The sequence below is a fragment of the Dipodomys merriami genome, unplaced genomic scaffold (assembly GCF_024711535.1).
Source record: "Dipodomys merriami isolate MVZ:Mamm:240054 unplaced genomic scaffold, mDipMer1.0.p SCAF_25, whole genome shotgun sequence".
NCBI lineage: Eukaryota > Metazoa > Chordata > Mammalia > Rodentia > Heteromyidae > Dipodomys > Dipodomys merriami.
Genome location: NW_027203937.1, coordinates 23,871,896 through 24,448,611, shown reverse-complemented (window position 1 = coordinate 24,448,611; position 576,716 = coordinate 23,871,896). Strand labels below are relative to the sequence as shown.

Genomic DNA, 576,716 nt, shown 5'->3' with positions numbered 1-576,716 from the left:
TATACCAAGATCAAATACAGTGAAATCAGGGGTTATACCGTGAGGGAGGGACATACAAAGCAACAAAGAAATAATCTTATAAATGTGTTAGAAACAATCGCATGAAAGAAAAAAACATTTGAATACATATCTTAGGGTTCATTTCCCTAACATCAACTTATCTGACCTTTTCTGCTTGACTCAGATATACACTGGTTATTACAAATAAGGGAAACCATGGGACCTATGTTTCTCTGGGCCTGGCTTACTTCACTTAATATAATTTTTTCCAAGTCTTTCCATTTCCTAACAAATGTGGCAATTTCATTCTTTCTGATGGAGGCATAGAATTCTATTGTGTATATATACCACATTTTCTTGATCCATTCATCTACTGAGGGGCATCTGGGTTGGTTCCATATCTTAACTATGGTAAATAAGGCTGCCATAAACATAGTCGTGCTGGTAGCTTTAGTGTGGTCTTGTTTGTGAACATTTGGGTAAATGCCCCAAAGTGGGATTGCTGGGTCATAGGGGAGCTCTATGTGGAGTCTTTTGAGGAACCTCCATACTACTTTCCAAAGTGGTTGAACAAGTTTACACTCCTACCAACAATGCAGTAAGGTTCCCTTCTGTCCACATCCCCTCCAGCATCTGTTGTTATTAGAGTTCTTGATTATAGCCATTTTAACTGGGGTGAGGTGGTATCTCAATGTTGTTTTGATTTGCATTTCTTTTATGGCTAGGGAGGTTAAGCATTTCTTCATGTGTCTATTGGCCACTCTTATTTCTTCTTCAGAGAAGTTTCTCTTTAAGTCTCTAGCCCACTTATTATTGGGCAGTTGTTTCAAATATCTCTTAATGAAATCATTATATCACCTTTGTCATTGGCCATTCCAGGCTGCCCTGTACCATCACTAACATTAGTATTTCTTTCCTTGAATATAAATCTACCAAGGCACACCTTTCCTTTTTGAATATAGCTGCCATTGGTTTCCTGGCTCATGTTACACCAGGCCTAGAATCTCTCACCAAAGAGAATAGAGAAAACTATCAAGACAGCACAGTTTAGAGGCCTTCCCCCTTCACCTACATTTCTCCAAGCTGGCTTTGTGTTCCATAATATTCCTATTAGCCACTGCAAGACCCAAATACTCTGAGTTAATAGCAGACCTTTTGACTACTTCTGGGAAATCAAAAGAGCTGTGGGAGGAACTTTGATCATATCTAAGTCTTCACAACCCTTCCTTATGAAGTTCTGATATCTGCAGGTACTATGTGAATACACACACTCCCTCCTACTAGCAAGGTTTCAGAAACATACCTTTACACAGAGAAATGAAGGTACCATAGACCCACTGTTACTAGGATAATAGCCAAACTACCAGCAGAAACCCACCTTCAGATGTGGGAGAGCCATGAAGAAAAAGTACATGTGCCCCATCAAAGCCTAACAATAGCGCCTGACCTTCTGAAGGAAGGAGGAAGCAGAAGCCTCCAGACATTGGAGATGGCACGTGCAAAGACCCTGGGAAAAATTACTTGAACAATACCTGATTCATTTTTTCCCACTACTTTATTTTTTTCACATATTTGTGACTGGACATTCTGTTATGTTTACACAATACAATTTCAGTTTTTTCAATGTGTATAAATTCCTAACTTCATTTAGAGGAAGTACCACATGGCCCGGGTAAATAAAACCAGATTGAGTGCTCCAGGGTAGTGTTATTTAAAAAAAAAAATTAACTTTTCCAAAATCCTGTCATTTTTCCAGCATTTCATAAATTTATAACAGACCTGCTTTAAAATTCTTCATGCCCAGTCTTCCCCAGCCCCTTGTATTTTCTGAGTGCTTCCAGCCCTGTCTCTCTCAAGCATTCCTCTCCTGTGAATACCCTTTGAAAGCCATTAGATGAACTGTCTTCACCCCTACAGCTGTTCTGTAGGCGCCTCTATTCTTCCTTTGGAGTTACAGAGATGTCCACCCCATCTTCAGGGGGTTCTAACAGTAACTACTCATCCACCCTGAGACCCTGGCCTTAAGTCCAGAGAACAAGCAGGAAGGATCTGAGTGAGGAAGCAATCTGGCTATGGACTCACTGTAGCCTTCCTGCTTCTTAATGCTACCTATCACCCATCCCCAAGAATCTAATCTCACCCAGCCCAACGGCTAGTCCAATTTTTACCAGAGATTTCCAACGAAGATAGGAAGACCCCTTGCTGAGGGGATGTTGTACAACTTGACCTTTTATCCTGTGCAAGGCATCCACCCTCAAAACCCCTGTCCCACCGGGTGTGGGTGGCTTATACCTGTAATCCTAACTACTTGGAAGGCTGAGAGCTGAGGATCGGAGTTCAAAGCCAGCCAAGGTAGAAAAGACGTGAGACTTATCTCCAGTGAAGCACCAAAAAGCCAAAACTGAAGCTGTAGCTCAAGTGGTAGAGCATTATTAGCCTTGAGCACAAAAGCTCAGGGGCAGTACCCTGGATCTAAGTTCAAGCCCCAGGAGCAACACACACACACACACACACACACACACACACACACACACACACACACACACACACACACACACACACACACACACACACACACACACACACACACACACACACACACACACACACACACACACACACACACACACACACACACACACACACACCAAACCTGTCCCTACCCTTCATCCCCAGAGCTGTTGCTTAGAGCCAGAGTCCCAGGGGGCCCTTCCAGTGCAATGGACAGGATGGCCTTTTTATCATTAGGGGGACAGCAGCAAGCAGATAATATGTTATATTAGAATCAAGAATTTAAGTGATAATTTAATAAAGGGACTACTAGAGACATCACTAATGGAAGGTAATTTAATTCAGGGCAACTTGAAAATAACTGATTTAGTAACTAATTGGATAGAGGGATTGTTTGCAAAGGTAGAGAGAAGCCATGAGGAGTTGGGCACAACTCAAGGGCTGGTGACAACAAGGCTGTGGCTCTTGGGACCTGAAGGAGCAAGGCAAATAGAGCAGCCATGCCCGTCACAGCCAGGCCACCCAACAAGCCAGACTCCAACGTATTTATTTACTGATCTTAGGTTGCCTGGCCAGCTCCTATAGGGCTGGTGGACATTTCTCCTCACAGCCCTCTTCAAGTGTCTCTTTAGGCCCCTCCCAAGGAAAGGAGGGTAGCCCTCAGCGGGAAGTCTTCCTATCTCTTACTACAAGCTTCCTGGTGAACCAGATAGCCATAGACACCTGCCATAGACTCCTTTTCCTCAGCTGAAGACCTCAGAGCATTGCAAACGGTCACCACCTTTGCCCTCTGACCTCCTTTGCCTTATTTCAGCTGGTGACTGCTAGTAGACTGATCATTGAAGTTATAGCCAGGTCCAGAGGCAGTCCAAGGTGGAGATCTTCCAACCTCCTGCTCCAGGCCAGGGGAGTTTGGTCCAGCTCATGGCTTAGGCAACTGAGTTTAGTCTGTTTCCCAGAGTTTTCCCACCAGGAGGGGGAAGGATTACCACCTACCCCCTCCACTCCTGTCTCCTGTGGTCATTCTTATGGAGAGCACAAAGCAGAGCAGGCATGTACTGAGAATTGCCCAGTTTTGAGTCATTTTTCATTGCAGCCTCCCCCTCCAAGGCTGAGTGTCTCCCAGGAGGCTCCCAGAACCTTCTGTAAATAGACTGCTACCCACATCCAAATGCATCTCAATCTGTCCTGGTGCCGAGGCCCCAGGCTGTCCCAGCAGGACCATAGCTCTGGAACAGTTTGGCAAGAAACAATTCTTTCCAAGCAGTCGCCTCATGGAAGTATTCTGTCTTCAGCTTTCAGTCTTATTGAAGTCACACAACTCAATTTGTCAGGGAGTTCTTCTCCTTCTTATGCCCCTGAGGACTGACCTTTGTGTTTCTAAAAAGAACATAGAAAAATAAACACATAAAAGATGTGTATCCCTCCCCAAAAGTTTATCAGGATCATATAACAATATAGTAAATGCTTATAATAGGACTAATTAAGCTATAAAAGAGCAAATTTTAGTATAAAAGAACAAAGTTTCAATTGTGTAAAGAATTTTAAAAAGGAAGGGGGAGCAGATGAAGAGAGACAGGGGGTAAGTCTGATCAAGATACATCGTATCCACACATTAAAATGTAGCCCCCTGGGGCTGGGAAGGTGGCTCAGTGGTAGAGCACTTGCCTTGCAAGCATGAGGCCCTGGGTTCGATTCCTCAGCACCACATAAGCAAAAAGAAAAAAGCCGGAAGTGGCGCTATGGCTCAAGTGGTAGAGCGCTAGCCTTGAGCTGAAGAGCTGAGGGACAGTGCACAGGCCCAGAATTCAGGCCCCATGACCGGACCCCCCCCCCAAAAATGTAGCCCCTTTGTACAACTGACTGATACTAATAAGAAAAATAGGGAACTGGGAATTAAAACAAATGAAAAAGTCAATAATAATATCTGACTACGTGTTCGGGGGCTATAACGCAGTGGTACAGCACCAGCTTAGTATGTGTGAGGCCCTGGGTTCTACCCCAGAAACACACACACACACACACACACACACACACACACAACACACAACACACACACACACACGCACACATGCATGCAACAATAAAGTGAAATTTAAAAGTAGTGCTATTTTTTAAAGAAATCTCAGCTTATAAATAAGTGGCCAAAAAATAAAAATACAAGTCTGAGTTCTGGAATAACACTTCTCAGCTTAGGAAGGCTGCTTTGACCTTCTATCAACTGCCTATAGCCTCATCTCCACCCTCCATGTTTTACTATGCTTTGGTTGGTGAAAAGAAGGACTTGATCTTTGATTTTATCCTTCCTTTTATTTCTCTTCAGAGAAAAAATGGGAGAGCTTTGGGGGCTCTGGAATAAGAGGATGGGAAGAAGGAAGAATAAGAGACTGCAGGACTGTGAACTATGGGCTGATGGCTCATGCCTGGAATCCAACCACTCAGGAAGCTGAGATCTAAGGATCACAATTTGAAGCCCACTTGGGAGAAACATCCCAGTATCCCCCTCTTCAATTAACAAATCAAGAAGAGGAGGAGGGGGGGAGAGGAAGAGGAGGAGGAAGAGGAAGGAGAGGAAGAGGAAGAAGAAGAAGGAGAAGGAAGAGGGGAGGAGGAGGAGGAGAAGGAGAAGAAGAAGGAGGAGGAGGAGGAGGAGGAGGAGGAGGAGGAGGAGGAGAAGAGGAAGAGAGGGAGGAGGAGGAAGGAGGGGAGGGGAGGAAGCTGCCACCACCAAGGTGGATGAGCTAGCAAGCTGAGCAAAAGCAAGGGCCTGACTTCAAGCCCTAGTACCAGAAAAAGAAAGGAAGGAAGGAAGGAAATCTCAGTATTCAACATCAATTATGTGTCTTGCTCATATCACAAGCCAGTGCAAGGCAGGCAGCCCTGCTGTGTGGCTGTCCTCTGAATGGTTACTTGGAGGTTCATGCAGGTTCCAGCCACCACTTGGGAATGGAGGTAGTGTGGCCTAGAACACCACAAAGGCAGTGCCTAAGAAGAAACTTAAACCTTAAAGGCTATTATTTAAAACTAATGGCCACAGCAGCCAAGGGATTTTAGGGAGGAGTGCCACTTCCTGTCAGAGGTTGCTTTAAGGCTTAACTAATGGATGTGTGTTTTTCTTACACAAGCTTGTGGCATCTTTGGCAATTGTTTCTGCAAAACAATCGGAGAGCTTCTGATTTCTTTGTATCTAGTCAGTTCTGTTTACTAATAACCATGCTCAGTATTACTTCTGGAAAACAGAGTTTTCAGATTGTTTTGTCTTTTGCCTTTCTGCCCCCAGGACTCGTTTTCAGTCACCGAGGAACCAGCCAGAGGAACTTTAATCAGATGTTTTCACGATTCCATTTAGTCACCTGGGATTTTGTCGTGCCAAGCCTTCCTTTGGACTTCCCATCTCTTGGCATTTACGAACTGGAAGCTGCGATCCTTCCAGTCCTGTGGGTCTCGATGTTCTGGCCTTTCTCTAGTCCTTTTTAAAACTTTGTTTACAGTTCTTGCAAAAATTATAGTGTGTCCTAACTTACTGTTATTTTTCTGATAGTTTTTTTTTAAATCACTTTCTCTTGAAAGATACAACAAATACAGGACTACTGAATGTCTATTTTCAGAAGAAACAGAAATATGTATTTAATACACTTATGTAACAGAAAACTAAGTCACACAATACAAAATGCTTATATCTAAATACATAAGATTTTATTGGTGTGTGTGTGTGTGTGTGTGTGTGTGTGTGTGTGTGTGTGTGTGTGTGTGTGTGTGTGTGTGTGTACTGACTGAATTTTTGTTGGTTTGGTTTGTTTTTTTGCTTTGAACTTACAATCTCATACTTGCTATACAAGCACTCTATCACTGAGGCATGCCTCCATTCCTGGTTTTTGTTGATCATTTTTGACATAGAATTTTGCTTTCTGCCAAGGCACGCACACTCTCCCTGCCTGCTCATTTTAAGCTTTCTATGGTTGGCTAGAATGAGAAGCACATGCTACCATGTATAGTTTCCCTCCATTGAAATGGGGTCTTTCAGACTTTTCTACCCAGGTTGGCTTAGAACCGTGATCTTCCCAATCTCAGTCTCTCACACTCTACCTACCCCATGGAAATCTTTTTTTTGGGGGGGGTCCGGTCATGGGGCCTGAACTCTGGGCCTGGGCGCTGTCCCTCAGCTCTTCAGCTCAAGGCTAGCACTCTACACTTGAGCCACAGCGCCACTTCCGGCTTTTTTCTTATGTGGTGCTGAGGAATTGAACCCAGGGCCTTGAGCATGCAAGGCAAGTGCTCTACCACTGAGCCACCTTCGCAGCCCCCCCATGGAAATCTTTAAGCTATTATCTGTCTGTAGTATGGATTGCCTATTCTAGATATCTCAGATAATGAAATCATATAATATATGGCCTCTTAGGTCTTGTTTCTCTCATATAGCTTAATGTTTTCAAGGTTTATATAGGTCATAATAAGAATCATTTACTTTATGGCTGGATAATATTTCTTTGTATGGATATACCATTTGTTTATTCATCTGTTGAAGTATGTAGGAGTTATTTCCACTTTTGAGCCAATATAAATAATTCTGTCTGAACATGTCTACATAATATTATTGTTTATGTTTATTTTATCACTCCTGGATATATACCTAAGAACAAAATTGAGAGATCATATAGAGACTCTGTGTTTAACATTTTAAGAAACTTTCAATCTTTCTTCCAGAGTGGCATACCATGACATTCCACTGATGTTCCAATTTCTCCAACTCTTCATCACCACTTGTTATCTTTCCTTTATTTTGTCAGTCGTGGGACTTGAACTCAGGGCCTGGGTGCTGTCTCTGAGCTCTTTTGCTCAAGGCTAGCACTCTACCATTTGAGCCAAGTGCCACTTCCAGTTTTGGGGTGGTTAATTGGAGATAAGAGTATTATGGACTTTCCTGCCCAAGCTGACTTCAAAACCTTGATCCTCAGATCTCAGCATCCTGAGTAGCTAGGATTATAAGCATGAGCCATGGGCACCTGGCTTCTTGTCTTTCTTTGATTACAGCTATGTTAGTGAATAGGGAGTAGTATCTCACTGTGGATTTGATTTACATCTCCCTGTCAATTATATATCTTATTTCAAGAAATAGCCATCAAATCCTTTGCTCATAGTTAAATTATGCTATTTCTCCTTTTATTGTTAAGTTACAATAGCTCTTTAGATATTCTAGATACTAAGCTTTTATCGTAGGCTTAGAATGATACACAGATGATATATATACACATAGCATATTAATAAATATTTTATCCTCTTCTGCAGATTGTCTTTTCACTTTCTTTTAAGTGCCTCTGAAATACTTTGAGATCCTTTAAATTTTTTTACTTTCAAATAGTCTTTATTAGCATATATTAGTTGTAGAAGGAGAAGGTTTTCATTTTGACATTTCTAAACATACATAAAATATACCCTGATCAAACTCACCTCCTCCATCCCTCTTCCTCATTCCCCCTCCTCCTTTCTTAAACAAGTCAACAGGTTTCAGCGTTCTATTATCATACAAGACTATGGATATCCATGAAATATATATGCATCTGAAACACTTCATCCACATTCACTCTCATTTGTCCTCTTCATCGCCTTCTACGCTCCCACTGGCACCTACCCACCCACTCGGTTTACTTCCTTTGATTCTTTTTTTTTCAGTGCATATAATTGTACAAAGGGGTTCTTGGCAATTCGCATATATTATCATTTAGATTAGCCTCATCTATTGCTTTCTCTTTCCAGTTCTCCCTACCTCCCTATTGTTCAACAGATTTCAATAAGTTTTCTTAAATGTGGTATATATACACAATGGAATTCTATGTATCCATCAGAAAGAATGACATTGCCCCATTTGTTAGGAAATGGAAAAACTTGGAAAAAATTATATTAAGTGAAGTAAGCCAGGCACAAAGAAACACAGGTCCCATGGTTTCCCTTATTTGCAATATCTAGTATATGTATGAGTCAAGTGGAAAAAGTCAGATAATGTGATGTTAGGAAAATGAATCCCTAGATAGGTATTTTAATGTTTTTTTTCTTTCATGCATGTGTTTCTAACGCATTTATAAGTTTATTTCTTTGTTACTTTGTATGTCCCTCCCCCACAGTATAACCCCCACTTTCAATATATTTGATGTCAGTATAACTTATGGAGGAGATGGGGAAAAACAAGTCATTTAAGGATTCAGGTGGACCTGTTGCAAAAATGAGAAGTACAAATTGTCATGTCAAAAAGGAGCTTTACAATGTCGGTGGCGGGGGGGGGGGGGGAAGGGGGGGAGCGGGGGGGAGGGGAGCGGGGGGGGGAAGGATTGGGGGGGAGGGGGGAGGCTGGGAAGGGAGGTGAAGGGTAAACAAAGGAGGAGGCTGCAATGCTTGGTAAGAAATGTATGCATTATCTTGCCCATGTAATTGTAACCCCTCTGTACAGTATGTTCACAAATAAAATAAAATTTAAAAAAATAAGTTTTCTTATACCATCTTCACACATAAACACAATGAGTCCTTAAATTTTGATGGCATACTTTTCTTTTCTTTTGGCATCATATGTAACAAATCATTGCGTAATTCAAGGATGTGAAAATTTATACCTATGTTTTTCTTCAAGGATATTATATACTTTTAGCTCTTAAGTTTAGGTCATTGATCAACTAAATTTTGCATCCAGTGTGAGCTAGTATTCCAACTTCATTCTTTTGCACAGATATCCATTGTTCTCAACTCTATTTGATGAAAAGATGTTTTCTTCCCATTGAATGATCTTGACATCTTTGTTGAAATTCAGTTGACTATAATAAACATATGGGTTTATTTCCAGACTCACAAGTCTATGCCATTGGTCGATATATCTGTCCTGATGCCATACTACACTTTTTCTTTTGTTAGAATGTTTACAATTTATAAAATAATAGTTATCTCTTCATATATGAATAAGATGTCCTTTAGTCACTCTTTTGTGTAGTTTGATTATTAGAGTTTTGTAAGTTTTGATTCTGAAGCCCTGGCATTTCCACATGAATTTCATTAACAGCTCAACAATTTATGCAAAAAATATAGCTGAGACTTTTTTTATAGGAATTATATTAATGTGGATCAGTTTGGGGAGAACTGTCATTTTAACAATGCTATCTTCATACTCATGAATACTAACTGGAATACTTTTCTTCTTGGGTCTTCTGTTCTTTCAACAATGGTCTGTCATTATCAGAGTACAAGTATTAATACAGAGGACAAGTACAACATACAATTAAATACTTTTTTACCCATTCTGAAAGTCTCTGGCCAATTCTATTCTGAGCTCATCTTCTAATAATACTTGACAAATGTAGAAATAGCCAGTACAAATTGTTCTGTTTTTTAATTTCTTTTTCTAGAGATTACATATATAAACACAGAGTCTGCCTCCCAAGTTAGAAGGTTGGTAACATTTGAGCCCAACAGAACGTGCATTGACATATTGCCAGTGTCCAACTTTGGTTTCCCCCTAACACGTCACTAGGTCATTAAGTCGTTAGAGCACTAGCATACTTCAATGTACTAATACCTATTTTAATACAATATTTTTGTTACTCAGAGACTGACAAGCTATATTGTGATAATAAATAGACCCACCACAGGTATCTCCTCACGTGTGATGCCATTTCAGTGTAGGTTTGGTAACTACTGCATGGCTCTCTCTAAGCAGAACTGCTTGTTTACAGGGCTGGGAAAGTGGCTCAGTGGTAGAACCCTTGCCTTACATGCATGAGGTCCTGGGTTCGATTCCTTAGCACCACATAAGCAAAAAGAAAAAAGCCAGAAGTGGCGCTGTGGCACAAGTGGTAGAGAGCTAGCCTTGAGCTGAAGAGCTGAGGGACAGCGTTCAGGCCCATGACCGGACCCCCCAAAAAAAATTTTTTTAAAAAGAACTGCTTGTTTACATCTAGCCACACAGAGCCATGTGGCTTCTAGAACCATGGAAAAGGGAGAAAGAGTTCTGATAGTGCCAGCAGGCTCTACCTACATTCCAAAATGACACTTACCACTACTTCTACCATCTAAAGAGCCACACATAGTTACATAGCTCAAACTCAGCTACAAGGTAAGTGGGAACTTTGTAAGAACACACGGATATCTGGGCATTAATTATGTCATCTTTGGCCCCTATAAGCTATAGTTTCCCCGTCTATATAGTGGGAATTAAGTATTGCCTACCTCCTACACTGATTGACAAGGTAAAGTGAGCTAATCTATGGCCAACAGTGCAGTACCCAGCATACAGTAAATGTCTGATAGAAATTACCTTTCTTGTTTATTTCCATTCTACCCTGAATTCAGCCCATCTCTTCAGATCTCAGAGGTTAGCCAAATAGAAAGAAAATTAGTGAACAGGAAATAAGGCCACAAGGAAAACATCATTACTGTTAATGACATTTCGCTCTGCATGACTGATTGGCTCCAAGTAGTGGCAGGAAAGTACACGGCCAGACAGATGAGGCGCTAATGGGCCTGTTTATGTGAGATGGACTGGCATCTAATGGTATTAGATCACACAATGTGTGGTCCAGGCCTGAGAGTGCTCCCCTGAGGGCTGAGAGAAGAAAGGCTTAATTGAAGTACAATTTAAGTCTCAATCAAATCACATGGCTCTGTGACTCCCAGGGGGAGGACCTGGAGGGAAACCAGCAAGTGTGAGTCTTCCTGCCCAATCTGAGGAGGCTAGACTCGAGGCTCTTGCTGCTGTAGCTGAAAGGTGCCGTTAAAAGGGAACCAGAGAGACAAAGTGAGCAGTATGGGATCATTCTGATGTCTGAATTCAGTGTCCTCATCTGCGAAGTGATAGAACATAATGATCTAAACTACAGGTTCCAAAGTCTTTTCCTGAATTGACTGTGTAAAGCCGAAGAAGGCATTATCTCCTTCATAAATTAGGATACATTGTTTGGGCTGACTTCTATTTGCCTTTCCCTATCCACTCTCCAACCTCCTCTACCCTGACCTATGTTCCAGGAGACTATATGCAGGTACTCCTTGGCCCTCTGACTTCTACTTGTACCTCAAAAATGGGGAGGGTAGAAGGAGAATGACATTTGGCCCATATAATCTCCATGAAAGCATGATGGATCCCACATGGCCAGTTGCTAAGGGTTGCTGGTGGTCCTTCACCAGTGACCATAGCTCCTTTCAGGCCTTCTTCTTACAGTTCTCCCATAGGTTCCAAAAGCCATCACTTCCTCTTTCCTTTTCAGGTCTGGTATGGTAACATCCCTTGTTGCTGTGCCTAAACTCTTTGCACTTAATTCCCTTGTTAAATGCTCTCCAGTTGTCACTTTTCAGGATAACATGATCCCAAATGACAAAAATATGGGTTTACCCTTTGGTTAATTGATACATACTGAATCTGTTTCTCTGAGAACAGTTCCTATCTAAATATGAGGACTCCCAGTGGCCATATCTGGCCTGCAGGGTCCTGCAACCTGACTGGTCCAGGGATAGATACGTATGACTTAGGATAAGCCAATCAGATCCTCTCTCCCAGGAATGTGTTATTTGGGAGAGAGATAATAGGAACCAGGAGCTACTAGGAATGCCCTGGATTCACTTCCAAATTCACCTGCTACCTACAGGATCAGACAAGAATGGGCTTTTGCTTTTCCAGTTGTGATTGTTCAACTCTTCCTCTGATAGGTACCCACAAGGTTCTATAATCTTTTCAGTTACATTTCCTCTTGATTTAGTAGTTGTTCCTGTTGCTTGCCATCTGAAGAGCCTTAATAACTTTAGCACTGCATAGAATTTGTATGAGCTATAGATAGTTTACAGAATTGCTCAGGGTATGACAAGCTCTCAAGAACCATTAGCTTTTGTTATCTGTGAAAGCAGAGGAAATGTACTTGTCTTAAACATCTTGTGAACATTAAATGAGCCCATTTATTTTCCATTAAAGCTTGATGGATTTCCACTGGACTCAAGTCTGGAAAATTACGTAGCGGTTCTAAATAATCTCCTGATTCTAAAGTCCTGAAAGAGGTAATATTTAGGGGAAAAACAAAGGAGGGGGTAACAATGTTCGATAGGAAGTATACTCATTAGCTTACTCATGTAACTAGAACCTCTCTGTACAGTATCTTTACAATAAAAAATATATTAAAAAAGAGGTAATATTAATGGCTCAGACTAACATAGTTCTTAGAGTAGACATGTTATTTGGTTTGCGTTTCCTCATGTGGAAACTGTTCTTCTCTTCCCTGCTTTCAAGAGAGGTTTGTGGGAGCAAGGGGGCAAATAATCAAGCTGGATAGACATGGTGCCCACCCTTTGGGATGGCCAAGAAATCCAAGCTAGAAGTCCTCTCAAGTACTGGTTGGGTTACTAGAAGAAATCTCTTTTTCTGAGGTCCTAAAACTTAGAGTCTCTGGAATTTTTTTCAACATATAAGGAAAGCATGCCAGAAAAGAACTCCACCATAGAGGATAAAGTAGAAAAGAAAGTTCTTGACAATTTTTTCCTGTGTCTGCCAGTGCTGAGGCTTGAGCTCAAGGCCTGGGTGCAGTCCCTGAGCTTTTTATTCTTGCTCAGGATAATGCTCTACCACTTGAGCCACAGCTCAGTGGCATCACAGTTCCACTTTCAGCTTTTTGCTGGTTAATTGGAAATAAGAGTCCCATGGACTTTTGTGCCCAGGCTGGCTTTAAACTGAAATTCTCAGATCTCAACCTCTTAAGTAGTTAGGATTACAAGCAGGAGCCACCAGTGCCCAGTGTTTGAAAAACAATTTAGTTCTTTGAACGAACTATGCCTGCAGCTCAATCTGGAATTTTCAGTTATGAGAGCCAATACACTCCTTTATTCTGTCCAGGCCAATTTACAATGGAGCTAGTCCTACTTATATACACTTTCCTTCTGAAAAGTTTAGACATGCTCAGAATCATTTCCTTTGCTTTGACAATGGGTACAATAAATGAATATAGATGTTTTTCTTCCTATTTTTTTTTAGGTAGAAAAATCTTACAAGGGTAAAAAAAAAATCTTAGCCAAATTTACATAGTCAATGTTGTTGCCTAATGGCCAACCAACAGGTGGGGAATCTGTCAGGGCCACAGACACTCTTAAAAATGTTACAAGTGGCTAGCCTAGAGACATGGTTCAAATGGTAGAATATCTGCTAGCAAGCTTGAGGTCCTGTGTTCAAGTTCAGTACTCCCTTCACCCTCCCTCCAAAAAATAGGGCCCAAATAAGGCAATAAAGAAAGAAGATGCCAAAAGAATCAGGATAGGGATGATGTCCTCAGCCAGATCTAGCCATGGCTATCACAGCCTCCTAGAAGAGAGGGATTTGAATCAAAAGCTAAACAGCACTTCATCTGTTTGCTGGTTACTTGTGTATATTCATATGCGTAAACTCTTGTGTACCCCCTCATATAGAGCAAATGCAGTTTCATTCCTAGGGAAAAACTTCCACTCTGAATATGGTAAGGAAAGAAATCTGTTATACTAAAGTAATACTGAGGCCATCTGGATTCCACTGACAGTCATTGAATAGATCCTGAAACCTAGAGTGACCAAACTAGGTAACGGCTATCTCCAGCCCCTTCAAAACTGCAAATGAAGCAGGATGCTAGAAAACAAGTCTTGAACATGCCCCCATGTGAGGATGTGCCATGCAGTACAGAGCTCATGGGTTAATTAATACCAAGAACAGGACCAGACAAAAGGGGGCCAAGGAACAACAATAACTAGAATGTGGTGTGGGAGCCTGCCAAGCAGTAGGGCTATCAGGCCAATAAGAACATGTTGGGAGAGATGCCAAGACTCTGCAAGATGAGCGAGCATTTCTCACTAGCTGCCTCTTCCCAGAGACACCAAGGGAGTGACAGTCACAGCTTTAGGCAACAGGGAGAGAAGAGGACCTTGCAGAAGTGCCCACCAGGGCATGCCAGGTTCTGGACCTCCCTGGGGCAGTTCTTCTTCCCATAGAGCCTGCAAGGCTTTGGGCAGTGGTAACAGAGAAGGATGCTCAGTGCTCACAAGTGCTGGCCAGGAGGCCCTCCTTAGCATTCCTGGGAGTGCTGAGATCCCCGTGGGGCTCCATTCACTCATAAAGGAAATGTTCTCAGGCGCTCAGCCTCCTTCTTTCTGCTCTTCAAAAAGCCCAAGTTTATATCTCTCTCCCTCTATTTTTGTAAATACACTGCTATTTCTGTTTGTTTTCTTCCTCCAACACTAAAACCTTCAATAACCACAGAGAAATGCAAAAGGAAACTGTGCTACACAATCCTTTCCCAGACTCCAGTCCAAACTCCTGGAGGAGAAAAATCAAACATCTCATTTTCTCCCACTGTACACTCACAACTCCGATGGCTTCTCTGACCCACCAGGTATGGGGGTCTTTTCCCCAGCAAGCCACCAATCCGCTGGGCCACAATCACCCACCAGAAAGTCCTGTAATCCAGCTCTGATACCATCTACCTGGAGAGAACATCAGTCCTCGGGACAGAACCCTCTAGCTACAAACTGGAAAATCCACACTCCCTTCTTTGGGGTCCATTAATTTCCTAGAGGGGCTCACAGAACTCAGAGGAACATGTGTATTGGTTTATTATATAAGATATTTTAGGACTGGGAAGGTGGCTCAGTGGTAGAGTGCTTGCCTTGCATGCATGAGGCCCTGGGTTCGATTCCTCAGCACCACATAAGCAGGAAAAAAAAGCTGGAAGTAGCACTGTGGCTCAAGTAGTAGAGTGCTAGCCTTGAGCTGAAGGGCTGAGGGACAGCGCCCAGGCCCAGAGTTCAGGCCCTACGACCGGACCCCCCCCCCAAAAAAAAGATATTTTAGCCAGATACTGGTGGATGACACCTGAAATCCTAGCTACTCAGGAGGTTGACATCTGAGGATCACAGTTCAAAGCCAGCTCAGGCAGAAAAGCCCATGAGACTCTTATCTCCAAGAAACTACTCAGAAAAAGCCAGAAGTGATGCTGTGTCTCAAGCAAGCACAAAGAGGCTCAGGGATAGTGCCAAGGCCCTGAGTTCAAGCTCCAGGACTGGAAAAAAATGAAAGATATTTTAAAGGATACGAATAAGCTGCCAGATGAAGAAATGCAGAAGGTGAGGTCTGCAAGGGCCCCAGTGCAGGAAGTTCTATCCTAGTGCAGTGTATGGATGAGTTCTCGCTCTCCTTCCTGTGAGCCTCCATGGGCTCAGATGTCCAGAAACTCCCAGTCCTGCCCTTTGGGTCCTTTGTTGCATTAGCATTATGGAAGCATGGACTATAGCATGGAGAAAATGAGCTAATGCTAATGCTAATTAGCATAAGCTACTTCCTGAGTGGAAAACCCAGCAGTGCCCTGTTCAGAATTTTGGTGCCAAAGCAATATTCTTCCTTCCCAGGTATGGGGTAGCACACCTTCTGAAATGAGAGGTAAGATCTATTCCCAGTCACACATGGCAGCTCAAGCCTGTAACTCTAGCAACTTGGGAGGTGGAGATAGGAAATTGCAGCTCAAGGCCAGCCAGGGGATACAAGATCTCAAGAAACCATCTCAACCGATGGCTGGGTTCAGCAGTGTGTGCCTGTCATTCTCAATGACAGTAGGAAGACCACAGTACAGGTTACCAGAGCATGAAGCAAGACCCTGCATCAAATATAACCAATGGAGAAAGGACTTGGAGGGTAGCTCAAAGGGTAGAGTGCATGCCTAGCAAATGTAAGGCTCTGAATTCAAACCCCAACATGGCCACAAGATTTATTGTCAAATAAGGTAGGTCAGAGGATTTCTCCATGGTCACCTGGAAGATAGAAAGGCAGAGAAAATAGAGAATAATTTTAGATGCTATAATCTGCCATTAAAAAGAGAGAGTTTAGTTTCTAGGGCCTGCCTTGGGGAGAAAAGGGAACCAGAAGCAGAGAGTTTTTACTTTCTGAGAGTGTGTGTGAGAGCTAAGGTACTCCAACAAGAGTGTGCTGTGCGTACTAGTAGGAGAGGGTCGGATTAACAAGGCAGTGAGAGAAGATGAGCACTATGGAACTAGAGTGTTGGCAGCCATGAAAATAGAACACTGAAACCTGTTGAAATATTTTTAGAAAGGGAAAAGAGAGCAAAGAGAGTGACAAGAGAGGGTAAGGTTGACTGGAATATATTGCAAACATAGGTGGAAAGGTAACAGTAAAATCGCCAAAGTAAGCTAATAAAAGCAAACAAGCAAACTTTTTTTTCTCCTTTTTTTTTTTTTTTTTTTTGGCCAGTAGAGGGGTTAGAACTCAAGGCCTGGGCCCTGTCTCTTAGCTTTTTGACTTGAGGCTAGCACTCTACCAGTTGAGCCATAGTTCTACTTCCTGCTTTTTGCTGATTAGCTAGAGATAAAAGTGGTCTTCAGATCTCAGCCTTCTGAGTTGCTAGGATTACAGGTGTGAGCTACCAATGCCTAGCAAACAAATTTCTTTCTTTCTTTCTTTCTTTTTGAAGTCTTTCTGCCAGGTGCTGGTGGCTCCCACCTGTGATCCTAGCTACTCAGGAGGCTGAGACCTGAGGATCACAGTTGGAAGCCAGCCCAGGAAGAAAAGTCTGTGAGACTCTTATCTCCAATTAATCACGGAAAAAAGCAGAAGTGGTGCTGTGTCAAGTGCTAGAGTGCTAGTCTCCAGTGAAAGGAGCTCAGGGATAGCGCCTAGGCCCAGAGCTCAAGCCCTAGGACTAGCAAAAAAAAAAAAAGGCAGTTTTTCACCTTTTTATCTCTGAAGTAGTTCCAGGGCTGTCTAGGAACAAAGATAAAAAGGTCTACTACTTTATGTTGTGTATCACTAAGAAGTAATAGTCCGGCAGTTGTAAACTAGGAGCCAGATGAAAGCCGTGTGTGACAGAATCACAGCTCCTTTACCCACTCCCCTTCAAAGAGCCATTGGCGAACAGCCAGGGCCTTCCCACATAGAGGAGACTGCCAACACACCCCGAGTCCTCCTCCCCTAGCTCCACTCTCCCAGCCATCCCCAGTTCCTCTCCTCAGGGTGGCACTGGATAGGGCTGGCTGACCACGCGGAAAACTACCCCCAAAACATTGTGAAGAAAATAGGCATGGAAAGTCACTGAGTGCTACAATGAAAAGGCTGTGTCGTTTCTGGGGCAGAGGAACAGCGCAAGGCTTTTGCATAGGCTTGCTGCCTGCCTAATATCACTTCGTGTGATACTCTGGCTTGGAATGTGATATGTTTAGGAATGCCTGTTCTGTCCATATCACCAAGCTATCCTTGCTGCTAGTCCCTTCAGTTTAACCCATCATTTATTCGCTTTTTGTAAATGTATTTATTGAGCACCACTTACTATATTCCAAACAGTGCTGTTGGTGAGAGGCAAAAAAATGAACAAGGCAGAAGAGGACCCCCTTTTCTCAAAGTTCTAATTTGTGAGTGTGTGTGTGTGTGTGTGTGTGTGTGTGTGTGTGTGTGAATATTGAGGCTTGAGGCTTAAACTCAGGGTTTCAAGCTCTTACTTGGTAGGTGATCTACCACTTGAAACATGCCTCCAGCCTAGCTCTTTGTTCATTGGAGATAGAATCACATAGAGTTTTCTGCCTGGCCTGATTTCAAACTGTGATCTTTCAGCACTCAACCTCTTGAGTAGCTAGGATTATAGGTGTGAGTTACCAGCTCCTGGCTTCAGATTTAATTTTTTAACAGGGAATAGAGGATATGCAAGTGAACAGATATATGAACAAGGTAACTTTGAATAATGATTCCTACTATAAATGCTTTTCAAACACAAGCAAAATGATTTGGGAAAGCCAGGTGCTAGTGGTTCACACCTGTAATCCTAGCTAGTCAGGAGGCTAAGATCTGAGGATCTTGGTTTGAAGCCAGCCCAGGCAGGAAAGTCAATGAGACTCTTATCTCCAATACACTACTCAGAAAAAGCCAGAAGTGGTGCTGTGGCTCAAGTGGTAGAGTACTAGTATTGAACACAAAGAGGCTTAGGGACAGTACCCAGGCCTTAAGTTCAAGTCCTGGGACTGAAAAAAAAAAGTGATTTGGGAGAAGGTTAGCCCAATCAAAAACAGGAGACCCTATCATCAAAATAACTAAAGTATAAAACAGTGGTTGAAGGGCTTTCCTAGCTAACACAAGACCCAGAGTTCAAAACCCTTGTAACACCAAAGAAGACAAAGGAGGAGAAGGAAAAGGGAGGAAAAAGTAGCCAGTAGAGAAGCAGACAAATCAGAAGGATGTGTTGTAAGGAAGAGCAAAAGAAAGTCTTTCTAGAAAGAAGCTGGGGTTGGAAGCATGGCTCAAGTTGGTAGAGTGCCAGCCAATTATATATATATGAGACCTGGAATGCTGCTGAAAGACTAGATACTGTGAGGACTAAGAAGCTATAGGTGACCTGGCGACCATGGCTGTCCTTCACAAGAGCAGTAAGACTGGGACCTGCAGGTAAGCAAGCCAGGGGATGTGGGGGTGAGGGAGGGTTAAACATGGTGGATATTTCCTGTATTTCCTGACACTTACCAAAGTAACAAAATGAAAATATTTTAAAACAGAGCTCACTAAAGCAAAGAGAATGACATGAAGTGACAGAGAATCGGGGGAAAATCAGTAATTATTGGAAGAAACGTTGGTAATTAATTTGCCAAACACGGCAGCTGGAACCAACAACCCACGTGCTGAGGAGGAATGCCAAGAGGAATGCCGTAAACTGGTTCCAACCACTCACCCACAAAGGCTTCTGAGTTGGAGCCAGATTGAGAAATGGGTAGGAGAATGGGGCCAAAGTCCTTATAAGGAAGCGTTAATCTCCAGATACCTCCCAGCTCTGAGCTGCCAGGAAACTATGGGGAATCATTTCTGCAGCCACTGATGCAGAGAGAAGGAAAGGAGGGGCAGGAGGGGAAGCTGGAGGCATCACTTGGTGGAGACTCCCCCATGCGCCCCAAAACAGCAGCCAGCCGAGCTTCCAAACCTCTCTGAACCAGACTTGGGTGACATTCTCTGGGGCCAGTAGGCAGGTTGACTTGTGTAGGCGGAGGAAGCTAAGTGACAGGGGAGAGGAAGAGTAGAGAGGTGAAGGATATGATTACCCTAAGAGAGACAGGGCCAGTTTTGGGTGCTGGCCAGAGGCCAGGACCAGAGGAGTCTTCCAAGCCCAAGTCTGGAGGTTGCCAGTTGTCCCCACACAACATGTATCCTCTTCAGGAACTCTAGCATGACCTAGAAAAAGGCCAACTGCTAGGCTGGAGGTTCTGGAAAGACAAACAATGGGCCTACCCCTGTCATCAGAGGCCAGGTTGTCACAGATAGGGAAGGCAGAGCCAGACAGAAAGGTGTCAAACTTATAGCACTTTACTATCATTGATGTTATTATGCGGCAGTACTGAGGGTTAAACTCAGGGCATCAGGTTTGCTATGCAGGTGCTTTACCACTCAGCCATACCTCCAGTCCCCCAAGTTTTATTATTAAAAGAGCTGCTTAAAGATAAAATCATCCTCTCTTGGCTTCTAACTCTTTCCACTGCCCCAGTCCCTCTCAAGAGACACAATTGATTGGAAATATGATGTGATGCCCAAAATTACCATTCCTAGGGCTCTGCTGAAACACAAATACAGCACACTCAACTGCAGACTCAATATTGTGATCCATTCTCACCCCTCATTCTTAGGCAAGTGACGGACCCTTCCCCAACCTCATTGTCCTTATAAGCAGGCCAGGGCAGTGCCAACATCAGAGAAAAGAAGGCAAACCCCAAAGATCTGGGAGCAGCCCCTGGTTATGTCTTGAAATACAAGGATCTATAAGGGTTTCCTGCTTACTTAAACATTTAAGCAGTTTTCTTTTTATTCCTACTTGCACGTGTGTGAGTGTGTGTGTATGTGTGTGTGTGTGTGTGTGTGTGTGTGTGTGTGTGTGTTGGGGCTTGAATTTCACTCAAGGCTGGTGCTCTACCACTTCAGCCACAGCTCTGCTTCCAACTTTTTGCCAGGTAATTGAAGATGAGAGTTTCACAAATCGGCTTTGAGCCATGATCCACAGATCTCAGCCTCCTGAGTAGCTAGGATCACAGAGGTGAGCCACCAGCACCTGGCTCCTACTTGTATATTTTTTTGTAAATAACAAAATTGGAGGTGGTATATTGCACTGATACTTTCCTCATGGATGCTCCAGGAAAATGACCAGTATTTATCCTGACGGCTTATCCTTGACATACCCTGCTGCTACAGAGCCTTCTTGTAATGTCCTTTTATAAAGCAAAGAGCATATGAGTTCATAAAGCAAAGAGCAAATGGTTCAGCCAGAGCTGCAGAGGGCTGTACGGCTAGCCCACTGGGTATCCAGGGCCTCATGGGTGTTTTACTCAAAGCACAAAACACTGGACCCTAGAGACATCCTCTTCCTGCTGATTGCCATTCCCCAGGACAATTATGTCCTGGAGCACACAGGTGAGGAAAGCTGGGAGTTGGTTGTCAGAGCCCATGGGAGGGAAAGCCTGGCTTTCTAAGCCCCACAGTTAGTTCCCAGGGGTGCTAAAGGAGTCCGTACCTGCTGCCACTCATGGCTGTCCCCTGAGGCAGTTGGCTTCTCTCCATGTTCCTCAGGAGACAAGACCAAGGCTGGTGTAGAGACCTCCTGCTCTCTGCTTCTCTCTCTCTCTCCCTCCCCCCTCCCTATCCCTCCCACGGCTCTGTTCCTGAACTTCATCTGTACCTTTGTCAAAGTCCCTTTCTTGGAACTTCTTGGTCCCCATTCATCTGGTCCCTTTGGTGTCTAATGGCTAAGGATTGCCTTCTTAGACCCCATCCCAGTCCCTCCCCTGGGCTGTCTGTTAGTAAACACGACTGAATGGCAGGCAGAGGGCCCTTGAGGACATAGCAGTAGGGGCTGGCTACAACTCCCAGTTTCCGGCCAAGCCTGGACAGATCCCATAAATGAACTGCTGATTCCATTCCAGTCAACAGATATCATCAAAGCCCACTTTGGGCCCAGCCCTGTATTGGATTCTGGGTGGAGAACTAGGGGTTGACACGACATGCCCTAGCCCCTGAGGAGAAGCAGGCCAAAGGCCTATAATTATATCCACTGGGTAGACAAAGACAGAGAAACACCTGGTAAATGAAGGGCAGAAGGAGTAAGGGAACAAAGAAGAAAGCAAGGTAGCCAGGTCTCCCAGGGCCACACCACCCCAGTATCTGCTAGGGCCACACCACCCCAGTAGCAAGTCTGCCTTAACATGGCAGACCAGAAAGTAGGGCCTCCTGGCCTGGGCCTGGGGAGCGATGAAAGGAACCAAGGATGTTAACCCAGCTTAGCTATTCCTGAGCCAAACTTCCATTTTCCCTCATTCAGTTCAACAAACAGTGAGCCCAGGGGAACCCTCTCCAGTGACAATGGTGAGAAGGTCAGGTCTGACCAACAGTACAATGGATACCCAAAGTATCCATTCCTGTTTTCAACTGAAGCCACCATAAGCAAGACAAAAGGAGAGTGAAGGCTAACAAGGAGAAGGAAAAGGGAATTATGGAAGGGGGTGCAGAGATGCAGAGAGTGACTTGCAAGGCCCAGCAGGAAGAAGACAACAATGAAAAGCAAAGTCAGCTGTGGATATCTGTGGCATGATCTGAATATTGGGCCATTCAGTGCTGGTACTCAGCATCATGTATGCCCAGAGAGAGGCCTTATACCAGCCTTTCCTGGTTGGCCTGTGTTCTGGGTACCAGCAGAATTAACCATGGATACTTGGTCCTCCGTCAAATTAGCTCCTTATAGTGGCACCATGGAGGCTTCTTACTCTGGACCTTATTCAGGTAGCCACCTGATGTGTGCCTTTTTATTTTTGTCAGTCATGGGGCTTGAACTCAGTCCTCTGTGCTGTCCCTTTTGCTCAAGGCTAGCACTCTACCACTTTGAGCCACAGCTCCACGTCCAGTTTTCTGGTGGTTAATTGGAGATAAAGAGTCTCATGGATTTTCCTGCCTAGGCTGGCTTGGAACCATGATCCTCAGATCTCAGCCTCCCCACTGGCGCCTAGCACATGCCTTTCTTTCGACTTTCAAAGTACAGAACTTAGCCTGACACAGCAGCCCACACCTGTAGTACCAACACTTAGGAAACTGAAACAGGAGGATCACCTGAACTTAGGAATTTGAGACAGCCCCAGAAACTAAAGCAAGACTTTGTGGCAAAACAAACAAAAACAGAATTTGATTATTTTATGACCCTTGTTTTTTGCTCAAGAGTGTCTGCAAGGGTTCATGTGTTTGGAGCTTGGGCACTAGTGTAGCAATGCTGAGAGATGGTGGGCCTTTTAAGAGGTGAGACCTAATAGGAAGCCCTCATGCTCTCTAGTGAAGATTTTGTGATTTTTCTCCTTCCATGTGTGCTCACCATTGGTATCCCTCAGCCATTTGATTTTCATAAAAGGCTGAACCAATGAGGTCACCCCATCTTGGACTTAAACCTCCAGAAGTGTAAGCTAAATAAAACTCTTTTCTTTAGAGAGTTAGTCTGCTCCCTTCTGTTTTGTTACAGTAAAGCACAACAAACCAATACACATTTTTACATCAATTTATGGTCCTCTTTCATTATTTTATTTTAGTCGTATCTAATGGTTTCTGAAAGCTTATTTGCAAGTCAAATTGAGATGACTGAAAGTCAACAGTCCGATTGTGTTATTGATGAGGATTTATTCCAGAGGCTGCTCAGCTTCCTCGGGCTCTGGTGAGACATCTGGGTTTCGACAAAACACAGAAGAACCAAAAGGCCCCAGGAAGGCTGAAGGTCATGGCACTTTCAGCGATGCTGAAACCCATCCCTTTGCAGAAAGCCCTTCCACTCTTAGGGCTTCCACACTACATGATCTCTCCAAGCCAGTAGTTGGCAAGCTAAATAAAACCCATCACCTGCTTTGTAAGGCCAATGAACTAAGAAAGGCTTTTACGCTTCTTAATATTGGGGGGAAATCAAAAGAAGAGTAAGATTTTGTGATACATGAAGATTGCATGAGTTTAAATGTTAGTATTCATAAGTAAACTTTTATCGGAACCTAGCCATGTTTGCACATTATGTATTGTCCATGGCTGTTTTTTATACAACAATGGTAAAGTTGTTTCAACAGAGACTCTGTTACCCTACAAGGCTAAGATGCTTATGTAAAAGTTTGCCAATACCTACTTTACACCAAGGTCCAAGAACAAAATTAACACCCAAGCCGGGCGCTGGTGGCTCATGCCTGTAATCCTAGCTACTCAGGAGGCTGAGATCTGAGGATCGCGGTTCAAAGCCAGCCCGGGCAGCAGAGACCGTGAGACTCCTATCTCCAATAAACCACCAGAAAACCGGAAGTGGCGCTGTAGCTCAAGTGGTAGAGCGCTCGCCTTGAGCTGAAGAGCTGAGGGACAGCGCCCAGGCCCAGAGTTCAAGCCCCACGGCCGACAAAAAAAAAAAAAAATTAACACCCATATTATGGAAACCATCTAACTCACTGTTCAATGTCCAACCATTCTTCCTTCTCCTCCTTCCCCCATCTCAAGCTCTGTCCTTCTCCCACAATGCCCTGCAACCAGGAAGTGGCCATTTGTTTATTTCCTTATGTCTGATCCCCCCTCCTTTCTCACTCCAACCTATTCCATTCTTAGGCCAGCATTTCCTGGTGGAAGTGCTTCCAATGTGCCACAGGATTCAGCAAAATAGTGATGCCCTGGCCTTCAGGTGAAGGACTAGCTGTAGAACACAGCCCATCACAGCTGGGCAGAGCCTTACCCGCAGTTGCTTGGAGGGCAGCTGAGAGCAGGCCCCATCAGATTGGAAGGCAATGATCTTCCCTAAGTAGTGAGGGATGTCATTACTATCCAGATGTGTCCTTCAGCAGACAGCTATACAACATGCCATTGCCATTGTAAACCAGGAGGCCAGAGGAACCATAGAATAGGTGGTAGTCCCATGCATCCAAGCCATCCATGGCATAGGTCAACAGGGATGGGGGCCAAGGGCAAGGAAAGCAGGAGGGGATACGGGTGGCCACAGTATCAGATGATTACCCTGGATCTCCATCTTCATACTTATTACAGAAACCATATAACTCACTGCCCAAACACTCTTTCTCTTTTTTAAAAAATCAGTTTTAATGAGGTATAATTTACAGACAATAAGATACATCCATTTTAAACCAGAAGTACAATGAATTTTCACAAGCATATATATGGGCAATCCATCTGTGTAACCAGTACCACAATCAAGATAGAAACTCTTCCCATTGTCTCACTAAAGTTCCCATGTGCCCCTTGGCATTCCCCACTTCTTACCCCAGTCTCCCACTACACCAGATAATACATCTGCTTTCCCTCACTACAGGTCCATTTTTCCTGTTCAACAACCTCAAATAAATGGAATCGGTTTGTACTTTTTGGGGTCTGGTGTCTTTCAGGCAGGATAATGCTTTGAGGCCCGTCCCTGTGGATTGTACTTCTGTTTGTCTTTGAGTGGAAGAAGGCACTATAGTGAGTCATGTCAGGTCAGCAGGAACACACCAGAATTCCTCAGACCCGTCAGGACAGCGCCACTTGAAACAGGACAATGGTCATTATTCAGGATACATAAGCTATTTCTGTCTTTCATAGCACATGAGCTTTTTCAGTCACAGTGACAGTTCTAGAAATTCCTGCATTTTCTATAAATCAGTGTATTGCCATTATTTTAATAAACTTGAAATGAAATGATTTAGTGAGTGCTAAATCCAGTGCCTATAGAAAAATTACCATAGTTTAGTTGTCAATAGGGAACAAAAAAAGAGAAAACTGTTATAATCTTCAAATGTAATAAATATATATGTGAGTGATTATAAAGTTGCTTGTAAATTTTTATTATCAATTTATTTGAGCAAAATTCCTTGTCTCTGATGCTTATGGAGAATTCAAAGAAATCATTTAAAAAATCAGAGATTTCGGGGCTGGGAAGGTGGCTCAGTGGTAGAGCACTTGCTTGCATGCCTGAGGTCCTGGGTTCGATTCCTCAGCACCACATAAGCAAAAAGAAATAAGCCAGAAGTGGTGCTGTGGCTCAAGTGGTAGAGCGCTAGCCTTGAGCTGAAGAGCTGAGGGACAGCGCCCAGGCCCAGAGTTCAGGCCCCATGACCTGACCCCCCCCCAAAAAAAATCAGAGATTTCATGATACTATTTCAAGGATGCAAATAGATATGAAAATTGTAGCAAGCTCATGGTTTTGTTTGTTTGTTGGGTGGTTTGGTTGGGGTTTTTTTGCTTTTTCTTTGTTATTTTGCTTTTTTTTGTTTTTTTTTGGTGAAGTCCTAAGGCTTAAACTCAGGGGTTGGGTGCTGTCATATAGGTTTTTTTTTTTCTCAAGGCTGGCTAGCATCTTACCACTTGAGCTACTATTAAACTTCTGGCTTTTGGGGTAGCTAACCTGACGATCAGAGTCTCATGGACTTTCCTTTCCAGACTGGCTTCAAACTACAATCCTCAAATTCAGCCTCCTGAGTAGCTAGGATTATAGGCATGAGCCACCAGTGCCTGGCTAAACTTACGTTTTGTGGCCAAAATGTTCAAGATTATTTTATTTGGAATTTTATACAAATTTAATACCTAAATTTTTCCTTTACTGTATATTTTAGTATACTGGACTTAATGACATGATGGAAAATTTGTGGATTTTTTCCCACTAAGCTCCATATAGGAACCCTCAAGTCCTTCTGTTTGCTTCTCTCCATAAGTGAATTGCTTTTTCTTTGAACTGGGCATGGTGAGGCAGCATTTCCCACAGACTGAGAGAAAGGACCAGATCTAGCCAGAAAGCCTGTATTACTAAAGTAGTCTCTCCTGCCCCCTAGTGACCATTTTTATAGCTGAGTCTCAAAGGGAAAAGGTGATGTAAAAGGTAATCAGTTTTGTTGTTGCAAGGTCATCATCCCTATTCACAGGTATTGTGTTTGTATGGAGCCTAGGGAGGTCAATACTGTGGCTCCCTTTCTGCTCCCACCATCCTCTCTGTCCTCTTCACTACCACATTGGCCAAGCTCCCGCATGGCCTGGCCTGTAAGATCACCCTTGCTGTCACCTAAAACCAATAACCACTTGATTCCCTTCTCTGACCTAATAGAGATAAGGATCTTAGAGAGGAGACTGAATTACAAGTCTTGGAAGAAAATATCCACCAGTCCAGTAATTTGACGTCAACAGGCAAACTCCAGCTTCCAGAGGGCTTGGGAAGCCTTTAACACCTTGAAGGGAAAGGGTACCTTGACCATAAATGCTTCCTCCCTCCTCCTCCTCCTCCTCCTCCTCCTCCTCCTCCTCCTCCTCCTCCTCCTCCTCCTCCTCCTCCTCCTCCTCCTCCTCCTCCTCCTCCTCCTCCTCCTCCTCCTCCTCCTCCTCCTCCTCCTCCTCCTCCTCCTCCTCCTCCTTCTTTTGGTTCTAGAAATAATTTATTTTAGTATAGCAAACGGGGAAAGGGAGGACAGAGGGGGGGGGGCAGGGGAGGAGAGAAACATTGCCTACTTCACATGCAGGAAATAGGAGTCAAAGATGCCCCATAAATGCTTCTTGTGCTCTACTACCTAAGCAAAAACTCAGCTTTTCTCCCCTTTCTCACCAAGAGCTGATAAAGTGTCCATTCTGAGGCATCAGTATATAATTACAGATGTGAACATTACAGGAAAATTATATGGACATTGAGACACATCAAAGTTGAGAATTACTTATACAGACAAGAAAACTGTGGAGACAACTGTATTTGTTTCTGAAATGAGAACTTACAAAGCGTTTGCTATTGAGATCACTTCAGTTCAAGCTCAGAAAACTGCTAGCTCTACATAGTATGCTCTGGTGTTCAGCTCCATACCTTAGGCCCTGAATTCCATCCATATCTAGCTCTGTCCTCCCAGGCAGAGACACACAAGTCCACTTTGGGAAGAAATATCACAAAAGTTCTAATCAGAAGTGGCAGCTTGTACTGTTATGACATTAGAGGACCCAAGATTTCTCTCCCAGCCTTTGTTTTTTAGTGGGACTTTCAAAAGCACCCTCCTCCCAGAAGTTCTGGCCAAGTTCCAGTCTTGGTGTCTATGGGAAGAGACTATGTAAATAGACTTGCTTTGGGCTAAAGAACTCAATCCTATCTCTAATACCTGTGGGACAATAAAACAGATGTGTTGGTATTCAGGACAAGATCTGGTTGTTCCTGATGTGGAGTTATAGAGCAATCATCTTGGGTCTCCAGGTCACTGTTGTCAGAATCAGTGAGGTCCCTATGGGATTCTGCACAGACCACTGGTATCAGCAGATGAGCCCTTTTACTACTGTGGCTTAAGTTAAAAAAAAAAAGTCCTATGGCTCACACCTGTAATCCTAGCTACTCAGGAAGCTAAGATCCGAGGATCATAGTTGAAAGCCAGCCCAGGCAGGAAAGTCCATCAGATTCTTATCTTCAATTAACCACCAGAAAACTGGAAGTGGTGCTGTGGCTCAAGTGGTAGAGTGCTCACCTTGAGCTGAAGACTTGAGGGACAGCGCCCAGACCCAGAATTCAAGCCCCATGACCGACAAAAATAAAAAGGCCCCGTGAAGCTAAAATGTGCCAGGAATGGCTAGCATCATGCAAGGTACATACCAAATTCTAAAGCTGACAAAATGGCATCCCTGAGTCTGCCTCTGCCTCTTTCCTGCTCTCCTCTCCTCCCTATTAAATTCCCTGTCCAATTTCACATAGAAGGAAAATGGCTACCTGCAGCTCTAAACTTCATTCCCCACAGACACAGGAAAAAGAATAAGTCCTTTCTCCAAAGGTCCTTCTTAAATCTTGGAATTTACTATGAGAGACCATGCAGGGCTATACATAGTCCCTGAAATGATCACCATATTCTTAGTGATGGCACAGGACACATTCCCAAACACAGCCAGGCTGTGCTGACCTCTAAGCTTTGACAAACTAAGGCAGTAATAACTTTGGCCCCCATTTCTGAATCAGACCTACCTGCCTGTGGTCACTTACATGTCTCTCCTGGTCTCAGATTCCACAGAACTTTGTCCGCCCACCTCCCTTCTCTGCTTTGGCTATCTACTCAGAAGCCTACCCAACTGGGCCTCTCTGGCCCTGTTGACCCTTCCTAGTTCTCATTAGAATCTGCTTCTCCCTGCTCTTTCCTTTGAGAGCAAAACTCAGGTACTGAGAGAGCTCCGTCCAAACCTCTTAAATCCTTTAGCACAGGCCTGAAGAATTTCCAGGAATCTTGGGTGTGACAGAGCTTCTTGGTGCCCAATTGCCCTGAGTGTGCCTGTTCCAGTCTGCAAGGTATGCAGGAGACCAAAAAATGCTCCAAGTGTGGTATCTGAAGGTCAGGGAAGGTAGAGCACAGAACAAGAGTCATTCAGGAAGCAAAATCTCTCACCCAGATCCCTCCTAGGTGATTCCAACCTAGCAAAGGGCTGTAGAATGCACTACCAAGGGACTTTATCCTATAGAAGAGGAAGAGTAATCAAAAGGCTTGTTGGCTGGGTGAACAAATCAGTGAATAAATAAATGAGAGCCTGGAGAAGAAAAGTGATTTGTCTCATATCACAGAGCAAGCAAGTGGCAGACACAGAGCAAACTCCAGGCTTCTTTATGCCCATCCCAGATGTTGGCATCTCCCCAGGCTGCCTCCACCCCAACAGAGCTGTCCAGGAACCCTGGAGATTATCAGCCATGATTCCGTGTCACAAAGAAGCTGGACCTGTGCTCCTGAGCAACGAGGAAAAGCAGAGGCCTGGGGATTAGATATGTGGACGCAGTCAGTCAAACTAGCACCTGGGAACGCTCAGGCAGGCTCAGGCTGTCGCCTGGAGTAGAGACTGGGGAATCTGGGAGATGTAGAATCTGAGAATGAGAGTGAGACAGAGGAGAAAGAGAAGAGCCAGCCCTGAGCTCAGCCACGCTTCACTCCTCAGCAGACTGAAGACAGCCCATCCCTGACAAAGCCCAGAGCCCAGTGAGAGACCACACCTAATAGAGGAAGACAGGAAGATAGGGGTTGCCTCTAGTCTCTAAAGACCTTGGCAGTGGTCTGTTGAGCCTGGCATTTTGCCCCAGGGCACATAGCTGAATTGAAGAGAGCAGGAAGTAGGATCCAGATGAAAAGAATGAGGCCTTCTGGCTTCTGACTGAGGACATCCTGAAACTAATTTAAAGCAGAAGACAGAGTTGGGCACTCACTGGTGGCTCATGCCTGTAATCTTAGCTACTCAGGAGGCTGAGGTTTGAGGACTGTGGTTCAAAGACAGACAAAACTACAAGACTCTTATCTCCAGTTAACCAGCAAAAACCAGAACTGGAGGTGTGGCTCAAGTGGTAGAGTATCAGTCTAGAACAGAAAAAAAGCCAAGCAAAAAGCCCCAGTACCAAAACAAATAATTAAGGACATCAGAGGTGAAGAAACACCCAAAGCCCAGAATTTCCTGAAAGCAAGAATCTTGCAGTATAGCTCACCACTATACCCCAATGTCTGAACAGAAATTGTCATGTAACAGGTGCTAATAAACTGTCAAATAGTGGATCCTGCAGAAGGTTTTTTGTTTGTTGCTGTTTTTGTTGGTTGTGGGACTTGAACTCTGGGCTTGGGCACTGTCCCTCACTCAGCTCAAGGCTCAAGGCTCAAGGCTAGTGTTCTAGCACTTGAGCCACAGCGCCACCTCCACTTTTCTGGTGGTTTATTGGAGATAAGAATCTCACAGACTTTCCTGCCTGGGCTGGCTTTGAACCACAATCCTCAGATCTCAGTCTCCTGAGTAGCTAAGATTTCAGGCGTGAGCCACCAGCGCCCGGCCTGCAGAAGGTTTTAAAGACATTTACAATTTCCTTCCTTACTGAGCCGCCAAAATGTAATAAAAAAGTCTGGGTGGGGCCAAGTCAGCACGTTTACAGTGGTTGTTGAGAACTTGCTGTTCTCATAGTGGCTGCCCACCCCAAGTGGAACATTTCATTTTTGCCCTCATCTAACATGTGGAGTGGGTGTAAAAAAACACTAGGCTGGAGATCAGGACATTTTGGTCCTGGGAACTTATCAAGGGCAGATGGGGAAAAAAAAAAAACATTTTGGAGAACATGTTCACTACTGATCTATTATTGTCCCCATTTAAGAGAATATGAAAATGAGGTTGGGGCTGGCACTAGATCACACAGCCCAGACATGTGGTGCTTTGGTGCATCTGCTTGATGTCCCCCAAGAAGTCACTTTGCTACTAGAAGAGCTTCCTTACAGACATAAGTTTCCCCTTACAAACTCTTTTCTACTGGCCCTGTTGAGGCTTTCAAAACAGCCTGGATCTCCTGCAGTGAGGGGAGGGGGGGAAGGAGAGCATCTGCATATCTGGAGCGTTCAGGCCTAAAAAGTGCCTAGCTGTCCCTCAGGACACTGGCCCCCTCCTGAAACTCATACAGAGGACTTTGTCAACCCCACCGCACCCTCCCACACCACCACCAAGTGAGTGTCTAGTGAGTGTCCAGGGGCTGCTTGGGTCCCACAGGCCTGAGGCCACCACCTGCTTCAGATCCTTCTGTCACCTTTTCCTAGAAAAGGAAATGGAAGCATTAGAAAGGATGCTTCCATGGAAGTGAGGGATTAGGAGAAACTGAAGGGGAGGGAAAAGGAAAGGGTACAGGAAGACATACAACAGCTGGCAGGTGCCAACACATCACTGGCCACAAGGCCAGAGCACAATGGGCTCACTGTTAGGGTGGCCAGTATCAGAAAAGACAAATGATAACTAGTGTAGGCGGGTGCGTGGAGAAAATATGACCTTTTGAAAAAGAAAATGAGAGGTGAATAATTTTGAAATGCCAAATTGCTACTGTGTCTGAAGACAGCATAATGAATCTCAACGAATGCTGTTGGGGGACAAGGAAAGAGAAGCAGGCTGTGTTGAGGGGATAACTAACAGTGCCCAGAGGAGGAATAACAAGGAGGAAGAGAATGAATGAAGATGAATAGGATCCAGGCAGTTTGTATGCAAGTAGAACAATAGAACTTATTGGTATTGTTTTAGGGAAGGGAGGAGGGGGAAGGAAGAGTGGCAGAGGGGTAAGAGTAAGGAATACATTGTATATATGAACAGAGATGTCACAGTGAAATCTCCTTTGTGTAACTAATGTATGCCAATAAACCTCAAATAAATAAACACATAAATAAAAGCCTCGTAGCCCAAAAGAAAAAAGAATACCCTTTGCACACTTTTAATGGGGTTGTAATTTAGTACAGTTATTATAAACAACAGTGCCTCCAAAAGTTACAAATAGAACCACCAAATGATCACTACTTGACAGCCACATCTCTGCTCCCAAATTCATAGCCTGTGTCTGTCAGTAGATGAATAAAGAAAATACAGTTTGTGTGCACAATTGAATACTATTCAGCCTTTCAAAAAGAGATCTTGCCCTTTGAGACAACATGGATGAGCTTAGAGAACATAATTTTAAGTGAAATAAGGCAGACAGAAAGAAAACAGTGCTTGATCTCACGTATATGTGGAATGAATTTATAGAAATAGAGGAATGGAGGATAGGGGGATGGGAAGGGATCGGAAGGGGAAACAAAGGTGGAGGTAACAATGCTTGATAAGAAATGTTCTCATTACCTTGCTCATGCCATTGTAACCCCTCTGTATGGTATTTTCACAATAAAAAAAAGACAGAGGAATAGTGAATGGATGGGAGATATAAAGCAGAGGATATAAAGTCACGGCTGGGGGCTGACTAGAGGGAGATTAGTGTATAGCAAGAGGACTATAGTCAATAACTTGCTGTTGTGTACTAGAAAGTTGTTAAGAGAGGGAGTTTAGGTATTCATTTTGAGAGTTGAGAGGGGAGAAGTGGGGAGGAGAGGAAAGGAAAGAGGAAGAAGTGATGGGTGAGGGAGAACACAGTCTCATCCTCCCTCCATGTCCTTGCTTCTAATCCTGCCCTTAAGACTCGAGATGACCCTCAAGACCAGGCTCTGTCCTACCATGCACCCTCTGGCCTCCCTGACTGTCAAGCCACCAGTGAGATGACTCAGAGACCCAGGGATGTGGAGCCAGACTAAGGCTAAGCCAGAATAAGGTAGAAGGAATTCTGGCCTCCTTTCTTAGTCCCTCCTTATAGCGCCCTATGCTTGTGACTGCTACATCAGGACCTTACCAGAAGCATGAATGAGCCCAAGCCACCTCAGCAGCTCCTCCTGGTTCTAAAATAGACTGTGCCTATTGCTTCTAGGGTGGGTCCCTGGGACAGGCAATTCTCTAAGCTGGGTTATGGTGACCAGTTGTTCAATCAGATACCAGTCCAGATATTGCTGTGAATGGCTTTTTTTAAAAATAAAATTAACATTTAAATCAGTAGAGTTTTGATTAAAACAGCTCATACTCCATATGTGGTGGGCATTGTCTAATTGGTTAAAGTTTGTTTGCTTATTTTTTGGTTGGTGTGGTGCTTGAACTCAGGGCCTGAGTGCTATCCCTGAGCTCTTCAGCTCAAGGTGAGCACTCTACCTCTTGAGCCATAGAGCCACTTCCAGTTTTCTGTTGGTTAATTGGAAATAAGAGTCTCATGGAAGGCTGGGAAGGTGGCTCAGTGGTAGAGCGCTTGCCTTGCATGCATGAGGCCCTGGTTCGATTCCTCAGCACCACATGAGCAAAAAGAAAAAAGCCGGAAGTGGCGCTGTGGCTCAAGTGGTAGAGCGCTAGCCTTGAGCTGAAGAGCTGAGGGACAGTGTCCAGGCCCAGAGTTCAGACCCCACGACTGGACTGACCCCTCTCCCCAAAAAAAGAGCCTCATGGACTTTCCTGCCCAGGCTGGCTTTGAACCATGGTCCTCAGATCTCAGCCTTCTGAGTAGTTAGAATTACAGGTGTGAGCCACCCATGCCCGGCTAATTGAAATTCTTAAGCATGAAGACTGAGCTTTCTGAGCCAGAGTTTGGTCTCAAGACTGCAACACAGAAACTGCCTGAGTTTGCATCCCAGTATCTTGCCCTACAACTTTTCAAATTTGCCAGCTCCCACAATTGCATGATGCAGTTCCTTAAAATAAATTTCTCTTACACGCACCAGCAGCTCACATTTGTAATCCTGCCTACTCAGGAGGCTGAGATCTGAGGATTAAAATTCAAAACCAGCCCAGGTAGAAAAGTTCATGAGACTCATAATTCTAACAAGTCAGCAAAAAATCTGCAAGTAGAGTTGTGGCTCAAGTAGTACAGCATCAGTTTTGAGCAAAAAACTAAGAATAGTACAAAGCCCTGAGTTCAAGCCCAGGTACTGGCACACACACACAAAATCTCTCTTCATAAAGATCCATAGGAGGCATACACATATGCATGTCCAGTCTCTGAGACACCTATTGCAGACACAAACACACAGACACCCCCTCACACACATGTACCCAATAGAGTCTGTTTCTCTGGGGGATAAAGAATGGCACAGACTGGATTTCCTTCTAGGGAAAATCAGTAAGTTGCGTGTGAACTAACTGTGGAAGCCTTGGCAGTGCCATGGTCCTCTCCTCAGACATCAAGGGACCAGGGCACTGGGTCTAGCACTGGCTCCTGGCAACCCTTCCAGGAACAACTTGGCTCGAGGCTGTATCCTGAGGGGGTCCCTGAATTGATTTAATTTAAAGAAAAATGTTGATACATGGGACAAACATTCACTCGGGCAGAAGTGAAGAGTCACCCAAACCTCCATTCTCATCAGATTTAGTAACTCACTTGCTCACTCAACAAATATTTATTGAATGCTTCTATGTGCCAAACATTTTTCTCAGCACTGGGGATGAGGCAGTAAACAAAACCATTACATGTAAGCTGCAGAGACAGCAAACAGACTGAGCTAGAACACACCAGAGCTAAGAGGAAAGATGGAGCCTGCTTGGGGTGGGGGAAGGGAGCCAGGTGATGGAGGGGAATGTGTAGAGAAGGTCTATCTGTGAACATGGCCTTTGAATGGAGGCCTGAGGAGGTAACAAGTGGGCCAGGAAATCCAAACAGAGGGCTGGGAAAATGCAGAAACATTGGGGTGAGGTGGGAAAGCTGGCAGACTGGAAGAGCAACAAGGAGGCCAGAGGCTAGAACAGAATCAGAAGAGAGAGTAGAGGAACGTAGTGGTGGGAGGCCAAGCAAAGACTATCTCAGGCTCATGGTAAGAGTCGTACTTGGGTTTTACTCTGAGGAAGCTGGGAAGCCATTAGAGGTTTTGTCCGGGGAGGGGGTCTAACTCTGCCACAGTCACCAGAGGTCTGGAGATGTAGCTCAGTGATAGAGGGTATACTTAGGGTGCATAAAGCCCCGAGCACCCTCTGACCCTGTCACTCTGCCTCTCTCTGTCTTTCCATCTCTTTCTCTGTCTCTCTCTGTCTTTTGGTCTCTCTCTGTCTCTGTCTGTGTGTGTCTCTGCCTCTGTCTGTCTCTGTCTCTCTGTCTCTCTCTGTCTCTGTCTCTCTGTCTCTCTCTGTCTCTGTCTCTGCCTTTCTCTCTCTCTCTCTTCATTTTGCTTCTCTGTGTATGCTTCTAGGCTCTGTCATTAGCTTTTCCACTCAAGGCTGACACTGTGCCACTTGAGCCACAGTTCTAGTTCTGGTGGTTAATTGAAGAGCCTCACAGACTTTCTTGCCTGGACTGATTTCTTTTTCTTTTTCTTTTTTTTTTTTTTTTTTTTGTGTCTGGTCATGGGCCTGAACTCTGGGCCTGGGCGCTGTCCCTCAACTCTTCAGCTCAAGGCTACTTCCAGCTTTTTCCTTTTTGCTTATGTGGTGCTGAGGAATCGAACCCAAGGCCTTATGCATGCAAGGCAAGCGCTCTACCACTGAGCCACCTTCCCAGCCCCACATGAACTGATTTCTATTTGCAGCCTCTCATCTCAGTCTCCACAGTAGGTAAGATTACAGGCATGAGCCATGGGTGCCTGGCTCCTAACTCTAGTCTATAGCAATAATGTCATATCTAGAGGCCTTTAAGTCTCAACATTTTCAGAATAGCCAAAGAACCATCCTTACAATCCTTTGTTCTCTAATAGTCATTGACCTCCCCAACCAGGGAATTTTATGCTGCTTCTGTCACTCTTGGTGACTTCCTAGAGAAGACCCTTCTTCATCTGGATGGTGAGGTAGGGTGCATAGGGAAGTACATAGGGGAGAATGAAAGCGTTATCTTGCTACCACACATGGCTTCTTTCTTAGATAGTGAGCTGTTAGGGGCAGGGATGTGCCCTGATCCTTCCTGTTCCCCATGCCAACCCCAGGCTTTGTTACAAGGTCCAGCAAATGCTAGAGGAGATGTCGGGAAATTCCTGAAGTTCAGGCTTCTTCCCTATAGGCAGCCCTCTTTCCCCGCTGGCTGCAGCTGCTGTGATTCATTTTTATTCACTCTTTAGCAACATTCACAGCTCTGTTCACTCCCTCTGTGCCAGAGAGCTCACTGGGCATGGACTACAGACTGTGCAAATCTCTGTGTCTCACCACAGGGCACTTCCATGTCACTCTGGAGAAACTAGGTATGCCAACCCTTGTCCTACTGCACTGCCTTCTTAAGCTAGGATGGAGTTACCCCTAGGCATGATGGGAGCTCAGAAAAAAGACCTCAGTGCAGACAGGTGGATAGAGAGAAGCTTGAAGTTCTTTCTAGAAGTTTAAATTCTTGGCCAGACATAGAGAGGATGAGCGGAGCCAGCAGAGAGGGAGTTTGCCTGCAGTGGGGCCAACCAGAAATCTTGGCAATTTTCACCAGCCTCTGGCCAGGAAGAGGAGTGAAAAGCCTCAAATGTAGCGTTGACACTGTTTTTCTTTCTTCTGGAGCGCTGCCACGTGCGCCACAGCGAGCATTTCACGGGTAGATGCATATTATTGCAATGTGTTTATCTAGAAAACCCAGAGCCCAATTCCAGCATCTGGTTTTCAGCATAATCCTGAGTGAAGTCCAATTTTCCAGTTGGGTTAATAAAAATAAAACTTGGGAAGTTGTAGGCTGACTACATCAGGGGTTGCGTCCTGGCCTCATGCAGGGTCACAGATTGCAGAGCCGGAAGGGCTCAGGCAGGTCATGGTTCCATTGTGGACAGCCTGGCAACAGGGAGAGAGCGTGGAGCTGCAGGCTCCACTCCAAGAAACGGGCTTTGTAGAGGAATGATGTCTTTGAATTTTCTGTGTTGCCACCTGATATGAACTGATGGAGCAGTGCCTGCGACCAGAGTCCTGGGTTGTGTCATGGGATGGGATGAGATACAGATGTGAACCAGAACCTGAGCTGAGATGCACAAAGCAGGGATGGAGACACCTGAAGGACAAGCAGGACCCACACTGATGAGCAGAGCCCATAGACCTCATTGGGAGGCTTGGAGCCAGATCTGCCCCCCAACCCATTAAAGAATGTGTGTGTGTGTGTGTGTGTGTGTGTGTGTGTGTGTGTGTGTGTGTGTGTGTGTGTACACATGATTGGGCTTCTTGAACTCACTTTGCTTTTTCACTCAAGAATGGTGCTCTACCACTTGAACCACACCTATACTTCCATCTTTTTGCCCATGAATTAAAGATGAGCATCTCTTGGGTTTGTCTACCAGGGTTATCTTCAAAGTGTGATCATGATATCACAGGCTTCTGAAGAGCTATGATTATAGGCATAAGTCACTAGTGCCTGACAAAAGAAGGTTTTAACCCACAAAGTTCCAGTCTTTATAAAGACCTGGGACCTAGAACTAACAGTGCCCAGGTTGTCTCTGCCCCTCATGTCCACCAGGCTTGCTTATTTGCTTCCCTTCCTCCCTCATTGCAGATGAGTCCTCCACTCTCCATGTGGTATGCTAAAAAGCATAGTTGTCCCGTAGCTCCTGAGTACACACAAATGCTTTTCCTGTCTTCAGTCTCTCTTTCTTTCCCATCCAAAATTCCTTGTTGCAAAGGGTTTATTGGCCCTGGTGTCTCACTCTTGGCAAAATCATCTATGGCCAGGGCATGAAAATCACATATATACATGTGGCTAAGGGGAGCTTACCCTGAGATCCCATGCTGGGGGGATCTTGTTCATGGAAAGTACCCAATAGTTAAAATACAAATCACAGTCAGCACCTGTTACCTGAAGTAGACAAGGCAGGAAAAGGGGGACCACTTGGTTAGTTAGTATCTAGAGAACCAGACCCAGGTCTTCTGACTCTCAGCCCCGTGCTCTTTTCATTACACCCTGTTCCTTTATCTTGATGTGAAGCCAGTGATTGCAAAACACATCGTGCCTATGCAGTTTTCCCTCTGGAGCAGCTGCCGAATGAGCAGCTTGATTAAAGAGAATTTTGTTGGCAAACTTTGGTATGGACTGAGAGCCAAACACTGGTGGTGTGGCTAGTTGTGATCCTTTGGGAAGTTATTATAGGCATATGTCATATACTCTGACCTTCCACCAGATGCTGTATTCTGGGGAGAAAGATAAGCACTTACTCTTATCTTCTTTATGTAGGGGCACCTGTGGCTCACACATATAATCCTAGGTACTCAGGAGGCTGAGATCTGAGGAGCCTGGTGTTTGGAAGTCAGTCTAGGCAGGAAAAACTGTGAGACTCCAATTAACCACTAAAAAGCCAGAAATGGAACTGTGGCTCAAGTGGCAGAGCACAAGTTCCCACCTCTAGTCCTTCCCCCAAGAAATAAGTGTCCCAGTGTATTAGTAAGGAATGCTGACATTGCAAAACCACGTCTGTCAGGGAGCCATGCCCCTGGAGAATTGTGAGTCATCTGGCATCAGTTCATCAACCCATGGGACTGAGTCCAAGCAGCTCTACCCCAAGTGAGGAAGGAGAAAAGCAGACCACATTCTTCATTCATTGGCTCTTAATTCTCCCTCTCGCCATGCAAGCGTTTCCTAAGCACACTTAAAGATGGCCTTTCCTGGTCTTCCTCATCTAGGTCTCAAATGTCTTTGTTTCTAAACTTGAACCTATATGGTTCTTGTTCTAATCCCCCTCTCACCGCCCCCCCACCGCCGCCTTTCTTCAGACATGGTTTCTTTTGCTCTTTATCTAAGACTGAAATTCCCATTCAATTACCCACTCATCCATCTTTCCACCCACCCATCCATCCATCACCCATCCATCCATCCATCTACCTGCCTATCCATCTACCTATTATTAACAATTCATCCATCCTTCTATCTACTACCCATTCATCTATCCACTAACTTATCCATCATTCATCCATCCAACCACTCACCTATTCATTTTTTTTACCCTCCACCCATCCACCCATCACCCATCTACCTGCCCACCATCCTTCCACTTACCCATCTTCCCATCAAGCAATTTATTACACATCCATCCATCCAGTCACCTATTCTTTTTGTTGGTGGTGGTGGTGGCCATGGGGCTTGAACTCTGGTCCTGGGTGCTGTCCCTGAGCTCTTCAGCTCAAGGTGAACACTCTACCACTTAAGCCATAGCACCACTTCTGGTTTTCTGGAGATAAGAGTCTCACAAACTTTCCTGCCTGGGATGGCTTTTAAGTGCGATCCTCAGATCTCAGCCTCCTAAGTAGCTAGGATTTAGGTGTGAGCCACTGACGCCCAGCACCCATTCATTTTTCTACCCACAAACTCAGCCATTACCCATCCATCCACTCACCCATTTATTCTTCCACCCACCCACCCATCCATCATCCAGCCACACACTCACCCACATATCCATCTATCCACCATCCACCACTTATCCCCATTCATTCATCCCCCATGTACTCAAATAGTAGATGTTCTGGCAGGTTCTATGATGGTCACTGGGGACACAGTATAAAACATAGTTTCTTCTCTTAAGGAATCTTACATCTTGCCTCAATCCCTATCTCTGTCTCTCAGAACCCACCAATGCGCCTATCTCCTGCCCAGGCTCTTTCTTGTAGGGATGACAGACAGTATTAGGAAGACTCACATATAAACATAGAATTGTTTAAAATGTATTAACTATTCTTGGGCTAAGTATCATATAGGAAATAAATGGAATAGCAAAAGAGACCAAGAAGAAATTAAAGAGAACTTCCTAGAGAGTGTGTTGAAGGTATGTGTTCTAAGGAGGTGTTTAAGAAGGATTAACAGAGGGACAAAAGGCACAGCAGGAAATTTAAAAAATACCACAGCCTGAGGCAGAAAACAAAATATGTTCCAGTCTGGGGCTCCATGTGCCTGAAGAACAGTAATAGAAAGTAGCATGATGTGAGACCAGGGAGATGGCAGGAGACAGAGGTAAGGCAAGAGCTAAGTAAGGCACAGCTTCTGGGTCATGAAGAGGAAGCTGGGAAGGAGGGGGCTTCAGCAAAGACTGATGTCATCAGATTTAAAAGATTGCTCTAGCTTCTATGAGGAAAATGGCTGAAGGCATTATAGTCAGCTGAGAGGGGATGGTGGCTTGGTCCGATGTGATGTTCTGGATGGTGATTACTAGTGTCAAGTAGGAAGCTCAGACAAGGGCAAGAAGACTTCATGGCTAAATCTCACATGGCTGGCTTGAGAACTGGGTGAACAGCAGTATCTTCACCTGCTATATATGGGGGTCTCTAACCCGAAGCTGGGTTGGGGCATGTCAAATGTGAGAGACCCCCATAAGCTACTAGCAGGTCAAGTAGACCGTGGAATAAATGAGACTGGCACTCAGAAGAGGTTTGGCTGAGGACTAAGAGGCCACACACAGGGATACCCTGGGTGTGTTATCCATGGCCTTTAGCCAAGGTCTTTCATCCAGGCTGAAAACAGAGCTTAGGAGTTGGAGTCGTAGCCTGTCCTAATCTGAAGGCACCCAGGACCCTGCAGGGAAGGGCTGTGCATCATTAGGACCTATTTGGGGCAGGGGAATTTCCTTTACTTCTAAGGGACTAACCTTCTCAAAGACTGTTCTAAATGCCACTGATTCTTTTGTTGTTGTTGTTTTGCCCTGGAAATGGCCACCCTTTCTGTAAGCCTTCAGAGAAAATGACAAATGAAGGAAACATGCTTTTGGACTTGGACTCAGCCAAGGCCAAGAGGGCACCTCTTGCTCTGGGGTGTGGAAGCCAGGCCCAAGAATGTGGCAAGGACAGAGCCACACCGCAGGAAAAATGGATGCAGGTGGCTGGCTGAGTCATGCATGGCCCAGCTCTTTACCCAGAACCTCATGTAGTGTGAGGGAGGGGAGCCCTCCATCCTCTCTGCCATTCCAAGCAGGAAAAGGAAATTGGAAGAGAGGAAACATCATTTCTGTAGGGCCAGAACACAGTGTGCCTCTCTCCCTTCCCTTAGGAATTGAGGCTTGCTGAGGAGTCTGAACTCTTTCTAGGGCTGAGCTCTCCGGGAAAGAAGAGGCTGTCAGCGACCCACGGAGGGGATCTCTCAGGATCTCTCTTCCAAGTTGCTCCTGCCGCCAGCATTCTTGGCTTTGATGCCACATTTGGGAAAGGAGAGTTAGAAGTTCTTGTCTGCTCAACTGGAGGCACTGATTCCTGGGGTACTTCTCATTGGGCCTTAGCTCCACACCTCTTGTCCCCATTTACTCAACTGCCATCTCGATTTCCTCATTCTCCTCCACTTGGTGGAATGATTGGTGAGCAGAGGTTGATAGAGTGGCCAATGCTGTGGGATGCTGTGGCAATGCTGGAGGCATGGAAACCTACCAGGGAGAGTAAAGAAGCTTCTGTGTACACTGACTCCAGCAGGCTATGGCACCCAGAATCAAGGAGGAGAGTCATGATGAGGGTCAGTGTGTTGATGGGCCAGGAGAAGAGGAGCAGCCATTTCTTTGGGTCGTTTTTAAGGTGATATTTGACAGCTGTTATTATTACAACGAAGAAGATCGGGGGAAGTAGTGTTGAAGGCTCATCAAATTGTGGGAATGGTGGTGGAACTGTAGCTCCTCATGGCCGTCTTCCCTCATTGATCTGCCACTCTCAATGCTTCACCTTGAGATTAAAGCCAGTGCCACCTCAGATAGGACAGGGTAACTGGGAGGCCAGGCCACGGGTGCTCATAGCTTATTGGGGGGGGCTCTCTGGGAAGATTGTAGCTTTGGATAGATAGAAGACAAACTGTCTAGATAAACACTAGATAGAAAACCAACTGTCCCTTTGTTTTTCCCATCATTTTTTTCTCTTCACTCTCTCACACACACAAAGAGAGAGACACCCACAAAGGGAGACACGCGGAGACAAAGAGAGACTCATGAATACACAGAGACACATACAGAGAAAAAAAGAAAGAGACAAAGAGATACAGAGAAACACAAAGAGAAAGCTAGAAACAAAGACAGACAGACAGACAGACACCAGACAGACAGACAGACATACACACACACACACACACACACAAACGCACACACACACACACAGAGACAGAGAGGGACAAAAAGAGGAACAGAGAGGGGCTGGGAAGGTGGCTCAGTGGTAGAGCACTTGCCTTGCATACATGAGGCCCTGGGTTCGATTCCTCAGCACCACATAAGCAGAAAAAGCCGGAAGTAGTGCTGTGACTCAAGTGGTAGAGTGCTAGCCTTGAACTGAAGAGCTCAGGGACAGTGCCCAGGCCCAGAGTTCAGGCCCCACAACCAACCAAAAAAAAAAAAAAAAAAAAAGAGGAACAGAGAAAAACAGAAACACACACAGAAAGGAAGAAACATACAAAGAGAGATAAAGAGACACAAAGAGAGACAAAGAAATACACAAAAGAGAAAAGCATACAAAGAGGTAAAGGGAGAAAGACAAAGAAACATGCACAAAAAAATGTAGAGACACAAAGAGAGACCAAGAGAGATGAAAGAAACACACACAAAGAGAAACACAAAAAAGACACACACACACACACACACACACACACACACACACACACACACACACAGAGAGATAAATCCAGAAGGAATTTGTTGTATTAACTTGCACAAAAGTTTTCAATATTATGTAGTCAAATCCACTGACAAGAATTTTAGTGTCTTATGCCATCCTCCCTGCCCCAAGATTTAAACAATATTCTTCTATACAGTAGTCTCCACCCTTTTATCCTCAGTTTTACTTTTCACGGTGTCAGTTACTTGTGGTCTACCCCAGTCCCAAGAAACAAAATACAAAATTCCAAATATAAACCATTCATAAAATGTTTTAAAAAAAAACCTTTTGTTACAGCATATTGTTCTAATTATTCCACTTTATTCTTATTGTTAACCTCTTACTGTGCCTTTACAAATTAAAATTTGTCACAGGAAAAATTCCCACACAAATTGAGCTCAGTGCTATGAGAAGCTTCAGACGCCTGCCAAAGGTCTTGAGACACATCTCTAGTGGAGAAGGGGGACTTGCCACTTTGTTCTAAAGCATGACAGTTTTTGTTCTTCAGTATGATTGTCATAATCCATTTGCATATTTTCACTTATATGAAAAAAGGAACTTCAACTTAACTTTTTTTTTCAAATAGCTAATGGCATGCATGGCTTACTGTATAAATGACCCTTACCCCACTTCCCTCTGCCTCACATTTCAACTACCGTATTTATCTTGTACTAAGCTCCCAATCTACTCTGTTTGATTAAAGTTATTTGTCTATTCTTGTGCCAATCCCACAATGTTTTAACTACTGTAGCTTTATAGTATATTTTGATACCTCATGGGGCAAATTCTTCACCATTGTTTTTTTTTCCCCAAAATGTTCTTGGCTAGGCCAACACATGTTCTATTCCAGATGAACTCAAGAATCAGCGGTCATAAAAAGTTCAAAGCACACCAAAAATCTTTCTAAATGTTCCTCCTTTTCCAGTTACTGCTCTGATTCTTCTCCTCCCCACCCCCCATTTCCTTTAAGCAGTACAACTGGTCCACAGCAAGATGTTCCTATAATTCTAGGAATTAAACTATGACATTTTCCATTTCATAAGTAAAATTAGAAGCATGTAAAGGGACTATTCCTAGGGTCAGGAGTAGGAAGCACAAAATAAAAACCCTCTAGTCTTATTTGATTTACAAGCCTTTTTTTCCTATAGAAAAAGAGGAGATATTGATTAGAGACACTAAATGCCCAGTTCTAAACCAATCTATCACTCATCACTGAAGAGTAGCTGACAAGTAGTTCACACAAGTGTTTGCCAGCTTTGACAGTGAAACCCTTTGTGTGGAAAATGGAGCCACTCTCAGGATTGACAAAATTGTGTTTATAAGTCTACTAAGCTGAGAACCAGGCTCTGGCCAAAGAGACTTTCCAAATGCAAAGACTGCTGCACTAGGTATCCAATGGAGGTCCACAAGCCTTCCTATCAGCAGTTGACCTGGCAACATGCTTTTAGGCTTAGATGGCAGTGTTTCGTTTCTATTCATGGAAACAACAAATGACTCTACACATTTTCAAAGCTGTCTGCTCATTCTTGGCAGGAAAATCTCTGCATACTCTCAAGGACTTGGGAGCCCAGGGTATGCACAATGCCAAGAGCTTATTTCCTGTTAGATTCCTCTCTTCTACCTGAGTCATTCCAGACAGATGGCTATGGACATGATATTAATAATTCTGGATTTTTCTGATGCAGCCCAGATTTCAAATATTTTTAACTTTAGCATTGTCATTAAAATATCCTTGGAATTCTAAGATTTTCATGTCCAACTAACCTCTCCCATATTGCATTAACACTGGGAAATAGCCCAAAACAATGTTGCAAGATGATATGTCCTTGATATTAGTTTGTTTCTAAAAATCCTGTTACAAAAGATTCCTAAGCTATGACATTCACACATCCCTGAACTCATTCTAACTCAGTCACTTGGGTTCCTATATTTAGCCAAAGGAACCTTTTATTTGGATTGACTCTATTTCTTTTCATACATAAATCTTGTATCTTAAAAAATAAAACCTTTTGAACTAAGACACCCTTATATCAACATAGATTAGGAAGAAAGAAAGAGAAAGAGAGGATGGAAGGAAGGAAGAAAAGAAAGAAGGAAGGAAAGTTTGGCTCATAGCACCTCAGTAGCACAATGGCTCCACTAAGATTCAGTGGTTGCTGTGGAGCTGTCCACCAGGGAGGTGCTGACAATATTCTAGAGTTGGACAGGGGCTGCCTTCCAGAGTTATGAGTCCCTCCACACCCCTATCATCAAGTTGTTCCTAGATAAACGTAAAGTACAAGAGATTAGGAAACATAGGCCATGTTCCCCTGTATCTTCTGCTTCTCTCATTGGCTCAAATCCAGACATAAGATCTGCCCAGCTAGAACTTCATTGCTCTCATTCTGAAAATTATGAGCTATAGATTCCTCTAGATGGTCTTGCAGTCCCTGGAGAGGCTAATTCTGGTCTACTTGGTAGAAAAACAGGACTAGCTGCTGACAATGGAAAGGTTGTAGCCCTAGTCCTTTATCCACACCCTAACATTCACTTTCTTCTTCTTTTCCATCCCCAGACCTACTTACCTCCTCCCCTACTTATAAGATGTGGAAGAAAAGAGTACTTTTAGAGGGACAGTCATTTGGGCTTTGATGCTCGTGGCAGACTGGCTGAGTCTGAATAAGTCATTCTTCCCCTTCTCAAATGCAAAACAAGAACTGCTAGGGTCTCTGAACCTGTTCCCTTTCTCCTTGTCCTTTAGCTATCCTTCCTCTTGTTAGTCATATGTCTCACTGAAGACCACAAAGCCCTTGATATTCAAGTCCTTTGGCACTAATGACCCCTGATGTGAGTTCTAGAGCAGGAGTTTGGAATAAGACCATCATAAGTAACAGGGGATTGGATGAGCCTGGAAGCTTTGCACCTGTAAGGTGTACACAAAGGGAGGGTGGCAAGATTAGGAAAGCCTCAAATGTTTGGGGGGGGGATATCCAGGAACATATCTTCTTTAGGATATTTTATTTATAAAAATGTTACATGTTTATTATAAACAATTCAAGCAATATTGATGAACTCAAAAAATTCAAACTTTGAAATACTATCACTCCAAAATAACCATAGGTGACACAAGAAAACATATTGCAGATTTATTTAGTTAGTTATTCCTTTCTCTGTCTCTCATTTTATTTGCACAGTAGATAACTAAGAAAAAAAGACTGGACAGGGCTGGGAAGGTGGTTCAGTGGTAGGGCGCTTGCCTTGCATGCATGAGGCCCTGGGTTCGATTCCTCAGCACCACATAAGCAAAAAGAAAAAAGCAGGAAGTGGTGCTGTGGCTCAAGTGGTAGAGTGCTAGCTTTGAGTTGAAGAGCTGAGAGACAGCGCCCAGGCCCAGAGTTCAGGCCCCACGACTGGATCCCCCCCCCAAAAAAAATGACTGGACAAATGAATGGATGGATGAATATAAAGAAATGGTTTTTAAAAGGATCATTAGGGGAGAGAGAAAGAGAGAGAAGAGAAGAGAAGAGAAGAGAAGAGAAGAGAAGAGAAGAGAAGAGAAGAGAAGAGAAGAGAAGAGAAGAGAAGAGGAAAAAAGATATAAGGAACAGTTTGGGGAAGGGAGGTTCCAGGAAGGAATAAGAAAAGAATGATGGAGAGATTATGTATAAAAACAGAATAATAAAACCTGTTAAAAACTTGTTTAGAAAGGTGGAAAGGGGGAAGTGGCGCTGTGGCTCAAGTGGTAGAGCGCTCGCCTTGAGCAGAAGAGCACAAGCACAGCGCCCAGGCCCAGAGTTCAAGCCCCACGACGGACAAAAAAACAAAAAGAAAGAAAGGTGGAAAGGGTAACAAGAAAGGGCAACAGAGGAGGTGAATTTGGAAATATCACAATGAAATCATTCTGGACAATTAATATATTCTAATTAAAGTAACTAATTAAAAAGAAAATATATAATGAAAAATATTTTTTTAAAAAAACAAGACTCCTCATTTGGGCATGGTTCTATTTTAGGCAGTATCAATTGACTGGCTGCTAAGAAAGATAAGGAAATTAGCACTCGTAAGCTTCCTCCCATCTCCCCTCCCCCATTTCCCGAAGATTATGAGTAATACTGTTTTTTTGCCTATTTTTGTCTCATAATATGAGTCATTTCAAGTGCATGTGATCAGGATTAAATGGTGCATATAACAGAGAAATGTGATGACATAGATGTCTGTTATAGACACCAAAGTGTACCAATAAAAGAGAAACTTTTTAAGTGTTATTTGGCTACATAAATGTAATAATAAATTCAGCTATTTATGCAGACCACTGACCTTGTGTGCCTAATTGCTATGAATCACAAGGATAATTATGTATGATTATCATCAAATATCAGATTTCTTAGGTAATAAAATGAGTGAACAAAGTGGATTATCTTTAATTCATCTTCCCAGAGATCCTTTGGAGCAATCCCTACTGGGGATCAGGGGAGACTTGGGTGATGACAGTCAGATTTGACAATAAAAGCAACAATTTCCAACATTGCTGAATACTCTCTGCTTGCCAAGCGCAAGGCATTTTACATATATTGGCTCATTTAGTTTCCCAACATTCTGATGACAGATGTACTATACTCCTAATTTTAAAAGTAAAGGAATAAGCCGGGAGCTGGTAGCTCACACCTATCATCCTAGCTACTCAAGAAGCTGAGATCTGAGAATCACAGTTTAAAGGCATCCCAGGGAAGGGAAAATCCATGAGATTTTAACTCCAATTAACCACCAAAAATATGGAAGTGGAACTGTGGTTCAAGTGGTAGAGTGCCAGCCTTGAGCAAGAACAGTTCAGGGACAGATCCCAGACCCTGAGTTCAAGTCCCAGCACTAGCACAAAAATAAAATAAATAAGGAAACATAACTAGTGAGTTATGAACCTCAGATTTTCACTATAAGTAGTAGATCTGTGTTCAATACTTTGTTGTCCATAACAGCCTAACTGTGTAGCCTTGGGTTACTCACTCATCCTCTCTGGGCCCAGGACAACTTCTATAAGTGAATGACTAAAAAGGACTTTCCTACTGCCACCCAGAGCTTCACTAGGACTCAAGCAATGGTGCTTGGGACAGAGCTTCAAAAAACAACTGGCGGTCTTCGTCATGCCTCAAGCAAGTGATTCTTGCCTGTGTTGATGGAAAAAAAAACATTACCAGGAGACCACAAAAACAAAACATTCTCCTGCCAGAAGATAATTCGAAGGGGTGGTGGAGAGTTCCAATGGCCATGAACACTTTAGCAAGTTCAGGTTCAGGGTGAATTCTACCCAGACACTTTTTGTTCCCAGTACTCATTATCAAAGTACTCTTTGATAGTGTCTCATCAAGGGACTATCAAAAGGTCCACTGACTGTTGTCCCCACTCCTTTAGGCCAGTATTATTCTCCTAGGCCCTGAGGGCTTGTCCACTCTTGGAATAAACACTTGATCGGGCTGTTACCAGCTTGTCTTTCTAGATATGATGCCTAAAAGGTGAGGGCCACAAAAACCTCAGCCTGAAGGAGACACCCAAGCCAGCATTCAGAGGGCTGAGGTCTCTGTGAAGGAAGAGAAACTGACTTCTGGCCCTAATTCAAACCCATGACTTGGGCAAGTCCCTGGTCCTCTTGTGGGGGGTTTGTTTTCTCATCTATAATACAAAGGTTTTCTGGATGTTCTCCCAAGGCCTGTCCAACTTGCCTTATGTTGTCTATTCTGGGAGAGGTACAGCATGATGTGACTGGCTGTGATTTATCTGGGAGATTTCCAGAGAGAAGAATCCAGCAAGAATCTGAACACAACAGAGTAAGATAAACCACAGTTTAAGAAAGAACCCTGGGCCAAAAGTGCAAAGTTGCAAATCCATTATGATTTGGAGAGCAAAAAGGAGGACATAGCACTGGGATTTGTATGAAAAGCACAAGGAGAGATGGAGAGAAAAAGAAGGTACAGAAGGCCCCAAGATCAGTCAGCTAAGGATCTGCCTTTGTGGGGGGGATTATAGCCTATGACATTAAGATCACTAGATCCTAAGCCAGAGGAGGAAATGAAGGGAATGAGATGGGCCATTTGAGCTCACCGTGCAAATCATACCTTTAATTTGGGGCTTGGGTAGCGTGGTCAAAGGTGTTGATACTGTCTACCTGAAGAAAAGTAGGCTTGCAGAAGGGATACTACTAAATAGCACCTCTTAAGCCTTAAAAAGTAGACTCTAAAAGAACTAGAATGTCAGATCATCCTCAGGTTTCACATCTCTAAGATAAGATGTAAGTATCTGAAGGCCTTCTAATTCTCATTCAACAAAACCAATGACCACAGCACCACTCCCAACTATCCCACCCCAACATCCAAGGTCTCCTACTTTTCAGAAGAAACCAAAATTCCAAAACTTGTCCCCAGACTCTGCACATACCTCCTGTCACCAAGCCCAGGAGCCTGCAGGGGAAGCTGGTCCATGGGCAGAAAGGAGGCTGGATCTTTCCACTAGATTGTCAAGATCCTAAGGCTGATTGTGCCTTGCTGGCTTCCTGTGCTCTGCTGCAGGTGGATGTGCAGTCCAGACAGACAGGAACAGGGGCAGCTTATCTGGGATGTCCACTCAGCTCAGGAATGATAACTAGCCAGCCAGCAAGTCTGCTGGGAAGCCTCTAGTGAGAATCTGAGAGGCCTCTGTGACCCAGGGTTTTGTAGCCCATCCCATCATGTGTGTCGATTTTTATTCGCATACACATGTGTATACCCAGACATAGAATTAAGATGTATATACACGCATATAGTGGGTGCAAATAAAGTAAAACCATGGCCACTCTGAGGATTGACCTAGAATTAGCAATTCAGCCTTCCTCAGCAGAATGGAATTAGCTACAGTAGTTTCACAAACTTCCTTTTCTGGATGGGACTGTATGTCTGCTCAGTCACTTGTCCATTTATCCAGATCTCCATTCTACATGGGTCAAACACTTCCTTCCCCAGATGCCAGTTACTAGCCGATGATGATTCTCTGGGACCTTTTTTTTATTTCTGTATTTCACTGTGGTTAACAGACACACACACACACACACACACACACACACACACACACACACACACACACACACACACAGCCCATAACATCTGCTACTGTAACCAATTTTAAGAGTCTACTTTAGTACCATTAAGTATACTCATATTGCTGTGCTCCACCTCTCCTGTTGCAGTTACCTAAAAAAAGTCTTGAAGTGAGAGAATCCTCTCTCCTGACAAGATGGGTTCCAGGAATTTGACTCCTGTGCAGCTCTGTGTAGAGTTCAAGTGCAAGAGGTTCATACTTGACCTCAAATGCACTCCACTAATGGCTATTATAAATTATCCACACGTTTGCTGACTCCACAGATAAAAGAAGGTCACTGCCCTCAGCCAAAAGCCTTGGGCTGGGCAGTGGCATGGGCTTCCTTCCAGGGAACCTGTCTCAGAAAGGGGCAGAGTTACATGTACTTATAACACAACCACAGTTGGATTACCCAGGTCAGATGGGGGCACCAGAGGACTGTGCCTTTCATTTTGGTCAGTCTCTGGCTGTGTGGATTTGCTTTGACTCTTGGAGGAAGCTCTTGGAAGTTAGCAAGTTGTATAATGTTTAACTCCTCATTTGTGAAATGCAAATAATATCCATCTTTAGATTATTTCAAAGCTGGAAAATATGATGAACCAGAGCTATTTTTTGCAGGGTGCCGGTGGCTCATGCCTATACTCCTAGCTACTCAGGAGGCTGAGATCGGAGGATCACAGTTCAAAGCCAACCCAGGAAGGAAAGTCCATGAAACTCTTATCTCCAATTAATCACCAGAAACACAGAAGTGCCTTGAGCTGAAAAGCTCAGGGACAGCACCCAGGCCCAGAGTTCAATCCCCATGACTGACAAAAGAGAGAGAGAGAGAGAGAGAGAGAGAGAGAGAGAGAGAGAGAGAGAGAGAGAGAGAGAGAGAGAGAGAGAGAGAGAGTTATTTTCTTTGAAGACAGACATATAGTAAGTGCATTTTGTTAAATTTAATTTTCCAAAATCATTTTTATCTTGTAGTATGCTATATCTTGTATGTCCACTTTTTTAACTGGCAAAAAGGTATGTACATTGGTGGTATACAGCATGATGTTGGATGTAGACATGTACTGAGAAATTACTAAATCAAACTAATTAACCTCATTACCTCCCATACTTACCAGGATTTTTGTTGTTGTTGTTGTTGTTGTTATACTGGGGTTCGAACTCAGGACCTTGTACTTGCTTGCATGGCTGGTGCTCTACCATATGAGCCGCACCTCCAGCCCAGCTTTTTGCTGATTGTTTTGAAGATAGAGTCTCCCAGACTTTTCTACCCAAGCTGGCTTCAAATGGAAATCTTCCAGATCTCAGCCTCCTGAGTAGCTAGGATTACAGGCATGAGCCACCAGTTTTCAACTCTTTTTTCTTGTTTGTTTGTTGTTTGGGTTTTGAGGTAAAAAGCAGTTTAAATCTACTACTGTATTAGGAATTTGCACACATCCTACTGACTCTAGTCATAAAACATATCTTTCTCTTAACTAAACCTTGTATTCTTTGACTTACCACCCACCCCCATGGTAATTGCTTACTAAGTGGAATAACAGTGTTCATTCTTGTTGTTGTTCTTATTTATTCACCAGTTTCCTCAAATCCTGAAAGCCTACAAGCACCAATGCACAAACAGTAAAAGCACAAACAGTACTTCTGAATTCACTGACTCACACTCCCCTTTAACACCATAAAGTAACCACTAGTGAGCTATGTCTCACAGGAGGTGTCTTTGCTCAAAGTGGATCTCTCTGTCTCTCTGTCTCTCTGTCTCTCTGTCTCTCTGTCTCTGTCTCTGTCTCTGTCTCTGTCTCTGTCTCTGTCTCTGTCTCTCTCTCTCTCTCTCTCTCTCTCTCTCTCTCTCTCTCTCTCTCTCTCTCTCTCTCTCTCTCTCTTTCTCTCTCTCTGGGACATCCACAGGCCCTAGTGTTTTAAGCTGCTCCTCACACCCAGAACCACCAAATATGCCAAAAATCATGATGATGTCACCCAGGCTCTCTTCCTGTAGTTATACCAGCAAAACTATCTTCAAGAAATGTGGATGGTGCACCAATATTTTACATTCTTTGTAGAATGGCTTTCAGTTTTTATTATAGGCTGGTGGTGACTATGCTGCTTACCCAGCATAAGGCTCTGAGTCCAAACCCCAGTATGACTAAAACATAAATAAATCAAACTGTCAGTTGTCAAATATCTTTGACTATGAGAAGTCCAGGTGATGACTGGCAGTCAGTAGAGGAAAATGCTGTGTCTGTAGGCATCATGGAGTCACTGTACATACCCTACTGAGATGTGAAATGCTCTCTTGTCCATAAATATAAGCTTACATGTTAAAAAATTAAATTTAAAAAGAACTCCTTTAGTACAAGACAAAAGAGTCTTGGAACTCAAGAGACATTTTTAAGAGATGGACACCAAACTCTGTTCTTATTTCTCACCACTTCTCCACTAGCAGAAGTACTAATACTCAAAACCATACACAGAGACATCTGGGAAGCTTGAGCATGGTCACCAGCCATGCTGTGATGGACAAACTTACCTCAGAGCCAAGAACATACCTAGACTGAGTAGAGATCTATCACCATTCTCCTAATGCATTTGTCATCTCTGATACCATCTCCCAAACAACTGCCCTGTATTAGGTATTTACTACTGTATAACAAGTTACTCTAAACTTAGTAGCTCAACACACCACATATTTATTCTGGGGTCAGGAATCAAATGCATATTAGCAGGGTCTCTCTCAAGGTCACCATTAAAGGATCAGCCAGGCTGCCGTCATCCGAGGCCTCCCTGGGTCCAGAGGACCCACTCTCCAAGGCTCACTCTCATGGCTGTGTGTAAAGGCTTTCATTACTGGCTAACTTCTTATCATGTCTTCCTGCAGAACCAATTATCTATGATGGAGAGAAGAGCAGCCTTTCTTAGCCAAGTCTTAGAAACCACACATACCACTTCTGCAGTGTTCTATCCATCATTCTGGTAGTGGGGGTGGGAGTGGGGGTGTAAGGAGGAAAGACCTCCCCAGGGCTCCACAGGCTTGCCTGAGGGAAACTTGGCTCTTCTCAGGGGACTTTAAGGTCCCTAAAGGTAGAGCTAAGCAATGACAAGTTCACCCTAGGACTAGAGATACTTATTTGAAGGCCAGTAACGAAGAAAAGAAAGTGCAGAGGGGATAGAAGTAAAGCAGTGGACAGAATTTTGAAGATAGAAATTTTGAAGACAGAAAAAAGTATTTGTGTGGGAACAGATGAAAGAGACCCACATCTTCAGTGGTGTAGGAATGATAGAAACACAAGTATTCTAACAGAGCCGTGTTTCCCCCTCACATTGCTGGTCCATGAGTTTGTTCCATATCCCTCCCTTGAGAAAGCAGCCGCCATCTTGGACACTGCCAACACCATTGGCAGAGTGTCTTGGGGAGCTTGCATGGACAATGAAATTCTCTGGCCCAGAAAAGATACATGTCCCCTCTATGCACAATCACTCATCATATATTGTCACTCTGATTCCAGCCAGCCGGAGGGAGCCAAGAAGTACAACCCCATCACATGCCTGGAAGAGGAGGAAACTAGGAATATTTGGCAAACAGCACTCGTGATTCCTCAGTCTAGGAGGTACAAAATGAGAGAAAGGTATGTTCCTGGGAGTTAAACTACTAGGCAAAAATGAGACTTTTCCAGGCCTAAGATCTGAGACTCTGAGGCTTGTCCAGTTACTCCCTTACTCTTGGGTCAGGTATCTTGCTACCTCACAACAGCCCAAAGAGGCATGAATGTTCAGGGTTCTCTAGCATAGTCTTCTGAAATTCTCTGGCCTCCCCTTATATTGTACCCCTTCCAATCCCAACCCTTTAATCCAGGGGAAGAATGTCTAGACTCCAGGTCACATGTACACTGAATTTCATGTTTTGAAGCCTGGCCCAATCCCTTAGGATTCCTTGGGGTAACCCCCAACCCACTTCCCAAAGATAAGTAACCCTAATCTGATCACCTGACCACGGTTGTCAATAGATAGAATTAGGTAGAGCTCTCATTAGCCTGAGAAGTGCCTAGCTCTAGATTTTTTTTCTTTTTGACTAGAAGCTCATTTCTTAGGAATCTCAGGTTTTTACATCTTAGTAAGCTGGCACAACTTACTCCACCCAGGCCAAAGAGAAGCCATCACCCCAGATGCCTTTCATGGACATATCTGGCAGTGGCTGAAGAACAATACACTTTCATTTATATTCTCACATCCAATAGCTGCTTAGTTTACAACTGGTTATTGGCCAGGCCTCAAGACCCCACTTGATCCCTTATAGACTATAACCATGATTAATTAATACACCCAGTAACCATCTGACCCCCATGTCTTACTCCCCACTCCCTAATTAAGAAATGCAAAGCTACTGTCCCTAAGTCTCACAGCTAGTAAGTAGCAGATTTAGGATTGAAACCCAAATGGGTCTGACTCTAGATGTCATATTCTTAGCCACTAGATATTAAATGGTAGCCAACAAAATGTTTACAAAAATACTTTGGCCTCAGGTGGCATCAGAAGAGATGTCAAGGGAAGGAGAAATTCACTGTATTGCCAAGGCCTTGCCATCTTCCTTATGCCTAAAATTGCCTGTGACCTGGAGTTCAGGCGTCCTCCTCCTTCTGCCCTCTTCTCCCCAGATTAAAAGGCTGGATAAAGAAGGGGTATAGTATTAGGTGAGGTCAAAAATCACCCTAAGTCTGAACCAGACGGTGAGACAGGACATACAAATTGTCTCAAGTAGTAGTGAAGGGCAGAACAACAACATGGCGGACAAAGGTCCACAGTGAATATGATTCCTTCCTCCAAGGCCACACCAAGCACCAGTCCTTCTCTAAAGAGCTGTCTGTGGGTAGACATGATATCCATGCTTCCCTGTAGGAACATCTAGGCTTTGGGTCTGCTCTGTCATCCCTTTTCTTTGAACAACCTTATTGTAGCCTGCCCCCTCCCCTACACAGACACACAGACACACACACACATACACACACACACAAACACACACACACTTCAAACCAGTTGCTCTTGGGAACTTCCCAAGATCCTCAAGACATCTGCCAACCTGTGGAACTGAGTCCCATTCTCAACACCTATGGCCCTGAGAAGCCTTGACCAGGATGAATGTGGTGACCACCGGGCAGGTGAGGGCAGCAGAGAGCCAGAGGCAGAAAGCCCAGGAAGGAGCTACTGCTCCCAGCTGGGAGAACTCCAGGAGGAAGTGGGAGGAGCTTGTGGAGAACCTTCATCTGCCAAGGAAATCCCCTCCCCTGGGTTCACACAGAGGCCAGTTCAGGTTGAAGCAAAGATGCTGGGGTGCACACTGGGAAGTCAGACCAGAGAGCAGTAGAGGGATGCCAGAGACAACAGTACAGAGAGGCCAGAAGAGCGCCAGCAACTTGCTGGAGGTCAGCAAAGGTCCCGGAGCAGGTCTGAACACAGGCCAGCCTTGTCTCCTCCAGGCCAGAAGAACAGAGAGGAATTTGGACAAAGAAGCAAAGACAAAAAGCTGTTCCGTTCATTTTATGAGATCATCATAACCCTGATAACAAAACCTGTCAGGAACAGTACATACACAAAAAGAAACAACAGACCAGTACCACTTTGGAATATGGACAGAGGAAAACTGTGACATTAACATAGTAAATGTAAACACTTAAAAAACAAAAAATCTCCCATGAGAATCAAGAAGGTTCATTCCTGCCAGGTTAAGGTGATATGGTATTAGGAAATGTCATTCAATTATACAGTTTATCAGTACTAATAAGAAGAAAAAAATAAAAACTTGGGACTATGTTCTAAAAGCATTGACTAGAATTTCACATCCCTTTCTTTTGTGTGTTTTTTTATTATTTAACTTTTAAAATACAAGAAGACAAGGCCAATTTTATGACACAATAAACAATAGCAATGTCTTACTTAAAAATGAAATCCTGCCAGCTGCTAGTGTTCACACCTGTAATCCTAGCTACTCGGGATGCTAAGATCTGAGGATCACGGCTCAAAGCCAGCCCAAAAGTAAAACTATCACTGAACTACCAAAAAAGCTCAAAGTGGAGCCATGGGTCAAGTGATAGAATACTAACCTTGTCCAAAAAAAGCTCAGGGATAGTGCCAGGCCCTGAGTGCAAGCCCAAGGACCTACACAAACAAAAAAAAAAAAAAACAAAAAAACAAAAAAACAAAAACAGTGAATTTAAGCAGCAGACACCTTAAGTCATTTACCAACTAAAATCTTAATGACCAAAATGTTTAAGAACATGATGCTAGGTAAAGTGCTCTTGCATATTGCAGCTGTCATTTGTACAGGAAAATCAAACCATTTCTTCTCTATATTCCTATGTTCTTTGCAGATACCAATTGGGTGTCCTATAATTTAACTCAATTCCGAGCATAATTGTTCAATTAGTTAAAAAAATTGTTCAGTTAGTTTTTTTTTTTAAATTAGACATTACAAGTTACAGGCTCAGCCTCACAAGCTGCTCACCATATCAGATACGGGTTTCAAGTAGTGATTCACCAGGTTAGGCATACTTCTAACTGAGCTACAAATTAGGGGAGAACCTCTCTTCTCATGTTAAATCACTTGTTATGATGGCTCACTGAAGTCAATTGTCACCTCTACTTATTGGTTTATTACTTGATGAAGGAGACAGATGATGAGGTACATGGGGTCAAGTGCAGGACACAGAAGCTTCTGTGCCTGTGGAGCTGGGGTGTGTGCCATTGATGCATTCACTTTACGAGCAGCTCTGCAGGCCTTGTAACTTTCAGAATCTTTTCTAGATGCTTCCTCACATAAGCATCATGGGTTATCAATTCTGTCTCCAGCTTCTCTTCCTTCCCTAGAGGATGGTGTGGGCTAAAAATGGGTTTCCTCTTGTAGACAACACATAATTGGGTCTCTGGGTCTTTTGTTTTGTTTTGGGTTGTTTTGTTTTGTGGTGCTAGGCATGGAACATGGAACCTGGTATGTGCTAAGCACATTGCTCCAGCATGGAGCTATACCCTCGGCCTTGGATCTCTATTTTTAATTGCAGTATATTAACCAGATACTTACTAGCTCTTGATGTGATTATCTATTTGGTTAGACCTAAGTTTATCACTTTCCTATTCATTTTGTACTTGCCCTGTTGGTTCTTTGCCATTCCTGTTTTTCCCCTATTATCTGAATTATTTTGGATTAATTGGTTGTTTTTCTTTTCAGTATTCTATTTTATGTCTACTTCTTTAAAATTAAAATGTGGCTGCAGGGGCTGGGAAGGTGGCTCAGTGGTAGAGTGCTTGCCTTGCAGGCATAAGGCCCTCAATTCGATTTCTCAGCACCAGATAAGCAGAAAAAAGCCGGAAGTGGCACTGCGGCTCAAGTGGTAGAGCTAGCCTTGGGCTGAAGAGCTGAGGGACAGTGTCCAGGCCTAGAGTTCAAGCCCCATGACCTACAAAAATAATGTAGCTACAATAATTTGGTAATGTGTATTTTTCCTTTTCTTTGCTTCATTTTATACACAGTCTACCTTCAAGTAACATTATATCTCTTCATATAGAAGACTTTACACTGTTTCTACTATCCCTCCCTATATTTTGTGTTGTGAGTTCACAGACTTTCTTTTTTTTTTTTTTTTTTTTTTTTGGGTCCGGTCGTGGGGCCTGAACTCGGGGCCTGGGCGCTGTCCCTCAGCTCATCAGCTCAAGGCTAGCGCTCTACCACTTGAGCCACAGCACCACTTCTGGCTTTTTTCTTTTTGCTTCTGTGGTGCTGAGGAATCGAACCCAGGGCCTCATGCATGCAAGGCAAGCGCTCTACCACTGAGCCATCTTCCCAGCCCCACAGACTTTCTTTTATGTATGTTATAAATGCCCATGGAACATTGTTTTTTCAGCAGTGAATCATCTTTTAGTAAAAAATTTTTTTTTGAGGTACTGGGGTTTGAACTCAACCTTACAATTGCTAGGCTGTTGCAAAACCACTGAACCATACCTCCAGCCTTTCTTTTAATGAAAGTTTAATAGTTGTCTTTAGCATTTCCTACATTCTGCTTCTCTTTGTGTAACACCAAACTTCTGTGTGGTATTATATTTCTTTAGTGTGAAACATTTCTAGTGGCTCAGAGGTACCAGGCTTACCTACTTTCCATGAAGCCCTGGGTTTGATCCTCAGCATTGCAAAAAAAAAAAGGAAAGAAAGAAAGAAAGAAAGAAAGAAAGAAAGAAAGAAAGAAAGAAAGAAAGAAAGGAAGGAAGGAAGGAAGGAAGGAAGGAAGGAAGGAAGGAAGGAAGGACAAACTTTCACTGAACATTTTCATAGTCCAAATGATGTTAACAAATCTCTCAGTTTTATTTGCCTAACACATCCTCATTTTACATTTTTTTCTTTTTTCTTGGGTTGGGGGACTGATCCTGGGGCTTGAACTCAGGTGCTGGGTTGTTGGGTCATCGTCCGGGGGTCCAAGGAAAGGTAAGTGCGGCGCTCTCCCGTTCCCCAGCCTCCCTCACCCGGGGAGACAATCAGACACAGCGGGGAGCCAAATCCAGCAGGTTGAAAACTCATTTATTAACAGAGAGCAGGCCTTTTTAAAGCCAAAAGGGCAGGTGGCATGGCAGCTGGGGAAGAGGAACCAATCACTGTCAGGGTCACACCCCCTCATGCACCTAAGCCTTCATGGGCTGGTTACGCACTGAACATAAAGCAAATTGGGCTCTGCCCACTCAACTCTCTCTCAGCGCCATCTTTGCCGCCCATGTGCTCGGCAGATTCCCCCTTTTTTTGTTTTAATGGCAGACCCATCTCCCACTTAGTTATCCTTTTCCCTCCTCTGTAAAGGTTGTTTTAACAGGATTACATTGATAAGGATAGCATTGGCTATGCAGGGGGTAGAGGCAAGTCTGGGGGTCGAGATTTGCCAGACTAGGATAGGGAGGACCTTGTGCATGATCCAAGAGCCCGTCCCTATTACCTCACATCCCCACCTAGCACAGTAATAAACATCAGTCCCACCACAGTTAGAAATGTCTGAAGCAGTTCAATTAATTCCTGGGCACCTGGTGTCTTTTAAGTAAGCCAGTTCCTTGTACTGCCTTTAAGCTAGCACAGGGGTCAAGATGACCTTTGAGCTTTACTGTCAGCTCCCAATGGCTCCCAACATCACTGGGTGCTATCCCTAAGCTTTTTTTGTCAAAGTTAGTGTTCTACCACTTGAGTGACAGCTCCACTTCCAGCATCTTTGGTGCTTAATTGCAGATAAAAATCTCATGGACTTTCCTGCCTGAGCTGGCTTCAAACCACATCCTCAAATCTCAGTCTCCTAAGTAGCTAGGATTATAGGCATGAGCCACTGGCACTGGCTTCATTTTATGTTTAGTCTTAAAGGATGGTTCTTCCATGTGGGAAGTTCTAGGTTGACTGATTTTTCTTTTAGCCCTTTAAAGATGTTAGAAATAAGGGCTTGTTTGTGTAGTCATTTTTAACTTGGTTCTTCTTTAACTTTTGATTCTTCTTTTACTTTGGCTGGTTTTTTTTTCTGTGTTACTGACTTCCAAGAATGTCATTATGTTGTTTCTTGGTATGGTTTACTTTATATTTATCTTATCCCACTTGGGGTTTGTTGAACTTCCTGAGTATGTGGATTTATAGTTTTATCAAATATGGAAACTTTTCTGCCATTTTTTTGCCTCCTTCCTTTAGGATGCCAATTATACATTTTTATATCACCTCTTATTGCCCCATGGATCACAGAACTCTAAACATCTTCCCCCATCTTTTTCTCTTCTTTTATTTCAATTTAGATAGTTTATGTTGCTTATGTTGCTTCAGTTCACTCATCTTTTCTGCAGTACCCAATCTGCCTATTAAGCATATCTAGCGAATTTTTTGTATTATGTATTTGTTTCCTAATATCTGTCATTTTCTTCTGGTTAGGTTTCTTCTTGCTGTGTTCATGTTATTTAAATACTTGACCAGGGGCTGGGAAGGTGGCTCAGTGGTAGAGCGCTTGCCTTGCATGCATGAGGCCCTGGGTTCGATTCCTCAGCACCCCATAAGGAAAAAGAAAAAAGGCAGAAGTGGTTCTGTGGCTCAAGTGGTAGAGTGCTAGCCTTGAGCTGAAGAGCTGAGGGACAGCGCCCAGGCCCCGAGTTCAGGCCCCACGACCGGACCCAAAAAAAAAAAAAAATACTTGACCATACTTACAGTAACTTTTAAATTTTATTTTATTATCTTTAAGTAGTTGTACAGTTGCCATTTAACAAGCAGTTTAGAAGACAATATAATCTTGATCAATGTCAGTCCTTTCAACTACTGAACCATTTCTCCCCCACTCCCCTTTCCTTGCTTTTTCTTAATTTTGTAAAAGATGCATTAGATTCTTTACTCCTCTTCGTTTGTCTATCCTGTCCACTTGACACCATCATACCCCTTTTGAGTTCCTGTTTTCTGGTGTTTTATTTTGCTGAACTTTGATTTTGCTTTTCTAAAGAATTACAGTATTTGAGTTCTCCCTTGAGAACTTTTGAAGTTTTCTGTTAATTCCTTTAACATCTGCATTTTCTTCTATTGACTCATTCTGCTTATAAATAACATTGCTTATTTCTTCTCACATCTAGTAATTTTTTGAATGCTAGGCATTGTTGGTTGTGGCTGTATATGTAAGTAACTTTGCATCCTGGAATAGGAAAAGGACATTAGTTAAAATGTTATGAAATCTAAATAGAGCCTGTAGTTTAGCTAACAATATTTTATAAATGTTAATTTCTCAGTTTGGACAAATATACCATGATTATATTAAAGTTAAATAGGAAAAAGTTAAATAGGTAAAGATTATTCAAGAACTCTCTGTACTATCTTTGTAACTTTTCTGTAAATCTAAAATTATTCCCAAATCAAAATGTTACTTGGGGGAAACAGGTAATTACTGAAGCTTGAACTTACTCTCTCCATTTTCGCTCAGGGCTGGTGCTCTACCACTTGAGCCATACCATCAGTTCCAAAAAGTTATTTTAAATTCCTCCATTCTCTATTTATATTAAAGCACTATTTATTGTTTCTCTCTTACATTTTGTTATGATTTAGGCCTTATTTCTAAAGATTTTTTTGTAATTCTTTTAATCTGTTATCTCATTTCTAAATTTTTCTAATTCTAATTTATACTGTCCTTTAGTCTCTCATTTGAAATAATACTATATGGTATTTCTTTTTGAGGAAAAAAAATGACATTTCAATCTTTCCTACAGCTCATTGTCTGCGGCTGTATGTTACAATACAGCTTATTCTTTTTCTTCATAGAATTTCTCACCTCAATACTTTGTGCTGGTTACTTTGGTATGAGTTTGGGTTTTATGCTTCTTAATAATATTTTTGATTACTGCTGATCAAACCACTTCTATAATCTCACAAAGCTCCTTTCCCTGATATTTTCAAGTAGTGTCAAAAAAGAAAAAAGGACAATCTGCATTCTAAAAGAAGTTTTCTTTTTAACTGCTTTGTTTTTTCCTAGTTCTTTTCTCTTCTCTCCTTTTGATCTGAGCCTTCTCTGTTTCTTTTGTCTTTATCTTATTGGATTTCAATTGCTGTCCTAGAAGTTTCCCTTAGGGTAAGCCAGTCTTCACGTGGTACACCGCAGACTACTCATTTTCAAGATTTCATGTTCAAATAGGTCAGAGTGCCCCAGTCCCTTTAGGCCTAGCCACAAACCTAGTGCTCTCATCCATCAGTGAAGTAGGGAATGTTCTTCCCATTTGCTACCGTTCTAGTGTTGACCTTCTGTGCTTTGGATCATCATGTCTGATGTCTTCATTCTAATTTCTCAGGTCCCCCTATCTACACAGATGCCCAGAATTTATGATAAATGATGCTTTTATTTTGTCACCTCGTTTGATTGTTAATGTTGTTCTGTGGTCTTTAGTTTTGCTAACTAGTTGCTCTTTTTTATATGATAATTCAAGTCAATTTACATACTATGTGGTCTGCTGCAGCCAGCTTCCCAGAATTCCAATATGTAGCAGTTTTTAACCTAAAGCCAGGATGAGAAACATTAGATTTTGTGAAGCACTTTTTCATATTCCCTATGGAATTTAAACACTATGATAGCAACTTGGAAAAAATTAATCCGTTGAGATAAAGAAAACTATTTAATACCTCTACATTAATAATGTATGTGTGTGTCCCATACTTTGTTTTTAACTAAGCTGTTTATTACACTTAGGTTATATTTGCTACACAGTGTCTCTTCACAGTGTCCATTCTGAGGGCTGTTAGATTCATGGTTGTTTCTGTTTATCTTTTTATTCAGGGAGGGAACACTGGTTTGAAAGCCTTTGTACATGCTAGGCAAGCGTTCTACCACTTAAGCCATACCCCTGTCTTGTTTCCATTTTTTCAGAATATGTGAATGATGCTGTCATAAATATCTTTGTGCGTTTGGTTTTATTTTTGTTGCTTTCTTTATGACAGAATTCCAAGAGGAGCATGACTGGGCTAAGGGTAGGAATATCTCCCTGGCTGGGCAATCTACTATCTGAAATGTGTTTTGAGAATTCTTTTTCTTATTATAGGAGAAAGGTTGAGACTTGGTTGTTAATGGTGAAGAACACAAGAACAAAGCCTTTTTTCCCAGGATCACTATTAATACATGTCCTTTCTCCCAGCCACCAGCTATTCATTTCCTTCAAATTTCACTTAAATAACATTAATGGTGGGCCTGCTGTGTGAACCTGCTATGGTTTCTCTGCTCATTACTACCCTGAAGTCCCAAGTATGTGTGTTGTTCAGATCAAGGACCAATCCAACATACATGATGCAGAGGGACCCAGTCCAAATGAGCACTACCTATTCTCTCTAATCTCTCTCTTTATCTTGGTATCTTGATCCAAGAAAACCAGAAAACTCCAAATAACCCCTATGATCTCCTAGTCTGCCTCCAGTTACTTAAAGTCACTCCATACACTTAACAAGCCTTACTTTCCCTTGGCCTGTCTTCCTGTCTCTCCCACCCTACCCCCTACGGAATCTTGTCTTGAACTGATTCCTCTTAGCTTGCTTTTGGGTTGTGGCTCTGAGTTTCTGTCTACCTTGGGCTACATCACCCTACCTGTGGACTGGAGACTGCTCCATAACACACAGCTACTTGTTGAATATGTATGTTCAATCATCTGGGCACTGAAAATCCAGTGCTGTACTTGTCTCTGCTTTCTGCTCAAGGACCACCATATTTTACCAGTTGATAGACATTGCAGTCATAATTCCTTTCCCAACCTGGCTTAGAATTCATGACACCTTTATAGCCCCTACCAAGACCATTTGATTTCCTGAATTATCATGTTATTAAGGAGCCTGTATAAGTTGTACCTAAGCTTGTTGACTTAATAATCACAATGTTTTAAAGATTAGGAATTCAAGGACCAGAGAGTAAATATAGCTTTGCAAAAGGCAAATAGCAAGGCCATATCATATCTAGGCCTAGAACGCAAGGTCCCTCACTCCTAGAAGGAAATAAGTAGATAGAATATCAGAGAAAACAATTTAAAAATAGATTCCAATGCAGAAATCCAATTACAAGTTCAGATTCTTCCAGGATAGGAATGGAAAAAAAAAAAAAAAAGGTCCCAGGATTTGGGACTAAAATAGGTCCTACTTTTCAAGCAGGGCGGGATGTCAGGAAAGTAAGAGCTGCAGGACTGATTCTAGGTGGGGCCCTAGATCACCACGCTGAATCTACTTAAATGTTTTTTCCCCACAAATCCTGAGGACTTGGAGCAGAGATGGGCCTGTAGGTTCAGGTCAGGGCTTCACATTTATAGGCCAACAGAAGAGAAAAGAAGTAGAAATTTGAGAAGGGAGAAACTAGGCTGAACCTCATACTTGTTCAGTGCTCAGATAGCCTTCCCATTGTTTGAAACCTTCCTCCATCATGAGAATTAGGTAATTATTGCTCAAAATACACATCACCTTGGACCATCAAAATCTAGAACATTTTTGAGGACTTCCATAAATATGCAGAAGATAGGTATAGATACAGATATAGACATATACACATGCTGGCCTTGAGTATATTCTTTGAGTATACTAGTCGGCACTACATCAATCAAAACAGAAAATTCATCCCTTTCATGGAAACAATTTTAACACATCAGGTATGAGATGTGTGGACTTTGCTAAAAATGTTCACAGGAAGCAGTTTTCTCTCTTGCTGTGCAACAGGCAACCTAAATGTTCTACTAGTCTCTTCAGTCCTTGTTAGCTGCTACATCTACCATCACAGTGTCCATCCTGATCCTATCTTCCTTCTTCATTCTCTCCTCTGTTCTTTCCTCTCCCGCTAATCTCTCCAATGTCAAACATAAATTCCTCTTCTTAACTATGCAAAGAGGCTATGGGAGAGGACATTTTAATACTCTGACGGTTTCTTCTTTATCAAACATTTTTCCAGCAAAGATACTTCCCACCAGAGAGGAATTCTAGTGCCAGATGTTCAAGTAATTCAACATCTTTCCACCTCACTACACATGTACAAACAGAAAGGATCCAGAATTATTCTGATGCATAGTTCATAACAGACCAAGCACTATGATTACCTTATTCAACATGGACTAATGAGAAAGTTTAGAATGTCCTATCTGATTCAAGAATATGCCCTTGGCCATGTCAGCACAGCTGAATGCCAGAACTGAACCTAGGAAAACTTGATTTTTCTTGTGCCCCTTGAAGGCATAAGTTGTTGCTACACTCCAAATGGAGTTCCGGGATTTATTAGATGAGCCAAAAAGTAATGCTTAAGGTAAGCAAAACGTTTCATGGTTAGTTTTGCGGTTTTTTTTTTTTTCCAAAACCTATATAGACTTTTACATTATTCTCAGATTGCAAAGTTTATGCTAAAATGTAATATCAACTCAGTTGCAATATTGTTCAATGGGTATTTCATGTCATTAGACCAAGTGACTAGGAGAGCAATGAAGCTTCGAGATGCATAGCTTACAACAGTTACTAGTAAGTAGTATAAAACAACCTCTGATGTATTAGTCTCAAGGGTTATATGGGTCAGGAATTCAGAAGAGACACCTCTTATTTTCTCTACAATATCTAGAGCTTTATTTAGCTGGGAACTCTCAAGGGTTTCTTAATGTCTGTATATTGGAATTATTGGAAGACTCCTCCACTCATGCATCTGGTGTTGATGCTGGAAAGCTTTCTCATAGCATGATGGTTACATTCTGTGGTAAGAAGCCTCTATGATTGTCCTCAGTGATCTCTACCTGCTGGAATTCATGGCCTTGTGTAATCCCATCCCCTTGAGTAACTCATGTCTGACCAACAAAATAAGGCAACATTGAGTTTGATCTTTCTTTCATGATTAGATTACAAAAGATTGTAATCTGTTTCTCACCCTCTCCTTCTCTCTCTTCCTGATGTTGAAGAAGTTCACATGGTAACATCAAGTGAGGAACTGGGGGGTCTTCAACCCAACAACACTTAAAGAATTGAATCTTGCTCTAAAACCATATGTATAATCTTAAAATTAGATCCTTTTCCATTCAAACTTTCAAATGAGACCTTATCTCTGGCCAGAATTTTGATCACATCTGAATCAGAGGACTCATCTAAGCCATGGGCAAACCTGACTCAATAAAATTATTGAATGAGCCTAGCATAGTAGCTCAACCCTATAATCCTAGCTACTTGAGAGGCAGAGATCAGGAATAAAGGTCTTAAGGCCAGCTTGTTCATAAAATTTGTCGAGACTCCATCTCATTCAATGGCTAGGCAAGGTAGCACAGAGGTGCACACCTGCCATGGTGTGCACGGTGACACGGGGAGGATCACAGCCCAACCCATCAAGGGCATAAAGTAAGACACTACCTCAAAAATAACCAAATGCAAAAAGGGCTGGAAGTGTGGCTTAAGTGGAAGAGCAACTGCCCAGCAAGCTCAAGACCCTGAGTTCAACCCCAGCACCAAAAAAAGAAAAAGAAAAAAATGTGAACTGATAAAAATAATGTTTTAATCTCCCATGTTTCAGGATAATTTGTTACATACTAATAGCTATCAAGGGCTGGGAAGGTGGCTCAGTGGTAGAGTGCTTGCCTTGCATACATGAGGCCCTGGGTTCGATTCCTCAGCACCACATAAGCAAAAAGAAAAAAAGCCGGAAGTGGCGCTGTGGCTCAAGTGGTAGAGTGCTAGCCTTGAGCTGAAGAGCTGAGGGACAGCGCCCAGGCCCAGAGTTCAGACCCATGACCAGATCCAAAAAAAACAACAATAACAACAATAATAGCTATCAAAATACAAGTTTCAAAGAAAAAAACCAGGCTCACCATGTTAAAGTCCTGGGTTCCATCTCCAGCACTAAAAACACAAATCTCATAATTTTATTTTTCCCAAAGTCACAAGACTGCCCAGATTTAAGAAGATATATATATAAATAAACAAATATAAATATTACTCTCAAAGGGAATATATAATGTCAAAATATCATCACAAAAATAGGAGACAGGACTGATGTTGCAACCACCTACTGGAAATTACTCTCCGCCATATGGCTTACGACTGTTCCTTTAGCATTGTCTGGGCTGTTCCTGTGTAGATTGCAAGAAATATGTATATTCTTTTGTTATTTTGAAACTTAGTTTTTGTTTATATTCCTCCTGATGTCATCTCTGCTTATAAGAAATATTCAATTTCTCAGCATGTCACAATATAAATGGGAGTTTCCCCTCCGGCCATCAAGAAGACCTCAGGACCATAATTTCCAAGAATGTGACTATCTGAAGTACAAGATTCTCTCCACTTAAGAAAGACTTCTAATGGATTACAACATTGCTCTGGCTTCATGTTCTGAAACATCCCAGCATTGCCCCACACTCTGACAGACAAGGAGAAACAGAACAGTGAATAAGGATGAGAGGAGACTGATGGACACTGAGGTTAGGCTGACTCCAGTAGTGCTCCTCATACCCCACAAACTCATAGAACTTCTGAACAAGGAGGCATCTTGGAGATGGATCCATTTGTCTTGTACTAGTAATGATAGTAGCATCTTCTGGTGAGACCTACAGGGATAGCACTTCTTCAAGCAGAATAAAGTCAATTCCAGTATCTTGATGTAACACAGATACGTCACACTTCACCATCACTCTGTAAACTCATACTTCTATTGAATGCTATCAACCTTGATTTTGAGAAATGCAGGCATGATGCCTCACACCTGGAGTTCTAACTACTTGGGAAGAAGAGATCTGGTTTTGAGGCCAGCGTGGGCAAGAAGTTTGTGAGACTCCCATTTCAACTAATAAAAGAGGGGCATGGTATGCACTTGTCATCCCAGATATTTGCAAAGAAGGAATAGGAGGACTGCAGTCCACCCACCCCCCAAAATAAAACTATTTTAAAAAACAAACAAATAACTAATGCCTGGCCCTGGTGGCTCACACCTGTAATCCTAGCTACTCAGGAAGCTGAGATCTAAGGATCAACGTTCAAAGCCAGCCTGGGCAGAAAAGCCAGGTTAATCTCCAATTAACCACCAGAAAGCCGGAAGTGGTGCTGTGGCTCAAGTGGTAGAGTGTTCGCCTTGAGCTGAAGAGCTCAAGGACAGTGCTCAGGCCCAGAGTTCAAGCCCCATGACCCACAAAAACAAAACAAAAAACAACTAAAGCAAAAAGGGCTGGGGTATAGCTTAAAGTGATAGAGTCCTGCATAGCAATTGTAAGGTCCTGAGTTCAAACCTCAGTAGAATACAAATAAGCAAGAGGGGAGGCAGGGAGGAAGGAAGGAAGGAAGGAAGGAAGGAAGGAAGGAAGGAAGGAAACCAATGGACTTATTAAAAAGAATTGACAATTTTGAAAGAAAAAGAAATGCAGCTTTGATTAAATTTCCCTACTTACATGATCCAGGCACTTCCCACCTCTGCCCACATTGGGGACTCCATGTGAGGGCTTCTTGTGGCTAAGCACCTGCTTTTTTCAGGGTCCTAGTGGGTCCTAAACCTACTTCTGTGCCTAGCATAAGCTGCACAGACTCCTCTACTGTTCCCCATTGTAGTAACTCATTCTTGGAAGTGTAGAGAGAAGATAATTCCATCACCGAGAAACTTGAAAGCAAATTCTTGTGCTTTGATTCTCTGCGGCCTCTCTGCCTCTACATGCCTCTCTGCAGCTGCCACTGAGCAAGAGCTAGCTCCCACCCCACAATGGGACCATTCTTGATCCCCCCAAATCCTTAAGGTCATTATCTTCCCACACTCCAACTTATGGCCTATGTCTTAGACCTTTGTTTCCTGTCTTAGGATTGATCTTGTTCCAGGTAGCTTGAGAACTGAAGGGTCCATTTCCTGGAAATCTCCAACTTCTAAATAACACCAAAGCAAGCATTATGGCTTCAGAACACTACAGTCCAGTCAGTGCTGAGCCCCATAAGACCCAGTGAAGTTCTGTTCCTCATTCTCTCCTCTAACATGAGTCTATACCTCCTTCTAGCCATGTGCATTGGCTAGCTCTTGAGCTTCTATGACTGAATAGTTGAAAACAGTTTCAGCTGGATGCCGGTGGCTCACACTTGTTATTCTAGCTACTTAGGAGGCTAAGATCTGAAGCCTGAAAGATTCTTACCTCCATTTAACCACCAAAAAGCTAGAAGTAGAGGTGAAGTTCAAGTGATAGAGTGCTAACCTTGAGTGGAAAAGCCCAGTGAGAGTGCAAGGGCCTAAGTTCAACCCCAGTTCTGGCACATAAAGGAGGAGGAGGAGGAGGAGGAGGAGGAGGAAAAGGAGGGGGAGGAGGGGGAGGGGGAGGGGAGGAGGGGGAGGGGGAGGGGGAGGAGGAGGAGGGGGAAGAGGAGGAGGAAGAGGAGGAGGAGGAGGAGGAGGAGGAGGAGGAGGGGGAGGAGGGGGAGGAGAGGAGGAGGAGGAGGAGGAGGAGGGGGAGGGGGAGGAGGGGGAGGAGGGGGAGGGGGAGGAGGGGGAGGGGGAGGAGGAGGAGGAGGAAGAGGAGGAGGAGGAGGAGGAGGAGAAGGAGAACGAGGAGGAGGAGGAGGAGGAGGAGGAGGAGGAGGAGGAGGAGGAGGAGGAGGAGGAGGAGGAGGAGGAGGAGGAGGAGGAGGGGGAGGAGGACTTGTAAGAGCAGACAGATAGCAATCTAAATAAATACTTAAGAAATAAACACATACTTCTCCAAAAGGAGCCGTTTGGAAAGATCAACTCTATCTTGATAGAATGATAACATTTGCCTAGTTCTGCCAAGCTTTTCAGGTTCTTGGATCCTCTCCCTTCCAGGGAAAGATTTTTCTTTCTAATTTGTATTATGCCCCTAGGATGCATTTTTTTTTTTTTTTTTTTTTTGGTCCGGTCGTGGGGCCTGAACTCTGGGCCTGGGCGCTGTCCCTCAGCTCTTCAGCTCAATGCTAGCGCTCTACCACTTGAGCCACAGTGCCACTTCCAGCTTTTTTCTTTTTGCTTATGTGGTGCTGAGGAATCGAACCCAGGGCCTCATGCATGCAAGGCAAGCGCTCTACCATTGAGCCACCTTCCTAGCCCCCCTAGGATGCATTTTCCCAGACATTTCAAGCTTTTTCGGAGGCATAAAAATGTAGGCAAAGTAAAGTAGGCTATTTTTTCTTGGCCTCTACTGAAAAGTTTAAGTCCACTCTCACCCAAGTTCACCTCACATAACTCACTTTTGCACAGAAATCGGGGCTCTGTACAATCCAGCCATCTCAATTGCAGTTAGACGATAGAAAGGTTACAATTTAGGATACAAGCAGCACTGGATGGCCTGCCTGGCTCTTGCTACTGTACCAGGCTACACTTGAACTGGAAGGAAATGTTACATATCACAAAAACATGCTGTGTGAAGATCAGCCAAGCATGTAACAAATGGATCCCATTCAGCTTGAGATTAAGCAGGACAAACAATGGAGCAGCTTTCAAAAAGAACTTCCGTTTCCAGGATGAGAAGGAAACATAGGGACAGAAGCTCGTAGGAGACACCTGCAGGGAGCAGGGATCTGTGCCAAAGACAGGGGGTCCAGAAGAGCAAAAAGAGAGGACTCTGAGGAAAACACCACACTGATTCTGGTATCAGACCAATTTCTCCTTTGTGCCTGACTCTCTGCTGAGCTGCAGGCATATAGTGATGAAGAAGTCTGAGCCTCCTTCTCTCTGGGTCTCACAATATGGCAAAAGCAAGATATAAACTAATATAGAATTTGCCTTCCTCTGATACAAATGAAAGAGCATCCTGATGATAATACCCGGGGCAACTCTGACAATACAGTAGAAACATAAACTGGCTGTCATTTCCTCTGTTCTACCAACTCTGTAACACCTGAGGCCCAGCCCTGTGGGCACCTAATGTAATCCCTTCAGTGCACTGGTGTAGTTAGTACCCTTGAAGTCCTTTCACCCTTGAATGTCTCAGCCTTTGAGGTATAATGCGTGACCATGACCATTGTCAACAGGCGGTGACACAAAACACCTGTAGTTTTTGGCAGAGACCAGCTGAACAAATGCTTAAAAACTCAGAAGCCTGTTATAGTTTCTGTAAAAACAAATGACATCAGTGCTTACCCAGAAGTCTCCCAACCAGGCTAAAGACTGTTTTCTTGCGAGAGTATGCATATGACAGCTGTGTCCCAGCTCACGTGGCGGAAGGAACTCTGCAAAGAGTGAAGTGGCACAAAAGTGAGCCCTTGGAAAACTGCTTGGCAGGGAGGCCAAGCTGAGGAGAAGTCTCGGCATGCAAAGCCAAGAGGTCAGCCAAGGTCATGGGCTGCCAAGGAAATAGACCTTTATTGAATGGCTTCCAGACACTGGATACTGGGCCGGAGACTTCATTCACCTTTCACATTTACTTAGAACTCATGTGTACTCAGTCCTCTGCTATTACTCTGGACCTGCCTCAAAGCCAGTGCTTAACAAAGCTACTTCAAAAGTGATCATGAGTAATATAGATTTGACCACAGATTCTAGGGGACACAAAAGAGATGTTTACATGGCAGACTGGTAAATCTTAATCTTCAAAACATCTATTGCACAACATGACTATAGTTAATAACAAGGTATTGTATCCTTGAAAGTTGTTAACAATAGATTTTTTGTCTTCAGCACAATAAAATAAGTATGTGAGGTAATTCATATGTTAATTAGCTCAATTTAGCTAGTCCACAATGTATACACATTTCAAAACATCATACTGTACATGATAAATATAGTCCACCCTTCATACTCACATGTTCTACATCCAAAAATTCAACTGACTGCAGATAGAAAATATTAAAAGCTAAAAAAAAATGAACACGGTGGCACATGGTTATAAATCTTAGTGTTTAGAAGGCTGAGGCCAGAAGATTTGAGTTCAAGGCCAGCCTGGTATATAGAGTGAGTTTGAGACTAGCTTAGACTACATAGCAATACTCTTTTTTTTTTTTTTTGGTTGGCCATGGGGCTTGAACTCTTAGCCTGGGCGCTGTCCCTCAGCTCTTCAGCTCAAGGCTAGTGCTCTACCACTTGAGCTACAACACCACTTCCAGTTTTCTGGTGGTTTATTGGAAATAAGAGTGTCACGGACTTTCCTGCCTGGGTTGGCTTTGAACCACAATCCTCAGATCTCAGCTTCCTATGTAGCTAGGATTACAGGTGTGAGCCACTGGTGCCCATCTCCATAGCAATACTCTTTATCTCAAAAGAAAGAAGGAGGAGGAGGCAGAGGAAGAGGAGAAAGAAGAGAAAAGAAAATACTTGAAAAAAAAAGTATCTCTACTAAATATTACACACTTTTTCTAGTTATTATTTCATAAATAATACAATAACACAATTTGCATAATTTTTACATTGTATTAAATATTTAGGTAATTTAGAGATTATTTAAAGTATATGGAAGGCAGATATTGGTGACTCACATCTATAATCCTAGTAACTCAGTAGGCGGAGATCTAAGGATCTGAGGATCTAAGGTTCGAATCCAGCCATGGCAGAAAAGCCCATGAGATTCTTATTTCTATTTAACCACTAAAAAGCTGGAAGTTGACCTGTGACTCAAGTGGTAGCACACCAGCTTTGAGCAAAAAAGCTGTGACATAGACCCTGAGGTCAAGCCCCAGTACCAGCACCAAAAAAAAAAAAAAAAAGTTGATGGATACATGTAGATTTTATACCATTTTATGTAAAGTGCTTGCACATCCAAAGATGTGCGATCTGGGACAAATCCCCTATAGAAACTACATGGCAACTGTATATGTAATTTTTGTCAGTTAGATAAATAAATTAGAAAAAACATTTTGGCCAATCTCTCCTCTCTATCTTTCTGTCTCTGAACCTTTCGCCATTTCTCTCTGCTTCTCCATATACACAGCTTCTTTAGAAAACCTCCCCATGGCCCGGTGCTGGTGGCTCATGCCTGTAATCCTAGCTACTCAGGAGGCTGAGATCTGAGGATTGTGATTCAAAGCCAGCCCCAGGCAGGAAAGTCTGTGGGACTCTTATCTCCAATTTATCACAGAAAAAGCCAAAAGTGATACTGTGGCTCAACTGGTAGAGTGCTAGCCATGAGCAAAAAAGCTAAGCAAGAGTAAAAAGTCCTGAACTGAAGTCCCAGTACCAGCACACACACACATTTAGCTTCCATAATTGCTATAGCAAGCTATTTTTGGGGGGCTAATTGATCTCAAAAAGTCAGACATACTTTGCCAAGGGGCAAAGTCTAGCCCAGGAAAAGAAGTGGTCAAGACCCAAACAGGCTTTTAGGGGCACAGTAGTCACTCTGGGATTTGTGGTGAGAATGGATACCTGGAGCTTGGAGAACTCAAGAAAGAGACTCAAGTTACAAATACAGTCCTTGGAAACAAGCAGGTCTGGGGTCAAGTTCTAGCTCAGCTACTTACTTTGGTTGTTGCTTAATTTTCTTAGTCTTCATTTTCTCATCTATAAAATGGGGACAAAAACATAAACCTTATAGACTGAAAATATAATACACACGTGCGCAAACTCATTGAATTCTCACAACTTTATGCTGTGCCAAACACTATATGTATATAGTATCTAGCACAAAAATATCAATTTTAAACATTAGTTATTATTTATCTGTTCATTTACATTTGTTATTATTACTGAGTGGAAGAAGTAAACCAAACTTTATCATTTGTCAACCCATGTGTACTCTTTCTGGGAACTGACCTTTCGCCGTCACCTCCCTACCATCCTCAGCTTCCTAACCCACCAAACCCTACCTACACACCAAGTTTCCATGGAAGCCACATGCAGGTTCAACAGGACCCCTCTCCCCAAGCACTTAACTCAAGCTGAGGTAATCAGAATCCTTTCCCAGGAAGTTGGCAGCTGCAGCAGTAGAGAAGTGAGTCTTTGTGTGGCTAAAGTTGTTCCTATGGACCATGTGATTTAAGGAGCAGAAAAGTCTGCAACACACACAGAATAAAACTGACTTGCAACAAGTAGAGATAAATGGTAGAGAGCTGTGCCAGCATTTGAGGGCCCGGTTCAACTTCATTCCTGAGGGTCAAGTACAGTCTTGTCCTTGAATTCTAGGGAAATATTCTCTAAGTAAATGCCTTATTTCTCTCAACCTGGCTTGATCTGGGATTGTATTCCTTGTTTTTGGTGGGTCATAACTAAATACAGGTCAAATCCAGGGGACTTGGTTTTGATATACAGGTCATATAGATGCCCAAGGTTAATGTTCTAAAGAGATTTCCAATTTCCCCTTAATACTTGGAATCAATTAACCCAAACTAGTGTGGTGACCTTTTCTTTTCCTGTGACCCACTAGTGTGAGGAGCCCAATGTACCCACATGGGAGTCCTCACTCACATCCTTATTAATGGGACCCCTACTGTGTTCCAGGGGGAAATCATTGCTCCCTTGGGAAATGAGACTTCTAGACTAGCAGAGCCTAAAGTGGTAGAGATAGGAAATAAATATCTTCACAGTGGATCATTAAGTGTAATAATAAGAAGAAACTATTTTTCTTTCTTTCTCTCTCTCTCTTTTTGTTGTTGTTGTTGTTGTTGGTTGTGGGGCCTGAACTCTGGGCCTGGGCGCTGTCCCTCAGCTCTTCAGCTCAAGGCAAGTACTCTACCACTTGAGCCACAGTGCCACTTGTGGCTTTTTCTGATTATGTGGTGCAAGGAATCAAACCCAGGGCCTCATGGCATGCAAGGCAAGTGCTCTACCACTGAGCCACCTTCCCAGCCCATCATTTTTGTTTTTAAGACAGAGTCTCACTTTTTAGCCCTGCTGGCCTCAAACTCACAGTCCTCCTTCCTTAACTCTTTTTTTTTTTTTTTTTTTTGTCGGTCGTGGGGCCTGAACTCTGGGCCTGGGCGCTGTCCCTTAGCTCTTCAGCTCAAGGCGAGTGCTCTACCACTTGAGCTACAGTGCCACTTCCGGTTTTCTGGTGGTTTATTGGAGATAGGAGTCTCATGGTCTCTGGTCTCTCCTGCCCGGGCTGGCTTTGAACCACGATCCTCAGATCTCAGCCTCCTGAGTAGCTAGGATTACAGGCGTGAGCCACCAGCGCCCGGCCTTCCTTAACTCTTAAGTGCTATGATTATAGGTATATGTCAATGTAACTGGCAGAAAGTCTCCCTTCTATTCCCTGATTCTTACCCATAAAACTGCCTTTGGGAAGCACAGCAACACATACTGGTCTCAAATTTGGGGCATAGTCTACATCCTAGAGGACATTGCTCCACTTCTGCAAGTTATTTCCATCTAGCTGGTGACTAAGTCTCTAAGACATCATTCTACTACTTTAACAGGCTGAACTGTTTAAGGTGGTAGAGGACATTAAAAGACTGGTGGATTCTATGAGTACAGGCTTATTGCCACACTTTATTTACTGTGAGTTCCTCTGTCAGAAGGAAAACTGTGAAATACCATGTGAGTAACACAATCTATAAATTCCTCAGTAGTGGTTTTGGTTGACATATCATGAACACGAAAGACAAACCTGTATCCCAAGTATCGGTAAAAACAAAGTCTGCCAGGTATCTGTGGCTCACACCTGTAATCCTAACTACTCAGGAGGCTGAGATCTGAGATCACAGTCAAAGCCAGCCTGGGGAGAAAAGTCCCTGTGATACTCTTATCTCCAATTAATCACTCATAAACTAGAAATGCTGCTGTGGCTCAAAGTGGTAGAGCAGTATCCTTGAGCTAAAGAGCTCAGAGACAACACCCAGGCCCTAAGTTCAAGTCTGGCCACCAGCACACACACACACACACACACACACACACACACACACACACACACACACACACACATACACACACACACACACACACACAAAGTCAGACCCTTCCATCATAGAAATGATCTTTTGAAAATAACCTTTCACCTGATATTGGGCTTCAGCACACACACACACACACACACACACACACACACACACACACACACACACACACACACACACAAAGTCAGACCCTTCCATCATAGAAATGATCTTTTGAAAATAACCTTTCACCTGATATTGGGCTTGTACTTCCTAGGGATGGAACCCTATTGAATGATGGTCTCTGGTGTTGACAGGTTGAACATTAGTGATTGAAAGTCCATGTTGCTGAGCCCCTGAGTAACCCAGGGAATCATTCTGTCTAGCTGTCATTTGACTAAGACAAGGATGGTTGGGAACTGGCTAATATAACAGGTACTACCATCCACCGGCTCCTAAAAATCCCCTTTTTGTGGATTACGGTAAGATTACTGTCTGGTGAGCACTCACATTCTTTTCAAATTCAGAAACTTCTTCCCACAGATCACTTTCTCAGACCTCCTAACTACCAATTTTCTAAACATGACTCTTTTTCTTTATCTTTTTTTTCTTTGTGCTGGTCCTGGAGTTTAAACTCAGGGTCTGTCCCAGAGCTCTAGTACTCTAAGTAATTACTCTACCACTTGAGCCAAAGCTCTAGTTTTAACTTTTTGGTGGTCAATTGGAAATAAGTCTCAAGGGCTTTTCTGCCTGGGCTGGCTTTGAACCACAGTCCTCAAATCTCAGTCTCCATATAGCAAGGATTACAGGCTAAGCCACCAGTATCCAGCAGTCAATCATGATTCTTTTAAGTCTCAAATGTCCAGCCAATCTATTAGCTACTGCCTCTAATTCAATGTAGATACATACTACCCACTGAAAGTTCCTTCATCCTATTTTTAGAAGCTATTCCATAGTAGAACTACACACTACAACCATGCAATTTGGGGAGAGTGTAGGCATATTTTACAGAACCACTTTTAAATGAGTTCTGGAATTTTTCCTCCTCGGCTAACTTGTCACACAGAACTACTGATACCCAGATGTGGATAGGTAGAAAGAGGCCGTGTAACAAGAGTATGCATGGGCCGTATGCGTCTGTGCTACTGATTTGCTCAACTTACTTACTCCTTCAAGACTTACTGGAGGGGCTGGGAAGGTGGCTCAGTGGTAGAGCACTTGCCTTGCATGCATGAGGTCCTGGGTTCGATTCCTCAGCACCACATAAGCAAAAAGAAAAAAAGCCGGAAGTGGCGCTGTGGCTCAAGTGGTAGAGCGCTAGCCTTGAGCTAAAGAGCTGAGGGACAGCGCCCAGGCCCAGAGTTCAGGCCCCACGACCAGACCAAAAAAAAAAAAAAAAGACTTACTGGAGCCTGATCTCATCCAGATTTTCCATTCCATGAAGGAATGCTGCTGGGAATGGTACTTTGTGGCTTGGAGAGTCACACGATACCAGTCCATCATGGACATCCTAGGTCACCTGATAACTTCATGACTCATGTTCAAGCATTCATGCTCATTCTCCAAGATGAGCCTGTCATGGGGAGGTATTATTATTTCAAACCCATTTACAGATAAATAGTCAAAACCACAAAGATGTTCATACACTGGTAGAGAGCGGAGGTAGGATTTGAATCCATGATTTAGCTTTATCATCACCTTATCACAGGAAGACTGGTGGCACTAGATTGCTTGTTTTGCTCTGGTATTCACTTTTTAAAAAATTTTTATTGAGATTAGGTGATTACATAAATTTCACATATTTCACAGTATTGTGGAATGATGATAGTTAAAGTCACAAACACATTTTAACCTTCACAGGCAAATTGTCATTATCATGGTCTATAAAGTTTGTGAATTCTATGAGCTTTGATAATACAGCTATTTCTTCCACATCAGGTGATATTTACATTTCTTTCCTTTTGCTTAGTGTAGGCTGTTCCCTCTTTCCCTCTCATTCCCTCCCTCCCATCACTGCCTTTGAGTTGCTTAGTTCATTTTCATCTATGTCCAGTGCAGCTGATGGGCCCCTTTGTTGTATGTTTTCCCATTTCCCTCTGATTCTGTGTCCTCCTCCTAGTTTCCCTCAGTTGTGCACATATATATACCATATGTGTGGTCAAGAACATGGAGTCATTCAGCAATGATACAACAAAATGAGTGGAAGACCTTTGTTTCTCGAGTCTTCTTTACTTTGTCATATCTCCTTGCATTTTGGCTTTAGCATCCACATATCAGGAAGACCATGAGCCATTTGTCTCTTTGCTCTTGGCTTACCTCACTCAAAATGAATTGCTCTAACTGTTCGCAATAGCTAGGATATGGAAACAACCTAGATGCCCCACCACAGATGAATGGATCCAAAAATTGTGGTATCTATACACAATGGAATATTATGCAGCCATTAGAAATGACAAAATAATGGCATTTGCAGGGAAATGGATGGAGCTAGAAGGAATCATGTTGAGCGAGGTAAGCCAAGAATGAAGAGACAATCGGTACATGGTCTCCCTGATAAGTGGATGATAAATCCAAAATGTTAGGTGATATGACAAAACTAACAGGACTTAAGAAACAAAGAACTCCCACTCATCTGGTTGAACCACTACTAAATATCCCTATGCTGCTGATCATATATATGGTATATAGCATGTGAGCACCGTTATATATTACAGACTGTGATAGACAATTTGCTCCAGGAAAGTTAGAATGAACTTGTGACTTTAAATGAGCATCATTATTCCACAATACTGTGAATTTATGGAAATTATGTAATCACTTAATCACAATCAAAAAAAAAAAAAAAGAACCTTGGGGAAGGGAGGGAAGGAGGGGATGGTAGGGGGAAAACAATGGAGGGGGTAACAATGTTCAAGAGGAAGTGTACTCATTACCTCACTCATGTAACTGTAACCCTCTGTATAGTATCTTTACAATAAAAAAAAAAAGAAACCAAAAAAAAAATGAATTGCTCTAGTTCCATCCATTTCCCTGCAAGTGCCATTATTTTGTCCTTTCTAATGGCTGCACAATATTCCATTGTATATAGGTACCACAAGTTTTGGATCCACTTATCTGTAGTGGGGCATCTGGGTTGTTTCCATATCCTGGCTATTGTGAACAGTGCTGCAATGAACATGGAGGTGCATCTGTCCTTGTATCCTGGTTCCTATTGCTCAGGGTAGATGTCTAGAAGTGGAATGTTTGGGTCAAAGGGGAGGTCTCTATTTTAGCTTTCTGAGGTACCTCCAGACTGCTTTCCAAAGTGGTTGTATTAGTGTACATTCCCACGAGCAACGCAGTAGGGTTCCTCTTTCTCCACATCTCCTCTAGAAATTTCATTTGCTGAATTTAGGTTGTGGGCCATTCTGACTGGGGTAAGGTGGTATCTCAGTGTTGTTTTACTTGCATTTCCTTTACAGCCAGGGATGATAAAGATTTTCTCATGTGTTTCTTTGCCTTTTTTAGCTCTTCTTCTGAGAAGTCTCTTTAGCTCCCTTGCCCATTTAAAGATTAGCTTGTTAGATTTGGAAAAGATTAATTTCTTGAGTTACCTGTGTATAATGGATATTAGGCCCTTGTCTGATATATTGCTGGTAAATATTTTTTTCCCAATTAGTTGTCTGTATTTCTAGTTTGGTTGCTATTTCTTTAGCTGTGCAGAATCTTTTTATTTTAAGGTAGTCCCATTTATGGAGTGTCTCTCTAATTTTGTGGTGACCCTGGGACTCTATTCAGGAAGTTCCTGCCTGTGCCTATAAATTCTCCTACTCTGTCCTGCAGTAGTTTCAAAGTATCAGGTTTGATGTTAATGTCTTTAATCCATTTTGAGTTGATGTTAGTGCATGGTGACAGGCTAGGGTCTACTTTTAATTTTCTGCATGTGGCCTCCCAGTTTTCCCAGCACCAGTGGTTGAAGAGGCTGTGTTTCTTCCACTGTATGTCTTTGGCTCCTTTGTCAAATATCAGCTGACTGTAGGTGTGTGGTTTTATTTCTGGATCTTCTATTCTATTCCATTGGTCTTCGGGTATGTTTTTGTGCCAGTACCATGCTGTCTTTGTTATTATGGCTCTATAGTAGAGCTTGAAATTTGGTATCATGATCCCTCCTGAATTCTTTCTTTTGTCTAGAATTGCTTTGGCTATTCTAGGTCTTTTGTTGTCCCATATGAATTTTTGGATTGTTTTCTCTCTTTCAGTAAAGTATGTCATTGGTATTTTAATGGGAATTGCATTGGATTTATATATCAATTTTGGCAGGATGGCCACTTTCACTATATTAATTATATAAATTAATTCTGCCTATCCAAGAACATGGGAGGTCTTTCCATTTCCTGGTGTCCTCTATTATTTCTTTTTTTAGGCTTTTATAGTTTTCATTAAATAGATCCTTTACATCTTTGGTTAGGTTAATTCCTAGATTTTTTTTTAGATTATTGTGAATGGTGTAATTTCCTTGATTTCCCTTTCTGCTTGTACATTATTGGTGTACAGAAAGGTGACGGATTTTTATGGGTTAATTTTGTATGGCATTCACTTTTAATCTAGGCCATGTAAAAATATATCAACCACTACAGAAACTACAAAAGAATTAGCTACCACATAGGTATTCTGTTCCCAGAAAATTTCGGATGAACATGATAAGTTGTTAGATAGTGATCATACAAACCTTGTCTTTATAAAGCATTATCTGGTGCTCGCTTTGGCAGTACACATATTAAAATGGGAATGCAACGAGAACATTAGCATGGCCCCTGCGCAAGGATGACATGCAAATTTGTGAAGCATTCCACATTTTTTTCTCTTTACCAAGTAGAGCATAAGCACAGTGAGGTGGAAGGTTCTACCCAGTATAACACTTTATCTAAAGCTCTTGGAACTAAAGAATTTGTTGTACTGAAGAATTTGTTGACTGAGTAAATAAATTTCATAAAGCATTATCTGTAGTCCTGCATAGTGGATGAATATGTATCCCTGTACAAAAAAGTAATTTCAACACAATATGATTAATTGCAAAGGTGAGAAAAGAATCCAGCTCTATATAGAGAACACATAGAAGGATGAAAGTCAGAAGTGTTCTAAGAGGAAGTAATATTTGAACAGTAATGTAAAGCATTAATAAAAGGTAAACATACAAAGTAGGAGCAGGGAGAAGGTGGAAGAAAGGAGAAAAACATCTAGGTAGAGAGAATAATAGTATGTGCCAGAGAGCAAGATAAGCCAAGCTCAAAAGCCAAATAGTATATTTCACTCATATATTGAAGCTAGACATAAGGCATACATATTCATGGACATGTTACATGTTATATATCTATATATATAAATTTATATGTGTATATAACAAATAATATGATTCTAATTATGGGATTACATAGAAGGACAGGGGAAGGAAAAATGGAGAAAGAAAGAGAGTTGCTGGGCACTGGTGGCTCACATCTGTAATCTTAGCTACTCAGAAGGCTGAGATTTGAGACTCAGAATCCAAAGCCAGCCCAGTCAGGAAAGCCCATGAGACTCTCCAATTAACCACCAAAAAGCTGGAAGTAGGGTTAGGAATGTAGCTTAATGGTAGAGTGCTTGCTTAGCATGCATGAAACCCTGGGTTCAATTCTTCATCACCACATAAATAGAAGAATCCAAAAGTGACTCTGTGGCTCTAAGTGGTAGAGTGGTAGCCTTGAGCAAAAAGCTCAGGCCCTGAGTTCAAGCCCCAGGACTGGCACATAATTTTGAAAAACAGTACATCTATGTTTGAAGATGGCATAACGAACTCCAATGAAAATTGTGATAAACAGAAAATGCTGTACAGAGAGATCACAGTTACATGAACAAGGTAATGAGTACATTTCCTGCGGAGCATTGTTGCCTCCAGAGGGTTATTCTTGAAACAGCATCTTTAGACTCTAGGCCTAAATAAACTCCATGTGTCCAGCCAACCTGCCCCCAGAGGCCAAATAAAGAGACATGATGAAGGGCAGAAAAAGGAGGTTTATTTGAAGCCTTAGCTTCAAACAGACGAAACTGGGCAAGGGGTGAGAAAGATATGCATAGTTAAAATCATGACAAGTGACAAAGTGGCCTCATAGCTCCTAATCTTGTTCTTTGTCTCTGGGTTTTCATAGAAGGTGGCATTGTTTTATCCTGACAGGAGCAGGCTCTAGCCAGTCACAAGTGAGTCAGAGTTAGTCAGCTGCTATTACCTGAAGGGTCTTCTATAACTTTTGGCTACTCTCTTCCATTGAAGTGGTTTCACCTTAAGCTGCAAGATGATTTAAAAAAAAAAAAAAAAAGGCATTGCTCGTCTGGGATATTTTGAGTTTTATTGCAAGATGTTTCCTGTCCTTCCGAAGCGCAAGGTGGGAATGGCTTCCATTAAAGGACACAGATGCCAAGTGGGGGATGTTGAGTGGCCAGCTTTTATGCACCCAACAGAAGTAGCTTTTTTTTTTTTTTTTGTTGGTCGTGGGGCTAGAACTCTGGGCCTGGGCGCTGTCCCTCAGCTCTTCAGCTCAAGGCGAGCGCTCTACCACTTGAGCTACAGCGCCACTTCCGGTTTTCTGGTGGTTTATTGGAGATAGGAGTCTCACGGTTTCTCCTGCCCGGGCTGGCTTTGAACCGCGATCCTCAGATCTCAGCCTCCTGAGTAGCTAGGATTACAGGCACGAGCCACCAGCGCCCGGCTAACAGAAGTAGCTTTTGAATAACTGTTTTGTTTTTGGACTTTGGCTTTGTTGTTGTTGTTGTTGTTGTTTTGGTCAGTTGTGAGACGAACTCTGGGTCTGGACACTGTCCCTGAGTTCTTCAGCTCAAGACACACTCTACCACTTGAGCCACAGCACCACTTCCCAGAAGTAGCTTTTAAGTTGCTTCTTACATTCTGAACAAAACATAATATAATCACATCTGAAACATCATAGTGGTGTAATTAACGCACACAAGAAAATGGTGAATGAGGAAGTGGCACTGTGGTTCAAATGGTAGAATGCCAGCCTTGAGCACAAAGAGGCTCAGGCACAGTGCCTAGGCCCTGAGTTCAAACCTCAAGACTGGCCAAAAAAAAAAATGGTGAATGACAGGTAAGACAAGGTGGGGTATCAGGGGGATAAGGGGCTAAAAAAGAAGGCAAATAAGAATAAATAGGGTCTCTCAGACCCCTGGCAGCTCACACCTATAATCCTAGCTACTCAGGAGGCTCATCTGAGGATTGCAGTTTGAAGCCAGCCTGAGCAGGAAATTCTGTGTCACACACACACACACACACACACACACACACACACACTGAATATAGTCCAAGTAGTTTATTTGCTTGAATAAAAGTAGAACAATGAAATCTGCTAAAATTGTTTTAAGGGAGAGTAAGAGGCGGGAGAGTGATGGAGGGGAATACACTGCTTACATTGTGACATGGAAATGCCACAATGAAACCCCTTTGTACAACTAATATATGCCAATAAAAATAATAATAAGGGCTGGGAAGGTGGATCAGTGGTAGAGCACTTGCCTTGCATGCATGAGGCCCTGGGTTCAATTCCTCAGCACCACATAAGCAAAAAAAAAAAAAAAGCCGGAAGTGGCGCTGTGGCTCCAGTGGTAGAGCACTAGCCTTGAGCTGAAGAGCTGAGGGAACGCACCCAGGCCCAGAGTTCAGGCCCCACGACCAGACCCCCCCCAAAATAATAATAATAATAATAAGTTGAGTGCCAGTGGTAGAGTACTATCCTTGAGTGAAAACGCTCAAGGACAGTGCTCAGGCCTTGAGTCCAAGCCCTAGTTCTAGCATATTAATAAATAAATAAATAAATTGAAGTATTATATTTTTTAAAAGTTATCTGGTAAGGCACTATAGTTCATGCTTGTGATCCAAACTCCTTGAAAGGTGAGGATTGGGAGAATAACAGTTCTAAGCCAGTTGGGATAAAATGTTGGAAAAATCCCATCTCAACACATAAAACTGGGTGAGACTGAGTTTCAGGTGTATAACCCCAACTATGAGAACTATAGGTAGGAGGATCACAGTCTAAGGCCATACCAGGCAAAAACACAAAGACTACCTAAAAAAATGAGCTAAAGTGAAAAGGGTTATATTGTAGTTCAAGTGATATTGATAGAATACCTGCTTAGCCAACATAAGGCCACAGTGCTACCAAAAAAGAAAAGAGAAAAAAGAAATCAGGATCGCTTTCATCCTTCCGCTGCAGCATTCTGTGTGTGTGTGTGTGTGTGTGTGTGTGTGTGTGTGTGTGTGTATGTGTGTACATGCATATCAGTACTAGGGATTAAACTAAACCCTGAATGCTGGCTCTTAGTATTTGGGGTCAAGGCTGAAGCTCTCCCATTTAAGCCACATCTTTACTTCTGGCTTTTTGCTGCTAAATTGAAGATAAGAGTTTCATAGACTTTTCTGCCCCAGGTGGCTTCCAACCATGAGCCTCAGATCTTAGCCACAATAGTTAGTATTATAGGTGTGAATCATGGACACCCTGCTAAGCTCTGTGTGTGTGTGTGTGTGTGTATACTCATACTATGTGCACACACACACATACACACATGCACTGTCCCTTGCTCAAGGCTGACACTCTACCACAGTGGAGCCACAGCTCCACTTCCTGCCCCAGCATCTTAACTTCCATTCTCTTGGTAACACAACTGCTGTTACAAGCACTAGATTGAAGCTCCATGCTTGAAGAAAGCAGAAGGACAAGAAGGCTGCTTCTCACAGACTTGAGTCTTCATTCAGAATTACCTAATAACTTCAAGTACATTACATGGCCACGTTAGGCTGGAATGAAGTCTGGGGGTTTATGTGAGAGGCTCCAAAGCTTTTGCAGAAAACAAGGGAGGAGGAGGCAGTCAGAATGGGCACTGGCGAGCCAACCCACAGTATCAGTCAAAAATGAATCACTTTGTGTTGTAACTCTTTTAAGAAAATGTAAAATTAGTCTATAACTATAAAGAAACAACATATCTTGGAGCAATTTCATCCTAACCTAGCATTCCAGATTATTTTCCATTCACGTTACTCTCTGCTACTTTGTTTAATCACTATTAATTAGCTAATACAGCAGCTTTTCAAATCTCCACTTTTCATTTGAGTAGCAAAGCAACAGTCATTATCCTAAGCTTAGAGAGTGGAAAGGCCACAAAAATCCTCCCCAAAACTCTGGCCTCCTTTTGCCTGATAGTCTCCAAAATAAATTTCATTTCTTTGCTGACCTGAAGTTCACATTAAACTATCGACTGCCAACGGCTTGAATTACTGCAAATATGCCCCTGGGGTTTATCCCAGTTGAATTAATAATCAGAGATCACACCATAATCTCTTGTTTGGCAATTTGTTCATATTCCAATCTCCTCCCTGAATTTAAGATTTATGATGTCCAACTTCCTCCTGGACAGACACCTTGCTATCCCACAGTCAAATCCAGCCTGCCATGTCATCATGACCTCATGCTGGTCCCGCCAGACTCCCATAGTTCTCTATGAGTGATGTAGCCTTTTGAATTACAGTCTCGGATCTGGACTCAAATCCTTTTTTTTTTTTTTTTAAATTTCACAGATCCACTCTATCCTATCAAGTCTTATCTGTCCTTTCTCCTCCTCCTCTAATTCACATCCAATTCATCTTCTATCTGGACCATAGAGCAAAAACGACTAAACTGTCCTGAAAGTAGCTAACCTACACCTTCATAAAAGGAAACAATGACAGTAGTAGGCTCAGAGCAGGAAGACAGAGTCGGGAGATGGAGTCAAAGTAGCAGACTGAGTCAGAACATTGCAGGGTTCTGTAAGCCATATTAAAGAAGTGGTTTGGAATTGTGGTATCTATACACAATGGAATATTATGCAGCCATTAGAAATGACAAAATAATGGCATTTGCAGGGAAATGGATGGAGCTAGAAGGAATCATGTTGAGTGAGGTAAGCCAAGAGCAAAGAGACAAACGGTACACGGTCTCCCTGAGAAGTGGATGCTAAATCCAAAATGTTAGGAGATACGACAAAATTAACAGGACTTAAGAAACAAAGAACTTCCACTCATCTGGTCAAACCACTACTAAATATCCCTATGCTGCTGATCACATGTATGGTGTATAACATGTGAACACCGTTATATGTTATAGACTGTGATAGACAATTTGCTCCAGGAAAGTTAGAATGAACTTGTGACTTTAAATGAGCATCATTATTCCACAATACTGTGAAATTTGGGAAATTATGTAATCACTTAATCACAATCAAAAAAAAAAAAAAGAACCTCGGGGAAGGTAGGGAGGGAAGGGATGGTAGGGGGAAAACAATGGAGGAGGTAACAATGTTCAAGAGGAAGTGTACTCATTACCTCACTCATGTAACTGTAACCCTCTGTATAGTATCTTTACAATAAAAATAAATAAATAAATAAACTTTTAATGTTATAATGAATCTTACCAAAAAATAAAAAATAAAGAAGTGGTTTGGAAGTGGAGGTATGGCACAAGTAGTAGAGTGCCATCCTTGAGCTGAAAAAAGAGAATAAGGGGTTTTGTTCTTTAAATAATTATGGTTGTGTGCCATTGCAGAAGTTAAAAATGGAAAGAGTTACCAGGCACTGCTGTCTCATGCTTATAATCCTAGTTACTTAGGAGGCTAATATCTGAGGATCCTGGTTCAAGGCCAGCCAGCCTAGGCAGGAAAGTCCATGATTATCTCTAATTAACCACCAGAAAACTGGAAGTGGTGCTGTGGCTCAAAGTGATAGAGCACTAGACTTGAGCAAAAGCGCTCAGGGACAGGGCTCAGGCCTGAGTTCAAGCCCCAGGACTGGAAAAAAAATGTAAAGAATTAACAATAATATAACAAATATAATCTATTTTACTCTCTGTACCTGTCCCATGTGCATTTTCCTTTAGACTTTCCACCCATAGCTCGCACTCTACCACTTCAGCCACATTTCCAGTTCTGGTTTTTGCTGGTTAATTGAACATGAATCTCTCAGATTTGTCTACCTAAGCTGGTTCCAAATATCAGTTTTGAGATCTCAGTCTCCTGATTAGCTAGGATTATAGGAATAAGCCACTATACACAGTTTCCATACCACTTTTATAAAACAGAGGTCAAATTGTACTTTAAAACCCATAATATCTACAACCCCAGTTTAGCCATGTGAAAAACATCCAAAAAATTCCAATAAAGGGGCCAGGCACTGGTAGCTCATGCCTGTAATCCTAACTACTGAAGAGGCTCAGATTGGAGGGTCTTGGTTCAAAACAAGCTCAGGCAAGAAAGTACCTGAGAGTCTTATCACCAATTAACAAACAAAAAAAGAAAAAGAAAAGAAAAGAAAAGGAAACAAGAAGTGAGAAGTAGCTCAAGTGGTAGGGCGCTTGCCTTGTGCAAAAACATGTTCAGGGACTGTGCACAGACCCTGAGTTCAAGCCCTAGGACCAGCACCAAAAAACAAAACAATAATTCCCACAAAGGGGCATTCTACAATGCTCCTCAAAACTATCAAGGTACAAGGTGCTGGTGGCTCACACCTGTACAGCTAGCTACTCAGGAGGCTGAGATCTGAGGATCACCATTCAAATCCAGCCCAGGCAGGAACGTCCGTGATTCTCTTATCTCCAACAAACTACCAAAAAAAGGAAGTGGTGCTGTGGCTTAAAGTGGTAGAGGGCTAGCCTGGAGCTAAAAAGCTGAGGAACGGCACCCAGGTCCAGACTTCAAGCCCTGTGACAAAAAAATAAATAAATAAAATTTTTAAAAAGCAAAAAATAAAAAATAAAAAAAAACTTATCAAGGTTTCAAAGAAAGAAAAAACACATGAGATGGAAGTAAGGCTCAAGTGGTGGTAGAATGCCAGCCTTGAGCAAAATAAGCAAACAAGAGCCCAAGGCTCTGAGCTCCAGTCCTAGTACAAGCATCAAAAAAAAAAAAAAAAAAAAAAAAAAAAATTTGAGAAACTGCTGTTTAAGTCAAAAGATGCCAAGTGAGACATGATCATCAAATGTAATGTAGTATTCTAGATGGGATCCTGGAGCAGAGGAAGGATGGTTAGGTTAAAAACTAAGGAAATCTAAATCTACTATATATTTTAATTAATAATACATCAATACAGATTAGCTGGGTATTGTGGTGCATGGCTATAATCCCAGCTGCATGGGTGGCTAAGGCAGGAGGATTGTAAGTTCAAGCCCAGCCTGGACAACTGGGTGAGACCCTGCATCAAGATTTTAAAAATTAGAAAGGTCTGAGGATGTAAGTGAGAACCTGGGTTTGATTCTAGGTACTGCAGAACACAAGATAGAGAAAATAAATGTATTGATTAATTGTAATAAGCCTACTTAATGTAAGACCATAATAATAAGGAACACTATCGGTGCTCAGTGGGAACTCTGCACTGTTTTCTATTTTTTCTCAACATACAAAACTTTAAAAAAACTTGCAAATGATTTTTTTTTAATTTGTTTCCAATCTCTACACAGACATAAAGAACAAAACCTTCAAGAGACACAGGGCTATCTCTTAGGTTGGTCCTGTGTAAATCACTATCACTATCCCTTGGGTTAAATAGAGATAAAACTGCACATAACTTTTCCAAAGAAACCTTCTTAGCAAGTCTATTCCTGTTTAAGCATTTGGATATGGTAAGGAGTTTAATGATGCATGTTAACAGTTTTGCATATCTTCTTTGAGTGCCTACAGACTGGCTTGTTTTGACACTTGCATTTGCTTTGGTAGCAGATACTATGTCCCCATGGTTCAGCATCACTTCCCTTGTGCCTCTTCCTATGCTATGAAAAAGTCTGTTATGCTTCCCTGGCAGCTAGAGTCCTAGATTCACTTAAGTGCCCTCACGGGGCGGGGGGCGGGGGGGGGGGCCGCAGGGAGAGGAGGGGAAGGGGGGAGGTTGAAGGTATATGTGAGATGGAAGGCATTTTCCTGCAGCCATTTTCCCCTGCCAATCAAGGTACAAGCTACTCTAAGCTTTTCAATGACTGCTCACCAGCTTCCTGGTTGTTAAGAGGCAGCGGTGGTGGCCAGGACAGAGTTAACAAGGGAGGTATCAGCTTTATTCCATGCTCACCAGATCAAACTATAGCAGGACATTCTTGAGCAAAGTAATTCTGCTGACTGCTCTTGATTCCAGCTATCTAACCATTCAATTACTCTGAATGTATATAACTTCCTATACTAAATCCTTCTTACTTAAAATACCCAGAATAGTTTGTATCCCTGTTGGAATGCTAGGGTTACATTAACAACTGGGTGGCTGACACAGCAAAAAATTCTTTTTTCACCATTATGGAAGCTGGATGTGTAAGATTAAGGTGCTTGGCAAGTGTAGTTTCCTCTGAGACCTCTCCTTGCCTTGAACATGGTCATCTTTTACTGTCTTTACATGGCCTTTTCTCTGTATGCACCTTCCTGGAGTCTCCATATATCTCAATCTCCTCTTAGAAGGAGCCAGTCAGATTAACTGCCTTGTTTTAGTTTAATTTCCTCTTTAAAAATCTCCTCTCCCAATACAATCACATCCTGAGAGGTTCTGAGGTTTAGAGCTTCAACATATGAAGTTAGTGATAAGAATACAGTTCAGGATACAATACCCTCTCTGAAACCTGATTGATATGTTTGTTTGTTTGTTTTGCAAGTGCTGGAAATTGAATCTGAGGCCTTGATAATACTTAAGCAAGTGCTCTACTACTGAACTAATCCCAAACCCCTATACATATCTTGATGGCTTTCCATACCTCCAATTTAGAAATTTTTACAAATGAATTAATGAATGAATGAAATGTATAGCTGTGTATTCAAAGTCCTTTCTCAAGCTGGACGTTAGTGGCTTATACCTGCAATCCTAGCTACTCAGGAGGCTGAGACTTGAGGGTTGTAGTTCAAAGCCAGTCCTGGGCAGAAAAGTCCTTGAGTCATTTTATCTCCAATTAACCAGCAAAAAAAATACCAGAAGTAGAGCTGTGTCTCATGTGGGAGAGTACCAGCTTTGAATGAAAAAGAAGTCAGTTGAGAGGCGGAAGCCCTGAGTTCAAGCTCAAAAATTACAAAAAAAATAAAACTTTCCCTAGTCATTTTCTTCTCTTCATAGAGATTCCTTTCCAACATCTCTTTTTTACACTATTTTTTCTCCTGACATTCTTATGAATAGCAAGAGACTAACCACTGTCATATTAGTTATTTGTTGACTACCTAACAATATTTCCATAATCAGCACATTTTTATTATATCAGAGTTTCTGTGGTTTAGGAGTCCAGGCTTAGCCGGATTCTCTGCTGATTGTCTCACTGGGTTATAATCAAGCATCAGCCAGGGATGTGGTCTCACTCGAGGCTAGTTTGAGGAAGGATGGGTTCCAAACTTACTCAGAATTCAGTGGTTTAGTTCTTTATGGTCATAGGTCTCAGGATTTCTGTTTCATGATGCTTGCCAGCCAGTGACCACTCTCAAGTTTTAGAAGTTTCCCACAGTTCCTTGGCACATGGGGCTCCCAATATGGCCATTTGCTTCCTCCAAGGCAAGAGAGTAGCTTGGCAAGATGAGACTACAGCCAGGTGTGACATAATCAGTGCTCACGTGTATTTCATCTCCTTTACTGCACTCTGCTAATTTGAAATCAGTTACCTTCACACTCAAAAAGAGAGGATTTTTGTGCAAACTGTGAGTACCAAAGATTAAGTTCATGGAGGTTACCTTAAGAGTCTGCTTGTCCCAACTGGCTTTTGCTTCCTTGGCTTTTTTCTCTTCGTCCCTCTGTCAGATCTCAGTGATCAGGGCCCTGTGCCTCGTGGATGACCACAAAAACAAGAAGCATGGAACCCTCATCCAAAAGCATCTCTGTCTAAAAGCAGTCTATCAGTTTTGCTTCCATAGGTCCAAGAGGGGCAGTGATGACAGTCTCAGCCACCTGGACATTTCATGGCTCCTATGTCAGTCTCTCAGGAGACCCTCAAAGAAAGAGCATCTTTCTCTGAGCATTTATCTACAGCCCAAAGCACACATGAAACACTCCTCTACAGTGGCTCCTGACACCCAGAGCCTGTTCCATCACCAAGAGCAGACTTATCTTGTGGCCTGAAGATCCCAAGCTTCTAGAGGGACAGGGCCTCTCTCAAGGCTTATTTTTAATCTCTCTCTGTTCTGACCCAAGATACGTATTCTGTACAATATGTGTTCTAAATGGGTTAGGAAGAATGGATTGACTCCATAACTTGAAAACAAATGATAGCTACAAGCCAGAAGCTAGAGAATTTGTTAAATACTTAAAAGAGAATACATCCATCCAACTACATTCTACCAAGACCTGAAAAGGTAGTCAAAATAGATTCAATGAGAAATGAAGTTATAAGTGATTATAAATTACTTTTTTTTTTGTCTGTCGTGGGGTGTGAACTCTGGGCCTGGTCACTGTCCCTCTGCTCTTCAGCTCAAGGCAAGTGCTCTACCACTTGAGCCACAGCACCACCTCTGGTTTTCTAGTGGTTTATTGGAGATAAGAGTGTCATGGACATTCTTGCCTGGGCTGGCTTTGAACTGTGATCCTCAGATCTCAGTCTCCTGAGTAGCTAGGATTACAGGCATAAGCCACCAGCACCAGGCATAAATTATATTTTTATAAACATAAAACTTATTATAAAAAGTATTGATGATGATAATTGGCATTGATGATATTATTGATCAGCCTGCACTTTATGTTTCTGTAAGGTATGATTTTTTTTTCTATTTTCAGGTGTTCAGGATCAAACCTATAGCCTAGTGCATGCAGACAAGTAATCTACCACTGAGCTACACTCCAAGCCCCATTTTTATATTTTGATTGAAATTCGCACACACACACACACACACACACACACACACACACACACACACACACACACACACACGATTATCAAGAGTATTAGAAGGCCAGACATCATAGAAAATGCCTATAATCCAGTACTTGAGAGGCTGAAACAGTATAATATGGATTTCTGAAACCAGTCCTGGCTACATAGTAAAATTTTGTTTTATAAAGAAAAGAAAGGCCAGGTGCCAGCAGCTCACACCTGTAATCCTAACTACCTAGAAGGCTAAGATGTGAAGATCACGGTTCAAAGCCAGCCCAGGCAGAAAAGTCCCTGTGAGACTCTTATCTCTAATTAACCACTCAAAATCCAGAAGTGGAGCTTTGGCTCAAAGTGGTAGAGCACTATCACTAAGCAAAAGAGCTCAGGGACCATGAGCAGGCCCTTAGTTCAAGTCCCATAACAGACCAAAAAAAAAAAAAAAAAGAAGGAAAGAAAAGGACACTAGAAACCTACTTAGTCCATCAATGAATTATGCATCACTTCCTTTTTGTAAATACATGGTTATGATATTGATGAGTCACATAGTCAATTTAATTCAACAAGCATTTATTGAGAGCCTACCATGTGCAAAGTATTGGATCCAGGCCAGACTTGAGATGGGTCAAGGGCCATGTAATTTCATTTCATCAGGTATCTCATGATCCATTGATGGCTGAAGACAGTGATATAAAAGTACAGAGAGAGGGCCTTACAGCTGGCTGGATAGCTAGCATCCAAGAGGATTAAAAAATAAGTGAATGTTCATCATGAGGAAGCTTCTGCATGAGTCACAATAGCCTCTCTTATATACTGCCCTACTTAACATTTTTATATATGCTTCAAGAAAGAAGGAAGTAACATAATAATACGTAATAGACAAAAAGAAGCAAGCTGCAAAATGATCTAAATGGCATGAAATTCAACAAGGTTCATTGTAAACTAGTGTTTACAATCAACAGCCAGATTTATAGGGATTCCTGGCTTGGTAGCAGTTCATAGAAAAACAACTGGGTTTTTAATTGACCACAGATTCATTCTGAGGCATTAATGGAATGTGAGTGATAAAAACAAAGGCTAGGGCAATGCTTGACCACAGCTATAAATCTAGTGTCCAGATAAGAGGCTGGCAGCTCAATCCTGTTCTAGTCAGACCACACTAGAGTTCTTATGTTCACTTTGAGGCAGCCATTTCACTGTTGGAACAGGGCATCATTGACCCATTTCTGTAAAGTCACGTTTTTATAAGTCACTCACATACCTTTCTCATCCTCGTTCTTGCTTAAACTCAAAAGCAGGATGCTACAATGGTCAGAGAAGCTCAACCCTTCTTTTGTGGCAAGATGACACAGCAAGAATGACGTGAGAACCAGGTCCTTACAGAAATTCCGACCATGCTAGCAATCAAGCTAGCTCTTTGTTGACCCACTCTTTCATTGTAGTCTCCTCTCTCTTGGGACGTAGGCTTAAATCTAGGGATAATGAAATGACTGGAAATTGACTTAGCCCTATTATGTGTGTTTCAAACAACACCCTCCCCTGCCCTTAGTCACAACTATAATATATCGTTCTTGAACCAGGATGTTCTCTCCAGATTTTTATTCTTCCTGCAAAGGCACCAAGAAACTAACCTTGCTGAACTCCTGTAAGGATCTAAATCTGTCATTTAGTCTGATAATTAGGATCCCTGCTAACTTAAAGGAAAAAAAAAATCTTTTCCAGGGTAAGATTGGAGAAGCATTCTCTGTCTTTCCAGTAAATACTTCTTTTCCCTTGCCAGGGATCTATCCCAACTCTCACTTCCTCTTCCTTCAAAGTCCTAATGAGAATTGAGAGTAAGGAAAAACTACAAAGAAGAATAGACAGGAGAGGGAAAAGGATGGGGGTGTAACACATTGGGAGAATTCCTGACTAGCAAGCATTCAGGGCTCTGAGTTTAAATCTCAATGTCACACCAAAAAGAAATTTTTAGAAAGAAAGAAAGGGAAAAAGAAGAAAGAAAGAAAGAAAGAAAGAAAGAAAGAAAGAAAGAAAGAAAGAAAGAAAGAAAGAAAGAAAGAAAGGAAGGAAGGAAGGAAGGAAGGAAGGAAGAAAGGAAGGAAGGAAGGAAGGAAGGAAGGAAGAAAGAAAGAAAGAAAGAAAGAAAGAAAGAAAGAAAGAAAGAAAGAAAGAAAGAAAGAAAGAAAGAAAGAAAGAAAGAGGGAGGGAGGAAGGGAGATAAGGAGGAGGGAAGGAGGAAATCAACATTGATCACAAAGATGGTTTCTTCTTTTATGCTCCAGCAAATCATGGTTCTCTCCTTTCTTTGTTCTTTGTTCCCCAAACCTCTTCAAATTATACCTGGTCAAGGGCTAGGAAAACCTCAGACTTACAAGGTCCGTGCCTTCTAAAGGGGTTGATCCTAAAAGTAGACTCAGTCCAGAGGGCACATCCTCTCTTTCCAAGCACCAAAAGCCTGAGAAACTGGAATCTTCCACTAAAGCTCTTGGACTAGAAAGGTGGAGATTATATCTGTAGCACAGTTCTGTGTTAAATACCAGGAATGCTTAATTTCATTTAAAATTCACAGTAAATCCTGAGTTACCATACACAACCAAGGTGTCTCCCATTACAAGAAACAAGAAGCTCAACTCAAATAGCATTGATAGTGAAAAAGATTATTGGTTTACACTCTAAAAGCAATAGCACTAGAAACAGCTTCCAGATAGAGTGATAGGGGAGTTCAGTGACTTCATTAAGGAATCCTGTCTTCTCTCTCTCTCTCTCTCTCTCTCTCTCTCTCTCTCTCTCTCTCTCTCTCTCTCTCTCTCTCTCTCTCTCCCCTCTCTCTCTCTCTCTCTCTCTCTCTCTCTCCCCTCTCTCTCTGTCTCTCCTCCCCTCCCCACCCCATGCTCTAGTGATGCATAGTGAGACCTTCCATCTTGGGCTGCCCCTGCTTTATTCTCAGAGTGGTTTTTCATATCTCTATTTGGATCTAGAAAAATTTGTATGTATTTGTATCTAGAAAAACATGTTTTGTTTTTGGTTTTGGTTTTGGTTTTCTGGATGCAGTCACTAAACTTTAGAAAACTCATTGACCTGAGTTAAGCCAGAAACTGAGACAAGGTCTATAATAATGGCCGGGAAGTTGAATTATTCTAGGCCTGAGTCTTAGGAGTGGAACTGATTCTAGGAGGCTCCGAGGCTCTCTTAGAGGCTATGCAGCTGTATAATGGGAGAGCCAGGCCTCTCACCCTCCAACGTACTTGGAGCAATTAAACTAAGAATGACCAGAATGGTCCTCCCTTCACCTTCACCTGAAGCATATAGGTGAGAAAAGGGAGCTGTAGCTTCCCGAGGCTAGAAAGATCTCACTAATCCATTATTAAGTCGAGTACCCTTATATTGCTGAGGTAGCTTTGAATCCACACATCACCTGGTATCATGCAGAGCTCAATAAATATCTATAAACTGAAGAAGCTACGAATGTATTGCCAATGATAGTGAGTTCAGAGCACTGCCATCCAAGTCCAGCCTGGCTTTGGTCAGTGAAATGGGCTAGCCTGGGAACCTTGCCATAACACATAACTTTGCTATTCCTGAGGAATGTCTTCCAAGTTCCAAAGGACAGATTTGCAAATAGACTTTTGGAGCATAGCCCTATCACTGCTGGGAACTGCCTTTGTTGAACTTGTTTATTTGGGAGAGCTGCTCTGGACTTTCACCCAGCAGCTGCCTGGCAGAAGGTAACCTATCTTTAGCCAATAGAGGGTGGGGCTAGCAGCCGAGTAATGCTGATAGTTGCTGCCTGGTGCTAACTGGGCACCATGATATATGGCTAGAGGAAAGAAAATGATTGACTAGCCTTGGTGCAGTTGGTCTCCAACAGAGCACCTCACTTGAGAAACAGGAGTTACTACTTCCACTTGAGGGAAGGAGAGGCAAGGTTGACTCACCAGGTACAAAAGGCTTTTGTAATTTTCAAGGGCCACTGAGCATAATCTTTTCTATAAGCAGCTGCTCTTTCTCTTTCCCATTGAGGTCTCTCATGAGGCACATCAGAGTTGAGGGTCATGCCCTGCCAGGGCCACACTGGCCTTGAAGATTGCTGTATTCTATTTTGAGCGATTTTCACTGCTTATGGTCCTGGCAAACCTATCCATTTTCTGACAATATTTAGAGTCTGAGGTAAGTGTGAACGAGATAATGACCTTTCAAGTCATGGCACAATGTTCTGTTTAAAGCTTTCATTTCTTCCTCATAGCATCTGCCAGGTCTTTTGACTCTACTGCAGCTTCCTCCCCCTCCCCCCTTCACCACCACCCCAGTTTCTGTCCTCTCATGTGTGGGCGGGTAGGGAAGGTGGCCGATGATAGGCAGAACCGTCATGTGCCTGGCATTGTAAAAAGAACTGGACCCTGCAGAGACACTTTTTGCTTCTTTGACTCTTGTAGCTGGTTCTGAGATGCATGGTGCTGTCCAGTTCATCTGAGGCATTTCATTCTCTCTGAACATTGTCAGATCATCCTCAAAACACATTTGAACACAAACCACCACCACCCTCTGCCCCCAATGAGTGGCTAACATTTCAAGCCTGCCATGGCTGAAACAATACCATATCTGCAGCTTAGCTTTAGGTGACTCACCAGAAGAGCTATTTTAAACAGAATTTGTAGCGACTAAGATTACATTTGTTCTAGGAAAAACAGACTGAAGGGACAAAAGGCTAATGCAATATTTTTGAAATGCTCTTGTAAGTTCAAAGAAGCTATGTTGTATTTGCTAGACAGCCATCCTATTAGAAGGAATAACAGGAGAGGGACCAACTGATTATCTAAAATGCTCAAGAAACAAATGGGCCTTGACATCAACCAGGAGCAATATGTTCATCAGAAGTCAGGTTTGCTGAAATAATATTGACCTTGTCCACCTACTTACAACATTGCATAATCCATATCCTTCCAAAGTAACATTTATAAGGCTCTGGTAGTCACCTGTGCTATCTCTGATCATCTTTCTCTCCGCAATTGCTATCCAGACTGTCTTCCTCACCCCGAAGCAGATTAGAGCTTTCTTTGACTTTTGACTGAGACAGGGTTTCAAGGGGTAGGTTGGGAGGAGGGAGGTAGAGCAAGGAGCAATCAACAGATCTAAGCCATGGTTGGCTCCCATGAGTCTCAAGTATTCAGGTAAGCACCAACTTCATTAGTCTGAGAAGCTGCTTCCCTTCCTGAAGAAAAGAAAGAAGAAAAAAGAAAAAGACCAAACAACTAAACAAACCCAGAATCTTCAGTGCCTAACAATTGTTAAGCTCAAGAAGTAAAGGGAAGCATTCCATTCCTCTACTCTGTGCAGTCCTCCTTGGGTCTTGGGGGCTCTCACTTCACTTCCTGTTGCCATGAGCACATTAACTCCTCCAAAAGATACTCTTTCTTTTGTGTTATCCAAACTCCTTCTTTGAACTCTTCCTTACATAGCAGAGACAGGCTGGAACTTTCCCAAAGCCTTTACAAAATTCTAAGGGAGAACAACAGATATAAACAAGAAAATACATGAAATGTAAACATAGTGGAACTTGTGTAATACATTAATAATTATAAGATTTAGGGAATGAGACATGGAAGGGAGGAACTTTGTATGTTATAACTTTCTTGTTTGATTATTTTTCAAGAGTCATATTTACTTTATAAGTAATAGATGTGTATTTTCAGTATTAGTTTCAGTCTTTCCATAGCATTCTTGCTCTCATGGTCATTCCACATGCAGAATTTCCACCTGATTGATTCTGGGACTCTCCCTTCTTGTCATTTCTGTACCCATCCCTCCCCATCAGGTCTCAAAGACCTGGGGAAGACAATGAGTGATAAGTTAGATTGTTCATTCAACAAATGTGTCACTGTGTGCCTGCTATAGTGCCAGACACTGCATAATAAGCCATCTGTTACCTTTGTCTTATCACTGCCATACAAATACCTTTTCTGTGATAAAAGAAAAGATTAAAGGTCATTTCCTTAACACTTCATTTTTTACCTCTACGGAAACCATCCCAGATCTTATATTTTAAAATAAATAAATAAAGACACTCAGAATTATATAAAAAAGACACTTAATGGGCTCATTTGTTTCCTCCAATAAAAAGATCATGGTTGAAAGAATTCCCAAATTCAACAATGACAACAATGGAAAGGAATTCATTTACATACAAGTGCATCTTCCTGAAGACTGCAAAGAGGAAAATCCCACTTCATGGAATTGTGGGAGCAGCTACTAATATAATCAAAATAGGTGATCTCTGTCCCCTGGGTACCTCCAGCCAGATGACTAACAGCCCTTATCAGGCCCATTTAAGCTTACAACAGTACTTTTTACTTGGGCTTCAAGGAGTCACTATTTCCTCCCTCTAGTAATCTAACCTGAGCTTAAGTATTCCCACTTAGGAGTGATTCAAATCAGGCTGGTCTTCACATTCCTTGGACATCCTCTTCTTCAATCCATCCCAGTTTCTCCAAGAAAGTCAAAGATAAAACATTCGGAAATGTCACAAATAATGCTCATTCTCAGCTTCATGCCAGTTCTACCGAAGGAGAGCATGTCCAGTGGGCACTGCCAAGGAACACTCTCAACTGACACGCCCTTCGGAGAACAGTCTGTGCTTGAAACTTGCTGTGGCGCATTGCCTATGGCTCGCATGATATCATTGGCCCATGAGGAAAAGACATTCAAACACAGAGGCTTTGTGCAGGGGTCTCATTGATCAGAGCTCAGCATGCCTTTCAACAAAGCCTGCCCTTCCCTCCTGAGTCCCAGCAGTCTTATTCCAATAGATCAAGAAGGCAGAACATGATGGCCAGAACGAGAGCAACCATTAACAGTGTATCCTAAGAAATGGTAGGCCAGCTGGTACAGAAATATATAGATATATACTCTCAACCCTCAAATTCCTCAAGGCACTTAACTAAAATAAACTAAGAGACAACCATTGTGGAAACATTTCAAGAATTTCTTCCAGGGCTGGGTAGGTGGCTCAGTGGTAAAGTGCATGCCTTGCATTCATGAGGCCCTGGGTTTGATTCCTCAGCACTACATAAGCAGAAAAAGCCAGAAGTGGCACTGCGGCTCAAGTGGTAGAGCGCTCGCCTTGAGCTGAAGAGCTGAGGGACAGCGCCCAGGCCCAGAGTTCAAGCCCCACGACTGACCAAAAAAGAAAAAAAAAAAAAAGAATTTCTTCCAAAGGAAACAGCAGGTGGCAGCAAAGCTATATATATATATATATATATATATATATATATATACATACATACATACATACACAAATATATATACATATATATCCCTTTGGATTTGAAGGAAAAATAAAATGACAGAGAATAATCTTATCTCTGAGTCATGATTCTGCAAGTCAAGCAGGAAGCCACTGCCACTGGATAGCCAGATACACAGGCTGTAGCCCTGAGTCTCATGGTCAGTTGGCCAGAGTCAAGGTGTTGCTCTTTTTTTTTTTTTTTTTTTTTTTTGGTCGATCGTGGGGCTTGAACTCTGTGCCTGGGTGCTGTCCCTGAGCTCTTCGGCTCAAGACTAATGCTCCACTGCTTGAGCCACAGAACCACTTCTGGCCTTTTCTGTTTATATGGTGCTGAGGAATCGAACCCAGGGTCTCATGCATGCAAGGCAAGCACTCTACCACTGAGCCACCTTCCTAGCCCCAACATGTTGCTCTTATATAGCTTGTTCACAATCAAGTGGCGCCCAAGGAAACCTGAGTGTGAAAGAATGGAAGTATGCCTAAAGATTGGGCATCTACCTCCAGGCATTTCCACCATCTATTATGACACAATCAGTGCAATCTGTGGCAAAAATGTGAAGGCTGAGAAAGATGGAGGGAAGAAGGGAATTAATCAAACCTATTTCTAGTGCACCTAAGCCATATAGGGACCTTGGAATGCTATATCACTACTCCATACTGCTGTAGCTCTGGGCTCTGGACAAGGAAGGCTAATGCCAAGACCACTGTCCAGTTTGGCCTCAGATGTTTTCCTTGCCTTAGTATTATGCATGGTTTCAAATTTCCAGTTAATGCCTGGAAAGTCTCCACCACCGCAGCACAGTCCTGGAGTTCAGAACCCACACTTTTGCTAAATCATTTTGCAAGGCAAAACCAGATTTGCCTTTAAGAAGTGACTGAGCAGTTTATTTCACAACAAAATGGTGTTTTGAACTCTCTTTAGATTGAGCTGCTTTATTTTCATACCAGAAGAACTATAGTAAAGTAGGGAAGGAAAGATGGGGCGGGGAGGGGAAGGGGGGGCAGTGAAGGATTCCAAGATATTTTTAAGGTTACAAATCATGTTAAAGGCAGTAGGGGTGGGTGAGACAAAAATGAAGATCTTGTTCCTACGATCCTATATAGACTTTGCAAACATGTCCTGGGGGTTTTCTTTTTGGAAGCAGAGGTAAGAAAAGATTAACTCTGGTCTCTTTTAAGTTACATAACCGAATTGCAGCACCAGCAGTCACTGGTGATGACTGAGAACATTCCTGAAAGGAGCCCTGAAGGTGTGAGACCTTCATTTATTTATGTAACATGGAGTTTTGATTCTGAACATGAGAGTTTTCCTTTCCTACAGAAAATACAATCATACTCTGACAACTTGAGGACAAACTTCCCAACTCTCTGCAAAGAGACGATTGCTTAAAATTATCAGCTAAGAAAAGCATTCTACAATTCCTTTGACTGTAATAAAGCATATCTTTGGGGGCAACTTGTAGCAAATGTTCCAGAATTCATGTCAACCTTTAATTCTCCCTCTGTGTATGTTCTACGCTCCTCAAACATGATGTTAAATCAATTTAATGCAGAAAATTGACAGCACCAGGAAAATATTTGGATTGACTGTCTGGAGTTGCCATTATTGGCTTTAATTATGACCTACTAGCTCTTGGGTCCTGAAGCAGCCAGAAAATGAGACTTGTGTGCCAAAATATTCATTAGAATTCCCTTCTCAGTCATTGTTCAGAAAGAAAAAGTTCCCTTCTGGTTTCCATCTTCAGAATTTTAAGTGGAGTCATTAATATGCCAGATTTTTTTAAGGGATTTGTCAGAAAACAAGGTTATGTGCATACCTTGTATTTTGCATTTTTAAAAAATCTTGAAAAGGTCAAATGTCTCTTTGCTCTCATTCTGTTACTCTGAAGAAAGAATGAGTTTTGTAATCATGAAGCTAACTGGTATTGTCCACCCAGGCTTCCTCCTCCAAGCCCTGCTCTGTTGAACGGACTTGAACAAGCCATAGAACAGGAAGGTCTACCAAGCACACTAGTCTCCAGAACAAAATTCAGAAAGATGGTTGAGATTCCTCTGTTCTTCATGGTCACCTCTCCCTGAATAGGGGGCTTTGAATGTGGAAATCCAAGGGGAGGAATCTTATAGACGATTGATTCTATAATTTCTTTTTTTTGTTGTTTTGTTTTTATTTTTGTTTTGTTTCCTCTGTGTGTGTGTATGTGTGTGTGTGTGTGTGTGTGTGTGTGTGTGTGTGTGTGTGTGTGTGTGTGTGTGTGTGTGTGTGTGTGTTTTGGTTGTGGGGCTTAAACTCTGGGCCTGGATGGTGTCCCTCAGCACTTCAGCTCAAAATGAGCACTCTACCACTTGAGCCACAGCGCCACTTCCAGTTTTCTAGTGGTTTATTGGAGGTAGAGTTTCCTGGACTTTCCTGCCCAGGCTGGCTTTGAACTACAATCTTCAGATCTCAGCCTCCTGAGTAACTAGGATTACAGAATTTCTTGTTTTATAAATGACTTATCAAAGGTGAAATGGTATAGCTACCTCTTCTGCCTTTCAGTCTGCCTTGGAAAAAGAGGATGTTTTGATTTTTTGGCGCTGGTCCTGGGCCTTCAACTCAGGACCTGGGCTCTGTCCCTGAGTTTTGTTGCTCAAGGCTAACACTCTACCACTTAAACCACAGCTCCATTTTCAGGGTTTTGTTTGTTTGGTTGGTTGGTTGGTTTGGTTTGGTTTGGTGATTAAGGAGAGATAAGAGTTCTCACATCAAACTGCGATCCTCAGATCTTAGATTCCTGAGTAGCTAGCCACCAGGGCCAAGTTTTGATTTTATTTTGATTTTATTGTTAAGGGGATGTACAGAATGATTACAGTTATATGTAAGGTAACAAGTACATTTCTTGTCAAACATTCTTACCCCCTCCCTCATTTTCTCCCACTTTCCCTTCTCCCCCACCCCTCCTTCCCCACAAGTTATAAAGTTCATTTCCAACAAAGTGTCTTGTGAGTATAGCTGTTGCATTGGTTCACCTTTTGTCTTTATCTCACCATTTTGTTACTCCCCTTCCCTTCCCCAAATCAGATAAACATATATACAAGCCACAGCGAAAACAATGACAACAGGGGATAAACCAAAGGGGAAAAAAATGAAAGAAAAAGAAATAATTTCATACACTACAATAAATAATAATCATAATAAACCTCTCATTTCCATATCTTGGAATTCATTTCAATTAGCATCATTTTATATGCTTATATGTGCATAACTATTGAGCTATTGTGATCTTCTCCTAGGACTATCTTAGACATATACTGATTATGAAGGAAACCATATGGTATATATACACAGTGGAATTTTATGCTTCCATCAGAAAGAATGGCATTGCCCCATTCATAAGGAAATGGAAAGACTTGGAAAAAATTATACTAAGTGAAGTAAGCCAGACCCAAGGAACATAAGTTCCATGATTTTTTTTTAAGTCAGGACATGCTTAGTTGTCACTATTAAAAAGAATTACCACTTAATGAGCATTTTCTACACTGCAAACCAGGAATGGTGCTTTCATATATGTTGTGATACAACAAGCCTATAAGGTAAATATTATTATCCCACTTCATAGCTAATGAAACTGAAACTGAAGTTAAAGGCATTTTACTCACAATTACAGGGCTGGGAGGAGGGAGAGTCCCTGTGCAAACTCAAGGTTGTCTGACTTCAAAGCCTATATTCTTTACTAACCACCACCACCAATGTCCTCCTCCTACCCCCAAGGAACAAAGGCCAGAGTGTAAATTGGTTGGAATATCTTGAATTCTCACATGGCCTTAATGTTGAAAATAATGAGGTGAAGGAAAAGCCCTTACTTCATGGTGATGAAGTGGAGCCCATGCCTGCATCCAAGTAGCCCCTGACCAGCATTTGTGAAGAGATCAACAGAGATCAATCAATACACATGCAACTCTCTCATTATCATGCTGTGTTCAGTTTGATGCTTTTACTCTAAAGCTTTCGAAAGACTTCTCAGCTTTTAACCAAAGTTGGCTGGTTCGATGTTGACAATTTGTCTTTTATTTAATTTAAAAAAAAAAATCATTGGGGGGGGGCCAGAATCTGGGACAGATGCTTATTTTGGGAAAAATAATCTGGAGTTTTGTTGTGTTGGTTTTGTTTTTTATGCTCAAGGTCAGGCAGGGCTGGGAAGCAGATGTGGTATGAATTAGGAAAGTTTATCTGATTGTTGTCTACAGTGGCACAGAGATGGGGTTATTGCCTGGAAACGTTGTTTCCCAGTGAAACATTGTTTGGGAAAGAAACGTTGACGTTTTAGAAAAACTAATAAAGTGAAGATAAAGTTGGAATGTTACGTTTTAAATTAAAGAGCATAAGATGGGGACATTCAAGAGAGGCCTCTAATTTGTTAACCTAGGTGCCCATGGAAACTATGGACTCTGAAATTTTACTTCCTCTCAAAGAGAAAAATCATTTACCTGGAGGAGTTATAAATAACTTGCCTGGTTGTGGCCACACAGTTCCCTCTACAAACAAATGAGGTCACTCGAAGCCCTCTGAAGTAGCTTTGTACGTGGTCAGAGCAACTTCAGGAGCTTCATCTATGTGTTGAGCTTTGGGGTCCGTGCCAACCTCCTATCTTCTCTGGAGATGGCGCAGTATAACCAGTGCCTGGAACAGGACCCAGCACACATAAGGTTGGTGAACCAAAATATTGCTGACTGAATGAATGAATGAATATAATCGTGTTCACCCTAAATCACAAACCCCTTGTTGACTCCTATGGTGTAACCAGTGCTGAGACCCAGCCATGACACTGTGTCCCTAGGATGGCAGCCCTTCCCTGCTCTTGCCATTCCCTCCAACAGGTATGTATCCATTTGTTAGAACTTCTACAACAAACTACCATAGACTGGTGGCTTACACAGTAGGAAATACACTTTCTCACAATTCTGGAGGCTAGAAATCCAAGATGAATATGTCAGGAAGTTTGGTGTGTTTGAAGACTTCTCTTCTTGTCTCGAAGATGGCCACCTTCTCTCACATGAACTTTTTGTAAAGACACAGTCAGAATCCAGCCAGGTATAGTAGTATATACCTAGTCGTAAAAATATATACATATATACATATGTATATACATATAAATATATATACATATTTATATGTATATACATATAAATATATATATATACATATGTATGTATATACCTAGAGATCCCAGCACTCGAGAGGATTGTGAGTTGTGAGTTTGAGGTCAGTCTAGACTAAAACTAAATAAATTAAAATTAAAAATTAAAATTTTAATATATTGTTTTTAAATAGTTATACAAAGTAAATTTTTAAAGACAATAAGATTAGGTTAGGCCTACACATAATTATCTTATTTTAATTTCCTCATTAAAGGTAGTTACATTCTCAAGTACAGGGATTAACAGTTTCGCAAGCAGAGCTGGGAATATGGCTTAGTGGTAGAATGCTTGCCTAGTATGTATGAAGCCCTGAGTTCAATTCCTCAGTACCACATAAATAGAAAAGGCCAGAAGTGGCACTGTGATAGAGTGCTAGCCTTGAGCAAAAGAAGCTCAGGGACAGTCCAGGCCCTGAGTTCAAGCCCTGTGACTGGCAAAGAGAGAGAGACAGAGACAGAGAGAGACAGAGAGTTTTGTGAATGGCAGGGGCATAATTTGGCCCATAATGGGTGATAACTTTTGTCCTACAGCTGCACCTCTTCAGGCCCTGCTTGCTTCTAGACTATACATTGGGTCTCACTATATACCCAGTGTTGGCCTCAACTTGCATTTCTTTCTGCTTTAAGCTTCAGAGTCGCTGGAACTGCAATGCCCAGCACCACACCCAGTGTTTCTGCCATTCTCGGTGCCCTGTCATGTCCTGTTGCTCCTCCTGGATGCCAACATTCGCCAGCACAGCCACCTGTTTTCTGTTACCTCACCCTCAGCTGGCCTTCTTCCCGCCTTTGCAGCTGGCCTTCTTCAAACACCTGTCCTCTGGCTGCAGTTAACCCTTCTACTTCTTACTGGATGCAATCCTAAAGCTTAAAGCAAACAAATAAATAAATAAGTTCTTGTTTTTTGTCTGTTATGACCACTGGTGTGCATTTTTGAAATAGTTTAAAGATGGTAATGTGTTGGCTGAACAAAGTTGAGTAGATCCACAAAGATAAAATTTTATGAACAATCGATCTGTGGCATTATACCCAGCCCACAGAGCCATAGTACATCTAGTCCAATTACTTTAGAATGGAGCTCATATCAACATTTCTTTTTCAAAGCTCACCCATGTGATTTTTTTTTCTTGTCCTAGAGCCTGGGTGCTGTCCCTGAGCCTCTTCATGCTCAAGGCTAGCGCTCTACTACTTGAGCATAGCACCACTTCTGGCTTTTTCTGAGTTGTTTATTGGAGATAAGAGTCTCATAGACTTTCCAGCCCATGCTGGCTTCAAACCATGATCTTTAGATCTCAGCCTCCTTAGTAGCTAGAATTACAGGCATCAGCCACCAGTACCTGGCATCCATATGATTTTAATTAAGTCAAAGACATTATTGCATAGAGTACCACTGTTCAAACTGGCCTCTATCAAATTGAGATGAGATTACCAACTTGACTCATCTTGAGCATAGAAATAGTAAATGGCCAGGGATCTGGTGCTATATGTGATTTATGAATGCATAGAGCATACTCCCTCTAGTCAAGTGTCACCCTTTCTCCAGCTTATATCATCCATTGGTATTTCATGCTCTATCCTTTGGTCTAAGAAGTTGGGGTGGCTCAGTAGTGTCCTCTGCCAATGTGGGGCAATCAAAATGGGGCTCCGCAACAACTCTGGACACAGGCAAGTGTTACCTATGCTGAATAATGACTTGCAGGCCTGTGCTCTTTAAATACTCCTCAGCAGGGGCTGGGAAGGTGGCTCAGTGGTAGAGCGCTTGCCTTGCATGCATGAGGCCCTGGGTTCGATTCCTCAGCACTACATAAGCAAAAAGAAAAAAGCCAGAAGTGGCGCTGTGGCTCAAGTGATAGAGCGCTAGCCTTGAGCTGAAGAGCTGAGGGACAGCGCCCAGGCCCAGAGTTCAGGCCCCACAACCGGACCCCCCGCCCCCCCCCCAAAAAATACTCCTCAGCAGTGGTCACCAGAACAGCTACTGGCAACAGCAGGGGGTGGCCTCCAGGAATTTGATTTGTCTCCAAAGGTGGCTGGACTGAGCTACCATTTCTGCCCTGGGTACACCTCTCTGGGAGAGCTAGCCCCAGGCCTCTCACCACCTCCTGCTTACCCAGAGGACTAGGGGCTAAGTCTTCTTTCCTCTACCTTCTTTCCAAAGTGGGCAAAGCTCAGTCCTGGGGCTTCCGGCTTTCCCTTTTGATTCTCAAGGGCCTTTTCTTTTCCCAACAAAACCTGCCTCTCGGCAAATAAAAGGCTTTGGCTTTCAAAACCATTGTTTTTGATGTGGGCTTCAAGAGGCTATTTTAAAAGTCAGAATACTGAACATTGACTGTTCTATTCTGACTGTTTCTTTCTCTTTGCATTGGGGTTGTACCAATCCTAGTTCTCCTCAAGGCAATGCCTCTGATTTACTAGGGGAAAGGTCAAGTGGAAAAAATATAGCAAGGAAAAGCTGGAGACTGACATTTCAAGATCCTCTAGGTTTGCTCCACCTGCCCCACTCCCAGCCACACCCCAGCAATGGAGCAGACTCAGGAAAGAGGAAAAACTTCTAAATTGCAACTGTGAAACACAGTTGTCTTCAACAAGTCAATGGCATGAAAACAAAAGGGAGGGGCTTATTTTCAGATTAAAGAAATGTTCTACCCGAGATATAACATTTTTTTGGAGTCTGTTTGGAACAAATCACTGTCAAAATACGTTTTTGAGACAATCAGGCAAATCTGATTGTATACTAAGTACAAGATGATACCACAGACTTGCTGTTAATGCTAAGTGCTTTGGTTATTTATTAGAGAATTTTAAGTGTTTGTTTGTTTGTTTAACAAATGCATACTAAAATAAGTAAAGGTAAAATGATAGGAAGTCTAGGCAAGAGTGAAGGAAGAAAGGGAAGAAGGCAAGGAAAAGGAGGAAGAGAAGAAAGGGAAAATACTCTGGAAAGAAATCAGAAAAGAGGGGCTGGAAAGGTGGCTCAGTGGTAGAGTGCTTGCCTTGCATGCATGAGGCCCTGGGTTCGATTCCTCAGCACCCCATAAGCAAAAAGAAAAAAGCTGGGAGTGGCGCTGTGGCTCAAGTGGTAGAGCGCTAGCCTTGAGCTGAAGAGTTGAGGGACAGCGCCTATGCCCAGAGTTCAGGCCCCACGACCAGACCAAAAAAAAAAAAAAAAAGAAGAAGAAGAAGAAAGAAATCAGAAAAGAAAAAGATAGGCATGTGTGGCAAAAATCATAATTATTGGATTTTAATAATGAGTAAATGGATACACATTATCTTATCTCTATCTTTTAGGGTAAGTTTGAAAAGTGTACAATAATTGTCTTTTCCCCCTGCACTGGGCCTTAAACTCAGGGCCTCAAACTCTCACTTGGCCTTTTCCACTCAAAGTTGGTGCAAACCCGGCGCTGGTGGCTCACACCTGTAATCCTAGCTACTAAGGAGGCTGATATCTGAAGAACTCGGTTCAAAGCCAGCCTGGGGCAGGAAGGTGAGACTCTTATCTCTAATTAACCACTAGAAAACCAGAAGTGGCACTGTGGCTTAAGTGGTAGAGCACTTGCCTTGAGCCAAAGAGCTCAGGGACAGCAGCCAGGCCCAGAGTTCAAGCCCCATGACTGAGAAAAAAAAAAAAAAAGTGGCACAAAACCAGTTAAGCCACAACTTCATTTCTGGCTCTTTGAGAGGTATTTGGAAAGAGTCTCATGGACTTTTTTGCCTGGGCTGGCTTTGAACCTGGATCCTCAGATCTCAGCCACCTAAGTAGGTAGGATTAAAGGCATGTGCCACCAGCATCCAGTTTCCATAATAATCTTTTAAACTATTAAACGACTGCAGGAAAAGAGTAATAAAAGAGAATGAGAATAAAGTCTAGAACAGGTCCGTTCAGGCTATAACCAGGCCCAGGGAACAGTGCACCAAGTCAGGGTCAGCCACTTACCCTAACATAACAGTTAAAGAGAGGAAGAGCGGTGAAAGTCAGAGAAAGGAAATTTATTAACATGTCCAGAATACACAGGAAAAGAGGAACTAAAATTTTCAGCTCATCTTCCAGGTACTGACATGAGTTTTAGAAAGAGAAAGAACTGGAGAAAGGGGAGGAGGTAAGAAGTAGGCATAGTACTGCAGTATAATTCAAAGTGTAGTCCTATTGATCATAATCTCAGGGTTGACCAGGCAGGGACTTGTCCCCATAAGAAAGTCATCAAGGTGGGGGGGGGGGGGGGGACGCCGGGAGGATGGGAAGGGATGTGAAGGGTAAACAAAGGAGGAGGCTGCAATGCTTGGTAAGAAATGTACGCATTATCCTGCCCATGTAATTGTAACTCCTCTGTACAGTATGTTCACAAATAAAATTAAATTAAATTTTTAAAAAAATGTACTCATTATCTTGCCCATGTAATTGTAACCCCTCTGTACAGTATTTTCACAATAAAAATAAATAAAAATTTTAAAAAAAGAAAGTCATCGATTCTGGGAGTTCCACTTTTGTCATAAAATGTTTATCCATTAATCCTGTGGTTCCTAGAATCCAAGATGACTGCAGGAGACAACAGCTCAGAGCAAAGGAGACAGGTGCATCTGTGGGCCCACAATGCTTTGAGCAAGAACAGTTTCTAAGTACCTGTTATAGGACCAGAAACAGATTCAAATGTACACTGTTCATACATCATTATATTGTTGAGTTACAGACAGGTGCACCCTTTCTTCAAACAAAATCTGACACTGAACTGCAACATAAAAAGCTAAAAGAATGGGCCTGTTCTAATGGTAGCTGGAGAAAGAGCCTGGCTTACTTTCTCAGGGAACATTGGAAGTAACTCAGGAGATTCTTTAACTCTATGGAACAGTGCTTGAAACTCTGTGTATTAGTCAATGAGTATATTGAACAAGTGGCCAAACAATTTAGAGGAAGAATAAAGTTAAATCCCTGTTGTACATCATGTAGCAAAATAAAGTCCATTTTGCATTAAAATGTTTAAAGTATGAAACCAAATCATAGAAGTATTAGAAAAAAAATGGATCTACTGCCAGTGGACCAGTGGACAGGATGCTTTGTACTTCTTTGAGTGTATATCTAAAGTCAATATGATGACCCAGGTGTAAAAGAAGAATCAGAATAAAAGCTGAGCACCAGATTCTACCTATAATCTTAGCTACTCAGTTGGCTTGGATCTGAGAATCATGGTTCAAAGCTAGCATGGGCAGAAATGTCCATTAGACTCTTACCTCCAATTAACCATCTAAGAGCTGAGAGTGAAGGTGTGGCTCAAGTGGTAGAGTGCCAGCCTTGAGGGAACAAGCCAAGTGAGAGCAGAAAGCCCTAAGTTCAATCCCCAGTATTGGGATTTAAAAATTAAAAAATAAAAAAGAATAGAAAGATAGCAAAGTGAAACTATACAGTAGGCAATTTGGATAGGATTCTACTACCTCAAAGTCTTCAGGGCTTGCAGTTTTTATTATCCAGAAGGGTGGGGTAACTAGGTGGCATAAAAGTAGGATCCTTCCCTATTGGCCTTCTGAATGGTTTGATGATTGCCAAATAGCTGCCCAGGTGTGATAAGTCATAAGACTTCCATTTGAGAGGGTGTCAGCAGGCACCTATATATGTTATCTGTTTTACCCTTCCTGTTTTTTTTGGGGGGGGGGTCTGGTCATGGGGTTTGAACTCTGGGCCTGGGCGCTGTCCCTCAGCTCTTCAGCTCAAGGCTAGCGCTCTACCACTTGAGCCACAGCACCACTTCTGGCTTTTTTCTTTTTCTTTATGTGGTGCTGAGGAATCGAACCCAGGGCCTCATGCATGCAAGGCAAGCGCTCTACCACTGAGCCACCTTCCAGCCCCTACCCTTCCTGTTTTAAGTCAGTCATTAGAAGGTCATGTAGTAGTCCTTCGGACCCTCATACTGTCAGTATGCTAGATAAGGAAGATGTAGAGCCATTATTTTAATTGTTGGTCCAAGGTGTGGCCCATCTGGGATTTTATGATTCTACTTCTGTAACACTGGAATCTTGTTGCCAGGGGAATTTCCTGGTTCCTGCTCAAGTCTAATTAGCTGCCTACACCAACAGATATTCTAAAATAGTGAGATGAAAAAAGACCTTGTACCAGACGCTAGTGACTCACGCCTGAGATCTGAGGCTCATGGTTCGAAGCCAGCCCAAGCAGAAAAGTCTGTGAGATTCTTACCTCCAATTAACCACCAGAAAACCAGAAGTGGAACTATGGCTCAAAGTGGTAGAGTAAGCCTTGTGAGTCTCAAAGGGCTACCCCCACAGCTCTGGTTCAAATGTATTTGTGCCTGGTTTATGGACATCAAATCAAGAAGCAAATACACAAAATGATCCCAGGCTAGTAACAACCCTGGGGCAATTAGAAGAAGAAAGCTTACTGGAGGACTCACCTCAATCCAGTCCACACAGAATCACCAAACATCAAACTGTAATAAGATGAGCTCAGACTCTAAATTATAGGAATTAAGAGGAAATAAAGCACAATGAACCAGAGTCAGCTGATAAAGAAAAGTTATTGTAACTATAAATATTTTTTAAATTACTAACAATATAAAGTACAGTATCAAAAGCATGAGAAAGAAATAAAACTCTTTTGTTTTTACATAATAGGAAGTAGAGCCAAGTTCTATGGCTTACAATCATAATTCTACTACTCAGGAGGCAGAGATTGGGAGGACTGAGTTTCGAAGCCAGCCCAGGCTTCATGAGACGACATTCATGAGAACCCCACCACCACCATCTCAACCAATAAAGAACTTATGTGGTTATACACTTGTATCATCCCAACTACTCAGGAAGCATAAATATATGGAGTTCAGTCCAGGCTGCCCCCAGGCTTAAATAAATATGAGACCCTATTCCAAAAGATATCTAAAGCAAAAAAGACAAGGGGCATAACTCAAGTGGTTGTACCTACCTATCAAGTACAAGCTCCAGTAGTGCCAAAAAAAAAAAAGCAATAGGACATAATTTTTTTTACCTATCAGGTGATAAAAGTGAAGAAAAGAAGGGGTTGGAGGTGTGGCTTAGTTGGTAGAGTGCTTGCCAATGAGCAAAAGCATCAGCTACCAAGTTTGAGTCTTGGTCTTAGACCAAACCAAAAAGGATTGCTAAGGATATAAGGAGATGGATATTTATATAGTATTTGTGGAAATAAAATTGATAAAATGCTTTCAAAACTAAAAAGAACATAACCATTGATCCAACAATTTCTTTAGAACAATTTCTAAAGATTTAGCCTAAAAAATAGCCATAAAATTACCCAAGGATGTTTATTAGGGACTTTCTATTGGTAAAAAAACATAAAAACAACCTTATTGTATACAGTATAGGAATGGTTAAACAAAGATGAAACACTTTGCAGGAGATAAAATGATTTTTTATATAGCTGTGTTTGTTGGCATTGAAGGATGTCCAAGATATACAAATGAGTGGAAAGAAAGCAAACGATCCAGCTTATTTTTAATTGTCTAGCCCATTAGGGAAAGTTCACATGACCAAGGGATTGTCATGATTCATTAGTCATGGAAATTTAAACAATATTATTTATTATTTTATTTACTTATTTTGCAGTGTTAGGGATCAAACCCATGGCCTGTGCTTGGGTTTGATCACCTGTTAGGTGATCTACCATTGAAGCACACTTCTAGCCCTATATAATATTATTTTTATTCCCATCAAGGTGGCACACATGGGGAAAAATTCATGCTGTATTTATCAGGGTTGTCCAGAGAGGCTGAGCCAACAGCAGACAGACAGACTGATAGATATTGAATTGTATGAGCCAATTTCAATGCTATACTAGACAAGAAGATATAGTGTTAGAATGTATACTAATTTATATCTCTTAACAATTTATATCTCTTGGGGCTGGGAAGTTGGCTCAGTGGTAGAGCGCTTGCTTTGCACGCATGAGGCCCTGGGTTCGATTCCTCAGCCGGAAGTGGTGCTGTGGCTCAAGTGGTAGAGCACTAGCCTTGAGCTGAAGAGCTGAGGGACAGTGCCCAGGCCCAGAGTTCAGGCCCCACGACCAGACCCCCCCCCCAAAAAAAAACAATTTATATCTCTTGTCTAGAGATATCTTTTGAGATACTGAGAGATCTATCTCGAGATACAGCACTGGAATTAGCTCACACAATTATGGAAGCTAAGAAGTTCCAAAATATGTTGTCTACAAACAGAACCAGGGAAGCCAGAGTATAATTCAGTCTGAGTACAAAGGCCTGGGAATCCGAGGCTGTAACTTTCAGTCTTAGTAGGTGAGGTGCTGCCAATATAAGTCCTAGAGTCTGAGAGAGTACCAGAACAGAGGAGGTCCAATGTCTATGAGTGGGAGGAAATGGATGTCCCAGATCAAAAAGAGAGAGGCAATTCACTCTGCTTCCTCCTTTTTGTTTTATTCTGGTTCTCAATTCTGGTTCTCTGCCTGCTTGCCGTGGTGAGGACAACCAGCATTTTAAGTTTACTGATTCAAATGCTAATTTCTCCTCTGGAACACACTCTCAGACACCCCCAAAAGTGATGTGTTACCAGCTAGCTGGGCCTTCCTTAGCCCAGTCAAGTTGACACATAAAACACATACGTCATTCAAGGTTGGCAAGGCTTGGAACCAGTGGCTCATGTCTGTACTCCTAGCTACTCAGGAGGCTGAGATCTGAGGACTGCAGTCCAAAGGCAGCCTGGGCAAAAAAGTCCATGAGACTGTTATCTCCAAGTAACTACCAAAAAACTGGAAGTGGCACTATGGCCCAACGTGGTAGAGCGCTAGCCTTGAGCTGAAGAGCTCAGGGACAGCATTCAGGCCCAGAGTTCAAGCCCCACCTCTGATTTAAAAAAAACAAAAAAACAAAACAAAAAACAAAAAAGCCAAGGTTAGCAAGGACCTGGAGAGATGGAAACTCTCATGCGCTGCTGGTGAGAATACAAACTGGTACAGGCATGTTGTTGAGTTGTGCTTTGCTTTGCTTTAAGACAAGGTCTTATTATGAAATCTGAGTGGCTTAAAATCCACAGTCCTCCCGCCTCAACCTCTGGATTGCTGGGATTAGAAGCATAACGTATGACACCATTCCTGACTGGTGCAGACATTTTAAAGAGCAATCTCAGGTTAGAGGCATGGCCCAAGTAGAGGGCTGGTCTAAGCAAATGTGAGACCCTGAATTCAAATCATAATATTACAAAAAAAAAAAGTTGTAGATTTATGTATATATGTGTTGAATGAGAAAACTGGGAAACAAAAAATTTAACACAGTAGATTTAGTTGTGAAATAACACAACCCACAACTGACTTTACATGGCTATATATTTTCAAGTGCAGCTATCAAACATATTAAGGAATACTGCTATGCAGGAGACAAGAATGGGTATGAGTATGAAATCAAGGAGAAAAAAAGATTAAAACAATAGGGAAGCCTTGCATGGTCTTGCCTTAACTTTGTAATAAACTGATCAATCTGTTTACAGTAATTCAGCCTTCTCCACTGAATTCCATTTTTTTACAATATTGTATATATATATATATATATGTATTAAAATGTCTAAGAAGGTGGGCTGGGAAGGTGGCTCAGTGGCAGAGCGCTTGCCTTGCATGCATGAGGCCCTGGGTTCAATTCCTCAGCACCACATAAGCAAAAAGAAAAAAGCCAGAAGTGGCGCTGTGGCTCAAGTGGTAGAGTGCTAGCCTTGAGCTGAAGAGCTGAGGAACAGCGAGCGCCCAGGCCAGAGTTCAGGCCCCACAACCGGACCCACCAAAAAAAATAAAAATAAAAATAAAATGTCTAAGAAGGTATATGCTAAAATACTGGAAGAAACTATCTTTAAGAGTGAATCTTGCCCGGCGCAGGTAGCTCACACCTGTAATCCTAGCTACTCAGGAGGCTGAGATCTGAGGATCCCTGTTCAAAGCCAGCCCAGGCAGGAAAGTCCGTGAGATACTTATCTCCAATAAACCACTAGAAAACCAGAACTGGTGCTGTGGCTCAAGTGGTAGAGCACTCACTTTGAGCTGAAGAGCAAAGGGACAGCACCCAAGCCCAGAGTCCAAGCCCCACGACAGACCAAAAAAAAAAAAAAAAAATCTTCAAGCTGGGCGCTGGTCGTTCACACCTGTAATCCTAGTTATTCAGGAGGCTGAGAGCTGAGGATCATGGTTCAAAGCCAGGCTGGGCAGGAAAGTTCCTGAAACTCTAATTTCCAATAAACAACTAGAAAACTGGAAGTGGTGCTGTGGCTCAAGTGGTAGAGTGCTAGCCTTGAGCTGAAGGACCCAGGGACAGTGCCCAGGTCCAGGGTTCAAACTCTACAACCAAAATAAAAAGAGTGAATCTTCTATCTGGGAATGTGGTTTAGTGTAGGGTGCTTGCCTAACACATATGAAGCCCTGGGTTTGATTCCTCAGTACCGCATACACAGAAGAAGCTGAAAGTGGCACTGTGGCTCAAGTGGTAGAATGCTAGCCTTGAGCAAAAGATGCTCAGGGACAGTGCCTAGGTCCTGAATTCAAGCCCCAGGACTGGCCAAAAAAAAAAAAAAAAAAAAGAGTGGATCTTCTCTTTTTGCTACCCTGAATAAATACTAAATAAAACACATTTTCTAGTATTTTAAAAATTCATCCATCCCTCCCCCACAGTATAACCCCTGCTTTCACTGTATTTGATGTCGGTGTAATTTGTGGAGGGGAAGGGGAAAAACAAGTCGTTTAAATAAGGATACAGGTGGACCTGTTGCAATAATGAGAAGTACCAGTTGTCATGTCAAAAACGAACTTTACCACTTGGGGGGAAGGGGGGAAGGATTGGGTGGAGGGGGAGGGAGGACAGGAAGGGATGGGAAGGGTAAACAAAGGAGGAGGCTACAATGCTTGATAAGAAATGTACTCACTATCTTGCCCATGTAATTGTAACCCCTCTGTACAGTATTTTCACAATAAATAAATAAATAAACAAACAAAGAAAAAACAAAAAAAATTCATCCAACTACTCAGAACTACTTTTCTACCACTGAAAAAGTATATAACAACTTACTAAAGTCAGCTGCTTGTGTGGCCAAAGTCATTTTATTGTTTTTCCAAAATGTTCCAAAATAGCTCTGGAACAAGACCAGTGGGACCACTAGATAGCTATCTAGCCTCACCCTTCTCCCCATGCAAATGAAGACCCAGCCTCCAGCCCAGCTTTGGCAGTGGGACTCAGGATCACTAGGCCCTCTCCTGTTTTGCTGGAGAAAGGAGGGGCAGCCCTCCTGACTCCTAAGTCTGAGCTGGCTCTGAACATCCTCTGTAAAGCTTCCTTGACCAGCAGTTGCCAAGACAAAAGGTCCCACCTCAAGGGTGGAAACTCTATTTGCAGCTTTGTAGACACAGGTGTTCTTCCAGGCGACTTCGGCCTACAATATGGGGCTGTGTTTTGCCAAGAATAGCTCAGAAGGCCTTTCCCTCAGAAGCCAGCTCTTAGGCCTTCAGTGTATGTTCTAACTATATTTGGCAAATGCAAACCAAAGAGGTCAGTGGCTTAGCTCAGGGGGGGAAATGGTTATTCCTGATGTATAATCCCTGCTTCAAACCAGGACCAAGAATGCAAAATGCACTTCATTTATTTATATTTTGCATGTTATTGAGTGTACAGCTGCTGAAACAACTCTCTTCTAACCTACCAACCCTTATGCAAATCTTTTCAGAACCACAGGTGTAAATCACCTTGACTCAAGACACCCTGGTAGTCCAGGCCATTTGGGGACAACTGGCTTGAGAAACTTCATGTTAAAATTATCTCACTAGGGCTGGAAAGGTGGCTCAGTGATAGAGTGATTGCCTTGCATGCATGAGACCCTGGGTTCGATTCCTCAGCACCAAATAAGCAGAAAAAGCTGGAAGTGGCACTGTGGTTCAAGTGGTAGAGTGCTAGTCTTGAGCAAAAGGAGCTCAGGGACAGCACCCAGGCCCAGAGTTCAGGCCCCATGACCGACCAAAAAAAATTTTATGTTACTATTGAGGTACTGGTGACTCATGCCTGTAATCCTAGCTATTCAGGAGCCTGAGATCTGAGGATCACGGACAGGAAAGTCTATGAGACTCTTTCTTATCTCCACTTAAGCACAGAAAAAGCCAGAAGTGGTGCTGTGGCCAAGTGGTAGAGTGCTAGCCTTGAGCAAAAGGAGGTCAGGGACAGCACCTAGCCCTGGAGTTTAAGCCCCAAGATCAGCCAAAAACTATATATATATTTTTTACTTTACTTCTGTCTTCATAGCACCAAAATAGCCTATAGTACTTAAGTGTGAATTCAGGTCCCACCAGTTATTGCTACTGTGTGACCTTGGCTAAGTTACTTTATGTCTCTGAGGTTCAGTTTCCTTATCTACAAATAGAGACAATACCTATTTCATCAAGCTGCTGTAAGAACTAGATGAGATAAGGTATAGAAGTGGCTGGAAGAATATCTGACAGGAACCGAATGTTAAAACAAGAATCATTTGCAATTCTTCCCCTCCATTCTTAGCTGTTCCACCAACCTGTTAGGAAATTGTCTGGTACCCTCAGTTGATTACAAATGGGTAGTACCATTCCCATTGCCAACAACAGTAGCTGCAGTTAACACACGTGAGTACTTCTCAGCTGTGGACAGGTCAAATCAGCTCACAAATGACTCAGCTCTGTTGATAAATGATGAGTTCTTGGCATCAAGAGGTCCCTACCCTGATAAGCTTCAGCACCTTATGAAAAAAGAAATCAAAACATTGGTTGGACAGATGACAGAGTTTTCATGGTTTCATGGTGACCTTTAGTTAATCCTCAACACGTAACCAGGCTGGCCATAAGAGGGTCTCTGTCTGTTCAGGAATGTCTCCAGTCACAGGGTTGGTAGTGGGAAGGACTCCAGCTGAGCAGCTGCCTCTTTGCTCTCAGAGCTGACCTCTTTCAGCTTCACTTGCCTTAGATTCCCTGAAGTCATAAGACTCCCTCCACAGAAGGCTAGATGCCTGTTCCCTGCACACAGCAGCCTTAAGCTAGTGCCCAACCTGCCTTTGGCAGCTCTGTCTGGTGGCTGAAGTTCTGCCAGGGTGAGGTTTGGCTGGAGGGCTCTGTGGCTGTGGGACAAACCTCAGCTCAAGGAAAAGGGTGAGTGTTTAATCTTGAGCCACTGTCTGCAAGGTCGAAGTGAGCTCTCTCTGTAGTTTCGGTAGCCCCTTCAGACCACCCAGAAACCCCTTCTGGTACAGCCTTTGCATGGCTGGAGTGTCCCCCCACCCTTCACTCTTTCGTTCATCTATGCCATGTACCTATTACATGTGTGAGTATGGAATATTTATTAGGTGATCTTTCAAGGCAGAAAAGTCTGTTGCTGCATTTGTATCCCCATCTCCCAGTGAACCACACAAAATGGTGAAGATCAATGAACTATATAGAAGGCTGGCACTGTGGACAGCCAGGTGTCTCTTGTTGCTAGGCTTCCAAATCAGGTTGCCTTTGGATCCGGCCCTAAGGAACTCTTCCACTCTGCAGCTGCAGCTTCTTCTACAAGGAAGAGCCAGCCTTGCCCCTGAGGCCCTGTCACAGGCAATTGAGCAAGATGAGGCCACCAGGGAGCCTTTTCCATCTTCCAAGCCACCTTCAGACTTTCACTACCAGCAGGGCTCCTGAGAATCTAGAAACACTAACATTCCAGAGAAAGGCCAGAAGAAACTTCTTAAAAGACTGCCAAGAGTCTTCATCTTGGGGGAGAATGATGGCAGGGGTAATATTAATCAAGATGCATTGTGCTTATAAACGAATTTGTTGAACTGAAACCTCTTTGTACAACTACTTAAAAATAATTAAAAAATAAAAAAGATGAGTCTCCGTCTTAGCTTGCTAGGTAATTAACTGAGACAAATGCGGCAGAGAAATCAAAATCAGAGGTGCCAATGCCATGAGCAGATAGGTTGCCTTGCCTTACCCTCCCCTTCTGTCCTAATTATTCGCAGGCCCCAGCCTCTCACTCAGTGAGGGCTTGATGCTTAGCGCCTCTCACCAGAACTGGGGGTGGGGGTCGGGGTAAAAGGGGCGGCCTTCCAAGAGAATGAAGCATACAGAAAGCAAGGAGAAGAAGGAAGGAGGGAAAGAAGCGAAGGCCAGGGAAACCATGAAGAGGGCTCAGGGAGGAGGAAGGAAGAGGAGCGCTGCATGGAGAGGCGGAACAATGAAGGTCTCAGGCCGTCGGAGGCGCACGGTTCCGGCTGCACGTCCGTTCAGCCCGCCTCCGACCAGCAGCTGCACGCTGCGCAGCGTGTGGGCGCTGAGTCACTGTCCCAGAACAGCGAGCCGCCCGGCAGGTCTGGGGGAGGGGGCCCCGGTTGGCATCTGCAAACTGTTTTGTGTTTTTTTTTTTTTTTCTTTCTTTCCTCCTTCATTAAGGCTGTGTGCTGACTCCCACGTAGGAGAACTTATTAAACCGCACGTACTACCTCGGGGCTTGCGGCGCTTTTGGCAGCGGACGCCAGGGGGCGCTGCCACCCCGCGTATGCGCCCGCTGGCCTCCTGGACGCTCGGGCCCCGGGAAGGAATGGGTTGGCTTACTACGGGCTTCCCCCGCGATGCTCGCACACTTTTGCACTTCTGTACTTCACTTGCACACCCACCGAGGCAGGATGAATTGTCCCACTTTAGATAGTGTGGTGTGGGGGGAAACAGCCCCAAATTCTCCGAGGCGCGCCTTCTCGCAAGGTTCCACGAACAGCTCCTTAAAACTGGAACTCGGTTGCGCAACCCGAAGAACCCAGGCTGGTCCACCCGCTGGGTCTCACCCTACCCCGCCTAGCCGGGCCGCCACGCGAGGCGGTGACCCGGGGCGCCTCCGCGAAGGCCTGACTCGCCTCCGGGACACGCGCTCTGCGCCCCTCTGCCCTTCCCCCACACACACACACACAAACACGGAGGGCAGGGCTTGTGACCACAGAACCCTGGGGTCCCCATGGCTCCCAGGCCGACCAGGATCGGGACCAGGACCCTCCCTCACTTAATGCATGAGCCGAGAATGAATCAGCATTGACAGTTTATTTGGTTTGCTGTTCGCATATCACCCATTTTATGTAAATAGATTATACAGAGACACGATTTTTCCTTCTTCCACAATCAGGCACACTCCTTTACACACACATACACATACACACACACACCACGAACCAAATGTTACACCTCGCTTAGACATTCACGTTTTAAAATAGGGGGTGTGGGGGGGAAGAGACAATATAGTTGCTTTAAAATGCCCTTAATCCAATATATAACGTACAAAAATATCTCTATATATTTGAAGTTAAAAAAAATCTCGACAGCAACAAACTTAAATATTGATAGTTACCTCTGTACGTACAACACGCATTGCACTTTTCCTCTCTAGGTTTTTGGAAAGTTCAAGTAATATTGAGGCTTGCGGGCCCCAGATGGGGGTTGACACCCCGTTGAGAAAAATCAGTTCGTGAGTTCAGGCTCAGCCCTGCCTGGAGAGTCTCAAAAAGTTCCGTTTCTCCTCTTCCCGGTGGAGACTGGCACTCTGGTCTTCCTCTGCCCCCCCTCCCTGGGGCATCCTGGCGGATCCGGGCGAAGGAAACGCTGGCTTGAAGGGGAGGGGGGGGTTTCCCTGCAAAAAAAACAAACCAGGGCTGTGGCCGGCCGGTGTGTGTCTCCACGACTCAAGGTCTCTGCAGGACAGTCTTGGTCCCGATCCGAAGCCCCCTGCCTCAGGAGATGCCAACAGGACGCTTGAGCGATTGTTCAATGCTGCTAAGGCACCTAGATCCTAAGAAGGTCATCGGCCCCTCGGTGCACCCGGGAGGCCGGAGCCGAGAGTGCCCGCGGCTCAGAAGGCACCAGAGTCCGGCTCCGGCGGGCTTCGGGCAGGGAACGCCGGCGCCGGCGGCCGTAGCCTTGGGGGCTGATCTTGTTCCTGGGGGCGACGCCGTCCTTGTCCTTGTCGGTGAACTGGTAGATCTGGTGGGCCAGCTTCTGCACCGTGCAGGTCCCGAAGCGGCAGCCAAAGCTGCGCAGGCCCTGGGAGTTACTGTTCATGCTCTGGCGATAGCGCTTGACTCGGGTGCGAGCAGCGTCCGGACGGCTGGGGAAGAGAAGAACGCCACGTGAGACCCCCGACCCCATCAAGCAGGACTCTCGCCCTAACCACCATGGACCAGAGCCACCCGAACACCCAGGGGAAGCTGTCTCATTGCTCCTGCTACCAGAGCTGCACTCCCGCCCGGGCGATCCGCAGGGCCAGGGCAGGGGAGAGGGAGCGCTCCTCCCGCACGCCTCCCGCACCCGGCAAGGTTACCTGGCCTGGGGGCTCCGGGCGTCGTCCTTCCCATCCTGGGGCGCAGAGAAAGTCTGGACAGACGCAGCCTGCGTGTCAGCAAGCCCGGTGGAATAGCTGCTGGACACTCGCAACTCCCTCTTTCCACGACTTAGAGCCCACTTATTCCATCTAGAAAACACAAACAGATCCAATGAGTGTCCGTCCAGGGGACGTCCCAGCGGCTGTTCCCGCTCCCGTTCACTCCTAACTCCTGGGGGGAGGGGGTCAAGGGCCCCGTTTCCCTGGTCTGCTAGGGACCAGGACTTAAGGGGAGGGCTCGGAACGGGGACTTACTTCTTTCGGAACTCCGAGGACACGTCGAGCCGCGCGGCGTCCGCTCCTAAGAAGGCCAGGGAGCCCAGGAACATCAGGGCGATGGAAACCAGCTTCATTCTGGCGAAGCACAGACTCTGGAAAGAGGAGAGAGAACAGCGGAGCATGAGCACCAGGGCCGATTGCACTGTCCGGGCAAAAAGCACGAAAGGCGGGAGGGGGGCCCCCAGCGCGGGCGGGCTCAGCCCCAGCTCTGCTTGGCTCAGACACTTATCTTCCCCCGGGCGCAAAGAGGCGCCAGAGGCGTTTGCACCCGCCCCGCGAGTGACAGGCCCCGCCGGGGAGGCCGCTGCAGAGCCAGGCTCCAGAGGTTCCCCGCTCGACTCTTTTTTTTTTTTTTTTTTTTTTTTGGAACTTAGCTTATGGAGCAGAGTTACTGGATCTGGAGCTCTAGCTGTGTGCATAAGCTGTACCCGAGATGGGGGGGGGGTGTTTTCCGCAGAGGATCCCCCCCACCCTAAAGTGGGTTGTTCCCCTCACCCAGCATTCCCAGTTTGGGGCCCCAGCAAAATCCTTACCCCACCCCACCCCCGCCCCCGCCCCTTGGGCCAGTCTAGCACCTACCTGCTGAAGGGGTGATCTTCTAAGTACTTGGAAGATAAAGTCCCAGACGTCCTTCTCCAGTCAGTGGCAAAAATCCCAAAGTCCAAGACTGACGGCGATGAGAAGAACCCAGAAGGGCTTAAAGGCTGTAGCTGCTCGGTATAGTGTCACCAAGAAACCACTGAGTGGCCAGCTCCAGTTCCTGAGCTTTATATGCGCTCAAGGGGCGGGGCCTGCTCTGCCCTCTCCCCCTCCCTTTCCTCGGGCAACGCGCGCGCCTCTGCCTTCGGGCGCGCGCGCACTGCTTGCCTCTGGTGGTGGGGTAAAGGGTCTCTGGTACCCTGAGGACTAGGAGATGGGCTCCAGGAAGCTGCCACAGGGCTCAGACGGTAAGCCAGGGCAGAAGGCCAACACAGCTTCTTTGGGGCTTCCCCCCCTCCCCGGGCACTGTACAACCCATAGTGCGCGTCCTCCTGGCATTCAGCTAGCTGCAAGAACCAACCGGTGGGGTTGGGGGGCTCGTGAATGTCCCAAGCCCCGGAGCTGGGGAGCCGTGGCCTGAAGTGGACCGCGCCCCCTGCCGGCTCAGCGCCTGACCGAGCCTCGACCCCAGACTCCCCTGGAGCCTCTCTGGAGTTGAGTACCCAGAGGAGTCCAGAGGGGTGGGACTCACCTGGTCCTTCCAGAGCTGACAAAAGCCCGGGGGTTTCTGGATGGGCGAGGACGATTTCTCCATAAGGGCAAAGCTCGGAATAGCTGAGTCGAGAATTGGGTCTTGGAAGGGGTAGTTATCTGAAGTTTCAGAACTCACATTCCTATTTGGAAATACAGTAATAACCAAAATTAGGAAGAATGATACCGTTTTATTTCCTCCCTCGTTGTAATCCAATTATGCCTTATAAGGTTATAACCTGAGTTTGACTGGCTGTGTTCTTTCACCCATTGTGAACGTGACAGTTGACTGCCAGAGAGCACACTAAGGCTTCACGTATGTTAATCGCTTTACAGTTTACAAAGCACAGCCACATCCCAGTCCCTTTTGATCTTCACACTAACCCGAGAGTTAAGTGAGGAAGCTAATACTACTTTTTTCCCCAGTCTCACCAAGTATGAAATTGAACTTCAAAAAGGGGGAGTATATCGCCCCAAATCACACTGTAGGTAAGAGGCAATAGACTCACTCCTAATTTGGCCAGGCAAACAAACACAGAAAACTGGGGTGCGGCATCCTAGATTCTTCTAGTCTGGGGTCACCGTGTTGTCAAAGGGGAAAAGGAGAGTCCCAGCCTCTGCTCGAGGAGATGTTGACTGTTCATGGTGAATCAGTTCAAACATGTTTGTCACCCGTTTGTGTTCTTCCTAGCAGATTCGTTACCTCCCTTTCTGTCTTCCCTTCTAGGGATAAAACTGGAGGGGGAAGGCACAGCTCCGGGGGACCTCTACTCCTGGGTATGGGTCTCCCCTGTCCTATAACCCTTTGGCTCATTCCGATGTCTTAACAACTAGCCACTGGAGAAGGACCACTTAGCAGCCCAGCTTCTAATGCTAACTCCCTGACAATTAGGACACGAGGTGAGTCATGTCCCCTCCCTAGTACCCCCATCTAGAATGTGTCCCCTAGCAGAACTCTAAGCTACCTCCTACCTAGTCTGCCATAATGGCTCTGAGACCCAGTGCAAGTGGCTGGGGACCTTGCCCATAGCTTGGTCTGGGTTGAGTACTGCTGGCTCAGCTGGCTCAGCAGCCTTTTCTCTCTGGGACCATGGACATTGCACCAGGGGAGGAAGTGGCTGCAGCGAGGTTATTTTTTCTGAGGACTTTTTCCCAGAGAGTCACCTGAGTAGACCTGAGTTTCACCTATGGGCGGGGACAGATTCCAGGCTCTGCTTCTGGTAAGGGCTTGAGACGCCGTGGATCAGAGGGATGCAGCGCCACGACTGGCCAGTGTCCGGCAGTCTGGCTGGCCACAGGATGGTCACCGCAGCAGACCAGGTCAAGAGGCTGGTCTGTCTGCACCGCGGATAGCAGGTACTACTGGCACACCTGCTGGGTTTCCAAGGGTCCTCCCCACCCCACCCGGCCCCCATCTCCCAGCTTAACTATTGTTTGTCTCGTCATTCTCTTTTCATTTTGTCCCCAGGATCGCCCTCACACGGAGCCTGTCTGCGACCGGCTGTCAGTCTCTCTGAGTATACATCCTACTACCTGTCACAGACTGGGTCCGTGCCAGATCCAATTTTACTTTCATTTCCCGGGCGCGTGCTTGCATGGGCCAGGAGGTCATAGACTGTAGGGTGTCTGTCCAGGAAAGTCTGGACACAGGCAAGTCTGGTGCTCTGGACTCCTTCCTTCCAGACCCTACCATCCCCAAGAGGGTTTAGGCTGCAGAGAGCTCTTCGGGAGTAACTTCTTGCTTCTTCATCTAATAGGAAAAGTCGGTGATTGAAGGAAAGTTAGCTCTCAGTAAGGAGCATGATTGCAAAGCAGTAGGCTTCTACAAGTAAAGCAAACAAACACAGGAGTGGAGAGAGGGTGACTCTACCAAGCTGCTGTGCCTGCCCCTGTGGTGTTTCTGCTGTGCCAAGAATTCCCACCTGAGAGCCTTGGCACGCGCCTTATCAGCCTGGGCACTCTGTCGCCCTGGCACTTGAGATCTGTCACCTGACAACAGGGCCAATTCTTTAGCTTAGAGGACTTTGCTAGAAAACTCATATTTTAGAAAGTGTGTGTGTGTGTGTGTGTGTGTGTGTGTGTGTGTGTGTGTGTGTGTGTGTTTGCATTTTTGTAAGAAGACTTTTTGCCAAATCTGGGCCTCTATTTTTCTTCCTGTGGAGTTGTCTTTCCTAGTTGTCATTAAAGGGGGGGAAAAACATGACTAGAATGGGTTTTAGGTTCAGCACTTCTATCTAGATGGAAACACCACAGTGGGAGTTCTGCTCCTGGTGATTTGTTACTGGTATTTCCTCCACTCAAGTGTAATGATTGTAGATTCACATTGAGCATGAACAGTGGAAGGAAGGAAGGGGCGGAGGAAGGAAAGGAAGAAATATCCTTAAAATCTTCCTGGTAAGTAAAGAGAAATAAAAATAGAAAAGAAATCTTGGCTAATGAAGATCCATTCTTGTGTGTCCAGGAATTTTAAAAAGTTGAGTCAAGTGAGGTGGCACATGCCTGTAATCTCAGCACTCTGGAAGCTGAAACAGGAGGATTGTGAGTTTGAGACCACTTGGGGCTATATCTCAAGACCTTGTCTCAAATTTTTTTCCCCTAAAATGGTGAGATTAAAAATATTCCCAAAGCACTGTGTGAATGTTCTAACATTATAGATATGAACATAAATACACATAAAGACTGGCTAAATAATGATGTTTGAATTTCTTCTGTGTAATCCAATTGAATTATTTTTAGGCCCTAAATCCAAGTCTTATTCTTAGTCATGTTTGGAGTAAAAAAAAAAAAAAAGTGTGTAGTGGTGGTTTCTCAGTTAACTCTGTGAACCCTGTGCACAAAGTCTCTAAAACTAGGATAATTACACTCAGATCTTTCAGAAAAGTAATGAGAAACAATAAATAATATCAATAACATTAATAAGAATAACTGCAATGTGAGCAGCTAAGTACTTAGCTAATCTCAGATGCCTCTTTCTACAAACAGGAAATTTTATGGTGTTCTTATTTTTCATGTTGCAGTACAAAATGCCTGTTAAGCTTAGGACTTGTTTACAAAGTTCCCTTGAAAACAAGGTTCAAGATGCATCCTGGAGTCATAACATCAAGTGGTTTACAGAAAGGACACAATCCGCCTTGCGGATTTGGTCTCACAAGGAAAAGTCAAGCAGGATATAAATCCCAGTGCATTTAGCGGACGGAAGGATCTCTGACTTCTCCAAGGAGCTGACAGAAATACAGATTATTTCCAGAAATCAATTTAACATAAAACAAGTTAAAATTTAAAATAACCATATAATTTCCAAACATGGACCCACTTAAAAACTCTGACACAAAGTCAAAAGCACAGCATATTTTATTTGTTTTCAATAGCATTCACCATTTAGTTCACAGCATGGCGCAAGCTCTGGTGAGGGCCCACTCTTAGCTCTATCACATCAGGACCTAAGCACATACAGCACCAAAAAACATTTTATGTCTTTTTTTTTTTTAATCCTGGTTTGAAGTAGAAACAAAGAGGACAGTTAACCCTTGTCAGTTATCTTTCATGACACAATATTTTCTAGAGCATCAGCATAAAGAAAAATAATGCTTTGGCTGTTTTATTTTCCTCCTCCTCTTCCTCTTCCCCTTCCTCCTCTTCCTCCTCCTTTTTCTTCTTTTGTGGGCTGGGGATCAAATTCAGGGCCTAATATATTGAGGCAAGTGCTCTACCACTGAGCTACATCCTTAGCTCAGTGCCTCATTTTTGTACTCTTGCACAACAGAAACAGCCATGAGAAAGGTAAAAGATAATTTTTCCTAAAGCTTCAAGAACGTAGATTGCTACAGGACAAATGAAAATAAGCACCAAGAAGGTAGTGAGCACAAGGAAGAATGTTACACTAACAACAAAAATAGAACAAGATAAAAATGGCTTCAAGAGAAATTCATAGCAATCACAAAGGGACATTAATAGATGATTAGACATTTGGGGCTATCTAAAACCAAAGAGAATGGAGAACAACCATCAAGTTACCTGCTTCCAGGTATGTTGCAGATCCTAAGGTGCCAGGAGCTGGCAACACATGAGCAAAGCCCGCTTCCCCCCTCCCCCCAAGCTATTGACTCCAACCCCCTGGGCTGCAAGTACTTGCCCTTTTATTTGAGGAAGTGTTTTTCTCAGCTTCTGGGCCTGGGGGCTTATCTAAGGGAGTATGGTAGACAAAGATTGTTTGAAATAGAATGAGAAAGGATACATACTATCTGCACTTGTTGGCTGGGTGGGTCCTGGAACAATGTGATGAAAGCATTTAACAAATATAGAAAGTATATTTAGCTGAGGCTTTTGCTGGAATAAAGAGTTGTGTGCCTTCAGCCTTTTCTCTGTCTCCATCAATCCCCTTGCCCCTAGGGAGCTGCAGCACAGGTGGGGATCCTGTACCATCAGATTTTAAAAACTATTGGAGGGCTGGGAAGGTGGCTCAGTGGTACAGTGCTTGCCTTGCATGCATGAGGCCCTGGATTCAATTCCTCAGCACCACATAAGCAGAAAAAAATGGAGTGGTGTTATGGATCAAGTGGTAGAGCACTAGCCTTGAGCTGAAGAGCTGAGGGACAGAGCCCAGGCCCAGAGTTCAGGCCCCACAATCGACCCCTCCCCCCCAAAAAATTGTGGTAACTGTTCCAAAGGAAAAACAAGACTAAGGGACCTAGAATTTCAAAAGGAGGAAACAGCATATGCAAAGACCCAGAGATAATGGGAAAAAGTAATTAGGAAAAATAAAAAGAGATGAGTTTGGTTAGAAGGTACTGAGTAAGGGAGAATAGTATGAAATGAGATTAAAGAGATCATCAGCTGGGTGCTATGGTTCACACAGGTAATCCTGGCTCCCCAGGAGGCTGAGATCTGAGGATCTCAGTTCAAAGCCAGTCTAGGCAGGAAAGTCTGTGAAATTCTAGTCTGCTATTAACTACTAAAAATCTGGAAGTAGGTCTCTAGCTTTGAGCAAAACAGCTCAAAGACAGTATCCAGGCCCTAAGTTCAAGCCTCAGGTCCAACTCATCCCCACCCCCCACCCCCATCGTGAAAAGACCATTAGAGTCCAAGTTAATAGGATTCATCAGGACACTTGAAAATTTATTCATTACATTAGAAGCTATTGACAAATTTGGAACTTATTTGCAATTCCGGCATTTGGGAGGCTGAGGCAGAAGGATCACAAGTTTAAGGACAGCCTAGGATACATAGTGAGACATGGTCTCAAAAAACAAGAATGAGAAAATGACCAAAAACTTCATTTGAGGGCTGAGTGTTCTTAGTGCTTATCATGTGCAAGGTCCTGGATTCCATCTCCAGCACTATTTAAAAAAAGCAAAATATCATTTTGAGCGTCGAACGCAGTGGATAGGTTAGAGAAACAAAGGAAACAGTGCAGTGATGGCATTCAGAAGAGATTAGAGAGAGTCTAATCCCCCTATAATCTCTATTATATCCCCAACTCACATACACACGGCCCACCTGAATGTACCAACACAGCCAGCTTCATGGCCGTGCATAAGAATGTTCTTCTACATTCAGAAGAACCTGCACTTTGGTAACTGCTGATGCTGTCTTGAAATTCTTAAGTCATGAATAGGAAATCCTACATTTTCATTTTTCATTGGATTCTGCAAATTATGTAGCCAGTCCTGCTCACCAAACCAGCAATCTAAGCAAAAGCAAATTGCAACTCCTCAAGTTATCTATTTATATTGCAGCTGCTACAGTCAAGGGTACTTCAACTGAATGTCAAGATTTAATCACCTCACATCACATATGAGGACCTCTTTCCTGTACCCCCAAATAGACACTCAAAATAAGAAATAGTGTACTTGTTGTACAAATTTAATTTTAAGATAGGTTTCATAGCCTGCTTTCCTGTCTTTAAATTCTACCTACATAGAAAGCCTTTAACCAATGAAGCAGCAAAATCAGGAGTCTATTGGCAATAACTAAGATAGGAAGCAATGATGGCTTGAACCAGCGGGGTAGTATGAGGGTGAAGTGGACATTTTAGGAATCAGGAACAATAGAATTGAGTGATGGCTATAGGGCTGAAAGACCAATAGCATTAAATTTCTTGCTTAGGCGATTAAGTGGTTGGAGATGTGGCAATGAGTCAAGGAATATTCCACCACAGCTCTTAGTCTCCTTTGTTTTAGGTTGATTTGAATGGCCTTAGTCCTGCCTTCTGATGTTTGGTTAAGTCTAACTCTCATGCTGCCTCTCTGAACTGCAGTGGCTAACCACAGGAAACACTTGAAATGACTGTACAGATCAACCGCTTACCCCATAGCTGCCCACTGCAGAGCACTGGAACTGAAGAGTCTTGCTTACTGGCAATCAGCCCCATTTTGTCTTCTAAGGAAAAAAAAAAAGTCTACCTTAGGTACACATAGTTATTGTGCTGCAGTCTTCCTTGCTGCTCTTGCCAGCCTTCAGTAAAACAAATCTGGGCTTTCGTTACTCTTTCACTCTTTAGTGAAAGATGATGGTGGTTATCTTAGGGAATGGTGTGGTCTTCAGCTGACCTCAGCAATCAGGCAGCCTTGTCAGGACTTATCAGTTGTAATAGTCTGGCAGTTGTTGGCGGAGAAAGCAAAGAACACCTTCAGTATATACTAAATATATTTACATGTAGATATTAAAACACCATGACTCTGAGGCTCACGCCTGTAATCCTAGTACTCAGGAGGGTGAGGCCTGGATGATTATGGCTCCAAACCAGCTTGGGCAGAAAAGACCATGAAACTTCATCTCCAAATTAACCAGCAAAATGCTGGACTAGATATGTGGCCCACAAAGTAGAGTGCCAACTGTTAGTTGAAAGGTAAAAGGGCTTACTCAGGAGGCTGAGATCTGAGGATCGCGGTTCAAAGCCAGCCCGGGCAGGAGAGACCGTGAGACTCCTATCTCCAATAAACCACCAGAAAACCGGAAGTGACGCTGTAGCTCAAGTGGTAGAGCGCTAGCCTTGAGCTGAAGAGCTGAGGGACAGCGCCCAGGCCCAGAGTTCAAGCCCCCACAGCCGATCAAAAAAAAGAAAAAAGAAAGGTAAAAGGGCTGAGTTCAAGCCATGATATTGGCACACCACACACACACACACACACACACACACACACACACACACACACACACTCTCCTATTATACCCTCCCTCCCCAGGTTATGTGAAAGTCACTATTCTACAAAAATATTTTGCTAATGGGTGACAGTCTATTTAACAGTGGTGAGGGATATTTTTCCTGCCAAGGGCCATTTGGAAATTTATAATATCATTCATGGGCATATAAAATTATTAATATAAGCAGACTGCATGATAGAAGCCAATGAGAAGCTTATGTGTCTGTATTGTAATATACCAAGTTATTATTTCTTGAACTTTATATGGACAGTGGGGTTGGATGTTCTTCACCCCTGATGACCTTAACAAATATAATGTACCTAAGGATGGATAGGTAGTGTCTGATTCTAGGCTTGGAAACAATTTTTTTTTTTTTTTGGCTGTTACTGGGACCTGAACTCAGGACCTAATGCTTGCAAGGAAGGTCCTGTACCACTTAATCTCAGTGGTATAGAGTTTGCAAAACATATGGGAAGTCCTGGGTTTTACTCTTAGCATGATGGAGTAGGGGGAGGGCAGGTAATGGGCAAAGAACTTGAAAAGACATTTCTCCGAAGTGAAGGGTAAACAAAGGAGGAGGCTGCAATGCTTGGTAAGAAATGTATGCATTATCCTGCCCATGTAATTGTAGCCCCTCTGTACAGTATGTTCTCAAATAAAATAAAATACAATTAAAAAAAAAAAAAAAGAAAAGACATTTCTCCAAAGATTTATAAATGGCTAATATGCACATGAAAGATGTTTAATGTCTTAAGTTATTGGAGAAATGTGAGATGCTAAGAAGATTCAGCTGGGGTTGCTGGGAAGGTGGCTCAGTGGTAAAGCACTTGCTTTTCATGCATGAGGCCCTGGGTTCGATTCCTCAGCACCACATAAGCAAAAAGAAAAAAGTTGGAAGTGGCATTGTGGCCCAAGTGGTAGAATGCTAGCCTTGAGCTGAAGAGCTGAGGGACAGCGCCCAGGCCCAGAGTTCAGGCCCCACCCCCCCCCCACCAAAAAAAAAAAAAAAAGATTCAGCTGGGTATGATATGATGGTACATGCTTGTAATTGTAGCACTCAGTAGACTGAGGCAGAAATATCATCAATTTGAGGTCAACCTGGGGCTACATAGTGAAACTGTCTTAAAGAGAAAAAGATGCTGATTCATACTTACTAAGATGACTACACCAAAGCAAAAATAACAGAAAAAAGAATATGTTGACAAAAATGAGTAAGAATTGCTCACGCCTGTAATCCTAGCCACTCAGGAAGCTGAAATCTGAGGATCGTGGTTCAAAGCCAGTCCGGGGCAGGAAAGTCTGTGAGACTCTTATTTCCAACCACCAGAAAACAGGAAGTGGCGCTGTGACTCAAGTGGTAGAGTGCTCGCCTTGAGCTGAAGTGCAGGGACAGTGTCCAAGCCCAGAGTTCAAGCCCCATGACCGACAAAAAAAAAAAAAAAAAAGAGTAAGAATTGGAAAACTTGTACATTACTAGTAGGATTGTAAGATAATGCAGCCACTGTGAAAACGTTTGTTGGTTCCCCAGAATTAAATTATTGAACGATCCAGTTATCCTACTTCTAAAAATTGAAAATGGATACTTTATATGCATGTTTATAGTGGCAATAACCACAATGCCAAAAGGTGGAAACAATCCACAAATGTCCATCAATGGATAAATATGGACTATTCACTCAATGGAATCTCATTCAACAATAGGAAGTACTGACTCTATTCCAAAGATAAAACTTGAAAAAATATACCAAACAAAACCCTTATGTACAGAAAATCATAGATTTTATTATTTAACTTATATGAAATATTCCTAAGAAAGCCAGGAGACAGTGGTTCACGTCTGTAATCTAACCACTCAGGAGGGTGAGATCTGAGGATTTCTGTTTGAAGCCAGCCTGGGCAAGAAAGTTTATCTCTAATAATCACCAAAAAGTCAGAAGTGGAGCCGTGGCTCAAGTGGTAGAGCACTAAGCCTTGAGCAAAAAAACTCAGGAACACCAGAGGCCCAGGACCCAAGCATATATGTGGAGCACACGCACGTGCCACTGACACAGACACACACACAATCCCTAACAGGCAACTCATCAAGACAGAAAGCAAATTGGTAAATTGGTGGTTGCCAGGGCCTGGAGGGTCTGAGAATTTTCTTTAGGTTGATAAAAATGTTTGTTTGTTTTTACCAGTCCTGGGGCTTGAACTCAGGGCCTGAGTGCTGTCCCTGAGCCTTTTTGTGCTCAAGGCTAGCGTTTACCACTTGAGTCACAGTGCCACTTCCAGCTTTTTCCGAGTAGTTTATTGGAGATAAGTTTCACAGACTTTTCTGCCTTGGCTGGCTTTTAACTGCCATCCTTGTATCTAACTTAGCCTTCTGATTGGCTAGGATTACAAGTGTGAGCCAATGGCACCGGAGATGAAAAAAAATTTTTTTTTTTTGGTCTGGTTGTGGGGCCTGAACTCTGGGCCTGGGCACTATCCCTCAGCTCTTCAGCTCAAGGCTAGCACTCTACCACTTGAGCCACAACGCCACTTCTGGCTTTTTTCTTTTTGCTCATGTGATGCTGAGGAATTGAACCCAGGGCCTCATGCATGCAAGGCAAGGGCTCTACCACTGAGCCACCTTCCCAGCCCATGAAAATGTTTTGAAGCTAGATAGATGTGACAGATGTAGCAAATGTCACTAAGCTGTACGTGATATATAAAAATTTTAAACTATAAACCTGGTGCCTTACAACTTATGACCCCAGCCCAATTTTATCCCAATTTAAAAATAAAAGGTAAAATTGGGAAGGAACAAGATCATCACCTTAAACATCTAAAGGGCTATCATGAAGACAGATTTTTTTTTTTCCTGCATAGTTGCAGACAACTGAATCCGGAAAGCTGGACAACTCTCTGACATAATAAGGAAGAACTTTCTAACAATAGGGCTGTTAAACAGTGGAATGGACTGCCTCTAAAGGAAGTAAGATTACTTTTTACTGAACAAGTTGGATGATGAATGAATTATAGAAAGTGTCTATGGGGTACATCAGAAGCCATTTTATTCTTTTTGGTTGAATTGTTTTCAAGATCAAGTTCTAGCCATCTCAGCAATGAAGCTGATGATTCAGTCTGACCATTGGCAACACACAAATGAAGCCAGAGAATTAAAGTATACCTCCAGCGTCAGTTCTGGCGCGGATCAACCTTCTCAATCCCGAGAGGAAGACTGTAGCACAGAAAAGGGAACTAATCAGAGTAAATCTCAGCCTCTAGGAAGCCAGCGCTCTTCTAGACTTGAGTTCAGTTTGTAATAGCCGCTTCCTGCTGGTAGTTGAGGGAGTTGCACGTCGAGAGTGATACATAGATGGTTTTCTAAGCTCTTCTATGTTATTGTGAGGGACTTGGTAAGCAACGTTCGTGGTCAGCAACCGCGAAAATGATTTCCTGAAACTTCGATCACTTGTGCATATTCTACCAAAATGTCACGAGATGTTTAGAGAACGAAGTATGTTCATCTAATTGTCCCACCAGAAGCAAAGAGATTTGGGTAATTCCTGGATTGGATAATGAGACTCATTCACTGATTTTTATTGCGTGTTTGCGCAGGAGAGTTGGAAGTTAACACCTGCTTTGGCTGCGAGAGTCCTGGGACCGCTGCAATGGAAGCAAGCCGAGGCGGGCGGGGCTCCCCCGGGAGAGACCGGCCCGTTTTGGAGGATCCCGCATTCCTGGGTGGAATAAACTCCCCCGGGCACTAGAGGGAAGCCCAAGCTGACCCCCCTCCCCCTCCCCTCCCCGTGACGAGTTTGCATATCAATGGCAACACGCGTAGACTTAATAATAGTTCACTTAGTTTATTTAAGCACTTCAAATACTATCCACACCAGTAACTAACTCGTAGGCCTAAGCGTGCCCCAAACCCAGGGAAGCTCTCGTGCCACGTCCCGGGACCGGAGGTCGAGGGGAGTCGGCCGAGGGTGTCCTCCGGGCTGCTCCGAGGCGTTGAAGGGAGAAGCAGCCGCTCGGACAGGGCGGAACCTTCCAGTGGAAGGTTCGACGTGGAGTCACCTCGCTCGGGGAGGTCGTCTCTCTGGGTCTCTGCTGCCCTGAGTTTTCATGTTTTAGGCTGGCCCTTCCTTTCTGGCTATGTCTCATTACCAGGGCTATGTTAGTGACAGCTTGGCTTCGGGTCAGGTCTGGTTATTGATGAGTGCGGAGCTGGCTTGCCGCTGGCTGAGTCTGGTTATCGATGAGGGGCAGGTTGCCTTGGGTGATGGCTCTACAGGCTCCCTGGGTGTGTTCTTATTTACCCACTCCATAATTCTAGCTTCTAGCTTCTAACTCCTAACTTAACATTTCATATTATTTCATAACCCACATATATTCAATATATTTATATTTAATAGCCTACCATGTCAATATTTTACAACACATTATGTCTATTTCATAGCACACTATGTCAACACTGAACAGCACAATGTGCCAGTACACACTATGTCAGTACACACTACGTTAATATCCAGTGACACACTATGTCAGTATTCAATCATATTCACTACAGCGGCCAACACAGCATTGAAATTCGAGGCGCTTCTGAAGATTGCGCAAAAACCCCTCCCTCCCCGGCCGGCTCGGAGACGTGTTCCTAAAATTCCCATCTGCACAACATAAACAGGAAACGTGCAACTCAAAAGCCCTGGCGGTGCAAATTCCAAGCTTCCAGCCGAGGGCGGAAGAATCTCCTCTTTGTGATGGTGGTGATGGTAGTAAGCAAAGGAAAGTGCACTTCCCACCCATCGAACCCTTTCAACCCCTCCAAACCCTGTCTTCCAAACCCAAAACGAATAGAGAAAGCGGAAGGAAGGACCCCAGCTCCGGGCCAACAGGGCAAGGGCCCGCCAAGCCACTGCCAAGGCCGTCGAAGAAGCACCTTCCCCGGCCCTGGCGACGGCGCTAGACCACAACGCGCCGGGCCGTCCCTTCCCCAAGGCTCCGGCGAGTCCGCGGTCCGCAGAGGGTGGAGCGGCCTCGCGCGCACGCAGCCCGGCTCCGAGACTCTGTGTCCGCTGGGGTGGGGGCGGGGACGGGGCGGGCGCGCGGCGCGGCGCAGGCGCAGAGCGCGCCACGGTTGTCAAACATGGCTGAAGTGCCGCCACTGCCGCTACTGCCGCTGCAGGGAAAATGCTGAGCCCTCCCGGGTCGGGTGGGTGGCGGCGTCGAGGGCGGCGACGGGAATCCGCGTCCCGAGCTCGGCGGCGGCGGCCATGGCTCGGCTGGCGGACTACTTCATTGTGGTAGGCTACGACCACGAGAAGCCAGGTAAGGGTGTGGGGCGGGCGCCGCCCCCGGGCCTCCTGGCCTCCGCCCCCGGCCTCTGTCCAGTGGGCTCCGCGCGGGGCCGGGCGTCGCGCTTGAGAGGCGGGGAGGCGGAGAGTCTCGGGCCGGGACGCTTTGGGCAGGGCCCGCAGGCAGCGGTGGAGCAGCAGCCGGCCGGCGTCGGGCCTTTGTGGCAGGATTGAGCCTCGGAGTGGGCGTGAGGGACCCTCACGGCGGGGTGGCTTGGGAGGGAGGCTAGGCCGCGTCGGCCCGGTTCGGGGCGGACCAGCTGGGCCTGCCGTGGCCGAGCCTAGAGAGGCCGCGACCCTCTCTCGTAGAGGTGGCTGGAGAACCCCGGGCAGCGCCCTCGTGCCGGAGGGTTTGGACTCAGGACTGCAGGGCTGGGAGGGCGGGAACCAACTGTGCTAAATTCCTCGGGAATAAACTTCTGCTCTGTATCCTGAGTGAGGAGTGACGCAGGGCGGGGGGCTGTCCTCTCCAAAAGGAAGTGCTGAGTCCACTAGCTACCTCTCCCCTGCTGTGTCGGCGGCCCGATGACCGCCACGCTTAATTGCGTGGTACCAGGAAAGGGAAAAGGATCCTTGCACCTTTAAACATTTGTGGGAGATGGTACCCGTTATTTCGGGATAGAGGTGAGGGTCGTCTTGTAAGCAAAGGTGATCAGCTGGCCGCTGCAGGTGATCTGGTTTCTCCTTAAGATGTTTTAGTTGTTCTCTTTATTGGTCATAAACATCTTCGCAAGGAGCAATTTGGCAGGTGCATTATATTTTATATGCTAATTGATGAGTATTCAGAGCTCATGCACATTCATTTTGTTCCCGTTGCATTACTATTTAGCTAGCGTAATAATAAATTGAGTTGGGAAAGCACTTGTATTTTCAGGGTAACTCTAGTCCCACACTTGGAAGGAATTTTAGACATCTGCTGTACTGCCTCTTCGTTTTTCAAAAGAGATGCTGAGATTGTGTTTTGTGATGGATACAGCCATGGGTAATGCCAGAATGCCATTGTTCTTCCCACACTCAGTCTGCTGCCTCTGTTATTATTCCTCTCGTGAGAACTTGCTTTTCTTCAGTGGGAATCCTTCATGCTCTTTCAACTCTTAGTAACTCATTGCCTGTTTAAGGTCAATTATTAAAAGAAGGGGTTGAGAATTATATTTAGAGTATCTTCTGGCTCTAGAATTTTATAGTTTCTAGTAATTTTGTAGAGTTCAATATTGCTTTCTTTCCTAGTTAACCATGTGAAGAGTCAGTTTGTTTTTTAACCTTGTTTAGTTTTCAGGTATATTGTTCTTTTTTTCCCCACTTTTAAACAATTCTGATACAGCCACAAACTTGAAAGGTTTCAAGTAATGTACAAAGTATTATTTGTTTCCCCTGAAGAGTTTGAGAAGAAGCTACTGATTTGATGCCCTGTCACCTTCGAGTGTGTTGGTGTACATTTTATTCAACCAAGATCATTCACCAACATAATCATGGTACTGTCATAAAAGTTGAAAATTTACACTGATATAGTTTAAGTTTTGCTAATTGTGCTCTTAATTTTTTTTTTTTACTGGCAAAAGGATTAGATTTAGAATTAGGTGTTGCTCTGTTTATCTATTGCTTTATTTATTTATATTTTGGTGGTACTAGGATTTAACCCAATAAGTTTTATTCTTTTACATAAAGCAGTGACTTTTTAAATGTTTTTTGGTGGTGTTGTACTTTGAACTCTTTACCACTTGAGCCATTCTCCTTGCCTTTTCAGTGACCTTTGACAAATACATACACAAGTGCAACCCCTGCCACAATCAAGATGTAGTACATTTCCATCCCTCTAGAAACTTCTCTTATACCCTTGCCCTTTAGCAGTCTATTCCCTCCCTAGCTTTTGGCAATCAGTAATCTCTTTTCTGTTTTGTCTTTTCTAGAATGTCATATAAATAGAATTGTACAATTTTTTTTTTTTGGGTCCGGTCATGGGGCCTGATCTCTGGGCCTGGGCACTGTCCCTCAGCTCTAGAGCGCAAAGCTAGAGTCCTACTTGGGCCACAGTGCCACTTCCAGCTTTTTTCTGCTTATGTGGTACTGAGGAATCAAACCCAAGGCCTCATGCATGTGAGGCAAGTACTGTACCACTGAGCCATCTATTTTGTTTTATATTGTTTTCAAAAATATTTTTCCATTGGCAAATAAAAATTGCTTATAATTATGATGTACAGTGTGAGGGTCCTAGGATTTCCTACGCTATTTATGGTCTAGAAGCTGACCTTCTGTGGCTTCTTAGCAGTATGTCTCCATCTTTCATTTTCTTTTTTGGTCAGTTGTGGGGCTTGAACACAGGGCCTGGGAGCTATCCCTGAGCTTTTGTGCTCAAGGCTAGTGTTCTACCACTCTGAGCCACAGCTCTACTTCCAGTTTTCTGGTGGTTAATTGGAGATAAAGTCTCATGGACTGGCTGGCTTTGAACCCTGAATCTCAGATCTCTGCCTCTTGAGTAGCTAGGATTACAGGTGTGAGCACTCAGCTTGTGCATTGGTTTTTGTTTTGTTAGTTCTTTTCCTATGTATATTGATTCTTTTTATTGTTATTATAAAGATGATGTACAGAGGTTTATAGTTTCTTAAGTCAGGTAATGAGTACACTTCTTTTTGGACAGTGTCACCCCTTTCTTCACTCCCAGTTTTTTCTTTTTTTTTTTTTTTTTTTTTTGTCGGTCGTGGGGCTTGAACTCTGGGCCTGGGCGCTGTCCCTCAGCTCTTCAGCTCAAGGCGAGCGCTCTACCACTTGAGCTACAGCGCCACTTCCGGTTTTCTGGTGGTTTTTATTGGAGATAGGAGTCTCACGGTCTCTCCTGCCCGGGCTGGCTTTGAACCGCGATCCTCAGATCTCAGCCTCCTGAGTAGCTAGGATTACAGGCGTGAGCCACCAGCGCCCGGCTACTCCCAGTTTTTTCTTACCCCACCTACTTGTGTATTTCACTTTCAACATAGTATCTAGTGACTACCACTACCACATTTGTTTACCCTTTGTCCCTCCATTTCATTGTCCCCTCTCTTGCCAAAGACAGATAAGTGAACAAACAAGACAAAAAGAAAAAACAAAACCCCCCAAGCCCTTCTTGTTCCCATTTCCTGGAGTTCATTTCAATAAATATTATTTTATATGATTAGAGGCATATAGGCATTGTTCCTTTGTGTGCTTCCCCTCAGAATGTCTTCCTTTGGTCTCACTGTGAGAGACTACCTAGTGCATTGATAATTTTATAAGTAGGGTCTTGCTTTATACCAGAGTAAGCCTGGGCTGTGATCTTTCTATTTGTTTTTCCTCTGTTGCTGGGGATAACAGGTGTATATCACTGTGTCCAATTGGCCTTGAACTACAATCACCTACCCGCATACCTACATTACCTGATCTCTGCCTACTAAGTAGCTACTATTGCACGTTGCCACTGCATCCAGGTTTTTTTTTTTTTTAAATGCTGGTCCTGAGCTTGAACCCAGGGCCTGGGTGCAGTCCCTGAGCTTTTGCTCAAGGATAGTGCTCTATCACTTGAGCCACAGCTCCACTTTCAGAGTCTCATAGACTTTCCTGCTCAGTCTGGCTTGGAACTGTGATCCTCAGATCTCAGTCCCCTGAGTAGTTAGGATGACAAGTGAGCTACTGGTGTCTGGCATTGTTTTCATTTATTGTTTTGTTTTTGATGGTACTGTGGTGTGAACTAGCTCCTAGTGTTTTCTAGGCATGTTTTGCTATTCTTTTTATTTTTTTTGACAGTCCTGGGACTTCAACTCAGAGTTTGGGCACTATCTCTGAGCCTCTTTTGCTCAAGGTTAGCACTCTACCACTTGAGTCACAGTGCCACTTCTGGCTTTTTCTGTTTATATGGTACTGAGGAATCCAACTCAGGGCTTCATGAATGCTGCCTAGGCAAGCACTCTACCAATAAGCTACATTCCCAGCCCTTGCCCATATTTTTATTGGTTGTTTTACTTGCTGTTGAGTTTTCTTCTGATTCTAGGTGCAAATCTTATGAGTATTTTGTTTAAATTTGTAGCATTCCTTTTTTTTTTTTTTTTGGTCGGTCATGGGGCTTGAACTGTGGACCTAGGTGCTGTCCCTCACTCAGCTCTTCAGCTCAAGGCTAGTGCCCTACCACTTGAGCCATGGTGCCACTGCCGGTTTTCTGGTGATGAATTGGAGATGAGAGTCTCGGACTTTTCTGCTGGGGCTGGCTTTGAACTACAATCCTCATAGCTCAGTCTCCTGAGTAGCTGGGATTACAGGCGTGTGCTACTGGAACCTGGTTGTAGCATGTCTTTTAAAAATGAATTTATTTTGAGACAGGATCCGTTTGTAGCCTTGAATTGAGTATTTTTCTGTGGCAACCTGTTAAGAATATCTTTTTTTTTTTTTTTGTCAGTGTAGGGCTTGAACTCTGGGCCTGGGCGCTGTCCCTCAGCTCTTCAGCTCAAGGCGAGTGCTCTACCGCTTGAGCCACAGTGCCGCTTCCTTTTTTTTTTTTTTTTTTTCCTTTTTTAAAGCAGACAGAGCAATTGTGTTTGAAAACTGTATAGACTCTCCTTAGAGAAGGGCCTCGGTGCCTACAGTCACAATAATATCTTTTAAGGAGTGGGTGTTTTATTTTGGAACTCCTTTTAAACATTCAGTTGTCCTCAGAGCTCAGCTTCCTGAGTAGCTAGGATTATAGGCATGAGCCACCGTGCTTGGCTCATTAGGGTCTTTTATTGGCTGATTGATTTGTCAGCACCAGGGCTTGAACTCAAGGCCTCATACTTACTCTACTTTTTTTGTTTGTTTGTTTTTGGTGCCAGTACATGGGCTTGAACTCAGGGTCTGGCCTCTGTCCCTTAGCTTTTCCTCTCAAGGCTGGTACTTTACCACTTTCTCACAGCTGGCACTCTCACTAGAGCCATACCTCCAGCTCAGCTTTTTGCTGGTTAATTGAAGATGGAGGCTCTGCCTTGACTGGATTCTAATCTCCATTCTGTAGGTGTCAGCCTCCTGAATAGCTAGGATTACAGGCATGAGCACTGGTCTCCAGCATATGTAGTTAAGCCAGATACACAGGAACATGGGAGGATCAGAAACCACAATCATAGAAAGAGAATATTTATCAGTGTAAAGTGTTCAGTGAGATGAGGAATTAATGGGCCACTCTATAGTTGAAAGTATATAGTTATCTATTTCTGCCCATTTTATGGGTAAGACTTAATCAGTAGAGGCTCCTTCCTTGTCTCTATGGTCCTCATTGATTAATTGAGAGTAGTTAGCACCATTATTGGGTGGAAAATCCTGGAAGTTTCCTGACACTCATCTTTAGTACAAGATGCTCTCATTTGAGAATTTATGTCAAGGATAGGCTTAGCCTTAGTGGAGACATTGGATTAAGACCATTTGCTTTAGTAATCTCCTTAGGATAGGTAAGAGTCTGGTTAGAAAACTTTTCAATGTAAAAAGACTATTAACATACATTAGTTATACTACAGGAAAGGTTTTCATTGTGTCATTTACACACATGTATATAGTGTATTCCAATAATTTTCACTCCCTGTATCATACTCATCATCCTGTGGCTTAGTAATACTTAATAAGACATGTTGAATAGTCAGTTGAAGACAGTTGAAATAGGTCCAATGAGAGTTGTTAAAAATATGTATAACAGATGTATCCATGAAGGCATAATAGTGGACATGAATCATGCTGAAGAGAAAGGCAATAGGAACAGGAATTAGGTTTCTTAAGACTTATGGGGTTTATGCATACACAAATATTTTCAGAACACATGTATTTAGTTCAGGTCTGATTTTTCCACTTTAAACATCCTGTAGTTTGAAAAATACAATCAACATTTTAATAGTCTTAGAGGTATTCTATACTGAAATCCATAAGCAGTAGGGATTTTATGATAAGTGACAAGTTGCATAGGCATATCACAGAACTGGATAGGGGAGACAGGGAAAAGATAGTAGTGATGTATGCTAAGAAAGAAATTTCAGGATAAACTTTTTTTCTCTTTTTTCCAATGTTAGACAAATGTTCTACCACTGAGCCACATTCCCAGCCTTTTAAGTACTTGTACCAAAACAATGAACTTCTAAGAAACTTAATCTGTTTATTTATATACTCATATGTGTGTGTGTGTATATATATATATATATATATATATATATGTATATATATATATATATACACATACATACATACACAAACATACACTGAATCCAGTCTTTGCATATGCTTAGCAAACACTCTGCTGAGCTACATCCTAGCCTTTCTTGCTTTTTTAAAAATTTTTTCTTTTTATTTAATGTTTTTTTTTTTTTTTGGTTAGTCGTGGGGGCTGAACTCCAGGCCTGGGCGCTGTCCCTCAGCTCTTCAGCTCAAGGCTAGCACTGTCACTTGAGCCACAGTGCCACTTCTGGCTTTTTTCACTTATGTGGTGCTGAGGAATCGAACCCAGGGCCTCATGCATGGGAGGCAAGCACTCTACCACTGAGCCATCTTCCCAGCCCCCCCCCCCACACCCCCTTTTTTCTTTAGTCATCTTTCAGATAACTGGTCTGGGACCTCAGTCTTTCTGATCTCTTCTTCCCAAGTAGCTGAGATTACAGACATAAGCTATATCCACCCCCACCCCCTCAGCAGCAGTGTAATAATCTTTGCTTCCTCCTTTACATGAGCTTTTCCTCTGTGTCATCGTTCAAATCTCCCTCTGTTATCGTTGTAAAGACACCAATCAGATTTATAGTTCCCCAAAATCCAGGATGATTTCAATATTTTTAACTGATTACACTATTACTATTTCCAGAGAATATCACATTTGAGGTCCCAGTGGACAGGAAATTATTTGGGTTTTGATTAACCATAGAAACACAAGGGTTCAACCAAGCACTGGTGGCTCGTGCCTATAATCCTAGCTACTCAGGAGGCTAAGATCTGAGGATCATGGTTCAAAACCAGCCCGGGCAGGAACGTCCGTGAGACTCATCTTCAATTAACCACCAGAAAACCAGAAGTGGCACTGTGGCTCAAGCCGTAGAGTTCTCTCCTTGAGCTGAAGAGCTCAGGGACAATGCCCAAGCCCAGAGTTCAAGCCCCACACCGACCAAAAACAACAACAACAACAACAAAAAAACAAACAAAAAATTATCTTAAAATAGTTGTACAAAGGGGTTTCAGGTTAATGTATCCATTGATGTATACCATGATTCTTGAGCATATTTACCTCTTGCATTATTCTTTTCTCTCAATTTGTGTGTATGTGTGTGTGCATACAAGCATACCAGTGCCAGGGCTTGAACACAGGGCCTCTTACTCTTGCTTGTAGATGGTGTTTTACCACTTGGCCCATGCCTCCAATCATCTTGAAGTTTTTAAAAAAAGTAATTTGGGCTAGTTATATATACTAAGAAACTTATCTGGACAGAACAGTGCTAAGTTTGTCCCTCTTCCCTGGCTCCCCTCTTCTCTCCTCCCCTCCTTTCCCGCCTTTCCCGCCTTTCCTCCTTATCTTTTCTCTCCCTCCTCCTTTCCCGTGTGTGTGTGTGTGTGTGTGTGTGTGTGTGTGTGTGTGTGTGTGTGTGTGTGTGTGTGTGTGTGTGTGTGTGTGTGTGTGTGTGTGTGTGTGTGTGTGTGTGTGTGTGTCTCTCTGAATAATAAAATGCAGCCTGGACTGTATAAAGAGTAGTATGTAAATATGGTGTATATGTACATACACACGTACATATATAAATAAAATCCAGGATGGCCTTGAATTTGAGATCCTTCTGCCTCTCAGTCTTCATTTTCAGGTAGAGTCTTGTTTTAAATCAGTAGCTAGGAATACAGACATGAGCCACTCTATTCATGAGCCCTGAGTAGAGTTTTGAGTTTAAAATCACTCTCCTTAGCACTGGACTTATAGTCATATAACACCAGCTCTTAAGAATAATGTTTAAGGCTGGGAAGTTAGCTCAGTGGTAGAGTGCTTGCCTCGCATACATGAGGCCCTGGGTTTGATTCCTCAGCACCACATAAGCAAAAAAAGCCGGAAGTGGCACTGTGGCTCAAGTGTTAGGGCGCTAGCCTTGAGCTGAAGAGCTGAGGGACAGAGCCTAGGCCCATAATTCAGCCCCCACGAACAGCAGCAACAACAACAACAAAAAGAATAATGTTGTGTTAAAATTTGCTTTCAGAAGCCAAATATGCTTAAATTTCTACAACATCACAAGTTACAAAAGCATTTACTTTAAATGCTTGGGTAAATATAAGAAATTGACAGGCTTAACTTGTTCTTTATTATAAATGATTTTACTACTGCCCATTTCCCCCAATTACTGTGTTGATATAATCAAAATGCTTTACCTTTCGAAAGCTTTTAGCAAGGATTAATTTAATTTAATTTATTTATTTGGCCAGTCCTGGGGCTTGAACTCAGGGCCTGGGCACTGTCCCTGAGATTCTTTCCCCAGGGCTAGCACTCTACCACTTGAGCCATAGCACCATATCCAGCTTTTTCTGTGTATGTGGTACTGAGGATCAAACCCAGGGCTTCATGCATGCTAGGCAAGCCCTCTACCACTAAGCCATATTCCCATCCCAAGGATTTATTTTAGAATAACAGGGTTAAAAGTAAGAAGATAGCCTGACGCTGGTGGCTCACACCTATAATCCTAGTTACTCAGGAGGCTAAGATCTGAGGATCACAGTTCAAAGCCAGCCAGGGCAGGAAAGTCTGTGAGACTCTTACCTCCAATAAACCACTAGAAAACAGGAAGTGGCTTTGTGGCTCAAGCAGTAGAGTGCTCACCTTGAGCTGAAGAGCTCAGGGACAGCACCCAAGGCCAGAGTTCAAGCCCCATGACCGACAAAAAAAAAAAAAAAAAAAAAAAAAAAGTAGGAAGATAGAAAAAGAGACATTTCCTGCTCCCCATGCAGGAAATGGGAGTTAAAGATTCTTCAGTAGATACATTTTAGGATCTAGTCTCACAGCCTACATTAGTTTGTTAAGAATTTTCTAGATAGGGGCTGTGAAGGTGGCTCAGTGGTAGAGCGCTTGCCTTGCATGCCTGAAGCCCTAGGTTCGATTCCTCAGCACCACATAAGCAAAAAGAAAAAAGCCGGAAGTGGAGAAGTGGCGCTGTGGCTCAAGTGGTAGAGCGCTAGCATTGAGCTGAAGAGCTGAGGGACAGTGCCCAAGCCCAGAGTACAAGCCCCACGACTGGACCCCCCCCCAAAAAAAAAAAGAATTTTCTAGATAGGCAGAGTCTGTGAGACTGAATTTCGATTCATTAGAAAAATTCATTGTTTGGTTCATCATAGTAATCCACTGAATTACTCTGGAAGGTTCATCAAGGTTAAACAACTTGCCCACACTTAATACAATAGGACTTGAACTGTTTTTTGATTTTAATCAATTAAAATTTTTTCTCTGTAAATATACTTCAGTTCAATTAAAAACATTACTTCAGGGATTGGGGTAGAGAAATGGAATGGAGAAAGGTCTTTTTCCCCCAGGTGAGAGGAAGCTCTGAAATGATAGAGTAGATACTCAGTTTGGCTGGATATTGGGTCCAGGAGAGAACTGATAATTTGTAAATGAACATTTCATTAGAGCAGCCAGACAGATTATATACTTTTAAAAATTGTTTCTTTTGCAGTCATGAAGATCAAATTCAGGGCCTTACACATGCTCGTTAAATGCTCTACCACTGAGCTATATTCCTAACTTTACCAATATTATTTTTTCATCTATTATTTTAGGCTACTTTTTAAAAATTAATTTTATTGTAAAGGTCATGTATAGAGGGGTTTACAGTTACATAGGTCAAGTAATGAGTACATTGCTTTTTGAGCAGTGTTACTTCTTCCCTCCTTTCTCCCAGTTTTTCCCCTCCTGACCCACTTCCCACCATTTCTGTGCTTCCCCTTCCCCTCCTCCAAACAGATAAATTATACACAAGATAAAAAGAACAGAAATCAAAAACAGTGAGAAAAGGGGGAAAAACACAAAAAGTAAAATAAAAAACCTTTTCCATTTCTTGGAGTTCATTTCAATAAACATTATTTTATATGATCATATGCACATAGCTATTGTAAGCTACTTATTTTTATTGTGTTTTATACTTTTTGTTCTTCCTCTGGGGTTGAAATTCTTGATAATTTTGTGTCCAACCATGAGAAAATTGATACAAATAACCCAAAACAAAATTTAAAAACTTGCCACACAGAAGATTCAAAGGTTGTTTCCATGCAACTTGACAGAAAGATGAATCTGCTTTTGAAAATATTTTACTGTAGCCAAGTATGGGTTGTTATAACAGGATTCTTGGTTATGGTTAAAATTCATATTCTACTTTATCAGCAATATCTTTTTTTTGAAAGACTTAATGATGCTTTATTAAGCTTTTACTGAACTTTTAACTATGATGAAAACTTTAAGAGAATTTTTTTTATTTTTTATTGTGAACATACTGTACAGAGGGGTTGCAATTACATAGGCAAGATAATGAGTACATTTCTTATCAAGCATTGCAGCCTCCTCCTTTGTTTACCCTTCACATCCCTTCCCTGCCTCCCCCCCACCCCCCCCAATCCTCCCCCCCCCCACCAAAGTTGTAAAGTTCGTTTTGGACATGACAACTTGTACTTCTCATTGTTGCAACGGGTCCACCTGTATCCTTAAACGACTTGTTTTTCCCCTTCTCCTCCACAAATAATACTGACATCAAATATAGTGAAAGCAGGGGTTATACTGTGGGGGAGGGACATACAAAGCAACAAAGAAATAATCTTATAAATGTGTTAGGAACAAATGCATGAAAAAAAACATTTAAATACATATCTAAGGGTTCATTTTCCTAACATCACATTATCTGACCTTTTCTGCTTGACTCATACATATACTAGATATTGCAAATAAGGGAAACCATGGGACCTATGTTTCTTTGGGCTTGGCTTACTTTACTTAATATAATTTTTTCCAAGCCTTTCCATTTCCTAACAAATGGGGCAATGTCATTCTTTCTGATGGAGGCATAGAATTCTATTGTGTATATATACCACATTTTCTTGATCCATTCATTTACTGAGGGGCATCTGGGTTGGTTCCATATCTTAGCTATGGTAAATAATGCTGCAATAAACATAGTTGTGCTGGTAGCTTTAGTGTGGTCTTGTTTGTAAACATTTGGGTAAATGCCCAAAAGTGGGATTGCTGGGTCTTAGGGGAGCTCTATGTGAAGTCTTTTGAGGAACCTCCATACTGCTTTCCAAAGTGGTTGAACAAGTTTACACTCCCACCAACAATGAAGTAAGGTTCCCTTCTGTCCACATCCCCTCCAGCATCTGTTGTTAGAGTTCTTGATTTTTGCCATTCTAACTGGGGTGAGGTGGTATCTCAATGTTGTTTTGATTTGCATTTCTTTTATGGCTAGGGAGGTTGAGCATTTCTTCATGTGTCTTTTGGCCATCCTTCTTTCTTCTTCAGAGAAGTTTCTCTGTAAGTCTTTAGCCCACTTATTTATTAGACAGTTGTTTCTTTGAGGATTTGTTGTTGGGGGATTTAATTTTTTGAGTTCCAAGTATATTTTAGATATGAGACCCTTGTCCGTTGTATGGCTAGTGAAGATCTCCCAATCTGTGGGCTTTCTTTCTTTTTTTTTTTTTAAATTTTATTTGTGAACATACTGTACAGAGGGGTTACAATTGCATGGGCAGGATACTGCGTACGTTTCTTACCAAGCACTGCAGCCTCCTCCTTTGTTTACCCTTCACATCACTTCCCAGCCTCCCCCCTCCCCCCTCATCCCCCCCCCCCCCCCCCCCCCCCGCACCGACGTTGTAAAGCTCATTTGGGACATGACAACTTGTACTTCTCATTGTTGCAACAGGTCCACCTGTATCCTTAAACAACTGGTTTTTCCCCATCTCCTCCACAAGTTATACTGACATCAAATATAGTGAAAGCAGGGGTTATACTGTGGGGGAGGGACATAAAAAGCAACAAAGAGATAATCTTTTTTTTTTTTTTTTGTCGGTCGTGGGGCTTGAACTCTGGGCCTGGGCGCTGTCCCTCAGCTCTTCAGCTCAAGGCGAGCACTCTACCACTTGAGCTACAGCGCCACTTCCGGTTTTCTGGTGGTTTATTGGAGATAGGAGTCTCACGGTCTCTCCTGCCCGGGCTGGCTTTGAACTGCGATCCTCAGATCTCAGCCTCCTGAGTAGCTAGGATTACAGGCGTGAGCCACCAGCGCCCGGCTCAAAGAGATAATCTTATAGATGCATTAGAAACACATGCATGAAAGAAAAAAACATTAAAATACATATCTAAGGGTTCATTTTCCTGACATCACATTATCTGACCTTTTCTGCTTGACTCATACATATACTAGATATTGCAAATAAGGGAAACCATGGGACCTATGTTTCTTTGGGCCTGGCTTACTTCACTTAATATAATTTTTTCCAAGTTTTTCCATTTCCTAACAAATGGGGCAATCTGTGGGCTTTCTATTGATCTTGCTAGCTATGTCCTTTGCCATGCAGAAGCTCTGCAACTTCATGCAATCCCATTTGTCCAACCTTTCTTTGATTTGTTGTGTTTCCGGGTCTCTATTAAGAAAATTTCGGCCTGCGCCAAGGAGACTTAGGGTTTCTCCTATTCCATCCTGTAATGTTTTCAGAGTGTCTGCTTTGACTCTGAGGTCTTTGATCCATTTGGAGTTGATTCTGGTGCAGGATGATATATAAGGATCTAGCTTTAGTTTTCTTTTCTTTTTTTTTTTTTGTCGGTCATGGGGCTTGAACTCTGGGCCTGAGCGCTGTCCCTCAGCTCTTCAGCTCAAGGCGAGCGCTCTACCACTTGAGCTACAGCGCCACTTCCAGTTTTCTGGTGGTTTATTGGAGATAGGAGTCTCACGGTCTTTCCTGCCCGGGCTGGCTTTGAACCGCAATCCTCAGATCTCAGCCTCCTGAGTAGCTAGGATTACAGGCGTGAGCCACCAGCGCCCGGCCTAGCTTTAGTTTTCTACAAGTAGTTAACCAATTTTGCCAGCACCATTTACTGAAGAGGCTGTTTTAAGAGAATTTTCAAAATTTGAAACTTAAAGCATGTTGTAATCTATTCTATGAGTATCACTCTAATTCAGAGATTGAAATAAAACATCATGTTCTCTTATACACTTCTTATTTATTTTTGGTTTTGGTTGGTGATACTAGGATTTGAACTCAAGGCTTAGCACTTGATAAGACAGGTAGGTGCTATACTACTCGACTATGCATCCAGCCCTGTTAGTGGATGGACCTTCACAAGTACATATAGTTAAGATGGATAAAGTATATAATTTCACTTTTTGTTAAAATATTATTTTGAAAAAGTAAATTGTTAAAGTTTACACTTTTTGTTATATTTCTTTTTTTTTCTTTTTTTTTTGTTGATTGTGGGGCTTGAACTCTGGGCCTGGGCGCTGTCCCTCAGCTCTTCAGCTCAAGGCAAGCGCTCTACCACTTGAGCTACAGCGCCACTTCCGGTTTTCTGGTGGTTTATTGGAGATAGGAGTCTCACGGTTTTTCCTGCCCGGGCTGGCTTTGAACCGCAATCCTCAGATCTCAGCCTCCTGAGTAGCTAGGATTACAGGCGTGAGCTACCAGTGCCCGGCTTTGTTATATTTCTTCTAGTGTATTTTTTAAGATTTTTCTTGAAGTCTTGAAGAGAATTGGAGTCGTTTGCCCCTTCCTCAATGGACTGTTAATGTCCGTAAATAAAAATGAATCTTAGTTTTGTAAGGTGTTAGAAATAGCTCTGGATGTGGGGTGTCACATTGGAATAAGGACATTAAGGACACAAACTCAGAAGGAACTCAGCAACGCAAAGTTTACTTCTGCGGAAGGATGCATCATCAGCCAAAAATCTGGCAAGTAAGGACACAGAGTAGGCAGACTGCTTCTTTTTGTCCCTAACTCAGCAGCCCCTGCCCCTTTGCTCCCGTTGGCTGAACTCAGATTCATAATCTGCAAAAGGATGTGTCTAAAATGTAATTACAAGTACGGAAACAACCTGGCCAAATAAGGAACTTTTCAGAAAAACAAGTCTCTTAAGATTAACAGAAAGGAAGTACTTTGATAGAAAAAATGCTTTTCTCACAAAGGTATATATTTTACACTAAATGAAAAGTACGAATATTGAAACAGTATTCAGTAGCTTTAACAGATATATGAAATATTACAGATTTATATTTTGTAAATTGGAGTCTCGGAGAAATGATTGCAGTGACCACCAAGATGCTCCTTTTAGAGAGTTAGGTAGCATTTTTCAGTGGTGAAATTTAGGGTGGTGTTGTTAATGACTTTGAAAGCCCTGTTGTACTTTCTCAGCTAGGAACATAAATATAAATACAATAACATTTTGGGAAAAGTACCTGTTTCCATAGGAAGCAGGTTTATTGCCTTTGATTTTACACTGATGGCCTGACCTCCATTTTTCTTTTTGTTTTTTTGTTTTTGTTCTCAAGTTGTGTGAAACTTACACTTAACCTCTTTGTACATGTTACTTTTTCTTAATAGTTTAGTCAATTATATCCCCATACTGAATAATTTTGCCTTTATTCTTTGAGACATTGATGAAATAATGCTGGAACATTAAATTAAGACTTTTGTAAGGCTAAAAAGCAGAACAAAGGGTAATAATGAAGCCAGAGAGGAACTTTTAAGTCAGTTACCTAGTTTGCAAGGTATAATGTATTTCTTTTTAGGTTATTATTTCCTCAATGCATAACATCCTTCCTACTTTCTAGCTGGTCATTGTAAGATAAAACATCTTTTGTCAGTGCTAGTGGCTCATGCCTATAATCGTACCTACTCAGGATGCTGAGATTTGAGGATTGTGGTTCAAAGACTGCTTGGGCCGGGAAGTTTGTGAGACTCTTACCTCCAATTAACCAGTATAAAGCCTGCAGTGGAGCTGTGGCTTGAGCAACAAAGCTCAGGATCAGCATCCAGGCTCCAAGTTCAAGTCCTGGCAGTATGGTGTGTACGTGTATGCACACACACACACTCACACAGATACCATCTTTCTTTTTTTTTTTTTTTTTTGGTCCGGTCATGGGGCCTGAACTCTGGGCCTGGGCACTGTCCCTCAGCTCTTCAGCTGAAGGCTAGCGCTCTACCACTTGAGCCACAGCGCCACTTCTGGCTTTTTTGTTTTTGCTTATGTGGTGCTGAGGAATCGAACCCAGGGCCTCAGGCATGCAAGGCAAGCGCTTTAACCACTGAGCCACCTTCCCAGCCCCCAGATACCATCTTTCAACATGGCTCTTCATGTCTAGATCTTAGGTTTAGGCCTGTAGGCAACTTATTCTGGTCAAATCTATCTAAGGTCTCTTTCCTGGTTCTAGTTCTGGATGTTGGTATCAGGACTGTGCTTAAGGAGAGTCTCCATCCCTTATCCTTAAACACTAGTACCAAATGGGCTGCAATATCAGAAGTCAGCATATGAAGGGATACAAAAGTATGTGGTATGGGATGGAATATCTTTGTTTTCATACTTGTCTTTTTTTTTTTTTTCTTTTTTCCGGTTGTGGGGCTTGAACTCTGTGCCTGGGAGCTGTCCCTAAGCTTTTCAGCTCAAGGCAAGCACTCTACCACTTGAGCTACAGCACTACTTTCTGGTGGTTTATTGGAGATAAGAGTCTCATGGCCTTTCCTGCCCCAGCTGGCTTTGAACTGTGATCCTCAAATCTCAGCCTCCTGAGAAGCTAGGATTACAGATGTGAGTCACCAGTGCCAGTTTTCATACTTGTTTGCCACCTGTTGTTTCAACATTGACAAAACGTTGGTGTTACCTAGAAACATGTTCCCAGCATTTGTGTACAGATCAAAGCTCAGCCAAACTAGCACATTTTCTGTTATTTTAAAAAGAAAAAGTTTTATAATACTATGCACTTTTATGAGTATTTGTTTTTAATTGATGTGTTACAATCTTTCCTGTTTGAATTTTAATCTGAGAAAATAGAGATAACATTTTTACTACTCTGTAAACATCAATGTTAACTAAGTTAGTTTTTTAAAACAATAATAGTTGGGCACAAAAAACATCTAGATCCTGGACTGATTTTATTTGTGCAAGTAAATTGTAATGATTGTTGAAAACTGTCCTGTCCTTTTCCTTGTATAATAGGTCTTTTTTTAAAAAAACAAAATGAAAATATTTAAACAGAGTAGTTATTGAAGCATGTAATTCAGAAACTCAAAGCAGTCTTTTATGTAGATATTACATAGATGTTCACTCTAGAGACTATTTTATTTTTAATAAGTTTTTTTATTGTGAAAATACCGTACAGGGGGGTTACAATTACATGAGCAAGGTAATAAGTACATTTCTTATCAAGCATTGTTGCCTCCTCTGTTTTTCCCCTACCATCCCTGCCCTCCCATCTCCATGACTACGCTCCCCCCCCCCCCCCCCGCCCCGACTATTTTAAATGAGTAAAGAAATGAGTGGTATGATGAAATGACTGTGCATATCAAGGGTTGTTTGTACTTACGGGTCATGAGATTTGATGCTATTAAAAATTGTTACAAGACTTCAGGAAATTGTATGAGTGGTTGATAACAGCAAATAAGTAAACCAGTTTAGTGAACTACTTGCTATTCTCAGGAGTTAAGATGGCTCACCTCAATTGTGCAAGTGCCACTCCCTTGTTATTGAAGTAGGAACTTTCTTGAGGTTTCTGTGTGCATTTATACATATATACATACGAATCATTTCACTATTAATTTTTTTGGGTCAGTCATGGGGCTTGAACTTTGAGCTTGAGCTATCCCTCAGCTCTTCAGCTCAAGGCTAGCACTCTACCATTTGAGCCACAGTGCCACTTCTGGTTTTCTGATGGTTTAGTAGAGATAAGAGTCTCAAGGACTTTACTGCCCTGGCTGGCTTTGAACCGAGATCTTCAGATCTCAGCCCCCTGAGTAGCTAGGATTACAGGTGTGAGCCGCCAGTCCCTGACTATTATTTATTTTGTGCTGGTCCTGGGGCTTGAACTAGGGGCCTGAGTTCTGTTCCTGTGCTTTTTTGCTAAAAATGGTGCTCTACCACTTGAGCCACAGTTTCACTTCTGGCTTTTTGGTGTTTACTTGAATATGAGTCTCAGGGACTTCCCTGCCTGGGCTCACTGAACTGTGATCCTCAGATCTTGAGTCTCTTGAGTAGCTAGGATTACAGGTGTGAGCTACCAGTGCCCAACATTATTCTTACAAAGCAGAGTCAGAGCTTTTGTTCATTTATGCAATCTGTGTTTTTAAAACTTTACGTATTATAATATTAACTTTCCCATTCTTTATATAATTGTAATAATTTTAATTAGCTAAATATTTTATCATTTTAATAAATAATTTACTATACTATACAAATGAATCTCTTATAATGAAACCTTTTGCTTATATTCATATTTTTAAGTGATAAGTAGTGATGTGAAGAATCCTAAATAAACAGTTGCATTCATCTTTAGTTATTTTGGACAAGTCGATGAAGAGAGAAATATTTAGTAGAAGTTTTAATGTAGGATGAAACCAACTGGTTTTAGATTTGATTCCTGGTTTTATCTCCTGGTAGTCCTGCCCATTTTTAAAAATTTTATTTTATTGTAAAGATGCTGTACAGAGTGGCTACAGTTACCTGAGTAAGGCAATGAGTACATTTCTTTTTTTTAATTGTGAAAATACCCGTACAGAGGGGTTACAGTTACATGGGCAAGGTAATGAGTACATTTCTTATCAAGCATTGTTGCCTCCTCCTTTGTTTCCCCTTACCATCCATGAGTACATTTCTCCTACACCCATCACTTTTTTTTTTTTTGGTTGGATTCTTGTGCATTGTTACCCTTGTTGTTCTGCCACTATCTCTCCCCTCTCCTATCTCCCTCACTCCCACCCATCCCTGGGAAGTTGTAAAGTTCATTTCCAATATAGTGTCTTGTGGGTATCATTGTTGCAATGAATCATCCTATGTCCTTGTTTCAACAGTTTGTTATTCCCCTTCCCCTCCCCAAATTAGACAAATTAGTTTTGCCCTTAAACAAGTTATGTATTTTGTTCCTCTGTTTCTGTATCTATAAAATGATATAATAGCAGACAGTGGTATCTACCTCATAGAATTATTGTGAAGATTAGATGAGTTAATCCTTATAAAATACTTAAAATAGTGTTTGGCTTGGAACACAGTTACAGTGTAAGTTTTACCTCCTACAAGTGTAAGTGCCAAGTTGTGTATATATGACTGTTCAGAAATATGTTCATTTTCTTTATTTTGGGAACCATTCTTTCTAGTTCCTGTGTCCCAGGGAGAGTTATACCAAACCCTAATTTAAACTGGGCTATGGCATAGGAAATTTGAAAAGAATGCAGTATTTTATGTTTGGTAAAATTAATACAAATTAAGAGATTTGTAATAGTGCTGGGTGCTAGCAGCTCGCACCTGTAATCTTAGCTACTTAGAATGCTGAGATCTGAGGATCCTTGTTTGAAACCAGCCTGAGCAGACAAATCTGACAGGTTCTTAAAAAAAAACAAAACTGGAAGTAGAGGTATATAGCTGAAGTGGTAGATTCAATGCTTATTGAAAAAGCCCAGCAAGAGCTCAAGGCCCTGAGTTCAGCCTCACTACTAGTACATACATACACACACAGAGATTGGTAATGGTTACTGGCCTTTTCTACACTAGAGTTTTATACTCAGGGCCTCACCATTGCTCAGTAGAGACTCTACCACTTGAGCATGCCCTCAGATTTTTTTGCTTTAGTTTTTGTTTTTTTTGTTAGTCGTGGGGCTTGAACTCTGGGCGTGGACGCTGTCCCTCAGCTTTTCAGCTCTAGGTGAGCGCTCTACCTCTTGAGCCACAGCACCACTTCTGGTTTTCTGGTTGTTAATTGGAGATAAGGGTCTCACGGACTTTCCTGCTCGGGCTGGGTTTGGAAGGTGATCCTCGGATCTCAGCCTCCTGAGTAGCTAGGATTACAGGTGTGAACCACCAGCGCCAGCTGCTTTAGTTATTTTTGAGGTAGCATCTTGCACTTTTGCTTGGGGCCAACCTGAACTGAGATCCTTCTACCCTCTGCCTTCCAAATAGCTGGGACTACAGATAACACCCACTAAGCCCTTTATTTCTTGGGATGGGTATCTCACTAGTTTTTTTTTTTTTTTTGGGTCTGGGTTGGCCTAGACTATAATTCTCTTATCTGTCTCCCACAGAGTTGGGTTATAGGATTTTACCACTACATGCTTGGCTTGTTGGTTGAGATGGGGTTTGGCTTTTTGCTTTGGCTGCCATTAAGCCTTGACACCCATCCCCCCACCCCCCAATAACTAGGATTACAAGCATGTGCCATCACATCTGATCTTTTTTAAATGTGTGAAAGATAGAATATATAAATTCCAGGGTTGGAGGAATGGCTTAGTTGGTAGAATTCTAGACAGTGAGTGAAAGCGTCAGGTACTGAGTTTGAGTCCCAGCCTCAGACCTTGAAAAGAAAAACAATCTGGGGCTGGGAAGGTGGCTCAGTGGTACAGCACTTGCCTTGCATGCATGAGGTCCTGGGTTCGATTCCTCAGCACCACATAAGCAAAAAGAAAAAAGCCGGAAGTGGCGCTGTGGCTCAAGTGGTAGAGCACTAGCCATGGGCTGAAGAGCTGAGGGACAGCGCCCAGGCCCAGAGTTCAAGTCCCACGACCGGACCCCCCCCCCAAAAAAAAGAAATCCAACTAATGATAGCTATTTATCATATTCTATTTGTCAGACTTAGTGGTCTCATTCATTAATTCCTGATACGGTGAGTGAAGCTGCAACATCATATAATTTGCTCAAATTTATATATCTGATACTCATGGTATCAGGAATTGAATCCTATCATGGAATTGAATCCTATAACTCAGCCCCCTATGGAGATATTAGCATTACCCAAAAGTGCTCCTTTCAATTAATTTCCAGTCACTCTTCCATAGACTTTTTGGTTAGTATATGTCACTTTGGGGGTAGTATTTGTGTGTGTGTATGTGTACATATGTGCCAGTATTGAGGCTTGAACTCAGCCTGTAGTGCTTACTCAGCTTTTAAGAATGCTGAAAGCTGGTGTTCTACCACTTGAGCTACACCTTCAATTCTACCCGTGATTTTTTTTTCTGCCATAGGTTAAATTTGCCCATTCTAAAACTTCATGTGGGTAGAAGCACATAGCATGTACTCTTTTATGTGAGGTTTCTTCATTCATTGTACTTCTGAGATGTATCCATTATTTCTGAGATGTATCCATTGTTACATTTATCACAAGTTTGTTCTCTCTCTCTGGCTAAATAATACTCTTTAAGAGTCCTTTGTGAAAATTGTTTTTTTCCCCCCTCCATTTCTCTTGGGCAAATACCTAGCAGTTGAATTTCTGAGTCATAAGATGGTGTATATTTAGTTTTTATAAGAAACTACTATATATTTTCCCAAAATAGTTGTAGTATTTCACATTCTCACAATAGTGTTTGAGAGTCACAGGTACTGTAATCTTATCAGTATTTGGTTATCAGTCTTCTTAATTTTAGCCATTCTGAAATGACTATCACAATGTGCTTTTTTATGTTCAGGTGCTGTGGCTTGAACTCAGAGCCTAATTACTGTTGCTTAAGGCTAACATTCTACCACTTGAGTCATAGCTCTAATTTTGGCTTTTTTAGTAGTTAATTTTAGATAAGAGTCTTATGGACTTTCCTGCTGGGGCTGGTTTCCAACTGTGATTCTCAGATCTTAGTCTCTTGAATTGGCACCTGGCCCCAATATGCCTCTATAATTTTTCATTTCTGTGAAATGAAATTAATGTTGTCAATCATTTGGCTGCTTGTGTTGTTTGATGGTCTGTTGAAATCATTTACTTATTTTAATATTGGCTTGTCACCATTTTTTTTTTTTTTTTTTTTGGGTCCAGTTGTGGGGTCTGAACTCTGGGCCTGGGCGCTATCCCTCAGCTCTTCAGCTCATGGCTAGCACTCTACCACTTGAGCCACAGTGCCACTTCCGGCTTTTTTCTTTTTGCTTATGTGGTGCTGAGGAATCGAACCCAGGGCCTCATGCATGCAAGGCAAGCGCTCTACCACTGAGCCACCTTCCCAGCCCCGGCTTGTCACCTTATTGCTGGGTTGTTACTTTATATGCAGTAACGCTCAAACATTGACTTTTTTTTTTTTTCTATACTGAGGTATGCCCATAGTGGGGGACCAAAAATTACTTGTGAAAGATTTATTAGTCATTTTGAAATGAAAACATGTAGGTTTATCATTGTAATGCATTGTGGGATTTAATTTTTTTTTGATATTTCTAAACTTTATGTAACTAACTTCTTTAGTGTTAAGTAAGAGAACATAAATTACCCAAATCAGAGGAGAATGATGTAAAGAAATAGTATATTAAAATAATTCTAAATTGTTCCTACCAGGTAAATAACTATTTGAATATGTAGAGTGAGTCTTTATAAATTGGATAATACACTGATACCAGAAAATGCTAATAAGATCATTTTTAAAATTTAAAGTAATAGGCCTCAATAAAAGCTGAATTTGTTGTTTTTTTTTTTTGGGTCCAGTAGTGGGCTTGGGCTTGGGTGTTGTCCCTCAGCTCTTCAGCTCAAGGCTAGCGCTCTACCTCTTGAGCCACAGCGCCACTTCCAGCTTTTTTCTTATGTGGTGCTGAGGAATCGAACCCAGGGCCTTGAGCATGCAAGGCAAGTGCTCTACCACTGAGCCACCTTCCCAGCCCCCTGAATTTGTTTTTTGTGTTTCTTGTTATTATAGTAGGCCTGTATATTCATGCAAACATACTTTTAGAATAAAATAAATTTGTCATTCACTTGCAAATTGTTATGTTTTGATATTTTATAATGTTCATGTTTTAGATAAGATATAATATGCTGGTATTGATGTGACATTTTTACCTTGTGAAAAAAATCAGTAAGATATCAGTAGTTGATATAGTTAGTTATGGAAAAAGTGCAAAGGCTGAGCAAGCGATTGTCTATAGTTAAAGTACTTTTGCTGGAGTGCACTAACAAAATTTTTGAAAATAAATATTTACTAGACTTTCACATCTAGAAATAAGATGTCTTTTGTCTTTTTTCTTATAGTCGGTCAGATTTTTGATGCTGAGAGAAAAGAAATACATGTATATAAATTCGTAATAATAACTAACATTCAGTACTATATGTTAAAGCATTTTGCCAACATCTCACTTAATTCTTACAGCATTACTGAGATGGATACTTGCATTATTTTTATTTTACTTATTGTTATTTTTTATAATTTGAATTTTATAGATGGCAGTTGGAATTCCTAAAGTAAATTGCCCACAGTTTTGTGCCTTGGAAAAAGAATATGGGATTCAATCATAGGCATTCTAACTGTAATCTTTCTCTTTTATTCAATAAGTAAATATGTCAGAGCATGACTCAAAAGGCCCAGTATAGCATTTTGTTGTTGTTGGTGATGATGATGATGATGATGACGACAAAAATTTGAAGACATAGAAGGATGGCTACAGTTCTGTCCTTTAAAGAAAAAAATACCTTGCTTTACTGAAACCACTGTTTTTTTCCTCTCAGAACTAGGGCTTGAACTCAGGGTCTTGTGTTCTTCCTTTGCTTTTTCTGCTCAAGGCTGGTATTTTGCCACTAGAGCCATAGCTCTATTTCTGACTTTTTTGCTGGTTAATTGGAATTAAGAGTCTCAGATTTGTATATTTGGCATTGGCTTTGAACCTTAGTTCTCAGAACTCAGCCTTCTTATTAGGGACAAAGTAAAACAGTACCAGGGCTTGTACTGCTTGTCTGCTGGCTTTACAGCTGCCATTCTATCACTTGGGCTGTGCCTCCAGCCCATTGTTTTCCCTCATGGTTAATTGGAGATGTAGGCTCTGGGATTTGGCTTTGAACTGCCATTCTCTAGGTCTCAGCCTTCCTAGTAGCTTCCTAACTTCCTAAGGAGTACAAGGATGAGCCACTGTGCTTGATTTAGCTGTTAGGCTTTTTTTTTTTTTTTGGTTGGTTATGGGGCTTGAACTCAGAACTTGGGTTCTATCCCTGAGCTTCTTTGTGTTCAAGGCTAGCCCACCACTTGAGCCACAGCACCACTTCTGGTTCTTGGTTAATTGGAGATGAGAGTCTTACGGGGATGTTTCTGTCTGAGCTGGCTTCAAAGGGTGATCCTGAGATCTTAGCCTTTTGACCAGCTAGGATTACAGGCATGAGACAGTGGTGTCCGGCTTGGTGTTAGACTTTTTACCATGAATCTTCTCAACTTTTTCACTATTACCTGTGCCATTGCACATATTGAACTAGTGATACGTAGGTAGGCCAGTAGTTCATTAATTGGCCTGGCCCCAGAAGTCTGATAGTTCTGGTATAAAATGATGAATTAACTTGGTCTGAAAATGTAATAACAGATACTAAAGGAGGCATAAGCAGGTGCTTCTAAACAGTAGAAATTGTGTAGTAAACAGAATTCATTATGGAGAGTAAAATATAATCATAGTCATGGAGGAGGCATGTAGTTGGGAGTTCTTGTTGGGCTGATGAGTTGCTTTATTTTGACCAGTGTTCCTATTCTCAGTGAAGTCTGATTTTTTACCTGTTCTTCACTAAATTTTCTTTTGTAGTGCTAGGGGTAGAACCCAGCTTTGTAATACTAGGCAGTGGTACAACCACTGAGCTACATCCTCAGCCTCCATTAAAATTTCTTATGGAGTAACTCATTTGAGTTTGCATATAGTTTGGGCATTGGAAGGAGCCCATCTTGCCTATTCCGCCTCTTCATATCCTTTAAGCAAAAATTCACTTAATTTATTTTTTATTTTTATTATAGAGGAGGGACACTATTAAGTCATTCTGCAAATGTTTAAAGGAGCTACACCGATCCCTGGCCAACTCTGGCTAGATGGTACCACTTGTTAAATTTAGGGATATGAACATAATTCTCTCTCCTTAGCTGAGGATCCCAGAAGTGTCACAATTTTGCTGCATCTTCCATACCAACTGCAAAATCAGCAGCTGGAGAAAGCAACAGTATAGCCTGTTTAGGCAGACAGAGACTGAGATGGCTTTACGCTTGACATCGAAGAGAATATTGGAAATCTAGTCTCTATCCAGCTCATGAAGGAAATGATCTTGATGCCACAGTAGCCTCTATACTTTAGGTACTCTTCTAGGGAAGCTATGCGAGAGGTACTGGATCAAAAGGTCTCAGAAATTAGCCAGGGGTCTGTGGCTCACACCTATAATCCTAGCTATTTGGGAGGCTGAGATTAGGAAGATCTCAGTTCAAGTCCAGTCTGTGCAAAAAAGTTTGTGAGGCCTCTTCTCAAGCCATAGCTGGGTACCTTTAGGAAAATGCTTTTTATCCCAAGCCACTAGGGAGGACAAATTGAGGGGATTGTCTGAGGCCAGCCCTAGCAGAGAAATATGTGAGACTCTATCTCCACAGAGGGAAGCTGGACACAGCGCTGTGCCTGTTATCCTGCAAAAAAGGAAAACAGAAAAGTAGGTGGATTGTTGCTCATGTGTATTCCTAGGTTGGAACCTATACCTTAACTAAAAAATAACTGGTAACAACAGGACTGGAGGCATGCGTCAAGTGGTAGAGGCCAGACTAGCAAGTGGTATGCTCTGAATTCAAATCTCAGCACATTTAATTCACTTAATTTTGATGTGAATGGGGCTAACTAATTAGATAGATGAGAAGAACAGGGACTTTTGCTTATGGTATTGTTGACCAAGGAGTATGACCGAAAATATGCTGCTTTCTTGTCTCAGTGTTGGGATGAAGAAACCTGGGTTTACAACTCTTGTGCCATCCATTAGCTATGTGTGGTTGTCTATATCTCTTTTAATTTCTAAATTTAATTTTAAGTAGTTATACAGAGGGGTTTCCATTCAGCAAGTCACATTATGAATGCATTGCCTCTTAAACAGTGTCGCTTCTTCCATCATTCTCAATATGTAGATCAATTTTTATATAATGTATATTAAATATGACTTTTTATCCACCTTTCTTCTCTCCATTTGTCTGGCTTCCCTTCTTCATTCTCCCCACCAAAAAGAAAAACCTATTGCAGCTTCTTAGTATTCATTTTATTAAACTGTTGTTTATAAACAGTGTGCACTGTTGAACTTCTGAGTATACCATCCTTCTGTTAATTTGTTTGTGTATATATTCATATTAGCCTTGTATATGTTTTCATGTATGTTTGTACTTTAGATTTAACATCCACATGTGAGAGCAAAGCTCTTTTTAATTTAAAGGGTTACACTTTTCTTTCTATAATTTGAAGTAGGCTATTTTTTTTTTTAAATTTGGGTCCAAAAAAAGAGGCTCTGAGCAAAACTCAGGGATGGCAGTAAATCTTTTCTGAAAAATGAGAGGAAAATATGGTCAGTCTGTGTAAACACTAAAATGTTGATGTAGCTGAACTAGGAGAGGCTGATAGTATTCATATCCTTTTGCTTATGAAAAGGTGTTTGGAGGATAATATATCTTCATAAAAGTAACATTAACTTACGTAGGCTACTGTGTTTCTGTTTTTCCCCTTTATTTATATTTCAGATATTTATAACTCTCTTCTCCAGATTACTTGACAGATTTGTTTTTCTTTAAAAAATTAAATTTATTCCTGTAAATTGACACAAAAATAAACTTATTGTATATAATGTGTTTTAAAATATATTTACATTTGTACAATGGTTTAAAATATATTTACATTTGTACAATGGTTAAAACAAGCTAATTAACACTTGCATTACTTCACTTAAAATCCAATGTTAGTGAATTTTAGGAACAGTATTTTTCCCTCCTCCTTGGACTGGGGTTTAACTTCAGGGATTTACCTTTGCCAGGCAGCAGCTCTGTTACTTGAGCCATGCTCCCAACCCCAGTACATTGTCATGACAACATGCCTTTTTGATCTTTCTCCTCCAATTTAACCAAAGTGGTTTTTTTTTTTTTTTTTTGTAGTTGCTGGGGCTTGAACTCTGAGCCTGGGCACTGTCCTCGAGCTCTTTTGCTCAAGGCTAGCACTCTACCACTAGAGCCACAGCGCCACTTCTGGCATATAATGTGATTAATTGGAGAGAAGAGTCTCATAGACTTTCTTGCTTGGGCTGGTTTAGAACCTTGATTCTCAGATCTCAGCCTCTTAAGTAGTTAGGATTGCAGGTGTGAGCCACCAACGCCTGGCTTGAAGTTGTTTTGTTTTTAAAAAGTTTTATTATCATTAAGGTGTTATATAGAGGGGCTATCATTTCAGGAGTCAGATAATGAGATACTTCTTTTTTGTATGATGTCTCCCTCCCTCCCTCCCTTCCTTCCTTGTTCCCTTCCTCCCTTTCTCTCTCTTTTTCTCTTTCTCTTTCTTTCTTTTTCTTTCTGGTTGGTCGTGGGGCTTGAACTCTGGGCCTGGGCTCTGTCCCTCAGCTCTTGTTGTTGTTGGTCGTGGGACCTGAACTCTGGGCTTGGGCAACTGTCCTTCAGCCCTCCAGCTGTAGACTAGCGCTTTACCACTTGAGCCTCAGCCCCACTTCCAGATTTTTTTTTTTTTTTTTTTTTTGCTTATGTGGTGCTGAGGAATCGAACCGAGGGCCTCATGCATGCAAAGCAAGCACTCTACCACTGAGCCACCTTCTCAGCTCTTTAGCACAAGGCTAGTGCTCTACCACAGCGACACTTCTGGTTTTCTGAGTGGTTTATTGAAGATAAGAGTCTCATGGACTTTCCAGCCTGAGCTGGTCCTTATTAGCTACCTCTTTGGAGAAGAAATTACCTTTCAGTCATAGTAATAGCACCCCTGTCATGCCTTTAAGGACTGAGGAATTATTTGATATATAGTAGGACAAATACTGCTGCTTAATGGCTGCCATTGACCTGTCTGCCTTTAGTCATAATTATCTATGGCTTATGAATTGTGTTGTAAGTACCAGATGGCCTTCAGCAAAAAAAAAAAAAAAAGTTCCTCAACCTTATTTTCCAAAATGGAAGGTAAAGCACTTTACCAGACATCCTGGCTAAGGGATTCTGGGTAGGCTGGCAGTCTGTCTGGATTTTGGCAGTGTCTGCTGGCAGGTCTGCTCACAGTTCTGCAGGGGGGAAGGCCCTATGCTAGGTTATGTGGGCAGGCACATTTTGTGTTGGGGTCTGTGGACAAGCAGTGTGGCATAGGAGTCACAGGGGTAGGGTGGAGTTAGTGCCATGATCTGTGGGTGACTGGGCCAGGTGCCAGGTACATGGTAAATTAGGTACTCATTTCATTCATTCTTTCCTCCATGTGTCAAGGCTGTCTCTTGGCACTGTGCTGTGCAGGCTGGGTTCTGAAGCTCTTTTGAAAGTATTTTTCTTGGGTTGCATGATAAACATTTTTTTTCTCTGTGGAAATGTGTGCTGGGACCTCCTATTTTGCTGACATCACCTTCATACTTATCAGATTTTTAATTTCTTAAAGTAGTTGACCATGTATTTGTTCCTTTCATGTACATTTTCAGATTTATGCCATAATACTGTTTATAATATGCTTTTTTTTCTCTTTTAGTTCTGGGGTTTGAACTCAGGGCCTCATACTTGCTTAGTTTGCTTGCTCTGCTGGAACTCTACCACTTGAGCCATGCCTCTAGTCCTGATTTTTTTTCTTTTTAATTGGAGATAGAATCTCATGGACTTTTCATGGCTTCTGAGTCTCAACTTCCTAAACTAGGATTAGAGGGATGAGTCACTGGTACCTGCTCTTACTATACTTTTGCTACCTTTTTTTTTAGAGAATACTTTATTAGTTTCTGTAATCAAACCCATGTAGATAAGACATTACATATTTAATATAGTGCGTTTACCCCTGTACAAATGGAAAAAAATTAAGTTTGACATTTCTAGACCAATATGGCTATTAATTTCTGTACAATGCCAACTCAACATGGTAAACTCTGGGATACTTTTTCCAAAGTTTGCTACCTTTTAAAAGTCAGTAGCATCCATGGTGATTTTTTAAAAATCTTGATTATTATTTGCTCTTTCTCCCCTTCATCTTTATTTGGGAGCAAGGGATAGAAGACTATATTGGGATTTGTGGTAGAGACTGAAAGTGCTCACCTAAATGCATTTCTCCACCCTCCTTCCCCCCGCCCCCCAGAAATACCTCCATAGCCTTTCTTGGAACTAATTTTAGCTAATGAATTATGATTAAATTGATGCTTCACATCTGGATAGAAGCATTGAAGGAGATACTGGACCACCTGCATTTGTGCTTTTCACAGCTTGTAGTCCCACTGATTTCTCTTTTCTGTCAACACACCAAGCTTATTCTCATTGTTCTTCTGTTTTGGATAAATACATTCTCTTTATTACATTTCAGTTGAAATGGCATTTCACTTATGACCTAATACGAAATAGATAATTTTTAAGTGGGAGATTTTGGTTGCAAATGATTGTTAAATGCATGCAAAGTAATTGTACATATTTATGGGGTACACCTTGAGGTTTTGATACATGAGTCGATTGTACTCCAGTCAAGAGTAATGAGCAGATCAGTAACCTCAGACATGTATCATTTTTTGTAATGAGAACATATGAAATCCTCTCCTAGTCATTTTGAAATGGCTAGCTGTAGTCACTCCATACTCATTAGAACACCAGACTTATTCCTCCTAATTGTAATGTACCCATTGGCCAACCTCTCCCTTTTCCCCAGCTCTTCCTGTCTAAAATAATCACACTTTTACTCTACTTCTTTTTTTTTTTTTTTTGGTCGGTCGTGGGGCTTGAACTCTGGGTCTGGGCGCTGTCCCTCAGCTCTTCAGCTCAAGGCGAGCGCTCTACCACTTGAGCTACAGCACCACTTCCAGTTTTCTGGTGGTTTTATTGGAGATAGGAGTCTCACGGTCTCTCCTGCCCGGGCTGGCTTTGAACCGCAATCCTCAGATCTCAGCCTCCTGAGTAGCTAGGATTACAGGTGTGAGCCACCAGTGCCCGGCTTTTACTCTACTTCTATAAGATCAACTTAAATTAAAAAAAAATGTTATTATAAAGGTGATGTACAAAGTACAGTTACATGTCAGGTAACGAGTACACTTCTTTTGGAATAGCATTACCCCTCTCTAATGCTCCCAGTTTTTTCCTCCTATCACCACCCACAAATTGTATAGTTCATTTTCAACACAGTGTCTATTGAGTACCACTGCTGCATTTGTTCTAAGATCAACTTTTTAAGATTCCACATGTAAGTGGTGTCACCTTATTTCTTCGTTTAGCACAAAGTCATTTGTTGTTGCAAATGCAGGATTTCATTTTTTTATGGCTGGGTAGTATTCCATTGTGTATATATACCACAGTTTCTTCATTCATTCATCTATTAATGGATTCTTAGCTTGATTTCTTATCTTTGCTTTTGTGAATATTGGTTGTCTCATTGATTGTTTCATTTCTTTCTTTTTTTGTTGGCCATGGTGCTTGAACTCTGGGCCTGGGCGCTATCTCTCAGCTCTTCAGCTAAAAGTGAGCGCTCTACCACTTGAGCCACAACACCACTTCCGGTTTTCCCGGGCTGGCTTTGAACCAGTGCTCAGATCTCAGCCTTCTGAGTATCTAGGATTACAGGTGTGAGCCATAGACACCGGCTGTTTCATTTCTTATACTGGAAGCTTTTTAGTTCGATGTAATCTCCTTTAATTTTGCTTTTGTTGTCTGAGCTTTTGAGATAATGTAAAAGAAAAAAACTTTGTGCCCAATCTAATGTCATGAATCAGTTCAAATGGGTTTTCTTCTAGTAGTTTCATCTTTTCCAGGAAATTTAAACATTTAATCAATTTTAAGTTGATTTTTTGATATAGTGAGAGTTTTAGATGTAGTTTTGTTCAGTTTTTTTTTAAACATCCTTTATTGGTGCAGCCTTTGTAAGCCTTTTTAAATTGTGTGTTCTTTGCAGCTTTATAAAAAATAAATTTGTTATAAATATGTGGTTTATTTTTGGGTTCTCTGTTTTCTTCCATGGGTCTGTATTTGTGCCAGTACTATAGTGTTTGTGCATGCACATGCACACGTACACACACACACACACACACACACACACACTTTTGGACTCAGGGCCTTACACTTTCTAGGCATGTTTTCTAGGAGCTATGCCTCAACTTTTCTTCTTGTTCTCTCCATTTTTATTTTTTCAATAATGTAGTTTAACCTCCAGACTTTATGCTTCTCAGCTTGCTTTCATAAGGCTGGCACTCTACTACTTGAGCCAACCTCCAGCTCTGAGTTTTGTTCATTTGGAAATGGAGTCTTGTGTATTTTCCTTCTGATTAGATAGGATTACAGGCTCTTTTTCCTTTATTTTTCAATAGGGCCTTACATTTATGCTTGGATTGGACTTGAGTTAGATCTTCCTATTTATGCTTCCTACATAACTGGATGACAGGTATGTACCACCATATCCAGCCTCTTTTTGGTTGAGACAGGGTCTCACTACTTTTTTTTGCCTCAAATGGATTTGACTCACTACTGTCTCAACTTCACCTTCCAAGTAATTAGGATTACAGATATGAGCTCTCATGCCAGGCTTAGCTTTGTAGTATATTTTGGTATTAGGTGTGATGCCTCTAGTTTTTTTTTTTCTTTTGTCTTTTTCTTCTTCTCTCTCTGTACTGCCCCTTCATCCCTGTTCTGGGGATCAAAATCAGTGCCATTACATGCTAGACAAGTGTTCTACTAGTGAGCTATCTTCCCAGCCTATGCTTTGTTCTTTTTTAGATTGCTTTTGTATTGTTTTTTCATAGTCCCATATGAATTTAGGATTGAAGCATATCATTGGCATTGTTATAGATTGTATTAATCTGTAATTCATTCTGGCTACTATGGACATTTTTAACAAAATTAAAAAAATTCTTATTATAAGCGTGATGTATAGAGGGGAATATTCAACTTTCTGATGCATAAATTGAATATCTTCATTATATTTTAATTTGCTGTTGTGATTTTATAATTTTCAATACCTAGGTTTAAATTGGGGTATCTTATTTTTTTGGAGTGTAAGGTGTGTGTGTGTGTGTGTGTGTGTGTGTGTGTGTGTGTGTGTGTGTGTGTGTGTGTGTGTGTGTGTGTGTGTGTGTGTGTGTGTGTGTGTGTGTGTGTGTGTGTGTGTGTGTGTGTGTGTGTGTGTGTGTGTACACGCATGCCTATTCTGGGGTTTGAATTCAGGGTCTGGGCATTGTCCTTGAGCTTTTTTGTGCAAGGCTAGTGCTCTACCACTTTAGCTCCTGCTCCACTTCCAGCTTTTTTTTTTTTGTCGGCTTGAACTCTGGGCCTGGGCGCTGTCCCTTAGCTCTTCAGCTCAAGGTGAGTGCTCTACCGCTTTAGCCACAGCGCCATTGCCAGCCTTTTCTGCTTATGTGGTGCTGAGGAATCTAACCTAGGGCTTCATGCATGCAAGGCAAGCACTCTACCACTAAGCCAACTTCCCAACCCCACTTCCAGCTTTTTGATGGTTAGAGATAAGAGTCTCACAGACTTTCCTGCCTGGCCTGGCTTTGAACTACTATCCTCAGATCTCAGTCTTCTGAGTAGCTAGGATTGTAGGTCCTGGATGTTTCCCTTGACTTTTTTTTTTCAGCAGGTTAGTATTTGTGTGCAGGAATGTTACTGATTTTTTTGTATCTTGTAGCTTTCCTCAATTTTTATTATTAGTTCTGACAGTTTTTGTTTTTGTTTTTGTTTTTTGGTTGGTGGTGGGGCCTGAACTCTGGGCCTGGGTGCTGTCTCTCAGCTTTTCAGTTTAAGGCTAGCACTCTACCTCTTGAGCCACAGCACCACTTCTGGCTTTTTCTGCTTATGTGGTGCTGAGGAATTGAACTCTGGGCTTCATGCGTGCAAGGCAAGCGCTCTACCATTGAGCAACTTTCCCAGCACAGTTCTGACAGTTTTTTGTTTTTTTTTTGGGTCCGGTCGTGGGCCTGAACTCTGGGCCTGGGCGCTGTCCCTCAGCTCTTCAGCTCAAGGCTAGCGCTCTACCACCTGAGCCACAGTGCCACTTCTGGCTTTTTTTTTCAGCTTATGTGGTGCTGAGGAATCGAACCCAGGGCCTCATGCATGCAAAGCAAGCGCTCTACCACTGAGCCACCTTCCCAGCTCTCTGACAGTTTTTGATAGAGGATTTACTAAGGGGATTGGTACTGGGGGTTTGAATCTTGGTTGTAAGGTAGTACCACTCTAGTCATGTTCCCAGCTCTGGTAAGGGTGAAGTTTATAAGATCATGTGTGTAAACTTGATCTTGCATGACTTGATTTGTATGACTTTTGCCTTTGTAATTGGAAGTGCCTTTTCTTTCTTTCGTCTTGTTGCTTTAGTTTGGACACAGTACTATGTTGAATAAAAGTAGGCATCTTTATCTTGAACATGATCTTGAGAAATGCTTTCAAATTTTTCCCATTCTTTATGATGTGGGCTGTGGGTCTGACAAATATGTAGCCTTTCTTGTGCTGTGGTACATACCTTCAGTATCTAATTTGTGGAGGGTTGTCAAGAAAGGATGCTAGCTAGTTATCACAGTGCCACGCTGGTTTATTTTTGTGAAGGAGTCTTGCTGTGTTTCCTAGGTTGGCCTTGAATTCTTCAACTCAAAAGATCCTTCTGTTTAACTCTTTAGAGTAACTGGGAATATAGGTACATACCACTTGCCCAATGAACTTTGATATGGATAAAACAAAATTAAAGCTGGGTGCTGGTGACTCACGCCTGTAATCCTAGCTACTCAGGAGGCTGAGATCTGAGCATCACAGTTCAAAGCCAGCCCGGGCAGAAAAGTCCGTGAGACTCTTATTTCTAATAAACCACTAGAAAACCAGAAGTGGCACTGTGGCTCAAGCAGTAGAGCTCTCGCCTGGAGCTGAAGAGCTCAGGGATAGCGCCCAGGCCCAGAGTTCAAGCCCCATTACCGACCAAAAAAACAAAAACAAAAAAATAACAACAAAATTAAATTACTATAAAATGAATATATGAAGAATTGCTCTAGTAGCTCAACAAGAAAACTTTTCCTTCCTCTTTCTCTCCCTCCCTTCTTTCCTACCTCTAAGATCAAAATGAAGGGCAAAAACACCTATTTCAACTAAGATATCAAAACAATAAACTCTTTTGTATACCTGCTTTTAATATATTAATACTTCTACCTCTAACTCTAATGCTAAGGGAATTACATAAAAAATGGGACAGAGAAGCTGGTGCTGGTGGCTCATGCCTGTAATCCTATCTACTCAGGAGCTGAGATATGAGGATTATTGTTCAAAGTCAGCCTGTGTAGGAAAGACTGTGAGCTCTTACCTCTAATTAACACCAAAAAGCTAGAAGTGGAATGGTTACTATCCTTGAGCACAAAAGCCCTGGAACAGCATTCAAGTCCCGAGTTCAAGCCCTAGTACCAGCACTAGAAAAAAGGAAGGTGTTTATTTGTTTGTTTTGGGTTTTTTTTTTTTTTTTTTGGTCGTAGGGCCTGAACTCTGGGCCTGGGCGCTGTCCCTCAGCTCTTCAGCTCAAGGCTACCACTCTTCCACTTGAGCCATGGCACCACTTCCAGCTTTTTCTTTTTATGTGGTGCTGAGGAATCCAACCCAGGGCCTCATGCATGCAAGGCAAGCACTCTACCACTGAACCACCTTCCCAGCCCGAAAAAAGGAAGGTGTTTAGAGAAATAGATGTTTATATTGAAAAACTAGGATTATAATTTTATATGTGAATCTTTGATGAATACTATTGTTATGCCTGTATTATTGTATCTGTTGGGTCCTTTGGGAAGAAGACATTGAGTTGGAGTTAGACACTCAGTTGGAATTAGAGAGTTATTGAGGAATAATGTCTATGAAAGATTAATGAAAGAGAATTGGGCTAGGAGAATGTGGATAAGATGAAGCTGATCTGACAAGGTCTCTCAGTCAATCCAATAGGGAGCTTTAGGCTAAAAGGCTAGGTCTTGTACTCCAGTTGTGCTTAGTCATTGGTTGGGGATGATTGGAAGGTTTTGGTTTTGGCTGGAAGGCTGAGGCAGAACATGAAGGCTCTTACAAATAATTAACTCATGTTGCAGCTAATCCTAAATTCTTTCTTGAAAAGAGATCAGGGTGACTCATGGCTTTGGCTGGCCTATTAATCTCTTTTTGTTATTGTTTAAAGTAATATGTAGCTTTTATAAACTTTTTTTTATTTTTATTTTTTGGCTAGGAGATACACCAAGGGGTTAAGAAAATCTGAACTAAATACAGATACTTTTATATTTTAGAGAATCTTTTTTTTTTTTGTCGGTCGTGGGGCTTGAACTCTGGGCCTGAGCGCTGTCCCTCAGCTCTTCAGCTCAAGGCGAGTGCTCCACCACTTGAGCTACAGCGCCACTTCCAGTTTTCTGGTGGTTTATTGGAGATAGGAGTCTCACGGTCTCTCCTGCCCGGGCTGGCTTTGAACCATGATCCTCAGATCTCAGCCTCCTGAGTAGCTAGGATTACAGGCGTGAGCCACCAGCACCCGGCTATTTTAGAGAATCTTAAAAATTAGTAGTGTGAAATGCAATCATGGTATTGACTATGCACTTTGTAAAAAATGAACTATGTAAGCAGTGGGCTGGGATGGGAGAAAGAAAATGGGAGAGAGTGAAGGAAGAGATGACATTATCAAAGAAACATTATACTCATTACCTGACTTATGGAATTGTAATCCCATTGTATACTCCATAATAATAATAAAAATCAGTAGTATGATTATGAGATGCAGGATATTCATTAGTATATGTGACAATTATATTTTGGGGCAGGAGGAAATTGACTACTTAGTTCTTGTGCTATAAAACAGGATTAGAATAGCTCTTTTATATATTATGGCAGTTAGAACTTGTGAAGAATCTTGTCAAACTGATAAAAACAAATGAAGAAGTTATTAATGGAAATTTTAAGTTAAGATTTGTATATCAATATGACATTGTTAAAGAGATGGCCTAAGAGAGTAAGCTGAAAGATGAAATCACCAGTAAAAGTAGATCTTTGTATACCTGTATAGATGATTTACTTCTTTTGTGTTTTTACAAATGGTATTATATTTTATAGACTGTACTCTTGATCCCAGTCAACTAATCCTGCCCAAATGGCAAATTGCTTCTCTCCCAGGGGCTGGAGTGAGAGAGAATAAAAACCACAAATTCATTGCCTACTAGGAAAATAACTTTCAATTACAAAAGATATGACTTCTCTGGAGGATTTAGTATTGTTATACAATTTAATTTAGGGAAATTTCAAAGTAGGCTTAATGTTTAGCATATTTTTCCCTTACAACAAAAATGGTAGGTAATAACTTAAAAACTTCAGACAAAATAAAAATATAAACAAGAAGTCCTACCATTCAGATGTAGTTCTGTTAGCATTTTAGTCCATATACCTGCTGACATGTATACCTCACGACACAGTGTTGTTCCTTAAATATTGGCTCATGTATGGATAGCATATAGTAGGCTAATATATGTTGCTATTTTTAATGTCATATGCTAACTTAAAAAATGAATAGGGCTGGGAAGGTGGCTCGGTGGTACAGCGCTTGCCTTGCATTAGGCCCTGGGTTCGATTCCTCAGCACCACGTAAGCAGAAAAATCCGGAAGTGGCACTGTGGCTCAAGTGGTAGAGTGCTATCCTTGAGCTGAATTGCTGAGGGACAGCACCCAGGCCCAGAGTTCAGGCCTCATGACCAACTAAAAAAAAAAAAAAAAAGTATAGTCCCTGCTATGACTGGACTGTAACTGGAACATGAATATATCATAATTTGTTTAACCAGTTACTAGTGTCGAATACCCAAATGACATGCGGGTCATTTTTATTTTTTCATTATTTAGAATAGAGAGTAAACAGGCTTATACATCTGTCCTGAATGCTTATTTGTGCAAGATGAAATTTTAGGAATGAAAATCCTTTGTGTGTGTGTGTCTGTGTGTGTGCGTGCGTGTGTGTGTGTGTCCTGGGGCTTGAACATTATCCCTGAGCTTTTTTGTTTTTTGGTCGGTTGTGGGGCTTGAACTCTGGGGCTGGGTACTGTTCCTTAGCTCTTCAGCTCAAGGCAAGCGCTCTACCACTTGAGCCACAGTACTGCTTCTGGTTTTTCTTAGTGGTTTATTGGAGATAAGAGTCTCACAGATTTTCCTTGCCCAGGTTGGCTTTGAACCGTGATCCTCAGATCTCAGCCTCCTGAGAAGCTAGGATTACAGGCATGAGCCACCAGCGCCTTGCTATCCCTGAGCTTTTATACTCAGGATTGGTGCTTTCCCACTTGAGACACATCTCCACTTCCAGTTTTTTTTGTGGCTAATTTTATGTCTCACAGACTTTCCTGGCTTTGAACTTTAATCCTCAGATCTCAGCCTCCTAACTAACTAGAATTACAGGTATGAGCTAAAAATGTCCAGCTAAAAATTCTGTTTAAAAGGCCTACACACTTGTAAAACCTATTACTAATTTCCATTCATTTTGCCAGTTTATAGTCATAGCAACAGGCTATATGAGAGTTTTGTTGTGTTGTTTTTATGTTGTTTTAAGGATCTAACCCAGGGCCTGTGCACCTTGTGCATGCCAAGTATGTGCTCTACTATTGACACTTGCAGCCCCTTTTGTTTTCTAACTCTCTCATTAGCTATGGATATTATCCATCCTAATAATAAAATGGTGTCATTTTAATTTACTATAAACATTTCAGTCTAGAATGATGAAATAATTTTGGAAGTAATGAAATAGTTTCCCTTGAGATGGCTAGAAGTAAACTTCACAGAATGTTATTTTAAGAACTTTCATGGTAAGACTTTTTATATTATTAAAGAAATGAACACAAAAACCCAGCTTTTCTCTTTTTAGAAAAAAAGTGACAGAGTTATTGTCATCTGGAATTCCTGTACAGATAATAAAATAAAAATAGAACACTTATTAGGAAATAAATTTCTGTTTATAATAGCACAAATAAAACTTATCTTTGGTGAGTCTTCAGGAACAAAGAGTACTCTTTTTTTTTTTTGTGGAGTTTTATATTTACAGTTTTCTCAAGAGCATACTTACACCTTGCACAACAGCTTTTTTGATAGTTAATTGGTTTCTGTTGTTGTTGTTGCTTGTTTTGTACAAGTCCTAGGGCTTGACTTCAGCGTCTGAGCGCTATCCCTGAGCTTTGGAACTCAAGGCTAGTAACAATACAGCATAGCTTTCCTTTTTTTTTTTTTTTTTGTCGGTCATGGGGCTTGAACTCTGGGCCTGGGAGCTGTCCCTCAGCTCTTCAGCTCAAGGCTAGCGCCTGTTTTCTGAGTGGTTTATTGGAGATAAGAGTCTCAAGGACTTTTTCTGCCATGGCTGGCTTTGAACTGTGATCCTCAGATCTCAGCCTCCTGAGTAGCCAGAATTACAGACATGAGCCACCGGCACCCAGCTTACTTTATTTCTTGCTCGCTAATTAGGGATAAGAGTTTTATGGATTTTCCTGCTTGGGCTAGTTTGGAACCTGAGATCTCATTCTCCTGAGTAGCTAGGATTATAGGTATGAGTTTCTGGTGCCTGGTGGAAATTGTTTTTTTTTTTTTTTTTTGGTCCTGTCGTGGGGCCTGTACTCTGGGCCTGGGCTCTGTCCTTCAGCTCTTCAGTTCAATGCTAGCGCTCTACCACTTGAGCCACAGCGCCACTTCCGGCTTTTTTCTTTTTGCTTATGTGGTGCTGAGGAATCGAACCCAGGGCCTCAGGCATGCAAAGCAAGCCTGCTCTACCACTGAGCCACCTTCCCAGCCCTGGAAATTGTTTTTCTAAAAGACTATATTAAAAATCCTAATTTATCTGGCATAGTTTTTTTTTTTTTTGGTCCAGTCATGGGGCCTGAACTCTGGGCCTGGGTACTGTCCCTCAGCTCTTCAGCTCAAGGCTAGCTAGCGCTCTACCACTTGAGTCACAGCACCACTTCTGGCTTTTTTTCTTTTTGCTTATGTGGGGCTGAGGAATCGAACCCAGGACCTCATGCAAGCAAGGCAAGCGCTCTACCACTGAGCCACCTTCCCAGCCCCTATCTGGCATAGTTTATGTTCCATTTGAGACTTTAGAGATATGTTTTTATTTTATTAGTTGAAATTGTTAGATATTGTTAATTTCATGATGAATGACCTGACATATGTGAGGAATGGTAAACAGATTGTTGAAACGAGTTGCTCATAAGACCTGGATGATAATTAGGTAGATCCACATTACTGGGAATTAGAACATTGTCTTGAATATGATAAGAAATATGAACTAATAGAGTAACATGCATTATAAACTATAGCAGTGTTGTGTTAAAATCATTTGGAATGAGCAACAGTAAAATCATTTGGAAGTCAAGGAGCGTGTTAGCAAGATACTTTTGCAGTCTGCACAAGAAATGATAAGGATCTATCATAGTGAATGTGGGAGAATTGTAGTTCAAAATTCTAAGAAGGGTGTAGTTGTTAGGCAGTTTTCCTGTATGGAAGGCCAGATGATTATGTTGATATGGATTGTGAGGGAGGTGGGATGGTGGTGAGCCAGCAGTTTGTATGGCAGCTTAATTTAGTGGTGTCTTTCTAATTCTGCAGGTTCTACAGTAGCTTCCTTGCTTGCCAGCTTCTTAGAAAGATGGTGTCAATTTTTGTGATTGTGGCAGAGTGATTCTCTGGGATAGGAGTTATTCCTTGGAGCTTATCATTCTAGAACCTGCTTCTCTGCTTTTTCCAGTGACTTTGGAGCATATGATTAAAAAAAAATATGCCAGTACCAGGGCTTGAAACTCAGGGATCCTTGATTTTGCTCAGCTTTCTTGTTCATGGCTACTACTTGGCCACTTTTGAATCATGCCTCCAAGTTGACATTTTTCTAGTTAATAGATGAAATCTCATAGACTTTGCTGCCTAGGCTAGCTTTGAAGAAAGATCTATGGGGTCTTAGCTATTTAACTGGCTAGTATTTACACTGTACCAGCAAACATTTGTTTTTTTGTTGTTGTTGTTGTTGTTGTGGGGCTTGAACTCTGGGCCTGGGTGCTGTCCTTCAGCTCTTCACCTCAAGGCTAGTGCTCTATCACTTGAGCCACAGTGCCACTTCTGGCTTTTTCTGTTTTTGTGATTCTGAGGAATTGAACTCAGGGCCTCATGCATGTAAGGGCCTCTACCACTGAGTGACTTTTCCAGCCCCTATATGATTCTTATATATAACTCTTTTTTGCTTAAATTACCTGGAGTGGATTCTGATCTGGACTATAACCTAAACTGACTGTAGTCAATGATCCTCAAGAAAGGTAGAAGGGTCACTGGTAGTCAATCTATGACAGTTAACTGGTAAAAGTTACTTAAATTTTCACCTGTGGTCACCTGAATTTTAATTTTATTTTGTCTTTAAGTAGTTGTAGGAAGAAGTTGCCATTCAACAAAGTAGTATACGAATACAATGTATATTGATCTATGTCACCCTTTCATCACTGTCCCATCCCTCCCAACTCCATTCCTTCCCACAGTTTTCTTAATTTTGTAGAATATGCAACTCCTCCTCCCTTGTCCCCCCCCCCCCCCCAATCCCCTGCCATCCCACACTTTCAAGTACCTGATTCCTGGTGCTTTCTTTTGTTGGACTATGAGTTAGCCTTTCTATAGGATTATATCATTGAGTTCATCCATAAATCTACCATATTTCAGTTAATATACTTGTGTACACTTGGATTCCACCCAAAAATATATATTGAAATATTTATAGATTCTAGCTTCCACATATGAGAGAAAACATACATGTATCCTTTGCCTCTTTGGGCTTGACTCATTTCACTTAACATGATTTTTCCCAGGTCCTTCCATTTCTTTGCAAATGATATATTATCATTCTTTCTAATGGATAAGTAAAATTCACTTGAGTATATATACCACATCTTGATCCATTTGTCCATTTGGGCTGGTTTCATACCTTGGCTATGGTGGGTCACCGAAATTAGGTGCTGGTTAAAGGTAAGCTTTGGCAGACTAAGTGTTGATGCATTTTAGAGACATAGGATTATAAAGATTGTGGGAGGATTGTGGTTTTAAACTTTACTGTAGCGTTTAAAGGGAGATCTTGCTTTCTGGAGGATATTTAGAATTATTTGGTGACTTTTTGGTTATTATAATCAGGAAGCAGAGTGCTATTGGATCTAGTGGTTAGAGACCAAGAATGCCGCTTCTTAAGATTGCTGCTGCTGTTCATCCTCCTCACCACAACAGTTTTTTTTTTTGGTACTTTTTTTTATTGTAAAAATGTTGTAACCACAACAGAGTTATCTGACCAAAACCATTAATAGTTCTAGTGTGAGAAGCTGATTTAAAAGAAAATGACAGGGGTCCCAGTTTTTAAATCTTAGCAGAAATTGTAGTTAGAGAACGAATGGGTTTTTTGCCTTAAAATAATTTTTTATATCTGCTTCTATAGTTTGACCCAGCAAGCTGTTAAACAACAATGTAAGCTGAGCTCAGAGCTACATCAGACTTCTTAGTCTTAAGAGATTACGGTAAGATATTAGGAAAAAGGGAGGTTTCACGAATGAAAGTGGTAACACTTGGGGTGTTTGGATGAGTAGATATTCTTAGCCTCTGTATTTTCCTGATCTTCCCTTGCCAGAAGAACCAATCTGTTTTTCCTTGTTTGTTTGCGACAGGGTCTCAAATTATGTCACAAAGATGATGTTCTCTATTAACTTAAAAAACAGTAAGGGCGGTATTAGAATTCTTAAAAGAGGATTGTAATGACTATTTTCTTTGGCTTTGATATGAACACAAGAGACACTCTATTAAACTGTCTCCCTGATTTCAGTACAATCCTGAAGTAGCAAATGCAAGTAATAGAACTTAACATCAGAGGCAAGGGGTGATCATGGTTAACGTTACACAGATGATCAGAGTTCCTAGAGCTGACATAGAAGGGCTGTTCACTTGATTTGGAAAACTGAAAGCAAAACAGTTTAGGTCTGTAAACAGGCTTGATTTTAGGTCACCATAATGGAATCATTCAGTCTTAATATCTTTTATTTCACAGTTCTACCACCCTGGTGGCATCTGGTATTCCAAATGTGATCTCTTTGCTGAAAACAGATCCTAGTACCTGGTGATTAGATATTAATATATCAAAAGCCTTAAAAATACACTTTATAGCTGGCTCATGCTTGTACTCCTAACTACAAAGGAGGCTTGAGATCTGAGGATTATGGTTAAAAACCAGCCCAAGCAGACAATGGAGACTCCTATCCCCAAGCAACCAGCAAAAAGCCAGAAGTAGAGGTGTGACTCAAGTGGTAGAACAATAGTTTTGAGGCAAGCAAGAGTGTGAGGCCCTGAATTCTAGCACCAGTACCAACACATGCACCCACATACACATGCACTCATGTACACACACAAACCCAATTAACAGACAATATCAGAAATAGTCAGCAATGTAGTATATTGTCATAATACCTTCATTGCTAGGAGAGCTTTCTAGCTCTTTGCCTGCCTGCCTCTCTTCTCTTTTCTATTCTTTTTTTTCTTTTCTTTTCTCTTTTCTTTTCCCTCCCCCCTCTCCCTTTCTTTCTCTCTCTCCCTTTCTTTCTCTCTCCCTTTCTCTCTCTCTCTCTCTCTCTCTTTCTCTCTCTCTCTTTCTTTCTTTCTTTTTCTTTTTCTTTTTTTTTGAGGTACTGAGGATTGAACTTAAAGCTTTGTGTTACATAGACAAATACTCTACTACTTGAGCCATGCTTCCTCCCAGGCCTCTGCCAAAACTTAGTATATAGGAATGTTGTTCATTTTACCATTCCTCAGTTTATCACTTTGGTTCCCTATAGAGATAACATCATACTAATTGATTAAGACTTTGTGATAGAGAACTAAGAAGCATCTAGATTCTTTGTGAAGATAGCTATTGAGACATGAAGCTCATAGCATATATTGCACTTCAATGTTACACGAAGGACAGACTCTGATAAAAGCTACGGTTGCCTCCTAATAACTGTTTTTCCTCTTGTTTAGAAACAAAACTTTAAGTTAAAAAATTATTATGTAGTTCTACAAAAGGGGCTCAGTTCCAAAAGTCAGGTTAGAGTACAATGCATCTGGATCAATGTTACCTCTTCCATTATTCTCCCCCATCTTTCCTGTCTTTAGAAACTTTTTTTTTTTTTTTTTTTTTTTTTTAGCAGCACAATTGTCACTCAACGAAGAGATTTCTTGCAATTGATTTTTTTTTTGGGTCCAGTTGTGGGGCCTGAACTCTGGGCCTGGGCGCTGTCCCTCAGCTCTTCAGCTCAAGGCTAGCACTCTACCACTTGAGCCACAGCACCACTTCTGGCTTTTTTCCTTTTTCTTATGTGGTGCTGAGGAATTGAACCCAGGGCCTCATGCATGCAAGGCAAGCGCTCTACCACTGAGCCATCTTCCCAGCCCCGATTCCTTGCAATTGAATATGGCCATATGACTGGGTTTTAGTTAGTGATACATAAGCAAAATTGTCTTTAAAGAATTTTCCTTGAGTAACCTGGGCCCTTTTTTCCTTTCAGTTTCTAGTTGAAATACAGCTTTGGGTCAGGCATGGTGGCCCATACTGTGATGATCTCAGCTATTCCTGAAGCTGAAGCAGGAGGAGCACAACTTTGAGGCCATCTTGGAAAACTTAGTGAAACCTGTCTAAAAATAAAAATGGGCTGGGATGCATTTCGGTGGTAGAGTATTTGCCAAGCATTGGGGAAGGACCCGAATTTTTGAACTCTAGTACATAATCAAAAAATAAAAGTGAAACAAAAAACAGTTCTCCCCTTCCTCCCCCAAATGCTGTGGTGTTTGGAACTCTAGAAGCTAAATGAAGCCATGAAAAAGAGGATCAAACTCTGCAGGTAGTAGAATAATAAAGGAACTAGATCTCTGAGATTATAGATTTACTAATAATCTTGAATGCTTGCTTCTAGACCATCCCCTTTAAAAAAATGTTGTGTTTAACCTACTGATATTACAAGTTTTCTGCATATGCAGCTGAACAAAATTCTACTTGAGATAAGAATTCCTAGATGGAAAAGGTGCTACCCTCTGAGAGAGAATAGAGGAATTTTCTAGAAATGATTGAAATCTCATTTTGGTGATGATTAACTTGTATTTGTGAATATATACAATAAGACAACTTGAGAAATAATCTATTTGTTAGAAGAAAATACTTATTTTTCAGGAGGATGGGAAGGAATTGGAAAGGGAGACAAAGGAGGAGGCTACAATGCTTGTTAAGAAATATACTCATTATCTTGCCCATGTAATTGTAACTCCTCTGTACAGTATTTTCACAATAAAAAATACATAAATTTTTAAAAAATGCAAAAAAAAACTTATTTTCAGGAGGGTTGAAACCTCAAGGAAAACAACATAGGGAAGTATAAGTAGCTGTATAACTTATTTGTCTACCTGTGATTTTTTTTTCTTCAAGGTAGGAAGTTTGCTTTTTTTTTTTTCCCTCTCTGGTACTGGTAATTGAATCCATAGTCTTGCACATGTCAGGCAAATGACATCTCCAGTTTTGTTTGTTCATTTGTTTGTTCATTTATTTGTGTGTGTGTATGTATGTATGTATGTATGTATATATATATATATATATATATATATATATATATGTATATATGTCAGTTGTGAGAATTCAGTTTAGAGCGTGGGCCCTGTCCCTGAGTTTTTTTGCTCAAGGCCAGTGCTCTACTACTTTGAGCCACAGCTCCACTTTCAGTTTTTGAGTGGTTAATTAGCAATAAAAGTCTCATGGAGACTTTTTTGCTCTGACTGGCTTTGAACTGTGATCCTCAAATCTCAGCCTCCTGAGTAGCTAGGCATATAGGTGTGAGCCACAGTGTCCAACTTAAGTTCTTTTATTTTGTATTTTGCTTTTGGTTGGCCTTGAACTCAAACATTTTACTTCTGCCTTCCAGGTAGCCAAAATTATAGATGTGAACCACAATACCTGGCTAGAAATTTGTGTATGTGTATGTGTATGTGTGTGTATGTGCTAATACTAAAACTTGAACTCAGGGCCTAGGCATGCTACCACTTGAGCCACAGCCGTACTTCAGGTTTTTTGGTGGTTAATTGGAGAGAAGGGTCTCACAGACTTTCCTGCTTGGGTTGGCTTCAAACTGTCATCCTTAGATCTCAGCCTCTTGAGTAATTAGATGCCACTGGCATCTGGCCTTAGAACTTTGATTTTTGAGAAGAACAGACCAGAAAAATATATGGCTTAGGTTATCTATGTTGTAATTCTGCTTCAAAATGAACTTAAAGTTTGAGTTAGGGAATTAGAGATGGGTGAAGAAATTGTGGCAGAGATATGTTTAACTATTCACGAAGATGTTTTCCATCTATATTTCTTTAAATGGAAAGGCCTAAATAAATTTCAAGACAGGTTTCTGGAGGTCCTTAGAGGTTTTTCTTCTGTCCCTTTTCCTTTTAGTTATATAGTTTGAACTCAGAGACTTGTGCTTGTTAAACAATTGCTGTCTACCTTTGATCTGTGCCTCTAGTCATTTTTTCTTGCACTGGTTATTTTTGACATAGGGTCTTGCTCACTCTCTGGTTATTAGCTTGGACTATGATCTCTTTACTCTGTCAGCTGGGATGACCTGCATGCACTGCCACATATACCCTCTTGCATTATGATGGAGTGTCGTGAACTTTTCTGTTCTGCTTAGTCTGGAACCTTTTTCCTCCTGACTAAGCCTTCTGAGTAGCTAGGGTTACAGACATAGCCATGGATACCTTTACTCTCCTTCTCCTTTTTGATTTAGGTAAATGTATCCATTAATAGTTGCACATTGAATGAGTCTTAATTACAAATTAATGTATATCATGCTTAGTTGCATTGTTTAACAGATCTGAATCTCTTTAAGGAAGATAAAAATGATGGCCTTTGGTATTGTCAGTAACTTTTCCCCTGATTTTTAAATTTTCTATTTAAAAATTCTTACTCTAAAACCAAACACTTGCCAGATAAAAATCTTACCTTCACTTGGTGGAAAACTTAACCTAGCAGTGATACAACAAGCTATAGTAAAATTGCTTTAAATTTTTATTATAAAAAGATAAATCTTATAGATATTACATATTTGCGGCGAGTGCCTTCTCGGCCAGCGAGGAAGAACGACCACCACACCAGGAGTCTTCTCAGATCACACTTTATTGGAGAGCCTTCTTGTTGATAGGAGAGCTTGAGCGAGAGACCCCGTGCACAAAAACATGGCCGCTTATATAGAGAAATAGGAACACGGGTCATTCTATCATTGGTCGTCTGCCTTTCACCGTCACCAGGTGCCACGGGATTGGCTGGGGACTCTACGTGGCTTGCGCATGCGCAAAGCCCAGGACCCATCGTCCCGCCAAGCACTGCCTAATATGGAGTTGTTTACCTCAAAGCTGCAAGGAAGTGGGCGGCGTCTTGTAATTGCGTTAGCCCTGGCTCCCCGCACATATTTATATTCTTTTTTTTTTTTTTTTTTTTTTTTTTGGGTCTGGTCGTGGGGCCTGAACTCTGGGCCTGGGCGCTGTCCCTCAGCTCTTCAGCTCAAGGCTAGCACTCTACCACTTGAGCCACAGCGCCACTTCCAGCTTTTTTCTTTTTGCTTATGTGGTGCTGAGGAATTGAACCCAGGGCCTCATGCATGCAAGGCAAGCGCTCTACCACTGAGCCACCTTCCCAGCCCCCATATTTATATTCTTAAAACTTTTTAAGAAATGTGAAGTTTGGTGTGTGAATGTTTTTCTGCTGAGTTATAGTATAGAGTAAATGTTTTGTGATATAATGAATACATTTCTATAATACCTTAATAGTCAAAATATATGGTATTGAGAAATTCTCTCTAGTTTCATTTTTTTCTCCCCTTTCCCTCTGCTTCTGCTCTTTCTGTCATACTTACCTCCTCCTTTTTTGTAAGGTTACTGATTTCTTAGAATTATACAATAAGCATGGTGCATATGTGTGTGTATGTATGTATGTAGTCTCTTACATTATAAGCAAGAGGTATAATGTTGAGCTACATCTTTCAATTTGATTTAAGATAACTATTTTTTTATTTCCGATAACTTTAACCAGTCTAGAAAAGGGTTTCTTTAAAAAATTATTACTGTAAATGTGATGGACAGAGGGATTATGTTACCTAAGTCAGATAAAGAGTACATTTCTTTTTGAACATTGTCACCCCTTTCCTTTCTCTCTCCCAGGTTTTCCCTCCCATCTCCACCCACAAATTGTATAGTTCATTTTCAAAATAGTGTCTAGTGAGTATCATCACTGCTGCATTTGTTCACCCTTTGTCCCACCATTTCTGTGTCCACCCCTCTTGCCCTCAAAAAAGACAGATAAACAAGACAAAAGGAAAAGAAAACAAAAATAACAATGAAGAAAAAAAAACCTTGTTTCAATTTCCTGGAGTTCATTTCTTTTTATTATTTTGGTTGGTTAGTAGTAGCGCCTGAACTCTGGGCCTGGGCACTGTCCCTCAGCTCTTCAGCTCAAGACTAGAGCTCTACCACTAGAGCCACAGCGCCACTTCCAGCTTTTTCTGCTTATGTGGTGCTGAGGAATTGAACCCATGCCCTCATGAATGCAAGGCAAGCACTCAACCACTGAGCCACCTTCCCAGGCCCCTGGAGTTCATTTTTGATAAATAATATCTTATATTTTATGTAGATGCATATAGCTATTGCACCTTTGTGATTCTCTCCTATAAATATCCTCCTTTGGTCTCACTCTGTGTGAATGCCCAGAGGCTTGTATAATTTTTCATGTATATTTCTTTTCCTTTTATCATCCAATGTATTTGCTTGTAAGTTTACATGTACAATCTAGTTACCACAAATGAGAGAAACCATGCAAGCTATGTTTCTTTTTGTCTGGCTTACTTAATGCATTTTTTAATTTTTTCTTAGTCTTTCCAATTTTTTATAAATAGTACAATATCATCCTTTCTAATGGGTGTGTAGAATTCCACTGTGTGTGTGTATGTAAGTGTATGTGTATGTATGTATCATATTTCCTTAATCCATTCATCCACCGAGGGTCTCTTATTCTGCATATTATAAAGTAACAGTGTTTAGGCAGTAGCCTAGAGTTCTTTGCCAGCAAACAGATTATTGAAGCTTAATTTAAATTGACATAATTTTCCTAGGAACATGATCTTATCTGAAGGAAATTTTAATGTTTCAGGTTTTATGCCCTCTTGTGGTAGATGTGTAAATTTCACATTTCCTATTGGTTTATTTATCATGCATAGAATTTTGGAGAAAGGAGCTTAGATCACTTTATAAGTGGGAAACCAAGACCCAGAGACATTAGAGTATTTGTCTAATGTTATACTAGTTAGAGACAGAACTTAGGCAAGCCTCAGATTTCCTCAAAATGTGACAGTGCTATTTATATTTTAAATATTCTCCTTTGTTTATTCTAATAGGTAATTCATAAAGAATAATAGTTTATTAGGCTCATAGTTCTAGAGTTGATCAGTTCTAGAACTGATTTGACTTTTAATGGGGGTGGGATTCTTGATGCACCGTAACATGGTAGAGAACATCAAAGGAAGAGACTGAATAAGTGAGCTAGAGAGCTTGACTTGGTCATCAAGCTACTCCCATGATAACCTATTGATTTTTTTTCTTTTTCTTTTTGTCGGTCGTGGGACTTCTCTGTGTCTTGGGTGAGGTAAAGTTCCCAAGGTAATAATTTTGTTCTATTTTATTGTATAGGTAGTCAGAAAATCATCGAATGTTTGGGTGGAGAGCATTAACCTGATGAACTTTGATATAGAACATATTTTCCTACTTCCAGAAAGTTGAATGTTACTTGGCATGAAAGGAACTAGGAAGAGGGTGTGAGGCTGCTGCTATTTCAGTTATGTAAAAGATGAGAGTCACACTATTAGAAAGATTGTGAATGATGCTGGAGGTGGGCATGCGGATTTGGTAAGACTTGCCTTATTTGTTTATTTATTTATTGCCAGTCCTGGGGCTTAAACTCAGCCTGGGCACTGTCCCTAAGCTGCTTTTACTCAAGGCTGGCACTCTACCACTTGAGCCACAGGTGCCACTTCTGGCTTTTCTGTTTATGTGGTACTGAGGAGTGGAACCCAGGGCTTCACATGTGCTAGGCAAGCACTCTACTACTAAGCCACATTCTCAGCCCTCATTTTTTTAAATTGCCAGATAGAGTTTTCAGAGCATTCTAACCACTTTTTTCATTGCTATTAAAGAAGGCATTTCAATTCAGAAAGGTGATGCAGTTTGGGTAACTCATCAAAATGTTAGATCAATATTTAATTTTAATTTTAGTTGTACTCTTTTCTCATGGATTTTTCTTATTCTCGACATTTGTTCTTTTAAGTTATTGGATTTATATACTAATAATGAATTGTGAATTTAAACAGAATTGTGTGGCTGTTATTTATTTATTATATTTAATGGCATTCCTGTTCTTTATGTATTGTGTTCAACTTTAAAATGCATTCTTGTTCAGTTGTGTGAAAGCCTATGGGCTTTTTGTTAAGTTTAACTCAGGAAAAAAAACTTATGTGTTCCAGATAAACCTTTTGATAGTAAAAGATGATACTGGAAAACCAGAAAGTCACATTAAATTCTCTTTCTTTTTTCACATTACCCTTACCTATGTTTTTTAATAACTGCAGAAGGACTTTTTCAATTGAAATGAACAATCTCTTTTCATTAGATACTATATAATTCAGGAAAGCCTTTTGTAGAATGATTTCTTGTGTGCTTTTCACAGGGTGAACATTTCCTTATCCTTTGGAAATTGGTATATAATGATAATATTAGGTTTTATTTTAGCAATGGTTAATTTTTTGCAAATATTGGCAACATAGTACAACTCTACTGGTAAATAAGAAAGTAATGTTGTTTACAAATTGTCTATAAATCAGTGGCGCTGTAGCTCAAGTGGTAGAGCGCTAGCCTTGAGTTGAAGAGCTGAAGGAACACGCCAGAGCCCAGAGTTCAAGCCCCACGACCGACAAAAAAAAACAAAAACAAAAAAACAAAACTATATAGAGCACAAATTATCTATAAATCAAGATGGGAAACTTGGGTCTTGTAATCTTGTTTATGCATGAGTAAATTTTTTTTTTTTTGGTCCGGTTGTGGGCCTGGGCGCTGCCCCTCAATCTTCAGCTCAAGGCTAGCCCTCTACCACTTGAGTCACAGTGCCACTTCTGGCTTTTTTTTTTTTTTTTTTGCTTATGGGTGCTGAGGAATTGAACCCAGGGCCTCAAGCAGGCAAGGTAAGCACTTCACTGAGCCACCTTCCCAGCCCCACGAGTAAATTTTTTTAATATTTAAAATAACTATTGTTTTATTTTTCTTTTGTCCGTTGTGGGGCTTGAACTCTGGACTGGGGCGCTGTCCCTGCGCTCTTCAGCTCAAAGCAAGCGCTTTACCACTTAAGCCACAGCACCACTTCCGGTTTTCTGGTGGTTAATTGGAGATGAGAGTCTCATGGATTTTCCTGCCTGGGCTGGCTTTGATCCTCAGATCTCAGCCTCCTGAGTAAGCTAGGATTACAGGTGGGAGCCACTGATGCCCGACAACTTTATTAAGTAGTTGTATAAGGTAGTTACAGATTCATCATGTCTGTTTTATGAGTTTAGTGCATCTTGAGCAATGTCACCCTTTCATAATTCTTCCCACCTTTCCCAACTTTACCCATCTGTTCAGTTTTCCTAGATTTATTTTCACGTATATACAGTGAATATTATGACTGCATTCTCCCACACTTTCTCTTTTCATTCATCTGCTTTCCTTCCCCTTGACCTTATTTTCCCTTCTCAAATACCTCAAGTACCAGTTTCCTGGTGTTCATTTTATTATACTGTAAGTAAGTTGTACAAAAAGTGTTACACCAGGAGGGGGTAACAATGCTTGACAAGAAATGTACTCATTACCTTACTCATGTAACTGTAATCCCTCTGTACAGCATCTTTACAATAAAATAAAATTTTTTAAAAAGTGTTCCACCAAGAATTCTCTCCTGCAGACACTATACTTCAGCTAATACATACATATGTATATGACCTTCTCATATGTGAAAATTAGTTCTAATTTTCCCCTTCCCCTCCCTTCCCCTCTTTTTCCTCCTCTTTCTTTTCCTTGTGGGGCTTGAGCTCTGTCCCTGAGCTCTTCTGCTCAAGGCTAGTGCTTCTCTACTTTGAGCCGCAGCACCACTTGGGTTTTCAGATGGTTAATTGGAGATGAGTCTCATGGACTTTCCTGCCTTAGTTGGCGTTGAACTGCAATCCTCAGATCTTAACCTCCTGAGTAACTAATTCTCTTTTTATCAGCCTGTAGCCCATAAAGATATGTCAGTTCTATATGCCCCAAAGGGCAGGAGTCTAGTTTTCTAGCATTGTGCTTTTACTGCAGCAATTTATATTAAAGTATTAAATCTTTATGAAGGAGAGAAGAACAAGTTCAAGACACTATGTCATATTTCAAAAAGATTATTTTGGGAGTGAAATAGAAGGAATGGAGTCGGAGTCATAAATAATACATAAAGAACAAGGAATACCATTAAAATAATAAATTAATAGCAGTTATACAAATTAATTCTGCATAGCAAACTCACAATTCATTATTTATTTTTATTTTTTATTTTTGGTTCTAGTCCTGGGGCTTGAATTCAGGATCTGGGCACTGATGCTAAGCTTCTTTTTGCAAGACTAGCACTCTATGGAATTTTTAAAAAAATTTTAAAGAGGTCTAGCTTATCCTTTCTTTCATAGCTTATGCTTTTGGTGTTGCATCTAAAATGTCATCACCAAACCCAAGATCTCACTTGATGAACAGGTAATCCTATTCCCCATTTTTATTCAAGTGAATTAAAAACTTACATTCTCACAAAGACCTAATATGCATGTGGTTAGAATGGCTTTATTTGCAATTATAAGAAATTGCAAACAGTACCGATGTCCTTTAAGAACTAAGTGAATTATTATGGTATCCTTAAGAAAATGTAATACTATTCAGCAATAAAAGGGAATTAACTATTAACTATTACTACAGATGATATCTGTATTGTGTTTAAGTCTCAAAGACTACATTATAAAACAGAATAGAAATAGGGTGGCAAAGGCTGAACAAATGCAGCAATGTCTTACTTGACACTATGTTGAAAGTGAACTATACTATTTGTAGGTGGGGATGGGAGGGAAAATCTGAGAGTGTGAGGAAAGGTGTGGTATTGTACAAAAAGAAATGTGCTCATTACCTGACTTATGTGATTATAACCCCTCTGTACCTCACATTTGTAATAATAGCATTAAACACACACACACACAAAATGGTTAGTGTTCTACCACTTGAGCTCTATTCTGTCTTTTTGGTGATTAATTGGAGAGTTTCACAGACTTTTCCACCCAAGCTGGCTTTGAACCATGATCTTCAGATCTCAGCTTCCTGAGTAGCTAGGCTTACAGGCATGAGTCACTGGCACCTGGCACAAAGTCAGTAATTTTTATGTACCATATTTAACCAAGACTTTTTTTCTATGGAATTTTTTTCCCTGTGGAAAAATTTATCCAGACTTATTCTAAATTGATATAACTTTACAAGAAATTTTCTAGAGAAACTCTTGGAGTGATAGCTTAGTATAGCATAATACTTTTCCCTTCCTTGCACTTGCTAGGCAGGTACTGTCACTTGAGTCCTTCAGTTTTTGTTCACATTTACTAGAATGGTTTTTACTGAGAGTTTAATCAAACTTAAGATAGTTTCATTTTATGGTATATCTGCCTAACTGAAAACATTTAATATTAAAATTAAAGATTGAGTAATGTCAGTATAGTTGGCAACAGACATAAGATCTAAAGTGTTTCATGTGTTAAGAAAATTAAATAGGGTTATAACCTGATTATGAAACACCATTTATATAGGATAGCAAGAAAATTTTTTTTCTGATAGCAGCGTCAAGGTGTCACATCACTTAGCTTGCTTTACTCACTTCTGCTCCTGCATTTTGTTCTTTTACTGGAGATGGAAGTCTTGTTGACTTTTCTGCCCAGGCTGGTTTCAAACCACTATCCCCTAGATTTTTTTTTTGTCTGTCCTGGGACTTGAACTCTGTCCCTGGGCGCTGTCTCTATGCTCTTCAGCTCAAGGCAAGCCCTCTACTGCTTGAGCCACAGCGCCACTTCTGGTTTTCTAGTGGTTTATTGGAGATAAGAGTCTCTTGGACTTTTCCTGCCCGGGCTGGCTTTGAACCGCAATACTCAGATCTCAGCCTCCTGAGTAGCTAGGATTACAGGCATGAGCCACCAGCACCCGGCTATCCCCTAGATTTTGATGTTACTGTTATTATAAATGTGAGGTACAGAAGGGTTATAATCACATAAGTCAGGTAATGAGCACAGTTCTTTTTGTACAATACCACACCTTTCCTCACACTCTCAGATTTTCCCTCCCATCCCCACCTACAAATAGTATAGTTCACTTTCAACATAGTGTCAAGTGAGACATTGCTGCATTTGTTCAGCCTTTGTCACCCTATTTCTATTCTGTTTTATAATGTAGTCTTTGAGACTGATTCCTTATACTTAGGCACAATACATTTGATAGCTAGGAATATAGAAATATAGGCATGAGCCACTTACACTAGCTTCAAATGTGGTTTTGTTAAAAAATTACGTTTTATTCAAAAGAAATTGTAATAAATCTAAAAAAGGCTTATGGTCACCAAAAAACTCAATATAAAAACCATGCTGTTATAGTGTATCAAGCATTCCAAATTAGTTTTCTCAAGTAGGACAGATTGATACACACTCATTAACACACATTTAAATACAAGTTAACATATATTTACATAATACAATTCTAAGAAGTAGATAATAACATCCCATTTCACATGTTGAAAGGAAAAATGAAGCATAAGAGAGGTAATATAGTTTCCTCAGAGTCAAGTAATAGCAAGTAAATACTGGAAACGGGTCAACAAGTAAATAGTCTAGATCCTGAGACCATATTCTTTGATATGCTAGTCCTGAGGCTCCAATTCTGGGCCTGGGAGCTGTCCCTGAACATTTTGTCTGTTTGTGCTCAAGGCTAGCACTCTTGCCACCTGAGTCACAGCTCCACTTCCAGCTTTATGTGGTAGTTAATTGGAGAGTCCACAGACTTTTCCTGCTTGGGCTGACTTCAAACTGTGATCCTCAGATCTCAGCTTCCTGAGAAGCTAGGATTACAGGCATGATCGATCCATTAATGCCCACCTTTTATAAACTTTAAAATATTTTGAGGAAGTGGTGCTGTGGCTCAAGTGGTAGAGTGCTTGCCTTAAGCTGAAGAGCTGAAGGACAGCGCTCAGGCCCAGAGTTCAAGCCCCACGGCCGACAAAAAAAAATCATTTTGATATTACTTCAATATTTAATACAGTGGGAATTCTGTGTAAATCATTGCTTCACTATATAGTTTGAAATAAGGACTAGAAATGAGCAAAGGATGAGGAGGCAGGAAATAAGATTTTTGTTGGAAATGAGATCTTATTTAAATATTCAAAGGACTGTCCTGTAGAAATTGGAAGATTATCTGAGCAGAGTGGTGCCCACTTGTAATCCCAGCTACTTAGACATTAGAAGTATGAGGAGCACAGTCTGAGGCTGACTAGGGCAAAAGTTTGAGACCCTATGTGAAAAACATCTAAAGTAAAAAGGGCTTAAGTAATGGAATAGCACTAGGCCCTGTATTCAAGCCCCGTATTGCAGTCAATCAGTATTTTATTTTTGTCCAAAACGGGACTCAGATTCCTTATCTGACACTAGCTTATGCTCATTGGCTGGTGCTCCGATGACCTGAACCACGCCTCTAGCACCTAAAAATTATTTTGTTTTTCAAAAATTTTTCTTTTTGCTGGGCACCAGTGGCTCAAGCCTGTAATCCTAGCTCTACTCAGTAGGCTGAGATTTGAGGACTGTGGTTCAAAGCCAGCCTGGGCAGGAAAGTCTGTGAGACTCTTTATCTCCAATTAGTCACAGAAAAAGCCAGAAATAGAGTTGTGGTTCAAGTGGTAGAGTGCTAGGCTTGAGCAAAAGGAGATTAGGGAAAGCACTTAGGCCCAGAGTTCAAGCCCAAGGACCAGCAAAAAAAGAAAAAGAAAAAGTATAAAAACAAAAAAAGCTATAGGACAGCACCCAGATCTCCATCCGCAGTACTGGTATACATACACACACACATTTTTTTTTCTTTTATGGATTATGCTTCTGGAGTTATTTCTTTAAAATTTATTGTGTAATTAAAGATTACAAAGTTTTTGGTTTTTCTTTTTGGTTCCGGTTGTGGGGCCTGAACTCTGGGCCTGGGCGCTGTCCCTCAGCTCTTCAGCTCAAGGCTAGCGCTCTACCACTTGAGCCACAGCGCCACTTCTGGCTTTTTTCTTTTTGCTTATGTGGTGCTGAGGAATGGACCCCAGGGCCTCAGTCAAGCGCTCTACCGCTGAGCCACCTTCCCAACCCCTACAAAGTTTTTTGTTTTTGTTTTTGTCAGTCATGGGCTTGAACTCAGGGCTTAAGCACTTTACCTGAGCTCTTTTGCTCAAGGCTAGTGCTCTACCACTTTGAGCCACAGTACCTCTTCCAGTTTTCAGGTGGGTTCATTGGAGATAAGAGTGACATGAACTTTTCTGCCCAGGCTCAGCTTCCTGAGTAGCTAGGATTATAGGCCTGAGCCACCAGTGCCTGGCTTATAAAAGTATTTTTTAAAACAAGTTTTATATATTTATGTTGAAATTGTTTTGGGAAGGGAGAGTAATAGAGGAGGTAAGCTTGACTGGAATATATTGTAAACATGTGGAAAGAAATTCCTGTGTAACTAATGTAGGCAAATAAAAATGCTAAAAAAATGTTTATAGGTTTAGGTTTTATAGTAGGGGGGCTATTTTTAGTTGGCATGTTATTTAAGTTGAATATTGAAGTTCATTCTTTTATGCAAATAGCTATCCAGTTGTTTTAGCACCATTAATTGAAAAGATTCTTTCCCTATTGAATGATCACAGCATTTTTGTTGTTTTTAGAGTTCTTTATAAATATTATATATATATATATATATATAATATATATTGTTGTTGTTTGGTGTGGTTGTGGGGCTTAAACTTGGAAATATCTCATCTTTGTACTTGGGTCTTCCCTACTATATCTTCTTTGATGTAACATCTCTTCAGATATTTGCGCAAAGTTTTCATATGTGTTCCCTACTTTTCTTGTAAATTTTTTCTGACTAAATCTTCTTTCTATATAATTGTGTCCAGACTATCAATTTGAAAGAGCTTGATCTACTTTGATCTACTTGGCTTTTCCGGTTAAGCCATGTACAGGGTAGTAGATATTATTTTGTTGTTGAGAAATGTCTCCCTCAGGCATTCTGTCATTCAGTCATCCTGCTTCCATTTAATATGGAGTACAAACAGGAGATGCTTCTACACCTGACTGGATCCTCCCCCACTTACTCTGTGGGCATGAAGAAGAATCTGGTTCTAGAACAGTTTTTCCATATTGTGGTTTGTTCTTCAGTGTTTAACATCATCATCTCAGTATTCTCAAATGCAGCCAGTACTGCTCATAAAGATAATAATAAAAATATATGTAAACTTGAGAAGTAAGTTTAAACATTTAGAATTAATACATAAAATCAAAGAAGAATCAGAAAATGTTTGTTTGCTTTTTGTAGGGTACATCTGTAACCTCCTCAAAAGTTGTTACCCAACAATAACTTATTTATGTGTTCAGTATTTTAAAAACCAAATTATTAGAATGCTTTCTACTTTTTCAGTGGTATTAGACTTTGAATTCATGGTCTGGTTCTTGATAGCTCTACTACTTGAGCCACACACCTGTTTTTGTTTTTTTATTTTGAAATAGTCACTCTTTTCCTCAAACTCACAATTCTCCTGTCTTAGCCTCTACAATTACATGGGCAAGATAATGAGCACATTTCTTATCAAGCATTGTAGCCTCCTCCTTTGTTTCCCCTTCCCATCCCTCCCTAACCCCCCCACCCCCCAAAGTTGTAAAGTTCATTTTCGACATAAGGACTTGTACATCTCATTGTTGCAGTGGGTCCACCTGTATCCCTATTTAAACAATTTGTTTTTTCCCTTCCTCTCCACAAATTATACCAACATCAAATACAGTGAAAGCAAGGGTTATACCATGCGGGAGGGACAACAAAGCAACAATGAAATAATCTTATAAATATGTTAGAAAGAATCGCCTGAAAGAAAAAAACATTTGAATACATATCTTAGGGTTCATTTCCCTAACATCAACTTATCTGACCTTTTCTGCTTGACTTAGACATACACTAGTTATTGCAAGTAAGGGAAACCATGGGACCTATGTTTCTTTGGGCCTGTCTTACTTCACTTAATAGAATTTTTTCCAAGTCTTTCCATTTCCTAACAAATGGGGCAATGTTCTCCTGTCTTAGCCTCTTAAGTGCTGGGATTATAGGCATGTACCACTACATCAACTTCTTTGTACATTTTATTTATGGTGAAACATTATTTTACTATTTTGATTTTTTTAATTTTTTAAAAAAGATTTTAAGATGCCTTTTTGATTTTTGTCTTTTCTAACTTTTGTGGGTTCCATTTTCAAATAACATTTAGTGTAACAGAAAGCCTCACAGCCCATTAATCATATTTTGATTTGTATGTAGAAGTGTTCTTAAGTATTTCAAATTCAGCTTTAAGTTATTAAAATACTATATATCATTATGAAATTAGGTATGTGCTTCTGGGAAACTTTTGAAAGTTATGCTTCTTCCAAATAAACCCTTTTCATCTCTTAAATTGGAAATAAATAAAACAAACTAGTATGTATGTATGAATATATAAATGTACTTTCTTATCTCTCTGGCATTGCTAATGATTGTACCCAGAAGGATAGCAAAAAGCAGGGGCTGGGGATATGGGGATAGTGGTAGAGTATTTGCTTAGCATATTAGATAGAAGTGTAGGGTTTAATGTTGAGTACTGCTCCTCCAATGAAAGTAAAAAGCAACTTTGATCCAACATATATTTTCTTCCCCTAGTTGATACAAATATTTGAATATTCCTAAAGTTCAACAACTATAAGTTGATCCATCTTATAATAGTGATATATATATATATATATATATATGTGGTTTTTAGCCCAGGGAATACTTAGCAATATCTGGAGACATTCTTGGTTGTAATAACACAGTGTTGGTGGTGGTTTCTAAGAGCTACTGACATCTAGGGAGTAAAGGCTAGGGGGTGCTGCTAAACATAGTGCGAAGTATAAGACCTTATTTTTCACCTAACATATAAGAAAGAATTACCCAGCTCAAAATGTCAGTAATACCAATGTTGAGAAACTTTACCTAGATAATGTAAGGCCTCAGGTGGGCCATCTTAAAAAAATGTGTATTTAACCCATCACAGTATTTATAACCCAAAACTGAAACTTAGTGCTAATAGTGCCATTTTATTTGTCATTTAAGATTATTATTGAGTCCATAGAACAACTCTTAAAATTCAGCTTGAGATACTGTTTTTACTTTCTTTTTGAAGCACAGAGAGCAATTTATTTCCACTGTGTGATAGGTAGCTAGAGTTTAGATTTCATTTCCTCCTCCTATTTGTCAGGTTACAAGATAGGGATTGCCTACGACTTCAGTATTATTTTGGAGGAATGCTTTTTTTTTATTAGTATAAATTAGGTGTACAGTTTTGGGGGCTTATTAGTATCTTTCTATACATATATTACAATGGATCCCAATCTCACTTTCTTATTCCATTTCCCTTTCTTAAAATAAATTTCGGCAAGTTTCATTGTTCTATTTTCATTCTTTGTTTCTTTTTTTTTTTTTTTGTCGGTCGTGGGGCTTGAACTCTGGGCCTGGGCGCTGTCCCTCAGCTCTTCAGCTCAAGGCGAGCGCTCTACCACTTGAGCTATAGCGCCACTTCCGGTTTTCTGGTGGTTTATTGGAGATAGGAGTCTCATGGTCTTTCCTGCCCGGGCTGGCTTTGAACCGCGATCCTCAGATCTCAGCCTCCTGAGTAGCTAGGATTATAGGCGTGAGCCACCAGCGCCCGGCTGTTCTATTTTCTTTCATACATTCAAACAAACAACTTGACCATATTAATTGTTATCTACCCACCAGAGGAATTCTGTTTCCTTTTAATTTTAGGTAATGTTTGTATATCACCTCACTCAAATACTTATTTTGAAGTAAATATTAGTATAAGGATATTTAGATGTCTTAGTAACTTAAAACTGATTAATTTTCATTTTATTAACAGGGCCAGGAGAAGGTCTGGGAAAAATAATCCAGAGATTTCCACAGAAGGACTGGGATGATACACCTTTTCCACAGGGAATTGAATTGGTAAATGAGTATTATATTTTGATGATGATATTTTTCTTTCTAAAATATTGTATTTCTGTTTGCATTACCTTATGTTTCCTGTTAAATAATTTGATGATATTCCTGAAACATACTCCTAGAAATAATTTGTTCCTCTCTTATACCACTAAATCTGTTGATTCTGGAGTACCTGTTCTGTACTCTTATTTTTCCCACTGAAGGTAAAATTCGTATTTATTTACTCAGAAGCATTAAAAACTCTGATTATTTAGTAAAAATCTTAGCCTAAATAGTTTACATATTACTAAGCAAATATTATATTTTCTCTGAAAATTCCCAGCTTTTTGTATAGCGAAAACAAAGCAATAACACAGACAAGAAACTAAATGTTCATTTAATGGCTACCAGTTATGGTTTGAGCTGGTCTTGAAATCACAAATCTGAATTCTTTCCTTGTTAACTACAGAGTTTGCAAGTTTCCTTTTTTGTTAGTCAGTCCATGGGTATTTAGTGATTGGATGTAGTTTATAATTGCCTGGCCATTCTGTTTATCTTAATACCATGGCAGACTCACGGAGGGTGGTAAAAAAGAGGACTAGAAAGATGGTCACTAAAGATTTCCAAATATGACTTTAGAGTTTGGTTCTTTAAACATCATAGAGAAAGAGAAAGAAGTGACAAAGAGGAATGTGTGTTGGCTATGTATGAGTGAGGGAGAAATGGGAGAGAAAGAGACAGAGACAGAGAGGGAAGGAAGAGGGAAAGGGGACATTTTTATATCATGTTTAGGTTAAGATATGTGTATGAACAGTTTTCTTCCAAATAGTTCTTATTGAGAAAATCGTATGGCATAATATGACAGTTAAAGAGTGCAGACTCTGAGGATGTACACAGTGGCTCACGTCCATAATCCTAGCTACTTGGAAAATAGAGATTAGGGGGATCATGGCTCAAGGCTAGCCTAGGCAACAATTTTATGAGACCCTCATCTCAATGAGTAAAAGCTGGTTGTGGTGGTATGTACCTATTATTTCAGTTATACAAAAATAGAATTGAGGTTCAGACTTCTTATCTAGGCAAAAGGGCAACATTACTTGGGAAATAACCAGAGCAGAAAAGTGCTGGGAATGTGGCTCAAGTGGTAGAAGCTCTGAGTTCAAAGTTGAGTACTGGGAAAAAAAATTCAAGCTCTGAAGTAGGCTGCCTGGGATGAAATCCTAGGCAGCCATATGATATGACTTTTGACAAGTTACTTAATGTATTTGCTCATCAGAACCTTTATCCATAAAGTACTAATCTCACAGAGTATTATACATATAAAATGTGAAAAGATGCCCCTAAAACACATAATACCATACCTTCTATAAAACAAGTGTTCTATAAATGAGGTAGACAGTTATTTATTATCACTGTTGTTGTTGAAGTATCTCAGTATCTCTCAGTATCTCACTCAGAGGAAGAATTATTTATTCTCTTGTTAGCATGTATCAGAAATGTCTGTTGGGAATAAAATGTTGAAAATTGTACATTTCTTCATCCTCATTGATGACTCATTGTACTTTACTAGGATGAAAGATACATTGCTGAGTACTTAGTTTTATTTCTTATATTGCAACCACCTAAAAAGGGTTGTGAGTTCATAGGCTCACAGAGAGGGTAAATCTTGAATTTTGGCATTAAAAAAGGAGGACTATAAGGATCTAAAGGAAGTGGCTGTTTAGAGAGACCCTTGCATTCCTTTCTGTTCTCCCTCACATGCCTTCACATACAAGTAATTGGCCTTACCATAAAAGGTTACTGTAAAAGCTTTGAAACTCTGATAGTACATCCTTTTTAGTGATGACTGAAAGTGGAAAATTGGGTACTAGTGAACTGATTCCACTTTTCTGTAAGTTTCTACTTCCCACATTGAATTGTGGAGGTTTAGAAATGGTATCAGTTTGACAGTATGAAAAGTGATTCACTTTCATAGCTTTCTAGAACAGCAAACATTATGGAAGCAAAGTGAGATCATGGATTCATCATAGCTGAATTAAAAAGGATACTTTTTATGTTTTGAAGACCAAGGGAATAGATGCTTCTGATATTTTTCAATAGCAAGGAAGAAATAAACATTGATTTTACTACTTAGAAAAAAATATATTTTTCTCTATGTGATAAAACTCTATGTTCAACTGCTGTTAGTGCCTGTACAGGTGGAGTTAATGTCCTTCTGGGTTAGTGAAATGGGGGTGTCAGAGGTAGACAGACTTTTTTTACTTAAGGCTTTCTTAGATGATATCATGACAGGTTTTTAGCATACTATTTCAAAGTTTTACGGGGTATATTAATACTTAAAGAATATTTGAGATGTTAGATTATGTTGTAAATTTTTTAACTTTTTTTCCTAATTGCTAATAGTTCTGATTCTTTAGTATATATTATGCTTCATCAAACACAAAATAAATTTATTATATATCAAAGTTCATTACAACAGAATAAATTACTGCTAATGTTTGTGGCCTCAAAATTATTTATTGCTTTTCTTTTTTGTGTGTGTGTGTGGTTTTTTTTTGGGTCCGGTTGTGGGGCCTGAACTCTGGGCCTGGGCATTGTCCCTCAGCTCTTCAGTTCAAGGCTAGTGCTCTACCACTTGAGCCACAGCGCCACTTCCAGCTTTTTTCTTTTTTGTTTATGTGGTGCTGAGGAATCGAACCCAGGGCCTCAGGCATGCAAGGCAAGCGCTCTACCACTGAGCCACCTTCCCAGCCCCTATTTATTGCCTTTCATGTATTAGGGATTTGTTATTATTCTGCATATAAACAGCAATAATTTAGATAACTGTGGTATCCTCCTATTGTGTCAAAACCAAAGACAGATATAATCAAATGTGACTCTAATTTGGCCCAGTCCCTATTGTGCAGTAGTGACTTTTTTTGTGTATACAGGCAAAGTCATTTTCTTTCCAATATAGAATTACGCGGGCTGGGAAGGTGGCTCAGTGGTAGAGTGCTTGCTTTGCATGCATGAGGCCCTGGGTTCGATTCCTCAGTACCACATAAGCAGAAAAAAAAAGTCAGAAGTGGCATTGTGGCTCAAGTGGTAGAGCGCTAGTCTTGAGCTGAAGAGCTGAGGGATAGCACCCAGGCCCAGAATTCAGGCCCCATGACCGACAAAAAAAAAAAAAAAAAAAAAGACAGAATTACTTTTAGTGTATAACATTAAAGTAATTAATACCTAAACAGTTGTATAGCATGGATAGACTATCATTATTTACATGATAGTAACTTAATAATTGGTAATCATGCATTAATTTACAAGTAAATAAACTGAGGCTTAGCAAATTTAAATAATTTTACCACGTCTGACAGCCAGGATGCAACAGAGCTAGTATTCAAACCCAGGTCTTTAACTCCTAGTTTCAGTCAGGATGTGAGAGTATTCTAGAAATGACATTTTAAGCTATGTTAGCATTTATATTTTAGTATAAATACAGGATCTGAAAATAGAATTCTGTAATTTGGAAGAACTGAGGTTAAAAAAATGTTGAAAGAATGCTGTTTATATTAAGTCAGCTTTACATGACTATAATGAAATACTTGACACCGGCTACTTCACAAGAAGAAGGTTTATTTAGCTCATATGTTTGTAATATTGTGGCATATAGTACAGGTTCTGTGGCATAGAAAAATGGAAATTGGCTGCATAATCTGGCAACACAGATAGCAGGGGTGAGAATGTATGCAGAAGCAAGCAGGTGATAACAGCTTATACAAGGGTCATAAAAAATGGGATATTCCAGAATTGTTCCTTTTATAACAGCCCTCAGGAGAACTACCAAGGAGAGTCCTACATGCCTCTAGTGAACAATGATCTCCCACTTCCCAGTCCAAGTTTTCTTGGCAACAAACTTTTGGGGGGATACCTACATTATATCCAAATCATAGCACTGTATTATTGAATGGAGACCAACTTTTGTATTTAGAAACAAATAGAGGTTCAGAGCATACTATATCGAAATTACTTTCTGTTGCCATCTCTTCTTCTCAGGTACCACCTATTTGATATAGATATTTTCTAAATGAAAGACAGATTGGTCAAATCATTCTGATTGGTTAAATCAACATGATTAAAGTTTAATTTGAAAATTAAACTGTACAACTTGTAGAAAATAACTTTAAGCATTCATGCACTAATAAATTGAATCTCAAATGTAATTTAGAGGATACTGAATTCCTTACATTTTTACATAAAGAAGTTATATTCTTTTTCTTTTATTTAGAAATGGTGAACTTTAATTTGGAATGATTTTAAAAATAAAAATATGAAAATAAGTGAAACCAAACATAATGACTGCTTTTCTAGTTCTGGGATATTTTTGTCATTTTCTTGTGCTTTTTAGGCATACACAGAAACCACAGACAGTCATATAAATAAAATTGAAAGTTAATTTTAGTAATAGTATTTCAAAGAAAATTAAAGAATTGTTTTCCAGATGTATTCTATAGTTAACAATCTATTCATGATTATGAGAAAAAATGTTTTTATTCACTCAGTGTTGAACATCAACAATAGTATTTCTTTGGCACCAGTTCCTTTTTAAGGTACCCTGTCTCAAAAGTGAATCTTTTTATACTATAATTCAGAATGCCTTCACTGAGTCATTTATAGTCTAACTAATTTTCTTAGAAGACCAAAGTAACGTGATCATCTTGTGGCATGAAAAAGAATAAACAGTCAGAATTTCTGAATTTGAAGTTCTTAAGAAATTAGTTAAATTATATTCTACTGATTTGTCTTTTAGTATTGGAAGAAGAGGGAAAAAAAGCCATATTTAATGTTCTGCAGATAGATGTAACTAAGAAGTGTCTTGAATATGGGATGCTATTTGAGAGCAGAGAAGTAACTACAAGTTCCATGTAATGCTTTAATTGTTAAGCTGTTTAGAATATGTTAAATATAATAGATGGGGCAGCAGCTGTGCATCCAACCGAGATAGAAATACTGTTTGGTCTGGGGATTGAGTCAAAAGAACATAAGAGAATTTTCTTAATATGACAGGAGAATGAGAAAGGTAGTAACATTGCATGACAGGATTAGAGTTTATAAAGGTTTTAAAAGTTTGGAGTTATGGGTCCTTTATGTAAGAAGATGAAGTGCAGTAGGTGAGCATGTAAATTCTTGCATGCTTGTATAAAAAGCCATCTGTGCAAATCATTGTTTAAAGTAATGATGGATGAATAATATGCTAGCCAGAGAGATTTGAGGACTACATGAAAATAACTTTAAAAAATTATAAATGATACCTAAGAAAGATACTGTAGATAGCATCTAAAGCCCATGTACTGATGATGTAGGATGCTAGGTTATGAATGTAGTGATAAAGATGAAGGACATGTGAAAGGACTTGATTTTGTTTAGAGTGAGGCTGAAAACATAAGAGTAGTGGGATGAATTAGGAAGACAGACCTTTACAAACATACCAAGGACTACAGAAATTATTTAAGTTGGCTTATATCAGTTATATGAGAAAGATTTTATTGTTACATCTCCATACTCGGTAGCACTGTATTCCAATCTATTTCACCACCTACTCTGTCACATTCCCTAAACCATTTCCTCCAGAAAGGAGGGGAAAAGTCTTGTTTACAACAAAGCAAATGGAATTTGTTAGAAAATGGTGCTGTGGGGGCTGGTAAGGTGGCTCAGTGGTAGAGTGCTTGCCTTGCATGCTCAAGGCCCTGGGTTTGATTCCTCAGCATCACATAAGCAAAAAGAAAAAAGCTGGAAGTAGCGCAGTGGCTCAAGTGGTAGAGCGCTAGCCTTGAGCTGAAGAGCTGAGGGACAGTGCCGAGTTCAGGCCCCATGACCGGACCTCCCCCCCCCCCCCAAAAAAAAAAGAAAATGGTGCTGTGTGTGTGTATGAGCGCGCGCACACACGCGTGTGCGTGTGCGTGTGGGTGTGCATACACTCTATAACTGGTTTTTGAACTTTGGGACTGGGTGCTGTCCTTGAGCTTCTTTTTCACAAGGCTAGCGCTCTACCACTTGAGCCACAGTGCCACTTGCAGCTTTTTCTGAGTAGTTTATTGGAGATAAGAGTCTCACAGACTTTCTTGCCATGTCTGGCTTCAAACCACCATTCTCAGATTTCAGCCCCCTAAGTAGCTAGAATGATTATAGGTGTGAGTCACTGGTGTCCAGTGAAAATGGTACTTTTATCTTCCAGATTGTAGTTTCATTAAAGTAATAAAACCCATAGAGCAGGAAACCCAAGGGTTCTAGAGGAAGCATTACTGTAGGGAGATGATGAAAGGTGTCAGAGGTAGGGCAGATTGGAGGAAGTAGGTTACTGGGTGCTATGTCTTGTTTCTCACCTCTGACAGTTTAATGTATCTAAGTATTTGTATATGTGTATATGTATATGTATAGCTACATATAGACATATACTTTGTTTATAAGATGTAACATCAACTTAGAATATCAGCTTCCTAGATAACATAATTATTTCAAAGCTATGTAAAGTGATATACATTTATATATATATATGTATATATAAATATGTGTGTGTGTGTGTGTGTGTGTGTGTGTGTGTGTGTGTAATATGGGGGGGGGCATTCTGGTCTTGGGCCTTGAACTCAGGGCCTGGCCACTGTCCTTGAGCTTTTATGCTCAAGGCTAGCACTCTACCACTTGAACCACAGCTCTATTTCCAGTTTTTTGATGGGTAATTGGAGATAAAGTCTCAAGGACTGTCTTACCCATGCTGGCTTTGAATTGTGAGCCTCAGGTCTCATCCTTCTGAGTAGCTAGGATTACAGGCATAAACCATCTGCACTCAGCAGAAAGCAATACTTTTTTTGTGTGTGGTTGTGGAGCTTGAACTCAGGACTGCGCACTGTCCCTAAGCCTCTCTCTGTTCAAGGCTAGGGACACTACCACTTTGAACCACAGCTCTACTTCCGGTTTTTGAGTAGCTAATTGGAGAGTTTTACAGGAGGTAAGAGTCTTTCTGCCTGAGCTGGCTTTGAATCATGATCCTTAGATCTCAGCCTTCTGAGCAGCTAATACTACAGGTATTATCTACTGGCTCATACTGGCCAGGTGATACTTTTTTATAGTCCCTCTTTCCCCATTCTTTGTCTAATGAAGCTTTTTGCTGATCTACTCATCCTATTTGATGCATGAAATATGCTAACATTCTTTTGTTTGAGTTTGTATTGTTCTTTGAAGATTGATATAGTTATGGGTATGGATATGGATGCACAGTTATGGATATTACTATGCATGGATACTTTCTTATATTTTGGCCTAATCTAACATACCTTTAAGCAAGCCAGAATAACTTGCAGCTGTGTATTTTTTAAAAAATGAAGTATTTGGTGGCCTCTAGTGGTACTTTTGTGTTTACAAAAAGTCACTGTTATCACCAATATACAAAACTTTTATGATGGGAAAATAACTAAGATGGCAAGATATATAAATACGTGTATTTAGTGAAGAAAAATTTTATTCTTTGGGAGCTAAAATTTATTAATTATGAATTTATCAATGATGCAGCTATCCTATTATGAAAAATTATAACAACATATTAAGACTACCCACTTTCTTTTAAAGAAATGCTTTGGTCAGGGGTGGGGGAGGCGAGTGGAGAAAGGTGAAAATGAGGGAGGGGATAACACTGTTCAAAAAAGAAATATACTCATGACTTTACCTATGTAACTGTAACCCTTCTGTATATCATCTTTACAATAGAATTAAAATTGAAAAAAAGCTTTAGAAATTATACACATACATTCTTTTTATTGGGATATGAAAGACAGGCTCTTGCTATATAGCCCAGACTGGCTTGGAACTTGAACTTTTCCTGCCTTAGCCTTCTGAATTCTGGCATTGCAATATGTACCACCATTCCCAGCTCAGATATAACTTTATGCATTTTTATGTAGGTTGTACTTAATGCTTAGTAATAATTTATTATTGCACTGCACTGAGATGGGAAGATGAAACAAGGAGGTAGTAATAATTTCTGACATCTTCTTACATATAATGAAAGCTAAAAATAGGATTTATATTTTATGTATTAATCATAAAGATAAGTCCTTTATATTTTTTTAAACTTTTTTTTTTTTTTTTTTTGGTGCCAGTCCTGGGGCTTTAACTTAGTTCCTGCACACTGTCCCTGGGCTTTAGTGCTCAGGGATGGAGCTCTAACACTTGAGCCACAGCTCCATTTCTGGCTTTTGGTTGTTTAATTGGAGATAAAAGTCTCATGGACTTTCCTAACTGGCTGGCTTCAAACCCCCATCTTAGATCTTAGCGTCCTGAGTAGCTAGGATTATGGATGTGAGTCAACAACAGTAACAGTACCCAGTCTTTTTAATTCTTTTTTTTTGAATCTGGATTATAATATGGAGATTTAGATATCATTTTAAAACTTGGTAAAATCCATATAAAGTGAATATAAGGAGAAAAATAACACTTTTAGGAAAGTTAAGTGCTGGAATTAATCTCCATTCATTGGAATGAAATTCAGACAAATTTAATAGTTTAACCCCAGTGCCATTTAGCTACTCTTTAGTTGCTAAGCTAAAGAAACCCTAGTTTTTTGACTCTTTGTTAAAACTTTTTAAGAACTAAATTAAAATAATTTGTTCATTGTAATAAGACAAGCTTGTTTAAATTTTTTTCCTGGTACTTAAAAAAATTAAAAAATAAGATAAACCTTAAATTTTAATTTGGAGAATCTAAGTAGCATTAGAAACTCACTAATAAACAAGTATTTTAACATTTAAGTCAGAAGAGTTTAATGATATGAATTCTTGGTACTTAAGTTGTTGAGCTTTTATTTTAATACTGGAGTTTGAGCTCAAGCTTGCTTGACTTGTATGACTTGTGCTCTACTATTTGAACCACACTTCCACTTTAGCTTTTTGCTGATTAATTGGGATGGAGTCTCTCAGATTTTTTTTTCCCCCTTAGCTGGCTTCAAAGTGATCTTCCAGGTCTCAGCTTCCTTAATAGCTAGGATTATAACTCCGAGTCACTGGTGCCTATCTTGCAGCTTTTTTTTTTTCTTTCAAAAATCTATCATATTCACAAGAAGCATCCATATAGTATCTGTGGACTCAGGAATAGCTTTTATTATGATACTCATAGTGCTCTAATGAAGAAGGATTGGTTTTTATGATTAGATTTATAAGTGACAGAGATTTCATTTAGGGTAGTAAGATCTTTTGTATTTCTCTCCAACTTAGTATTCTGTGCTTGGTTTGGAAAGAGGAATAACTTGTTATAAAACTTGAATGAGAAGTGCTATATATTAGTGAATTAATTATGGGCCTTTTCCCTTGCCAGTGATTGCTTTTCCGCATACTTCTGACTGCTAGAGAAATGGAGGAAGAGACACAGAAAGGCTGCCCTGCTCCTAAGTAATGCCTTCAATTAATTCTGCAAACTAGAGTTGTCCTTTCAGCTGGCCTCCCTGCCTCCCTCTGTCCTTCCTCCCTCCCTCCCCTTCCCCCTTTTTTGTTGTTTTGTTTTGAGACAAGGTTTTGCCTTGTAGCTCAGTCTGGCCTTGAACTCACCTAGGTGACCTGAACTTGCTATTCTCTTGTCTCTACCTCCAGAATACTAGGATTTTAGAAATGTGCCACCATACTTGGCTCTATCAACCAGAGATTCTTTTAGACTGACATGGCCTGTTTGAACTTTGTGGAATATATTCAGCTTCATATGAATATTTACTTGAATTAATATTGTTCTGTTTAGGTACAGTCTGTAATTTTACCTCGCAGAACAGCCTCTTGCTTGACAGTAATAACTGAATATACTGACCTCACTCTGTACTAAAAGTAATATCAGAACAAGAGAAAGGGGCAAGGATGGAGTCTAGAAACTAAGAGCACTTGCCTTGAGCTGAAGAGCTGAGGGACAGCACCTAGGCCCAGAGTTCAAGCCCTATGACCGACCGAAAAAAAAAAAAAAAGGTGGCTCATGATCACTTATATAACATTTTTTGGTAGTTTGCTCATTTCCCCAGAATTCTGCTTTTAATTATATATATTATTAAATATATAAAATATATTTCAGATATTTAGCTGTGGTTTAATGCTTGTTCTTTCATTTAACAGGCATTTATTAAGTGCTTACTGTTTGCTAAGCATTAAGGTGGGTACTGATGATACAGCTGTGAACCAGACAAAATCCTTCTTTTTTTTTTTAGAATTTAATTTCTGATGAGAAATTAAATAATATATACTATAATAATTAACATATAGTATGTGAAAAATGCTAAGTAGGGCTGGTGGTTCCTATAATCCTAGCTACTGAGGAGACTGAGATCTGAGGATAGTGATTTTGAAGTCAGCTGGGGCAGAAAGGTTTATGAGACTCTTACCTCCAATTACCAATCAAAAAGTCAGAAATGGAGCTATGGCTCAAGTGGAAGAGCTAATCTTTCTCAAAAAAGCACCCAGGCCCTGAGTTCAAGTCCCATGACCAGCACAAAAAAAAAGGAAAGAAAAGTAGTACTATAAAAAGTAATAAAGCAGTGAGAGGAAGAATGGTTGCCTATTCATTTATAAATAAATGAGGCAACTAGTTTTCTTAGCTATTAGCCATACAGAGCCTTATGGAAAGCACATATTATGAGTTAAATAACCTTTTGCATAATTACATATATTTATGTTATATACATACATATTGTGTGTGTGTATGTATGTGTATATATATATATATATATATATACACACACACACACACACACACACACACACACACACACACTTTTTTTTCTTTTTCTTTCCTTTTTGGTTTTGGGCCTGGGGCTTGAACTCAGAGCTCAGGAGCTAGTACCCCAGAGTTAGTATTTTGCTCATGCTGCCACTCTACTGCTTGAGCCACAGCTCCATTTCCAGCTTTGTGTGTGTGTGTGTGTGTGTAATTAATGGAGATAAGGGTCTCATGGACTTTTCTGCCTGAGCTGGCTTTGAACCACAATTCTCAGATCTCACCTACTGAATAGCCAGGATTACTGACTTGAGCCATTTACTGGTACTTGGCATATTTTTTATATTATTAAGCTGGTTGAAATTTGTTGACCATATCAAATTATTAAAGAAATTGTCATGTTATATGAAGTCTATAAATCATAGAAATCAGTTTCTTAGCTTAAAGTAGCCCTTACACATTTAATTTTTAACTCATTTGTTTATTATACAATACTTTCAAAAATACTCCATATGAGGGCTCGGAAGGTGGCTTAGTGGTAGAGTGCTTGCCTTGCATGCATGAGATCCTGGGTTCCATTTCTCAGCCAGAAGTGGCGCTGTGGCTCAAGTGGTAGAGCTCTAGCCTTGAGCTGAAGAGCTGAGGGACAGTGCCCAGGCCCAGAGTTCAGGCCCCATGACTGACAAAAATAAAATATATAATCCATATGAAATCATTTAGTATTTTATAATAGTGAACAATATTCAATACAACTACACACATTTTGACTTTATGATTAAAGCAAGGTAAGTACAAATATAAACATTCTTTGTGTTTCTAAACTAATTTTTTTCCCAGGCTTGACCTTAGGGCCTGGACCCTGTCCCTGAGCTTCTTTTGCTCAAGTTTAGCCACTGTACCACTGGAGCCATGGTACCACGTCCAGCTTTTTCTATGTAGGTGGTACTGAGGAATCGAACCCAGGGTTTCATGCATGCTAGGCAAGCATTCTACCACTAAACCACATTCCCAGTCCTCTAAACTATTTTTTTTCTCTCATATATGTATATATATTGTTAGGTTTTTAAAAAGAGGTAGGCGAGTAAGAACAGCACCAGCACGCACGTGGTATTCAGGTAAGGTGTAGGTTTATTCAGTAGACCTGCTGGGACCAGGCAAGGGTGGCACTCCACGTGGCTGGGAAAGGCCTGGGAATGAGAGAGAGCTGGGAAAGAGAGGAAAGAGCTAGAAAAGAGCAGAGAGAGGGGTAAGAACAGTAGCACTCATGTGGTATTCAGGTAAGGGGTAGGTTTATTCAGTAGACCTGATGGGACCAGGCAAGGTTGGCACTCTACGTGGCTGGGAAAGGCCTGGGAAAGAGAAAGAGCTGGGAAAGAGGAAAGAGAGAGGGAGCAGAGAGAGCTGGAAAGGAACAGAGAGAGCTAGAATAGAACAGAGAGAGCCTGGGCCTGTGCTAGGCCTTATCTAGGGTATGGGCGGGGAAAGGTGTGGCCACATCAAATTCAGATGTGACCTCAGCGGATGCAGATGTGACCTCTTCCAGGTGTCCCAGTTGCCTAGGTAACACAGGTACTGGGTGGAGACTTTGCTGCGAGGAGGGTGGAGTCTGCTTGCCATCCAGGGGCGGACCTTACATATATATTATTGTCAAGTGATGTACAGAGGGGTTTCAGTTACATAAGGTAATGAATATATTTCTTGTCAACCTTATACTCAATTTTCTCCTACTTTTCTCCAAACCCCTCTCCCCTTACTGTATTTGATTTTGGTACCCTGGTATTATATATATGTTTATTTGAATTAGGGAAGGGAAGGGGAAAAACAGAATGGTGAGACAAAGGACAAAGGGGGAACCAGTGCAACATTGATATACACAAGACAATATGTTGGAAATGATCCATCATGATCTAAACTAATTCTTTAACTGATAAATTGCTTGATTGGTCTAAGCTTTTCAACCTGGGACTTTGTTTATGGCTGTACTGGGATTTGAACTTAGGGCCTCATGCTTGCTAAGCATGAGCTTTGCTATTTGAACCATAAGGTCTTGTTTTTCTGGGGTTGCCTTGGACCACAATCCTCTTACTTAAATATACTGTGTACCACCATACCTTTTGTTTTTTTGTTTGTTTTTGGTCAAGATGAGATCTTGCTAACATTTTGCCCCCAGGTAGCCTCAAACCATTCTTATCCTGATCTCCCAGAGTCTACCTCCTGAGCAGCTCAACTTTGGAGTCTTAGGTGAAAAGTGATCCTTTTCACTCTAGTATTTTCCCCTTGTTCATATACAAAATAAAGCATTTGGGGGATTTATCCTTTTGATAAAATTTATGGATATAATCACTTTTTTTTTTTTTGTCAGCCTTGGGGCTTGAACCGGAGTTCAAGCTTGGGCGCTGTCCCTGTGCTCTTCAGTTCAAGGCTAGCACTCTACCACTTGAGCCACACTGCCACTTCCGGTTTTCTTGTGGTTTACTGGAGATAAGTCTCTTGGATTTTCCTGCTGGGGCTGGCTTTGAACTGTGATCCTCAGATCTCAGCCTCCTGAGTAGCTAGTATTACAGGCGTGAGCCACTGGCGCCCAGCTATAATCACATTTTTGTAATTACTTTTTAGAATAAATATTTAATATATAAAATGTAGAAATAAAAGGCAAAGTTAATTTGGCCTTTGAGACCTAGTTACTCTTTCCCTTTCCTTTCTTTCATTTTCTTTGCCTGATAAATATTTGTATAAAAAGGCCATAAGTTATGATGCAGCTAAGGGTCACTGAAAGGAGACTGCCACATGGTTCAGGCAGAAAGGAGTTCATTGGGAGAGTGAACTGCTGGCCTGAACAAGATGGAGGTGTGCAGATAGAGAAGAGAAGAGGAAGAGAAGAAGAGGGGGAGAGAGGAGTAAAAGGAGAATATAAGATGGGAGATCATATAGGGAAAGACAGGGAGTTATGACCACAGAAAACGCAGAAGTGATCTCAGAGCCTGGGAACCTCTCACTGTCCCAAAGAGGTAAGACTGGGGTGGTTCAGGAAGTGACCTCAGCAGATGAGGAGGTAAGCTCAGAGTCTGGGATCCTTTGCTGACTCACAGTCAGATGATTGACAGATGATTACTGAGTTCAGGCAGGTGATTTCTGGTAAGGGTAAGTGCTGTCTTTCAGGAAGAGTAAGTGGAGGGGGGCTGTTCTTCTAACAGCAGCCTAAGATTATTGATAGATAATCCGCTAAAAGTTGTTCTATTAAAGAGTGTGGACAGCCATGCATAAACTATTACAGTAGAACTTTTCTGTAATCCTGTGTTTTAAAAAAATCTTCACTGGTAATGATGAAAATATGCTAGAATCTTAGGGTTTGATAGCACCTTAAAGAATTCTAGTCAAATTCTAACCTCCTTTTTGACAACTGAGTCCATTTGTATATAATACTCTTTTGTAAGCTGGTCCTGATCATCTAGCTTTAGTCAATGTTAAATATTTCCTACAACAAATTGAACTTCAGTGTTTTCTTACATTCTAATTAGTGTGTTGGGTTCTGGGAATACAGAGGTGTTTTCCTCATAGAATCATCCTACTAGTATCTTTATAGTGATAGTGGGTCATCTCTAGTACATACTATATTCAAAAGTCTTTTTTCTATGAATTTGAACATTTGCCTGACCTATATAGAAAGTCCACTTGTGTTACTATTCTTGAAAACACTGAGATATTTTTCCAAATACATATTTTGACTGTGTCAAGCTGCATATTCAGATCTCTTCTTCCCCCAAAACTTTATGACAATATGTGTTTATACATGTGTCATTGAATTGTAAATATAGAACTCTTTTTTTTGTTTTTGTTTTGGTCAGTTGTGGGGCTTGAACTCTGGGCCTGGGCGCTGTCCCTGTGCTCTTCAGCTCAAGGTGAGCACTCTACCACTTGAGCCACAGCGCCACTGCCAGAACTCTTAACGTAATAAAGTTGAAATGTCTTTCTTCCTTTCTTTTCTTTTTTTGGGGTGGTAATGGTGTTTGAATCTTAGGACCTCTCATTTGCTTGGCCCTTCCTTCCTTCCTTCCTTCCTTCCTTCCTTCCTTCCTTCCTTCCTTCCTTCCTTCCTTCCTTCCTTCCTTCCTTCCGTCCTTCCTTCCTTCCTTCCTTCCTTCCTTCCTTCCTTCCTTTTTTTTCCTGAACCCAAACTGTATTACAAACAACACTTCTGTATTTAAAAAGAGAATTGTTACAGCCTTAAAAAAACAATCAGATATTGTAAGGTAAATTAAATATAATAAGTTTAATTAGGTAGCCAATAAGAGAACACCACCAGATATTCAGGCAGGAATCCTGCCATGCATGGTGGAGAGGCTTGGCCAAAAGGGGCAGGTTGAGGTCTGACCTGGATTTAAGTAGGGAAGGGGCAGTAGGTGCAATAAGATGAAGGAAGGTATGGTCACACTGGATGTGGATGTGACCTCAGGGCCTGGGACCCTCCCCTGGTCCTATGGGAAGCTAGACTGGGTGGCCCAAGATGTGACCTTCAGGTATGCCAGTTACCTAGGTGACCCAGGTACTGGGTGGAGACTTAGCCTAAAGGAGGGAGGAGTCTGCCTCACCTTCCCAAGCCCAGGGTTCAAGACCCACAACTGACCCAAAACAAACAAACAAAAAACCCCACAACAACAAAAAACAAAACACCTCATGCTTTGGCCTGGAAGTTGGCTCTTGTTAAGGAAAAGTGGAACTGCTTTGGGATAAGGAAGGAGTTTTGAAATACAACATTTTGTCTTAAACTGGTTTCTTTTCAAGATTGAATTAAGAGATACCTCAGATTGAAGAAATGGCTGAAGGTGAAGATATATTTTGAGATTATTTACTGTTAATCTTATTTCAATGTCACTTTATGTAAATAATTTTATTCTATTCACACTGGCCAAGCATGAGCAGTTTGTGAACCTGAGCTCAACCAGTGGGAGTAGAGTGACGGGCATGCTGTGTTGGGATAAATAGGAGAGCAGCTTGCCTGCTAAGGGTGTGTGCTTGCTTGCCAGACTTGGCTGGTGGTGCACCCTTCTGCAGAAGTACATTTTCTTCTTGCTGAGACAATTCTTTATTTTTGTGTTTGTTATTGTGTCTATCATTGTGACTCCAGTGGTTCTTGGACAGCATATTTATAACAGAGTCTTGGGTACTTTTCTGCCAGTCTGGTTTCAAACTGCCATCCTCCAGTTCTCAACCTCCTCAGTACTTAGGATTGCAGGCATGAACCATTGGCACCTGGCAGTAAAGTTGGATATTTGGGACTCATGCAGGGTGGAATGTAGAATGTTAACATCTTTTTTAAGTACATGATATGAAAAGATAGATTTCTCAGATACTGCCTTAGTGAAGAAGCTAAGCTAGGGATTTGATTCTTTGTAATTTTGGATGTTATACGATGCCAGTGTACTTTAGGATTTTAAGTTCCCTATCTTCAGCCTTTCAAAAGAAAATCCCAGCTCTGGCAAATTTTCTAAGATAATTTCTGGCTAGTTTTTTAAAAAATCTTATTAAACAAGTTATATTCAAGATTAAGCCAGTCAACAATTGCTTGTAGAGCCATGAGTACTTTACTGCTCTGGCAGCCAGTTTTAGAACTGTTAGCTGCAGAGCTTAGTGGTAGAGTGCTTGCCTAGCACATGTGAAGCCCTGGGTTCCATTACTCAGTACCACATTAAAAGAAAAAGCCAGAAATGGCACTGTCGCTCAAGTGGTAGAATGCTAGCTTTGAGCAAAAAAAGCTCAGGGACAGTGTGCCTAGGTCCTGAGTTCAAGCCCCAGGACTAGCAAAAAAACCTCCACAAAAGTGTTAGCTGTAGTGTTGTGAAGAAAACTTGGCCACATATTAATTGATCGAATACTAGATTAACATCTGCAATTTTTTCTGGTTTTGAGATTGAACTCAGGGCATCCTACATGCTAGGCAAGAACTCTGCTGTTTTACCTCTACTGTGTAGCAGGTTTCAAATGCATGTTGTGAAGTATTTTATGATCTTAGATGATCTTAGCTCTTTGGTTTGGGCAGCTATTCTTACCTATGAAGGCAGAAGCTCAGTTTAAGCTATAGTGTTCATGTTGTCAGCTATCAAGCAGGTAAAAGAGCCATTTCTTACAGAAATCAGAAACAACAGTATCAGCCAAAATAGAGCTTAAGGTATATGCTGATAAGTCTTTTTGCTTCACAAGAAAAGAGCAAAAGATAGCACTTTCCATGTCCTGGAATAAAGGTAGCTCAGAAGCCATGTTACCTGAGTGCTGGCCAGTTGTCTAGCTCTGGGGGAAACCCAACACATCAAGACTGGCACTGGCTTCAAAAGAGCAAATGGCAAAAGTGATGGTAAAGCAGAAATGAAGTTTATTGTCATTGATTTAAATGCGTGTGTGTGTGTGTGTGTGTGTGTGTGTGTGTGTGTGTGTGTGTGTATGTGTACAAAGTAGCTGTAACACAGGAAAAGAATAAAGACTAGAGGGGTTTTGTATAGAAAACCCTCTTAATCAGGTTGTGATCTTGCTCGCCATTATCTCAGGACTGGTTGTGACGGAATTTTGTTGGTGCCAAGGAAATTGCTACTGCTTAGGTGGCAGTTTGGATATCTGGCACAGGGTGTTTATCAGACCTGTCACCCTAGAATTTAAGATAAAATGAAGGAAAGAATAACTCAAAAGAATAGGTCAGAGAAAGACAGACTAGAATTAGAACAGTGATTTGGTCTTTTCTTTTACCAGGCATCCATGTAAGGGGCTTTCAAAATTGTTGCAGGACTTTGGATAGCTCTCTTAAATAGTTTCAAATGCTGAGCTGTGTGTAGTATTGGCTCACATCTGTAATCCTAGCTACTCAGGAGCCTGAGACCTAAAGATTTCTCTTATCTAGGCCAGCTGACTATCATAAAGCCAAGAGTAGAGGTGTGACTCAAATGGTAAAGTATTAGCCTTGAGCAAAAAATCCAGGTGTGAGTAAGAGCATCAGGCCTTAAGTTCAAATCCCAGTATTGGCACAAAAAGAGTTTTTTTGTTTGTTTTTTGTTTTTGGTGTCATTAGTGGAGCTTGAACTCTGGGCCTGACACTGTCCTGAGCTCTTCAATTCTAGGCAAGCATTCTATCACAGTGCCACTTCCCGTTTTCTGGTAGTTAATTGGAGATCAGAGTCTCAAGGACTTTCTTGCCCAGGATGGCTTTGAACCATGATCCTCAGATCTCAGACTCCTGAGTAGCTAGGAATACAGGCATGAGACATGGTTGCCCCAGCAGAAAAAGCATTTTGAATACTGAGAACAGATAAACTGTAATGCCTTAAGGATGGATTTTTTTTTTTGGAGGGGGGGGGTCCAGTCATGGGGCCTGAACTCTGGGCCTGGGCGCTGTCCCTCAGCTCTTCAGCTCAAGGCTAGCACTCTACCACTTGAGCCACAGCACCACTTCCGGCTTTTTTCTTTCTGCTTATGTGGTGCTGAGGAATCGAACACAGGGCCTCAGGCATGCAAGGCAAGAGCTCTACCACTGAGCCACCTTCCCAGCCCCTAAGGATGGATTTTGAATGATATACTGTGGCACTTGGTTGGGCCATCAATGTGCTGAGATACTGAAATCTTTGACTATGAGCAGACTTGTGATTTGTCATGATATACTATGGAGATAACATCCTCTATGTTGCATTAATTGAAAAAGGACCCCCCCCCCAAAAAAAAAAAAAAAGAAAAAGGATTGGAGAGTACTATGATCTATTATGTACTACAGAGCTATAATAACAACAGCTTGGTACTGGTATAGTAATAGGCCTGAAGACCAATGGAATAGACTAGAAAGCCTAGAAATAAACCCATAATACTTACAGTCATCTGATATTTGACAAAGAGCCAAAAATATACATTAGAAAAGAGATAGCTTCTTGAATAATTGGTGTTTGGAAAACTGGATGTTCATATTCAGGAAACTAAAATTGGATCCCTATATGTCACCTTGCACCAATATCAACTCAAAATGGATCAGAGACCTTGTCATTGGACCTGAAGCTTTGAAATTATTACAAGATGGAGTAGGAGAAACATTAGTACTTACCAGCATATGTAGGAACTTTCTGTCTTGTTTTCAAAGATGTTTTAAGTCTGGTATTTCTTTTACTTTCAACAACCTTGGAAATGAGGGTAGCCTAGTTAATTATGTCAATGAATATATGAACTCTTGAGATTTTTGTACCTGATCAGTGGATAAAGAAGATCCAGAGGAGGGATGACAGAACATTTATACAACTATATTACTTGGACTCTGTTATGGCTGTTTTAAGGAATAGTGTGTTTATGCACAACTGAATACAGAATTTTACTGATGTCTTTAGTAGAGATCATGATTTCAGAATATAACATAAAAATGTTTGGTTATAACATATAAGAGTGTATTTTCTCTAAGGGAATATATGTCAGTCTCTATGTACCAGTTTCTCTAAGGGAAATATATGTCAGAATATAACTTAACAATGTTTGGTAATACATACAAATATGTTTTCTCTAAGGGAAATATATATGTCAGTATAGAAAGGTGGGAGGAACCTTTTATCTAGGAGTCTTACAAGAAATGCTACTGATATTTTTATAATGATTTCATCCCAATTCCAGAAGGTTTAGGTCATATATGATTATTAATGTAATATATTAGGTAGTTGCTCTAGTTGTGCATTTCTCCTTATTTGGTCATATAACCTCCCATGTCATGTCTGTTCTTGTCTGTACTTAGCAGTTGATCTTTTATACAAACACAGGCAGTAAACCAACTAACCTCTAAATGCCTATACCTTAAGCCTGCCCTACTTAAAGGTTGTTTTTCTTTGAAACATTTGTTAAGTCTGAACTGTTATATTCAGTTACAGTTACTTTAAAGTAGAACTAAAACAGTTAACCAGTTATTTCTAGGAGAATCATTTGGAATTGTGTACTCGCCTGCCTAGCCCTTAAGCTAATTTCAGATGTTTAAGAATTTTATTACAATAGCAACCCATTTCAAAAATATTAATTTCTGTTTTAATCAAGGTAACACTCTGTGCTATAAACAACAAACTCAATAGTTTCAGCGACTTATACAAGGAAAGTTTTTCTTTTTGAGTGTGTGTGTGTGTGTGTGTGTGTGTGTGTGTGTGTGTGTGTGTGTGTGTGTGTGTGTGTGTGTGTGTGTGTGTGTGTGTGTGTGTGTGTGTGTGTGTGTGTGTGTGTGTGTGTGTGTGTGTGTGTGTAATGGGACCATTTGGTTTGGGAGAGGGAAAGATAACCTTCCATTAAGTGATTCAGTGACATTTTGTTTACTAGTACTAGTATCTGTTCTAGGGCCTCAGATCCCTCCTCCAACTAATGGTTCTGTATAGGGACAATCTATGAATGAAGAGTATGAAAATTTTGAAGAAGGTTTTAGGTTGGATCTAGAGGTCTTACTCATTAATTTCACCTACATTTTATTTTCAAAAGCCAGATGCTAGTGGCTTAATATAGCTGTTCAGGAGGCGGAGATCTGAGGGTCATGGTTTGAAGCCTGCCTGGGAAGACAAATTCAGAGAATCTTATCCAATTAACCATCAAAAAGGTAGAAATGGAGGTATGGCTCAGTGGTAGAGCACTAGCCTGGAGCAGAAAGCTAATAAGTGAGAACATGAGGCCCTGAGTTCAATCCCTAGTAGCAGCAAATAACAACAAAAAAGCTAGTCTTTTAGTTCTTTCTAATGGACAAGGAAATCATTATGATTTGCATGGGTTCATCCTCCAAAGGGAGGTGGAAGCTTAGTCCTTAATATGCTTTGCTGGAAGCTGAGCCCTCAGTATGACTGTATTGAGAGGTAATTGAATTTGTAAGGAATGGAAACTAGTAGAAAGTTATTAAATCCCCGTGGCCACTTCCTTGGAAAGGATTAAAGCATTTCACAGGAGTATATTAGATCTCAGAGGATTTGATTAGTTACCTCAGATCCAGTTATAAAATGAGGCTACCTCATGTATTTGGGCTGTTGTGTTGCTAGCTGTTCTGGTACAGTGTTCACATCTCACCCTCTTGAGTAGCTAGGGTTGCAAGCATGAGCCACCAACACCTAGATTGATATTTTTGAAGTATGGTCTTACTTTATGTTTAGGCAGCTTGGGCTTCAGGCTTTCTCTGTGTTGCTGGAGATTATGACAGATCACTTTGCCCAGCCATTATGCTCCCTCTGTAGGGTGGGTAAGTCTGTGAACCCAGTATTTCTTTGATTCTTTTAGATCTGTTATTTTTTTCAGCAATGTTTTATAGATACTTTGCAGTCTTGTTAAAGTCACTTAATCTTTCTGAGCTCATTTTTGTTTACTTTAATTTTTATGATACTAATTTAGAAATGTTCTTAAACTTTTTCAACTAATAGTAATAGCTCATTTGTGACTTGCTAGCTCAGTATATAGACATTAATTTTTTCTGTCAAAATGTTATTTTGTGTAGAAGCTAAGTTTTCTTTATTATTTCTGAGCTTAAACTGACCTTGAACTTTTTTTTTTTTTTTTTTTTTGCCGGTCATGGGGCCTGAACTCTGGGTCTGGGCGCTGTCTCACAGCTCTTCAGCTCAAGGCTAGCACTCTACCACTGGAGCCACAGCGCCACTTCTGGCTTTTTCTGTTTATGTGGTGCTGAGGAATCAAACCCAGGGCCTCATGCTTGCAAGGCATGCACTCTACCGCTGAGCTACCTTCCCAGCCCTGACCTTGAACTTTTGATTCCCCTGCCTTGGCCTTCCAAGTAGCATTTATTTATTTATTTATTTATTTATTTATTTATTTATTTATTTATTTATTTATTTATTTATTTATTTATTTATTTATTTATTTATTTGTTGGTCATGGGCCTGAACTCTGGGCCTGGGCACTGTCCCTCAGCCCTTCAGCTCAAAGCTAGCACTATACCACTTGAGCCACAGTGCCACTTCCGGCTTTTTCTGCTTATGTTGTGCTGAGGAATCAAACCCAAGCACTCTACCACTGAGCACCTTCCCAGCACTCCCCCAGCCCCCAGTAGCTAGCATTACAGGCATGTACCACCATGCTAGCTACTCTTTTATAAAGTTACCTTATTATAATTTTCTTTTTAAATTTTTTAAAAAAATAATAATTTAATATTTAATATTGGCCATCCATTCCTGTCCGCCCCCCATCTATAATTGTAAAGATACTATACAGAGGGGTTAAAGTTACATGAGTAAGGTAATGAGTACATTTCCATTTCCTATGGAGCATTGTTACCCCCTCCTTTGTTTTCTCCCTACCATCCCTTCCCTCTCCACCTCCCTAGCTCCTCCCTCCCCTCTCAAAGTTGTAAGGTTTGTTTTCAACATAGTGTCTTATACATCTCATTGTTACAATGGTTTAGCCTGTATCCTTATTTCAGCTTTTTGTTATTTCCCTTCCTCTTCCCAAATCAGTAGAACATATATACAAGATGCAGGGCACCAGAATCAAATACAGTGAAAACAGAGGCTATACCATGGGAGAAGAACATACAAAAGAAACAAAAAAAATCACATAGTACATTATAAGTACATTAAAAACAACAGCAACAAACATAAAACCTCCTGTGTCCCTATCTTGGGGTTCATTTCACTTAGCATCATCTTATCTGGTCATATGTACATAGCTTTTGACCTTTTCTGCTTGTCCCATACATACTAGTTATTGCAAATAAGGGAAACTATGGGACCTACGTTTCTTTGGGCCTGGCTTACTTCACTTAATATAATTTTTTCCAAGTCTTTGCATTTCCTAACAAATGAGGTGTTGTCATTCTTTCTGATGGAGGCATAGAATTCCTGTGTGTGTGTGCGTGTGTGTGTGTGTGCGTGTGTGCGTGCGTGTGTGTGTGTGTGTGTGTGTGTGTGTGTGTGTGTGTGGCATAGAATTCCTGTGTGTGTGTGTGTACCACATTTTCTTGATTCATTCATCTACTGAGGGGCACCTGGGTTGGTTCCATATAGAATTCCTGTGTGTGTGTGTGTTTGTGTGTGTGTGTGTGTGTGGCATAGAATTCCTGTGTGTGTGTGTGTGTGTACCACATTTTCTTGATTCATTCATCTACTGAGGGGCACCTGGGTTGGTTCCATATCCTAGCTATGGTGAAAAATGCTGCGATAAACATAGTTGTGTTGGTAGCTTTAGTACGGCCTCGTTTGTGATCATTTGGGTAAATGCCCAAAAGTGGGATTGCTGGGTCATAGAGGAGCTCTATGTGTAGTCTTTTGAGGAACCTCCATACTGCTTTCTAAAGTGGTTGAACAAGTTTACACTCCCACCGACAATGCTTACTTATCATTTTCTAAGGAGAAAAAACAGTGAGGGAGCTCTAAAGATATAACAAGTTCTTTTCTAAAAAAAAATTAAGGCAGTATTATTTAAATGTCTCTTAATCATGTGCCACTTAACAGTGTTTAAAAAGGCCATTATAGAAAAAAATTGTACTTTGAAAAATAACACTTTATTTTCAAGATATCTGACTTAGTTAATTGATGTAGTGCTTTTTTTTTTTTTGGGTCCGGTCATGGGGCCTGAACGCTGGGCCTGGGCACTGTCCCTCAGCTCTTCAGCTCAAAGCTAGCGCTCTACCACTTGAGCCATAGCGCCACTTCCGGCTTTTTTCTTTTTGCTTATGTGGTGCTTGGGAATCGAACCCAGGGCCTCATGCATGCAAGGCAAGCACTCTACCACTGAGCCACCTTCCCAGCCCGTGCTTTTATAAGTTACCATTTCAAAGCAGGTGTAGTAGTGACTAGTGTTGCTTTCTCACATGAGGAATATATCACAGTGAGCCAGCAGATTTCTCCCTTCTGTGCTTTTCTTTGATCTCATTTTATGGAAAAAAATGTATGTATTTGACAGAAGTAGATAAAGCTTAAAGATGGAGGTTCAGTAAATCAGTACTGGCATGGAATAACCGAGGATGGTAGAATTAATAAGAAGGAAAATATTCTTAAAAATTTCAGTCTTTGGGCTGGGAAGGTGGCTCAGTGGTAGAGTGCTTGCTTCACATGCATGAAACCCTGGGTTCAATCCTCAGGACCACATAAACAGAAAAGGCCGGAATTGGCACTGTGCCTCAAGTGGTAGAGTGCTTAGCCTTGAGTAAAAAGAAGCATTAGGGATGGTGCTCAGGTCCTGAGTTCATGTTAAAAAAAAAAGTTTCAATCTTTGTATAGCTAGCGTATTTCATGTTTTTAGGTAGGAATTTGATGTTAAAATTATAGGGTTTGCAGAGTGTTGGTGGCTCACGCCAGTAATCCTATCTACTCAGGAGGCTGAGATCTGAGGATAGAAGTTCAAAGCCAGCCCAGGCAGGAAAGTCCTTGAGACTCCTATCTCCAGTTAAACACTAGAAAACTGCAAGTGGTGCTGTGGCTCAAGTATGCTAGCCTTGAGCTGACGAGCTCAGGGACAGCACCCAGGCCCAGAGTTCAAGCCCTTTTTGGGAGAGTAAGGTCTTTTAATAGCCCAAGCTGATCCTGAACTCCCTGTGTAGTCCAAGTTGGCCTTGAATTTGTGATCCTCCTGTCTTAGCCTCCCAGGTGCTAGGATTATGGGAATGCACTATTATACCTGGCTTGTTACAGTCTTAAAATAGTAAATTCTGAAGTATGAACAGTTCTTCAAAGTCTGACTAATGAAATAGCTATATTGCTTGATTAAAATTGGCTTATAAGTTTAATGTGGTTTGTAGGTAATTCTAATTATTAGCAGCTTTACAGTGTTATGATTTATGAGTTATATTTACACATAATTAAATGCCATTTCTCTAGACAAGTAACTTCATGCCAATTATATAGAGATAGTATATATATGATATTGATATCATATATATATATATATATATGAGAGATAGTATAGTATTGCTTTTGGAATTTGGGTAAATAGAAGGAAAAAGCTTTTGAAATAAAACAAGCTAAAGCTTGACAGTAGGAAGCTCTAGAAGTTTTTTTTTTTTCTCCACAAGGAATTGAACTCAGGACTTTGGACTTGTTAGGCGACAACAAGTTGCCACTTGAGCCATGTCCCTAGTCCTAGTCTTTTAAAGGTTATTTTTGTCATGGGGCCTGAACTCTGGGCCTGGGCACTGTCCCTGAGCTCTTCAGTTAAAGGCAACCACTCTACCACTTGAGCCACAGTGCCATTTTGGCTTTCTGATGGTTTATGGGAGATAAGAGTCTCACAGACTATCCTACCCAGGCCGGCTTTGAACAGTGATTCTCAGATCTCAGTCTCCTGAGTAGCTAGGATTACAAGTGTAAGCCACTGATACCCAACTTTCCAATTCGTGACTTTCATATAAGAAACTTTCTACAGTTACTCTAATTTTAAAAATTAGTGTGAGAGCCAGGCACTGGTGGCTCACGCCTGTAATCCTAGCTACTCAGGAGGCTGAGATCTGAGGATAGCGGTTCAAAGCCAGCCCAGGCAGGAGAGACCGTGAGACTGCTATCTCCAATAAACCACTAGAAAACTGGAAGTGTTGCTGTAGCTCAAGTGGTAGAGCACTCGCCTTGAGCTGAAGAGCTGAGGGACAGTGCCCAGGCCCAGAGTTCAAGCCCCACAACCGCCAAAAAAAAAAAAGAGAAAAAAAGAAAATGGGCATATCTCCTTAGATTTTTTTTTTCCTGTCCTGGGGCTTGAACTCTGGGCCTGGGGCACTGTCCCTGAGCTTCTTTTGCTCTAGGCTAGCACTCTACGGTGTGAGCCACAGCACCATTTCTGGCTTTTTTTTTTTTTTTTTTTTTTGAGTAGTTTATTAGAGATAAGAGTCTCATGTACTTTCCTGCCTGGGCTGGCTTTGAACCATGATCCTGAGTAGCTAGTATTGATTACAGGTGTGAGCCACTGGTGCCTGGCACCTTAGATACTTTTTCTTTGTGATGACAGTATTCCAAATCCTTCTACTTTTTATTTTTGGCCGGTCCTGGGGCTTGCTCTAAGCCTGGGCACTGTCCCTGAGCTGCTTTTGCTCAAGGGTAGTGTTCTAACACTTGAACCACAGGGTCTACTTCTACTTTTTTGGAGTTTATTGAAGATAAGAGTCTCATGGACTTTCCTGGTCAGGCTGGCTTCAAACTGTGATTCTCAGATATCTGTCTCCTCAAGTAGCCAGGATTTAGGGTTGAGCCACTAGCGCCTGGCTCCTTCTACATTTTTTAAATCAAAATATATAGTTTACCTACAGCCATGCTGTTGTACAATAGAGTACCAAACTTATTTCTTCTAACCATATACATGTATTGAACCATCACAAAATACCACACTTATAATTTTTATGAGTCAGTCTATGAAAATTAATTTAGAAAAGCAAATAGGAAATAAAAGATTAACAAAGAGGAAATAGAGATTGCCATATGGGCACATGGAAAAAGATATATACATCATTCATGTTAATCAAAGGAAAATTAAAATTAAGATCCCAGTGAGTTATTGTTGTATACCTATTTAAACACATAACTAAAAAAGTGACATTACTAAAAGAAGTACTTCTTTTTCTATTTTGGTGTCAGAATAGGAAAGCCACTAGAAATTTGGCCAATTCTTAAAATAAAAACTACACATTCAACCATGTGACAGAACAATTTTACTCCTGAGCATTTCTCCCAAATAATTTAAAAAAAAATTAAAACTTATTTCTGTAAGAAAATAACATGGAAATAGTTTGGGTCACCAAACTATTTTTTCTGTCCAAAAAAGATCTATACACACCCAAATTAATGTATAAGAGGAATCTTTTTCAGAAGCCAATTTGTTTGCTTGCTGTTTTCTTCCGTGCTTTCTGTATGAAACTGTAAAGTATCGTGGATTGAAAGGGAAAAAATAAAAGAGAAAAGAAAGTAATGAGAATAGTGCTTGTGTTAACTTAAAGAAGCAGTGTAAGTCAGGTGCCAGTGCCTCAGCTCTGTAATCCTAGCTACTCAAGAGGCTGAGATCTGAGACGTGTGGTTCAAAGCCAACCTGGGGGGTGCTGGGAAGTTGGCTCAGTGGTAGAGTGCTTGCTTTGCATGTATGAAGCCCTGGGTTCGATTCCTCAGCACCACATAAGCATAAAAAGCCGGAAGTGGCACTGTGACTCAAGTGGTAGAGCACTAGCCTTGAGCTGAAGAGCTGAGGGACAGCGCCTAGGCCCAGAGTTCAGGCCTCACAACTGACCAAAAAAAAAAAAAAAAGCCAATGGGGGGTAGGGGAAAGGGGGGAATCTGTGAGACTTTTTATCTCCAATTAACTACCAAAAAACTTGAAGTAGAGCTGTGGTTTAAATGGTAGAGTAGTAGCCTTGAGCAAAAACAGCTTCAGGAACAGCGCCTAGGCCTTCAGATCAAGCCCCAGGATCAGCACTAAAAAACCCCCCAAAGAATCAGCAGCAATGTGGAGACAGGCTTGATTAGCCAAACCCTAGGGACTTGGTGGTGTTCTACTGGGGAGGATCCACACTTCCAAAAATAAACAATCTCTTCATTTATTGTAAATAATAGACCTACCATAAAGTTTGTGACATATTGTCTTCTAGTTGCAATAAAAATTACCGAATTACATTAAATGGAAAAAACAAAACACAAAACTGTTTTTGTGCTGAAACCATGCACATAATTTTTTGTTTTCTTTCATAAGAAAGAAATATATTTTATTAAATGTGTTATTATTATAAAGGTGATGTACAGAGGGGTTACAGCTGCATAAGTCAGGTAAAGAGTACATTTCTTTTTGGACCATGTCACCCTCTCCCTTGCTCTCTCTGTGTTTTTTTTTCTAACATCTCCTTTAGTAGATGGTTGTGTTTGTTATGAGCAGGCCCCAAACTCAAAATGTATGGGGACTTCCTTCCTTACATCCCAAACATACATGGGGTGTGGGCCAAATAATTCTTAACTCATAGCATGTGACATTCCGTAATAATATTCTAACATTTTCTCACCACTCAAGGACTATGACTTGCAGTACTAAAAAATAAAAAAAGCAATCACCTCAATTGTAGTAGGCATTATTGTCTTGGTACTTGCATTAGATAAAAGCACCTATACACAGTTGCAATCCTATTATAGTGACAAATTTAACCAATACAGTGTCACCCTCCTCAAAACTGATAGGACTGGCTATGAAAATTTCAACTATCTTTATCTTCTCTCACCTACATAACACTAACAAGTAAACTTCATCCTTCAACAGGCTAAATGGTTACAAGAACAGTTTTTACAAGCTCACCTGAACTCTGATGTACAAAAACAAGTACTGTGTTGCCATCTACCATTTGGCTCCTGACATTGTTGGGGCCAATAATAGGACTGCTCATACTCCTCATGCTTGAACCTTGTATGTTTAAATTACTAACAAAGTTTGTGCTTTCTTGTCTAGATCAAGTCAAACTACAAATAACCATGGTTATAAAAACTAACCACTGAAGACCTAAGGCCCGGCATCAACTCTAACTGCTTAAAAGTCCCTTAGTTCCCCAGAGTCTCCTCTGATAGCTGTCATGGGCCCCTTTTAAGCCCACATTCACCAGGAAGTAGCCAGAACAGAAGTTGATACCCTCCGTGTACCTACAGCACCCAGGGAAAACTCAGAGTGGGGGGAAATGAAGGAAAACATCAGCCAACTAGTCCAGGCCAGCTTGCTCTCCTCTCACCCCAAACTGTGGTCACCACCCACGGGAGGGTCTGGTTTCTTTTCTTTTTTTTTTTTTCCTATCTCTCTCTCTCTTTTTTATGATTATTATCTTTAGGTAGTTATACAAAGAAGCTCCCATTCTACAAAACAGTATATGAATATAAGGTGTCTTGACAACATTGTCACCCATCACTCCTAACCCGTCCCTTCTCTCTTTTTTTTTTTTTTAATTCAGATTAGGTGATTACATAAATTTCATATATCTCATAGTATTGTGGTATAATGACAGTTAAAGTCACAAACACATTTTAACCTTCACAAGGCAAATTGTCATTATCATGGTCTATAAAGTTTGTGAATTCTATGAGCTTTGACAATACAAATTATTTCTTCCACATCAGATGATGTTTACAATTCTTTCCTTTTGCTTAGTGTGGGCTGTTCCCTCTTTCCCTCTCATTCCTCCCTTCCCATCGCCGTCTTTGGGTTGCTTAGTTCTTTTTCTTCTATGTCCAGTGCAGCTGATGGGCCCCTTTGTTGTATGTTATTCCATTTTCCACTTACTCTGTGTCCTCCTCCTGGCTTCTCTCTATTGTGCCATGTACATAATTTAAACAATTGTGGTACATTCATACTGTGACATACTAGTTGGCAGTAATATAAACTATTGATACACTCAATAACTTGGTTTTCAAGGACATTATTTTGCGTGGAAAAAAGCTAGTTCTCATTTATAAAGCATTTTCAAAAGAACAAAATTATAAAGGTCATCATTGTATTAGTGGTTGTCAGGTGTAGGATGACTCTGGGTGAAACTATAGAAGTATAGCATGATGGAGGTCTTTATGGTGGTGGAATGAATAGTTATTTACATTTGATTGTGATGATTTTTATATCAGTATATATACTTGTGTCAGTGTTGGTTTTCTGACCTAACTATTGCATAATGTGAGAGTAACTATTGGGGGAACTGTGTGAAGAATACAGGGTATACCATGGTACATAAAGATTCTGTAATTATTTTAGAATAAGAAAAATCTTGTTTTGCCAGAGTAATATTTCAAGTTAAGAATCTTAAACCATTTTTTCCAGCCCCCCTTTAGTATATTGGATGAAGGAAGCTATCTCTAGGCTAAAAAGTAGCAGGCATGGTTAGTATTTATAAATAAGTTCGTGTGTGTGTGTGTGTGTGTGTGTGTGTGTGTGTGTGTGTGTGTGTGTGTGTGTGTGTGTGTGTGTGTGTGTGTGTGTGTGCGCGTGTGTGCGTGCATGTGTGTGTGCATGTGTGTGTGCATGTGTGCCAGTCCTGGGGCTTGAACTCAGTTCCTGGGCATTATCTCTGAGCTTTTTTTTTTTTGCTCAGCGCTACACTCTCACTTGAGCCACAGCACTACTGGCCTTTTCTGTTTATGTGGTACTGAGGAATTGAACCCAGGGATTCATGCATGCTAGCCAAGCACTCTACTATTAAGCTCATTCCCAGCCCTATAAATAAGTTTTTAAAAATCATTTTAATTTACTTCTTAGAAAATTTGAAATATAATAATTCAATGAATACAAATGTTTTTGGAAGTTAGAAGATTTCCAATTAATTGCATAGCAGAAAATTAAAGGATTAAATTAGATTGTCAGCACTTGCTATATAATTTTTTATTGTTTCCTCAGTGCTTAAGCATGGCACAGATATGTGTTTAATAGCCGTTGACATCTCTTAAGAGAAATTGCATGCAAATAACAAAACCATTTTCTCAAGGCTTGTTACCTCTAAGAAAATAGTTGCAAAGGAACAAAAGAAAATATTTTCTAGCTGGATGCTAGTGCCTCATGGCTGTAATCCTAGGAGGCTGAGATCTGAGGATCACAGTTCAAAGCCAGCCCCAGGCAAGAAAGTCCACTAGACTGCAATTAACCACCAGAAAATCTGAAAGTGGCACTGTGGCTCAAAGTTGTAGTGCACTAGCTATGAGCAAAAGAGCTCAGGACAGTGCCAAGGCCCTGAGTTCAAGCCACATAGCCAATAACAACAAACAAGAAAGAAGAAAGACGGAAAAGTATTTTATGGCAAGCATGAGTATTTTAGTATGAAGTCAACTTATTTGGATATTATCTACATTGTTAAGGTAAAGAGGAATTCCTGTTTTGATAGCTGAATTCAGGTAGGTAGGAAAGCAAGCAGGAAGCTAAACATTTATTCATATAAAGTAATTATAACTGTCGTTTGAAGCATAACAACCCTTTTCAAACTGATGAAATGTTTATAACTCTAAATTTACTACCTTTCATTTTGTTAGTTTTCTCACAAATTGATTTTATAACCCAAAGAAACTACTAATCTCTCTCTCTCTCTCTCCCTCTCTCCCTCTCTCTTCCTCTCTCCCTCTCTCCCTCCCTCCCTCCCTCTCTCTCCCTCTCTCTCCCTCTCTCTCCCTCTTTCTCCCTCTTTCTCCCTCTCTCTCTTATTTCTTGGATTTTTGTAAGTAAAGTTTTGTCTTTAGTTTGTTCTTTGTGTAGGTTGAGGTGCCAGAATCATTTCAGATTTCAGTTTTACAGATTTTGGACTATACATATATTTTCTGGTTGAGCACCCCAATATAAAAAAGTGAAATCCATAATGCTCCATAATCCCAAAGTTTTTGAGCATAAAAATTTTAAATGTTTCAGAATTTGGAGAATTTAGGATTTGGAGCTTTGAATTGGAAATGTTTATTATTTATTATTTATACATAAGGATTAAAAAGTGGTAAATAAGGCTAGGAATATGGCTTAGTGGTAGAGTGCTTGCCTAGCATTCATGAAGCCCTGGGTTTGATTACTCAGTACCACACAGAAAAAGCCAGAAGTGGTGCCGTGGCTCAAGTGGTAGAGTGCTAGCCTTTTGCTCAGGGACAGTACCCAAGCCCTGAGGTCAAGCTCCAGGACTGGTAAAAAAAAAAGTGGTAAGTATATTTAATAAAATAAGATAGACATCTGAGACTTAGGCACATGTCACAGACATATTCAATATTTTAATTAATAATACTACTATTTTACTTTTTTCAATCCAGAATTTCTACCTTAAATATATTAGTATATAAAACTCTTCCTTTAGGGGCTGGGAAGGTGGCTCAGTGGTAGAGCGTTTGCCTTGCATGCCTGAGGCCCTGAGTTCAATTCTTCAGCACCACATGAGCAAAAAGAAAAAAGCCGGAAGTGGCACTGTGGCTCAAGTGATAGAGCGTTAGCCTTGAGCTGAAGAGCTGAGGGACAGCGCCCAGGCCCAGAGTTCAGGCCCACGACCGGACCAAAAAAAAAAAACAACAAAACAACAACAACAAAAAAAAACTTCCTTTAAGACATTGTTCAGCCCTGAATATTGCAAAATATCTGCTGGCAGGATATGAACTTGGAAAAGCAAGCTGTTCTTTTTTTAGTAACCTTTTTCCTGCAGATGTGACTTAATAGAGAGAGAGAGAGAGAGAGAGAGAGAGAGAGAGAGAGAGAGAGAGAGTATCAGGTAACCAGCAAGAATAACGATAGTCATTTGCTTAACTCTAGTAATTTAGATACAGAAGTTGTGTAACTTTTTAAAAATGTTAATATTTGGAAGGCTAGGGTGGGATGATTGTGATTTTAGGTCAGTCTGGACAACAGTAAGACTCAAATGTTTGGGTTTTTCTAATGTTCTAAAAATAAATTTTTACTTATTCAATTATATCATTTTTGATTTTGAGGGGAACAGATACTTTAGTGTTTTTCTAAAATGGGAGATATAAAGTTGATGGTGAAATTTATTATGTGACATTCTTTTACATTCTTTTACAAAAACTGAAATTTCATGATACTAAAAAGATATGGTACAGCAAATATTAATTGCAGAATTGAAAAAAAATTTAGTGTAAATATTTTTCCTTATAGATGTTAGAAATCTACACTGATTACATGTTAAGATTTAATACTAAGCCAGAACTAATTTTCATTAGAATAAATTGGTAGTATTTCTTTCAATTTATTAATGAAGACTAATATTTTGTTGAAGGGGAATTTGACCCTCACTTAACTATACATTTGTGTTTGCTCTGATTCTTATCCTGCCTGACACTTGACTTTCTGCATTTTTTTCTTTGTTGTACTTCAGTCCCCGTTGTAATTTGGAATGCAAAGAGAACTTCTGAGGAGGACATAAATTTTGTTAGAAAAATGTACAAATAGGAACAGAGTCATCAGTCATTGACTAAGGATAGCTGAATTGAGTTTGCTAATGTTTAAGTTGTCTAGTGTCCTCTCTTTCAGTGAGAACAACACTTGGCATTCAATATCTGGGATTGTGTTTGAAAGGAAAGGTGAATTCTAATAATGAATCAAGTCAGGAACTGAAGGAGGCTTTGTTTGTTTCTTTAACTTGTTTTGTAATGAGATCAGTTGTTTCAGGGAATAACCAAGTTGCTGTGACATGAGGAAGTGCACGTTGCTTGTGAGATGCAGAATGACATTATAGAAACTGCCAAAATTCTTTTCATTTATCATGAATTCCAGAAAGAGAACTTTTGACCAGAAATATCACATTCCTTTCCTTTCTTTTTTTTTTTAACTAAACATTCTTCATTCTTCAGAGAATATAGCATTCCAGCTTTACTTGAAATCCCAAATGGAATCATATTGCATGGTTATAACCAGAAAAAAAATGTGTAAATAGCACCCAAGAGAGACTCTTAAGATTGTGTTATCAAGTTCAAATATATCTTTGTGTGTCTAAGCAAGTCTATAACTAAGCCTTACCCATTTTCTTCTCCCAGTAATCATACCTAATTTGTTTTGAAATTTCATGGCTCATAAACGTTGTTTAATCAGAAAAGTGTAATATTATGGGTTAAAACAAGAAACAAAGCTGTAATGGGCCCTGTTTATAATTTTAATTTTTATACTAAGCTGAAAAGAAAAAGCAAAGTAAAACTTAGGACTTACTTGTCCCACTTTTTGTTTTACTTCATGTGCAAATACTGTGTTGTAAAAGATGAATAAATTGTTTTTTTTTTCAAGTGGTTGTATGAAGGAGTTGCCATTCAACAAAACAGTTTATGAATATAATAGGTCTTGATCCAGGTCACCCCTTTCAATATTCTCACTCATACTTCCCAATCCACTACTTCCCTCACTTTCTTGATTTTGTAGGATATACATTGAATTCTTGACTGCATTTTGCCCTCCTCCTTCTCTTCATTCATCTACCCTTCTCTCTTTGACCCCATCCTAGCCTCTTTTTCAGGTGTTTATGTAATTCCTTAGAAAGATAACATCAAAGTGCAACAAAAAAAATTGGGGTATTCACTAGTTTGAACTGCTTAACTATTTGATCTATAAACTTCATTTAATTTTAATTTCTTTGAGATTTAGCTTCCTAACTTTAGTGTTGTTCTCTTTCCCTCCCCTCTTACCCACTCCTTTCCTCCCTCCAACCGATCTCCTTTATTTTATTGTAAAGATACTGCACAAAGGAGTTACAGTTACATGAGTAAGGTAATGAGTACATTTCCCATCGAGCATTGTACCCCCTCTGTTTTTCCCCTACTATCCCTTCCCTCCATACCTCCCCAACTTCTTCCCCCCCCCCCATCTCCCCCCAGCTGTAAAGTTCATTTTCAACATAGTGTCTTGTACATCTCATTGTTACAATGGGTCAACCTGTATTCTTATTTCAGCATTTTGTTATTTCCCTTCCCCTCCTCAAATTAGAAAAATGTATGTACAAGATGTAGGCTACTGGAATCAAACTCCCTCCTTTTTGAACTCAGGGTCTTGCATTTGCTAGCACTCTACCACTTGAGCCATTTATAGGCATATTGCCACTGTGCCTGGCTTAAGATTCTTATTTTTAAAAGCATTCATTGTGCAAAAATTAAGTTAGTTTAATGTTCTTGTATGTGTATGTATTTACACATCTGTAATTTGCAGTGATTCATTATGCTATTCTTAGTGTATTAAGTAATTATATAAAATACGAAAGTTAGACTTGTTCACAACTATAAATAATGTGCACATTTCTCTTCTGGGTAAAATTAAACATCTTAAGAGGGTCGACCATTTTCCTGATTTGATTTTCTCTAGTATTTAAGTGCTAAAATATATGAAAGCCCTGTGATAAAGTACAAATGAAACATATGGATCAAAAGAACCATTTTTGTTTGCTTGGTTAAGTTCTTAATATGATGGAGGTTGGCTTTTGTGATCTTGAAGTTATGACATTTTAGGTAAAACTGAAGGTTTTTCTCTAATTTTTATATACTGCAAAGATAAAAATCACTCTAAACAACTTGTTGCCATTAGAACAGCTGCTGAACACTGGAAAATGATAGATTGATGTGTTAAATTGATTCTGATATATCACTTATTTTAATGTTCATTGGTAATGTAGCAAATGTATATGTAGTTTGATTCATTTAATAAGTGACTCCTTAGAATAGTGTAAGACTCAAGATTTACAGGATTTCCTTTTTGTTATTGCTAATAGTATATTTTTAAGTTGCTTCAGTAAAGGCAGTGTAGAAATGTTTTATTTTTTCTCATATTTCTGAAATGCATCTGGAAGAACAAATTCACATCTGGTTCATGGATTTCCTCCATGGAGGTGATCCAAATTCAGTGTCAAGATTAGAGCTTGTACTCATGGGTTTGCAGAATCTTGTGTGGAATTTGAAATATTTTGTTTGGAAGTAGTTGGAGAAACAATTGATTCAGATGTTTTTGTCAAGTTCTAATTTTAGATATATTTCTCCCTCATTAAAAATAAAATGTTTCATGCTTTATAATCAAGGTACATGTAAGCACTGTTGGCATTTGGCAAGCTGTTTTAGATGACCATTCTAAACATTGTTTTATCAAAGATCAATTTAGTTATTAAACTTATCAGGTTATATGTTCTTTGTTAATCATTAGAAAGTTATTTCATTGTGTTATTCAATTTGAATAATACTATCATATTTCCTTGACTTTATTTAGAAACAAACAATGATGATTTTTAATTGTTGTATTCTCTATATCTGCTCAAATAAGATGTATAAGTTGGATTCAGAGATGATAATGTTTATACCAAGTACTTCTCAAGCCCTCACAATGGCTAACAAATGGATTTATGTTTGAATGAGGTCCCAGGAGTAGCATAAAGTAGAATCATTTGTGGGATCAATCCAAGAAGCATGTGAACTAAAAATAATTTTGTCACACTTATATGAATTATTTGTTTTATGCATTGAGGCTGCCAAATCAAACTGCTAGTCATGTGAGTTAAACTTGAAACATTGGAACAAATGGATGTTGTTTAGTAAATCTCATTAAAGAGAATTCTTGATCTTCTTTAAAAGTTAGTTTTTTGGTTGTTGTTTTAAAATATGTGATGTATTTTCTATATAATATAAAGTTTATTGATAACTATATTTGCATTTCTATATTTTTAGAATTTTGAACAAAAATATGCAGTTTGCATATGTGTCTAATTTAGTGGCTTCTGGAAATATGGCAGAAATTTTGGTGTCTGAACAGATTTTCTAATGCACTACTAAATTACTATTATGAAAGTCTTAGAGGAGGCCAGCCTTTGAGGGTTCCTACCTCCTCCTCCTCCCCCTTCCCCTCCCCCTTCCCGTTTTGTCAGTAGTGGGGGCTGAACTCTGGGCCTGGGCGCTGTCCCTTACCTCTTCAGCTTAAGGCTGGCACTCTACCATTTGAACCACAGTGCCATTTCGGGCTTTTTTCTGCTTATGTTGTGCTGAGGAATGGAACCTAGGGCCTCATGTATTCGAGGAAAAGCACCCTACCACTGAGCCACCTTCCCAGCCCCCCTACTTCTTTCTTACTTTTCCTTCCAACTTTTCTACCCCCTTTAATAATTGTCACATTTAATTTTATTCTTAGCAAACGAGAATTAAGATAGAACACTTATTTCATTTACTTGGAATATATATGTTAGTGTTCAAGTCTGATTTGTTTGTATCTGTATAACAAGTCATTTGCTTACTGTAGCCATGCCTCTAACACTACCTACTTTGAGGGCTTTTTTTTTTTTTTTTAAAGAAGGATTATGGTTGGAAGCCAGCCTGAGAATATAGGAGACCCCTTCTCAACCAATAGCTGGAATAAGGTTCAATATGCCTGTCATCCCAGTTATGTGAGAGTCTGAACTTGGAAGGATTAAGATTCCACACCAGCCTGATCAGATAATTCCGTGAGATTCCATCTCAGTGGAAGAACCTGGGCATGATGGTATGTGACTTTTATCCCAGCCACAATGGAAAGTATAAAATAGGTGGATCTCTGGACCTGAAAAACAGGTGAGACCCTATCTTAAAATAACCAGTGCAAAAAATGGGCTGGAGATGTGACTTGATGGTTGTGTGCCTACCTAGAAAGCATTAGGCTGTGAGTTCAAATCCCATTATCACCAAAAGAGAAAGTTATGTCCTTTGCCATCTTTACTAGAAGTTCTGTCCCTTCAAACTTTATTCTGCATAGAACCAAACAGCCCTAGGCATATAAATATCATTTAGTATTTAACATAGGGAACTTTACAAATTAATGATTCATTGTTTCACTTCCCTAGTATTTGTTGAGGATCTATGTACAAGACAGTGTTCATGGAACTTACATTAATCTGTCTGATTTATCTTCCTGCTACTTTGGGGTAGCAGAATTTGTTTTCCCTTGGCCTTTACCATTTATTACAATAGAGTTCAAATTGTATGTTTTATGTTGTTTTCCTTTTGAGACAGAGTCTTCTATGTAGTTTAGGCTGTACTTGGACTCCCTCCCCATGCTGGGATTATAGACATGTGTCACCATGCCCCACTTTGACTTTTGAACCTTATTCTTATTTTCTTGCTTTGAGTTTATATCACTTACTTGGATCAGTATCATTTCATGATTTCATCATTGTATTTCTTTTTTTTTTCTTTTCATATTTTGCTGGACCTGGGGCTTAAACTCTGGGCCTGGGCACTGTCCCTGAGGTTCTTTTGCACAAGACTAGCACTGTACCACTTGAGCCACAGGGCCACTTCTGGCATTTTCTTTTCTTTTCTTTTTTCTTTTCTTTTCTTTTCTTTCCTTTCCTTTCCTTTTCTTTCTTCCCTCCCTCCCTCCCTCTGTCCTCTTTCTTTCTTTCTTTCTTTCTTTCTTTCTTTCTTTCTTTCTTTCTTTCTTTCTTTCTTTCTTTCTCTCTCTCTCTCTCTTTCTTTCTTTCTTTTTTTCTTTCTGTCTGTCTGTCTGTCTGTCTGTCTGTCTGTCTGTCTGTCTGTCTGTCTGTCTGTCTGTCTGTCTGTCTGTCTTTCTGTCTGTCTTACCAGTCCTGGGGCTTGAATTCTGGGCCTGGGCACTGTCCTTGAGCCTCTTTGTGCTCAAAGCTAGTGTTCTCCCACTTGAGCCACAGCACTACTTCTAAATTTTTCTGAGTAGTTTGTTGGAGATAAGAGTCTCACAAACTTTCCAGCCTGGGCTGGCTTCGAACCATGATCCTCAGATCTCAGTTTCCTGAGTAACCAGGATTATAGGCATGAGCCACTGGTGCCTGGCTCATCATTGTATTTTGAGACTCAGATATAGAAATAATAATGTTCTTATTTCAGTTTATATATATATTTTTTAATTAAAAAAACCTGGTTTCTATTTCTTGGAGTTTATACATTGTTTTTAAATTGGTGGTCAAAGATTTGAAATCAGGTCATCATGAATGCTAGGCAATTCTGCTCAGCCATGCTTACAAATCTGTTTTCACTATTTTAAGAGACTTTTTCCACTTAGGAGCCCTTTTTACTTCCTATGCGGACATGTGCCTGAACTTGAATCTGTCTATTTTTTGGCATCCCATCATGGCTGGGATAACAGGCATGCACTACCACATCACTTGAGCAATGCCTTCAGCCTCTTTTTTGCACTGGTTATTTTCAGGTAGCGTCTCACTTCTCCTCCTCCCCACCCCCCATTGTTGTATTGAGACTTGAACTCAGGGTTATTGCTCAGCCTTTTTTTTTTCCCGCTTCTGGCACTCTTACCACTGCTTTTTGCTGGCTAATTGGTGACTCTTGTGGACTTGTCATTTGTCTGCCTAGGCTGGCTCTGAATCTGAATCCTCAAATCTCAGCCTGCTAAAATTATAGGCATGGAGCCACCAATACCTGGCTACAGTCTCAATTTTTATTTTTATTTTTTATTTTAAACCCAGCCCAGGCTGGGATTAGATTTTCCTACTTATGCTCCCATAAATTGTTGGTGATAAAAGGTATTCACTACTGCACCAGGCACTGTGATTGCCCTGCAATTGGTATAACAGGTACATGTCTCCTTGTCCAGCTATTGGTTGAGATGGAATCTCATGAGCTTTGTTTTACATTGGTTAGCCTTGAACCTCAGTTACCTAGTTTCTGCCTTGTAGGTAGCTAGGATTATAGGCTTGAGCCACTTCAGGATTTTCCTTTTTTTTTGTGCACCATGAGCTGCTGCTGGACCCAGTGAGACTTGCGGCCTATGCCAGTCAGGTTCCCACTTACTCCACAGGCCCCAGCAGTATGTACCACCAGGAGAAGCAATCATCTAAACCAAGTGTTGTTGCCCAAATTCATCACAGAGTAAAAAAACAAGCAGTATTTGAGTGGGAGGGAGGAAGTATCTAGGAGTTGTGCAGTATTTGTGTGGGAGGGGGTATCTAAGAAGCTTGATATTTGCCTGCAGTCTGAACATTTTCAGACACTGCCCAGTAGCTAAAACAACCAGGGTAGTAGAGAGGATGATGGTGAATGGAGTTACCTGAAGGACCTGGCCCAGAACTCTCAGTCCAGCCAAATAGCTGTCATCCCTTCCCTTATTTTCTCCCCATTTTTCCCCATCTGATCTGTGAGATTCTTACCTCCAATTAACCATCAGAAAACTGAAGTGGCACTGTGGCTCAAAGTGGTAGAGTGCTAGCCTTGAATGAAAAAGCTCAGAGACAATGCTCAGGACCTGAATTCAAGCTCCATAACCAACAAAAAATTAAAAAAAAATCCCAAATCCCAAAACAAACCCAAATCAAGTAGTTTTGATAACAGTAGTTTCCTTTCTTGGCTTGATATACATAAGCTGTTGAAAAATAGGAGTACATAGAAAAATCTACTTAGTAATTTGTAATAGGATTATTTTATTTATTTATTTTTATTGTCAGTAATGGGGCCTGAACTCTGGGCCTGGGCACTGTCCCTTTGCTCTTCAGCTCAAGGCTAGTGTTCTACCACTTGAGCCACAGCGCCACTTCTGTCTGAGGAATTGAACCCAGGGCCTCATGCATGCAAGGCAAGCACTCTACCACTGAGCCACCTTCCCAGCCCCTAGTGTTATATTTTTATTTGTCATGGATGATAGTCTTAGAAGGCAAACAATTTTCTCCCATTCTGTAGGCCTTTATTGTTTTGTACATAAGCTTTTAAATTTATTTAATTATATTTGTCAATTTGTCAATAAGCTTTTTGTACATAAGCTTTTAAATTTTATTTAATTGTAATTGTCAATTTGTCAATTCTTGTTCCTTCTTCCTGAGCTATTAGAGTCCTATTCAGCAAAGTCTTTCCTATGCCTATATTTTTAGGTCTTTCTCCTGTGTTTTTTTCTAGTAGCTTCAAGATATTTGATCTGTTTTGAGTTTATTTATGTATTTAGTCTTCTACTCTGGAATACTTAGTTTTTCCAGCATCACTTTTCTTTTTTTCCCAAAGTATGTTTTTGGCAGCTTTGTCAAAAATCAGGTGTTAGAACCTACCTGTGCTTATTTTTTGATCTTCTTTCCATTGGTCTATGTGTCTGTACCATGATTTTGTAGTATTTTGAAGGCACATTTAGTCATAACTCTAGCATTATTACTTTCCTAATCTTGGCAACCTTTTGGTTTTTTTGTGTTTCCATATTTTAGGATTATTCTGTTTCTGTGAAGAATGTCAACGAAATTTTGATAGAGATTACATTGAATGTGGAGATCATATTTGTTAACTTGGCCATTTTGACAATATTAATTCTGTTGACCTATGAATGTGAGAGGTCTTCCCATCTTCAAGAAGTCTTTCCATCTTCTGCACTGTATTTGTTTAATGCTTTGTAATTATCATTGAGTTTTAATCTTTTATGAAGGTACATTAATCTTTTATGAAGGTACATTATGTATGTATGTAGGTAGGTATTTGAGGCTTTCGTGTATGGGATTATTTTTCCTGACTCTTCTTTTCCCCTTTTTTGCGTATGTGGTAAGGACACTCTCCCTGGCTTTTAGATTACTGCTGCCTATTTCATCAAATGTCTGAAGGTTAAAGGGAAGAAGGGGGGAGAGAGGTATTTTGAATTGAATTGAACTGGATTCTGATCTCTCTTTCTCTTCTTACACAGATATCAGCTCTATCAGATTAATACTTCAACCTTATGATTTCATTTAACCTTCATTACCTTCTAAGGCCCTATCTACAAATACAGTCATATTGGGATTAGAATTTCAATGTATGAATTAGAAAGTTGCATCCCAGAGCAATGGGCTGTGTGTCTGTCTATCTATGTCTATCTGTCTACACTGTCTTGAAGTGTAACAAATGACTCTCACAAACTTAAATTCTCCTGTCACATGATACAGAAAACAATTCACAAATTCATATGGGACCACAAAAGGCCCCAGATAACCAATGTAAACCTGGGCAAAAAAAAAAAAGCAGTGTTGGAGGTATAACAATTCCAGACTTCAAAATTTATTACAGAGGTAAAGTTACAAAAACATTTTTTGTACTGGTACAAAAGCAGACCTGAAGACCAATGGAACAGACTAGGAAATCCAGAAATAAACCATATACTTAAAGAAATCTGACATTTGTTAAGAGAGCCAAAAATATATGTTGGAAAAAGTCTCTTCAACCAATGATGTTGGAAAAACACATCCACATGTAGAAGAATGGAACTGTATCTCTATTACTTTGTATTAATATCTATTCAAAATGAATAAAGATCTCAATATAAGACCTAAAACCTTGAAGCTACTGCAGATAGGAGTAGGAAAACATAAGAACTTAACAGTATCTGCAAGAACTTCCTAAATAGAGTTCCAGAGAATCAGCAAATTACAGAGATAATCAACAAATAGGATGCATCAAGCTAAAAAGTTTCTGTATTGCAAGTGGCGGTCATTAAACTGAAAAGAGAGTCTACGGACTATTATCATTTGCAGGGAAATGAATGGACCTAGAAAAAAAATTATATTAAGTGAAGTAAATGAGATCATAGAGACAAACAGTACACTTGACATATGTGGAAGTTATATCTAAATTACAAATATATGAAAATGTATAGGTTATGAATATATACACAAATAAATTGATTAAATGATGTTATCCTCAGTGGACAATTCTAGTGGTTGTAACTCCTGTGAACAACTAATAAACACCTTTAACAAAATGAATACCAAGAAGCTGAAACATATTTTGTCTAAGGGGGAGGGGGAGTAGGTGAATAGAGAGAAGGAATATAGGTGAATACAGTCATCTTCAGTGTACACACATGAAAATAGAACTGGAACCATGTAACTTGAATTATGGATGGGATAGGAAAGATGGAGGATATTGATCAAGATGCATTGTACTTATCTTTTTTTTGGGGGGGGGTCTGGTCATGGGGCCTGAACTCTGGGCCTGGGCGCTGTCCCTCAGCTCTTCAGCTTAAGGCTAGCACTCTACCACTTGAGCCACAGCGCCACTTCTGGCTTTTTTCTTTTTGCTTATGTGGTGCTGAGGAATTGAACCCAGGGCCTCATGCATGCAAGGCAAGCACTCTACCTCTGAGCCACCTTCCCAGCCCTGTACTTATCTTTTTAAAAGACTTACCTGTCTCAGTGTCTGGACTGCTGGGCTTATAGATGTGTACCATCATATGCAGCTCTCGTAGATGTATAAATTCTTTCTAGCCCTCTCCTACTGTCCTACAGAGAATTATCCTCTGTAAATACATAGTTAATTGAAAGAAATTGATTTAGGGAGTTATTTTTATAAGCTGTGGTGTCCAAGTTTGTGGGACTCAGGGAGTTTTACACTACTGGCAGAAAAAGAGTGAACCCATTTTTGTAAGAATTAGACTACAGCTGCTAAGGACCAGCTTCATAGGGTAAGAAAATTGTGACTCTGTTCTTCATTCTCAAGAGAAATTCCACTTAGTTTTTGTAACCGCAGACACTTTTATTCAGATTAAGAAATTTGCACAGATCTCTTTGAAGATAAAATTCCTGCCATTGCATTCTACCAAAAGGTTAGGAGCTACTGTAACACCATGCACTCAGAGTATCATGGGAAGTCTAAGCAAACATGTCAGGGTTCTCAGGTGCCAAAGACAGGCATTGTAGGCACATTGCATTAGAAGCTTTTTAAATCCACTGCCAGCTCCCTGATCATGCCTGATGTTGACTGCCCAAACAAGAGGTGGATGCTCAGGAATGTCTGCCATCAGGGATCTCAGGTCATTTGTCCCAGGATCCTGCAGTCCTGGCCAGTGGGATTGTGATAGTGGGCTTTGATCAGGTTCCTGTACCTCAGTATCCATCTCTTCTGGGGATACCTATGGTTACTCCTGGCTCTTTGGCATGTGATGGCACTAGTGGGGTTTTGAACCCCACTTCAAGGAGCAACTGGGCTTCATGTTGCAAGTAGCCCCAGCTATGAAGCCTATAGGGAAAGGAATTCTTGCCTGGAGTAGATAGGATTACAGGCATGAGTCATTGGTGCCTGGCTCATAAAATCAAACTTTCATCATTATATAAATAAAGGAATAAAGGAACTGTGATTGGGTAAGGCTTGAAAGATTTTGAACTTTGATGAACAGTTGAAGTGAGACTTCCATTCAGAATAGAAACATTTTGAAAGATGCAGAATCAAGAAAAGGTACGTGTTCTCTTGGCATATAAGTTGTTTGGGCCATAAAATTTCAATGAAAGAGAACACCAAAAGGTATTCAGGGTGAATTTATGAGAGACTGAATATTGGAGAATAGAATTAATTTTTTATGTGATTTTGTTACCTTGAGATCTAGATGAGCAATGAAATCTGTAAAGCAAGGAATGGGAAAGACTAGTAGACATCATGCAGGGGATTTGTAGTTTAAAGAAAAACAATGTAGCTTGTAAGCAAATGCCATTGGGACTTGATATTCAGAGTTTGATCTCTTTCAGGTAGAGCTGTCTCTCCTTATAGTGAGTCTTAGTATATTAGACCTTGTCTGTAAATAATAGAAACTCATTGAATTTTAGATACTATCTTTAGTTACAATGATTAATAGAAAAATAAAACACAGTTTTACAATTAAGGATATTGTTTTGTAACTGGACTTACCCTATAATTTTATTTTTTCTAGCTTAATTCTTTTTTTTTTTTTTTTGGTCCAGTCGTGGGCCTGAACTCTGGGCCTGAGCTCTGTCCCTCAGCTCTTCAGCTCAAGGCTAGCGCTCTACCACTTGAGCCACAGCGCCACTTCTGGCTTTTTTCTTTTTGCTTATGTGGTGCTGAGGAATCGAACCCAGGGCCTCAAGCATGCAAGGCAAGCGCTCTACCACTGAGCCACCTTCCCAGCCCCTAGCTTAATTCTTTAAAAGGTTTATAGGTAAACTTTTCAAGTGCTTGTTTTACACACACACAGAGTATTCAAGTGATTTTAATATTGTGTTTTAAATTCTAATTGGAGGAAAGCTGTTAAAATCATGTGTAAAATTATATAGTTGTTTAATTTACTATTTAAGATTGAATTTATTTTTTTCAGGATTTCTATATCTTCATTGAATCCGTGTTTCATATCTCATACTGTCTTTTTCCTATTTAATTCAGCTGTTTATTTGTATTCTTTTGGAAATCATGCAAACATTTATTCCTGTACTTCTTAAAATCATATATCTAAAGGAATATTATAGTGGAGATACTTGTACATCCATGTTATTTATAATAACCAAACCGGAGTTCTTCACCTTAATTTTATAAGAATGCATAAATTTAGTATACCCTCAGGATGTTGTGAAGGGAAGAAATTTATGGGGAAAAAAATCACAAAAAGAAATTGGAAAAATTGTTGGTTGTTTCTGCTCATGCTGGGGCTTGAACTTTGCATCTAAAGTTTAAGGCTAGTGCTCTACCACTTGAGCCACAAGTCTAGTTGTTTTTCTTTACCCCTGGGTAATTTTAGATATAGTCTCCCAGTTTTGTCTCCCAGTTTTGAATAGCAATTCTTAGATTTTAGAATCCTGAGTAGCTAGGATTATAGGTGTGAGCCATTGGCACCCATCTAAAAATATTGTTTTTTGATACTGATTTCATTTGTCCAGTTTTATTATTTAATCTGAAGATTCTTATGTTATCAAAACTTTATAGTAATTAGTTTCTTCATCATTTCTTCTAGTTTGCTCTTATCAAATTGATATTACAGGAGCATATAAACCTTCAATCTCCTTCCCATGTCTTTTAGCTCTTGTTTTAAGTATTTTTGCCTTAGTCTGTGTGCTGAGGGAAATGTGTGTGCGTGTGCATGCGCACATGTGTACACATGCATGTATTTGTGCTGTACTGGGGCTTCAACTTGGCCTCAGGCTCTTGCTCAGGTTTTTTTGCTTAAAGTTGGCATTCAAATACTTGAACCACATTTCCAGTTCCAACTTTTTCTGGTTAATTGGGGATTATATTCTCTTAGGTTTATAATCCACAGATATCAGCCTTCTGAGCAGCTAGGATTATAGACATAAGCCAGTTACAGTTTTTGATGAAAGTGTCAGGATTATCATCTTATTCAAGATCCTCTCTTTAGCTTCATCTACAAAGGTTATTTCATGTATTGATTTTTAAGTTCAGCGACTTTCATTAAAATAAAAAATTACTTTAAAGTTTCCTAATTTTTTTTCTTTATTGTTAACCTATCCTTGTTTTTGTTTATATTTCCTTGTAATTTTCAGTTGAAATTTTGCTGATGTTTATCTTCTTTTTTTTTGTCTGTTGTGGGGCTTGAACTCTGGGCCTGGGTGCTGTCCTTCAGCTCTTCAGCTCAAGGCTAGTGCTCTACCACTTGAGCCATAGCACCACTTCTGGTTTTCGGAGTGGTTTATTGGAGATAAGAATCTCACCGACTTTCCTGCCCTGGTTGACTCTGAACCGAGATCCTCAGATCTCAGCTTCCTGAGTAGCTAGGATTACATTCAGGAGCCTCTGGCACCTGGCTGATGTTTATCTCCTTAAACATTAATCTATGTGAAGTTTTAAAAACTTTTTGTAGTTTATTCCTTTAAAGTTTATTTTAAATTGAATAAATTAAAATTCTGCTTACTGATAAAACTTATAGGGAGATAAGTTTTAGCATTAAATTTCTTCATATTATTTTGTTTTCAGTGCTGAAGATTGATTCTAGGCCTTATGTCTGCTAAAACAAGCACTCTGCCACTGAGCTATATCCTCAGCACTTCTGTATTATTTTGAGTATAGAGATTTTGTTGTCTTATGTCTAATGAGAGTTGTTTGGTTTTCTTGTGTATGTATTTGGGGGTTGGGGTGCCATTTTTCTCCTTTACTTCCTCACTGCTTTTACCTCTCTGCCTTTCAGTATTCAGTTACCTTTCATTTTGTTACCCTCTCCCTAACCCTTGGTATCCACAATTGAGTAATTCTGTTACTAGTTATATTGTAGTATGGCAGATCCTTTCTCAGAGCCGTTATGTACTTTGACTCAGTTATGTTAATGGGCATACTACTTAACCAGGCAGTTTGCTAAAAGGCCTAGGTAAAGCTTGGTCTCTGTGTTTCATCATTGAACCAGTTCATTGCTTGAAGTCAATGTATCAAATAGTACTGAACTATGCCATTTCTGTTTCAGATCTATAATCAGTAGGCTTGAGTGTATAGCTGTTTTCTTTTCTTTTTTCTTTTTTTTGCCAGTTCCATGATTTGAACTCAGTCCTCATATTTGTTTAGCATGCTTGCTCAGTGGCACTCTACAACTTGAGCCATGCCTCAGCTTTTTGCTGTTTTTATTTTTGGTTGATTTTCAATGTTTATACATGCAATATAAATTACAAATATGTATAATATCACATCATTGAAAGGAAAATGATGTAAAGATATTTGGTGAATAAAATTATTGCATTTAATGTCATCTTAAGAACCCAAATAATCAAATCCCTTAATGATATATAAAACAATACCAGTTCTCACTAGAGAAAACGTATGGTAACATCAGCTTCTTACAACAACAAAAAAGAAGTGAAAGCCCTTTCTATAGTCTGTCTAATTTAGGTCAGGTGATCATGGAAACAAAAAAAGTATTAGAATTACTTATTTTATAATTACACACATTGAGGGGAAACATAATAGCAGAGTTCTTTTCCACCATAAAATTATTTAGCTAGAAACATTAGCTTGAGAGATACTGGTATATTCCATTTATAATAACTTTTCTACAGCAAACAATTGTTGGATGTCTGGAGAATGTTGAAAAAAATAGTTGCATACATCTCTTCTGTCCTTTAGAGTCTCAGTCACTAAGAGTTCCAAGTACTTTGGGAGAATATTGGTCTTCTGAATGGCCTGATGAATTCATTAAAATCAAGCAGTGTATTTGTATTCCATAAATACTCTTAAATCCATACAAATGTTGTGTGGGTTGTGGAGCTCACATTTCTCCGACTGGCACTATGACATCTGAAGAGTATTTGTTATGAAAGTTTCACACCAATTTTGTTCTGTTCCTTCATTAGCCTCTGTGCTTCTTTTTCCATTTTCTTCCTCTGTTGTTCTATTGCTCTCTTTACTCTTTGATATTTTCTGTTGCCTCAGAACTTCTGCTTGTCAGGCTGTACCTTCTTCCTCTTCTCATGCATTAGTATTTTCTTGCCAAGTGTCTAAGTCACCTAATTCAGGTGATTGATGAATAAAAGGCATATCTTGTATAGCTGCTAATCTACTGGAGAAATCTGTGCTACCATCCAGGATGCCAAAATTTAACGGTTCTCTCTTCTTAATAACAATTTTCTGAGATTTCCTTATAGTTGGTGTCATGTCCTAACTATTTTATAGTTAGGTTCCAGTCGGTCCAAAGCATTTTGTTGTGATGACACATTGCCATTCCCTCCTTCAATCTTTACACTTGTGAGTGCATCTTCATCCCAGAAAGTGCACTTCTCCACCTCTGTCTGTTTTGGAACAGAAGAATAATCAACTGTAGTTGGCAAAGTTATTTGTTCTCCACTTAATTTTCTTCCTCTGCTAGACCTGCATATTTAATCTCTTTAGGGATGAGAATACTGTTGCTAAGCAGTACAAACTTTAAATAGCTGAAACTGAATGATGGCCATAGTGGGAATTAAAACCTGCCATGAAAGGTGTGAGGCCTGGAGCTGAACTGCAGGAAGGATTGGTAAATTTCAAGATTTGGGGTTTTCCAGGCCTGTGCACCACAAGCCCATCTCCCTGGGGTGGCCTCGCCACCCTGGGACGCACCTTACTGATGCTTTTTGCTGTTTTTTTTTTGGAGATGGATTCTCACAGAATTTTCTACCCAGTCTGGCTTTGAGCCAAGTAGCTAGGATTACAGACAGTAAGTCACTGGCATGTGGCAGTCAGATCTCCTTTTTTTCAAAACTATTTCTGGGCCTCAAAATGTGACTAGAGTAGTAGAGCACCAATTATGAATGAAAAGCAAAGAATGTGAGGCCCTATGTTCAAGCCCACAGTACTGACAGTAAAACTAACAAAAAGCATTTCTGTGTTGTTTTATTTTTATTGGTTATTGAAGATCTTATCTTGCTTTTGAACTTAACTGTGTCCTTTTTCATTTTTTGTGATTTTTAAATTTTAAATGTCTTGGCCATGGTTGGGGGAATAGTCAGTGAGTAATTAGCTATCATGGCATTATTGATTTGAATTCATATTCCTAGATTAGTAGATGTTAAATATATCTGGCTTCTCCCTAATCTCAGTGGGGTAGGAAAAAGAAATGGAATACTCAGGATTATAAATCTAATAATTCTTTTACTGGTCCTTTCTAATATGTAAGTGGTTTCTTTGTAGAATATTACTTACTTGTGATTACTTGATTACATCCTAAATTCTTATAGGAATTCCCACTTCTGACATCTTCTAATCACTGTAATATATTCAAAGGAGCATTACTAGCTTTGAAGTCTGAGGTTCTGAGATACTAGCTGGGTTAATCTTTACATGTAATTTAACCAGTTTATAATCTCAGTTTCTTCCTTTATAAAACAAGAATATTATCTACTAACTTCAATTCATGGAATTGTTGTGGACAGTGTAGAAGATAATAAGGTGAACAACTAGGATATATGTGGAGAGAGATTTATTGGGTCCTAGGGAAATAAAAATAAAAGCTAGCCCTTTGTTGCAGGTAGCTAGTTTTATGATAAGTTGTAGTGTAATGCAGCCTGCGATGAATGCTCAAATACAAGAAGACAGCCATTCCCTAAAGGACCAATTTACATTTTAATAAATGATAAAAAAAAAACTCTACTAAGAAACTATCCTTTGATTGCAAGTCTGTCATAACTGAGGGTGCTGTGTAAATGTGAGATATTCTATTATCATATATCAAAGTTTTTCTGTGAGTGCATCTGATTGGAGACTACTTGGTGCTGCTTTGCTTCCTCTGCCTCTGATGTGTGGTTCTGCTATTAAATCTTTATTTTGGGTCTTGATTCTTGCCTGGAGGTATACTATGGTAGTGTGGTAGTCAAGTTTTTTTTCTTCTGTAAATCATTGATTTTGACACCCCTCCTCCTAAGTTTTTGCTTATACAATTTATTTTTATTTTTGCCAGTCCTGGGGCTTGAACTCAGGGCCTGGGCACTGTCCCTGAGTTTCTTTTTGCTTAAGGCTAACACTCTACCACTTGAGCCACAGTGCCACTTGCGGCTTTTTCTGTTTATGTGGTACTGAGGAATTGAACCCAGGGCTTCATGCATGCCAGACAAACACTCTACCATTAAGCCATATTCCCAGTCCTTTTATTTTTGTTTTGTATTTTGTATTTTTTTCATTGGAGACTAAGACTCGAACTTGCTATTTGGTGCTTTATACTCATTGGCAGGGACCCTACCACCTGAGCCAAATAAACCCTACATTTTATTTTTGATAATGTAATTATTTCTTCCAGTCTGCTTTCCAAATTTTGTTACCTCTGCAGTTTTATGAAAACACCCATTGTGTTGTTATCCAGATACATTTAGATTGAGCTTTTGCAGAACATTTTGTTCTATTTGCTATAATTTTTTTCAACAGAGATAAACAATTAAATCAGATAATTAGTTGCTGTTTCTAACAATAATATTTAGCAGATAGTGAATATTCTGCAAATGCCTTTCTCAGAAAGGCTGCTTTAAGTAAACAAGCAGTAAATGTTCTGATGACTGATAGATGATAGAATTTAAAGCTCACCAGCTGCCCATATCAGACCAAAACATTTTTTTCTGTTTTGGTAAATAATACTCATCTGGTTTAGACAGGTCTTACCAAAAACAAAAAACAAACAAACAAAAAAAAACGGTGTTAGCATTTCATACCAAACCTCTTTATAAAGTTGGTGAGAACTAAAACAAATTTTGAACTGCTTGAATTATGTTTTATGGATTTCTTTAGAAACATACTGATTCTTTTCCATCTCAAGTTGTATGCTGTGTTTTGAAGAGTGATAGTTACTGTAGCATATTTCAATCAGTATTTACAGTAAAATCTCATTTGTTTTTCCATTGAAATCTCAGCTGTGACTTGAATTGGTACACAAACTTATTTTCATTTGATCTTTTGTTGCCAAAAGATTATTATATTGCAGGGTTTTTGGGGGGAGGGGAGCAGAGGAAGTGTTTTTGCTGTTTTGTTCAGGGGTTGGGGCTTGAACTCAGGGCCTGGGTGCTGTCCCTGAGCCTTTTTGCTCAAAGCTTGCGTTCTACCACTTGAGCCACAGCTCCATTTCCTGCTTTTTTGGTGTAGTTAATTGGAATTAAGAGTCTCAATGACTTTCCTGCCCAGTCTGGCTTCAAACCATGATCCTCAGATAGCTAGAATTTCAGGCATGAACCTCTGGTGCATGGCTCCTGCAAGTGTTTCTGTGAGGTTTTTGTACTTAATATGTTGGTGTTTTCTTTATAGGATACCATTGTAACCTAAAAAGTCATTCTTTTTTCAAACTTTATAGCACCACTAACCTAAGAGATGTAGCCACTTCTGGCTTCCTTCCTGGTCAACAGAATAGATAGCTATTATATACCACATACATATTTCAAGTCCATACATTTTATTGAATTCTTTTGTTTAAAGAAAATTGTTTTTGGAATAAGCCAGAAACAACCAGACAATAAACTGCAATGGGGCAAGGATTTCCCTTCCCTTTTCCCTCCCCTTCCCGATCTGGTACTGATGATTAAACTCAAAGCCTTATGTATTGTTACGTTAGCACTCTGCCCTTTGCATTAAGACTTCAGACCTTTTCTTTGCATTTTGTTTTTGAAATGGGATCTTGCTACTTTGCCTACGCTGGCTTCAAACACAAAATCTTTGTACCTCTACTTTAGCTGACATTACAGGTGTGCACCCAGCTAAATATTTCATTTTTCCTGTTGCATTTCCAGTTTCTAAAGCTGAGGTTGGCAAATAGTAATTGTTTAGTAACCTAGCTGAATTACTATACTATCAACACTGGGCTCACCATCAATATTCCTATTGCTTATACAAATACTTATATGTATGTCCTGGATATTCTTCAAATTAGCTCCCAATTCCATCAGCTACCTAACCCATTCTGTCTTAGGCTGAATGGCCTATTTTATTAATCAGCTGTCTCCTGTTCCCTAATATAATACCAATAACAATAATAATAACAGCAGAAGTGAAGAAGATACTTCAATACCAATTGTGTGACTGGTCAGAGTTTTAATATTATTGTTGTTTTTTTTTTTTTGTCGGTTGTGGGGCTTGAACTCTGGGCCTGAGCACTGTCCTTCAGCTCTTCAGCTCAAGGCGAGTGCTCTACCACTTGAGCTACAGCGTCACTTCCGGTTTTCTGGTGGTTTATTGGAGATAGGAGTCTCACGGTCTTTCCTGCCCGGGCTGGCTTTGAACCGTGATCCTCAGATCTCAGCCTCCTGAGTAGCTAGGATTACAGGCGTGAGCTACCAGCGCCTGGCAATATTATTGTTTAATAGTTCCCAAACAGTATGTTAACCATTTATATAATCTTTTTTTAATTTTAATTTTTATTTTTTGTGAACATACTGTACAGAGGGGTTACAATTACATAGGCAAGATAATGAGTACATTTCTTTTTTTTTTTTTTTTTTTTTTTTTGTCGGTCGTGGGGCTTGAACTCTGGGCCTGGGCGCTGTCCCTCAGCTCTTCAGCTCAAGGCGAGCGCTCTACCACTTGAGCTACAGCGCCACTTCCGGTTTTCTGGTGGTTTATTGGAGATAGGAATCTCACGGTCTTTCCTTCCCCGGGCTGGCTTTGAACCGCGATCCTCAGATCTCAGTCTCCTGAGTAGCTAGGATTGCAGGCGTGAGCCACCAGCGCCCGGCAATGAGTACATTTCTTATCAAGCATTGCAGCCTCCTCCTTTGTTTACCCTTCACATCCTTTCCCAGCTCCCCCCCCCCATTCCCCCTCCCCCCCAAATACGAGATATTTTGTGTTCAAGAAATTGCATAACTTGGGGCTGGGAAGGTGGCTCAGTGATAGAGCACGCCCTGGGTTCGGTTCCTCAGCACCACATAAGCAAAAAGAAAAAAGCCGGAAGTGGCGCTGTGGCTCAAGTGGTAGCCTTGAGCTGAAGAGCTGAGGGACAGCACCCAGGCCCAGAGTTCAGGCTCCACGACCGGACCTCTCCCCCCCCCCAAAAAAAAAAAAATTGCATAACTTTACCAAAATCATAGCCTAAAGTAGGAGCCATGAGATTATCAAGTTTAGTCTCCTTCATGAGACTTGTTTTCTATACATCTGTTAAATTTCCATATATCTGTTTTAGTATGTACATGACTCAGTGGTAGAACATGTGCTTAGTATTGCACAGGGCCTTGGGTTCAGTCTCCAGCACTTTATGAATCAATTAGTTAATCACAAGTACAAAGACAGACTAAGCTATATATAATGAGATGGTCTGCAAAAACAAAACGAAGAAAGACATAAATCTTTAAAAGAAAAATAGGTCTGGGTTTGTAGCTCAATGAAAGTATACTTGTTTTTGATCTCCAACACTCTTAAAAAATAGTTATAGAAAAATACACCAATGTGTCCTTAATTTTAAGGAGAACCTTTATTGATTAACTAGTTGATTCATCAAGGGCCTCCTGAGTTCTGAGATTACAGATATGTACCACTACACCCAGCTAATTGAACTTTTGTATTTTTTAATTTCTTTTTCTACTCCTGTTTAAACATGTTTTTATTTGTTTTTGCCTCTCTTTGCATAACCTTAAGGCTACTAAAATTTCTTTTGTGGTTGTGCTTTTCTTTCATATCGGCTTTCATTCACATTTGGTGCCTACATTCCTTATATTTTGTAGGAATTTGTTATGCAGACAAGTTTTATGGCTTCAAATCTTGTGACAATTTTAAACCTGTTGTAATTTCCTTTTCCATGTATTTGCTGCAGTGTGTGTGTGTGTGTGTGTGTGTGTGTGTGGTTGTGTGTGTGTGTGTGTGTGTGTCTGTCTGTCTGTCTGTCTGTCTGTATGTCTGTCTATCTCGGTTGTGGTGCCTGATATCTGGGCCTGGGCCCTGTCCCTCAGCTCAAGGCGAGCGCTCTACCACTTGAGCCACAGCGCCATTTCCAGCTTTTTCTGCTTATGTGGTGCTGAGGAACCGAACCCAGGGCCTCATGCATGCAAGGCAAGCGCTCTACCACTGATCCACCTTCCCAGCCCTGCTACTTAAACTTATATTTTTGTTACATGTTCAGAAGGTGTTGGAGGTAAAACATTTGCTTTATCTGCCATGCTTAATTCAAAGTCATTAATAACTTTTGCTTTCTTCATCTTGGAATTATTTTAAATTTGTAATTGGTTTTTCAATTATTTTTGTTCTTGGTTTCTATTTTTAATGCTTAAAGCTTAAAATATATGCCAAATGCTTTTCTATCTGGAGTTGCCTCTTGAAATTTGTGTATTTAAAACCTTACGTGGCCGGGCACCAGTGGCTCATGCTTGTAATCCTAGCTACTCAGGAGGCTGAGATTTTAGGATCACAGTTCAAAGCCAGCCTGGGCAGGAAAGACCGTGAGACTGGGGCTGGGAAGGTGGCTCAGTGGTAGAGCGCTTGCCTTGCATGCATGAGGCCCTGGGTTCAATTCCTCAGCACCCCATAAGCAAAAAGAAAAAAGCCGGAAGTGGCACTGTGGCTCAAGTGGTAGAGTGCTAGCCTTGAGCTGAAGAGCTGAGGGACAGCACTCAGGCCCAGAGTTCAGGCCCCACGACCGGACCTCCCAAAAAAAGAAAGACCGTGAGACTCTTATCTCCAGTAAACCACTAGAAAACCGGAAGTGGTGCTGTGGCACAAGCAGTAGAGTGCTCGTCTTGATCTAAAGAGTGTAAGGACAGTGCCCAGGCCCAGAGTTCAAGCCCCATGACCGATAAAAACTAAAAAGATCAAAATAAAAAAAATAAAAACTTATGTGTATAGCTGTTCATGGGACCAACATGTTAAAATTCAAAGCTTGATAGGTTGGCTTTTTCTGTTTATATTAAAATTACAAATATGATTTATTTTTTTCTAATAGTATATTTCTGGTAGCAGTAGAAAACTATTGTGTTTTTTTTTTATATATCAGTGAAACAGAATCTTAATTCAAACAGTGTTTGAAAATAAAATAGCTTTCATTTGAAACTCTTATGCCTATTATATTTTCTTTGAACTTTGAAAAGTATGTATGTAAACGATAAAACACATTGCACACATTGCTTATTCTCCCTTGGCACAGAATTCAATGTCCTAAAGTTTTGTTCGTTTACTTAAAAAATCAAGTCTTCTTTAGTTAGAGTATAGCTCTCCGAAGAAAAATATCTATAAAGATTAGTGCTATGCTTATTTCAACATTGGTTATAAAACATGGGAAACATCCTAAACTATTAGCAATAGGGAATTGGCTAGATTATGGCACTTTATATACATATATGTTGGCACTATAATTGCTGAAAAATAAATTATTGCCAGGTGCAGTGTGTACACCTATAATTCCAGTGCTTGAGTTACATATTAGATTCTGTCACAAAAATACATAGAGAAAAGGTAATGTCATATGAAAATTTCCATGCTAAAGAAAATAAAAAGAGATCTCATAGCTACATATAATTATATATAATATGTATTCTTTTTTATATAAAAAATAATACATGTCCAGGCTGGGAATTTGGCTTAGTGGTAGAGTGCTTGCCTAGCATGCATGAAGCCCTGAGTTCAATTCCACAGTACCACATAAATAGGAAAGGCTGGAAATGGCATTGTAGCCCAAGTGGTAGAGTGCTAGCCTTGAGCAAAAAGAAGCTCAGGGACAATGCCCAGGCACTGAGTTCAAGCCCTAGGACTGGCCAAAAAAAAAAAGTATGAACACGCACGCGTGTGCGCGCACACACACACACGTCCTCCTACCTCCAAAGATAGATAGATGTAAGGAAATGTAACACAGTAACACAGTATAAAGTTTACTTCATTTTAATTGTATGAAAAATTTTCCCACCATGAGTTTATACAAACAAAATAATACTCAAAAGATGATTTTTAAAAATGATATAACAGGAAAATGCACAAATCCTGAAGATACAGACTAGATAAAGTCACAAGCTATCTATATGACCTTAACATTTCAGAATAACATTTCAGCTTTGATGTCATTGTTTATAAAGTAAGTCCTGAATTATGATTACTTATAAAAAGTGTCTGTGAAGATGAAGTCTTTGTATTTGCACTTGTGTTTAAGGATATGTGGATTGTTTGCAAATAATCTTACTTTGTACATTTGGGCAATAAAATAAGCAAGTAAATAGTTTGTAATAGATCAGCTTGAGAGTTTTGCAACATAACATTGGCAGTTCTAACCTTGTAATCTTGAATATCATTTGCGAAGTTATATCAAAGTGTTAAACTGAAGATGAACAAGTATATATAATGTGCTGAGAAGGAATCCTCTTGTTGGTTATTCCTAGAAACATTGTAATATTTTTATTGGCATAATTTATATGAAATGATGAGGTCAAGATAGTCCTCAAAAATATGAGTTGTTTTATATCCACTAATGCATGTATGAAAATAATATTTTGTCAGATTGTATAGTTTGTTCACTGATGTCATTATAAACCTGAAAAAAGGAAGGTAAATGTCAGTTCATCAGTTATGACCATCAGTTATAAATATTTTAGGCTTTACACCTGTGAAAGCATTTTTTTTCCTGTTTGCCAGTAAAGACACGTAGGAGAGTAGAGTTCTGAATTTATCCTGTTTGTTTAATGCTTATCATTCTGTTTACTGTCTTTTAATGGCTGCTTTGTTCTCAGCTGTCTAAACATTTTCTCACATTCCTGTCAAAATGTGACTCAAGCCCAGGTTCAAAAATTGTACTGTCTACTTTCTCATTGTTTATTACTTCCTCAACATTCTTTTAGTTAAGAATTCAAATGACTGAGCCAGCTAGCATTTTACTTTCAAGTACAAATCCTATTAGGAGTACTTCTTATTAGATACTGAGGTCATATCCTGATATCCAAATTCTATTATTGCTTAATCTATGATACAGTGAATTTGAAAGTAGATATTTATAACTCCAGGTTAGGACTGTTCCTTTTAGTACTTTGAATTACCCTCTTTCAAAATAAATATTTAAAGCATTATTTTGGTCCTGGTACTAGGGTTTGAGCTCAGGACTTGAGATACTGCTTTAGTTTTTTTGTTCAAGGCTGATGATGATGGTCTATCACTTGAGCCATATTACCATTTACTCTCTTAGTTGAGGTCATATTAATTTGAAAAATGATCCTTCGAGTTCCCCAAATGTATTAAGGTTAGTATCGCTTTATCACAGAATTCCTAGTGTAATGAAAGCTAAGGAAAATGATGCTAAGTAATTAAAGAGATCTTACAACCTAAACTTGTACTTTCTTCTGGATGTTACATGTTTATTATTTTCTATTAGTTGAAGGAATTTTCTTAGAAGCTTTATTGAGGAAAGAACTGGGAGAGAACAAGGGAAGGGGTAACACTGTCCAAAAACAGTATTCTTTACCTGACTTATGTAATTGTAACCCCTCTATATATCACCTTTATAATAATTTTTTTACAAAAATACATTTTTTAGTTTAAGGGTTGTACATACCCTTTTATCATTATAAAACAGGTCAGTAAGCTATGAATTTATGAATATGAGTGAAGGCATTCAGAATTATTAGGGTAACTGTTACTAAAGAACCTTAGTACTCTGTCATCTTTGAGAGATCATTCAATTTAATCACAATAATCTTCTGGTCATTTTCTTATTCTGTTAAGTTCCTTATATACTTGTATTTTGTAATATATTAAAAATCTAAATTGTTTTTATATTGTCAGTGTGTGCAAAGCAATGAAAATAGCTTACATATTACGGTTATTTCTTCTGAGTATTGTGGTCCTCACCTATAATCCCACCTACTTAAGAATCATAGATCAGGAGGATAGTGTTTCTAGGACCACCAAGCAAAAAGTACACAATACTCATGTCACTGAGCATGATGGTATATGCCCATCACCCTGGCATAAATAGGAGGCTGGTTTTGTCTGGGCTGGCCCAGGAAAACCTACAGAACCTATCTGAAAAATAACTATATCAAAAAGAGTTGAAGGCATGGCTTAGATGGTACAGTGCTTGCCTAAATAAGCAGAAAGCCCCAATGCCAGTACTACCCCTCTCCCCCAAAATAATAAAACTGAGTTGCATTTTCTAGTTTCAAGTAGCAAAATATCCAGTTGCTTTTCTAATTAATAGATCAATTTGCTTATAAAAGTTTCTTTGTGCCAGGTGTTTGGTAGCTCACTCCTGTAATCCTAACTACTCAGGAGGCTGAGATCTGAGGATCACAGTTCAAAGCAAGCCCGGGCAGGAAAGTCTGGGAGATTCTTCTCTCCAATAAACTACTCAGAAAACTGGAAGTGGTGCTGTGGCTCAGGTGGTAGTCTTGACCTGAAGAGCTGAGGGACAGCACTCAGGCCCAGAATTCAAGCCCCATGACCAACAACAACAACAAAAAAGTTTGTTATTTATTATTTCTGTAACAGGTAACTCCAATTTGGGAAATTAGAAATAGATATATAGATATATAGTCCTTGTCAATGTTTTGATTTCTGTCAAGACACTACTACTTTGCCTATTGTTGCTTTTGTTTCTACAATGTTAGTATCAACACACAACATTTATTTTTATTTTTATTTTCATTTTGTCAGTCATGGGGCTTGAACTCTGCGCCTGGGCACTGTCCCTCAGCTCTTCAGCTTAAGGCAAGCACTCTACCACTAAGCCACCATCCCAGCCCAAACACACAACGTCTTAATAGCATTATAAGAGACATATAACTAAAATAAATTTATTTTCCCTTTATGAAAATGTGTAATTTAAAATTTTGTGAAAATAACAGTTATCATCTCCAATGGATAGCTTTTAGTAACATTTACCAAACATACTAATCAGCTACTGAATGACAGACTTCTACATGAATGTGCTTATTTACTATCAATTCATAGAACTGATACACTTTGTATTAGAGGAGCAATTTGTTAAATGACTGCTGATAGTAGAATTAGTGATGTTGGTATAATTTTTATTTTATTTACTATTATTACTTTTTGTTGGTTGTGGGCCTTGAACTCAGGCCTGTGTATTGTCCCTGAGCTTTTTGCTCTAGGCTAGCATTCTGCCACTTAGAGCCAAGCTCCATTTCTGGTTTTTAGGTGGTTTGGAGATCCTGGCTTTGAACTGTGATCCTCAGATCTCAGCCTCCTGAGGGAGGATTACATGTGTGAACCACCAGTGCTGGTGATTTTATTAGTTTTTTAATTCAGGCTCAAACACCTTCGTTTTGATTATGGGACTCATTTTAGAAAATAAAACGGAGTTTATTGCAAAAAAGTAACAAGATATTTTTTTCTGTGTTATTTTTAAAGATTTAAAAGCTAGCATCATTTAGTTGTATAGGGAATTTCATTTTAACATGTCCATGCATCTTGATCTAAGCCATCCCTTCTATTATTTGCCACTACTACTCCTACCTTCCAAAACAGTCCCATCAAGTTACCTTGTTCCAATTTCATGCCTATACATAATGCATTTTGGTTATACATAATGCGTTTTGTCATTTGTTCTCCTTTGAAAGACATTTATGATTTTATTGTAAACCTGTTTAACTCCCTAGTTCTACCCAAATAGTTTAAGCCAAAGTTAGATACCTGTTAACATTTATTCTCCCTGAAATAACAGATTTTATATGTTTTAGTCTCTACTTTTATACTTCCACTGATTATTAAAGACTACAAGTTTCATTTATATGGTTTAATCTACTTGAAATCTATTTGTTTACATTTTAGGAATTTTAAAAATACTTATTTTAAATAAAAACTTTGTTTGTGGTCATTTGGTAACAAGGCCATACTAAAGCTACCAGTACACTTATGTTCATTGCAGCATTATTTACCATAGCTAAGACACAGAATCAACCCAGGTGCCACTCAGTGGATAAATGGACCAAGAAAATGTGGTATATATACACAATGGAATTTTATGCTTCCATCAGAAAGAATGGCATTGCCCCATTTGTAAGGAAATGTAAAGACTTGGAAAAAGTCATATTAAGTAAGCCAGACCCAAAAGAATAGGCTTCCTGTTTTCCCTCATTATTAATAATAATTTGTATGTCTGGGATAGTTCTAGCAGAGGATCACAGTAGCTCAATAGATATGTACATATGACCTTATAAAATGATGTTAATCAAAATGAACTACAATATATGGAAACAGGAGGGTCCTCCCCCTTAGTGTGCTGTTTGAAGTAATTTCTTTTCTCCATTTTTTTCTTCTTTGGCTTATCCCCTGTTGTCACTGTTTTGATTTTGGTACCCTGTGTCTTGTACTTATATTTACCTGATTTGGGGAAGTGAAGGGGAATAACAAAATGGTGAGACAAAGGACAAAGGGTGAACCAATGCAACTGTGATACTCATAAGACACTGTGTTGGAAATGAACTTTACAGCTTGGTCAGGAGGGGAGTCTGGGCCAGGAGGAAGGGATAGCAGGAGAAAATGGGGGAGAGGGTAACAATGTTTGACAAAAATTATACTCATTTCCTTACTTATGTAACTGTATTCCCTCTGTATGTCACCTTTAAATAAAAATAAATAAAAATCATTAGATACTAATACAAGCACTGTTTTTATGAAATGTATTTTCATACATTGAGAGAAAACAGGTACTGTTTCATATTTTGTAAATATAAATATTTAGCTTATGGAAGAGAAAAGATAAGCAAAGAGGATTTGGTAGCATTGTAGAGAGTTAAGGGTATTTCTTTCAATACTGTGCTAGTACTCAACAAACAGTAATTTCTTTTCTTTTTTTCTTTTTTAATTTTTTATTGTGAAAATACTGTACAGAGGGATTACAATTACATGGGCAAGGTAATGAGTACATTTCTTATCAAGCATTGTTGCCTCCTCCTTTGTTTCCCCTTCCCATCCCTTCCCATCTCCTCCCCGCCCCCCCCTAAACTTTTTTTGCTGTTGTTGTTGGTTGTGGGGTCTGAACTCTGGGCCTGGGCGCTCAAAAGCTATTAAGAATGGTTTTAGAACACAGGAGAGGAGCTAGCAATTGTTTGATTTGGAGTAACTAGAATAATGGGGAACATTCAAAGACCATTTGGTAGAAAAAAAAGATATTTAAGTGCTCAGTAAATATTTAAGTGAATTATTAAAAATAAAATTGTAATAAAAATTTCATTTAAGCCTTCCTTGCGGTTCTTTTCAATATTCTTTATGGCATCTACTTAAATTCATATGATAAACTTTCATTCTCCAGGTAGAATCATTTAAATCTTACCATTCTAATGTCTACAGACAAAAACATGGAAGGACAGATTTTGGAAAAGGTCTGTATAAGAAGGGGAAAACATGTCAAAAGAGTAGGTAATAATCATAAATACTGTTTATATCCATTAAACTATGTGCCAGGGGCTATTCTAAATGCAAACATTCTTGTGTACTTATCAGGTAGATATTAGTCTTCTCTTTAGATAGATAAGGAAACAAATCTTGATAGGGTAAATAACTAATTATTAAGCAGAGTGATAAAAAGGAAGGCAATCTGGCACAGAGGGCTGATATATTGGCAAACCCATTCCTGTTTCTTTTGTATCTATACTGAGCAATGCTGTTTATCAAGATACCTTTTTTTTAAAAAAATTTTTTTTAAATAGACTTTAAAGCCGGGCGCCTGTGGCTCACGCCTGTAATCCTAGCTACTCAGGAGGCTGAGCTAGCCCAGACAGGAAAGTCTGTGAGACTTTATCTCCAGTAAACCACTAGAAAATCAGAAGTGGCACTGTGGCTCAAGAGGCAGAGAGCTCCCCTTGAGCTGAAGAGCACAAGGACAGCGCCCAAGCCCAAGTTGAAGCCTCACGGCTGACAAAAAAAAAAAAGACTTTATTTTTTGAAACTTGATGAGAAACTTTAATAGGGATTATAAAATTAGATATCCAGTAGAACTGCCAATATTCAAAAAGTATTTAACATCATTAGTCAACTGCTTTCCATAAGTTTTGACAGATTTCATTTTCATTTTGTTGGTTTAAAAAAATGTTTCTCTTGAATTTTTGTTTTCACTCACATGTCATTTAGAGGTATATTGTTTAATCTTTAAGTATTTGTAATTTTGAGCTCTGGGTTACTGATTTCAAATTCAATTCCATTATGATCTGAGTGCAAACATATGACCTTTATTCTTTGAAAGTTATTAAAATATGCTTTATCATCCAGAATGTGTTCTTTGTTGATGAATAAAATGTCTTTTTCATTGTAATGAATCAAAGCTTCCTGAGATTGTTGAGAAAGTTTCTAGAATAATTTTTTTAAATCAATGATACATATTGTTTGCATTATATCCTATTTATTCTCATAATAGGATTAAAGTACTTTAAAGTATTGTTGTCCCTATATATGACAATGTAAGGTCTCGGAAATGTCAAAGAATGGGGGCTGGGAAGGTGGCTCAGTGGTAGAGTGCTTGCCTTGCATGCATGAGGCCCTGGGTTCGATTCCTCAGCACCACATAAGCAAAAAGAAAAAAGCTGGAAGTGGCGCTGTGGCTCAAGTGGTAGAGTGCTAGTCTTGAGCTGAAGAGCTGAGGGACAGCGCCCAGGCCCAGAGTTCAGGCCCCACGACCGGACCCAAAAAAAAAAAAAAAAAAGAAATGTCAAAGATTGGCTTCTATGGAACATCTTGATTGGTAAAAAAATTTTACATTATAAATCTGTACATGAATTTGTTTTCAGTGTTCGTTGATGTGGCATACCATATGAGCTCAGTTTTAAATATAGAGAAGCATTTATTAAGGAATAATAACTTTTATCTTACTTTTAAAATGTAACAACTGTTTTCTTTCCCATTTAGTTTTGTCAGCCTGGTGGATGGCAGCTGTCCAAAGAGAGGAAACAGCCAACATTCTTTGTGGTGGTCTTAACAGATATTGACTCAGATCGACATTACTGTTCGTGCCTAACCTTCTATGAGGCAGAGATCAATCTTCAGGTACAAAATCTTTTCTATCCAAAGGATAATCATAGGGATAGTATTTAGGAAACTTTATGCCATACTTGGCTTTTGTTAAAACTGCAAATCTGAGTATTATGGGCTTCCTTTAAAAACGCATATGGCACCTAGGTTTTTGTGTTTAATATTGTGGAGAAGTAAAGCAATAAGGTAAAGTAGCTAACACTCCTACTTTGAATCAGTTTTAAATTTTTTTCGTTTTGCTCAGATATTTTCCCATTTGTCATTTTAAGTGGACCAAAATATAATTAATTTAGTTTTTACAGTCAGATTAAAAATGTTTAATATCTACTCCATATGACTTTTAAAGGATTCTCAAATGCATAGAAGTTGTGGGAACTCTGGCTATACTTATGTACTAGGTACTAACTAAAATTGTAAGACTACTTTTTTCTTTGGTCAGTTGTGGGGCTTGAACTCGGGGCCTGGGTGCTGCCGTGAACTTTTTTGCTCAAGACTAGCACTCTACCACTTGAGCCACAGTGCCACTTTCAGTTTTCTGGTGATTAATTAGAGTTAAGAGTCTCATGGACTTTCCTGCTTGGGCTGGCTTTGAACCTCAATCCTCAGATCTCAGCTTCCTGAGTAGCTAGTATTGCAGGGTGAGCCATGGCATAAGGATCCTTTTTTGTTTTTGTTTTTTTTTGTCAGTTGCGGGGCTTGAACTTTGGGCCTGTGCGCTGTCCCTCAGCTCTTCAGCTCAAGGCTAGCGCTCTACCACTTGAACTACAGCGCCACTTCCAGTTTTCTGGTGGTTTATTGGAGATGAGTTTCACGGACTTTCCTGCCCAGGCTGGCTTTGAACCGCAATCCTCAGATCTCAGCCCTCTGAGTAGCTAGGATTTCAGGCGTGAGACACCAGTGCCTGGCAGGATCCTTTTTTTTTTTTTTTTTTTTTTCTTTTTTTAATACTGCAAAGTTACTGGAAACAAAAGTCCCTTTGCATTTGTTCCAGAATGAGTACAAGCAGTGAGGTAGAATATGAAAAAGAATAAAATCCCCTCAAAATGTTCCTTTCTAGGTCATTAGTAAGGTTGTTTTTATTTTTGGCATGAGTTTAGTTATGTCCTTTTAAAAAATGTGTTTTTTATTTTTGGATCATATCATCAGTTCAAAATAGATTGTTAATTTTCATTTGGTGTGGATTACTTCATACCAAATGTACTATGACACATTATTTGGAATCCTGAAGAGGAGGAATTTAGGGACACACACCATCCAAAGTAAATTGTGCAACTTAAAAAATTTTGACTCTGTTACCTTTTCCAAGATACAGTAACACTGTCAGTAATTACAAGCAAATTTTGGCATAAAATTTTTGATAACATGTCTTCAAATTATTCATCTAGGCAGTATGATCCCAGATTATTTAAGTAGTCAGTGATATATGAAGATTTGATGTTGATTTTTTTTTTTTTTTGGTCCGGTTATGGGGCCTGAACTCTGGGTCTGGGTGCTGTCCCTCAGCAATTCAGTTCAAGGCTAGCACTCTACCACTTGAGCCACAGCGCCACTTCTGGCTTTTTTCTTTTTGCCTATGTGGTGCTGAGGAATCAAACCCAGGGTCTCAGGCATGCAAGGCAAGCACTCTACCACTAAGCCACCTTCCCAGCCCTGATGTTGATTTTTATAGCTTACAAAATATATAACAAGTGTTATTTGTTTTCCTTAACATATTTAAAAGTTATTTAATATGTATACTTAATTCTTAACTGGTGATAATTCATGCAATTCTTAATGAAGATATTTGGTATATCAGCAAATTAATTGCTTCAATGAAAGGGGTATGTGCTGCTAGTGAGGGAAGATGACGAGACATTGAAGGCATAAAAAATATTTCTTCTCATCAGATATAAAATTTAGGTCAGAAAGCAAACCTTTAAGTACAGAAACATTCCAGATTACTATATGCTGAGTATTCTCCAGTGAAATGCATAACGAATACAGATTGGACAACTGAATTAAGTCTTAAAAGATTGAACAATTTACAAATGAAGATTTGAGACTCAGGAAAGAAAAAGGACAATTTGCAAAAACTCAGAGATAAGGGAAATGTTAGAATTTCAGATAAATTAAAGATATATCATGTTCATAACACTTTAATCCATTTTATGTATTTCATAGACGTTTGTCTTGGGTCTTATAAGAGCACTATTTGCTAGTTTTAACAGTACTATTTTACAGATGAGGCTAAGAGATTTACTCAATGTCAGGCACTAAGTTGACACATTTGACTATATCTCCAAAGACTAAGTACTAAAATATATGATACTGAAAATGATATTATTGATTCAAGAATAAGAGCTATTTTTTTCTGTTTTTGTCGGTCATTGGGCTTGAACTCTGGGCCTGGGCGCTGTCCCCGAGCTCTTCAGCTCAAGACAGGCACTCTACCACTTGAGCCACAGTGCCACTTTTGGTTTGCTGAGCAGTTTATTGGAGATAGGAGTCTCAGGGACTTTCCTGCCCGGGCTGGCTTTGAACTGTGATCCTCAGATCTCAGCTTCCTTAGTAGTTAGGATTACAGGCATGAGCCATTAGTGCCCAGCTAAGAATAAGAGCTATGTGGGGATAAAAAAAAGATAGGCCTTAGGCAGATCCCAGTGCATATGAAATTAGTATCCTGTAAGGAAATATTACAAAATTCATGGAATATATACATTTTATAGTAAGCGGTATCTTGCTATATGTATATAGCACACACTGGCTTTAAACCCTCAGTCTTCCAACCTCAGCCTCTAACTTCTAGGATTGCAGGCTTGTGGTATCATACTTTATGAATCCATGTATTTCAACAGATATTAATTGGTGAGCTATTGAGAAAACAGTAAATTTAAACATTCATAATATACACAATTAATTTCAAATGATTAAAAAATTACTTGGAAACTTAAAGCAATGAAAATAGGATTTTTTTTTTTTTTTGGTTGGTTGTGGGGCCCAAACTCTGGGCCTGGACACTGTCCCTTAGCTCTTCAGCTCAAGGCTAGCACTTTACCACTTGAGCCATAGCACTACTTCTGGCTTTTTCTGCTGATGTGGTGCTGAGGAATGGAACTCAGGGCCTCATGCATGCCAGGCAAGCACTCTACCACTGAGCCACTTTCCCAGCCCTGAAAATAGGATTTTTAAACTGATCTTTAGATGGAAAAACTTGGAGCAGGGGAAAAATATCTTACAGAGTTATCCAATATACAACTCATTCATTTTGCCCCTCTCTGTACTCATTATAGCAAATTTAGAACATATAAAGAGAAAAATAAGAGGATGGAGAAACAAATTAACTTTTCCTTCCAATAATAAGGATTTTATTCTAATAGCTGTAACATAATTCACCCTGTGAAGTATATTTAACATTATACTTGATTGTATTCTAGAGACTAATTCTTAGGCCTTAGTCAGCAAAATCTAGAGATAGCTAACACACACCAGGGTGCTGGTGGTTCACACCTGAAATCCTAACTACTGAGGAGGCTGAGATCTGAAGATTGCAGTTTGAAGCTAGCCTAGGCAGGAAAGTCTGAGACTCTATTATCCAGCTAACCAACACAGCTCCCCTTTGGGCCTTTTTGGTGGTTAATTAGAGATCAGAGTCTCACAAACTTTCCTGCCTCAGCTGACTTTGGACCACAGCCCCACATCTCAGGACTGCAAGCTTAATCTACCAGCATCTGGTTATATCTGTTTTCAAATATAAATATTTTAGTATTCATGGTAGATATACTTTAAAATTTCTACCCAAATTGTGACCCACAGAATGCTATTCCAAGTCATTTTATGAGCATATTGTCCTTTCTTAGATGAATGTGCATTATAGAATATACTTGTTTATAACAAAAACTCTGATTTCCTTAATGAATGTGTGAATATACCATATTTCATAGTCATAAGGTTGTATAACATATTCTTTAAGAAAATTAAGATTAAATCTTGATATTTGAGACTAGTTTTTATAAATTTCTCCATCAGTAATCAGAGAAATGCATTTTATTTAACATAAGAACTAGTAAATTTCACCTGCAAGATCTTATAGCTAATCAAACAATATTAATGTTTTTTCTTAGAAAATATTAATTTCATTGTTTTTATACTAATTTTACCAGGCAATTAAAATGAAATTTAAGTAGTTTGTTGATTATGATAGTTTGCCAAATAATGATCTTCAGTTTATGAGAAATAATTTTGAGATGGTTAACTTCGTTAGAAAGGGAAAAAATCTTCTATGCTCTTTGCCCATTTCTCACAAAAGTTTGTACTTAGTTTTCTTTTTCTCAAAAAATAATAATTAGCTTAATTGTATTCTAATTCTGTTATTTCAAAGTTGATTTTTTTCTTTTTTTGACTGGCCGTGGAACTTGAACTCAGGGCCTAGGTGCTATTCCTGAATTCTTTTTGCTTAAGACTAGCACTCTACCACTTTGACACATTTGAACCATGATTCTTAGGTCTCAGACTCCTGACTAGCTAGGGCTACAAGTGTGAGCCACCAGCACCCAGCCTCAAAGGTAATTTTAAATGTTCTTAATAATTTTATAAAATAAGGCAGTGAATTCTTAAGTAATCTATATTTGATGAGTTAGTTATGTTTTGGGGTTAATGATGAGCAGAAACTTTTCTCAGTGCCAGTGTCCATATTTCTCAGTATATAATGATTGATTCATTAATTCAGATTAATCTATTAGATATTAATAGGACAGTAAAAGATATTATAAAGAAATTATTTAGTAACAATAATTGAGATAAAACATGCAAAAGCATTTACAAATCAACATTATCATATACTTTTTTTTATTGTGAAAATATTGTACAGAGGGGTCCCAATTACATGGGTAAGATAATGAGCACATTTCTTATCGAGCATTGTATCCTCCTTCTTTGTTTCCCCTTCCCATCCCTTCGTATCCTCTCCCCCCCCCCCCCCACCAAAGTTGTAAAGTTCGTTTTTCGACATAACGACTTGTACATCTCATTGTTGCAATGGGTCCTCCTGTATCCCTGTTTTAACAATTTGTTTTTTCCCTTCCCCTCCACATATACCAACATATATAGTGAAAGCAGGGGTTATACCATGGGGGAGGGACATACAAGGCAACAAAGACATAATCTTATAAATATGTTAGAAACAATCGCATGAAAGATCTCTTTTTTTTTTTTTTTGGTCAGTCGTGGGGCTTGAGCTCTAGGCCTGGGAGCTGTCCCTGAACAATTCAGCTCAAGGCTCATGCTCTACCACTTGAGCCATAGCGCCACTTCTAGTTTTCTGGTGGGTTTTTTTTTTTTAATTGTGATTAAGTGATTACATAATTTCCCAAATTTTACAGTATTGTGGGATAATGATGCTCATTTAAAGTCACAAACTCATTCTAACTTTCCTGGAGCAAATTGTCTATCACGGTCTATAACATATAAAGGTATACACATATATACCATACATGTGATCAGCAGCATGGGGTTATTTAGTAGTGGTTCGACCAGATGAGTGGAAGTTCTTTGTTTCTTAAGTACTGTTAATTTTGTCTTATCACCTAACATTTTGGATTTAACATCCACTTATCAGGGAGACCATGTACCGTTTGTCTCTTTGCTCTTGGCTTACCTCACTCAACATGATTTCTTCTAGCTCCATCCATTTCCTTGCAAATGCCATTATTTTGTCATTTCTAATGGCTGCATAATATTCCATTGTGTATAGATACCACAATTTTTGGATCCATTCATCTGTGGTGGGGCATCTGGGTTGTTTCCATATCCTAGCTATTGTGAACAGTGCTGCAATAAACATGGAGGTGCATGTGTCCTTGTATATTGGTTCCTGTTGTTCAGGATAGATGCCTAGAAGTGGTATGACTGGGTCATAAGGGAGGTCAATCTTTAGCTTTCTGAAGACCCTCCAGACTGCTTTCCAAAGTGGTTGTATAAGTGTGCATTCCCACCAGCAGTGTAATAGGGTTCCTCTTTCTCCGCATCCCCTCCAGCATTTGTCGTTGGCTGACTTGTGGATGTGGGACATTCTGACTAGGGTATCTCAGGGTTGTCTTTATTTGCATTTCCCTCACAACCAGGGATGGTGAACATTTCCTCATGTGTTTCTTTGCCATTTTTATTTCTTCATCTGAGAAGTCCCTCTTTAGTTCCCTTGCCCATTTAGTAATAGGTTTGGGAGGGATTAGTTTCTTGAGTTCCCTGTATATGCAGGATGTTAACCCCTTGTCTGATATATTGCTGGTAAATATATATATATATATATATTTTTTTTTTTTTCTTGGTCTGGTCATGGGGTCTGAACTCTGGGCCTGGGCTCTGTCCCTCAGCCCTTCAGCTCAAGGCTAGCACTCTACCACTTGAGCCACAGTGCCACTTCCGGCTTTTTTTTTTTCTGCTTATGTGGTGCTGAGGAATTGAACCCAGGGCCTCATGCATGCAAGGAAAGCACTCTACCACTGAGCCACCTTCCCAGCCCGCTGGTAAATATTTTTTCCCAATTAGTTGGTTGTCTTTCTAGCTTGGTTGCGGTAGATTTAGCTGTGCAGAAGCTTTTTATTTTAAGGTAGTTCCATTTGTCGAGTCTCTCTCCAATTTGTTGTGACACTGGGACTCTGTTCAGGAAGTTCCTTCCTGTGCCTATTAGTTCAAGAGTCTCTCCTACTCTGTCCTGCAGTAGTTTCAGAGATTCAGGTTTAATGTTAAGGTCTTTAATCCATTTTGAGTTGATGTTGGTGCATGGTGATAGGCTGGGGTCCACTTTTAGTTTTCTGCATGTGGCTGCCCAATTTTTCCAGCACAAGTGGTTGAAGAGGCTGTGTTTCTTCCATTGTATGTCTTTGGCTCCTTTGTCAAATATCAGCTGACTGTAAGCCTGTGGATTTATTTCTGGATCTTCTATTCCATTGGTCTTCGGGTCTGTTTTTGTGCTAGTACCATGCTGTCTTTGTTATTATAGCTCTATAGTAGAGTTTGAAGTTCGGCATGGATATCCCTCCCATGTTGCCTTTATTTCCTAGAATTGTTTTGGCTATTCTAGGTCTTTAGTTGTTCCATATGAATTTTTGGACTGTTTTCTATATTTCAGTGATGTACATCATTGGGATTTTAATAGGAATTGCATTGAATTTGTATATTAATTTTGGCAGTATTACCATTTTCACTATATTAAGTCTGCCTATCTGAGAGCATGGGAGGTCTTTCCATTTCCTAGTGTCTTCTGCAGTTTCTTTCTTTAACTTTTTATAGTTTTCATTAAATAGTTCTTTTACATCTTTGGTTAGGTTAATTCCTAAATATTTTATTTTTTGGGAGGTTATTGTGAATGGGGTTGCTTCCTTTATTTCCCTCTCTTCTTGTACATTGTCAGTGTACAGGAAGGCAACTGATTTTCTTGGGTTGATTTTGTATCCTGCTACTTTACCGAAGTGATTTATGATTTGGGGATGGAGTTTTTGGGATCGTGAAGGTATAGTATCATGTCATCTGCAAAAAGGGATAGTTTAACTTCTTTCCCTATGTGGATTCCTTTAATGTCTTTTTCTTGCCTTATTGCCCTGGCTAAGGGTTCCAGGACTATATTGAAGAGGAGTGGAGACAGTGGGCATCCTTGCCTTGTTCCTGATTTTAGGAGAATTGGTTGTAGCTTTTCCCCATTAAGTATAATATTGGCTATTGGTCTGTCATAAAAGGCTTTTATTGTTTTAAGAAATGTTCCTTCTATTCCTATTTTCTCCAGAGCTTTTAGCATGAATGAATGTTGAATTTTATCAAAGGCCTTTTCTGCATCTGTGGAGATAATCATGTGATTCTTGACCTTGGCTCTGTTGATGTGTTGAATTACATTTATTGACTTACGTATGTTAAACCATCCCTGCATCTCTGGGATGAAGCCTACCTGGTCATAGTGTATGATTTTTTTAAATGTGTTTCTGGATTCTGTTAGCTAGAATCTTGTTAAGGATCTTTGCATCTGTGTTCATCAAGGAAATTGGCCTGTAATTCTCTTTTTTGGTTGGGTCTTTGCCTGGTTTGGGGATGAGTGTGATATTGGCTTCGTAGAATGAGTTTGGGATAGCTCCCTCCTCTGTTTCTCTGAAGAGCTTGAGGAGTATGGGTATTAGTTCTTCTTCTTTTTTTTTTTGGTCCGGTTGTGGGGCCTGAACTCTGGGCCTGGGCGCTGTCCCTCAGCTCTTCGGCTCAAGGCTAGCACTCTACCACTTGAGCCACAGCGCCACTTCTGGCTTTTTTTTTAAAATTTAATTTCATTTTATTTGTGAACATACTGTACAGAGGGGTTACAATTACATGGGCAGGATAATGCGTACATTTCTTACCAAGCATTGCAGCCTCCTCCTTTGGTTTACCCTTCACATCCCTTCCCAGCCTCCCCCCTCCCCCCCAATCCCAATCCTTCTACTTCCCCCCCTTCCCCCCCCCCCCCCCCCCCGCACCGACGTTGTAAAGCTCATTTTGGACATGACAACTTGTACTTCTCATTGTTGCAACAGGTCTACCTGTATCCTTAAACAACTGGATTTTCCCCATCTCCTCCACAAGTTATACTGACATCAAATATAGTGAAAGCAGGGGTTATACTGTGGGGGAGGGACATACAAAGCAACAAAGAGATAATCTTATAAATGCATTAGAAACACATGCATGAAAGAAAAAACCATTTAAATACATATCTAAGGGTTCATTTTCCTGACATCACATTATCTGACCTTTTCTGCTTGACTCATACATATACTAGATATTGCAAATAAGGGAAACCATGGGACCTATGTTTCTTTGGGCCTGGCTTACTTCACTTAATATAATTTTTTCCAAGTTTTTCCATTTCCTAACAAATGGGGCAATGTCATTCTTTCTGATGGAGGCATAGAATTCCATTGTGTATATATACCACATTTTCTTGATCCATTCATCTACTGAGAGGCATCTGGGTTGGTTCCATATCTTAGCTATGGTAAATAATGCTGCAATAAACATTGTTGTGCTGGTAGCTTTAGTGTGGTCTTGTTTGTAAACATTTGGGTAAATGCCCAAAAGTGGGATTGCTGGGTCATAGGGGAGTTCTATGTGAAGTCTTTTGAGGAACCTCCATACTGCTTTCCAAAGTGGTTGAACAAGTTTACATTCCCACCAACAATGAAGTAAGGTTCCTTTCTGTCCACATCCCCTCCAGCATCTGTTGTTGTTAGAGTTCTTGATTTTTGTCTGGCTTTTTTTTTTTTTTTTTTTTAAACCTGCTTATGTGTTGCTGAGGAATCAAACCCAGGGCCTCATGCATGCAAGGCAAGCGCTCTACCACTGAGCCAACTTCCCGGCCCTATTAGTTCTTCTTTAAAGGTCTTAAAGAATTCTGCTGTGAATCCATCTGGTCCTGGGCTTTTTTTTTGTTGGAAGACTTTTGATAGCTTCCTGTATCTCGTTGTAGGATATTGGCTTATTTAATTGATTTACTTCTTCTTTGCTCAGTTTGGGCAACTTGTATTTCTCTAAAAATGCATCCATTTCTGCCGGGTTTTCTTCCTTTAGAGAGTATAACTTTTGAAAGTAGTCTGTTAAGATTGTTAGGATATCTTGGGTATGTGATTTTTCCTGTGGCATCCCTAATCCTGTTTATATGGGTTTCCTCTCTTCTTTTTTTAATCAATCTTGCCAATGGTCCATCAATTTTATTTATTTTTTCAAAGAACCAGCTTTTTGTTTGGTTAATTTTGTCTATAGTTTTCTGATTTTCTAATTGATTAATCTCTGCTCTTAATTAGGTCTAGTAACTTTAGGTTCCATTTTTTCATGTTTTTCTAGCTGTTTTAATTGCAACATGAGATTATTTACTTGGTCTGTCTCTATTTTCTTGATGTGGGCACTGAGGGCAATAAATTTGCCCCTCAGGACTGCTTTTGCTGTGTCCCACAAGTTTCTTTGCGAGGTGTTTTCATTTTCATTGAGTTGTAGGAAATTTTTTATTTCTTCTTTGATCTCTTCCTTACCCAGGCATTGCTAAGAAGTGTGCTGTTCAATTTCCATGTATTAGAGAAATTTCTGCGGTGAACTAGCTTGATTCCACTGTGGTCAGATAGGATACCGGGGATTATGTCGATCCCCTTGCATGAACTATGATATGGTCTATTTTGGAGAAAGTTCCATGAGCTGCTGAGAAGAATGTGTACTGTGTTGTTTTAGGGTGAAATACTCGGTAGATGTCAGTTAATTCCGCTTGAAGTATGGCCTCACTTAATTCGGTAGCTTCTTTGCCAATCCTCTGGTTGGTAGACCTGTCCTTTGGTGAGAGTGGTGTGTTAAACTCTCCTAGTATTATCGTACTGGGATCTATTTTATTCTGTAAGTTTGAGAGTATTTGCTTAACATATCTGGGTGCACCAATGTTTGGGAAATATAAATTGATGATGGTAATATCCTCCTCTTGGATTGTTCCCTGTATTAATATGTAGTGTCTGTCCTTGTTTTTCTGTATTGATTTTAATGAAAAGTTTATTTTGTCAGATATCAGGATAGCTACACCTGCTTTCTTACTGGGGGCGTTTGATTGGTAGATCCTTTTCCAACCCTTTTTTTGTTTGTTTGTTTGTTTGTCTGTTTGGCTGAGAGGTGGGTCTCCTGAAGGCAACAGATGGATGGGTCATGTTTTCTGATCCAATCTGCAGTTCTTTTTCTTTTTATTGGCGAATTAAGCCCATTAATATTAAGAGATAGTATAGAGAGATGCATTGTGATCCCTGTCATTCCCTGTTTTCCTCAGTTTTTCTTTTTTCCTTTCCTCCTGTGCTTGCTCAGTTAGACTTCGATTAATGCCTGTCTGGGTGCAGGTCCCAGTTCCTGGTTGCTTTCTTCAGGTTGTGGCCCCCCTCTTAGTATTCTTTGTAATGCTGGCTTAATGTTTATGTATTCATTCATTTTTCTTTGCTATTAAAAATTTTCAGCTCTCCATCAAATGTGAATGCTAGCTTTGCCGGGTATATCAGTCTGGGTTGGCAGTTATTGGCTCTCAGGGCTCGTATGGTACTTTCCCAGGCCTTTCTTGAATTCAGTGTTTGTGTGGAGAGATCTGCGGTGATTCTAATTTTTTTTTTCCCATTGTAGTATAGCTCCTTCTTCATTTTTGCTGCATGCAAGATTGTTTGCTTATTATTCAGATCTATCATTTTTACTATAATGTGTCTAGAAGTGTTTCTCCTGGGATCTTGCTTGTTAGGTGTTCTATATGCTTCTGTTATGTAGGTAAGATGTTATTTTTTGAGATGGGGAAATTTTTCACCGATTATCTTGTTGAATAGGTGTTGGTTGCATTCCCTTGCTTTGATTTGATATTCCTTACCTTTGTCCACTCCAATTATACAAAGGTTAAATTTTTTGGCATTATCTGCTTGCTCTTGAATTTCCCTTTAGCATAACTTGAGTGATTTTTCCATATCTGTCATTTTTTGGTCCAGTTGGTATATTCTGTCTTCTGTATCTGACACTCTACATTCCATTTCATTCACTCTGTTAACTGTCGCTCCCATTGTGGTTTGCATGGAGGAAATGGACTCCTTTATGGATTCGATGTTGGTTCTCAAAGTACTGATCTCACCTCTTAATGAGGTATGTACTGCCTCTATTTTGGCATTTATCTCACTTCTTAGTGAGGTATGTACTGCCTCTACTTTTGGGTGTACCTTGTGTTTGAGATCCTGCATCTCTTTCTATAGTTTGCCCCTGTGTTCTTTCCATTTCTGGTCTATTTCTCGCTTTATTTCTTGAGTCATTGCCTCCAGCATCCCTTGGATGTAGCTTTTGTCTTCCATTCCTGCTTTGCTCCCACTGGTGCTCTACCCTGGGTGGCTGCTGGCTATTGGGGATAGCTTGCTATCCTGGGTGTTAATAAACCTTGTAATTTTTCTCTGATTTTTGCATGGGGATTCAGGGATTATTGGAGACTAATCTGAAATTTTGTTTTGGTGTGTCTGTCTTTGCTTGGTTGCTGTTTCTGTATTGGTAGAGAGAGTCTGTACCTGATCTGGGTTCTGTTGGGGGCCTACCTCCAGCTGTTGGTCTGACCTACATAGGATTCTCAGCTCTCTGCTGTAGATCACTGGCAATTCCTGCCTTTGGAAGGGTTGAGCAGCCTAGACTGCGCCTGTTTGCTCCTAAGGGTGCTCTTGGCAAGATTGGATGTTCTGGATGCACTCTCCCAGATACTGGAGTCTGCTATGGGCTCCTGATGATTTTGGGTTTTTTTTTTTTTTTTTTTTGGCCAGTTTTGGGCTTGAACTCTGGGCTTGGGCGCCGTTCCTCAGCTCTTCAGCTCAAGGCTGGCACCCTACCATTTGAGCCACAGCACCACTTCTGGCCCTTTCTGCTTATGTGGTGCTGAGGAATCAGATCCAGGGCCTCATGCACCCAAGACTAGCACTATACTGCTGAGCCACCTTACCAGCCTGAGCTCCTGCCTACTATCAGGTGCTGGTGGCCTGTGTTGTCCAATTCCCAGCCTAGAATATATGGGTTGGGTTCTGGTGGGGTTTGGGCTTCTCTTGTCCTGAGCCCCCTGGTCTTTTGTTGTCACAGGCGTGTTTCCTAGGGGGTGCAGTTCCCTGTTTTTCTCCCCTCTGCTGAGGCATATGCTCAGCTTCTGACTTCAGTTGGGAGGAGTTGGTTGTGTTGCTCAGGCACCAGATCCCCAGGCCTGGTCCCGGCCCCCTGCCTGGGGCACGCCAATTGGGCCTGTGATGCTGTGTATACCTCATAGGTTATGCAGCCTGGGGTACACAGTTCAAATTTCTTCTATTGGGTGTCTTGACCCAGGGGTGCTGTTCCTGGTGTGGGTGTTTAAGCTCCCTTCCAGGGGCGCTCTTGCTCTAGCCTGGCCAGCTGAGTGTGCTCTGCAGGCTGGTGGAGCTCTCAAACAGTTCCCAGTTTTGTGGTCCAGGTGTTGGGGTAGGGAGTCTGGGTCAGGGTCTGGGGATTCCCACCAGCTCTGGTCTCCCTTGAGGGATACACTGTCCCCTGCGGTGTACTCACCCTGGAGCTAGTTATTTCTGTGTGATGTAAGTCGTCCGTTGCCATTGCAATCAGAGTTCAGTTGGGGTGGTTGCGGGCTGGGCTGAGCGGTGGTGGCTCTGTGTGATTCTCTTCTATCTCTGCCTTGGTTGGGTCCATGCAGCAGGATGGGCCTCTGGCCTCTGCCCGAGGGGTGGGGGCGGGGCCTCCATACAGGTTCTGAGCGCTGGGGTTTTTCTCTGCACTCTCTGGATCAGCACCAGTTCCTTGCAGGTCTTCTGCTCTGTTTTTCTGTGGGCTCCTGTGTAGCTCTGGGGCTCCCGTCGTGGGGCCGAGTTCCAGGCTCGGGGGTTTCTCCGTTCATCACAATCGGCCGGTCTGACACCGGTACCTCAGGCGGCCTCTGTGCGGGTTATCTGCAGACAGCCCCCTGTTCTCTGGAACTCTGGCCATCATATACTTCTGATATTAAAATTATTTCAAATTGGTCTATTTTGCCAACTTAATACTATCAAAATAGGCAAGGAATTTTAGTTCAATATGACTATAGGTAGCATAAAAATCTAGCATTAAACTAGGCAGGCAGCATTGATATATGCCTGTAATCTTAACCAAGATTACAGAAATCTGAGATCTAGAAGAATGCAGTTCAAAGCCAGCCCAGTTAGAAAAATTCAAAAGCTGCCATTTCCAATTAACTAGCAAAATTCCAAACTGGAGGCGTGGCTCAAGTGCTAGAATGCCAGCTATGAGAAAGAAAGCCTTGAAGAAAATGAGTCCTGAGTTCAAGGCCTGGTACACACACACACACACACACACACACACACACACACACACACACAATGTTGTTACAGTATTTTTAAAAAACATATAGGGATTAAAATGAATGACAAATTAAATGAGCAGGTAAGTATATGTTAGAATTTGTATCAGTCAGATTGCAAAGCATACTGCATACTGCTCTTTTCTAAGGCTGAATCTTTTGATCCTTTGTTGGATTTTTTTCTTTTTCTTTTTTTCTTTCCCTTTACCATTATTTCTTTTTTAAAAAATTATTTTTTAAATTGTAAAGGTTATGCACAGAGTGGCTACAGTTACATAAATAAGGTAACTGTTACTTCTCCTATTTATCGTCTTTAAATAGGTTTCATTTCTATGGACTTTACTAATTTTGTCTCTCACAGTTTCTCAGACATTTTGACTATAGACTCTAATTATTGCAATATAGTTTTATACCTAATTCTGTTTTATCATCTGTGTTGCTTTGATCATTTAAATGAGACTATCAGTTTTCTGACAAAAGGGATTGCACCCTATCGTTCTGACAGCCATGGTATGGTTCACTGAGTAGCAAATGTTTAATAAATAAACACAAGCTGAGTTTTTGTTATTAAGAGAATACAGGGGCTGGGAAGGTGGCTCAGTGGTAGAGCGCTTGCCTTGCATGCATGAGGCCCTGGGTTCAATTCCTCAGCACCACATAAGCAGAAAAAGCCGGAAGGGGTGCTGTGGCTCAAGCGGTAGAATGCTAGCCTTGAGCTGAAGAGCTGAGGGACAGCGCCCAGGCCCAGAGTTCAGGCCCCACGACCAGACCCCCCCCCCCCCAAAAAAAAAGAGAATACAAATTAAACATTTTAGAAAATCATTTTTTCTCTGGATGTACATATATTTTATATGTACCATATCACCTATAGTCTCATAATTGAAGGTATTTGAAATAAAACCTTTTAGACCTTTATTCCCCAGTATTAAAACAATAAACACATATTAATAAAACACAAACATACTTTCTGGATAAATAATTGTTAAGCTACATCCCCAATCTTTGGGACAATGTATTCTTTTTTTGTATTTTTTTTTATTGAGATTAACTGATTACATAAATTTCACAAATTTCACAGTATTGTGAGATAGTGATATTTAGTTTAAGTCTCAAACACATTTTAACCTTCATGAGGCAGATTCTCATTATCATTGTCTATAAAGTTTGTGAATTCTATGAGCTTTGACAACTCAACTATTTCTTCCACATTGAATGATATGTACATTTCTTTCCTTTTGTTTAGTATAAGCCATTCCTTCTTCCCTCTCATTCTTTCTCTCCCATTGCTGCCCTTGAGTTGCTTAGTTCATTTTCATCAATGTCCAGTGCAGTGTTGGGCCCCACTGTTGTATATTTTCCCATTTCCCTCTTCTGGGGACAATGTATTCTTGAAGAACAGTTACAAGAATAGTAACACTTTTAGGCTGGGAATGTGGCTTAGTGGTAGAGTGCTTGCCTAGCATGCATGAAGCTCTGGGTTCAATTCCACAGTACCACATAAATAGGAAAGGCTGGAAATGGCATTGTGGCTCAAGTGGTAAAGTGCTAGCCTTGAGCAAAAGAAGCTCAGGATAGTGCTCTGAGTTCAAACCCCAGGACTAGCAGAAAAAAAAAAGAATAATAATACTTTAGAATTTACAAAGTAAAAGTCAACCTTTATAATAAAAAATTGTATACATAAAATGAAATTATTTCCATTTAGTACTCATTTACATTATATCAATTCTTTTTCTCTTCCTTGTTAATATTTATTCAGTTTAGTGAGTGTTTAAAGAACAGCTTTAGGAAGTGACCAGCAAACACTGTTTTGTGGGGAGTTTTTGTTTTGTTTTTTTGTTTTTCTTTTGTCTGTTCGGGGGCTTGAACTCAGGGCTTGGGCACTGTCTGTGAGCTCCATTTGCTCAAAGCTACCACTCTACCACCTGAGCTACATCACCATTTCCAACTTTTTCTGTTTATGTGTTGCTAAGGAACCAAACCCAGGGCTTCATATATGCTAGTCAAGCACTCTACCACTAAGCCACATATCCAGCCCTGTTTTGTGTTTATGTTTGATGGTCCTTATTTGAAATGGTTATCTACTTACTCAAGCTGTCTTTTAATGTTACTCTAGGGCATTTATCATAATCTAATAAAAATGTGGATAGGTTTTATCTCTTCCAGGAATTTCAGTCATTTGTTGTCATTTTAGATTTATTAATCCATGAAGAATATGACTCATTAAGTGTGGAAATCTTTGATAAATAATCATCACATTTTTATTATTTCTAAGGATTACAGAAACCAACCTACTTTTATTTTTTTGCTTTGTTATAAATGAAGTTTTTCAAGAGCATATAGATCTTATGCATATAAATAGTTCCCTTTGGATATGCGCATTCCACTGACAACTAATACTTGGTTATATTGTACTTGTTAGAAACCAAGTAAGCTCTAAAGAGAATTAAAAATGCAATTTTTGACCCCCATGAGGAGCAGAGAAAGACTATACTTGGTATAATACCCAGAAAACCATTCCAAGAAAATTTATTTCTGCATTTATTCAGTGAGTAAATTCTTGAGTGTCAACTATGTACCCAACCCTTATTTTGGGAACTTGGAAATTACTATTAAACCTGACAACATGTTCTGGCCTTTATGTAGCATATTCTAGTGGAGGAAACAGACAAATCAAAATACAAGATAAGTAAAACAAATGATAGGTGGATACTGACAAGTGCAATGGAGAGAACTAAGGCAAGGAAATAGAATAGGGAGTTTAGGGCATGATAGTTTTGAGTAGATGTATCATCAAAGACTTGTCAAACAGGAAGGAGATACTTGAATGAAGATCTTCAGGAGGTGGCCCTAGTTGGTAGGCCCTAGTTGTTAGTATTCCCTAGTTGTTGTTATATAACAGGTCCATAGATTTGTAGGTGAAAGCTCCCTGATTGTGAAGAGAATCAAGGAAGCAAAAGAGGGCTACAGTTGATGGAAAATGATTATTAATTGACTACAGATGATGGTGGCTCATGGTATTGTGGTAGCAGTGGAGGAAATTTAGAAACTAGGATTGTTCATAGTTAGAAATGAACAATGCAAAAAGAGAATCAAGTGAATGGTTAGGATTACCATTAATAGAGAGTGCTGCAGGGGAAGTGGTTTAGGGAGAAGAATCAGAACTATATTTTGAATATATTCAAGATGTCTTTTGATATTATAAGTAGCAATGTCAAATAGGCAGCAATTTATGGCATTTGGGGAAAAGGATAGCAGAAGAACTAAATATAAGTATGTCTGATAGATTGGGGAAACACTGGAAAGTAAAAGAAAAAAAGGAAAGACTTCAGGGGAGAAAAATAAAATTTCAGCTGGAACTTCAATTTGTATAAAGGGGATTCTAGTTAGGAAAAAGGTCCTAGAATCTTAGAATATGTAGACAACTCTTGATGTTTATTTCTCTGCTCTTTCTTTCCTTGTTTGATTCATAAATGAGAATAATACTTAAGTTTTATCAGTGTTTAGTTGTTGAAACATAGATGTTAAGCCTTTTTTTTATTGTGGTAAAAATCTAAAACCATTTTAACCATGTATAAACATACATTTGAATGGCATTAAGCACATTCTGAAAGTTTTGTGTGTAAAAAGTTTTTTTCAAAATGTAAATATTGTTGCTTATGAACAAAAACAATTTAGAGCTTATTTGTGTTTTGCTTCCAAGAGTACTGAGCATTTTATTATCGTAATATTAAAAGATTTGGCCATGCAGAAAAAATAATTTAGGCCTCATTTCTAAAACGACTTTTTTCCACTTTTAGGAACTGACTTTCCATTTAAGCAAGTGTCATTTTAATTATTTGAGTCACTACTTAGAAATAATTTGCATATCTTACTCATCTTTGATACCTCACTCAAAAGGGACATGCTCAAAACCATAGTACATATCTTGAGTTTAAGAAACTTTTCAAAAATGAAATAAGTAGTTCTTGCTTTAGCAATTCTTTACATGATATTTATAAAGAAGATTTTTGTAAATCATCTGCCTGATGTATGCTAAGAACATCTTTATGAACTGTGAACGTGGGAAATTCTGTCTGTTCATTATAATGTCACTTTTTCTAGGGAACAAAGAAGGAAGAGATTGATGGTGAAGAAGTGTCTGGTTTAATTCAGCCTGCAGAAGTGTTTGCTCCCAAAAGCCTGGTGTTGGTATCCAGATTAGATTATCCAGAAATTTTTAGGGTAAAGAACTCATATATCATTGTTAATTAGTATTATTTTATAACTCTTTTGAGTGAATCATGATGATAAGTTTTTTGTATTGAAAATATCATTATAGTGATTCATCAATAAAATTAGTTTGAACAGAAGAAATAAATTCATGTTGAATGAATGTTATACTTGAGTAAGTTAATGATACTGTTTACACATTCAAGGTTATAGTATTCTTTTTAAATAGGTCTAATATTAATTGAACAAACTTTATAAATAATTATAAAAAATAATTTTATCTTCTGCAAATTAAAAAGGAAATTAGTAATTTAACAGCCTTAATATTTATTGACCTTATGATCAGTCTGAAGTAAGTAGGAGTAATTGATATTTCATGTAATTCTTATAATTATTTGAATAATAATTTAAAAGTCTCATGTATAACACTCATAAAAATGATCATAATTCAAATAATTCTCATAATACTGCCAACATATCTTTAAAATTGTTTATAGGCTGGATATGGTGGTGCATTATTGTAATTCTAACTGGAGACAAGCAGGAGGATCTCAATATCAAGACAGTCTTAAGTTACAAAGCCAAGACCATGTTTCAAAAAAAAAAGACTCTCTCTCTCTCTCTCTCTCTCTCTCTCTCTCTGTCTCTGTCTCTCTCTCTCTCTCTCTCTCTCTCTCTCTCTCTCTCTATATATATATATATATATATATATATATATATTTGAAGAGAAAAATTGTTCTAGCTTTTTTCTTTGGATACTCAGAATTTGCAATTGTTAAAAATTATTTTTAAGTAAGGATTTTTAAGTATTTGTAGTAATGCATACTTTCTGAAAAAGTCTAGAAAATGAAATTATATATTCTAGAAAAAAAATCAGTTTGTGTCACTTTATTCCAGTGGGTAATTCTTTTTAAAAAAATTTTTTTTATTGAGATTATTGAGTACATAAATTTCACAATATTGTGAGATAGTGATACTTAAAGTCCCAAACACGTTTTAAACTTCACAAGGCAAATTGTCATTATCGTGGCCTATAATGTTTGTGAATTCTGTGAGCTCTGACAACTCAACTGTTTCTTCCACATTGGGTGATATGTACATATCTTTCCTTTTGCTTAGTCAGTGGATAATGTCTAACAATTAATTTTTCAGTCACAAATTTCTATAAATTAAGATTACATTTTATCTATTGTTTTATCACCCGAGTTCAAAGTGATTTCTTATTGTCTATGAATTTTCTATTGAATAAATGTTCTAGATATATAAGAATCACAAAGAAAATCTCTAATTTTTTAACTTGAAATTTCAAGTTATGAAAAGTAAATTGAAATGATAAGGCAAACTGTAGGTCAACAACAGTTTTAACCCTGCAAATTAGCTAGATTAGTTATCTGCAAGAGAAACCTGTTTTACAAATTATGGCTTTCTGCCATAAACTTACCGCATTTAGAGGTTCTGGTCCTAGAGGAAAATTTAATAAACTTAATATTATTTGTGGCTTAAAATTGATTCTGTGTTCTCGGCAGAATAGACTTTAATTGATTCAAAAAGGCATCTTCCTGGGAACAGATGTCATAATTTATTTTCGGTGCTTTTTTCCATGCAATGACTATATTCATCTTACTCTTTTCAGGCTTGCCTGGGTTTGATTTATACTGTATATGTGGATAGTCTGAATGTCTCCTTGGAAAGTCTCATTGCAAACCTTTGTGCTTGCCTTGTCCCAGCATCTGGAGGGTCTCAGGTAAATAGAATAGAAAAGGAAGTGGAGTTAATTTATTTTGTGTAGAAAGGGAAAGAAAGAATTGTTTTAATACTTTCGTTTTAGAAAATACCCTCGATTAGGTAAGCAGTATGTCTTCTAGGAAGACACAAAAAATTCCATTCTTTTCTTAGTTACAAGGTTTATTTTAACAGTTCACCTTTCATATATTGTAATTAGAAGTCATATTTTGTGTAACTTGAACTCTGTAATTTTTGACTGTAACTTCTTTAGGCTGAACTTTTAAAAGTGCTCTTTCTACCTTTCTGACTCCTATGTAGAGATATGTCATTTTTGTTAAATTAAAAATATTTGAGTGACAAAAATTTTGAGACAACCTCAAGAAAACTCCATAGATCATTGTAACATTACAACTGCTTTAAAATAGATTCCTTTATTCAATATATTTTGAAATTTTCATATTTGTCTCTGAAGTAGAAAAAATCATTTCTGCTATGGTTTGTTTCTAGCAAACATACTTTAAATGTGGATTTTGAGCTAGGGCATGTAGCTCTTGGTAAGAGTACATGCTTTATGTATGTGAGGCCCAGAGTTCAACTCCCCAGTACCTCCCCCTCCAAAAAAAATCTTATCCTTAAACCCTGAAAACAATTGGTTGATCATTTGTTTTATTTTTACATAATATTGAGTGAGAAGGATAACTCTAAAACATTCACTGAAATCCTCAATATGACAGAAATGTTAAATAAAGTTAGAGCTTGTAGTTTTTATTTGTCCCCTGCGTTTTTGACCATTCTGTCTTTTCATGGTCTTTTAATTGTTAGTCTCATTTAAAATAAAACAAACTGCTGTTCATTTCTTCCTTACATCTGCTACAAGGGTAGAATATGAAGTGTAGGTTTGATAACAGTTGGGCCTAAACTTTAAAGAAACAGAATTGTATTTTGAACTTTTACTAAAGTTGACTTTAACACTTTTTATGTGTTGTTCACTACAATTGTTAGTTAATTTTGTGTCTCAACTTCATTAAATTTTCAACTTTCAGCTACTGAATTTTCTTGTGCTATTTTTAGTTGTACACAAAGTAACTGTAATGTTACTTTGCATTTGTTAATTAACTCTTACATGGTCATTTGATCTAAAGTTGAACTTTGAAGAGATTTTTTTTTAAGAAAGTGTCCAAATCACATTGATTTTGTGTCTGTTTCTTATTCTGCAGAAACTGTTTTCACTGGGTGCAGGAGATAGACAACTGATCCAGACTCCTTTACATGACAGTCTTCCCATCACAGGCACTAGCGTGGCTCTTTTGTTTCAGCAGTTGGGTAGGTCTTTTTTTTTTTTTTTTTTGGTTGGTCATGAAGGTTGAACTCAAGGCCTAGGCACTGTCCTTGAACTTTTTGCTCAAGATTAGCACTCTACCACTTTGAGCCACTGTTCCATTTAATTGGAGATAAGAGTCTCATAGACTTTTCTACCTGGACTGGCTTCGATCCTCAGATCTAAGCCTGAGTTGCTAGGATTTTAGGCATGAGCCACTAGTGGGGGGGGGGGGGGGAGAGAGAGAGAGAGAGAGAGGAGAAGCTAATATGTTTCTTTTTAGAATGAATGGATGTACAACATTCAGAATTATTAAATGCCAATGAGTTTTCACCTCAAAGTAGTTAATTTCATATTAGGTGAATTTCACCTCAGTGAAAAAAAAAGTCTGAAATATAAGTTGTAGAAATGTTCCATTTTGAATAAAAACCTGAAATCTAGGAAAACATATTCATGGGTTATGTAGAATTTATAGGTTAGGTATTTTGCTTCAGAAATTCTAAAAGATTGGACTTTTGTTTTTATGTCATTGTTTATTTATGATTGTTGGCAACATAAATAAATCTAAATGCATTCAATAAGCCTTTTCTCTTCTGTTTTCAGGAATTCAAAATGTGCTGAACCTCTTTTGTGCAGTCCTTACAGAAAATAAGGTTCTCTTCCATTCTGCAAGTTTCCAGAGACTTAGTGATGCCTGTAGAGCCTTGGAGTCTTTAATGTTTCCTCTTAAATATAGGTGAGTTTTTTACTTGTTCATTGTATTTTTTCTAAATAGGTACTACTTATTGGTAAATCAAATGTCATGGCACAGTGGCTTTGAGCCAGGGTTATGCTGGTGTAAAAGTCTACTAAAACCTTGCCTAGAATTTGGAATTTTTCCAAGTTATACTCTATTGTGGATTAGTGAAAATTATTTTGATTAGTATTGTCAGACTTGTCATTTTCTTTAAATATAATTACTAATAAAAGCCTTTGGTCAATGCTATTTAATATTAAGGGAATATTACTTCTAGTCGTTATAATGGTATTGTAATTCTGTTAATAGAACCTTTAATATTATTAGATACTTACTAAAGATATATATGTGTATATGTGTACATTATCAAACTTGGATTAAATACATAGGCCTTCATTATAATTTTTTTCTATTTTAGGGAATAGGTTAAAACTTTCTATAATAAAATATTAAATAAATTTTAAGCATTACAATATTTACTATACTGTAAATGTACAGTATTTACTATACTGTTTACTAATCATACCATCTAGGAAACTTCAGATCATTCACTGTACATGACACTTGAGATTGTCTCTAGAATTTCTTTAATTCTTTTAAGTCTATGTGCTCTTCTGAACCTTCTTGACTTTAATTTTTTTTTGATGCTCTTCACTGAATTCTAGAACCGAGTATAGAGAATGAAATATTAATGACTATATTCTATTGGCAAATTATTACTTAATCTTCAAACACAAGTGTCATTTAGTGTTAGTCTTTAATGTCAGATTTCTTCAAACAATGACATAAAGAGCCTGATTGTTAGGGGGAAGAAGTAATTAACAAAGCCCACCTGGGTTCCATTTACTTTGTCTTGTTATATTTGATTATATCTTAAAACATTAAATTTTTAATCCTTGAAAAATTAACATTAACATGCATGACAATTGATCATTTTAATTATAGATAATATGAAGTTTATACTGTATAAAAGTGAAAGAAAATATATTATGGGAAAAAATAGATAAATAACATTTTAATTGTTTACAGTTACCCTTATATTCCCATTCTCCCGGCTCAGCTACTGGAAGTTCTGAGTTCCCCCACACCTTTCATTATTGGAGTACATTCCATTTTTAAAAGTGATATCCATGAACTTGTAAGTATTCATCTTTAAATTTCCTGGTTATTAAGTCTAGAGCCTTCCATTTCTTTGAGTGCTGTAACATTTAACTATTTTCGGATCTTTTGCATTTCTAACAGAGATGGACTGGAATAAAAACAATGAAAAGTATAAATATATTAATTTTGCCACATAGTATATATGGTTGATTTTGTGTGTGTGTGTTTGCTGGTCTTGGAGCTTGAACTCAGGGCCTGTACACTGTCCCTTAGCTATTTAGCTCAAGGCTAGTGTTTTACTACTTGGGCCATACTTCTTCTGGCTTTTTGGTAGTTAATTGAGATTAGACTCACAACTTTCCTGCCTGGACTGGCTTTGAACTTTGAATCCTCATATTTCAGCTTTCTGAGTAGCTAGGATTACAAACTGAGCCACTGTGGTGCCCACTCTGGGAAATTTTTTTAAAAGAGAATTCATTGGTTTTGGGTTTTTTGTTGTTGTTGGTGGTGGTGGTGGTGGTGTCAGTCTTGGGGCTTAAACTCAAGGCCTGGGCACTGTCCCTGAACTTTTTTCTTTTTGCTCAAGACTATTGCCAGGTAAGTTACAGTTCCACTTCTGGCTTTTTGAATGTTAACTAGAGATAATAGTCTACATACTTTCCTGCCTTGGCCTATGTTCAAACTGCAATCCTCAGATATCAGCCTTCTGAGTAGCTAGGATTAGAGGTACCATCCACTGGTGCTTGGCTTTCATTAGCTTTTTTTGACAAGGGATCTCATCTCTGTTGCCCATTCTAGACTTGAACTCCTGAGCTCAAGTGATCCTACTGCCTTGGCTTCCTGTAGCTCGGACTAAACATGTGCATCAACATACCCAATTCTTATATATATATATATATATTTTTTTCTTTTTTGTTAGCCATGGGGCTTGAACTCTGGGCCTGAGTGATGTCCGTCAGCTCTTTAGCTCAAGGCTAGCTTTACCACTTAAGCCACAGCACCACTTTGGTTTTCTGGTGGTTTATTGGAGATAAGAGTTTCACAGGGCTGGGAAGGTGGCTCAGTGGTAGAGCGCTTGCCTTGCATGCATGAGGCCATGGGTTCGATTCCTCAGCACCACATAAGCAAAAAGAAAAAAGCTGGAAGTGGCGCTGTGGCTCAAGAGGTAGAGTGCCAACCTTGAGCTGAAGAGCTGAGGGACAGTGCCCAGACCCAGAGTTCAGGCCCCACGACCGGACCCCCCAAAAAAGAAAAGAGGGTAAATGATTAATTAATATTCCCTTTCTATGTTTTTATTTATTTATTTATTTTTTAGTCAGTCGTGGGGCTTGAACTCTGGGGCTGGGCGCTGTCCCTTAGCTCTTCAGCTCAAGGCGAGTGCTCTACCGCTTGAGCCACAGCGCCACTCCCCCATTTCTATGTTTTTTAAATAAGTACTTAATTCATATTTTAATGTGAGACCTGTCTTAGTCCTCAATGACTGAAAACTAACTAGAGAATTTAGTTTTAGTGGTATGCAAACTCAATATAAGCCCCTACTAAATTTATATTGTTAATTCCAAATAGCAAATATTTTTTTAAAAGGTAAATACTGAAGAAAGAAAAGCTAGGTTGTAGAATAATGTTTCATTCTAGTTATCACACTTTTAAGAGGAGCTGTAACAAAATGAAGTACTTCAGCCTTGGCATAGTGGCTCATTCCTAAAATCCCAGCTTCTTAGGAGGTATAGATCCAGGACTATTGCATTTCAAGGCCAGTCTGGACAAAAAATTAGCAAGATTTCATTTAATAAGCCAGACATGGTGATGTGTGCCTGGAATTCCAGCTCCACAGAAGGCCATAGTAAGAGGATTGAATTCTGAGGCCAACCCTGACAAAAATAAAAGCCCTACCTGAAAAGTAACTAACACAAAAAGGAGTTGGGGCATAGCCCAAGTTGTAGTCTGCCTGCCTAGCAACCATAAGGATCAGAATTCAGACCATAGTACCACCAATGTAAATATGTAAGTAAAAGTAAAGTGCTTCAGAGAAGGATATCCAGGATTATCAGGAGTTTATAAACGATAGTTTATAATGCTTTAAAGAAATTTTCTCAATAGTCTAATACTGTTTGGTAGCCAAGGATAAATGTTTAAGTGGCTGTCATAGTGAGGAAGGTAAGATACTTCTCTCTCTCTTCTTTATTTTTTTTTCTTTCTTCCCTCATCTTCTATTTCCTATCCTCTATTTCTCCTTTTGCAGCTAGTTGTAAGGTCTAAAAGAGAATCAGTGGGGATAATAGGTATAGAATGAGCATTGCCAGCCACAGGGCTGTCTAGTAATAGAATAAATTCCTTATATGAGATGAGGACTATACTGTGTGAAGAACAGATTTCCTGACAATTTCTCATTCTACTTCTGATTTAGTTTCAGATGTTAGCACCAGGTCTGTTAGTAATTACTCAGTGATTACAGTTATTATCAAAACAGAAGTGTCATTTAAACTAACAAAAAGATTATTCAACATTATAAACAGGACCCCCCTTTGTATATTAATCATTTTCCTAACCTTATATGTTGATACCTCGTTTATTTTACCATATAAAATATATAAATTAATAAATATTAACATAGTATAATTAGCACTAGTAAAAGCATAATGATATGATTTGTGAATAATTTTGTTACAGCTAAATACAATCACACTTGATGGCACAAACCAAGTTTTGCCAAGTGTAAATTTCTTAACATTTTAATGATTAAATTAAAATGAACTGTAATCATATTAGCAATGTAATAGCTTAACTAGTCTCACCTAGTGTCTCTTAGATCTTAATGTAAGTTATTTTTAAATATGAGTTGGTAAAGGATAAAATCATTTTTTCCCTTAACAATAGTCATTAGATGTATATTGCTTTGCTGTAATTTTGGAGTAACTATTTAGTATTTGAGCTAAGATACTATAAGAAATCATCCAAATACATTAAATGGCTCACTTGGAACAGTGCATAGAATGTTCCATTATGCTAAACAAGTTTGTTCTACAAAGTCATTTAATGTCCAACCTTTCTTTCTCATATTTCTACCAGAATCCTCTCAGGCATTGTCATTAGCTGATAGCTTAAGGCCAGGTTGCTGCTAATATATAATTTCAACATATGGGAAAAGGAATGAGAGCATGAAAGAGCCTTAATAATAATAGCCACTAACTTGGAGAGCTGGATTACACATAACACTTTTTGTGTTCCATTGCTGTTGAAACAATCACATGCACCACATAATTCTAAAGGAAGCTGAGAATTGTAAGATAACTAGGAAGTTAATAATGAGCCAAGAACTTTTATTTCTATAAACAGCCAAAAATCTCTTCTACAAATGATTCTTCTGATTTTGAGTCAGTCAAGGCCAAGTGATTTTGCTAAGCAACAAATGAAGTGTACTAATTATAAGTTAATTTTTTTTATCTCTTGCAGTTAGATGTAATCATAGCAGATTTGGATGGAGGCACTATTAAAATTCCTGAATGTATTCACCTCTCTTCTCTCCCGGAACCACTTCTTCATCAGACTCAAGCAGCTCTTTCATTGGTATGCTTTTTTTTTTTTTTTTTAAATAGTAATTTATTACTAATTTAAGTGTGAAACTAAGATAACTAGAATTAAAAATCATTGTCAGTAATTACTTTAAACAGAATTTGAAGCATAAATATTATACTTAGAGACTTCACTTACCAAGTATTTTTTATAAATATACTTTGAATCTAATTACATATTTTTCATGTTATTCATTTATTCAGCATATTCATTTAGTAGACACTACTGCATAAGCTATATATTAGTACTAAAAAGTACAACTGTGAAAACAATATAAAATTTTACCTTAAAATCCATTGATTTCCCCCAACATTTTTTCCCCTTTCCTTTCTATTGGTGTCACATTCTTCTAGTAGATATGCTATGTGTAAAACAGTATCTTCTCAGAGTTTTTAGGCTAATTCAGAACTTATGACTTGTGAAATGTTAAATATCTAATCCAGTGAAGTTCTAAGAAAATCGTTGGAATGTGTTTTTCCATTTGAAAAAATTTAATTTTTGAAGTTATTCTACCTTGGTTATTTTTTATTTATTTATTTATTTTTTGGGTCCGGTCGTGGGGCTGGGTCCGGTTGTGGGGCCTGAACTCTGGGCCTGGGCCCTGTCCCTCAGCAGTTCAGCTCAAGGCTAGCTCTCTACCACTTGAGCCACAGCACCACTTCCAGCTTTTTTCTTTTTGCTCATGTGGTGCTGAGGAATCGAACCCAGGGCCTCAGGCATGCAAGGCAAACGCTCTACCACTGAGCCACCTTCCCAGCCCCATACCTTGGTTATTTTTAAAAATATAATTTTACTGACAATGCTTTAACTTCTCACTTATCCATCAGAAAACTTAATCTTACAAATATTTTATATTTTTTTATTTTTTGGTCAGTTATAGGGCTTGAACTCTGGACCTGGGTGCTGGTGCTGTCTCTCAGCTCTTCAGTTCAAGGCTAGCACTCTACCACTTGAGCCACAGTAGCACTTCTGGTTTTCTTAGTGGTTTATTGGATATTAGTCTTACAGCCTTTCGTGCCTGGGCTACCTTTGAACTGCAATCCTCATATCTCAGCCTCCTGAGTAGCTAGAATTACAGGCGTGAGACACTGGCGCCTGGCAGTATTTTTGTTGTTGTTGTTGTTCTTGGACTCTGGGCCAGGGCACTGTCCCTCAGCTCTTCAGCTCAAGGCCAGCACTCTACTACTTGAGCCACAATGCCACTTTTGGTTTTCTGGTGGTTTATTGGAGATGAGAGTCTCATGGACTTTTCCTGCCAGGGCTTGCTTTGAAAACAAGCCTCCAGATCTCAACCTCCTGAGTAGCTAGGATTACAGGCATGCCTGGCAATATTTTTATTTTTTAATTGTTATTATAAAGGTGATGTACAGAGGGTTAGAGTTACATAAGTCCGGTGATGAGTATGTTTCTCTTTGGACAGTGTTACCCTTTTTCTTACAGTTTTTTACTCCCATCCCCTCAGACAAGTTATATAGAAAATACTACTGCTGCATTTGGTCACCCAAACTTTCAATTTTATGTTAAGTCAATGTTTGTCTTATTATGCGGGTTTAAGGATAACTGACCTTTTCTAATACAATTTGTAATACAAACTATGATAGAGAGGAAACGAAACTAGCTGGACTGAATCTCCACTCTTTCCGTTTATATCATTCAAGAAATTCTATTTTCTTCATCTTTAGGCTTGTTTTCTGGTCTTTATAGGATGAGTGGGTCTTTTTGTTGTAAACATTTCTTATTAGTACAAAAAAATGATACAAAGGAGTTACATGGGGATATTTTTGTATTATACTTGGGTCAAATTCCCTTCTATTACACTTTTTAGCCTCTTTTTTACCCTCCTCCTTTAGCAAAAAGATTAGGCAGTATGCTGATGCTGTTGACTATTTTTCTGGACGCTGCTGGAGATATCTGCCTTTTGTTTACCATTTTTAAATGTTTTGTTTTTTTTTACAGATAAGTAGGTGAGTGTTTAGAAATAATTTTGAGATGGGCATTGGTGGCTTGTGCCTGTAACCCTAGCTACTCAGTAGGATGAGATTTGAGAATCACAGTTCCAAGCCAGCCAGGTAGGAAAGTCCATGAGACTCTTTTCTCCAGTTAACCACCAGAAAACTGGATGTGGAGTTGTGGCTCAAAGTTGGTAGAGTGCTAGCTTTGAGCAGAAAAACGCAGGATGTGATAGGGGAAACACTAGGGCTCCTTGTTACAGGTTGAAACTTCCTAAGTAAAGATCCAGAATGACAACAAATCAAAGAAAGACTGGATAAATGAGATTGCATCAGACTGAAGAGTTTCTGTATGGCAAAGGACATAGCTAGCAAGATAAATAGAAAGCCCACAGAATGAGAGAAGATTTTACTAGCTATTTCATCAGACAAGGGCTTGATATCTAAAATATATAGAGAGAGCTCAAAAAATTAAACCTTCCCAAAACAAATCCTCAAAGAAACAACAACCTAATTAATAAGTGGGTTAAAGACTTAAAGAGAGACTTCTCAGAGGAAGAAAAAAGGATGGCCAATAGATACATGAAGAAGTGTTCAACATATCTGGCCATAAAAGAAATGCAATCAAAACAACATTGAGATTCCACCTCACTCCAGTAATAATGGCTATTATTAAGAAAACTAACAATAACAGATGGTGGTGGGGATGTGGCCAAAAGGGGACCCTATTACACTGTTGGCAGGAATGTAAACTTGTTCAACCATTCTGGAAAGCAGTGTGGAAGTTCCTCAAAAGACTATACATAATGCTTCTCTACGACCCACTCCTGGGCATTTACCCAAATGATCACAAACCAAACCAAACTAAAGCCACCAGCACAACCATGTTCATTGCAGTATTCTTTACCATAGCCAAGATATAGAATCAACTCAGATGTCCCTCATTGGATGAATGGATCAAGAAAATGTGGTATATATACACAATGGAATGCTATGCTTCCATTAGAAAGAATGACATTCTCCCATTCGTAAGGAAATGGAAAAACTTGGAAAAAAGTTATACTAAGTGAAGTAAGCCAGACCCAAAGAAACATAGGTTGTATGATTTCTCTCATTTGTAATAATTAGAATGTGCCTGTAAATCTACAAATAAACCCAATGGATAGTAAAAGACAAATAATTACACTTGGACATGATTAAACAGTACTCTAAATATTCATACAGAACAAAGGAGGATTACAAGGGCTCAATAGCTATGTGGAAATAATCATATAACATGATGCTTATCAAAATGAACTCCAAGAAATGGAAACAAGGTGGTTTTTTTTTTCAAAAAATTTTACTGTGTGCATATTTTCTTTTTTCTTTCCTTTTTTTAATTTCCCTTTTGTCGCTGTTTTTGATTTCTGTACTCTGTCTTGTATATAAGTTTATCTCATTTGGGGAAGGGAAGCACAGAAATGGTGGGATAAAAGGTGAACCAATTCAACAGTAATACTCTCTAGACACTATTTTGGAAATAAACTATACAACTTGAAGGGAAGGGGAGGTGGGAGGGGAAAAACTGAGAGAGAATGTGTGTGTGGGGGAACAGTGACACTGGTCAAAGGGAAATGTACTCATTACCTGTAATGTAACTGTAATCCTTCTGTATATCACCTTTACAATAAAATTTAAATTAAAAACAAAAGCTCAGAGACAGCATCCAGGCCCTAAGTTCAATTCCCACAACTGACAAAAAGAAATACATATTCCTTATGTAACTGTAACCCTTCTGTGTATCACCATTATAATAACAAAAAAATAAATTAAAAATTATTTTGGAAGGTATCTTTTCATTTTAATGATTTATGTGTTTGTTTTCATATATATTTTAAATAGTATATAAAACCTTTGGTTACACAGATAATATCCAAAATATTACATTTTAACATTTGCTGAAAGAAAAATATTAACTGTGATTTGTAGATGGCATAGAGATATATCAATAGCTGAAAAGTTGTATTTGAGTGTTTGAAGAACAACTTGTGGGCTGGGATGTAGCTCAGTGGCAAAGCACTTGCCTAGCAAGTGCAATGTCCTGGGTTCAATCCCCAGTACCAAAAAAGGAAAAACAAGACAAAATACATTTAAAGAACAACTTGTATTAGGTATGAAATTTAACAAACATCCTTTGTTCTGTTTTGACCATTAGATAATAAGTAAGGAATCTGCCAGAAACTGGCAGGATACTTTAACCCTCATTACTTGTGTAACCAAATTTGAATAGTTTCTACAAATTTGAATTTTGTCATTTATGGAAATAGTATGCCTGTAGCTTCCATTCTACATTGTGTAGCATAATAAACTGAATAAAAGATAAGAACATTATATAGTATCAAACTAGAATGACAGGATATCAATATAATGGACCAACAAGTAAATTGTCATTGTTCTTATACACAAATAAGCTTTGCTTGATGGTAAATAATTATAATCAAATCCATGGTTGCGTAGTAACCATGATGATGTTATAGATACTGAAACCTTACTAAACCACCAAAGGGACTAGATAATTTGGTTGTAATTATTGTTGACATTTAAATTTTTTCTTATTTTATTTGCTTTTTTGCTTGCTTGTTTCCTTGTTTTTCTATGTAGTATTTCTATATAGTGCAAGCTGGCCTTGAATTCATTATTCTCTATCCTTAACTTCCCCAGTACTGGTATTACAAGTGTACACCACATGCCTGGCTTCATATTGACTTTCAAGGGGCTGGGAAGGTGCCTCAGTGGTAGAGCACTTGCCTTGCATGCCTGAGGCCCTGGGTTCGATTCCTCAGCACCACATAAGCAAAAAGAAAAAAGCCGGAAGTGGCACTGTGGCTCAAGTGGTAGAGCGCTAGCCTTGAGCTGAATTGCTGAGGGACAGCGCCCAGGCCCAGAGTTCAGGCCCCACGACTGGACCCCCCCCAAAAAATAAATAAAAATAAAAAATAAAAATTTAAAAAATAAAAATAAAAAAACATATTGACTTTCAAGATTTGAGTCTTTTGATTGGTTCTTACTATGAAAACCCTTATTTGTTTTATTTTTACTTTGTTTTACTTTTTTTTGTGGTACTTGTATTGAACCCAGTGCTTTCATATAGCTGGTAAGTGCTCTAACCCTGAGTTACATCTTCAGTCATTTTTACTTTTATTTTGAGAAAATATCTGACTAAGTTACTTAAAGTAATATTATACTTTTGCCTCAGTGTCCTGAATATCTGGTTGTGTACCACTAGGCATGAATTTAAAAGCCTTAGTATTTGAAAATTATTCTGCAAAGACAAAATTTTGTTTATATATGTCTATATATAGTTATATACAATGTTTTATGTATATATATACATATATATACACATATATATGTGTATATATGTGTGTATATATGTGTATATATATGTATATGTGTATATATATGTATATATATGTGTGTGTGTATATATATATATATATATATATATATATATATATATATATACACACACACATATATACATGGGCAGTTTTGCCTTTTTCTACATGCACTTTCTACGTGGACCTTTCTTCCCATCCACTTACCAGCTTGCTTTCCTTTGACATCTGACTCAAACATTAACTTATTCCCTTTTTCCTCAGTATTTTAACCTAAAAATAAAATCGGCATCATAGACATATAGTTCCACCCCAGACCATTCCCTTTCTAGTTGTGCCTACGATTATAAAATAGTTTTGTGTGTATTCTATAAGAACTTTTTATTCTCGTATATATGTATATCTGTATAAGCATACATATTTGTGTTGTTTTCAAAATAAGCAAGATGATACTATGTAGATTTCTCTAGAATATTTTTCCCACTAAATACTTTGTCTTAGATATCTTATCATGGTAGTACAGACACAGCTAGCTCATGAAGGTAAAATAACATAATTAATGTAATTATAGTTCATTATATTGCCAGAAGGAGATTAAAGAATAGTTTTATTGTTGTTAACATATCTTGTTTAACAAAATTTATCTCCTTTAGATTTTACACCCAGATTTGGAAGTAGCGGATCATGCTTTTCCTCCTCCTCGAACAGCTTTATCCCATTCAAAAATGCTGGTAAGTTGTTTAATTTTTATATTTAGTAGTTTTAAAGAAGCTACTTTTTTTTATTTGTAGGGTTGCTAAAGAAGTTGAGTGGAGTTAGATAGTCAGTATAGTAATAAATGCTGCAATTCAAAGTTAAGTCAGTTGCCACTACTGTCTTTGTGTTCTGCCCAACAAGGACAGTACATTGATCAAAAGAGTAGGACTATGATGTTGCCTGAGGAGCCAAGGATAAGTCATTATATTATAGCTTGGAAAACTTCCATTCATTAAATAAAAATAGAATCAAGAGTTTGGGTATTTTTGTTGTAGTAGTTGTCCTGTTGTTTTGGTTATTGTTATTTGTAGTGGTTGGGATCAAATCCAGACCATTGTTTATACTAGGCCAGTGATCTACTGAGCCACATCCTAGCTCTCAGTAAGCATTTTTTTTTTTTAAATCGGTCATGGTGCCTGGACTCTGGGCCTGGGCTCTGTCCCTCAGCTCTTCAGCTCAAGGCTAGCGCTCTACCACTTGAGCCATAGCACCACTTCTGGCTTTTTCTGCTTATGTGGTGCTAAGGAATCAAACCCGGGGCCTCACGCATGCAAGGCAAGCACTCTTCCACTGAGCCACCTTCCCAGCTCCATTTTTTTTTTTTAAAGAGGGAAACATACAAAACTAGATACAGTGAACACTGATAATAGGAGAAAATCAAGTTTGAGAAGTGAATGGATTTTAAAAGTTTCAATCAAATTATAAAGGCATGTTTTTAAATTTTCCTTAGTGAATTTCATAAATGTAAACTTTGTGGCCAGCAAAAGCCTTACAAAGCTGAACACCTTTGAAAAACATCTTAAGTATTCTTGACTTTCATTTCCTTATCAGTTGAATTAATTAAATAAATCTAAGTCTCCTTGGCAGTTTTTTGTGGGAGGATATTAAGGTTTGAACTAAGTTTGGTGTATGCTTGTTATTCAGGCACTTTATTACTTGAATCAAACTCTAACCTCCCTGTTTTAAAACTGTGATTCTATTAAAACATGGATTATCAAAACATATTATTCCTAATAAAAATGAATCCATTTTTATAAGTTGGATAGACTTTGGATAAATTTTATAAGCCTTTAAAATATTATCTTTTGAGCACAGTTGCATATCAGTTAAATATTTGCAACTGATTTTTTTGGCAGATGTGTAAATCAAAGGCCTTCAGATATATGTTCTTTATAACATGTTCATAAAAAAACACTATACAATTTTTAAAGGAAAATAGGATGTTCTAGAGGCAAGTTTTGTGTGGCTCAGTATACAAAATGTTTAACAGCTTAAGCAATCTTATGATGGAATAGACTAGGCACTCACTATGGACTGTCACAAATGACATAAGCAATAGGAAGCACAGACGGACTTTCACTTTTTTTCTTTTTGACTTAATGACATTTCAGTTGTTTGTCAAGAAATTAAATTGCCTAATGTATTTCCTCTTATAATTTTAGGATAAAGAAGTACGAGCAGTTTTCCTTAGATTATTTGCACAACTTTTTCAAGGATATAGATCATGTCTACAACTTATAAGAATTCATGCAGAGCCAGTAATACATTTTCACAAAGTAAGATACAGTGCCATATTATATCTGTCCAAAAAGTTAGATTTAATTTAATGAAACAACTTGTTTTTCTAGCTGTGTATATTGATCTTAATTTATGAAATGTGATTATTGTGAATCTCCCCTTTGTATGGTACATGGTAATTTTAATAATACTATGGAATTGATACAGATTCCCTTCAGAGTTTGTTTTTTGAGTGTTTATTTTTTCACTTTTCTTTCTTATGAAATAGATTCATTTTTATTTTTTCAATATATGAAATATTATACAAAAGCCCCCTTTGGAGAAAATCTGTTTTTATAACAATGCATAAATATACATGAAAATATTAATACAGTCTGTGATCTTTCTGTTCTGTCTTTATTTTAACCATTTGTCCATCCAAGTGATAAATTATCATTTCCTATTTTCTTTTTTTACAGACAGCTTTCTTGGGGCAGCGTGGTTTGGTTGAGAATGATTTCCTCACTAAAGTACTCAATGGAATGGCGTTTGCAGGTTTTGTTTCAGAAAGAGGTCCTCCCTATAGATCATGTGATCTCTTTGATGAGGTATAGTTCTTATTAAATGAATACATTATTTTATAAACATAATTATAGGGCTGGGAAGGTAGCTCAGTGTAGAGCGCTTGCCTTGAATGCTTGAGGCCGTGGGTTCGATTCCTCAGCACCACATAAGCAGAAAAAAAAGCTGGAAGTGGCATTGTGGCTCAAGTGGTAGAGTGCTAGCCTTGAGCTGAAGAGCTGAGGGACAGCACCTAGGCCCAGAGTTCAGGCCCCATGACTGGTTCCCCCCCCAAAAAAAATAAAATAAACATAATTATACTAGTAGTTAAAAATAGAAGAGCATTATTTTAGTCAAAGTCACAAGTAGAAATTAAACATGAAATAATCCAAGTATTTATTTTGCTTATTAAATCTTGATATTTATAGCGTGAATTAGAAAACTAGAAAAATACAATTATAGGATGTCTTAGAAGTACGTAAAATTTTGAACAACTGAATTTTAAATAGTTTATTAAGTCTTTTTTAAAATTTGACCGTGGATGTATATAAAGTTCTTTTTAAAGCAATTATACAATGTTTCCCTTTGTCAAAATGCCATATTAGAAATATTAAATTTTGATGTATGTATATGATTCCAAATTTTAGTTAGTCCATTAGTGTTGTTGAACTATACTTTATAAACATTCCTAAATATTTGTCTAGCTCCCTGAAGAGGTATTAAATATATGGAAATGAGATTATTCTCCTCAGAAATTGGTCCTATAAAGGGAGAAATAGGACATGTAATTCACAGTACTAATGTTATCTTACATTTATTATGCTTTCTCTTTCTTTTACATGTCTTTCCATTTGTCATTTAAGCCTACATTCATGACAGTGCATTTTGGAGAATAAACAATGAATATGATTCCCATTTGTTTTTTTTTTTTTTGGTCCAGTCGTGGGGCCTGAACTCTGGGCCTGGGCGCTGTCCCTCAGCTCTTCAGCTCAAGGCTAGTGCTCTACCACTTGAGCCACAGCGCCACTGCCAGCTTTTTGCTTATGTGGTGCTGAGGAATCGAACCCAGGGCCTCAGGCATACAAGGCAAGCGCTCTACCACTGAGCCACCTTCCCAGCCCCTATGATTCCCATTTGTAAAAGAGCATTGTTTTGGAACCAGTAAATATAAACGTTTCTTGAAATCAATAGAAGAAAAATATTCTTAGCACCTGAGATAAGAATATATTAGTGGTCATATTTTGTTACTTTATGTTGAGAAGGTAGGAATCGAGGTCTTAAATATGCTTAATTTAAAGAGAATGTTTTCTTCTTTAAAAGAATAGTAAGCTGGGTGCTGGTGGCTCACACCTATAATCCTAGCTACTCAAGAGGCTGAGATATGAGGATCACAGTTCAAAGCCTGCCCTGTGAGACGCTTATCTCCAATAAGCCACTTAGAAAAAGCTAGAAGTGGTGCTGTGGTTCAAGTGGTAGAGCACTAGCTTTGAGCCAAAGAGGCTTAGGGACAGTGCCTAGACCCAGAGTTCAAGCCCCAGGACTGGTGGTGGTGGGGGCGGGGAGCTGGACAATGGTAGCTCATGCCTATAATCATAGCTATTGAGGAGGCTGAGATCTGAGGGTTGTTGGGTTTGTAGTTCAAAGCCAGCCCTGGCAAGAAAGTCTGTGAGATTCTTTTTTTTTTTTTTTTTAATTTTATTTTATTTTATTTGTGAACATACTGTACAGAGGGGTTACAATTACATGGGCAGGATAATGCGTACGTCTGTGAGATTCTTATCTCCAGTTAACCACTATAAAGGACAGAAGTGGAGCTTTGGCTCAAGTGGTAGAGTGCTAGCCTTGAGCAAAGGAAGCTCAAGGACAGTGGGACTGGCATTCCCCCCACCCCCCACATACACAAAAGCTAGGTGGATGCCAACAGCTCAAGTCTGTAATCATAGCTACTCAGGAAACAGATCTGAGGATCAAGGGTGAAAGCTTAGCCCAGGCAGGAAAGTACATGAGAATCTTATCTCCAATTAAGCACCAAAAATCAAGAAGTAGAGTTGTGGCTTAAGTGGTAGACCATTAACATTGAGTTCAAGCCCCAGAAATGGTGTGCGCGCGCACGCACACACACACACACACACACACACACACACACACTCTCTTTCTCTCTCTCTCTCTCTCTCTCTCTCTCTCTCTCTCTCTCTCTCTCTCTCTCTCTCTCTCTCTCTCACAGGTAAGAATTAAAGAAGAGGCATGTGTTTAATTCCAATTATGAAGATCTGTACCAAATGTTGTAGTTAATAGCACAAAGTATATGACTATTTGAAATTGAGGTGAAGTTTTTTTGGGGGGGGGGGCTGGTTTTGTTTTTTGTTTTGTTTTGCCAGTCCTGGGCTTGAACTCAGAGCTTCTTTTGCTCAAGGCTAGTGCTCTACCACTTGAGCCATAGTGCCACTTCTGGCTTTTTTGAGTAGTTTATTTGAGATAAGAGTCTCATGTGCTTAGTCCTGCCTGGGCTGGCTTTCAATCATAATCTTCAGATCTCAGCCTCCTGAGTAGTTAGGACTACCTGGCTAGGTGAACAGTTCTTTATAATCAATTTATTAGACATTGATTCTCTGTTGATAACATTTCATATGATTGGCTATTTATTTTTCTGACATATCAACCTAATTAACTCACACTTAATGTCTTACTAAGTTAAATTAAGATTCTTTACAAGGTCCTTTTCTGGCTCACTTATTACTTGGTATTATTCTCTAAATTTTTTTTTAGTTTTAAATTTTATTGTAAAGGTGATGTACAGAAGGGTTATAGTTACCTAAGAAAGGTAATGAGTACATTTCTTTTAGAACAGTGTTACTCCCCCATCATTTTCTCCCACTTCCTCCCACTCCCCTGCAAGTTGTAAAGTTCATTTCCAACATAGTGTCTAGTGAGTATCACTGTTGAATTGATTCACTATTTGTCCCACTGTTTCTGTGATTCATCTTCCCTTCCTCAAATCAGACAAACTTACATACAAATGCTTATTAAAATGAACTCTAAGAAATGGAAACGAGGTTTTTTTTATTGTGCTGTTCGCAGTTATTTCTTTATTCTTTCCTTTTTTTCCTGTTGTCAGTGTTTTTTATTTCTGTATCCTTTGCCTTGTATATAAGTTTTTCTGAAGCCATTTATTTATTTTTATTTTTATTTTTTGGTTGGTCATGGGGCTTGAACTCTGGGCTTGGGCTCTGTCCCTGTGCTCTTCAGCTCAAGGTGAGCACTCTACTGCTGGAGCCACAGCTCCACTTCCAATTTTCCGTGGTTTCTTGGAGATAAAGAGTCTTACAGACTTTCCTGCCCAGGCTGGCTTTGAACCACGATTCTGAGATCTCAGCCTCTTGAATAGCTAGGATTACAGGCATGAGCCACAGGTGCCTGGCTCTTATTTATTTTTTATAAGACTTCTTTTAATTGCTGGTCCTGGGGCTTGAACTCAGGGCCTGGCCACTGTTCGTGAGCTGCTGCTATTTTTTTTTTCCTCAAGGCTAACACTCTACCACTTGTGCCACTGAGCCACAGCGCCACTTTCAGCTTTTTCTGTTTATGTGGTTACTGAGGAATCGAACCCAGGGTTTCATGCATGCTAGGCAAGCACTTGACCACTAAGCCCCATTCCCAGACCCTCTCTGAAACTTTTAATAATGACATTATATACCTTCTTTCTTTTCTGTCCAGATTTCCTTACAAGTTCCTTCTGGCAGATTTATTACAACTAAAAAAGTCATATTATTTGAAGAAAACTTGTTTTACCTTTGTTTTTAGAAGTCCTTCTCTTATCTGGAATGCCTACCTTCTGTCTTTCAGCCAACCATGAATCTCTATTCTTCATACTCAGCTGCTCCTCATCACTTCCCAGGGTAGTTTGCCCTGCAAATTCCTAGACTGCATTAAGCTTCATTATATAGCTGTAAAGTTCCTGTTGTATTTCTTGTCAGTGTATCCAGTTCTCTGTTCTGCTTGCAGCAATGACTTTTGGTGCTTTATATACCTGAAAGCCCCTTAAGAGAGAGAGAGAGAGAGAGAGAGAGAGAGAGAGAGAGAGAGAGAGAGAGAGAGTGTGTGTGTGTGTGTGTGTGTGTGTGTGTGTGTGTGTGTGTGTGTGTGTGTGTGTGTATCCAAAGGCCTAGAAGAAACAAGGCAATGGACACAAATGATTACTCATTTAACCCTCTTTATACATTTACATGGTAATATGCTTTTGTAGGAAAATAGCATTTGCTCCTAGGAAAGAGATCTTTGTTTCCCTATGAGGTAGGGAAGCCTACCACTTGGGGGTTTTATGGAGCTCTGAGAAACTTTCATTGTGCATTGTCTTATGATTATAGGCATCTCAAAATGAAGTAAATTTTGCCTTTGCATGACAGTCTTTCTGAATACTGGCCTAGAGTAGGTAAAACAATTTTTAAAACATAAAGCCATAGTTTTATGCATCTATCTGCTCCAGTAAATCTGTTAGTTCCTAGAAGGAAGGATATTTATTCTTTTCTTTTATTTTTATCTTGCCACAGTTCTTTTTCTATCAGCACTTTTTCTCTACCTTAATTATACATACTTACCCCATTTTTCTCAGTAAATTAGTTGATAGGTAGACGAAGTAGAACATGTAATTTAAGAACTAGAAGGTGCCTAAACATTATCTTACTTTTTCATCTTATTTAGATACAAGGAGACTAAAGTCTAGCAGTTTTTAGTAACTTTTCCAGATCACACTGTCCACAGACTAGAACTGGAATCTGAGCAATGTGACATAACATTTGGTTCATGTATTGAGTTAAATATTTGGAGACTTTAATTTCTCTGAGTAAGAGAATTCTCAGAGTGAAATCCACAGAATAACAGGGTTTCTCTGAGCTCCAGATTTTAACTATTTCTGAGAAACAGTGCAGAGGGTCTACTAGGCAATTCAAGGACTAGATAGACCAAAATAGAAGTGAAACCCAGTACTAAATACTTTGTGTTTTAAAATAATGCACATAGGCTGGGTGGCTCAGTGGTAGAGTGCTTGCCTTGCAAGGCCCTTGGTTTGATTCCTCAGCACCACATAAGCAGAAAAAGCCGACAATGGCACTGGCTTGAGTGATAGAGCACTAGCCTTGAGCTTAAAAGCTGAGGGACAGCACCTAGGCCCAGAGTTCAGGTCCCATGACCAACCAAAATAAATAAAATAATACATATTTTGGGTGGTCTTGACATTTGCAAATTGTATGAAATTATCAGTTAAATTCAACATATTTTCGTATTGATGTTTTGCCATTTGATTCTTTTTTCCCAGTTGGTAGCTTTTGAAGTAGAGAGGATTAAAGCTGAAGAAAATAATCCATTGAAGATGATAAAGCACATCAGAGAACTTGCTGAGCAACTATTAAAAAATGTAAGTAAGTATATTTGAACAGTCGTTAATGTTAAAAGTATTAATAGGGCACTGGAGGACAGCAACTGTAATCCTAGCTTCTCAGGAGGCTGAGATCTGATGATCAAGATTCCTAAAGCTCAAGGTAAGCACCCATACCCTGAGTTCAAACCCCTGGACCAGCACACACTCACAAAAAAAGTATTAACAGAATGTTTCATTTGTAAAACCAGAAAACTTCTTTCTAGTGATAAACTCATTTTGCTATGAATTATAAATTAGATATTTAAGTTGGTGCCATATCCAAATATATCACTTTGGGGCTGGGAAGATGGCTCAGTGGTAGAGCGCTTACCTTGCATGCATGAGGCCCTGGGTTCGATTCCTCAGCACCACATAAGCAAAATAAAAAAAGCCAGAAGTGGCACTGTGGCTCAAGTAATAGAGCTCTAGCCTTGAGCTGAAGAGCTGAGGGACAGCACCCAGGCCCAGAGTTCAGGCCCCACGACCGGACCCAAAAAACAAAGAAACCAAATACATCACTTTTTTTTTGGGGGGGGGGGTCCGGTCGTGGAGCCTGAACTCTGGGCCTGGGCGCTGCCCCTCAGCTCTTCAGCTCAAGGCTAGCACTCTACCACTTGAGCCACAGCACCACTTCTGGCTTTTTTCTTTTTGCTTATGTGGTGTGCTGAGGAATCGAACCCAGGGCCTCATGCATGCAAGGCAAGCACTTTACCACTGAGTCACCTTCCCAGCCCCAAATATATCACTTTTTAAATGTAATGTTCCTATGTTAGGAAAATCTTGGTCACATTTTTTTCCATTTATCATTTGCCCTCATTTTTTGGGGAGGGTGGAGGGTGTTAATCATGGGGGTTGAACTCAAGGCCTGGGACACTGTCCCTGAGCTTTTTTGTGCAAGGCTGCCATTCTGCCACTTTGAGCCACAGCTCTACTTCTGTTTTTCTGGGGGTTTATTGGAGAAAAGAATCTCAGACTTTTTTACCCAGGCTGGCTTGAACCACCATCCTCAGATCTCAGCTTCCTGAGTACCTAGGATTACAGGTGTGAGCCACCAATACTCAGCTCATTGTGATTTTTATTTTGGTCTCTCTCTTTTTTTTTTTTTTTTTTGGTCCCAGTCGTGGGGCCTGAACTCTGGGCCTGGGCGCTGTCCCTCAGCTCTTCAGCTCCAGGCTAGCGCTCTACCACTTGAGCCACAGCGCCACTTCGGCTTTTTTCTTTTTGCTTATGTGGTGCTGAGGAATCGAACCCAGGGCCTCATGCATGCAAGGCAAGCACTCTACCACTGAGCCACCTTCCCAGCCCTTTGGTCTCATTTTTAAAACATAAAAATTAGATACATTTGAGGTCAGAAATATTTCAAGACTAGTGAGCAGTGTGGTGGAATAATTGACTGCCAAATTATCACCATCATTTGCTTACGTTGTTTTGAACAGTGAATAAAACACTGAAAGAAAATTGGCATGGTCTCATCAGAATTGTAATCTGTTGTAATAATTAACATCATCTCTAGTCCTTCAAACAACCGTGTAAGAGAGGTTTCATTATTCTCATTTTAATGGGATGTGCTAAGGATTATATAGCTATTAAGTGATAGAATCCAGATTTTAAATTCAAGAATATTTAATTCCTAATGTCACCCTAATTCCTAATGTCAGCATGTCTCATTTTCAATTAAAATGATGTTTCCATTATACCTTATAAAAATGGTTTGTTGGGGCTGGGAAGGTGGCTCAGTGGTAGAGTGCTTGCCTTGCATGCATGAGGCCCTGGGTTCGATTCCTCAGCACCACATAAGCAAAAAGAAAAAAAGCCAGAAGTGGTGCTGTGGCTCAAGTGGTAGAGCGCTAGCCTTGAGCTGAAGAGCTGAGGGGCAGCGCCCAGCCAGGCCCAGAGTTCAGGCCCATGACTGGACCACCCCCCCCCCCAAAATAAAAGGTTTGTTTTTTAATTTTGTTTTGGTGTTGTCTAATTTGGAGAAAAAATTAACATAAATGGGTTGCTGTTATTTTTTTTAATAGTCTCTTGTTTTTGTGGTACTGAGATTTAAGCTCAAGAGTCTCAAGCATGCAAGCAGACACTATACCACTTGAGCCATACTTCAAGCCCTGATTTTTGCTGATTATTTTTTAGCTAAGACTTCATGAACTTTTCTGCCAAAGTTGACCTATAACTGTGAGCTTTTCCTCTCAATATCCAGAGTAGCTACTATTGTAGGCATATGTCACAATACCCAGCCTTATAAAAGTTTCTTAACATGCTTCTCACTTGATTGTTAAAATGATCCAGTGAGGTAGATAGGTAGGAGTAATTTGTTTATTTCTGTTTGTTTATTTTACCAGTACCAGGGCTTTAACTCAAAGTCTTATACACTCTCTGGGCTTACTTGCTCATGGCTGGCACTTTACCACTTGAGCCAAGCCTTCAGTCTAGTTTATGCTGGTTAATTGGAACTAGAGTCTTAAGGACTTTTCTGCCGCATCTGGTTTGGAACTATGATCTTCCAGATTTCGGGCTCCTGAGTAGCTGTGCTAAGAGGTGTGAGCCAGCAATTCCTGGCTTTAGAAAGTAGGCTTTTTTGTTTAATTTAGTGTAGTTTTGCTCATGTGGAATGATTTATTGATATATTTTAGAGAGTAAAATTCAACTAAGCATTTGTTCAATCAGGTCAACCAAATGGAACTGATTATTATTATGATTGGCATGGGAGGTTACTGAGGCCCTACTGCTGAGCCATGCCTCCAGTCCTAGCCTAGGACTGATTCTTTTCATTATTAGATGTTTATTCTTAGATCTTTTACAGAACTGAAAATCTTTATAGCCACTAGGTGAATAAAGGTGAAGTTTTAACATATATTTGTGTCTACTACATGAATGTCCAGTGTATGAAAGAAACTATTCCATGCCACTTTAATGCAAGACAAAATAAAAAATTCTTGTTATTTTAGAATTGAAATTCTATAATATATAGCTTATACTAAACCAATATAGAAATGAAAACTATAATAAAATGAATAGTAATTATTTATATACATTATTAAAAGTGGATATAAAACCCATTTCTTTAAAAAGTGACACTTAGCTTGTTGCTCAAGCCCATAATCACAGCTAGTCAGGAGGCTGAAGATCATTGTTCAAAGCCAGCCTGGAAGTCCATAACACTGTCTCCAATTAACCAGAAGTATGCCAGGACTGGAGGGGTGGGTCAAGTGATAGAACATTACTAGCATTGCGCAAAAGGCTGAGCAAGAGCTTTAGGCCTTGAATTCAAGCCCTAGTACTGCACACATACACATGCATGCACATGCAAAACACTTTTAAGTAATCATAGTGAATTATTGTTTGCCTATGTAAAAGATTGTATTTTTAGGTAATAGTCCTTCAGAAGTACTTTACATCTCACGAGCCCTTATTAGATTTTATTCAAAATCAAATTTTGCTTTGTTTAATTACATTCCTTCCATATGTATTTACCAAGTACTTATTAGTGCAAGGCATTTTCTGTGTATGATCCTCCTAATGTCTTTCAGAGTAGCTATATAACCTTTTGAGTGAAAAGTTAGGACTATTCCAATAGATTGTTACCAATCTTTCTTGATTCCTTCTAGTTGTAAGATTTTGAAGTTCATGATGGTCTCAGCATTCCTGAAGTGTAAATTTATTGCACTAAAGTCTGATGTGTACATCTTCTCACTTTTCTTCAGAGTAACTTGAATGCACCTTAATTTTAAGATTTTTTTCCTCATATTTCTTTATATTGAACTATGATAACATTTCAGGAGTTTATGACAAATTGTAACTAGATTTAGCTGCTCTTTTAGTTCAGTGGAGCTTCCTGTACAATTAAGCATTTGGTAATTTGGTGCAATGGAAAGATGGAATAAAGGATAAAAGACTGAATCCATGAGAGACAAGTTTGTTAGTGGTAGAGTTTATACCATGAAGAATATTATTGGCACTGCATCTCTATCATTGCTTTCTATACATCATCAATAATTCTAAGTGTTTCACACTTTTTTTTCCAGTTTCTACATTTACCTACTTACCTACCTTATCCTTATGACTTTTTTTTTTTCCAGGACTAGAGATTGAACCCAGGGCATTGAGGGCATTCTACCATTTAGCTATACCCTAGCCCAGGCCTTGAGTTCAAGCCTCAGAACTGGCATCAAAAAAAAAAATATTTGTATTAGAATAGCGGATTTCCATCTGAAGTTAAGAATTACAGTAGTGGTTCTTAATAGGGGAACTCGCTTTCACCTCCCCCAAGAAATTTGGTAATATCTGGAAACATTTTTGTTTACAGCTGTAGAAGATATGCTATGATTATCTAGTGAATAAGACTAGGAATGTTTCTACATATTTTACAGTGTACATGATACTTAAACAATTAAGGAACCCAAAATTTTTGCAAGTAGTGTCAAGATTGAGAAGCAAATCCTAGATTGGAGTAATCAGCACATTGGATATAAAAGTCTCCCCCAAATTTATTAGTAATGAAGATATGACATTAGTACAGCTGACTTACTCTTTGAAAGGATCACTAATTTGGCAAATTAAAGCCTGTTTCATTCTGTTAGTATTATGTACACCACCAGGTAACCTGCATGAGTTATGTTTTGACAATGTCTAGTGATTTATTCCAGTGATGGTATTATCTTCAACTATATTTGAAAGTATTTATGATATCCCACATTGCTCCAGGTATAATTAGTACAGGATAAATAATTTTAAATACCTGAATTATTCCAGAGAATCATTCATCAAGATCACATTGATTTGCAATTCATTGTTAAGACCAATTTGTAGGAAGAAGTTTTTCCCCCAGAGAGTTATTGCCTAGTCTGAGTTTCCCATGAGTTTCGGGATGTTTTGTTTTGTTTTGTTTTTTGGCTTTCATGTGAAATATACTCTCAGCTTTGTTTTCTTTAAGACCTAAACATGTTTTGCCAAAGGGAAAGGGGAAAATCACTGTTTTCCAACAGATGTTTTATGTGTCATTTTTTTCAAGACTAAGAAAATCATTGGACCTCTATTACTGAACTTAAACTCTAAAGTCTCTTGAAATCATAATCCAAATCCAAAATTCTTAAAGATAGTGCCAGGCTTAGTGGGTTTGGACAAAATTGTTGCCATGTTCATTTTAAGTGTATCCTTTACATTTACCATGATGCCCGTTAGAGGGCAGCAGTATACAAACACAGCATTCAGAAAACCTAGTACTGGATTTTGGGACATGAGTCTTTTCTGTATCTTTTAAAAACAATTGATTATAATTTTGCAAGTTTAATTCATGACCTGCATTTTATTGTAGAACTTCTGTGCAACTATAGGTATCCTGAACTTTGAAGTTTGTTGATGAAAAATGATTAGGTTATAACATATTCTATAGACACAATTCAAAGGTGGAAGTGGTACTGTGGCTCAAAGTGGTAGAGGGCTAGCCTTGAGCAAAGGAGCTCAGGGACAGCACCCAGGCCACGAGTTCAAGCCCCATGACTGACCAAAAAATCCACAAGGTTTGCCGAATGGATAACTGGGTTTTAGTCAAAGGGATTAAAGGTAACTTAAACCTAGCCAACTGCAGTGGCATGCAATTGTAATCCCAGCTACTTGGGAGGAAGGGGTAGGAAGATGGCAGTATCATTATTGATGTCCAAAATGGGCAAAGTTAGCAAAACCAAAAAAAAAAAAATACAAAAAAGGGTTCAAATGGTAGAATACTTGTCCAGTATTCATGAAGTCCTGAGTTCAAACCCTAACATTAACGGGAGCTGGTGGCTCATACCTTTAATCCTAGCTACTCAAGAGGCTGAGATCTGATGATCACAGTTTTAAGCCAGCCCAAGCAGGAAATTTAGTGAGACTTTATTGTCAATTAATCACCAAAAAGCTGGAAGTGGAGCTATGGCAGAATGCTAGCCTTTAACAAAAAAGCTCAGAGACAACTCCCAGGCCCCGAGTTCAAACCCCAGGATGGGTACATGTGCGCGCACGCGCACACACACACATACACAGAGACTCTGAAGTTTTTCATATGAAAATAAAAAGTAAACCATTTTTAGAATGGAAAAGACAAATGGAAACATTTCAATATGAATGAAAATTAAGGGCTTCATTAATAACTTGAGTAATGTTATTTGTAATACAACTAAGATGGAAAATGATCACTAAAGAGTTAAGTGTCAGAAAAGAGGCCCGAGGACAGTTCCGAAATATCAAGGAAGTTACCGGGTAGTAAGCAGACCCAGTGAGAAGACCTGACACACAAGTGAAGTAATGGTTCATGAAAGGAGAAGACAGGGGACTAGGTGTCTTACACTGCTCAAACATGAAAAAAGTATAATAAAGATATGTGTATCATCTGTCTGATTTCCTTTGAACTCTTATGTCCTGCCTGATACCTACTATTTTTTAAAAAATTTCTATGGATATCTGCTGTTGTTTTTTAACTTTGAAGTAATTTTACCTTTGTCTCATGTTACAGGAAAATCCAAACCCTCATATGGCATTCCAAAAAGTTCCACGCCCAACAGAAGGATCCCACTTGAGAGTTCATATTCTTCCTTTCCCAAAGATTAATGAAACTCGGGTTCAGGAATTGATACAAGAAAATCTTGTTAAGAATCAGAATGCCCCTCCTGCTACACGAGTCGAAAAGAAATGTGTTGTGCCAGCAGGTCCACCTGTCGGTATGTGTTGTGTGTATGTTTTTAGTAAACCTTTTATCAAGGTTTATTATCAAGGTTTAAATAGGATTCCAAAAGGAATGTATATATTATTTATTTTATTAATGTTTATAACATGAACAAATTAATAAAACTTGACTCAGAATACTAAGAAACTGTTCCATTCACCATGTCTCACAATGGTTAATGGTTCCCTAACTACTACTATACACCACTATAAAATCCTCTGTTTCTTCAGACATTGAGATACAGTTCACACACCACAATATCTCCACTTAAAATGAACAATTCAGTAGATTTTGGTATATTCACAATGGATTTAGTATATTTAGTGTATTCAGTCATTATCACTATTCAGTTTGAGAACATTTTCATAAGCCATATGAAATACTGTACCTAATAATAGTGATTTCCCATTTCCCTCCAAAACTACTTCCTCTCTAGCCTAAGTAGTAATTTACTTTTTGTCTTTATACATTTTCCTAGTGTGACATTCATATAAATAGAATTTAATACCATGTGGTATTTTCTTTTTTTTCTCTTTTTTTTTTTTTTTTTTTTTTTTTTTGCTTATGTGGTGCTGAGGAATCGAACCCAGGGCCTCAGGCATGCAAGGCAAGCGCTCTACCACTGAGCCACCTTCCCAGCCCCATGTGGCATTTTCTGACAAGCTTCTTAGTATAATACTTTCTAGATTTTTCAGTGTGGTAGCATATATCACTAGATGATTGGCTTTTATGGATAAATAATATTTTATAGTAATTATATATCTTTTCACATGATACATAATATATATGTATATATAAATCACATTTTGTTATCCATTCCCCAGGTGGTAGACATTTGAGTTCTTCCTTCTGACTATTACAAATAATACTGCTGCAACCACTCATTTGTAATTCTGTGGAGAGAGATATTTTCAGTTCTCTTGGGTTCCATACCTAGTAGTAAAATTTTAAACTCTTATGGTAACCTGTGATTATTGATTTAAGAAACACTAAACTGTTTTCCAAAGAAAGTGTACTCTTTAATACTCCAACCAGCAATGGATAAAGGCAGGTATCCCCATTGTAGCTGAAGATGCTTAGCATTTTTTCATATGCTCCTTGGATATTTCAATCATCTTTAGGAAATCTATTTTCCAAATTTTAGATTGTGCTATTTCTCCTTTTATTATTTGATTATTAGAATTCTTTATATGTGAAGAATTTCAATGAAATTTTATTCTCCAAAGTAAAATGTTCATTTTCAGTTCATAAGCATACTCATGAAAACATATTCTTTTTGTTTGTTTTTTTATGGGTCCTGGGGCTTGAACTCAGGGCTTGGGCACTGTCCCTGAGCTGTTGTGCTCAAGGCTAGCATTATACCACGTAAGCTACAGCTCCACTTCATGTTTTTTGTTATTGTTGTTCTTATTGTTGTTGTTAGCTTAATAGAGATAAGAGTCTTACTTTCCTGTCCTGGCTGGCTTCAAACTCAGCCTCTTAAGTAGCTAGGCTTATAAGCGTAAGCTAACAGCCTGGCAAAAATATATTCTTTATATATTGTATGTACAATTCTCTTATCAGATATATGATTTTTCATATATGCTCTTTCATTTGTGAGATCCCTTTCCTGATTTTTTATCTTTTTCTAATACTTGAGAGTGATGTGTTAAAACTTAGCATTGTCTGTTTCCCTTTTTAGTTCTTTTTTCATATTTTGAAGTTGATTTAGTAGATGCATATATATTTATGTGTTATAGCATCCTACTTATTGATCTCTTTGTTATGAAATTTGGATGAAATTTGTATTCTCTAAAGTAAAATGTTAATTTCCAGATTGTCAACATCCTCATGAGAAAATACATGTTCTCTAATATTTCAGACCAAAGAAAATTTATGATATTGCTGAAGAGACTTCAAACTTAAAGTTTCTAAACATAATGATGCTGATCTTTCAATAAAGTATATTTGGAGTCTACAAGAAGTTTTTGACTATAATATGGATAGATTTCTATTTCATGCTATACCACTGACCTACATGTGCCAGCAGTACCAGAACCATCAATTAAGAATGAGAATTTCAGAAAGAAAAGTCATGTTAAATAATTGGCTTAATTATCATGCTCATGCAGAAAATTAATGATACATGATTAAAAATGATTTAAAGAGAACTACTAAAATCTATAAAGGCTGTACTCTAGTTCATTACTTTGTGCCCAATAGGCTTCCTGGTTCTGAAGCACTGTAGTTAGTAAGATGTCATCATGAGAGGAGCTAGGCAGTGAGCCTCTCTGGGCTATGCTCATGTGACCCTATAATTATTTCAAGATAAAAAGAAAAATAGCCAGGTGCCAGTGGCCTGTAATTCTAGCTACTCAGGAGGCTGAGACCTGAGGATCACCATTCAAAGCCAGCTTGGGCAGGAAAAGTCTGAGAGACTCTTTATCTCCAGTAAACCACCAGAAAACTGGAAGTGGCGCTGTGACTAACGTGGTAGAATGCTCTCTTTGAGCTGAAGAGGTGAGGGACAGCACCCAGGCCCAGAGTTCAAGCCCCATGACCGACAAAAAAAAAAAAAAAAGATAAAAATTTTAGGGGCTGGGAAGGTGGCTGAGTGCTTGCCTTACATGCATGAGGCCCTAGGTTGAATTCCTCAGCACCACATAAGCAGAAAAAGCTGGAAGTAGCACTGTAGCTCTAGTGGCAGAGCGCTAGCCTTGAGCTGAAGAGCTGAGGGACAGTGCCCAGGCCCAGAGTTCAGGCCCCATGACTGATCAAAAAGAAAAAAAAATTTTTTAAAGCATTATTTGAGGAATACAAGATTTGTATTCATAAGATCAAAAATGCTAATGAATTAAATATAATAGTCTTTTTAGGTATGTAGGGAGGTAAAATACTGTGGCTTGAGATTCCATACAACAGCCATAAAATATAACCAGTCTTTCTTTTTGGCTTAAGAATAATAGATACTACCTTATTTGTACTAAGGATATAATATTAATGTAGTTCTTCTTTGTGAAAATATGCTTTATTTGTCTTTATAAATAGTATTTTGGGGCTGGGAAGGTGGCTCAGTGATAGAACGCTTGCCTTGCAGGCATGAGGGTTAAATTCCTCAGCACCACATAAGCAGAAAAAGCCAGAAGTGGCACTGTGGCTTAATTGGTAGTGCGCTAGCCTTGAGCTAAAGAGCTGAGGAACAGTGCCCAGGCCCAGAGTTCAGGCCCCTGGCCGACAAAAATAAATAAATAGATAAATAAATAAAATATAAATACGATGTTCTTTAAATCCGTTTAGGCAACATTAGCTATATAATAGACTAGATATCCCAACTTTACATACAAGGTAAAAGTCCATAGGAATCAAAAGAAACTACATAGTGGCCTTACTAAGCCATTAGAGCAATTCACTAGCCACAATAATTTCTTTCTTTTTTTCTTTCTTTCTTGTATCCCAGCCCCTTTGAGTCATCCCAGTCCCTTTCAGTCATGTATTTTTCCTTTAGTAATATAATTACCAACTTCCTTTTCTGTTGATTGTCTTCTTGCATATAGACATTAGCTGTCTTGGTTGTGATCATGTACCCCACATATTTCCTATCACATCAGTTTGTTTAATAAAATTTTACTTTGCAATATGAGTTTACTTGCATGAGTTAAGAGTATCATTAGAATCTACTCTATGAAATTATCTACTGACACTTCAAACCTGAAAATACAATCAAAATAACGAAATTGAATGTTTTCAGTGCAATGAAACAAGGGAAATGATAAAGACTAAGTGTTGGTCATGTCGGTGGTTTTAAAGTAATACTCCCTTACTTTTATCTTTTTAATGCATTTGTGTTTTCTTTATATTCCTTTGTCAGTTTCAATAATGGATAAAGTGACAACAGTTTTCAACAGTGCACAGAGACTAGAAGTTGTTAGAAACTGCATTTCATTCATATTTGAAAATAAAACTTTGGAGACTGAAAAGGTAATAAAATGCTATTTTTCCGCAAGTTAGCATTTATGATTGCCCTTTCAGATTTACATGTTGAAGTTGCCAACTGGCCTCTCTCCTAATTCTTCCCCTTTTCCTTTATAAAATGTTCTTTCATTATTTCAGTCCTTCTAAATGAATAATATCTAAGATTTAAAACTGTAGCCTAAACCTAGTTACAGTTACATGGCTCCAAGAATAATAGTGGTAATTTTTTTCTTCAAACCTTTAATCATTGTTCTTTAAATTATTTTGACATAGTACATACAATACTACATATTACATTTTTTTTTTTTTTTTTTGGGTCCGGTTGTGGAGCCTGAACTCTGGGCCTGGGCACTGTCCCTCAGCTTTTCAGCTCAAGGCTAGCACTCTACCACTTGAGCCACAGTGCCACTTCCGGCTTTTTTTCTTTTTGCTTATGTGGTGCTGGGGAATCGAACCCAGGGCCTCAGGCATGCAAGGCAAGCGCTCTACCACTGAGCCACCTTCCCAGCCCCTACATATTACATTTTAAATATAATTTTATTCATCGAAAAGAATCTAGTTAGATTGCATAATGGATTATGCCTCTTTGAATTTTCTTCCTAATGAAACATGCTAAACATGTGTAACATTTTTCTTAGTGACTGATGGTCATAGTTGTGTATTACATGGTATTGCTAAAGCATATTCAAATGTTTACCCTTATGCTAACTCACCACTTTAGGTTGGAAAGGTTTTTTGGGGTGTTTTTGGTGGGGGGAAGGTAGTATGTATTTTGGTTCTGTATTTTAAGGTTAAAAACGTAGATTTTCTTATCCAACTGCGTTCTCGCTCACTCTGTCTCTCTGTCTCTCTCTGCCTCTCTCTCTCCCTCTCTCTCTCTCTCTCTCTCACACACACACACACACACACACTCTCTCTCTCTCTCTCTCTCTCTCTCTCTCTCTCTCTCTCTCTCTCTCTCTCTCTCTCTCTCTCTCTCTCTTTTCTTGGCAGTACTCAAGTTTGAACCCACCTTTTAGCCTTATACTTGCTAAGTATACCAGGAAACACTTGAGCCATGCCCAAGCCATTATTTTACAGCTCTTGCTTTCTTTTGCATGCTTTATATAACATATTCTCCTACTCAAACATTTTCCTTTACTTATTTGCTCCTTTGTTCTCTCTGGTCTCTCGTTTAGGTCTCCATATTAAGTAAACTTATTACTACTATATGTAACTTAGCTAGCCTTATATAATTAACTGAAAAGGCATTCTTAGTGTTTTTGTAATGAGTGAAAAGTTTCACTACATACATGTAGAAATACCTATGTTGCCTTGAGTTCTTTATGACATTGAAAAGAAGAGACCAGATTATAGAATTTTCCATTCATATCTTAAAACTGAATAATAATAAAGTAGTTGACTACTTTAAAATTATTAAATCACTTGTATTTTTGTTACCTAATTTTTCCACTTACTTTCACCATGGAAACTTGATCAGTTATACAAAGAAGTTGTTTGACTGTGGCTTTTGAGTCAGGAGCTGAAACAACAGACAGTTTGGCAAATCAAGTTGTGTTAAGAATTTAGTGTTTTCAAATTTACCATATAAGCTACTTCTAATTTCCCTTGCTGGTTTAGAAATTTTAAAATTCTACAAATTTACCTACTTTATTATTGATCTTAACAGCAGATCACTTCTTTCCTAGAAGCTTAATTCTGCCAATTCCTTTGGAACAATGCATTTGAATTTTCAGTGTGATGTTTTTGCAGTAGTACCCTGTGGTCACTTGTAACTCTCTTGTTCTCAGACTCTTCCTGCTGCACTGAGAGCCCTTAAAGGAAAGGCAGCAAGACAGTGTCTTACTGATGAACTGGGCTTACATGTACAGCAAAATCGGGCAATATTGGATCATCAACAATTTGACTACATAATAAGGATGATGAATTGTACTCTGCAGGTAATTTTTTAGTCCATTCAGATTATTCTTTTCATTTCAGAATACTTTCAGTTTTGGAGACTGGTAATTACTGATATATCAAGTTCTTAAAGCTACCACAGCTGAAAAGATGTAAAGCCAGTATCTTTACCATTTTTGTCAGAAACATTTATTCATAACTTGACACAAATATTGATCTTTCTGTTACTTATTTTCTCTTGAAAATACTAGATCGTTTTACTGATTTTGTAATATAAACAGTCTCTTTGAAACGTCACCTTTCAAACATTGATATGAATGATTTCATATCAGTTTTTAGTTGTATTATTAAAGCAAAGGGAAGTGAATAATGGCTAATCAAAATATTAAATATCAAATTATTTATGAAACACTTTGTATATGTAAAGCATGGGAAAACTTTTCAAGCTGGGCACATTACAGCTCATGCCTGTAGTCTTATCTACTCAGGAGGCTGAGATCTGAGGATAACAGTTCAAAGCACTCAGATGAGGAAAGTCCATGAGACTCTTAGCTTAAATTAACCATCAAAAGGCCAGAATTGGGAAGTTATAGCTCAAGAGATAGAGCTCCAGCATTAAGCAAAAAAAGCTAAGACACAGTGCCCAGGCCCAGAGTTCAGGCCCCGGTATTGGCACCCAAAAAAGAAAAAGAAAAAATTTGCATTGAACTTCAAAACAGTTGTATATCTTACAGAGATAATCTTCCCAACAAATAGTGAAGATTGGAATTAGAAGGAGCAAATTAGTCTAGCTTTCTTGTTTTATAGTCTACAATATTGGCATCTTGCTCTCTATAGATGATGTAAAAATACCTTTTCCCACGAGAAAATATTATTACATACAGTGAATTCAAAAATATGTATTCAAACCAGGTGCTAGTGGCTCTTACTTGTAATCCTAGCTACTCAGGAGGCAAAGATCTGAGGATTATGGTTTGAGGCCACTTCTGACAGGAAAGTCTGTGAGATTCTTATCTTCAGTTAACCACCAAAAAGCTAGAAGTGGAGTTGTAGATCAGTAGGTAGAATGCTAGCTTGTGCCAAAAAAAGTTCAAGAACAGTGCCCAAGTGATGAGTTCAAGTCCCAAGACTGCCCTCCTCCCCGCAAAAACTTAAATATGAAAGAAGGTATAGATAAATGTGTTCAAGGATTGACCTTTTTATAATAAAAATATCAGTTCTTCTCAAAGGAATTTATAGAGTTATTAAAGTTTCTATCAGAATCCCAAATAGAACATCAAAAACACTTTATCATTACCAACATGGTCATAAAGAAAGCACAGGAATTTGTCTTGTCTGAATGTCTAAAAATAGCTTACAATTATAGTGCTTAGGACAATATGGAATTTGTACAATTGTATTCAAATTGAACAATAGAACAGAATTGAGGGTCCAAAAAGAAATGCATGCATATATGGAAATATGATGGGCAGGAAAATAACTTTTCTAACATAATGATAAGCAAATCAGTAAATAATGGTGATTCACGTTTGGGTGACTCCATATACATAACACAAAAGATATACACATTACTCACACTATAGACAGAAGTGAATTCCACATGGATTAAAGCCTTAACTATTACAAAGCCAAACAAAAAAAACTGGCCATACAGCCTAAAATGTTTCAGACACAGTTCAGGAAGTATGCTTATGACTTTAGGATAGAGAAAGACTTGGTACAAGTAACCAATAGTGACAGTCTTAAAAACATAATTTTTTAAAAAAATTTTTATTATCGGTGGGGGGGGGGAGGGGGAGGAAGGAGAAGGATTGGGATTGGGGGGGAGGGGGGAGGGTGGGAAGTGATGTGAAGGGTAAACCAAAGGAGGAGGCTGCAATGCTTGGTAAGAAATGTACGCATTATCCTGCCCATGTAATTGTAACCCCTCTGTACAGTATGTTCACAAATAAAATTAAATTAAATTTAAAAAAATTTATTATGAAAATACTGTACAGAGGAGTTACAATTACATGAGCAAGATAATGAGTACATTTCTTAACAAGCATTGTTGCTACCTCCTTTGTTTCCCCTTCCTATCCCTTCCCATATCCCGCCCTCTGCCCCCCCCCCCCCCCCCCCCCCCGCCAAAGTTGTAAAGTTCGTTTTTCGACATAAGGACTTGTACATCTCATTGTTGCAATGTGTCCACCTGTATCCCTATTTTAAAAAATTGTTTTTTTCCCTTCCCCTCCACAAATTATAACAACATCAAATACAGTGAAGGCAGGGGGAGGGACATACAAAGCAACAAAGAAATCATTTTATAAATATGTTAGAAACAATCGCATGAAAGTAAAAAACATTTGAATACTTATCTTGGGGTTCATTTCACCTAACATCAGCATATCTGACCTTTTCTGCTTGTCTCAGACATATACTGGTTATTAAAAATAAGGGAATGCATGGGGCCTATGTTTCTTTGGGCCTGGCTTACTTAGAATAATTTTTTCCAAGTCTTTCCACTTCCTAACAAATGGGACAATGTCATTCTTTCTGATGGAGGCATAGAATTCCATTGTGTATATATGCCACATTTTCTTGATCCATTCATCTACTGAGGGGCATCTGGGTTGGTTCCATATCTTAGCTATGGTAAATAATGCTGCAATAAACATAGTTGTGCTGGTAGCTTTAGTGTGGTCTTGTTTGTAAACATTTGGGTAAATGCCCAAAAGTGGGATTGCTGGGTCATAGGGGAGTTCTATGTGAAGTCTTTTGAGGAACCTCCATACTGCTTTCCAAAGTGGTTGAACAAGTTTACATTCCCACCAACAATGAAGTAAGGTTCCTTTCTGTCCACATCCCCTCCAGCATCTGTTGTTGTTAGAGTTCTTGATTTTTGTCTGGCTTTTTTGCCTCTTCTATTTCCTTGAAGAATGAGGTTGGAATATTGATAGTTATCGCATTGATTTTGTAGATAGCCTTGGGAAGTATTGTCATTTTTACGATGTTGATCCTTCCAATCCAGGAGCATGGGAGGTTTTGCCACTTTCTAAGTTCTGTTTTGATTTTCTTTTTCAGGTTTTTAAAGTTTCCATCATAGAGTTCCTTCACTTCTTTGGTTAAGTTAATTCATAGGTATTTTATTTTTTGTGGGGCTATTACAAATGGAGTTGCTTTCCTAATTTCAGCCACGCTTTTCTCATTGTTGGCATACAAAAAAGCCATTCATTTTTGAGGGTTAATTTTATACCCTGCTACTTTGCCAAAAAACTGATAAATTTTGTCAATATTAAAATTAAGAACTTCCATGTATATGTTTTTCTTTTTTTCCTTTTTTTTTCTTTTTCTTTTCTTTCCTTTTTTTTTTTTTTTTTTTAGTATCTCATGGAGACATCTGTAATCCTAGCTACTCAGGAGGCTAAGATCTAAGGATATGGGTTCAAAGCCAACTGAGGCAGGAGAGTTTATAAAATTCTTATCTCCAATTAATTGCAAAACTCAGAAGTAGAGTTGTGGCTCAAGTAGTAGGGTACTAGCCTTGAGCTCAGCAACAGTTCAGACCCAGAGTTCAAGCCCCAGGGTTAGCAAAAGAAAAAGGTGTCTCATCCAGAGAGTTCTGAGTATGGTAAGACATGAGAATATGCCTTCAACCCCAGTTTTGGGATGCTAAGACAGGAGGATCCTGAGTTCAAGGCCAGCCTCAAGTACATAGTGACACCCTGTCTTTAAAAAAAATACAAACAAGGGCTGGGAAAGTATCTCAGTGGTAGAGTGCTTGCCTTGCATGCATGAGGCTCTGGGTTTGATTCCTCAGTACCACATAAGCAGAAAAAGCCACAAGTGGCACTGTGGCTCAGGTGGTAGAGCACTAGCCTTGAGCTGAAGAACTTAGGGACAGTGCCCAGGCCCAGAGTTCAGGCCCCACAACGGACAGAAAAACAAACAAACAAGCTGGACACTGGTGGCTCACAGCTGTAATCCTAGTGACTCAGGAGGCTGAGATCTGAGGATCAAGGTTCAAAGCCAGCTTGGGCAGGAAAGTCCAGGAGACTCTTATCTCCAATTAACCACTAGAAAACTGGAAATGGCATTGAGGCTCAAGTGGTAGAGCACTCACCTTGAGCTGAAGAGTTCAGGGACAGGCCCAGAGTTCAAGCCCCATGACCAACAAAAAAATAAAAATAATACAAGCAGATTTGTACTTAGATTATAATAAATTTTATGTTTGTCCTTAGAAAAATAATTTTAACTGGACAAAACATGAATAGTAACCCACTTAATTAATAAATTTAAAGATTATCTAAATCTGTATCAATAATGTATAGTAAAACTACAGCAGTATAACATTTTGCATTTAGTGTTGTCAAGAACTTAAAAATCTGATAATGTCAAGTATTGACAAAGTTGTAGAACAAGTGGAACTTGAAATTTTGTTGGTAAATATGTAAATTAATACAACCATTTTAGACAATTTTGTAAGATATAATTAAATGAAATCAGAGACAAATGAGATCATTTGTTATTAATAAAGCTGCATATGAAGCATACTGCATGAGCCAGAGATTATATTCCTAGAGGTACTCTTGCTTATATATACCCAGAGGCATGCAACATTGTTTGAAATAACAAAAATGCTGAACCCTTATGCCAGCCAGCATTCAAATGGACAAATAAAGCAGGGTATTTCCAAATTGCAGCTACAAGAGAAAATGTGGATGAATCTTAGCAAAGATAATTTTGTACAAAAATTAAAAGACAGCTCAAATAACAATGAAAAGTTATAGCTCAAAAACATATAAAGATGTTTTACAGAGGGGTTTCAGTTACATGAGTAATCCCCTCTGTACAGCAGCTTTACAATAAAATAAAAATTTTATTTATTTATTTATTTGTTGGTCTTGGGGCTTGAACTCTGGGCCTGGGCGCTGTCCCTGAGCTCTTCAGCTCAAGGCAAGTGCACTACCACTTGAGCCACACAACTATTTCCAAAATAAAATTTTTAAAGAATATATTTATAGACATTTAGTGACCCAAGGATAAGTAATGAAAATCAAGGTAGATATATGGTGCTCAACAGTAGAGCACCTGCCTAACCTGCAGAAGGCCCCGGGTTTGATCCTTAGCAGTAAGTGAAGTAAGCCAGGCCCAAAGAAACATAGGTCCCATGGTTTCCCTTATTTGCAATAACTAATACATGTGTAGGACAAGTAGAAAAGGTCAAAAGCTATGTACCTATGACCATATAAGATGATGTTAAGTGGAATGAACCCCAAGATAGGGACACAAATTCTTTTTTCTTTCTTGCTATTGTTTCTAACATTTATAATGTACCATGTGATTTTTTTTGTCACTTTATATGTTCCTCCCCCATGTTATAAACCTATTTTCACTGTATTTGATGTCAGTGCTCTGCATCTTGTATATACACTACTCTAATCCAGGGAGTGGAAGGGAAAAGACAAAAAGGCTTAAATAAGGATATAGATTGATCCACTGTAACAATGAAATGTACAAAACATTATGTTGAAAACGTACTTTACAACTTTGGCAGTGCGGTGGGGGGGGGGGCAAGTAGTTGTGGAGGTGGGAGGGAAGGGATGGTAGGGGGAAAACAAAGGAAGAGTCAACAATGCTCAATAAGAAATGTACCTTGCTCTTGTAACTGTAACCTCGCTGTACAGCATTTTTACAATAAAAAATGTACAAACATAAGGGGGGAAGGGAAAACAATCAAAATAACAAAGACAAAATATTTAAGAAAATTGCCTCTGTATTTAAGAAATACAGGAAAAGGGCAGTGAGCGCAAAGTTCTTCAAAGTGACAGTAGTTTATTCTTGAACGTAGGTAGCATTTTATTTCCAAGTGAGCATTTAGTATAATATTCTTTATAAGCTTACATGTTTAGTATTCATAGGGTACTGCTATTAGATTTTTTTTTTGCAGGATGTATTTATCTTCTCAAACTTAATTTGAAAGGATATCTTTTCTGAGTAGTTTATTGGAGATAAGAGTCACAGGGATTTTTTTGCCTGGGCTTGCTTTAAACCTCAATCCTCAGATCTCTACTTACTCAGTAGATAGGATTATAAGCTTGGACCACCAATGCCCATCTGACACTAATAATTTTTAATAGCAGAATTTCAGAACAAATTCAATATTTACTATTTGTATATTTATTTAATTATATTGCTCAACTACCAACTACAGGTATGTGTGTCTATATGTAAGTATCTACTGATATGGAAAAACTTGTGTTATATATAAATTGGCGGGAAAACCGGAAGCTACATGAACTAAATACACATATAACAATTTCTGATCTATATGTATATGTAGACGATAATAAAAATCTGGAAATTTGTTTCTAGGATATAGATTAGCAGAGTTTTAACCCCAGTTTAAATAGGAAGCATATATTTGAGCACTCTTACGAGAATAAGAATAAAGAATAAGAATAAAATTGTCTTTAAAAAAGACCAGCTGTTGGGCCAAAGGTGTGGCTCAAACCCCTAAGCCCTTAAAGAAAAGGCTACATGTCTTTTGTTACTTTGCTGTAATATTTTTGCTACTGTCTACAAATTATAGAGACTATAGGAAGCTACATACTTAGACAATTCCTTTATTTCCTAATAATTCATATTAAAATTACAAAACTTATTTGATGAGCTTTTTCTGCTAATACTTTCTGTGCTGTTTACAAAATGAAATTTTAAGGCTTTAAAGTTTCAGTCTTAGTTTTAAGTTTTTCTGGTGATTTAAAATTTTTTAATATATTTTGATTGTAAAGATTCTGTACAGAGGGGTTACAGTTACATGAGTAAGGTAATGAGTACATTTCCTATTGGGCATTGTTACTCCTTTGTTTTTCCCCCACCATCCCTTCCCGCCCCACCTCTCCAACTTCTCCCTCCCCCAGTTTTAAGTTTTAAGTGTTACCCTAAAACTTAATTTTAGCACATACAGTTTATCACTATTTGAGTACTAGGAACTCAGGCTACACATATTTTTATTCTTCATTTGAATAATTTTTTCTGAAAAAGAAAACATGCATGAATTTTTTACCATAAGATACACTCAAATTGATAGACACTTCATAACTTAAGTATTTCAGAAATAGATAGTATTGTCTTTCAAACTCACGCTATTATTTAATATATTGTAGAAGTCCTTTTCAGTTATGAATGGGCTTGCATGAGATAATTCTTGTTTAAATGAGTTCTTTCTGACTTGGGATTTATTAGTATTTATATTCTTGTTGCGAGAACATACTTATGGGGATTTAACATTACATTCTGAACATTTTTTTTTTTACAAAAGCATAGTTTCAAGGCAGAGAGGCCAAACATCTGTGTTGATGTTTTAAGAAAGAAACATTAACTAAATGAACTGATTTTTAGTTAGTGATTCAAAAAAATGTAAGTAGTTTTACTTTTCATGACCTAGAAGTTATTCTGTCTTTCCTGCCCTCAAGGGAAAACTAAATGGAACAGGAGTACTGCCAAAAGGCTATTTGTTTATCAAGCTTTCTCAATGCCAAAATAATTTTTTTACAGCTCTGGTTTATACAGGTTAGAGATCCTACATATCTCATAAAGAATTGATTGTATTTTAGCACTTTTTGAAACAAAAATTACTAAAATCTCAACATTTTACCAGATACACAGTTAAAGTTTTTTATTGTGAAAATTCTTAACTGTCTTTTAACAATAAATTACAATTTGAAAACCGAAATCCTACACATTCAGCATGATAATGAACTGCATACTATGAGGAACAAACATAAATGATTTTTTCCCATAAATCATGATTTTGAAACATTGTTTCACCAAAGAAGAAAAGTTTGTAAATGTGCTTCTCTCAATCCTGAGGAAAGGGCAAATAGGGCAAACCAGATCTTGAGCAATTAGCAGTTTGTAAAACTAGATTTTTATGAGCAAGATTAAGCACTGCCTAGACCAGCTGATTGAACCTGATAGATTTATATCAGGCTAGAACACTGAAAAGAACAAGGTAATCCGTATTTAGTAGAAGCCTTCACCTTAGTTGCCCAGTGAAACAATTCTAGATCCTTTTAGGAATAGTACACTTCCAATTTAGGCCACCGTAAGTCTCACATCTGGTTCAACAAAATACAAGCGTAAATTTAACAATGACCCTATGCTAAGGAAATGAACCAGTATGAATTGTTAACAAAAACAACTAACAACAGATTTAGAGTCCTAAAGAATATATATTTGGAATTACCAGTTTGCAGGAGTATACTTAAAATAGTTCAATAAAAGATTGAATATGAAAAGAAACAATAGCAGGAGACTAGCAAAATTGGTCAGGTAGATTTGAATTATATAATCAAAGTAAAAACTCAAAGGATGTAGAAGACTACTGTTAAGATGTCAGTTCTCTATAAAATAATCTCGAGATTAAATGCAATCTAAATCAACAAATTGATTCTAAAGGTTATGTGGAAATATAGTAGACTTAAAAATACCAACGCAATCGTTAAAACAGGGATACAGGAGGACCCATTGCAACAATGAGATGTACAAGTCGTTATGTCAAAAAACGAACTTTACAACTTTGGTGGGGGGGGATGGGGGGGAGGATGTGAAGGGATAGGAAGGGGAAACAAAGGAGGAGGCTACAATGCTTGATAAGAAATGTACTCATTATCTTGCCCATGTAATTGTAACCCCCTCTGTACAGTGTTTTCACAATAAAAAAAACATTTATAATAAAAAAAGAAAAAATACCAATGCACACTTGAAAAATAATAAAATTGGAGGATTTCATTTCAAAACCTACTCTCAGCCCAGAATAATCTGGACGTAACAATTTGACAAAGATATCAAAACAATATAAACAGAAAAAGCCAGAAGTGGCACTGTGGCTCAAGTGGTAGAGTTCTACCCCTGAACAAAAGAAGCCCAGTGACTGAATTGAAGTCCCAGGACTGGCTTAAAAAAATCTTGGTAGATACAGCACTGTGACTCTTTAAGTAGGACACTTTCATTTTTTTCTTTCTCTTCCTCCTTAAGATCTTTCCTCATTCTAATGGTTACTTTAATTTCCCTTGAAAATTAAAGGTATTTTGTCACTCTTTAAATAGAATTTTATTGTTATTATTAAGGTGTTGTACAGAGGGGTTACCATTTCATAAGCTTTCTTGGACAATATCACCCCTTCCTTCGCTTTCCCCCAGTTTTATGATTTCCAAGTAGGTAACACATTTCTAGGGTGATAACATTTCACAGTTTAAGAAGTAGGTCTAAACATTCTCCCTGTGTCCCTCTCCCATGGGTACTAAGCATGCAGTCTATCATGGAGCTATGTTCCCAACCAATTACTGCATATTCATAGTGAGTGCAACTCGGTTTTTTTCTCAAGATTTTACTTCAATTTTGATTGGTCACCAGTAAAAAAAAAAAAAAAAAGTTTCTAATTGCGTCAGGAGAAACAAATAACTTGTCCCAAATATTTTTCTACTTTTCAGCACAGAAAATACTGACACTCAGTTCCAAAAGGGGCACAAAAGGAAAATGAAATTTAAAAAGAAAATACTATGTAAGTCAGATTATAGATAGTTTGCAACAGAGAAGAGAAAGTTTAATAACAAGAAAGTGAAAAGATTACATCTGCCAGGTATATACTCTTTGAGGTTCAAACTAATTTTTTCTCTCTCTTATCTATAATTTATTATATGAAGAAAAAAAGCCCACTTTTCTAAAATGGGTCCAAACTTTTTCCTTCTTTATCCTGAAGAGGCTGATTTTTTTTTTTTTTAGTTTAAGATTTTTAATGCTCCAGCTTGGTGTCCCCTACTATAAATTTTCTAAACAATATTCCCAAGGCCCAAAAGAAAACCAAAAGCCTAAAGAAAGGCAGCTGTAGAAAGAAAAGAGAAGATCATGTCTTCAGGAGGCTAAAATCCAGATATTAAGGGTATTGTAATCTAATGCAGCATTACTTCCCAGAATATATGGAATTAGATTCTAAGTACTAGTACTGTAGTGTGCTATTAGTGTGAAATACACATTGGATTTTGATAGCTTAGTCTGAAAAAGAAATATGAAATATCTCATGATTTCTTATATTGACTTCAAGTTGGAACAATTATATTTTAGATGAAATGGATTAGATGACATTAGTTTTGCCTTTTTACTTTTTACCCTTTTTAATGAAGTCACTAGAAAAATTTAAATTATATATCAGCTCACTATCATCTTTCAGCCTAACAGTGTTGTTCTAGTATCCCATGTTCAAAATTCAACTCAGGACACTTCCCTTGCTTCCCTTTGCCTCTGTTGTGGAAGATATTGAAGAACATCAAATTGTTTGTGGAAATTTAGTCAATAGTGCTTCTTTTTTTTTTTTTTTTTTTACATTACTTGGATTTGAACTCAGGATCCCATGCTTGCTAGACAGATACTACACCACTTGAGCTGAAATTCTATTATGATTCATGTGTAGCTAAGATGACAGATACACACTACCACACCCAGCTTCTGATTGCTCAGCTGGACTTGAATCAGGATCCTTCCAATTAGTCTCCATCTCCTGAGTAGCTGGGATTACAAGCATGAGCAACTGTACCAATGCAAAAATTGCTTTTTAATTATTAGAAGTAGCATGAAACTCAGTCAAAGCTAAAATTCTTTTGTTCTGTATTTCTGTCTGCTTCATGCTTCACACTTTAGAGACATTTACTTACTAGGAATCTTATTGTATTATTTGGCAGACAGAAATTATGGACGCACTTTTTTTTTTTTGGTCGTGGGGCCTGAACTCTGGACCTGGGCACTGTCCCTCATCTCTTCAGCTCAAGGCTAGCACTTAACCACTTGAGCCATAGCACCACTTTGGCATTTTCTGCTTATGTGGTGCTGAGGAATCAAACCCAGGGCCTCATGCATGCAAGGCAAGCACTGTACCACTGACACCTTCCCAGACCCTGTAGACATACTTTTTACAGGACGAAGAGAAGAATTAGGTACAGAGACTTGGCCTGTAAGGTGCTACAGTTTCCCCTAAATCCTTTTTAGTTCCCCTTCCTACAGTTTTATAATAGGTTTTCCATGTTCCAGAAGGAACCCGGCTAGAAGATGATGGAAATCTACAAGCTATTTTCAGTTAAGAATACACATCCTAACTGGGCGCCGGTGGCTCATGCCTGTAATCCTAGCTACTCAAGAGGCTGAGATCTGAGAATCACGGTTCAAAGCCAGCTCAGGCAGGAAAGTCCGTGAGACTCTTATAAACCACTGAACTCTAATAAACCACTCGGAAAACCTGAAGTGACACTCTGGCTCAAGTGGTAGAGCACTCACCTTGAGCTGAAGAGCTGAGAGACAGCACCCAGGTGCAGAGTTCAAGCCCCATGATCAACAGAGGGGGGGGGGGGATGGGGGAAGAAAACATCTTTTTTTATGTAACTTTGTATTTTTTTAAGTTACTTACTCTGGCTTAGGCTTATTTGTATGTGTGTGATGCCAATACTAGGGCTTGAACTCAGGACCTGGGCGTTATCCCTTAGCTTTTTTTCTTAAGGTTGGAGCCTCACCTCTACTTGAGGTTTTTGGTGATTAATTGGACTTAAGAGTATCATGGTCTTTCCTGCCTGAGTTGACTTCAAACCACAATCCTCAGATTTCAGCTTTCTGAGTAGCTGGGATTATAGTCATGAGCCAGTGGTGCCCGTCTCAGGCTACTTTTGACGGGTTAAAAATAACCAAATCATAGTAAACAGTGACAAGTGTGCAGAAGAATTAGATTTGGACTGAAATATTCCAGAGAGAATATTTTAGAGTATCTCATCCCCCCATAAAGTTTGTCCCACCGTAGCACCAAATTCTTCCATTGATTTAAATTGCTTAGACTCTTTATTGTGGAATTTAGCTCTGGCCTTAACCTGTTTTGTTGTCAATTTGGGTATGTTTGGAAGCATGTTTTGCAGTTTGAGGAATGACTTTTCTGTCAATAATGCACCAAAATGTTGTTCAGCCAAGGTTTTGACCACTGGCATGGCCTCTTGAGACACATTTCTTTGGAAATGAAGTAATATCTTTTAAGGACACTGTCTCCTAATGAGGTCTGTCGGAAGCACATATTGAGCCTAACATTGTGTTCTGTAAACTTCATGAGACTAGCTTCTGGAATCCACCCTTGTGGCAGAGTATTAACAGAGGAGATCTACCTAGAAATTCAAAAAAAAGAAAGAGAAAAAGGGGGAGGAGTAGGGAGGGAGAGAGGGATGGAGGGAGAGAGGAAAGAAGGAAGAAATACAGAAAAGGATAGAAAAAGACATTCCCTTTTTTAGTGAAAGTAGAAATGGAATTTTAAAAGGGTCTTAGGGGGCTGGCTCAGTGGTAGAGCGCTTGCCTTGCATGCCTGAGGCCCTGGGTTCCATTCCTCAGCACCACATAAGCAAAAAGAAAAAAGCCGGAAGTGGCGCTGTGGCTCAAGTGGTAGAGCGCTAGCCTTGAGCTGAAGAGCTGAGGGACAGCGCCCAGGCCCAGAGTTTAGGCCCCACGACCGGACCCCAAAAAGAAAAAAAGGGGGGGGCCTTAGATAAAAAAGAAATAAAAATTGTTACACATCTTTTCTGGGTGAAGAAAATAAATAAGGCCCACAGAGGTGAAGGGATTCACTCACAGTATAAATAGCAACATACCAGGGATTAAGAATGTAAGTTATGGGTCTTGGAAGGTGGCTCAGTGGTAGAGCGCTTGCCTTGCATGCCTGAGGCCCTGGGTGTTCGATTCTTCAACACCACATAAGCAAAAAGAAAAAAGCCAGAAGTGGCACTGTGGCCCAAGTGGTAGGGCGCTAGCCTTGAGCTGAAGAGCTGAGGGACAGTACCCAGGCCCAGAGTTCAGGCTCCACGACAGGACCCAAAAATAAATAAATAAAAAGAATGTAAATTATTTTCCCATATACTATAGAAATTTTTCTTGCTCTCTCTCAGTTGTTTACTTGCTACTGGCTGACACATTACCATTGAACCATCACTCCATTCCTCCAATCCAACTTCTTTCAGGTTATTTTAGAAATGGGATCTCATAGACCTTTCTGCTTTCTGCCCCAGTGGTCCTTGAACCACAGATCTTTGGATCTCAATCTTCTGAGTAGCTAGGATTACAGGCTTGAGCCAGTAGTGCCTGGCTTAACCAAGTGACAGAATACTAGAGAAGGTATTTGAAAAGAAGATTTATTTTGGCTCACAGTTTTAGAGATTTCAGTTAGCAGCACCATTGTTTTGGGGCTTTGTTAAGGAAGTATATATCATGTTTGAAGGACCTAACAGGGCAGTGTTGTTCACCACACAACAGCCAAGAAACAGAAAGACCAGAAGGATTGTTCTGGCAACAAGGTGTGTCCTCAAAGCTACACACTCCAGTGATTTCCTTTCTCAGAGTGGGCCCTACTTCCTAATAATCCAACCCATTGAATTCATTGATGTAGCTAGAGCCCTCATGCTCCAATCACATCTCAAAAGCATTAGCTGGCAACATTCCTGTAACACATGAGCCTTCAGGGACGTTTTTAGGATTTAAACCATAACAGTCTATAACCATACTATCATTTCTTCAGACTTATTTAAAGAATTTAACTCACAAATATATTAATTTTGAAAGCCTTATGGTGAAAAAACATAATGTTTTTCTTGAGATGAAACTAATACACCATGTGTGTATTTCTTATCCAAAATGTGTGTAAAAGCTAATGACAATTACAGATATAGCTTAAAAATAATAATGTGTGCTTGAGTGTGATATTCATATGTAAGGATTAGTTCCATATTTAATCTTTATAATTTTTACAGCTGAAACTAAACGTATATGAAAATAATACCAATTAACTAGTGGCATATGAAAGAATGAGAGAACGAGCAAAGAGAAGTTAGTCCATGGGCTAGGAATGTGGCTTAGTGGTAGAATGTTTACCTAGATTCATGAAGCCCCGGGTTTGATTCCTCAGTACCACATAAACAGAAAAAGCCAGAAGTGGCACTGTGGCTCAAGTAGTAGAGTACTAGCCTTGAGCAAAAGAAGCTCAGGGACAGTATACAGGTTCTGAGTTCAAGCCCCAGGACTGTAAAAAAAAAAAAAATCCAGATAGTTTCTAGTCTATTCCTCTTCTAGCCCCTCTTAAATGCCTCTTTTATGCTGCTACAACACTTTTTTTCTACTTCTCTCTAGTGTGGTATGTTAAACCCACTGGTCTGCATTAGCTATTGCAGAGCCTGCCTATCTGTTAGTACCACTAGCTTGTAAGTCCCTTGAAAAGAATAACTTCCTTGGTAAGACCCTGTATGCATATATTGTAGACTCTGAGCTCATATGTATTAGATGAAAAGTAATAAAGACATGTAAGTATAGATCAAGTAAGCCTAATTGATTAAGACACTTAAATTTTAATCTTAAGTATTTGAGGACAAGATACTTTAGGCAAATAGAGAATAATTTGAGAAATGTAGGAATTCATTTAGATTAATGTAGATTTAAGAATCTAAAAATCAAGTAGGTGAAACTTTTCTAGGAATTTTTAAAGATATATTAGGTGCACTATAGGTCAGTAATTTTCAAAATTTTAAGCTGTATAGAATAACCAAAGAACTTGTTGATTAAAACATAGTACTCCCTGGGTGCTGGTGGCTCATGCCTGTAATCCTAGTGACTCAGGAGGCTAAGATCTGAGAACTGACATTCACAGCCAACCTGAGCAGAAGGGTCTGTACGACTCTATCTTCAATTATCTAGCTAGCTAGCTAGCTAAATAAATAAAATAAATAAATAAATAAATGGAAGTAGAGGTTGGGCTAAGTAGTAAGAGTACTGTCTTTAAAGGAGAAAGCTAAGCATGAGCATGAGGCCCTGAGTTCAAGCCCCAGTACTGGATCAGAAACTGGGGGTGGGGGAGGAAGTACTAAGTTTTATGGGTCAGTAGGTCTGGGGTGGACTCTGAGAATTCTCTATTTAACAGGTTCTCAAGTTATACTGATATATGTCATATAGTATGACCATTTTTAGAGTTACTTAGCAAATAGGCTAAGAGAAAAAGAAAAGTAAGCTGAAGAAGAGAAAGAAGAAGGAATGACAATGTACAAAATGAATAGAAAAATTAGGATAGAAATAGCATAGAACCCTGACAGCACACCAAGGAATTAGATAGACATAGCCTCGGGGCTGGGAAGGTGGCTCAGTGGTAGAGCACCTTGCCTTGCATGCCTGAGGCCCTGGGTTCGATTCCTCAACACCACATAAGCAAAAGAAAAAAGCCAGAAGTGGTGCTGTGGCTCAAATGGTAGAGCACTAGCCTTGAGCTGAAGAGCTGAGGGACAGTGCCCAGGCCCAGAGTTCAGGCCCCACAACCGGACCCCAAAAAAAAAGACATAGCCTCTCTCCATACCTCCCTGACTAGGATAACATTGCACTCGCAGCTGAATATTTTGAAATAAATATACAAGGCACAAGACCTATTACTCTTTTACTAGTTTCAGAAAGTTAGCCTTCTTCTGCAGTTACTCCTCAAATACCAATATTTTAAGAGAAAACTTTTCACCCCACACTAAAATCTTTGAAGCAAAGGTAAAATGATAAAGATAATGTTTAGATAATGTTTCTTCTCATATGCTACAGAAATCAAACACTTTATATCACTCAAGTAGAGGAGAATATAATAATCTACAACCTGATTAAGCATATGTTCTGAAAGAGCAGGTTTTATATAGATGTGTTACTCTCACAGTGGTGCTTCAAATGTCCAAATTAGATCATATGAACTGTACTCAAAGGTTTCTCTGTATCAGCAGCTTGGCCCTCCTTTTGCCTCTTCCATACATTCAGCTTCCTCCCTTTGTCCAAAGCTCAGTTGCCCAACTTAGAATAAATTCTTCCTCTTTCCCAGTTCTACCTGTCTTATGTCCTTCCCTAAGAAAATGTGTGTATTTGAAAGAGAGAGAGAGACAGACAGAGACAGAGAAAGAGACAGAGACAGAGACAGAGAGAAGAGAAAAGCAAATATAATTCAGGACCAAAGAAAAGAATTTGATAGGCTATCATACCAATTGTTTGACAGTGTTTCAAAAAAAATTTTTTATGGGTCCTAGCTACTACTTGAAATTTAAGGTCCAAATTATGTATGACTAATATTTGCATGTATGTCTAATTTATGGTTGCTATATTCTAGTAATATACCTGCCAATTACCTATGTTATTTTCTGTTTCTTCAGAGTAGATGACTGTATGTTACATCTTAAAAGTTAGTATGTTATTGTTGTTTTGGTTTGGTTGCTGCAGTAATGGGATTTAAACTCTGTATCTTACTCTCTTACTAGGAAAAAACTCTGCCACTTGAGTCATACAACTAGTTCTTTTTGTTTTAATTTTCAGATAGGATGTTTTGTTTTTATTAAGCCTTGAACTGTTGTGAACCACAACATCCAACTTATTTGTTGAGACTTTGGTCTTGCTACCCTTTTGCCCAGGTTGACCTCAAACTGTGATCCTACCAATCTCCACTTCCCTAGTTAGGATTACAAACCACCACACCTGACCTAGTGAAGTTTAAAAAAGAACAAAAGGAAGGAGAGACTGTTTTAAGTCTTGGTTGAAAGCCCTTGTTTAACAAAAAAATGAAGGCAAGGAATTAAAATATTTTAACATAGAGGCATAGAAACATTTTTAGAAATTATAAAGGCCAGAATGATGTAACTCTGGGCTCCTGGTCATTTTCATTTAGTGGTCATCCACACATTTACTTCCACTTTCCTCCTAAAATACTAGATTTCTTTCTTTTTTCTTTTTTTTTTGGGGGGGGGTGTCCAGTCGTGGGGCCTGAACTCTGGGCCTGTGTGCTGTCCCTCAGCTCTTCAGCTCAAGGCTAGCGCTCTACCACTTGAGCCACAGCACCACTTCCGGCTTTTTTTCTTTTTGCTTATGTGGTGCTGAGGAATCAAACCCAGGGCCTCAGGCATGCAAGGCAAGGTGCTCTACCACTGAGCCACCTTCCCAGCCCCAATGCTAGATTTCTTTTAGGATATAAATTTATAAGTAACAGAGATCAGGTAAAATAAAATTTTGGAAGACAAAGCAAATGGTGAACTGATTTAGTAAGTATACAAAAGCTGAAGTTGGGAGGATAAGGAGACACTGAAGTTAGGAGGCTGGGGAGTACTCTACTCCCCAAAGACTCAGAAATTATTATTAGTTATAGCCATTGTGAAAATCCAAATCTCTAAGCAAAGGAAACAGATGACAACTGAGAAGACAAAATGAACAGCAATTAATTGTCTAGGCTAATCAGTGATCAAATAACTGTTAATGTCCCTACCTGTATACCCAGGCCAACTGAAGGATGCAGAGGAAAAAGGAAAGTCACATTGAAAAGAGCAACTTGATTGAATGTGCAGTTACAATGTGGGAAAGCTTTTCCCAAGAAGGTGTGAAAGGAGGTTGAGTCTTAGAGGTGGAAGAAAGAGACAGGGGTGAAGAAAATATAATTTAGGATAGTCTGAGTTTAAGGTTTTCACAAAACTTCATAGGTTTCAGGTCAGCTGGAGCTGAAGGGGGGGTTGGCCTGGGTTAGATTCAGATTTCAGAGGCAGTTTATACCATAGAAATGATAGGAGCAACAGAAAGAATATATAAAGATAATGAAAATAGTGAGAAAAACTGACATTTAGAAGTTGGGCAGAACAATAAAATTCTATAAAAGAAACCGAGACAGAAGTGTCACAAAAATAAGTCAAGAACTAAGCTAAAACAGTGTCATGGAGGCCAATGGGAAAAGTTTTAGTATAAAGAACTTGCCAAGTTCTAGTGGCTATGGTCCATAATCCATGCTACTTTAACAAAGGTATTGTGATAATTCAATGAAAAAATGATGTTCTTTTCAGTAGATGGTTATAAGATATTCACCCTTACCTCCTACCATTTATAAAATATATCTCAAATTATAGGCCTCAAGCCTATAAAACTTTAGGAAAAAAACATAGGGAAGTTCTTTGTTACACTGGGATAAGGCAGAGATTGCAAATCATTTAAAATATTAAATTGTACTGCACCAAAACTTGGTTTTTGTTTGAAATATACTGTTAAAAACTTAGTGAACAGGGGCTGGGAAGGTGGCTCAGTGGTAAAGTGCTTGCCTTGCATGCTTGAGGCCCTGTGTTCAATTCCTCAGCACCCATTAGAAAAAAAAAGCCAGAAGTGGCACTGTAGCTCAAGTGGTAGAGCGCTAGCCTTGTGCTGAAGAGCTGAGGGGCAGCGCCTAGGTTCAGAGTTCAGGCCCACGACCGGACCCCCCCCCCCAAAAAAAAAAACTTAATGAACACTACATTCTAGAAGGAAAATTGATAAAAGATGTCTGATAAAGGACTTAGATCCTAAAATATATAAAGAATTCTTATATTCAGTAATAAAACAAGCCACTTCATTTTTTTAATGGATAAAGGAATTGAAAAAATTGATCATAGTTAATACAGAGATGCTAAATAAGCACATGAAAATATGTTCAATATTATGGACATTAGAGAAATACAGATTAAACTTCAAAGAAATATTCAATTTTGAAGAAATACCACTGCACACATATCAAAATACCTAAAATTAGAAATACTAAAAAATACTAAATACTGACAAAATTTTGAAAAAAAAAAAAAAACCTAACCCAGTAAAACTATTAATAAAATAGTATAGCCAATTTGGAAAATAATTTCAGTTTCTTATGAAGTTTTCACTTAAACATATGACTTAGCAACCCATCCTTACATATTCATCCTTGAAAAATTAGGTTAACATTAAAAACTTGTACACAAATGTTAATAGCTTTTTTCTTAACTGCTCAACTGGAAACAACCCAAATATCCTTCAGTAAGTAAATGGATAAACAATCTATGCATCTATATTATAGCAAATTATGTAATCCTATAATGTAGATGGATCCCTAAGACATTGAAAGAAGCTACTCTTCTTCACCACAAGGTTATAGCCTGTACAGTTCCATTTATGTAACTCCAAAAGAGACAGAGCCATTTGTTACCAAGGATTAGGAGCAAGAGGAGAGCAGGATTCTAAAGTCATAGCAATAAGAAAATAAGAAAAGGACTGATAGAACCATTCTGTATGCTAATTCTTTTTTTTTTCTTTTTTTAATTTAATTTTATTTTATTTGTGAACATACTGTACAGAGGAGTTACAATTACATGGGCAGGATAATACGTACATTTCTTACCAAGCATTGCAGCCTCCTCCTTTGTTTACCCTTCACATCCCTTCCCACCCTCCCCCTCCCCCCCAATCCCAATCCTTCTCTGTATGCTAATTCTGATGGTGGTTGCATATACTAAAACCTGTAGAAATATATAACCAAGAAAACAGGCTCACATCTGTAATTCTAGCTGTTCAGGAGGCTGAGATCGGAGGATCACAATTCAAGGCCAACTTGGACAGGAAAGTGTGAAAGTTTTATCTCCACTAAACTACCAAAATAAGCTAGTAGTAGAGCTGTGGTAAAGCACTAGCCTTGAGCAACAGAAGCTCAGGGACAGTGCCCAGGCCCTTGAGTTCCAGGACCAGCACCAAAAAAGTGGGGGGCATAATTTAATGCATGTTATTTTAAAGTATAAACTTTAAATTTTCTCAGAGCTCTGAAAACATTGCTATGATTTTCTATTACCCAACATTGTTAAGCTTTTCTTTTTTAAAATCTGATTCTGCTTTCTTTGTAGATAACCTGTTTTCTCCCTTCTGTAACGTATTGTAGATGTGTTTCTGTATGGTATAATAAAATTTCACCTGGATGTGTCTTGCTGTACATAATCTTTCATTTCATCTGTGTGATAGTAACTGGACTCTGCATCTGAACACTAAATAGTTTTCATTATGACTTTTACTTCCAACGATCTATTTTCTCTGTTCCCTGTTTGAGGCATTTTTTAGACTTTTTTACTTCATATTCTTGTTTTTTAATTCCTGAACATAAAGGCAAAATGAAAGAATATTTTAACAATTATCTTGCAGCCTTGTAATTCCATCAGTTACATTCAGCAAGTAAATTTTTAAATGCTTTTTCAGTGTTTGAACTCTCTTGAACATCCTATTTATAATTTATTGGAATATTTTTTCTTTTGCTTGTCCATAATATCATTTTTAGATTCAGTTTAGTACCTTATTGCATTTGAGAGGCAAAAGAACAGAGGGAGCCAGGAGCTGGTAGCTCACACCTGTAATCTTAGCTGCTCAGGGGGCTAAGTATGAGAATTGTGGTTCAAAGCCAGCCTGGGTAGGAAAGTCCATGAGACTGTTGTCTCCAGAATACCTGTGGCTCAAAGAGATAAGAGTGCTAGCTCAGGGATAGCATCCAGGCCCTGAGTTCAAGCTCCATGACTAACCTCCACTCCCCCACCCCCAAAGAAAAAAGAAAAAGGAACAGAGGGTTTAAAGTTAAAAAGTAAGTCTCTCTGGGTTCAAATTTCTAGGTCTGCCATTTGTGGCTGTATAATCTAAGGCAAATAATTTATCTTTTTTGAAACTCAGTTCCCCTCCCCCATCCCATCCTACCTCTCTCTTATACAAACACAAAAAAAATGAGCGTAATTATAGCATCTATTTCATAGAAATGTCATGAAGATTAAATGGAATAATTTGTGTAAATTCATAATTAGAATATATCTGATACTTGGTAGACAATGAAATATTAGCTATTATTACTATGTATTAAGTAGAGTTTTTTTTAAGATTCCAGCAAATAAACAGGATTTTAAAAAGACAACTAGACAGACTTGGATCCATTCATTCAGAGAACACAGCATAGTATTTTAAGCCTAGTATTCACCTTCTATCTCAGTGTCACATTGCATATAAATAAGCATTGTGTTCAAAATTGTGCTACATTCTTTATGGATTTTTGTTTATTTTAGCATTAAAATACAGTGGAACTGAAAGTATAGTAAAAATTTGTTTTGCCAATATTTATCTATAGCATTGCACTTGGAAAAATGGGAAAATAAGGATATTCATAATGAAATACCTAAGGAAAAACATGTAAATGACAGAGCAAGTCATCAGTAGTCTTCAGGATACAAGACAAGAAGGTGATAGAGAACATGGGTTAACTAGAGCTGCAGCTTATTGGGGTGTAGAGGCAGGAAGACATAATGATCACATGGATGTTAAAGTAGTGCCATTCCATGGAAGTTCACAGACCAAGCAGAAGAGTTTGGTCACTATGCTGTAACAGAACATAGCTAAGATTTGTGAGCGAAAAGAAATACTAGAAAAAAGGTATTTTTGCCCCTCTAGAGAAGATGCAAATGTTTTCAGTATTATGAACAATTCAACCCTTTTTTGTGAGCTATATCTAATTAAATTAAAGGAGAGTCAGTTCTATATTTTTCTATCTCATTTTATCCTTAAATGTTTAAATATAACATTTTTGAAAGATTACATAGTTGTATGAAATAAGAATGTTGTCCATGACAGTTCAAAGGTATGTAGGTTAAGATTATGAAGTAATTGAGGATAATGCAAAATTAAGATTGTAGGGTTTATTCCTCTTCAATTGTTGCAGGAAAACTAAAGGTAAATTACATAACAAAGTTCAGAATAAGTCATTTATAAGTATTCAAGTCCTTGCAAGTTTAAAAATGTCTGGTATGATTGTAACTACAATGCTGTATTGTGTAGTCAAAGCACAGAGGACTTCAGGATGTGTATTTATGAACGATTCCCCAACAAGATAACTGCACTGCTCTGGAATGCAATTGCTATGTCAGTTGTTGTATTCTTATTGTTTTAGAATTTTCCATCTTTCAATTTAATTAAGTTAGAATGTCTCTAACGTTATTTGTAAAGAATTCCATATTTATATTTTGCAATCAACATTTGACTGGTGTGCAGGTTTTAGAAATGAACTGTGATGTGTAAACACTTATAAGATAATGAATAGCTCTTTCTAGGCTAAATGTTTTATGATTGCTTACTCCCTGCTAATTGGTCATGGGTTGAAATCCCTCATTGTTTAATTTTTTAATTTGTGGGAACTTTTTATAAATGAGTATGTAGGGGCTTCATATCACAGCTGTTGTCATTTAAAGTTTGGACAGCATCATTACAAATGAAGCCCTGCTGTGAAATCAAAGTCAAAAGGCATCTTGGCATTCCAACCATTTCCTTGGGAGAAGATTACAGCTCAAGTCTGTTGAACTTTATTGCCTTGGGCCTCATGACAGTTTTCAGAAACATGCAAGGCATTTCTGTTAAAGAAATTCAGATGTGCTAGGACACAAATGATATTCTAGCTCATAGCTCTGTTCTAAGTGGGTAAAGAGTAAGTCAGGGAAAAGATTCACCCTTTTTGCTATATTCTGGGATTATTGTATTCAAAAAAATCTGTGGAGATAATTGAGACTATTAGTAATACTATATAGGAAAAAGATGTATTGTTTTTCTGTACAGCTCCTGTTTTAAAATAAAAATCTAAACATGACTGAGGAAATAACTGCCTTCAAAGTCTCTCACCTTTACTTTTCTTCCCTGTCCACCTTCTCTTCCCTCTCCTTTCTTCCCCTTCTTTTTCCTTCCCTTCCTTTTTCTTTCTTCCCATTTCCTGGTACTGGAGATTTATCCTAGGCTTCTTACATTGTAGGTCACTAAAGTCATCTTTCCATGGACTTTATCATTCTCCTTGTAGAAAATTCTCATTGATTTATATTTCTACCTCTCCCTTCCTGTCTCTTAATACATATGTCTGAAAGAGAAATATTACTCAAATAGTTTATTTTATATCTAAAAATCCATGTTTTTAAAATTTAAAGCAAAAGATCACTTGATCCAACTTGAGATCTATACAACCAGTAACCAGATTCCAACAAAGGTCTTCAGAGACAACATAAGAGAATATAGTTGTCCCTTTCATTTAAAGATGTATCCTATTCAGCCACAAATTATCTCATTCCTTTAAAATGCGTTCTTACTTGTTACCTGTTTTCCCTCTTAGGGTAGAGTTTGCTGACTTCATTAGATTCACACAGTAGATAATAAGTATTTGTTGAATGAGTGAAAATTGTTACACAAAGGAGTATCATTTTATTTTTCTTTAAAAATTGAATACCTAATTATACCATTTGTTCCTATTGATTCTTTGACTTTGTAACATTCTGCAAGGTCTACCCAAATATTCTGCCACTTGTCATGAATATTGATACTGCTTCTAATTCACTACAGTAACAATACTGTCAAGCCAGGCACAGTGGCACACATCCAGTTGCAGCTAGTGTCCATTAGATCAAATCGATTTTTATATGTATTTTCCTATGTGTATCCACTAGTTCTAGCTTTTGTATTCAGTAACTCTAATTTTGAGGTTTTTCTGTAAATCTTCTGAATATTAGTTTCTTACCTGTTTGACTTGTCAAACTCTTGAAAGAAAATTATTACAATTTCAGGGACTGGGAAGTTGGCTCAGTGGTAGAGCGCTTGCCTTGTATGCATGAGGTCCTGGGTTCGATTCCTCAGCACCACATAAGCAGAAAAAAAAAGCCAGAAGTGGTGCTGTGGCTCAAGTGGTAGAGCACTAGCCTTGAGCTGAAGAGCTGAAGGACAGCGCCCAGGTCCAGAGTTCAGGCCCCACAACCGGACCGAAAAAAAAAAATTATTACAATTTCAGTACAATTGTGAATCTTCCTTTTTGTTTATTTTGTCATATATTTTGAGGCTATTATTAAGTGTATATACTTTTTAAATTGTTATAGCTTCTTAAATTGAGCTATTTACTATTTGCAGTGCTTTTATCTCTAAAAATGTTTTTTGTCTTAATGATTATATGTTTAATTCATAGCCACATGTGGTAGTACACATCTGTAATCTCAGCACCCAGGAAGAGTATTGCAGAGCCATCCTGGGCATAAACACATAGCATGAGCCTGTCTTAAAAAAAAGAAAATTGGTCTTACCCTGTTCTATTTCCTTTCAAAGTCTGTGCTACCATGATTATGTATTTTGATCAGATCTTGATGTAATGTGCCCACAAAGACATTTTCATTGTCTTTTTATGGTCAACATATGTTTTAGCCAGTTCAGGATAGTGCATATCTCTAGGGCCAGCACTCTAGAGATTGAGTTTGAGAACTGCTAGGGCAATATAATTAGACCACATCCAAAATTACTAAATTTAGTGAAATTATATTTGAAAATACTATCTGCCAAATTTCTCTGATAGAACCATAGTTTAAAAAAAAGGTCTGAGAAACCCTGCTGAGAGAGAAAAATCTTAATTTTGTTTGCTCAGTATTTTCCCAATAGTAGATACAGAGCTCATATTTACAGAACAGTTTGAGGATATTTCTACCACCAGCCTTTACAAACTCCCCTACCAAAAAACTTAGCCCTTAATATTCCTTGTAGAATCAAGCTTCTTTTTCTTCATATGTTATATTTGCTGATATTGTCAAGGATTCTGCTGTTTCATATGAATTCTTTTATTTTTTTTTTGCTCTTTTTTATTGTGAAAATACTGTACAGAGGGGTTACAATTACATGGGCAAGATAATGAGTACGTTTCTTATCAAGCGTTGTAGCCTTCTCCTTTGTTTCCCCTTCCCATCCCTTCCCATCCTCTCCCCACCCCACCACCCAATCCTCCTTCCCCTCCACACACACATATGAATTCTTTACTCTCCTATAGAAATTAGATTTTTTTCCAAGAATGAATCTTGCTTAAAGCAGCTATCTATGACCTTCCTTTAAAAAAAAAAAAAAAACTAATCTGTATCCTAATCATGTCAGAAGCCACTAACCCTTTGCACTTGGTCTTTTCTCCCTCTTTATTTTGATGAATTTCCTCTAAAACATTCAAAATTATTAGCCTTTCTTCTCTTGACATCACTCTTGATTTTCCTGTCTTGGTTTTCCATTACTTACTCTACATAAGTCATAAATAGCTATCTTTCTGGTTTCTACTCTGAGCTCCTTTTTCTCACTTTCTATTTTCTCCTTGAATTTTATTCTTTTATTGAGTCACTTGTTTATCCAATATATAGTAATAAATGTGATAACTTAATTGCAGGTATTAAATTTAATATATAGGGAATATTACACGTAGACTTATGGTATTAAGTGTAAGAAGTTTGAGCATGTCTTATTTTTTTAAGTTGTGTCAGAGAAAGTGAGCTATTTGAGGATTTTTTATTTTAGGGATTTTTCTTATTCCAATACTCATTAGAGTATATTCTTAAAAAAATGTTTGTCAGAACTAATGATGCTTGGAATTATTATCAGATTATAGTACCTAGTATATCTATGCTAGACAAGACTGCCTAAATTTAGGGTAGGTGGTCTCCCAGGCCATGACTTGTGAAAGAAAGCCTTTTCCTTTCTTTCCCAGGGCAGTAATCATCCTGGTACTCCATGCTGGAGTTTTGAAACAAACCAAAGCTGTCAATGGTATATTTCTACTTTGCATTCTGACTCTGTCTTTTCTTTTAAGCCTTTGTCCATGATATCCACACACTTATACAGCTCTAAACCTCCTACTGCTCTCCTATTGAGGTCACCTTAGCTTTCCTCATACTACAAAATTATTCATGGAAGCTCAGAAAACTCATATTTCTACCCTAGCAATGGAATGAAACAAGAATAAAAAGTGTCATGAAAAATCATGCACTGATAGATTCTAGTCATGCTCTGGTAAATTTCTATTTTTTTTTTCTCTCATCTGGAAAGTGGAGAAATTACCCTAGAGTAATTTGTATCTAAGGTTCAAGTTCTGTGAGTTTAAAATCAGTTCACACAAACATGAATAATGGTAAATTAAGGTGTGAATAACTGATTGGTCAGGAATTTGCATTTTGACAGAAATAAAGTACAGTGTTTAAAGTTGGGTTTTTATTCATGGTACCTGACCATCTAGGAAGGAGGACAGTTGCAGCTTTTGTTGCCCTTAGGCACTGTGCCAGTCCCACCTATGACTCACTTTATGTTGCATTGCCAAATGAAGGACTGGTTAATAAAACTATGCATATACCCACCTAAACGTAATGTCTTCAAGATTCCTCCATTTTATAGCATGTGTCAGAAATTCCTTCCTCTTTTAAAGCTAATTAATGTTCATTGTGTTTGTTTTATTATGTTTATTTCCATATGCACACACGAGTTATGTGAGTGTACAAATACATAGCTTTTTGCTTTTAGTTTTTGTCTTTATTTGGGGGGGGGTTATGGCAATAAGTTAGAAATGCTGGAGTACATAATAACTCCTTTTTTCTCTGTATATCCTATTTTTTGTTTGTTTTTTGTTTGTTTTTTGTTTGTTTTTTTGGTGTTGGTTGCGGGGCTTGAACTCTGGGCCTAGGCACTGTCCCTGAGCTCTTCAGCTCTAAGGCTAGCACTCTACCACTTGAGCCACAGTGCCACTTCCAGTTTTCTGGTGGTCCTGCCCAGGCTGGCTTTGAACCGCAATCCTCAGATCTCAGCCTCCTGAGTAGCTAGAATTACAGGAGTGAGTAATTACCTGTTTTCTAATTTTATATAATTCTGATTTTTTTTCTTTTCTTTTTTTCAAGGACTCATACTATTTTCCACAACAGTTACACAACTTAATATTCCAATTGAGATTTTTGTGCTGTTTCCTAACAACATTTCACACAATGTTAGTGATATTTCTTCCCTGATTAATAGCCCATTTATGTAACACTAAGAAAAAATACTCCCAACTACTTATAAAAGGCATCCCAGGGCTGGGAAGGTGGCTCAGTGGTAGAGTTCTTGCCTTGCATGCATGAGGCCCTGGGTTCGATTTCTCAGCACCACATAAGCAGAAAAAAAAAAGCAGGAAGTGGCGCTGTGGCTCAACTGGATAGAGTACTAGCTGAAGAGCTGAGGGACAGCACCCAGGCCCAGAGTTCAGGCCCACGACCAGACCCAAAAAAATAAAAATAAAAAAATAAAATAAAAGCCATCCCATCTTACATACTAAATGAAAAAAAAACCTAGACAATAGGTAAATCAATTAAAACCTCTAGAATTTTTTTATAAATTATGCAACTTCTAATATTAACAACCTTTGTAAAAGAAACAAGTAAAAAGTAGCTGCTTACCAATAGTGTATAAAAATGATACCCTTCCTAAAGGTGTTTTTACTTCATTTCTGAAAGGAAGTGCTTCAGAGATGATAGTTGTTACCATCCTTGACCTGTGTCTTAGTGCCAATTTAAAATAACAGCTTCACAGGACAGTAGACAATGTATCACAGATTTAGGGCTCCATATATTTGTGATTTCTATTAAATATCCTAATAATGTTTATTTGTTTTTGTTTAAGGATTGTTCAAGTTTAGAAGAATATAACATTGCTGCAGCATTACTCCCTCTAACCAGTGCTTTCTATAGGGTAAGTTGATCTCTGTATGATTAATGGAAGTACATTAATCTTGTCCTTAGTGTACTGACGATGTACCTATGGTTATATTTGTCATAACATTTATTACATGCTATATGTAGAAAATTTAATATCAAACCTTAAATCATTACTACAGTATGCTCCCCCATTCAACTTGCTTTATTTTCTTCATAACACCTGAGATTCTGTAATACATTGATTTTTTTTTTTACATTCTTTTCTGCCTACTGTTTAAGACTAAAATTCATGAGACTTCTAAAACAATAAAAGGTGAACAGAGGAAGCAGCTGCTTCCTCTAGGGCTTAGGCAGAATACTCAAAAAAGGAAACTGGGAAGAGGGTTCCTCCTCCAATGTAGGTCAATTCATGTCCTGTTGAAGTGGCCACTGACAACATTGTTTTCTGAGGTGGTCCAAACCAAGATTGGCAGGCATGAATGCTAGCAACACTTACTGGGTACCTGTTTATGTTGCCACTGGATCTTCTAGAGTACTATCAGGGAAACCATCACTTGTTGTACCATTGAAACTTCAGGGATAGAAGAAAAACCACTTCCTACTGAAGAGTCCCTAAAGTATGTTATTTTGACAATACCAAACATTGTGCTCACAGAGCATTGCAAAGGAGGGGATAGATTTGGAAGAGTCACTGCATTGAAAATTGATACAAAGGGGTTAAGTAAGGTAGACCACACTGATTCTTGGATATTTTCTGGATTTGCCTCTTATGGAAAATTATTTCTAGTTCTTGGTTGGTTTTCTTAATTCAAGAAGTACATGCATTAGCCTGGCTGCAAATTGCAGATGAGCCACCCTCATATTTTCCACCTAGTATAAGTCGCTAAGTCTTGAGACTTACTCAACAGTGCCTTAGGAAATGGACTCAGCTACTTACTACTTTTTAAGTACTATAATAAATAATCTTTAGTACAACTATAGTTGTACTATTGAACATCTCAACATGTAAAGTTACTTTTTCAGTGAGCATCGTGACAGCAACAATACTGACATGGCTCCTAGAATTTAATACTCTCTCTAATATAGGAAATAACTTAAAAATGTAACTAGTCCATCATACCACTCACCAGATGGACATTTTCTTGGATAAAGTAATATGTATACATAATTAGAAAATTCTATATTGTGAAAAGCTATAAAATGTGAAATAAAAGCTTCCTTTTCTATCTCTACCCCATTTTCTTCCTTAGGGTAGTGGGAATATATGATTTAAACAGGAGTCATATGTTATTTCCCAAATATACAGATAAAAATTATCTATTTTTTCTAAAAGTGAAAGGAATCATACTATTCATACTATTTTCTCACATGATGTCTGACACAAAGTCATAGATGAATAATAAATAGTCCTTACCTTCAATAAACATACTTTCTAATATCTTCTGTATTCATTATTCACATATGGACAGTAGAGGACCATTTCAAAGTTAATGCATAACCTTTGTCTTACACTTGTTTCCTTAGGTCCTATTTGTTAACAGATTGTTAAACTAAGTGCTAATTAAAGCAAGAGTTCTTATTTTAATGTTACTTTCCTAGAAGAAAAAAAAATTGTAGAGTGAGAGAAAGCCAATAGAATGAAATTGAACTAAAATTTGTGTTATTCCTTCCCAGAAACAGCAATGGGAAATTATGAAGGCTTTAAGCTTCTTCATCACAAGCCAGCATTTAATGCCCTCTCCCTACATGACCTATGTATCTTAGAGTCATCTTATTGCAGTTCTTTGTAACCTAAGTTTTTAGAGAGTTTCCTGGAATCTATCAAAATGTGTAAAGCCCTCCTTAACTTACTTTTTTTGAAGCATATCAGTTAGATATTGATGCTTAAAATGATCTTAGGGGAGCTCATACATTTTCCTTTGCTACCCATCATTATTTATTTTACCCTAGTAGCAAAAGTAAATGCCCTGTTTATCTTAAATCCAAGCACCCTGAAATAAAGACTCCAAATTACAAAGATCTCCCACATACACTTGACATTTTGAAGCTGTTTTGTAAGTTGAAATGGGTCCTACTTCCTAAGCATTAGTTAGGGACCAGTCTTAACAGAACAACATTCTTCAAGACTCTCACTTTATTGTGCATGTAAAGATTCTTTTTTTTTTTTTTTTTGCATGTAAAGATTCTTTTCTCCTATCTACCCATTCAAAATATTTATTAACAGATTTATTGAGATACAAGAAAATTTACCCATTGTAAGTGTATGTCAGTGATTTTATGTATTTACAGAATTGTAGTGATTAAGCATTGGCATGACTATACACCAAATAATTTGTGTCATCCCTCAATGTTAGGATGTATTGAATAGATGTACAGCCTCCATCAGTTTCATCACCTTTATTTGGCCATGTGCTTCTGGTTTCACTTGGTAGTCATCACCACAGCAGCCACAGGTTTTTTATTCCATTCCAGTCTTAATTACTAATCTCTATAACACTCAAACCACATATCATACTTTAAATAATTTTATTCAGTTCTAAAAACTGAAAAAGAGTAAAGAGGCTAGCTATCAGGTTCCAGTGACTCATGCTTATAATCCTAGCTACTCAGGAGACAGAGATCAAGAAGATTGAGATTTGAGGCCAGCTCAGGCAAAAAGTTCATGAAACCCCTATCTCAACCAATAGCTGGACACTAGGGTACATTCCTTTCATTCATTCACAACAAGGGGCTAAGATTAGGAGGATCACAATTGCAAGCCAGCCCATGCAAAAGAATTAATTACACCCCATCTCAACAGAAAACAAAACTGGATATAGTTATGTGCAACTGTTGGCTGAGCTACAGCATAAAGCATAACTAAGAGGATCATGGTCCAGTCCAGCTTGGTCAAAAAGCATGACCAGAACAAAAATTGCTGGAAATATGATTCAAGTGGTAGAGCACACATGAATAAAAAGGACAGAGATGTGGCCTAAGTGGTAGAGCTCCTGCCTTACAAGTGCAAAACCCTAAGTTCAAGCACAACTACTGCTCCCCCCCGCAAGTTCCAGTAAAACTAAAATATGTTTCAATGAGTCTCAATGAAGTACACCTCTGAAAACATTTTTTTCTTTTCCCTTTTGCCTAGAGATAGTGAATTGACAGCACTACTATCCCCTAATTTTCCCAGACATTTTCATGTGTATTATTTGTCTAGCATCCATACTGTCTTGTCTAGCATACTTAAGCTTTAGCTTAGAGTGCACAAGGGGAAGAAATGCCAATTAATTGGATGCTATGATTTAAATGATTGTCATAGGATTTATAGTCTCCAATTTCTACAAATCTCTAATAGAAAACACAAAATGCTCAAATTACAACAAATACTTTTTGTGTTTCTATGATGATTTAGAAGTTACTTCAATACTGACTTGTGCCTTACTCTTTAATATGGACCCTAATTGACAGTTTGTACATAATTCTGATAGAATCTAAATAAACTTTTTATAGTACCAAGATTGCAGCTTAGAATCTAAATAAACTTTTTATAGTACCAAGATTGCAGCTAGAAAAAAATGGTATAGCAATATTTTCAAAAAGGTATTTTGTTATGATTTTTATTTGATAAATGATAAAAAGTTCTTTAAAAATCTACATTTGGGGGCTGGGAAGGTGGCTCAGTGGTAGAGCACTTGCCTTACATGCATGAGGCCCTGGGTTCGATTCCTCAGCACCACATAAGCAGAAAAAAAAAAGCTGGAAGTGGTGCTTGGCTCAAGTGGTAGCGCACTAGCCTTGAGCTGAAGAGCTGAGGGACAGCGCCCAGGCTCAGAGTTCAGGCCCCATGACAGGACCCCCCCCCAAAAAAAATAAAAAAACAAAAATTCTACATTTGGGGGGCTGGAAACGTGGCTCAGTGGTAGAGTGCTTGCCTTGCATGCATGAGGCCTTGGGTTCGATTCTTTAGCACTACATAAGCAGAAAAAAGCCAGAAGTAGCGCTGTGGCTCAAGTGGTGGAGCGCTAGCCTAGAGCTGAAGAGCTGAAGGACAACGCCCAGACCCAGATTTCAGGCCCCACAACCAACCAAAAAAAAAAAAAAATCTACATTTGGGTTGAGAAAAATGTGAGTGTGTTTACTACAACAGAAATCTGGTACACTAGAATTTTATAATGGCTAGAGAATTAGTTGTTGCTTTTATTTCCTCCCTTCATTTCTGCTCGTATTTTAGAACAATTTGACATTCCTTCTTCTTCCTCCCTTTCAGCGTAACCTCTCCTATGGCTTACTTTTCCTTTCAATTTTTGAAGGCCAGTCTTTTTCCTAGTGCTCCTGAAAGTCTCTGCTTCTGAGAAACTGTACTATAATTCGTTTGGACTTCTATTTTTCATTAAAATTAGTCTATTCACTATATAGGTAAACTGAGAGAAAGCAACTATGGAATAATTTACAGAGAATCTTTAGAACAGATTAACTATTTTGTTTTCTAGTGAATATATTTTTTAATTTCTTTTGTTTTAACTTGGAGCATTTTTTCTAAATATTTTGACCTTTTTATGATAACTAAAAGTTGGAGCCCTTTTGTTCATTCAAATGAGGCAAACTTGAAATGCAGTCCTATTCTGTTCAGAAGAACTACTACCAAGTCTCAAGTGTTAGAAATACAAATGTGAATAACACATAAACTTACAAGAAGATAGTGAAACAGTCATTTTAGGCAACATAAGAATACATGAAGCCAGGCACCAGTAGCTCATGTCTGTAACTCTAGTTCTTCAGAAGGCTGAGATCTGAGGCTCACGGTTCAAAGCCAGCCCAGGTAGAAAAGTCCTTAAGATTCTTATCGCCACTTAACCAGCAAAACGCCAGAAGTGGAGGCATGGCTCAAGTAGTAGAATGCCAATCATGAGTGAAAAAGCTGAGTGAGAACTTGAAGCCCCAAGTCCATTAGTTAGCCATAAAGAAAAATGAAATCATGTCATGTACAGGAAAATGGATGGACTTGCAGGACATCATATTGAACAAGACAAACTAAAAAATACATCATATGCTTTTGCTTATATGTGGAAGATAGACCTAAAAGACATACTTATTCATGGACATGTAAATGCCTATTTATTCCTATATGCATAATTATATTTGTATGTAGGTATATGTATGAATATACAAACACAACATCTGAGTCTAAAGGACTACAAAGAATAGAAGGGAAATGGAAAAAAAGATGAATAATTTTGAAATGCATTGCAATTATATATGAAAACAGCATACAGAAAGCTATTGATCAACTGGGTTGGGGGTTAGGGCTAAGAGAAACAGATGTTTGAGGGCATTAGCAGGAGTGGATTGGGCAAACAAGTAGCACAAATGAGGATGAAAATAGTCCAAGTAAATGGCTTAAGTGTATAAAAATAGAACAATAAAACCTATTAGAAATTTGTATTATCTATAACTAGTTGTACAAAGGAGTTGCCATCCAATGGAGCAGTTTATTACTACAATACGCCTTGATCACTGTCACCCTTTTCACAATTCTCCCCCTAAAATTATTTAAAGGAAGGCATACGGAAAAAATGATAGAGCAGGTGAGTGCATAAATGTCACTTTTTCAGTGAAGCCTGCCTGGATAAGCTTATTTAACATTTTATCTATTACTCTCTAGCACTTTTACTTCCCATTCTTCAGTTTTGTGTGTATGTATGTATGAGTAAACATGTACATGTGTTAATACTTGTTTTCTAGTAGTAGACAGCAAGAGTCACATTACAAAGGACTTAATAGTTATGTAACCTTGGACACGTTTTATTTTTTACTTTTACTGTCACCATAGGGTTTTCTTCTTTGTTTTTTGGGTTTTGTTTCTGTGGTTTTTGTTTGTGGTGCTGGGATCTGATGCTGGGTAAGTGCTATACCACTGATCTATGTCCCCAGTCTTTTCAAATTTTTTTTATTTTAAGACAAAGTCTCACTAATGAGTTGCTTCAAACTTGTAATCTTCCTACCTCAGCTTCTCAAAGTGCTGGAATTACAGGAATATACCACCAGACAGGGGCATAGTCTTCCAGTATGAATAAGGTTGATAATTTTATCTTCCTTATTGGGTCATTATGAGGATTAAATGTTAATAACTGTTGCTGAGTGATTGGTTGTAATTTATTACTTGCCTGCCTTTGTCTTTTCTTCCTTTTGTCAAACTCAGCTTTGTTTTCCCCTCTACATTGCTGATAGGAGTAGATAGATACAAGAATCAATACTCAGACCATTGTCCAGTTAATTCTAATTGTACTGAGCCTATATAGTAATGCAACCTAAAAATAGTCAAGAGGATTTATAGAAGGGAGAGCTCCCAGGTCCTGAGTTCAAGCCCCAGGACTGGCACAAAAAAGTGACACTCCATCTGGAAAATTACCTAAAGCAAAAAGAGCTGAGGTGGCTCATAGTAGTAAGCACAAGGTCTTGAGTTCAAACCCAAGTACCACCAAAAATAAATAATACCTACCTGAATATATCCAGTGCCATGGAAGTAGTAGGTATTATCATTAGTGTTCTTATGTAGATCTGTGAAGTCTAGATATGAATAAAGAACTATTACAAGTGCTCGAGAAAGAGAATCATAATGAATTAAATAATATTTTACTAACTTTACAGTAAAGCCCAGTTTAAAGTAAATACTGATTAATAAGGTATTTCCAGAAAAACAGAACAATAATCTATAATAATAATAATATAATAATAATAATCCATGCTGAATTACTTTACATATTACAAATACTTTTATTACTTGTATTATACGGTTGTATATTATGTCACCATTAATAATTCTTCCTCATTGTCATAATCAAATTTTACAGATATCCCAATATCTATAAATGTTACAGGAGTTTTTCTATAAAATAACAATGAGAGTGGCAATTCAAAACTCTCAACAAATATTAAAGTGGTTTATTTCTACTCAAGCAAGCCCTAGGATACTTTGAAATGTTCTCTGGCTGGTGTTTGCATTTTTCCTGTCTCCCACGTTAAGGAAGCATTTGTATTGGACAAGAATTCTTGTGTATTTGCTAAGTAATTGGTTTCCCAGTTGTGTTTTTTGATGACTTGACTCATTATTACAAAGATCTGTGGTATTACAAGGAAAGTTGTAGATAACCAACAAATTTTGCTTTATTATTTTTCTTACAAAAACAAGTACATTTGTTTAATTGGGGAGGTGAGGAGAGTTGTAGGCGTATACTTGGCCAAAGCTTAAATCTTTTCTCTTCCTATCCAAGAAACTTAACTGAAGCTGACATGACTTCTGGGAAGTGCATTGCAGCTGACAACTGGGCATGTCCCATGCCAAAGTATTATCATGAAAAATTGGTCCAACAGGACTTGAATCTTCTAGGATTGTGCCTAATTTTTTTTTTTAAATAATGCCTTATTTGGAATGATAAGCTTTGAAATTCTATAGCATCACTCTCTTTAGGAAGATGTTACACACTGTATAACAATGAACAGTTACTTTTTCTTCCTCAGACAACCTCTGAGTAGCTTCATTTTAAATTTTTTAAACTTTCATGTGACAGTACCTAGCCCCACAGAAGAGTATTAAGTATATCTTCAGACTCCGAAAGGTATATGGTTATAGTTTATCTTAGATTAAGTGTTGGGTAGAGCCTTCTGTCCAGCGAATCTTATTTAAGTATTGTTTCAGCTCATTTCTCTTTTATCTGTTTCCCTCTTTTTCTTCTTTGTCTTGAAAAATGGGATTTTTGTAATTTTAAATATTTAAGAAATGCTTACTATGTTGAAAAGGGGTGAAAGAGCATTAATCTCTTATGGTTTACATGTGTAATTCTTTGTGTGTGTGTGAAAGAGAGAGAAAGAGAGTGAGTCTCACTGTGCAGCCTAGGCTGGCCTCAAACACATAATTCTCCTGCTTCAGCCTACTGAGTGCTGGGAATGCAGCACTTGTTGATAAAAATATCATAAAGAGGAGAATTTTTTATCAGGCCACTTGATCCCTCCTTTGAGTATAACATCAATCCACTCACTCATTAGATATAGAAAATAGGATGGGAAAGACAATTTGGAATCAAATCACAAAATGCCTAGAATGTCACTTAAAGGAGTTTAGATTAATATTATTTTCTGGGCACTAAAAAGTAACAATTCTAAACAGGCCAATAGTATGATTGTGTGTTGAGAAAGTTAAAGCAATGTAGGTCAAGAGGACTGAGAGGAAGAGAGGCTATAACAGACAAATGCTGATTAGGGAACTTAGGGAGAAATTCACAAAGAGATAACAAGGGCTGTAAGTAGACCAAATACCTACAAAAGATAAACAAATGTAAATCATACAGGCCAAATGAAGAACTGGCATCCTATCTAAAGGGAAGCTACTGCCCAGCCTCAGCAACTGGTACAACATTTTCTGGTGTTTTCCAAAGAAACTGGAAACGTTAGCTTTCATTTAAAATCTCTTCATTTTTAAATTGACCTTAGATTTTAAAAATTCTTCACAGCCAAATAAAACACATCTCTGCAGCAATGTTCAGCTAGTAGGATTTTAACTTTACAACCTCTAGATTTTAGTTCTGGTTGTAAATTCTTGATACATGTGAGAAAAAGCCTAAACTTTGGATTCAGAAAGATGTGGACTTAAATTTTATCTCAAACTTGAAATCTTAAATGAATGTCTGAAATAGAGATAGCTAAAGATGAGATGAAATGGTGCATATAAAAGCACTTACTATATGCCAGTGCCACTCTGGCATATAGTAAGTATACAATGAATATTGGCTAAATGAAAGGATATGAATGGACTACCAATTGAATATCTATATCATCTGTCACTGGATATACATTGAAACATAAAATAAACATAGTTCCTGTGCTCACAGTGCTTAGTCAGAGTTCTACAGATCAACATTCTTTTATTTTTATTTTTATTGTAAAGGTGCTGTACAGAGGGGTAACAGTTACATAAGTAAGGTATTGTCCAACATTGTTACCTATTACTTACTCCTTCATTTTTCTCCCACTATCCCTCCCCCCCCCAAAAAAATTGTAAAGTTCATTTCCAACATAGTGTTTTGTGAGTATCATTATTACATTGGGTCATCCTTTGTCTTTGCTTCACCATTTTGTTATTCCCCTTCCCTTCCCCAAACAGATAGTAATTGCCAGAGATAAACCAAAGGGAAAAAGAAAAATGAAATAAAAAGAAAGAACTTGATACAGTACATTGATGACAACAAGATCAACAACCAAAAAAAGACCTTGTTTGGAGTTCATTTCAATTAGCATCATTTTATATGGTCATATGTACATAGCTATTGAACTATTGTGATTCTCTGCTAGGATTATCCTAGACATATACTAATTATTACAAATGAAAGAAACCTGGAGCTTAAGTTTCTTTGGGTCTGGCTTACTTAATAGGATTTTTTTCCAAGTCTTTCCAATTCCTTATGAATGGGGCAATGTCATTCTGTCTGATGGAAGCATAGAATTCTATTGATCTATTCATTTATTGAGGGGCATCTGGGTTGGTTCCATATCTTAGCTATGGTAAATAATGCTGCAATGAACATACTTGTGCTGGTAGTTTATTGTGGCCTTGTGATCATTTGGATAAATGCCCAGGAGTAGGATTGCTGAGTCATAGGGAAGTTCTATGTTTAGTCTTTTGAGGTACCTCCATTCTGCTTTCCAGAGTGGTTGAACCAGCTTACATTCTTACCAACAGTGTATTGGCCACATCCCCGCCAACATCTGTTATTGTTTTCTTGATAATGGCCATTCTAACTGGGGTGAGGTGGAATCTCAATGTGGTTTTGATTTGCATTTCTTTTGTGGTGACCTATGCTGAACATTTCTTCATGGTCATTCTTATTTCCTCTCCAGAGAAGTCTTTTTTAAACTCTTTAGCTCACTTATTAATAGGATAGTTGTTTCTTTGAGGATTTGTTGTTGTGGGTTTTAATTTTTTGAGTTCTAGGTATATTTTTTATATGAGGCCCTTGTCTGCTGTATAGCAGTGAAGAACAGATCAGCATTCTTAATTACTATTCTATCCTACCTGTTATTGGCCTTCTGTTCTGTCCTTCAAGCTGTCTGTAATTCCAGCTAGAACTAAAGCAGTCTTCCACTTGTCACTTTCCCCTTAAGAATGGGATGGAATATGCAAAATCCTATTATGTGTACTTCCTTAGTTTCATCTGTGATAAATGGTTTTTCCCTTGTACTGTAGCTGTGACAGTAAACAAAGATTTTTGCCCTTAACTATGCTAAACATTTGACTCAGACCAATAGTAGGAGAGAAATGTCTTTCTAGAAATGAGCTCTCAACCTTCTCCAATGGGCTTCTGTCTTTTTTCTGTGTCCCTGCACCTCTTAGGGATGGCCTCAGGGTTCTGGTGTGTTGCTCTGAGAAACACAGGACATTCTTGCTGATTTGATACTTTTGTTGATTTTCTGTGGGCTTTCATATTTTCATTAGGGCATAGACTATATAGTCTTATGATAGGAATTAGAAAACTTTTGCTAAAGTACAGCCTGATATCATAGTTATAAAACAATGAAAAATGTAAATCTTTATGGATAATACAAGCAAACTTTTGTTAACTGCTTGTCCCTAAATAGAATGTTTTAAATAGATTATTTCCTTAGTTTAATTTTGCTTAGGTAGCATTGTTTCCTTCATATTAGTCAGCATTGTTAACATTTTTGAGATGTCATAGATTTAATGGGGATTTGTGGAGGAGCTGCTGAATTACAGAAGAAATTATTACAGCAAAAAATAGATTATGAAGTACTATAAATACTCAACTCAGTGATTCAGCAAATTCCCCTTATGTCTATAAAGTGCAAACATCCTGTACCTAACTCATGAGGCCTGTTTTTAATTTCTGTTACTTTATGGTTGTCTCTGTCTCTGATAGATTTTCACATGATATGAGAGACATAAAGAGAAATCACTTTCAAAGAATTGTTTAAATGCTGAGGATATAAAAGCAGAGAAAACCCTCAGTCATGGCAGTGCTTTGGTACTGATAATGGGGAGTTAACAGAAAGAAGTCAGAACCATCTGGACTGACTATGAAAAATTAGTTGGTTTGGGAACACTTGTTTGTTTGGTTTGGTTTGATTGGTTGGTTGATTTATGATACTGAGGTTTTAACTTAGTCTCTCCTGCTTGCTTAGCCTGCTTGCCCAGCTAGCACTAAACCACTTGATCCATACACCCAGCCCAGCTTTTGGCAGGTTATTTTGGAGACAGTCTCATGGACTTTGCTAAAACTGCGATCCCCTGAACCCCAGGCTCCTGAGTAGTTAGCTGGTTTAATTATATCCTTGGATGATTTTTCAGCAAATAAAATTAGATTTAGAATGGTAATCTTAGAAACCTAAAAAATACATAAGTAACCTTTTATTATTCAGCAAGCATTCTGTGTATCTCCAGTACCTGTAAGCATCAAAATAATTAAAGCACATATCTCTAAGGATGGATATTAATAAATTATAGACATTTTTCTGCTTTGGGGTATTAACTCAGTGGTAGAGTACTTTAGCATACTTGAGGCATTGTGTTCAAACCCCAATACCATAAATGTTTTAAACAATTTTTTAATTAAAAAAAAAAAAACTTTGCTGCCAGCCAAGCAGAAATCTGTGAGATTCCCTCTCGAACCAGCAAAATATTTCACTAGAGGTGTGGCTCATCTAGTAAAGCACCAACTGTGAGCAAAAATGCCATGTGAGAGCACAAGGTCCATAGTCAAGCCCCAGTATCAAAAAATTCTATTCCTTCTCTAAAATTTGAAAATTACATTTCTTGCAATTCAAGCAATTGATAAATAAATAAAAAATATAGAATTTTGTAGCAGATCACTTCCTATTTGCAATCAGTTGACTCAGAAACATTCAGATACAGTCTCTCATTTCAAAAGTGTCTATTGGGAAAGGATTTGATGTATACATTCTTTACAGATGTTTATATTTAGTTGATTAATACCTTCATATTTAGATTTTAAACCCAATAAGTCATTGACATTTTAATCATATCATCTAAAAGAACTTGCAAAAATAGGAACAATACAAGAACTGCTTTTATACTTTGTGTGTGTCTGTGTATGGGGGGGGGTACTAGGGTTTGAACTTGGGCCTCATGTTTGCTAGACAGATACTCTACCACTTGAGCTACTCCACTAGTCCCTTTATGTGTTGGTTGTTTTCAAGATAAAGTCTCACTTTATGCTAGGGCCACCTGGGCTACTAGTCTCCTAATTGTGCTTCTCTAAGCCACTAGTATGAACCAATTCGGTCAAGATGGAATCTTACCAGCTTTTTTAAAATTTAGCTTGAGCTGACTTCCAAACTGTTAGTCTTTCATTTATATCGCTCAAGTAGCTAGGATTATAGGTTTGAGCAACCCACATTTTACTCTTATCATACTTTTTTTGACAATACTGAACTTAGAACCCAGGTCTTTGCATTTGCTAGGCAGGCACTCTTACTGCTAAGCCTCATCCCCAGTCTACAACAAACAAATGCAAAAGAATATTACAAAAAAACAAAACCCTAGATGGGTACCAGTGGCTCGTGCCTGTAATCCTAGCTACTAAGGAGGCTGAGATCTGAGGATCATGATTCAAAGCCAGCCCAGGCAGGAGACTCTTACCTCTAATAAACCACCAGAAAACCAGAAGTGGTGCTGTGGCTCAAGTGGTAGAGCACTAGCTTTGAGCTGAAGAGTACAGGGACATCACCCAGGGCCAGAGTTCAAGCCCCATGACTGGGGAGGGGGGGGGGAAGAACCTTATCCCTTGATCATTTTTGTTTTAATACAGATCTTAATACTCTTTGTCACTATTAAATTTTACCACATTGACTGCTGAAATCTGATAAATGCTGTTGTACCTTGTGTAATTCTGAGAGATGTTTTTGTGTGACATTTCAGCATATTCTTGAGCAACAATAGTTCTAAATGGAATATAAAATAGAATATTATTATTGTTAGAGACATGAAAACAAAGTTCTGCAGAACTGTACATCTTTTCAAGCTGCTGAAAAAAATATACTCCACGGTTTTACCATGATCCACTGGAACAGTAAACAGACTATACTCATCTTCCTAAAAGACCCTTTCTGGTGAATCCCAGACTATTGTGTCCATTCTAACCTCTCTCAGCAGGAAGTAGCCTAGAGTGATTGTCCTCCTTGTTCCTTTTATAGCACTTAGGGTTTCCATTAGCTATTTCACCTGAGTTATAGCCATCTACATGCAGAAATTTGAAAAGGGGAGGATGTGCCCATATTATTTTTTTTTGTTGTTGGTCATGGGGCTTAAACTCTGGGCCTGAGCACTGTCCCTAAGCTCTTCAGCTCAAGGCTAACACTCTACCACTTGAACTACAACACCATTTCTAGTTTTCTGGTGGTTTATTGGAGATAAGAGTTTCACAGACTTTCTTGCCCGGGCTGGCTTTGAACTGTGATCTTCAGATCTCAGCCTCATGGAGTAGCTAGGATTACAGGCATGAGCCACCGGCGCCCAGCTTTGCCCATACTATTTATACCTTATAAAATGGCAGTTTCTGGTTTCAACACTGCTCTAGCTATGTGACTGAGATTATATTCCTTTCCTTCTGTCACAACACTCCACATGTCAATGAGAAAATTAAGCACACTCTGATGTTTCAAGTAAGTAATTCAGGTTTAACCAGTGATAAGTATTTTTACCTGCATACATACTTTCATAGTTGTGTACTTTCACAGTGCACAACTTGTAACTTCTGCAAGTATTTGCTTATAAACAGGAAGATCTACTGTCACTAACTTGGATTTAAACTCCTCCTATCCCTCTGAATTTTGAAACTTATGCAGCATATTCTAAGCCCCCAAACTGGACTTCCCAGGGATGACTAACAAAGCAAATTGGGAAAATATATGGTTCTCTTCACCTGTCCTGTATCTCTTTGCAGCTTCACTGGTCCTCTTGCTTTCAGTTTCCCTCATGATTTGCCTATTCTTTCTATGGATCTTTAATCTCAAAGCCTTAAATATTCAGAAATTGTGTAAAAGTTTCCCTCAGCCTGTAGTATTACCTTCTGGGAGAACTAGGCCTTATACTATACAAATGAAATACAAATAATGAACTTTGTGTGCACAGTGTGTGTGTGTGTGTGTGTGTGTGTGCGTGCGTGCGTGCGTGCGTGCGTGTGTGTGTGTACTTGTCCCTTAGCTTCTTTGCTCAAAGCTAGTGCTCTACCACTTGAACCATAGCTCTACTTCAGCTTTTTTGGTGATTAATTGGAAATAAGTCTCACAGACTTTACTACCCAGGCTGGCTTTGAACTGTGATCCTCAGATCTTGGCCTCCTGAGTAGCTAGGATTATAGGCATCATCAACTTGCACTCAATCAACTTTTAGACATTAGTAGGTAGAGTAGCTAGGGGGTTGAAGGGAGTAGATTTTGTGGTATTCCAAAAAAGCCTTAGAAGAGGGAAATGATCCCCTGGAGCTTGAAAACCCTCTCCAGTCCCAAAACAGTTTCTTTACAGCTATTCATTCTTACCATGGAATCTGTCTTGGCTATTTTCAACCAGGTAATTACTGCTATTTACTTATTTTCTAGAATTCTAGGTATAATTGTTGGCTTACCTGTGCAAACACTTGGGTAACGTTGACCCAGTCTGTATAATTCAATGGATATTTCTTTCTTCTGGGAAGTAGTTATAAAGTAAACAGTGTGTTCCTCATTCTAGGAGTTCAGTTTGTAGTGTAATTAAAATTGAAGAAGAGTTGTTTTCCTCAAAAATATATTTCTTCTCAAAAATTGGTTGATCGGTTTCTGTGAGATGCATATGCCACTTAAGGAAGGTGTTTACTTTCATAATAAACATAAGCTTGGAGAGTATTCTGTAACTCAAGTATTTCAAAGCCCCTGGCCAGTATTGAGTACTCTGTAACCTCCAATTTGCATAGGTACTGCATCAGCTGTTAGTCACTCATTCTCTGAAGACCACAGCTTCAAAAATAAAACTTTTAGAAAGTAAAGGCATTGAAGTGACAGTTGCAGTTTAAATGTACCCACAGTTGACTGTACCATAGATACAACCTACAATTTGAGTCTTTAATCTGAGTCGTCGACATAAATCTTTTTTTAGCCGAACCATCAGGGAACTTTGGAAATTTTGGCCCCAACACGTTGATTTTGTTGTTTATAGGAAATTATTTCGAGACTTTGTTTTTTGTCATCCTGACAATATTTTTTAAGTCTCTGGAAAAGTTGAGTAGATGGAAATTAAAGAAGGAAAAGATGAACTACCAAATTACAATAACACAATACTAGTAAAAAGTAAGGAATAGCCGGGTGCCAGTGCCTCATACCTATAATCCTAGCTACTCAGAAAGTTGAGATCTGAGGATCATGGTTTGATGCTAGTCTGAACAGAAAAGTCCTCATGAGACTCTTATCTCCAATTAACCACTCAAAATCCAGAACTGGCCCTGTGGCTCATGTGGTAGAGCACTAGCCTTGAGAACAAATAGGCTCAACAACAGTATCCAGGCCCTGAGTTCAAGCCCCACAACTGACAAAAATTAAGAATAGAAAAAAAGAAAAGGTTCAGTTTCCTTACATTGGTAATAAAATTTCAACTTAAAAACTCACTTCAAATAAGAGCTTGCTAATCATACTTTTTGTACAGGCTCTTTGTCTTTAGAATGGTCTGCAAGACATTGATAACATTATCCAAACTTAGAGTATTCAAATGCTAAAGTTTAGTCATGTAAGGAAAGGAAATTTACTTTTTTAAAAAATTTACCTTTGTCTTTTTATGCTAGCATAGTAGTGTTCTATTGTATGTAGAACATTTGGAACTAGGTACCTTCTTGTGTAACTGCTCATGCAGATTCCAAAGCCTATTTACTCAACCTTTATCTAGGCAGGTGCTTCTATTTTCTAGTAATATCCATGATATTCTACATTGGCTTTCTGTTATTCCATTGCATCCTTGTACGACTGTACCACTGCATCCACTATTTCCTTGAGTCCTTGGTTGCTGATACTTTTTATTAATCACATATTAAGTACCAGGTGCTGTGCTGAGTTTTATGTATTGGGTTTTCCTACCTGGGCAGGGCAGAGCTGCCCAGAAATGAAATTAACACAGAAGTTGCTTTTGTAATGTGCCTTCTAAATCATCAGATGGTGGTAAATGTCTACAACTACCATTTGTGACTGTAAGCTAATATCTTTATTCTGTTCTAATATCTGTCTCTTTAGACCACTGTGCCAAAATCACTTTTTACATAATTTACTTTCTAGTTACTGCTTCTGTTTACTGGAAAGCCTCCTAAGTCCTAAAAAGGCCATTTTCATCCATCTCTAAAAAATATGGATTATGGTTATCCTTTTTTTAGTTATCAAAGAAATTTTAAGGTGCTTAATCTATTTTTAGCTAAGAACAGTATTCAGTTCATTCATGGAAATATCAGATTACTTTAGAACATACATTATTTAAGGTAAACCTACCTTTTATGTATTAGTTACTCCTTCTGTAGAATCTGCTTAATGAGGCTTTGACAATCCCTCTCTCATCCTTACTTATTCAGTTCCTTATAATGAATTTGTAAGTACTCTCCTCTAGATCTTGTTTTAAGACAGCTTACTTAGAAGATTACCTTTGCTCCAAGAGGAATTGTGCATACACTTATCAGCCCAGACAAAAGGACTATACATTATCTACTTTGAACAGTGTTTTCAGGAATAGCTCCCAGTAAGTCGGATTTCAGCCAAGGGGTCTTTTATGGATGAAAGATATAAAAGCCTAAGAGATTAAGACCAAATCTAACAATTATGGGACCATTTTGCTATCTTGGTAAGTAGAATGAAAATAAGCATAATCAACCCAAATTTTGTACGTGAAAGGTTTTTTGTTTTTTTTTTGCACTTAGAGTTATAAATTCTTACCTAGGAACAAAGATTCAGGAAGTAAAGCATCAGTAGATCTTGCTGAGTGTTAGCCGAACCTATGTACCCTGGCTCAAGATCATTGTAGTCTAAGGAGTTGACCTATTCACTACCTTAGTCTAAACATTTTCTTTTTCTTATATCACTACACTTGAAAACAAATTTAAAAAGAATATACCTCTTTTGAGCTAGTCAACAGTTGGTCAAACCTATAATCCGAGTACCCAGGAGGCTGAGATCTGGAAGATCAAATTTGAGGCCAGTCTAGGCAAGAAAGTTTGCTAGACTTCCATCTCCAAAATGACTATCCAAAAGCTGGGCTGTAGGTGTGGTTCAAGTACTGGAACACCAGGCCAGCAAATACAAGGCCCTAAATTCAAATCCATTTTCTATTTAACTTTTAATTATATAATAACTACATTTTAAAACATTTTCTAAGCAAGGTGCTGGTAGCTCACATATGTAATCCTAGCTACTCAGCATGCTGAGATTTGAGGATCATGATTTTTTTAAGCCAGCCAGGAAGAAAAGTCCATGAGACTTTTTTTTTAACATATTTTTTATTGTAAAGATACTGTACAGAGGGTTTACAGTTACATGAGTAAGGTAATGAGTACATTTCCTTTCTAGCATTTTTTTTTGTGAAAATACTGTACAGAGGGGTTACAATTACATGGGCAAGATAATGAGTACATTTCTTTCTTTTTTTGGGGGGGGGGTCCGGTCATGGGGCCTGAACTCTGGGCCTGGGCGCTGTCCCTCAGCTCTTCAGCTCAAGGCTAGCACTCTACCACTTGAGCCACAGTGCCACTTCCGGCTTTTTTCATTTTGCTTGTGTGGTGCTGAGGAATTGAACCCAGGGCCTCAGGCATGCAAGGCAAGTGCTCTACCACTGAGCCACCTTCCCAGCCCCCACCCTGAAGTTGTAAAGTTCATTTTCAACATAGTGTTTTGTACATCTCATTGTTACAATGGGTCAGCCTACATCCTTGTTTCAGCATTTTGTTATTTCCCTCCCCCTCCCCAAATTAAAAAAATGTATATATAAGATGCAGAGTGCTGGAATCAAATACAGTGAAAACAGGGGTTATACCATGGGGGAAGAACATACAAAAGAAACAAAAAAATCACATAGTACATTATAAGCACATTAAAAACAACAGCAACAAAGATAAACCCCCTATCTTGGGTTTCATTTCGCCTAGCATCATCTTACATGGTCATATGTGCATAGCTTTTTACCTTTTCTACTTGTCTGGTAAGATTATCCTAGATGTATACTAGTTATTACAAGTAAGAGAAACCATGGGACCTACGTTTCTTTGGGCCTGGCTTACTTCATTTAATAAAATTTTTTCCAAGTCTTTCCAATCCCTAACAAATGTGGTGGTTTCATTCTTTCTGATGGAGGCATAGAATTCCACTCGTGTGTGTGTGTGTGTGTGTGTGTGTGTGTGTGTGTGTGTGTGTGTGTGTGTGTGTGTGTGTGTGTGTGTGTGTGTGTGTGTGTGTGTGTGTGTGTGTGTGTGTGTGTGTGTGTGTGTGTGTGTGTGTGTGTGTGTGTGTGTGTGTGTGTGTGTGTGTGTACGTACGTATACCATATTTTCTTGATCCATACATCTTCTAAGGGACATCTGGGTTGGTTCTGTGATTTAGCTATGGTGAATAATGCTGTGATAAGCATAGTTGTGCTGGTAGCTTTAGTATGGTTCCATGAGACTCTTCATCTCCAATAAACTACTCAGAAAACACTGGAAGTGGTGCTGTGGCTCAAGTGGTAGCGCACTAGCCTTGAGCACAAAGAGGCTCAGGGACAGTGCTGCCTGAGTTCAAGTCCCAGGACCAGAAAAAAAAATTATTTAAATTAAGGTTCTTCACTATATGTATATATTTTAGAAATGCAGAAAATTTAGTTTATAACCAAAACAGAGGTTGTAGACCTATTTCAAAGGTCTACTTTCTAGAAACAACCATGTTGAACTCTAGTTTTTCTTTTGGTATTTATTTGGCCCAGCATTTCTAAGTGATATGTTTTTATTAATGTAATTAATGTTGCAGTTGTAGACATTATGGATTGACTTGGAATATGAAGATTGAGTCTCATATGCTACCACCACCACTGTTCTTTTACAAATGTCTTGTTTCTTCCCTATTACATATACACTCACCTGTAAAATTCAATATTATTTGTATTGCTGCTCCTCATATATATCCTATTTTACTCTATATCCTATTTTACTCTATCCTACTTGTAGGATTTCCTTTTGTGCATTGAGTTTTCTCCATTCTTCAGTGAAGTAGGTATTAGATGGCTCTTTCAATCTGAAGATCATGACCTTTGGTTCCAGAAAATATTAATATATTCTTATTTTAAGGATAGGAGGCATAGCTCAGGTGGTAGAGTTGTCAGCCAGTGAGCAAAAGTGTCAGATCAAGAGTTCAAGTACTGGTATTGGACAAAAAAAGTAAAACCAAAATATCCTTATTTCACTTATGTGATCATTTTCCCCTCTTAATTTCTTTTTCTTTTTTTAATTAGTCATGGAGCTTGAACTCAGGGCCTGGACATTGTCTCTAAGCTTTTCTGCTCAAAATTAGCGCTCTACCACTTTGAGCTACAGAAGCACTTCTGGTTTTCTGGTGGTTAAGTAGAGATAAGAGTCCTATGGACTTTCCTACCCAGGCTGTCTTTGAATAGCGATTCACAAGTCTCAGCCTCCTGAGTAGCTAAGACCACAGGTATGAGCCATCAGCACCTAGCTCCTCTGAATTTCTATTTAGAACTCCTATGAGTAGGCGGAGACTTCTTAGTGTAACATTGAGTTTATGAAAAACACAAATTTTGAGTAAATACTTAGTGACAGATTCTTGTTTCTTTCTCTTAAATAAGATTTAAAATTCTGACTTCATAAAAGACATTAATAAAAGCCAAACTAACTGCTTACCTATCAGCAGAGGGTGAAAATAACTTAAAGTCAGAGAATCAAGTGTTTATTCTCATTTCTGTGTTTTGGGTTTGGTGCTTGTAATTGTATCCAAAGCTTCGTGTGTGTGTGTGTGTGTGTGTGTGTGTGTGTGTGTGTGTGTGTGTGTGTGTGTGTGTGTGTGTGTGTGTGTGTGTGTGTGTGTGTGTGTGTGTGTGTGTGTGTGTGTGTGTGTGTGTGTGTGTGTAAGATATGAAAGGAAATTTCTCTTTATAATTTAATATTATAATATTTCTCTTTATAATAATATTTCAGGTAATGTAAAGGAGAATTAAAATATCAATTTTTACTACTTATAATGATAAATGACTCTAAACATTGACTACCAATAGCCTCTGATATCACAAAATGAGACAATATCAGATGTTCCCCTTATGGGTGATACTATCTGTGAATGTTCTTGCCAGATAAGCTCAAACTGATCAAGCACCTATATACAACTTCTAGTTTGTAGGAAGCATAGAGCCCAAAAAATTATGCCAAATGACACCAATGGGACATTGCCAGCAAGCCACTAGACTGGACAAAACTCTTTAGAGCAGATAATCTTGTTTGAATTAAAACTACAACTAGCCAAAACCTGTAGATTAAAACTCATCTTAGTAATATACAAATTAATGGCATTATATGACCATACTTGGATTCTACCTGAATTTTTTTTAACTGGCTTTTATTTTTTTGGTCAGTCGTGGGGCTTGAACTCTGGGCTTGGGTGCTCTCCCAGCACTCTTCAGCTCAAGGCGAGTGCTCTACCACTTGAGCCACAGCGCCACTTCTGGTTTTCTAGTGGTATATTGGAGATAAGAGTCTCACGAACTTTCCTGCCCGGGCTGGCTTTGAACCGCAATCCTCAGATCTCAGCCTCCTGAGTAGCTAGGATTACAGGCGTGAGCCACTGGCGCCCAGCTTAACTGACTTTTTTATTTGGTCTGTCCTGGGGCTTGAACTCAGGGCCCGGGCTCTTTCCTCAAGGCTAGCACTCTTACTACTTGAGCCACAGCGCCACTTCTGGCTTTTTCTGTATATTTGGTACTGAGGCATCGAAGCCAGGCTTACTTAGTACATGCTAGGCAAGCACTCTACCAACAAGCCACATTCCCAGCCCCCTACTTGAATTTTAAAAGCTGATTGTAAAACTAACAAAAATGAGAAAAAAGGGAATTCTTTCACACTTACAAATTTGAACCTTAAATTGATTATTCAGTATTAACGTATTATTAACTTTTTTAAATAGTGGATTTGTAAAAACCTTGTATGAAACAATTTATCATGGAAAAAGCATCTAATGACCAATAAAACCCAGATGCTTATTGTTATTGAAAACAATAAGCCATATTTCTTGGGAGCCCTCTGAAGTACTTCCAGTGATATTGAAACCATTAATCAAAAGATGAAAATCTACTCGATAATGTTTATGCAAGAAGTTCAAACAAAGCTGAGCTCTGGTGGTTCATGCCTATAATCCTAGCTAATCAGGAGGCTAAGATCTGAGGATCATGGTTCAAAGCCAGCCTGGGCAGAAAGTCCGTGAGACTCTTATCTCCAATAAAACACCAGAAAACCAGAAGTGGTGCTATGGCTCAAGTGGTAGAGTACTAGCCTTGAGCTGAAGAGCTGAGGGACAGCACCTAGGCCCAGAATTGAAGCCCCATGACCAACAACAACAACAACAAAAAAGTTCAAACAAAAGAAAAGCTAGAATAAAGAAATGCTGTATATTCATGCAATGAAGTTCTAGGAGATTGTTTAATTTACAGTGTCCTCCTGGACAAATAGCTTTTGTATGCCATCTTTTCTCATCTTTACAAGGGGGAGACAACAGTGCTTATTTCAGTGGGCCATAAGACTGCTTTGAGGAATTAGGGTGTTTATACTTGTAATGATTCTCTTGAGTTCTACATTTCTTTTTAAGATCATGGAATGAGTCCTTCCACTAGCTTTCTTTACTAAAACCAAGTTTCCCCTCTGAGTTCTCTAGTTGGAAAGCCTTGGGTTTGGGAAACAGACATACGTAGACCACAAGGCTGTAGTCTATCCTTTTGTACTAACATCTTACCCTTTCCCTTGACCATCTCCTCGTATGATCTGTATCCATTTATTTGGATTTGAATCTGGCCTGCTGTTAGGTGACCCCCCATGAGTTTATTCTCCATATCCTGTTCCATGCTGGGTTTCCTTTGAGAGCTTTGTGGAATGACATTGCTTAACCTAGTATCTTGTGGACTGTTTTTTCTAGATAAGGAAGGAAGTCAACACATTCTTAACCATCTAATATAAAACTGAATGGCAAAATATCACCTATTTCTTTCTGACACAATCATAAGAATTATTGAGAACTGTAAATGTTGTCAGAATTGAAGGGAAGCAGAGATACCATATGACATCCCTATCACCCTTCACTTTGAGTATGTACTAATAGACATCTGTGTTCAGCATAACAGTCATGAAGCTCATAACATGTTGACCAGATTGAAAAACCAGCTTGAAAAGTTTTCACTTTAAACCAGAAAAGCAATTAGAAGATAGTTTTGTTCACAAATGCTTATTTTCTCCATCCACTAAAACTATTGTTACTATCACAGGGTATACTAAACTCCAAAAAGTCTCATTACACCTTTTTCTTCATAATTATATTATAATTTTGTTTTGTGAAATATATTACTTTATATCTTAAGAAACCATGTAATGGAAAACCTTATTCCGGTTATAATTTCATCTACTCATCTTTCTGTGCAATATTGGGTAAAACCAGTATCTCTTAGAGTCTGTCCAATGTACAGTGAAGACAAGCAGTATTTAATACTTAAATTTCCAGCCATCTTTGAGCTCAACCAAACTGCAAGCCCCTTTTGCCATTTACAGCTTAAGCTATGATAGTCTAGACAAAATAAGGTGCTACTGCCCTCTACTGGTTCCAAGAATATACCTGCCTATCTGTGCAGTGGCCATCTATTCTAACTGGGAAGGAAAGACGTGTCCCTTCTTCACAGTTAGGCATAGCAGGAAGCCTCAAAGAAAGAAGAGACATTTCATTTTTGGAAAAAAATAATATTTTAATGTGCTTAAGAATAATGATTTCTTATGCATATGTCAGGCACCAAAGGTATTTATCTTTAATCACTTCACTATTGTAATCTCACTTCATAAGCAGGTTATGGGTTCTGAAACTTTAGGCCACTGTTAGTGTTTTGCACCATTTTTCTGCCTCAGAACATAAAGCAGTCCCACTTCAGTTGAAAAGATCTAGGGAAGTTTTTGCATATTCATTTTTCTTTTATAAACAGGAAGGTTATTATCTAATTTATGTCTTATTTTATGAATAAACAGGAAGATATTATTTCAGCTGATAATGTGCTAAGGAAAGATAACATGCAACATCATTGAGAAAAACGCTGAAGGAGAAAGAGAGGGCTTCATCAAACCCTCATATTTCTGTAGAGCTCAAGTTTTAGTTTATAATTAATAACTTTCTGGTATATTGATGTCCTAAAACCATGTTTTACAAAACTGATAAGGATTTAAGAGCTCAGGTTTTCTGAGCTCATCTATATTAATATAATTTCAAAACACCAAAGATATTAGAGCTGTTGTTCATTGACTTACACTGCATTTTTAAAGAAATGCTACTGCCTCTGACTATATTCATGGGAAAGTCAGTTGAGAATTTTGTTTTCCTCACACTTGAATTTCATGCCTTTAAAAATTCTTTCTGAAGCTGGGCACTGGTAGCTTACACCTGTAATCGTAGCTACTCATGAGGCTAAGATCTCAGGATCATGGCTCAAAGCCAGCCCAGGCAGGAAAGTCCGTGAGACTCATCTCCAATTAACCACCAGAAAACCAGAAGTGGTGCTGTGACTCAAGTGGTAGAGCACCAGCCTTGAGCTGAAGAGCTCAGGGACAGCGCCCAGACCAAGAATTCAAGCCTCATGAGCAACAACAACAACAACAACAAAATCTTTCTGAATAGGCCTCTGCATCACAACTGCAGTAATTGTTAATCCTCAGAATGAGGAGCTAAAATGTGAAAGGGGGAAAGTTCTATAATCCATGTCTCACATATCACTGTGTGATTCATGCTGTATACCTTACCTTCTGCTTATGTAGCTCTCAAAATCATGATCTCTTATAAATAGATAGCAACTGTGTCTTTTTTATTACTAGGGTTTTGAACTTGGGGCTAGCAGGCACCCTATCAAGTGTGCCATTCCTCATCCCTGTAACTGTCTTAAGTGAACCCATAAGATATCATGAAGACGAATAATGATCTTTGTACATCTTACCTTCTTTTTGCTTCATTGCCCCAATTTATAGCCACCTAATAGGAAGAATGGAATCATAGCCAATCAGCTCAGTAGTAGTTCTCAGTGCTATCCTGACAGGACTTGCACATGGCATGCCATTCACAGAGACATTTTTGTAGGTAAAATCATAATCACTCTGTTTCTAACCATCCAAGTTCACAGCATTTCTGGTGTCTATTCCACTTTTTGGTTTAGTATGCCCTAAAGCAAGAAGTTCTTTATGGAAGATCATTTTGGTAGAGTAAAAAGAACAGAGGCTTTGCAACCAGAAATGCTTGGACCTGAAAGACATTTCTGCCACTGACATAATTGTTACATTGCCTTATACAATAATTTAAACCTTCAAGCTAATTCTTCATTCCAGATAGAAAACTAAGCTGTAAGTTCTCTGACATCTAACTTAATGTTTTTTTTTTAATTTAGTCTAAACTGTAGTCTGCTCTGAAACAAAAGTACTCTAAATAAAAGTAAAAGAAAATTAAAATTAATTTTTTAGGTTGTGATGTATTTAATGATAAGTTCTAGTTCTCCTAATTGTCTACTGCCTACTCTGTGCACAAGACTTTTCATATATCTCTAATTCATAAATTCGATTTTTAGCTGTTTTTTAAAATGCCTATTTTGGTAAATGGAAGTAATTATGGTTATAAAGGATTTAATAGAAAGTCCACACAGGCCAGTTAAAAATGAGTTCATTGCTGATTAGTAAGCCTTTGATCACCTCTGTGGTTAAATGTAGCACCTGTGACCTTGTGAACTGTCATTAGTCTGCTAGCTCCATGGTGATAGATATTGTATGTCCTTGTAGAAACTTGCTCCTGGAGTCAGCCAGTTTGCTTACACCTGTGTACAGGACCACCCTATTTGGACAAATCAGCAGTTTTGGGAGACAACTTTTTACAACGCAGTGCAGGAACAGGTTCGTTCTCTGTATCTCTCAGCAAAGGAAGACAATCATGCCTCACATCTGAAGCAAAAGGTAAGAAAAGAAAAGAAAGGTGCTTGGGCAAGGCTAAGATTTGACTATAAGGAAACCTTATGTAGCTATCCCAGGGATGTGGGAAATGCAACCACTTCCTTTCAACATATTAGGGGTTGGCTGTAGGTAGCCCTTTCTTCTATTAATTCTGACATATTTTTCCATAATAACCTCTTAACATCATTCTTTAATGCAAGAATTACTTTATTGTGTTTTAATAAGTAAGAATTCCTAGGAAACAATGGCCAGAAATTGAATAAAAAGAAAACTAAAATATGCCTAAGTATATTTCTAAAGTGTATTTCTATGCAATTTATTTCCATGAAGAAAAGTCAAATTAAAGTTTATCGGTTTGAGGGCTAGGGATGTAGCTCAGTGATAGAGTGCTTGCCTCACATGCACAAAGCTTAGAGTTTGACTCTCAGCACTGGAAAAGAAAAGAACAGAACCAATTAAAATTAGTTCTGCTCTAAAATTTGTCAGCAATTAGGACTAAAGTTACGATTCAGGGGTATAGTGCTGGCCCCTAGCAAGTATGAGGTCTTGAGTTCAAACCCCAGTATCACACACACACAAACACACAAACACACACACACACACACATACACACACACACACACACACACTCACACTCCTATGCCAGCAATATTTAGGTCTTCTTTACAACATTCTATATGTTTCTATATTTTTACAGATATTTAAATCAGGAAAATATTTTTAAAAATCAAGAAAACTGCTTTTAATTTGAAAAAGTAGTTAATATATTCTCAAAGTTTTAAATGTCTCTTATTAGCTGCCTGGTTTTGGACAACTCATTTTATCTCTCTATACCTTATTTCCTCATTAAAAATAATACATTTTTCACATTTTCTATGTGTAAAAGCTCTTTGAAAAATACCTAGCACATATTAAATGTTAGAATAATAGCTGTTAGAAATAATTACCTTTGGGCTGGGAAGGTGGCTTAGTGGTAGAGCGCTTGCCTTGCGTGCATGAGGCCCTGGGTTCGATTCCTCAGCACCACATAAGCAAAAAGAAAAAAGCCGGAAGTGGTGCTGTGGCTCAAGTGATAGCATGCTAGCCTTGAGCTGAAGAGCTCAGGGACAGCACCCAGGCCCAGAGTTCAGGCCCCACAACGGACAAAAAAAAAAAAAGTCTGTCTGAGTCTATGATAGATAGATAGATAGATAGATAGATAGATAGATAGATAGATAGATAGATAGATAGATAGATAGATAGATGTTTTACTCTTTATAAGCTATAAAATGCTATGTGTATGTAGATTGCTATTATTCAACTCTTCAGCCTATAACCTCTCTTTAAAGTCCCATAGTCACTTGCTTATTCCAATAATGTAGATGATAATGTTTGGCTCTCACATCTACAAAGAAATCTCAATATATTTTTGTGACCTTGATTACTCCATCTCATTGTCTCAAGGAGCAGAAAAGAAGTATATGATTTAGTAAATGCTACATACCAGAGCATTTGTACATGAGCATTTATAGGACCTTTAAGTTAACAAATTATGTGACGAGTAGAGTTGACTAAATATAGTGAAGTATAAGCAATCAGGAACATCTGTCTGTGTTTTACTATCTGGTCCCACTAAAGGCAGGTTGGATGTGGGAAAGAGTTGGTTTTGTTTGTGGTAGTTACATTTTCTTTATGAGTTTTGATTTCTGCTGATAATTTAACAAGTTTTTTGTAATTTTCTAGAAAATCAATTTTCTTGATTTTTAAATATTTTCTTGGTATACTCTGAAAATAGAATATATAGTGGCATATACAATATACCAAAGAGAAGGTGTAGATTTAAAACATTTTCCATGTTTTTTAAGTGAAGTGATAGATGTTCTCTTTCATTGCTGTGTTCCCTAGGACAGGCTTCCTGATAACCAGTATCATGAAAAGACAGCAATGGACCTGGCAGCTGAGCAGCTACGCCTTTGGCCTACTCTGAGCAAGTCAACTCAGCAAGAGCTGGTGCAACATGAGGAAAGCACTGTTTTCAGCCAGGCCATCCATTTTGCAAACCTCATGGTCAACCTGCTAGTTCCACTAGATACAAGTAAAAACAAGCTCCTGAGAGCATCTGCACCAGGCGACTGGGAAAGTGGGAGCAACAGCATTGTCACAAACAGGTACCAAAATGTGAACACAGGGACCTTCTTCCTATTCTTGTTGGGGCCAGTCTTGGTTTATCAGAAAATTGAAAGCATTTTAGGCAAATATTGTTGTATATAATTTTTATGAACCATTTTCCCCACTTTAGACTTTCTTTACTTCTTCTTTATTAAAAAGACTGTCACCTCATCCCATTTTAAATCTACTCCTGTGCTCTTTACCTTTTACTGATATAGTTTTCAAAAGTTTCACCCAGCTCTCTGCTATTTTCTAGCTCTTTCTCAGCTCTTTCCTTCTCTTCTCTTTCCCTGCTTCCTTCTCTTTCCTAGCTCTCTCTTTTCCACCTTTCCCAGACGCTGTCTTTTCTAGCTCTTTTCTCTCTTTTCTAGCTATTTTCTCTCTCTTTCCCAGCTCGCTCTCTTTCCCAGCTCTCCCAGCTCTCTTTCCCAGACCTTTCCCCACCGCGTGGAGGACCAAGATGGCCTGGTGCCAGCCGGAACAATAAATAAACCTACTCCTTACCTGAAAAAAAAAAAAAAGTTTCACCCACTACTGATCTAGCCCTTCAGTTACATTCTGCTAAAGTAATTCATGGAAATCACTCTGAAAAATTATCAGTGAGAATATCCTTGACAAAGTCATTGTTTCTCATCCCTCCTATTCCTCATCTCATCTATGGAACTGCCTAATTATGTTTTTTTGGTTTGTTGTTTGTTTTTTGTTTTTTGTTTTGGTCGGCCATGGGGCTTGAACTCTGGGCTTGTACGCTGTCCCTGCACTCTTCAGCTCAAGGCGAGCGCTCTACCGCTTGAGCCACAGCACCACTTCTGGTTTTCTAGTGGTTTTTATGGAGATAAGAGTCTCATGGACTTTCCTGCCCTGGCTGGCTTTGAACCGCGATCCTCAGATCTCAGCCTCCTGAGGAGCTAGGATTATAGGCGTGAGCCACTCACTGGTGCTCTAATTATGTCTTTAACCCTATCTCTCCACCCTCTAGCAACTTCTCATTTCTCTGAAAATAAACTCCAAAGCCTTTGCCGTGCCTGTGAGGATTTGTGCCCAGCCTATGTTTGTGACTTTATTTCCCACCATTTCTTATGTTAACCAGCCTGGCCTCCCTGCTACTACTCATCTTAGTCAAAGAATAGTACTGCTTTACAGCCTTTGTGCTCATTCCCTCAATCTGGAATGTACTTTCTGAAATAGCCACAGAATCACCTCCTTATTTAGATTTCTTCTTAAATGTCACCTATTTCCCAAAATAGTACTACAAGCCTTCTGGAGTAATATTCATATTTAAACCATAACTGTAGACAAATACAACATGATATTTTACATTGTCATTTATAGGAGCCATGAAGTTAAGCTAGCCCTTCCTCCTGAGTATCTATTTGTTTGAGCAAATTTTAATATTCTGTTGATTATAATGTAGTAATTACTTGTTGCATGTGTTCTGACCATGATTTCTTTCTTTGACTTAGTATTGCAGGAAGTGTAGCTGAGAGCTATGATACAGAGAGTGGGTTTGAAGATTCAGAGAACAATGACATTGCCAACTCTGTTGTGCGGTTTATTACCCGATTTATTGACAAGGTTTGCACAGAGAGTGGAGTTACTCAGGATCACATCAAGAGCCTTCATTGCATGATACCAGGTAATCATTTTACAAATATTAGAAAGACAGAGTTCTAACATAACAACCTTTCTACCAGGTAATTTATGCATACTATTTATCTTATGATTGTTATTTTTTTGGTTTTTTTGTTTTTGTTTTGTTTTGGTCGGTCGTGGGGCTTGAACTCTGGGCCTGGGCGCTGTCCCTCAGCTCTTCAGCTCAAGGCGAGTGCTCTACCACTTGAGCTACAGCGCCACTTCCGGTTTTCTGGTGGTTTATTGGAGATAGGAGTCTCATGGTCTCTCCTGCCCGGGCTGGCTTTGAACCACGATCCTCAGATCTCAGCCTCCTGAGTAGCTAGGATTACAGGCGTGAGCCACCAGCGCCCGGCTTGTTATTTTTTATTATAAAATACAGAACAAGATTTACCATCTTTTGTGCATGTGTGTGCGTGCGCACGTGCATGTGCGCGCAATGTGGCTTGAACTTGGCCTGAGCACTGTCCCTAAGCCCAAGCCTAGTGTTTTACAACTTGAGCTGCAGCTCTATTTAAGCTTTTTTTGGTGGCTAATTGGATAGGAGAGTGTTAAAGACTTCCCTACCCTGGCTGGCATCAAACTGCAATCTTCATATCTAAGCCTCCTGAGTAGGAATACAGGCATGAGCCACCAGCACCTGGCCATTTTAACTATTTTTAAGTGTACAACTTAAATTATATTCACAATGTTGGGGCTTAAATTCTGGGCCTGGGTGCTGTCCCTGAGCTCTTCAGCTCAAAGCAAACACTCTATCACTTGAGCCACCGCAGCACTTCCAGCTTTCTAGTGGTTTATTGGAGATAAGAGTCTTATGGGCTTTCCTGCCAGGACTGCCTTTGAACCGCTATCCTCAGATCTCAGTCTTCTGAGTAGCTAGGATTACAGGCATGAGCCACTGGCACCCAGCATGTTTAGCTTTGTGAGTAACCCAAAATTTTATTAGTTCTCAATTCTAATATATTTAGAATTTGTTTTTATTTTGCTTGTTTTGTGCTTTTATTTTGAATACTTTAATTCATCCTAGGAATTGTAGCTATGCATATTGAAACTCTAGAAGCAGTACATCGAGAGAGTAGACGACTTCCACCTATACAGAAGGTAATTATTCCAAATTGCTAATTTTTAAGGTCTAACTTCTCTTCCAAAAAAAAAGCAATAGACTGTTATGCTCCAGAAAGTACCTCTTCCAGTTTATAGATACAATTTTAATAGTACATTAAATGTGGAGAGAAGTTTATCATGTAGAACCTTATAAAAAAAGATACTAAAGTGGCAAATGGCAACAGTATATTTTATTGTATTCTGCAAAAGAACAATAATCTTTTGTTGACCCATTTTTATAGGCAGGTAATAAGTTATGAGTAATTCTAACTTCGAAGCCCAACCTAAGGTTTGATGCTTGTAACTTCCTCTAACACACACACACACACACACACACACACACACACACACACACACACACACACACACACACACACACACACACACACACACACACACACACACACACACACACACACACACACACACACACACACACACACACACACACACACACACACACACACACACACACACACACACACAAATACTAGGTTCCTGAATCTACCTAGGACAAACAGCTATCAGAGAAAGAATCCTGAATCCCACCTCAGCCTTCTGAATTGAAATACTCTGAGATGTACAAATCTGTTATTTTAAAATAAGCCCCTTAGATGATTATTTGATACTAATGCATGGAGTAAGTTTAGGATCTTCCTCTTGCCTATGTAACAAAAGTATTAAAAAATAAATTAAGAGCCCAATGCTGGCGGCTTGTTCCTGTATCCTAGTGACTCAGAAGGCTGAGATCTAAGGATCACAATTCAAAGCCAGCCTGATCAGGAAAGTCCATGAGGCTTTTATCTCCAATTAATCACAGAAAAAGCCAAAGTAGTGCTGTAGCTCAACTGGTAGAGAGCTTAGGGACAGTGCGTAGACCCAGAGTTCAAGGCCTAGGACTGACTAAATAAATAAATTCAGAGCTGGGAGCCAGTAACTCACACTTACTATAATCTTAGCTACTCAAGAGGTTGAGATAGAGAGAATGGTCATTCAAAGCCAGATTGGACAGCAAACTTCACAAGACTCCCATCTCCAAAATAATCAACAAAAAACTAATCTGGATGTATGAAGATACAATTTAAATGGTAGAACACCAGCTAAGCCAGTTTGAGGCCCCAGTACCAGCAAAATTAATTTAACATAAAATGATATATACTTATAATCCCACTACTTGGGAGGCAGAGATGGGGAAGATCAGAGCAGCCTAGATAAAAGTTAGTAGGATCCCCATCTCAATCAATAAGCTGGGTGTGGTAGCATATACATGTCCTTTCATCTCAAGTATGCAGGAGGGTAAATAAAAGGATCATGGTCCATATATGGCTCAAGTGGTAAAATGCATATGAGTTCCTGAGTTCAGAACCCAATAACAAATTAATTCAAAAGAGAGAAAAACAATTTTTAAAAAATTTTATAAAAAATTTAAGAAAATGATTATTATTAATTTTACATTCATCTTTAAGCTTCCTAGAGCTAACAAAGAATGTTGTTGTATGTGGGGTTTTTATTGCTTTTTTAAAAAACTAATCACTTAAGAGGAATATATCATATGCTTCTTCATATAAAGGATACTGAATCCGATCTCTCATGTATATATGTTCATTACTTGGCCAAAGACAGGTCTTTTTAAGAACAATTTTTTTTTTTTTTTTTTGGTTAGTTGTGGAACTTGAACTTTGGGCCTGGGCGCTGTCCCTCAGCTCTTCAGCTCAAGGCTAGCACTCTTACCACTTAAGCCACAGTACCACTTCTGCCTTTTTCTGCTTATGTGGCGCTGAGGAGTCGAACCCAAGGCCTCATGCATGCAAGGCAAGCACTCTACCACTGAGCCAACTTCCCAGCCCAACAAATCCATTTTAAATGTTTATTTTCTCAATTTATACACAGCACTATTTATAGTAAGTTAAAGCATTAAAGAAATATAAGTTGTACAACGTTTTTATAGTCCTCCTTGCCTCCTCCCCATCTTCATCTTTAACAGTTTCATATTACAGCCATTTTTGTGCAAAAACTGTGATTACAATATACTGATTTACAACCTTATTTTTAACTTAAGATAAAAGATACTCTGAAAACATTGTTAACACACATAGATAGGTCATTAAAGGTTTCACAGTGGTCTATTGTCCAACTTTTGAGTTATTTCTCAGTGATTTTACTCTTTAACAAGTAATTTGCAAATAATCTTTTCACACTTGGATTTAGAAACTTTGTTTCCTCTCAAATCTGCCTTGTTTGGTTACCTGGGAAGTCTGGCTTAGGATTTTTAGGTCCACAAATGAAAGATAACCTTGACCTAAGTGCTGAAAACCCCATAAGAGTTACATTTTAAATGAAGGAAAGGTTCAAGAAGCATGGTATTCATAACCCTTTATACAACCACTTACTAACAAAATCCTTTTTATGTACCTAGCCTAAGATTCTTAGGCCTGCTCTCCTGCCAGGAGAAGAAATTGTATGTGAAGGTCTTCGAGTCCTCTTGGACCCTGATGGCAGAGAAGAAGCCACTGGAGGTCTTCTTGGGGGTCCTCAGCTCTTGCCAGCAGAAGGAGCCTTGTTCCTTACCACATACAGAATTCTCTTCAGAGGGACACCCCATGACCAGCTAGGTATGCTTTCATTGTAAATGTCATTAGAATGTGGATACCTGTATGACATGTGAGTTGTTGTGTTTTGTTTTTTTTTTTATAGTTTGTGTACACATATTTACAGATCATTTTAGAATAAGCTTTTTCTTTTTTGGGTGGCAGGGTGTGGGGGGGTAGGGCTGGTCCTGGGGCTTGAACTCAGGGTCTGGGTACTGTCCCTGAGCCTCTTCGTGCTCAAGGCTAGCACTCCACTACTTGAGCCACAGCACCACTTCTGGCTTTTTCCGAGTAGTTTTATTGGAGAGAAGAATCTCATGTACTTTCCTACCTGACTGGCTTCAAACCACCATCCCTAGATCTCAGCCTCCTGGGTACTAGGATTATAGGCATGCACCCAGAACCTGGCTCAGAATAAGCTTTTAGCAACTCAGATGGGGGGGCAGGGAGCAGAGGAAGATCGTGTTGATTGCCAAAGCTAATGATGATTTAATGGATTTGTTTTTGACAAGCAAAGGGTATCTTCTAATCAGTAAAGCAAGAGTTTATTTGCTAAAACAATTGTAATTGCACGAAGCAGAATATTTTGACCTAGTGATATCACAGTATCTACCTGCCAGATACATCCCCTGATGATTGGTTGCTCTAGCTTTCTGTATTTAACCTGTTTCTTTGCTCCAGTTAACTAAAAGCTACAGTCTTGCAGATACATGATTCTTCTTTTGGTAGGCTGTGCAAAGTATCACAGGGTTGTACTAACTAACCCCTTCTCTCTTTCCTCATTTCAGTTAATCCCATTTCCCTTTTAGCAGACTTTTCTTTCATTCACTAAAGTCCCATAACTTCTTTCTATTTTTATTACTCTGTACAGCCTTCCCTATTAGAAATAACATGTTCTATCTAGAGTTATTCTGAATCATCCTAAAAGTACTGTAGTCTGTTTATGAACTTCAAGTCAGAACACTCAAGTTTGTATTTCTCTTGACCAATCTTGATCGCTTAAGTAACTCTTCTAACCTCTCTGGGCTTGATTCTCCTCTTTCATAAAGTTAAAGAATTAGGCTTTCATTGGTGGATGCATTTTTTAATTATATATGACGCTTTCTTTAAAAATGCTGATTTCTAGGCTGACTCCAGTGCTGAGTAGATGTCCAAGGGCTCTGGAGTGGTAGAGGGCTGCCCCAGAACCTGGATTCTGGATATACTGGATGTCATTTGGATGAGGCTGGTTAGCTGACTACTCAGCTAACAGATTTGTTTTCAGTCATCTGCAAGTTATTCTTCTTTCTGTTCTGGTTGGTTTTCACATACTCCTGGACAGCAACAGCATGAAATTCTCAGACATTCTCATTCCTCCCATAATTGTGTTTCTGAATCCTCTGAGATCACCAGCCAAAATGTGTGGAACATGTGCTGTGCTATGCATGGCCTATGTATGCAGCATGGACAGTACTCCAGGAGAGGAGCCCTGGACCCATGATGTCCTTGAACCTTTCGTCCAACAGGGACTGGGGAAGAACAGGTTATATCAGGCCATTATGAAACCTCAGTGGCTCTCTGATTAGAATACAAGTGTCAGCAAATATGGTCAGAGCAACAGAGCTAATTCTACATGGAGTTAAGACCTGGAAGGCTTCGGATGTGAGCAGATAGTTGTTTTTCTTGGTGCTACTTCCTGAAGGGCAGTTGGAAGCCTGGTGGAAACTCTGGTGACCCACAGTTGTGTGATGGAAGCCAGGAAAGGTGACTTGTAAAACAGTGCAACTATCCAGCAAAAGCAAGTCCCACCCTTCCCCCAACCCCATTGGACAGAACTGTATGGGGGAAGGGCTACAGGAGCAGCTCCCAATGTGTCTCCACTCTGTCTATGCCTCCTATTTCATGTTTCTCTCTCTGACCAATGGGATACAAGAATTGAGGCCATACCCAAACTCCATGCTGCCTAATAGCACTGATATTCATTCCTCTGTTGAATTACACCATTACTAGCAGTTAAGGGAAGTAGAGGTGCTGGGTGAGAGAGAGAATCAAGGTGGTTTCAGTGATACATTAAGAAGTAGACATAGTAGATGGTAATTGTGAAAATAGAGATGATTTCAGAGAGCCTGGGAATGTCACCTCCCTATCTTCTCTGTCCCAGTGCTAGGATGTCTGAGCAAACAAGACAAAAAAAAATTAGCTGCAGGAAAGAAACTACTGCAAAAATACCAGCAGAGGAGTTGTCCTGATGGACCTGTAGAATCCAAGAAAAAGAAGAAAACTAAAAGGGGAGGGAACCCTAAGACAATACCACTGGGGAATATAATTCAACTGAGGGTGCAGCCAGAGACCACACTGACCCTGAGTCTTGCCCAACATTGGGCACAGTCAGAGAAGCTAGTCACATGTCCTCAAAACACAGAAAATCTAGAAAGGTGCTACCAACAACTGGTGCTTGCCCTGGACTCCAACAGAATACAAAACCAGTAGCTCTGTAGTAAGATCAAACAACTGAAGCAGGAAAAGAAGACCTTCAGGATCAAGAGGAGAAAGAGAATGAGAAGATGGCCTGTATTCAGAAAACACTGAAAACAGAGCTGGAGTTCTACAAGCTATCAGTACAGATGTTGGTTTCAGAAAAAAATTGATTTACAGTCTGCCCTGGCCCACATGTAACAAGTGGCCAGTGGAAAAAAACTGGAGCAGGCAGGCTTCACAGCAGCCATCACAGAGCTAGAGATGACATTGTCTGCAGTCTCTACCACGCAAAATGAGACAGACAACCTAGAGTTCATTCAAGACCTGAATAACTTGAAGCTTCAGCTCCAGGAAAAGATGAGAAGCTATAACAACCTGGAGGAAGAGAGCACTGAGCTGCAGTACAGGCTGAAAGTGCTCCTCACACAGAAGGCCAACAGGAAGATCAAAAATCATGATTACAACAAGCACTAGAGGAATGCAAAGTTGGAAAGACAATTAGATAGCATGAAAAAGTTGGTGGCAGAACTAAAGTTGGAGAGAGACAACTTTGCAGAGGACCTGAAGGTGAAGAGTTCCACATGGAAGGAGAAGGTTTTGCAGCTCTTGGAGCAGATGAGCCAACCGAGAGAAGAGAAAGAACAAGGGATGAGGTAAGTGTTGGACCTAGAGACCAACCTGTTGGAGCTAAGAAAACAGCTGGCAGAGCTGCCATTCCCACAGACCCTTGTGGAACCATCTCAGGCTGAACAGCAGCTGCCAGCCTAGGCCCACCAAATGCAGAAGGAGTTAGAGAACCTGGAAGAACAACTTCATATCCAGATATAGGAAAGCCAGAGCCTCAGTCTCCAGAATCTGGAACAACAGCAGCAGCTGTGGATACTGGAGAAGGTGGCTGAGGAATGGAATCAGCATGGCCAGGATCAATACAAGATCCTTAAGAAAATGGAAAGGAAAAATAAGACCATAAGATACACACTTGTGCACAACCAAGAGTTGAAAGATCAGCTGGCCCAGCTGCATGATGCTTTCCATAGTTTGAATGGTGAGAAGGTGGAGCTCACCAGCATCCTACACTCAGAGAAGCAGGCAAAGAAACATCTGTAGGAGAAGCTGGACCAGCTAGAGGAGAGGTTAGAAGAATGGAAAGACATTGCTGAGTTAGAGAGTCAGATGGGCCGGGCGCCAGCGGCTCATACCTGTAATCCTAGCTACTCAGGAGGCTGAGATCTGAGGATCATGGTTCAAAGCCAGCCCGGGCAGGAAAGTCTGTGAGACTCTTATCTCCAATAAACCACTAGAAAACCAGAAGTGGTGCTATGGCTCAAGTGGTAGAGCACTCGCCTTGAGCTGAAGAGCGCAGGGACAGCACCCAAGCCCAGAGTTCAAGCCCCACAGCCGACTAAAAAAAAAAGGAAGAAAAAAAAAGAGAGAGTAAGATGGGTCAGATTCTGCAGAAGCTACATGACCAGTCACTGGCCTAGCTTCAGGAGGTCAGATTCACCTATGAACAGCACTTGGCCTCCGATCAGCAGCTCAGAGAAGGAGGCCCTGCAACAGCACACCCAGCTGCTGGAGCAGCTGAAGCAGGAACAGGTGCAAAGCCCATTAGGGGACCAGACCCATGCATCCGAAGTTACAGGACACACTGAAGTGCCTGGGAGCAACAATGAGCAGCTGTGGGCCCACCTGAGCTTTCTCTGGGAATGGTGAAAGACTGAGCAAAGAAGAAAAGGGTAAGGTAGGTAACCACTTGATGTGACTGTCCAGAGGATGCAGACAACCCACAAACCATGTGGGATTTTTGCCTTGAAGCTCTGTCAGTGGCTGAATCAAAGAAGGCAAAACTTGGCCAGCAGCTGCAGGAGCAGCAGGCCCACTAAGAGTGCCTGGCCAACCTGGCAGCCCAATGCCAAATAAAGCTATAGCACTAGGCCCTCTTCCCTAAGAGCTGGAACCATGCATGTTATGTCTGGGGATAGGAAGATAGACAAACAGGTTCCCAAGAAGAAGCTGAAAATCTGCTTCATCCACAACCTGCCCAACAAAGTAGACTACCAGAATCAAGTGGATGAACTCCAGCAGTGATACAGCCAGCTGTCAGAGCACATCACTGCCACTGAAGAATCTATAGTTTTTTATTAAAAAAAAAATATGTCAGTCCTGGGTGAGCTGTATTGGGAGAAAGAATAAGATGCTGGCAACCACCCAAACTCCTGCTACTAAGGCTACCTCAGACTTTTGGGCCCCACAGAGAAGGAAGTTATGGAGTTCCAAGATTTTGAGGAGGTACAACTTGAAGACAGCATGGAGCCTGCTCAAGGAGAGGCTAGGGTGCCTTGCCCCCTAGAGAATCCCACCACAAACTAGATCATGCCCCTGCTGCCCAGTATCCAGGGCAACCAAGAGCTTGTAGGCTTGGGCAATGAGCCCTCCCTCCTTTTCTTCTCCAGACTTATGCAAAGGAGTTTGAGATACTTACCATCTAAAGAATTGGAAGCCACCACCTAGAGAAGTGGGCACCTGTCCCCTTCCATGTACTTCAGGACATGGCAGCTGGGTGGCATTCTCTCTTTTGTAATGGGGGATAGGAGGGGATAACTGTAGTCCACACTGGGCAGAGGCTGCTGGGAGGTGGCGCAAACTCTAGGGACATCTAATAGTCCATCAGTTGCCAGGGAATTGGGCCCACGTGATGGTTATTACAAAGGAAGATGGGGCACAATAGTTTTCTATTAGCATATTATTTTTATGATGTTATTTTGTAAATGACTTCCATATTAACATACTCATTATTTTCTGGTATATTTTCATGCTGATTTATAGAATTGTTTTCATAATTGTTTAGATTTTTTAAGGAAAATTTTACATTATTTTCTCAAATGAATTATTTCATTATTTAACATACGTTGGTCCATTCATGCATTTTTTTAAAACGTGTACTGTGTACCAGCAACACTGAATTTTCTCATTGATGTTTGAATATACTACAGTAGTAGTACATTGAGCTGAACAAACGGTGGGAAAGAAGTAAGGACTATTAAACCTGACAATTACAAAAAATATTAATAGAACAAATAGAGGTGTGGTAAATATATATAGTGGAAAAATATACACCAAAGAAGTGCAGAAATATAATGCAGAATAATATACACAATTCTAGAACCCATCTATATTGAGAATATCAAGCATCTCAATTTTCAGTTAACAAGTTTTTCAAACTGTTCATTGAATCTAATAAAATATTAAAAATTTAAAAACATTGAACTAAAGAGTATGGCACATAATTCATAAAATATCAGTAAAAAATTGCATTCTAGAACAGTGCTCATCTGCAGTTTCTATTGGTAGAACAAGATGCTACAAAAAAAACATATTTTAATATTCTCTAAGAGTACCAAATGATATGGTATTTGAGAGAGAGCTCTGAAGACTTGGTTCTAGAGACTTTATGCTGTTTGTTAATTCATCATCCCCTTGGCTGGGAATGCGGCTTAGTGGTAGAGTGCTTGCCTAGCATGCATGAGCCCTGGGTTCAGTTCCTCAGTACCTCATACACAGAAAAAGTCAGAAGTAGCACTGAGGCTCAAGTGGTAGAGTGCTAGCCTTGACAAAAGAAGCTCAGGGACAGTGTCCAGACCCTGAGTTCAAGCCCCAGGACTGGCCAAAAAAAAAATTCATTTCCTCCTCTAAGAATGTAGTTCAAACAGTTCTAATCCCTATCACTGAACATTTCCTAGTTATCTTTCCCAGTCTTGTCTCTAGAGATATGATGGTACTTGTTCCAAAGCATTCCTGAAATCCATAAACACAGACTGTCTAGTAGGGATTCTGTCAGAAAGCCTTGAGTTTCTTTGGTCTTTTTGTTATGCTTGCAGCATCTTTGCCTACTCAAGGACTTAGTACTCTGTGGTGGTTTTTTTAATTTATTATAAAGGTGATATACAGAAGGGTTACAGTTACATTAAGTCAGGTAATGAGTACATTTCTTTTTGGACAATGTTTTTCCCTCCTGTCCCCACACACAAGTTATATAGTTCATTTTCAGTATAGTATCTAGTGAGTACCACTGCTGCATTTGTTCATCCTGCATTTGGCACTTTATTTCTGTGCTCTTCTCACCCTCTCAAAGGTAGATAAACAAGACAAAAAAGAAAACAAAGACAGCAACAAAGGAAAATCATCTTGTTTCCATTTCCTGGAGTTCATATTGATAAATATTATTTTATATGATCAGATGCACTTAGGCATTGGGCCTTTGTGTTCTCTTCTAAGAATACATTTCATTTTCTATATCAAGATAGGTGAACACACAAGTATGGAGCATCTGTGATGTGTGTTTTATATATTAGACACCAGAAAGGAAAAACCATCCTATGTTTGAGGGATTTTTAGTTTTCTGAGGGCATAAATGATCTTAAAGTGATTAATTTCATGATCTTGATAGAATACCAACCAATCCTATTCTTTCTCTTATTAGAAACTTACATTCCAAAATTGTATGTATATTAATCATATTCACCTTAGATCTCCAGTTCCTTAGTTCATACCCACAGGAGGGTGTTTGGTTTTTGTTGTTTTGGTATAACTGAGATTTGAACTCAAGCTCTCATTCATGCTAGGCAGGTACTCCACTGGGAATCTTGCCTCTAGCCCTCCAGGTTATTTTGGATGTGCCCTGGGCTACACAGTTGAAACTGTTTCTCTTTATTAGTATCTTCTGACTTGAATTTCTTCTTTCCTACTTTCTTTTTACCCAGTCTGGAATTTGAGCCCTTGAAAAAGAATTAAGATAGGGAAGGAAGTTAAAGAAAATTGTTGTTTATCATTTGTAAACACCCACATCATCAACTTGTCCATTCCCTTTCTCTCTTTGTCTCTCTTGCTTTCTCTCCTGACTCTCTCCTTCCTTATTTATTTTTGTATGCCAGTACTGGGGCTTGAACCCAGAACATGGGCAATGTCCTTTACCTTTTTCACCCAAGACTTCTCTCTACCATTTAAGCTGCACCTCCACTTTGGTCTTTGTGATAGTTAATTAAAGTCTCTCAACCTTTCCTGCCTTGGCTGGCTTTGAACTGTGATCCTCAGATTTCAGCCTCCTGAATAGCTATGATTATAAGTGTGAGTCACTGGCACCCAGTTGGTCCCCCTCAATCTTAAATATATTTGTAAGTATCAGTCTCACACTTAGAATTTCTGATAACGTTTTTCCTTTCTTTGTACTTTAGAGGAGAAAATATATTGGCATAGAAGTACTCTATGGACTCTTCTTGGGTTATAATGTTTATTTACTCTGTGAATTTGTAAAATTACTCAGAATCCCCAAAATTTTTGACCCTCAGGCTCCTCAGTGATGCAGGTATCATAATAATTTAATTATGCTGACTGCCTGGATTGTTAACTTGAAAGGTAAAAACAGGAACCACAAATGTTAAAATATTTTGGAAAATTGTGAAGTTCTAGACAAATACTACTTTAGTAAAATGCTTCCCATGATAGAAATTTTGTGCCTTAAAAATTGATATTCACAGAAGCCTACTGCATAAATTAGTCTGAATCTAATGTTTTTTTTTATTGTAAAGATACTATACAGAGGGTTACAGTTACATGAGTGAGGTAATGAGTACACTTCCTCTTGAACAGTTACCCCCTCCATTGTTTTCCCCCTACCATCCCCTCCCTCCCTCCCTTCCCCAAGGTTCTTTTTTTTTTTTTATTGTGATTAAGTGATTACATAATTTCCAGAAATTCACAGTATTGTGGAATAATGATGCTCATTTAAAGTCACAAGTTCATTCTAACTTTCCTGGAGCAAATTGTCTATCACAGTCTGTAATATATAACGGTGCTCAGATGTTATATACCATATACGTGATCAGCAGCATGGGGATATTTGGTAGTGGTTCAACCAGATGAGTGGGAGTTCTTTGTTTCTTAAGTCCTGTTAGTTTTGTCATATCACCTAACATTTTGGATTTAGCATCCACTTATCAGGGAGACCATGTACTGTTTGTCTCTTCGTTCTTGGCTTACCTCGCTCAACATGATTCCTACTAGCTCCATCCATTTCCCTGCAAATGCCATTATTTTGTCATTTCTTTTTTTTTTTTTTTTTTTTTTTGTCGGTCATGGGGCTTGAACTCTGGGCCTGGACGCTGTCCCTTAGCTCTTCAGCTCAAGGCAAGCGCTCTACCACTTGAGCTACAGCGCCACTTCCGGTTTTCTAGTGGTTTATTGGAGATAGGAGTCTCACGGTCTTTCCTGCCCGGGCTGGCTTTGAACCGCAATCCTCAGATCTCAGCCTCCTGAGTAGCTAGGATTACAGGCGTGAGCCACCAGCGCCCGGCTTATTTTGTCATTTCTAATGACTGCATAATATTCCATTGTGTATAGATACCACAATTTTTGGATCCATTCATCTGTGGTGGGGCATCTAGGTTGTTTCCATATCCTAGCTATTGCGAACAGTTCTGCAATAAACATGGAGGTGCACGTGTCCTTGTATATTGGTTCCTGTTGTTCAGGGTAGATGCCTAGAAGTGGTATGACTGGGTCATAAGGGAGGTCAATCTTTAGCTTTCTAAGGACCCTCCAGACTGCTTTCCAAAGTGGTTGTATAAGTGTACATTCCCACCAGCAGTGTAATACCGTTCCTCGTTCTCCACATCCCCTCCAGCATTTGTCGTTGGCTGATTTGTGGATGTGGGACATTCTGACTGGGGTAAGGTGGTATCTCAGGGTTGTCTTTATTTGCATTTCCTTCACCACTAGGGATGATGAACATTTCCTCATGTGTTTCTTTGCCATTTTTATTTCTTCATTTGAGAAGTCCCTCTTTAGTTCCCTTGCCCATTTAGTAATTGGTTTGTTAGGTTTGGGAGGGATTAGTTTCTTGAGTTCCCTGTATATACAGGATGTTAACCCCTTGTCTGATATATTGCTGGTAAATATTTTTTCCCAATTAGTTGGTTGTCTTTCTAGCTTGGTTGCGATAGCTTTATCTGTGCAGAAGCTTTTTATTTTAAGGTAATCCCATTTGTCAAGTCTCTCTCCAACTTGTTGTGACCCTGGGACTCTGTTCAGGAAGTTCCTTCCTGTGCCTATTAGTTCAAGTGTCTCTCCTACTCTGTCCTGCAGTAGTTTCAGAGATTCAGGTTTAATGTTAAGGTCTTTAATCCATTTTGAGTTGATGTTGGTGCATGGTGATAGGCTGGGGTCCACTTTTAGTTTTCTGCATGTGGCTGCCCAGTTTTCCCAGCACCAGCGGTTGAAGAGGCTGTGTTTCTTCCATTGTATGTCTTTGGCTCCTTTGTCGAATATCAGCTGGCTGTAGGCCTGTGGATTTATTTCTGGATCTTCTATTCTGTTCCATTGGTCTTCGGGTCTGTTTTTGTGCCAGTACCATGCTGTCTTTGTTATTAAAGCTCTGTAGTAGAGTTTGAAGTTCGGCATGGATAGCCCTCCCATATTGTCTTTATCCCCTAGAATTGTTTTGGCTATTCTAGGTCTTTTGTTGTTCCATATGAATTTTTGGACTGTTTTCTGTATTTCAGTGATGTACGTCATTGGGATTTTAATAGGAATTGCGTTGAATTTGTATATTAGTTTTGGAAGTATTACCATCTTTACTATATTAAGTCGGCCTATCCAGGAGCATGGGAGGTCTTTCCATTTCCTAGTGTCTTCTGCAATTTCTTTCTTTAACTTTTTATAGTTCTCATTAAATAGTTCTTTTACATCTTTGGTTAGGTTAATTCCTAAATATTTTATTTTTGGGGAGGTTATTGTGAATGGGGTTGTTCCCTTTATTTCCCTCTCTTCCTGTACATTATCAGTGTATAGGAAGGCAACTGATTTTTGTGGGTTTATTTTGTATCCTGCTATTTTGCCGAAGTGATTTATGATTTCTAAGAGTTTGGGGATGGAGTTTTTGGGATCGTGGAGGTATAGTATCATGTCGTCTGCAAAAAGGGATAGCTTAACTTCTTCTTTCCCTATGCGGATCCCTTTAATGTCTTTTTCTTGCCTTATTGCCCTGGCTAAGGGTTCTAGGACTATATTGAAGAGGAGTGGAGACAGTGGGCATCCTTGCCTTGTTCCTGATTTTAGGAGAATTGGTTCTAGCTTTTCCCCATTAAGTATAATATTGGCTATTGGTCTGTCATAAATGGCTTTTATTGTTTTTAGAAATGTTCCTTCTATTCCTATTTTCTCCAGAGCTTTTAGCATGAATGAATGTTGAATTTTGTCAAAGGCCTTTTCTGCATCTGTGGCGATAATCATGTAATTCTTGACCTTGGCTCTGTTGATATGTTGGATTACATTTATTGACTTACGTATGTTAAACCATCCCTGTGTCTCTGGGATGAAGCCTACCTGGTCATAGAGAATTATTTTTTTAAATGTGTTTCTGGATTCTGTTAGCTAGAATCTTGTTAAGGATCTTTGCATCTGTGTTCATCAAGGAGATTGGCCTGTAATTCTCCTTTTTGGTTGGGTCTTTGCCTGGTTTGGGGATGAGTGTGATATTGGCTTCGTAGAATGAGTTTGGGATAGCTCCCTCCTTCTCTGTTTCTCTGAAGAGCTTGAGGAGTATGGGTATTAGTTCTTGTTTAAAGGTCTTATAGAATTCTGCTGTGAATCCATCTGGTCCTGGGCTTTTTTTTGTTGGAAGACTTTTGATAGCTTCCTGTATCTCATTATAGGATATTGGCTTATTTAATTGGTTAACTTCTTCTTTGCTCAGTTTGGGCAACTTGTATTTCTCTAAAAATGCATCCATTTCTGCCCGATTTTCTTCCTTTAGAGAGTATAGCTTTTGAAAGTAGTCTGTTAGAATTGTTTGTATATCTTGGGTACGTGTTGAGATGTTTTCCGTGGCATCCCTAATCCTATTAATATGGGTTTCCTCTCTTCTTTTTTTAATTAATCTAGCCAATGGGCCATCAATTTTGTTTATTTTTTCAAAGAACCAGCTTTTTGTTTGGTTTATTTTGGTTATGGTTTTCTGATTTTCTAATTGGTTAATCTCTGCTTTTAATTTGGTTATCTGGCTTCTTCTAGTAGCTTTAGGTCCCATTTTTTCTTGTTTTTCTAGCTGTTTTAATTGCAACATGAGATTATTTACTTGGTCTGTCTCCATTCTCTTGATGTGGGCACTGAGGGCAATAAATTTGCCCCTCAGGACTGCTTTTGCTGTGTCCCACAAGTTTCTTTGTGAGGTGTTTTCATTTTCATTGAGTTGTAGGAAATGCTTTATTTCTTCTCTGATCTCTTCTGTTATCCAGGCATTGTTAAGGAGTGTGCTGTTCAATTTCCATATATTAGAGAAATTTCTGCGGTATGCTTTGTTATTGAGAGCTAGCTTGATTCCACTGTGGTCAGATAGGATACAGGGGATTATGTCGATCCCTCTGTATTTGCTTAAGTTCCTTGCATGAACTATGATATGGTCTATTTTGGAGAAAGTTCCGTGAGCTGCTGAGAAGAATGTGTACTGTGTTGTTTTAGGGTGAAATACTCGGTAGATGTCAGTTAATTCCGCTTGGAGTATGGCCTCTCTTAATTCGGTAGCTTCTTTGCCAATCCTCTGGTTGGTAGACCTGTCCTTTGGTGAGAGTGGTGTGTTAAAGTCTCCTAGTATTATCGTATTGGGATCTATTTTATTCTGTAAGTTTGAGAGCATTTGTTTGACATATCTGGGTGCACCAATATTTGGGGCATATAAGTTGATGATGGTTATATCCTCCTCTTGGATTGTTCCCTTTATTAATATGTAGTGTCCGTCCTTGTCTTTCTGTACTGATTTTAATGAAAAGTTTATTTTGTCAGATATCAGGATAGCTACACCTGCTTTCTTACTGGGGGCGTTTGATTGGTAGATCCTTTTCCACCCCTTCACTCTGAGTTTGTTTGTATGTTTGGCTGAGAGGTGGGTCTCCTGAAGGCAACAGATGGATGGGTCTTGTTTTCTGATCCAGTCCTCAGTTCGTTTTCTTTTAATTGGCGAATTCAGCCCGTTTATATTAAGAGAAAGTATAGAGAGATGCATTGTTGTCCCTGCCATTCCGTTTTCCTAAGTTTTTCTTCTTTCCTTTCCTCCTGTGCTTGCTCAGTTAGACTTTGAGTAACGCCTGTTTGGGGGCAGGCCCCAGTTCCTGGTTGCTTTCTTCAGGTGGTGTCCCCCCTCTTAGAATTCTTTGTAATGCTGGCTTAATGTTTATGTATTCATTTAGTTTTTCTTTGCTATTAAAAGTTTTCAGTTCTCCATCGAATGTAAATGCTAGCTTTGCCGGGTATATTAGTCTGGGTTGGCAGTTATTGGCTCTCAGGGCTCGTATGGTGTTTTCCCAGGCTTTTCTTGCATTCATTGTTTGTGTGGAGAGATCTGCAGTGATTCTAATTTTTTTCCCGTTGTAGTATAGCTCCTTCTTCATTTTTGCTGCATGCAGGATTGTTTCCCTATTACTCAGATCTATCATTTTTACTATAATGTGTCTAGAAGTGTTTCTCCTGGGGTCTTGCTTGTTGGGTGTTCGATAAGCTTTTGTGATGTAGTTAAGATGGTCGTTTTTGAGGTGGGGAAAATTTTCATTGATTATCTTGTTAAATAGGTGTTGCATTCCCTTGCTCTGGAATTCCTCACCTTCGTCCACTCCGATTATGCGAAGGTTAAATTTTTTAGCATTATCTACTTGCTCTTGAATTTCCCTTTGGTTTAATTTGAGTGATTTTTCCATATCTGTCACTTTTTGGTCCAGTTGGTGTATTCTGTCTTCTGTATCTGACACTCTACCTTCCATTTCATTCACTCTGTTGACAGTGGCTTCTATTGTGGTTTGCATGGAGGAAATGGATCCCTTTATGGATTCAATGTTGGTTCTCAGAGTACTGATCTCACCTCTCAATGAGGTATGCATTACCTCTAATTTGGCGTTTATCTCACTTCTTACTGAGGTTTGTGCAGCTTCTATTTTTGCATGCATCTCTTGTTTGATACCCTGTCTCTCTTTTGATAGATCATCCTTGTGCTCTTTCAATTTCTGATCAATTTCTCGCTTTATCTCTTGAGTCATTGCCTCCAGCAACCCTTGGATGTAGCTTTTGTCTTCCATTCCTGCTTTGCTCCCACTGGGGCTCTCCCCTGCGTGGCTGCTGGCTTTTGAGGTGAGCTTGCTGTCCTGGGTGGTGGTAAACCTTGTGATTTTTCTCTGTGATTTTTGCATGGAGGTTCAGGAGACTGCTCTTCAATTTTGTTTTGGTGTGTCTGTCTTTGCTTGGTTGCTGATTCTGTATTGGTAGAGAGAGTCTGTGCCTGATCTGGGTTCTGTTGGGAGCCTATTTCCAGCTGCTATTCTGACTTACTTAGGATTCTCAGCTCTCTGCTGTAGATTGCTGGCAGTTCCCGCCTTTGGAAGGGTTGAGCAGCCTAGACTGCTTGTGTTTGCTCCTACGGGTGCTCTTGTGAAGAACAAATGCTCTGGATGCACTCTCCCAAATACTGGAGTCTGCTATGGGCTCCTGATGCGTTTTTGTTTGTTTGGGGCTGGTTGTGGGCTTGAGCTCTAGGTTTGGGTGCTGTCCCTCAGCTCTTCAGCTCAAGGCTGGCACCCTACCATTTGAGCCACAGCACCACTTCTGACCCTTTTTGCTTTTGTGATGCTGAGGAATCAGATCCAGGGCCTCATACATCCAAGACTATCACTCTATTGCTGAGCCGCCTTAACAGTCTGAGCTCCTGCTTACTATCAGGTGCTGGCAGCTTGTGTTGCCCAATTCCCAGTCTAGGGTATATGGGTGGAGTTTTGGTGGGGTTTGGGCTTCTCTTGTCCTGGGCCTCCAGGTCTTTTGTTGTCACAGGCGTGCTTCCCGGGGAGTGTTGTTTCCTGGTTTTCTCCCCTCTGTTGAGGCGTATGCTCAGCTTTTTACTTCAGTTGGGAGGAGTTGGTCGTGTTGTTCAGGCGCCGGATCCCCGGGCCTGGTTCCGGCCCCGGCCTGGAGCGCGCTCGTTAGGCCTGTGCTGATGTGTATACCACCTAGGTTATGCAGCCTGGAGCGCACTCGTTAGGCCTGTGCTGATGTGTATACCACCTAGGTTATACAGCCTGGGGGACACAGTTCAAATTTCTACTGTTGGTAGTCTTGACCCAGGGGCGCTGTTCCTGGCTTGGGCATTTAAGCTCCCTTCCAACGGCGCTCTTGCTCTAGCCTGGCCAGCTGAGTGTGCTCCTTGGGCTGGTGGAGCTCTCAAACAGTTCCCAGTTTTAGTGGGTCCTGTGGTCCGGGTGTTGGGGTAGGGAGTCTAGGTCAGGGTCTGGGGATTCCCTCCATCTCTGGTCTCCCTTGAGGGATACACTTCCCCTGTGGGGTACTCAACCTGGAGCTGGTTGTTTCTGTGTGGTGTAGGTCGTCAGTTGTTGCAATCCGAGTTCAGTTAGGGTGGTTGCGGGCTGGGTTGGGCAGTGGTGGCTCTGTGTGATTCTTTTCTGTCTCTGCCTCTGTCGAAGCTGTCGGGTCAAAAGTGTCCACGCTCAGGCAGCTTCTTCACGGTGCCTCTGGGGCCCGGGCAGCCCCGCCGGGTCGTTGCGATCGCGATCGGGCGGGTGGTCTGCCGACAGGTCCCTTTGTCGCGCTGCTGGTACCCAGCGGCTTTGGCGGGATGGAGCCTCTCTGCTCTGGTGGAGAGTGAGGGGTGGGGGAGGGATCCTCGTGGAGACTCCCGGCTGGTAGGTTTCTCTGTTCCTGGCGATCCGCTGTTCTGCAAACCAGTACCTGGTGATCTGCAAGCGGCCCCCTGTGTCTCTGGGGCTCCGGCAGCCCCCGCCGGCCCCCTGTGTCTCTGGGGCTCCGGCAGCCCCCGCCGGGCTGGTTGGCCGGCGGCTTGGTGCACTGCCACGCGGCCAGTAAAGGTTGGGGGAGGGGTCTTCGCTTTTCTCTGTTCTGAAATTCTTCTTTTCCTCTCTTTCTTTTTTTGTTATTCTCCTCCTCTGGTTTTTCTCTGAGTGTTCGTCTTTTTGTTGTTGTCGGTCTCTTGGGGAGATTAAGCGTTGGAACTCGAACTCTCTTTTTGGTTGGAGAGAGCTGTGGCGTTTCCCTACTGCCCCGTCGCCATCTTGGTCCCCCCTCCTCTGAATCTAATTTTAAAAAATACTTATTTCCAGGCTTAAGCCTTAATTGATTAAATTAGATTCTGTTGCACTAAGAATGGAGAGACCCAAACATCTGTGTATCTCTTAAGTCCCACAAGTAACTAATGAATACTGAGGACCGAGAACTACTCATCTATATGGTCACTAATGTATCTTTCGCTTCTGAAATAATTCATTCAGTAGCAGTTAACAAGTGTGTATAAGTGATATATATTCTACTGGACAACAGAATCCAGATTAAGATATAAAAATTATTTTCTTAATCTTAACTTGAACACCTCCTTAAAATACCCTATTTAATGTCATTCTTAAGTACTGGAAGAGAGGGTAAAGGGTCAGCCTATGGCACAATTGAACCTATAACAGCATATATTTTCTAATTTATCCAACAGTATTGAGATACATTCTTCCTGCATTTTACTTCTGAAATTTCCCTTCTTTAAATCTTAAAAAAAAAAAAGTTATAACTCTGTAGCCCAGACTACCCTAGACTTTCCCATCCTCCTGCCTCGGCCTCCCAAGTGTTCCTTCAGATTTTGTTGTTGTTGGTGGTGGTGGTGGTGGTGGTGGTGGTGATTGTGGGGCTTGAACTCAGCCTGGGCACTGTCCCTGAGATCTTCAGCTCAAGGTGAGCACTCTACCACTTGAGCCACAGCACCACTTCTAGTTTTCTGGTGCCTAATTAGAGATTAGAGTCTCATGGACTTTCCTGCCCAGGTTGGCTTTGAACTTCAATCTTTAGATCTCAGACTTCTGAGTAGCTAAGGTTACAGGTGAGCCACCACTGCCCGGCATAAATCATAACAATTTTTTTATTCCTAAATTAGATAAAATCCAATTTTGGCATATTGGTCATAAGATTGCTCACCATGAAATAATTTAAAAGCTTATAAAATAGAAATGAATGCACAGGAAAAAAATGGTGCTTATTTTTAAAATGAACAAAATTTTATAGCTTTCATTGTATTGTTATACAAAAATTACATTTGTATTTAAAGCAGGTATACTTGTTAAAATAAACTAGGGCTGGGAATGTGGCTTAGTGGTAGACTGCTTGCCTTGCATGCATAAAGCCCTGGGTTCAATTCCTCAGCACCACATAAACAGAAAAAGCTGAAAGTGGCACTATGGCTCAAGTGGTAGAGTGCTAGCCTTGAGCAAAAGAGGCTCAGGGACAGTGCTCAGGCCCTGAGTTCAAGCCCAGGACTGGAAAAAAGAAACTAAATATACAGTGTCTTTTGCCAAAATGCTTTGGACCTGAAGTGTTTCATATTTTTACTTTTTTATCCCATTTTGGAAGATTTACATGGACTTTACAGGTTACACATCCATAATCCAAAAATGTGAGTTTCAAAATACTCCAAAATCAGAAACTTTCTGATCACTAATTCAGAGTTTGGACTTTTAGGGTGTTCAATCTGTACTTATCATTTTCTTTTAGTAGAATTGGTAATAAATATAAATATTATACAATGATGTCATCATTTTAGTTTCTGTTAAAGAAAACAAAGGGAGAGTTAGCATTAAATCTCATCTTGTTTTTTCCTTTCTTCATGTTTTAGAAAAAAGCTTATCATAGAAAATCTTTTTAATTTCTAATTTAATATTTCACCTTTAATAATACCTAGTAATCTGATAGTTTTACATGTATTATATAAGCATAGGTTGTTTAACACATCCTAGCATTAAAATCTTTTTGCATATCCTGACTTTGCTAGCTGCTGGGTATTAGCTTAATAATCAGGTTACTTAGAGATTGATAGATCCAGAGAATGAAGGGGGTAATAAGTGGGTAAATGTACATATGTTTAACTCAGATAAAGCTGGTTTAAGTCTTCTAGCTTACTGACTGTGAGGTCTTACTCATTGCTGCTTCTGTTAACTTTCTACTGCCTAAAACCTTTCCTTTCCAAATCTAAACCCTTTTCACTTTTCAAAGCTCACTCCTCTCTTACTTCTTCCATTATTCTCTAACCATCTAACATGTAGAAATCATCTCCTTTTCTGGACTATCATTGATTTTATTCTATATATGACTCTTTAGCAGAAAACTGGAGGGAGGATTTGTTTGTACTTATTTTCTAGACCCTCATTTTTATAGCTATAGGTAGTTGATATTTTCCCATTTTTACATTAAAATTTAAACTCCCAAAAATCTTGGGCCTAAATCTAGCCCTGTTCTCCAAAGGCATGTTGGAAGAGACGTAGTATTCTTTTTAACACATAGGGAAACAAATTTTAAAACTCTTTTGTCAAGCTGGAGGCACAGATAGCTTACAGAAGCTCATGCCTATAACCCTAGCTACTCAAGAGGCTGAGATCTAAGGATCAGTGTTTGAAGCCAGCTGGGGCAGGAAGTCCATAAGACTTATACCCTCCAATTAACAACCAGAGAGCCAGAAATGGAGCAGTGGCTCAAATGGTATAGCACTAGCCTTGAACACAAAAGCTCAAGGACAGCACCTGGGACCTGAGGTCAAGTTCCAGGACCAGCACAAAAAAAAAAAAAAAAAAAAAAAATCGATTCTCTTGCCAGGCAAGGTGGTGCATGCCTGAAATCTCAGCTGAAGAGCTGAGGGACAGTGCCCAGGCCCAGAGTACAGGCCCCACGACCGGACCCCCAAAAAAAAAACAAAACAAAAACCTGAGGCAGTCTTCAATAATTTATATTGGAAAAAATAGGTATCTATATGCAGAAAACTAAAAGTGAATCCTGTTTGTCATTATGCACTTTGAAGTAGATCAAAGATTTCAACATCAAACCTGAAATTTTGAAATTACTGCAAGGAGTACAAGAAACACTAGAACTCATAGGCATAGGCAGAAACTTTATGAAAAAGATTCCCAGGGGCACAGTAGATAGGAGACAGACTTGACAAATGAGATTACATTAAAAAAAAAAGTTTCTGCATAGCAAAGGACATAATTACTAAATTAGAAAGGCAGCCAACTGACTGGGACATCTTTACCAGCAGTAAGTCCAACAAAGGCTTAACATCCAAAACAAGGCTAATAAACCAATCACTAAGTGGGCAAAGGAACTGAGGAGAGACTTCTCAGAAGAAGATGTAAGAATGGCAAAGAAACACATGAGGAAATGCTCAACATCCCTGGAAATGCAAACCAAAACAACTCTGAGATTCTATCTCACCCCAATTAGATTGGCCAACATCATGAATTCGAACAACAATAAATGTTGGCAGGGATGAGAGGGAAAAAGAAACCTAATTGCACTGTTGATGGGAATGTAAACTAGTGCAACCACTCTGGACAGCAGTCTGGAGGTTCCTCAAAAACTAAACATAGATCTTCCCTACCACCCAGCCATACCATTCCTGGGTATCTACCCAGCACATCACCAGCCAGGATACCATAAAGACACTTTGCACATCCATGTTCATTACTGCACTATTCACAATAGCCAAATTATAGAAATGGCCCAGATGCCATACAATAGATAAGTGGATCCAAATACTATGGTACCTATTTACAATGGAATTTTACACATCCATTAGAATATTACATCACTTTCAGGGAAATGGATGTACCTAGAACAGATCATGTTAAGTGAGGTAAGCCAAACTCAGAGAGACAAATGGCACATGTTTTCTCTTATATTCAAAGCTAGATCTAAAATACATGGGACATGATAAATTCTACATGTTTCTAGGCATTCACACACAGTGAGAGCAAAGAAGAGGAACGCAATGGAACAATGCCTATGTGCATCTGATCATACAAAATAATATTTACTGAAATGAACTCCAGGAAATGGAAACTAGGTTTTTCTTCATTGCTGTTTTTCTTTTTGTCCTGTTTGTTCATTTATATATCTTTGGGAGTGTAAAAGGAGGCACAGAAATGGAGTAACAAAGGGTAAATAAGTGCAGCAGTGGTACTCTCTGGACATTATGTTGAAAGTGAACTACACAACTTGTGGGTAGAGATGGGAGGGAAAAACTGGGAGAAAACAAGGGAAAGGGTGACATTGTCCAAAAAGAAACATATTCTTTACCTGACTTGTGTAACTGTAACCACTCTGTATATCACTTTTATAATAACATATATATATATATACATATATACATATGTGTATATATACATATTGGCATGAACTCCAGGAATGGAAACAAGGTTTTTTTCTTTAAAAAAAACAAAAACAAAAAAACAGAGCCAGCCACCGGTGGCTCATGCCTGTAATCCTAGCTACTCAGGAGGCTGAGATCTGAGGATTGCAGTTCAAAGCCAGCCTGGGCAGGAAAGTCTATGAGACTCTTATTTCCAACAAACCACAAAAAAACTAGAAGTGGCACTATGGCTCAAGTGGTACTCACCTTGAGCTGAAGAGCTGAGGGACAGTGCCCAAGCCCACAGTTCAAGCCCCATGACACACACACACACATGCACGCACTCACGCACGCACACACACACACACACACACACACACACACACACTTACTCACTCACTCACTCACTCACTCTGTTGGGGGAAGGCTATTTGTTTTGTTTGGGTAGTACTGGAGTTTTACTCCCGGCTGTCAGCTTGGTCTATTACTTGGGGATCCTTTTTCTTTACTTTTCAGATAGGGCCTCCTATGCTTTGCCTCAGCTAGCCTGGACATAATCCTCCTACTTATGCCTCTCATGTGGCTAGAATTCAGGCATGTATCTCCATGGATTTTGTTCTTTTTAAGATGGATCTCATTTACCTATAGCTGAGACTGGCCTTGCCCCCACAATCTTCCTGATTTTTGCCAACAAGTAGCTATGAATACAAGCATACACCATCATGCCTGTCTACAGAAAATTTCTTTTTGTTTTATATTTACATATCTTAGATATCAATATTTACAGATACTTCTCTTTTTTTCGATGTAAAGCCTATACCTCTTCCTGTAAGATCATTTTAATCCAAGTGATCTTGTGTGGTACAACAGTAAATTGAAAAGGAATAAAAGCAGGCAGACTGTGATAATTCTTTCACTCTGGGAAAGAACTACATCTCAAGAGTGAAATGCTATGCAGTAAAATTATTGAGTAAGATTCTAGAACTAGAGCATTTTACTGCATGTGTAGGTATTGTCATCTGCATGTTTTCATCAGAGCCTATAGACTTGGGCTAAAATGTACTGCTGCTGAGTGTATGCCCTATCTTTTCTGCAGTTGGTGAACAGACAGTTGTAAGGAGCTTTCCCATTGCCTCCATCACCAAGGAAAAGAAGATCACAATGCAGAACCAGCTACAGCAGAATATGCAAGAAGGACTACAGATTACTTCAGCATCTTTTCAGGTATTAGTTGAGTACCCCTTCTCTGAAATGCTTAGAACTAAAATGTTACAGATTTCAAAATACTATTAAATAACATCCACTACTTTAAAATATTTTAATCTAAATCACTCTGAAATGGAAAACTTCTTCAGCACTGGGTTTCTGCTTTAGTTTTTTGGATTAGGGATGCTCAACTGATTTTAAAGAAGCCAGTCTTCCAATGTTCAAAATTTCTACTGACATTATGACTACTTTCTATGGGCATAGGGTCAAAAGTTAGAGAATGAGAATAAAGAAGATGAGTGTTAGGGAGGGTTATTGTCACCTGAGAAAAACCCATGAATCGTTTGGGATCTAATCCTTCACTTCAGGAGTCCCTTTACAAACTCAGTACTAACAGGTTGGCATTATTTAGTATTCTTACAACCTCATACACACACTAGCTCTTTTTCTCTGCTATGCTGTACCTCAGTTCCTGCTTGATGAAGACTTTAGATAAAAGACAAATTTTGGGGGGCTGGAAAGGTGGCTCAGTGGTAGAGTGCTTGCCTTGCATGCCTGAGGCCCTCGGTTCGATTCCTCAGCACCACATAAACAAAAAGAAAAAAGCCCGAAGTGGCGCTGTGGCTCAAGTGGTAGAGCGCTAGCCTTGAGCTGAAGAGCTGAGGGACAGCACCCGGCCCAGAGTTCAGGCCCCACGACTGGACAAAAAAAAAGACAAATTTTGGTTTTCCTATTCTGTATTCTCTGTCTCTGACTTCCTGAATTTCCAAGGATTCCAATTCTAGTATCGTTCCTTTTAGTCAGAAACCTTGCCTCGTAGTAGTTAGCATTTGCTAACACTGTATAAAATGTGAAGTTAATGATCACTAGACTTTAGGTCTTCTCATGTCACTTGGAAACATTGACTACCTAAGGATCTCCTTATTGTTGCAACTACCAAGAATTCTACACTCAAATATTGCCAAACTGTACTGGTAAGGAGTATAGTGAAATTGAATTTTTTCTTCTTAGATTTGTTGAATCTCTGCATAAGAAGGGATCTTATTAGATTGCTCTCTAGGAGCGTCTCTTAAGAACTATAAATGACATGTTGGCTATTAGAGCTACTACAAGTTATCCCACTGTAAATAATCCTGAAGAAATCCAACTTCATGAAGGTATTTTCTTTGCTAACCATCTATTTCAAGTAAATTTTTCAGAGCCTTTTTTTACCTAAAAAAATTTAGTTTTTCTTGGTATCCAAAGTCTCTGCAACCTCCAAAATCTTACTATTTAGTTTGTGACTTTCTGGGGATTTTTCTAATTATTTATGGGACAGTTGTCTAGAAATTCTTAATGCTTCTGATGTCTTTAATTTCTTTTGTCTCTAGTTGATTAAAGTAGCATTTGATGAAGAAGTCAGCCCAGAAGTAGTAGAGATCTTTAAGAAACAGTTAATGAAGTTCCGTTATCCTCAGTCCATTTTCAGTACCTTTGCTTTTGCTGCTGGACAAACTACCCCACAAATAATTTTACCCAAACAGAAGGAAAAAAACACTTCCTTCCGGTAAGAAAACAAAAAGATAAGTCTGTTCATTTCAGCCCTCTCATAACTGATTGTCAGAGGAATAATCTATCCTTTGTGTCAAGGTATAAATTATTATTCTTTTTATATACTTTTATACTGTCTGATTGGCTCAAGTTCATAAAGTTATGGAAGATAAATGAAACAAGATGCAAAATCTAAGAAGTTTTGACTATCATGTCCACTGCTCATGATATATTTTTAAAATGTGAAATCTGGGGCTGGGAAGGTGGCTCAGTGGTAGAGCGCTTGCCTTGCATGCATGAGGCCCTGGGTTCGATTCCTCAGCACCACATAAGCAAAAAGAAAAAAGCCGGAAGTGATGATATGGTTCAAGTGGTAGGGCGCTAACCTTGAGCTGGAGAGCTGAGGGACAGCGCCCAGGCCCAAAGTTCAAGCCCCACGACCGGACCCAAAAAAAAAAAAAAAAATTGACATAAAATGTGAAATTCTGTTTTCACACTTTTACAATCCCTTCTACTTTTATCAGATCCAGGCCAAGGAAAAATTTGCTTTGACCTTGAGACAGAAGTCATTACTTTGGGTTTTGTTGTTGAAGTTTGTGGGTTGTTTTTGTTTGGTAACCTTGTTTTAAATAATTTCAGACTGGGGCTAGGAATGTGGCTTAGTGATAGAGTGCTTGCCTAGCATGCATGAAGCTCTGGGTTCAATTTCTTAGTACCACATAAACAGAAAAAGCCAGAAGTGGCGCTGTGGTTCAAGTGGTAGAGTACTAGCCTTGAGCAAACGAAACTCAGGGACTGTGCCCTGAGTTCAAACCCCAAGACTGGCAAGTAAATAAATAAATAAATAGTTTCAGCCTGAAAACAAATCTACCACAGTAATTCAAAGGATTCCTGTATATCCTTTACGCAGCTTAATCAGTGTGAGTGTATACATACATGCATATAAAACATACATTTATATGTATATTACATACAAAGTTAATAAAAATATGGGCATAAAGCACTTATCTGACTCAGAAACTATATTTAATTTGCTAAGAACTCCTTATAGGTCTTTTTTTTTTCTGATCCAGAATCAATTCAGGATCAAGCCTTGTAATTAATGATTGGATGAACTCTTACTTTTTTTATAATGATTTTTGGAAATGTTTGAAACTTTTAATACTTAATAATTTTTTCCATCAGAGGTAAGCTGCAGAAGCTGCCATTCCTGTTCATTCACCATTAATCAACTAGAATGTGAGCATCCACCAGTACAAATTACGTATTAGAAAGAGCTATGCAGACTTTCTGCCTAAAAGTGAAGTAGTTTCAAGATTATAGAAGATTTGAGGTTCTAGACAATTGTCATTTCTCAACTGCATCCATGGCTAACCCCTAATATTACTTGGTTAACAAAGAGAAAATGAATATCAAGATATGATATGCTAAGGCTGTAACAACTTATTAGGGATTTATAACAGTAAACTAAGTACTCAACACTGTAGGGTCACAGAGAAGCCCTCAATAAAACTTGATACTGTTTTTAGATTTAGAATTTCTCAGAAATATATATTTCTCATTTCAGAAATATATATGTTGTATCAACTACAAGAAAAGAAAGCAACCATAGTTTGTTTGTGCCAGTCCTTCCTGAGGCTTGAGCACAGGGTCTGAGTGCTGTTCTTGAGCTTTTATGCTCAAGGCTAGTGCTATACCACTTGAGTTCCACTTCTGGCTATTTGGTGGTTAATTGGAGATGAGTCTCACAGACTTTCCTACCCTGGCTGGCTTCAAACCTCCATTCTCAGATCTTAGTCTAAGTAGCTAGGATTACAGATGTGAGCCACTGGTGCACAGCTGCAATTTTAAGCTTTTAAAAATTGTGTGTGAAACAAAGACTGTGGCTATATCTGAGGGGGGAAAAAGTTTTAAAAAATACTACTGAGTTTAAGTTATACCCAAAGTGATTTACAGGTTTATTTTAGGAAATATTTGTATTTTATGTCTTGTAACAGCTAGCCAAAACATGTTAAAACCTTCATGTTTACATTGTAGATGACTAAGACTGATCTATGAGACAATAAAAGAATCCTTACCACTTTTTCCAGAGAGGCAAGAAGCATAAAAAGAATTCTATTTTGTTGTGTTAGAGAGGAGCATAATCAATATCATATTTAGTCTTCACCTGTATTATAACCAAAGATCTGTATAATACAGTGCAGATGAAGGAGAAGGAAAAAATTGAGCCAGATAAATGTCAAAAATATTGGTGGCACCTTCATATTAAATTGACGTTCTGTCTTGTTTTGTGACTTGTAGAACCTTCTCAAAAACAATTGTGAAAGGTGCCAAAAGGGCAGGGAAAATGACTATTGGGCGTCAGTATTTACTGAAGAAGAGGACAGGAACAATTGTGGAAGAAAGAGTAAATCGTCCTGGATGGAATGAAGATGATGACATATCTGGTATGTGAGAAATTATTTTTCATGAATTAATATTTTTTCTTATATGAATAGAAAGAAGCTGAAAATATAATTGTATTTAAAACACAAAGCAGAAAACCTCATGAAAAGACTGTTGTCTTTTGAACTTGAAAAAATTATTTTCAAAAGAAAAAAGCTGGGAGTTTTTAAAAAAAAATACCTGATTATATTACACCATTTAATTTACAAGTTGAAATACGATGATTTGTATATAGGGATAAGCTCTTGGTTTTCAGTTTTTTTATTTTTAATTTTAATGGAAAAGAGACACATCTTTCCCTTACATACTAGTACTTTTGAGTTCATTTCCAAAAACTTTGGAAGTTTAATTTGACTTTTTTCACATTATAAAGAAACCAGGTGCCAATGGCTCACACCTGTAATCCTAGCTACTCAGGAGGCTGACATTTGATAATCATTGTTCAGAGCCAGCTTAGAGAGGACAGTCTATGAAACTCTCATCTCTAGTTATAACCACCAGAGAGCCAGAAGTGGAGCTATGGCTCAAGTGATAGAGCACTAGCCTTAAGCACGAAAATCAGGGACAATACCCAGTTCCTGAATTCAAATTTCAGGACCATCACAGTCAGGGAAGGAGAGAAAGAGGAAAGGGAATTTTTTTTAATTTCTTAACTTCAAAAGGTTGTACAAGAAGGATATAACATATCCATCTAAATGTCAAGGAAAAGGGAGGAGGGAAAGAGGAGAGGACAGGTTGTTGGGGGAGGGGTGTTGTTTTTTAAATTTTAACTTACAAAGGTTATACGAGTGAGGAGCCAGTGCCTCACACCTGTAATCCTAGCTATACAAGAGGCTGAGGTCTGAGGATCACAGTTCAGAGCCAACCTGAGCAGAAAAGTCTATTGAGACTCTTATCTCCAATAAACTACTCAAAAAAAGCTGGAAGTGGTGCTATGGCTCAAGTGGTAGAACACTAGCCTTGAGTACAGAGAAGTTCAAGGACAGCACCCAAGCCCTGAGTTCAAACCCCAGGACAAAAAACAAGTTGAACAAAGGGGTTACAATTTAACATGTCCATTTAAATGTCTGGTACTCCTTAATCATTTCTCCCCATCCCATATGTTCCTACCCAGACGTCATTTAAGACAGTTTTTAATATGGATGTTTTTGTTGTTACTTAGAACATGCAGTATTATTTAGGAATGCCTTTTATGATTGAGTAAATAATCCCATGTCTAAAATCTTATAGGAATTGGTAAAGTGATTAGAAAATAGTGAGAGAGTTTTTCATATACATCACATCCTCCAATGAAAATACTTCTAGAAATAAAGTATAACTTTCTGCTATTCTAAGGAGAGGGGAGGTCTTTTTTCCCCTCTGATGAGTTTTTGGTTAGTCTAGAAATTTCTTTGTTTTGGTTTTGGTTTTTTGGTGGGTTTTTTTGGCGGGGGGTTGGGGTGGGGGGTTGGTCATGGGGCTTAAACTTTGGGCCTGGGCGCTGTCCCTCAGCTCTTCATCTCAAGGCTAGCGCTCTACCACTTGAGCCACAGCACCACTTGCAGTTTTCTGAGTGGTTTATTGGAGATAAGTGTTGCACAGCTTTTCCTGCCCCAGCTGGCTTTGAACTACAATCCTCAGATCTCAGCCTCCTGAGTAGCTAGGATTACAGGCATGAGCCACTGATGCTTTGGTCTAGAAATTTCTAGGCTCACACCTGTAATCCTAGCTACTCAGGAGGCTGAGATCTGAGGATTGTAGTCAAAGCCAGCTTAGGCAGGAAGGTCTGAGAGACTCTTACCTCCAGTTAACCACCAGAAAACCAGAAGTGGTGCTGTGGCTCAAGTGGTAGAGCACTAGCCTTGAGCAAAAAAATGCTAAGAAAGAAAAAAAGACAAAAGAAAAAAAGTTTTGAATTTTTTTCTGCAAAACCTGTCTCTGCATAATAGTTTCAGATGATAGTGAACTTCCTACAAGTACCACCTTGAAAGCCTCAGAGAAGTCTACGATGGAACAGCTAGTAGAAAAAGCTTGTTTCAGAGACTATCAGCGTTTAGGTTTGGGAACCATAAGTGGCAGCTCCTCCCGTTCAAAACCAGAGTATTTCCGAATCACTGCTTCCAACAGGCTGTATTCACTGTGCCGGAGGTAAGTGTCAGTGAGCTCCAAAAAGAGAACTTTCCTTTCTTCCAATTTGAGTCTTTATTGGTTGTTTATATTTATAGCCAATATATTGATATGCCAGAGAGGAGAGCCAACTCCTCAGGGATATATGTTTCAGAGATACTTTCTATGCACCATGAACAGTCATTTCTTTGGTATTCTCAGAGCAACTGTAACACTGAAATTGTCTATATTAGGACAGCAAGAGAAAGAGTGCTGTTCTGTTTATAAATTTACATTATCTGTCTTTCTCTTTCTAGATTCCCTCTTTTTCTACTATGGGTAAAGATTATTTGAAGAATATTCTCTCTCTCTCTTTCTCTCTCTTTCTCTCTCTCTGTTGTATTTGCTAACCTGGATGTAGACAGAATTCTTTTATGCTCTCTGATTGGAATGTTTTCCCAAAATTTTTCTTAGAGAATGTAAGTCAGTATTTTTTTCTATTCTTGTCACTTCCTATCATTTTAAGTGCTATTTCTTGCTTTACTATATGTAAGTATATTTCTGAAACTACATTGTACCATGTACAAGTTTAGTTCTTACATCTCTAGATAAATTATTTTCTTTGCATTTATAAATTCTTGCTGATTACATAGCTTGGAAAGCACTCTTCAAATTGTAAGCCTTGTATAAAATATTTATGACTAATCTTTTTTAAATTTATTTTTTAATTTTTATTATTATTATTTTTTGTTGTTGGTCATGGGCCTTGAACTCTGGGCCTGGGTGCTGTCCCTCAGCTCTTCAGCTCAAGGCTCCTGCTTTACCACTTAAGCCATAGCACCACTTCCGACAGTAGTCTTAATGTTACTATTAGTTTCAACTTTCCTGTTTCTGAAGAAAATACACACACTTTTAAATGGTAATTTAAGTTTTCAAAACACCAGATGAAACTTGAGAAAAAGTTTTTGGGAATATAACTTGATAGTGTCCAAATAAACATTTTGAATGAAATACTGAAAAGTTGATACTCTGAATAGGCAGTGATTTTTCTGTCTTCACTAATTTCTCTTTGTAAATAAGTATAAGTGGTGGTGTCAGAATGTGGTATCCTGCTGTTTGGGAAGCTTACTATCAAAATTATGGTTTCCACTAATAAAACAGACCTCTCATATCCAATCTGTCAGAAAATCCTATTGACTTTGCCTTCAAAATATGTCTAGGATGAGTGCCTGTAATCATAGCTACTCAGAAGACTGATATCTTAGGATGGAGTTTGAAGCCAGTCCCAACAGGAAAGTCCATGAGATTCTTATTTCCAAGTAATCACCAAAAAAAAAGCTGCAAGTGGAGCTGAGGCTCAAGTGGTAGAGTGCTATAAGCACAAAAGGTCAGGGAGTTCAAGCCCCAGGACCAGCACACACCCACAAAAAAAAAAAAAAGAAAAAAGAAAAAGAAAAAACCTAGGAATGGCTTTAAGTCAATGGCAGAAAAGTAAATAGAAAATGGTTGCTATGTTGTTCATATTCTTATATTCTCCCTCTCTCCCAATCCTTTTCTCCTCACATCCTGAAGCTATCCTGGCCTTTTAGTCATACCTCAATCTGTACAGGACAGTAGTTTACCAAGAGTAGCCCGCTGCTATCGACACAATCGCCTACCTGTGGTATGTTGGAAGAATTCAAGAAGTGGAACTTTGCTCCTCCGATCTGGAGGATTCCATGGGAAGGGAGTTGTTGGTCTTTTCAAGTCTCAGAACTCTCCTCAGGCCGGTAAGCATCTCTCTACAGCACAACTGTGACCATTTCACTTAAAAGTATTCTTAAAAATAAGCCTGACACACTTCTGTACTCAGCTACTAGAAAGACTAAGATCATTTGAGCACAGGAGTTCAAAGCTACCCCCTGAGTACCATGGCAAGAACTTATCTCAAAGGAAAAATAGAACAAAAGAAAAAGGTCTTCCTAAAAAGAAAGTAAAATACCATCTGTGTTCTTTTATCAAGCCTTGTCTCGCACATCAACTATTCCAGCGTGCTTCATATAACATGTTCAGCTTAGTAATGTAGGACTTCCCTTGAATTTGACATCTTGCTTAGTACATCTGATCTTTATTTCAACTTTTAGTGAAAAGTGAATTGTAATAGCTTTGGTTCTAGGCTACTTGACATTTCAGAAAACGAGAGTATCCACAGATGGAAACTAACACTCTTTTTCCCTTTTCTGGGAACCATCCACATATAGTTAATGACTTTTGACCTCAGTTGCAAATAAGGATTTTGTCCCATGTGATATCAGATATCCTGTCTCATTCCTACATTCACAATCAAAGCAAATTAATGAAATAAAATGCTGCCTTAGGAACTCTCAAGAGGCTGTTTTAGGAAGCTATGGAAATAATAAGTGCTGCTATCCCTTTTTCTGATAATATTAGCAAGTATCATATATAAAGTCTTATCAGAAGCTGTAGTTTGTTGAGTTTTCTCATAGTTTCTAGCTTATAAGTGCTCAGTAAAATTATCAGATCCTATTATAAAGAGCAGCTTCCCCCTTTGAAATGAGATAATCTCACACAGTGAGATCAAAGGAGGATACTCTTAGGGGAGGGACACAAAGGCCCAATGGCTATGTGCCTCTAATCATATAAAATAATATTTATCAAAATGAACTCCAGGAAATGGAAATGAGAGTTTTTCTTTGTTATTGTTTTCTTTTTGTCTTGTTTGTCCACTTATTCTGTCTTTGAGAGGATAAAAGCAGCACAGAAATGGAGGGACAAAGTGTGAACAAATGTAGCAGTGGTACTTGCTAAACACTATGCTGAAAATGAACTATACAACTCATAGGTGGGGACAGGAGGGAAAAATTGGGAGAGAGTAAGGGAAGAGGTGACATTGTCCAAAAAGAAATGGTACTCATTACCTGTAACTGTAACCCCTCTGTACATCACTTTTTTTTTTTTTTTTGTCAGCCATGAGGCGCTGTCCTTCAGCTCTTCAGCTCAAGGCTAGCACTCTACCATTTGAGCCAGAGCACCACTTCTGTTTTTTTCTGCTTATGTGGTGATGAGGAATCGAACCCAGGGCCTCATGCATGCAAGGCAAGCTCTCTACCACTGAGCCATCTTCCCAGCCCTGTATATCACCTTTATAATAACAATTTTTTTTAAATAGGTAAACTCAAATTGTGTGATTGGAGAGTTACTTTGTTTAAATTTAATTTTATTGTAAAGGTTATGTACAGAGAGGTCATACTTACATAAAAAGGTAATGAATACATTTCTTTTTGAATAGTTTTAACCCCTCCCTCATTTTCTCCTGCTCTCCTTCCCTGCTCCAGACTCCCCAACTCCCAAAGTTGTATAGTTCATTTCTAACATAGTGTCTAGTGAGTATTGTTGTTGCACTGGTTCACCTTTGTCCCACAATTTCTGTGATTCCCCTTCCCTTCCCCAAATCAGATAAACTTATATATAAGACAAAGAGTACCCAAATCAGAAAGTGTGACCACGGGGAATAAACCTGAGGAGAAAAAAACACCAGACAAAGGAACTGCAAAAAATATACAAAGAAAGAGAGAAAAGCCGGGGGGGGGGGGGGAGGTGAAGGCAAAAAAATAACCCTCTATTTCCACACCGCGGAGATCATTTCAATTAGTATCATTTTATATGGTCATATGTACATAGTTTTTGGGCTGTCATGAAACTCTGCTAGGACTATTCTAGGCATATACTAATTATTACAGATGAGGAAACCTTGAAGCCTATGTTTCTTTGGGTCTTAATATGATTTTTTTCTAAGACTTTCTATTTCTTGACTAATGGGATGATATCATTCTTTCTGATGGAAGCATAGAATTCCATATATATATATATATATATCTCACATTTTCTTGGTCCATACATCTACCGAGGGGCATCTGGACTGATTCCTTAACTTACCTATGGTAAATAATGCTACAGAGAACATAGTTGTGCTGGTAGCTTTAGTGTGGGCTTGTTTGTGATCATTTGGGTAAATGCCCAGGAGTGGGATTGCTGGGTCATAGGGGGGCATTATGTTTAGTCTTTTGAGGAAATTTCATACTGCTTTCAAGAATGGTTGAACAAGTGTATGTTCCCACCAACACTGTAGTAGTGTTCCCTTTTGGCCACATCATCACCAGTATCTGTTACTGTTTTCTTGATAATGGCCATTCTAACTGGTGTGAGGTATAATCTCAATGTAGTTTTGAGTTGCATTGCTTTTATGGCCAGAGATATTGAGCATTTCTTTATGTGTCTATTGGTCATTCTTATTTCCTTGGACAGGAACTTTTTGAGGTTGGCTACTATGTCCTTAATCTTTAGGTTGGCATCAGAGTAGCACATAGACAGTGTCAGCACTGGTGTAACTGGAGGACATTGACTTTTACCAGTTTATGTGTAGGGAATCTCCCAAGCCATATAGTATATTTAATAGAACACAATCACTTGAATTATATACATTAATCATTTTAGAAGTACCTGTAAGAGCATGCCCCTGAGAAAGAATAACGTATTTTACTGGTTTCTGTTTTATTTAATACTGATTTACTGTTATTTCATTTTTTGAGCAAACATAGTTATTCATTTTTTACTGTCCTTAAAATTGGGATCCATCTTCCAGTTAATGTGATCAGTTTTAAATGGCAAGTCCATCTTACAAATGATGACATCTGCCGGGCGCCAGTGGCTCAAGCCTGTAATCCTAGCTACTCAGGAGGCTAAGGTTCAAAGCCAGCCTGGGCAGGAAAGTCCATGAGACTCTTGTCTCCAGCAAACCACTAGAAAACCAACAAAAAATAAATAGAATAAAATGTATTTAAAAATTATTTAATTTTTTTCTTACAACTTGAACAGAAAATAATTAGCATTTTACAATCAACACTAACATGCTATTATACTTTTTAAACTCTAAGATGTCATCATTTTGTTGTTGTTGTTGTTGGTTGTGGGGCTTGAACTCTGAGTCTGAAGCACTGTCCCTCAGCTCTTCAGCTCAAGGCGAGCGCTCTACCACTTGAGCCACAGCGCCACTTCTGGCTTTTTCTGCTAATGTGGTGCTGAGGAATGGAACCCATGGCCCCATGCATGCAAGGCAAGCACTCTTCCCAGCCCATCAGGTTGTAAGAAAATTTATACCTTCCTGATACTCTTTAAAGTACCTAAACTAGTTTCAGTGATTGTATTTTGCTCTACATCTACAAAGCTCATGGCCCCTCCAATTGTTTGATCTCATGATTATTTCCATCTTTGCATACTTTTTCCCTTCTTTATTTTCAAGGATCAAGGAATCTAGTTGTAGTTGTTCTTTTCATACTCCCCATCTTCTTTCATTCTTCTTTTACTCTTTCCTCAACAAATTCCTGTACAGGTTTGTGTTTCCTGTCAGGCCTATGTGACAAAATTGGAATAAAGCTTATGGTATCGGAAAACCACCTCTGTTGATTATAGGATGCCAGACAAACCCACTCCATCCTCCACTCCCAAACAGTAGCATAGGCAAGGTATTAAAGCAGGATAATCTAAGGGATTATCACTTTGAGTTCTTGGATTAAAAAAGCTATACCTGTGCTTGGGAATAGCCCCCTGTCCTGTTTTTTCAGATGTGGGCTCTTTAGGGACTGAAAGGAAAACTTTAAGAATATCTTCTATGATGATAAAGCATCTGAGAAGTAGGTATATAAATCCAGCATCATAGGATTAGCCATTCAATTGATTGGGGCTTTAAGTAGAGTTGGTTTCTACATTGGATGTGGTAATATGAGACTATATGGACAGAGTAAAAGGAGGTATCTATAAAAGCTGCTTTAACAAGGAAATCATTTGTCTTATCTCACTTTTTTTTCCTTTTGTAGCTCCTACCTCCTCTTTAGAATCTTCCAGTAGCATAGAACAAGAAAAATACTTGCAAGCTTTATTGAATGCAGTTTCTGTCCATCAGAAACTCAAAGGCAACAATACACTTACTGTCAGGCCAGCACTTGCTCTGTCTCCAGGTAAGATTTGATAATACTCTTCTTATTAATTACTACTACACATGTATTTCTAGGATTTAGTTTTTTAGTTACATTTACTGTTCCATAAACATGACCTTTGCAAATTTTTTACCCTATAGGACCATTAACTTTTACTCCTATACTTATAAGTCAATACCACTGTAATATCTAGTAATTAATCACATACTTAGCAATTCCATTATTTTCTCTTAAAAAGAGTTAAGAGGTAAGGAACTTAAAGTCAATTTTTACTCAATAATCTTAAATAAACCTTAAAATATTATTATGAAATATAATTTTCAAATTGAGTATTTTGTTTGTTAAATATATATGTGCTAAAATCATTGTTTGTTTGAAATTCCCAAAACTTTAGCCTTTTACAATTTTGCATTAGTTTGTTTTCTCTGGATTTGAATAAAGCCATTAAGACTTGTACTAATATTCTATTTCAGTTATCATGTGGTGGAACCCCAAAGGGTTCATGTAGAGGTAACCCTAATGTGTTAGAGAGGAGCATGTGACTTGAAAAGTTGGTCTCTTTGGCTTAATCAGCTGTTTGAATTAGCTCTACATAAGCAGAAAGTGGCTTTTCTTGTAAAGTAACACCATGCATGCCTCGCTTCATTTATCATTAAATTCTCTGATTGCATTTGCCAAACTTAACTCTATAATCTTTCAAATGTGTGTGTATCTCTGATTAAATAACATTGCCTTGTTATCTCTAATTAAGCTTTGGTACTTAAGAAGTACAGTGTTTGGCAGCAATTAAACATGCTACACATGAAGATAACTTTTTGTCATTTGAGTAATGTTAACCCAAACAATATGGTTTTTGTTCTTCTTTTTGGCTGACTTTTAGGGACTGAAAAGATGACTTCAAGAATGTCCACTGTGCTTAAACAGGTAGTGCCAGGACATTTGGATGTAAACCCATCCAATAGCTTTGCTCGAGGAGGTTAGTAAGATTGATTTTATAACTGAGCACTGACTGATACAACCTTAAAAGCACAAAACATTTTTCTAGATAGCATATATTTTAAAATAAATTAAATATGGTTCCAATTATTTTTCATTATTTTTAATGGCCCTTCTTTAAATGATCAACTTATTGCTAACATGATGACCAGATTTCACCTCATGAGACAATCATTGCTTGTATCTTACATATCAATGTGTTTGGGAGAATTAGGAAATGAGGGGAACACACTTAAATGGTAAATCACCCTGAGAGAGTCACCAGTTTTGGGGGGTTGGTTTTGTTTTGTTTTCCTTGTCCATCTGGGCCTGGGTGCTGTCCCTCAGCTCTTCAGCTGAAGGCTAGCAGTCTACCACTTGAGCCACAGCACTACTTTGGGCTTTTTCTGCTTATGTGGTGCTGAGGAATCGAACCCAGGACCTCATGCATACAAGGCAAGCACTCTACCACCTTCCCAGCCCAGAGTCACCAGGGTTGAAGAGCAGAAAGATACAACAAAAAATATAACCAGCCTTGTAAACAGAAATGATACTAGACCCAAGGCTATGACTCCAAGACATACTAGTTTTGTTTTCTGAAAGATTTCTTTGAAGGATAAGATAGAACAAGGTTGTGACTTCTTTTGCCCCTCCTCCAGGCCAGAATAATATTGTAACTAACTTCTTTTGCTCTTCCTCCAGTCCATAGCTTCTGGCATGAGGGGAAAAATAGAGAAAAACTAAGTTATAGTTCTTTTAAGCTTTAAAAGGTGACTCTGGTTTCTGTGTTCTGAGGGTTTTTTTAAAACGAGGCAGAGGAAATTGCAACCCAGGCATCATGATTATAAAGTTCTCCTGCTTCACATGGAATCTTAGATCTTAGATACTTCTCATCCTCACAGAAGGCTGAGTCTTCTTCAAACATGCTAAGGGATCTTGGCTCTGCTTAAATATTACCAGGAATGGGAAATTCATTTCTTTCCTGAAATAATCCTTTCCATATGTAAGCAACTCTTATTTCTTAGAAAGTTCTTTCTCATATTGGTCTAAAAATTTAATACCCCATAACTTTCATGTATTGAACCTAACTCTGCCCTCTAAAATTAGAAACTAACTTTAATTCCATCTTCAGGTCTTTGGCTTTAAAACCTGTTATGTTTTCTCTCTACCAGTGTTTTGTTAACTAAATTTCTCCAATTTGTTGGAGTGTAGTCTGTTACCATCTTATCACATTGTGATCAAATCTAGTATTCATTAGCTATGGGAGGCAACCTCATTTGGAGGTTAAGTTCTTGCTAAGGTTAATACCATTTGAAATTCTTGTTTGCTCTATATTTACTACTGTTCTCAATGTACTTGCCTGGGAGGTTGCCTACAGAATTTCATCTCCTATGGTGTTTTTGAATGTGGACTAATAAAATTTTGAGTACTAGTTTTGTCCACTTGAATCATTCATGTGATTTATTGTTGATTTTGTTTTGTTTTAATTTGAACAAACCAAAGCTAAGGACAAAGGCCTACAGCAAAATAATGTAAGCCTTTCTAAAGAAAGAGACTGTTCTGTACTGGTTTTCCTACTAAAATTCACTTGGGCCATGGTTCTAAATCTCTGCTAATCTTTTAGTTCAAGATTTGCTAAACTGTTATCTGAATCACAAAAAAATTTCATGGTTATTTTGACATGCCTAAAAAAATCAGTGCTTTTCCCTAAATAATCATAAATAGCTGCATTAATAATCTATTCTAAAATTTGATTCAGAATCAAAATAGAGGCCCTACTTTTTAAAATGAACTTTTTCCCCTTCTGAAAACTATATTTTTGTTCTAGTAGTCATATTTGGATGCTTTTTTTTTCACCTCATCAGAATTTTGTGATATTGCAGTATTTCCTAAGTGCTTTCAACTTTGTGTCATCTTCCATTATAATTAATGTGCCAGGCCTTGAGGTCGTTTGCCCACTTTTCTAAGGCTACCACAGATTGTACCACAAATTAAGGTGCTTAAACTCCAATAGCCTTGGGACTGTGGAAGGGGTAGAAATCTATGATCAAGGTGAGAGCAGTTGATTGGCTCTCCTGAAGGCTAAAAGTGAAAAATCTGTTTCCAAGCCTTTTGCCCCGTTCTGGAGATTCTCTAGCCATCTTTTTGACATTCCTTGGCTTATAGAAACATAACTAGAGCTCTGCTTTCATCTTCACAAGGTATTTTCCTCTATTCTTGTCTTTAAATTTCCCCTTTTTATAAGAACACAGCCCTTGTATTAAGGGCCCACCCTACTCCAATGTTACCTATTATAACTCATTCCATCTTCAACAATCCTATTTCCAAATAAATTCATATTATGAGATTATGGGGGACAGGACTTCACATTAATTTTGGGGGACACAGTGTAACCCAAAACAGTTATATTTAGCTTTTTTTCCTGAAATTCTAGAATGCCATTATTTTTGTAGGATTTCTGTTGCCAAGAACTCTTGTCAAAATTTGGTTCAGCATTGCAACTTTCTTTATTACCATCTAAATGTTAAATGCTTGGGGCCAGATGCATTTCAGATTTCAGTATTTTTTAGATACTGGAATATTTGAATAGACTTTATAGGTTAAGCATCCTTAAATCAAAATTCTAGAGTCATATCAATACCCAATAAGCTTCAGATTTTTTTAAATTTTAGATTTCCAGATTAGAGATGCTCCTATTATATTGACAAGAAGGCAAGTCAGTCATAAAGAGTTATGCCTGCAATCATAGTTACTGAAGAGGGTAAAAGTAGGAGCATTGTGGTTTAGGGCCAGACCAGGCAAAAAGTTTTCAAGACCTCATTTCAACCTATAAAGTTGAGCATGGTGGTACACACTTGTCATTCCAGCTATGCAGTCCTTCCAGGGCCAGCCTGGGCAAAAAGTAGTTCTCATGTCCTTTATCTCAGGGTAAATCTGCAACCCTGTCTCAGAAATAACCAGAACTAGGCATTGGTAGCTCATGCTTGTAATTCTAGCTTCTCACAAGGCTAACTCTGAGAATTGTGGTTTTAAACCAGTCTAGGTAGGAAAGTCCATGAGACTTTTTTTTTTTAATCTCCAATTAATCACCAAAAAGCTGGAAGTAGAGCTGTGGCTTTAGGCCTGATACCAAAAAGAAAAAAGAAAGCATAAAGGACTCTCGAGGCTTGGCTTAAACAGTAGTGTGAAGCTCTGCTTTCAAACCCCAGTACTGCCCCCTACTCAAAGAAAAGGCAAGTCAATAATTTTTCCATTCAACTTTTAGTAGAACCAACTTCCAGGAAATATTTAGTTAGTACAGCTTTTCCACCAATACCCTGCCCTTGTATTTTGCCTTTGGAAGCTTCATCAAGAATGTGGTATCCATTATGTCTTTGGCCAAGTAGTTGGTAATATAAACTTAGGCTTAAAAGTTCTCTCGTGTTTTTACCTAAGTCCCATGGATTTTCACTAATCTGTTTCAAGTACATTGTCTTTTTTATATATACATTGGCCTTAGATTCATGGCTTATGCTAGTCTCAAAGATACCTGAAAGGCTATATTTATTTCTTTGGGTTAAATTTAGTTTGGTTTTGACCATTTATGCAAATGTGAGTCTATAATTATTGTATGACACCCCTCCCAGATATTTGCTGCTGAAAAAATATGAACTTTAGTTTATTTCCTTATAGGTTTGCTTCTGTTCAGATACATATATCCTTCTGGTATCTTAAGCTAGAATCAGAAATGAAAATAATTCTTTTACTCAACTTTTCACTCTCAAAGCCTCCCAGATCTTCCATTATTTCAGTGACAAATTGGAAGAAGAGATATTGTTTCCTGATATCTTCAACATCCTCTAGATCCTTTATTCTTTGTCTCTTCTGATAGTATCTATTCTCTACATACAGTAGCAGCAGTGGGCTAGGACAAGTCATTTTGAGTCTTTATTTTCCCACTTCCTTTGGCCATTTAATGTCATGATAGTCTTAATTTCCTGCTTCCAAAGGAGTAAAAAGTAAAATCACTTCTAGTGATTTTTTCTTTTGTAATATTGTTATATTTTGCACAATTTCTCATGGTATAGCTAGCTAAAAGACACAGCTTTTAGTAATCCCAAATAAATATAGAGTATTTTCCTATAATGGACTTTAATAATCTTTTGCTCAAAAAGTTATGCTGACTATTCACCATTTTTATTATTACCAGGCAAAGTTTGTAGGTCACAAAACACTTTATGGGGGGGAGGAGGGAAACAATATTACTCAAATTACAAAAGCATTATCTCTAATACTGCCTATCATTTTGGTACAAGTAGGGGTTTTAAAAGAAGTCATTACTTTCAGTCATCAAAAGCTGTCTTATTAATGGTATTAGGTATTGTCACAAGATCAAGAATTTTTGCTGCTTCTACTATATTTATATTTATGGAAAATATAATTTCTGAATGGAAAGATGAGAAGGTAGTGTGGCAATGCTTAATGTTCTACTGCAAAATCATGCCCTTAGTTATTCCAAATGGTTGTTAGAGCTTTCTTATTTCCTGATGTGACCTTAGTCAAAGAACAAATGTGCTATACACTTGTAGTATTTGCCAGCCAATCTCCTTAATCCACGTGCCAGTGTATTTCTATTATTGACACACATAACTCAAATTCCTTAGTTTTATTATATAAGATTATTTCTGACTGATACTTTTCAAAAGCTTATCCCATTTGGTATAATTTGTTAGTGGCACCGCCTGCTGTGCTATCCATTTCATTGTGCTTACAGTATTGATAAGCAGGTGCTGAAATTTCATTTAACAGATAATCAGTTCATCTTTTTATGACTTTGCAGCTTTCTGTTGTTAAATTTCCCACTTTTATTGAATTTTCATTTTCCCCATGTTAACTTAATCTGAAAAATTAAACAGCCTGTTCTTCTTATATTCAACCTCCTCTGATGTTTGCTGCAATATACATTTCATTTCTCCTGTTTTTAATCTAACCTACTAGTGCATGGGTTCTGAGATAAATGTTTTACTCAGTCAAATTCCAAATCTGCAGCTAAGGAAAGAGTCCATAATTAAGGTACTGTATTATATGTCTGATATATTATTCTTAGAAAACCATTTTCATATTAAAGTATGTGTTACAAGTGATTTTTCACATGTCTGTCAATTATATCCTTTATTTTCATCCTCATTCTGTGATTCCATTTACAGATTTAAAAAAGCATTTGCCATAATATCTAAGATATATATGTGTAGAACTACAGCTTCATATTAAGCAGCTTACCACCTAAGAAACCTTTTCTTGGGAATTGTACTAACTCCATAAATATTGATAGAGAAGCAGATGTGACATCATGGTGACTTCTAGTCACCTAAAAACAACTTTATCAGTACAAACAAAATTTTAATTCCTGAAACAGCCTTAAAGCCCTAATGACCCCATCAGTGGAACAACTTTATGGTCTGCAGACATAGAGTTTATGAAGGAGCTCTGTTTTTTTGAAATTGCTGCAGTGCTAGTCCAATTAGAGGATTAGTATGTGGCTTGTGTTTGGGTGTTCAGTATTTAATAAACTCATTTGAATAGAGAAATCTTTGATTTAAAAAAAATAAGGTCAGTTTATATAATGAGACTTCTAGCTATTTGGCTTGGCCTTTGTCTTAGAAGGTATCTGCTCTGACTCTTTTTTTTTGGCAGTTCTGGGATTTAAACTCAAGGCCTTGTACTTACTAAGCAGGTACTCTGCCAGTCCAGCCACTCTATCATCCCTTTTTGTGTGGTCTGTTTTTTGAGATAGGGTCTTGGTTTATTTCTGGATCAGCCTGAACCATATTTCTCCTATTTGTGCTTCCTTGTGAAACTAGAATGAAAGACTCATGCCATCACACCAGCCATTTTGCAATCCCTATGGCATGAAATGCATGTACCACTGTGTTTCAGCCATTGATTGAGATGGAATCCCAAACTTTTATGCCCAAGCTGGCCTCAAACCATGATCCCCTAACCTGTACCTCCCAAGTAGCTACAATTACAGGCTTGAGCCACCATGCTCAGCTGCTTTTGACTACATTTAAAATAATGCTTCCTGAAATTCAGTGAAACACACCATTAGCAATTTTATAATTTCTCATGTTATAGAAATTTTAAAAATCTATACCCTTTACATGTATAAAACTTAAATGATAAACGTTATAAATCTATCTCTACTTTTAGTAGATTTAGTAAGTTTCTAATCTAGATTTCTTGTTGAATTGACTGTGCAGAAAAATATTCCTTTACTTCTTTCAAGCCCTAAGAAATTGAGTTTCTCTGTCTTCTCCTGTCTAGGCTTCATTGCTTCCTCCTGCTTGCATTCTGTTTTTCCAGTCTGCACTTAGGATTTCAGTGTTTACTTTCAAGTGCAGAACTTACATGAACATATAAAAATGGGATATGAGTGACTTCTTAGCTCCTTCTGAGTCTGTACTTAAATTATTTTGAAGTGCTTATGTGACAATATGATCAAATAATCAGGAGATAATTAACTATTACCTCTAAATCTGTAACTCCAGAGCATGCATCATTTTTCTTATTCAGTGGCACTCCCACAACAGATGATCTCACTGTTTTCTTAACTTTTGTGAAGGTGTATGGGCAAGTCTTCGCTCCAGTACTCGCTTGATCAGCTCTCCAACATCCTTCGTTGATGTTGGTGCCCGGCTGGCAGGCAAGGATCACCCAGCCTCCTTTAGTAACAGCACCTACCTTCAAAACCAGCTCTTGAAACGCCAAGCATCCCTTTACATATTTGGCGAAAAGTCACAACTAAGGGTAAGATTTTTCTCTCTCACTTAGAAATTGTATGAGAGGGGCTGGGAAGGTGGCTCAGTGGTAAAGTGCTTGTCTTGCATGCATGAGGCCCTGGGTTCAATTCCTCAGCACCACATAAACAGAAAAAGCTGGAAGTGGTGCTATGGCTCAAATGGTAGAGCACTAGCCTTGAGCTGAAGAGCTGAGAGAAAGCACCCAAGCCCAGAGTTCAGGCCCCACAACCGACAAAAAAGAAAAAAAAAAAAAGAAATTGTTTGAGACATGAAAGCAGGTAAGAAAACCAGACCAGCTTTGCCAGAAATTTTTTATAGTGTGATTCTGAACTTAATCTAAATAAAATTTTAGCTCTATATTTATATGTACACACTATATATATTTATTTGTATTTGAATACATGTGCACATTAGTCATGAAAAATTTATTAATCCTTTAAAATATCAGAAATATTAAGAAATATAAATACAAAAAAGAAAAGATATAATTCCTATTAGGCCGTTTTCCACAGGAAGTACCGATTAACATTCTTTTTACAGGAATCTGTGCCTATGCAAGGAAGCTATAGGATGTAGAGTGAAGGCAGGCACTGCATATGGAAGCAAGAGAAGGCCAAGACTAGGTATTCTGAGGCACAAGTTTTTAGAGGTCAAGTAGGTCCTAAAATAGGTCATAAATTCAAATATTAGCTGGGTGTCAGTGGCTCACGCCTGTAATCCTAGCTACTCAGGAGGCAGAGATCTGAGGATTGCTGTTCAAAGCCAGCCCAGAAAGGAAAGTCTGTGAGACTCTTATCTCCAGCTAACCACCAGAAAACCGGAAGTGGTTCTATGGCTCAAGTGGTAGAAGAACTGAGGGACAGTGCCCAGGCTTAGAGTTCAAATCCCACAACCAAGGACAATTTTAAAAAATCAAAATATTAGATGCTAACCAATTTTTTACTATTACCATGTTAAAGAGCTTCATTATGCTGACATGTCATTAACACTAAAGATAGTCCCTACCTCCAAAAGCAACAGTAATTTCGTGGATTTAATATTCTCCAAGTCATACATTAGAAAATAAATTTTACAACTACCAACAAATGTGTAGGAAATGAAGGTATTTGTTCGGAAATCTCCTGACAGTTTAGCACTGAACAGTGTAGACAGACCTTTGGCTGAACCACTAAGCAGAGCCTACATGCTCCTACATGCTCAGCACTTGAGATGCCACTGCTTGAGTCATCTCTCCTCTAGCTGGTTGCCATTGCTGGCTCTTCCTCCTGCCTAGACTGCTGCAGTCACTTATTCACCAGCCTTTAGAGTAGGTAGAGGGCACGAAACTGCTGGGTAATGTTTACCTTTTATGTCTACGTATATGTATTCTTATACAGAAGGTAATTGTATCCCCAGAAAATATTTGGAACTCTTCACGGTGATCCAAAGTTACCTTCAAAACTTCTTTGGCACCAGTGTCTTTTCCAGAGCATAGGCTTTCCAACCTTTAGCATACTGTGTGATCTGAGACACTACAAGATTTAGTTCCCTAATTCTTACTTCTGCATCAGTCCTCATACTTACTTGATTAAGAGATAGACTTGGGCTGGGGAGGTGGCTCAGTGGTATGGTGCTTGCCTTGCATTCATGAGGCCCTGGATTCGATTCCTCAGCACCACATAAGCAGAAAAATCTGGAAGTGGTGTTGTGGCTCAAATGGTAGAGTGCTAACCTTGAGCTGAAGAGCTGAGGGACAGCACCCAGGCCCCACTGACAAGAAAAAAAAGACTGATAGACCACTTAGAATCCTTCCTTCCTTCTTTTCATCAATAAATTGTATTTTCTATCATATTGGCACAAGAGTTGTTATTAGCAATTTTATATATTCCACTCAGGTTTTTTGTTTTTGTTTTTTGGTCTGTCGTGGGGCTTGAACTCTGGGCCTGGGCACTGTCCATGTGCTCTTCAGCTCAAGGTGAGTGCTCTACCGCTTGAGCCACAGCGCCACTTCCAAGTTTTGTTTTTTATTACTTCAGTTGTATCTATAAAGTCTGGCTCTACATCTGTTTGATAAGTGCCACATTCTGTCTCACACAGCACTGTCCCAATGCTACTCTATGCCTTTTTTTTTTTTTTTTTTGTCGGTCGTGGGGCTTGAACTCTGGGCCTGGGCGCTGTCCCTCAGCTCTTCAGCTCAAGGCGAGCGCTCTACCACTTGAGCTACAGCGCCACTTCCGGTTTTCTGGTGGTTTATTGGAGATAGGAGTCTCACGGTCTCTCCTGCCCGGGCTGGCTTTGAACCGCGATCCTCAGATCTCTGCCTCCTGAGTAGCTAGGATTACAGGCGTGAGCCACCAGCGCCCGGCGCTACTCTATGCCTTTATCTTCAAACAAAGGTATCATAAAGAAAGGCCCGTAAGTGAGTTATTTTCAAAATCATCTTTTTTTTTAGTTCATAATTCTTAATAGTACCACATTTCTTTTGTATGTTTTTATTGTAAAAATACTGTACAAAGGGGTTACAGTTACATGAGCAAGATACTGAATACATTTCCTATTGAGCACTGTTGCCTCCTCCTTTGTTTTTCCCCTACCATCCCTTCCCTCCCACCTCCACAACTACCCTCCCCACAAGTTGTAAAGTTCGTTTTCAACATAGTGTCTTGTTCATATCATTGTTACAATAGGTCAACCTGTGTCCTTATTTAAGCATTTTGTTTTTTCCCTTCCCCTCCCCGAATTAGAGAAGTATATATACAAGATGCAGGGCACCGACATCAAATACAGTGAAAACGGGTTATACCATGGGGGAGGAACATACAAAGAAACAAAAAAATCACATGGTACATTATAAATATGTTAGAAACAATAGCAAGAAAGAAAAAAGATATTTGTGTCCCTATCTTGGGGTTCATTCCGCTTAACATCATCTTATATGGTCAGAGGTACATAGCTTTTGACCTTTTCTGCTTGTCCTACACATGTACTAGTTATTGCAAATAAGGGAAACCATGGGACCTATGTTTCTTTGGGCTTGGCTTACTTCACTTAATATAATTTCTTATACCCAGTAGAATATCTCAACTAACTCCCAGGTTTTAGGATAAAAGACATATCTGTTAGTAGACAGCTGGAAATTAGAAAGGAATCTGTTTTTCCTGCAAAGTAAACTATCATTTTAAAAATAGCACTGTCCATGAGTTTTTTTCTAGGTTCTTTTATCACAAGCCCTCACATCTTATTTCCATGTTGTCTAATAGTCTGTATAATGCTTTTTGTCACTACTTAACATTCGATATATGTAAAATTGCAATCACATTTTTTAGCAAATGGGAGGTTTTTTAGTTGTTGTTGAGATGATTTCACTGAAGGGTCCCAATACTTTAGATTATTTCTACAGAGTAGCTTCCTAAAATTAATTTTTAATTAATTTTTAATTTTCTTTTTTTCTTGAGATAGCCTTTTACTCCAGGCTGGCCTCAAACTCATGGTGTTCCTGCCTCAGCTCAAGTACTTATATTTGAGGCATGCACCATTATTCCTGTGTAAAATTGGAATTAAGACAAAGAAAATTTTTGTCTTCCAGTAAATATTTAAAATGCTATTTAAAAAACAACACAGAAAAACTTAGGAGCCATTACGGTAGCATATACCTATAGTTTCAGCACTGAAACTAAGGCAGGAAGATTGTGAAGCCAGGCATAGCAGCATGTGCCTATGATCCTAGCTGTCAGGAGGTCATAGGTAGAAGGACCAAGGTCCAAGGCTGGCTCCAGGCATAAATGTCAGACCTTTCCCAAAAAAATAGGGCAAAAAAGAAGTAAAGATATGGTTAAGTGGTAGATGATCTGCCTAGCAAGCATGATGCCCTGAGTTCAAACCCTAGTACTACCAAAAAAAATTTTTTTAGTTTTTATAGGCCTTTAAAAAAAACTTAACTAATATAAAACATTAAATGGACCGTATATAAGTCCTTAGCAGCATGCTTAATCATAATAAAAATACATAACAAAATTTATCATCGTAGTAATTTCTAAGATTATAATTTAATATTATTAAGTATATTTACATTATTTTACAGTATCCTGGAAGCAGTTTTGTTCTTTGAAAGGCAAATGATCCACTAGAATAGATTGAGTAGGATGTGAAGAATGTGGGATGAATCTGAGGTAATTCATTCTTTGGCCTGAGAAGTTAGAGGACTTTCAATTTTCAGAACCAGGCAAACATTATCAAAATTGAAGTATACCACTGGGCCATTAAAGCATTCTTTAATTATAAATGCAACAGCATATATTCCGTATGGACTACAGATAAACACAAGTAAAAGACGTTTCATACTGAGCAGAAAAGAACTTCTCAAAGCCATGAAGCAACACTCTTGCACATTATATATATTACTAATAGTCTTGGGACAGTAAAATAAGATTTGAGAAATAAGAATCACTATTTTTCACTTTGACAATGAATGTTTTACTTTCATAATAGGAAGTAAATAGCTGGGCACTGGTGGCTCTTGCCTATATTTGTAGCTACTCAGGAGGCTGAGATCTGAGGAGCATAGTTGGAAGCCAATCCAGGCAGCAAAGTCCATGAGACTCTTCTCTCCAGTTAACTACCCAAAAAGCCAGCTCCTGAAGTGGTGAAGAGCTAATCTTGAGCAAAAGAGTTACAAAGCACAGCTTGGGAAAACTGATATTAGACTATTGAATTTACCATACTGTCCATTTGTCATTGGCTTATATTTGATGTTATAAACTGCATAATAGCTCTTAGAATGGTAGCATTCCTAAGCTAATTAATCTATCCCTAGCAGTTACTAGACTTAACCATTCCAACAAACCACTAGACATCCCAACACTACTTTCATATGACTTGCACAAGATTGATGGTTTTGACCTGTGATAGCCTCTGCAGCTAAATGGCTTCAACTAACTGTATGAAAACTTTGCTCTTTTTTGTGCCTGTTTAATTCTCTTCATCTTCATCCACAGAGTTTCAAGGTAGAATTTGCTTTAAACTGTGAGTTTGTTCCTGTTGAATTTCATGAAATCCGGCAAATAAAAGCCAGTTTTAAAAAGCTGATGAGGGCTTGTATCCCAAGCACCATCCCTACTGACTCAGAAGTGACATTCCTGAAGGCCCTGGGAGACTCGGAGTGGTTCCCACAGGTAACATCTGGGAGTTTGTCTTAAAATTCAAAGAGAGCCTTAGGCCAATATACAAAACCAATACTCGGGCTGAGAAAATGGCTCCGTGGTAGACTACTTGCTTAGCACGCATGAAGTCCTGGGTTCAGTTCCTCAGTACCACATACATAGAAAAAGCCAGAAGTGGTGCTGTGGCTCAAATGGTAGAGTGCTAAAGAGTGCTAACCTTGAGTAAAAGAAGCGCAGGAACAATACCCAGGCCCTGAGTTCACAAGCCCCAGGACTGGCAAAAGAAAAAAAAAAAATACTCAACACTCCTCTACTCTATGCTCTCCTTTATTATGTGCCCCCTATAAAGGCCTTTCTTTTGGTTTTAGGAAACAGTAGGACAAAGGAAATGAGGAGGACAAATTATTGGTCACTTGGTTTTTATCTCTAATAATTGAAAGTTTGTACTTAAGATACTAAAGAGAAGAAAACAATTTTATTTGGAATTTTTTATGTGTAGTAAATTTCATCAGCTGGTATTTATGGGGCTTCGTCTCTGTTAATTTTTTTTTGCCTTTGGTCAGTCATGGGGCTTGAACTCAGTGCCTGGGCACTGTCCCTGAGCTTTTTTGCTTAAGGTTAGTACTCTACCATTTTGAGCCACAGTACCACTGTTAGTTTTCTGGTGGTTAATTGAAGAGTCTCATGGACTTTTCCTGCCTAGGCTGGCTTGGAACCCTGATTCTCAGGTTTTAGCCTCCTCAGTAGCTAGGATTACAAACGTGAACCAACAGCACCCTGATTTTTTATTGAATTTTTATTGAGAAATTAAGTAGAAAAAGGTTTGCCAACACAAATATGCCCACATTTCTTCCAAACCACAAAAAGATATTTATGATATATGTGTTTTAGACACTAATTCAGACATTTGGCCAAGAGCAGTATCTCTGTAATATAACCTTCAACTTTGTCTATAGGCCCTTGATCCTGAATCCATTATTCCTTCTCACCCTGTAAGAATTTCTAGTTTTTCAGTCCTCTGCCCCCATCTACCTCCAAGCATCTCTTTCTTAAAGAGGAAAAAAAATTGTTAACATAGTATGCAAAACTAAAAGTCAAAGAAGCCAAGAGATAATATCAGTACCTAGGGCAGTGACTGTTCTAAAGGTTCTTAATAAAGAGCCATATATGCAACTGGTTACAAGTATATCTCAGAAGTGTTCATTATTCTTAAAGCAGTTTAGGTTATTAAGAATATTATGGAAAAAAAAAAGAATACCCATGAAAAGAGCTAACACCCCCAACTAGCCTTACCAACCACCTCTCTGTTATTGATACAGTCTACACTCTGCTCTTTGTTAGAAAGTGAACCTATACCAAATGGTAGAAACTTAACACAGTTAAATATTGTCCCCTTTGGGTTACTAGCATTTTAAAAGTAAACTATTAGAGCAAATGCTAATCCTCAGAGGATCCAGGCTTGGGACTGGCCTTGTAGGAGTGGCAAGTGCAGAACCTCCCATTTCTAGGAAGGATGAGCTTAAAATAATCCATCTCTGCTTATGTGAGGTATGGGGGATTGGTTTGTTTTGGGGGTTTTTAGTTCAGATTTGGTTTTAAAATCTATACCCTATACCTACACCCTAATTATTAAAGATTTTGAATCAGTTATCTTGGCTTAAAAAGCTAAGCACAAATATACATTTTCCTCCTAGGCAATAAAATACAAGTCTTTTATTTTAATATGTAATTCACACAATTCACATTATAAAATTAATCCGTTTTTTTCTAAATATTTTTTCCAAACTGGTATCAAACTTACAGTCCTGCTCAGCCTCCCCAGTGCTGTAAATACAGGTGTGTACCACCACATTTAGCATAAATCCATTATTTTAAAATATATAAAGCAGTGGGTTTTTTTAGTATATGCGATCATCACACTAATACCAGAAAAATTGAATTTTAAAGAGAACTTACTACATCACAGGAAAAAAACAAAACTTTAAGTTCAATAACTATGTTGAATTTTCAAGGCCACTTAGACTCTGTCTTTTCCATTTTATAGAATTACAGGTCTTCTACTTTTTTTGGGGGGGGAGGGTGATCGTGGGACTTGAACTCTGGGCTTGGGTGCTATCCCTCAGCTGTTCAGCTCAAGGCGAGTGCTCTACCGCTTGAGCCATAGCGCCACTTCCGGTTTTCTAGTGGTTTGTTGGAGATAAGAGTCTCACGGACTTTCCTTGCCCAGGCTGGATTTGAACCGTGATCCTCAGATCTTAGCCTCCTGAGTAGCTAGGATTACAGGCGTGAGCCACAGGCGCCTGGCTAGGTCTTCTGCTTTTGAAGAAATTGTGTACGGTTATTTCATTTTATTACACAGTAAACACATTGTTGTAAAAGGTGTCCTTGTTTAATCTTGATTTAAAAAGAACTTAAGTATCTAAAACATTACATGGTTCTTTATTCCAACTGCTTTATTCCTAACTTGTTTGGTTATCGATTGTTGACAGCAAGTCTGTCCTCTGATGTATCTAATTTAGCCTCCTGTCTCTTAGCTTCACAGGATAATGCAGCTGGCTGTGGTCATATCCGAAGTACTTGAGAATGGTTCCTCAGTTTTGGTCTGTTTGGAAGAAGGCTGGGACATCACTACACAAGTAAATTGTTACATATGTATTTTCAGATTTCAAGTTAGGCTATAAATTCTAGGAATAAATCTTTTCTGTAATGACTAGTATATTTGTGGGTAGAGAAAGTTCCTGTTAAAAACCACCTGGCAGTCCATCAGGAGGTTCTATGAGCTGTGGGCCCTTACATAGATGAAGCTCTGGCTATCAGGCTCCATAACACAGATGTACCATGCAAACTTGCAGATGGAGCTTTTGACAAGCAATGTGGGGTGTGGACTGTCCTTTCTTAGGTTTGTCTGTCCTTTTTCTGGCTTCTCTAAGCCCTTCATTTTTACTCCAGAATGAAAAGGTAAAATATAAAGAACACTAATAACCTACACCTACCAAAAAGTAAAATAAAAAATGAGCTAATTCCCTAATCTGATCAATTAACCTAGAAAAAAGGACAGTTAAAGATTAAAGTCAAGCCGGGCACTAGTGGCTCACACCTGGAATCCTAGTTACTCAGGAGGCTGAGATCTGAGGATCAGGTTCAAACCCAGCCCAGGCAGGAAAGTCTGTGACTCTAATCTCCAATAAACCACCTAGAAAACCAGAAGTGGCACTGTGGCTCAAGTGGTAGAACGCTTGCCTTGAGCTGAAGAGCTGAGGGATAGTGCCCAAGCCCAGAGTTCAAGCCCCACGACCGACCAAAAAATTAATTTAAAAAAATCAAAGTCATAATTTTATGAAAGAAAACATGTAGCCAAAATGAGTTTGAGTTTTAGTGTTTATTTAGAAAGTTTATAGACTTTATTCAAGTTGTTATACAGGAGCATTTAGGAATAAATTTGCTTTCCAGGTAATTTTGCTTATAAGCTGTCATCAAAAGGAAATGTTTTTATTTTAGCAATAGAATTTTTTCAGTACTGAAATTAATGAGTATCTCTCTGCTTGGGCTCAAGGTGACATCATTGGTGCAGTTACTCAGTGACCCATTTTATAGAACACTTGAAGGCTTTCGGATGTTGGTGGAAAAAGAATGGTTGTCTTTTGGGCATAAATTCAGTCAGCGGAGCAGCTTGACCCTCAATTGTCAGGGCAGTGGTTTTGCTCCAGTCTTCTTACAATTCTTAGACTGTGTACACCAGGTAAGTAAAGCTAGTTTAAAATGACCTGATTTGAAAAAGAAAATAGTAGCATTTATTGCTCATTGCAGTGTTATGCCAGGACCTTCCTGTCATAACTCAAGTTTTTTAGCCATAGAACATAATGGAAACTTAGCAGTAGACTCCTGGGAACAGAGAAGAAAAGCTAGATGTTCTGAAACTAGGACTGCTAATCTACTACTGGGCTATAGCCTCCAAGGACAATTGTCCACATTCTAAATTACCACCTCCTGTGAAGAGCAAACTTGGTCTCCAAGGCAGAACAGCAAAATTCTCTAGGAAATAGTATGGTCTCTTGCACATGGTCTTCTCAGTTGGGAGGGCTCTACCATGTGCCTTAGAAGTAGAGCCTAATCCTAGAAAAATAATCAGGGACCCTGTATGCTGGGTTATGGGATTAACACTGACCAGCTCAATTCTTTGTGAACTAACTGAGGCTAATCAAGAGGCCAGACAGATGCCTGTATGTAATCCAGTCAAACCTAATGAGTGTAGGGGGGACATGAATACTCTAGGCTCCTTTTCATCATCCTAGACAGAACAGTTAGACCCACCTTGGTGGGACCTTGGTCAGGATTGGACTTGAGAACTACAGGGCACTCAACTTTCACAGTGAAGCTTAAATTGGCCTAAAAACAAAAGGAGGATTGACATTTCCAAGCTGTCTTATTTGTACCGTAACTCTAAAGATAGGTTCTAGTATGTCAGACATAATAGTGAGACTCTTTGAAATCCATTGGCCCCAAGTACTGGAAAGGTAGAAATATTTTATGGACTCAAAACTGGACCTAGATCTTCTGAAGAGATCAAGTTAGCATGTAGTTTGCTTTCTTTTTATTCTGTTGATCACTTGCCTTTTTAAATAACTTTATTGAACAACAACACAGCTAATTTACTTAAAATGTATACTTCAATAGCTTTTAGTGTATTCACCGAGTTCCATAATTACTACAGTTGTAGAACATTTTTTTACCCTAAATTAGAATTACTTTTTACTCCCCCTTTCACACCATATACACACAGGAACAGGGTACTATGTTTTTTATTGCTCTAGATCACTTGTTAAAAGAGTTATTGAGTAATTTCAGTTCATCTACGCCAGCAGCCCTTGGAAACACCAGTAACACGGTTGGTTGAGCATGTATGTAATTTTAAATGCTTTGCAGCTAATAATATGTTGTTTTGTTTGAATATTAGCTTTACTCATACTCCTTTCCACAAATACATGAAGGAGAAATTTGTAGAGCATTGTCTCTGAAACAAAGCTTAGCTAAAGCCAGAGGAGGGGGGAGTAAGCATCTCTTTTCTCTTCTAGATAGCTGAAAGCATGTGAGTCCTTCATGAAAGCACTTATTTTGTTTATTGTCCTATTTCCTGCCTACGCATATCACCATCACTAACAGTAACTTCTAACAGGTATTGACTGCTTACTATGTGCCTCAACTATTCTGAGCACTATATATTGTATGGCTCTTAAGTAATTTTTTGAATGTTTTCCTGGCCTCCCTCATTTGTGTTCCTAATGTGTGTCACATATACAATTCCTTGGTAGCATCTGTAACACTAGCAGAGCATATTTATCTGTGTGTCTGTTGCTTCCTATTTAGACTCAAAATTCTTGGGAACAGGTACTTTGTCATATTTTATCAGGTAACACAGTTATTTCAATCTCTAAAATGGGGTAGGCATTCTATCAATGAATTGATGAAAAAAAATGGTAGTACTAAAGTTTGAACTCAGGATCTCATGTTTGCTAGTCAGATGTTCTACCACTTTAACATGTAGTATACCCCAGGCCCTTTTATGTTTTATTTTTTGGGGGGGTAGGGTTTTATGTTTTTTTGTCCAGAGGTGACCTCAAACCTAAATCCACCAATTTACAACTTTTCACATAGCTTAGATTTCAGACTTGAGCTGCCGCCACCACACCCACCCCTGGAAATTTGCGTGGCCTTAAGTGTTGTTCATGCTCTCACTTAAGCCCATCTAGAATTTCCTAACTAGGACTGCTAATACCTTCTGAAAGCTTAGACACAAAGGTGTTACTCCTTTTTGCAAAAACTTTAGTGACTCCACATTTCCTACAGAACTCTTCCTCATATATAATACAGTTTCTTCAAACAGAAACTAAATGATAAAAGGAATTTGGGAATATCAGCAAGGAAAAGACATGAGTAAATATAGCAGACTTTCCTTCCCCCCGTGTTTTCTAATTAAGTTTAGCATTTGAAGCAGAAATAGTTAAGATGATTGTAAAGTTAAGATGATCATAAATGGGAAGCATAAAGGGAACTAAAGTTCCTACACTTAGCTGACACTGATAAAGTATGTACTTTATCAGACTACCAGACATTTTAAATAACACCTACCAGCAACTACTTAGAAAGCTATGTAAAAAGATACACTCACAAAATAAAATGGCTGGCCCAAACACTTGTATGTCAGCTATATAAAGAGATATACTATAGATGAATCAAAGTTGAAGTAGTCCACAGAAGGCAAATAAAACAGAACAAAGAGAAGGTAAAAAATAAAATGTCTGGTCCAAGCACTAGTATACCAATAATTACATTAAATGTAACTAGTCTAAATATATCATGATCTAACTATATGGTGTATTGTTCAAAGCAGCTTTATTTTTAATAGCCAAAGAGAGGAGGCTCTAAAATAGGTAAATGGCTAACCTATAAATTTGACAACGGAAAAGTATTCACATTAAAACAGTAGGAAGAAAAATGACCTGTTGATATATGCAACAACTTGAGCAGATGTCAAGAGTATTATATTGAATGGAAAAAGCAATCTAAATGTCACATACTATCTGATTCCATATATATGATACTCTCAAAATGACAAAATGGAATATTAATATATATGACAATATGATGAATTATTATGCTCAGTGAAAAAAGCCAACTGGAAAAACTATATACTTAAGTTTATTTACATGAAATCCTTTTTTGTTGTTGTTGTTATTGGTCATGGGGCCTGAACTCTGGGCCTAGGCGCTGTCCCTGAGCTCTTCAGCTCAAGGCTAGCACTCTGCCACTTGAGCCACCGCCCTCCCTACTTGGGCTTTTTCTGTTTATGTGGTGCTGAGGAATCAAACCCAACGCCTCATGCATGCAAGGCAAGCACTCTACCATTGAGCCACCTTCCCAGCCATAAAAAAAATTTTTTTAAGGCAAAATCATACTGACTGAAGGTACATCAGACATTGTCTGGGCTGGTGGTCAGATGAAGGAATCATCTACAAAGGACATGAGCAAACTTAAAGATCAGAGAACTTTTCTGTGGCGGTTGTAACTCAACTGTACACAAAAAAACAAAATTTAAACTATATGCTTAAGATAAAGAATTTTCTGTTATGTAAATTTGATTTCAGTAAACCTGAAAAAGTTCCCGAGCCCAACTCAGTAAATTTGAAATTCCAGAAAAAGAAAACAGCAAGTATTTGGTTTCTTTAGAGAAGAAATTTACCAATCTGGTGCGCAGAGAGCACTTATAAATCTGGCTGCTTGTTCTTTGGAAGCAGGGCAGGAAATGGTCCAGGTATATCCCAGTTGTACTTTTTCTATGCTGTTTTCAGTTCAACTTCATCACTAACCCAATTGTGCCTGTATCCCCAAGTTCAGAGATTACCAAGTTTGGTGTTTCTAGAATATATCTTGCTCTAAAGAGGCTAGTCATATGACAACATAGGATAGGAAAGGACCTAGGAGACTTTCCCCCAAAGTTTTTATGTCTTGGACCTCCATTTTCTGAGCTTTTCTGAGTTTGCACAACTACATTCTCAAATTATCTTCCTTCAGGCATTGTAGTGTAGTTTCTCCTCTTCTGTCATTCACTGGTGTTCTCCCTTCTATTTTCCATATTTTGAATTTTGGCATGTTGCTGTGTGCCTTCCCATTTTCCCATTTATTTTTGTGTGTTTTACTTCTTAAAAATTCTTTTTCTGCTGGTCATTGGTGGCTCATGCCTGTAATCCTAAGCTACTCTGGAGGCTGAGATCTGCGGATCATGGTTCAAAGCCAGCCAGGGCAGAAAAGTCCATGAGACTCTTATCTCCAGTTAACCACCAGAAAACTGGAAGTAGAAAACTGGAAGTAGCTCAAGTAATAGAGTACTTACCATGAGCTGAAGAGCTCAGACTCAGCATCAGGTCCAGAGTTCAAGCCCCATAACTGAAAAAAAAAAAATCTTTTTTTTTTTTTTTGGTTGGGAGTACAATTTGAAGGGAATAAGCTAGCATAGTTGAACTTACCCTAAGTTAAATATCCTACTAAATTTGTTTAATCCCTGTATTCACCTTGCAGAATTCTGCATACCTAGATGAGTAAGCAAAAGAATTCATTCATAATCAATAAAACGGGAAGTTTTATTGATTATGTATAAGATCTATATTATTGATTATGTATAAGATCTATTGTTCTCACAAACGGGAACATCATTGTGTCTCACTTGTTGTGACTTCTTGTTGGGAGTCAGGTGCAGGAGTGTGAGGAGGAGATAACCAGTATTCTTTGAGTAACCCTTAAGTACAATGAGTAAAGCAGTTTAATGTGAACTAAAATGTGGAGCAAATTGCATTCATGTTATTCTTAAGATACATTATGATACCAATCTAAAAACAAAATAAAACAGTAAGTTACATAAAGCAACTTGAGAGCAAAGTTTAATTTCTCATATCTGTTTTTAGGGGCAGGGAACCTTCCTTATCTGCCCCAGAACCACTTGCATTTTTATAGCATCATTATGACCCACACAGCAGACAGTTATGGATAGCCAATGAGAAGCACACATGTATGTCTTAGTGAGTCTTGTATGTTCCCCACCCCCTTATGAGAGTTAAAATTCACATGTTTATATAAATCACTTGAAATAAAACAATACAAATTTACTTCTAAACTTAGTTGTTTTCTAGAGAATGCTTCACAAACTGTAGAAAGTAATATAATTCAGGGTCTAACGACCCTCTTAGTATGATTTTCAAATCTAGCTGAATGTTTAAATTATTTCCATTGAAACTGAAAACTGTTCTAGATTTTGTAAAACCCCTTTGAAGCTAATACCTCATACCTGCTAACCTGAATGCAGACAAGTTGTAACAAAGAGCCTGTAACTTTAATTGTAGTAATTTCAGGATGCTTAACTATGATTGGTATCAGCTTTGGTCAAACAAATTATTTTGTGCTGAAGATGCATAGTTTATTGAGAACAGAGGAATCTAAGAAGTCTATAGTTAGCAAATGATGCTTCTGATTCTTGGTGGCTTAATTATAAGGCAGGGTTTCGTCATTTCCTACATACTAGTTTTAGACATTCAAAAAATGCCTTCTTTGAGTGCCTTTCAACTGAACAGTGCTTTACATGACTTCGACTTTCGCCAAATAATTCAGGGACACAAAACAGAGCCAGGCCTAATAATGTGTTTTTTTTTTTTTAATTCAAAATTAACACAGCAGTAAGTGAAACCTTTCCTGGGTAGAATCTGTTTCTGGCTTGTTAATCATTTCTAACATACTTTGCCAAAAGGCAGTTCATGGACATATGCCTAGACTTGTCCATTAGTACTAATAAAATTACAAAGAAAACACATGAAGTAGTGATCTTAAATTAGAAGTGCCTCATCATCTAAAAAGCCATTGTTTATGCCAGTATATCCAGGTGTCAGATGAATTGTAAATGCTAGATCACTATTTCATAAGAGCAATCTGGCAGAGATGTTTTGTGTTGCTTCTAAAAGAAGGGGCTTAGTTCAAATTATATCATTACAAAATACTTCCTTTTCTTGAAATAGTTGAGCCAAATCTTTCAAAAGAAAATACATCCAAAATACAAAATGAAATTTTAATCTAAATTTTTAAAAAATGAGTTTTCCAAATGAAAAATATATGTTCAATATGAATGAAGTACCCCTTTTTTGTTTCAGCATTGGAGTAAATCTTTGAGAGCATTCTAGAAACTGTCATTTCCTGCATTGAGAAAAGTTAACAGTTTGATTTTTGCCATAGATTATTCACATTGTAAACTAGCTCATTAATGTGGTTCTCTGTGTCATTACTACATGCCAGCACCAAGCCAGATTCTACTCCAAAGGCAAAAGTTATTTTCCTTTTGAAGACAGGAAACTTCATTTTGAACTATGTGATCAGCTAATCTGCCCCATGGACACTAGTTACTCTAAAATTTATTCACTCATAGCTGCAACTGATGGAAGCATGGTCTGTTCCTATTGCAGCATCTGGCTGCCTCCCTTTCAACTGAAAACTAGCAAAACTTTACATAATCTAAACTCTTAAAACAAGTTTTCATTAAGTGTTGTAATATTGAGCCCATATAATGGAATTTTAAAATCTTAGGTAAAATGGTTGATAAAGTGCACAATATTTGTTAAATCTTAATTTGTAAAATAACAAGGTTTGGTATTAGCTACTTACTTTTCTTTAATGTTTCTAGCCATACCCGTAGTTGTGTATAATATTTCTTATACTTTATTACTTGTAATACTTGAAAGCAGAATATAATCTCATTATATCTTATTCCAAAAATGTTGCTCTTTTCTGAGACTTGAGTGATACCTTTTTTATAGACCTTTTAAATTTTACAAAGAATTTAATGGCACATGGACAAAAAGACTATAAAGACTCATGTTTCTCCAAATTCCATTTTAGATTCAGTTCCTATAAATAAGTAAATTGGCAGGTTTCACTCCCTAATGGAAAAAATACTAAAATGCCTTCCATAACTTATCTTCAGTAATACAAAATTATTTTGAATAGCAGAACTCAGATGATGCCTGAAAGAAGCAAGTATTCATTTGCATTTTATTAGGGAAAAGCTCAGAAAGAATTAATTTATTGGCTAAGATGCCTATCATTCCCAATGCTACATAATTATGATTATTTGAAGCACACATTAGGATAAGAAAAATCTTACGGTCAATAGGAAAGAAAATTAACCAAAAGCTATCTTTGAAAAGATTCCTCAAATTGATAAACCTGTAGCTAGACTGACTGAAGCGAAATTTAAAAAAAAAAAAAAAAAAAAAAGGAAAGAAGGAAGGGAACCACCAATATTAGAAATGAAGAAAAGGACATAACTATAAACTTGTCAGCCAACAATGTAGGCAAAATGGTAAGTACCCTTGAAAGCCACCCACTACCCCACCTACTCAAAAAGAAATAATTTGAATAGGCCTATTAAGGAAACTAAGGTCTTTCCACAGTGAAAATTTCAGACAGAGGTGGCCTCACTGATAAATTCACCAAGACTTCAGGAAGAAAAAAAACAAACTCCTCCCTGAAAGTGGAAACAAAGTGACTACTTCCCAATTCAGTCCATTAAGCCAGCATTACCATTAGATGACACAGACTATAAAAGAAAACTATAGACCATTATCTCTGGTAAATTTTGTTTAGAAAACTTGAATCTAATGAAATTTAACAGTGTATAAACTCAGTAAGAAAACAAGCAAGCTTATTTTTTTTTATAGGTAAAGCATTTTACTGGCTTTGCCAAAAATATACAAATGGCAGAATACATGACATTGTTTTTAGCAAATACAAATGAAGGTCACAATGAAATACCATTTTACTACTCTTTACCTGACCATTCACATTTTTTTAAGAATATGAAGGACCTCAAATTTTCACACACAGCTTTTGGGATTATAAAATTATACAACCATTCTGAAAAACAATTTGGCCATTTCTTAAAAAGTTATAAACATACACCAACCATTTAGTTCTAAGAATTTTCTAGAGAAAAAAAAGCCAGGGTCCTTACAGAGACTTGTACAGAAGTAGCAGCTCTATGTGTAGTAGCCAAAATTCTGGGAATCCCCCAATAAGTGATTGAATATGCTTACATATCATAAGCACAGCATAGGACTCAATCCCTTCATAAAAAAATGAAGTAAAAACTGATGAGATTCTATTTGATAGAAATTCCAAAACCCTACAAGGCCTGTGTATGCAGGCCCACTGAATATGGTTCAGATTCTTTTAATGCATCTTCCTAAATTCTATTTTATTTTGCACTACTTATAAGCTTTCATTCAATGAAAAAGCTAAGAAATGTTGCAAAGTGGAGAGGAGAGAGCAATTAAGTCATCACAAAAAATTAGGTTTCTCATTTATGTTTATAATTTTGTTTCATCTGAGTAGATAATATATTTTCCTTCTATTAGAAACTAGGAATAAATAAATGAAGATAATCACATGAAAGTTCATTCTTTTATGTAATTACTCAAAAGCTAAATGAAAGTTCAAGGTCGTGACATGAAAAGTCAAAGAAATTAACAAAAACAACAACAACAACAAAAAAAACTCTCCATTGGAAGTGGCGCTATGGCTCAAGCGTTAGAGCACTCACCTGAAGCTAAAGAGCACAGGGACAGCGCCTATGACCGACAAATACAACAACAAAAGTCAAAGAAATTGAGGCGGCATTTCTCAGACAAGATAGATTCTGAGTTACATATTTAATTTACTCATATTTATATTACTTAATTATTCATAAAATACCTAAAGTTCGGATTAGGGATGAAAAAGTAGCATAGACCTAGAAAGCAGAAATATAAGGAATTGAGCTTCACTCTCAGCACCTAAAGGAAATATATATGGTGTGCAGTTGAGGTAGAAAGGAGTACTAGAATGATTTGTTTCCATTGCCATAATATGCATGTCCTGTGTAATTTCAGACAATGGCAAAATTTGTAAAATAAATGTGAGATTGTTACATTAAATTTCCTCATTAAAAAAAAAAAACTAGGTTTCTAACCAGATGGTAAAGTTTGATGTCAAAATCATGGCTTAAAATTCCTATTGGTTCATATATTACATACATGCCTGCCCACTTAAGCTGAACAAGTTTGTGTCTTCATGACCAAATTTTACATGGAAAGGAAAGCCATTAGTCTATAGTATTTATTTGAAACATCTTTTAAGCAAGTATGGAACTTTTCTTAACCAAGCAAAATTTTCTTAACTGGTCATAAGAAATTGGGCATCACAGAGGTGAGGTTGCCTAGTGGGCTAGGGAGTCACAGGTTATTAGCATACCCTTGCCAATAGAAGATTGCTTCTCAGAATCTCCCTATGTGGTAAACATAGAGTGATACAACAATTTCCAAGCTTTGCCCTACTTTTCTCCTCCCATATCATCCTTATACTTTGTATCTAGGACCTTGCTGTTTAACTGGTGAAAAAAATGGTTAAAAGAGTGTGTTCCTGCCCCTCCTTGGCACCTGAAGATTATTTCTTCTGTACTCTTCCTTGTTTCCAAAGCAGTTCTGTATATCTCAGTCCTAGCCTCATTCGTTCTTGCTTTTCTACAGCCTTATTTTTTGACTTAGTGACTCTGTTGGTTCCTTATGGATTGCTGGACATGCACATATTTCTTTTGTCCAGAAAATGTCACTTGTTACCTTAAGACACAACTTCATCCTCCTGGTTTTTACTTTGCCAAAATTCTATGAATGCAATTTTGTAGTTCTGCCACACTGTTATATCACAAAAACTATTAACTTGTTGATGTGATATCTGTCCAGTGCTTTGTATGGTATACTATAGTGAATGGGGTACAGATGTTACAGCCTAACAAACCAGTGTTCAGATTTCAACTCACTGGTGTTAATGGCCCTGAGTAAATAACTTGCTGTTTCTAAGCTTTTCAAATGAAAAGAGCAATAATGCCTATCTTGCAGTGCTGTCAAAATTAAGCAAGATATTTAAAAAACCCTAATATGAAACCTAGTAGATACTTAGAAAAGATTCTTTTTTCCCTATCTCTATGTCTTATAGAGATACAAGTATTTGTTGGATGAATAACCAAATGTTCTCCTGCATATTTCAGGTCAGTACTCACTGACCTGGCATTTACTTTTTGTTCTGATCCTGCCTTTGTTCTTTGCCTTTTATATTTCAGGTGCACAACCAGTATCCAACTGAGTTTGAATTCAATCTCTATTACTTAAAGTTTTTGGCCTTCCACTATGTATCTAATCGGTTTAAAACATTTCTCCTGGATTCAGACTATGAAAGGTTAGAGCATGGTATGTCAACATATTTATACACTCTTATTTCATCTTTGTTAGTTTTGTTTGTTTTTATTGAAAATTATGTCACTGCCCGTAAGTAAGACAAGCTCAGAAGTAGAGTTTTAAACTGAGCTACAAGTGTAGAATGAATATAAATAAGTGCCTTATTCTGAGATTTTTTTTCTTAGCTCTTAAAGATGGCAAGGATTCTTTTGTTTGTTTGCTTTGTCAGTTGTGGGGCTTGAACTCTGGGCCTGAGCACTGTCCCTCAACTCTTCAGCTCAAGGCTAGCACTCTACCACTGGAGCCACAATGCCACTTCCAGTTTTCTGGTGGTTTATTGGAGATCAGAGTCTCACAGACTTTCCTGTCTGGGCTGTCTTTGAACTGCAATCCTCAGATCTCAGACTCCTGAGTAGCTAGAATTACAGGCATGAGCCACCAGCACCCGGCAGCAAGTATTTATTCTTATAGGAACTTTGTAAAGTTTACTATTTTGATGCCTCAGAGTTATATCACAGTTATAAAAAATGTTTGACTCAGCCAGGTGCTGATGGACCATGCCTATAATCCCAGCTTCTTAGGCTGAGACTCAGAAGATCAAGATTTGAAGCTAGCCAAGGCAGAAAAGTATGCAAGACCCCATCTTCAATAAGCTAACAAAAAGCTGGGCTAGAGGTATGGCTCAAGAGGTAAAGTGCCAACTGAACAAGAGTTCTGAGTTCAAGCCCTGGTTCAAGAAAAAAAAAGTTTGACTCATAGTTTTTCTATTCCTGGTATAATCTGGTAAAAAGGATACATGGTCCTGGGAGGCAACTTGAATAGCAGCTAATGCCCTAGATTCTAAAATAAACAGGCCAGGGTTAAATTCAGCAATTCTAGCTACCATCTATCTACTTTGGTGAAGTTTCATACTTCCTGATCCCCAGCTTCCTTGTCTTTAAAATGAGGTTATGATAGCCCATTCATTAGGGCCTTGGTGATCACATGAGAAAATAGTTATAAACATATTGGCATTAGCACTTACTAAGCCTTGATAAATTTTAGATGTATTATTACACTTTTGTTTTTTTGTTCTTGTCGGTCATGGGGCTTAAACTCTGGGCCTGGGCACTGTCCCTGAGCTCTTCCACTCAAGGTGAGTGTTCTTCACTTGAGCACAGCACCACTTCTGGTTTTCAAGTGGTTAATTGGAGATAAGAGTTTCACAGACTTTGCTGCCTGGTTGGTTTTGAACCACGATCCTCAGATCTCAGCCTCCTGAGAAACTAGGATTACAGGCTCGAGTCACCAGCACCAGGATGATATTATACTTTTTAATAACAATATTGTAAAGATTGTGAAAAACCCTGAAAACATTTCCTAAGGGAAATGTATGTTCCTTTTGTTATTATGGAAGTGGGAGAAATATCCATGACTATTTTTGTTAAAAAGATAAGCAAACTAAAAAACAGTGAGCCATATATAATATATCCTATGTATCATAGGAGAAAATATACAAGAAAATAGTTGCCAAAAATCTCATTTAAAATCTGACATAAAAAAATACTTTCTAGGGCAGGCCTTTGAAGTTGCCTACTACATTTCACACTTTCTGGTAGGGACTACTAATCCAACTGGCCACCATTTTGTTTATACCTGCAGACTCATGGAATTAGAGTATTAACCTGAGTGAAAAAGCTATCACAGCCACAGCTCCATTTCTAGCTTTTCTGGTGGATCATTGGACCTAAGAATCTCAGGGACTTGCCAGCCCTGGCTGGTTTTGAACCACAATCTTCAGATCTGGGCCTCTTGAGTAGTCAAGATTACAAGTGCAAGCCACTGGCATCCAGTGTTTGGTTCTTAAATAGGCTTATGTTTTGCTAATTAAACTGGTTAGCAATTACCTTAGCAGCATGAAAATATAGCCAAAGCCAAGGCTTCTACTTTAGCAGATGGCTCTCAATCAGAAAAGCAGCAAGACCTAACACTATGATTCTCAAACTTGACTCAACATTAGAATCACCTGGGAACTTCTCTAAAGCTCACAACACCCAGGAAATACCTCCAGCCAACCAGGTCAGAATCTGGTGGTAGGTCCTAGGACAGCCATAACTTGCTAAAGTACCCAGATAATTCCACTATGCTATCAAGGCTAACACTGCTGGTACAGTGGATAGAGAACACATTGAACTAAGTTAGAAAGTATTGGTGATGCTGGAAAACTGTTTCATCTCTCTGAGCACCAGTTTTCTCATCTGAAAAACCAGTAAAGGCTATTTGTCTACTTCTTACTCATAAATTAAACAAAATGAAAGGATTAAATTATGTAAAGGAATATAGTTGGTATGTATTGAAAGATCATGATGGCTTGAAAATGCAATTCCTATCCTGTGTCCTAATCTCATGTTTTTTTCATAAAATACATAACATGCATTTAGGATCCTAGAGTGTCATTGCTGAAGAGCCCTCTCTCTTCCCCACTCTCTGGACAAATGGCCTAAGGGCCACTTTCCTAATTAGCATCAAAGAAGCCTGATTTTTGTATCCCCAGCCTAGTCTGGATTGCCAGCTTGGGGTCTGTTCCTGTTATGTTAGGAGACACAGGAAATATGAAATTTACACAGTGAAACATCATTTAGGAACAGCTGTAGTAACTAACCTTTTACCTGCCAAGATCAAAAGAGTAGGACCCTCAATCACTGCTGATGGGATGCATCAGTCATAATTAAGATTTCATCAGAAAATCCTAAATACCATGAACTCTCCCTTGTCTTTGAAGAGTAATAAATAGAGATTATAATGGTGATTAGATAATACTACATAATAATGATTGTAATAATGGATTGTAGGATTATAAACTGATGGAATCTGACACTAGTCAAATGATATGAACTATTTTTAAGGTAATCTGTTTGATTTTGTGAGCTGTTTTTAAGTTGTTCCCTTTTCATATACACATATTAAGACAGCCAGTTGGACATTGTAAGAAAAGCCCATTGTTCTTGGATCCATTTACCAGTTGTCACTAGAATGGAGAAAGGGGATCACTGAGGAAGGGAAGGCCAGTTCTTGAATTGACTTATGGTTTCAGCTCACTCTCTTGCTGTCTGCAAAGGTGTCCAGTGCCTATTTCACATGGGGCTTTACTGCCACGTAAGACTCTAATCAATGCCCCCTCTCAAATGGAAAGATAAGTGAGTGGTCTTTAAAAGTTCTCTCTAGAGCTGGGTGCCAGTGGCTCACGCCTGTAGTCCTAGCTACTCAGGAGGCTGAGATCTGAGGATTGCTGTTCAAAGCTAGCCCTGGCAGGAAAAGCCATGAAACTCTTATCTTCAATAAACCACCAGAAAACCGGAAGTGGCTCATGTGGTAGAGAGCTAGTCTTGAGCTGAAAAGCTGAGGGACAGTGCCCAGGCTCAGAGTTCAAGCCCCATGACTGACCAAAAAAAAAAGGTTCACTCTAACCTCTAGTACAGTCTCAGTTTTGAGCACTGGAGTCACTTGGGAAAGTCTTAAAATGCTTCATAGCCGAGGCCCATCCCAAGAGATTCTGAGATAATTGGTCTCAGGTGAATCTGAAAATTGAGGAGTTTGGGGGCTTGGGGATTTTACGCCTTTGTTTTTTAATTTGACTTAAGGTTTAGAACCATTGCAATGGACTCTGCAGTAAAGAATCAAAGTCCCCATGGCTCACACCTGTAACCTTAGCTACTCAGGAAGCCAAGATTTAGAGGATCAAGGTTCAAAGCCAGCCTGAGCAGAAAAGTACACCAGACTTCATTTCCAAAATAGCCAACAAAAATCCTTAACTGGTAGATCAACCAGCCAGTAAGCTGGGTGAGCACTAAGCCCTGAGTTAAAACCCTGGTACCAGCAAAAAATAACAGGTGGAGAGGAGGTAGGAAAAAAAATTCATTAGTTAAAGGACCCCACATATTAGAGAATTTGTATTGCTTTGAACTTTTCTAATAAACTGGCAAAATTCTTGACTTTAAGCTCAGTTATCTCATTTAAAGAAAGACAGTGCTGTTAAGAGATAAATCCTTCCAGGCCTTTTACAAAAATTCTTCCTGCCTCATCCTGACATGTCTTCCTCCCCCATTAAAAAATAAAAGTAGGCTCATGTGAGCAATCCAGTATCTATTTTGAAAGGTATGAAAGTGGTGTCAGAAAACCCTTAAATGCCCCCACTAACTTATGCCTTTGTTTTAAGCACCCAAGGATACAGAAACACACCCTGTCTCCTCTTTTCCATGAATATCATTTATCTGCTAGACATGAAAAGGCTTTAAATGACTTTATAACGGGCAACAACTTAAAAAAAGAAACACAAAATTAGGTTTTTAATTGAGTTACATCAAGTTAACTTTTAAGTCTTTGTTTTCTCTTGAAAAAAAATGTATAGGGCTGCCAAGTGCAAGCTGATCACTCCCTTAACACTAACTACTGAAAAGGCTGAGATCTGAAGATCATGGTTCAAAGCCAGCCCGGGCAAGAAAGGTTGTGTGAGACTCTTCAATTAACCACTAAGAAGCCAGAAGTAGAGCTGTGGAACAGTGTCTAGGCCCTGAATTCAAGCCACTACAGATACATTTGCAGGATACAGAGTAGGAGTAATGTACTGCTCATTGCCTAGAAAACTTAACCAGTTTGTTTTCCTTCCACTCTGTTTTGTTTCTACATAGCTGTAAAGTTACTTCTGCCTTTAGACTGCAGTTACCTTGTAAGGTTTCTGTACATGTATTTCATATGGCTCTAAAACAGCAACATTTCATTTTCATCTATTACATATATCATACTTTCAGGTAAAATGTTAACTTCATTCCATTGTATTTATTTGTAGGAACTTTATTTGATGATAAAGGAGACAAGCATGCCAAGAAGGGAATTTGTATTTGGGAGTGCATTGACAGAATGCACAAGCGGAGTCCCATTTTCTTTAATTATTTATATTCACCAGTGGAAATAGAGGTAGAGTAAGAAATCATCGCTCATTTTCAAAATATTTCATGTTAATGTTTTCTTTAGTTTTAGTATATATAAGCTGTTTACATTTTCATAAATATTTAAGCTAAGTCTGATACCAAAAAGCTATTTAAAAGCTGGAGCTGCTATAAGTTTGTGTTGTGATAGAAATGAATCACTAAATTCTTGCCCAAAAAAAATTAGGTTACCCCTAAAACCTAGAAAGGATAATGTCAAGAGTTAAGATGGAGCTAATAACCCAACCTGAAAGAAAATCTAAAATGCTTTTGGAGTTTTTTCTTATTATCTGTAACCCTTGAGAGGACCAGTGTGGGAAGCAGGGGCATGTGGAGCCAGCCTAATAAGGATGGGTATCTCAGGGCAAAACACTCTGCCATGTGTAGCTGCATAATAGAGACTCTGCGAGCAGGTAGGTTTGATCAGCGGTACTGCTCCAATGTAGGAGATAGAGGAGGCCCCTATTCTGGGCCCAATGCATTTAGGACCTTCCTCCAGCTACATTCTCCTCAAGAGACCAATGTCAAGTACTCAAATGCCCAAAGTCATACTTTAGTTACCCTGAAATTTCCTTGCCCAAATTCAGGCCACTCACAGCTATTTCTCCAAATCTGCCTCCCAAACTAGTGCTTATACCCCTAAGCCCAAAGGTTGTGCCAAAAAAAAAAAAAAATGCTGTTTAGCAGGCAGCAGACAGTTTTGCTTCATAGGCTGGGTTTTAGCATTCATGCTGGGTCAAGGTGGGAGGAGTGTTATTGCCAAAGACTGGGAGCTGGAACCAGCTCACTGGAAGCTCCCACTTCATGTAGAATACAGAAATTCTTTTTTTAAACCTGGCCTTCCAGGTATTAAGGGTGGACAGTATCTTGATGAATAACTTTTAAATATTTATATGGGTGATGTCTGAACCTCCATGCATTCACTTGGGTCCTGAGAATGTCAATGGATAGCCTGTCAGGGTATTCTGAGCCCAAGAAAAAAAACTACATTTCAGAGTTTTCTTTAAACAGGCCCTGAAGCCTAATGTAAATGTCTCCAGCCTCAAGAAGTGGGATTACTATATAGAGGAGACCCTGTCTGCAGGGCCTTCATATGACTGGATGATGCTGGCCCCTAAACACTTCCCCTCTGAAGAGTCCGATCTGGCTGGAAGAGCTGGACCCCAGAGCCAAAGGAGAACAGTGTGGCCATGCTATGATGATGTCTGCTGTACTCAGCCCGATGCTCTCACCAGCCTTTTCAGTGTAAGTCAACACAGGTAGATACATAACCTACAGGCACCATGGACCTCAGAAACACTCAGGAACCAGGCTTGGCCAAGACTGGCTTACAAGCTTCGACTGCTGCTCTCACTCTGGGATGGAGTTAGAGGCAGGACTTCTGAAGAAATCAGATGTGCTATCCTGCATCAGTAGGATACCATATACAACTATGGTAAAGGAACCTCAATAAAAGACTTCCTAGGATTACAAGGAAACAATTGAGCAAATACAAATGGAGTTCCATTCAATAGCTTCCCAACTGTTTTAGCTGTCCATTCAGCTTAGTCAGGTCTGGACTAAAGCTTTTGTGGGTGCTTTACTTCCTCTGGTAAGGAGTGTGGGTAACTGATGGCCTGATGGGATGACTGCCAACTACCTTCTGCAAGCAGTATTCTGTCAGTAGTCACCCTAAGGAATGTTTTTGAGCCCTAATGTGGGGCAGATACTTCTTAAGAGTCCTCTGATTTTCTAACCAGAAGGAGTGTGTTGCATTAGGGCACTGAGCTAGATGCCTGTCCAAAGGGAAATCCACTTCCTTGAGCATCTCTTGGTTCATTCTTTCCATGTATATAGTTTGAGTCAGAGTTGAAAGGCTCCTGTGTCAAGGACAGAATTCTCAACTCCTAGCCACAGAGGTGACATTATGGTGTTGGCATTTTGGTTTAGCCATCAAATTTATCATGGGCTGACCCATGAGAAGGTGATTGTGTTTGGGACACATTTATATTTTTTGCTATTTAATTAAGCCAGTCTGAACCCCAAAAACAAAATACCTGATGACAGGTGCTAATGATCTTTTATGCCAGCTCATGCTCTCACCAATCTTCCTACCTTGGGAGACCTCAGAAATCACATATTTCCCACCCTCTTCAGCTCCCCTTTGGCCTGGCTGTTTGTCTAGGTCCAGTACAAGAAACCGCTCTGGGGCATAACCCTAACCTGTGAAACACTGATCTTTTGGAAACCTCTTTTCATTTCTCTACAGGAAATCGAAAAACTGGAGCATAAATTGAACCAAACCCCAGAGAAGTGGCACCAGTTGTGGGAAAAGGTAACAGCGGACCTTAAGGAAGAGCCAAGAATAGACCATGTGAGTTATCATAGACACCTCTGAGCTATAGAGGGTGCTAGATTAGGTGGGGCCCGCTGCCACAGGTCACAGGACCCAAGGAGTATACAATCAGAAGGATAGAAAGGGAGAGGTCATGTCCTGGTATCCAGGGAAGAAAGCCCCAAATGCCTGAATATTTCCTGAGTGTCTCACTTTACCACAGTGACATAATACTTAGGTTTCAGGGCACCGATTCCAGGGGAAATTACTGGGTTCTTTTCTGTCTTGGTGCCTTTGTGGTTTCAGCTTTTGTTTTATGACACAAGGGAGGAGGGGAATGCCAAAGCCATGTTTGCTCCAGAGAAAGAAGCAGAGAGAGAAAATTAAAATACTTTAAAATGATAGAATACACTACTTTCTATTGCTCACACTCCCCTCTCTGTTTCTGATTTAAGAAACATTTATCAAAGAAATATTTTAAACCAAATACTTCATTTTCTGCTTCTCACACTCCATATTCTGTTTCTGATTTAAGGAACATTTATCAAGCAAATAATATGTACAAGTTACTATGCTGAGTACCAGATCATATATCCTATCCAGTCTACACTGTTGGGGGGTGGGTCCCCCACATCTCATGCATGGGGACAAGGTAAAGAATCTCACAGCTGCATACCCACAGCAGATTTACTTTAGATGCAACAGAAGGGAAAGCAAGACAGATAAGTGTTCAGAGGAGCATATCAGGAAGGATAGGTCAAGAAGAAAAAAAAGAAAACTCTTCAAGGGGCTCTTTCTCTAGGCTCTGTCTCCTGCCTTCAAAAGGCATTTCAGAAGCTATTATTGCACAGGCCAGATAGGTAATGCCTTTATGCCTTTTATCCCAAAAGATGAAATACTTGATTTTTTCTGATTATGCCTATTAAATCTACTTATTTTAATATGGTAATACATTGTTGTAAAATAGATAAAAATCAAATCACAATTTATAACAGAAATAAGATACTATGCCATCACACTTCTAAATGTTCATATTAAAGAAATTATATACTATAAATCTTCCTTTTTACTTAATGTTAAAATATATATCCTTCACTGTGTAAAAATCAGTATATTTTAGTAGCTTCCTAGAATTGCATCATATAGAAATATCATATGTATTTGGCTTGCCTAAAAGTTTTATTATAAATAACCCCAGAACAAGTATCTTTATACATGCATCTTTGTTCGTTAGTCTAATTTTTTTCCTTGGGGTAAATTCATGTAGGTGAAATTTCAGTCGTTTCAAGTCTCTTTAAAGCTCTCCTATCTCCTATTCTCATTTTCAGTCCCAAAGATACCCACTGGGATCCCCAGGAATTATGTCTACCAACGTACCTTCCTATCAGAAGAGGCCTATGCTGCACCTCCCAGAGAGCAATGTGGGTGACGAGAATACCAGCATCTCCCCATCCAATGGGGTGGAACGCAGGGCTGCCACGCTCTACAGCCAGTACACATCCAAGAATGATGAAAACAGGTGAGTTGCTGAACCCTGTTCAGTGTGCTCAGAAAGCTCACAGGTCCCTCTGAGCTAGGCTGTGCAGCACAGCCTTTTGTAAATGGGAAATGGATTTGCTTTCATTCCTCAGGATTTTCTAAAAGCTTTATATGGTTATTTGAAGAGGAAAAATATTACAAGTAAAACAATGCCAAAATGTTAATTGTGGTTGATTCCTAATTGTTATTACTTCTGCCAGAGCTTTTGAGTGTATGTATTAGTCAGCACTTTTTCAGTGGTAAAAGGAAATACCAGTCGTGCTGGCTGAAGCCAAAAGGAATTTGTTCACATAGGACAGCCAAGGGCATGCCAGTTACACAGTGTCTTCAGGCTTCGGTCTGCTTCCAGCTCTGCTTCAGTCATTCCTAACCTGGCAAGCATGGTGCTCCCTAGAGATGGAGAAGCAAAACTCCAGGGAGAACTGGCCAGTATGGGATCATCTAGGAGCATGGAAAATTGACGAAGAAAAGCAACATATCCTTCCATAGCATTTTTAGATGAAAAATCAAAACTGTTCTATTGCCATTTCTTCTAGGTCCTTTGAGGGAACACTGTATAAAAGAGGAGCTCTGCTGAAAGGCTGGAAACCCCGTTGGTTTGTTTTAGATATAACGAAACATCAGGTAATTCTGTTTAAGCCTAAAGAAATTACTTCTCTCTAGGGTAACCTTAGTCCCCTGGTATTGTGTGGCTCTCAACAGATAATTTCTCAGGTACACATTGTTCTGTGAGGGTCTTCTGTACACAGCTGGGGGCTCCTCGAGGGCCCAAGCTGTCCCCAAGCCAGGGTAGCAGTCTTCAGAAGGCAATTCCAAAGTAGTCCCTACGTGGTGCATGCAGTCGAGGCAGGACAGTGGTGTCCAGCATGTACAGACCAACTAGGACTCTTCTTTAATGCTCAGTTATCTATCTCCTACTCTTAACAGCCGGGTCAGGAAGCACCTGAGGACTTCAGCCTGTTATGTACATACTTCAAGTATGTGTAAACCTGTCTGTACTCCCCAGAATACAGGTGCCCTTCAGCCTTACGGCAGAAATATCCACTTGTGATTGAATGGATTCAGCATTTATTGCACCCCACCTCTGTGCATGTTGCTGTACTAGTTACTATAAAAAGACACCACTGCCCCCAAAGATAGTAAAACCTTAGAAGGTTTATATCAGAAGGATACCAGTGCAAGGCCTGCCCATTTCAGGAGGATCCCATTTCAAGACCCTTCTCAGTCAATACCTGGGCACAGTGGCACATGCTTGTGTTATCCTAGCTATGTGGGAGGCTGAGAGAGAGAGAGAAAGGTTTACAGTTCTAGGCCATGAGATATCATCTCAAAAGGAAGAAGCTGGGCATGGTGGCATGCACCTGTCATACTAGCTAGAACAGAAAATAGGCAGATTATAGCCCAGGCAGAAAAACCCTATCTCAAAAATAACTCGTGCAAAAAAAAAAAAATGAGGGCTGGAAGTCGGATTTCAGTGGCTCACACCTGTAATCCTAGCCACTCAGGAGGCTGAGATCTAAGGATCGTCATTTGAAGCCACCCGGAACAGAAGAATCCCAGTGAGACTCTTATCTCAATTAACCACTCAAAAACTGGAAGTGGCACTGTAGAACACTAGCCTTGAGCACAAGAGGCTCAGGTACAGCACCCTGGCCCTGAGTTCAAGCCCTGCAGCTGACAAAAAGCAAGGGGGCATACCTGGACTGGAGGCATGGTTCATTATTAGGGCTCCTGCCTAACCAGCACAAAACTTGAGTTCAACCTCAGTTTAAAAAAGGAAATGGCAGGGGCAGAGTCCAAAACAGTCAGAGGGGCATATGTCTACTCAGCCCTGGAATTCACAATAAGCAAGTACTTGACTGGACCTTGCTGACCATGTTAGGAAATCTTTGACCATTGTAAAGTTTGTAGCAATTGCTCTAGCAGCTGAGATTAGTCTTGGCATCCAGTGATCTCAAAGAAGAAGGACTCCACCCAAACCTCTTGCCTCTGTATGCCTTTCATGAGTGGGCATTGCATGCCCACTATGGTCTCATCACAGGCCAGGCAGCCTGAGGCATACTGACTCCATCTGTGCAGTGAGGTCTGCTGTAAAAGACCTAGACTATTAATCCTATTGTGCTTTCGTGGGACCCCGTACAGATGAAGCCTGTATCAGGGGGCCACTTTTGCCTCTTCTTGAGGGGTTTCTTAAAGGTTAGTCCTTGAACTCAGAGCCTGGGCGCTGTCCCTGAGCTGTTTTGCTCAAGGCTAGTAATATTCTACCACTTGAACCACAGCTCCACTTCTGGCTTTTTTGGTGGTTAATTGGAGATAAAAGTTTATGGCCTTTCCTGTCCAGACTGGCTTCAAACCAGAAACTTCAGATCTTAGCCTCCTGAGTAGTTAGGATTACAGCTATGCGCCTGTCTAAGCATTTTAAAATATACAAATAGACTCCTTTTTCAGAACTGTGCTTTAAAATAGCAGTGTCTCTAAAATCATAGAGCCTATCCTCTGTAGAAAAGTTTCATTAAACCACTAAATATAATGTAGAAATGTTATTTTTCTGTAATTGAAAATTGCATCAAATTATACTTGCATTCTTACCAATCTTTTAGATTTCTTTAATATGGAAGGTATATAGTTTTTCCATTTAGTCGTACTCATACCATGCCTGAGGGAAGAGAGAGAGAAGTCTGAGACTGGCCTGCAGAGATGGAAACACCAGGCATTCCTGTGCACTGAAGTCCAGCGAGCTTTGCCATTTTTTTCTTATTCCAAAAGGAATACATGATTATTACAACAGACTAAAACATTTTATAGAAATCTAAAAAATTTCATCTGTCAAACGTTATTTTTGTTGGTGGTGGTGGTTGTGGGGCTTGAACTCCTCAGGACTTTGGTGTTGTCCCTGAGCTGTTTTGCTCAAAGCTAGTGCTCTACTACTTTGAGCCCCAGCACTACTTCTGGTTTTCTGGTGCTTAATTGGAGATAAGAGGCTCATAGACTTTCTATGCTGGCTTTGAACTGCAATCCTCTCAGATCTTAGCCTCCTGAATAGCTAGGGTTACTGGCATATGGCACCAACAACTGGCTAAATGGGAACTTTTTTTTTCCAGTATGGTAGTTTCCAGGATGGTAGGGCTTTGCAGTTGCTAGGCAGGTACGTTACTACTGATTGAGCCATACCTCTAAACATTTTTGGCCTCTGCCTGGACCAGTATTCCACCAATTTAAACTTTCCACTATATGTGGAATGACAGGTGCATGCCACAGTGTCCAGATGGGTTCTTGGGAATTTATATCTTCATGCTATTTGGCAGCTTGCTTTTTAAAAATAATATCTAAACAGTTTTCCCACCAGTTCATTTCCCATCTAGCTTCCCTTCCTAGAAGTGACTCTTACTCATTTTCTCCATATTCTTCTAGGTTTAGCATATATAATTAAGCAAGATACAGAGGAAGTAATCAAATACAGTTTGGAAAACAATGCTCTTTTCCCTTTCTGTGTCTCTTGTGTCTCACCTGCATCCTTTTGGTCCTAGCTACGCTACTATGACTCGGGTGAGGACACGAGCTGTAAAGGCCACATTGATCTGGCCGAAGTGGAGATGGTCATTCCTGCCAGCCCCAGCATGGGGGCCCCAAAGCACACAAGTGACAAGGCGTTCTTTGATGTAAGTTGACCCTAGTTCTTTGCTGTTTTCCATCTGCAAGAATTATGGGCCCTCAGAGCAGTTGGTAGGCACCACAGATGGGTGATAGTCCTGGCTGTGAGCAATGTTCCAGAACTTGAAATCAGCACTCTCATCCCAAGCCTGACTTCTCCTAGGTGCCTCTGCTTCTCAGGACCACACATGGAAGAATACCTTGTAAAATGCTGTCAGTCACCACCTGCCTTCAACAACAGCTGCTGCTGCTTCTATATCCAGTGGTTTTCCTCCTGACCCCAAACAAAAAGCCTGTTCTTAGTCATACATAATTCTGCCCTAACATCTGCATCAGTGCTGAAGCAGAGACTTATCTAATCCTTAATAGTCACGTAGGGCTCTATAAAGAGCAGAGGTCACATTCCAGGACCCTGCTCAGGCCATGAGGCCATTTCCCTGGCCCTGGGCTTCCTTTAGTACCAACTGAAGAAAGGGGACACAGAGGCTAATTTCAAAGTAAGGATGATGACTTTACTGATTCTTCCCCACACCAGTCAGAGGTGGGCCCAGAAAACTCTCCTCATGTCCCCCTCTCTCTGCCCCTTTTCTCCCCCATTCACATTCCCTGTGACCTTGGAAATGAGAAGAGTAAAGTGCTAAAGGCAGTGATGATACCATAAAGAAGGGGGAGGAGAAGACAGTAGTTGCGGGGCAGCATGTAAAGGAAGGTCTCAGGAATTGATTTGCTGCTTGCCCAAAGACACAAAACAACTCTACCCATCATAAGCTTCTCTGTTGTTTGGTTTTACAGCTCAAGACCAGCAAACGTGTGTATAACTTCTGTGCCCAGGATGGGCCAAGTGCCCAGCAGTGGATAGACAGGATCCAGAGCTGTATATCTGATGCCTGATGCCCATTGTCATCCTAAGCAGAAGTGGAAAGCTAAGCTGCCATATGGAAAGAAAAGCTTGGGTGGATGGAGAGTCATCCTAGGGCCTGAGCTTCTCGATTCTCCTTTCTACCCCATCTTACCCAGCCCCTCTTACAACACTTGCTACGTTCACTTTATCTAATGGATGCATCACACAGGTCTGGTGAAGAGCTCCAGATCATCTCTGTATGTTGCACTGATAGTTCTAACAGGACCTAAGTGGTTAAGAATCAGGAGAATATTCTGAACTACTGTCCTCTTTCCCCCTAGGCAAAATGACTACCACTTCTCATATGAAGGTCTTCTTTATTTCCCAGTCATAGTTCCTTGGAGTGTTTTTAACAAGAAAAAAAATCAAAACCCTCCAAAGATCATCTTATGTCCTACATAGATTTCCCATCAGAAGTCCCTGCCCTTTTGCCTAACCTTTGAAGTGCTCAGTTTTCTGGTGCTGCCAAAAGGTGCTTCCACGGGCCCTGCTCTGCCATTAAGGTTCACAGCAAGAGAACATCACTGCTCAGTGGCAGGCAAAGAAGAAGCATACAAGGTTGTCCTGAGTTGGGGGGGTGGGATGACTTGGCTAGGGGATGGAGCAACATTGACCAGGCCTATGCGGGAAAACTGCTTCTAAGAGGAGTCCTCCAGACCAGAGCTACTCTAGGGATGCAGGGCCTGTGCTCCTGCATGTTCTTCTACTCCTGGACAGTTCCTTAGACAAAATAACATGCAAAGAGCTGAATGCACTAACTCATACTCGCACTGAACTCCTATCAAGTAAAGAAATTGGAAAAGACTGAAGCCATTACTTACGACCACACAATGCTTGTGACAAGGTGGTACCATGACAGGGAAAGTACCCAAAAGCTGCGCACATTCGAAGTCTGTTCTTAGACTCTCCTTCTTATGACAGATACCTTGTGTTTGTTCAGCCTCAAGGTGAGCAGGAACAGCCTCTCCACATAGCCACTGATACCAGCCTGGGCCAGCTGGCCAGATCAGTTGTGTTTGTTTTCAAATGTTAATATGTTAAATACCAAACTAATATTTCAAAAAATGTGTACATATTCCTGTATCCTTGTTTTCAGATAGCCTGCTTATAATTTAATATAAAATTAACTGAACAGATCCATTCATAAGACTTCAGTAATGAAAGATTCCCTTTTTAAAAAAAATAGAAACTTCTTTGTAGATTAAAATCAGATTTTTCAAACTTAAAATTATCCTCACTAGAAAATAGAACTGTGTTAATATATAAAGTGGGGGATAAGAATGAAGGATTTTCTATCATATTCATTTTATAAATTGCCACCTGAGAAAAATGTGGGTTTTGCACATTATTTGTATTTTTCTTTGTATATGAAATAATTTTTGTACTTTGTAAAATATGGATCCCATTGTACTTCCAGCTTTTTGAGATTGTACACAGCGCTTCTTTTGTAACTGGATTCTTTTAACTTTCATGAAGGCTTTACATGCCTTACATTCACTAATAAATTTGAATTGAATTTATTTCTTCATGAAAGTGTCCCTCGTGTACTGTGGAATAAGCTCATTCTACAGCACACAGCACAGCAGGGGGATGTTCAGGATTCCTACATTTTGGCAGAAGGTTAGGATAAGCAAAGCATGACTCACAGGTGCCTTGGTTTTGTCATGTCATTGCTCACATAGCAACAAAGATGCTGGATATGCTGGCCTGAGTTCTGGGTACACTACTGTCGGGGGCCAAAGTTCTCACTCAGGGTTCCACCTCACCATTCTTCTAGTAAGCTCTGTGAGAATCTGTTTCTTCCCTCTTCTAGGTCATAGGTTCTCCCTTTCTGGTATGTGCAATCTGAAAATTTTGAGCATGAGGCATGGAAGTCTTGTTGGGCAGCAGACTTTCCTGCGTCAGGGAATTGTTAAACCAGCAATGCAATGCATGATCTGTGATGGTAGTTCTAGACAATATTTAGTCTGGCTAAGCCCATGAAGTTTTCCTCACATCGCCTACAGAAATGGCAGTTCCCAAAGCAGAGCTTCCAGGAACACTCTGATCCAGGATATTCCCTCGAGCCTTCAAGTTCCTTTCTCTAGAGAGCACATGTGACCAGCCAAGGGGCTCCGGGCTGGCTCCTTAACGGGCAGGGTCGAGGCCTGACCAGGAGCTGTGTTCATAGCATCAGCATCTAAAGCCCATCCTTCCTCAGTTAAAGAGAAAGAACAATGGGTTATGACAACTCACCAGGGTCTGGCACCTTACAACAGCCTTTAGCAACAGCCCTCCCTTCTCATGACTCCTACAACAGAGCTGTTCTGCATCTGAGCTCTAGAAAGATGCAGACCACACAGTGGTTTGGGGACACTATTAACATAGGTCACACTGTGACCCAAGCCTATGGCTGTCTTCCACAACTGGCACTTCAACTGCTAATGGCTGATTTCTTCTCAGTTTCATCAGATTTGTTTTAAGAGTTCATACCATCATACCATAAGGACTTTATGAATGATCCCAAGCTAATTATCAGCAAATGACCTCAGCAATGCCAACCAAGGCTGATAATTAAGCACTGACTAACACAGTAGTGATTAATAGTTCATGTACTATCTGATATACAAAAACCATATGTATTTTAATAAGTGTCTCACTAAGTTGCTTAGGCTGGCCTTAAACTCACTGCCTTCCTGCCTCAGCCTCCTGAGTGCTGGGATTGTGTGTACCACTGTGCCCAGTTTATTTGTAATGGAACTTTAATCCAGTAGATCCAAAATCACTTCAAGAGTTAAAAAAAAAACTAATTACAAAAAAATTTTTAAAAACAGGGGCTGGGAAGGTGGCTTAGTGGTAGAGCGCTTGCCTTGCATGCATGAGGCCCTGGGTTCGATTCCTCAGCACCACATACACAGAAAAAGCTGGAAGTGGGTGCTATGGCTCAAGTGGTAGAGTGCTAGCCTTGAGCTGAAGAGCTCAGAACAGTGCCCAGGCCCAGAGTTCAAGCTCCACGACCAGCAAAAAAAAATTTAAAAACATACTAGGGAACTGTTTTATATTTTAAGTCCTCAAAATTCACACACACACACACTCAGTGCACACCTGTCTTTCAGATTCTAATTCTGATATGCCACTCAGTCCTCTTACACAAATGGATGCCCAACAATTCAATTCTGTTTCTGACACTTTACTCCCTAGTGTTAGTCTGCACAAGTGGAGGGCTTATCCTCACAAGATCTATACTTCAAGTACCAATGGCAAATCCCAGGGGCTTCCAAAACTTCTGACCAATCTGCTGTAAATTTGGAAGCTTCCAAATTTTTCATAGGTTGAGAAGACATGTTTACCAGCTTTCTATAAGGGATAAACTATGCTAAAAGCTTAGAGCAAGATTTGGGACCCATTGCATCCCACCTTCCAACACCCTGAGGGCAAATCAACTCCGAGAGTCCATAAAATCTCATTGTTCAAGGGTTTTTTGTTGTTGTTGTTTTTGGGTCCGGTCATGGGGCCTGAACTCTGGGCCTGGGCGCTGCCCCTCAGCTCTTCAGCTCAAGGCTAGCACTCCACCACTTGAGCCACAGCGCCACTTCCGGCTTTCTTCTTTTTGCTTATGTGGTGCTGAGGAATCGAACCCAGGGCCTCATGCATGCAAGGCAAGCGCTCTACCACTGAGCCACCTTCCCAGCCCCTGTTCAAGGGTTTTTATAACCCACTAGCTGGTGTTCTCCCTCCCCCAAGATACCAGGAGATACCTTACCTTATTTGTTTGGTATTTCTGGTGACTGACCCCCATCCTGGCTGCTGTCTTAGAACTCTACTCAGAATCACTTCTCAGCATGAACTCAGGTGTGTATGAAAAGGGCTTTTATAAATAACAGACACTCCTGTTCCTCAAAAAAAATAATAAATCAATAAAGTGTTTTAGCAACTATGTGCTAAAGACCAAATACTTTAGGGAGGGATTTGGAGTTTTTCTTGTTCAGCTTTCTTGCCCACGGCTAGTGCTCTGCTGCTTGAGCCATGCCTCTAGTCTAGCATTTTGCTGATTAATGGAGTCTCAGACTTTCTGCTCATGTTAGCTTCAAACCACAATCCTCCAATCCTCAGCCCCCTAAGTAGGATTATGAGCCACTAGCACCTGGCCCAAATACATGTTTTACTCTACCGTGTATTTCCACAGCCACAAACACTATACTACACATTTCCATGGCTGTGCAAATTCAGAGCAAGACGACGACTCCGCATAGCCACAGGGGGAAGAGTTATCCTCCATAGGATACTCAATGTGGCCCTGCTGTCTGCTACAGGCCAGGGACATCATTCTATCTATCCATGCTCATGAGCAAGGGCAGTATGTGATGGAACAGAGTATTCTTTTTTTTCAGGGGGGGAAGGGGGGTCCGGTCGTGGTGCCTGAACTCTGGGCCTGGGCGCTGTCCCTCGTCTCTTCAGCTCAAGGCTAGCGCTCGGCCACTTGAGCCACAGCACCACTTCCAGCCTTTTTTCTTTTTGCTTATGCGGTGCTGAGGAATTGAACCCAGGGTCTCAGGCATGCAAGGCAAGCCCTCTACCACTGAGCCACCTTCCCAGCCCCTGGAACAGAGTATTCTGACCTCCACTGACTGAAAGAGTTCTCATCCTACCGTAAGCCAGCAACCTGATGTGAGGTTACTCCAACTGTGAACGCACATTGATTCTAATTAAAGCACAGGTGAGCTCATTACCTGCTTTGATGGGCCCCTTTGTTGGTCAGCTTACCATGAGTGTAACAAATTTGGAAAGTATTAAGAAGGTCACCATCTCGTTCCAGACTTGTCAGGGCCATGCAGTGGAGAATGCTGTGCCCCTGGCTAAGGTGTTCAGTCTGGTATCTCCAGAAAGCACCCTCGAGTTCACATTGCTGCATTCCAGCCCCCTTAACCAAACACTGAAATCTGAGTCCAAGAGCCTCACTTCCCTGGCTTCTGCCAGGACATGCAACAGTTAATTCTTACTACTCTCTCTGCCCTCTTTTTATCTGGCCTGCTATGTCCCTAGATTATTCTGGAATTCAACTCTAATTAAGGTCCTCAGTATACAGAAGGGGAAGTGGAGGCAGCTCCATGGGGGCTACCTGTGGCCTAAAAGGGTAGAGCTCAGGTCTCACCAGCTCTTACTAGGAAGGTGGCCGCCCCTGTAGTCTAGAGGGCCAGGGAGGCCACAGCACTAGTGTGATCCAGGCTTACATCCATGCATGTTTTCTCCTGTCTCAAGATCCAGAGCCTCACTAGGGCCCCACCCCATGGAGCTACCTTGGCTGAGCTCTACAGCTCCAATACTAAAATCTTCAACCACCTGGTCCTCTGCTGCTGGAGACAAGGGCCTCTCCAAAAGAGCTCTCTGGCCCTCAGACCTATGGTAGCAGCCCACCTCACAGACCCTCTGAAGGGCACCAGCAGAGTTGACCGCTCCTCATCCATCAAATGCCTATATTACCACACTGGCCACAGCATTGCTCTGCTCAAGAGATTTCCCATGGTCACACTAATGAAATAGCATCTGAGTCCAGAACCACCTCATGACCCACATGCCAACCAGGGTAGCATCCTCCTCCCCAAGATCTCCAAGTGAGTCCTCCCAAGCCCCCATCCGGCAAGTCTCAAGCCATTTATGCTATTTCTGACCCTCTAAGAGGCAGACACCATGGCTGGATTTGATGTACAAGAGAAATCTAGGGAAGTTCCTATGAGAACAGGCAGAGATGGCCAGACATGATGCAGGGGTGACACCCAGGGAGTGGAGGGAAAGGGGCATTGAGCAGGAATCTCCCACTATCGTATAGATCTAAGGCCACTAGGGGGTCCTTGTGCCAAAATTGCCTGTTGGGGAAGTTGTGGACAGCTTTAGTCACCAGTGGCACGCAGCCTGCAGGGCTACAGGCTACAGGGCAAACAGTGGTAGACATCAAGGCAGAGGACCAGTGACCAGTCCAAGCGGCACATTTTCCAGGCCATCCAAAGGTCTAGGGACTTACTCTTTTGGAGCTCTAGACACAAAGGAACAAAAGGATAACTTTCTACCTAAAATCAACATATGTTGAAGCTTCTAGCTGTCATTAGCTTTCAGGCCCTAATTTCCTAATATCCCTGAGCCTTGTTTGCTTCACCTATATATGGTGATGAAAACTGAAATAAGCCAGGCTCCTGTGGCTTGTGCCTATAATCCTAGCTTCTCAGGAGACTGAAATCTGAAGATCAAGGTTCAAAAACCAGCCTGGTCAGGAGAGACCTTCCGATTCTCATTTCCAATTAACCACCAGAAATTCAGAGGTAGTGCTGTGGCTCAAAGGGCAGAGTGCTAGCCTTGAGTGAAAAAGCTCAGAGACAGTGCCCAGATCCTCAGTTCAAGTACCAAGACCATACACACACATAGAAGAAAAAAAGGAAAAAGAAAACTGAAATGTTGAATAGTGGTTCAACTTAATTTGTTATTTTTGTTTTACAATTGAGCCAAGGAATACAAATTCAGTAAAAAAAAAAAAAAAAAAAAAAAACTAAAGCTTTTGGATTTTGATCTTTTCCCTGAACAGTGATACATGAGTCTATTAGAGCTCAACTATGGATGGAATTTGGACGAATAAACTGAATTTGTGTGAATGAACTGGCCACCCAAAACCACAGTGTCTCCCTTCCCCTCATCCATTCAGCACTTACTGAACTTGCTCTGGGCATTGCTCTTCCCAGGTCAGTAATACCAGCTCTCCTACCAGCCATGTGATAGGCTCATGGCTTACCTCAGGCTTATCCCTCCCCCCCAACCTTGCTGCTGCATTCATGCAGGAAACCACCAGGGTTCTGTGGTGCACTGTGTGGCTTAGGGAGGTTGTGCAGCAGGCTAGGCGCATGCATGCACCTTCATGCTATTTGCTACATAGAATGGGCTTATCAGAACAACCTCACTGTAGTCAAGGAGTGGCTGTACAAGATGAACTCTCAAAGTGGGATTTAGTCAACAGTAAACTCTTAGTGCTGGTACTGACTGTTCCTCAGAAATCTCTGGGTGAGATAAACACAGGTCAGGACCCAAAGAACTCACACCCTAGAGATAGACAGTTTCTGTGGCAGCATCACGCTGGTTCTACACGCTACTTCCCAACAAGTGTGACCCTGTGACCACACATGGCAGAGGATGAATTAAGGCTGCTGAGGAGCTGCCCTTGAGATCACTTGATGGACTCAGGGCCAGCCGGGCGCCGTGCAGAAGAGCGAGGCAGAAGTGAACGTTGGAATGCTGCCTTGGGAGGAAGGCATGGCTAGCCATTGCTGGCCTTGAAGATGCAAAGAGGCCCTGAGCCAAAGAACGCACAGCCTCTGGGAGCTGGAAAAAGCAAGATGGGCCTGAGCACCCGTGCTGACACCGCAGGAAGACTTATATTGGACTACTGGTCTCCAGAGCTGTAAGATAAGTAATGTGTTATTTTCAGGCACTGCATTTGTAGCTAGTTTACAGTGACACAAGGAGATGAATACAGCATCATACAACTGCATCACAGTGCCGGTGCCTAGCTGTGACAGTGCAGCCCAGGGTGAGGAAGCTGGAGAGGGGGTAGTCCATGGAGAGGTAAGGGTAAGTTGAGGACGGAGGTACTGTGGAGGTTGTTTGCCAGGCTAGGGTCGGGGAGAATGACATGCACAATCTTGTGCACATACAAGCAACCTGCACAAGGTCCTGCACACTCACACATGCGTGGCATTAGCACTTAACAGCCTTCCAGGCCTGGACCCTCTCACCTGGCTCCAGCCTGACTGTGGTGACCCCTCTGACACTAGCAGAATTTAGCATGGGGGTACGGGTTTTCTGCCATCACCCCTGCACCAGCCTCCCCCTGGGGCTTAGGGTCCTGGGAGCCAGGGCCTCCGCGTGTGGGGGTGCTAGCCCTGACAACGCACCTGCTCTTCCACCCCTCAGCCTCTTCCCCTCCCCAAGCAAACCCAAACTGGTGCCCATTGAGCAGTCACTGAACACACAGCGCTGGAATCTGATGCCAATGTATATTCTGAATACACCAGGCCCGCAGTTGTGGGGATGGCCAGTGTGGCCAGTGCTGTGTTGGGGGACAGTAATACAGGAGGAGTCATGGCCAGCCTGGGGGCAGAGAAGACCTCCTGATCAGGAGCATTAAGCTAAGTCTCCAAATAAATGGTGGCTGGGCACAGGTGAAATGGAGCAGAGCAGGGAAAGGGGCTTGGCTGGGTTGGGGATGAGGCAAGCGCAGGGCAGGCTGGGAGAGGACTGTCTTGTGAGTTCAGAAGGCCGCAGGTTCTGGGTAGGTCCAGAGCTGCAGACAGCCTGAGGTGGCATGCGCAGAGACTGAGGCCAGCGGGTAGGGACAGAGGGATGGAGGAGAGAGGCCGTGGGAGTGTTGGAGTGAAGCCTGGGGCACCTGATAATGAAGAAGGATGGCCAGGCAGGGAGCAGCCAGGCCTGGCCCCTCACTTCACAAGTAGCCACATGCATCCTGGGGAGGGGGAGCTGGTGGAGACTTTCAGAGGCTAAAGGACCTTGTCCAACATCATAAGCAGGACCTGATAAAGCCAGGATTTGAACCCAGGCCTGAGTTCTGTCCAGCCAGAACAGTCTTTAGGTTGAGACTTAAACAGTACAAGGAGCCTATGACCCCTACCTCACACCCGGCCTGCCCAGAACACTTGGAAAGCCACTCAAGGCCAGGAGCATAATTCCATGGCCTGCCTCCACCCCCTGGGGAATGGACAGGGACATACAGTTCCTTCTGAGGGTGGAGGGAGCTGGGGCCTTCCAAGGTGAGGACACAGCTCCCCCCCACCCCCATCCCAGTGACTTCGCCCTCCGCACTCTCCCCACACCGTGGCCAGCTCCACAACCAGAGCACTTAAAAGGTGCATGTCCTAGTTTGGAGTGGAGGATGCCCGCCTCTCTGCCTGCCTGCTCCAGCCTCACAGCTCAGCCCCAGCCCAGCCTTCCAGAAAACCCAGGCCTGGGCAAGGAGAAGCAAGTGGCTCAGGGCTTAAGAGAGGCGCCCTGTGACCACGGTGAGAATCTGGCCTGGCCTCCTCATCTGAAGACTGGGGCTGGGCTTCTTTTTCCACGGCCCCCTCCTGGAGGTCTTCCGGCTTCTCCTCTACAGTCCTTGGCCTCATCCAGCCCTAAGGCTTAGACACCACACGTCCGGTCTCGGTGGACAGCCCCCAGCTCTGCCACGCAGATCCACCTCCTCATTCCCCACAGTCCCCTGGGTTCGGGGTTCAGCACAGCCCCAGCCAGAGGAATTCCAGCCATTCCCGGCATCTCCTCCCCTGCGGCCAGCCAGAGAGAAGCTGGGGCCTCTGAGCCCTTCTGACAGGAAATTAGCTGGGCCTGGCCTTCCCCATTACCAGCTGCTCTGCTGACCCTGACCCTGTGTTTTCTGAAACTTGATCCTGCAAATTTCAGAGCCTCTCCCCCATTCCCCAGGAGGCGGAGGGGGGGGTGTGTGGACACTCTGTGTCTAGCAGGCCTCCAGCCCACATGCGGATCAGCCTTCCTGCCTAGAGAGGACCCAGCTGAGATGGAGCCAGAGGCCTGGGACTCAGCCCTCCTGTGACCCCTCCAGGCCATCCATCTTCCACCAGTGAACAGAGCCTGTGCCTAGGGGCTGTACCACGGCCGATGGGTTAGAAGGACAGGAGACAACATAAGAGGCCATTAAGATGGTCCAGGGAAGAGCTGGTGGTGGTTTGGACCAGGATGGTGACTATTCCAAGAAGTGTACAAAGATGGGATTGAGGTAGAAAGCAAGTGTACTGGAATGATAGGCGTCAACGGGCTTCCTAGGTTTCTGAGCCACACAGCTGGACAGATGTGCTGCCACTTGCCAAGTGTCCAGGGCAGAGGTGAAGAGAGCCTAAGATTTAGAGTCTGAGGCGCTTTGTAGATGCCCTACTGCAGAGGCCAAGCACTGAAGAGCAAGCTGGAGACCCACATTCAGGAAGTAGAAAAGTAGAGGTGAGACTGTAATGAGCAAGAAGAACAGCCCAGCCGCGTCTCATGACACTGTTGCAGGAGGGTCTCATGGCGAAAGAAGAGCCTGGCACAGAGAGAGAGAGAGTAGCCCGAAATGTCACTGCAACCAAAATAATGCTGTGTCAAACCAAGCATGGTGATACATACCCATAATCCCAGCTCTTCAGGAGGTGGGAATAGAATAATCACATGCTAAGGCCAGCTCTCGGGGAGGGGGAGGGGGGGGACATGGAGACCCTAAACTCAAAGGACTAGGGTGTTGGCTCTAGAGGTAGAGCAAATTCAAGGCCCTGAGTTCAATCCCCAGAATTGAAAATAAAATGCTATGCCAGCCCAGTATTTAAGAAGCAAGCAAGGAATGGTGCTGGTGGCGCCTGCCTATAATTCTAGCTACTTGGGAGGCTGGGAATGGGAAGGTTGTAGGTTTGAGGCCAGACCAGTGCATGAGACTCCACCTCAATGGAGGGAAAATGGACACAGTGGCATGCTGGTGATCCCAGCAACAAAGGTCAGCCCAAAAGGAAGTAGATCACAGCTGAGGTGGGAAACAGACCCTATACTAAAAAATTACCAGTGAAAACTAGGACTGAAAATATGACCCAACTCTATCATACCAACCTAGCAAGCATGAGGCCCTGGGTTCAAATCCCAGTACTGCCAAAAATAAAAATAAAAAAAGAAGAAGAAGGCAGCAGGCAGGCAAGGAGGCGGGAAGAATGGGAAGGAAGGGGAGGAAGAGGAGGGAGGAGAGGAGGGAAGGAAGGGGAGTGGAGGAGGGGGAGGGAAGGAAAAGAACAGGTAAAAAGGAAAGAATGTTCAAGAATGATTGGTGTTGAGAAAACCTAGAAAGAGGACTACTGATAAGTGGGCTGTGGGAATGAGGTGTCCTTGAGATCGCCAGTGACCTTGGGAGCAGCTGTTCAGTGAAACAAGGTAGTGGCAGCCAGCCAGCCGTGGACGTGGAGAACAGGCATGTAGGTAAGTAGCAGAATGTCAGTGTGAACAGGAGCAGTTAGAAGCAGCTGGAGGAGGTGAGAGTCAGGCTTCTGTTTGTTCTAAGGCAATTGAGATTTAAGTGTGCTCAAATGCTGAGAAGGATCCTGTTGAGAGGAGTTGATAATACCCGACACAGCAGGATGACAAATAGAAGAATGCTTTTGAGTTAACCATGGTGGCAATCAAGACACTGAGGCAGGAAGATCATGAGTTTGAGGCCAACCTCGATACAAGTGTAGTGACATCATATCTCAAAAAAAAAAAAAAAAGAGCTTGCAAGCAAGCAGGAAAGCTCGGCAGAGCAGCGGCTGTCCCAGAGTGAGCAGCCACAGCCTGAGAGTGGACTCTGAGGAGTGGCAGGCCCCAGCGGACCAGAAGAACTGTCTGTTTTTATTTTTGTTTTGCTTTGTCTTTTGTGCCAGTCCTGGGGCTTGAACTTAGGGCCTGAGCACTGTCCCTTAACTTTTGCTCCAGCCTGGTGCTCTACCACATGAGCCACAATTCCACTTCTGGCTTTTTTTTTTTGCACTGGTTCATTGGAGATAAGAGTCTCATGGACTTCTCTGCCTGGCTGGTTTTGAACCTCAGTACTCAGTCTTAGCCTCCTGAGTAGCTAGAATTACATGCATGAGCCTGGCATTCAGAGGGACCACTTCTGACCTGGCCAAGCTGGCTGCCTGAACCTTGGCTGACGATGGGCCTACCCTGATTGCTTTATTGACCCCACAGCTAAAGCCCAGTGCCCTCAGATGGCCGAGTGCACATACCTCACAAGTCTTTGCAACCCTAGCCAGGCATAGGAGTTAAGATGAGGGGAAGCCCCAAAAGCAGGCACAGAGTCCCCAGACCACTGTAGAAATCAGGCTTATTGCCAGTGACATGCTAGAAGGCAGCCCCGGCTGGAAGCCCCAGGTCCCGTCACTGCAGCCTGGCAGCTCCGCTCTAGCTCTCCTGGGTGGGACAACTCTGCACATGATGGAACAGTGGTTCTCAAGAGGATGACCTCAGACCTGGAACACCACATCACCCAGAAACTTGCTTAATAGGCATGTCTGAGGACCATCCATCTTCTATCTATCCATACCCTAAAATTCATGTATTCTCAGGCCAACTTAATGTCTAAGTCAGTCCAGGCTGCCTAACAGAATACCACAGGTGGGAGGCTTATGAACACTAATCTTCCTCACAGTTCTGGGGGCTGGGAAATCTTAAGACCAAAGCACCAGTAGACAAGGACTGGGAGTGTCTGCTTCCTGGGCCATAGGAAAAGCTACCAACCATCCTCTAGAACATTCTGTCCATCTAGCTGTGTCCATCTTCCCAGCCCAGTCTGATGACCCGTCCGTGTAAATACTCCTCTGCTCATATTACATGTTATCTGGTTGCCCGATTATCATTTGCACCACCTATTCATACTTGAAAAGACCTGGGTTAAGGATCCCTTTTCCAAAATGCTAAGGACCAGAGGGTTCAGATTTCAGATTGTTTGCATGTGACTAATGAGCTATTACAGACATGGGAGCCAAGTCTAAACATGACATTCACTTATGTTTCATATGACCCTTATACACATAGCCTGGAGGGAATTTTAAACAGTATCTTTGATGATTGCAATCTGTCACATGACATTAGGTGTGGAATTTTCCACAAGTGGTGCCAGGTCACTATTCCGTCTTAGATTTTTAGAGCATTTTGTACTTCAGACTTTTTTAAATTTAAGTTTGTGGTTCCAACTGAGGTTTGAATTCATACTGTCACATTTCATAGGCAGGTGCTCTTCTGATGAGACATGCCTCCAGCCCTCTTTTGTGCTGATTCTCCCTACACACTTGGCTTTTTCAGCTGGTACTCTTATTATTTGAGCCATGCCTCCACTTCTGGCTCAGGTCATTTAGCAGTGAGAGTCTCTCAGATTTGTCTGCACGAGATGGTTTTGAACTGTGATCCTCAGATCTCAGCCTCCTCAGTAGTTTGAAATATAGGCATGAGCCACTGGCACCTGGCTGGTTCTTTAGAGATAGGGTTTTGGTTAATGCCCAGGTGTGCCTGGACCATGATACTCTTATTAGTGCTTCCTGGTGCTTCTAGCATGACAAGAATGACCCACCATACCTAGCCATTGGTCAAGACAGAATCTCACCCAACCAGATGACCTCAAGACAGAATCTCACCCCACCAGATGACCTCAAGCCATGATCCCTCAATCTCTACCTTCCAAGTAGCTAGGGTTAGAGGCTTGAGCCACTACACCCAGCTAGATCTCAGATTTATTTTTTCCAGTTCTGAGGTTTAAACTCAAGGTCTGGAGTTTGCATGCAGGTGTTCTACCACTTGAGCCATGCTTCTAGTCCTTGGATTTCAGATTTTCTTTGATGTTATATAATGTACTTATTTTTAAGTACTTGTACAAAGGAGTTGCCACTTAACAAAGCAGTTTATATATATATAAATATATATATATAAATATATATATATATATCTTGATCAATGTCATTGTCTTAACCATCCCTTCCCTACTCACCCCACCCCAATTTTTTTGGGGGGGGATCCAGTCGTGGGGCCTGAACTCTGGGCCTGGGCATGTCCCTCAGCTCTTCAGCTCAAGGCTAGCACTCTACCACTTGAGCCATAGCACCACTTCCGGCTTTTTTTTTTTTCTGTTTATGTGGTGCTGAGGAATCAAACCTAGGGCCTCATGCATGAAAGGCAAGCGCTCTACCACTGAGCTGCCTTCCCAGGCCCCCCCCCCAATTTTTTTTTAATTAGGGATGTTCAATCTGTATTTAGCTAAAGTAGCTACAATATCTACCTCCTAAGGTAAAAGGGCACATAAAGCTTCTATATAAAGCTTCTGATGAGATCATGCATGTTAAATGAAATGAGTTCTATTTCTCTGGACACACAGACCAAAGGCTCTTCCTCAACTAAAGGCAACTCTGTGTGAGTGTGAGAAAGAGAGCTTACATTTCATATGTATAATAGATTACACATATATATATCATAAATATCTGTATCTCTGACATATCTACCAATGTACATAAGACACCTGTACACCTATGTAACTAACAGATGGACATAAAACATCCAGGCAAGACTCTCTGTGCAGGAGGATGGTGACAGATTCAAACATTATCAAGATTCGAGGTCAGTCCAAGCAGACAAATCTGAGAGACTCCCATCTCATTAACGACCAACAAATCTGGAGCCCAGGTGTGGCTCAAGTGATAGAACATCAGCAAAAAGCAAGAGCTCAAGGGCCCTGAGTTCAAGGCCCAGTACTGGCACACACAAAAAGCTGGGTGACTTCCAGCCCCAGCTCTGAACAGCCATCGTCTCTATTACCTGGCAAGTGTCCCCATCTTGAGGGTGGCAGGTGACAGTGGCTCAGCTGGTGGCCACACTGTATCACGAGTGATTGGAGCAGGGCCACCTCACCAAGAGAGCCCTGCAAGGCTGGGGCCAGGGTGTGAGCCAACAAACTCCAGCAGAGGAGCAGCCGCTGACCTCTTACTTCCAACACTCATCCCATTCCATTTTCTCTGCCTCAAACCTCCATCCTCCTCATCTCTGCCTCCTGCACCAGACCCCTGTCTTTTATTTTTCCCCCAACCTCACTGTCCATTTAGCCTAGGTCTCCTTTGGTGGTTATTTTTTCCCCGGGGGTGAGCCCAGGGTCAGCCCTCACCCCTCTTCTCTTCCCTCTTTGCACCCTCTCTTTCGGTGATCTCATCCAATCTTATGGCTTTCAATCCCATCCAAATGATAGTTAAGTCACAAGCTCCAGGGCAGGCCTCCTTCCTGAACCCTGTATCTACCTCCTCTCAGTCTCTGCACTTGAAGGTATCACGACCCAAGTGACTGAAGTTACATCCTATCCTGCACCCCTTATCACTCCGAGAATAAACATTTTCAGAAACAGAAGCTCCAGCTTCATAAATCCTAGTGCTGTTCTCACTTAAATGTTCTTTTTTACACTAACTCCCATCCATGAGCCCTCAGCTCCACAAACCTGCAAAGTGAGTCCCCACCTCCGGCCACTGCCCTGGCCACACCCCCTCCCTGGGTGCTTCCCAGCAAACCCTCACTTCGAGCAGATCTCCACCAGAGCATGGCCTCGCCAGAGAGGCCCAATGAGCACTCCACGCAAAAGCAACGCTCTCCAAGCGTTCTTTGGCCCTGCTTGCTTTCTGCATAGCAATGGCCCTCCCTCACGGCCAGATGCGCCCTTTGAGAAGCCCACTTGGTTCGTAAAGGCAGCGCTTTGCTTTGCTTGCTGTGCGTTTTTGCTGGCTTTGTGAAGAGATCAACCACCACACACACCAGCCCTGGCACAAGCCTTTGGAAGGAAGCAGCAAGAGTGATGAGAGGAGAGCAGAGGACGAGGCGCAGAGGGCGGCGGCTGACGGGAGCGAGCAAGGACCCGAGGCCCTCAAGAGATGGAGAGCGGCCACTCCCAGCTCCCTTCTCCATGAGGTCTAAGGTCCATGGGATCTGCAAGGTGACCCCTCTTCCCTGAGGACATTTGGTTCTTTTGTGCCTTGCTACAACCAGAGCCTGAAGTACCTGGCATCCCCCCCTCCCCAAACACCCATGTCTCCATGCCTACATCTCCCTCCAGATGTCTAATTCTGTCAAATTCCCCAATGCCCTAGAGTTCACCTACCACCCATCAGTCCATGCAACCAGCTGTCCATCCACACATCAGCCGTTCAGAACACCCAGGGGGAGGGGAACCGGGGTAGGATGGGTCCCGAGGACCAGGCAGAAACCCCCTGGCCTTCTTACTAATCAGCAGGGAGTGGTGAGTGGCTCTTACACAGAAGGGTGGTAGTTAGGTCTGTCATTGGGAGAACACTGGCAGCTGTGAGCAGGATGGCTGGGAGGGGACAGCTCTAAAGGCAGGAAGACACCTGCAGTAGTGCAGCTGAATGAGGGCAGAGGTACAGGGGCAGGAGAAGATTCATTCAAGGGAGAGGCAGCCCTGGGAGCAAGCCCAAGCTAGCAGGGGGCCTGGTTCTGCCAGCTCAGGCAGAGTTCACGCTAGCTCTCCAGTGACACGCTCTCCTGTACACCGGCCCAGCCATCAGGACAGGGAGTTCTCTGGAAGCCAGTCCAGAGCCTGTGCTCGTTCTCTGGGCCCATGGGCAGGCAGAGCGCTCGGTCCTACAGCGGTGACATTTGCAGAGCACGCAGTTCCCCCCTCCAGCTCCAGCCCCACCAGCTCAGCCCTGGCTATGGAAAGCGAGGCCTCTCTCTTGGTTGGTTTTCTTCATCTCCTCAGAGGTTGGGCCCTGGGCCCAGTGAAGTCACAGTCTGGGAGGCCGCCCTGGCTCTCTGCCCACCCACAGCGGCTATATTTGGAACAAGACAACTCCCAAGACATGAGCTGGGGACCCGCCCTGCCGAGCTGCCCCCACCAAGTTTCCCAAGTCTCCAAGCAGTATGGCTGTCACTCGTGTTCTCTGGCGTGTGTGTTCATCTGTTCACCCTTTTATTCGTGCCACAAATACTTATTGACCCCAGTGAGAGGGGGGCGGGCGCCCGAGGCTGCTGGGCACAAGTTCCTGCGTGCCCTTGAGGGCATGCGGGTCTAAACAAAGGTGGCAAACACTCTGGGTGCCTCCCTCCACGTTGCCTGGGGATCATGACTCAGAGTCAGGTGAGCAGGAGTCTGCGGGTACCTGTGAGCACGGGGGAGCCCACACGCGCTCTCTGAGAAGGCGATGACTCAGCCGCACACAACGCCTCATTCCTGCGTGGATGTGTCAGGGGCTGCAGGTGTGAGCACAGGTCCCGGCTGGGGGTGGGGGACGGATGTGTGTGACGCAGCTGTATGGAAGATCACAGGCCAGCTGTGACTTCTCAGCATTGCTCGCTTGCAAACCAAACAGCAAAAGTTCTATCACATGTTCACAGAGGAGTTGGGAGACAGGCAAGGTGGGTCCCTTTGCTCTGTCCCCATCCTGCCTCCCTCAACCCCTCTGCTTTTGCCTCCTGGAGACTCAGAGGCCATACGCCGTCCTCTCTTTGTTACCCTGCAGCACCGAGCCCAGTGAACGCTTCAAGCTGCCAGCACAACCCATTTTCCTGCCACCCCATCAGGCCCTCTCCCACACCTCCTCCTCAGCAGGCGGGGTCCAGGGACCCCCTTCTGATCTCAGGGCCGCACACCCGCTGCCTCACACAGGCCCAGCCCCATCTTCACCCCTGTGTTCCATCTTACCCCCCCCCCCCCAGCTGTCTCTGTCCTTATCTGTCCCACGTCTATCTTTGTCTCTTCTCCCAGTCAGGCTGTCTGCAGCAGAGGCTTCACCAGAGCCGAGGTGCTGACAGAGTGGGGGTGTGGGGTGGACACTCTGTGTCCCTTCTTGAGCCTTATCGTGAAAACTCAAGTCACTGCTCCGGCCTCAGGCTGGAATTTCGCCCTACATGACCTTGTGGGTTTGCTGGGGCCTCCTCAGGGATAGCCAGGGTCAAAAAAGTCAGGAAACAGAGCCCTGCTTGCTGGCTCCCTCCACCCCCCGCCCCCCCCCCCCTTTCTCCTTCTCTTGTTGGGGAAAGACAGCACCGGAGGCTGTGGATGCAGAGCAAGGCCTTCTCCAGCTCCCAAGGGAAATCCCTTAGGGTCTTGAGAGACAAGAGCAGTCACGTGACCCACACTTAGGCATGCGTTCCTCCTGGGAGTGGCAGGGATTCCACGGGGAGGATGGCATTGGATCCCAGAGCCCGCACTCCCTATGCCCCCTTTAGCCTCTGCCTGGCTCCCTGAGCTTCACTCTGCACATCATCATAAAGGGAACAGTACCAACTGTGTTGCAAAAATAAAAGGAGATCCCAGCAGGCGTTCATTTCCCCCAAGGCTTTCCTCCCAGACGGCAGGACCCCAGCAGCACTCCCGCGGCACACGCCTGCCACCTGGTGGCCATATGGCCCAACAGCACCTGTGCTGCATAGTCTCTGCCCAAGCCTGGTACACCCTAGCTGATTGGCCCCCAGGGTGATTACAGTGAAGAGCTTATTCTCTTTATATTAGACTTTTGTCAAATTTTCACATTGGGTTTATTACTTTGTAATAAAAAATCTATCAGATTATATGAGACAGAAAGATGAGAGTAAAATGACAGACAGGCAGCCCCCAATCCAACCTGACCATCAAGATAACTTCAGGAATTTCAAGTCTTCCAGTGTCTCTTTGCATTAAGACTCCAGATTCTGGGGCTGGGAAGGTGGCTCAGTGGTAGAGTGCTTGCCTTGCATGCATGAAGGCCCTGGGTTCGATTCCTCAGCACCACATAAGCAAAAAAAAAAGCCGGAAGTGGTGCTGTGGCTCAAGTGGTAGAGCTCTAGCCTTGAGCTGAAGAGCTGAGGTACAGCACCCAGGCCCCAAGAGTTCAGGCCCCACAACTGGACCCCCCCCCCCCCAAAAAAAGACTCCAGCTTCTCTGGAAAAGAGAGACTAGGACTTGCATTAAGTTGATGCTCCATCTTCCATATAGAGTGGGATTAACTTTGAGAAGGAAAGAAGTACCAGGTGCTGGTGGCTCACACCTTTAATCCTAGCCATTCAAGAGACTGAGATCTACGGATTGTAGTTCAAAAACCAGCTCAGGCTGGAAAGGCCCACGTGACTCTAATCTCTAATTAAATACCAAAAAGCCAGTAGTGGAGTGTGACTAAAGTGGTAGGAAGATAGCATTGTACAAAAAAAGCTCAGGGACAGGCTTCAAGCCCCAAGACTGGAATGTCAAAAGTAGAATGAGCTGGGCACTCATGGCTCACACCTATAATCCTAGCTACTCAGGAGGCTGAGATCTGAGGATCACGGTTCAAAGCCAGCCCAGGCAGGAAAGTCTATGAGACTCTTATCTCCAATTAACCACCAGAAAACCAGAAGTGGTGTTGTGGCTCAAGTGGTAGAGCGCTCACCTTCAGCTGAAGGTCAGGGTCAGCGGCCAAGCCCAGAGTTCAAGCCCCACAACCTGGGGCAGCGGGGAAAGAACGAAAAGGGGGGAAAAAGAAGAAAAAAAGTGACCCTTAACTTTAGGGTGATGAGTATACACGCAAAGTAGACCAGAAATTTCTGAAAGATGAGTTATGAGGTATGTCAACCATTGCTTTCTGTTTCCAGCTCTGATGGAGTCCCAGGGGACTAGATTGGGGGAATTTTTTGAGGACAAAGGATTTATTTCAGAAAGGCCCTTTCAAACCCCAGCACTTACCCAGTTGCAGCTTACCTAGTTGCAACCGTGGGATGAGACCACTCTGCCTTACGGAGCCTGGGGATTGCTTGGTGCTCTAGAACCTCACACACCTGAGTGCCCCATGCCAAGCTGCTGAAGCACTGGGGGGGGGGGTGCAGGGGGGAGCGGAGTAACTGCTGGCTGAGCCCGGGAAGACACACCAGCTCTGGCCCCCACAGTGGAAATGCCACAGCCCCCACTAAAGACTAAAGGAAGGTGGAGGTCTTCTGAGCAGGACTCTGGGGGAGGGGGGTCACCTGGGAAGTAGCCGTTCCAGGCCCAGGATACGCACTGTGTGGCCTCCCTGGGCCTTCAGAGAAGTGCAGCTGGGGATGTGGGTGTAGCAGGGCCCCATTGGGAGCCTTTGTTCCCTCCTCCATTCAGAACACCTCAGAGGCACAGCCCTGTGGGGGACGCGGCAAGTTTTTGAGGTATTTCCCTAACTCTCCAGAAGCCTTGCCTGGCCAACCTCCTTCAGTCACCTGCTGGCTTTTCTCAGAATCTGCCAGGGCACCAGCAAAATCCCCGCCACCTGGCTGGGCCCAGCTGAAATGGAAAGCCCCTCTCCCCGTGCCTTTAAAGAAACTGCACCCTGACAAGATGTTGAGGCGTGCTGGGCGGCAGGTGTCTCTAATGTATGAGCTGGAACAGAACCATAACACACCCTGGTCTGTTGAACTCTGAAGCTCAGCTTCATCACTGGGGCTTGGGGCTCTGGAATGAAGTGTTCCACCTAGACACCTCTTTTGATAGCCTGTGTTCCCTTTGTAAGCGAAGATCTTGGGCCCAAAGTTCCTCCAGCCGAACAAAGAGATCCTAGTTTGGCGGCCAGGGCCAGTGATCCTGCCCTCGCGTTGGAGTTTCCAGGTGATGACAGCAGGTGTGGGCAGGCCTGCTTTCTTCTGAAACCAGCTCGTGGGACAGTTTCCTGGGGCAGCTAGTGCGGGATGCTTGAGAGCCTCACTGACAGTGAGGTTCAGAGAGGCTTTCTTGGCTTCTGGGCCGAAGCAAAGTGTTGACCCAGGGGAGGGGAGGTAGATGAGACAGGAGGCAGCAACTTCCGCCCGGGAGGTGGGGGCTGGGCAGAGCCGGAGGTGGCTCTCTAGCCGTCCTCTGCCCGCTCCTCCAGCTCTGCCAGCCTGGAGACGGAGGAGGTGGACATACGCAAAGAGGAAGGCCCACATTCCTGTGGGTGGACACGCCACTGCACTTGTGTAGTGGAAACAGGAAAAGGAGGCTAGCCTGGCCTGGAATTCAGCACCCACCACAAATGTACCCACTGCCCGGGACTAAAGACTCAGCAAACTCGGAAGGGTCAGTGGAAGATGAATGCAAGCCTGGTAAAGGGCAGCAGCACCCTGTAGGGGTATGCGAGGCCCTGATGAGCCGATGACAGGAGACAGACACCCTGAGAAATAAAACGTTGAACGTTGTAATCAAATAAAAGTCACCCCAACAGGAGCCGGGTGGCGAGAGAATTCCAATATGGATCTGGCAATGCCAGGTCCTCCTGGCAATGTCCTTCTCTGCCAAGTGAAAGGCGCGGGCCAGTTCAAGCACTCTAGAAGCTCTCCTGCTTCAGACAGCACTTTCACAGCTCTCAAGAGTGAACGACTACCACCTGTTCCCAGCAGCGCAGCAACAGCCACGCACGCCAGGCAGGAACCCTCTCACTCCACAGGTTCGTGTTCTGGAAAGAAGTACACACGCAATCACGCAGTCTGTGTTCTCTTGTGTTTGGTATTTTGCGCAACAGGGTTAATGCAGGACTTATCCACGTGGCACTTCTTGAATGTGTTCTTTTTTAGTGTTCTCTATCTGAATGTATGCGACCGCTCTGCCCCTGCTCTCCTGGTAGTGAGCTGGTTACTTAATTTGGCGGGGCTGAAGACCTTGTGTAAACTAGGCAGGTGTTTGTATTGCTGAAACATGCCTCCAGACTTTTTTTGTCTGTCATGGGGCCTCAACTCTGGGCCTGGGCGCTGTTCCTCAGCTCTTCAGCTCAAGGTTAGTGCTCTACCACTTGAGCCACAGCGCCACTTCCGGCTTTTTCTGCTTATGTGGTGCTGAGGAATCGAACCCAGGGCCTCATGAATGCTAGGTAAGCGCTCTGCCACCTTCTCAGCCCGTCTCCAGCCTTTTTTCTGCTGGTTATTTTCCTCCCTGGCACATCCCCCATTTTATGCTTCCCACTGAAACTAGGATTACAGGTGTGTGCATAACACCCACATCTCTGTTGTTGTGCTCTTCTGCCCAGGCTGGCCTTAATTAGAGGCATAAGCCACGGGGACCTGGCTTCACTTAAACAGCTGCTATGCATCTTCTTGTTCAAGTCTTTGGAGGGCATAAGCCTCATTTCTCTTGGGCAGAATAGTTACAGAATCAGGTGTCTTTATTAGTATCTAGTGCCAAATAGTCTATTCAAGTTGAGGGTGATTTTTTAAAAAGAATATTAGGGTGAAAAATGTGTGTGTGTGTGTGTGTGTGTGTGTGTGTGTGTGTGTGTGTGTATAGAATGAGGAAGGATAAAAAGGAATATTCCTTAAACTATTCCCAAAACTAATTCTTGGAATACACTGTGAGCATGTGCTCTGCACTGGTAGACATTGTGAGCTGTCTTTTCCTCAGTCTGCCTTTCTTCACCTGGCCTTTGCCCCACCTGGGCAGCTGGGCCTGTGGTTGCGCTACTTTTCAGGTACAATCAGGACATTACCAGTTAGAACAAACCCTGGTGCTGTGCAAGACACGTGGCTGCCTGGGTGGCAAATGTGAACACATCCTCACTAGCATCCACAGCCAACTACTTCACCTCATGGAAGACTCAGGAACAACGCAGCCTTTTCACTTCTTACCTCAACCACCCATATCACAGAAAGCCTTTAAAACACATCCAAAGCAGTTCCCTTCAAAGGGCCCGAGTTCCCATCTGACCCCCACAGCCAGGACGCCAACGCCCCTGCCCTCTGCCCTCTGCCAGTCCACAGAAACCACCTCACCCTTCCAGGTGAACCCCATTTGTGCCAGCCAATCACTCCATTTCCTGGAGTGGCCCACTTCCCACAGCCAAATAATAAAGAAATGATTTGTTTCTCACGGTTCTGAAGGCTGTGACATTGAAGATATGGTGGGGTTACCGCCTGCAGTACTTCTGTTGTGTTCTCGTAGTGGAAGGCCCGGAGGTAAAAGCACAGCAGGCAGAATTCCCTTTTTATAACAAACCCACTCTCGCGATAGCAGACCCAGTCTCACGATAACATCAACCCATACTCCAGTGTAGGATCTTTGGGGCCCACTTACCCTTATTGGGCCCCACCGCCCAACACTCTTGAACTTGGGCTATTTCCAGCACATACCCTTTGGGGACACATTCAGACCCCAGAGGACTCCTTACGGGGAAACCTTGACTCTCAGAGTCTGTTGTGTTCTGGAGGGGAGCCTATGTGTCTGCAGAGAAGCACAGGTTATTAAACTCTTTCTCTGCCAGGTGTGCTCCATTGACACCAAGGAGACAGCAACCCCAAGGACTCCCCAGCAGGTCGTCTTAATCTCACCTTTATTGACAATTATTGTCGAGATTCCAGGACATCTGCAGGACCCCTGGCCCCTAGAAGCCAGCAACACCCCTTCCAGGTGTGAAAAACACAAATGGCTCCAGGCCCAGCCAAAAGCCTCCTGGGGACAAAGTGTCCCAAGGCAATAAAGAACAGTTTTTACAAACACCAACACCAACCTCTCTCCCTACTCTCTCTGAAAGGGAAAGAGCAACTTTAACACACACTTGAGCCTGCTTGTCTACTACAGGGAGTTTAATCTTGGCAACCTCGTAAACCAAAACACAAAGCCACACTGCTTACTCTGGTGAAAGAAAAACGGATAGGCATGAAAATAAAATTCAAGAGAGGTTAGAGAATTAGGAGGTAACAGCAACAATGAGGGAGAAACTGCGTTAGTAAGTTCCCGTTGGTGAGCTGACGCATCAGCCACGGTTCCCCACACTTGTGACTCAAGCGCCACACAGGAGCCGCAGCTAAGGTCTTGGGGATCTTAACTCCAAACCCAGTGTTTTCAGGAAGTGGCCCTGGCCAAGTTCTGTATCATTATATGAAAGCACACGCACACACACAAAACTTTACCCGCTGTTTTATTAAACCAGACAACCTTAAATGTGTGATGTTCTGGTAATTTTAGTTTTCTTACTGGGTCCATTTTATTTAAAAAAAAATACAAAAACATTGCAATATATCTTAGAAAAATTAGAAAAACATAATAAAGTTGAACACATTACATGGTACAATTTTTAGATACGATTGAAAATTATAAATATTTTGTTCCCTCTTAATACAGCAAATTACAAAAGCACATTTTAAAAAACTTTTTGTGTACAATTCATGGAAACAATCCTATCTTTCATTATTATGGAAAGGCCTGATTATAACAAACATTCAAACACTCCAGAAATTTTCTGTACAGTAATTACAAAAGTAAAAATGGACTGCAGGCATATTGACAGTTCAAACCACTTTCGATATTAGGGAGTTAAGTCTCGCGATACCAGATACCATTCTACACAGGACTCGTACAGTCCCTGCTGGGCCCACCTCTGCACCCACTGCTTAGGAGTTCGGCCTCCTGACAGTGCAGTGTGCGAAGCCAGGGTGAGATCAGCCATGCGTGCTATGCATGCATACCATGCATACCTGTGCACAGCCACATGTGACCAGAAAGGAGGAGCCTCCAGGCTGATGGCCTAGGCCTGTCAGAAGTCCATGGTAGCCCTGGGCTAGAGCAGAGACTCCCCAGGTCATTTCTAGCTGTAGTTATGGAAAAGCCAGGTTGGAGAAGGGACATTCTGCAGTGAATCACTGCCTTTTTCTGAACATCTCAAAGCAGAAATCTCCCCCACCCCCTCCCCGCCCTAGACACAGGTCGCTGGACTCCCCAGATTTCTCACAGGTCACTGGCTTCCTTGTTAAGTATCTTTCTTTATGATTTATGAAGGGCACTGGAGTCCCCTGGTATGAGACACAATCAAACCTTACAAAGGTTCCATTATTCCTTGTTGGCCTAATACACCTGCCAGTCACTGCATAAATGATAATACTGGTAAGTGGCTGGGCAGAAACCAACACCCATATTATATGCTAAATTTGGAAGGCACATGTTACAAACTTTAGACAAAAACTTAAATGTTACAAAGGCAACAAAGATTAAATAAAGTTGCCCTTCCATAAAACAGCTCAAAATTTTAAGACAGTTTCCCGAAGGCAGTTTCATTGGCAATTATTTCCAGTCATAAACAGTGAAGAGTCATGGAATGACCCTGTTGTGTAAATAAACACACAATGAATCTCTCAAACCATTCTCTCTAGATGTGTCCATCTCTTAGGAATGGCTCCTGTTTTGAGGCTGGCACTATATCTAAATGCTTGTACAGACACAAAGACTTTAACCAGCCAACTGAATCCAGTACTGACCATTATAACTGAGCCAACCTAATCCTTCTCCATAATTTTAATTATCACTGCTGTCCATGGAGCTACTGCTGCTTATAAATTAGAATTAACATTGGAAAGTTGATTTCATAAATACTATTCTCAATCCCCAGTTTATATATGAAAATCTTCCTCTTTGCTCCTTTCAAATTAGATGCATAAGAACTATGATTCCAATTTTCTTTTGTTACCCTTATTTTTATTGGGTATTTCCTCTGTCACCTAGAGAGGAAGGGAAAAGTTAAAAAGCTGCTCACCTAGCAAAACCTAACATCACAGCTGAGCCACTAGAATGGCATTTTAAATCTAACTAGCACATGTACAGTCAGCTGCCCTGCCCATGTGCATACAGTCTGCTTTATAAATTATTCACTCTTCCAGTTAGCTTCTCTCTACCACTGAGCACAATCCTCTCACAGCATGGCATGCAGGTGGTAGCACTTCAACCTGAGAGAGAGAAGGAGAGAAAGAGAGAAAGAGAATAGCCAAGAGAATAAAGGGACAGCATATATGGGCAAGGGGACATTTTCATCTGAGATGAGGGCAAAGGAAGTGGGAATGACTTGGGCCAAAGGGAGGGCAGTGAGGAAAGGAAAAGCTCAGTACAGACTGGGACACCTCACTGAGCACTCACATCTAGAAGGACACCCAGGAAATGGCAGTGATGCCATGCTTCTCCAGTAGAGCCCCGTAGTTGCAGGCCTTCCATGACACCTGACACTGACTGTCAGGCAGACTGGCCAATACCACACTCCGTGGAGGAAACATACTGACAAAGGGAAGCACCGACCCCCAGCCTACATCCAGGGAATGAGCCCCCAGACCCCATCTTCCACACCCTGCAGATGGTGGGGCTGACCTCAGGTCTGTGCTCTGCCTCCCTCAGAAGTGAATACAAGAGAGTCTGAGCTAACTGGACCTTTCAGAAGCTGAAAGGTTCAAAGACAGTGTGAATCAAGAGCTTGGTGACACTATTTTTCTCTTTTCAAGTAGGCCCTTATTTGCAGGAAGGTAAAAGAGGTCTCCTTAGGACACTGAGTCCGTAAGAGGTAGGGGGAAGTTAGAAGCAGCAAAGCCAGCATCTTTCATCTGCAGCTTACAGCTCTTAGCCACACTGGGTGTCTCTATGACCAGCCCCTTGTGGGGCACAGTCACTCTGTGGTCTTCTTTTCTTTCCAGTTCTTCTCTCTCTCCTCCAGCTCTGCCTGGGTGAAGGCTGCTGGCCCCCAGTTTGTGATCAGGTGAGGGTTCTTGGAACCTAAGAGACAAGCATGTTTAAAATGCAGGAAGCGTGCATCCTTCAGTGAGCACCCCATTTCTCCACAGACAAACTCTAACCTTTCTACCTTATTTCTTCTCTGAGAAATACCCATAAAGCCAGATGCGCTAAAAGGACTATAAGGCATACACAAAGGGCCATTAGCGCCTCTTACCAACAGAGTACAAGCTATGCAAGAGAAATACATCTTACAAAGTGTGAGCTTCATATATTTGAGCTAAAAAATGATTTATTTTATTTTTTTAAAGAGCAACTCAAATACACAAATACAATAGAAAATAAATTCTAAGATACATACATTCTTACTTGTAAAAAAATCTCTTACCTGGTTCTATCAATCGTATGAGCCCCTCGTGATGGGCCACTTTGTCCTTCCAGCTCTTGGTCAGGTTAGTTGCCATCTCTAGCTTCTTTTTAACTCCCTGGAATGCAAATGGCAGTTTATTTAAGGACCAAATAACAAGGACTATGCTTGTGGATTATTTCATTAAATGCTCAAAGCAACTATAAGAAGCAGGAACTATGATTATCATATCCTACAGCAATGGAAACAAAGATTAAGAGGTTAAGTAATCTGCCCAAGGTCACATGGGAAGAAGCAATAGAGCCAGGATTGAAACCTAGGCCATCTGACCCCAAAGCCTATTCTTCACCATACTCACAAATGTGTAAGACCTTGTGTACCACGCTTCCACTTCCCCTCCCTCTTTTTTTTTTTCTTTTGATAGTCTTCATACATATCCCCAGGTGTCTCCAGGCTGGCCTTGCATTTACAATCCTGCCTCAGCTTTTTGCATGCTGGGATTACAGGTGTGTGCCATCATACCCAGCTATTTTGGCTTTTGTTTTTATTTATCTGTTCGCTTGTTTTGGATACTGGGCTTGAACTAAGGCCTCACACTTGTTAGCATTGATAGGTAAATGTGAATTTGAATCAAATGCTTATATCATGACTAGCCCATGGCTAAAATGCATTTATTGGATGGTTTTCTCCTCTCCCTCTCCCTCTTCTCTCCTCCCTTTCCTTTTCCCTTTCTCTCTTCTCATTGCCTCTCATCTCCACATCCATCACCCTTCACTGGCCTGCCAATATGGCTACCTTCATTCCCCAGAATGCTAGCTTTGTCAGGTGCTGAAGAGACTTTAGGAGCCCTCTCTAGCTGGCTCCCAGACACCCCTGCTGGGTTTCAGTGGTACTTCCAGGGGCAGCTTCCCAGGGACTTCTCTGCACGCAGCCCCCTCTGGATCAGCACTGTGAAGAGGCAGCAGGGACCTCCAGCAGGCATGGCCCATCCCTGGTGCGTGGCCTCAGGCCTGGGCTGCTGCCTGCATCAGGCTCCCCATGCTCTTTGAGTTGGCCTTTCAGACAGTTCTATTACAGCTAATAGCTAATAGCTTTATAAACTAAATTCCCCCTGCTCACATTTCTGTGTGGTTCCTGTCCTGTTGGAGTTCTGACAAACATTCCTCATACCCGGGAAAAGCTTCCTCTACAGAGCTTCTTCCCTACTCTATGAGCTTCTCCCTACAGCTTCAAGGTGGCAGAAAGTTTGGCATTTTTAGTTTTGTTCCTTTTTTCTCTTTTTTGGTCACAGGGCTTGAACTCAGAGCTTGGAGGTCTTTGAGGTCTTTTGCTTAAGGCTACCACTCTACCACTTTGAGCCATAGCACCACTTCTGGTTTTCTGGTGGTTAACTGGCAGTAAGAGTCTCAAGGACTTTCCTGCCTAGGTTGGCTTGAACTGCGATCTTTGAATCTCAGCCTCCTGAATAACTAGGATTATGGGCATTAGCCACTGGCACCCAGCCTCTGTTTTGCTTTTGCAGTGTAGGAGATGGAAACCAGGGCCCACAGACACTTGGCAAACACTCTGCCAATGAGTTCTATCTCCAGCCTTCCTAAAGAATTCCTCAGGAGTAAAACACAGGGATGTGCAGGGATGAGCCCAGCTACCTCATACTGCTCCAGTGCTTGTTTCCGCTCTTGCTCAAGCTGTGCCAGCTGCACCATGGCCTCCTGCAGGGCCAGCTCCTTCTCCACGCGTTGGTGCTCCAGCTCCTGCTTCTCAGCCTCCGTCATCTGTATGGCCTGCTGCTGCTCCAAGTGCCACTTCTCCAGTTCTGCCCTTTTGGAGGACTCTTCCTCCAGCAACCTGAAATGCAGAGGAGACTCAGGTTGCATCCTGCCCAGGGACTACACCTGACCTGAGAGAGGCATTGTAGAGAAAAGGATTTTCTTTTTTTTTTTTTTTCTTTTTTTTTTGTGTGTGTCAGTTGTAGGACTTGAACTCTGGGCCTAGGTGCTGTCCTTGAACTCTTCAGCTCAAAGCAAGTGCTCTACCACATGAGCCATAGCACCAGTTTTCTGGTGGTTAATAAAAGTCTCACAGGTTTTCCTGCCTGGACTAGCTCTGAACCACAATCCTAAGATCTCAGCCTCCTGAGTAGCTAGGATTATAGGCAGGAGTCACAGGTGCCCAGCAGGATTTTCTTTTCTTTTTTTTTTTTTTTTTTGGGTCCGGTCATGGGGCCTGAACTCTGGGCCTGGGCGCTGTCCCTCAGCTCTTCAGCTCAAGGATAGCGCTCTACCACTTGAGCCACAGTGCCACTTCCGGCTTTTTTCTTTTTGCTTATGTGGTGCTGAAGAATTGAACCCAGGGCCTCAAGCATGCAAGGCAAGTGCTCTACCACTGAGCCATCTTCCCAGCCCTTTTCTTTTTTTTTTAAATTGTTGTTATAAAGGTGATGTACAGAGGGGTTACAGTTACATAAGTCATGTAAAGAGTACATTTCTTTTTCTTTTTTTTGGTCGGCCGTGGGGCTCTGGGCTTGGGCGCTGTCCCTCAGCTCTTCAGCTCAAGGCAAGCGCTCTACCACTTGAGCTACAGCGCCACTTCCGGTTTTTCTGGTGGTTATTGGAGATAGGAGTCTCACGGTCTCTCCTGCCCGGGCTGGCTTTGAACCGCGATCCTCAGATCTCAGCCTCCTGAGTAGCTAGGATTACAGGCGTGAGCCACCAGCGCCCGGCTACATTTCTTTTTCAACAATGTCATCCCTTCCCTCCTCTCTTCCAGTGAGAAGAGGATTCTTATGGCATCTAATGCACCTCTCATTCTACACAGAAGAAAGTGAAAGCCAGAGAAATGCCTAGAGGTGCCAATGCTGGCACGCAGCCCACAGAGCCTGCTCCAAGCTTTCTCAGTCTTACCTTTCCCAGAGAAAAGGAACATTTTTTTGCATTGCTGCATGTGAGGCAGGGAGTGAGCTGAGAGTGTGCACTTTCCACTATTCCTCACAGGAACTAGTGAACAACTATGGTTGAAGATGAAGAAAGCAAGGCACAAAGGTAAGTGGCCTGTGTGAAGCCACCACCTGCCAGGGATTGGGGCCAAGTTTCCAAATTTGCCTGGTTGCTCCATTAAAGCATTTCTTCATCTGATAAAGACCTGTTATCAAGAAAAAGCTGATAATGAAAGTAATAAAGCTGAAGAATGGCAAGGAGAACAATAGGTATAGTTTACTGAACAGTGACAACCTGCCAGACACTTTACCCTCATTATTCCTAAGCGCCCACAATCCTGCAAGGGATTATCCCTGTCTTGCAGATGAAGCAATTGGAAAGCAACAGAATAGGTCATAATGATTTCAACCCAAGTGTGTGTGACTCCCAAAAGTGATTTTCATAACAGGTCACTGATTAGAGATTACCCACCTGCGTAAGTATTTAAATAAATAAACCAACACACAGACCTAACTTGCACTCCAAATGCAGATGGGATCAGATGGGTCAGATGGCAATCCTGGTCAGGACACAGGTATAGTAATAAGTCCCATGGCAGATAAGCACTACTACCTGCAGTATCTGCTCTCCTACAACAGCAAGGAAATAGAGAAACAGACCATGCTGCCCTTTTCCACTCAATACCCTTCCAAGATTGTTCCTGGACGTCCGCTGGAGTGCGATATCCACAGCTGAGCATAGCACCACGCAGGTGGTCCAAATGCAAACTCCACTCAATGTACATTTATTATTATGCCTTCTGCATGTTCCTCTAAAGTGTAACATGAAAGAGATTGGAGGGCTTCTAGTTTTTCATTCTAGTAGTGAAGTAGGGAGGAGGTCGGGATGGATATTTGTGAGGGAATTAGGCTGCTCAGCACCTGAATTCCCCCGCTGCTCCTTTCAGGCAACTAGAAAATCTGCACAGCAGGAGTTCTGATCAGAGGCAATCTCCACACACACCTGCTCCCATCCTTAGCAGCAAGAGCTGAGCATGGCCAAGCAGATGTCCCTCTTGGAACTCTGACTCCGCAGCAACTAACACAATCAGGCAATGAATTACCTTGCATGTGGCATCAGTACCCAACGTGTGTGTAATCCCCCTGAGCTCTTCCACAGCCTGGGCTGACTGCAGTTTGACTTCTCACCCTCCCTTAGTTCTTGCCAGTGTTTCAAGGACTAGCCACCTGCCTTCCCAAGGGATTGGTAAACCACCTAAGAGCTTCCAATAGTTTATTCTATTGTTTCATCTAAACCAAATCAGTTTCTGTGGTTTGCAAACAAACCCCTGACTAAAAACTTTAGCACCTCTCTCCCCTTCTATGTATGGGCTTCCTCATTTATAGAAGCGATGAGCTGAGTACAGGTGCATCTGTAGTCTCTATCACTCAAGACACTGAGGTGGCATGAGGCCAGCCTGGGGAACAAAGTGAGATCCCACCTAAAGAAAAAAAACCCAAAAAACAAACGAGGGCTAGAAACCATACCTACCATCAGAGGCTTGCTGATCTCCTCAACATTCTAATGCACATAAGGAACTCCAAGGCCAACCACACAGCAAGTGCTAAGTGAACAGCAACTCACATTACTGCTGTGGGACTATGACTTCATTTGGACATGTCACGTCCATTAAGGCTGCCTGGGAGATAGGTGGTTTTGGCAACCACATCACAGGGAAGTGAAACCCTGATTCCTTTTATATGAATTGCTATTCAGCCAAGTCTCCTGACTCCTGTACTTGTTCTGATATTTTAAATAATCTTAGTCTGAAACTATCCTTCCAGCCTGTCAGCATCTTTTTGACATTCTCTACAAGCTCTACTCTGCCCATCTGCAAACAAGATAAAGGAACTGAAAGCAGCCCTCTGTGAGAATGACCACGCCTACATTGTCTCAGTCCGTCCTCACTACCCTACAAAGCTGGCAATTTCCTTTATTTTATAGGTAAGGAACTAAAGGCTAAAATAGGGAACTACTTTTCCAAAGTTACACAGCCAGAATATATTACAGCTAGAAAGCAAAGTACCCACTCATCATTGTGAAGCCCAGTCTCTAACTGCCTTTAAAGACACGAAACATATTAGAGCAAATAAAAGAGACACTGTAGTGCTATGGGCGTCAACAGGGAGAACTTGAATCTATTCATTCATTCAAAAAATATTCCTTGGGCACTGTGTGCTAGGCACTACACCAGCTGCTAGTAATGCAGGCATGACTAAAGAAGGCTCCTAGGCCTTTCAGATCCTAAACTTCAGTGGGAAAAATTATAATGAGATACACTGTAGTTCAGCTTCCAGAAATTTCCACAACTTGAATCTCCCAAATGCTAAAAACTTTCCCATTCAGAAGAGGCTAGATAATCTTCAAGATTGTATATTTTGAAACAATGAACTTAAATTTTAATTTAAAAATGTAAGATCCAGGTAGCTCAAGCCAAAGTTCTTTTTTTTTTTTTTTGGGGGGGGGGGTCCAGTCGTGGGGCCTGAACACTGGGCCTGGGCACTGTCCCTCAGCTCTTCAGCTCAAGGCTAGCACTCTACCACTTGAGCCACAGCACCACTTCCGGCTTTTTGCTTTTTGCTTATGTGGTGTTAAGGAATTGAACCCAGGGCCTCAGGCATGCAAGGCAAGCGCTCTACCACTGAGCCACCTTCCCAGCCCCGTGCACATCATTTTCTACAAAAGCTCTTCTACAGAAACTTGCAATACTGAGAAGGGAACTAAGATACCACATTTTCTATTCCAAGTACAACTCACTACTGCCTTAGGAAAGGACACAAGAGAATTACCTACAAAGCCTTTGCTGGATACATCTATACTCCTAGCTTCTTAGAAAGCTTAAATCTGAGAACAGGGGTTCAAAGCCAGCCTCAGCAGACAAAACCACAAGACTCTTATATCCAATTTCATACACACACAAAAAAAGCCAGAACTGGAGGTATGGACTAAGTAGTATATAGTACCAACTGTGAGCAAAAAAAGCAAATCAAGAGCTCAAAGCCCTGAGTTCAAGCTCAAAGTACACACACACACACACACACACACACACACACACACACACACACACACACACACACACACACACACACACGTGCGCAAGCACATGCATGCATGCATGCGCACAAAGCCCTTGACTCACAACACTTGGGATGTTGAGGCAAGAGGACCATGAGTTCAGGGGCAGCCTGGCTATCTAGCAAGACCCTGTCTCAAAAAAAAAAAATTTTTTTTTTAAATTTACAAAGCCCTAACATGCACTCAGGGTCTAAGATTATGTTTCCTCCATGGACCCAACTCCATGACAACTTCCTTCATTCATTCTAGTCCCAGCTATATCATAATCAATGTCTCTCAAAACTTTAGTAATAGGGCAGGGAATGGCTCAAATGGTACAGTGCTTGCTAACAAGTGCAAGGCCCTGAATTCAAACCCCCGTAGCACCAAAAGCAAAAACAAGTATAAGATAGACTATTTTTCTCACTTGTGACTTCTGTACACAGGAACTATCTATAAACTCCCAACACAAAACAAATTATCAAGTGGCTCAAAATGTATCTAGTATCACTCAGAAAGCCACTCTTTGGAGTGGATCTTTTGCTAATGTCACTGCTGGCGGCACTGGAAGTAGTTCCAAGTATCTGGGTGACACTATAGTATAGAGAATACATGCCCAAGGGACTTAATGAATGTCAAGAAAAATGATAAGCATTAGCTTCCCAATTTAGAAGTTTTTTCCCCTCAATATAATTTAAAATTTCAAAGTCAAATCAAGGGCTGTGAAGGTGCTCAGTGGTAGAGTGCTTGCCTTGCATGCATGAGGCCCTGGGAATCAATTCCTCAGCACCACATAAGCAGAAAAAGCAGGAAGTGGCGCTGTGGCTCAAGTGGTAGAGCATTTACCTTGAGCTGAAGAGCTGAGGGACAGAGCCCATGCCCAGAGTTCAGAGTTCACAAACAACAAAAAAACAATTTATTTTTAAAGTCATGTAACAAAGTGTCCAACTATATGAGACTCCTTTTTCCTCTATTATTTCCTAAATTAAACAAACACCTTCAGCTGCTCTACCTATGGAATAGTAGCCACATGAAGCCTAGGAGTAGCTATCTGGAATTAAAACAAGATATCATAAAGACTACAAATGGAGCCAGGTGTCGGTGGCTCACATCTGTAATCCTAGCTACTCAGGAGGCTGAGATCTGAAGATTATAGTTCAAAGCCAGCCTGGGCAGGAAAGTCCATGAGACTCTTATCTCCAATTTACCACCAAAAATAAAAAGCCAGAAGTGGTTCAAGTGGTAGAGCAGTACCCTTCAACCAAAGAGCTCAAGAATACCTGCACCCAAAAAAAGAAGAAGAATGCAAATGGGCAGTAGGAGGTTGGAAAATGACAGAGAGTAGCTCGAATCTTCTTCCTGGAGTCTTAATTTTATTTTATCCTCCTGCTGCTATGAAGAAGCAGAAGTGAGAATTCTTGTCTGAAAACATGATTACTATCAATTGTAGACCTGATTTTAGAAGCTCTGGGGAAAAAGAACATCTAATTTCAAAAACTCTTAAAACTGGGCTGGGAAGGTGGCTCAGTGGTAGAGTGCTTGCCTTGCATGCATGAGGCCCTGGGTTCGATTCCTCAGCACCACATAAGCAGAAAAAGCTGGAAGTAGTGCTGTATCTCATGTGGTAGAGCATCAGCCTTGAGCTGAAGAGCTGAGGGACAGTGCCCAGGCCCAGAGTTCAGGCACCATGACTGGCAAAAAAAAAAAAAAAAAAAAACTCTTAAAACTGGGAGTGGGAATGTACCTTAGTGGTAGAGTGCTTGCTTAGCATCCATAAAGCCCTGGGTTCAATTCCTCAGTACCATATACACAGAAAAAGCTATAAGTGGCACTGTGGCTCAAGTGGTAGAGTGCTAGCCTTGAGACAAAGAAACTCAGAGACAGTACCTAGGCCCTGAGTTCAAGCCCCAGGACAGACAAAAAAAAAAAAAAATCAAAAAACTCTTAAAACTAAGATTTAAGGAATAATTATTGAGGGAATGGTGCCAATCCTGAATGGCCAAATAGAAACTGTTTATTTCTTCCTTATTCCCCCAAATGGCTATTGTTCTGGCCAGAGTTAGCCTTCTCTGGTCTGGAATATGTTGGAAGAAGCCACACTCTTACCAGAGCTGATCTAGGTCCATTCTAAAATATGAATAAAGGTATTCCATCAAACATAACCATCAGACTCCTCTAAAATAGCTACAAGGTCCTTTTTAGCTACACAAGCAATGGTTTCCCATGTGCCCCGGATGAGAATAAATAGCTCAGCTGGCCAAGTCTCCAGGGTCTCTCAACTCAGCCAACCTGTGAGCTCAGTCCCCACCAGGGCTGAGATTCTCCCAGAGTGAGTGGCTGAGACCCCTGCCACTCTTTGTCTCTTTGTCTTCCCATGACCCTAGGAGCCCTGGCAAAGTACACAAAGGCAAATTCTACAAACTTACCTGGCCTGAAGCTTCCGCACCATCTCTTCATCTTGCCGGGCCTGCCTCTCATTCTCAAGAGCCTCCTGAAGTTTTAGGTACATGTCTTCTAGCTCCCGTACTCGCTGCAAATACTGTTCCAATTCCGAGGACTTCTGGGCAACCTGTTCTTCCATCTGCTGTCTGATCTGAATGTATAAAAGGACCATGGTCATATTTAGATGCAAGTTCACTTCTCCCTCGGGGCAAGGTTTCCACTCTGCCTGTATCTTGAGCGATGCCCATAGCCATAGCTCATCAGGGTGATAGGACCCTGTGTTCCCAACCTTTGAACTAAAGATCAGAAAATGATCACTGATGCCCAATACCAGCTATAAAAGAATCCAATTAAATAAACTACAACCCAATTCTGGGATCTTCTTTGGTATACTTTCCATCCTTTCTACGCAACATTTTGATGTCAAGAAAGAAAATATTTTCCCATATAATTTCCTGTCTGTCTTATAGCCACACCCTCTACCAAATCTACTCTGAAATTAATGAATGAACCTTTGCCCAGACAGAGAAGCCCATGTGATAGGATTCTGGGGGAGAAGTACCTGGCTTATCGAAGACTCTTCAAGCTCCTCCAGGCTCCCTTCTCCCCACTCAGGGAGCCACAAGCCTTGGGGAAACTCCACAGTTTAGTCAGTGTTTTAACAAGAGTACAAGGGTGCAGTGTGTGTGTGTGTGTGTGTGTGCACGCGCGCGTGTGCACACACATACACATGTGCACATACAAATCAAGAATATGGTTCTTCTTTGCTGTTTAATCCTAGCCAGATGCCAGTGGCTCAAACTTGTAATCCTAACTATTCAGGAGGCTGAGATCTCAGCATCTCAACTGGAAGCCAGTGCAGGCAGACAACTCCTAGAGAGCCTTATCTCCAATCAACCAGCCTAAAACCAGAAGTGGAAATGTAGCTCAAAGTAGTACTGTCAGCCTTGAGCATTAAATCTAAGCAGGAGTATGACTCCCCTTGATTTCAAACACACACATGAAGTTTTGATCCTTGACTTAAAAATTAAAAGATGAAGGTATTCTAAATATAATATCATATACATTAATACAAATCTCTGCAGTTTACAACATTTTCTCACTAGCAGTATCTCCCTTTGCCCTCATTAAGAGTCAGGAGAGAGGTAGAATGCTTGCCTTGAACTGAAGAGCACAAGGTCAGCGCCCAAGCCGAGTTCAAGCCCCATGACCGACATTTAAAAAAAAAAAAAAAAGAGTCAGGAGAGATAACAGGATAACCCTAACACTTACGAAGACAAAATTTGTGCTCAGTGAGAAAAAAAAAAAAAAAAAACAGCAGAAGGGAGGAAGGCTGTGAGTGCAGCACTGCCCACACAGCACCCCTGCCTTCCTCCCAGAACACAAACAGCTCTCTGAACACTAAGCAACCATGCAGCTAAAATAAATGTCAGGAGCACATTTAGGAAGTGTGCTCAGCACTCTCCACATAGCATTGTACTGTGGGAGAAAACCTGTAATCTAATTAACCAGCTAGCTATATACAGCAGCTGGACTTGGAGCCTCTGGGATAAAGCAGAGCTGCCAGGAAAGCTAACCAGAATCCAAATTTCTAATGATTTCAGACCCCCCACTTTGTTCACTACAGACGAGAAGTGTCATGGAACCTGTGCATACTTTCTCACAGCTATTTGTTTTCCAAACTACAATCTTTTAAGAAAGGGATATTACTAACAACTATCCCAGGATGACAGGGGCTGTCCCAGGCAACTCTGGACATACAGCCATACTAACCAAGCATTTATCCCACCATTTCACAAACTTTGGCTTAGAGGTCTTAAAAACCTCTCTTTCACAGAAGGTGCTTAAGACGGAAAATGAAGGAGCACATAACTCTCCTAGCACCCTGTAAGTCAGCAGCAAAGCCAGTGATAAGGCAGCTAAGACTGGGTTGGGTGGATCACACCTATAATAACAGTTACTTGGGAGGCAGAGATTGAGAACTTGGTCTGAGGCCAGCACTAAACAAAAATTTGAGACCCCATCTTAAAACAACTAAAGCAAAAATGACCAGAGGTATGTGGCTCAAGTGGTACACAGCATTTGTTTACTTGTTTAGCAGTATACTGCTAAGGCCCTGAGTTCAAACTCAATACCACCAAAAATATTTTTGAAAGGCCTCAACTCCAGCCTCCTAGGCCTCCTCCCTCCCTTCAATCCACCCCTACCCAATGAGGATGGCTCTGAGAGGCTCACATGGCAGCTTTTCCCAGCTGGTCCTTACCAGTTTTTCACGCTCTAGCTCTGTGCTGAACCTGGTCTGTAGTTCCACTTGAGTCTGCAGACGTTTTTTTTCCTCCTCTGCAGCTCGAGATGCTGCTTCCTCCAGTTTCTACCAATCAAAAACCCGTCCCCAGAAAAAAGGATTGAAGTACATTAGACGAACACAAAGTCTTACTTAGGCACATAAGAGCCAAAAATTGTCAACATTCAATAAAAATAAAGGAAAAACTGTTAGACCCGTTAGGATTCCATCCCAACAATTTTCCCAGTCAACATAAAAACAAATTAGGTAAATAGAAGTCTTTTGGTAAGCCCCAACAACTTTTTGCAAAGAAAGTTTTAGGATAGGCTGGGAATGTAGTTTAGTGGTAGAGTGCTTGCCCAGTATGCATGAAACCCTGGGTTCGATTCCTCAGTACCACACAAACAGAAAAAGCCAGAAGTGATCCTATGGCTCAACTGGTAGAGTGCTAGCCTTGAACAAAAGAAGCTCAGGGGCAGTGCCCACGCTCTGATTTTAAGCCCCAGGACTGGCAAAAAAAAAAAAAAGAAAAGAAAAGAAAAGAAAGTTTTAGGACAAACACTGACTTATATTCACTTTCACCATATTTATGTGGTTTGACATCCATTTCTTGAGCTCTGTCTGTATAGTTTCTATTATCCTACAAATTATTCCTTAAAACTTATACCAGAGCTCCAGCCGAAGGGGTGGCAAAAGAAGCCCTTCAGATACTCTCCTCAGTGGAACAAGTATAACTGGTAGCAATTAAAAAAGAAAAAAAACATTTAAAGTCTCTGGAAATTATTATAAGGACATAGAGCAAAAGAAAGCATTTATCTACAAAAACCTGCTAGGAGCTGGGGTTGTAGCTCAATGATAGAGTGTGCCTAGCATATAAAGGTCTTAGATTCAATCTCCAGCACCCCTCAAAATACAACAACAACAACAACAAAGAAAATCTACTAAATCTTAGAACACTTACAGTCTACAGCATGTAAGGTGTAACATACTCCCTTGTGTTTCCCTATACAGTGAGAAGGAAGCTCCAGTCCCAGAAAATGAAAGCCACAGGTCAGGGCTACACTAACTCCCCAGGGGGGCCTCCAGTATTTCTCACCCTCCTCAGCAACTTCTGCAGAAACTCTTCCAGGCAAGAGGGTGAGAGGCCTGGGGCTCTCCTCCACCTGCCCTCACTCTCGGGGCGGGCCAGCTGAGAAGACAAGGCCTGATCACCCTCATTCAGACTCACTTGTGGAGCAGAAACTGTACCACAGAGAAGAAAGCAGTAAGGACTGAAGGCTGCCTCTTCTACCTAGTGACAGGCCCAAAACGAAGGAAAATTCCTCCAAAAGAAGCACTTAGTAGACCAGGCCCTGGTGGCTCACACCTACAATCAATCCTAGCTACTCAGGAGGCTGAGATCTGAGGATTGTGGTTTTGCCCAGGCAAAAAAGTCACTGTGAGACTCTTATCTCCAATTAATCACTCAAAAACCAGAAGTGGCTCTGTGGCTCAAATGGTAAAGTGCTACCCTTGAGCACAAAGAGGCTCAAGGACCAGAGCCCAGGCCCTGAGTTCAAGCCACACAACCAACAACAACAACAACAAAAAGCACATAGCTTCAGAACACAGCAGACATTTTACTCAGGCTCTGCTGCTTACCACTCAAAGAAGTGATTTTATTTGAAAATGTAAAAAAGCACAAGCTACCTTGTACTCATACAGTGTTTTGTAGAATGGGAACTTCTTTGTATAACTACTTAAATATATAATAATAAAAAAATGTTAAAGAAAAAGACAAAACAAGGGAGGTTTTGGTGGCAAGTAACTAAGAGGCAGCTGATAGCTCTTAAGAGTAACAAACCAAACTCCAGACCAGCCACCAGTGTGACAGAACCAGGAGAAGAGACAGTAAAGCAGAGCCCTCGTGTGGTAGAAACACGGCTCAGACTGGCCTTGATTAAACATGGACAATTTAGGCTTCAGAATACTAAGAAAAAGCAATCAGTCAAGAGCACCAACAAAGGTAGGCAGCTTAATCAAAAAGAGAAGAGAAAGACATCTAACCAGCTCTGCTAAATGAGGGTCATCCAGGGTAACTAAACCCAAAGCTGTGCTTCTGAGGGGCACAGTCTGAGGCTTTCCAAGTCTTGGAAAGAGTCCAGCCATGTCACTACACAAATAAATGAGCAAACAACAGCTCTGGGGGACGGTGTCAGAATTAGTACCTAGAGTTGTTATATTACCTTAACCACCCCGTTTTCAATTTTAAAAAAATCATGACATATAACACTCTCTCTCTCTCTCTCTTCAGAAAAAAACAGGCAAAAGAAACTGCCTTTGAAGCAGCACAAATGGTACATTTACCAGAAAACTTCAAAGCAGTCACAAATAAGTTCAAAGAACTAAAAGGAAGCCATGCTAAAAGTATTGAAGAGTGATATTTCATCATATAGAGAATATTAAGAAAGAGATAAATTATAAAAGAAATCATATGGAGATTCTGAAGTTCAGTAACTGAAATGAAAATTTCACTCAAAGGACTCAATAATATATTTAAGCTGCAAGATTCCACTGAAGAGATGAACAGAAATTATGCAATCAAAAAAAAAGAAAAAAAAGAAAAAATAAACAGAGCCTCAGAAATGTGGGACATCTTTATGTGCCCCCAACATCTACATAATGGAAGCAGAAGGAAAAGAGAGGAAATGGGGAGAGGGATATTTGAAAAACAAGTATCTGAAAGTGTATCATATCCAATATGATGGACATTATTCCACACATCTAAGAATTCGATGAATTCCAAATAGAATAGAAACAAAGAGATCTAAGAAGGATATGAAACAACAATGTTTGTCCCAGATGCCCCAAAACAGCATTGACATTCTCAGGAAGATGAAATTTCTCATCTTTCTCCTGACAAAATGCAAATGTGCTCACTATTTTTATAAATATGTTCTCATAGTCAATAAGATGTTTTTGCTGTCCTGAGACTGACTTACTTTCAAGACTGGAAAAGTAGGGGGGGCGGGGGGAGGATGGGAAGGGATGGGAAGGGGAAACAAAGGAGGAGGCTACAATGCTTGATAAGAAATGTACTCATTATCTTGCCCATGTAATTGTAACCCCTCTGTACAGTATTTTCACAATAAAAATAAAAATAAAAAAAGACTGGGAAAGCAGAGTACCTAAGAGTGGCCTAGATAGTATTCTTGAGAATACAGGTCACCAAACCTCCCCCTGAAGTTGCACTAGCCTCACTAGCAGGTTCTGCACTAGCAGGCAGAACCAAAGCTCCCAAGGCAGCTGACAGCTCTACAGTGAAATGGCACCCACATGCCCAAACCCACCTTTCTCACAGTCTCTAGCTCCTGCTGCTTGTTTTCGTTGGCAGCCTGGAGTTCCTTCATCTGCCGTTCCAACTCCTCCTGCTCAGCCAGCAGCTTCTTACGAAGTTCTTTCCGGCGCTGGCGGGCCTCTTTGTGTGGTGGAGGGCTGCCCAGCTTCAGCAGATGGATAGTAGAATGGATGGCTGCAAAATGTGGAAGAATAGGAAACACATTTTATTCTTTAGATGTCTGTTACACAAATGCACAGTGGGACCATAGTCAGAAACCCAGTGTGGATTCTGATTTTGCCATTGAGTAGCGGTGTGATCCTAAACAAACATCAAATCTCTGCAATATCAGTATCTTCTCCAAGTCCAAACTGCTAACTGTACATCTGTGCTAACAGAGACACCCGATTCGGGTACAGTGGATTGCATATGTTTTAAGAACTTCTGACAACACTTTCAATACCCTTCTTCCCAAAAAGCTAAGTAAAAATAAGACACAGTAAAGGCAAAGCCAAAGTTGCTACTATCTTACATACAGCCTGCTGTAATGTATCTGCCCCTAATCTATACCTTATAAAATGACTTCCCTGTACACTTCCTTTCTGAAAGTGTAACAGGTCATAATAGCTGCCAATTAGTGAAAATATGCATTAATACATACATAAAGTAAGTTAATACTTACATAAAGTAAGTCAAGAGTCTATTGGGGCATGCTGTACTGAGGTTTGAATTTCAGGACCTGATACTTGCTAGGCTGTCACTCTACCACTGAGCCATGTTTTCAGCCCCACACATGTAAAATCTATAAGCTTACCCTTTAGCATTATCTCATATTATTTTGTACCAATAATACATCTTGAACTCAGAACTTTGTAACTCTTACTGGCTTGCTTACTCATAGCTGGTGTACTACCACTTGAACCAGACCTTCAGTCTGGCATTTTTGCTGGCTAATTGGTAATGAAGTCTTGTGGACTCTTTTACCCATGCTAGCTTCAAAACTGCAATACTACTGGACTCTAGTGGCTCATGGCTGTAATCCTAACTACTCAAGAAGCTGAGATCTGAGGATTGGGATTTAAAAACAGCCTGGGCAGAAAAGCTTGTGAGACTCTTATCTCTAATTAATCACAAAAAAGCTGAGGATGTCACTGTGGTTCAAGTGGTAGAACATTAGCTTTGAGCAAAAAAGGCTCAGGGACAGTTCCTAGACCCAGGATTTACAACAAAAAGAAAAAGAAGAAAAAAATCCTGCCATCCTCTGACCTCAGCTTCCTGAGTAGCTAGGATTATGGATATAAACCACCAGCTTTGCTATATTTTTGAGATAGAGTCTCATTTTTTGCCTAGAGCAGGCCTAGACTTCAATCCTCCTATTTATGCCTCCCACAAAGCTAGATGACAGAAGCCCAAAGCTAGATGACAAAAGCACGCCTCTGCATCTAGCTTTTTACTGATTGAGTTTAGAGTCTCAAAAACTTTTGCCCAGGCTGGCCCCAAATTGTGATCTTCCTAATCTCTACCTCTTAAATATCTAGGATTTCAGGGGCTATATCTAGGCCATAACATCATGTAATCTTTTTTTTTCCCAGATACTATGTCACGTTTAGAAACAATAAATAAGATAAAAATGCTTTAGCATCTTTCATGAGAGTCAAAAATACAAAGTCAAAGCTCTCACATTTTGTCACAACAAATAATAAAAGCAGACTTACCTTGAATCCACTCTTGTTTCTTCTTCTTATCTGAAGCACTAATTTCGAAGGTCTTATCAAGACATTTTATTAGAAAAAGGCATTTCTTTCCATCTTTGTCAGGCAGAGGCTAAAACAGAAAAGCACAGTTAGTTCTTTAAGTTTTTTTTTTCTTTTTCTTTTTGTGTTTTTAAGACAGGATCTCATTATGTAGACCAGGATGACCCTGAAATTCTAATCCTTCTGCCTCAGCCTCTCCAAATACTTGATTACAGATATGTGTCAGCAGGCCTGGCACTGAACTTCAATATTTCTTATTTACACCCATCTGACTGAGATTCGGCAGCAATTAGTTTATAATATAAAATTACTGGTTTATTACTATAATATACTATAATATATATACTATATATTATATGCTATATGTATTACTATATATATACTATATATACTATACTAATATACTATAATATACTATAATATAAATTACTGGTTTATTACTAATACTCTTGCCGAGGTGATATAACTTATGGTCACAACAACCCCTAATCGGTATACCACATCTGTTCTGGGAAAACAACCAACACCTGACAGGATACAGGATGCTTTGGTTTGGACTTTGCTGAGTGCAGCAACTCCAACCTGTGCTTTTCCACTGCAGGAATCGCCAAAGACAAATTCCTTATCACAAGAGGTGTTGACATACAAAGCTTCTGACCCAGGGCGATTTCTACCTCTGCCTGCTGTGGCTTCTCCTTGTGCCTGGGATATGTTTTTGCCAACCCTATGGTTCCTGTCCTATATTCTTATGAATCAAATCGCATGGCTAGAGGTGAATTGTGAGTCTTTGTTTAACGTAAGCAGACTCCTTCACAGGCATTACAAACTCCAAAGAATTAATATACCTACGCCACTTCTTCTTCAAGATGCACTAGAGTTTATGAGTGAGAGTTCAGGTCTTTCAAGTATTATTTAACAAATATAGAAGTAGTTAACACACAAATCAAAAATTCAGCCTGAGAATAGAGCTCAGCAGTCTAGCATGCACAAGACTCTGAGTTCTTTAACAAATACAGACATAGAGGTAGCTAACACACAAATAAAAAACTCAGCCTGAGAACAGAACTCAGAAGCCTAGCATGCACAAGGCCCTGAGTTCTATCTCTAGCACAACAAGAAACAAACAAAAAAATCTTTTGCAGGGGCTGGGAAGGTGGCTCAGTGGTAGAGTGTTAGCCTTAGCTGAAGAGCTGAGGGACAGCGCCCAGGCCCAGAGTTCAGGCCCCATGACCAGACCCCCCCCCCAAAAAAAAAATCTTTTGCAAAAGCTCAAAAATTTATGTTCTTAAGGGCTTCACTTCTTTATAAAATACTAAGTTACTGAAAACATTCAAATATGATGCCAAATCTTTTTTATTTAATGTACTCAAAATTCCTCAGAATTTATGCCAGGCATGGTGGATCAACATGCCTATAATCCTAGTATACAGGTGGATGAAGGAGGAAACTGCAAGCTCAAGGCCAGCCTGCAACATAGTGACTCAAAACAAAATAAGTTGGGCCCAGTTGGCTCATACCTGTAATCCTAGCTACTAAAGAGAAGGAGATCTGAGAGTCATGGTTCGAAGCCAGTCCAAGAAGAATATTTCATGAGACTCATCTCCAATTAAACACTGTAAAAGCTAGAAGTGGAGCTGAGGCTCAAGTGGAAGAAAGCAAAATTAAAAACTCAGAGATAATGCCTATTCTCTGAGTTCAAGCTCCAGAACCAGCGCACATTGCGTGCAAGTAGGCATGCACGTGCACATGCACAAGCACACACACACACACACACACACAGACACACACACAATCTCCAGATCTTTTGGTATGTCCATGATTTGTACAATCTTACTGACATTTTTTTAATTTTATTTTTTATTGCTCTACTTTGTTCCATAAATATACAGTGAATTAAGATACTTTGTTGACAAATATAATATAGGAAATCAAACTTGTCAGTTATTTTTAATTTTGGTTCAGAAGCAAGGGCATGCCTGCCTTATTTTGGAAATGTAAATTTAGGATTTATTTGAAGGCAAGCTCTAGAATGGGGAGAGATGAGAAAGTCCCTCAGCAGCAGGGGGCAGCACCGAGTAAGGATGCAAAGAAGGAATAACAGACTAACCTCTACGCAGCAGTTTTCATCCAGCAAAACATCTCCTTTCTTATCCTTCAGATCCTCACTCACATAGTAAGAAATTATGTTGGGTTTTAGTACAAACCAACGTTCTGTCCAGTTTTTCCGTCGATGGCCTTTTTTCATCATGTAACCCTAGAAAAGATTAAATCATTTGCTTATGCTTTCATTTATAAGAACTGAGATTTATTTCTTCCTTTATAGTCTTATCTTCTTCATTATCTGATATATGGTCCTGAATACATGATGCCAATGGCTCTAGTCCTTTGTGGACCCTTCAAGAATCTATGAAAGGAGAATGGGAGGGGCGGGCGGGGAAAAAAAAAAAAAAAAAAAAAAAGAATCTATGAAAGTCAGGCCATTATACCCCAAATCACATAAGCATGTAGAGATAAGAGTTTGTATATAATCTCAGACATTTCAAAGATAACTCTACCCAAAGTGATATATAAAAAGGGGGGCTGGATGCAGTGTCCTCAAGTGGTGGAGTACTTGTCTAGTAAGCACAAAGCCCTGAATTTAAGGGAGACAGAGAAAAAATGACATACAGATAGCAAGACATTGATTTTAATAACAGAATTTTCTTAAATTCTTCATCTTTTGAGCTATTTACTGAAATATTTACTGGCAAGATGAAATATCTTTGATTCAATTCAAAACAATAAATGGAACATAGGCATGGTGATGCACTCCTGTAATCCCAGTACTTGGGCAATTGAGACTGAGGCAGGAGGATCTAGATCTGGTTCAAGGACAGTCTCAGCTATATAGCAAGACTGGTCTCATAAATGAATGAGGTAGAACTTTTGGTTCACACCTCTACTCATAGCTACTCATAGATCTAAGGAATGCAATTCAAAATCAGCCCAAGCAGGAAAGTCTGCGAGACTTTTATCTCCATTTTACCACCAAAAAAGCCAGAAGTGAAACTGTGGCTCAAGTGATACAGTGCCAGCCTTGAGCACAAAAGTTCAGGAACAGTATCTAGGCTCTGAGCTCAAGTCTAAGGTTTGATATCAAAATAAAAACTTTAAAAAAAAATGAGTGAGTGAACAATATTAATTTGGATGAAATTCCATTCGATTATTATACCAGTCCTAATCATATAGTGTTCGGGTTCTTAATCCTTGGAGTTTGAGATAAAACTATCTTTTTTTTTTGTCGGTTTGTTGTGAGGCCTGAACTCTGGACCTGGGCACTGTCCCTCAGCTCTTCAGCTCAAGGCTAGCACTCTACCACTGGAGCCAAGCACCACTTCCAGCTTTTTCTGCTTATATGGTGCTGAGGAATCGAACCCAGGGCCTCATGCATGCAACGCAAGCACTCTACCACTGAGCCACCTTCCCAGTCCTAAAACTATCTTTTTTTTTTTAATTGTGAAAATACTGTACAGAGGGGTTACAATTACCATCCCTTCCCATCACCTCCCTTCCGTCCCCCCCCACCTGTGCCAAAGTTGTAAAGTTTGTTTTTCGACATAATGTCTTGTACATCTCATTGTTGCAATGGGTCCACCTTCCCCTCCATAAATTATACCAACATCAAATACAGTGAAAACAGGGGTTATACATGGGGGAGGAACATACAAAGCAACAAAGAAATTAAGGCTATCTTATAATACAATTCATTTATAGTTCTCTATCCTAGAAGTCATCATCAGACAGAAACGGTGTCTTATAACTCTTTATAATATCAAAAGCCTATACAAGTTAAGCTTCAATTAATATTTACTGATAGACTCTATTGGGGAAAAAAGAAAAAAGTCAACATATCTTCTAATGAACAAAGAAAAGAGCAAAGTAAGGAAATCCAAAATGAGAGCTATTATTTAATGTAAGTTATTCTTCTTAATAATGTAGGCTGTTTTAAAGAACCACTAAAATAGAAACAAATTCTATTAACAAGAATTAAGCTTTATAGAGAGAGAAATATATACATATATATGCATATATATATATATATATCAGATACTATGTTAGTGCTGAAATCACAAAGATAACAGTCAATGAGACATGCAACTTCACTATATGGAAATATCTTTTTCTTAAAGTACAGGCATTTCTCTAATTTTGTAAAACAAAATACAAAATCATATAGGAAATCTAAAAATATAGAAAAGGGATAGAAAAGAAAATAAGGGTCAGAAACCAGTGGCTCACACCTGTAATCCTAGTTACTCAGGAAGCTTGAGATCTGAAGATTGTGGTTCAAAGCCAGCCTGGGAAGGAAACATCTCTGAGACTCTTATCTCCAATTAACTACCAAAAAGCTAGAAACAGAGCTGTAGCTCAAATGGTAAAGCACTAGTCTTGAGTGAAAAAGGTCAAGGACAACTTCCAGGCTTTGAGTTCAAACCCGGTATGGGCAAGGAAAGAGGGCGAGGGCAAGGGGAGAAAAGATGGTCTGGGCGTTGTCAAGTGGTAGAGTTTAAACCGAGAAGGATGAAGAGGGAGGAGAGAGGTGGGAGGGAGAGAGGAAGAAAGAAGAAGGAAGAAGAGAGAAGTAAATTTGGCAAGCATTCTTCCAGAGATCTGCAAACATACATCATGCTGCACCAAAGAGATTAGAAGACAGTAGGTCCTAAGCACCTGTCGTTTGCAGGAACAGAAGGGGTATCTTTCCAGGCCAACAGTATGAATGTATCCATGACATGAGAGCATTTTATTAAAAACAAGAAAAATAGTATTTAAACTGTTCTTTTTTTTCCTTTGCCAGTACTAGGGCTTAAACTCAGAGCCTTGCCTCACACTCAGCTTCTTTACTCACTGCTGATGCTCTATTACTTGGGCCAGATCTCCAGTTCCAGTTTTTAAACAATACTTTGTTTAAACAATACTAGTCCTAGGGCTTGAACATAGGCTTAGGCAATGTCCCTCAGATTATGCTACAGTAGTTCTACTTCCAGCAGTTAAATGGAGATAACGGTCTCATGAACTTTCTTGCCTTTGCTGGCTTAAACCTCAGCCTCCTGAGTACATGGGATTACAGGCACCCAATTTAAATAGTTCTTTTAAATCAGTTACTTCTTAACTCTTTTAATTATACTCCAAAACTGTACCCAATATTCTTTAAAAAAAAAAAAAAAAAAAAAAGCCCAGGGCTGGGGGAGATATGGCACAATGGTAGAGCACTTACCTAGTATGCAAAGGGAGAGAATAAAAGTCAAATACAAGACTGGGAAATAACAAACTTTACTTTTGTTCTAAAATCAGCTAAGAAGTACAAGTGACTTATACCATCATTATAGAAAAAGAAATGTTATTTCACTTCAAACATGTCAAATTCTAAAGATGAAGAAAAATATAGCATTACAGGACTCTTACCTGTTTCAACACATCTAATATAAGCTCACTGAAGACTTCATTAATGGCCATAGTTACTGTCTGACGATCCATGCCTTTGCTGAACTGTCCATTTCCAATAAGCTCAATAAGTTCCCACACAGAAAGGCCATCTTTACTGTCATCAAAGTTGACTTTATAATGCTCAAATTGTTCTTGCTGCCAACCTCCTCCCATAGCTTCTGTAAGTTTCTTAAGCAGGTATTCAATCTGTATTTTGAAAAAATTTTTAAATTATTTCTCATTTAAAAAAACAAAGGTGTGCACTTACACTTATATTATTAACATTGATATGACCAATTCAGGGTAATTTTTTTTTTTATTTTTTGCCATTCCTGGGGCTTGAACTCAGGGCCAAGGCACTGTCCCTGAGGTCCTTTTTGCTCAAGGCTAGCACTCTACTTATGCTACAGTACCACTTCCAACCTTTTCTGATTATATAGTAGGAGGAATCAAACCCAGGGCTTCATACATGCTAGGCAAGCACTCTCCCACTAAGCCATATTCCCAGCCCTCAAGATATATTCTTATACCTCCAGAAAAAGTTTTGTTAGGAAACTTCTATTTTCAGGAAGAAGGATATGAATACATCTCTATTAGCCTAGACTAAGGAAAGGAATCCAATGAAAAACCTCTACTAGTATAATTATACATAGAATTAAAACAAATTACAAACATAGCAATGTTATTGTGATCTGAATACTCTTTTAGATAAATATTTCACTAAAACAGAGTATTAATCTGAAAAAAAAGTAAAAGCAAAAGGACTGGGATTTCAGTGATAGCATTTGCCTATCAAGATGGAATTTCAATAGGAAATGTACTCATGACCTTGCTCATGCAACTGTAACCCCTCTGTACAGTATTTTTACAATAAAAAACAATTTTTTAAAAAAAGGAGTCTCTCCCAGTACAACCTTCAAAAAACAAAAAGCCATTTTTTATACATCTTAACATTAACAGTTCAGTCAAGAGCCAGTGGCTCACATCTATCAACCTAGTTACTCAAGGATTGAAGTTTTTTTTGTTTTTGTTTGTTTTTTTGTTGATCGTGGGGCTTGAACTCTGGGCCTGGATACTGTCCCTCAGCTCTTCAGCTCAAGATAAGTGCTCTAGCACTTGAGCTACAGTGCCACTTCCAGTTTTCTGGTGGCTTATTGGAGATAAGAGTTTCACGGACTTTCTTGCCCGGGCTGGCTTTGAACCACGATCCTCAGATCTCAGCCTCCTGAATATCTAGGATTACAGGTGTGAGCCACCGGCACCCGACTTCAAGGATTGAAGTTTGAAGCCAGCCTAGACAGAAAAATCTCTGAGACTCTAATCTCTAATTAACCACAAAAAGATGAAAATGGAGGTATGGCTCAGGTGGTGTCAGCCTTGAGCAAAAAAAGCTAAGCAAGAGGGCAAGGCCTTGAGTTCAAAGCCTAGCACCAGGTACCCCCACATCACCCCCCAAAAGATAAATAATTGTTCAAAATAAAATAACTTAGTGGCATTAATATATACAGAAGTTTAAGCTCACTCAGGGCCACAAATAGAAGGGCCCAGGCTGGCAGATTGTGGACTATATGCCCACAGAAGTCTTCGTAAGGTCAAAGGAAGCATGCATGTGTCGCCCATGTCTATACAGGATGAAGGACTAAAAGTGAGGTGCCAAGATGGTGCAGCTGATGAACATCCATACAAGTCACCTACCACTGCAAATAAGGTTAAGACCCTCTTATTCCAGCTCCAGTTTCTTCTTCAATATCAGATCATATGCCATGTTTACAATCAGAGGTCTATCAGTAACCAACTCAGCTTTCAAAGCAGCCTCTCAGGTTCACTCGAATGTTCCTAAAAGGTAACCCCCAAACCCTATCATCAGCTCCCAGAACCAATCTTCTCGGTACTTTCAGTGACTGCTAAACAACTAATTTAGGTTGATTCCAGGTGATTTTTCAACACAATCTCCACAAACAAACAATGTAAGGTCCTTTAGATTCATTATACTGGGCCATGGAGAGACATTCCCATTCTCTAGTATCCAGTTATACTAAATGATATACCATGATCGCAGGCTGCTATCCTCGTCTCCTGATGCCCCATTACTCCCTAGTGGCCCAATGGCCCATATCAATTCTGAAAGCGCATTCAATTTCAGGAAGCAGCTTACTTCCTCCTTCTAAACAAGTTTCACCAAAAATAACTAAGAATAAACCTTCAAGCTGCATGAGATTTTTCCAGGCCTTCAGTTAAAAATTTATATTGTAAAAAGCTCTTTTTTTGTCATCATTAAAAGGGGCATTTATTCATTTAGCAACAATTCATGTTTTATTTCATTTAGGGCTCATAAAATGATTGTGATTTTCATTGTGTCAAAAGAAAATCCACAGCAAATACGTCCTGTTTCGTTCAATGAGAAATGAATACTATGTAGAAACTATACATACATTCATTTACAGAAATAGCATCAGAAAAAAACTGTGGAACCATCTAAAATGGGTATACACTTTTGTTATCTGTGACAGAAATACCTTGATTTTACTATGTAAGAGATTTAGACATTTAACCTTCTTCATACTTCTTTCTCAGCAATGGAAAATGAAATCAAGTGCAAACTTTTGTGTACCTCTTGTATTTTTCATTTGACTGTCACTGTTCTATAGCAGTAACTGAAGATGGAGAAAAAAAGTTGTAGGTGGACTACTGGCAATATATAAAAAATGCTTTGAACTTATGAGGCTTAAAATCCGTTGACAAAATTAAAAGTTAAACTTGTATACTCACTGGTAGAGAGTGAGGGAACAAAAGACACTACACGAAAGGAAATGTACTCATTACCTGACTCGTGTCATTGTAATCCCTCTGTAGTTCATCCTTATGATAACAATAAAAAATTCATATACTCATGACAAGTGAAAGCATTGTATGTTTGAGATTTTAATGTATGGGTTTCACATTATATATTTTATTAAAATATATACATTAAAAATAATGCAGTTCTTAAACTGCTATATGTTATTCAGAAAGGAAGCAAAACCTATTAAGACATGTTTTCCACAATACAATTGGTTTTTCAGTGTTTGGTAAAAAAAAGAACAGGTAAAATGCTAAGAACTTAGTAATCACCATGTGGTAAACCTCAAGAGGCTGGTTCAGTGACTAGATAAAGTAATTCCACAGTTATCTGCACTAGTGACTCCTGGCCAATGGGGCATAATATATAAAATTAACCCTAATTCTTTTGGGGGTGGTAGATATGAATTGCTGGCACCTGGATTTTTTTCTTTCTTTTTGTGCTGGTCCTGGGGCTTATTCAGAGCCTAGGCACTGTTCCTGTTTGCTAAAGACTAGTTCTGTACCACTTGAGCCACAGCTCCACTTCTGGCTTATTTTGGTGGTTGATTGGAGATAAGAGTCTCACAGACTTTTCTGCTTGGTGTGGCTTCCAACTGCAATCCTCAGATCTCAGCCACCAAGGTGGTTAGCATTACAGACATGAGTCACCAGAGCTTAGCTTAGATTTTTTTTTTAAATTTTAAACAGGGTCTTGCCCTAAACTCATGATGCTTTCTTCTGACTACTGAGTGCTAAGGTGTATGCCACCACAGCCAGCTAATTGAACTTCTAAGGAAATGAAATGCTAAGGTAGTCCAAGCAATACCATGATAAAGTAGGCTACATGGCCATTCTAATGAATCAGAGACAGTTGCTCTTCTCAAATGAGATCCATTTGTTTTATGTCAATCTGCAAAGATGAAGGTAAACATGCTGAAGCATCTGGGCTAGGCTCTGTGCTGCAGGAGGGATAGTTTTTTTTTTTTCTTAAAAAAAAAAAACAAAGTTTTTTCATTAGCATATACTAGTTGTCTAAGAGGATTTTCACTATTGACATTTCTATACATTCAAATGTACCTCATCAAACTCCCTCTCTCTCCTTCATTCTCTTCCCTTTTCTTAAAATAATTTCAACAAGGGGGGGGAGGATGGGGTGGGGGAGGGAAGGAGGATGGGAAGGGATGGGAAGGGGAAACAAAGGAGGAGGCTACAATGCTTGATAAGAAATGTACTCACTGGGGCTGGGAAGGTGGCTCAGTGGTAGAGCGCTTGCCTTGCAAGCCGGAGGCCCTGGGTTCGATTCCTCAGCACCATATAAGCAAAAAGAAAAAAGCCGGAAGTGGCGCTGTGGCTCAAGTGGTAGAACGCTAGCCTTGAGCTGAAGAGCTGAGGGACAGCGCCCAGGCCCAGAGTTCAGGCCCCACAACCGGACCCAAAAAAAAAAAAAAAAAAAAAGAAATGTACTCACTATCTTGCCCATGTAATTGTAACCCCTCTGTACAGTATTTTCACAAAAAAAAAAATAAAAATTGGGCTGGGATGTAGCTCAGTGGCAAAGCGCTTGCCTAGCAAGTGCAACGTCCTGGGTTCGATCCCCAGTACCAAAAAAGAAAAGACCAAAAAAAATACAGTTAAAAAAAACCCAAACAAAAAAATAAATAAATAAAAATTAAAAAAAAAATTTCAACAAGTTTCACTGGTCTATTTTTCATATAGGCATATAAAGTGTTTCAACCATATTCACCCTCTTTTACTGTCCACTGGCCCTTGCCCTTCTGCTGGTACTCACTCCCCAACAGAGCCTGTCATCCATTTATTTTAATTTTTGGTACATATTAGTTGTACAAAAGGGTTCATTAGCTAATTCACACATGCACATGTTATAATATAGTCAGATCAACTGCCTCTGTTGCTTTTTCCTGGTCCCCCACAACATTATCCAATAGCTTCCAATGAGTTTCCTTAGGCTGCCTTCATCAGAAGCAGACACTGTGTTTTTCAATAGTAGTCCTCCATCATGCTCTTTTCCTCTCCCTTATCCATGGGTTGCATTCTTTAGTACATCTGGAGAAGAAATCTTTTGAGTTTCTTAGGTAGAATGATCAGGAAGTTGATGCTGATGATTCCCTTTCTAGCTATGTCTCAGTGATTATTTTATTTGAAGCCAATGAAAAATCAAGTAATAAAGCAAGCCTTCTTACTAATTTCTAATCCTGAAATCAGGCCAAGCTCCCTTTCAAGTCCTGCCACTAATACTTGAATGATGGAGAAAACAACAAGGGTAAAAAACTCTATCTCCAGTTTCAAAAAATACAAACGAATTTGAAATACCGAGTATAATTACAAAATATCATAATAGATTATACTGGAAATCTTCCATACAGTACTGAAGCTTTTCAAACATCTTTCATATACTTTTACTACATCTATCATTATTCCATTCCTTTCTGTATGTCTCGAAATTAAGCTAATCATTTTCCTTGGACAAAAACTCCACAGCATATTTTCTTTTTTATTTCCCCTGTAACATACATAGGTAATCACTGTGGTTATTTAACACTCCTCTCTCTACTACAGTGAAACTGCCTTTTCCTTTAATGCCAATGATTTCCACCTATTTGCATTTATATAAATCTAAGGACATCTTCTTACCACTATCTAATTTTTCTAATATTACTATCTTTGTTTTGTTTTGTTTTGTTTTTTTGGTTCGGTTGTGGGGCCTGAACTCTGGGCCTGGGCGCTGTCCCTCAGCTCTTCAGCTCAAGGCTAGCGCTCTACCACTTGAGCCACAGCGCCACTTCCAGCTTTTTTCTTTTTTGCTTATGTGGTGCTGAGGAATCGAACCCAGGGCCTCATGCATGCAAGGCAAGTACTCTACCACTGAGCCACCTTCCCAGCCCTAATATTACTATCTTTATGCCTCTTAAAACATTTGTTTATTTGGTGCCAGAGCTCAACACTCTACCAGTACTTCTACTTCACAACCTGTTCAATTAAGCTTTCTACTCCTGCAGCTATAGAAACAGTCCCAAATTTTTTTCCTTGGCTCTCACAACTCCTACTATGGCTTCTTCCTCCCTCATCTAACCTATTTACTCACACAGTTTTTCCCTTTCTGTCTCTAGGCCTGGCCTTTCACAAGCTCTAAACGTGCACTTCTAATTGATTACAGCAAAGCTCCATATGGGTATTCCACCTAAAATACCAAATGAGCTGGGCACCTGTGGCTCACGCCTATAATCCTAACTACTCAGGAAGATCTGAAGATTGCAGTTCAAAGCCAGCCTGGGCAGGAAAGTCCATGAGACTCTTATCTCCAATTAACCACGAGAGAAAAACGGAAGTAGCATTGTGGGTCAAGCAGTAGAGTTTACCTTGAGCTGAAGAGCTCAGGGACAGCTCCCAGGCCCAGAGTTCAAGCCCCACAACTGACAAAAATAAATTAATAAATAAAATGCTAAATGTGCCACACATATCACCAGGTATGTACCTAAATTTTTTCGAACATTTTCTCATTTATTTATTCACTCACTAACACACACATACCCATTTAAGTGGATACTAATCATGGTTCCATGCACTATATTAATTAAACACTTCACATATTTTTAAGTCCTCTTGAGAATATACTGTAGAAATTATTTATTCCTGGGCTGGGAAGGTGGCTCAGTGGTAGAGCCCTTGCATTGTATGATGAGGCCCTGGGTTCAATTCCTCAGCACCACATAAGCAAAAAGAAAAAAAAAGCCGGAAGTGGCACTGTGGCTCAAGTGGTTAGAGCGCTAGCCTTGAGCTGAAGAGCTGAGGGATAGTGCCCAGGCCTCATGACCAGAACCAAAAAAAAAAAGAAAGAAAGAAAGAAAGAAATTATTTATTCCCATTTTACAGTGGGGAAACAAAATCAGAGAGACTGAGTAATTTATTAGGTAACGAGTAAGTGGTAAAGCTGGGTTTCAAATCAGTCAGCCTGATTCCAGATACTAGGTTTCAAACAAAAACATGTCTGTCCGTTAGATGATGGCCTGACTTTGACTTGAAAATAAATAATGGAGTTGGGCTCCAGTAACTCATGCCTATAATCTTAGCTACTCAAGAGGCTGATATCTGAGGATTGTGGTTCGAAGCCAGCAGAGCAAGAAAGTCCATGAGACTTTATCGCCAATTAATTACCAGAAAACTGGAAGTAGGACTGTGGCTCGAAGTGATAGAGTACTAGCCTTCAGTGACAGTGAGGGACAGTGCCCAGGCCCTGAGTTCAAGCACCACAACCACAACCAACAATAAATAAATAAATGCTTCCTAGATAGCAAAAAAAAAAAAAACAAATGTGGGATAATCTGAGTTCCTGGACAGCACCCAGTGTCCAAGGCCAGAGATGTTCTACAACTCAAGTGCAATACAACATTTTCCTATGGCTCCTCACTGGAGTGATCAGTACAGATAGGCTGTGGCCTCCACATCTAATTTCTCAGCCATCATGGTATGGTAATTCTGTGAGCTATTCACAGCATCCTTTTCTTTTCTTAACATTTAAATTCATATATATTAAATATTTACATTTTTATTTTTAAATGTTTTGTGATATGTGTTCTTATATACTTACATGCCAAATTATACCAAAATCTATAAGTATATTAATTGTTGCTAGGGGGGTTCCTAGAACATAGATTCTGACCCAAATCTTGGGGCAACAAGGGACTCTGCATCCTTTCAAAAAATATTCTTAGGCCATTATTCTAGCTACCTAGGAGGCACAGGTAGGAGGATCAAGGTCCAAAGCCTACCCCAGACAATAACATATCTTATCTGAAAAATAATGTTAAAGGGGCTAGGAGAAGCTGGGCACTGGTGGTTCATGTCTGTAATCCTAGCTACTCAAGATGCTGAGATCTTAGGATCGCAGTTCAAAATCAGCCTGGGCAGGAAAGTCTGTGAGATTCTTATCTCCAATTAACTACCTAAAAAACAGAAGTGGTGCTATGGCTCAAAGTGGTAGAACACTAGCCTTGAGCAAAAAAGCTCAGGGATAGTACCTAGGCCCTGAGTTCAATCCATACAACTGACCCCCCTCCACCCACCCATCCAAAAAACAAAAAAAAGAAGAAAGGGCTGGGAGAAAGGCTGAATGGTCTAGTACTGCCAAAAAAAGACTTTTTTTGGTTTCTTTTTCCACTTACGTCAGTCAATTTGGCCATTTCCAAGTAAGCACAGGAACTGTAATTCAGTCAAACTAGATACCTCACTCATTTTATACACCCTTTGCTTTTCTGCTTCGTGTAACTATAACTGTTTCTTCCATCCAGAATCTTCTCTACTTCACCATTAATCAAAATACTTCACATTCTTCAATGTCCAGAACAAGTTCTACTCTCCCCACAAATGTATTTAGCTAATACCCAATGTGCACTTTCTAGGGGCAGTCTTCATAATCAAAAAACTAAGAAAAGGATTTATTAGCATGAGTCCTATTTTATAATGCAGAAAACTGCAGCGAAAACAATGTAAATAAATTTACCTACAGCCATACAGCTATTAAGCAGTGATAGAATCAAAATTCAAATCCAGAGCACTTCTCTGGAATCAACAGGCTTCATATTTTTTTTAGAGAAGATAGCACAGAAACTTTATTTCTATCCTTTTCCCTTTTAGAAGCTAGAAATAAATAAATACAGAACAAAAAATGCAATGTCCTTTTTCATTTACTTTGAAAAGTACAGTTAAAAAGCCGTCATCCTAGATTTTAAAACAATAATGTTATTTACTCATAATAAAAGTCTTGAGAATATCATTCTGGATCCTATGTATTTCCTATATAGCACTATATAGCCAGTTCTTAACATTTTTTATTAATATACAAATAGATAGAAAGTTACATTGTGGCTTGTATTGAATAACTTGTACTGAACCAATACTCACAGCAAGTTAGAGAAGAGGTTCACTCTCTTTTCAATCTCCAAGGGTATTTCATGCCCCCAAATCACTAAGTTTGGGCTTCTCTAAACTCAAGCTGTTTTTGCCTCTGATTCCAAAAACTAATGAATATCTTTCTATATCTACAATGAATGAATGCAAATATTCTTAATCTATTCCATAAGACTTTACCTCTTCTGGCACAATAATTAGTGGATACTTGTCCTCAGACAAAAAGTTGAAGATAACCCACACTTTAAATGCATCTTCTTCTGTAATGAGCAGGGGACTCTTTGTGAGGTTTTTCTTGACACAGAGAGTCCAACACATCCTATTGAATTCAATCTTGTCAAAGTTGTCTTGAACCTAAAAAGGAATTTAAAAAAAAAAGAACTATAATAAACTGCATAAAAAATAACATGCGTATAAGCTAAGTACAATAGGAGAAAGTCTCCTTCTGGAATCCATGTTAATCAACCCAATTAACCAATAGCCATACGCATACATTTGCTCTATATACATTCAATGGCCCAACTAAGAACACTGTATTTAGTCTGACACTGAAGTAATATCTGTCCCTCTCATTAACTGGGCTGTTATTGACCTGTCAAATAAGTTTATTTTTTCATGTGTACACATTATCTTCCAAAACAGACTATCAACTCTAAATGTATAGAAGCTGAGAATGCAATTATTTAGCCTGAGCCACACACAAATACCTCAAAGACATACCTTCTTTTGAAAAAACTGATTAACTGAAATTCTAAAAAGACAACCTTACCATTTATTCATTCATTAATTCAGGCATTCAACATATCTGCAGCATCTACTCTTGTGTTACAAAATCAAGGACATAAAGATGCAAGTCTGTGTTCTTAAAATAGTCAAAGTGCGTAAGAGAAAACACACATGCAAACAGATAAATTTTAATAGTCTACATCAGTGTATAATTCAATAGTTTTTTCACACAACTAAATTTTAGACAGTAATTCTTACTTTTCAGTGACAATACCAAGATATCCAACATAATACTTGCCAGTATCTCCAAGGAACATAAAGGCAAATATAATTATAGTGTGACAAGTACTATAACAGAGATAAACAGAGGACTCTGTGGGAACAATGATGAGCTGATGAAACTTTTTAATATATGGGGAAGATATGTAGAGAGATATGTCAACAGAGCTGTATTCTAAAGGACCTTCAAAAGTCAAACAGAGCCAGGCACTGATGGCTCATGCCTATAATCCTAGCTACTTCAGGAGACTGAGATTTGAGGATCATGGTTCAAAGCTAGCCCAGGCAGGATAGTCTGTGAAACTCATCTCCAATTAACTATCAGAAAACTGAAAGTGGCTCTGTGGCTCAAAGTGATAGAGCACCAACCTTAAGTGAAAAAAAAAAGCTCAAGGACAGCACCCAGGCCCTGAGTTCAAGCTATCCCACACACAAAAAAGAAAAAAAAAAATAACTACCAAAGAGCTGTAAATAGAGCTGTGGCTCTAGTGGTAATAGTGCTAGCCTTGGGGAGAAAAAAAAAAAAAAAAAGAAAAAGGTCAGGAACAGTGCCCAGGGCCCAAGTTCAAGCCCCAGGACACCCCCCCACACACACACACACACACACACTACAGCAGAAGAGAAATTTACTTTAAAAATAGTAACTGTAACTTACAAATCCAACTTGAGCTGCAAAACTGAGGTGCTAAAACTAGCCCAGTACCAAGGCTAGGTATGGAGCTAGAACTATTCCTAGGAACAGCAGATGGGGGACTCATGGCCAATGTAACATGAGCACATTATCATCACACCTTCACTCCTTGATCCTCTGTGCCACTCACTGCAGTGGTCTCCAATGAGCCACTGAGTCACATTCCTGTAGTATAAATGTCAAGCAGCAAGAACAATGAGGACTTGGACTTCTCAGTTTCTCCATATGGGTCAGACACTATGGAATTTCCCACCATAGAAAAGCACTCAAGGGCTGGGAAGGTGGCTCAGTGGTAGAGCGCTTGCCTTGCATGCTCAAGGCCCTGGGTTCGATTCCTCAGCACCATATAAGAAAAAAGAAAAAAGCTGGAAGTGGCGCTGTGGCTCAAGTGGTAGAGCGCTAGCCTTGAGCTGAAGAGCTAAGGGACAGCGCCCAGGCCCAGAGTTCAGGCCCCATGACCGGACCCAAAAAAAAAAGAAAAGAAAAGCACTCAAATGATGAGTAGACCAAAATGGCAAGCGTCCACTGCATGGGGCAGAGTGAAAGGTGAGTTCAAAGAGATGGGTGTTAAGACCAGATCATGAAGCGTTGACAAGTCAGGACTTCATCTGTACTGACATAACTGACAAAAACAATTATTTTTATTTGTAAAGCAATAATCTAGAAGAAGATAGAAGGCTTCCTGGAGAAGCAGAGTAGATAGCAGGACAACATGAAGGAAGCATTTATTTCTTCTTTGTAGGGAAGAAGTTAATAGTTGGTTACAGGAAGCAGTTTCTGTTGGTCTCTACCTAGAATTTGTTACTGGAAGGGCATGTCCGAGGTATAAGAAGCTTGCCACTTCATCTTAGTCTGTACCATTTCCTATGTCTCCATCACAAACGGCAACTGCTGGTTTATTTATTTATTTAGCCCTAATGCCATTTCTTGAAGACTTACCATATGCGAAGCATTTTATATGGCATTTCTTACTTTAATGTTTTTTTTTTCCTTTTGGCTGTGCTGAGATTGAGCCCATGGCCTCAAGCATGTGAGGCAAGACGTCTACCACTGAGACATATCCTCAGTCCTTCACATAAACCTGTATATCTGTGTTCATCCTATAAAGCTTAAATATCATCCCTATTTTACAGATCAGAAGTTCACAAAAATTCAGTCATTTTAATCAAGTTCACATGGCTAGTAGACATCAAAACCCGAGTTTCAACTAAAGCTTGAATATAATAAACTCTTTCCACTATGCCAACCTATTTGTAAAACTGAGTAGATAGACACCATTGTATGATGGAGGAATCTATGGAGAACTAGCTTCAAAGGCCACCACTACCAGCTCTACCCACACTAAAAAAAAAAAAAATGGAAGTAGAAGATGTGCCACATGGGAAATGACAAGTACACAAAGCATACAGTCCTATTCTGAGGAACAAGAAGTGACTTTATGTGGTGAATTATGTGGTGAATCACAGGAATCCTAAGGGGGAGTGGCGAGATAAACAGAATGGCTGTAAAGTAAGCACAAAACAAATCACAGAGGGCTTAAAATTTTTAAGAAGCAGCCTGTAAGAAATCATGTTGAGGGTGTTAGAAGAGAAAACAAGCAGGTTGTAACTGTTACATGCAGTACTTTATAGAAACAAAGCTTAAGCTCTATTGGCAATGACAAGGAACCATTTTCCAAAGAATGTGAGGTGAAATGTAATGAGCGAAGAGTGTCAGCATGCCTATTTACCCATGTAAGGGAACAGGGAACAGCCACATTGGCATGGGTTCAGGCACACTGCTACCAAATACCAGAGGCAGGCTGAAGTCAGATTATGCTATGTTTGAAGAATGATATTCTAAATACAAAAGGAAACCAGCAAACACATTTGAGTTCGGAATTAAATCTCTGTTTTAGGAACATTATAATGACAGAATCGTGTAAAGTGGATTTTCAGTAGGTAAAGAGAGTACACAAAGAGAGGGGAAGAAAAAAAGATCAAAAGACTACTGCAGTATTACCAGGCAAAAGGCAGTAAGGTTACTGTAAGAACTGATAAAATGGATGAGGCAGACAACAAGTAATATCTGGAGGAGTAGGTGCCTATTACATGGTCTTCAAAACAGAAGGGAAAACTTGGCACTGGTGACTCATATCTGTAATCCTAGCTACTTTAGGAGGCTAAGATCTGAGGATGCTGGTTCAAAGCCCAGGCAGACAAGTCTGAGAGTCTTATCTCCAATTAACCAGTAAAAAACTGGAAATAGAGGTATGGCTTCAGTGGTAGAGCACCAGCCTTCAGTGAAAAAGCTAAGCAAGAGCACAAGCCTCCAAGTTCAAGTGCCAGTATTAACAGGCATGTATGCATGTAAGTGACTATGTACGTACATGTGCATATACACACATACACTCTATGTTCAGATGTGGACACCTTCAACTGAATGTCAGACATGTAAATGGAGATGTCCAAAGACAAAGAACTACACCATGGTAGTCACAAGATGGCTGAGAACATAAAAAAATAAAAAGGGTCCAAACGGAGTTTTGAGGGACACCCACATTTTTCAATAAGAAGAAAGGACAGCTAGTGATAAGAAAAAAAGCAAATGAAAACTGTAAAGAAACAAGTACAATAAAGCCAATAGTCACAGTTGTTAAGTCAAGTGATGGTGACTCAAACCTATAATCTTAGCTACTCAGGAGGCTGAGATCTGAGAACTATGGTTCAAAGCCAGCCCAAGCAGAAAAGTCCATGAGAGTCTTACCTCCAATTAACCACCAAAAAGCTGGAAGTGGGGGCTGGGAAGGTGGCTCGGTGGTAGAGCGCTTGCCTTGCATGCATGAGGCCCTGGGTTCGATTCCTCAGCACCACATAAGCAAAAAGAAAAAAAGCCGGAAGTGGCGCTGTGGCTCAAGTGGTAGAGCACTAGCCTTGAGCTGAATTGCTGAGGGACAGCGCCCAGGCCCAGAGTTCAGGCCCCATGACCGGACCAAAAAAAAAAAAAAAAAGCTGGAAGTGGAGCTGTGGCTCAAGTGATAGAGTCTAACCTCGAGCACAAAAGCTCAGGGACAGTACCTTGTCCCTGAGTTCAAATACCAGGACCAGCCACAACAACAACAACAAAAAAAAAATCAAGATCCTTCTGCCTTCTGAATGCAAGGACTATAGGAATGTACTATCATGTCAAATATATTTTTTCTTTTGTAATACTGGAGTTTCAGCTTGAGACTTGGAACTTGCTAAAATTTCTAGGAGTCACAAGATAATCTTTTATTCTTTTTGTAGTACTGGGATTTTAACTCAGGTTTTTTGTGGTTACTAGCAAGTGCTCTACCACTTGAGCCTGTGACACCCTCAGTCCCTAGGCATGATTTTTTAATGTTATCTGGTTTATTTCCTCTCTAAAACCTTACCCACTACTTATCTTTGGTTTGTTGTAAAGTATATTAAGCCGGTGGCTCATGCCTGTAAGCCTAGCTACAAAGGAGGATGAGATCTGAGGATCTCGGTTCAAAGCCAGCCTGGGCAGAAAAGTCTGTGAGACTCTTTTTTTTTGTTGGCCGTGGGCTTGAACTCTGGGCCTGGGCGCTGTCCCTCAGCTCTTCAGCTCAAGGCGAGCGCTCTACCACTTGAGCTACAGCGCCACTTCCGGTTTTCTGGTGGTTTATTGGAGATAGGAGTCTCACGGTCTCTCCTGCCCAGGCTGGCTTTGAACCGCGATCCTCAGATCTCAGCCTCCTGAGTAGCTAGGATTACAGGCGTGAGCCACCAGCGCCCGGCTTCTGTGAGACTCTTATCTCCAATTAACAACCAGAAAACTGGAAGTGGCACTGTGGCTCAAGTTATAGAGCGTGTGCCTTGAGCTGAAGAGCTTAGGGACAGTGCCCAACCCGAGTTCAAGCCCATGACTGACAAAAAGAAAAAGAAAAAAGAAAAAGATGAGTGAATAAAGTAAACGTGAAAGGCTAGGGGTATAGCTCAGTGGTAGAGTGTTGTCAAGCATGTAAAAGGCAGTAGGTTTGATTCCCAGCACGACAAGTGAAAGTAAAAGTGATATATACATAATCAGAATAAGGAATTTTTGTCACGTATAATATGGATGACCCTTAAGGATATTATGTTGTGTGAAAGATGACCCTTAAAGATATTATGTTAAGTGAGACAAACACAAAAAGTCAAATACTATATGATTTCACTTATGAAGTATCTAAAGTAACCCAATTCATGAAGCAGAGAAAGAATAAATGGTTACCAAGGACTGGGAGATAATGAAAATAGTTTCAGTCCTACAAGAGGAAAAAGTTCTACAGTTCTCTTGTACAACAATGCACATATAATTTAAAACACTGTACTGTAACTTAAAAAATGAGTAAGTTTATGTTATCCATTTTACCATAATTTTTAAAGTACAAAATCCATCAGCTTTCAACACCAAATAGTACCTAAGATACTGATCAAAGTGCACATAAAAGGCAGCCATGAGTATAGGGAGGGAAGAAGAACAGACTACCCATCTTTGCTGCCTTTTAAGTATAAAAGTTTATACCAATGAGACAAGCAGGTCTTATCTTTTACTGAATATATGAGAATACACAAATATTTATTACCTTTCTACTACAGGTTAGTCAGTATATGTGATATAGGAGTCCCACATCACATAAGATATAGTCTCTGAGCCGGGCACCGGCTCACACCTGTAATCCTAGCTACTCCAGAGGCTGAGATCTGAGAATCATGGTTCAAAGCCAGCCTAAATCTGTGACATTCTTATCTCCAATTAACCACTAAAAAACAAACAAACAAACAAACAGAAGTGGAGCTGTGGCTCAAGTGGGAGAGCACTACCTTGAGCAAAGAAGTTCAAGGAAAGACTCTGAATTCAAGCCCGAGAACCATCGGGGGAAAAAAAGGGCAAATCAACATCCATGTGCAAATGCTAAATGTAATACAAAATGCTCCGTAATCTAATTCAGATGATGGAAATGAAGGTTGGTATGAATCATGCTTAAGTCTAAAGGGGAAATAAGGTCTATGCAAGTGAAAACAGAGCTGGTCATGCTCTAGGATTTTTCTCTTTAACCTCTGCACTCAGATGCAGGTGTAGAATAGGATGTCCAAAGGATGACTGATTAGAAATTGTTTTAGGGAGATGGAAAACAAAGTAATGAACTGTTTCTTACATCAGTCTATATTTATTTTGTGCTTTTTTTTTTTTTTTTTTTTGCCAGTCCTGGGGCTTGAACTCAGGGCCTGGGCACTGTCCCTGAGCTCAAGGCTACCACTCTACCACTTGAGCCACAGTGTCATTTCTGACTTTTTCTGAGTGGTTGACTGGAGCTAAGAGTCTCATTGCCTCTCCTGCCCTGATGGCTTCACACCTTGATCCTAAGATCTCTGCTTCCTGATTAGCTAAGATTATGGTGTGATCCAGCAGTGCCAGGCTCTAGTACCATTTTTTAAAAGGCTTAAAAATAATAGTTTTAAATAGAAGGCCAGAAGTGGTTGAAAGTTTGATGAGTTTAAACAATTACTTGCCTAGGGAAATTAAAGTATGTAAATCTTAGGAGGAAAACTATTTCTTGTATTAGGTCATTTAAAAGAGATTATTTTGGCCAGGCACTAACTACTCAGGAGGCTGAGATCTGAGTGAGGATTGCAGTTCAAAGCCAGCCCAGGCAGGAAAGTCCATGAGACTCTTATCTTCAAACAACCACCAGAAATCCCGAAGTGGTGCTGTGACACAAAGTGGTAGCACACTAGCCTTGAATGAAAATGCTCATGGATAGCACCCAGGCCCTGAATTCAAGCCCCACTACTAACAACAACAACAAAAAAAATTGTATCACAACATGCCAATTTTACTTAAAATGATAAATACAATATAAATTTTTCAAGATCGTAAACTTAAAGCCATTATTTATGGGCATATTTAAGATATATGTTTTAGATATCCACTAAGATGGCTATAGTAAAGAGAAAGAGAGAGAAAGGAAAAATAAGAACAAGAAAAATGGAGGGACAAAGGATGAACAAATGCATCCATGGTACTCAATAGACACTATGTTGAAAATGAACTGTATAGCTAGGGGTGGGATGAGAGGAAAAAACTGGAAGACAAGCGAAGAAAGGGATCACACTGTCCCAAAACAAAATGTACTCATTACCTGAGTTATGAAATGGTAATCTTTCTGTACATAACAATTTTAAAACAAAAAAAAGAAAAAGGAATATGAAGAAAACAAGCATCTATCAACCAATGAATAAATAAGCAAAATATGGTACAGCACCACATTGTTGCCAGGAGCCTCGCTACTCAGGAAGCTGAGATCTGAGGATTGCAATTCAAAGCCAGCCCTGGCAGGAGAGTCCATGAGACTTTTATCTCCAATAAACTATTCAGAAAAAGCTAGAAGTGGTGCTATGGCTCAAGTGGTAGAGCACTAGCCTTGAACAAAAGAAGGTCAGGTACAGTGCCCTGGCTAAGTTCAAACCACAAGACTAGCAAAAAGAAAAAAGAAAAAAAAAAACACTTTTTCAGCAATAAAAAAAAAAAAAAAATGAAGTACCAACTTATGCTACAAAGTGGATGAACCTTGAAAACATGTTGTCTGAAAGAAGTACAAAAGGCTAAAAACTATATGGTTGCATTAATACAAAATATTCAGGACAAGCACACCCATGGAAACAGGAAATAGGTTACAAGTTGCCCCAGGATTTACTAAAGGGAAAACTGAGACTGACTACTATAGGTTTGGGATTTTTTTTCCCTTGGAGAGGTAGAGGGTGTGTGTGTGTGTGTGTGTGTGTGTGTGTGTGTGTGTGTGTGTGTGTGTGTGTGTGTGTGTGTGTGTGTGTGTGTGTGTGTGTGTGTGTGTGTGTGTGTGTGTGTGTGTGTGTGTGTGTGTGTGTGTGTGTGTGTGTGTGTGTGTGTGTGTGTGTGTGTGTGTGTGTGTGTGTGTCTTGGTGGGGGTTATAGTACAGTGGTAGAGCACTAGACCAGATTACACAAGGCTCTGGGTTCAATCACCAGAGTGTGTGTGTGTGTGTGTGCGTGTCTTGGTGGGGGTTATAGTACAGTGGTAGAGCACTAGACCAGATTACACAAGGCTCTGGGTGTGTGTGTGTGTGTGTGTGTCTTGGTGGGGGTTATAGTACAGTGGTAGAGCACTAGACCAGATTACACAAGGCTCTGTGTGTGTGTGTGTGTGTGTGTGTGTGTGTGTGTGTGTCTTGGTGGGGGTTATAGTACAGTGGTAAAGCACTAGACCAGATTACACAAGGCTCTGTGTGTGTGTGTGTGTGTGTGTGTGTGTGTGTGTGTGTGTCTTGGTGGGGGTTATAGTACAGTGGTAGAGCACTAGACCAGATTACACAAGGCTCTGTGTGTGTGTGTGTGTGTGTGTGTGTGTGTGTGTGTGTGTGTGTGTGTGTGTGTGTGTGTGTGTGTGTGTGTGTGTGTGTGTGTGTGTGTGTGTGTGTGTGTGTGTGTGTGTGTGTGTGTGTGTGTGTGTGTGTGTGTCTTGGTGGGGGTTATAGTACAGTGGTAGAGCACTAGACCAGATTACACAAGGCTCTGGGTTCAATCACCAGAAATGCATACAATAAATAAAACGGTAAGCTTTATTTTATATAGACTATATCTCACTAGGGGGAAAAAAAGTCATGGTTTTATGAAACTATAAAATCAAAGCAAGCCAGGCTCTAGTAGCTCCTGCCTGTAAGCCTACTCAGGAGGCTAAGATCTGAGGATCTCTATTCAAAGCCAGCCTTAGCAGGAAAGTCAATGAGACTCTTATCTCCAATTAACCACCAAAAAAGCCAAAAGTGGAGATGTGGCTCAAGAGGAAGAGCTCTAGTCATAAGCAAAAGGAAGCTATTGGTCAGCACCCAGGCCCTGAGTTCAAGCCCCAAAACCAGCAAAAGAAAAAAAGAAAGCTAAAGTATAAAAGCCAAGGAAATGGAAAAGAGAGTCATGTGCATTGGAATCAGGGTGGGAGGGCAGAAAGAAAATAGAGAAGGGAGGGCTGGGAAGGTGGCTCAGTGGTAGAGGGCTTGCCTTGCATGCCTGAAGCCCTGGGTTCGATTCCTCAGCACCACATAAGCAAAAAGAAAAAAGCCAAAGTGGCATGTGGCTCAAGTGGTAGAGCGCTAGCCTTGAGCTGAAGAGCTGAGGGACAGCGCCCAAACCCAGAGTTCAGGCCCCACGACCAGACCCCCCCCCCAAAAAAAAAGAAAGAAAGAAAATAGAGAAGGGAAAGGTGGAAAGCCCTCACAGAGTGATACCCATATTTCTACTCAAATCTTTTCCTAAGTCCAAGTTCTGTATTTTCCATAGATCATACAAAATGATGGGTTCTTTCAAAATGGAAAACCACATCTTGTTCACATTTGCAGGGTGGTTCATTTGCTCATTCATTCATTTAAATTATAAGGGTGCCAGTCATTGTACTAAAATTGAACAGTGAATTGGCCCCTGCCATCACAGGCAGAATCCATATCCTCCAAATCAGCTACTAAACAATACAGCAACAATCCAGCCTACCTCCATGCTGAAAACCATCATATAAGGACTACAAAGGAAAAGTACCGGATGTGATGAGAACTCCTCCGGAGGATTCTGGCTAGATCTGGGAAGGGTGAGGCACTCACTGCCTGAGGAAACCTCCCTAAGGGAGTGACAGTCACACTCAGACCAGAGGGCAAACAAGAGTTGGCTGGATGCATGCTATGAGTGGAGGAGGCCTAACAGCAGATGAAGCAGTCTGTATGAAGGCTTGCGACAGAAAACACATTGGTAATTTGAAGAAGCAAGAGAAGATCAATTTATTACAAGGAAGCAAACAACCCAAATGTCCATGAGTTACTGAATGTGTAAACAAAGCAAGATATATTCATAACAGAATGTTGCTTGGCTCTACAAAGGAATAAAAGCACTATTCACACTAAGAGCAAGAAGTTAGACACAAAAGTCTCATATTGTGTGACTCCAGTAACAGTAAATCCAAAACAGGCAATACATAGAAAGTCAAATACTGCTTGCCTAAGAGCTGCAGGGAACAGAATGTGGCTGCTAATGGATATAGAAGCCAAGTGGTGAAAATATTCTAAAAATGTTTGTGGGGTGGCCATACAAAACAGTAACTATCTTAAGTACAGATTCAATACATAAATTGTATGATACGCAAATTACATGTAACAAAGCTATTATTTTAGGAAGTGGCGCTGTGGCTCACGTGCTACCCTTGAGCTGAAGAGCTGTGGGACAGCACCCAGGCCCAGAGTTCAAGCCCCACAACTGGCAAAAAAAAAAAAAGTACTGGTGACAGCAATCATTTCTCAGTGTTGGGGGCAAAAACAAACAAACAAAAAAAAAGCTATTATTTAAAAAAAAACAGTATTCCTTTAAAAATGCTCATATTTATATTGCTGGGACAAAGTGTTCAGCAGTATAAAGTCATCTGTGGCTTATTCACTCAGAATGGATATTCCTCTATTGCATCTCAAATATGGTTAAAAAAAAAAAAATTGAGGGGGAGTGTAATGTGGTCATTGGGCCAAATTAAAACTATGGACTTTCAAGTTATACAATACAATAAAAGGTAAAACAAGGACAGCCCAAAAGAACATATAAAAGCACAGGCTGAGAGTCCAGTAGAGAGATCATTTGTGCTCAGTGATGGTTATTAGCTGCATAGTTGAAGTGCTCTAAGAGCTGAAAGCAGTCATTAAACAGAAGAAACTTGAAACCAAGTTTTACGTAAGAAATTAACTATTGAGCTGGGCACCAGTGGCTCATGCTTGTAATCCTAGCTACTCAGGAGGCTGAGATCTGAGGATCGAGGTTCAAAGCCAGCCCATGCAGGAAAGTCCATGAGACTCTTATCTCCAATTAACCACCAGAAAACCAGAAATGGCGCTGTGGCTCAAGCTGAAGAGCTGAGGGACAGACCCAGTTCAATCCGAAAGAAAGAAAGAAAGAAAGAAAGAAGGAAAGAAGAAAAGAAGGGAAGGAAGGAAGGAAGGAAGGAAGGAAGGAAGGAAGGAAGGAGTGAGCGAGCGAGCGAGCGAGCGAGCATTGGGTAATAAGTTAAATAGTTTAGGTTCTAAATCTATCTACTTATTAGCTAGGCCAGTTTACGTTCCATTTCCACCTAAGTGGAATTGAGGTAACTCCAGTCTGCCTCACAGGGTCAACATGAGGACCAAATAAGGCAGTGTTTATAGAAAAAAAAAAATCTTACAATTTTTAATCATTATTCCATATTTTCTTTACACAACTAATGGTAATCTCTCAATTTTGTGTTAACATACTTCAGTTGCCACTGATATTTTTTTAACCAAATTTCAAAACAAAGCATTAATCTTTGCTCAATTTAAACTCACACCATGGAAACTCTGGCTGCTTTACTTGAATTGCAAGACTGGCAAAATTCCACTCCAGGTGGCTAAGCAATAATAAACAAGAGTACACTGTTTCACCACATCCTCACTCCATGAATAAGTTTTTCTCCAAATTTAGTAGCTCATTTTGGACTTCCATAGGAAATACTATTACATTTGTTTTCCCAACTATAAAAATTTTAAAATATCATAGCCGGGCGCTGGTGGCTCACGCCTGTAATCCTAGCTACTCAGGAGGCTGAGATCTGAGGATCGCGGTTCAAAGCCAGCCCGGGCAGGAGAGACCGTGAAACTCCTATCTCCAATAAACCACCAGAAAACTGGAAGTGGCGCTGTAGCTCAAGTGGTAGAGCGCTCGCCTTGAGCTGAAGAGCTGAGGGACAGCGCCCAGGCCCAGAGTTCAAGCCCCATGACCAACAAAAAAAAAAAAAAAAAAAATTTTTAAAATATCAACATACTCAAAGAACACTTAAAACTTAAAATTCATGAGAGCTTAAATATATTATACCAAGAGGAACAAAATGCAATGGAAGGGTACAGCAGTTCAAAATATTTAGCCAGTGAGTGAGTGAACAGACTCTCTCTCCTCTGACCTAGCCCACACAATTGTAGCACTAAAAGTCAAAGCAATTTCCAGACTTGAGATTCTCCCAGTATGTTCTCTAATATTTAAGTGACAGATATGATGCTTCCTACTATTGGTTTTTTAAGGTTAATCATATGTACAGAGAGCAGGTTATGAAATATTTGCTGAATATGATATACTGTTCAAGCCCTACAACCAAAAAAAAAAAAAAGATATAATGGATCAGGCCTGGTGGTGCACACCTTAATCTCAGCAATTAAGAAGATCATGAATTCAAACTCAGCCTGAGCTACATAGTAAGATTCTGTCTCAAAAATATATATGTATGTACATGTATATATATATACATATATACCTATATATATATATATGTGTGTATACTAAAAAGAGAAAAGGAGAGGAAGAAGATTTACAACTACAGAACACAAATGAACTGCCTGACCTTAATAAACAAAACAACAAAAAATAATATAGTATAGCATCAGACTAGAAAATGTAGGTCTCACACGTGAATTACTGTAAATTTTGTTTAAATCTTTTTGTGGAGGCATCATTCATACCATAAAACTCAACCATTGAAAGTGTATAATTTGGTGGGGATTAGAAAATTTCTAAATCACTAAAAGAAATTCTAAGCCCATTCATAATTACTCATCATTTCTACCTCCCAGAGTCCCTGGCAATCCCTACTCTACTTTTTATCCCAACATTTGCCAATCTGGGACATTTCATGTAAACAGAATCATATAATAGATGGATTTTCTGGGTTTGATTTAAATTTTACATTTCATTGTCATGTTTATCTTTTTTCCAACCTAAAGCATGACCAATGGTATAATATGGGAACTATAGTTAATAGATTACATATTTCAAAATTTCTAAGAGTATATTTTTAGTACTCTAATTACAAATAAATGAAAAGTATGTGAGGTAATGATTTTGTCATTCCACAATGTACAAATGTTTCAAAATATCATGTTGTACCCCATAAATACATACAATTTTGTCAATTAAAAAAAATAAACAGGGCTGGAAATCTGACTTAGTGGTAGAGCGCTTGCCTAGTATGTATGAAGCCCCCAATTTGATTCCTCAGTACCACATAAACAGAAAAGGCCAGAAGTGGTGCTATAGCTCAAGTGGTAGAGTGCTAGCCTTGAGTAAAAGATACTCAAGGACAGTGCCCCGGCCCTAAATTCAAATCCCATAACTGACAACAAACAGGCAGGCTGGGGATGTAGCCTAATAATAGACTATTTGGCTAGCATGCACAAAACCCTAGGTTCCATTCCCAAAACTACAAAGTATAAAAATAAAAATATAGTGGCTCGTGCCTATAATGCTAGCTTTTCAAAAGGCTGAGATTTGAGGATTGTGGTTAGAAACCAGTGGGCAAGCTGGGCACTTGTGGCTCACACCTACAATCCTAGCTACTCAGGAGCTGAGACCAGAGGATTGTGGATAGAAAGTAGCCCAGGCAGGAAAGTCCATGAGACTCTTTTTTTTTTTTTGGCCGGTCGTGGGGCCTGAACTCTGGGCCTGGGTGCTGTCCCTCAGCTCTTCAGCTCAAGGCTAGCGCTCTACCACTTGAGCCACAGCACCACTTCCAGCTTTTTCTGCTTATGTGGTGCTGAGGAATCGAACCCAGGCCCTCAGGCATGCAAGGCAAGCGCTCTACCACTGAGCTACCTTCCCAGCCCCAAGTCCATGAGACTCTTATCTCCAGATAGCTGGAAAGCTACCAGAAAAGCTGCAAGTGGTGTTATGGCTCAAATGAGTGCTAGCCTTGAGCAAAAGAGTTCAGGTACAGCACCCAAGCCTTGAGTTCAAGCCCCAGAGCTGATAGAAAAAGAAAAAGAAAAGAAAAGAAATAAAACGAAACCAGCAGGCAGACAAATCTGAGACTCTTTTCTTCAATTAACCAGCAAAAATGAGGAAGTAGAGGTGTGGCTCAAGTGGCAGAGCACCAGCCTTGAGTGAAAATGGCTAAGCAAGAGCATGAGGCCCTGAGTTCAAGCCCTATAACACACAAACACACACACACACACACACACACACACACGGCATATAAAGCACAGAGAAATTGGGCTAAGCAAGAGCATGAGGCCCTGAGTTCAAGCCCTATAACACACACACACACACACACACACACACACACACACACACACACACACACACACACACACACACACACACACACACACACACACACACACACACACACACACACACACACACACACACACACACACACACACACACACACACGGCATATAAAGCACAGAGAAATTGGGCTGGGAAGGTGGCTCAGTAGTAGAGCACTTGCCTTGCATGCATGAGGCCCTGGGTTGATTCCTCAGCACCACAAAAGCAAAAAGAAAAAAAGCCACAAGTGGTGCTGTGGCTCAAGTGGTAGAGCACTAGCCTTGAGCTGAAGAGCTGAGGGACAGCACCCAGGCCCAGAGTTCAGGTCTCACAACCGGACCCAAAAAAAAAAGCACAGAGAAATTATGTATACAGGGCTGGGAAGGTGGCTCAGTGGTAGAGCGCATGCCTTGCATGCCAGAGGCCCTGGGTTCAATTCCTCAGTACCACATAAGCAAAAAGAAAAAAGCCAGAAGTGGCGCTATGGCTCAAGTGGTAGAACGCTAGCCTTGATCTGAAGAGCTGAGGGGACAGCACCCAGGCCCAGAGTTCAGGCCCCATGATTGGACCCAAAAAAAAAAAAAAAGAAAAAGAAATTATATATACATTCTCACACAGAGAAAGACCAGAAAATTCCATTTTGGGGCTAATTGAGAATAATATATAGACACAAAAAGTATTATACAAGTGAGCACATTTCTAATTCTCATAATCTTTGCTGCAAAAATTCTAAAAAGTCACCTCTTGAAATCTTATTTTATTTTATTTTTTTTTTTTTTTTTGGTGGATCGTGGAGCCTGAACTCTGGTCCTGGGTGCTGTCCCTCAGCTAGTGCTCTACCTCTTGAGCCACAGTGCCACTTTCAGCTTTTTCTGCTTATGTGGTGCTGAGATATCGAACCCAGGGCTTCATGCATGCAAGGCAAGCACTCTACCACTCTACCATTCTGCCACCTTCCCAGCCAATACCTCTTGAAATTTTTAAAAGAATCCTGACCAAGCTGGGCACCAGTGACTCACACCTGAGCCGTGCTTCTTAGGTTCAAAGCCAGCCCAGGCAGGAAAGTCCATGAGATTGTTATCTCTAATTAAGCACCAAAAAGCCAAAAGTAGAGCTGTAACGTAAGTGAGAGTGTTAACCTTGGGACAGTGCCGAGGTCCTGAGTTTAAGCCCCAAAATAAGCACACACAAAAAATAAGAATCCTGACCAGCATACTGGCACTTTCCAACCTACTAAATTATTACCATTATAAACATTACTATCCTTTGCTGTTATTTTATGTTTGTATATATGTGTGCATGTAAATATATGTGTGTATATGTATATGTGTTATGTGTATATGTATATAGGTACATGTGTGCACGCATGTAAATGTATGCCTATATGAATATGTGTGTATATGTATACATATGTGTATGGGCATATATGTATATACACACACACATACATACAGTTTTTACTTTTTTAAAAATACTTGGCAACAAAAATCTGAAAAAGCCATAGAAAAATACATAAATAGTTGCTACATTTAGATGGAAAATGTGTTGTTTTTAAAACTGTATTTTTTTTCTTTTTTGGTACTGGGATCAAACCCAGGGTTATACACTTGCTAGGCAAGCACTTTGCCACTGAGCTACATCCTAGCCCTGGAAAAGTGTTTTTGAAATATATTTTTTGCATGTGTGTGTGGGTACAGGGGCCTGAGCACTGTCCCTCAGCAGTTTTGCTTAGGGCTGGCATTCTACCATTTGAGTCACAGCTCCACTTCAGGCTTTTTGGTGGTAATTTGAGATGAGTATCATGGACTTTCCTGTTGGGGCTGGCTTTAAACCGAGATTCTCAGATGTAGCTCCTGAGTAGCTAGGATTACAGGCGAGTGCCACCAGCACTAGACTTACATATTTTAATTTTAATTTAGAAGTATTATCATTATCACTACTGAAAGACACTTTCTGAAGTGTTCCCCCCAAAAAATTCATGTCTGGTATTGTAAGTAGGTAAAAACAGGAATTCCCTCTGTTGGCAGTTGTTGTTAATGTGCATAACATGGAACAATGACACTAATTTATTGTTGTAGAAATACATGTACAGTATAATCATAGTCACATAGAGATGAAACACCATGTACTCTATGTATATGTGTACATATTTTCATATAATTTTTTTCTGGGCCTGGGCACTGTCCCTGAGCTTCTTTTGCTCAAGGCTAGCACTCTACCACTTGAGCCACAGCGCCACTTCCAGCTTTTTCTGTATATGCTATACTGAGAAAATGAACCTGGGGCTTCATGCATGCTAAGCAAGCGCTCTCCCACTATGCCACATTCCCAGCCCTCAGCTTTTTCTGAGTGGTCTATTAGAGATAACAGTATCATGGGCTTTCTTTCCCAGGCTGGCTTCAAAACACGATCCTCAGATCTCAACCTCCTGAGCAGCTAGGATTCAGGTGTGAGCCACCAGCACCGGTTTCATTTGTAAATTGTTAGTGATTCAACCCAAGGGAAAAACTGAACATGATACAAATGTCAATAGGTTAAATATGGCTTCCAATCACATGATAAGTTTTTTTGTTTTGTTTTGTTGGTTGTGGGGCTTGAACTCAGGGCTCTATCTCGGAGCTCTTTTGCTCAAGGTGAACTCTCTACCACTTCAGTCACAGCGCAAATTCTGGTTTTTGAGTGATTAAACTGGAAGTAAGAGTCTCATCGGGAATTTTCTGCCTGGGCTAGCTTCAAACCTTGATCCTCAAATATTAGCCTCATGATTACAGGCATAAGCCACCAGTGCCCGGCACATGGTAAGTTTTTGTCACCTTTACTCTGAATATAGCCCAGATGAAGCATCCAAGTGGTACCTTGAAAACAGTAGGTAGAAAGTTTGCTAACACACACACACACACACACACACACACACACATATAATATAAAACATAGCAAAGATAATTACTAGCCCCTTTAGTAGTTATATTTAACTCTACTCCACTAACCCTTTAACACAACTGCCAACACAAAGAAACATATTTTTCAGAATAAATGAAGGACTCTGAAAGTAGACAAGTACAGACTAATGAAAACTGCAGTTCTTAATTTCATATAACAACCCACGTTAGAAAATATCAATATCAATATCCAAGTTTTAGAAGAGAGTAGAGTAAGTATAAGAAATAGCTCCAGGGGCTAGGAAGGTGGCTCAGTGGTAGAGCACTTGCCTTGCATGCCTGAGGCCCTGGGTTCAATTCCTCAGCACCACATAAGCAAAAAGAAAAAAGCCGGAAATGGCGCTGTGGCTCAAGTGGTAGAGTGCTAGCCTTGAGCTGAAGAGCTGAGGGACAGCGCCCAGGCTCTGAGTTCAGGCCCCACTACCGGACCCAAAAAAAAAAAAAATAGCTCCAATCTCTCATTCTTTCTCATTTATCTTTTTATGGTGTGAGCTCAGAGCTCTATACTTGCTCAGCAAGCACTTTGCCACTGAAGCCATGTCTAGTCCTTCCTCCATGAAATCACCAACAAGAAATTCTGAAGTACACTTGAAGATAGATAGATAGATAGATAGATAGATAGATAGATAGATAGATAGATAGATAGATAATCACATATAGGTATCAAACATACATACTACACATGTAAACATCAATTAAACAAAGTTGTAAGGGAGAAAAAAATTAGAATCATACCTTTTCCAAAATAAACTTGTTTAAATATGGCATATACCCCTGATTGGACACAGGCCCTTCATCATCATCCCTAAAGTGCTCTTCAAGGGCAACAGGATCATGTGGAACCTTCAGCACGGTGCACAGGTTGTGGGAAAGGACCTAAGGAAGATAAAGAATATTTTAAGGGCTGGGAACAAAATAACTGCTCCCTATCCAGGGTAGAGAAAGATGAAAAGTAAGCTAGCAAATATGGGGTGAGGCGTACTCAGCTGCAGCCCTACCTGTTACTCATGAATCTCAGTCCTCCACTTTGGTTCACTTCAGACAAGTCAATATTATATGCCTCTTATGAGCTGGACTCTATAAGCACTCTATGAACATAATATACTTTGTTGTCTCTTATTAACTGGCCCACATTACAAAGAAAAGGACTGGGAACAAAGGAATGTGTTCACAATTAACCTTTTCCCAAAGTAGGACATAGTCAGCCAATTAGAGCTTGTTTAGAGAAAGAACCTAGTACAGGGCAGCTGCAGTGCAGCACTCTGAATAAGGCAGGTGGCCTGGGCAAGTCTCAAGCTCTCTAGACTTCAGTTTCTCTATCTATTCAGTAGAATAACTATATATAGTACAACCATACCAAATTTTAATCAGTAATCTCTAAGTGTTCAAACCTCTAAAATTCTATGATTAAACTGTTTCAGCTTAAGTATAAAAAGCAAATATGGACTAGAGGTATGGCTCAAGTGGCAAATCTCCTGCCTAGCAAGCATGATATCCTCAGTTCAAATTCCAATACTACCAAAAGGAAAAACAAAATAAAGATATAAAAAGAGAAAATGGTCATGTGCTTGTGATTTGAAGCTAGAGGGGGGGAAGAAAAGTCTGAGACTCTAATCTCTAATTAACCAACTAAAGGAGATGTGTTTCAAATGCAGAGTCCCAGACTTGGAACTTAAAAAAAAAAAGTCAAGTGAGATTGTGAAGCCCTGAGTTCAAGAGCCAGTAGTAGCAAAAAAGAGGGAGAATGAAGTGTTGAGGTTCAGCTAGAAGCCCAAGTGTTAGGATTCAGCCTCAAGCCCAACACTCTTAGTTGTAAGGCATTTTCCCAGCATGAAAGAGGTGCTAGGTTTTATCCCCAACAGAAAAAGTAAACAAGAGAAAGAAGTCAAGAGACTCTTGCAGAAATAGGAAAAAACTAGAATATCTCATTATAGTATACTGAGATTGAAAAAATAGAGGAAGAAGGGTAGAGAAAAGGGAGGATGGAATGGATCAGTGCATGCTGATTCCTGTATGAAACTATCTCAGAGAACACTACTAATATGTACAATTAATATTATTAATTTAAAGATCATAGGAATCACCAAAAATATGCATCCCATAGCATAAGTGTATAAGTGATTAGTATCGGTCGATATTACCAAGCGCACACTTCATCATGTGGGTACAGAATTAGCAATTTGGGCTATTTTAAATAAAATATAGTCCCTTCCATTTCATTTGTGCCTTTTGAACAGGTCAAATTACAAAGTTAAGGTTGTACTTTACTTAACAGGAAATCTACCTACATGTTCAATCCCTATTTTCCTCAGTACTAAACAGTTAACTACTTAGGGAACCACATTTATCTCAGTAAACTCTTTCAACTTCATTAAGTCACCATACACATTTCAGTTAGAATATTTTTAAGTTTAGACTTTTTTAATCTATAAAAAGAACATTTGCATACCTTTTTCTAAATTAGTTTTGTTTCTCAAAGCTTCATTTATGTGGAGATCCTTTTCTACGCTCTATTGGTTTCAAGGAAGTAAACTCAGTAATGGTTATAAATGCAGTAATGAAGACTTTTATCAGCCCCTACAAAGCAGGCTGTGTTTCTCAGGCAAACCCTGAGCTAGTTTGTCTTGGTCATCAGTGGAGCACATGAAAAGAGCATGGGGAGGAATTTTATCAAGAGCCCTATACCAACAGCTAGCAAAATTATTAATAGATATAGGCTTTTTCTCTATTTACCTAGTAAAACCTGTATAGGAATTATCTTCCTAAATAAGGTTCTGTGAGGGCTAATTACAAGAATGTGATGTGCTTAAAAATTAGAGTACCACCAGGCGCTGGAGGCTCATGCCTGTAATCCTAGCTACTCAGGAGGCTGAGATCTGAGGATCGCGGTTCAAAGCCAGCCCGGGCAGGAGAGACCATGAGACTCCTATCTCCAATAAACCACCAGAAAACCGGAAGTGGCGCTGTAGCTCAAGTGGTAGAGCGCTTGCCTTGAGCTGAAGAGCTGAGGGACAGCACCCAGGCCCAGAGTTTAAGCCCCACGACCGACCAAAAAAAAAAAAAAAATTAGAGTACCATGAAAATATAAGTTATAGGAAAATAAAGCGCACATTTCTCATATCAAGCTTTATCAGGCTTAGAATCATTTGAGACTTTATCAAATAAAAATTCCCAACGACTAGTTAAATTATGTCTATAAAATGCTAAAAACCATGAGGAAGTTCATAATGCACTGGTATAATAAGATCTCCCTTGCTACTATTTGTTTTCTTGATAATTACCATTCTCATTGGGGTGAGATGGAATATTAGTATAGTTCTGATTTACATTTCATTTCTGGCTGAGGATGTTGAAACATTTCTTCATATGTTGAAACATTTCTTAATTTAACTACTAGCCATTTGTATTTCTTTGGCTAGAAACTGAAAATTATGAAATGCTTTATAAATTTGCATGTTATCCTTGCTCAGGGGTCATGCTAATCTGTATTATTTCAGTTTTAGTATGTGTGCTACTGAAGTGAACACAAATAATAGTTCTTTTTGATAAATTTATTAAATGAGTTCAAGGTGATGGTTAAGTAAGGCTCAACCTTTCAGACTCTAGCCCAGGTCCTCATTTTACTCAGAATACTGAGTAAGTAAGTAAGCTATAAGAAGACTGAAGCTCAACTCTCCTCCAAGATGGTTGTTAGTATAATGTTCTACTTCCCTTTCAATTTGCTTAAGGAAATAAAAATAGTTATAGGGCTGGGAAGGTGGCTCAGTGGTAGAGCACTAGCCTTGAGCTGAAGAGCTGAGGGACAGCGCCCAGGCCCAGAGTTCAGGCCCCATGACCGGACCCAAAAAAAAAAAAAAAAAAAAGTTATAATAATTACTCCTGAATGCAGCTTTTAAACAATTCTGTGTTTATACGTGTGTGTGCGCATGCACACGCACACTAGTCCTAGGGCTTGAACTCAGGACCTGGGCACTGTCTCTGAGCTTCTTTTGCTCAGATAGCACACAGCTCTACTTCCAGCTTTTTTGGTAGTTTTCAGTGGAGCTAGGAGTCTCACAGAGACTCAGGCTGACTTAGGACTGTGATCCTCTGGTCCTCTGGTCCTCTGGTCCTCACATCCTCAGATTCTCAGATCCTCAGATCTCAGCCTCCTGAGCTAGGATTACAGAAATAAGTCACTGGCCCTGGCCTAAAAGATATTAAACAATAGAGAGATAGGAGAAACAGAGCAATATATGATGTTAATCTGACTAAATTGTAACATATGAACTTTTGAATTACTGTGTATAATTAAAATGTAATATAAATGACAGGAAAGTAAAATAGGCTATCTAGGGGGATGAACACCAGCAGGAAAGGGGAGAGCCAATAGAGAGGGTAAATAAGGGAGGAAAGAAGAGAGGCAGGCAGGAAAAAGGATACAAAACTTTTTTAATTTTTGTTTAATATAATTTTATTGTTATAATTAAGGAGTTGTACAGAAGGATTAAAATTCCATGAGTCAGGTAATTCTTCTTGGATAATGTCAACCTTTCCTTCACTTTCTCTGTTTCCCCCTCCTATCCCTGCCCACAAGTTGCATAGTTCACTTTTTACATAGTATATATTGAATACTATGACTGCTTTTGTTTATCCTGCTTCCATCCACTATTTCTGTGCTGCCTATTTGCATATCCCAAATACAAAAAAAGCCACCAACAATAACAACAACAATTTAAAAACCCCACTTTTCCATTTTCTGAAATTCATTTTGATAAATAGTATTTTACATGTTCAGAGGAGTTACACCTTTGGGTTCCTCTCCTAAGAATATCCTCCGTTAGTCCGTTTGTGGATCTGCATTTTTTTAAAGCCTAAACAGTATCTCAAGGTTTTTAAAATTTAAAAACCAATATATAAAGAAATCATAGTTCTTATGGCCAGAATATAAACTAGCAAAACGATAGGAAAATTCCATAACATTATACAGTCAACTGTAGTTTTAGAGTAGACTCACACATTCATCAAGTCACTGTACTAGGAAAGCAGGTACTACTGCTACTTCATAGATAAAGAGGTCAAAAAATGGAAGTTGTGCCCAAATCAGTTTTATATGCATGAAACTGGTCTCCTTTCTCTTCTCTCCTCTCTTGGTATTCTTTGTATACTATAACCCTTCTTTCTCTAGGTAAAGAGCCCTTCTGGGAGCTTCAACTCTCAGCACCTGCCTCTGGAGAAAAATGTTCCAAGAGGCACTAACCCTTTCTCTCCAGATGAGGAGGCTGAAAAACAGAACAAGATAATACTATCAGAAAGAAAGAAGGCGTGGTCAATAAATGGATGCCCCTAACTCACTCTACCTAGGATGTTTACAAGTTTCTTGAAAATGCTGAATTTATTCAAATGCCTGATCCTCCAAAGGCCATTCTTTAGCACCCACATGACTGCTAAGCAACTTTGTATTCCTTCCAGTTTAAAGAATAAGCTATTGTTACACAATAAAAGATCTATATCCATGCCAGAAACTCATCGCTCCCATGCCTTCCCCACTGCCTGCTATAGCCCTGCAAGGCCTCTCCTTATCAAAAATACTAACTAACCTACATGAGCTCAGCTCCAGTAGTCATCTACTATTCTGCTACTTGCCATTTGCCCTTTTAAGCATTTTCCCCCAGCTATCATGAAAATAAAACCAATGGTGGTGAATAACTAAACAATGTTTTAATACACATGACTGATTAACATCCATTCTCATACTTCCCAAAGATGCAGAGATTCTAAAAGGTGCTTGAAATATGCCCTTCAGTCATAAACCATTTCCCTTAACAGGATATGTGTAATGGGCAAGATTAAACATTGAAAAAATAAAGATACTAAGGATCTCTATTCCAGTAGACTTATCTGAACCAACACAATTACGGAATTATAACTCATAATTGGCAATCGTTTTTTTAAGCATGAAAATTCCAGACTTATTGATAAAAATTTCAAGCTATTGGCAAGTTTCCAGAAAATTCTTCCTAACAATGAACTAGAATGAGCAACTTCCTACCACTGCTATGCCCTGCCTTAAGATCATTGTGTCCTGGAAGTCCAGCCCCTCTCCCCAAGGAGTCATTTCCCTCTTCCTCACATTTTTTCTTCTTCATCATACTGGTCCATCCTTGCTTGCTTTCTCCTAAATCATCTTTATTCTCCTCCACCTCGAAAACCTGAAAGTCATTATTAACACTGCCCCATCTGGGCACTAGAACAACCAATTACCATCCCAGTTGCTTTTACCAATAAGCCAAGGAAAAACCTGAGCTCAATATGTATGTCACTCAACAAGCCAGTTCACTTTCCAGTCTTATTTCTTCCCACCCCTCTGTATCAACATTACAAATTAGAATTAAACAACATACTCACCAAACCACAAGCAAAGCCTATATGCTGCCTTCCTCCTCTGAGCTTTTGAGAAAGGCCCTATCCATAACTCCATTTATGTTAGATAGAAATGGAGTTATAAATGCTAATTCTTTCTGAATCCTTCACCACTCAAAACAAACACAATCTCCTTCCACTTTGTGTTCCTAAGCGCTCCATACATTGTTACACTACCACATAGGAATCTCTTCTAAGACTGTACATTTCTGCTGAGCCCCAGTGGCTCATGGCTGTAATTCTAGCTACTCAGGAGGCTGAGATCTGAGAATCACAATTTGAAGTCAGCTGGGGCAGACAAAGCTTAGAGACTCCTCCTTCTTCTTTCTTTTCCTTCTCCTTCTTTTTTGCCAATTCTGGGACTTGAACTCAGGGCCTGGGTACTGTCCCTGAGCCTCTCTGTGATCAAGGCTAGCACTCTACCTCTTGAGCCATAGTGCCACTTCCAGCTTTTTCTGTGTATGTGGTACTGAGGAATCAAACCCAGGGCTTCATGCATGTTAAGCAGGCTCTCTACCACTAAGCCACATTCCCAGCATGCTTAGAGACTCTTATCTCTAATTAACTAACAAAAAGCCAGAAACAGAAATGTAGCTTAAGTTGCTTTGTATGTCCCTCCCCCACAGTATAACCCCTGATTTCACTGTATTTGATGTCGGTATAATTTGTGGAGGGGAAGGGGAAAAACAAGTCGTTTTAATAAGGATACAGGTGGACCCGTTGCAACAACGAGAAGTACAAGTTGTCATGTCAAAAACGAACTTTACAACTTCGGTGGGGATGGGGGAGGATTAGGTGGGGGGGTAGGGGGAGGCTGGGAAGGGATGGGAAGGGGAAACAAAGGAGGAGGCTACAATGCTTGATAAGAAATGTACTCATTATCTTGCCCGTGTAATTGTAACCCCTCTGTTCAGTATTTTCACAATAAATAAAAATTTAAAAAATAATAATAAATAAAATGAAATAAAATAAAAAGAAATGTAGCTTAAGTGGCAGAGTGCCAGCTTTGAGTAGAAAAAGCTAAGCAAGAATGGTAGACCCAGCCAAGCGCTGTTGGCTCATGCCTGTAATCCTAGCTACTCAAGAGGCTGAGATCTGAGGATCACAGTTCAAAGCCAGCCCAGGCAGGAAAGTCCGTAAGACTCATCTCCAATTAACCACCAGAAAACCACAAGTGGTGCTCTGGTTCAAGTGGTGGAGCGCTAGCCTTGAGCTCAAGAACTCAGGGACAGTGCCTAGGCCCAGAGTTCAAGCCCCACAACCAACAAAAAAAAAAAGAATGGCAGACCCCAAGTTCAAACCCTGCTATTAGCACAAGCACAAATACACACACACACACACACACACACACACACACACACACACACACACAAGATTTCACATTTCTGGGTGTAAAATCCATGTTCTTTCTACTACCCATCACCGCAGGACCATAGCACCCTGCATGTTGTTCAGCATCTAATCTAGAAGGCTTTCAGTAAATGCTGAAAGAGTCCTTCCTTAAAATGTTTTTTAAACAGAGCAGGTACGCTAGATACATGCCTACAATCTCAACATTGAGGAGGCTGAGACAGAAGGATCCATATTTCCAAGCCAGCCTAGAATATATAGTACAACCCTGTCTCCAAAAAAAAATCTTTCTTTCATGTAAAGTAAGGTAAGCCAAGCCCCAAGAGAAAACCAATGTATCTTCTCTCCTATGTACAAGCTAGATCTAACTAAAATCCTCCAGGACATGATAAATTGTACAGGACTCCAGGCATTCACACACAGTGAGACCAAAAGAGGTGGAACACAAAGGCACAATGCCTCTGTGCCTCTGATCAGATAAAATAATATTGATCACAATAAAAAAAAAATCTTACTGGGTGCTGGTGGCCCATACCTGTAATCCTAGTTACTCAGGAGGCTAAGACCTGAGGATCACAGTTCTGTTAGCCTAGGCAGGAAAGAAATTCTTTGGGGTTTTTTTTTGTTTTCTTTTGTTTTTTGGTCGGTCATGGGGCTTGAACTCTGGGCCTGGGCGCTGTCCCTCAGCTCTTTAGCTCAAGGCAAGCGCTCTACCACTTGAGCTACAGTGCCACTTCCGGTTTTCTGGTGGTTTATTGGAGATAGGAGTCTCACGGTCTCTCCTGCCCGGGCTGGCTTTGAACCACGATCCTCAGATCTCAGCCTCCTGAGTAGTTAGGATTACAGGCGTGAGCCACCAGCGCCCAACAATCTTCTAAAATACCCTACAGTATTTCTACCTCGTTACTTCATGGCTAAAAAGATAAGGGTCTGGGATTTGACTTAAGTCACAAAGTAATTATAACACTACAGTCTCCTGTCTGTCTGTTCCATGGTGATAACTAGTAGTAGAAACAGTTCCTTTTTACCTAATCACATCCTTCAGGACAAGGTCATTTTGTGGGGGGGAAGGGATTGGGAGGAGGGGGAGATAAAGAATACTAGAGGTTGAGGTTGAATTTGCTTGGCTTTTTGCACTTAAGGCTGGCACTCTTATCACTTGAGCCATACCTCTACTTCAGGCTTGGAGATAAAGGTCTCATGAATTCTTCTGCCAGGGCAGATTTCAAATGAGATCCTTAGATCTCAGCCTCCTGAGTAGCTAGATTTACAGGCAGAAGCCACCTGTGCCTGGCTAGAGTAATTCTTCAGAAACTCAAAAAAGCTTTCACCAACATTGATTCAGCATTCCATCCCTCCCCAATCCCCCCAGTCCTGGGGCTTGAACTCAGGACCTGGCTAGCTCTCTACCGCTTCAGCCACAGCTCCACTTCCAGTTAATTGGTTAACTGGTTAATTGGAAATAAAAGTCTTATGGACTTTCCTGCTTGGGCTAGCTTCAAACCATGATCCTCAGATCCCAACCTACTAAGTAGCTAGGATTACAGGCATGAGCCACAGGCACCCAGCCCTATTTAGGATTTAATTATATTCTATTTCACATGCTTATGGGATTTCAAATATCTAACTGCAGCCCAGTGAAGGGGGACACTATCTACTATTTTTCTTCTTCTTTCACAGTGACTAGCATGGAGCTAAGGAAAAATTTCATAGGAGTAAAATGTGTACAGACAGATGAAGGCAAGATCTAACTCAAAAGCATCTGTTGTTATGCTATCCATGGAATAGATACAGCTCAACTATATGAATACCATTGGATTATATTCTAATTGAGTCACTTTAAAAAAGTTATTCTGGGAAATTTATCAACTTCAGGAAACATTGATGAATTTGATCACACAATTTGGGGGGGAGGAGGAGGAGGTGTACTGGTCTTGGGGCTTGAAGCTATACTGAGCTTTTTTGTTCAAGGTTAGCATGCTACCACTTTAGTCATACCTCTTTTTCCAGTTTTTTGGTGGTTAATTGAAGATAAGATTCTCATACACGTTCCTGCCCAAGCTGGCTTTGAACTGTGACCCTTAAATCTCAGCCTTCTGAGTAGTTAGGATACAGGTCTGTAGCCACTGGCACCTGGCTCATAATTTTTTTTTAAATTTCTCTTTTAAAAACATATCACAGGGGCTGGGAAGATGGCTCAGTGGTGAAGTGTTTACTTTGCATGCATGAGGCCCTGGGTTCAATTGCTCAGCACCACATAAGTAGAAAAAGCCAAAAGTGGCGCTGTGGCTCAAGTGGTAGATTGCTAGCCTTGAGCTGAAGAGCTGAGGGACAGCACCCAGGCCCCACGACCGACCAAAAAAAAAAAAAGATACCACAGCCTGACATCAGTAGCACACACCTATAATCTAAGGAAGCCTCTCTTGGGCAACATCTTCCAATCTAGCACAACCTCCTTCAATTACACACATACACACACACACACACACACACACACACACACACACACACACACGCTGAAATACAGCACAAATGTGATTGTGAAGTCCTGAGCTCAAGTCCAAGAACCAAAAAAGAGAAAAAAAAGAAAAGGTATGTGAAAGGGGGAATCTACAATAGAAGAGAGAAAATAAGTAGTTCAATTTTATATTGGAGAAGTGAGGAGGAGAGCCGGGCGCTGGTGGCTCACGCCTGTAATCCTAGCTACTCAGGAGGCTGAGATCTGAGGATCGCGGTTCAAAGCCAGCCCAGGCAGGAAAGACCGTGAGACTCCTATCTCCAATAAACCACCAGAAAACCGGAAGTGGCGCTGTAGCTCAAGTGGTAGAGCGCTCGCCTTGAGCTGAAGAGCTGAGGGACAGCGCCCAGGCCCAGAGTTCAAGCCCCATGACCGACAAAAAAAAAAAAAAAAAAAGAAGTGAGGAGGAGATAGAAAAGGAGAGGAAGAAGGGAAAAGGAAAAAAGGGAAAGAAGAAGGAAGATGAAAGAAAAAAAGTAAAAGAGAAAAGAGAAGAACTGTTTTATGAAATGCAGCCTTGGAACAATATAGGCCACTGAGGCACAGATCTACTTTACTTCCATTGTAGGAAAGGAACAGGAACAACAACAACAACAAAAAAAAAACAGCCGAGAAAGCAGGTCAGAGTACTTAGTTGTTCTAGTGATCTGTTAATTCACTGACTAAGGAAAGTTTCTAGAACCTTCACCTGAGCAGAAATGAGAAATATCTACTGAGTGAGGGCAAATTTACCAAGGTCCATCCAGAGCTTCTTCTGTCTCTAGCTTCATTCCTATGTAACCCTGAGACTGGGGAAAAATACAAAGGAAACTGGAAGTGGAGGTCAGGAAGGTTATGAGGTGGGAGCCCAAGATCAGAAATGTGCAAGCTATTAAGGGCCAACATTTTAAAAAAAATTAAGTATCTCTTACTAAAAGTAAGACTTTTTAAGGCAAAACAGGCCCTGTTGGTCAGATGGGGTGAGAAAACAGAGAGGGTGAATAAGGGTGAATGTGGCAAAGTACTTTACATGCATACATGAAAGCTGTTGATGTCTTAAAAAAAGGGAGAGAAGACAGACCTCAACAGTACTGGAGAATGGTTAGCAGGGTTATAAGAGGAAGAGAAGTCAGGGGACCAGAAGTCAGAGATGAGACCTCTTTGGAGTGGTGGATATGTTGCTCAAGTAGGGCATTCTTGCCTACCAAGCTTGAGGCCCTGAGTTTAAGTTACAGTATCATCCAAAATAGAAGTCTGATATTCTCATTATTTAAAGATCCGTTCTTACTATCTAGTTATAATACTTTTTTTTAATGCAAAGGCTCCCAGGCACCAGTGGCTCACACCTGTAATCCTAGCTACTCAGGAGGCTGAGATCTGAGGATCGAGGTTCAAAGCCAGCCCAGGCAGGAAAGTCCATGAGATCACTAGAAGACCGGAAGTGGCGCTGTGGCTCAAGCAGTAGAGAGCACTTGCCTTGAGCTGAAGAGCTCAAGGACATCGCCCAAGCCCAGAGTTCAAGCCCCACCACCGACAAAGAAAAAGCAAAGGCTTTGCATGTCTTTGTTTTGGTGGTACTAGGATTGAACTCAAGACCTCATGCTTGCTAGGCATGCACTCTACTACTTAACCCATCTGCCAGTCTTTTCATGTTGGTTTGATTGCTTGTTTGTTGTTCTGGGATTTAAACTAGGGGTCTCATACCCTCCCCTCCATGGGGCTTGAACTCGGCTTGGAAGCTGTCCCTCAGCTCTTCAGCTCAAGGCACAGACTCTATCACTTGAGCCACAGTACCACTTCCAGTTTTCTGGTGGTTTATTGGAGATAAGAGTCTCACAGACTTTCCTGCCCAGGCTGGCTTTGAACAGTGATCCTCAGATCTCATCCTCCTGAATAGCTAGGATTATAGGCGTGAGACCCCAGCACATGGCTAATTCTATTTTTTTTTTTTAAATTTTTTTTGGGTCTGGTCATGGGGCCTGAACTCTGGGCCTGGGCACTGTCCCTCAGCTCTTCAGCTCAAGCCTAGCGCTCTATCACTTGAGCCACAGCACCACTTCCGGCTTTTTTCTTTTTGCTTATATGGTGCTGAGGAATCGAACCCAGGGCCTCAGGCATGCAAGGCAAGCGCTCTACCACTGAGCCACCTTCCCAGCCCGCTAATTCTATTTTTTAAGTTAGACTTTTTTTTTTTTTTTTTTGTCCAGTCATGGGGCCTGAACTCTGGGCCTGGGCACTGTCCCTCAGCTCTTCAGCTCAAAGCTAGTGCTCTACCACTTGAGCCACAGCGCCACTTCCGGCTTTTTCTGTTTATGTGGTGCTGGGAATCGAACCCAGGGCCTCAGGCATGCAAGGCAAGCGCTCTACCACTGAGCCACCTTCCCAGCCCCTAAGTTAGACTTTTTTGTTCCTCAACAGAAATACCTTTTACCACAGGGATTAACAGAAAGATAACACCAGAGATTATTAGGAATAGAATATTTTACATACCAAGTTTATAAGAATTAACTACATCTTTGTATATTGTGTTTCACACAATAGACGTTTTTTACAGCAAATTGCTTCCTTTATATTTTCAGTTGATGACTGGCCCAGCTCAATTACTTTTGTAGCTATCAAAGTTAACACTTTTGAGGTTTAATGTCTACATGGGAACCGAATATAAGATATTTTCACAAGATATGCAAACCAATTACAAAGTAAAGAGCAAGAAACATTTTCTTGAAAATTTAGTATTGAGAAAATAGACTCAACTACCTATATTGTCCTTCTAAAATTTGGGTTCAATTTGATCCTCACTAGAGTTGTAAGCTCTTCTACTTCAGAAAGGTACAATTAAAAAAAAAAAATTAAAGCTGTTTCTAAAACAGGATAAAAATACAAAGCCAAAAAGCTTATTTGAAAAAATTCCCAGCACTGACATGTAATTCACATTGCAACCATAATTGCAAAGTAAACTTAAAATAGATGTTACAACAATATCACTAAGGTTTGCTATATTTAAGAAGAAAACAATTTCTAAAATAGTAAGAGTAGTAATTTTTAAGGTACACTGTGATCTCTGGAAGGAATGTAAGAAACTAGAAATAATGGTAACTTTCTCATGGCTAGAAACCAGTGTAAGCTAAGTGTTTTGAATTGCCCTCTTGTTGGGCTAGGAAGGTGGCTCAGTGGTAGAGCGCTTACCTTGCCTGCATGAGGCCCTGGGTTCGATTCCTCAGCACAAAAAGCAAAAAAGAAAAAAGCCAGAAGTGGCGCTGTGGCTCAAGTGGTAGAGCACTAACCTTGAGCTGAAGAGCTGAGGAACAGCCCCCAGGCCCAGAGTTCAGGCCCCACGACCAGACCCAAAAAAAAAAAAAAATGCCCTCTTGAATGTCCTTTTCCCATGAACATTATTCCACACATGTATATTAACAATATATAGTTCCTTTTAAGTATATAGTTGCTCTAAGCTATCTGCATATATGAAGAATTCAAATCGTTCCTTTCCAGTATACAGTTATTTAAATAACCTTTTTAAATCTTCTCAGAATTACATTTATTTTATAAGTAACAATATTTACTGTCTTTCAGCAAGACCAATGAGATGACAAATAATACAAAAGATAATTTTTAAATAGCAAAAGAAAAAGTAATTATTGTCTCTACTTCCAATAATGCCCTATTTCCATTATTACTTCTGAAAACTAAAAGTATTAATGTCTGTTTTGGATGGCACATCTATAAATCTCTTATGAAATCCACTCACAAATCTCTCTCATTTAAAACTATAATAACAGGGCTCGGATGTAGCTCAGTGGCAAAGTACTTGCCTATCAAGTGTTAACATCCTGGGTTCAATCCCCAGTACCCAAAAAGAAAAGAAAACAGTTAAAACCCGAACAAATAAAACTATAACAATAGACAAAAAAGCACAAACATAAAAAACAAACCAGAAAAAACTTTGTAAAAAAACAAATAAACTGGGGGCCGGTGGCTCACGCTTGTAATCCTAACTACTCTGGAGGCTGAAGAGCTCAGGGACAATGCCCAGGCCCAGATATCAAGCCCCACGAATGACAAAAATAAGTAAATAAACAAACAAACAAATTATAGAGCCAAACACCAGTGGCATATGCTACTCAGGAGGCTAACATCTGAGAATCGCAGTTTAAAGCCAGCCCAGGCACGAAAAGTTCATGAGACTCTAATCTCCAATTAATCACAGAAAAAGCTGAAAGTGGTGCTATGGCTCAAGTGGCAGAGTGCTAGCCTAGAGCAACAGGAGCTCAGGGACAGTGCCCAGGACCAGAGTTTAATCCCCAGGACCTGGATAAACATATACACATACACACATATATACACACAAGCGCGTGCGCGCGCGCGCACACACACACACACACACACATAGATATATAGATATAGATATATATACACATAAATATTCTAATATTTATTCCACCACCTATAAAAACCATTCTTTTATAAAGAAAATTTTCAATAGTCTCAGTAGTTTTTAATCAGTTATAGAAAGTATAATAAAACTGCAACCAAAATAAGTAATACAATCTCTGTTAATCTATCAGTTATAGAAAGTATAATAAAACTGCAACCAAAATAAGTAATACAATCTCTGCAGTTTGTTCTAGAAAAGGAATATTTATAAATACAAATTTAAAAGCAAGTAGAGAATTATGTTTCCTGACATTAACCTTCTGCTATATCAGCTAATCAGCGATTCCTACACTAGTTTCAAAAAAAAAAAAAAAAGCTTAACTTAGTTTATTGTCCATTTGTATTTTCCAGTCCACAAAACAGAGTAACATGAAATCAGTATGACAACAAAATAATAAGTTGACTTCTAACAATCCAATGGCAAATTAAACTAATAGTGCTGATGAGGGTGAACTGGGTGAAAGTACAGAGTAAAGGACAATTCAGATGCAATTTAGGAAGAAGCCACAAATGTCTCAATTAGAACCAAAGACACGAAGGTCCCCTGCAGAGAAGACTCACATTGCCAAGAAAAACTAAAAGAGATCACACAGAACTTGGGAGGAAGATGTGAAGAAAGAGTATAGCTCAAGTCTGTAATCTTATCTACTTAGGAAGCTGAAATCTGAGGACTGTAGTTTGAAGCCAGCCAGGACAGGAAGGTCCATGAGGCTCTTATGTCTAATTAACCACCTAAAAACTGGCAGTGAAGATGTGGCTCAAAGTGGCAGAGCACTAGCCTTGAGTAAAATATCTCAGACAGCACCCAGGTCCTGAGTTAAAGTTCCACAGAGAAAAGAAAAAGAAAGGAAAGGAAAAGAAAAAAGGGAGGGAGGGGAGAGGAAGGAGAGGGAGGGAAGGAGGAAAAGAAAAAGTATGGTAAAGAGAAGAAGGCAGAAGTAGTTCTCCTTCTTTGAGAAGTGCTGTAAAAAAAAAATTAAGTGACCTTAAGTAACCTAGTTGTTTTAACATTGTGACTTATGTTTCTAATGGACATGTTTCTTTATAAGTTACAGGTAGTTTTTACAATCTGTATTCTCTATTTTTTATTTTATTAATTAAAAATGTGTTTTCTGCCTGGGCTGGCTTCAAACCACGATCCTTAAATCTTAGCTTCCTGTGTAGCTGGGATTAAAAGCATGAGCCATTGACGCCCAGCAAATATACACTTCTTTTAACCAAGTAGGGATTTTTTTAGCATAGTTTTAAATGTCTTGTTTTTAACCTTTATAAAGTAGTCTCAGAATTTTCCAGTCTGCGAATAGTTGTTGTATAATAATCAGTGGTCATCAGGTACAGCATTATTATTGCTGCTTTACTGATTGGTAGATTATAAAACTAAAAAGGTTTTCATATGTGGTACTGTAATATTATAACTCGAAAATATATTTTGTATATCTAACAAATAAAAATACATTAAAATTTGTATGCACAGTTCTACAAAACGTGAAGCAATTAGATGACAGGGAAGAACAAGAAAAATAAAGTTCAAATTAAAACCAAAAAAATTCTGAATTTTCAACATTAATCTTTTTTACATTATCAAACTTTCCTTTAAGTTTGCAAGTTTATTTAGATAGTAAATTTTTACTCCATTCAAAAATATTATTCCTTAATAAAAATTATATATTAAATATAAGTTAGTTTTTTGTGTGTCTATCTGGGAGCCTGAACTAAGAGCTTGTACATTTTGCCTAAGCTTTCTTTGCTCAAGGCCAGCACTCTATGACTCGAGCTACAACTCTACTTCCAGCTTTTTTAGTGGTTAATTGGAGATGAGTCTTACAGACTTTCCTACCCAGGCTGGCTTTGAACCATGATACTTAGATCTCAGTTTCCTGCAAAGCTAGGATTATAGATATGAGCCACCAGCACCTAGCTTCCAAAACAGTTCCTATCTTTAATTTCTGTCCCTGCATTCTCTTCCTGTCATAACCCCATTAGCCACTCCCCAAGGTGCTGTTGAGAGTTCTCTTCATGCCTTTTTTCCAGGCTTTATAAATAAATACCAGATTCTTTTTTTTTTTTTTTTTGGGGGGGGGGGTCCGGTCGTGGGGCCTGAACTCTGGGCCTGGGCTCTGTCCCTCAGCTCTTCAGCTCAAGGCTAGCGCTCTACCACTTGAGCCACAGCACCACTTCTGGCTTTTTTCTTTTTGCTTATGTGGTGCTGAGGAATCAAACCCAGAGTCCTATGCATGCAAGGAAAGCGCTCTACCACTGAGCCACCTTCCCAGCCCCAGAACTACCAGATTCTTTAACCAACAGCTTCACATTTCCCAAAGTCATTATTTCTAGTTGACCATCTACTCATTAAGATCTTCAACAAAATGATTGGGGCTGGGAAGGTGGCTCAGTGGAAGAGCGCTAGCCTTGCATGCCTGAGGTCTCTATTACTATAGCTTTATTACAAGCACTCTTTCATACACACAGAAACACACACATGCAAATTCTATACACTCACCTAATTAAGTACTAAGAGACATCTTGTGATATCAGTTTCCCAGATTTAAGTCAATAAATATCCATTCAAAGAATAAATTAGCTGGGCACAGTTGGCTCACGCCTGGAATCCTAGCTACTCAGGAGGCTGAGATCTGAGGATCACGGTTCAAATCCAGCCCTGGCAGAAGAAAAAGTCTGTGAGACTCTAATCTCCAATTAACCACCAGAAAACCAGAAGTGGCACTGTGGCTCAAGTGGTAGAGCACTCACCTTGAGCTGAAGAGCTGAAGGACAGTACCTAGGCCCAGAGTTCAAGCCCCACGACTGACAAAAAAAAAATAGACTGGGATTAATGCATGGAAAGTTTTGAATCTTGATTTTTTTGCTCATCAAAATGTAAACTATTGGGGCTGGGAAGGTGGCTCAGTGGTAGAGTCCTTCCCTTGCATTCATGAGGCCCTGAGTTCGATTCCTCAGCACCACATAAGCAAAAGAAAAAAGCCGGAAGTGGTGCTGTGGCTCAAGTAGTAGAGCACCAGCCTTGAGCTGAAGAGCTGAGGGACAGCGCCCAGGCCCAGAGTTCAGGCCCCACGACTGGACCACACACAAAAAAAAAATGTAAACTACTTAAAGGTAAATACTGGTATTTCTTTCTTTAGTTTTTGGTTTTTGGTTTTTGGTTTTGGTTGGTGGTAGAGATTGATCTCAGGACTTGAGCTTTTTTTTGTTTTTGTTTTCTGTGGGTCATGGGGCCTGGGCGCTGTCCCTCAGCTCTTCAGCTCAAGGCTAGCGCTCTACCACTTGAGCAGCACCACTTCCAGCTTTTTCTGCTTATGTTGTGCTGAGGAATCAAACCCAGAGCCTCATGCATGCAAGGCAAGCGCTCTACCACTGACCACCTTCCCAGCCCACTCCCTGGGCTCTTTTGCTCAAGGCTAGCACTCTCCCACTTTGAGCCACAGAGCCACTTTCAGTTTTCTGGTAGTTAACTGGAGATGAGTCTCAAAGACATTCCTTCCCAGGTGGCTTCAAACCATGATCTCAAATCTCATCTTCCTGAGTAGCTAGGATTACAGAAATAAGCCACTAGTGACCAGCTAGTATTTCTTTTTCTCATGTTTCACTACCATATTACACAGCACTGGGCAATGTCCAACACATGAAGTGTCAACTAAATATTTATTGACTGTATTCATTCTCCATATCAAAAGTTACAAAAGTAATTTTTAATGTGAAATATATTTTAGAATAGCCCTATAGCCTAAAAAAAAAAGTAAGCTTTTTCTTAAATTAGCAAGGCACATTATACACACTAAAAATACAATAAGTTATTGAACAAAATAATTAACAAATGAAGGCCAAATTCTCACCTAGACAATGAAAATCTTCAGTCAAACACCAAAAAGAAGAAATTTAAACAAAAAATTTTAAATATTTTCAGTCCTACAAACACTGGCAAGATGAATGTAACTGAATTAATCCCAGAATTTCTTTTTTTTTTTTTTTTTTTTGTCTGTCGTGGGGCTTGAATTCTGGGCCTGGGCACTGTCTCTCAGTTCTTCAGCTCAATGCAAGCACTCTACTACTTGAGCCACAGCGCTACTTCTGGTTTTATGGTGGTTTATTGGAGATAAGAGTTTCACAGACTTTCCTGCCAGACTGGCTGAACTGTGATTCTCAGATCTCAGCCTCCTGAGTAGCTAGGATTACAGGAATGAGCCACAGAAGCCCAGCTCCAGAATTTCTTTTTTTTTTTTTTTGGTCGATCATGGGGCTTGAACTCTGGGCCTGGGCACTGTCCCTCAGCTCTTCAGCTCAAGGCTAGCACTCTACCACTTGAGCACAACACCACTTCAGGCTTTTTCTGTTTATGTGGTACTGAGGAATCGAACCCAGGGCTTCCTGCATACGAGGCAAGCATTCTACCACTGAGCCACCTTCCCAGCCCCAGCCCCAGAATTTCTCAAGTACACATATTACACACAGATGGCAGAGATAAAATAAAATTGTACAGAAATGCTAACAGCATCTGTGGTTGAAAGTTATGAACTGAGATTTTTTTGGTCAGTCATAGGACTTGAACTCTGGGCTTGGGTGCTGTCCCTCAGCTCTTCAGCTCGAGGCAAGCACTCTACCACTTGAACCACAGAACCACTTCTGGTTTTCTGGTGGTTTAATGGAGATAAGAGTCTCATGGTCTTTTCCTGCCCAGGCTGGCTTTGAAATGCGATCCTCAGATCTCAGCCTACCTAAATTACTAGGATTACAGGTGTGAACCACTGGGCCCTGGCTTTGAACTGAGATTTTTATACTTCATGCCAAACCTGCTCTCAAGAATCCCCCAGGAGAAGCTAGGCGGAGGGCACAGAATCTGAGGGAAACAGGGAAAAATATACCACATAGGGGACCATCAGCCACACTGGACATTGATGAAAATGAATTAAGCAACTGAAGAGCAGCGATGTGAGGGAGGGAATGAGAGGTAAAGAGGGAACAGCTTACACTAAGCCAAAGGAAAGAAATATACATATCACCCAATGTGGAAAAAATAGTTGTATTGTCAAAGTTCATAGAATTCACAATTTTTTTGGGGGGGGGGTCCGGTCGTGGGGCCTGAACTCTGGGCCTGGGCACTGTCCCTCAGCTCTTCAGCTCAACGCTAACGCTCTACCACTTGAGCCACAGCACCACTTCCGGCTTTTTTCTTTTTGCTTATGTGGTGCTGAGCAATCGAACCCAGGGCCTCATGCATGCAAGGCAAGCGCTCTACCACTGAGCCACCTTCCCAGCCCCACAAATTTTATATATAGACCATGATAATGACAATTTGCCTCGTGAAGGTTAAAATGTGTTTGTGACTTTACCTATCACTATGTCACAATACTGTGAAATTTATGTAATCACTTAATCTCAATAAAAAAAATTATTAAAAAAAAAAACAGGATGGGACAAGGACCTAATATCCAGAATATACAAGAAGCTCAAGAAACCAAACCCTCCAAAAATCAATGATCCAATGAATAAAAGGGCAAAGAAGCTAAACAGAGACTTCTCAGAAGTAAAGGAAATGTGAATTAAAATAGCACTGAGATTCCATCTCACCCCAGTAAGACTGGTCATCATCAAGAATATAAACAGGAAAACAAAAAAAGAATATAATCAGGGCTGGGAAGGTGGCTCAGTGTTAGAGTGCTTGTTTTGCATGTATCAGGCCCTGGGTTCGATTCCTTAGCACTACAAACGCAGAAAAAGCCGCAAGTAGTATTGTGGCTTAAGTGGTAGAGCATTGGCCTGGAGCTGAAGAGCTGAAGGACAGTGCCCAGGCCCCATGACTGACCAAAAAAATATTGATATAGATATAGACATATAAACAATAACAAATGTTGGCACAGATGGCAGGATGGAGAAAAGGAACCTTATTATTCTGTTGGTGGGAATGTAAACTAGCACAACCTCTTTGTAAGGCAAGTTTAGAGATTCCTTAAAAAACAACATAAAAATGAACTATGCAACTTGTGGGCAGGGATGGGGAGGGAGAAATAAAGGGAAACAAAAATGAAGAGATGACATTGTCTAAGAAGAATTGTACCAATTACCTGAGACTTATGGAACTGTAACCTCTTTGTATAACTCCTTAATAATAACAGTAAAAACAGAGGAAAGATGAATAAATGCAGTCATGGTACTCAGTAGATACTAGGTGGAAAATGAACTACACAATTTGTGGGCAGGGAAAGCAGAGGGAAACTGGGGGAAAAGGAAGGAAGGGTTGATACTGTCCAAATATATACTGATTCATAAGAGTACCCCCTTCTGAACATTTTAATAATAATAAAATTATATTTAAAAGTAATAAAAAGCATTCAGATGAGGTTCCATTGCATGAGATGTGGGAAATGTTGGACTTAAGTGCATACCCACTAGGTAGTAGATGTCTTTTTTTTAATTATTAAAGCTCACAAATGGTGTTTGTTCAAAAGTACAAGTATGTTTGACTTACATTAAAACTAAGTTTCTAACACTGTTCAAAAAAAACCCTCTTTACCAAAAAAATAAATAAATAAAAATTAAAAAAATAGCTGGATACATGAGGCTCCAATCTGTAATCTTAGATACTGAGGATGCTGAGATATGAGGATTGTGATTCAAAGCAAGCCCCATGAAGGAAAGTCTGTGAGACCCTTATCTCCAACTAACCACACAAAAAAACAGAAATGGAGCTGTGGCTCAAGTGGTAGAGCGCTAGCATTGAGCACAAAAGCTCAAGGTCAACACCCAGGCACAAAACTCCAGGCCCAGGAATAGCATAAAAATAATAATAATAATAATAATGATAATGATAATAATAATAATGTCATTTGCAGAGAAATGGATGGACCTAAAAGAGCTCATGTTAAGTGAAGTCAGGCTCTGAGAGACAAATAGGGACATTTTCTCTCATATGTAGAAGCTAGATCAGTAAAATACAAACATATTGCCAGGAGCTGATGGCTCACACCCGTAATCCTAGCCACTGAGGGGCTGAGATCTAAGGACTGAGCTTTGAAGCCAGCACAGGCAGAATGTCCATGAGACTCTTATCTCCAACTGATCACCAAAAGCTAGAAGTAGAGCTGTGGCTCAAGTGATAAGAGTGCTAGCCTTGAGCAAAAGAAACTCAGTAAGAGTACCCAGGTGCTGAAGTCAAGCCTCATGACAAAAAATAAAATACAAATATACACAATAACATATACAGAATGTTATGCGCATACACACAAACTGCCTAAAGGATGGTATACTTATAGGAAGAATCCCAATGGTGAGCAACTAATGAATTGTTCAGCAAAATGAATACAAGGAAGCAGAAGCATGTTTGGGCAGTGGGGAGGACACATGAATGGAGGAAGGAAAGGTGAACAGTCATTATAAGCCAGGCCCTGGTGGCTCATGCCTATAATCCTAGCTACTCTCAGGAGGCTGAGATCTGAAAATCAAGGTTCAAAGCTTGCCTGAGCAGGAAAGTCCGTGAGACTCTTATCTCCAATAAAAACCACTAGAATACTGGAAGTGGCACTGTGGCTCAAGAGGTAGAGCGCTTGCCTTGAGCGGAAGTGTGCAAGGACAGCGCCCAAGCCCAGAGTTCAAGCCCCATGACCAACAAAAAAAGTCATTATATTCAATGTACAGTATGTAAAAACAGAACTATGTAACTTAAAGATAGGGATGGGAGTGGGAAAACTACACAAAAAAAATGTGGTCAAAACTCAGTATTAAAACAATAAAATATATTAAAATAATATAAGGAAGGACAAGAGAAACAGAAAAACAGAAACCAAATAATAGAAATAATTATACATTCTACTAATGTAGAAACTACATCCAATCATAACAATAATTACATTAAATGTAAATTATCTACATCAACCAATTAAAAGATAGGTTGTTAGAATGAACAAGACTGCAGTTATATACTATGAACAAGACCCAGTTACATACTATCTACAAGAAAACCACTTTAAATATAGTAATATAGTATAGTATAGTAAAAATGAAAATAGTGAAAAGCCGGGTGCTAGTGGCTCACACTGAAAATCCTAGCTATTTAAAAGGCCGAGATCTGAGGATCCCAGTTGAACACCCAGCCAGACAAATCTGAAAGACTCTTATCTCCAATTAACCAGCAAAAAGGCAGAAGTTAGAGGTGTGGCTCAAGTGGTAGAGCACTTGCTAAAACAAAAAAGCTAAGAACAGCTGAGATCCCTGAGCACTTTACCCAGTTCCCCCTAGTGATGATACATTTTACAAAATACAATATTATACTCCGGATATTGGCACTGATCTCATGTGGATTCCAGCATCACTTGCTGGGTATCATCTGATTCTCATGAGTTAGCCTGCTTTCCAGCAAAAAAAAAAAAAGCTAAAAAGCTAAGCAAGAGCTTGAGGCCCTGAATTCAAGCCCCATTACAAGCATACAAAAAAAAAAAAAAAGTGAAAACAAAATGTAGGAGTTGGAAACTGGAGGCGTGGCTCAGATGGTAGAGTGCTAGCCAAAGAATGAAAGCTCAGTTATTGAGTCCGAGTCCTGGTCCTAGACCAAAAACTAATTAAATAAAATACAGGCCTATTCATAATCACCAAAAACTGAGAAAAATACAAAGCTTCAAGAATGAAACGATAAACTATGACAGCCATAAAATGAAATATTACTCGGCAATAAAAAGAATGACACAAGCAAGCTGGATGAATCTCCAAGGCATTATGCTAAGCAAAATAAGCCCAATTTAAAGTTACTGCTGTACGATCGATCACATAATACACTTGTAGAAATATTAGCCCAGCTAATAACAGTAAACCTTAAGCCAGCTGTTGGGGACGGGAATGGGCCACCTCATGAGGGAGCGTGGAGTGAGGGAAATGATGAAACCCTCTTTGTCATAGTAGTTATACAACTCTACATATGGCAAAGCTCATAGAACTGTATGCCAAAAGTCAATTTTTTAAGTAAAATAAACAAAATGTGGATGATTTCCATGGGTTCTTCTAAACTATGATTGTATAAATGAGAAAAACAAGAGGCAAGCAAAAAGAGTGTTAAGTTCTAATGGCAGAAAAGCTGCTACTCAAAAAAAAACTTCCTGATTACTACTGCACAAAACATTCCAAGGCAAACCCAATCTTCAGAAATGTATTCCCAGGAGAGGTTAAGAAAACTGGTCATTCAGATCCAAAATGTGTGTATTTGAAAATGCCTGTGAATGGCTCTTCTTGTCCGTTTCTATATTTTATACTTTCACGAAGCTGCCAATTTCTCCTGGCTGAGCGCCACTTCCCTTCCTTGAGGCCCTTCAGCTTTACAAGTACCCCTCACTCTGACTTAGTGAAGGGGTGTCTGCCTTTGCAGGGAAGGTCTCTGCCAGATCATCAGTGTTCCTTGTTGTGGGGGGGAGGGGGAGGAGGGAGGACACAGCACACGCCCTCCACTAGTTCCAGACCTTAGAACCCACCCAAGGCGCAGAGGTCTTCAGAAATCGGAAAGCCCCCTCACCGCCCAAGCCTCCCAAAGGAGGAACAGGTTGGGGGCCGGACTCGAGGAGGGGTGTGGGGGTGAGGGGGAAATCTCTCTTTTCTCAGCCGTGACCCGGGTGCACCGGGCCCCCGGGTTGGGTGTGCAGGCTGCAGAGACGACCCCTCCCCGGTCCCCCGGAGTAAGGGGGGAAACCCAGGGGCGGTGGTGTCAGGCGGCTACCCACGGCCCTCTGAGTCCCAAACTTTGTAGGGCCCCGGCGCCCACAGGGAAGCAGCCTCGCCCCTTACAAACGCCCAACCTCTCCGGGTTCACCGAAGCCCCGAGGGGGCTGGCACGCCCATCCGCGCGCGGCCCCGAGGCCAGAAGGAAGCAGGACGCTCGGAATCCCGGCCCCTGCCCTGCCGGCCCCGCGCAGGCCGCCGGGCCGCATTCCCGCCCGCCCCGCCCCGCCCCGCCGCCGCCACCGCGGCCGCTCCGGCTTCCACCCCGGGAACCTGGAGAGAGCGCGCCCCGGAGGGTCGCGAGGGGCCGGGTCGCAGGACGCCCACCTTGAGCTGAGACTTGGAGACCTTGCCGCTGCGGTCGAGGTCGAGCGCAGTGAAAGCGTGCCAGATGGCCTTCAGCAACTCATCCTTCAAGCTCCCCATGGCCGTGGCCAGGCTACCCACTACTGCCTCCACCACCCGCTAAGGCCGGGTCAGCTCCGACGATCCCTCCTCGCCTCAGCGGCTCCGGGACCGACGGCGCTGGCCACGCGCGTCACCTGACCGGGGAAGCCCCGCCCTTCGCCCCGCCCAACCCCAGAGTCCCCGCCCACCAGGTCGGATCGCAGACGGTCAGGAACACACTCTGCCTTCTACCTCGCCTAGGCCTGTGAACGCTTCCCAGAGTCCTCTAGTTGGTTCCCACATTCAGGCTATTTTCAGGGCTCGCGTATACCCCCCCAAACAAATGCCCCTCCCATCCCAAGGAAGAACGCCAAGAGGCTGTAGGGAGCCCCAGCAGTGAAAAAGGAAGTCCTGGTTCTGCCCGGGGATGAAGTCATTGTTTTTAGGAAGCCACACAAAATTCCGCAGTGTCCCAGGACAGAGCCTCAAAAGCTAGCTCAGGCCCCAGTTGGGGAAATAAGCACCTCTCAGGGAAGTCAGTTTGCTCATTCCGCAAATGTGCAGGAATGCTTTCTGCAGTGGGCTCTGCAAGCAAGCTCACAGACGGGCTTTAAGGTGGGTTAGGTGGAGTCAGACTGTTCTTTGTAACCCCCAGCCCCAGTAGAAGCAAGGGTTTGCTAGTGTTTCCAAACGTGGTTGAAAATCTGGGAGGACCCCAGAAAACCACCCCACCCTCTTTTCTAATCAGAATGGGTGGGTCACTTCAAAGAATTTAGCCCAGATTGGGGAAACTATCCTCCCAATTATAGCTGTTCTATTCATATCTGTTAGCAATGGTCACTAGAGCTCGTCCAGCTTCAAATTCTCCACACATAAAATGAATGTGGTTGTACCAGATGTTCCAGAAGGTGCTTTCCATGATAATTATCTATTCCTGAAGTAATAAATCTTCTGGGTCACTGATCCCATTAAGCTACCGAGCACAATGCTTCTCCTCTACAATCCTAGGCCAAATCTAGACAATGTGAAGAGAAGAATAAATGCCAAGTTTTCAAAAGGAGAGATTCCCAGATAAAGCATGGTTTCGTTTGCCTTTTAGGTTTGCTTTATGACCCTATTATGGTGGAATCCCAGCACTAGGGAGGAAGCACAAAGGCATGAAGATCAGGAGTTGGAGGAAAGCCAGATGCTGGTGGTTCACGTCTGTATTCCTAGCTATTCAGGAGCCTAAAATCTGAGGATTGAGGTTTCAAAGTCAGGCAGGGCAGAAAAGTCCATGAGTCTTTCTTATCCTTCAGGTAGCCCCCCAAAATCTAGAAGTGGTAGAGTTGCAGCCTTGAGAGAAAAAAACTAACCTAAACTGAAGGACTGCACCCAGGCCTAGTTCAAGCCCCAGTACCAGTGCAAAAATAAGAAACAAAATATAGCTGGGTGCCAGTGGCTCATGCTTGTAATCCTAGCTACTTAGGAGGTTGAAATCTGAGGATAACGGTTCAAAGCCAGCCCGGGCAGGAAAGTCCATGAGACTCTTATCTCCAATAAACCACCAGAAAACCAGAAGTGGCGCTGTGGCTCAAGTGGTAGAGTGCTAGCCTTGAGCTGAAGAGCTGAGGGACAGTGCCCAGGCCTAGAGTTCAAGCCCCACAACGACCAAAAATAAATAAATAAACAAAATAAAGTTCCTTTATCATAAGTGCATTCGTAGATAGATAGATAGATAAATCGATAGATAATTTGAGGCTGTGGGTGTGGCACAAGTGGTAGAGCAATTGCTTGACAAGGGCTTGAGCTCGAAATTTAGTACAGCCAAAAGAGACAGAAAAAAATATATAAAAGAATGAGGGGTATGGAAAGAACAGAAAAAGAAGGAGCTGCATTCATGTGTCTTAGATAAAAGGAAATATGATGGGCTAGGGAAAAAGATGGCCCCATAGAAAGAAAGTAGAAACAAAGGAATGTTACCCCTCACTGTGGTAGCAGGACTTAGCACAACATTTCATCACTGCTAGTCCCAACTTCCCTGGTTTCTTTTCTTTTTCTTAGGTCTGAGGCCAGGACACAAACTCAGTACCTGCCACTTTTGCCCATTAGCTAGCACTCTACCAACTGAGCCATGCCACCAAACCACCTTTTCTAGTTTCTATTGTTTATCTTCCTCAATGCCAGCCCATCTCCCAGCCAGCAAAAACACACTGTTTAACCTTTAAATCCTGTAAACCAACTCAGCTTACCCAGGTAATAGCAAAGAAAGAAATCTTCCTGATTCCTTCCTTCCTTTCTTTCTTTCTTTCTTTCTTTCTTTCTTTCTTTCTTTCTTTCTTTCTTTCTTTCTTTCTTTCTGTCAGTCAGTCATGGGACTTGAACTCAAGAACTGGGCACTGTACCTGAACTCCTTTGCTCAAGACTAGGGCTCTAGCACGTGAGTGACAATTCTACTTTCAGTTTTCTGGTGATAAACTGGAGATAAGATTCTCATCAGGGCGCTGGGAAGGTGGCTCAGTGGTAGAGCACTTGCCTTGCATGCATGAGGCCCTGGGTTCCATTCCTCAGCACCACATAAGCAGAAAATTCTGGAAGTGGTGCTGTGGCTCAAGTGGTAGAGCACTAGCCTAGAGCTGAAGAGCTGAAGGACAGTGCCCAGACCCATATTCAAGCCCATGACCAACAAAAAAATAAAATAAGAGTCTCGTAGGGGTGCCAGTGGCTCATACCAACTACTCAGGAGGCTGAGATCTGAGGATCACAGTTCAAAGATAGCCCAGGCAGGAAAGTCCTTGAAACTCTTATCTCCCATAAAATCGAAGTGGCACTGTGGTTCCAGTGATAGAGCGCTAGCCTTGAGCTGAAGAGCTGAGGGACAGCGCCAAGGCCCAGAGTTCCAACCCCATAACAGACCAAAAAAAAAAAAAAAAGTGGTATCATTTCTCCTGGGGATGTTAATGGAGGGTCTGAGCTCCTCTGCACATCAACCTGCCCACAGGCTGCTTGAATACCCTTACCATGTAGCAACTGATTTTCCCCAGAGAAAAATGATCTATGAACAATTGTGAGCTACAGTGTCTCTTCTTATTTTTACTTATTTGGCAGTTGTCTATTGCATCCTAAGCAAGCACCCTACCACTGAGCTACATGCCCAGCCCTAATCCCTAGTGTCTCCCAGCAAAAGCATCTTACAGCAGGAAATGACCTAATAATAAAGATTAAATTCAGTACATTTCAAGTAAACTATTCTCTTTGGGTAAAAGTAATGTTGGGGGGCTGGGAAGTTGGCTCAGTGGTAGAGCGCTTGCCTTGCATGCATGAGGCCCTGGGTTCGATTCCTCAGCACCACATAAGAAAAAAAAGCCGGAGCCGGGCGCTGGTGGCTCACGCCTGTAATCCTAGCTACACAGGAGGCTGAGATCTGAGGATCGCGGTTCAAAGCCAGCCCGGGCAGGAGAGACTGTGAGACTCCTATCTCCAATAAACCACCAGAAAACCGGAAGTGGCGCTGTAGCTCAAGTGGTAGAGCGCTTGCCTTGAGCTGAAGAGCTGAGGGACAGCGCCCAGGCCCAGAGTTCAAGCCCCAGGACCGACAAATGGGATTGCATAAGATTGCAGAGCTTCTGCAGGGCAAATGACATAGCTGGCAAGATCAATCGAAAGCCCACCGATTGGGAGAAGATCTTTACTAGCCATACAACGGACAAGGGTCTCATATCTAAAATATACTTGGAACTCAAAAAATTAAACCACCCAACAACAAATCCTCAAAGAAACAACTGCCCAATAAATAAGTGGGCGAAAGACTTAAAGAGAAGCTTCTCTGAAGAAGAAAGAAGGATGGCCAATAGACACATGAAGAAATGTTCAACATCCCTAGCCATAAAAGAAATGCAAATCAAAACAACATTGAGATATCACCTCACTCCAGTTAGAACAGCAAAAATCAAGAACTCTAACAACAACAGATGCTGGAGGGGATGTGGACAGAAAGGAACCTTACTTCATTGTTGGTGGGAACGTAAACTTGTTCAACCACTTTGGAAAGCAGTATGGAGGTTCCTGAAAAGACTTCACATAGATCTCCCCTATGATCCAGCAATCCCACTTTTGGGCATTTACCCAAATGTTTACAAACAAGACCACACTAAAGCTACCAGCACAACTATGTTTATTGCAGCATTATTTACCATAGCTAAGATATGGAACCAACCCAGATGCCCCTCAGTAGATGAATGGATCAAGAAAATGTGGTATATATACACAATGGAATTCTATGCCTCCATCAGAAAGAATGACATTTCCCCATTTGTTAGGAAATGGAAAGGTTTGGAAAAAATTATATTAAGTGAAGTAAGCCAGGCCCAAAGAAGCATAGGTCCCATGGTTTCCCTTATCTGCAATATCTAGTATAGGTATGAGTCAAGCGGAAAAGGTCAGATAATGTGATGTTAGGAAAATGAACCCTTAAATATGTATTTTAATGTTTTCGTTTCTTTCATGCATGTGTTTCTAACGCATTTATAAGATTATTTCTTTGTTGCTTTGTATGTCCCTCCCACACAGTGTAACCCCCGCTTTCACTATATTTGATGTCAGTATAACATGTGGAGGAGATGGGGACAAACAAGTCGTTTAAGGATTCAGGTGGACCTGTTGCAACAATGAGAAGTACAAAATGTCATGTCAAAACCAGCTTTACAATGTCGGTGTGGGGGGGGAGGGGGGTATAATTGGGTGGGGGGAGGGGGGTATAATGGGGTGGGGGGAGGGGGGAGGCGGGGAAGGGAGGTGAAGGGTAAACAAAGGAGGAGGCTGCAATGCTTGGTAAGAAATGTATGCATTATCCTGCCCAGGTAATTGTAGCCCCTCTGTACAGTATGTTCTCAAATAAAATAAAATAAAATTTAAAAAAAAAAAAAAAAGAAAATTGCCCTACCAAATAAAAAAAAAAAAAAAAAGAAAGAAAGAAAAAAAAGCCGGAAGTGGTGCTGTGGCTCAAGTGCTAGAGCGCTAGCCTTGAGCTGAAGAACTGAGGGACAGCGCCCAAGCCCAGAGTTCAGGCCCCACGACCAGACCCAAAAAAAAAAAAAAAAAAACGTTAAAAAAGTAATGTTGGGATTTTTCTCAGTTCACAGAACAGCTATAAGGTAGATAGAGGGGTATGTGTCATAAGTACTCCCAATTAGACACAAAGGCTTCAAAAAAAATTTTTTTTTTTTTTTGTCGGTCTTGGGGCTTGAACTCTGGACCTGGGCGCTGTCCCTCAGCTCTTCAGCTCAAGGCAAGCGCTCTACCACTTGAGCTACAGCGCCACTTCCGGTTTTCTGGTGGTTTATTGGAGATAGGAGTCTCACGGTCTCTCCTGCCCGGGCTGGCTTTGAACCGCGATCCTCAGATCTCAGCCTCCTGAGTAGCTAGGATTACAGGCGTGAGCCACCTGCGCCCGGCAGGCTTCAAAATTTTTAAGAGTATTATCTCAGAAGAGTTTAATTTTAAGTCCAAGGAAGAGAAAGAATTATCTTTAAAAGATTTTAAAGAGCCAGCATCAGTGAATAATACCTGTAATTCTAGCTACTTGGGAAGCAGATAAAGGGAGGAGTGAAGCTTGAGAACAATTCAGGCAGATAGGTTAGCCAGACCTCTTTTCAGCCCATGGCTGGGTTCAGTGGTGCACACCTGTCATCCCAGGCTACATAGGAACCTGATCAGTGCCCTACCAGCCAGGCTGGGGCAGACTCTGTCTCCATGAAAGGAAAAGTGAATGAGGTAGCTTGAGCCTGTGATCTCAAGTATGATGGGAAGCTGAAAGTAGGAAGATCAAGGCTGAGGCACACAACTAGGTGGAAAGGGAGACCTTATCCTAAAAATAACCAGTACAAAAACAGGGCTGAGGATGTTGCTCTAGCCAAGTTCAAGTCCTGAGTTCAAATCCCCCAAGAGAAGGGGAAGACTTTAGGGATGTGGTTTTTGTTTAATGGAGTGAACCTCAATGCTCTTAACAGATAACCCAGGGTATTTTATTTTGGGGGTCAATCGTGGGGCTTGAACTCTGGGCCTGGGTGCTGTCCCTCAGCTCTTCAACTCAAGGCTAGCTCTCTACCACTTAAGCCACAGCACTACTTCTGGTTTTCTGGTGGTTTATTGAGATAAGAGTCTCATGGACTTTCCTGCCCAGGCTGGCTTTGAACCATGATCCTCAAATCTCAGCCTCCTGAGTAGCTAATATTATAGGCATGAGCCACTAGCACCCAGCTTCCCGGGTATTTTTAAGAGACTTGTATTGGTAGAAGCATCACCAACTTGGACTGTAGAAAATAGAGATGGTTCAAAGTAAAAAGAGGCCTCTGGGAACCCAATGTTATTGCAGAAGAAGCAGGCAGAGGAAGCAACTCATTTGGGAGCACTTGCAGTTCCTTCTGGGGGGGAAAAAACAAATTGTAGAAACAAGAACCCAAAAGAAACAACCAAGAATTGTAAAGAAACATTATTGTAGAGTAGGACTGGGCCTATGTGAAAGAACTGGAAATATGTTCCTAAATAGAAACTAGATTTTTCTTTTCTTTTCTTTTCTTTTCTTTCTCTTGTTGGTGCTGCTCCTGTGGCTTGAACTCAGGGCCTGGGTACTGCCCCTGCGATTTTTTGTTCAAGGTTAGCACTGTATTACTTGAATCACAGCTCCATTTTCAGTTTTTTGGTGGTTAATTGGAGATAAGACGCTCACAGACTTTCCTGCCCAGGCTGACGTTGAACCACATTCCTCCGACCTCAGCCTCCTTAGTCACTAGGATTGAGTGTAAGCCACTGGAGCCTGGTGGATCTCACTATTTCTATAGACTAATGTTTAGTATGAGCCTCACATCTTTCTTTCCTTCCTCTATTTCAGTGTAGCTATATTGTTCCTATGTCATCACTACATGTTGGACAGTATGAAAAAAAAAAAAAAATTAAGCCAGGTGCCTGAAGCTCATACCTGTAATCCTAGCTACTCAGGAGGCTAAGAGATGAGGATTTCCAGCCCAGGGAAGGAAAGTTTGTGAGACTCTCATTTCTAATTAGCCACCAAAAAGCTGTAAGTGGAGCTGTGGCTCAAGTGATAGAGTGCCAGTCTTGAGTGAAAGGCTAAAGGACAGTGCCAGGGCTCTGAGTTCAAGCCTCAGTACCGGCACAAAAAAAAAAAAATAAAAGAGTTAAATAACTTTTCTTTTGTCAGTCATGGGGCTTGAACTCTGGGTCTTGGTGCTATCCTTGAGCTTTTTCACTCAAGGCTAGTGCTATACCACTTCCAGCCAGAGCACCACTTCTGGTTTTCTGGTGGTTTATTGGAGATAAGAACCTCACGTACTTTTCTGCCCTGGCTGGCTTTGAACTGCAATTCTCAAATCTCAGCCCCCTGAGTAGTTAGGATTACAGGCATAAGCCACCACCCCAGCTAACATAACTCTTATCATAGTTATCATAACATGACTGCTTATCCTTAGTAAGATCAGTTTATAAATTCTGTCTTTGACTGACAACTATGAACTTCGATTTGGGGCACGTTCCTCTATCCTAAACTGACTATACAAACAATAAGATTTATGCCAAATACCCCACCTTCCTTCTGGAAGTTTTCAGTTTGGTTATGCATACGGCAATGTCAGAGATTGCCATGTGACTAGCCCTCAATAAAAATGGAACAATAAAAGCTCTGAACATTGAATCCTAATGAGCTTTTGTGGTTGGCAACATTTCACCTATGTTTTCACAACTCATTGTTGAGAGAATTAAGCATATCTTGTATAACTGCATGGGAGAAGATTCTGGAATCATATGACAGTTTTTCTCTAGATATTGCCCTCACATGATCTTTCCCTTCACTGGCTTTGTTCTTTATCCTTTTATGGTTAATAATTTTTAACCCTGTGTAAGGTTATATGCTGAGTGCTGTGAATCTATCCTTGAATTAAAGGGTTCTGGGGTTGGAGGTATGGCTCAGTTGGTAGAGTTTAGTCAATGAGCAAAAATGGCATGTACTGAGGAGTTCGAGTGCCAGTCAAAAAAAAAAAAAGGAAAAAGAAATGAATTAAAGGGTTCTTTTGTGGGGCACTGATGGCTCACACCTGTAATCCTAGCTACTCAGAAGGCTGAGATCTGAGATCATGGTTCAAAGCCAGCCTGGGCATTGCTTACCATAGCCAAAATATGGAATCAACCCAGATGCCCCTCAGTGGACAAATGGATCAAGAAAAGGTAATGTGTGTGTGTGTGTGTGTGTGTGTATGAATTCTATGCTTCCATCAGAAAGAATGATATTACCCCATTCGTAAGGAAATGGGAAGACTTGGAAAAGATTATAAGGCCAGACCCAAAGACACAAAGGCTGCATAGTTTCTCTCATTTGTAATAATTAGAAAGTGCCTATAAGTCTACCAGTAAACACAATAGATATTAAAAGACAAGTCATTACACTAGACCTGATTAATTAAACAGCAATCTAAACACTCACACAGTGAAAACAAAGGAGGATATTCTTTTTTTTTTTTTTTCTGTTGGTTGTGGGGCTTGAACGCTGAGCCTGAGCACTGTCCCTGAGCTCTTCAGCTCAAGGCTAGCACTCTACCACTTGAGCCACAGCACCACTTCTGGTTTTCTAGTGGTTTAAGAGTTTCACGGATTTTCCTGCCCAGGCTGCCACTTTAAACTGTGATCCTCAGATCTCAGCCTCCTGAGTAAACGGGATTACAGGGGTGAGCCACCAGTACCCAGCCAAAGGATAATCTTAGGAGAGGATCCCAGAGCGCAATAGCTATTTGCATATGATCACATAAAATGATGCTTATAGAAATGAGCTCCAAGGGCTGGGAAGGTGGGTCAGTGGTAGAGTGCTTGCCTTACATGCATGAGGCCCTGGGTTCGATTCCTTAGCACCACATAAGCAGAAAAAGCCGGAAGTGGCGCTATAGCTTAAGTGGTAGAGTGCTAGCCTTGAGCTGAAGAGTTGAGGGACAGCACCCAGGCCCAGAGTTCAGGCCCAACAACTGGCAAAAGAAAAAAAAAAATGAGCTCCAAGAAATGGAAGCAAGAGATTTTCTATTTTACTGTTTAGGATTCTTTCTTGTTCTTCTTGTTCTTCTTCTTGTTGTTGCTCCTCCTCCTCCTCCTCCTCCTTCTCCTCCTCCTCCTCCTCCTCCTCCTCCTCCTCTTCCTCCTCCTCCTCCTTGTCCTCTTCTTCCTCTTCTTCCTCTTCTTCTTCTTCTCCTCCTCTTCCTCCTCCTCCTCCTCTTCCTCCTCCTCCTCCTCCTCTCCTCCTCCTCCTCCTCCTCCTCCTCCTCCTCCTCCTCCTCCTCCTCCTTCTTCTTCTTCTTCTTCTTCTTCTTCTTCTTTTTTTTTTTAATGGAAACAAGAAGTTTATTTTTTATAGTACCATTTGTAGTTATTTATTTTTTATTTCTTTTTTCTCTTTGGTTTCTTCTTCTTCTTCTTCTTCTTCTTCTTCTTCTTCTTCTTCTTCTTCTTCTTCTTCTTCTTCTTCTTCTTTCTTCTTCTTCCTCTCCCCTTTTCTCTTTGGCTTATTCCCTTCTGTCTTCTGGCTCTGTTTTTAATTTGTGTACCCTTTGTCTTGTATATAACTTTATCTGATTTGGAGAGGAGAAGGGGAAGCACAGAAACTGTGGTACAAAGAGTGAACCAATTCAACAGTAAAACCCACTAGACACTATATTGGAAATGAACTATACAACTTGGGGGAAAAGAGAGAAGAGATATGGGAAAAACTGGGAGAGAGGGAGGGGTAACACTGTTCAAAAGGAAATGTACTCATCACCTGACTTATGTAACTGTAAACCCTCTGTACATCACGTTTACAATAAAAATGTTTAAGTATAGTAATAATAATAATAAACCTATGAAGAACTATGGAAAGATACAAAGCAGGGCTGGGAATGTGGCTTAGTGATACAATGCTTGCCTAGCACACATTCCTAAAGCTGGAAGTGGTGCTGTGGCTCAAGTGGTAGAGCACTAGCCTTGAGCTGAAGAGCTGAGGGACAGTGCCCAGGCCCAGAGTACAGGCCCCACGACCGGACCCAAAAAAAAAAAAATAGCCTTGAACAAAAGAGCTCAGGGACAGCACCCAGGCCTTGAGTTCAAGCCCCATGACCAACAAAAAAAAGGTTATTTTGGTGGTGCTATCACAAGCCGGAATTGGACAAATAACTTGCCTCTTTAACTCACCATTTCTCAGATCAAGAGGAATTGCTATCAAGGATCTTCATCCACACATGAAATATGGAGACTGGGTTTATGCTTCTCCTAATAGGCCCTTGATTTCCCTTGTTTCCCTAGATTGTTTGCTTTTATTTAACTTCTATTAGGTTTAAGTGTCCTTATCTGGTTTACTTTGCTTATGTATAACACTTTTGTTGGGTTTCATTTCACATACCTTGTATGGTTTTGGCCTATATTAGCTTTGTGCTAGGGGTATTAGGGGCCTCTATTTTTTTTTTTTTTTGGGTCCGGTCGTGGGGCCTGAACTCTGGGCCTGGGCACTGTCCCTCAGCTCTTCAGCTCAAGGCTAGTGCTCTACCACTTGAGCCACAGCGCCACTTTCGGCTTTTTTCTTTTTGCTTATGTGGTGCTGAGGAATCGAACCCAGGGCCTCAGGCATGCAAGGCAAGCGCTCTACCACTGAGCCACCTTCCCAGCCCCATGGGGCCTCTATTTTTTGAGACAAGCGTCTACCTGCAGTGCTCTGTCTCTCCAATGAAGACCCATAATTTGGCTTTTTACTTTTTTACTTTTTTTTTTTTCCTGGGTCCGGTCGTGGGGCCTGAACTCTGGGCCTGGGCGCTGTCCCTCAGCTCTTCAGCTCAAGGCTAGCGCTCTACCACTTGAGCCACAGCACCACTTCCAGCTTTTTTTCTTGTTGCTTATGTGGTGCTAAGGAATCGAACCCAGGGCCTCATGCATGCAAGGCAAGCACTCTACCACTGAGCCACCTTCCCAGCCCCAAGACCCATAATTTGGACTTTTAAGTGTGGCTTCTCTGTATCTAACACCTATGACAATTTACATGATATCCTAGACCTCAAGTCAATCCTATAAAAAAGACAGGAATTGTGGTGGTTGGGATGCGGTGGAGACTGTGGTAGATGACATACAAGTGTTCATATCAAGAAGTGAAGTTCAGGCTGAGTGCCAGTGGCTCACACCTGTGAGGAGGCTAAGATCTGAGGGTGATGGTTCAAAGCCAGCTTGGGCTGGAAAGTCCATAAGACTCATCTCCAGATAACCACCAAAAATCCAGAAGTGAAGCTGTGGATCAAATGGGAGAGCACTAACCTAGAGCACAAAAGCTCAGGAATAGTGCCCAGGCCCTGAATTTCAAGCCCCAGGACCAGTACACACAAAAAAGGATAAAAAGACGGAAGGGAGGGAGGGAGGAAGGAAGGAAAGAAGAATGTGAAGTCTGAGCTAATTGTAGTATCACAAACCTGTAATCACAGCATTCAGAAGGCTGAGGCAGGAAAATCTCAAACTGAAAGCCAGCCTGGGGCCACATAGCACATTCCAGGGCATTCCAGGCTGCATAAGGAAACCTATTGCCTGGACTTAGTAATCTGTTTGTCCAAAATAATGGGACAGAAGTGACAGCCTCAGACATCTGAGGCCAGGTAAGAAAACACCTTACAACTTTCACTCTGATTTCTTAGAATTCTCCCTCTTGGGCTACTCCCTCTCAAGATCTTGATGCCATGTTGTGAGAAGTTAAAGTTATGTAGAAAGGCTATGTGGAGACAATTCTAGCCAGATGTTTCAAAGCCCTAAGCTGTTTCCAACCACCAGATAAGTGAGTAAGGGAGCCATCTTAGACCATCTAATCCCAGCAGACCCTACATGGAGAAGCAAAGTTCCAGACATGTGACTCCTGGCAAGCTGTCCCTGACACCTCTAGCTCTTTGAGCTGACCTGGCTGAGACATGAGACTCTGGGAAATAAAAATGAGTTATTCCCACAATCATCCACCCAAACTGCTGACCTACAAGATTATGAGGACAATGCAAAGGTGCTTTATAGAAGTGAGTTTGGGATAGATGGTTAGGTATCATTAAATAACTGAGCAGCAGTGACAAAATGTTCTCAAGATAACATGTCCTTCTTCTGCCCACCAGAGAAGATTCTATCTTGGCCTATTCACTCCCATTCTTCCACTCCCCTGCCTTCAAAGAAGAGTTCTACCTGCACACACCAGTACTGAGCTGCTTTTTTGTAATGAAGGATTAGTAAGAAAGGAAGCAGGAAAAGAGATGAGAACAGTCTTTTGGGAGAAGGGTAATGGATGGGGAAAAAAAATAAAGTTCCTGGACAGGCGTGGCTCAAAGTTCAAAAGCCAGCCCAAGCAGGAAAGTCCATCAGACTTTTATTTATAATTAACCACCCAAAAGCCAGAGTAGAGGTTTGGCTTAAATGGTAGGTAGTAGTCTTGGTCACAAAAGTTAAAGGACAGGCTCTGAGATCAAGCCCAATACCAACACAGAAATAAATAAATAAAACAACTACAGCATGTGAAGACAGGCTAGAAAGGAATAAAGAGATCTCAGAGATGGGTGTAGGTAAGTCCTTGAGACTCTTACCTCCAATTAACCACCAGAAAACACAAGGTACTAACAGGGCTAAAGGCATGGCTCAAGTGGTAGACCCTCTGTCTAATAATTACATAAGGACAAGGCCCTGAGTTAAATCCCAGAACTGCCAATGAGTAGATACATAAATATATAAATAAAGGACTTGAAGCTGAGTGTGATAGTGTAGACCCATAATGCCTAATACTCCAGAGAAAAGTGGATTGGGAGTTCAAAGCCAACCAAGCAAATGTGGCTTCTCTATTTTCTTGTGGCTGGTTTTATATCTGACTTTTACGGCACAACCTGGTTCCCTGATCGGGAAACCAGTCATCAAGACCCCAATGCCAAGGAGGGCAGCTGGGTTCCTTGAAGCCACCATGTTGGTGGATGGCTGCCAGGGAATGGAAACCCCACAGGGGAGGCACACCCCCTGAGATGTTCCAGGGCCCCATGGACTTTCTGCTGCTCAGTCAACCAGCTCGCCAGTGCTGGACATGCCACCCAAGAAAAGTTTTTGGAGTCAATCAGAAATCTTCCAGAATCATGGGGCCTGAACTCTGGGCCTGGGAGCTATCCCTCAGCTCTTCAACTCCAGGCTAGTGCTTAACCACTTGAGCCACAGCACCACTTCTGGTTTTTTCTGCTTATGTGGTACTGAGGAATCGAACCCAGGGCCTCATGCATGCAAGGCAAGCACTCTACCACTGAGCCATCTTTCTAGCCCTAGATACGGTTTAAAACAGCATTAAGATACTAAGTGTGGATTCCTGTCAGGCTGCTGGAGCAAGTAAGCAGCCAGAGAAAAATATCAAGGCACTGGGGAAGAACAGGCTGCTGCAGAGAAAGACCACGTCCCTGTCAAAAGCACCATCTGAGTCAGCCATTCTTCTAGTGCACTGGCCAAAACCATTCAAACGGGCAAAACAAGCTACAAGCTACAGGTCCCTGCTTTTTTTTTTTTTTTACAAGTTCTGCTTTATACCCCGTCTATAAAAGCTCTGCTACAACCAACTCAGCATGACTTCTTTGATCCCAATCAGGGAGTTTGCCCAGGAACATACCCCAATAAACATTCCTGTAAATACAAAAAAAAAAAAAAGCCAACGAAGCAAATACAACCAGGTCTGCCAAAAGCAAAATACAAACCAGTCAGGTACAGTAGTGCACACTTGTAATCCCAACTACTAGGTAGGCAAAGGTTGAAAGTATTACAATTCTAAGCCAGCATCAGCAAAAAGTTATTGAGACCCTACATATCAACAAATGAGGTAGTTGTGGTAACATATGCCTGTGGCCTCAGCTATGACAAAAGACAGGTAAATCCCTGTTTTTATCCCTGGACAAAAACTAAAAACCCCCATTGAAAACCAACTAGAGCAGAAAAGGGCTTAGGTATGACTGAAGTGGTAGAGTACCTGCTAACACAAAGTCCTGAGTTCAAATTCCAGTGTTACTTGAAGATAAGGAAATAAAACAAAGAACTTCAAATTTGGGGCAGAGGAGATGTTAAAATTTCATTTTTATTTTGGACAGTCTTGCGATGTTGCCCAAGCTGGCCCTGAACTGGTTCAAGCAATCCTATTTCAGCCTCTGGAGTAGCTGGGATTATAGGTATGTCTCATTTTACCTAACTTTGAAATATTTTTAAGATAACTTTGGCTGCACAGTCAGTGTTCTTTTATTCAGGAGTAGCTTAATCATGGTTTACACTTACTCATGATTTTCTAAGTGTCAAAAATAAATGGTATAAAATTATGTAATCACTTAATCAAAATAAAAAAATATAAATAAATAAATAAATGGTATACTCCATCCATTGGGACTGTATTCCAGATTGTCTTGTCTTTCTTGCTAAAAGCTACAAGGAAAGGGTTATTAAAAGACTATACAGGGCTGGGAAGGTGGCTTAGAGGTAGAGTGCTTGCCAAGTATACATAAAGCCCTGGGTTCAATTCCTCAGTACCACATACACAGAAAAAGCCAGAAGTGGTGCTGTGGCTCAAGTGGTAGAACACTAGCCTTGAGTAAAAGAAGCTCAGGGACAACACCCAGACCCTGAGTTCAAGGCCTAGGACTGGCAAAATAATAATAATAATAATAATAATAATAATAATAATAATAATAAAAGACTATACAGCTAGGTACCAGTGACTCATGCCTGTAATCCTAGCTACTCAGAAGGCTGAGATCTGAAGCTAATGGTTCAAAGCCAGCCCAAGCAGGAGAGTCCTTGAGATACTTATCTCCAATTAACCACCAAAAAAAGCTAAAAGTGGAACTGTGATTCAAGTGGAAGAGTGCTAGCTTGAGCCCAAAAGCTCAGAGCCCAGACCCTGAGTTCAATCCCCAGGACAGGCACCAAAAAAAAGGACTATACAGATGAGGAGGATAGGAAAGGCCTTGAATGAGGAACTCTTTCCCCTACCCCCCAGTCCCAAGGCTTGAACCTTGGGACTGGCCACTGTCCCTGAGCTCCTTTTTGCTCAAGCCTAGCACCCTACCACTTGAGCTACAGCTCTGGCTCTGGCTTTTTCTGTGGTTAATTGGAAATAAGGGTCTCACAGACTTTCCTGCCCAGGCTGGTTTCGAACCACAATCCTCAGATCTCAGCCTACTGAGTAACTAGGATTATAGGAGTGAGCCACCAGCACCCAGCTGAATAAGTAACTCTTTTGTTTGTTTGTTTGTTTGTTTTGATTCTGTGGCCTGAACTCTGGGCCTGGGCGCTGTCCCTCAGCTCTTCAGCTCAAGCCTAGAGCTCTACCACTTGAGCCACAGCACCACTTCCACTTCCACAGCACCACTTTTTCTGCTTATGTGGTGCTGAGGAATCGAACCCAGGGCCTCATGCATGCAAGGCAAGCACTCTACCACTGAGTCACCTTCCATGAATAAGGAACTCTTCATGAATCACAAAGAGTGAGTTGCAGTGAACCAGCACAAAAATAAGAGATGAGACTTCCAAATAAAGGACAAACTAAAAAAGAGGATTATTTAGTCAAGAAGCCCAAGTAAAGGCCGGTATGACAGGAGTAGAGTGAATTACAGGAAGAACTGATATTAGAGGAGAGATTAGAGTCTAACAATCCAGGAGCACCAGGCCTGTCAGTTAGCTCTCTAGATCGTCTATCTGCCCCCAACAGCCTGAAATACCCTGTAATCAGTGGACACAATCTAGCAACAGGAAACAGAACTTCTGAGAGTCTGGCACTGAAGTCTGGCACTGACAGATGTGGGTATCATGATATCCAGCCCCTGACACTGGGCACAGAAGCCACTGATAAGTGCCTTCTTTAGTTCCATTAGTCTACAGCCCTCCTAGGGAGGTGAGGAAACTTCCGGTTCCACAGGAAGATTCATAAGCCAGTGTTGGGATGTAAGCAGAGTCATGGAGAGTCAGGCCTGCCCCAAGTCCTCAGAGCCAGAGGAGATTGCAGGTTATTCATATGGCCAGAAACCCCACCCCACCCCACCCCCGTGCCTCACAGAGTCATAGGGAGGAGTGAGTAAGATAATAACAGCTGTGGCTTAACCACTAAGGCCCATCTAAGTGAAAAGGGCTAAGTGATAGACAAGAAAAGTATAGAGCCAGGTGCTAGTGTCTCAGGGGCCTATAATCCTAGCTACTCTAGAGCTACTAAGCTCTGGAACAACAAGCTTCAAAGCCAGCTTACACAGAAAAACTCCTCTATCTCCAAAATAACAAGGAAAAAGCTAGGCTGGAGGTGTGGCTTAAGTGGTAGAGTGTTAGCACAGCAAGTGAGCCAAACAAGCAGAAGGTTCTGAGTTCAAACCCCAGTAGCACATAAATAAATAAATAAATAAATAAATAAATAAATAAATAAATAAATAAATAAATAAATAAATAAATAAATAAGAGAGAATAATAATAGCATGGTTCTGATGCCAACAAGGACCAAAGGATGCTAAGGCCTTGGTATTAGGTGGTTCCCTCAAGGTGTGAAAGCAGCTAAACCTTTCAATGACAAGAAACTGTGTGATAGAACTAACTTTTCAGAGTTAGCTTTTCAGAATTCATGCTGAGCCCAGCATTATGTGGAAAATCCCCACTCAAATGTAATGATCTCCCATGGGATCAAGGCCAGGTCTACTGCCCTAACTAATGCATGGAAGTTGGGATCAAGGCCCGTTCTACTGCCCTAACTAATGCATGAAAGTTTGTCCCCTTGACCTATTGAAGACAGCAATAAGAGAAGTCAGCAGAAGTTTATCAGAGTGAAGGTTGAGCATGGGGAAATAGTAAAAGCTCATAGATAGCTGTGAAGGGGAAAGAAGGTTAGTCCACAGAGGAAGAGCTGCACATGCAAAATGTGTGTGTGTGTGTGTGTGTGTGTGTGTGTGTGTGTGTGTGTGTGTATGTGTATGTGTGTGTGAATGACAAGGAGGGTGGATGTAGAATCGTTTTTTAACTCTGATCTGTTCCTCTTTGCAGAAAGATGATCCAGGCCAGGTATCAATGGCTCATGCCTGTAATTCTAGCTATTCAGGAGGCTGAGATTGAGGATTGCAGTACAAAGCAAGCCCAGGCAGGAAAATCCATGAGATTCTTATGTCCAATTAACCACCAGAAAATTCTAAGCAGAGCTGTGGCTCAAAGTGGTAGAGTGCTTGAGCAGAGAGGAAAAAGAAAAGATCCAAGAAAGTTGTTTTAGGAAAAAAGAATTTAAAAAAATACCACATATGGTATAAAACTGAAAATTTTTCCTCTAAGGAAAATAAGGAAATAAGGAAAACAGTGCCTACCTCTACCATTCCTGCCCATTTATAGTACAATTCCTAGACAAAGCAATCAAGCAAGAAAAAAAATTGAAGAGGAGCATAATTATCTCCATTCATACACTACATTCTGTTATATGTAGAAACTCCCCAAAGATTTCACCAAAGAAACCAGTAAAATTTCAGGACATAACTCAAACAAAAAAACAAGTGCATTTCTATACACTAACAATGAGCAACACAAAAAGGAAATTATAGAAACAATTCTATTTACAATAGCATCCAGTGTGGCTGAAGGTATGGTTTCAGTGGTAGAGCACCTGACTAACCATCTTGAGATGCCCCAAGTTCAAACTCCAGGTACCACAAAAATAAAGAATAACATACTTAGAAATTAACTTAATAAGGTTGGGAAGTTAGCTCAGTGGTAGAGTGCTTGCCTTCCATGCATGAGGCCCTGGGTTCAATTCCTCAGCACCACATAAACAGAAAAAAGCTGCAAGTGGCACTGTGGCTCAAGTGGTAGAGCACTAGTCTTGAGCTAAAGAGCTGAGGGACAGCATGCAGGCCCAGAGTTCAAGCCCTATGACCAACAAAAACAATCAACTTACTCAAAAAAGTTATTTGTACATTAAAAACTATATAACACCATTGAAAGAAATTAAAGATGACACAAACAAGAACAAAGTCATCCCACATTCATGGGCTGGAAGGAAGATTTAATATTGTTAAGATACCTATACTACCAAAGCAAACTACAGGTTCAAAATCACCCCTATCAAAATCTCAGTGGCAGTGTTTGCAGAAATAGAAAATCCATCTTAAAATTTATATGGAATCTCAGACCAACACTGAATAGCCAGAATATTCTTTAAAAAAGAAGAAAGCTGAAGAATCCATACTTCTGACTTCAAAGCTACTAGGACAAGGGCTGGGAATGTGGCTTAGTGGTAGAGTGCTTGCCTAGTATGCATGAATTCCTGGGTTCAATTCCTCAGTAGCACATAAACAGAAAAAGTAGAAGTGGTGCTGTGGCTCAAGTGGTAGAGTGCTAACCTTGAGCAAAAGCTCAGGGACAGTGCCCAGGCCCTGAGTCCAAGACCCAAGACTGTCAAAAAGAAAAAAAACAAAACAAAAAAAAAACCAAAGCTACTAGGACAGCTCAGTGCTGGTAGCTCATGCCTATAATCCTAGCTACTCAGGCTGAGAATGGAAGATGGTGGCTCAAAGCCAATCTTGACAGGTAAGTCTGTGAGACTCTTATCTCCAATAAACTGCCAAAAGGAGCGGGAAATGAAGCTGACTCAAGTGGTAGAGTGCTAGACTTGACCAAAAAGAAGCTCAGGGACAGCAGAAATAGAGCTGTGTAACTCAATGATAGAGTGCTAGCCTTAAGCAAAAAGAAGCTCAGCAATAGCTCCCAGGCCCTTAGTTCAAGCCCTGGGACTAGCACACCATACATTAATTAATTAACTAATTAATTAAAAAGCATTGGCAAGGATGTAGGGAAATTAGAAGTCTTGTTGGTTGTTAGTAGGAGTGTGAAATGATACAGCCACTGTGGAAAACAATATGGTACTTCCTCAAAGTATTAAAAATAGATTACTGTTATGATCCAGCAATTCCATGCTAAGACTTTGTCTCTAAACATGGGATACATGCTAAGACTTTTTCTCTAAACAATAAGGAAACAAGGAAAAGGAAGATAGGAGGAAAGGAAGAAACGAAGGGAGGGAGAGGAAAAGAGAGAAGGAGGGATGAAGGGAGGGAGGGAAGGATAAAAAAGGAGGAAAGGAGAAAGGGAAGGAGGGAAGGAGAGAGAGAAAGAAGGAGGGAGGGAGAAGGGAAAGGAAATTCAGACACATGAACTTTGAGGGACATAAACCAGTTACAGAAAGACAAGTACTATATGATTTCCTTTATATGAGATATTTAGAGTAGTCTAAATCAGGGGCAGAAGTACAGGAGAGAGCAATGGAAAAATCTTTTTTAATGTGGTTTTCATTTTACAACATGAAATGAAGATGATGGTGTAGAATCCAAGATTTTCACTGCATTTAATATCACTAACTGTATCCTTAAAGTGGTTAAGATGGTAAAGATTACATTATATATGTAGTTTTACAAAGTAAAAAACATGGCAGGGGAGGGAGAGACAAAACAGGAAAACTCTCAAATGAGCAGCAAACCTAAAAGGCTAGATATAGAAGAGGGGAGTGTGACATAAAACCAGAAATTGGAAGAGCATGCCAAACCCAAAGGTGGGAGGCAGAGGCTGAGTTCTCCTGAGATCTTTGCCTGGCTCTTGTGCTAGAGGCCAGCATGCAGCCTAAGGACTATGGGTAATGTATAGCTTATGTAGGGCATGTGTGGATGAGATCAACCAGAAAAATGGAAAGGAAGACTAGAAAGCATCTACAGCTTAAACAGCACCCCCCAAAGGAGACTAAAAAAGTGTAGCCAGAGAAGACCAAACTCCCCAACACCTGTCATCCTGTAACACTTTGTTGCTAAATTGATTCTTTTTTTGGTCCATTGTGGGGCTTATACTTGGCCTGGGCACTGTCCCTCAGCTCTTCAGCTCAAGGCCAGCACTCTACCACTTGAGCCACAGTACTACTTCCGATTTTCTAGTGGTTTATTGGAGATAAGAGTCTCAAGGACTGGGGCTGGGAAGGTGGCTCAGTTGTAGAGCGCTTGCCTTGCATGCATGAGGCCCTGGGTTCGATTCCTCAGCACCACATAAGCAGGAAAAAAAAAGCCAGAAGTGGCACTGTGGCTCTAGTGGTAGAGCGCTAGCCTTAAGCTGAAGAGCTGAGGGACAGCGCCCAGGCCCAGAGTTCAGGCTCCACGACTGGACCCAAAAAAAAAAAAAAAAAAAAGAGTCTCAAGGACTTTCCTGCCAGCTTTGAACTGTGATCCTCAGATCTCAACCTCCTCAGTAGCTAGGATTACAGGCGTGAACCACCAGTGCCCAGCTGCTAAATTAATTCTTGATCCTTCTCCATCAGAACTCCCTTTTTCAGGGCTGAGCATGACAGAGAACTCTCACCTAGTTTATTCAAGGCCTTGGTATAATTTCTAGCACTGGGGAAAAAGGAGGAAGAGCGAGGGGAGAGAGAGGAGAGAGAAGGGAAAGGGAGGGAAAAATATATAACTATGCCTCAATAAAATACAAAGCAGCCAGAAACATTCGCTTGAATTCAGAGACTGGGCACTGTCCCTGGTCAAGGCTAGCGCTCTACCACTAGAGCCACAGTGCCACTTCCAGCTTTTTGTGTTTATGAATTGAACCCAGGGCTTCATGCCTGTGAGGCAAGCACTCTATCACTAAGCTACATTCCCAGTCCAGATTTTTTTTAATTGATAGGGATGGGGGTCTTTCAAACTTTTTGCTTGGGCTGTCCTTAAACTAAGATCCTCCCAATCCCCACCTCCCAATGAGCTAAGATTCTAGATATAAGCCACCTCCTGCAGCCCTTAGTTTCTTTTTAAGACACAATAGAATCCTAACCTGGATGCTGTATGGGCAAGTCAATTTGATAGTGGGTAGAAGGACATTATATCCAGGTGACAGACCTAAAGGATACTTTTTCAAGGCCATCAGTTTGCATTAAAACTTCCCATTTTTAGACAGTGCCCAGGCCCTGAGTGCAAGCCCCAGTACCAACACACACACACACACACACACACACACACACACACACACACCCTTTCCATTTTTATCCAAATCTGTATTATTTTGGCTCAACTACAAAAACTTAGTAATCTGGGGCTGGGAAGTTGGCTCAATGGTAGAGCCCTTGCCTTGCATGCCTGAGGCCCTGGGTTCGATTCCCCAGCACCACATATACAAAAAGAAAAAAGCCAGAAGTGGCGCTGTAGCTCAAGTGGTAGAGCGCTAGCCTTGAGCTGAAGAGCTGAGGGACAGTGCCCAGGCCCAGAGTTCAGGCCCCACGACCGGACCCCCCAAAAAAAAATTAGTAATCTTCTCTATCACATACTTTTTTTAGTACTTAATTCATCAAACCTATTATTTATAACCTTTTCTCTTTTATAATCTTTACTTGACTCATTTACCATCATTCAGAGATCACCTCATTGATGCAAAATTGTTTGCGTTCATTTTTGCTCCAACATACATTTAGTTGTCAACTGTCAGTTTTTCCAGTTAATTGCACACATCATACCTTGGCTATTTACAAATGATTTGCATACTGCTTCAATTTTCATCTTTTTTTAGAAGACCTTAGATGTAGGTAATTTAGTATTATAATCAAATAAACCATGGTAGAGAAAATCCATTATATCCTCTGTACAGTATCTTTACAATAAAATATATAATAAAAAATCCATTATAGTACATATTTATTTAGTGAGTTGTTACTACATTAAGACATAAGCATATATGTATAAAAAAGTGTTCCTGGATAAAGGGAGGCATACACCTAAAGTTTCTATGTCATGAGCTAGAGTATAGAAAAAGAAAGAAAGATAAAAAATATGTGAAGGAGCAGAACACTATTTTCAGAGTATACTGGACAGGTCTGGATGGTACAGGTCAGCGGAACCCACATAGCAAGGCCTTTTCAGGTCACTGGCAGAAGGCAGGACCCAACTCTAAGTGTGTGAGGGGAAGGTCACACCTGCCTCTTCATTGTTGGATCCCCAGTGCCTGCACAAAACTTTGAACAGGCTCCACATCGATATGTGGAGGAAAAGAAAAACAGAATAATTTCCAAATATATGGCACGTTCTGTTTCCAATTATTTCAAGAAGCTAAATCATATGTAACTAAGTCAGTGCAACCTTACACAGTGGATGATGTTATTAGTGTGACAAACCTAGAATCAGCAGATCTAGGGAGACAGAAAGTCAACCTGTAGTTTCCCTGGGCTGGGAGGAGGGGAAACGGACAGTGACTGCTGATGGGTTCCTTACTGGCATGATGAAAATATTCTCAAACTGTGGTGATAGTTGAGCAACTCTGAATGCAGTAGCTAAAAACATTAAGTTGTGTGCTTGACATGGATGAGTTCTTTAGTACATGAATTTTATCTCAGTAAAGTGACTATTAAAAATGGTGGAAGAGGGGCTGGGAAGTAGTAGAGTGCTTGCTTTGCATGCATGGGGCTTTGGGTTCGATTCCTCAGCACTACATAAGCAGAAAAAGCCAGAAGTGGTGCTGTGGCTCAAATGGTAGAGTGTTAGCCTTGAGCTGAAGAGCTGAAGGACAGCGCCCAGGCCCTGAGTTCAGGCCCCATGACTGACCAAAAAAAATGGTGGAAGAGGCTGAGCACCAGTGGCCTGTAATCTTAGCCTCTGAGATCTGAGGATCACAGTTCAAAGCCAGGCCAGGCAGGAAAGTCCGTGAGACTCTCTTTTTTGGGGGGGGAGGGGGGAGGAGGTCAGTAATGGGGCCTGAGCTCTGGGCCTTGGTGCTGTCCCTCAGCTGTTCAGCTCAAGGCAAGCACTCTACCACTTGAGTCACAGCACCATTCCAGTTTTCTGGTGGTTAATTGGAGATAAGTCTCACAGAGGGCTGGGAAGTTGGCTCAGTGGTAGAGCGCTTGCCTTGCATGCATGAGGCCCTGGGTTCGATTCCTCAGTACCACATAAGCAGAAAAAAAAAAGCCAGAAGTGGCGCTGTGGCTCAAGTGGTAGAGTGCTAGCCTTGAGCTGAAGAGCTGAGGGACAGCGCCCAGGCCCAGAGTTCAGGCCCCATGACAGGACCAAAAAAAAAAAAAAGAGTCTCACAGACTTTTCTGTCTGGGATTGGCTTCAAATCTTGATCCTCAGATCTCAGCCTCCTGAGTAGCTAGGATTATGGGTGTTCTAATTTTTTATTTTTATTTTTATTATTTTGTTAGTGGTGGTGGTCATGGGGCCTGAACTCACACCCTGGGCACTGTCCCTGAACTTTTCTGCTCAAGGCTAGTGCTGTACAACTGGATCTACACTTCCACTTCCAGCTTTTTGTTTGTTGTCAGTCTGATTGGGAGGTTTGGGTTTATCGGCTTATCCTGCCATCTGCAAACTGTTTAGGCCCCAATTACCTAACTTCCTGATTGTGTCAATATGACAGTGGCACTGTGGCTGCCACATTGTTCCTGGTCTGAACATGATGTCAACGTACAGATATGGACAGAACAAAGAGCATTGAAACAGAGCCTGGCTGGGCACTGGTGGCTCATGCCTGTAATCCTAGCTACTCTGGGGGCTGAGATCTGAGGATCACAATTTGAAGCCAATCCCAGAAAGAAAAGTCTGTGAGACTCATCTCTACTTAATCACAGCTGCAAGTGGCACTGTGGTTCAACTGGTAGAGTGCTAGCCTTGAGCCAAAGGAGCCCAGGGATAAGGCCCAGAGTTCAAGCCCCAGGACTAGTAAAAAGAAAGGGGAGGGCTGGGAAGGTGGCTCAGTGGTAGAGTGCTTGCCTTTCATGCCTGAGGCCCTGGGTTCAATTCCTCAGCACCACATAAAAAAAAAAAAAAGCCAGAAGTGGCACTGTGGCTCAAGTGGTAAGAGCACTAGCCTTGAGCTGAAGAGCTGAGGGACAGCGCCCAGGCCCAGAGTTCAGGCCCCACGACTGGACCCCCCCAAAAAAAAAGAAAGGGGAGGGCTGGGAAGGTGGCTCAGTGGTAGAGCGCTTGCCTTGCATGCCTGAGGCCCTGGGTTCAATTCCTCAGCACCACATAAAAAAAAAAAGCCAGAAGTGGCGCTGTGGCTCAAGTGGTAAGAGCACTAAGCCTTGAGCTGAAGAGCTGAGGGACAGCGCCCAGGCCCAGAGTTCAGGCCCCTCTACTGGACCCAAAAAACAACAAAAAAAAAAAAAAAGAAAGAAAGAAAGGGGAGAGAACGAGGGATGGAGAGAGGGAGGGGGTCAGGGGAGAGAGAGAGGGAGGAAGGGAGGGAGTCAAAGTTTTCTGTTATTTTTCAGCCAAAAGGAAAGACTTACAGGCAAGTTTTCTAAATAAAGGGAAGTTTTCTAAGTTTTGCTTGTTAAACATCTCAATTTGATCAACTAAACATCAATTCTATTGCAAGTTTTAGATTCACACCGAATCCCTTAGGACATTAAATAATCTAGAAACAGTTCAGAAAGACAAATTTCAAAACTTCATCCTCTGGATCCTAATCTGAGGACTGACTGATAACATGAGAAAAGTCTTAAACTTGCTGGGCACCAATGGCTCACGCCTATAATACTCAGGAGGCTGAGATCAGAGGATTGTGGTTTGAGGCCAATCCCAAGCAGAAAAGTCTGTGAGACTTTTTTTTCCAGTTGTGGGGTTTGAACTTGGGTCCTAGGCACTATTCGGAGTTTCTTTTGCTCACGGCTAGTGCTCTAGCACTTGAGCCACAGCACCACTTCTATTTTTTTCTGAGTAGTTTATTGGAGATAAGAGTCTCATGGACTTTTCTGCCTCAGCTGGCTTTGAACCATGATCCTCCAATCTCAGCCTCTTGAGTAGCTAAGATTACAGGCATGAGACACCAGCACTCAGCTTGAGTACCTTACTTTTTTTTGTTGGTGGTGGTCATAGGGCTTGGGAGCTCTCCCCAAGCTCTTTTGCTCAAGTGGAACCATAGCTCCACTTCTGGTTTTTTGGTAGATAAGAGTTCATAGACTTTCCCGCCCAGGCTGGCTTTGAATCATGATCCTCAGATCTCATCCTCTTGAGTGGCTAGGATTACAAGTGTGAGCTACCCGGACCCAGCTAAGAATACTCTTCCCTCACTCTCTCCAAGTTTTTCCTTTCCATCACCACGCATGGTCTCCTTTTTGATGGAGGAAGAGCCTAAAGGAACAGATGACTAGCAACTATGCTTTCCAATACTGACCAAAAGGGACTTTTACAGGCATAGAGCTTCCAGTGGAAATGCCTTCAGAGCATGTGACAGATATATGACAAGCCGGTGACTCATGCCAGTCCACACATGAATGAAACTAACCGGAAGGAAAGCATCGGGAAATGGTGGACCTATCTAAAGAGGCCATCTGCTCTCACATCCAGGTAATGTCACCAAGAAGAAAAACAGCATTCAGGTCCCCAAATCTTCTATTTTTCAAGAAAAGCTAGAAACGTATAGCCTTTCTCACCCATGGGAGCTTCTTGGAAATTTAGATTGTGGACCAGAGAGCAGAAAAGATATGATTTAGACTAAGAACCCAGCAAACCCAGCTGACAAATGTTTCCAAGTAACTGAGCGGATTGACCTGATGCATGGGGCTATTTAGTGTCAACTGCTGAAAGAAGACCAACACAAAATTATCTTTTTGTTGTTGATGTTGGTGTTGGTGTTGAATTTAGGCTTGCATTGACTGTCCCTGACCATTTTTGCTCAAGGCTAGCACTCTACTGCTTTGAGCCACGGCACATCTTCCAGTTTTCTGGAGGTTACTTGGAGATAAAAGTCTCACAGACAGATGGATGTGGTGGTGGCTCGTGCCTGTAATCCTAGCTACTCAGGTGGCTGAGATCTGAGGATCTTGGTTTAAAGCCAGCCCGGGCAGGAAAGGCCGTGTAAGACTCTTATTTCCAAGAAACCACTCAGAAAAACAGAAGTAGTTCTGTGGCCCAAGTGGTAGAATGCTCACCTTGAGCTGAAATGCTGAGGGACAGCGTCCAGGCCCAGAGTTCAAACCCCACAACCAAAAAAAAAAAAAAAGTCTCACAGACTTTCTTACTTATGCTGGCTTTGAACCACAATCCCCAGTTCTGTCTCTTGACCAGCTAGGATTAAAGGCATGAGGCACGGGTGCCCAGCTAAGGATTATCATTTTAATTCTTGCCAGAGCCAAGCTGTTTACGTGGCCACTGATCATCCACCAATGTACCAACTAAACTCCTTCCCTACATTCTGCAAGTATACTCACTTGCCTCCAACTGAAAGAGAAGAGAGAGACAATCTAAAACTATTGGAACCAGCAGGACATGAAGCTTAAGGAAGATGGAATATTGTCACATTTCTTTAAAAAAAACTTCCCAGTCTAGCCCAGTACATCATGACCTGCAGAAATCACATAACAAATATTCACTGGTTTCTTTCTCTTTTTTTATTTTTATTTTGTCAGTCCCGAGGCTTGGACACAGGGCCTAGGAGCTGTCCTTGAGCTCTTTTGCTCAAGGCTGGCCCTCTACCACATTGAGACACAACTCCATTTCCAGTTTTGTAGTAGTTACTTGGAGATAAAAGTCTCACAGGGGTTGGGAATGTGGCTTAATAGTACAGTGCTTGCCTAGCATGCATGAAGCCCTGAGTTTGATTCCTCAGTACCACATACACAGAAGAAGCCAGAAGTGGCACTGTGGCTCAAGTGGCAGAGTTTTAGCCTTAAGCAAAAGAAGCCCAGGGACAGTGTCCAGGCCCTGAGTTCAAGCCTCAGAACTGGAAGAAAAAAAAAAAGCCAGGTGCTGGTGGCTCATACCTGTAATCCTAGCTACTCAGGAGGCTGAGATGTGAGGATCATAGTTCAAAGCCAGCCTTGGCAGGAAAGCCCATGAAACTCTTATCTCCAATAAACTACTCACAAAAAGCCAGAAGTAGAACTGTGGCTCAAATGGTAATGCTAGTCGTAAGCAAAAGGGCTCAAGGACAGTGCCCAAGTCTGAGTTAAAGCCCCAAGACCTGCAAAAAAAAAAAAGAGTCTCAGCCTCCTGAGATCTCAAGCTAGGAGTACAGGCATGAGCCACCAATACCTAGCTATTTACTGGTTTCTCTGAACTTGTATGTCTCTGACTCATAGGAAAATCAGCTCATTTTCATGGGTCTGAGTGTTATTTTTAAAATAAGTGTGCTATGACACATTGGAGCAAGAAGAACTTAGGTTAATTATTAGGAACAATTTCCTCACTGGGCACTAGTGGTGCATGCCTGTAGTCTTGGCTACTCAGGAAGCTGAGATCTGAGGACCATGGTTTGAAGCCAGACTGGGCAGGAAAGTCTATGAGACTCTTATTTCCAATTAACTAACTAAAAGCCAGAAGTGGATCTGGGGCTCAAGTGGTAGAACACTAGTCTTGAGCAAAAAAAAGCTCAAGGACTGTGCCCACACCCTGAGTTCAAGCCCCACAACTAACCAACATGCAAAAAAAACAAAAAAAAAAGTTATCATGGGGCTAAACACCTGTAGCTCATGACTGTAATCCTAGTTACTCAGAAGGCTGAGATCTGAGGATCATGGTTCATAGTCAGCCAGGGCAGGAAAGTCTGTAAGACTCTTTATCTTCAGTACACAAAAAGCCAAAAGTGGACCTGTGGTTTAAGTGGTAAAGTGCTAGCCTTAAGCAAAAAAGCTCAGGGACAGTGCCCAGGCCCTGAGCTCAGGCCGCAGGACCAATACACACCAAAAAAAAGTTATCATGTAGAGGAGGAAAGACAGAATTCAGGGGATATGTGTACATCAACCATCCCTAGTAGTAAGAGTCACCCTTTGGAAAAGATTAATTTGCTTACACTCCTGGGTTCCTTATACTTCACATCATAGCCCAGAAAAACACCATCCTGAATGCCATAATTTCAAATGTTGAAATCCCAAAAGAGAGAAACTTCTGAAGTCTAAAATCTGAAACTATAATTCTAAAAAAAACCCATGTTTAGGGCTGGGAAGGTGGCTCAGTGGTAGAGCGCTTGCCTTGCATGCCTGAGGCCCTGGGTTCAATTTCTCAGCACCACATAAGCAAAAAGAAAAAAGCTGGAAGTGGCGCTGTGGATCAAATGGTAGAGCGCTAGCCTTGAGCTGAAGAGCTGAGGAACAGTGCCCAGACCCAGAGTTCAGGCCCCACAACTGGACCAAAAAAAAAAAAAAAAAAACACATGTTTATGGCTGGGAATGTGGCTTAGTGGTAGAGTACTTGCCTAGCATGCATGAATCCCTGGGTTTGATTCCTCAGTTCAACCAAAAAGCCAGAAATGGTGTTGTAGCTCAAGTGGTAGAATAGCAGCCTTGAGCAAAAGAAGCTCAGGGACAGTGCCCAGACCCTGAGTTCCAACCCTAGGACTGGCAAAAACAAGTTTAGATTTTTTTAATTCTTACCCCAGGTTCTCACTTGGCTGGCTTGCTCATGGACATTGCTCTACCATTTGAACCACATCTCCAGGAGAGCATTTTTTGTGTCAGTCCTAGGGCTTGAATTCAAGGACTAGGTGTTGTCCCTGAGCATTTTTGCTCTACCACTTGTACCACAGCTCCACTTCTGGCTTTTTGGTGGTTAACTGGTAGTAAGAGTTTCATTGGCTTTCCTTCCTTCTCTGGCTTCCAATTGCAACCCTCAGATCTCAGCTTTCCAAATAGCTAGGGTTACAGGCATAAACCACTGGTGCCAGCTGTAGCTCAGTACTTTTTAAAACTGGTTTTTGTTTTCTTTGGGGGTTTTTGTCTTTTCTTTTTTGGTACTTTTTTTGAACCCCAGGACATTGCACTTGCTAGGTAAGTACTTTGCTACTGAGTTATATCCCAGCCCAAGTTCAGCATTTTTGATAACTAGCCGGAGATAGTCTGGTAGACTTTTCTATCCCCTCTTTGAACAACAATCCTCAGATCTCAGCCTCCTGAGTAGCTAATATTCCAGGTATAAATCACTAGTCTCCGACTTTAAAATTCCTTAAAATGATAGCTTACCTCTTAAGAACATCTACACATTTGTTTTTTACATGGTGGATCTCCATGCTAGTCCATTCAAAATACCAATCTCCTCTAGGAAAACCCTCACAGATACTCCCAAAACAATATTCTACCAGATTTCTTCATTTCTGACTGACATAATGTCCTAGTACAACTAAAACGTGTATTAATTCCTTCCTCAAATTTGTGATCCTCCTGCCTGGACCTCCCAATGTTGAGATTACAAGCATGTAACAAGCATGTACCACCATACAGCTTCTATGCCTTTTATATAACCTTTTCTTAAAAATAATACTACTATTCAATGTTGGGCTGAGAAAGTGGCTCAGTGGTAGAGTGCTTGCCTCGCATGCATGAGGCCTTGGGTTTGGTTCCTCAGCACCACATAAGCAGAAGGAAAAAAAAATCCAGAAGTGGCACTGTGGCTCTAGTGATAGAGCGCTAGCCTTGAGCTGAAGAACTGAGGGACAGTGCCCAGGCCCAGAATTCAGGCCCTATAACCAACAACAACAACAAAAAAAAGATGTCAATGTTCTGGACTTTAATCCTTCAGTATTTTAGACTTTGTAGATTTTCATCTTCCAAGATTCCAACAGTTAGGATTTGGGGGTCACTTCCTTTTTTTTTTTAATCAAATCTTCACAGATTAATCATCCCCTTTTCACAGTAGAAGAACCTGAACATCTGCTCGTTTAAGTTCACCCCATTAACAAAAGGAAGAGAAGATTAGAATCCACATTTATGGCTTCAAAACTGAAGCCTCTTCCACAAAGCCATACTGCTCCAGGTATCTGAGCAGAGCATCAACATCTATCTGTATGTGGGAAGAGACCCAGCGGTAAGTGCAGCCCAAGGGTATTCTCCAAAGAAGTTCAAAAGCATTGGTGGCTCATATGTATAATCCTAGCAGCTTAGGAGGCTAAGATCCAAGGATCATGATTTGAAGCCAGCCCAGAAGAAAAGACCCTGTGACTCTTATCTTTAATTAACCAGCAAAAATCTGAGAGTAGAGATGAGTCAAGTAGTAGAGCACCAGTACTGAGCAAAAAAAGCTAAACGAAAACTCCAAGGCAGGGGATGGTAGGGGGAAAACAATGGAGGGGGTAACAATGTTCAAGAGGAAGTGTACTTATTACCTCACTCATGTAACTGTAACCCTTTGTATAGTATCTTTACAATAAAAAAATTTAAAAAAAAACTCCAAGGCCCTGAGTTCAAGCCATAGTATCTGCCCCCAAAACTAAAGTTTTCAGTGCATGGCTGAGGCCTGAGGAAGCAGTCAAGATTAGGAAGAGAGAGATGACATGCCTGCTGGGGAGAGGCAAGGTGGTCAGAATCTGCATATCCTTCCAGAAATCAGTTTGGAATGATTGGGACCATCCAGGAAGGAAACAGGGAGTACCTTTTAGGCAACACCCAGAGCCTGCAAGTGCCAGGCTCAGACTTTCCTTTGCTAGTCCCTGGTCTATTGAAAATGTGTTTGGTAGTTCTCATTCCTAGCCACTTTCCCCAAGGGCTGGGCCATTGTTTCCATCAATGATTCTGCGATCTACGTAAATTCTTAGGTCCTTCCTTTGAATATCTAGTCATGAAACTTTACTTCTCAAAAAAACAACAACAAAAAAATGCCCTAATGAGAATTAGTTTCTTAAAACAGTATTTTCATGCATGAGAAAAGGGCAGGCTGCCAGGTGCTGGTGGCTTATACCAGTAATCCTAGCTACTCAGGAGGCTGAGATCTGAGGATCATGGTTCAAATCCAGCCCAGACAGGAAGCAACTGAAGGATTCTGCCCAAGCTTAATTGGAGATAAGAGTCTCTTGGCCTTTCCTGCCCTGGCTGGCTTCAAATTGTGATCCTCATATCTCATGAATTACGGTCATGAGCCACAAGTCCCAAATTGGTACTTTTAATTCAACTCAAAATTTCCTGAAAGCTCCAGGACCAGGCGACAGTCCAAAACCTGTTATTTCTTTGGGAGAAATTATGTCATTCTATTTGTGCTTTGCTAAACTTATCCCTTTTAATGAGGGCAGGAAGAACAAAACTAACTAGAAATCAACAAAAAAAATAACAAAATTGAAGGACTTTTTCCATGTCTAAATGATCTTAACTTTGTTAGCTAAACAAATTAATGCAAGCACAGATCTTCCTGAAAGTGTTCATCTAACTCCACCCACTATGAAATAAGTTAGAGCTGATTTATCTCCAACTCCAGGGAAAGGCTAAAGTTCTCCAGTGTTCCCTGAGACTTTGGCCTAGGGATTAACTTAAGTCTGGGGGAATGCTTTGGATTTTAGATGCCTTGAGCTACTCTACAATCATTTATTGAATATCTTCTATTTTCTAGTTGCTGTTAGAAATAGAATGAATGTTGCAGAGAGTCTTAGCAGAGATGTTGCTAGTGCTTAGCCTCAAACATTATCTTCTTTTTTTTTTTTTTTTTTTTAATTTTTTTTATTGTAGAGATACTATACAGAGGGTTACAGTTACATGAGTGAGGTAATGAGTACACTTCCACTTCCTCTTGAACATTGTTACCCCCTCCATTGTTTTCCCCCTACCATCCCCTCCCTCCCTCCCTTCCCCAAGGTTCTTTTTTTTTTTTTTTTTTTTTTTTGATCGTGATTAAGTGATTACTTAATCAAACATTATCTTAATAAAAGGGACAATTCTTCTTTTTTGGGGGGGGGGTCCAGTTGTGGGGCCTGAACTCTGGGCCTGGGCGCTGACCCTCAGCTCTTCAGCTCAAGGCTATCACTCTACCACTTGAGCCACAGCACCACTTCCGGCTTTTTCTGCTTATGTGGTGCTGAGGAATCGAACCCAGGGCCCCAAGCATGCAAGGCAAGCACTCTATCACTGAGCCATCTTCCCAGCCCCCAACAATTCATTTTTTGAAGCAAACAAGTCAATTCTAAAGTTTATATAAGTTAGGTGCCAGTGTCACATGCTTATAATCTTAGCTATTGAGAGGGCTGAGATTTGAAAGAGCTGAGTTTGAAGCTACCCTGGGCAGAGAAACTCATCGGACTCATCACCAAAATGCTCAGCAAAAAGTCAGGCAGGAGGCATGGCTCAAATGATAAAGTGCCAGACAAGCAAGTAAGCTGAGCCAAGTACAAGTCCCTGAGTTCAAACCCCAATACTACAGGAAAAAAAGTACACGTAAAAAGCTTATATTTAAAACAATTAACAATTAGAAATGGGAAATTTCTGACAAAGAAGAATAAAGAGGTAGGACAAGTCCTACCAAAAAATATAAAGCTATGATAATTAAAACATGGAATATTGAAGCATTAATAAACATTTTAGCAAAACAAAAGAGAAAATCTAGAAGATTCAAATATATGTAAGAGGGCTGGGAAGGTGGCTCAGTGGTAGAGCACTTGCCTTGCATACATGAGGCCCTGGGTTCGATTCCTCAGCACCACATATGCAAAAAGAAAAAAAGCCAGAAGTGGTGCTGTGGCTCAAGTGGTAGAGCACTAGCCTTGAGCTGAAGAGCTGAGGGACAGCACCCAGGCCCAGAGTTCAGGCCCTATGACGGGACCCAAAAAAAAAAACAACAAATCAAATATATGTAAGAATTTGATTATGCTAATGGTGGCATTTCAAAACTGTTTACTTAATAATTAAATAATTAATTATTGAATAAATAGATTTAGATTATTGGATAGTGATCTGAAACTCAGTAAAGTTGGATTCCAGAATTTTATCTTATACCAAGCTAATTGTATACACGAGCAAAAAAGAAAAAATTATGAACTTAACCCAAAAAATAATAAAAGAAAAAAAGGTATTAAAAAATCATTGAGCTGGGCACCAAAACCAAAAACAACAATAATAATTTCAGAGTAAAGTAATTCATCCTAAGCATAACACAAAAATAAGATATTAATTTTTTATGTATTTGAACTGGACATTTAGTGGTTCATACCTGGTAATACTAGTATTCAGGATGCTGAGATCTGGAGGATCACACTTTGAGGCTAGCATTCATCTCCAAAATAACCAGCAAAACTCGGTTAGAGGCATGGAGCAAGTGCTAGAACTCCAACCTATCAAACACAAGATCCTTTGTTCAAACCTTAGTAACACCAAAAAGAAGAAAAAAGAAAGGAAAAAGCAGAAGTCATGTAAGACTATAGCAGCCAGGTACTGGTGGCTCACACCTGTAATCCTAGCTACTATGGAGGCTGAGATCTAAGGATCTTAGTTCAAAGCCAGCCCCAGAAGGAAAGTCCCTGAGACATTTATCTCCATTTAACCACCAGGAAGCCAGAAGTCACACTGTGGCTCAAAGTGGTAGAGTGCTAGCCTTGAACACAAAAGCTCAGGGACAGCTTCCTGGCCCTGAGTTCAAGGCCCACTACTGAAAAAAAGAAAAAGAAAAAAAAAAAAAGATTAGGCCATTAAATTTGGCAGTTTAGAGATCACCAGTGACGGCTGGGAAGGTGGCTCAGTGGTAGAGTGCTTGCCTTGCATGTATGAGGCCCTGGGTTCGATTCCTCAGCACCACATAAACAAAAAGAAAAAAGCCGGAAGTGGCGCTGTGGCTCAAGTGGTAGAGCGCTAGCCTTGAGCTGAAGAGCTGAGGGACAGCGCCCAGGCCCAGAGTTCAAGCCCCATGACCGGACCAAAAAAAAAGAGATCACCAGTAACATTGACTTATGGTTTCAGCAATGGGTAAGGACAGAAACAAGGTGGAGGAGATTGAAGGCTATACAAGGAAGTGAACTTATACTCCAAAAATCCCTTCGCTTCACATACCTAAGCATGACATTTAAAATACAAAGCTGACTTTTTAAAAGCCTGAACTGGATTCTGACAAACCCCCAAGAACCAGAAACAGATAGCAATCGAGGAAAGATGAGGTCAGACTGATAGGATTCTAAGTCTGAAAATCACACACTAATGACTAGGGGAGAGCTCAGCCCATGTGCAGACAGGGTGCTCTCTGTTGGATGCCAGAGGCCAGAGTGGCCTCCACTGCCTGGGACGAGGAGGTGAAGGCAATGGCAGTCTATCTGTGGACTGTGGTTTTCTTAGAGCTGAGGGAAGTGAGGGGCAAAGAGAACACCTGAGTAGCAGAATGGTCAAGCTGTCTGCTGGCCCCACGGTGACACTTACCCCATCCCTCAACACCCAGGGTAGAGAATCATGATTCAATGAGACTCAAGTCTGGTTTGACACCCAGAGGCAAGATGGAGACATCCTGAAAAGGTAAGGGGGAAGTGAGAAAAGAAAAAAAAAAAAAAAAAGAAAATACTTTTTTTTTTCTTTTGGTTGGTTATAGGACTTGAACTCTAGGCCTGACTATCCCTCAGCTCTTCAGCTCAAGGCTAGCACTCTACCACTTGAGCCACAGCACTACTTCTGGCCTTTTCTGCTTATGTAGTGCTGAGGAATTGAACCCAGGTCCTCAAGCATGTGAGGCAAGCACTCTACCTTCCCAGCCCCAAAAAAATACTTTCTTATATAAAAAGAATCGTGAACAATAATCAGGAAACACAGCAAAATCCTAGTGGCAAGAAAGATTTTTTTTTTGGTCAGTTGTGGGGCTCGAACTCTGGGCCTGGTCGCTGTCCCTCAGCTCTTCAGCTCAAGGTGAGCACTCTCCCACTTAAGCCATAGCACTACTTCCAGTTTTCTGGTGGTTTACTGGAGATAAGAGTCTCAAGGACTTTCCTGCCTGGGCTGGCTTTGAGCCAAGATCCTCAGATCTCAGCCTCCTGAGTAGCTAGGATTACAGGTATGAGCCACCAGCATCTAGCAAAAGACACTTTTCGACATTTAAAATCTGACGAGAGGGATGGGAAGGTAGTTCAGTGGGTAGAGTGCTTGCCTTGTATGCATGAGGCCCTGGGTTTGATTCCTCAGCACCACATAAGCAGAAAAAGCCAGAAGTGCCGCTGTGGCTCATGTGATAGAGTGCTAGCCTTGAGCTGAAGAGCTGAGGGACAGCGCCCAGGCCCAGAGTTCAGGCGCCATGACCACCAAAAAAAAAAAAAAGATAAACCAAGCTCAATGCTTAACTCCCCCAGATGACTCCACACAGAACTTCTCTGATCTCACTTGACAGTAGCATCTTTTTTTCTGTTTTGGTTTATTCAAACAAAAACTGAATTGTTACACATCCTTTTTCTCTCACCTCTTATATCCAATCTGTCAGAAAATTCTGTTGGCTTTGCCTTCAAAATATATCCAAAATGAGCCAAGCGCCAGTGGCTCACAACTGTAATCCTAGCTACTCAGGAGGCTGAGATCTGGAGATTGTGGTTCAAAGCTAGAAAGTCCATGAGATTCTTATTTTCAATTATCAATCAAAAAGCCAAAAATAGAGCCGGGCGCTGGTGGCTCACGCCTGTAATCCTAGCTACTCAGGAGGCTGAGATCTGAGGATCGCGGTTCAAAGCCAGCCCGGGCAGGAAAGACCATGAGACTCCTATCTCCAATAAATCACCAGAAAACCGGAAGTGGCGCTGTAGCTCAAGTGGTAGAGCGCTTGCCTTGAGCTGAAGAGCTGAGGGACAACGCCCAGGCCCAGAGTTCAAGCCCCATGACCGACAAAAAAAAAAAAAAAAAGCCAAAAATAGAGCTGTGGCTCCCGCAGTAGAATACCAGCCTTGATCAAAAAGCTAAACAACCAGGCACTGGTGGCTCACACTTGTAATACTAGCAACTCAAGAGGCTGAGATTTGAGGATCCCAGTTCAAAGCCAGCCCAGGCAGGAAAGTCCATAAGACTCTTATCTCCAATAAACCACCAGAAAAGTGAAAGTGGCGCTGGGCTCAAATGGTAGAGCACTTGCCTTGAGCTGAAGAGCTCAGGGACAGCGCCCAAGACCCACGACTGGCAAGAAAAAAAAAATAAACACACACACAAAAAGCCAGAAGTGGAGCTGTGACTCAATGGGTAGAGCCCTGAACACAAAAGCTCAGGGACAGCACTCAGGTCCTGAGTTCAAGCCCAGGACCATCAGACACACACACACACACACACACACACACACACACACACACACACACACACACACACACACACACACACACACACACACACACACACACACACACAAAGTCAGAATATCTCATTCCCTCACTCAAATCCTTTCACCTTTTCTCATCTTTGCAGGAAACCTGTAGGTCCCACCAGATATGGCCCCATGCTCCAGTCATACAGGGTTTTTCTTTCTTTCTTTCTTTCTTTTTTTGGTCATGAGGCTTCAGCTCTGGGCCTGGGTGCTGTTCCTTAGCTCTTCAACTGAAGGCTAGCACTCTACCACTTGAGCCTCAGCCCCACTTCTGGCTTTTTCTGCTTATGTGGTGCTGAGGAATTGAACCTAGGGCCTCATGCATGCAAGGCAAGCACTCTACCACTGAGCCACCTTCCCAGCCCCTTAATGCTTTTTTTTTTTTTAGGTAGTTCGTGGGGCTTGAACTCTGGGCTTGGGCACTGTCCCTGCACTCTTTCAGCTCAAGACAAACGCTCTACCGCCTGAGCCACAGCGCCACTTCCCATACAGGGTTTATCTTTCTACTCATTGCCCCATCTTACTTCCCTCCAGTCACGCTGGTCTCCTCCAGCATACTAAGCACGCTCCTGCCCCAGGGCCTTTACGTTTGTATTTCCTGTCTAGAGAGTGTAACAACTACAACTGCTTTTCTGAAAAGCACTTACTCCTTACTTGGGCCCAGGAATGAACTAAAAGCAGAAATAGCCGGGCGCTGGTGGCTCACGCCTGTAATCCTAGCTACTCAGGAGGCTGAGATCTGAGGATCACGGTTCAAAGCCAGCCCAGGCAGGAGAGACCGTGAGACTCCTATCTCCAATAAACCACCAGAAAACCGGAAGTGGCGCTGTAGCTCAAGTGGTAGAGCGCTGGCCTTGAGCTGAAGAGCTGAGGGACAGCGCCCAGGCCCAGAGTTCAAGCCCCACGACCAACAAAAAAAATAAATAAATAAATAAATAAATAAATAAATAAATAAATAAATAAATAAAAAAAAATAAAAGCAGAAGTAAAGCTTGGCATCCCTGCTTCCATTTTTGTAACTCATTCAGAGTCATTCTCTCTACAGTCACTCACAACCCAAAGAGGACAAGATTCATCAATAATATCTTTATGACAAGGAACCAAAAATACCCCTAAGGCTGTGAGCCCATGGCTCACACCTGTAATCCTAGCTACTCAGGAGGCTGAGATCTGAGGATCACAGTTCAAAGCCAGCCCAGGCAGGAAAGACCAAGAGACTCTTATCTCCAGTAAACCACTAGAAAACCGAAGTGGCACTGTTGCTCAAGCAGTAGAACGCTCGCCTTCAGCTGAAGAGCTCAGGGACAGCACCCAGGCCCAGAGTTCAAGCCCCATGACCGACAAGGAACAGCAGAGCCTCATTGGACAGACCCCTCCCACATGAGGACAATTATCTATAATGAGAAGGCTGCATCAGGAGCGCAAGTAATCATTTGTGGAACTAGACTGCTCCTCAAAAGTGATTACAACAATAATAACAACTTCTCTACAAACCCAGGGAGCCGAAAGTGAGATAATGAACAGCTTGGCCACACCTATAATTGTGCCTGTTTACAAATACCCATACACACCAGGAAAACAAACAAAAAATTGTACATCCAATCTCATCTATACTGCAAACTCTGTTCATTTCTGTATTCTCAGTGATGGGCTTCTCTGGAGCTAGAAATTGGCCTGGAAGCAGACTCACTGTGAAAACTCAGCACATTATCACAAACACACACACATACACATATACACACACTTGGAACCCATGCAAATGCACAACAATGGGAAATGATTAAGTGTACTTGTAGGGTAGAAAAGTATACAACCATTAAAAATATGAATTATGTTCATGTGTAGGTGGCCCATACCTGTTATAATCCTAGCTACTCAGGAAGCTGAGATCTGAGGATCATGATTCAAAGCCAGCCTTGGAAAGAAAGCCATGAGACTATCTCCAATTAACTACTAAAAAGCTGGAAATGGCAGTGTGGCTCAAAGTGGTAGACCAGTAGCTTTGAACACAAAAACTCAGGGACAGGCCTAAGTCCAAGCCCCAAGACTGGCACACACACACACATACAATACTAATTATGCAGACAGTAAAATGCTTATGGTATATTCCAGAAAAGTAATGATTGTAAAACACTCTTATTGTTTTGGGTTTTTTTTGGTCGGTCATGGGGCTTGAACTCTGGGCTTGGGCGCTGTCCCTGTACTCTTCAGCTCAAGGTGAGCACTCTACGTTTTCTGGTGGTTTATTGGAGATAAGAGTTTCATGGACTTCCTGCCCGGGCTGGCTTTGAACCATGATCCACAGATCTCAGCCTCCTCAGTAGCTAGGATTACAGGCATGAGCCACAGGCACCTGGCTTCTTATTATTATTTTTAATATTCAGTTATACAGCTACAATCATAGCAATGTAAATTGTGAATATATAGGAAAGCCACCATTAAAAACAAAATTATTGTTGAGTGGTTTTATAACTTT

At 40.4% G+C, this 576,716-nt stretch overlaps 3 protein-coding genes, 1 long non-coding RNA gene, 2 other non-coding genes and 1 pseudogene across 9 annotated transcripts; 2 read left to right on the top strand and 5 right to left on the bottom strand.

The window, feature by feature from the left end:
• Positions 1-79,323: 79,323 nt before the first annotated feature.
• On the top strand, positions 79,324-79,429 carry LOC138836651 (U6 spliceosomal RNA). The gene has a single exon (XR_011374971.1). It is a non-coding gene; the product is annotated as a U6 spliceosomal RNA (small nuclear RNA).
• A 38,495-nt stretch (positions 79,430-117,924) lies between these two features.
• Positions 117,925-120,265, bottom strand: Adm (adrenomedullin). The gene is made up of 4 exons (XM_070034803.1): positions 120,118-120,265; positions 119,515-119,630; positions 119,200-119,349; positions 117,925-118,986 (listed from the first exon to the last, which is right to left on the bottom strand). The coding sequence occupies exons 2-4, from the start codon at positions 119,610-119,612 to the stop codon at positions 118,665-118,667; spliced, it is 570 nt and encodes a 189-aa protein (XP_069890904.1). The 5' UTR covers positions 119,613-119,630; positions 120,118-120,265; the 3' UTR covers positions 117,925-118,664.
• A 12,736-nt stretch (positions 120,266-133,001) lies between these two features.
• Positions 133,002-440,905, top strand: Sbf2 (SET binding factor 2). Of its 4 annotated transcripts, XM_070035293.1 has the most exons (41): positions 133,017-133,206; positions 191,569-191,654; positions 253,622-253,759; positions 271,698-271,817; positions 273,439-273,549; positions 274,748-274,853; positions 275,452-275,584; positions 276,614-276,722; positions 280,139-280,252; positions 286,238-286,315; positions 287,783-287,896; positions 288,317-288,445; positions 293,710-293,808; positions 300,299-300,503; positions 304,356-304,465; positions 306,250-306,399; positions 333,659-333,727; positions 358,736-358,906; positions 360,788-361,050; positions 362,515-362,687; positions 363,711-363,784; positions 366,204-366,399; positions 387,147-387,274; positions 388,627-388,802; positions 391,088-391,233; positions 393,160-393,358; positions 394,889-395,085; positions 399,190-399,330; positions 400,190-400,285; positions 406,886-407,070; positions 412,037-412,213; positions 414,736-414,837; positions 415,755-415,940; positions 425,889-426,015; positions 430,829-430,956; positions 431,979-432,212; positions 433,216-433,320; positions 434,610-434,800; positions 435,357-435,444; positions 438,348-438,479; positions 439,264-440,905. In XM_070035293.1, the coding sequence occupies exons 1-41, from the start codon at positions 133,152-133,154 to the stop codon at positions 439,360-439,362; spliced, it is 5,640 nt and encodes a 1,879-aa protein (XP_069891394.1). In that variant the 5' UTR covers positions 133,017-133,151; the 3' UTR covers positions 439,363-440,905. The 4 variants fall into 4 exon arrangements, with proteins under 4 accessions (XP_069891393.1, XP_069891391.1, XP_069891394.1 ...); XM_070035292.1 differs by lacking the exon at positions 287,783-287,896 and having other exon boundaries at positions 133,002-133,206; XM_070035290.1 differs by lacking the exon at positions 400,190-400,285 and having other exon boundaries at positions 133,002-133,206.
• On the bottom strand, positions 238,663-239,301 carry LOC138836522 (receptor-binding cancer antigen expressed on SiSo cells pseudogene; annotated as a pseudogene).
• Positions 415,905-461,784, bottom strand: LOC138836524 (uncharacterized). The gene is made up of 3 exons (XR_011374964.1): positions 461,708-461,784; positions 420,090-420,142; positions 415,905-415,965 (listed from the first exon to the last, which is right to left on the bottom strand). It is a non-coding gene; the product is annotated as an uncharacterized lncRNA (long non-coding RNA).
• Positions 461,785-462,737: 953 nt separating this feature from the next.
• Positions 462,738-538,376, bottom strand: Swap70 (switching B cell complex subunit SWAP70). The gene is made up of 12 exons (XM_070035289.1): positions 538,191-538,376; positions 514,205-514,345; positions 495,902-496,075; positions 486,956-487,183; positions 483,621-483,767; positions 481,475-481,583; positions 479,773-479,954; positions 476,423-476,530; positions 474,144-474,310; positions 467,338-467,536; positions 465,710-465,806; positions 462,738-465,363 (listed from the first exon to the last, which is right to left on the bottom strand). The coding sequence occupies exons 1-12, from the start codon at positions 538,287-538,289 to the stop codon at positions 465,257-465,259; spliced, it is 1,758 nt and encodes a 585-aa protein (XP_069891390.1). The 5' UTR covers positions 538,290-538,376; the 3' UTR covers positions 462,738-465,256.
• On the bottom strand, positions 516,895-516,996 carry LOC138836653 (U6 spliceosomal RNA). The gene has a single exon (XR_011374973.1). It is a non-coding gene; the product is annotated as a U6 spliceosomal RNA (small nuclear RNA).
• Positions 538,377-576,716: the final 38,340 nt, after the last annotated feature.

Bases quoted from the DNA above. Each gene is read 5' to 3' on its own strand.
- Adm (XM_070034803.1), bottom strand. From the start codon at position 119,612: ATGAAGCTGGTTTCCATCGCCCTGATGTTCCTGGGCTCCCTGGCCTTC. The intron at 119,350-119,514 runs GTAAGTCCCCGT...TGTGTTTTCTAG, and splicing joins TCCTCGGAGTTCCGAAAGAA to ATGGAATAAGTGGGCTCTAA. The intron at 118,987-119,199 runs GTAACCTTGCCG...TCTCTTCCCCAG, and splicing joins GCCCGGAGCCCCCAGGCCAG to CCGTCCGGACGCTGCTCGCA.
- Swap70 (XM_070035289.1), bottom strand. From the start codon at position 538,289: ATGGGGAGCTTGAAGGATGAGTTGCTGAAGGCCATCTGGCACGCTTTC. The intron at 487,184-495,901 runs GTAAAGTCTTAT...TTCAAAATACAG, and splicing joins TAATTATTGTGCCAGAAGAG to ATTGAATACCTGCTTAAGAA. The intron at 474,311-476,422 runs GTAAGGACCAGC...TTATACATTCAG, and splicing joins AGCTAGAGCGTGAAAAACTG to ATCAGACAGCAGATGGAAGA.
- Sbf2 (XM_070035293.1), top strand. From the start codon at position 133,152: ATGGCTCGGCTGGCGGACTACTTCATTGTGGTAGGCTACGACCACGAG. The intron at 300,504-304,355 runs GTATGTGTTGTG...TTCCTTTGTCAG, and splicing joins GCCAGCAGGTCCACCTGTCG to TTTCAATAATGGATAAAGTG. The intron at 306,400-333,658 runs GTAATTTTTTAG...TTTTTGTTTAAG, and splicing joins TGATGAATTGTACTCTGCAG to GATTGTTCAAGTTTAGAAGA.